A 576,716-nucleotide genomic window follows, 5' to 3' on the forward strand; every position below is an offset into this window, starting at 1 on the left:
ATCTATACCAGCTAGAATCTTATCTAGAAAAGTCCTACTTGACCTCATGGCAGATGGGAGGTAAGCTACCTGCCGCAGAACTCACACACACTTGACTGAAACGATTAGCTAAATATAAGAAGGAAGTGGTTTTACAACATTGTTTGATATTAATAAACTATCAACCAATAAATTGTGTGATTTGTTTTTATTTTATTTTATTTACCTGTTTCACGGATGCTGGAAGTTTCGGAGGTAAAGTCGGTACATCTCAGAGAAGTTGGAAAAATTGATTTTCTTCATCCAGACTTCAGGATTCGTCTCCGGATGTACAGAATTTCCATTTCACTAACATTTACCACTTCACTGTTCACTAGGATTTAGTTCCGTTTATGCAAAGCACTTAATGCATTAGCGAATATCTATAAGTTTTGTGCCATCTTATTCATGTTATTCATTCATGTTATATCCTGAAAAAACATTTAAGTTATACTAAAGGACTTTTTGAATAAATAAATTTAAAATAAAAACGGGGTATTCATCTATACTAATAACGTAATACTAATAATTTTATGTCATGCAGAAGAAAAAGTTCAGCAATAAATAAACAATCGTAAATTAATAAATATTAAAAATGACAGATTTCTTACAATCATGAATCACAATTGCTCAGTTTTGAAAGATTTGAGTAAAATAAAATATGTATATAAAAACACTTAAAAATACACTATCTGCTGATGGCATTGGTAACTTATAATACTTGATTGTATACTTTATAAACAAATCCAAAAAAAAAATAGGTAATATAATGTTCTCGTGCAAAAAGCATCTTATGACTTGGAAATAGGTAATATAATGTTCTCGTGCAAAAGGCATCTTATGACTTGGAAATAGCTAATATAATGTTCTCGTGCAAAAGGCATCTTATGACTTGGAAATAGGTAAAGTAATGTTCTCGTGCAAAAGGCATCTTATGACTTGGAAATAGGTAATATAATGTTATCGTGCAAAAGGCATCTTATGACTTGGAAATAAGTAATATAATGATCTCGTGCAAAAGGCATCTTATGACTTGGAAATAGGTAATGTAATGTTCTCGTGCAAAAGGCATCTTATGACTTGGAAATAGCTAATATAATGTTCTCGTGCAAAAGGCATCTTATGACTTGGAAATAGGTAATGTAATGTTCTCGTGCAAAAGGCATCTTATGACTTGGAAATAGGTAATGTAATGTTCTCGTGCAAAAGGCATCTTATGACTTGGAAATAGCTAATATAATGTTCTCGTGCAAAAGGCATCTTATGACTTGGAAATAGGTAATGTAATGTTCTCGTGCAAAAGGCATCTTATGACTTGGAAATAAGTAATGTAATGATCTCGTGCAAAAGGCATCTTATGACTTGGAAATAGGTAATGTAATGTTTTCGTGCAAAGGCATCTTATGACTTGTAAATAGGTAATATAATGTTCTCGTGCAAAAGGCATCTTATGACTTGGAAATAAGTAATGTAATGATCTCGTGCAAAAGGCATCTTATGACTTGGAAATAGGTAATGTAATGTTCTCGTGCAAAAGGCATCTTATGACTTGGAAATAGGTAATATAATGTTATCGTGCAAAAGGCATCTTATGACTTGGAAATAAGTAATGTAATGATCTCGTGCAAAAGGCATCTTATGACTTGGAAATAGGTAATGTAATGTTCTCGTGCAAAAGGCATCTTATGACTTGGAAATAGCTAATATAATGTTCTCGTGCAAAAGACATCTTATGACTTGGAAATAGCTAATATAATGTTCTCGTGCAAAAGGCATCTTATGAATTTAAAATAGCAGAAGTTAGGTAGAACTTGAATTTTACTTTTGACATTATATGAATTGTTCACATTCTGTAAAACAACCCGTCCTAATTGTAATGCATTCAAGAGAAATCGAAACGTTGATATTTTAAAATTATTTTTTTAATTACGGTTAACATGCCCGTCGAAGACATTGTGCACGAATTATATTGAATGACTGACATTATTATTTGAGAAGCGTGCGAAAATTAAAAAAAAGTTCTTCTTTGAATCTCTGTTCGAGGTTTTTATGAGCTGGAGTCTTTCTCCAGAACGAACTATCTATTCTTTTCGATATTTAAAGTTCCTTATTCTGCTTTCCGTAAAGACTCTTTGGAGCGAGCATAATAATGTTAAATCAATTTTTACCTTGGAATTAATCAATGAAAGAACATTGATGTATTATATACAGATTAGAGGTGAAGGGAAAAAATAGGTTTCACTTTTTTAAATCCAATCGACCTCTAACACCCCCAACGCTATAACTAAAACTACCGAATGTGGTCTGCACGCCGCTCATCGCTTTATAGCTCTACTTGAAAGAAAAGGTGTTTACTGTGGACGCACGAGAAATTTGAAATCTTAATATAAATCTAATTGGCATCGAGTTTACGTTAAGGTTATATGCGAAATAAAAGTGAAAATGAAAGGTTCTACATCTGTTCGTGTCACATAATAATTATTATTACGGCTTGATGGAACAATTTGAACGGTCACGCCATCGAAAATTACAATATTTAGTGGAATTCCACTATTTTATGTGGCTGTTCACGCAAAACACGTGTTTAATTATTAAGGACTAGTATGCAAAAGGCACGTACATCGATATTATACTTTCTCATGATATAGTCGCATTTTTATGAATGAACATAATGTAATAATAATACAGGTATGTAGGTGTGGGTGAGCCCAGTGCACACACAACTTTTTATAGTTTACTTTCATTCATAATGATATTGCGAGCAACATTCATGTAATATTAAAATGGAATTGCGAGCAAAATTAATTTAATATTAAAATAGAATTGCGAGAAAAAATATTGTAACATTAAAACGGAATTGCCAGCAATATTAATGTAATATTAAAATGGAATTGCGAGCAAAATTAATGTTATATTCAAATGGAATTGCGAGCAAAATAAATGTAATATTAAAATGCAATTGCCAGCAACATTAATGTAATATTAAAATGGAATTGCGAGCAAAATTAATTTAATATTGAAATGGAATTGCGAGCAAAATTTATGTAATATTAAAATGGTATTTCGAGCAAAATTTTTGTAATGTTAAAATGGAATTGCAAAAGCAAAATTCGTGTCATATATAAATGGAATTGAAAGAACAATAAAATGGTTTGCGAGCATTTTTTTGTAATGGTAGCACGATCATGTAATATTATTAATATAATATACTTTTAACGTGTGGTAACCATTTTACATACATGTTTGACTTATTTCGTATATATAATAAAGCCTTCAAACCAAAATTTAATTAGAATTACATGTAATATTTATCTCACTTAACCAACTATGCATTTTTCGTAGACAAAGCGGATGGATTTACTTCATTCAAATCAATCCATCGTCTAATATACATTTGTAATTCCGACTCTTGGCAAGCTCTTTCGAATCCTGCATCCCTAGGACATCTCATATTTTGTCTTCCACCCACCTCCGCAACACATGGTCTCCTGAATTGCCTTTATCCGATTTGCTTTATACGTTCATAATAAAAAGAAAAACCTTTTAATAAGTATAAGCAAATACAACGAATTTTAACCTAACTTTAAACTTTACTGAGATACGCTGGGTTTTTAACGCATTTAGACAAAGAAGTAATTTATTATACTCACTGATTTCTTCAGAATATAGTATTGTCGGTAGGCACTTAACATTGAAGATTTTATAATTTATTCTGAGAAGGCGTACCTACCTACCACCTGAAACCACAATATATTTGTACTCTCTTATTTAACGCGTTCCTACTCTCTGTCTATAAATGAATAGGTAGGTAGGAAAAGAAAAAAATATTTCCACCTTCCACGAGTTTTAAGAAAGACCGTGGAAAGGAAAATTGGTTTGATAATATCTTGTATATATAACGCATCATTCAATACATAGATCAGTAAATATTTAAAATATGTTTTAGGGAGAAATCTTTTCATTTCCATTTGATAACCATTTAATTTGACAACATGGGCGTGTTCTCGCAATTGAAGAAAAGAACAATGATGTCTAATTTGTCATTATTGATTATGGCCAATTTTCTATAATTTTCATCTTAAATCAATATAGGTAGATTTATATTATATTTATTGCAAATATGTAAAATAAATATTTGATTTAACCAATTTGATTGTGGTGATTTTTGTAAGACCACATATAATAATGCTTTCAGAACATAGGTACGTAATTTTTATAACATTTTCTGACAGAGCATAAGTAATAATGACTTTAATTGTTTACCTGACAGATCTTTCATGCAAACCTGAGTTTAGCAAAATCCAAAATCGTACCGCTACTAACATAGACAGAATGGATTTTGCTGGCTTCATTTGACTCACAGGGGCGCACGTAATCTAAAATCATTACAGTAATATATGAACACACTTTTCTTTCACGTTTGTCACATCTAAGGGTGATAAAAATCCAACAATTTTATGTAATCCACCTGAGAAAATCACGTAGTCAAACTTCTCGGAGCGTTGGCGGCGGTGAACGACACGAAATTTTTGCTTATCGAGCGTCGCATTTCGAGCTTTCAGAAGAACACTGGATAATATAGCTTTTTTGTTTTATTGGAGTGGACACGAGCTTTTGCACGGCTTATTGTGTGAAAAAAAAACGGGAAATAAGGGAGGTTGAGCGCGTGGTCGCTGTGCTGTTAACTTTGCGGCGGTCACCGAGTTACTGAGGGTAGTTTGGGGGGGCGGGAGGGAGATGGGGCGAAGTGTCGGTGTTCTACAGACTCCCCCGGCAGGGAGGGATTGGGAAAGGATCTCTCTTCACCCGCTCTTTCAATGCCGACACGTTTTTGTATTGAACGAAACAATTATCATGCGTACTACCTGTAGGTGTAGTTCTACACAGCACCGTGTTAAGGCCCTGTTTAGATTTGGATAGCGTGGCTCCAAAACAAAAAGTGAACAATCGTTGAGATATATTTTATGCTCGATATTATTGACATATTCGAGATTTAAATTGAGTTGTTAATGAATTGCTTAAATATAATATATTCCAAACAAATACATTCAAAAAAATTTTTAAAAACAGAATTTATTCCGAAGATAACTTATTCAGCAGAGAAATAAATAAAAACACACAAAAATGTGCATTAATATGTTGATAGCTTTATTACTAAAAATTAAAAGTACCCAATAGTACGTTCAATGAAAAATATGTCTTTTCAATAGTGATCTGTGAACCTTTGAAACGTTAATTTAACTGTTAAAAATTAAACATCAAACATATTTTTTTTGGTTAATTTCTAAGCCTTATATAAGTCCAAAAAAACTTTTCGAATAAAATGGGTTAAGCGCGGCGACATCACCGAGTAACTAAAAGAAAATGTGTAAAGCGCGTGCGAAGTGACCGAGTAATCGTTAGAAAATAATTTGAGCGCGGGCGAAGTCACCGAGTTACTAATAGAAAATGTATTACGCGCAAGCGACATCACCGAGTAACTAACAGAAAATGTATCAAGCGCGGGCGAAGCCACTGAGTTACTAATAGAGAATGTGTTAAGCGCGGGCAAAGTGACCGAGTAACCAATAAAAAATGAGTTAAGCGCGGGCGAAGTGACCGAGTAATCGTTAGAAAATAATTTAATTTTATTAGAAGTCACCGAGTAACTAATAGAAAATGTATTAAGCGCAAGCAACATCACAGAGTAACTAACAGAAAATGTATCAAGCGCGGGCGAAGCCACTGAGTTACTGATAGAGAATGTATTAAGCGCGGGCGAAGTGACCGAGTAACCAATATAAAATAAGTTAAACGCGGGCGAAGTGACCGAGTAACCAATAGAAAATGAGAAAAGCGCGGGCGAAGTCATCGAGTAAGTAAAAGAAAAAAACTCCTACTTTCACTGTTCCATTTTTCACACTCTCTTATTAATTATACATAATATTTGTAATCTTTTCAATTTTTATTTATTTATTTATTATGTGCATCTATATATTCAATGTGAACTGAACACCAATAATATTTATAATAAACAAAAAAGGCTCTATATTTCCCAATGCGGCTCCGATTCTCCAATACCCGAACATTTCCGAAATTTCCCGAACATTCACGAGATAGGGGGGATGTTTTGTTTCCATCATTACAACCCATATCTCTACACTAAGAAAAAATATTTCATAAGATTATAAAATAAACAGTAAAACTTAAGACCGTAATAATTTAACAGCCTAAAATATGATAAATATGCTCGCTCAAAATTAAAATAATCTGACATCTTGTATTTTATCGTGCAATTAAGTGGGCAACACTCAATACAGTTTGAGGCTTCTGCGCAACTCCAGGAAATCGACTGGCTGGAAGCGTAGACCCTCTACGGCTCTACGAACTCGCTCGAGGTACCTACCGCCAACGTTCTACGGGACAAACCTCATTATTCAACCCTTCTAATTCCCACGAAATTATCCTTTGTTAAATAAAACGGTTTTATGCTACTTATTTATATTATTTTAAAATTCCATCACAGGAACTAAATAGGTAGTTGAAATTTTTTTTTTTTAAACCTATTTTTTATAATTCTACTCTAGGAATATAATTTTGTACGTGAACTATGTCTTTTGTTTACTTTTTATAAAAAAGCAAGTAATATAAAATTAATTTTTAAGTACAAAAATATTTTACAAATTTAACAACTATAAAGCAGAAAATCCGTTTGTATGATATTTATTATTTTTATTGATTTTTTTTTTATTTTCTTTTTTTTTCACAGTTATTTCAATGACAATAATAATACAGAAAATATGTACATGAATTTTGTATACCCATCCCCTTAGTAATAAACGTAAGTTGAAAGTAAAATTAACACCTCACTAGGACAACCAGTGTTGAGGTGTTCACGTGTTTTTGTAGGTAGTATTGTTGTGCAGAAATATTACAAGAAAGATTAAAAACAGATTGATGATGAATATATGATTGGTAAGTACGGTAAATGATTGAAAAAATATGACGAATATTCACGAACACCTCACCAAGAGAACCTGTGCTGAGGTCTGAGGTGTTCACGGATGTGTATTATTCTGTATAGTTTCTTTTACTATTGATTTTCGAATATTTTATTGAAGAGAACATAAACATAATATTATAGCTTGTAGGTTATCGAAACTATTTTCAACATTTCCATCTTGTGCTGTGGAGCAAATAAGACCAATTGACATATTTTGATTAATTTTTAGTTTGTTTTGTTTTGTACAATAACTACATTCATCTTTGAGAAAACTGTGGAGGGTCTTTTAAGAAAATGAAGAAAAGGAGGTTCGAGTGGTCATTGTAGATTGTCATTGGTAGATTCCTGATGTGTCCTTGGTCAGTGTGTCCAGGAGTGACAGAAGTATCCAACCTATCTATCCATCGCACTCGGTCGAGAGAGGCCGGCTGAAGAGGTGAATGGATCTCTCTCAACCTACCTCTCCCATTCTGGCCTGCCTGTTGGTGGGCTTCCGCCGCAAAGACCTGAACAAACCTCACCCCATGCACGCGGGCACCCCTGTTAAGTCATTAAACATAGCGAATCATATGGGGTGACCCATGGGAGAGGTGTTGGATCCATAGATATACTTTGTTGGTCGATGGTTGGATCCCATAATGTCATGTCCCCAACGGATTCAATTTGTCTATAACCTGCTCTTGGTATCCTCCTTTCTTCCTTCAGTCTCACCACATTCTTAGGGCAGCTAAAAAACTTGTCCAATATGAAATCATTAAAAAATACATTTTTAGGAGGGAGGAAACATAGAGGTTGGCAAAACGTTCCCTAGCCGAATCGTTGAACTCAAGAACAAGTCGTAGAAGCGACCCGTTCTCATGTGACAAATGTGAGCCATGTACAAATGTTCGGCGCGGGTTTGGCGTGTTTCAAGGATCCATGACGCTAGTAACTTGGAAAATCTTCCATTGAAATACCATTGTACAATAAGGACAACATACCTTCCTGACGTTTGTACACTAAGATTGCAATTCGTTTGGTAAGATAGTTTTCGATTCGTTTTCGGGATGCCCGTCATATAAAGGTTCGATGCACTCATTTGTAGTGTCTAGAACATTCCAGATAGCTCTAGAGACATTTGTGACGTAGGTACTTGTTAGGTCATACTTTATGACCCGCTCGTCACAGGCCCTAAGGATGGGGGATCAATAACCACCCCATAAAGATTCTACGTAGGAGGAATGGAAAATATTTTTATTCTGTAAATAATCATATCATTTAATGCACCTATATGTACATATTATATAATTCTATATTCGTGTCACCTGTTCCTGTACTTCATTTTAATTAACTTAACTTCGTTTTATTTTTGAATATTTAATTTTTTTGTAATACCTGCATCAATTGTAAAGCGCCCCTGAGGTGATATCTCACAAAAGCGGCGCTATACAAATTATCCAATAAATAAATAAAAAATGATAAAGTATTTTAACCTTAATTTATCATCCATTCTAAAATTTATTGTGTAGCGGTTATATTATTATTATATTATGTTTATTTCAGTTTAGCCGTGGTGAGAAAGCAACGTCAGAACCTTCCCCTAGGCTGGCCCTAAACCAAACGGCGCCTATCGCTAACAAACAAACCTCTAGGATGCTTTGTTAGGTGTTAGGTTATTGTCAGCGCCTTTGTTCCTTAGCTCCCTGGCGCCTTGACAAGTCGGCGCCCGGAATTACTCCTGCGTGGAACCGGCCCTGCTCTTCCCGATATCTTTGTGCTCCCTCACTACTTTAAAATATACCCAAAGTGAACGTGTCATAGATGTCCGGGCAGTAGTGGTAGTAACTAACCTAGAAGTTCGTGACGCTGTCATAATGCTGTCAGATCTGAAGTAAAAGTGATAACTTTATGAGCAAAAGTAATATAAGAGTCATTGATAAGTAACATTTATGAATTATCATTTGGTTAAATTATAAAATAATATATTAAAAAATGAAAAAGCTCGCCAAAAAAACATTCGGTATTAGAGAGCGAATGAACGCTTTTCAAATTCCCTCGGCATGAATGGTGTTTCATTTCTTTAATACGAGTGAGGGAGATGTAATATAATATGATAATTATTGCATTTTTTCTTTGGGGGAATCAGATTTACGTATAACGTTTGTACTGTCACTTAGGGTGTAAAAAAGAGTTGCAGCATTATTGTGTTAAAGCTCAAATGTTATATAGTTTTTTTTGCTGTTACCGTAGGAATTGTAAAAGTCCAAACTCTCAGATTAGTACTAATGCATCTCAATATTGGGCAACTTAAGAAGTGGAAAGAGAATTGTTATACAAACGTTTTGAGCTACTTTTAAATACTATCTATTTATCTAGCCTAAACATATTAGCCAGAAACAATATTTTATTTTGAATATTGTTTTTCCCAGTAGTTTTATCTTCCTTTGAGAATAACAGACAAGCGGAAGTGTTAATTGCTATCACTGAATACAATTATGATGACTACAGGGACATTTTTCTATAATTGACCGGTCAGTGGCTGAGTTGGCATCGCGTTTGGGACCCACCCAGGCGTAGTGTGTTCAATTTCTCGGCCGACTAAATCCTGCATCACAACACAACCAACATCATCTGTTTACTGTGGTGGTAGTAGGAGATTTTCAAATATTGACAGGTTATTCTTAACCCGAGAATGTTTATCTTTCTTAAAAAAATAAGTCTATAGTAACCTATTCAACGACTAGCATAAAGAGTGATACACTAACTAAATAGAATGAAACTCACTGCACAGTAATTAAAAAAAAATGATGGGTAATGTCGGACACTGCCGCTGTTATTTCGCGAAAACATCAATTGTGTACAGTCTAGTAATTGGTTGGCAAACTCATTATTCAAAAGAACTGTACAAATTAGCAGTACCTACCACAATTTAGTTTTCTTTTTGGAGAAAAATTTCTCCAGAAGAACCTTGTTTTTAGTCAGTTGGTAAGTAGGTTAAAACTGGTATAATTTTCGAAAGTAATTTTTTATAACTAACTGACATTTTTAATTTCAAATTAAAGTAGGTTTAATTTTTAAATTTCTGGCTTTCTCTGGGGTGCAAGGGTATTCTAGGCCATTATTTTAAATTGTGTAGAGAGGGAAGGTAAATCTATATTTTCATTTTATTCAAATTGGCAAATTTAAAAATTATTGGGAGGGTTGGAGTCGAGATCAGAATTGAATTGAAGAGATGAGATGTTGAACGGATAGAAGGCAATTTTAGGTAACGCTTGAGAGATATGTTATTTGGGACAGTCAAAAATATGTGATCTTAAGTTCCCACTTCTAGACCACAGAAAGAACAAGCAAGTAAATTTTAAAAAAGTGAGAAAGAACGGAACAATGTCCAATTCTCATTCGAATAAGTAAGGAAACTTATTTTTTGGAAAAATGGGGGAGTTGTTGAAACTACGGTTTTGATACGACAGTCCTTTGTATCGAGGCATAGCAGGCTCCTTTGGATTGACTAGCAATTTTCCAATACCTTGCCCAAACATTGCGGGATCTATCTTTGTGATGGAAAAACATCAGATAGGGGAATGTGGTTTATGAGGGTGACAATAGTCTTGTCAAGAAATTTTCAATATCGCTATGCCAACATGTCCAGGAATCCAAACCAGAGTTACGGGTTTTACAGAGATTTGAATCTACTTATGAACACGACAAAAAAACACGACAATTTGTCAAAATACATAGTAAACAACTAGCGCAAGCTGTGCTCTTTCAAATATAAAAAATATCTGCCTTGCAATTATTAGAGAATTAATTATTATTGTTTACAAATAAACGATTTGCAATAAAACAATTTACTGAGGAGGCCAACCATGCACAATGTCTTGAAAAAAACTCTCTGTTGACGCAACTATATGCATCTTCCTTTAACATATGTTCATGCATCCCTCCACCCAATTACCTGTACCTGTCTGACAGTGTGGAGTACATACCTACATCAGTGACATTAGAAAAATTAATTTAAATTACAAGTCTGTTAAGAAAACCTTGCAGTGAACATATTAAGTGATCACTCGCAGTATCCCTCAAAAACAATATTGATTTGCAACAAGGCGTATATCAAAGATCCTGGTCTTCGTGTACATCTTGTACCCCTGGGTCATTCAGAATCATTTTCCAATACTACTTGTTAACCACAGGTACCCCGATAGTTGTGTTTAGTATTGATTTCAGTCCACTTTGTGAATAAAACTACAAAGTGATTCGCATAAAACACTCTGAATGTGAAATAATATTATTGATTTGCGACTCCACTCTCAATGTGAAATGAATTCTTTCAATGAATTGTTTCACTTGTAACTAACATTTATGGTGGTATAAGAAGAAGAATATACAGGGTGTCCGGAGGTAAATGCGCTAACTTCAGGAGGTTTCGAAGATAATGTTACCTATATACGAAGGCGTTGCACGTGAACGGGTTGGTTTTGAATTTGGGCCCGGCATTTTCGGGGTCTCTTCTCTATGAAATTTTGTGTTATGTGCTTCAGTATCTGATTTTTGTAATAATTCTGGCTGTACTTTGCCTTCATGATATACAGCGACATTTTAAGAAGGTAGACAATAATATCTTCTCATTTATGCACCTTTACCCTCATTTCACATACGAAAAGGAAGAAATGTTCCCGGTACTGATAACATTCAAACGAAACGTTACTTGTAAAAAAATGAATGAATTTTAAATTTTTACATTGGTAAAAATCCGGTTGTACCTCTATCTGTAACACTTTTATTTTGATTAAGTTCCGTTAAAAAGCCTCTGCCTTAGTACTACCAATAATTACATTGGTTGAAAGTGAGAATATTCTTAGTTCCTACCGGAATATCATTTATCCAGTTCTTACCTATCCCCAACCATCACCTTGCTGGAAAAGTATTTATAATTTGGAACAATGGAAAGAAGACAAACGCAAATTTGAGTGCATTTGTTTTGAAAAAAAACAGAAGAAGCATTGAACTACTGGAAGCAAGCTGTTGGTGTTTTTCGTGCTCATAATCTAGTTGAAAAGTGAAAAGAAGGATATTGACCAATCTTGGAAGTGCTTAATTCGTTTTGTTGTGGCGATAATTACAATGGTAAGTGAATGGTCTACCTTTTTTCTCTCCTTCTTGTTGATCCCTGCACATTTTATCATCCAATTCATTTTTTTTCTTTTTAAATAATTTACAGTCCACTTTCATGTCCATCTAAAGCTGTAATTCGTAACCAGTTTCGGATGCAACATTGGCGTATAGAACAAAGCAGAAAACCTTTTCAGATATCGATGGCTTCCGTTGTCGAGGGGTAAAGCTCTCGACCAGCAAGCCGAAAGTCGCGAGTTTAAATCACTGCGTGCAAAGTTTTTTTTTTGATTAATTTGTTTTATTTCACAATTATTCAAATAATGATTATTTATTTTATTAAATATACAAACACATTAAAATAATTTACAAATGAAGATAATTCAAGGCTGATTGTGAAAAAATGATATTTTTTTACCGAAACTGCACAACTCAATTGAGAAATTATTTCTCATGTTTAGGTACAGAACTGGTTGTAAATTGTTCGAAAACCGAGCTGCAACAAAAATAAACGCATATTTGGAAGCTCATTAATTAATAACTTTAGAGGATATGTAAAAACAAAGAAATATATATATATATATTTATAGCGTTTATATATTTTTTTAATTAATCATTAATTAATTATTCTTACATTCATAACACGATTCAATCAATAAAATTATAAATGGGCTCATATAATCAATTATGTGACAAATGTATCAAATGAAATTAAAATGTGTGATTACTGTTGGGTTTATCTAAAATTTGTCTGATTTGTGATTTAAAATTAAATTTTTTTTTTCAGTTTTTATTTTATCCGGACAGGCATTAAACAATTTTATACCTTTATAAGAATAATGGTGTTAACAAGCACTAGTTTTACATTTAGGGATTTCTAAGTTACCACGTGATCTTGATAGGTAACTTATTTTTGTAGAAAATTTTGAATTGAAATGGTCTTTATGAAATAATATGTAGTATACTTGCGGCACGTTCCAGAGTGGAAGATACTGAATGGTAGTCTTACCCTAGTGTAAGACTACCATTGAGTAGACTACCCAGAGTAGAAGATACTGAATGGTAGTCTTACCCTAGTGTAAGACTACCATTGAGTAGACTACCCAGAGTGGAAGATACTGAATGGTAGTCTTACCCTAGTGTAAGACTACCATTGAGTAGACTACCCAGAGTGGAAGATACTGAATGGTAGTCTTACCCTAGTGTAAGACTACCATTCAGAATTGAAACGTTGCTTGAAATAGTTTTTGTCACATCACTATGTTAATGCCATCACTATTATTATTGTCGTCTATTGTAAAATAGTGTGTGTATTGTCAGCCAGCAGCCAGCAAGCTCGCATCTCTAAAATGTCTCTTGTATATCTTGTCTAAATAAACTAATTAAACAGTGACAAGTTTAGTATAAATACCCAAAGATCACATAAAACAGTTTTAGCCGTATTTGGTGACCAGATCTGAATAGTCAGATACTTTCCCACCTTCCTCTTTCCCATCTCCTTTCCTTACTTCTGCCCCCAGCCTCACAAGATACCCCAATTGGGGATGCAGTCTCACAAAAAAACCTGCTGTAAAATATCGTATAAATTCCAATTAACTGTAGAAAATTCCATTTCGTTTCGTCGCTGCAGACAAAAGAAAACCTTATAGGTATATAGCACAATACTAGTGAGGAAAATATTGCCTGCCAAATACTATAGTAAAAATGTGATTAGCATTATATGAAAGGTTCTACTTATTAGGACAACCACGATCTAGAAGGTACTATTTTTATGATTTTTCGACAACTCGTGAAGTCGATTCGAGAAAAATATGTTTGAAGTAGCAGAAAATTCTGTCTGTTGAACTTTGACGTCGTTAAATTTGCATATTTTTCATTTTATGTACAAATCTTCTTCGTCAGCGGAACACATTATCCATCCTCAGCTATTGATATTAGAAATGCTGTTTTACCTGTCGTAAATATAAAGTTTTTTTTGCTTTTGACTACCATTCAGATAATTGATGTAGATGTGTTTGGTGAACAGATCTGAATAGCCAGGTACGACCCAACTTTTCTCCCTTTATCAGAACCTCTCTTCAACCTCACAACTTACCCCAATATTCGCAGATGAATATAGTCCAACATACTTATGATAGTTAGGAGCAGTTGTACTAATTACTAGGGTAACAGCAACGGCACGGCAACGGCACGACAACGGAACGGCAACGCACGACATACCAGGAAAGCGAAGTGTATAGGTTTGAATGAAAACGCTTTTTTACCGCTACCGTTTACATCCACGGTATGAAATTACAGTGGACGATAAGTTATCATATAAACTTTTTCAAAATATGTAAGCCCATAACCCATAAACCCACAACACACCGAGCCGTGCCGTGCTGTTGCCGTATAAGAAAAAATATAGTATAAAAAAGAGAAAAGTCCTAATTAAAACTAATATTTAGTAGTTTGTCAATGGACTCTTTTAACGTTAAGAAAACGTATTATTCTTAGTTAGTTTAAGGGAGATATATATATGCATGTATAACTTACATGTAAATGGTGGCATTTTCTTATGAAATAACAAATTAAACTAAAGGCCTACGACTAAATAATAAAATCAGAATGTTCACTTTACCACGCGGAATTAACCGATGGCTGGCCCAGTATAATAGATATTCCATCGTAAATTATAGTAGTTGAAGGATTGTATGAAATACATGGTTCATATATACGAACGATATGGCTGTGATAGATATACATTACGTTATTTCTTTAAGGTTTGCGTGTGGGAAGAGAATTAATCTGATTCCCCAATTCAAAGCTGAAACACGCGAGTAGTCAAGAAGCGGCAGAAGCACTGTGATGGACTGGAATTAATGTGTTTACCGTGTGCTTTGATAAACCTTTACACCTACAAGAAGCCTTTGCTGATAGAACTTGAAGGTACTCTAGTTTAAAGTGGGGGAGGGTGGGGCAAGACGAATTAATACGTGTTACGTAATATTTAATTAATATATCTGCATATATATGTTATATTTATGTGATTATATATATACATATACACCGGGCGGTGGCTGAGTTGACGTCGCATTTGGGTCCCATCCAGGCGTAGCGTGTTCCTAGGCTGGCCAAGTCCTCCATCATATAACACAAGCAACATTTTCTGCTTACTGTAGTGGTAGTAGGTGATTTTTAAAAATTTCAGGATATTTAGAAAGATAAATGAGCACATAATAGTAAGCCATCCTGCTGTGATAACATAGAGTCACATGCTTTTTGTGTTCGTGATGTTATAGAAGTGTATTTATAATTTGGAAAGATAAATCACAGCAAGCCATCCCGCTGTGAGAATATCGAGTCACATGCAGTTTGTGTTAGTGAGGTTATAGAAGTGTATTTATAATTTAGAAAAATAAAAATTCAGATTGACCACAAAACTTTTGTTTTCAATCTATTATTACCGGATGTCATTGTGTAAAATAATACGATAAAGAAAACTTAACCGTCAAACTGACCACCTTTTCAAGATATAATTTATGCTTTAGGTTTTTAATAAATGCGGAAAAATGATACAGATACAGAAAATGGTGGAGAAGTGTTCTAAACTTGATAAATCTTGAAGATGATCTTTTGCAACCGTGTTATGTTTTCTCTTTAATTTTGTTAGATTTGGAAACCTGAGTAGAGATTAAGGTTGTACTTGATCAAAAGTAATTGCGGTTATCCTTAAAATGAATGACTTTTCATTAAATATGGGCAATTCCGGTTCCAATCGACTACCATAATACGGACATGTGTCTAGTGTGGTAGTCGAAAAGCATGTAAAAAACTGTATACAAATATATTTTACGAATAAAGGAAAGAAAAAAAAACTTAAGTGTAAGTAATCGTCCTTAACCTTAAAATAGACTTTTTTTTTCACTGTCATCCGAAAAAACTAGAATCGTTTAGGTATTTGGGAAGTATTTTACGAGATACAGAAAGGGTGATAGAGATATTGCAAGAAGGGAAAATGCAGAAAACTTCATTAATGGAGGACTGAATGCGGTTGACACTAACAAAAAACTGTCCAAAGAAGCGAAGCTAGCAGTCCACAATGGATTGCTACCTAACCTACCCTCTTGTATGGCAGTGAGGTATGAAAGTAGACTGAATGCTGTAGAAATGAGATCCCAGAGGCGTATATGTGGTAAAACTATTACGAGATTTGCAAACAATATAAGGCTGATTTAAGAGTGATGAGTAAGATTGAGAAAGGGACGCTCAGATGTTTTGAACATGTATAGCGGATGAACGAAGAAAGGAGTTTAAGGAATATATATGACGAAAATGTTAATGTTTTGTCCTTTTCTCCTTCCTCCGTCTCTTCCCCCTTCCCACTACCTTCAGTCTCAAAACACATTCTAATTGACTCCATATGGTTGGGAGCCTTTGGGACTCTTACCTATACGGTACTCACATAAAGTTGCACTGCGATATCGGGTTGAATGTGTTGTTAGAGGTCTGGGAATATCCATTGTCTAGTGGTGACGGTGCTTTACGTTTATAAATAAATATATATAAATATATATAAATGAATGTTTCTTTGTTTGTCCCCTATAATAAACACAAAATTACCGAACCGATATCGCTGAAGATTTCAAAGGATAACAACTTATAATAAGCAATTATTAGTCGCTTGAAATATCCATACAAATTGAACATATATTCTGAGTAAAAATAAATGCCGCCGACGGCAATTGAACCCGCGCCTTCTGATGTCCGGTCAGGTGCTCTGGACCACTGAGCTACGTCGGCTTATTTCCAAGACGCCAAATAATTCAATATTTAGTAGTACTTCAATCAACAATTACTGCTTATTATGTATTTTTTTTATTATTTTTCACCTGTAAACGACCAACTTTATTTTGTAGCAAAGGCTTTGTTAGTGCTAAATTTCGATGAAATATTTTGACTTGTCAAATATTATTATTTTTTTTAAATCATTAACTAATGTTTATAAGACAAGGTTTTTTATGCATAGTACAAAGGATAACCAATTATTATATGCAATAATTAATAAAAAATAATAATAATAAGTAGTAATTGTTGATTGAAGTACTAGTACATATTGAATTATTTGGCGTGTTGGAAATAAGCCGACGTAGCTCAGTGGTCTCATAGCACCTGACCGGACATCAGGCGGCATTTATTTTTACGAGTTACGTCGGCTTATTTCCAACACGCAAAATAATTCAATTGGTATTAGCACTTCAATCAACAATTACTGCTTATTATATTTTTCTCGATATTTATTTTCAATTTGTATCAATATTTCAAGCGACTAGTTATTGCCTATAATAATTTGTTATCCTTTGTTCTTTGCATAAAAAAACCCTGTCAAACATTAGTTTATCATAAAAAACAAAAAAAATCAAAGTGTGTTCGTATTAGTGTCAGGAGTGTTTAGAGAGTGGCTTGAATGGTGGACGAAGTCGGTTACGCCCGGGTAAGGCTTAACGCATTATTTCTGCAATAAAATGAGATACGGAGTCGAATGAAAGTCGATATAACGTAGTTTTTTTAATAGTAATAATGTGGTATACAGTAGTGAATGGTGGAAATCGGGCATGCCCGAGGAAGACGTGGCACGATCAAGCGAAACAAGAACTCATAAAAATTCTTTAAAATAATATTATTCCCACCTTCAAAAATAGAACCAATTTTCAGGTCCACTAGAATTCACAACCTCAAAAATTTACTCCAAGCCATTCATAATCCCTAGCAAAGCCGGGTACACGTCACCTAGTGATAAATAAAAACGAACAACATAAATTATGAATAAAATGCCTCGTAAAACATATATGTAAGTTTGATATTAAAATTAATGTAAAAATTCCATTCACGCATGCCACATGACTGACAGGACACCAAGGTGATTGTTCATTTTATCTAATTTGTCTCATCCTTTGTTATAATTCATAAATATAATTCCTATCTCTGAAAAGAGGGTAAATAACATCATCGTGCGTGATCTGAACGCCGTCCTCCTCTTATAAACACAGCACAATATTTAATCCTTTTTAGCTATTGTGGTGATCGTGTAGTTTGAACCAAGGAGTTTCAACATTTTAGTGATAACAAATAATAATCGTGGAATTTGTTCCCCTTGCGAAAGCGTGCATCGTGTATTATTGTGTGCTTGATAAGTATATTTTTGTGCCATTCAACATCCTGTGATTACTGTAGGGCACACTGTGGCGTGGAGTGGAAAGCAAAACAATGACTGCATTATTATCTTTCTTTTCCCAGGTGACAACGTTGGTAAACCGTATAATTATAACGCTCTTAGTAGCCGATGACAGGCATATGTGACTGGACACATATTATCTAAAAGTAAAACACAAGTTAAAAGAAATATACACATTTCACTTCCTTAATTTAGGTACACGTTAAAAACATCTGAATATTATTGTTAACTACCTAAGTAACATTTTATCCTAACATAATAACATTTTGATTTTGCTCAGGTTAAACAGTTTCTTCTTGAGTAATAATACTTTTATTCTATTTTCTGTTTTTGGACTTGTGTATGTGTAGTACTATGTTTCTTTTACCACTTTCAGTCTTTACTGAATTAGTGTATAATTTATTATTTTGTCTTGTGTAGTGTTCACGTACTTATGATGTTTTTATAAATGTTGTGTTTGTGTGTAAAATACGTTTTGGATTCTGTTTATGAATAGGCATTCGTTATATTTGTACCTTTTTTTGATGTCTTGATGTACTTTGATGGGGGTTATCTTGGCAATAATACGTGATTTATTTGTTTCCCCATGTTTCTGTTAGATAATAAGGATGCGACTGGATTAAACTAAAATTATAATTGTCTCTGCTTCTAGAAGATGAGCTCTTTTACTTTGTTTGATAATTTTTTAGTGTGATAATTTTTATTTTAGTTTTTATATGTGCTGCTTCAATGACTAGTGTTTATCGATATTTAGGCCAGGAATTTATAACTATCTGAAATTTGTAGGTTTTTCCTCCTTTTTGTAATGGTTTATGAGACTATCTTCACAAAGCATCCGCATTTCCATAAATTTTAAGTCATTTTAACTGACTGACGGACACCGCACTCAGTCTTTCCCTGGCCACGACTAAGTTACGGCTGAGATAAGTCAAAATGACAACATCGCCTGTTTGACTTTACCTAAAGTTTTTTTACCCCGAATTAGCTTAAAAAATCCTTAAAATGTTTTATTAACATAAACTAAGTATATACTATAGAACAAAACGTATGAAAAAATATTTAAAGAATAGGTTTTTAAACAAGCTCTCTGTAAATAAAGCTATCTTCGACTCAATAATTTTTCACAAAATATGAATTCCAACTTTTAAAAACGACTGAAAAAAATCATCGTCATTCGTTGACCTTTGGTACTTTTAGTTGATATCTTTCTTTATATAAATCACCTCATGAAATCTAGGGAAAAACCTAATCACCTAACGACGTCCCGTATTGAATACCCGCCTCCTAAATTCAGATTCTTATTTTTATTGTTTTCAATGTTCTTATGGTTTTTTGTTCTGTTGTTTTTTTATTTATTTGTTTTCATATACATCGTAGAATATACATCAACCAAATATCGATGCGTAATTATTTGTTAGAACACATGTTTATTTGACATTGTAATTATCTTACAAATAACTGTTTAATTTCTAAACACAATAATAAAATAAAAATAAATACTCAATAAACCGATATTAAAGTAAGTAGTAAGTTGTCGTAAATAGCCCAATCCGCTATTGACAAAAAACCATGCAACTATCCACATTTTATAATTTCTGATTATTTCGAACAAAACCTGCGTAATTTAAATGCATAAAATTATTCCACCAATTTTATTACATCTGATTTTCACAGAATTTCCTCTTTATTTGTCCGTTAATTTTACAAAAGAACTTAATTAATTTATGATAAAAAACATGTTTCATATAACGTACAACACTGGTGGTTTTATCAGAGTTCCCACAATACCAGTCTCCCAGGATAACTCTAACTAAATACTGCCTGTTGTGAAGTGTTGTTTTTGAACTGAGCTGACCAAACTATTGCATTACACAATGCGCTTTGGATATTCTTAGAAATCATTGGAAAAAAATTTTAAGAAATGTTTTATGTTAAAGGACTAACCACGAAGTATGCGGTGCTTTTTTCGTTCATATTATGTTCGTGTATTTTGCATACTGGTTCTGAAGATGGTGTATGTGGGAACAAATTAATATCGTAAGTAGAATATAATTCATACTATATAAAGTTTATTCGGAAAACATGTTGATGGTTATAAAAAACTTTAGTTCTTATTAGATAATTACGCAGCGTATTTTAAATAATGAGCGTTATATAATGCCCATGCAGATGCTTCCCGCTGTAATGTTTTTACCGTCTCCCCTAAGTTCTTATTAACGGATTACTATTTTCGTCATTTGATTTTCAACTTCTCGCGGTTTATCAACCCTTCAATCTTAACGAATTAATATGTCACGTTGTGTCAATTTTTTGTTTCGACAGGGATTAATTCATTGAAGGATCCTTTTAATTGGTTGTGGTAACTTTGGTTCTTTTTAGATGAGGCGTGTTACATTCTGTATGGTTTGAAAATAAGACAATGGCCGACTACCCTGATTTTAACTACCTTTTCCTACCTTGTTTGCTCGCCCAAACGTTTCCGGTTGCTGCAGTTGATAATGTGCTAATATAATGAGACAATTAATTACAAATTAAGTACATGAAATTCACTATAGACAATTCAATTCAAGATGCACAAGATTCTAAGTTAATGATTTGACTATGGATTGTTAGTTTTGTGAGTTATTTCTATGAGCAGGTATTTTCGGGAATAGCTAGAGACAAAACATGTGTTGCTTTCGATTGGTCTCCGTCCAAATCCCACCCATCAACGTGACCAGCTCGAGAGCAGCCAAGTTGATGGTCCAATCCCAACACCTCCAGAAATGAATTGAATATCGCTCAGCGACAGATGAGATAATGACATGTTTTGCCTCCTGCCGGAGGGTGATGAAGGTGGAATGTGGGTCCTTGGTGGTAGCTGTTGATGTTGATGTTGATGATGAATGATGAAGATTCATCTTATACCGTTAGGTACAAGGAGCTGCTCTGGTCCGGTGGCATGATAGCCTGGTGTCAGGAACCATTTGGGCCACGTGGGTAGCGCGAGGTTTAGGTCGCGTCAACCTCCCCCAAATCGATGATGAGTTGAGCTTCGCCAGCATGCCGAAAATTAGGAGTCCACTCTACTAACCTCAAACATAAACATATACTGAAGTGGTTTGCATCAGCAACGTCAGGAGTTCGGGAGTCCCGTGAACACCCCTCTGGTTTACGCTCGTAAGGATAATGATGAATTCAGCTTCAGTTTGTTCGACTTCGCCTCTGCAGTCACGCTACTCCAAATAGCTCCTGGCTCCAGTCTATACAGCTTCCCGTTCCAGTAGAGGTAATGACACATATTTATCATATGTACAATACAGAACATACTTCAAGTCTTTCGTCCACACTCAAAATAGTCATGTCAATATTTAATTTGAACGGGGCGTCCATCCGACATAACGAATGTTTCCTAGACGGGAGATTTTACCCCACTTCAAAGTCATGGTCATTCGCTCTATAGTTTGTTACCCTCCGTTCGCTTCAAATATCAAAGAATGGTAGAAATTGATATCCTCGACTTCCGGCGCTAAGGATCAGGGATACTGGAATCATCAGGTCGTGAATCTGAAATCATCCGATCTCCGTCAGCTCAAACGGTTTCAGTCGGAGTCAATTTCCAACCTAATTCTGGATGACTTCTCCTCCTATAGTGGGGTAAGTACTTATTGGATTTGACAGGAAGGACGTCAGAAATCGCCGAGACAACTTCATATTCGTCACGATCCCTTCGTTCTGTCAGCGAGAAAATCCTCCTCACACGCCAGCCAAGAATAGCATAGCCCTTATCCGCTTTGTTCCTTCGTCTACCAGCTAACTCAAGTAGGAAAGCCCACTAGCAATTTTCGTTCCCTTCGATCTGAACTCAGTGAAAGCGTCCTCTCACCAGCTGAAAATACTCGAAACAGAGGTCTATTCCGGGTGACTATCTAAGGCTGGTCCGCCAACACCTTCGACAGAAACCGGTGCTTTTACGGGAATAACTCAACCACACCAATAGCAGGGGAAAAAGCCGGCGCTGCTATACTAAAATAGACGTTATATCGGTATCCAGGGTTATCGACTTTGCTAACACAAGAGTCCCTATTAGGCAAGCCAAATTACAAATTTCGTTCCCTTCGCTTTTGTCGCTTTGGTAAGATAGGACAGCCTACGGAAAATTCGTATACTTCGTCCCCGTCAAACCCATGAAAAATTAAAATCTCGCTTGATAGAATAGGAATGCCAGACAGATGCACTCTCTCGGCGACTAGCCTCGATCCGCTGCGTTATTCCGATTCAAAAATGAATTAAAAGAGCGATGTTTGAATAAATTATATTTAATTAAATATATTTTATGAATTCCGTATAGAATAAGTTGAATTCCCAAGGAGGATACGACAACTCATTTTCAAATAACAGGCATTGAAGCATTTAATTTACCGTTCTATCCGTTACTATAAAAACACTGCATAAATACAATGGTTTGTGTTCTTTAAATTTTGGCGCTAAATATAACTACTAGAGAATTATTAAATCATTTTAAACTCATAAACAATGTCTATTGTTGGATGATCTAAAGCGGTTTCAGGGTAACCGTTCTTCGTCCCTTTTTTTTAATGGCCAGGTCTCGTAATTTATGACCTCCTTCGCTAACGGGTACCTATAGTGCTCAAGTTGAATACCCTTACTTCAAAATACAATTGGATTATTTGGTTTACATTAAGGAAATAAGTGTTAATAATTAGATTATAATAGACTTACCGATACATCTTAGTGTCAACAATCCAAATAATTATAAAAAAACAAACACAGTCACATGCAGAAAAATCATGCTGTTAGAAAACCGCACCTTCTACACTAAATGATTTTAGCCGTGTTCGCGTCCCGACGATTAATTCTTGTTGACGCGCTTCCTAGTTTCTTACTAACTCGACTATCTTAAAACGCTGACCGATCCTGATTATTCCTGACCGCCTCCCAGACCTTGAAACTCTGACCCCCTTGACTTTATTTCCCGCCTCCCAACGTTTTCAAACTGACTATCTTGAACCGCTTTTTCTAACCACCGACTATCGACTTCCTTCCCCCGTTCTTCAACGCTGACCGTCTCCCCGCCCGGGCTCATTAACCACGACTATCGACTTGCTTCTTCCGACCTTCAACGCTAACTGTCTTGACCGTCTCCCCGCGCTTTCAAATCCAGACTCCCCCTTCTCAAACCAACCCCCCAAATCACCATATGCGATTTCTAATTTATGTTCTTTTGAATTCTGAATGCTTTTTGTTTTCAAAAGACAGAAATGCACTAAAGGAACACATCAATTATGGCCCTAGAACCTGTCACATTAATTTTAAATCGTTTGAAAACCAATAAATTGTTACTTCTCCAGTAAAATGTCTAATTCTTCGTTCAAAGGATGAAACTTGACTACCCCCAGTCCAGTGGCGTGTTGGCCCACCAGCATTTTGGCTCGGCTTACTATTATCAACCACCATCACGGAGGTCTCTGCCGATACAGTGCATGTTCCTATTTTTTTTTCTCTACCCTAATAAATCTAAACACTTGTTTTAAAATCAGTTGTCCAACATCTGGGTCTCCTATGTCGTGAGACCAACTGAAAATTTCTTTCCCACCATAATAAATCAACAATAAAAAAAATTTATCCCAGGGCGAGTCCATCACAGCTCCCTTCTGGAAAAATAATAGTGGGAGTAGATACGGAGATAAGCTATTGTCAGCTATTATTGTTCCATCAACTTAGCAGCAGAACACGTTTGAACTCGCCAATAATACATTTTTTTTTCAAACCTTCCTAGGTTTCACTTGCTCCCCACTGCTCTGTTCTTGTTGTTAAAATTGTTAAAAACTCCTAATCCCTTTTACCTTTTATGTTATTTTTTTTTTATATATATTTTTTTTCTACGAAAGATTTCCCAATCCGCCCCTGTCTCGCTCGACGTTCTTATCTTTCTCTGGTAGGTCCGTTATGGGGCCCTTTTGTTAACTTTTTGTGTGTTCCTGCCGTTGTTAATTGTTTTATGACTGAGCATACAGTAACCAAGATCTTGAGAGTTATTTCGCACTAATTATTTGCATTTTTAAGCGTTGGGTAATTTGTTTTGATGTTTTAATTCATGTGAATAGGACTCCTTCTATATGAACAATCTATTAGTGTACCTATATGTTTTGCGGTAATTCAGTTCCGTCTAATTAGAGTGGATAATCTCTTTACCAATTTAATTGATAAATTATTTCTCGTAAAACCGTGTGCCTTATTTCCTATTCCTCCTTACAGGACGCCTGATAATAATAATTATTATTATTGAATAATTTATATAGCGCCGTTTTCGTGAAAAGCTAACTCAAGGAACCTAATATTGTAGTAGCTACTAATATTTTGATAAGAGTTTTGTTGAACAACTATGTCGTATTATAGGAAAAAGAAGTGTGGAGGGGGAGGGGAAGGAAAAAGGGGTAAACTATACAAATGAAATCTCTTTCAAACTACGCTGTCTTACATTAGCCAAACAATAACGGTGAATGGTGATCAGAACTCAAACATTGACCTCAGCGTGTCTTAGGCTATACCCTAATAGCTGGCGACCCACTTCTCAAAGGTACCGTGACCTACCAGAACCCACCACGCCTGAAGGAAAGCGAATTGAGACTTCCCAACACTTCCAGATACTGTTCCAGCGTATTCACTTCTGTGAACCTACTTTACTGTCTCTAAATGGGGAAAGTAATTGCATCCCATATCACGATGCTGACGCGAAAATGTGTCATGTAAGTTTCGTCTGATGAAGCCCTCCTTCCACGTGCTGTCAGACCTACACTTCACCTCTTAGAATCTGTTGTAATTCAGCCAAGATTGCGTTGGCTTACATCAGGTTCCAGGTCGACGCCATTGGAGTATTTGATAGAACTTTAACGGGTTTATTCCTACGGAATATCGCGCGAACATCTCTTCCACATAACCTTGCAGGAACCTCGCAGGTTACCTTCAGCTAGACGCCTTCAACAGCGAATTACGCTCTTTTCATCCCAGAGTCACTCATGTCTTCTCACCCTGTCTGTCATTCCTTTTTACATTGCATAAAACCGCGAAAGAGTGAAGCTTTCAGTATGCCGCGCTGATCCGCTCAGTTCACGCTGGCGTCTTCGTCCACGCGATAGCGCAGGAAAAAAAACCATTTCTGCTTGCTAATATTTGTGTGATATTATTACAGCGAAACTATCTAATTCTCCAATTATGAAGTTTAATCGTTGGTCGAAAATCGGGACAGGGAAAGGTTTAGTAATGTTGATGACACTACCGAGGTAATTAATGTTGAATTGGTGGGGAGTCTGAAAATTATCAGGGAAACCCTAGGTATAAATATGTTTATATGTATACATTTTTTTTTTCACGAACCCTTTATTCATAGTACGCAACTTTTATTAGAATCTTAACACTCGTGTTTCTATTACGTTTCAGGAATCCTATTATTATTCAACCGTTTTGAATTGAAGTCCCCGATCGATTTTACATTTGAACTGTGCTTAAGATGAGTTAGATTATTATTTTTATTAAATTAAGTTGATCCCTACGTTTATTATTGTAGTACATATTTTTTTTGTTTAATTTGAAAGGAATTTAATTGTTTTATTTACAAAACTTAATCACTGATTCACGCCGTAATGTCCTCATCATAACTTTATTCAATTAGCAAGTTAGGTTATATCAAAATTGAATCAATTTATTGTAGATATTTACTGCACAAGGACACGGCCTTCTTTTCATGGAAGAATACCCGTTAGGTAACGAAACATAAATACTCTACCAGTGCACACTTTTATTGTTCACTGAATTTTTTCTAACATTTCAAGATAATATAAATCTGTTCCGTCGACCCACTTATAAATGGTCAAGTTCATAATAAGTGACGTAATAAGCTATTATTTGGTTTTGTCCCCCCCGGGAAGAGGCTCCGGTCTAGTAGTACAATACATCTTTGTTTAGATTTTACAACCGCCTTAACTTCCTCACCGTACGTATTATTGACTTTAAAATGTTTTGTTTAAATTGCACTCTCCCTTCAAAGTTGAACTTCAAAAAAACTGTTATCATAAGTGATTTTTTTGTTGTTTTTTCTCTCCCCAAAGTAAAACGGGTATGTGCCTAGCATGGTGGTCGAAAAAATCCTAAATGCATTTAATAAATAATTTCAATGAATAAGGAAACATAAAAAAAAAGTTTTATCTGTTAATTCAGTCCTTATCGGAGGTTGGACATCAGCCTCTAGAATGAACTGGGTTTGTGTCTACTACTTGAAGAAACTATTTTCTCCCTCCACAATGTAATACCTTTAATAACTATGTCTTATCGGAGGTTGGATGACAATACAAATTTTTTCTCTTTTACAATTTTATTTAAAATTTAAATAATCTAATTTATTCCCTACTGATAAATTCACGGATATTTTTATTACGGATACAATTTTATTTGAAGTTTAAATAACCTAATTTATTCTCGGCTTATAATTCACGGATATTTTTATTTCGGATATTTAGCATTTAAAGCAAATAAACTAATGCGCTGGTGTTAGGTCTACTACTGAAGGAACTATTTTCTCCCTCCACAATGTAATACCTTTACTCACTATGTCCTATCGGAGGTTGGATAACATCATAAAATTTCGGTCGTATATTTTTATTTGGAATTTAAATAAACTGATTTTTACCCTACTGATAAATTCACGTATAGCTCAACTATTATTGTAGAAATTCACTACTTTTCGCAGTTTTGTATTTAAAATACTGAACTGTTAGCCCTAGCTTTTTATATATTTTTTTCATTGTCTTGAACCAAACAGAATGTAAAACATTTTAAAACCTCACCTCCTGGTCACGGCACCACTGTAATGTTTTTACCGTCTCCCCTAAGTTCTTATTAACGGATTACTATTTTCGTCATTTGATTTTCAACTTCTCGCGGTTTATCAACCCTTCAATCTTAACGAATTAATATGTCACGTTGTGTCAATTTTTTGTTTCGACAGGGATTAATTCATTGAAGGATCCTTTTAATTGGTTGTGGTAACTTTGGTTCTTTTTAGATGAGGCGTGTTACATTCTGTATGGTTTGAAAATAAGACAATGGCCGACTACCCTGATTTTAACTACCTTTTCCTACCTTGTTTGCTCGCCCAAACGTTTCCGGTTGCTGCAGTTGATAATGTGCTAATATAATGAGACAATTAATTACAAATTAAGTACATGAAATTCACTATAGACAATTCAATTCAAGATGCACAAGATTCTAAGTTAATGATTTGACTATGGATTGTTAGTTTTGTGAGTTATTTCTATGAGCAGGTATTTTCGGGAATAGCTAGAGACAAAACATGTGTTGCTTTCGATTGGTCTCCGTCCAAATCCCACCCATCAACGTGACCAGCTCGAGAGCAGCCAAGTTGATGGTCCAATCCCAACACCTCCAGAAATGAATTGAATATCGCTCAGCGACAGATGAGATAATGACATGTTTTGCCTCCTGCCGGAGGGTGATGAAGGTGGAATGTGGGTCCTTGGTGGTAGCTGTTGATGTTGATGTTGATGATGAATGATGAAGATTCATCTTATACCGTTAGGTACAAGGAGCTGCTCTGGTCCGGTGGCATGATAGCCTGGTGTCAGGAACCATTTGGGCCACGTGGGTAGCGCGAGGTTTAGGTCGCGTCAACCTCCCCCAAATCGATGATGAGTTGAGCTTCGCCAGCATGCCGAAAATTAGGAGTCCACTCTACTAACCTCAAACATAAACATATACTGAAGTGGTTTGCATCAGCAACGTCAGGAGTTCGGGAGTCCCGTGAACACCCCTCTGGTTTACGCTCGTAAGGATAATGATGAATTCAGCTTCAGTTTGTTCGACTTCGCCTCTGCAGTCACGCTACTCCAAATAGCTCCTGGCTCCAGTCTATACAGCTTCCCGTTCCAGTAGAGGTAATGACACATATTTATCATATGTACAATACAGAACATACTTCAAGTCTTTCGTCCACACTCAAAATAGTCATGTCAATATTTAATTTGAACGGGGCGTCCATCCGACATAACGAATGTTTCCTAGACGGGAGATTTTACCCCACTTCAAAGTCATGGTCATTCGCTCTATAGTTTGTTACCCTCCGTTCGCTTCAAATATCAAAGAATGGTAGAAATTGATATCCTCGACTTCCGGCGCTAAGGATCAGGGATACTGGAATCATCAGGTCGTGAATCTGAAATCATCCGATCTCCGTCAGCTCAAACGGTTTCAGTCGGAGTCAATTTCCAACCTAATTCTGGATGACTTCTCCTCCTATAGTGGGGTAAGTACTTATTGGATTTGACAGGAAGGACGTCAGAAATCGCCGAGACAACTTCATATTCGTCACGATCCCTTCGTTCTGTCAGCGAGAAAATCCTCCTCACACGCCAGCCAAGAATAGCATAGCCCTTATCCGCTTTGTTCCTTCGTCTACCAGCTAACTCAAGTAGGAAAGCCCACTAGCAATTTTCGTTCCCTTCGATCTGAACTCAGTGAAAGCGTCCTCTCACCAGCTGAAAATACTCGAAACAGAGGTCTATTCCGGGTGACTATCTAAGGCTGGTCCGCCAACACCTTCGACAGAAACCGGTGCTTTTACGGGAATAACTCAACCACACCAATAGCAGGGGAAAAAGCCGGCGCTGCTATACTAAAATAGACGTTATATCGGTATCCAGGGTTATCGACTTTGCTAACACAAGAGTCCCTATTAGGCAAGCCAAATTACAAATTTCGTTCCCTTCGCTTTTGTCGCTTTGGTAAGATAGGACAGCCTACGGAAAATTCGTATACTTCGTCCCCGTCAAACCCATGAAAAATTAAAATCTCGCTTGATAGAATAGGAATGCCAGACAGATGCACTCTCTCGGCGACTAGCCTCGATCCGCTGCGTTATTCCGATTCAAAAATGAATTAAAAGAGCGATGTTTGAATAAATTATATTTAATTAAATATATTTTATGAATTCCGTATAGAATAAGTTGAATTCCCAAGGAGGATACGACAACTCATTTTCAAATAACAGGCATTGAAGCATTTAATTTACCGTTCTATCCGTTACTATAAAAACACTGCATAAATACAATGGTTTGTGTTCTTTAAATTTTGGCGCTAAATATAACTACTAGAGAATTATTAAATCATTTTAAACTCATAAACAATGTCTATTGTTGGATGATCTAAAGCGGTTTCAGGGTAACCGTTCTTCGTCCCTTTTTTTTAATGGCCAGGTCTCGTAATTTATGACCTCCTTCGCTAACGGGTACCTATAGTGCTCAAGTTGAATACCCTTACTTCAAAATACAATTGGATTATTTGGTTTACATTAAGGAAATAAGTGTTAATAATTAGATTATAATAGACTTACCGATACATCTTAGTGTCAACAATCCAAATAATTATAAAAAAACAAACACAGTCACATGCAGAAAAATCATGCTGTTAGAAAACCGCACCTTCTACACTAAATGATTTTAGCCGTGTTCGCGTCCCGACGATTAATTCTTGTTGACGCGCTTCCTAGTTTCTTACTAACTCGACTATCTTAAAACGCTGACCGATCCTGATTATTCCTGACCGCCTCCCAGACCTTGAAACTCTGACCCCCTTGACTTTATTTCCCGCCTCCCAACGTTTTCAAACTGACTATCTTGAACCGCTTTTTCTAACCACCGACTATCGACTTCCTTCCCCCGTTCTTCAACGCTGACCGTCTCCCCGCCCGGGCTCATTAACCACGACTATCGACTTGCTTCTTCCGACCTTCAACGCTAACTGTCTTGACCGTCTCCCCGCGCTTTCAAATCCAGACTCCCCCTTCTCAAACCAACCCCCCAAATCACCATATGCGATTTCTAATTTATGTTCTTTTGAATTCTGAATGCTTTTTGTTTTCAAAAGACAGAAATGCACTAAAGGAACACATCAATTATGGCCCTAGAACCTGTCACATTAATTTTAAATCGTTTGAAAACCAATAAATTGTTACTTCTCCAGTAAAATGTCTAATTCTTCGTTCAAAGGATGAAACTTGACTACCCCCAGTCCAGTGGCGTGTTGGCCCACCAGCATTTTGGCTCGGCTTACTATTATCAACCACCATCACGGAGGTCTCTGCCGATACAGTGCATGTTCCTATTTTTTTTTCTCTACCCTAATAAATCTAAACACTTGTTTTAAAATCAGTTGTCCAACATCTGGGTCTCCTATGTCGTGAGACCAACTGAAAATTTCTTTCCCACCATAATAAATCAACAATAAAAAAAATTTATCCCAGGGCGAGTCCATCACACCGCTTTTACACAATATAAAAAAAAATAGATTTTTTAATTCCTACTATTGATTAAACATGCGTGGGTAGTTATCATGCATGTGCAATTTACGCTTTGTAATATGTCAAGTTAGCCTAAAAGTATGAAGAAGTATACTTTAACACCGATAATGTTCAGAGTTAACTGAATACAAGAAAAACTCGTTAAAAAATATTGCAGCAGATAGGAAACAGTTTTCAACCATTGGAGGCCCATGGCCACTGTCCAATTGACTCCAAAGTGGCTCAAGTTTAAAGATGCAAACGGCGATATAACCTTTCACTTTTGCGTCGATGCGCCTTTGACCTATTAAGAAATGATTTTTCAGTTTTAATTATTTTTTCAGAACCCGTAGCCAGCGCCGACAAATTTACACAGTTAACGTTAATCAAAGTTACACTGTCAATGGCTGCAGAAGAGGTACTCCAAATTGTCTATTGAGATACAGGCTAGTTCCACGAAACAGGTCCAAAATTGTTGTAAGTATTTTATCAGAAGTTTGAATTTTATTTATGTGACACAATCTCACCGCCCTGTAATTATGTTCAACCAGGAAACTTTATATGAATACAAGCACTCTACTCTGTTGGGCGAAGTTTGTGAGGTGAGTGAAGAAAGGGGTTGGACGAAAAGATTTAGTAATGATAGTCTTGTGACGTCCGGATTTTAAGTAACAGGGAAATATGTCGATTCTGATCGGTTATTCATTAAGGGTTTTTTTGCATTTGTTTGTGCCTATCGATAAATTATTGCCATTAAAATAAGTACCTCTCCAAACTCACAATATCCTTTGGTTCTAAATTTTGTGTAATGGTTATTTAATCTAATTATTTATTGACATTATTATTTCAGACTTTCATCGATCGAAAAACCGTGAAGGACTGCTGCAAAGGATACAGATTAGACAATAACAAGTGCATCTCTATTTGTAAAGACAAATGTATTTATGGAACCTGTACCAAGCCTGACTTTTGCTCTTGCATGGCCGGATATATAAAAGATGGCACAAATCATACAAAGTGCATCCCGTTTTGTCCAAATGGGTGCAATAATGGTTTGTGCGCAGCTCCCAATCAATGCGCTTGCAATCCGGGTTACAGTTTGCAGGAAAACAAATGCATCCCTATATCACTATGCAGCTCACCGTGCATCAACGGGAACTGCACCAGCCGAGATGGATGTACGTGCTTACCTGGCTTCACTATTGATCCTAAAAACAAGTTTCTCTGTAGGCCTCATTGTGACTCCACTTGCGAACACGGACAATGTATTGCCCCAAATCAGTGCAAATGTGATATCGGATTTGAATTGAGAATGAATAACTCTTCCGTGTGTCAACCAAAATGCTCTAGTCCCTGTGTTAACTCCTTATGTACTTGGCCTGATCACTGTGAATGCATTAATGGATATGAACACGATAAGTTGGATCCTTTTAAATGTGTCCCCATTTGTACTCCGCCGTGTGTAAATGGACTTTGCGTATCCCCAGATAAGTGTTCTTGCGATGCTGGTTTCGAAGAAGCATCATCATTACTAGTACACGAATGCACGCCAATATGCAAAAAACCATGTATCAATGGGATTTGCACGAAGCCAGATTTCTGTACCTGCGATCCAGATTATGAGAATTCTGATGATGCGAATCATGTGTGCAAACCCATTTGTAAGCTTGGCTGCCGGAATGGAGTCTGCATCGCACCCGACCGCTGCCTGTGCAAGGAAGGCTTCTTTTTCGATCAAATAAGAGGCGTTTGTGAACCGAACTGTACAAATGGTTTTCCCAATTCACCTGACACTTGCGAATGTAATATTGGTTATGAGTTTGAAACTAATTCATGGAACGTCTGTAAACTTATGTGTTCTAAGCCATGCGAGAATGGGACTTGCGTTGCAACAGATACATGTATGTGTTTTATGGGTTATGAAAGAAGTCCAAACGATAACTTCAAATGTGATCCAAAATGCAGTAAGTGTGTAAATGGAAAATGCACTTCACCTGGAGTCTGCACTTGTCTTGAAAACTATTTACCAGATTCTTTTGAAAAATCTGTTTGTAATCCACAGTGCCATCCTCATTGTATTAATGGCTTTTGCTCAGCACCGAACGTCTGCACCTGCAATGTCGGATACTATTCTGGGAAAGACTCAAATAATTGCCTTCCAAAATGTTCTGGTCCCTGTACACATGGATTTTGTACAGCTCCAGAAACGTGTACCTGTGCTGAAGGCTACGTAAGAGATGTGAACGATAAATACATTTGCCGTCCATTCTGTCCAAGAAAGTGTGCGAATGGTTATTGCTCAGCGCCAAACACCTGTGAGTGTTTTAACGGGTACGCACGCAATGTTTCAGATCCATACACATGTGCACCAGTATGTCAGAGCCCTTGCATAAATGGCAGATGCACAGCTCCTAACGTTTGTGAATGCATGGAAGGATTCGTTCAGAGTATACATAACAATTTTACTTGCGACCCTCACTGTACAAAGCCTTGCAAGAACGCTAAATGCTCGGCCCCAGATTACTGCTCTTGTTTAGACGGGTACGTTAAGGAAGAAGAAAATAATGTTTGTCATACATCATGCGACACAGGCTGTATTAATGGAATCTGCACAAACCTTAATAGATGCTTGTGTCTGCCAGGATATGAGCTTGACGAGGTAGATAGATTCAAATGCAATCCTAGTTGTTCCATTGCCTGTGGAAATGGAACGTGCATAGGACCAGATATGTGCACGTGTGATGATGGTTATGAAACAGTTAATCCGTTGGAGCCTTGCAAGCCACAGTGCTATGGATGTGCCAACGGGATTTGTTTAGAGCCAGGAATCTGTCTTTGCAAGGAAGGCTATGAAAAATTTGATGACGTTTGTACACCAGTTTGCAGCCAGCCTTGCAACAATGGATCATGCGTAGCGCCTGAAGTGTGCGAGTGCTTGCAAGGCTCTATGAGCAATGGAACTTGTATTTGCTTTGAAGGATTTATTGGGGTAGACTGTTCAATTGAAGAAAAACCTCCTACCGTCGTTACTGCTGGATTGCAATTTTTAAGGTACAACTTATTATTACATTATTTCATTTTGCTCGTTCATTTGATTGCTGTGCAGATTTATAATGACATGTTTTTTATGTTTTAGGTTTGGCGATAATCCATGGGACTTGGTATCAGTAGTGGCCGGAGTGTTAACCATTGGAATGGTCCTCATCGGCATTGATAAATTCATCCGGACCAGAAGTCGATTCCGAGGCTCTTTTAGTGATTCAAATAGTGAGTACCAACATCTATCTAATATTTTTGTATTTTGTTATTAACAAAGTTATAGATTTTCAAACTTTTAAATAAACACCTCATGCGAATCCTCCGTTTATCAAACAAGTGCGTTAACAAATTCTACCACCTCACCGCTATCCTATTACGAGGATTTTTAAGATCAAATATGCATTTCCATAAATTCAACTGTTATTATACTACAATGTAATTATGTTTTCATTAACTATTTATTAAATTTTGTTAATTTATTACAATATATTTTCCTTTTGGTACTGAGGTAAAATGCCGAATAGTGAATTCATTAGATTAAGCATTATATTATATTATCTCATTTCATAGGTGATTGGAAATACAGTAACACAGTGTACGTGGCATCAAATGACAAGACGCTGAACATCACCAACAATCCAATGTATTCAGCGTACGGTACCAGAAGTATAATGGATGATGACGATTGTAAGAAGGAATTTGAAGACGACTATGCGGAAGCTGATGAAAGTGATAGCAGTCAATCTCAACACCAAAACACTTCAACAGAAACAGCCATTTGCTAAAAAATAATGGTTATAACGATGAAGAATGATAAATCAACAAAAATCTAACAAAGAACTGAATTAACCAATAGCAGCAGACCAAAAAATATCATTAAATTTAGGTTGCGTATTTTAGTCAAGTGTTTTGAACTCATTTGCTTAGAGTATAGTAAGAGTATCCAACAACTATTATAATAATTTTAAACATTTTGTCATTGTTTTTTGGTTTTAGAAAGAATGTCTAAAAAAACAATTGTTTGGTAAGACATAAATGTTTCTAAATCAAAAATAATTTAACAGCTGTAATGTGATGTAAAAATGCTTATTATATAATAAGTGAAAGATAAAACAAGATGAGGAGGTAAGCTCACGTCACTCTCAATTCTTAACTAGTCATAATTTCTACAATATATATTTTAAGAAAATATTATAATGTATGTATTTTCTATTAATTTTGGGTCCTTTGAGTCCTTGTAAATAGTTTAAACAATTAATGTTTATATGTTTCATTTGTTTAGGAAGGAAATTAATAAGAAAATCTCTAAGTTTATCAAAATATAAATTGCAAAGTAAATCTAATACTTGAAATTCTAAAGATGGCGGCAGCAAAAATATATATTACAACTGTAACAATATTTTAGAGGGCTTTTTCCTTTTGTTCATGAACATGTTGTGGAGTAAACGCAATTTTAATGTTTTCTCTAAAATCCAGACTCTAAAAAATTATTCATATCGCTGGAATTGTTTCACAAATTACGACCAGAAAATATTTTAATGCCTCTTTTGGCAGTAACCTCTCTGTTTGTACAGAAGTTTGAAACATTATTAATACCTATAGTTTTGTAATTTTAGAGTTTTGTAAACCTTTTTATTTTGAAGTGGCCATCTGTGATAAAACACGAACGTTTTTAATATTCCATCATGATATGTTTATCATAATATATCTTTACGTAATTTTTCTTTTGCCCAATGGACCACGATATTTTTAATTCCATCATAATGGAAAATGTAGACTTACCTTAGATTTAAAAATATAATATCCTAATAATACATGGCTGTAATATAAATTTAGTGTTATTTTATGATATTAAACTACTCTAGAATGAGTTTTGTTTATTTTCCTCGGTAAGCAAGAATTCCATATTGATTATTAGAGTTCCAAGCCAAAGAATCTTCTAATATTTTTAAGACTGAAATTCAACACAACCATGCTTTAAATGACCTTAGCCGTGTTTAGTGGTTAGATCTGAGATCAAAATCATCCTTTCTACTCACTCCTTTTGTCCTACAGGATAAGTGTATTTAAGTCAACCATAGTTTTTCATTTTTTTATGAATAATTTGATGACTTTTTTGGGACCTCAAAATCCCAATTTCTGAAAATCCAACATCCGCTTATTTTTTTCTGTGTTTAAATAAAAATTGTATCTTTTTCAAAAGAAAGACATAATTGCACTCCTGGGTTAAGAATAATCTGAAAACTTAAAAAAAAATCCTACTACTATCATTATAAGCGGAAGATGTTGTTTTTGCAATGATAGGGGCCAGCAGGGGAATTAAACCTACGGATTTGTCAACTAAGCCACCGACCAGTCATCAGGAATAGAAATAATGCAATTTCTTTGTTTATACCACTAACATAAATTAGCGGTCAAGAAAGTGATTATTTTATATAATTTATATATAATGTGTTAACCACAAAGAATTACTTTTAAGAGCATGCAAAAAAGTGCATTATAAAATTAAAACGTGGGCAAATAATGCAGCGATCTCGATAAAAGTATTATATTTGTTACCACACAAGTGATGATTTTAATTTAACAATGTGGGTGGCTTCAGTTCTTCGCCAATTATAAAGAAGTAGGAAAAAAATTAAAACAAAGGAAATTAATAATAAACGTAATGGGATTTCACATCGAAACACAAACATTAAATTAAAACAATGGAGTATTATCATTATTTTATTAAAATCATATATGATGTTTTCTTTTGTTATAAAAATATGCGACGGTTTTTTACTAACCGTAGGTGTGACTCCTGAAAATCGTTTGTTTTCAGAAAATTACAAAATTGGAATGAAAATTGGTAAAAAAGGTATTTACCACTGAACAACAATCAATAAAAGTGTAATTCATACTGATTTAGAAAGAAACTGGTGTATTTGGTTCTTCGAGAAAGAGTTTCGGTATTTTGTTAAAAAGTTGATCATTTTCACCAGAAGTAAGAGAAAATTGAACTTATTTCGGGTACATTAGATACGCCTATTACAAACTTTTATAGATTTATCTCTTCAGTGGTATTTGCCCCCAACATTTTATTCTTGGAAGAGAAAGTTTGACATAACCTTATCATTCTTATCAAGAAATGAACCTTTTTCATGGTTTACTCAAGCATGAATTTGAGGGGATGGGGAAGGGACCGGCGATGGCGCTTCAAGCAGGCTTGGCTGCCCTTAACGCTCCTATCCTTGACGTACCCGGGAAGGCAGAGGCATAGGTTTGGTCCTGAACAAATGCCATTAGGACATCCGCGGGGACAGTGGCCGATGCACCTGAAAATATTAAAGGAGATTAATTTTTTGTTGTTGTTGTTCTAAGTTTGTCATTTATGTTTGGAAATGAAGGTGTCACGTTGTCGCCTATCATATCATCTTTAAAGTATGGTTAGTGAATATTTTGTAAGAGTTACTAAAGGACGTGATAGAGGAGACAATAAAACAGCACGAAACATGTTATAAAAATGATTACTGTTTAAACATAGTTGATTAAGATGAAAAAATGGATTTCTTGTGTATAGAAAAACTAATTAATTATATCTAGAAAACTATCAGTCATACATACACGTATTGTACCCCAAATATGTTAATTAAGCTTATGCAATTCAATCATAAATACTTCTGAACGAGATTTTATAATCGGTATTGCTCTAGCAAAAAATACAAATGATAATAACAATACCATGTGTATAGTGCTGTTGATTCCGAAAGGAAACATTACTGTAATTTTGTAATGGTTAGAGAGACCGAAATTTCAGAACTATTATGAGAAGCCACCTTAAAGGGTAGGCACTTACATAGTTCTCAAAAATCTATATTTATCTAACTGTTGACAGGTTAATAATGACGCTCTCTTCTAATCTATCCATGTTCGATTTAGGTATTTACCTGAATCCAGTGGGATCGTTCACGTCAAGGGTAAAGCCCTTCTTGCAAGTGCACTGGTCGGGCCCGGAGCACTCTCCATTGATACAAGGTTGGCTGCAGTGAGCCTCGCACCTGGCTCCAAACTCGTTCTCCTGGAGGATGAAGCCTTCTCCGCAGCTGCAGGTATCAGGTGCAATGCACTTTCCTTGGTCGCAACCCCTAGAAAGAGGAACATTGTATCAGTAGATGTGTTGTTGATAATTGACAGAAGGATAAATGCTGGAAATTCAGTTAATGGTGGAATGGATGCAATAATAATTTAAAGAAAAACGTTGTCCGATAAAAGGGACTAGCAGTTAACAAGTAGTTCTGATAGATGCAGTGAAGCGTTGAACTGACAGAAGAAGGATTAAAAACACATACGATGATTCCACTGCAAATGAGATACCAGAGATGTATGCTTTGTAAAACGTGTTTCTATTTTAATTCTGCAAGTATGAATGAAACTTAAAGTTCCATTAGATTGATACAGGTATGTGCTCACTTGGTGCATACTGGTGCGCAGACTCCTAGTTCGTTCTTGATATATCCTGGGAGGCAGAAACACTTGTTGGGTTCCCTGCAGTCTCCGTTTTCACAGCCCCCTTCACAGACGGGAGAGCAAGTTCCCAGAGCGTTGACTTTGTAACCGCTTTCACATGTGCATACCTCGGGAGCAGTGCAGTTTCCTGGAAGTTTAAAATTCGGTCAAAGAGTTCTTAAAGCAATGCTGAAACTGCTGAAATAAAAAATAAAAAAATATCTTCTGGAAAAAAAGACAAAAAGAAAAATTAAGTAACTAAACAAAAATTGGTGCCTGGCAGTCGAGGTATATTCGCAACTATAGCAATAGTCGCTGTGGTTTCAATGTTTTGAAAAGGCGTCAATGAAAGAAATATTTAACTGGGAGGGCTCAACAAAAGCAATGACTTGGATGGAGATGTTTCTGTAAGGGTCGCAGGTCGCAGTGTATTGTAGTGCCGATTACGAATGTGAATACTTCAATTTGTGAATATAATCGTTAGTAAGGATATTTTTTTGCACCCTGTCTCCAACAGACATCGAAGGGTACTTGACGTACGTCGTAACCGATGGCAATTAAGATAGTACAATTAAATCATTGGTCCATTTCCTTTTTCTTTTGTTTAAGTATTTGGAAGCACAATTCTCTATTTGCTCGGTACCTAATCGTCTATGTCCAGAACATTCTCACACACATCCTTCTTTTCATGGAGGAGTCATCATCAACTGGAATTAAAAGCCTTACCATGAGAGCATCCCTTGGAGCATTGTGGAACGCAGAACTTCATGTTCTGTTCCTCGGTGAATCCGGCGTTGCACTTGCATTCATTGTCTGGTCCGCAGTGTCCATTCAGGCAGCCGATTGGGCACGTGGCCACGCAGTATCCGTCGAGGTCTAGCACGTGGTCAGGGTGGCAGGTGCACACGTTGGGCGCCACGCAGCGACCGTTGATGCATTCGTTCTCGCAGACGGGCTCGCAGATGCGGAAGTTGTGAATGTTACGCTCATAACCGGGACAGCACTTGCGGACCTTGCTCATCAACGGGGTTGACTGAAATAGGAAGAGAGTAGAGGTCATGTTTAAGGTAATATCACAGTTAACTGTACAGGTATCTAGTTAAGAATTGTCGCTAGAAATGAGCTTATTAAAACATTGACCAGTACGCTATGAAAACCACGTGGATTTGCTGGTAGCTCACCGCACTGGCCTCGATTTTATAGTATTTTGAAACTTAAAAAATGCTCCCGGCATCCTAAAATAAATTGTATTCACTTGGAAAGGAAATCTATCTCAATATTAGTCTAGCTTGTCGATCTGTCACTAGCAAAAATATATATATTTATTTATTTACCAAGTCCAATTAATATAATTATTATAAATGAAGCAGAAGATAATACTAATAAATCTAAATAACTAAGTCCCAACGGTTGAGTGGTTAAATACGTTGTCCTTGTAAGACAATGGTTTCGATTCCCCGTTGAACCGTCATATTTTTTTTATTATTTCTCTGTCTTGTACTGTTTCATGTTTCGTTTAGATGTATTAGTATTATCTTGTTCATTAATGATATATTAAATTGATGGGTATTACCTAAACAATATATTAATACAAAAGTTGTATCAATAAAATAAAAATTATCTGCGTAAAGGCGGCTCGCAAATGTCATTATTTTTTCATTTTTAAAAGTCATGGTACTATGTTTATTTCTAGGAAAGCCTCAAATTACTTATTACTTTGTGAAGAACGCTTATTTAGCTGATAAAATATAAAAATATTATTTTTAATAACATCATAGAGTCAGCTAGCGCATGGCGGGCGGCACAGCATTTTAGCTGGCATATTAAGTATTGATTTGTTGATCTTAGTCAAAATTAAAGTGAACAAGCCATATAGTTCTCCTCGAATGAAGGGTGGCCGAAGAAAAATATCTTTGTAAAAGGAGCAGTCAGCCAAACATTTGGGGAAACTCTTCAACGAAAAAAAGGTTGCTAGTTGAAACTAGAAGGTTTTTTTCACGGAGACGCTGTAATAATATCTCATACTCCGGAATAATATTTCATACTCGGAACTCAAGTAAAAAAATAGGACATAAAAAAAACATACAAATATATATATTTATTACATTATTCGTAGAATTTATAAATCGTCATTTAAAAACGAATTAAACACCAACACATTAAAACGCACCGTTTGGTTGGTACCACTGAATCTGCTGATTCTAAAACATTCTGACATCACAACGAGTCTACGTGAGTAATATAGCTGTGGTGTATGAGGTCCACAGGCACGCCATTTCTTTCGTAGTAATGCAGGTTTTTAAACATCGGTGAATTGTTTATCAGGTGCGGTATGGATGTATTTTTCACTTTGGTTTAATACAATAACATTAGTAACGAGATGCTAACATTTTACCTAGCATTCTTCAATGTTGAAAGCTGATAATTTAAAGAATAAAAAAACGTCTCGACTCCCATACAAAATACAGCACCAGTTGAAAAAAAGTGGGTTTTATAAGACTGGTGATTGGTGGTTTGTTGCGATTTTGGGAGACCCGAAAAATTAAAGCTTCAATTGAATTATATTATTTAAACTATTAAAACTAATCATAATAATAAAAAATATACTGGTTAAGTTAGAAGGTCAATATCGATACAAACGAGGGACTGGAGTTCCCTATTGGGGGACGTAAGAATTAGAACAAAATCTGATGATTACCCTTAGTAATTTTTTTTTCTTACCCCATTTCCAGTAGGAACATTCGCAGGATCCTTAACCAAGGTGATGGTGCTAGAATAAAAAAGAATATTTATAATTTTCCTCATGAAAAAAATATTTTTGCAAAGAAACAGCAATAGTACGAAGGTTTTTATAAAGATTCACACCATTGTTAAAAATCTTTTAAATTCCAGGAAATTAATTAAAAGTATATAAGAACGTTATCTTGGTAAAAAAATAAAACAATGCTGTATTATTTACAAAGAATCATAACTCGTTAGCACACACAAAGTTTCACTTAGAGGTGATAAAATATCTCGTCGAAACTTGTTCCCCTATTAAGGTGCGCGTAGTACCAGATTCGGTAGTTTTAGTTAGTGTTGTGAGAGTTGGAGGTAAAAAGGCGGAACCATTTTTTTGTGTCATGTCTCATCTAAATATAAAACATCAATGTTGGCATAACATTTGGTTGGACGAAATTACTGCCTATAAGATAATTCTCGATTACAAGAAACTCATTAAAGATTATTTCATACATTTTCTAGGAAAACCGAATCGCGCAAAACAGATTTGTGTACTATAAAATTAGTTTAAATTAATGACAACATCTCTTGGAACCTAAACCCAAAGCAGTGAAATGTTAGTTAATTGCGTTAAGCGTGTTGGCAGTCATATCACATAAGGTCAAATCAACAATCATTTTGCAGCGTGAAGGATTTCTTGAAAGAATACAGTCTGTAAATAATATAAACATTGCACACGATTTGAAAACAATACTGAATAAATGAATTATAATGGAAAGGAGAGCATTTGGACCAATATAACAAACAACAAAGAGTGACAACATTTAATGAATCATCGGAAGTGCCGATTAATATGTAAATATCTATTACGTCTTCTCCTTGACAAAGAATATGTATACTAAATAATTATAATAAGAGTTTTTTCAGAATGTATGCAAAGCTAGTGCAATGCAATACGTTCCATATTTATTCGAAGATGAAGAAGGCAATGCGGAATAGAAGAGAACAATTTGTGCAAGCAGCCGTTTATGGAGGATATTTGAACATATCCCGTCTCGAGAGAGCCATCGAGGGGACTCCATCCAGGCAATCACGGCAGTGATGATAGTGTTATTTGATTGGCGTAGTCTGCGCCATGAGCTTCCCGTGTGGTGGCGGAGAAGCGCTCAAACAATATATTAACAGCCTTTGAGTGGTGAAAATCAGATTTTTTTTAAAAGTCATTCGTCTCACTAGGCCCTAGGGCCTTTTGAATAATATATAAATAAAAATTACCAAAATGTAATTTCATAATTTGTAGAACACATTTTTTTAGATTAATTTGAAATAAAATCATTATTGGCATTAATGTTTTGGTGAAATAATAATTATAATACATTTGCTCGGAGAAAAACAACTATTGCTAATTTGTTAAGAATCTTTAAAATTATTTGTATTTCCGGTTATAAACGAAATTGCAGACTTTACAAATAAATTAACAGGTTTCCTGATAAACTTACGGTGAATCACGAATATATTATCATGATGTCGGAACATGTGTTCATTAAAATCCGAATTTTTTGAATTACAAACGAAAATTCTTTGTGTCGTCATAATATATTATCAAGGCAAATCAATAAACATTCTTAAAATAGATGTTTTATTAACAAGGCCTGTAAATTTATCGTGAGACCAAAAATTGATTTCTTTCCGAATGAGTAAAATAAAAAGCCAGCCAAAGTTCACAATAATAACAACAAACAATTGTTTAAAAAAGCATAACGATGAAAAGTAATCGTTCTGTCAATCACCTCTTTATAAAAACGTTACGAAAAGTAGGTCGCAATTTGTTTTTTACGTGACCGGTAATAGAGAAATTTCTATTGATACGTCTTGTACCAAGATGAAAGTACTCCTAGATGTGATTTTAATGAACCATTCTATACGTGTTTGTTTTGACAAGTTGTTAATAATTCTACATATATACCCTTGAAATGGATACGGCAACACAATCGTAAACATTGTCTGAAGTAGAATGAAACGCAATACTACGTTTAAATAAATGTACAACGGATATCATAGTCATCGATTTAGAGTACAATTTTTTATTTTATTTTGACATTCTTAACATTTGGAATGTACAAAAGAGTTTTAAGGTAATTTCAAGAGTAATTAAATATATCCACTCTCTCAATATCAATATGTCCAGAAATTTGATTCAATAGCATCATTCCTTTTAGCAAAGGCGTGTCTGGAAAAAGTTGTGGCGACGACCACGCCTGAAGTTTTCAGGCAATTATGGGCCATAGCATTCCAATAGAAGTTCTTAAACCACGATATTAGTTTTATTGAATTTAGTTACACATCGCTACAATTTTAAACATCCAAAAGCTAAGTAGACGAATGCGTTAGGTTTCTAGCCAAAATCGTGGTTATTCATATTTTCAAAATTTTACGCTCATATACAATGACTGTATAAAAATACAAGACGCGTTATATTCACGTTAATTGAACAAAAAATAGAGCACCGTTCATGAAAAGGATAGCCAGTCTATGAATATGTGTGAAGATATATGATCGGCACACTAATGTATGTCCACTGGACCTAGTTCAGTAAAACCACGCGCATTGCATCAGTAATGTATCTTCACTCTATTAATTTATCTAAGCTATAACGATGGTGGTAAGATTTTTTCAAATATTGTCAAGTTATTCGTAAACCGGGATTTTTTTATATTGTTTAATAGATTATGCACATGACCTTATCGAATTATTATGAAGTAATTTAAATTCTTTATTTTAAGAAAACATTAAATTGAGACATAGGGTTTTTGAAAACCTCGAAATTAGTAAGTTATCCACTATAATCATTCCGAAATAGTTAAAGGTTTAACTTACGGCACTTCCACGTAACAGACTCCCTTTTCAAAATCTATTGGTTTAGAGTTGTTCTTGACTGGGTGGATCGTGTGAGAGGAGCCGGTTGTGAAATTCCTGAGGCCGGGGATATTGACAGAGTTGAAGTAGTTGGTGATGTTGTTCCCCACTGCAGCAATGTGGCCCTTGACCCCCCCTTTGACCCCCTGGGGGAGGGTGGACGCCTCCCACACCACCGTCGCCAGGAGGAAGAAGTGGTACCACTTCAGCATGGTTAATGAATCAAATCCTAAAAATAATAAATATATTGATATGAAATACAGGATGGCAAGCCTGACTTACTTTAATCAGCGATTCCTGATATTATTCTCATATAAAATGCAGGATGGCAAGCCTGACTTACTTTAATCAGATATTGCTAAAAATAATTCGAGGACCAAATGTCGATTAAATTTTGGTTACATTTTTTAATTAAAAAAAAAAGATTTTAAAATAACCAATATATTCTTTCAAAGAAGAGAAAAATGAGTATTGCTAATTTATTATCAATCTCTTCAAATTATTGGTAGTCCGTTTAAAAACGGGATTGCAGGCCGTTTCCTGATAAACTATTAGTAAATTCCTAAAATATCAAAACACGTGTTTATGCACCTAAATTTTTCTTGTTTATTTATGTACATAGTACAAAGTAAAGTCTTATAGGCAGGTGTATAATAGGTAAAGTATATTTCAAGCTGAACAGTTCTAAATGAGAATAGTGTAAATAATAAACAACTCTTATGGGCGTGTATAACATCAACTTAATACAACATAGAAGTTAAGGTTGTTAAAAGATAATAGGAAAAATTATGATTTTTATGAACACGTGTTCCGACGTCGTGACAATACATTCGAATTTACTAACAGTTTATTAGGAAACCTATAAATGTATTCGTTAAGGGCCTGCAATCCCGTTTTTAACTGAAACTAACTAACTAACTAACCATCACGCCGTTTCCCCGCAGGGAAAGGCAGAGAGGACGGACCGCCAAACAACTCGGTCTTGGCACACACTCCTTGCCTCATTCACATTCATACATTGTCTCATACATACTCTTCTATTATTATAACTCTTGACATGACCCGACTGGAGTATCTGATTCACTTGGTCGTGCCATGTCTTCCTCGGGCGTCCCCGACTTCTGCTACCATTCGCATTTGCATCATATATCCTCCTTACACTCCCATCTTCGCTCATTCGCTCTACATGCCCAAACCATCTAAGCGTCCCTTTCTTAATCTTAATCATTACGCTTACATCAGCCTGATGAGATTATAGATTTGAGAATTAAGAGATTAAGAGATTAAGAGATGAGATTCTTAATAAATTAGCAATATTATATATCAGTGATTTTTCTCCCCCCACCTGGTCTCCAACTGTGCAATAACTACTGAATTTTTATGTTTTTGATGGAAAAATAGAAAAACAGTATCAAATCGTTTTTTTTAATTTTTCCTTAAATAACCTCAGGAACTCGGGTTACAGTACCTATGTAATAACAAAATTTACATTACATAACTACGGATTCATGGGTTTCCACGAAAATATATGTAAATTATATTTTGGAATTTATCTGATTGATTATTCGAAAGTTTATACATATAAAATTATCAATTTAATAACGCACTGGGAAGGCGTTACCAACATAAAGCGAAGTAAAAATGTAATTAAAATTATGAGATTAATTATTATATCAGTATTATATTATTGTATTTATTTTGCTTATATAATGCACTTGCATAATGTTGATTGACTAGATGATCATTTGTGGAAAAGTGTGTGGAAGGGTTTAGTTTTTCCTATGGGGAAGATTTAACCCGGACATAAGTCGGAACATTTAAGTCGGAAATTATAAAAAATAAAATTAATTAATTATTTCATACTAATTTTAATTTATAAAAATTAAATAACTGTGACTATGTATATGTGTGCCATAGAGTTAAGACAAGATTTCAAATTTTCATGGCCAAAGTATTAAAGAAATTTATTTTTGGGGTATTGATGCCGTGCCTCGCTGCTTCCTTCTTTAGCCAACGTTTCGACAGCATTAAAGTTTCCATCATCACGGCTGACAATGGACACTGTGATGGTATCTAAAACGTTGGCTAAAGAATGAGTAGCGCAACACGGCTTAATACCCTACAAATAAATCACTAGGCGTTGGCTTTATTGGTAAAGCGATTAAAAATATTTAAAAACACTGCCAAAAACATGAAATGATTTGAATGCATAGAATGTGAACAATAAACATATTAATTGTGCTAGCAAGACAAACATATGAATGTGATGTTGTTATGATTAATATAAATAAGTATTTATTTAAACTTAATAAAATATTGTGATAATTTTAAGCAAGTAGGATACCGTACCTAAAATCATAAAAAACCTAAAATATTATTTTATAAATTGATGTTATCTGATCATTCAATCAAAATAATTATTTATAAAAGTTCTAGTTGGTGTTATTTGTTTACCTTGGTCAAAGTGAAGTAATTTGAAGATTTAGCACAAGCAGCGATCCGTGCTGGATGAAAGACGGGTAATTACTGACCGGTTGGTCAATGGATGCCGACATTGTTGTAACATTTCCACCACTCTCCTACCTAAACAAGTAGCTAACTACATCATATATCTAGATACGTTACCAAGAACTGCCATTGGCAAAGAGATTAAAAGTGTGAAGTTTGTTTTATAAATATAAAAATGCAGCCGCTGTAAGAGATGACTGCTTCCAACTAATTGGGTTTTATAAAATAATAATCAGAATGGCTCACATGAGTTTTGCATAAATGTATAAGTAGGTAGGTAGGTACCATTGACGTCTAAATTTTAATATTAAAATGGCCTCGAGTAAAATATTTTCCCTCAGGGATTGTCATTTGGGGATGCTGTGTGGAGGGTCTTTTTGAGGAGAGGAAGGAGTAAACATGGGTCTTGAAGAGACTCATGTTGTAGGAGAGAGGAAACAAGGAATAACTGGTCGTAGAAGCGACTCGTTTTCATTTGACAGAAGTCAACCGTGTACATTGTTGGGCGCGCGTTTGGCGTCTTACCCGACTATACACCGGTGCCGAAGGGACCTTTACTTTAGCTCCTCGGAATATCTTCCATTGTAATACCGGTAGAACAAACACAGCATGCCTACCTGACGACTGTGCTCTAATAATTGCAATCTGTTTCTTAGGAGGGAATCTATCAAGTGGCCCGTTTCTACACAGGGTCAGAGAGTTTTCACGTATTTTGGGATGGTTGATCAATACTAGTTTAGTATTTAATATAAAATCAAAGTTAACTTAAAATATAACCTGCAATTTATATTTTGGGTTAATTTTGAATATTTGCTGTATTTTTCAAATGAAACAATAATCTTACTATTTAAAAATTTTTTTTTGCATGTTTCAGAACTAACTAAGGTTCCTTCAACGTGATACCAAATATATTGTTAATAATAATAAATTAGGTGTTTTTTAAAAAAATGTACAAATGGATAAAATAAAACAGTTGTTTACAAAGATAATAATAACATTTGGCAGATTTATATAACCCGTTTTCTTGAAAAATCACCTTAAGGGCGGTGTATTACATATTTTCATATGATTTTTGTTTTTTAAATCTATTTGGTCTTCTTCGTAGTTGCAAAATTACTTTGTGGCGTCATTTTAATATTGTTGGCAATTGGCTTTGAATTACTGTGTGGCGTCATTTTAATATTATTGGCAATTGGCTTTGAATTACTGTGTGGCGTCATTTTAATATTATTGGCAATTGGCTTTGAATTAATGTGTGGCGTCATTTTAATATAATTGGCAATTGGCTTTGAATTACTGTGTGGCGTCATTTTAATATTATTGACAATTGGCTTTGAATTACTTTGTGGCGTCATTTTAATATTATTGACAATTGGCTTTGAAACATGTAGATTAAATGTGATGTATCCGAATTATTTCATTTTCATATACGTAAAATCAATTTGGATACCCCTTTTGTTGGCGGGAATGGATGATTGCAAATCAAATTATTTCACTTTCCGACATCCGATCTAGCTGAAACTCGGCAGAAAGACTCGTTGTAGACGACTGTGAATTCCATTAAATGAAAAACTTGATTTTTTTTAAAAATGAAATATCAACGGAAATTCTGCATTGCACTTCAGGGAAGTATTGACTGTATTTATTAAAAAATATATTAATAATAGTTAAATGTAATTTATAGTTATTACAATAAAGAAGTTACCTTAATATTTGGAGAGGTCGTTTCACCATGTTATACTGAGAATGCAAATAATAACATCGGGGCCACCGAGATGATGTCACCTCATGGAAACCTGTTTTTATTCTGTTTAAATACATAATTTATTTCATACCATGAGCATTGAATGAGTCGTGTTGTTTTCTGTATCTTTGTAATCTGTGTATGTCTATCCACTGCTGGAGTGAAGGCCTCCCTAGGCTGATTACAATCTTGTCATTAGCTCTATATTTTATCTAACCACATCTTAATCAAAAATGAAACCTTAAATCGTTGAAGACAATTGTAGCAACTCTCAAACGAAAAGTTGAAACAGAAATGATTCGGTTGCATTTAGCAATTGAACCCAAGACCTCAGCTTTGCCGGGGCCTTGCACTACCATTTGGCTAATTCGAACCTATCCCGTTCAGTCATATTTAACTGTATCATACCTCGACCAAGAACTACCGACGTTATCTTCATTTTCTTAATGCATGTTTTTATTGGTTGATATCTTTTATGCATGATTTGCAAGATTATTACATTATTCTTTGCTCCGTTCGTGTTCATCAACTTATAAATCAACAATAAAAATTATTTTTTTAGTAGTAGGTGTATCGTGATGGATTGGGGACGTTAGGCAACCACACCCTATCAACCAATGGCGCCAGGAGCAGTTTGAATTTGGCGTCTTTTGAAATTTAGAAAAAGCTAAAAATACTACTATTTTCAGCTTTTTTTCATTAATACATTCTCGTGTTTCTTTTGCGTTTTTAAACGATTTTATTGTTCGCTTCAATTATACTGTCTAATTCGAGCAATATGTATAAACATTTCATCGTCACGATCTCTTTGGCGAAGTAGTTTACGCGTTTTACTTTGAGCTGGGCGATTGTGGGTTCGATTTTTTGACTTTAGGGCGTGTGCGAACGATCACTAAGGCCTACGAGCGCTTTGCTACTAGTAGTCACGGCAAATACGACGCCTTAGAAGATCGGGTAATAAGAATATCACAAAAAGTGCCTTGTGGACGTGTTTCGTGATCCAAATATAAGCTCAATATTTCCATACTAAAACAGTGTTTCCAAACAGGACAGAACAGGAAACCCTAGTGAGGAGGACTGTGAAAAAAATACAAAAAATATACTTATATTATACTTTAAACCTACATAATGTACAAATTTTGCTATTGATATTAATAAAAAAAAAAAAAAAAAAAACAAAACCGCGATTAAAAAATTCAAATGGAATGACGAAATACAATTTCAGGCAAGTGTAAGAGAGACAGACTTCGTGTTAAATCGTCTAGAACCAAACTGTACTAAGGCACTTGCAGTTTTCTTCTTAATTTTAAGTTTATTTGAAATTGGGTAAATAGGACGTATGTACTTACGTACATTCTGCAATAATAAATAGATTTCACGAGAGTCTTTATAATCTGGAATGGTTTTTTAGTTAGTTGGGTAGGTACCGCTAAACGCCTCCGGACATTTTTGGGTTGATTAAACTTCAGATACAAGTTAGTATGCCTAAGTTTTTTTGAGCCAAGCGTCCGTTGGCAGTGGCATTTACTGTAATGAGTTGGCACTTACTACCTACTACCAATAATTCCAGAGAAACGACCTGCAACTAGTTTTTCTCTTTAAAAAAAATAGAAACATTGTCAGGTAACGAATAGCCTGACATTAATTCTTTACAAATAATTAATAAAAACAAATAATACTAATCAATCATTCCATATCCTGTTTTTCTGTAGATGATATAAAATTATTTAAATATATAGATGATTGTAATATAAAATTACAAGAAGACGTAAACATGATAAATGAATACAACAATCAATAATTTCTAAATGTAATGTTATAACATCATTTAGACGAAAATGACACCCATTTAAGTATATTTATTATTTAAAAGATTTACTTTTTGCAAAGAGAATTTCTAAAATTAGTTTTTTTTGCAAAAAACTAATTTGAGAAATAGCCTATAAACAAATAATTATAAGAAATAATTAGTCACCTGAAATATCAATACAAATTGAAAATATCTCCCGAGTAAAAATAAATGCCGCCGACGGGAATTGAACCAGCACCTTCTAATGTCCGGTCAGGTGCTCTGGACCACTGAGCTACTTCGGCTTATTTCCAACACGCCAAATAATTCAATATGTACTAGTACTTCATTCAACAATTACTGCCCATTATATTATTGACTAATTATTGCTTAAAATGATTTGTTATTCTTTGGGCTATGTATAAAACCTTGTCTTGTAAACATTAGCCTTTACCAAATCGCCTTCACTTATTTTGCTATATATCTATACTGCTAAGCATAAAGAGTACAAGTCAAAAACAACAAGTCTTCAGGAAAGCTATTTTAAATTTATTAACTGAGAGTACTTCCATTGCGAGATTCACTCACAAATGCCTCTTTTTAATTGAAACATATCTTTTTTTCATACCACGTGAAGATATTGTCACAGAGATTGAAAAAATTAAAAATCTGAAATTTCTTTTATTGTCTTATACTCTTTGTAACTAGGATGACAGATTAAAGATATGTAAGATCACAACACGAATTTGCCTCATTCATTTAGAATCCCCAATATAATACTTATGTTGATCGTATTGCAAACATAGTATAAATCATACTAACCATTTGTCATGTCGCTTTAGTAATCACCAATTTATTCCAATTGCTTTTATAGATCTTAATAATTCAAGTTCTTATGCAAAATTGTGAACTGTATTATTGATTCATCATACATATTAGAGAGGATTGAATCAGTGGCGGATCCAGGGGGGGGGGTCACGGTGGTCATGACCCCCCCTGGGCCCCAGCCCAGGGGGGGTCATGACTACCTAGGTCCTGGGCCCATCCAGGACCTAGGTGGACCACTAATTAAAATTGTTAAACATAATGTTTTTATATATTTTTTGTCAATATTTAATTAATTTAATATAATACTTTGTTTGACGGCAAACGCATTATTCGGGAACGAACGCATCGAAAATTCGAATGTTACCGCGTCACCGCGTCACCGCGCACCGCCACCGGCGCGCGCTTCGGCCGCCACCTTTCATATTATTATGACACATTTCGTGTAACCACGTGTGACGCTTGCGCGCGCTTTGTTTCGACTAACGTCTAGCGTCTAGCAAAACCTAACCTCAATCGGAACGACTAAACTTTATTAATAAAGTGTTTACTTTTATTTGTTTACTAAGTTAAAAAAATAAGTTCCAATATAAGTAATAGTGTTCTTAAAAATTGTTGCTGCAAATTCAATTCATTACAAGAAATGGTAAGTAATCTAATCAGTTTCTTCATTATGCCAGTGTATGTGTGTTTAAACTCAAATGTTATTTGTTAATGTTCTAAGGCTGGGGTTAGACTCGTAAGTTTTTTTCCTGTAAATCGCTCTTGAAGGCGAGTTTGGCCAAATTCCCAATGTAAACGACACCAAAAGTCACTTAACGTAATTTTAGTAAGTTACAGAACTTATTCTTTCGGAAGTTTTTTGACAGGTCTGGACAGGTCTAACGCGCCCGCGCGAATTACCAGCCTTCCTATACTTCCTAAAGCAATTCTTAAGGCGTGACACAACCTCGTTCATCGAGGTTTTGCCCAAGGCTAACATTTTTATTTATTTCGGCGAAATTATAATTGAATTTAAAAAAAAATAAAATTATGCCGCACGAGGGATGCAAGTTATTTATATTTTAGATTAATAAAACAATACCTTACAATTAATATATTTTACGTTCAACGATTTTAAAACTTTATAACCCGTGTATAACTATAAAGTTAGCGGACTTAGCGGTAAGTACCAGATTTTATTTTTCTAGATGATGAATTAATAACCTCGGAAGTGGACACATTTTTAATATTTGTAACAAATTCTTCAGAATCAATTAAAATGAAGGCTAAAAGTGTGGATAGATTTTTTTACTAAGATTACGAAAACGTTAGTAATTTTTTTTAGAAATGCATAATATTATTTTTAATGATGGATTTTGAATGATTTTTATATGAAAATGTTCCGTCTCCGATTATGTTTTAAATATATGTAGCTGTGAGCTGTTCCTTGAAAATGTCTAATACTGAGATTTGTTTGCCGGGGTTCGAACCCGCGATATCTATTTATTAGTTTTAATTATGCTCTTTTAGGATAAATTCAGAATAGCTAGATGCAAGTTATTTATTTTAACCTTTTTTTTAAGTGTATGTATCCATAAATTGATGCATCTATTGTAGAATATATTCAAACCTAGCTGTGAGTTGTTCCATCATCATTTCTAATATTGAGATTGGTTTGTTGATTTGTTTCCAAAAAATTTATTTATAAATAAATTTTACAAAAATTTTAGATGTGGAAATTTGATAAAGTGTATGTAAATTTGATAAAAGTACATATACCTAGTTTTGTAAAAGAACGTATTCGTTACATTTTGTTAATATATATACATATTATATTTAACTTAATCAAGTTTCTTTTTATTAATATTTATATGTAACTATTAATAATTCACTTTCAGAATATTTTTGTTTGGATTGTAAATAAATGAAATCAATTCAAATTTTATAAATATTTACTTTTATTAGCGTTCCCCATAGTTTGAGAATTGTCGATAATATTGACTACGCTGCCGGCTCGGCCGCTGCTGGCAAAATAGAATGGACGGTATTCATCCACCAGGTAACAAGGTATTAACAAGCGTATGGAAGCATCGGCGAAAGGAGATCTCGCTGGGCGCTTCTTACGTATTGCAAGCACCGCGTCATGGCAACAATATTTATTTCAAATTACTTGCCTCGTGCAAATCAGGCCAAAATATGACGGTGCAAGGCGCTCGGTTTTAAAATTTATAAAGCACAAGAATCGAAATATTTCCAGCGTTTATATTCCTCTTAAATATAGAAGTACAGTACTTACATTTATTAATAACATTTGCTGCACACGATTGGTCCTAAAGGAGTTCAAATTTTTAATTCATTCGGTCTCACTATTGAGAAGAGCACGCTGGAAGGCATTATTCTACTCTTCGATAGACTGGATAGACACTTCATACCTACAGTGAATATTACAGTGGAACGATTCAAATTCTTTACCAGGAAGCAAAGAAATAACGGTCAACAAGCTGTTATTATTTGTCTATTTTGTCGTGACAAGCAAAGTGTTACAATAATAATGTCGAGTCAAATTCTGCAAATGCAGAATGCTACGGATATGGTTGGCGAGTGGAAACGTTTTAAGCAATCATTTCTTTTATATATGATGGCGAATAACTACAACGAGGAAAAGGAAATTCAAAAAGTTGCAAGATTCCTACACACAATACTATGTTGAAGACACACCTGACACCATGTTATATTGTGGTGAAATAAGAACACGATTAATAATTGTAATCTGTACTGTATTGGTTGACAATTGACATTACACGAGCCTACGCCGCCCGGGCTTGCGGAGCAAAAGACAATCTTAATGATATACCTAGTGTTACCGTATCCAACAATACCTACTTTTTACTTGTATATATTATTATCAAAATTAAATTATAACTTCTTGTAACTGTAACTGACCGGACCTAAGTCCTCCATCACAACACAAGCAAGCATTTTCGGCTTTCTGTGGTGGTGGTAGGAGTTATTGTTGGGTTATTCGTAACCCGGGAATGTTTGTCTTTCTTTAAAAAAAAAAAAAAAAAACTTGACCACGACTACGTGACCCCCCCCTGGCGCCAAAGCTGGATCCGCCCTTGGATTGAATTTCGTTGCCCTGAAAGCCACACCCGATCCAAAAATTTATTCAGTATATAGGTATACCACATTATAAGTAAAACTATGTGCAAAATACATTAATGGGACATATCTGCAAACATTCAACACCCTACGAAATGTAGACATTTTTACGGTAAAATTAAAAATATACATAGACATATGAATATTAGTAGACCTGCCCTAAGTGATTAAAAGCGTATTATCCCCACTCCCCATACCGGTTCCATTGGAGCCGGCTGGGCTCGCGTATGGCCTCAAGTGAAATTTGAAAACGTGACGTCATCATTCTTGTGCGAACTATGGTCGAGGCATCATCGGTTCATTTTACGAAATAACACGGCAAAATGTTGACTTGTGATATGAAAACTTGTAAAAATAGATGTGAAAAAGAGAATAAACCCAATTGTCGTATTACATTCCATAAGTAAGCATTATTTTACTTTATTTTAAGCTTATTCACACCGTATTATACGGATCAGTTTTAGAAACATATACTATCACATCACAATGTAGCGATTCTCAAGTGTGCTCATCGTTGTTTACTGGGGTAAGTAAATTATGAAACATTTGTAAAAGTGTCTTAACTAAATACTCTGAAACTAACTACGACTCTGCAAACAGAAGAAATTTACTTTGCCGAATTTGGACTTCGCAAATTAGTTCATAACGTGGCGAGTAATTTGCGCTCCCATGTAAAAATGTCTATTCATTCAAAAGCAGATTTTACTTTTAAGAACTAAATGGTGATATTATAATGCGAGATGCCTATTTACTGTCAGATTGATTTATTGACGAATCACAGTCAGCTTAACCCCCTTCGTTCTTCAACAGTTGATTTTACCCCTCGCCATTATCTTCTCGTCTATTAATTCCTATGTCTGTGAAAATATAGATAGATATATGGAAGGTTCTTTTGTCAATAGCGGAATAGGCGAATCGTCTGTAGAATAATATCGGTTTTTATTTAAGTATTTATTGTATTCTATTATTTTTTGGAATCAAATAGTTATTGAGATGATAATTAAATCGTAAAACTTATACAATGGTAAACCAATTAAGTTCTATTAATTATCTTAATATTCAAACAAACAATTACCATAGGTACTTCTCGATATTTTGTCAATAAACAAACAGTAGAACAAATATACAATAATAACAGCGAAAACATTCAAACAAATAATTATCAGAAGTACTCACTCCTTGATATTTGGTCAAAAAACAAACAGTAGAACAAATATACAACAAGAACAGCGAAAACATTCAAACCAACAATTATCATAGGTGTTCCTCGTTATTTGGTCAAAAAACGAACAGTAGAACAAATATTGCATCTATCTTTCTATATTTTATAATTTAACTAACAAATTTGGTAAATTTTACGAAATATTTAACCAGCGATTTGACAATAGAAACCAATACAATGATTACTCTATGGCCTCAGGTGGCTAACTTCATACCTTCGAAGTAGACTTCAATTTGTATCAATTAAGGGAATTAAGTCCAGCTTCTTTAAGGCGTACCTTAAGGTTATCATTTAGGGTCATTCTTATTATATATTTGAAAACTGCCTACTAATCGGTAATCGTTGCTTGAACAATGATGAAGGACTTATCTAGGAGAAGAATTCAACCCACGAAGCCTGGGTGGGAAACCCACGCATTTGTCAACTCGGTTTCTAACTGGTCAAATTTACTAATTAACTCGTTCCATGTCTTCCTCTGACTTCTTCTACCATTCACCATCGCATCATTTTTTTGATTCTTCCAGTTGTCCATTTTCCACACATCTACTACTGTATCATAAAGTATAAGATCTAATAGTGTAGTTACCCCTTACCATGGAGGCCGTGGTCGAGGGGTAAAGCCCCCAACTAGCCAGTCAAAGGTCGCGGGTTCAAATCCTGGCGTGCGCAAATAAACTTTATTTGATTAAATTGTGTTATTTCACAATTTATACTAGCGGCTCGTTCCGATTTATTGCTCACAATTTATACTAGCGGTATAAGACCGCTATTCAGAATTGAAACTGAATTAATTGAATTGATCTCTTTTCTCCTCCCCATCTCCTTCCCCTCCCTACTACCTTCAGCCAGACAAAATACCCCGATTGGGGATGCCATAGTCCACTGACTCCAGACGGTTGTGAACAGTTGGGACTCTTGTGCGGTGTTCAAATAAAATTAAAAAAAGTTAAATAATATAGTCGTCAAGCACCGAAGAGCAGATTCAGTTGTTATTTAAATCTGTCAATGATTTCATCCTGGAAAGTCCTGCTTCCTGCAACTTGGCACATATTTTAATTGTATAATTCGTTTATCTCATTTTCTGACATTATTATATTATTATGTAGACAGGAAGTGTTCGCTAATGTGTCAACATCCGACATTTTTTTTTTATCTCAAATAATATTTGCGTAGGTTTCATTTGCAAAACGATAGTCATTATTTTATTAACGAGCAGGATTAAATTAATGAAAAAAATTATCAATTTGACGGTCAGATAAATTTAATTAAAATGCACAATAATTAGTTCCTATCTCACTTTTTTCCACACGGGTTTGATAGAATTCGAATGCATAATGAAATAATTCTGAAGGAAAATTTACACTGAAATTTTATGTGTGAACCTTATTATTCAGGGTCGACTGGGAACGAATGAAACGCGTCAAGATTGAAATATCTCAGTTTTCTCGGTAACTATGATACTTACGAATCTAACACTACACACACCATTCCGTCAGACAGTTTGGGAGTTATCCCCATGTCATCAAAAATCTAAGGAAATTTAGATATGTTGAGGAAATAATGGTAAATTTCAAAAATTCTAGGGAATGTCCATACATTCTGTGAAAGTTTTGAAATATTCTAGGGATTGTCCATACATTCTGTGAAAGTTTTGAAATATTCTAGGGAATGTCCATACATTCTGTGAAAGTTTACAAATATTCTAGGGAATGTCCATACATTCTGTGAAAATTTAGAAATATTCAAATTTTTCTCCGGAAAGTCTAGGTCGGAATATACTGTGGGGAATCTGGTACTAAGCAATCAAATACCATAAATCTAGGGAAATTACGACCATTATTGATTTTCGTACTCAAAAATAAGTATTTACGACGTTTTAGTTTCTTTTAAATATCTTTCTCTTGTAGATAGACCATTTTTTAAAACTATATTCTCTAATTTATCTTCTTACGCCTGTTTGTATCGCAATTGTGTGGCGCCAATGTCCATTTAAAATAAATATTTTGAAATTGAGGTAGAATGTCGTGTGGGTTCATTTGAAACAACTTATGTTGGGACGATTGCAACGTTTCAATCATATCCGTGTTTCAGTCGTCTCCAGCACTTAAAACATTAGGCATGTTGAGAGAAATTTTCAAAGTCATAAGTCATAACCAAAATACATTTATAATACAAAAGTTTTTGAAGAGCATTATTGTTCCTTACAGGACTGAAGGAGTGGGTATAACATGTATTGTTCATAGAGATAATATTGACAAATTGCTGTTATTAATCTTCAAAATGTGAACCATTTGCACCTTTGATTGCCTGAATAATTTGGCGGAAATTGAGAATTCTGCACGGTATAATTACTATTTTTTTACATTTATTCCACACAGGAGGTCCTGAGGAAAATAATTTCCCTCAGGGTCATCTCTGGGGATGCTGTGTGGAGGGTCTATTTGAGGAGAGGAAGGAATGAACATGGGTCTTGAAAAGACCTATTTTGTAGGAGGGATGAAACACAATCGTTCCACAGCCGAGATGTTGAACACAAGAACGAGTTGTTGAAGCGACCCGTTCAAATGTCAACCGTGTACATGTGTTGGGCGCGCGTTTGGCATGCACGAGTACGCACCGGTGCCAAAGGGATCAATGACGTTAGATGGATTCAGGGCCGGTCCTGTGCAGGTGCAATTGGAGCGGTCTGCTCTGAGAGCCGACTTGTCAAGGAGGCAAGGAGCCAAGAAGCCAAAGCGTTTATATTACCTAACATCTAATTGCTCAGGGCCGGTACTGGTTCATCGGAGCTTCTTCCATTGTAATACCGGTAAAACAAGGACGGCATACCTAAATTGGAATCCATTAATGAGCAAAAATTAAAGTGCATTGAAAGAATATTGAAATGTTCAAAATTTGGCTAGGTTGGATGTTGACTGATGTTGGTAACTAATGACTCGATAAACCTAATATTATATAAAATGCAATTTAATATTGTGCTTAGCTTTGTGGTGGTCCCATTTTCTTTCTTCTTCTTTAAATGGTTTCTTGATAGCCCCCATCTACCCATTCCTATATAGCTACGTAGCTTGTCTTCATAAATTATACTGTTTTCATCTACTATAAAACTCATTTCTTCAATTCGTGGAAATCCATTATTATTATTTTTTTAATTTAAAGAAAATTTAAATTTATTAATGTTGTTATTAAGTTTTGCAGGATTTTTCAAAATATTATTTTAAGAGCCTGGCACAGTGGATTTTCTAAGTAAAACGGTTTTACATAAATTTTAATTAAAAATAATACCTTTTTGAACATCATACAATAATTTGAAAAATGGGATAGGCGTAAAAAAATCAAATAAATAAAACGTCACAGTGTAAAACGTGACGTAGCCACAGTTTTTAACATGACCTTGAACGCCGAAACAGCTGTCACAATAATAAAACAAAAATATTTCGAGAATATTAATTAATTGGATTTACTTTGGAAAAATACTTGACCATTACATAACATACCAGCCTATCAAATATTTCCCTTGTATATTTTTTTATTAGTTGTATATACGATTAATAAAATTATGAGAAAAAAAAAATAAAACAAGAAATTGTCGAAAAGTAAATATTCACATAAAAAATATGTTGCTTTATTTTTCGGTGTTCGGTACTTATTTTTTAGACTTAAATAACATTTTTCACTTATTTACAAAATGTATACCAAATAAAATAGGTAAAGGTAAACTTAGAAACTATAAGGTTTTATCAATGAGGATTATATTAAAGTTATAGAGAACATATTATTCATAGATACAAAAGTCACAAGTAATGGTTTAAAATTACCCCCACATTTTAAAACTACCTACTAGGTAACTAGCTACTAATCATTAATTATTTTAAATGACGATGTTTTAACCAAAACTAACTAGGTAAAAGACACACAGTAAAGAAGGGTGACTAAAACCTGAAAATTTGTAAAAACATAGAAGAAAGAGACAATATAAGGAAAAATTTCAGAATAATATTTCAATATTTCGCATCAAGCACCAGTAACTCTGTAAATCTGCATTTACTTATCAAAGAATATATATTATTATTTTTTGCACAGTATGATACAATTTCCGTAAAATTGGGTTTCCAACATAAAAATCTTCGTACTAAGGGAGAACATCGTTTTGTGTGTATAATATACATATATATATTATATTATAAATATTTTTGACCTCCTGGAAATTGTGGAGCAAAATGGAAATAACATGTAATATTTTTATTATTGTTTATTATAATTCTGTGACAGCTTCATCTCCGATGGTCATTATAGGGCCAACACTGGTACAAACTGGTGTGGAACTCCAGCAAGGAATCTCATCATAAACTGGATCCTGGTTTTCAATAGCTTGAGCCTGATGCTGGTTCTGATGCTCCATTTTCAATACATTTATAGCTGCGTCGGTAACTGGAAAGTTGAACTCTGTTGTATTTTCAAACCCGTTTGAATGGTTCGGGCTCTCGCTAATCCGGGGAAGTGTGTTCAGGTTTGTAAATCCAGATGGCGGTAATTCGTAAACGCGGTGGCGAGGCACGGATGAAAAACTGGTCGGTCGTGGTGGCTTAGGATGATCGTAGTGGCATTCTAGAATACCTGAAAAAAAATTTATGTAAGTAAATAATTTTACCGATTTTGAATCATTAAAAACGTTTTATTTGTTGTTATCACAGTAACTTACCTCGGAAGTTTTCGATCATGTCAGGGGAAATGGCATGAATCAATACTGGTTGCATGAAGGGCACTGAGAATCTTTTGTCCATGTTTTGCGTACATGGGGGATCTGAAAAGAAAAGAATAAAAATATCTTAAATGTTTTACACAATTCAGATTATTAATTACACAATACTGTCGTTCAAACTGAACATGATTTTCTTAAAATTAATTTGCAATAAACAGATGTTTATTGCAAAATAAAAAAACATATAAAAACTCAAAAGAAGATATAATAAAGTTCTGAGAATAAAAATAAAAATATTATGAGAGAGAATAGATTCCTAGACGAAAAAATACAAAAAGAAAGTGTGGCCCATGAGGGGATCGAACCCGCGACCTTCGCGTTATTAGCACGACGCTCTAACCAACTGAGCTAATGGGCCAGATGAAGAGGGTGTCGTTTGTGCTGTACAAAAACAAAATTGAGACGTGTTGAAACGATTTTGCCAATAAAATAATAATATTATGTTAGTATGAAACGCGATATTTCTTGCCTACAAAAATATTCGTGTGCCCAAGGGCCCCCTCACGGCCACGACTAAGGTTGACATCCGCTGTCCCGACGTCCTTACAAAAATGTCACGACAAAACCTATAACATTCCGTTTAAACTAACTAACTAACTAACCATCACGTCGTTTCTCCGCAGGGGTAGGTAACGAGGACGGACCGCCAAACAACTCGGTCTTGGCCCACATTTTTTGCCTCATTCACATTCATACATCGTCTTGTACATAATCTTCCATAACGTTTTAAAATTATAATATGCAGAAACGCTTTTTACTGACGAAAGTTTTCCGCAGCCGTGCTGACTTCGAGAGTGGATACTCCCGCTTGTGCCGGGGGGAGGGGATGAACTAGCCACGAGTCACGACTAACGGTAAAGGAAACCTACTGGTGAAACCAGGACGGATGACCACATGTCATCAAGATGGTAACTATCACCACATCACCTACATTCCCCACTTTTCAGTGAAATCATGACTAGCTTGAGGGGCACTGCAGTGCGCAACGTGCAGGACTAGGTTTTAGAAGTTTTTAAAGCATTTCATTACTGTTCATGAAATTGCAAACCTAATTATTTTCAACATTAAATTTGTTTGGAGAAATTTAGGAAAATTTACCGGTCTCATAGGGGTTAAATAGTACATTATAACATATTATATTATTTTTGCCAATATTATCAATTTATCCCGCTCTCGCTATTTTCGAAATATTATCAACATATTATTTCCAAACAATACCTACAACCTTCAACACTTTTATGTTTTCGTTTCCTCTTTTCATTGTTATTTTTCACATAATTGGATTACTTAAGTAAATACATATCGAATTAAAGTTTTACTAAATCCGGTCATTCGTTCTTCATCTCGAACGACACCCCATAATAATAATAATAAAATAATAATATGATTTTTTAACCGGGAGAGAAAATAATTGGATTTTGTTAGTTGGCTAAGAACGATGCTACGATTGGTAAGATAGTTCGTGTTGTTGAATACAGGTGTCAGTAATAATGTTTTATCATTATGCCTAGTTCGAAATAAGATTGACGATAAAAACAATTATTCTCGTTAGTTTTATTCAATAAATATACATTTTTACTGTTTATATAATGTTTTTGGTTGTAGCAATATTGCAGGAAAAAAATAATTAAAAAACATTGCTACATTGAAAACGTAAAAGAGCATAATGTATATGTATTGCTAAATTGTCACGATCCACAACGACTCCGTGGCGCAACGGTAGCGCGTCTGACTCCAGATCAGAAGGTTGCGTGTTCAAATCACGTCGGGGTCAAGATTACTCTTTTATCATTTTTTGCTTGTCTCAAAATATTTTATTGCTTAATTTTATTCGGACTAAATAGGAATATTTTTTTGAGAAATGACATCAATATTTTTCAATTAGCTTTTAAATAGTCACTGAGCCGTGCAACATTTACCAGATTTTTGATATTTTTTGACCACAATATAAGTAGGTACAAATTATTGTTAAAAATTGATATGGGTATCTAAGTTATTTATAAGTAATAAAAAAGCAAGATCGCTATGTAAACTAGTAAAGCATAATTCTAACGCTTCATGGTCGAGTAAATATGATAATTATTTCGGTTATTTTCTATATTATTTGTTGTGTGTTATGAACGTTTATTTATCAGGTAAGGATGTTGTGTTTTGTAGGGGATTGTTTATTTTGGTACAGCACAAGTCGAGTGGGCGATAAATTGGTATGGCACAGATAACATAAGTAAAGTTTTTTGACATGGTCAGTAAAATAGTTAACCCAATAGAAAAACTTGTGCAACACACAAGTAATAATTACGCAGCATACCCAAACTAATTAACACTAAGCGCATGGGCATTTGGGCAATCAAATAGATAAGATCGATAATTTATAGGTATGTGTAGTATGATATTTTATTTTATTTTACCTGGGAGTGGGCTGTGGAAAATATTTCTCATGTATCCGGTGGACAGATCATCCTCAGACACACTCATCATTGACTGCACGTGGTCCATCTCCAGGTGCTTCTGCCTCTTCTGCATTCCTCGCCTCGTCCTGCACCTCGCCACCAGCACGATGACAAAACCAGTCAGGATAATGGCCACTGACACTCCTGCAGCTATACTCAACACCGAGAAGAGATCGTCCTGCCTATCGTCGGAATCTGCGCTTCCTGCAACAGAAGTAATCTGCTCTGGTTCTGTTAAAACATGCTTTATTTCTTCAGTTTGATTATCTGTGGCGACCACACTTGATAAAGTTACATTAGTCGTTCTAGATACTGCTCTTGCTTGAGTCTTGTAAATTTTCTTCAACAAAGTGCCGGTTCTTGCTGTTGTTGCTTCGTTTCTGATCCAGGAGTTGTTATACTTTTTGATATAAAAACTTGGTTGAACTTTATCGGTGTCCATTATTATTCTAACGGGAATGGTTATCATTTTGCTTTCATGCATGTATTTACCTTTTGGCTGAGATGCTTTTCGAGTTGTGTTGCTAATTGTCGGCAATGTTACGGTTTTAAATATTTTTGAATTCGTTTCGTTGCTTGTTCCTGCTGAGTGTAGAGTTATATTAAGGATGTCCGATTCTACTTTATATATTTTAGACAGTTTTCTTTTTGCGGTTGAAACTGTGGACGTGGAAACTAATAACGGCACTGAAACCTCCGTCGCACTGAATGTAGATTCTGTACTGTCAGAGTTATGCGTTATCAATTCGAAAGGAGAGTCTGTGGTACCAGTTTCTTTCATATTTGGGCTTTCGATTTGTGATATCGGATTATTGGGATCCATAGGCGCTTCAACACCAGCTAATGTATTATTATTTTTAATTAACGATTCTTCCGCACGGATAACAATAATCGCAGCAGTACTTTTATTTATTGATATCATTTTTATGGTTGTCGGCGGTATGGACGTAGATCTTTCTACAGTCGGCCTTGGAGTACTTGTAACGAATCCTGGCGTCTTGGTTACCTGCTGAGTCATCGGATTATGAGTTATGGGTATGGAAGTTATTGGTTCCTTAGTTGTTGGTTTTATTGTTGTCGGTTCCATAATTGTTGGTTTCATAGTAGTTGATTTCATAGTTATTGGTTTCATGGTTGATGGTTTAATAGTTGTTAGTTTCATAGTTGTGGGTTTTTGAGTTGTTGATTCTCGAGTTGTTGATTTTTGGGTTGTATATTCTTCAGTTATTGGTTTTCGAGGAGTAGATGTTATAGTAGTTGATTTTTGAGTTGTTATGTCTTTAGTAGTATTTTTATACGCCGTCATTACTTTAGATGTAGCAATATTTTTTAAAGTAGTCGTAAAGTTATAGTACATTTCCGTGGAAGGATATGTGTTCACTGTACTCGGATTATAATTATTTTCAATAATTTGTTTAACTTCAAACTCTGTGTTCTCAGTAGTAACTTGCATCGGCGTACTCCAGTCAAAGAGAGTTTTCGTTGCCTTGTTTGCGTTTATTTTTGAGAAAATGGGAATACTTTTTTTAATAGAATCTCTCGGAATATTGCAACTGAAAAATATAAGAAAAATACAGTATAGTCATAATTATATTTTCATAATCATAATAAGCGCCTATTTATGTTATTTTTAATTGTGAGTACGGATGAAATCTTACCTGGAGCCAATCCACCCATCCAAACAGATGCACTTCCCATTTTTAGAATCGCATTCAGAATTTTCGGGACATCTGCATTCTTGGTGACAGCTAGTTCCCCAACGGTCGAGTGGGCAATCTGAAACCAAAATACACACTGATGATTTTGAAATTACGGGAACAAATGTAAAAAAAAATAATAAATGCGACAATCCGAGTAATAATTCTGCCCATTTGCAAAACATTTTTTGCGTTTTTCAAAGATCTTAAATTCGATTAAAAAAAATAATTATTATAATTGGTAAGCAATTATATTAAAATTATTACCTTTGTCGCAGTGCTCTCCCGTAGCTCCTGCAGGACATTTAGGAATACATCTGTCCTCCTCTTCTCGGAATCCTTCGCAGCATACCTCCACCGTCTTAGATTGCTGTACCGTCTGCAATATTATAAATTATGTTAAATAAATACATACACGAACAGATAACAACAGATGAATTGGAATTTTTTTGTCTTGATATCTGACTAACCCACAAAAAAACGGACAAGTGGAGGAAGAATTAAAGGAAAATTTATTATTCAACAACCAAAAAATTAACGCTACTGCCTATCCCGGTAGTCGCAGAAGCTACTTATGCAGCAAAAATATCAATATTGTGAAGGGTAGTTATAAGAAAACATCTTCCATTACCTGAACCTTCCACTTCTCCCTCATCTCTGTGTGTGCACTGGAACAGCGAGGGGGTATGCCCAGGCACCAGATGTAGGTGCGGACTATCACTGGCTGCTGGTACTTCACCCTGGTGGTCAGGGAGTAGCTGCAAGAGACAAACAACTAATTGAACACCGATTATTGACAACAACTTATTAACTTTTCATGCCAGACTTTGGTTTAAGTAATGGGATTGATTAGACATTATGGCAGGTAGAATAATATTGAAAATGTTCATGGCCAACAGAAGAGCTTCAGGTATAATGTCTTTAGATTAACTAAATCTATAATCCCGTTAATGGGTGACATCATCATCAAGTCATACACAATGGTTGTAATTTTTTTTTAATTATTCGTTTTTAGAGTTGTGGCATCTAATTTCCGTAACAACGAGTTTCAATGAAAAAAATTCAAATTAAACACTACATAAAAAAAAACTTTTCTTATAAAGAAACATTTCACGTATGTAGCGATTGGGCTACCTACTTTAAATTACTGCATTTAAGATGTGACAGCTGAAAGTTCATGAAGAAAAAAATACACGTAGTAAATAAAAGTATAATGCGATATGTGATTAGGGAGGTGTTTGATGGAGCATAGTTTTTTTTTCTTTTTTCTTTCCTTTATTCGTAAAAAAATAATTGAATACAGTTTTTTACATGCTTTTCGACTACCACACTAGACACATGTCCGGATTATGGTAGTCGATTGGTTAGAGAGTGATTGATTGTTACAATATGTTTTGGTTGCAAATGATGCTTGCCATATACGTATTTATAAGTAAACATTCAATAAAATAAGACAGTGAAAATTATTTTCTATTTAAACATCATGCTTTAGGATAGGTTCCTAATATTTACGTTTAATGAAGAGTTGAGGAAACACAGAAACGTGCTGAATAGCGGTTGTATGATTTACGTATGATAGTTATTGTATTGGTTTTTATTAAAAAAAATTGAATTACAAATATGAGATCAGTGAAAAAGTTTGAACTTACTTCTGCTGTTCAAAACAAACATTGGAACCGAAGAGTCCATTGGCACAATGGACAATCCCTACGAGAAAAAGGACTGCGATTGTGGAAGGACTCATTTCTCGTTCAGGTGGATCCTTTTTCTGGAGATACACATCTTTATCAGTCCTGTTCACTTATGTCACACTGTCACCAATATCAGCCACTAATCCATGCTTTTGGATTATAATGCCTAACTTGCCTAACGGATGAAGACCTAACTTGTTACATTCATTTTGTAGTTTTCATTTTTGGTCATGGTTTTAGGATTGTCACTGTTACTACTGATATTTCAAATTTATGTTTTTGCTACACTTTCACTTATTTAATTCACTTTGTTTTTGTTAAAAATGCACATTTTAAACGTATGATTAATTATTCACTATGAACATTAGTCAATTCGACCATTCTATGATTTTCATACAGGGCATATACTAATTAATTTATTTTCCTTTTCCACGAATTGTTCAATGACCTGTTATAATTAAACATGATTACAATTACTCGCAGTAATTAGGTACTCATAAGGTACTTACGTGTACATCATTCTGTCAACACTAGTTCCAAATAATATTAATTTTCTGGATAATTTGCCACGCAGCTGAGCTAAAAAGCTATTTTTCACGAACACAACAAGTTGTCACAAGTCCCACGTCGTGTCACATTATCTGAGTTTTTTTTAACTGTTGACATCTGAAATTCCCCAATGCTGTGACATAATTTATAATATGTGCTTTAGTGGAATGTGCTGAAACATTACTCCGTTGTTTAATGCAATCCATTAGATTAAGGGCACCTTGCACTTATACCATTACCATGATATTACGTATTCTTGACACCATCTGCACAATGTATGTCGTAAGCTTTACACAAAACTATAATGCGTTTTTTGTTTTATTTTCACACGTTGCTTAGTTTTTACAATACGATAAAAAATGGTTTCATTGTCAAGCAGCGTATCAGCGACCTTTCAACAATTTACTACCATAACATGAGAGGAGGTAAGGAGAACAACTGTTTATTTTTCAAACTAGAGGTAATTGAAAGAGGCGTATTAGCCTGACGAAGTCATTATTAGAGGACGCCATAAGGCTTTGAAGAAGAATAAACCAATTTAAAGCTTCACATAGGTAATTAAAATATGCAGAAAATTGATTTTATCAATTGAACTATTCTAAAATACGTACAAATCTAAATTACTTCTAACATACCACGTCAAAAAACTTTTTTTTTGCTCAGTACCTATGCGTAATCTATTCGAGGTGTGCTTGTACTTGTTTCTCTGGCTTGACTATATATTTTAGAATTTTCGCATGAAAATCTTTGAATGCATCGTAATTGTAAAACTTGCAACATTATCGCTATTAAAATCTCGACACTACATCGTATTACTCTGCATCGTGTCACAAGCTACTGTTAAATAATAATCTCTTCGTAATTCTCTTCTCGCATCGCGTGTTTATATTACTTAATAGCCCTTCCAGGCCAGTGCCTCCCAAAGTGTCTGCTGATAATCTCAACACGAACTACAAGGTGCTTGTGTGAACAATTTCACTGGATCGGAAACTTCACATCAAAGACCTGCAAACGTTTATTATCAAATCGTTTCCAGATAAATCGGTACACGGACGGAAACCCCAAATTATTAAAGATTAACCACCTGAAAAGTAATCATACTAAAGTAATCACTTCTACTTCGATTGATTAAGTAGGCCGATTAGCGGGATCACTGCGCTTTATAAAATACCCATCTACAAGCGTTTAACATTCAATTTTTGTTTTTAGCAAGGATATTATGAGCTTAGTGTGGAAATAGCTTGGCTATTTTAAACAGTGTGAAGTTTTCTTACTTCACTCTGGAGCTATGGAATCAAACTCATGATTATTACTGCTAATAAAAGGCCACTAGATGTAGACACCCTGATGATTGAATAAATGAAACATTATAACAATAAGTTAGATTAGGATGATGGAAGGATGGACAGAGATGATTTTACAGAGGTATCAAAAGATATTGTTGTGTAACCGGACACTGGACTTGTTTCGTGAGTGGCGAATGACCGGATACTAATAAATTTGGATATTGAAAGCAAGCCCAAGTTTCGAAATGTAGTTGTAAGAGTTGCAATTTATGACGGAGTCACATAAGAGTAGGACGATACTAAGGTAAGGTAAGGTAAGGAAACTCTTGAATGGTATAATATGAAAATACAATGGCGTATCCCGGACATGTGATAACAGGCAATAAATAATGTTAAATGCCAAAATATTTTCTGAAAAGAGAAGGTCCAAAGAGTGAATAAATATTATAAACCAGGAGATTTCATCACGGATAAGAAACAACACTAAGTGGGGAGGTTTTGCAGATGAAGGGACAGGTAGAGATTTGAAGCAAGGGTTTCCAGTGGTACAAACTTTTTCAAAGAAAAATATTAATGAATGTTTGCTTCAAGATGTATTTAATATTAAGCAATGCTATAATTGTTTTGTAGGTAATCGTCACCACATCTCGTTCAACATACTCTAACGAACAGATGCTCTAGCACTGCGTAGCATGAGAAGAGGAATGGCAATGAACGATATTTCTAAAACAGTGTGATGTTCAATTATAACAGTGTGATATTTCTAAAACAGTGTGAACTCAGAAAAGAAATGTACGAAAGCAATTTAGAATATTAATTCGTGTTAAGTAATAAACTTTAAGAGGATATCGTTTGAGAACCGTTCGTATATAAATTGTAAGTATAAAAGAAACATATGCCACTGATGAGAGTGACATTTGCCTCTTTGAATGAGTATAGCATGTGTTCCAAACCTAATTAGAGTCTGTTAATACCATCCAGATCTGAGGCCGCCACATTACTGTCACTGGCGACAGGCGTTTATCTCGACAGATGTACAAGGCGTTCCCATAGAACAGAGTGAGAGTATTGATGATTTATGCCAAACTTGAATCTGGGAAACCTAGCTGGGTTATAGTAATACGATAGCCATGAGAAAGAATGAAATCAACTGAAATTAATGTGAATCACACACTATTGCTAGACTTATTAGTCTCAATTCTTAGGAATTATTGATACTGTTGGTGGCAATTCATACGAGCTTCTTAATTTGCTAGTTAAGAGCTTTTATTAACGAACAAACACAACCGAGATGTTTGTAGACGGGTAGCAAACTAAATAGGCATCTATATATATACTTTTGATTGTGTTATTATTAAAACTCTTGTTGGAAAGGTGGTTTAACACGTTAAAAAGTGCGCTGGGGAGCGTATGTCTCTAGTTCAGAATTCAGCGGCAGTAAAAAAGAACTTTGTAACTTTAAATTCAATTATAAATACCCTCGTTCCGGGGTTAACTAATTAATAAACCATCGCGTCATTTCTTCGTAGGGGTGGGCAGAAAGGATGGACCGCTAAACAACTAGGTCTTGGCATGGACTCCTTGCGTCATTCACATTCACACATCGTACAAACTCATACAAACCCTTCTTGACGCTTGACATATAACATATCGCGAGTATTGACATAGTCTTACTCAAGTACTTGCTTCACTTAATCGTTCCACGTCTCCCTCGGGCGTCCCTGACTTTTTCTGCCATTCATATTCGCGTCACATATTCTTCACACATTAATTTCTTCGTTCATTCGTTCTACATGCCCAAACTATCTAAGCGTCCCCTGCATCGTTCTTCGTGAATCTTTACACGTCATGGTTTTACCACACATACCTAGGTTCTATGTGCAAGGGTCTCATTTCTACTGCATTAACTCTACTTTATTTCTCCCTCTTCCAGTTCTATGCTTCACTGGATTGCTGAAACCTACACCAGGGTAGGTATCAGCAATCCATTGTTGACTGTTAGCTTCGCATCTTTGGACAATTCTTTGTGAGCGCTAACCGCGTTCAGTCCTCCATTAATGGAGTTTCCCGTATTTACCCTTGGTTCCGGGGTTAAATTGGTTAAACTCTCGGAGTGGCAACCAGATTTACATAGTCAACTGTTTCCCAACCCTAGTTAACCCTTTTCTCCCATTCAGGGATGATAAGAAGTCCTATTAAATCCATTGCGGTAATATCGAACTCTTGTACTGAATTTTTTTAATTAGTACTTCGTATTCACATTTTGTTTGTATTTATTACAAACAGATCTAAAGCTGTTTTTCCAAGGTTCATAAAACTTGTGAAACCCATTACACACTCCTGGACTTCCCAACTCCCATGTTCTTGAAATAATATTTAGTTTTAAATCATCTCCCGCTACGGAGGTTATACTAAGTATGTTTATTAAGAATATAAACCAACCGATTCATTTCAGCCTGAACCTTCCTCAGGGTTTCATAAAAGCACACTGCTTGTTTATTATACTCAATAAAATGGTGTCCAAACAGAGTTACTTTGTTCAAATTATAATTATAGATAATTACAAAGTGATTGCTACCTGCGAAAGTACAAATATTACGTTTATGATATTTCAACGTCCAATTACTATTAATAATCTATTTCCTTTACACTTCAAAAACATCTGAATAGTAAAATGTTAAATTCTTATTACCTTTTGAATTAAAATTTCATTACCAATAAATAAACATTATATAGATAGGTTGTAAAATGATGATATTAGCTTATTTACTATCTTCGTCTCGTACGAAAAACAGGCTTAGCATTAATAATAAAGTCGTAAGTTTATAAAATGGACACTATTTAAACTTCACAGTTAATAATAAAACCGACACACTCCACAAACTTTCCTCTGAAACCACTGTGATTTCATTGTATTAGTTTATCACAAAACAATACGAACTTTATTGGCAGTAGTTATTTCACAAAACTTTCGATAACTTTTCGCGGAAAACTCGAAACGTTAAAACGTTTTGTCTCGTTCGGAGGAAAACAGAACAAACAGTATTATTTAGAACGGGAGCTTTTGAAAGTTTGAAGTGAGGATATTTATTTAGAAAGGATTCCGGTAGGATGAAGTTGGTTGGATATTGGCGGTTGTATGACATGCTGTGACGTCAGGAGTGGTCGGGAGACTAATGGGAGACTGGATCATATCGTATCCCTGTGGCAAAATATCGCTCCAGCGGTATCGGGTGATATAACTCAATAACAAAAACTAAATATTTATTTTAGGATAACTTTTTTGGTTAGAGACGTTGTCCCGATAAGACTGGGTTTGATTCCCAGTTGCGACCGTAACATTTTTTTAAATATTTTGTATCTTGTTCAGTTTCATGGTTCATTTAGATTTATTAGTATAATCTTCTTCTTCAAATCAAATAAAATTTTCGCTTAATTTAACATTTTATATTTCTCGGGGCACATTGAAAATACTCATATCATATTAAAAATAAGATAATAATTCTTCATTCACGAGGAAGACCCCTTTTTCATATTTCATAAGTTACTGACAAAATATTAAAGAAACATAATTTAAAAAATGTTAACACTTTCTTTATTCATATCATGAGCTTCGTCAGATGTATTCTTTTTAAATATTCCACTCATTTATGTTTAAGGGTGCTGGCACACCATGCTATACGCATAAAAGCGTTTTTTATAACACCTTGTCACACGCCATACAATCCACCCCCGAATGTCACCTCTGACAGATGATGTGTTATAAGTGTGGGCGTGGCGACGATGATGCGCCGTGATCCGCTGTCCAGGCGATATTTGAAAATACCCCTATCTTGCCGTGGGCATTCAATTTAGATCAATTTAGGGAGCGCCGAGATCATGTGGCTCTCAGCTGTCAATGATATTCTGCAGCAGCTCACGAATTGATCTGACCCCCTCTCCTGCCGTAGGGAGATGAAGATTATAGCGAAGTGTGACACCTCAAATAAGCAGGCTACGCCGAAATAAGCGTTGATGCGTATAGCGTTATGTGTTTTAGGCTTTCTCATCGCTGTGGCGAGTTTTTTTCAGTCAAAGCTCCACTGGGCACATATATAAAAAAATACGATAATCTGTTTTTATTCTAGCGTTGTTGTTCCAGTTCTAGGGGTGTGTAATACACAATCCGCCATATCAAGTATATAGAATAGTAAGTACAAACATGAACTTTATATAAGTCCCTACTTACAGCAGAAATAAGTACAACAATATGTCAAAAAATAATAGAAAATACATGACATGCAAAATATATGAAATTATTCGTCAGATACTAATTTCGTTTAAAGTAGTTTTAGAGTCAAACATCGCAGTTTAAGAGTAAAACATTGTTTTAGCTTTAAAAAAATAAATAAGCCAAGTTGTGTCAGTATTGTGTCGACGTTCCCATTCCCAGGCAAGAGAGGATGCGAGAGACGCTTCCACTTGACAGGTCAAAAGTCCCACAGTCCCAGTGTCGCCACCGTCGCCCTTCCCCCAGGGCCGTGTCAGGGTATTTGGCCGCCCAACGCAATCGAATATTGCCGCCCCCTTCATTTTTAACTTTAAAGTTATCCTTCGATAGTCGTGGCGGACAGAACAGAACCCTCGCACCCAATATTAGACGCATATAAAATATCTAAAAATTGAATGTAAAATAGGTGACAATATTTATTAATAATTGATTTTACACGTCTACTTGTAATACTACCTATCTCAGTTGACGAATGAATTCTTGTGGTTGAGATGGGGAACAGCGCCATTACATATATTATAAACCAAATACATTTGTTTTATACTACAACGCGTTGTTCTACCAGTTTCAGAAGTGCACCTCCTTAAAAAATAATATTTTTATTTTGCGAAATACATTGGAACAGTTATAAAATATAGAATGAAAATACAAAAAAATACATGGAAATAATTTTAAAAATGTAAACCACAATAAAACCTAGAAAGACTGCGCGTGGGTATTATGATAATTTAATACCTATTTCTACGATTTAAAAACCAAAATATACTGCATGAATTTTGTTAAACCGGCATCAGATAGGTTAAAAATACTACGCCATTGGTGAGGTGGGTTTTAAGAAACCCCCCACTTTTTTCTACCTAAAAAAAGATGTTTGATAATTTTTGTAAATATTATTTATAGGATTAAAAAAAAATCACAGCTCACGTACCACCTCAGAGATATTTGCAATGGGGTTTATTACACACTCACATCACTGATCGCGGCGTGTTAAAAATGCTTTAAACTTAATTTATATTTCAACAAAGAATTAAGAAAATACTAATTTGACTTAAGCTTGATTAGTACAAGTGTGTAAAAAAAATTGTATTATGAAAAATTATTTATAATATTGAAATGATATAATAGTAAGAGCTTCAGCGAAATGACGCCCCCTAAAACTTACCGCATTAGGTAGCTGCCTAGGATGCATACGCCTAAATACGGCCCTGGCGTCACCACTCCCCCACCTTGGCAGCCGGCCCTAGTCCCTATTCCCCAATCCCAAGTCTTCACTCCCCACTCCCCACTCCCCAGTCCCCAGTCCCTTGGCAGAGCTTTCAAACAACAAATAATAATGCAATATCTTTCATTCATTCATGCAGTCATTCATATCATAATAAGAAGTGCTTGAAAAGAACTTAATCGTGACAGGAATTTTATTTCAGATTGAAAGGAATGCAACGCTCTCCGCGTTCATAAGTAACTATGTAGCATAACATATCTGATAAGTAATATGTAGCCATTTGAGTATCTTTTATTAAATAAATAATAATAAAATTAATATAATAAGATGTGCAATTAAAACTACAAGCATAAATGTATTTATTGGACAATTTGTATTGCGCCGCTTTTGCGAGATATCACCTCTGGGGCGCTTTACAGTTGATGCAGGTATTACAAAAAATATAAATATTTCAAAAATAAAGTGAAATTAAGTAAAATAAAATGATGTACAGGAAAAGGTGATGAAGTACAAGAACAGGTGACCCGAAGATAGAAGATGGAGACTCTGCAGCAAGAATCCTAGGTGATACTATTTATTGTACTGTTAGCAATTTTGCTGAAAATAATTATTTGGTAAAAAACCGCCATTGTGGTTTTCGTTGAAAAATTCGGTTGAAACACTATTTTAGTGTTCATTTTTATACTTAAAAAAAATCATCCGAACTCAAGGGTACTCTGCAAACCTTCAAACTGTGTTTTAGTCATATTAAAATTGCTTACATATATTTTTTTTATCCTAAAATTAATAGTCTCACTTTGTAATTATTTCATCACAGGTTTCTTTTTCCATCTTTCGCCCATCTTATTTTTATGAACTATGTACATAGGTAGTTAAAACAATCCTACAAGAATTGACCAATCTCTAGACATTTTATAGTTTATTATTTGGTCTGGAAATTGCAGCTTGGAGTGTCTTATAAGTAAAAAATGGCTTCAAAAATATTATGATTTGCAGGGGTGTAAAATTTGACAAGCACTGACCTGTTATATTGTAAGGATCTGAAGTATGATGGTACGGACAGTAATCTTGTTGCTGCAATTGTGCCGGCGGATAACTTAATTAATTTTTATATGACACGAGTGTAATATCCTATAATTTAATTGCTTCCTTTCTCTTTCATGTATGGAGATTAACTGTAAGTAAGTTTCATTACTGGCTTGCCCTGAAATTTTTTTCGTTGTTGTTGTTGATATTCTCAAATATAACTCGCAAGCCACCTAATTGATACACGGTGAAATGTACCTAATTTTAAACAAAATAATTCATATTTATATTCAAACAGAGGACCACGGGCTGAAAGCAATATATAATATGAGATATGGTCTGACAGAAGTATAACTTATACCTATTACATAAACATGACACATTATTATATGTGAGTTCTTCCTTGAGACGATTATTCACAAAGAAACGGCGATATAAAAATTATCCTGTTATTATTATTATGGTTCTGAACTTCCCTGTATTTCTGCACGGTATGGAAACATACTAACCGAACTCTTCCAATCTATAAAGAGAAAATAATTAACGAATTATGGTCAAAATTTCAGTGATGGTGTACCGAAGATTTATATTTCCCTAGATTTCAGACCGTATTTCCCTGGATTGCAAAATGAATAATTTGAATATTTAGACATTTTACCTGAATATTTAAAAATTTCTCTAGAATATTGGAAATTTCTCTAGAATTTTACCTCATTGTGTCAACATTTTAGATTTTCCTTAGATTTTTGTGCCATTTCCCCTTTACTTAAAAAATATTTTTCTCCCCTAAGAAATTTCACAAGACATCACATCACTGTTACACCGTTGCCAGTGGAAATTACCAATATATAGAATCTGGAAGATCTAGGCATTCAAATCAGATGTTTGTTCTATCGACTGACAAAAACTAACACATGGTCACTGGTAAAGTACAAGGCAGGAACTTAAGAAGTCAAGCGATCTGGTTTCATGATACTCCGGGACACCTGTGTCCAAAGCTCTCCGTGCAGCATTTGAACATGACTTATGTACAGTTATTGGCTGTAGCCACCATCCCCAGCAATAAGGAAACGAAATACTAAGTAGGCATAAACAGATCATTGATACTCCAAGCTGTTTACATTTATTGAAACTTTTGTAATCAAACGTTGGATGTGATACACGGAAATATAAAAATGTTAAATTTGAACCGGAAATGTAGGTACCTTACATCACTGTAAATATCGAAGTGTCGAAAAGACTTTCCAGATGCCGAATTTATATAAAACTGCGTTAAGAATTTATGGGAATAAACCTATCACCATTACTGAATTGGTGAATTTACCTGGACCTGGACGGAAAAAGATTTGCCACTTTTTGAGTAGGTGAATGATAAAAAAAGTTGCATAATAAGGGAATAGATTTGTAACAGAGCGGTAAACAAGTGCTGATAATCATAGACCGAGAAAATCAGAAAGTAGCACCGAATAATTGACTTTTCAGCTTCTAAAATGCACATTGCTAATGGCTACGTACGTACAATGAATATTTTGGATTGTTTTTAGATTTAAAGGAAGGTTGTAAAAATAAGTTATTCCTAAATAAAGATAGGGATTTCGAAAGTGCTTTGTATTCAGGTTTTCTAGTCTAAGAATATTTGTAAGTCTTATAAATATATAAAAACACTTCCTAATTCTTTTGAAATGTTCAAAACTATGTGTTTTCCACTTAAAATATTGATCTATATATATACATATTATGCTTGATTCAATTAGTTCTGCTACATTTACTTTGGCGTATTTTTATTTCTGGTTTTAATTAAAATTTATTGATGGAGAATGGGATGCATTTGGTTTTTTCAGTGTTTAAGATGAGGAAATTTTTATTGACCCAGTTTTTCAATATTTTAATATCAGTACTCCAGTCATAATTGCTGCAGCTATCATTAAGTTTTATCAATGTTTTCTACGACTGGAGACACGCAGTATGATGATTTCAAGTATCATTTGTTACACAATCAACGCGTTTGATTAAATCTTTAGCTATCATTGCATATTTTTAACGGACAGTACATAATAATACGCACTTCCTGTTACCGAGCAAGAGATTATAAATAATTATATAACCGGTTGTGGCTACTTACTTGTAACTTGTATGCGAACTATTTTGATGGACGCAGAGGCGTTAAGAGTTTTTAAAAATAATTATACGATACAATACCACCCCTTCACGAGCGCTTTAAAATATTTAAAAGTCTTCCATTATACTATTATGATTATATAATATATTATTCATCCCTTATCTCATACCTGTATGGATTGATACATTAGTTATTATAATCATAAATTCTACCTTTGCAGATCAGATCAGACTGTCTTTATGTCAACGTAGCAGCAACAGTCCTTGTCAACCGTCACTCGGTGATTTTATATAATTTATCGACTTTGAAAGGGTAATAATTTTTAAAACAATAGTTTTTTCAACAAAAAATTATTTTTCATCACGGTAATATTTCAAAATCATACGCTGCTAATCGACGAACTTCAGACGCAATTTAAAAAAAAATGTAGACAATGAAGTCGTAGATTCGCTGAAGGAATTCGGGTTTCAGGGGTTAACAAATCCCAATCTCAAACCTTCGATATTCCTAGAAAACAGGTGCATGCACCCATGCAAACAAAGAGATATCTGATTTTACATCTATTAGGCATGCCTTGTTGATAATGTGAGTGAACAGGCTTACAACGTCTTTTTCTAGCATATGAGGAGGTAGTTTTTTTAACTTTCAATCTAAATACGGCGTTTTTTAAATTTATTTACACTGGGTTTTTACAGGACGCTCTCACTTATTAGAGTAAAATCCATTCATAAAATCTGAGTTCATTTATACATAAGTAATAAAAATTACAAAATCTTTTTTTAATCTCTGTCAATTAACACATTGAAGCCATTAGCCCAACAATTGTTACATATTTTTGAGCAGGTAATTTTTTTATGAAACTGTATAAATTATCGACGAAAATGTCTACTTCAGCACACTCTATATTATTACAAATACGACACATTTGGGCCAGAAGGCTAAAGTAGACCATTTAATTTTTAATGTATTCAGGTGAAACATGCTATGGCGCCAAACGAATTAGAAATATTTTTTTGTAGTATTGAGACGACAGTGAATTATTTTATGTAAACATATTAAATTAATCAATTGCTTTCTAAGTTGAAGTATTCAAGACGCACGTCTAATGATATACAATGGTCAATTAGCTAGACCACATTTGAAAGATAACAGTCCTAGCATTTTTTAACAGATTCTAAAATGTTTTCATATTTACAGTAATGTGGATTCAGTCGTGCCTGTTAGCACTCTTGTAATGTTAGGATATGTATTGTGATGCATACTTTTCTAATACTCGTGTATATGTTTTCACATAAATACAATTTCATAATTAGTTGAAAATAAAAATATATTCTACGTTTTTATGCCCTGGGAGACTGGTTCAAGTTTTTGAGCCTACGGGCGACGACGCCCACTATTGGTTCGATATGATTTGTTTACTGAATTATAACTGCAGGATGCATTATTTGTATAAATTCGGGGTACGCCCTTTGTGCCACTCGCCCGCATGGGGCTGACCTTCAAGGGGACAGATTAAGGAGTTCAGCAATAGATGATTGATGAATGTTGACTGATGACTGACTAGAATAGAAATATTTACTCGTTTAAGTACCCATTATAAATAATTAAAGCTAATTGAATTTACTAAGAGGAAGATACTCTTAGTATCGCCCTGGTGTAAGACAACCATAGAATTGAAAGGTTGCTTGAAATGGCTTTAGCCGTGTTTGGTGGCTAGAACTGAATAGCCAGATGATACCCCACCTTCCTTTTCATCCCCCCCCACTACCTTCAGTCTCACAGCATACCTAGTTGGGGATGCCATAGGCTCATTAGCTCCAGACATTTGGGAGCAGTTGAGACACTTGCATGGTATTCACATTAAAAAAGTAATTGTGTGGATATTGTTTCATACGTAAATAATTATATTTATTGAGACTGGGCCGCAGCTTGACGATATTTTCAAATTTATTGCAAAAAATGATTAAAAATAATCTATAAAAATTATCTACGAGCAACCAATATATACTTACTTATTTACTATAGTATAGTTGTATGATGCAGACGCTCTTGATTAATTTATTATGTCTGCATAAAAACTTTTTAAAATCATTAATTACCTTTTTGACATCCCTGCATTGTAATAAAACTGCGAAAATAAAACAATAAGGTTTCACTCTAACAATAAGGTCAATACCAATTGGTTTATAAACTCCCTTATACCACGTATGCATAGCTTTAACTAATATGCGGAAGTAGCATATATTTTTAATAGCCATGAAAGAGCTTACACTAAAGTATTTCACATGTTTTTTATTAATATATAGTTAACATTTTTTTAGAGAAATACTAACATTCCCGGGTTACGAATAACCTGACAATATTTGAAAATCTCCTACTACCACTACAGTAAGCCGAAAATTTTGCTTGTGTTGTGACTAAGGAGCCGAGGAATTGAACATACTACGCCTGGGTGGGACCCAAACGCGATGCCACTTCAGCCACTGGCAGGTCACTTTATTTCCTATTGCCTGATTGTAAATTTTAGTTATAAAATTTAGTGATCATATATATACATGTATAATTGTTTTGTTTTAATAGTTTTGCTCTGCATTTAAAGGTAGATAATTGTACCGTAAATAAACAAATAAAATGATAAATTGTCGGATTTCATAAATAAATAATAATTAGATCACACACAACACAAGATTTATATATTTTTAAAATGAAGGTGTGTCGATTCCAAAAATTGAAAATAAATAATGGCAACGAACTTTAACTTATCTTGTACCTTCTATATTCAACAAGATTCATACAAAAAGCGAATCAAATTGGACAACTGAACTCAAAAAATACTAAAAAATGGGTAATAGATCAAGATTTTTTAAATATTGATATTGCTTATAAATAATTTAGTATCCATTACACGAATGTAATTGTATGAATATGAGTGTGTTTAAGTATGTTGTGAGCCTTTGAGGATGTGTATGTCTATGAGCATGTTGACTTGTTAACTGTGTTATATTTATCTGTATATGTATTTTATGACATTGTATTGTTGTCACTTGAAATGTTATTCTTCTGTACCTATTTTCTATATTGTGGCTTCTCGTTAGATGTGTATTTTAGTGTTATAATTAATATTGTGGAAGTCTCCTGCTGACAAACTGGTTATTGGCAGTTTTGCGGGTGAAGAAGTATAAAAAATTATAAACATGTAATTTTTTAATAATCTTTTATAAAAAAAATGATTGGCATATACATTATAATAAATATTAGACCTATTTATAGATAGGGTGACGGTGTCTGGAGTAGCATTAGAGTCGCAGCTCTGTTTTACTCGTAGATGAGTTCACTGATAGATGACTTTTGGGTTTTGACGCATGGTCGTTGGTCGTGTCGTGGGCTAATCCCTCTAACCTCCAACTAGCCACTGGATATTTCCATTCTTCATAGTCACTTGCCATTTCCATAAATCATCGTGTATCGTGTTGTAACGCAAGTGGCAAATTTTCACCACTGAATATATATACAGATAGAAGTGTGTTGTGGGCAGTGGGCATATCATATATATCACATAATATATGGCACATAAGTGTTTCCTTCCCTGAACTTCCTCACCTCCCTTTCCTCGAAAAGACCCTCCATATAGCATCACCAAAGATGAAATAAGCCCTTAGAATTTTTTTCCTTAGGGCCTGGGATGTGATACAACTATGAAAAAGCTCAATTTTTTCTTACTTTTGCTAAAATTGATGACACATTCATATTTAGGGATACATGAGGGCATATGAGTCGATAAGTCATAGCGACAGTCAAAGGCCCTGGCATGTCGATTCGATAAAAGTATTTATCGAGAAAGTCGGTTATTAGTCGATAAGTGACTTTTTTCTTAGCCTAAAATATTCTTTGGCGCAGCCCATCAGTCAGAAAACAAAAATATTAAAATTGGAATATGGAATTTTTAACCAAAAGCATTTATATAATTTTTTATTTTTTATATATTCAATAATATTGTTATTGAGTTTATAAAAACAGTTTATTTTTAAACAAGTTCTGCTGTGTAATTATTATCACGCGTGACAGCTGTTTCGCCCTCTCAAGGCATTATCAAACTGTGGGTAACTCACTTACAGACGATTCATTTATATTATTTCTAGGTAGGTATTTTAATTTCAATTACTGATTTCTTAATTGATTTCTGAGTAAAATATTAGAAATTATTAATGGTTATTATCCCAGCAAAGTTTCCCCAATTGTTGTAATGTTTAAATTTGACTGAATGTCTTTATGTTAGTTATTCCCAAACGATGACTCATAGGGTTATTTTAATAGCATAATTAAGTACTTCATAGTGCACTCATATTTGCACTAGGTTTGAAGATATCTAGTAGGGGTGAACGAATTATATTTGTTTGTTCATTAATTAGAATAGCTTTCGGATTATTAGAGTTAAAAAATTCAGTCTAAAAGATTCAGTTTACGGCCTTTATTTTGTACGTGTAACAGAGTTAGTTTATTATTATCATTAGGTGAGTGATTTTCATCTAGGAGATGTTAGGCAAATTGAGATTGCATTTTATTATTATTTTTAAAAGATCTTATATGTTCTTTGAACCTAGTGTTAAAGGACCGACCCGTTTGTCCAACATAAACAGCATTGCATTCGTCACACTGGAGTTTATAAACACTAGCCACTATTTTGTAATTTGAGTACCTTACTTTTTGAATTTTTAAGAGATGATCCTAAGTTGTTATTTGTGCGGAAGGCAATATCTAAGGCTTAGATATTGCTTAGATTCTAAGCCACATTTTTTGAGGACTTTGGCAATTTTATTAGATGTCTGTCCTATGAATTCTAAACACCCGAATTTATTATTCGTCTTATTATTAGTCGCTGGGTAAATTAATTTAAGGTCATTTTTGTGTTTGTTATTATTAATTATTTTTTCGATGTCTCTACCCTTGAAGCCATTATTTTTAGCAATAGTTGAGGATACATGAATGAAGTGGGATGTTAGTAAGCCTATGTACCATTGAGTGGTAGGCAGATAATTTATGTGAAAAATAAAATTATTTGTAAAAAATATATCAATGCCATGGATAAAATCTGTTGATTTGCGCTATTTTTCTCGACATTGATTGAATTACAACTTACTTTGTCTTATTGTTTCTGCTTAGTTGTCGATTTCAGGTGTCACGTGGCTGTGCTAGTCCTCCAGTTTGCGTTCAAATCGGTATTAATGACACTTCTTGTGATAATGCGTTCAGTGTTTTGCCAATGGGTGTACTGGCAGTATCAAGTAGTCACATCGCCATGCATGCGAATGTGTCAGTATCGGGTATTTAGGCGGGCCCGTTCAATGAACAACTTCCTGCCCTAATTCCGCATGTCCGCTGTGTTTTGATCGAGTTAAGCACTTCGCATCTGTACACATATTTAAATTAGAATGTTGACTGGGGGACAGATGATCTGCTGAGAGCAGAACTAAGGTACTGACTGACTGTACTGAGTGCTTACTTAGGTGCAGCGAAACTGCTCTCTGATCCGGATATTACACCAGCCCGGCAGGTAATGAAAGGAACATGGAAGTCTACCAATAATAACTTAATATTATTTGCGTCACTAATTTTATATTCTGTGGTGCTCTGGTTTTCAAGATTACAGTGGTACACAATTACACAATTTCATCAAACTTACCTTCATTAGGTAACTGATGTGAATCAGAAAGTGCAACAATTTATTTCATAAAATATACTAAATAAACAATATCAAAAACTCAACTCAAAAAACAACGATTTTTATTATGATACATCAATTTGAATATTTTGGTTTGAATGAGTATTGAACCTTCCTACTCAGGAACTGGAGTCGACAACTCTACTAACCTCGCCAAATATCGATCGGGTAGGACCGTAATTTATTTCGTATATTAACTTAAGACTTCCTTAATACGGACATGTGTTTAGTGTGGTAGTCGAAAAGCATGTAAAAAAACTCTATACAAATATATTTTACGAATAAAGGAAAAAAAAACTGATGTACTGTCATTTCATAGAAATGCGTATAATGTGTTCGCGTGTGTATATAGAATGCATTGTCATCGAAAACGAGTCTATCTGCCGAATTTTATCTTGATCGGATGTCAGAAATGAAAATTAAAATTGGTGTAATCATTTAAAAAAAAATCATATGTCTTTACCCGAACATGTTTTATCAAAATACATTATAGTTACACATTTCTATAGACATTTTTGAACAATATAAGATAAAGCCTAGGAAGTAATATTTGTACAGCGACCTTAAGGTGATTTTTCGCAAAAAATATGCTATAAAAAATATCCAAGTATTAATATTATTATTTTTATAAGAAAGGCGGTAAATATTCTAAGTCATAAACGGCTGGATTTATACAGTAATCACCGAGCCTAAATATCTGATTAAATGGATTATATATCACTCGATTTTGATGATAATAACGAATAATTTTAAAATGATTTAATTTTTTTTAATTCTCTTTAATAGACCGAGGCGTTTTCACTAATTAAAAACTCCATCCTCTTCTTGCAACCCTAACTGCTATATATCAATTTTAATTTTTATAATATAGTAATGTATAATGTATCTTCTCAAAATAAATTTATTAATCATGTAACATGTACTTATAAATAAATAAAAAATAGATTCTATGTCCGCAAACTGTAAAATTCACCCGCCATAACACAGGGTCATCCCTAGATGGAGGGTAAAATATCACAAAAAAACACATGTACTCTCTAAATCATGTATCAATAAAATAAATTAATTAAATCGCAGTTAAATATTTTGAAGATCGTAATTTAAGTTTTTTTTTCTTTTTTATAGAATTCAAACATTCCCGGGCTACGAATAAACTGACAATATTTGAAAATATCCTACCACCACAGTAAGCGGGAAATGTTGATTGTGTTATTATGGAGGACTTAGCCAGTCGAGGAATTGAACTCCGCCTGGGTTGGACCCAAACGCGATGCCAACTCAGCCACTGACCGTTCGCTTACTAATCTACTTGAATATATTTTTTAAAAGTAAAAATGTTTTTTACTCAAATTCCTTATTTTACGTTAGAATAAGTAATTCCAGTCAGGTTTTAAATTTTTTTATTCATGTCCACATTCTAACTTAAATATCAGTATTTTTTTGCAAACGTCAATTTCATAGTAAAAATCATTTTCAAATTTTGCATTTTTAAAAGCCTGCCAAAACGATTGATACATATCTGGCAGGGTACATATGACATTCAGTGGTAACTTAAATATTTAGCAAAATTTCCAATAAACGTGAATTCTTTAGAAATAATTTGTATACCGAAGTGTGGTGACACCAAAAGATGTCACTAATGTTTGTCCATTTTCATATAATGCATAGTTACACTCCTCGAATCGCTCTGAAAGATATTGTAAATTTACAACTCATTATTTCAGGAAACCAATAGAAGCTCTAAATATTGTTGTGTGAATTGCATACTTTACAAAAATTCCAATTATATCCAATTTTCTAATTATGTTCTTAATCCTGTATCTAAATTTCACTTATAAAAAAATAGTTAATGTTAATTAAGTGTTAATCTCAAGTGACCTACCAGGTAAGTATTGTACTGCATATTATCTCCATATACAGGGTGTCCGGAAACTCGTAGTACAAGCGGGAAACTGGTGAATCTACATCACATTTGGAGTCGATTTTGTAGTATATATTTTTTTTATTTGAGCTTTCGTTATCGAGTAAATCGAGTTTGAAGTTGATTTTTTTTTTTTTTTTTTTTTAATCAAATTCTTATAAATTATTACTGAAGATCAAGGTACCCAACTAATTAAAACTATTTGAAAGTAAAACAAATGAAGAAACTCGGATTTGAAGCATTATTTTGAAATCACCCTTCATTTAACCCGGTGTAATCATAAAATATTTCTGCTCTGCAGGGTTAAAACATCTGTTATTCAACCCTAAACACCAGAAAAAACTTTAACCCTAAAATAGCCGAAAAATATTTTTTTTGGTTTTTTTTTTTTTTTTGAAAATGCTCAAATCAAAAAACTTTATGTTTTTTTGGGTTCCCCATGTGGTGTAGATTCTCCAGTTTCCCGCTTGTACTACGAGTTTCCGGACACCGTGTATAGTTAGTAGATCATTGTAGAAGTGTATTTTATATTTGTACAGCGCTCTTGATTGATTGAAGTGATTTTGCACATAAACGGCGCTATATAAACCATCCCAATATTATTAATTATTAAACTGATGCAATAAAAAATGTTTTCATAAAACTGCCGGTAAAACGGCCATTTTATTCTACTAAATTTAACTTGGATCAGTAATGGGTTTATTATGATTTATCTTGTGGCAAACTAGCAGATACTGGGTAATAGGGCAGGGGTGCTAATGAAAGGACGTTTATTTTATTTTAAATTTTATTGAAATTATATACAAAAAGATTTCATAATTATAATCTTAAGAATACACAACTCAACGGTAGGTATATTTCGAAACATATTTGGTTAATAAATGGTAACATGAATATAATAAAAACAAAAATATGTGTTATTTTCATCAAATTTCAACCGAAAATATATTATTATTTTTTTTTTAATGATAAACTAATGTTTATAAGAAAGCCGACGTGGCTCAGTGGTCCAGAGCGTCTGACCAGATATCAGAAGGTGCGGGTTCAATTCCTGACGGCGGCATTTATTTTTACTAGGGAGATATATTCAATTTGTATTGATATTGCAGGCGACAAATTATTGCTTATAATAATTTATTAAGAAAATATATTATTTTATTTAAAATACATTACCGTATTAAATGAAATTATAAGATAATTACAGAATCTATGTTAAGACCGAAATTCAAAAGGTCATTGAGGTATATACTCATATTATATAACTCAAAGCCGAAGATGGATATTCGTAACATAATGATTAGCAATTTTTTTCCAAAGAATTTGAGTAAGAAATAAATGAAAATGAAAATAAAAATAAAACGTGACACGATAATGTCATTTAATATAATTTTATTTTGAATAAGATAGGGTTATTATATGTACGAGTATGTGTCGGGGCCCTGGACACAGGTGCATTGGAAATGATATTGTTTTTTTTTTATAAAACAAAATGAAAAATAATGTAACGCGATATTGAAAAACATTAATTGTTGAACGCACATATGAAAATTATATAATTGTCTTTTCATTTACAATTTTGTATTATACTAAAGTAACTTATAATAAATTCGGACTTCTCGTGTTATAAACATTATAGAAATCAAATATATTGCCATTACATTTTACGCATATTTAAAAAGCTTTATAAATGGGCTTCTCAATTATTTAACTAACAATTTTGAATATTTTTTCATGAATAAATAAGTACCTACGAATACGCACCTACCTAGATTATAAACCATTTCACCTAAATATTCTATTAAGACTCCCTACATAACTTCCTAAATTAACTTATTATTACATATTATAGATTTTTTTATTATTAATTTTTTAATATATTAGTGGAGATAATTATTTTTATTCGATTAAAATATAAAGTACTTCATAAAAAAACGAATTGACACGTGAGATTCATCTCTGTTAATGTTAAGCTTTGATAATAGAAATAAGAGAGATGGGCCAAAAACCTTTATTAGTACAAAACCGCCCATACTCTTGCAGATCTTTGCGTTATCTTTCTACCTCCGCACCAAACGCATCACTTTAATAATTGGCTTCGCCGCGCCTCTTGTTGATAGTCAGTGCAGTTTGGTCCTAGTTCGGCGAAAGACGGCACGCCTTCATGCAACACCTCCCTTTGATTCTATTATCTATGAAGTTAAGTTAATATCCTCTGTGTTAATGCCTTCTTCCTAACAGGATGGTACAGATGAAGGAAGAGATGAAGATTGACCAAAAGCTGAGGGCGCTGAAGTGTGTGATGGCATCATTGTAAAAACCTCCGTATACTTGGAGGCCGGCTGTTTCGATACTGAAAGAAAAAAAAATAACAATTAGACAGGTAAAAGTAAAAAAATCGCAAGTATTGTCATGATAAATAGTGTTTGGTAATTGCTCATAATTGCTCAGACAACAAAACATCGAAGAAAGTTTCCTTAAAACAACAAGAGGGAGGTTTGGAAGACCAAAGCATAGGTGGCTGGATGGCGTGACAATATTCTTGGAAATAAGGTACAGGAGGCCAGTTAGTGAGGGTGGAGGCATTTATTAAATTCGGTGAAGACTTCTTCAGACAATGCTGATGATTATATTAGGCTTTGTGATGATTTAACCAGAATATTGTCTAGGTCTTCGGGTCGTGTTTTTTTTCTTCTTTTTCTTCAATCCAATGTGCTGATACGTTGCTGATTTCCCCATGGCAACATTATATTAATTTAATTAGCACACTCTCCATTTTTACTCTTCTCTCTATTTGTCGAAGAAAACAATAATATTTATTTGACATAACCAACATATGAAAGCCAGAATGGGAATTGCGAATAATAAGCCCAGTTGTTAGGGGCTTATCTTAATCGGCTGGGCCGGACCTACGACATTTTGCGCCCCATTGTACTATAAATAGACAAAAATAAACATATATTATTTTCAACCACTAAATATTAGTAGCTGTAACAGCGAACCCCCTTGTTGGCACTCTCCGGCGCTTATAGAACCGTAGCTTCGGACGCTTTGCCTGTTTTGGCCGGCATATTGCCAATCGATCTAGAGATCAGGGAGGTTCTAACTAAAAAGAAGATGACCAGGGGACTTCCTGCCACCCATCTTGGTGTAACTCTTACGCCGGGTGGAGCCGGGACTCTAACTGGTCTACTTAAACAAATGCGTGAGTTATCACTCAAGGAGTAGCAAACTCGGTGGGATAGATCGAATATGGGAAGATGGACTTTCTCCTTCTTCCCATCAGTTAAGATCAGAATGGAAGGGGCTCACATCAATTTGGATCACCATATTACACAACTACTCTCAGGACACGGAGAGTTCAGAGGGAGATTACATAGACTCTCCTTGTCACCACATCCAAACTGCGCTTGTGGCAATTCTGACCAAACAGCCGAGCACATTCTGTGCCACTGTGAGATAATGACGGATGCAAGAGATGAATTATTGGCTGGTTTAAATGTACCAACGAGTCCGGTTTGTAATTCGGATCTCGTTTCGAATAAGGTGAATTTCGAGTGTCTGAGGAAGTACACAAAGATCTGGGTTGAGAGATGGTCTGATCTTAGAGTCCAGAATTAGATTAAACTCAATAGCTTTATAATGCCAGGTGTTGCTCCTGGCCTTAACGGACGACGAGATTACCTCATTTTACATGTCGCTGGCTGTTATTTTTTTTTCTTTTTCATGTATATAGTTATTGTTTTAATCTTCCTGTATATATTTGCGTAGTATTTTATTGGATGTTGTAAATTTTCTCATGTATATAGTTATTGTTCCTATGCTTTATTGATCCATCTCTCTTCTAGGTCGACATGTACAAAACCGGATTATTATAAATTTCTTTGCAATTTTCTTTCTTTTCTTTTTCTGTTTCTATGTTTCACAGAGTGACGTGCTTGCTGGTAGCAGTACTGAACTGTTTTCTTTTTGTTCTGTCCCGGTTTACCCCAACTCTGGGGTGGCATAAGACCTCGTCTGTGTATACACATCTTGGATGACCAAATCACGATGAGGGACTAGTGTCGTCATCTGCCCGCTGCGCCTCCCCTGGGGTCAGGAACTGGACTGAGGATGGGCTGAACGTCGATTGGTGACCTTCCGCCCTGCCTCCAGGTACTCCAACGCTTTCTCCTCATGGTCCTCGGGATTTTTTTTTCCCAACCCCAACTCACATTTTTCGTCGAGGCACAACCGGTTTCCTGGCTCAAGGGCGCGGAACCTGGTCCCCGTGAAACTTATCCAATGCCCTGTTTTCTCTCCCTAGGTCTGCCTGTGAGCGGGCGACGACACCCCCCCACCACACAAAGAGGCGCACACTTTACCAATGTTGCAGGTGGCTGTGAATTATTATTTGATTTGTTGATACTTTGTACATATGATTTGTTTAAACTAACAAAATAGAAAAGATCTTATTAACAAGTTACTAATACGCAGCACTTGCATACTGCAAATAACATTGTATGCATGAACATTTTGGAGGTCTTGTTTTGAAATTTTAAATGTAGACTCGTTGTATCAAAAAAAAAATTAGCGTCCTTGCGAGAGCTCTGAAGGGGTACCATTAGTACCTAAAACGGGGCGGGGAAGTGGTGGGCCTCCTCCAGTAGCTGTAACACTTAAAAAGGCTTGTACCGCTGCAACTTTTGTTTATTTGTCCAAATGTTGCCTTTACTAACCTGTGTAACTGAGTATGGTTAAAAAAGATAACATGGTGTGATAGACAAAAGCGCCACGGACCTAAAGCTATGGACAGAGAATTCGTGCGATTTTGTATGAATGGTATTGTCGCCAAATTTAGGGTGAAGGGAAATCATGGAACTAAAATGCCCTAGACAGAGCATTCGTGCGATTTTGTATGAATGGTATTGTCGCCAAATTTGGGGTGAGGGGAAATTGGCTGGCTATTTTTGATATGGTCAGTGGTGCCTAATGAACTATTATATTTTTATGTGGTTAATGCAGTTATAACGGCCTATGATTTTTGGGTATTTGAAGAGACAAGGAATGGGAAACTCATAAAAAATTTACTAAGTTTTAAGATCTTTCTCCTTGTTCCAATTGTCCTAGAATAGTTCCGTCCAGGGCTTTTTAGGTTCAAGAAATGTTTTTCTTACGGCACACACGTATCGGATGTCAGTTGTTTTTTAAAAATGTACTATTTTTAAAAAACAACTGAGTATGCTTTGTGTTGATGGTATTGCCAAAATTAAACGCTAATATTTAGCGCCCTGGTTACACGTTACATCTGCATCTATGTTAGATCCGGTACTGTTAATCGGGCATTTTAATTGATTTACTATGAAATACTGCACCATTGAACAATAATACCACACATTGTGTTTCGTTATATTGGACTTTCTTTAAGAGAGCAAATTTGAATAGTTATATAACTGAAGTAGGCGCCGGTTAAAGTGATCGCTGGTTAATGGAGTCAGCCGGTCAATTTCGGTATAGCGGAACGAATCACAAACCAGTTATACCAATTTAATTCAAACCTGCTTTTCACTCTGTTACCGGCATAATTAATTATAAACGTGTAATCAAATATATATGAAAACAATTTTATTATGTACGTTTGAGGATTTTTATATTTTCCATATGAAAATGTGCATCATAAAGAATGTTACAATATTTGGGTATACATCTTATTATCAGGTAGGTTACTTGTTTACGACTAGCAAGCTGGAGGTCGCGTGTTCAAATTTGTATTATTTCAAAATTTACTCATTTAAAATAATAAAAAAACCTAGTATATTTGCGACAAATTGGAAGATACTCTGAGCATCGCCCCGGTGTAAGACTACCATTCAAGATAGAAACATTGCTTTTAAAGTAGCTTTGGCTGAGTTTGGTGACTAGATCTTAAGAGCCAGGTACATCCACGCCTTCCTCTTACACATCTCATTCCCATCCCCACTGAATTCAGCCTCGCAACATACCCCAATTTGGGATGCCGTAGTCTTACTGGCTCTAGGCGGTTGGGAGCATTAGAGACTATTGTGTGGTTTTATATAAAAAAAAGTATATTTTATAGTGTCACCTTCTGGCGACAAGATATGGTGGTAAGGAGATAAGTATGTAATTTCATCTGACATAAATATCTTGCTTCATGATATTAATTGAGAGGATTGTTTGCCAGATTGTACGTAATAATAGGAAATCATAATTAACGAATCGAAAGGCGATCACGACCAATAAACACATTTATAATAGAATACGTCATATTATGAACTAAACACGGGCATTTCCTCGACTGACGCCTTCAAACGTCTTCAAAACAAACCACACCATTGTAAACACACAGTTAAAAGGTGAACACCATACAAACAGATTAGATTATTTATAGGCCAAATATTCGTGACCGAGTCAAGGGACTGTTAACTTTTTACATCGTGCTATTTACTGTTTGTAATAAAAAAGGTTATGCGACGAATGAGAGTTGTGTTTTGCTCCAGTTTCCATAACCGCATTATAATATGACGGTCCCGCAGTATCAGGTCAATAAAATCGAAAGTAACAGGGCACATTAGTAAAAAGTTCTGATTGATTATACGAATTGGGTAAGAACAATCTAGAAATATCAAAAACTTTTCTTAAAGTGTTTTATTTTCCTACGTTATTTAATTTATTGCCTGCAATAAATAATACTAAATGATAACTCACTTATGCATGGGTTTTGTTCTTTATTGTAAAATTATATTGTATTGGTCTTTATGGTTTAACCCTTTTCTTACGTGCATTAAGAATCAACACTACCTACGACCTACGCCCAGTGGTGTGCAGTCAATAAAAGCTGAAATTGCCTATCCTAAGAAAAAAAAATTAAAAAATGTGAAACCTCTAATATAAAGTTTTTTTCCACAATTTTGTGAAAAAATTATTCTACAATTGTTCTGCATTGATAAAATGTTTCTATTTGACAAATTCATACTTTTATATGTTCTCTGATTAATTGACTTCACCTATCTGTTTTTTGCGTAATGCCACACATTTGCACATACTGTTTGCGCTAAAAGCTGTGAAATAGTAAATATTATTGCTAGTAATTTGTGCACAATTATAAAATGATCATTTTAAATTGAGGACATAATGTTACCTATATTAAAGGATTTACCCTTTTAATAAAGTATAAATTTTTTAGAATAATCATTAATAACAGAACGCTGACTCAAGAAAAATGTTACCTATTATCTCGAATATTATCATATCGTTTTATTGGTATTATAAGATTACAACCATTTTTCTATAGTTTCATAAATTATTTGTTTGTTTTTTTTTTTAAGTATTTATCACCACCACCAATGTTTCAAAGTAGGGTTCAGATCTTATTTAAATATTACTATCCAAATTTTAAAAAGTTATAAAATTGCAGTCTATTTTTGGCCATAGAGCAATGCACGCCACTGTCTACGAAGCTTTAAAAGACGCCTTTTGATATTTTAATATACTAACAGATTTATAGTGAAAGTTTTAAAAACACTACGAAAACAAACTTAAAATAATTTTCTACCATAAAAACAGGCAAAAAGGGCAATTTTTGTGTAATTTCAGATAATTAAAGACCATTTTTGTTATAACAATTTTATTAAATATATTGGATGCCCACCCAAAATAATTGATTGCTGTAATGCAGTGATGGGCAAAGTACGGCCCGCGGGCCAAGTCCGGCCCGCCAGGCTAGTCAATCCGGCCCGCGACATTGTTTTGAATAACCATACCACAATTTACCAATTGAACAAAATGTATTTTCTACGTAGATAGAATAGAATACTTAACGGTTTCCTTCTCATTGTGTTTTAAGTACGGTATTATTGCATCTAATATTAGTTTGCACACAACCTCGCGCTTTGCAGATCGGTAGCATGGCGAATGCATGGCGATGTGAAGTGCAATGCGTGTGTTGCTCGGCTAAGTTCGGGACGAATCGGGCGCTACCATTTTCAGTTCGAATTCCATTTGCAGCTCGAATTGATTGAGTTGCAATGTAACACTGAATTGAAGCAACTGTTTCTCAACGTTTCCAAAATTGAGTTCTACAAGGCCCTCTCAAAATCAAGTTTCCCAAACCTGAAATCTCACGCTCAGAAGATAATTGTGATGTTTGCATCTTCCTACATCTGTGAACAGGTGTTTTCTACTATGAAGCTTCGCAAAAACAGTGTTAGAAACCGATTGACTGACCACCATTTAGCTTCACTACTGCGAATCAGCTCATCCCAGTTTTTATCAGATTATGATAAACTTTTAGAAGCTCAGCCACAGTTTCATCTGTCACATACGCCTTCATACTCTTCTAAAGAATAATCAATTTTTGTTACTTTTTTACCATTTTAGCATATAATGTACTCAATATTATGCATGATGTAAAAATTAAAAAATAAAGTACTTATATCACTTATAAAAAATTATTTTATTACATTTTTTTTCCGGCCCGCCTAGATAAATTTTTATTTTAACTGGCCCTTTCATTAAAAAGTTTGCCCATCTCTGCTGTAATGTATAATATTAATCTTATTTTAATATTTCGTTTGTCGTATAAAATGATTGACTACTGTACTAGCGCCATCTATGGGCTATCGTTGAACTGTATTCATTAGGAACTTTATCACTAGATGTCGTTAGTGTTTGAAATTTCCTCATCGGCGGCAGAACTAATAATTGAACTACCGACTGGCCTGTGAGAGGTCCGTTGTTACATCTTTTCTGTTGTTAAATGCGTCGTTTATGAGAAAGACGGAAGGGTGTGTCTTGAGGTTGAAGAGAGTGGGGAGGGGAAGGAGATGGGAAATATGAAGGAAGGGATGGTAAAATAAAATAATGTTTCAATCTCTTTATCAATTTTATTATATTCCATAATATTTCCCAGTATTCCTAGAAAGCCAAATTATTAGCACTGGCTCAGACCCATAAAAAATCACGGGATATGAAAAAACATGTATTTCCCGAGAATTGAACTTGAGAATGATTGGAGCGTAGCCATGCTGATCATTACACCACCAATTATTGCAAGAACGGCGGCATAAATTCATTGTATTGAAAATATAAGAATTTTGTATTTTTTAATTGTAAAATGTTACGCACACTCAACTGAAATTATATTGCTTAGAGCGATATTTTGTGAGCATAAAGAGTTACAAATTAAATTATGAAAATTGGTAGAAAAAATATTCACATAGCTGCATTTATTTTTTATATTTATGCTTAAGATCTTCAGTTAAAAGTTTAGGGACCTCTGACATGGAATCGAGTTTACGTTCTACCAAGCCCTCGTTTTACCTCTTATTGGTTGTATTCGATTTATCCCGTAGTATCTAGTAGGTAGTGAATAATAATTTTCTTCGTAATCACGAGTTCCCAGCGATTGTGATCTATTTTATATTGATTTTCGCGTGGCATGAAGAATGGACCAACCTCGCAACGTTTGTGTTACCCCGCAAATTTAACCCTTTGGAAGCCCTGATAGAGAATTCAATCATTTTCATACATTGAATACTATTTTAAAGTAAGGAAGGGCGAGAAACAAAAGTGCATATCTATATGTATTTTTTTCAAATTTTCAATTTTATTTTACCACCTTTTTGGAAAGTGTTGTGGTAAATAATCTCCCAGAGCCCGGTTAGGACCTGTAATTTTTTAAATATCACAATAGAATGAAATGAATAAAGACAAAATGAAATGACAAAATAAAGTGATGGTTATTCTCCCACAAGCCTTCAAAGGGTTAACTGCATAGATTGTTGGCAACCGAGCACGAGCGTGCGGCCTCACTGGGGCAATCATTTCACAGGAGTTCGTCAACTTTACCACACTGCAGTCAATATTATAAAAAACACACACATATTGGCTTAACATACTGCCGCAAGAAATTATATTTATTTATTTGTATTTCGCTGTGATTTCTAAATAAGATATGATGTCGTCAAGGATGTTAGGCTTGGTCTCATGCAGGTGTAATTGGAGCAGGACATTGTTTTGATAAAATATTTTTAACTTTCACAATAATTTCACTAATTTCAGCATGTTTCAATTAATTCTGTAACCTTTCACTTTAAAACTCCACTTTGTAACTTTTCACTTTAAAACTCCACTTTGTAACCTTTCACTTTAAAACTCCACTTTGTAATTTTTCACTTTATAACTTGACACAAGTAGTATCCAGTAATATACAAGTTCTCCACTCATAAGCACAAGCATCATTATCATTTGAGAGAATATACGTATAATTAAATATAAATCAATTTATCTGTGTCGTTATAAAATTTATGGAGAAAAACAAAAAGTCTTGTTGAAAGTTGCCTACTCTTATCCTTTCAACTTTCCATCTCTTCTAATTCTGAACTCGTCTCCACTTTTTCATATAATTTTGAAATTTGCTCAATTAAATCATGTTAAAATCCATCCATTGAAGCAATGACCTACATTATTGAAAAAATCAAATATTCCTAAAGACTTAAAATTCTTGCACTGACGGAAAATTTTTGCGGAACTTTGAAAATAATAATCTTTGTTACAGATTACAGATAATCGGCGATTTAGATTATCCTAAATATTCTTATAACCTGCAACTGCGAAGCACATAAATTATAACCATTGTATAACTTAGTCATAATGCTATGTTCTAATACACGAATATGTTAGTCCAAGAACAAGGAACAGCAAACTAAGGCGGGTAAATAGTGTCTATCACTTGTTCTTTCTATGAAACCGTAATAAATTATGTTCGCCGAATGCAACCCACTTTTAGAGTTCGTGGATGGTTTGTGTAGAGCAGGGATACGCCGTCTGATCTGATCAGCGAGTGAATTACTCAAATTAATAGAAACTTTGATCAGATAAACCCTTTCTAAGTAAGAGAAAAAAAAATCAGGAATATTTTTTAGCACACAACAGAAAAGTTTGAATCCAAACGTTAGCTGGAAATGACTCATTTTAAAAGTGTGAAAAAAAATTAATTTGCGGCTTATATTGGTATCGCCACAGCGAAAGACCACCATTCAGAATCTAAACTTTACTTGAAATGGCTTTAGTCATATTTGGTGACCGAATCTGAGTAGCTAGGTGCCTAATTCCCACCCTTCCCCTTTTCTATGTCTTTGTCTTTCCACCCGGATGCCATAATCCTATTAGTATATATATTCACATAAATTTTTTTTGTAAAGTACACGTAGAATAATGAGTATTGATAATTAATTAAAAATCTCTACAAATTATTTGTAATCCGGTTAAATACATTTCATAGTCATTTATCTCCCCCGGGTGTAATTCTTCTCTTTGAAAAAAATATTCTTCTAAAATTTATTTTTTTTGTAACATTTGTTATAATATTTCATACAAATTTGCACAGCGCCAGCGATATAAACATTTTGTAGGTTAATTTGCAAGTTTTTCAGATTTTTTTGTTTATAAAAAGCCCTGGAAACAGTCTCGATTCCATGCGACATTTTAGGAATATTCTGGTGAAGATATTGCGCCCTGCTATAGACGTATATAATATACCGTGTAGATGGCACTCCATCATTTGATAAATTCGTGCAATATTTCCTATTGGATGTCGATCGAACATCTCACCGATCGGAGCTACGCTGGTAATATAATATGCTTCACCTGGCAATAAAACACGTTAAGATAAGCCAATAATTTATCTATCTGCTTTGGTATTTGGTTCACCTTTTCGTGACAGGCAATAAAAATAATTTCCCAACTGTACCAATAATAATAATTAATGTCAGCAAGAATCGCTTTGATCTGTCTCAAATCGTGTAGAGAGGATGACCCATATGTTTAAATTATTACATGCCTCTGTTTGAACGTTGCGTCGGCTTGCTATTAAAAGCGTTGATATTTGACTGTTGGGTAGTTAATGTTTGCAAATTTATAGATATTAAAATATGTATTATTGGCAGTGATTTAATAATTTTATTACCCTCATTACACACACAATTTATTTTAATGTGATATTTAAATGATCCAGCTGAAAAGCATGATGCTGCCTGAAGCTGATGGAACTATGATTGCCGTTTTATTATCGGAGACTAAAATATGTGGAGAGAGGAAGTAGAAGTGGATGGTTGAAAAATAACCGTCTTTTCCGATCTGGTTATTAAATATAGCTAAAGCTATTTTAAACAATATTTCATTTGTTAGTGGTGTCCCTTACCTGAATATATTTTCCACTTTAAAACTTCGTGTGAAACTGCATAATATTTATTTAATTTTTTGTGATGTTTTTAGCGGTAACCGCAAAACTCAACATCCCTTTAAAAAATGGTATAAAGTCCTGAAAAGTGATGAAACAAAAATTAAGTTAAATAGGTTTTTTTACCTGAACTTGCAGTAGTCTCCGTCATAAGTCCACCCCACGTATTCTCCAGTTCTGAGGTTTTCGTTTCGAAGCCACTCCTCGAGGGGGCGGAAGTACTCCCTGAGAGCCTCTCCGTCCAGTCTCAGGTCGCTAGTGGCGTCGAACAGCACCTTGGTCCATGGAACGGAGGATCCTGGCTTCATCAGATTCCTGGAAGGAAGAAACAGGGGTTGAATAAATAATGTTCTTATTCTTAAAATCTAATACATTTTAGAACGTCGATAAAAATTCGGTGTACAAGCACTTTGTTGTACCGAATTCATTGAACTGAGGTAGTGAATGTCCACCAACGTGATGATTTATTGAATTCACTGATTGACTAGCAGCTACCCATTGCGTTGATGGAGGAATTTCCCATAATCGCTGATGAAGGTTTGAGTTCAATAGAGGACGATGGCGTTTAGACTAGATTCTATGACGCAATGTTGGAGTTTGACAGAGGACGATGGATTTCAGACTAGATTCTATGACAAAATATTGGAGTACAACAGAGGGTGATGTGATTTAGGCTAGATTCTATCACACAATATTGGAGTTCAACAGAGAGTGATGGGATATAGGCTTGATTCTAGGACATAATATTGGCGTTCAACAGAGGGCAATGGAGTTCAGACTAGATTCTATGACACAATATTAGAGTTAAACAGAGGGCGATGGGATTTAGGCTATATTCTATGACATAATATTGGAGTTCAACAGAGGGTGATGCGATTTAGGCTAGATTCTATCACACAATATTGGAGTTCAACAGAGAGTGATGGGATATAGGCTAGATTCTAGGACATAATATTGGCGTTCAACAGAGGGCGATGGAGCTCAGACTAGATTCTATGACACAATATTAGAGTTAAACAGAGGGCGATGGGATTTAGGCTATATTCTATGACATAATATTGGAGTTCAACAAAGGGTGATGGAGTTCAGACTAGATTATATAACACAATATTAGAGTTACACAGAGGGCGATGGGATTTAGGCTAGATTCTATGACACAATTAGGAGTTCAACAGAGGGCGATGGGATATAGGCTAGATTCTTTGTCACAATTAGGAGTTCAACAGAGGGCGATGGGATATAGGCTAGATTCTATGACACAATTAGGAGTTCAACAGAGGGCGATGGAGTTCAGACTAGATTCTATAACACAATATTAGAGTTACACAGAGGGCGATGGGATTTAGGCTAGATTCTATGACACAATTAGGAGTTCAACAGAGGGCGATGGGATATAGGCTAGATTCTATGACACAAGATTAGAGTTACACAGAGGGTGATGGGATTTAGGCTAGATTCTATGACACAATTAGGAGTTCAACAGAGAGTGATGGGATATAGGCTAGATTCTATGACACAATTAGGAGTTCAACAGAGGGCGGTGGAGTTCAGACTAGATTCTATGACACAATATTAGAGTTAAACAGAGGGCGATGGGATTTAGGCTATATTCTATGACATAATATTGGAGTTAAACGGAGAAAAACTTCGTCAGCCGTAGTGAAGTGTGTTGAGAGATTTTTACTAAATACTGCGTATTTTTAGTTCATGTAATTAATAGTATCTGTCAGTAAAAGACGTGTAGAGAGGCGGCTACTGGCGTTGGCATATTTCTTCAGCCAAGTGCGGAGCCACGACCACACTCCTATACATTTTCAAAATGTTACTGTAAAACTGGACGTAATTCAATACGTAAGAGCAAAGTAATTTTATTCGATGGCTCTAAGCCAACACATTGTAGCTTCACATTTTGGCGAGAGTTAGCAATGAACTAAACTCTAATAAGAAGAAGAGGTACAATACCTTTACTTGTGTCAACCACAGAGCAGAAATTAGTTTATATAAAGCAGTAGAAAAAACTCTTCAAAGATGAGCTCTGGCGTTATAAAATTCGAATAGTTTTCTGGCTTGAATTTTTAGGTAAATACAACTTCAAGTCTTAACGTGGTTTCTATTGTGAGCTATGGAGCCGTGAATTCTTTAACTGGCCAATAAGACAAGACGCCATGTTATTTATATCCATTGTTCAATAAGAAGGAAAAATAATCATAAAGTTAGAAAGTTAAGAGTGTTGAAATTCAGTTTAGGTAATGTAGTAACTAGCAGTAAATATATAATTTTCCATTGTCTAGCGTAGAGTTCGATGGGGTCACTTCTCCCGACCACCAGATAAAAATTATTGGAACAGAGTAGTGCAATACTAGTAAGACATGGAAAAACTAATAACTATTATTCAACCCTCTATTGAAGGTAAATGAAGTTTAAAAAAACTTCTATTTCATCGTTTAGAATAAAATAATATTGATAAATGCAATCGAAACTTATAACTTAATAGTTACATTAATATAATGTGTTATTTCTTTTTATAAAATTGTGAATTATCAGTTGGATAGTCCTGATGTATTAATGTTGTTTCACTTTCATGTTCCTACCATTAGATCAAGGTTTCCTAGTATGTATTATTGTGACAATTAGAGTACGGTTTCAGGCTACAATTCTGTTGTAAATAAATTAAACATCATTAAAAATCAAACTCAAACAATTTACATATCACAAAAACTAAAAACCATATTAAAAAAACCCTATTCATATTCGTCCGAACTTTTATTCAAACAATTTAAGGTCAGAAAATTAGTTGCATTATACTTCTACCATGCAACATTACAAATTTATAAAAACTATAATCAAAATAAAATTACACTCTTTAAAAATAACAGAAATCTTAGACAAACGTCAATACTTCCTACTCCTAAATGTAAAAAAAACAATAGGACAGTTCAACCATGAATATCTCGGAGTTAATTTTTTTTAACTCATTACCAGAAAAAATTAGAAACATGAATGCAAATATAAACGAATTCAAAAGCCACCTTAAAAAGTATTCCGAACAGGTGAACTGAATCATATCAAATATAAACAAATATAACAACACCCCCATACACACAAGCCCTTCTTATTTATGGGGGTACATCAAATACTAATATTATGTAATTAATAACTGTACTATATTGTGTAATTATATTATGTAATTGTTATATTATGTAATTCGTGTATCTTTTTTTTACTAAAAAAAAATGTATTTAACTCTTATGCTATGTTAGCTGATGTATATAATATGCCTCTATTGAAGTAAAAAGCTGTACATAATAATTAAACATTTGAGGAGCGCATATTTTAACGAGGTCAACATGTTTTTAGTTTTTGTTTTTCTCCATTCCTTTCACTAACGTTAATTATATTATAATTTTCTTTTCTTCTATATTGTACAATGACTGTCAACAACTATCATGTATGTAAATGGCATTTGTCCCGTTAATTCTAAATAAATAAATAAAATAAAATTGTAACGGTTTCAACTAATGATCGATCTCATGATCTTTGTCTTACCGGGACAACGCTCTAACCACAAAGATATTGAGAAATGATTAAACATTACATTGATGTGTGATCATTCAAAAGATATTAAAATACATTTATTAAGAAGTTTTGGCTTAAAATATTGTCCACGTAAACGAATAACTTTCCGATGAACATATTTGACGAAGAAAACACTTTATTTTATTGCGAAAAAACTCTTCACCGTGTAATACTTATTCTTTCAGAGACAGGTTATTTATGTTTTTTTTTTGTGTCCGTTCTTCCTTGTTACTGTTAATGTTACCTGTGAATCACAAAGTATGTCTGATATGTGAGAAAAAACATATTATCAACATCAATATGCTTTCTGCCACCGCATAACACCAGCATTACGTTCACCATTCGAGGAAGTGTGCCGACGTGAAGGGTTTGACTTATTAGTTTATTAGCTACGGACAAGAAAAGCAGGCACTGTTTTTCCAGTAGATCGGATCAAAAGGCGGAATTACTAGTTTGAGATGGAATGACCAACGCTCGTGACACTAACAAATGAAACCAACGATTTTAATTTATGGCTGTTTTCTTCGATCAACGTTGAAAAGCTCAGCCCAACGATTTTCTATACCAAGGGGCAATTTTGCTATTAGGTTAAGGATATGATTTAAGATTTTCACGGCCAAAAGTATTTTTGTTATTTGTTTTTGGGGTATTATGCCGTGTTGCGCTAACTCCTTCTTTAGCCAACGTTTCGGACAGCATTGCAGTGTCCATCATCAGGGCAGATGTCTTATTATTTGGACAATAAGACATCTGCCCTGATGATGGACACTGCAATGCTGTCCGAAACGTTGGCTAAAGAAGGAGTTAGCGCAACACGGCATAATACCCCAAAAACAAATAACAAAAATAGGTTAAGGATACATATTATCATATGCTTACGTGAATTCATTTTTAGATGTTGGAACCGTATTGGCGTATTTCTTCAAATCAAGAGATACAAATGTATCGTATACGGACACGCAAGAAAAAATATATCAGAATTGTATATGCTTGAACACAAGAACTTACAACGATGTGGTCTAACTTAAGATAGATATATAAGTAAAAGTCTGTTAAAGGCCCAGGTTAATGAACATTACCAGAAGATTAAATATATGAAATGAGATAGAACAACACTATAGGTACAAAGGGTGTGACCGATGATTCGTTAAAACATACAAACCAATCGATAGTCAGCAGATGATTTATGAATGTTATGCTTTTTTGTTTTTTGTTGTTGTTCATAAACATAATAATATTAGGCAGTTGATCTAAGGCTAAATCTAAAGAAACATAACGTACGCTCATTTGACTTAACCTCCATTAAAATAAATCCAATTTAATAGCCTCCTTAAGCCCCCGCATTCCGAATTTATACTGATTAACAACAAATATCTCTTTAACACTTTGAGTTTTTATACAGATTTATAACAAACATCTCCTTAACACTTTGAGTTTTTAAGTTCCGAAAAAATATTTATTGTTTTTGAAGATAATATCTATGTTTATAATTGTTGAGTCGAAACGGTAATTGTATGAAATTCCATCGGTAGATTAAAAATGGTAGTACCTATGCTCCGAAAATTATTAAGGACACATTTTATTTTGTTACCTTATATGTTATTTGTATGAAAAAAATTCACAGTATATCTTTAAATGTAACTAAAGCATTTATCAAGAGATTTTCGCTCCATTTTAAACGAGTGGTATTTTATTAAATATTTTCACACTCTAACATTCGTGTTTACATATCTCCGTTTTAAACCATCTTCTTCTTTCTTTTGAACGCTCGTATTCTATCAACGCCAGGATGTCTCATCCTAAAACCGAGATTTAACCGTATTTAGCAAAATCTTCGTTGTAACTTTAAACTCCGTTCTAACATTTAATTAAGCCCAAAGCAACAGTATTAAATTATACATAACTAGCAGATACAGAATACCACATCTGCTGATCCAGTTCGCCTTTCGATCGTTATAATAATATTTTGGAATTATTTCCGGATCTGTATATTTGCTTATCGAGCCGATGCAGTACCTTTATTGCATCCTAGCTCTATTAGTCATCTACTCGTAGGCGAATGCAGCAATGCTATTATATCAATTTAAAGGAGAATTTACGTAACAAAGGCGTTCCATGCGCTTATATTTCTCAACGCGGAACACTTTCCTTTGCCGGAAACAAAACATTTACAAACATTAATCCTTAAATGTTATTAACTCAATAAAACGCACTCAAAGGAAAGTGTACTTTATTATGGATGATGTACGGCATTTAATCGCGTGTTTTACGGTGATGATATGGATCGATTGGTTCTCGGAATGCTTTGGACAGTGGCCAGAAAATACAGGCAGTTAGATACCGTAATATTTTATCTAACCATCATTACGTATTTGTCAACAAAGTCGTGCATTGATTAGCTGTTATGATGTATAGGTAGATATTGCCGGTGGTATCGATTGCAAATCACAAATTGTGGTTCAAGCCCATCACAATGTAAATAACATGGTTATCTTTCATTGAAGAAGAAGATAATACTAATCGAAACATGTAAAAGAACAAGACACAGACAAATAAAAAAAATATCGGTCTGAACTGGGAATCAAACCCAGAATCTCTGTCTAGCCAGGACAACATCTTTAACCACTCGATCACTGTGTGACCTAATTCGTCATCTGTGTCAATATCATATTGCATATTTATTTTACCTTGCAACTATTTTTTCCCATATTTTTGGCAGCTATCTTTTTGAATGATTACAAAGTTCTAAATAATTGGTTTGTAACCTAGTTAGTGTGGTAATGATTTGTTATGATGCTTTAATTATGATTGACTGTTCTGTTGTTATAAATCAAAACAGTTAATAGCATCATAATAATGAGTGTTATTGATTTTATTAGTATCAGTTTATTATTGTTTGCATTTACTACCCATTTTCTTACAGTATTGCCAGCTCTGTCATTGAACAATTTACAAGCAGCTCTGTACCTACCTTCTATTATTACCTACCTAAAAATAAACATGTATTATGTACCTCAATTAACAAAATTTTACACCTAAATAAACCATAAACCCCTTTTAAACCATAATGACGCCACTCCCCAATTCAAACACGAGAAAAAAAAATTTACAAGAGAGTTGGCTGTTTCGTTAAAAAATATCATTTTCCGCAATAAGCAACAAAATATTTAAATTTGTGAATTATTGTAATCTGTTTATATATTAAATAAAAAATATCTTCGATTTGTCGTACAAATTTTAATAATTAATCTAAAAACATAAATTTTACAAAGAATCTTGGTCCAGTATATAAGAGATAAGTATGTATGACATCAGAGATGCACAACCCGGGGCACAGTTTACAAAAAAAAGTGAAACAGATCTTGTTATTATTATTTTGATCGGTATTTAGGTATAAGGTGTAGTCTAACCTTTCAAAGATTTTGTAAAATAATAAAAGGTTGCACATCACTGTTTGTCGTAACTTCAGGTCTCAAATTATGACTTTTTTGTTTTGTTATTACTCTCTTTTGATTTTATTAATTCAAAATTCACTTTAATTCAAATATTTTCTTACAGTTCTAGGAACCAGGTGCTCCTTTTTATTATCGGTCAGATAAAATGTGAGCATAAATCAACTTCTATAGATATATAACTTCGGGCTTTTGTATGAAACAAATTGGACCTAAAAAACCATAGAAATTCCAATATGTAGAAAGTAACATTCTCATTCGGAGCCTACTTATTATACTATACACCAATGAAAAACTTTGACAGTTTATTGCATAGAATTTTCAGAGTTTTTCATTGGTGAATATAGTTAGGCAAACATATGACGTAACAATATTTCGGTTCCAATTTTCGATCGGAGTTATACCTCCCTGGATGTGAGTGGTTTATTCATGAATCAGATCAGTGATATTTTCAAGACAAAAGAATTTTCGTTTAATCACAATGAAAAATATTCTAATTTTGAAAAATGATTATATTTCATTCTAGGTAAGTACCTACTGAAATAATAATAACTTACATAATAGAAACTGCCATTTCTAAGCACTGTTGTAGTGTATAATTTGGTTTTCACGGTTTGAAAATGATGTCAAAATTGATCCAAAAATATACTAGTAGTTCTGTGAACAGTAGACCTGGCATCCAAAAGAGTATGTTACTAATTTGCTTTTATTTTAAAACACAAGATGTATGTAGGTACTTAAATAAACACGACGATTTCACATTTGAAAAAAGAATTTTCACTGAACTATTAAAATGGCCACCGCAATGAAACTGGAGCCGAAGGTAACAAAAAAATTACAGACAGATGAAATGCAAAATTATCGATTTTAAACAGGACTTTGTGCAATAATGAAATTATCATAATGACAAAATGTTTTGTGGAATGAAACGAAAACAGAAAAATGAAAAATATACAAACAATCCTCATGACTCGCGAAATTCAAAACATAGCATTTTTGTATGATATTAATATTAAATCCGAAAGTTTTTTTTATAATTAATTTGTTGAACTGATCGAAAAAAATATACCTCCAATTTAATTCGTATTTTTATTCAAAAGATTAATACGTCTTTCATTAAATCGTCTAAAAGTATTAGGCTGATGTTTCGTAATTTAAAGTAGTTTTTATAACAAACGTTCTATTTCCGTTTGATTTTAATCAAAGTTGTTTTTATTGCAAACTCTAAGAAATGAACGGATCGATAGTTAGCGCAGGCGAAGTGGACTGCCCTTGGAAAATGGGTTCCCGGATTCGTGGTAATATCGTTACAATTACTTGTGTCTGCTTACCTTAAACGCGGAAGTATATACAATCTCTGTTAGTTACCCGTAACTTTAACGTTAACCCTTTCTCGTATAAATTAATTACTAAAGTTTACCGTGTCATTAAATATGTAGAACGGTTAAAAAATAACTAAAAACGTAACAGTTGACAGATGACGGATGACAATTGGCAGTCGACAATTTACAGTTAAAAGATAAGAACTCATTTCTATTGTTTTTTTTTGATTACATATAAAATGCAAAATGCCAAAAACAACCGGAAAAATAATTGAAGAAAGTTAATGGCTGAGATGACAAAATGTGTATAGTTCCGACCCAGGCGTCGCAAATCGATGGTTATTTTTTTAAAAAACATTCACTCCACACAGGAGGCTCGGAGGAAAATAATATACCTCAAGCCTCTCAAGGCATCTTTGGGGATGCTGTGTGGAGGGTCTGTTTGAGAGAGGAAGGATTGAAGAGACCCATGTTGAAGAAGGGAGAAGAAACAGGGGTGAGAGGAGAGCAGTTGAATACAAGAACGAGTCGTAGACACGACCCGTTTTGATGTGACGAATTTCAACCGTGTACACGTGTTGGGTGCGCGTTTGGCAAGTTTCCTGACCATGCACTGGTGCCGAAGGGATCAATGACGGTAGGTCCTCGGAGCATCTTCCACTGTTGTACCAGCAAAACAAGGATATCATTCCTACCTGACACTTGTACTCTAAAGATTGCAATCCGTCTGTTAAGATATGGGAATCTGACATACGGACCGCCCGTCTCTGCACATTATAGTCAGAGGTTTTTTCAAGTGTTTCGGGATCCCAGACCAGAGGGGCTGCCAAATCAACAGTATAGCGCACTTGCGATGTGGACAGGGTCAGCAGTTGTGTACGATTAAGTGTTTGCGGGCCCTGAACAGTGCGCCCAATCTCTCAGCCCCTTCTTCTGCTAATAACGACGGTACCTAATATCAGTTTATCAATTATTTTCTTGGCTATTCGTAATTTACTTAAATAAGTATTGTATCGATTCTGATCCTGGTTGAGAAAGGGTTAAGATAAATTCATTTAAATTACAGAGGAAATAATAATTAGTAATGATTGTAATGTATGAGGTGTACGTTTAGAAGGTAAGCGAATTCATTTAAGAAAACTTGTGAGACCTGTATTTGGAAAAAGGGTTTAATATTAGGTTATTTGAGAGATAAATTAATAAATTAAGTGTATTTTTTCAACTGTTTATACTTGCTGGAACTCTATCCTATTTATATTTATAAAGTGTAAACTTTTATTAAATTACACTTTTACTTAAGAAAACTTTTATTAAAGTTAACATTTTTTAAAGTTTACTTTTGCTAAAGTGAACATTTATTAGAGTAAACTTTATGATACCTAGGAAATATTATTCCACTTTTATTGAAGTAATGTTAATTTAATTGTTTTATTGAAGTTATATTATGTATAAAAAAGAGCAGCTCTGACAAATCACATTTATTTTAACTCATGTTAGAAAAATGAACACCAAAAAACTAAATATTCAGTACATTATTTCACAATGTAACAGTAAAAAAACATCTTAACCGACAAATAAACCACAATTTTCTTTTCACAATTCATAATAGTTTTCCGACAATGATAAAAAAGTATGTTCTTGGTTTTTAGAATCAAAATTTAATACCTCAAGTGTATTTTGTAAGATAAACGCTACCGCCCGGGTAAAGGTTATTTTCAAATAAATGGAGGTTATATCGACATCTAAATGTCTTTGTTGAATTCATAAGCGAAGATTTTTTTTCTAAATGTTTCTGGCTTTCACTCTTCAACGGTGTTCTAATCTACCATTTCATATTATGGAGACAGTTTAAGTCTAATTTATATATTAGTTTTGTATAAATAGATAAATTCATTCGAAATTAGTTTAAGTGTATGGAAGACTGGAGTCGAATTCAGATTTAGAAGAGATGAGACGTTGAAGGTAGAGGAGGCAATTTTAGATGAAACTTGATGGAAGAGAGAATATTTGTTTAGAGAGGGAAAACGAAGAAATACGTGATCTGAAATTCCTACTTCTAGAACACAGAAGGTACAATATGGGGAGTCAAGCACGTGAATTTTGGAAAAAGTGAGAAGGAACTGAACAATGCCCAATACTCATTCGAAAAAGTGAGGAAATATCTTTTTCGGAGAAATGATAGTTGTTGAAACCACGGTTTTGAAGGGATAGTCCTTTGTATCAAGGCATAGCAGGCTTAAACCCTTGGATTGACTAACGATGTGCCAATACTCTGACCAAACATTGCAGGTTCTATCTTTGAGAATGGTAAAAATGTCAGATAGGGGAATGTGGTTTATGAGGGTAACAATATCATTGACCATTATGACAAAATGTCCAGGAATACAAATCAGAGTTACGGCTTTACAAGAGCTTTGAATAAAAAATGAAAAATAGACGATAAAACTAAAATATTTGAGGATGTACAATAATAAAGTAGAAAACCTTTAGTGTTTTTGTAACATCCCAAACTTTGTCCTGGTTAGCAGACATTCGAAATAAATTTTTAGGTGTTTTCTCCGTGGCTTGAAAAATCACAAATGACAATCTTTCCTTTATCATACGTATGATTTGTCTACCAAACATTATTCAAAGTTTTTTTACTCTTTTGCTTTGAATATCTTTTGTTTGTTTATATTGCGGATAAAAAAAACTCTATCATGAGTCCACCTTAAAAAATGGTAATGGTGATCCACTTAGTCCATAAAATTGTACAGATTGTTTGTCTGCTATAACAGGATAAAATTTTCATCTCCCAGCATCACATTCATTAAGGATCTTTGAAACATATATTTAACTGACGTTAGATAAACAGCCCCATTGTTTTTAAAGTATTTGTCAACGATTCAAAAAGAAATGTTTTTGAAACTCCAGTAAAACCAGGCTGTAAAACTAGCAATCATAAAAGTAAATAAAAAAATGTTTCTGCATCCTTAGATCAGCATAATAAACCTTTCAATTATAATCTAACAAACAAACAAAAACTTCTGCAACAGATTGTGCCTAATTTCACGGTCACGAACGACGAAATTTCATTGTCATGGTCCATGTCTTTGGGCCTTATGAAATAATAGTATCATTTTGTCTATTGACATGTTACAAAAGCTTTTAGAATATTTGAAAGTGAATTTGGTGGACATTGACTATTTTTTCTTATTTATATTGCCGTTGTTCATTTTTAATTCAATTAAATCGTCAGTAAAGTGAACCATGGGTTTATTACAAACAGTATTGTTAATTAATAATGAATACGCTTTATTAAAAACAGTTTTCCATTATTTAATAACGGTATTGAAAAAATAGAAGTCAAGTTGGTATTTTTTTGATCCTTTTTGGTACAATGGACACACGTATAGATCCTACCTTTTTACTTTGATTTGGTGTAGCAATACTGAAATATACATTTAAATTACTCAATTTAGAAAAAAATTTGTTCCCTACTGACCAAATAACCTACACTATATCACATAACTATGTTAATGATGTTAATGCCATCACTATTATTATTGTCGTCTATTGTAAAACAGTGTGTGTATTGTCAGCAGCCAGCAGCCAGCAGCCAGCAGCCAGCAGCCAGCAAGCTGGGATCTCTAATTAATTTATTGTTTTTGTGTTTAATTCGTAGAACTCGATTAAATTTTTTTATAAATTTAATTTAGATTAAATTTGATAATATTATTATTAAGTTCTGCAAGTGTTTTAGTTTTTTATTATTGTGACAGCTGTTTCGGCTTACAAGGCCATTTTCAAACTGTGGTTATTCCACATTGAGACGACGTATTTATACTATTTCAAATGTAAATTTTGAAGGTGCAAACATTGATTTATTACTGTTTAAACCGATGACATGATATATTGTTGGTTAAACCAATCTATGTTTTCCCCTCAGTAAATGGTAATGAGTTCTTAATTATTTACTTAATTATTTAATGACTTTATTGCTATGAATTATTTGGGTGCATTATATTGCTTAGGTTTTGTGAAAATACTGAGAAGTGGTGAGTAAATTATTTTCCGTACTTTATTAATTAGTTTTAAACCCAAGTTGACCCAAACTTCCAAATTAAATTGAAAATTCCATGGAGGTAAACATGTTCAAAACAACATCAAGATAAGGCTTAAAAACATTACGATGAGGAAATCCCGAAAATTATTAATTAATTTCAACACTACAACCAGTCGACAAACATGAGATTATGAAAATATATGGAGAAAATTCACTTTTATAAAACTAGCTGATGTGTACCCGGTATTGCTGGGGGTTATCCTTAGGAGATAGACATATGCCAAAATAGTATATTATTAAACAAGTTCTGCTGTGTAGTTATTATTACGCGTGACAGCTCTTTCGCCCTCTGAAGGCATTATCAAACTGTGGTGAAACCACTCTAAGACGGTATATGTATATTATTTTCGTATAGGTATTTTTAATGAATACAAATAGATTTCCTTTTTATTACCTACGCTATTATTAATTTCCGAATTTGTATCGGAAAATATTATTAGTTATTACTATATAGAGTTACTCCCATTTATTGTAATGTTTAAATTTGAATAAAAATAATTTGGGTGACTCGGGGGGTTTCGTGCATTGAATTTCATGAATTGATTCTTTTACATTGAATTATTTTTATTTTTTAATGTTCTATAATACTTAAACTCGGTTTGAATGTATCTAGGAGTGGCGAGCGAATTATTTTTGTTTGTTTTACAGCGTTGCATTTGTCACACTGCAGTTTATAAATGCAGCTATTTTTTAGTTTACTTTTAGAATTTTTAAGAAATGATCCTAAATTATTAAAGCACAATTTTTGAACACTTTTGAAATTTTATTAGATTTAGGTCCGACGAATTCTAAACACCCAAATTTATTATATTAGTTAACTTTATTTTTGTGTTTTTAATGATTAATTATTTTTTCTATGTCTCTACCCTTGAAACCGTTATTTTAAGCAATGGTTAAAATGGTATTTATTTCCTTCTCGTATGCTTTATTGTCGAGCGGGATGTTAGTAAGCCTGTGTATCATTGAATACAGACAATTTATGTGACCATGGGTGTAAAGATTTATAATTAATAGTCGTGTCTGTAAGGTAGACTTGGAAAAATGCATCAACGGTACTTTTGCAACCAATTAGGTAATTTTAAGTAACCAGTTACATTGTAATATTATCTTCAACATAATAAAACTAGAAATCTGCAATCTACATGATTTTTGGTACTACATATTAATTGTATTAACGCTACTTTTGAAACAAATTACTCAATGTTATATAACCTCTATGCAGCATCCCCAAAGATGACATAGACCCTAAGATAAATTATATTTCTTAGGGCCTCATGTGTGGAGTTAATGTAATATTTGTAAAAAAATAATAAAATAAATAAATTCGAAATCTATCAGGAGTTTACTAGGATTTTAGAACTACATATAAAATGTATCAAACATAAAATATACATGAATTTAAATAATGCATATTCGAACATCACTGAAATTTTCCATAATTCCAATAAATCATAGTGGTAAAAAATGACTCCACGTTAATAAAGCTTGAATACTTAATCAGGATTAGGTATTACAATATTAATTTATTTTGATTTTTTTTTAATTGACACCTGTTTTTTACGGTACATTTACCTCTTTAAATGTCAGAAAATAAGGATATTCTACATCACCTACCGTTAAAATAGCGCCGTTCTCTCATTAATATTCATTATTCATTCCCGCAATCCAAAAATACACCAGTATTATATTTGCCTAAAGACGTCGACATCCTGTTTATCGAATACCATTTATTACCATTATCAAAATAATGATGATTGTATTTGAACCTTTAAAAATGTTAGTTACTATTCAAAAGACTTCGGTGATATCCTTAAAGCCACGTAGTAAGCGTTCAAAAATGGTTTGAAAAGGAGATATGGGAATACGAATGTTAGAGGGAGCGTATTAATATTAAAAACAATAATAATTAAGCATAAATGTATATTTCTTAATATTCTCATGTAAAAGCCCCGAAAAAGGGCGTTAATAAATAAATAAATAAAAATGGTGAAAATAATTAATGAAATACGACTCATTTGAAATACAGCGAAAATCCCTTGACAAATTAAAGATGTACTGCGATTTTTTTTCATACCTGTGACGTATTAAATAACAGAACAAAACGTGTTTATAATAATTTTCGGATCTTACTTTGCGATTTTTTTCTTTCTAGGAAAAGATTATAATTACATCAAATAAAAATAATGCTAAGTCAGAATAACTACTAAACCAAACAATCACCTTGCCTTTATAGAAATAATAATTTGTTGTGTCAGATAACTCTATCGGTAGCTTATCTGACAGTTATACACCTCCATATAAATTTCATTCGGTAGCACCTTGTTATCGTGCTGATAATGATATCGGCCTGTTATGATACTGCAGATCATGATATCCAGCAGTGTTTAAGTCACAATATCGTTTGAAACTATTCGCCACAGATTTTTATTCAATTAACTACTAAAAAATTATTTTATTATTCAATTTCAGTAAAGAGTAAATAATCAATAAAGAAAAAATACGATTTTTTCTCATGTTGTAAGGGGGAGAAAACATAGAGGTCGGCAGATCGTTCCATAGCTGAGCTGTCGAACTCAAGAACAAGTCGTAGAAACAACCTGTTCTCATGTGATAAATGTCAACTATCTACAAACGTTGGACGTCCATTTGGCGTGTTTCCCGACTATGCACCGGTGTCGAAGGGATCAATGACGCTAGTTTCTCGGAGCATCTTCCATCCAAACAACCTGACGGCTGTGCTCCAAAGATTGCAATATTTTTTTAAAATTATTATAATATCCCGTGATTTTTCGCGGGTCTCCGGTAGTCATTCAATAAAAGCTCAAAGGCATCCCCATAAAGAAATTGTCTTAAATCTAAACGGCTTACCTATTTGTTTATTGTAAGGGATGGGGTGGCAACAGGTTATAACTGGGTAAGTATTTTTGGGCACCACTTAGCCCTTGAATGGCATTTTTACGGTAAAAAAAGTCAGTTAGCTTACTTGAGAACTCGTCCAGCTTCTGGGCTCCTGTATATGTCACACTTATGAAGCTGCTTGTCAACGTCTCCTTCCACGTACTGACCTGAAGCTTTGCACATGGCTCTATGGATCTGGAACTGCAGGATCGTGCTCACGAAATATCTACAAAAAAGAAAAACTGCAATTAGAAACAAAAAAAAAAGAAAAGCATAATCATGGTAAAATCTTGTGTAAAGTTAAATTTTGGAGGTCAAAGTTTTGGTTTAGTCCAGGGTCTGGCTGAGGTCAATTGCAGCAAAATTTTATAAATACAATAAAGAGAATACTATTTTTACCGGTTACAGGCACGAGATGTTGATGGGTCAGTTGTTTTTTACATGTGTTCGGAAACAAAACAGGTGTTTAGTAAAATTTACTCTGATTTTTTTTGTTTCAGTTCATGACCGAAGAGGATAGGGTTGGATTAGCTCAGTGGTAGAGCAAAGCCCCGGAAAGGCTGAGGTCCTGGTTTCATTTCATAGACGCGACCGAATCTTTATCTGATTTGTCTGTTTCAATTTTTTTTTCTTTTTATTTTTTTTATTGAATAAATAGTTAATACACATCAACAAACAGTGAAGTAAATATTCTAAATATCAGCAAATATTGTCTTCAATATTTAAATATGTTTAGGTTCAGGTAATATGATACTTGCACATGTGTCATAACCATATTTGAACTAATGAGTGACAATTTTAGCACACGTGCGTAAGTTGTATAAAGGCATTCTTGCCCTATTAGCTAGACTTTGAAATATCTCAGAGAGAACGACAAACGCATTTAAAATCAATCAGTTTGAGAAAAGGAGACACACCCCGTGAGTGAGAAAAAGCTTCTGATAATACTAAAGTCTTTGGATAATTTAAATAGCAGATCTATTTTAGATAAATGTAAAACACCAGTTCAAAATATTAATTGAAAATGTTCAGCACAAACATTACAGCCGTCTGCGTCTAGATATCTTGTTTTAGTAGTGCACAATTCAGCTTACATCATACATTATGGACATTGTTTTTCGTCAGCGAATATGTCAACGAAATAAGATATTAAAACCGTGTTATTATTTATCGTTAAAGTGTTACGTATATTGAAAACCTGCTGCACACTTCAGAAGATCAAATGTGGGCAAACTGGTGTTCTACCACTTATTGAAATGTCGGTCTACGTTTCCACTCTTTGGTAGGAAGAGGAAATGAGTGCTTTGAAAGCTTGTCACGTAACTAGTGGAAAGGTTGATATGTATACAATAAGACTGGAATTGGTACGCACACTTTTTCAGGTTGAACATATTATTAGTAACTGTAATATTATTTGATTTGGGGAACTAAGTGTTCCACATCTTCCTCCTTTTTGCTACATCAGCCATGAAGATAGATACACAAAGGATATCTGTAACGTAAGATCAAGAAAACGGAAGAAGCACAACACCGCTTAATTCCTCAAAAGTCAAAATTTCATGGCCCTTTAGAGATACATAATATTTAAGTAGGTCACAAGGCAAACATTGTCATTGGGGGACCTTTAGGGGACACAGTCAGAATGAAACATAATAAATCAATGATTTTATTATTACTGAAACATAAGTAGTTTTTACATGCAACACACTCTCTCTATTACAAAATATCACTTCTAAAATCTTAACAAAGCACAAGTAAAAAAAAGTTATCAAACATATGACAAAAACGATGGAATTCAGTTTAAAAAAAGTATTTTTGTGTTCTGACGGTTTGCTATTCAAAATACGAAAGAAAGATGAAATTTATGATGAAAATGTTCTGTACGAGTATTTCAACATCATTCAGGTGAGTACCTGCATTTTGAAAATGGAACAACACCAAGTTTTAGGAAATCACGATGCTTAATCAATAATTAATCCAATTTCACAAACCGGCCGTCATCTCACATCTCGAAAGTAATTTCATCAGAATGGACCAGTAAAAATGATCGGTGATGCAACACACGCAGCAATGCGGATATATTATAATACATCACATCTAGATAAAGTGTGTTGCGCGATGAAGTTGAAGAAAGTGTTGAAGAAAAATGCATCGCGGCCAATGCCCACCAACTGGACGGGATTAGAGCGACTAACTGCGTATGAAGTGCATATGTGGAAGTGGATATTATGTGTCTTCTCTTATACGGTTACTGTTTTACGGACTGCATCTAACTTTAGTCCGAGTTCAGCAAAGCTCATAATAATGTATTGGAAAATCTTTGGAATTTCAATTATTTCAGTCATTTAAAACGGTCGTCATTCATTGGAAATCTTTCTCATTTGTTGATTTCGTAATACGTAGTTATAGGTAGATAAATTAATAAACTTAAATAGTTGATTTACTGTGTTTAAAATATTGGTTAGCTAAGGTGGTAATCTCGTCGCGTGCACGAGACATCATTATAGTTATAGTTACTACAGTTACTTGGATAATTAGGTGCCCTAGTCGAATGTAGTCTTAAAATCTCCCTGGTGAGAGCCAATATTCAGAGAAAAATAGTTTGATATGAATTGATCCGATCTACTTTTCGGATCCAGGTACTTACCGACGTCCTATTCTATTGCAAATCCCCTTTCACACTTTCTTCATTCTCACCAAATCCCACTGATACAAGGATAAAAATGAGTATCGATCATTTATTAAGAACCTCTTCAATTTATTAATTTGCAGGATTGCAGGCTAAACTAATGAATTAATAGGTTTCCTGATAAACTTTCAGTAAATTACGAATATATTATCACGATGTCAGAACACGTATTCATGAAAACACGAATATTTTCGCATGACATATTAAAAAGGTTACCAGGAAACCTGTTAGTTCATTCGTTAAAGCCTCCCGTTTTCATCCGGATTACCAATATTTGGAGAGATTCTTAATAAATTAGAAATACTATTTTTTCTCCGTGTAATCTGGCTTCGGTTAGTTATCTAAAGAACAAAACAGTGACATTATAAATACATTTATCTAGCCTTATGTCAAAATAAGAAAAATCACAAAATTACAATTTAACATTTATCGTTATATGTTGACCTAAAACGATAATCAAGTTTGTCATATGTTGATTCTTACTGTTTATTGATAATCGTCATAATGAATAACATTTCGTACACCAGTGTTTGAATATCGTAAAAATTAAGTCAGTCGATAAATGAGCACGCGTTTTTATGATTCAATACGTCTATTAACAACAATAATAGCATTTGCTCATTACAAGATATTTATCGATCGGAAAGAAATCAATTTTTCTTGTTCCCGCAATTCCGTGATCACGAAGCAAGCTCTTAAACTTTCAACCTATGCAGTATCGTGGTCGTTTTGTTGAGAATATATTACGTGGTTGATAATATTTTGTAATAAATTATTCCTGCGAATAAAATCGTGATGCGTCTGGTCAAAAATTGCAGCGCCATGATGTAAAATTACTTCCCCGCCTTCGAGCGCTTTGCAGACTACGTCATTCTAATTATTGCTGTTTATGCATAAGCTTGCAAATTGCAAACATTGAATTCCAATAAAAAAACTATACTTTTTGGAACAAACTGCGGTTTAGTCATTTGAAACTCTTTACACTAAAACATTACGTCACACTAAGGTCTTAGTTTCACTGCAAAAAAGTGTGAAATAACTCTATTGATCAAAACTTAGTAGATATCTGAACGCTCGGACGTTCTGTCGTCATCGGAACCCGCGCCACCAACTACAGTGTGCAAACCTATGGGTTTTAAACATGTTTTAATAAGACAGGGTTAAAGACATTCCTCATTACGAAATATGTAGAAGTTTGCAAAAACGTAATTCATGCCCGATAACGAAACATTTTTATAAGAACGTTTTACCATTATTATCTTCTGTTGACATCTGTTTTGCCATCAGGCATGCTTCTACTGTGCTTAAACTAATGATTACGATTATAGTAAACCCGAATAGAATCGTTATTGCCGACTACGTAAATTATTATAATTTGTCTTCGGCATTTTCGAATTCCGGGCAATTATTTAGCGTTTCCAGCGTTTTTGCTACGCGTTACTGGATCACATGCCGCGGCGGCGCTTGCGTAAGATTAAGGTTCGCATGCATTATATTTCGGAACAGATGCAAATTTCTAGTAAACTGTGTGTTCTAGAACGAACAGTAGACTTCTAGACGAGATCCCAGAGCAGATACTGTGAATAGAAAGGCATGCATGAACAGTGCCGAACTAAACCCGTTAGTTAAAAGAAATCTGTCCGGGATGTCTGCAACGAAATAAAAAAGTCTTTTGGAGGACCCCGGGCAGTCAACATTTCGTAAGCCCCAAGAAGACGATATAAAGAAACTGATTGCTTACCTGTTTCGTTGTACGCATCAAGACTCTATTTGTTTTTAATAAAACGAAAGCTACATTTAATTATAATTATGACTCTAGACTCTAGACCCTACAGTTCCTCTGCATAAAGCGTTTGTTAGTAAATTTCTCCTCGTTATTAACGGATTTAAATATAAACAAAAGAAAAAAAGTTTATAAATAAATTTATGTGCTCATTTTGAAAATAATAACAAGATAGCTAGGGCAGTTTAACTCAGGATAAAAGCGTCGCAGGCCAATTTTTTTGTTTATTGAAGAAGAAAACGTTCAATATAAAGTTTTAATGTTTCCTAGTATGCCCAAATAAAGTTTAGTCATTTATCATATCCAATAACGATAAAGATAAAATAAAATGTTTTTTGGAACAGAAATAAAATTCCTAGTAATGTTACCTACTTATAGCAAGATTAAAGATAATTTTCCGACTGCTAGGCTCCAGACAGGCCTAGGAAACTTTTTATTTGTTCAAGAAAGTGGTCAATTTATAGATTTTTTTTTACAATTTCACTAGTAAATTGGGCCTCAACTTTGGGCATGAAAAATAAGTCTTATTGATTGTGACTCGACTTAATTGCTTAAAATTATGGAAAATTTGGAAGTCTCACTGAATTTTTTTTATTAGTTCTAGTGGAACCTAAAAAAAAGTGGGCCCGTTGGCATTTGTCTACCTCGTGCCTAATCCGGCACTGTTTTTAAATTAGAGTGATCAGTAAACTGCCGCTAGTGGGCAGCGCGTTGAACAAGTCGACAATTTGGATGGTTTCGTGTTTCTAGTATTGGGATATGGAGAGAATGTAGCGGCTTCGTGTGACTTGGAGCCTCATTTAGAGCGGTTTGGACCACTTCAAAGACACAGTGGAACTGTTCCTATACAATCACTAGTTAAAATTGCAGTTTGCAAAACGTAGACAGTGCATTAAACTGCATAATGCGGACACGGCTCGTTTGTTCCCTCAATCCTGAAATGTTCTTTGCGAAAAGCCAATAACCAGTCACCATATTTTATTTATATCATTAACGCCTTTTATATTTTAAATAGTATAACTTAAAGTATTAAACATAAAGTCGAAGAAATTAGAATTGCGCAATAAAGAGACGTTATGGGCGTGTAAAAATGCAAAGGATAGTAAACAGAAGTTAAGAACGTAATGTGTAAATAACAAAGCAAAATGAAATTCCTTTTTAGTAATACAATAATGGACTTCCAATAAATATGTATAAAAATTATGTGTCAATGATAAATACGAGGTACACAGTAAAGGTTTATGGGTATGTATATAATAAGTAAAGTATATTTCAAGTTGAAAAGATGTCTATATAAGAAAACAATGAGATCCTGTATTTAATATAATATTGCAATTGTAAAATATATTTATAAAATAATAATACGTAATTTCCTTAACATAAAGATGAGGTACATTGTAAATGCTTAAGGGTAGGTATATAATAGGAAAAATATATTTTATGTCGAGAAGATGTCTATATATTATAAGATAAAAAAAACAAATTTTCAATGAAAAAATTATGAACATGTAAAATATCAAATTATTATTGCATCTACTAGTTGAGCACGATCGAGATTGGTAGAAAAAATATTCAGAAACAACATTTTATTTTTAACTTAGTTTGATGGGTTATACCCATCAATAATATATCATTGAAGAAGAAGATAACACTAATAAATGGTACTGGGACAGGTGTCTTAACCAACTTCACCATTGGGACCCATTAGATTTAATAATATCATCGTGCAATTCATTTTTTACATATTTTTGGCATCTACCTTTTTAAATTAAAACAAATTTTCTAAATAAATTGTTTTTAACCTAGATAGTGTCTCGGATAAACATTAAACATATCAGATTTTAATCAAAAAAATTGTTTAATTTTCATGAAGATCTTTGCTTTTCTTAAATCTGTTGTGTGCATATGAAGATGCCTGTGTAGAATTTTCTCTTTTGACAAGCGATTTTCTAGTGTAACATTGGCCCCTGAAAATCGAAAAATCCTTTCTCGAAATCGAAAAGTTCTTTTAGAATTCAGAAGATTTTGAGGCGAAATCGAAACATATCTATATATAATCAAGCAAGTTCTAGAATTAAATTATATGTTTTATCTAAAATAAAAGAAACTTTCGAAGAACTCTGTTGTTTTGAATTTTGATATGACTTTTCCGGCCGGAATGGAAATTGAGTCGAAACGAAATATTACGCTGCCAACATTTATGATGAGCTATAGAGCTTTGATATATTCATTTATCAAAAAAATATGATTTGATTGTGTTTGCTCCATATTATCTAACGTTCAATGAGAAAAAAAGGTGTGGACATACCCTGATACCGTGAAGACTTTTTTTTCGATCTTACAAAGCATTAATGTTTGTAAAAGTTTTTGAGCTAAATAACAGGAAATATTAAAATTTATATAATATATCCAAATCCAGAGCTAAGTTCAATAATACCACTATTACGTTGTTCATATGACTTTCAAATAGCATATACATTATCATGTAAACATTTTACACTGCACACTGACGATAAATATATTATCATTATCACGGTGCTGTAACTATCAACTACACAATAAACACACGAGAGATAAGTAATACTAGGTAGGTAATACAATGTAGAGTATAGAATTAATTTAATTATACTTTTACTCATTACGTAATATATTAGAACATGGGAAGAAAGTTAGTAGTAGAAGTAATTCTGTTAAAAATCGGTCTGCCAAGAGTGCCAAGGTGATTAAAAACAAATAGACTTGTATTTGTCCTAAATTTATGTCACAATTAAAATCAATTTTCAAAAGAAAGTTCATTTATAAAAATAACATGTCGAAGATGTGAATGATTTAATATATCGATTGGCTAAAGCCAAAATATTACCTCCTTCACCAGTAATCGTTACTTCGATGAAGTAAAACATTTGAAACTCAAAACAGTTGAAATATGTAAATTTCTCTGGTATGTTGTGTGAGAGGTGTTTTTTTATACACTCAAATTTGGAACTCCTTCCCAGAGTTCATAATAGTTCATAATTCACAACATATTTAATTCATACAATGACTTGAATTTAAAATGTGGATATTCGGGTTATTTAGAAGTTTTAAAAAACTGATAATCAGTGTAAATTAAAGAAATGGGAGGTAACCTTAGAGGATTTAAAGAGTAGATAATAATATAGTCTAAGGTCTATCCGCTTCAAGAATCGCATTAACAAATCCGTGCCCATAGACGCTATGTTAATCCGCCCAAAACATCGTCAACCAGGATGGCGGTCTTGGCAATTTTATGATCCTTACAGGATAGCACTTGTGGTGTATCCATCCGTATTTTATGGAATGAAGTAAGTATGTATGTATCTAAACGATATTTAATTGTTGCTGGAGTTTTTTTGAAAAAAAAATTGTCGATAAATTCAAAAGCAATGCATTTTTTGCATTTGATTTTATTGCTTCATTGCAGCATGGATAAAAAGATGTCATAATAGGATGTTCCTACACTTTTAACTACTGACCATATTAGCTGGTAATAGTTTCTCTCTTTTGTACCATTATGTGATATTATCAGGAGCCATTGTTCTCAATTAGAAAATGCATTACATTCAGTGTTTGATAAGTCATCGCTGTGCTGTAATATGTAATTTGGCTTAGACAACAATGCAAAACACTGATCAATTGGAAAAATGCAGATCGAATACTTCGGAACGGAATAATTCATTTCAGTAATCTAAAAGGCTTTGTTTATTTTTGGTTTTCGGGCCATTGTCTTAGACTAGGTATTAAAAATATCTTACCTTACAATAAAATCATTAGCTGCTCATCTAAATAGGGGATTCCTGTGTCGTGATGTGCAGCTTTACAATTATAGTAAATAATAATATATATCTAAACTTAATATAATATTGAGAATACAAAACCAAGAAATTAGTACTACAGTTATTCAAACTAAAATTAGAGCGGGGCAGTATGTTGGCAACAATTACATTCCACTGACTAAATAAGTATTACAGAGGTAAATAACAAAAAATATATAGAGAAAAATAACAATAAATTAATAAAAATTGGTAAATGCTAACAGGTTAATAATAATAAGTAAATACATAGAGAACGTAATAAAAAGAAAATAATAATAAGTACATAAATTAAACAGATAATAAAACAAGTTATCCTCAGGTTAAACAACTAACCATAAAGGATCATCTAAAAATAGGTCTGAGGCTTTCTATAAGCTTCTTCAATAAATGCAAAATCATTTTGTGGCGTCATTTTAATTTAAATAATAAAGATAACTTTCTATGCAACACTATTTAATAAAAAAGGATCGACATGTTTCAAAACCAATGGTTTCTTCGTCAGGATAAACGTAAAGTGAAAACTGAATTTTAAATAATTCTATAAACTTTTATAATTATAATATCGAGTTAGTTTTATGAGAAAGTCCGGTAAATTTTATGCAGGTATTTTAAAACGAATTAATTATTGCCACCACCACCTGTATTGCAGAACACCGGTAGTCGTACTTTTAATTTGCAAGTATGAAGGTAAGTCACTTTAACGAAGTAAACCATTTACTTCATAATATTGCTAAATAATCATACCAGGCCAGATACTCGAAGCCTTAATTTACATAAAAAATGTTTCCGCTGAATTGCAGGAGGTCTCTGTAAGAACAAAATGATAATATCGTTTCTTTTGAGACCGAGAAAGATAAAACACATGAAAATTACTGGTCCAAATCGTAATTCTAATGAATCTAATAGTAGGTGCCTATATGAAGTGAGTTAGAACTTCTGCTTGTGTATTTCCAAAGAGGAAAGGTAAAATTTTACATATATTTTTTAGTTTATGTCGTTACCAGATAGTAATGTAGATTTAAAAGTAATTACACTTGGCTTTCACTCTTTTAGATAAAGGAAAGGGTTGAAAAGGGAAGGGTTTTCATTTTAAGCAAGACGTTTATACCGAAGACACTTGTAATTTTGAAAGCAGGGAGAAAAAATTAGATCACGGTTGAAATAAAAGAGGGTAGATTATTTATTTATTTTGCAAAAACAGTACAAAAACCGATATACCTATTACAAAAGCGATTAAAATTTTTGAAAAAAATGTAGTTAACATAGATAATTTTTTTTTTTTTTTCGTTGTTGTTTGTTTTTGGGGTGTTATGCCGTGTTGCGCTAACTCCTTCTTTAGCCGACGTTTCGGACAGCGTTGCAGTGTCCATCATCAGGGCAGATCCGGTAGATCCGAAGATGTGTCCGGATCTGCCCTGATGATGGACACTGCAACGCTGTCCGAAACGTCGGCTAAAGAAGGAGTTAGCGCAACACGGCATAACGCCCCAAAAACAAACAACTAAAATGCTTTTGGCCGTGAGAATATAAAAACTTACCCAACATAGATAATGTACGAAATAAAGGTAACATGTAGCTTCATTTCGTTAACAGTTGAAGGATTCTTCGTGGTTAAGGTTGTTGAGAGTAGGAAAACCAAAAATATGTGGTACAAGTTTTCCACTTGGCAAAGAAAAAAAAAATGCAGATTGACGCGGCCGAAATAAAGTTGAAATTCATGGGTTCACTTTCCGCGTGCAGTTTTATTTTTATTATATATTATCTATTGTATGTGTAGCTATTAGAGTTAAATGACATCGACAGAAACTGTAATTCATTTGGGCGCGATTGCCTCCCCATACCCGACATCGTGTTTTAAAGACGTTTACACTTCATAAATAATGGAGCGATGTCCAATTTCCAGAAATGTAAAGATGTTGAAAGGACAGAGATAAATAATGTTAAAATAGAGAAAATCAGTTCCAGATCAACTTATAAAGAAAAGATGGTATTTTTTAGAAGAACCAAAAATATGTACTACAAGGTTTCAACCTCATTGCCATTAAAAGCACAATTCAATGAGTAAAGAAGTTGAATTTAAAAGAGGGTTGCAGTACTGTACAATTGTCAGGTGAATCAGGAAGATGGTTTCTTTGACGAAACCGTGCGTAGTTTGGTAAGATACTATTTGAATTTCAATATGGTTTACTCAGTACTAAGCATAATCAGTTTTTTTCAATGTTTTCAAAAACAGCATAGTTAAAAAAATATTCAATCTCCGTATTTTATCTTCTAAGAAATAAGTATCTTGTATAGGCAAATGTAACCCATGTTAACAGCTTTATTTTTCAAAGCACACTGTATTTAATTTCTAATTACAATTTACCTGAACGCGATTACAAGTGTGCCAACAACATGCGCAGAGTACGCGATTAACGCCATTAGGTAACGCGTTTTTTCACGCATTGAGAAGCATTGATTCGCGGCAAACACACCCTGATCGGATACGACATATCTTGCGTAAGTCCGTCACTTCCGGCTCATTTAACAACCGGCAACCAACAACCACTGGATTAGGTTGACGAATGCGCTAACTGCTGTTTACAGCCTTCAGCAATCTCGTGTTCCGCCACTTTGAGCAAACTGAGTCACTTTCTTTACTTACAAAGCTTAATTAAAAACCATGATCCGATATATTCCAACTGAGGTGGGACATTGTCTCAATTGGCAGTATAAATGACGACCAAGTGATGACCCTGTGGAAGCGACCCAGATAGAGATCGAGGAAAAGGCGAATATACTTGAGATTAAGAACTGGAGGAAAATGGTCAGAGACCATGGACGGTGGTGAGTATTTATGGAGGAGCATCACATTTTTGATCCCACATCTTTATATTAATTAAAAATTTGAAATTCAGTTTAGGGAAGTTATTAGTTTATTTCAGTGTTCACCGTAAAACCCCGGTATTATAATGAGTGTGAAATAATCAGCAAATACCCAAAGGTTTACTATATATAATACAAAATCAATTGAAAATACTCTCACAAGCATAACTTTCTCCAAAATATTAAATAATATTTACACCACAAAGATAAATATCATACGGGTTAACACCTGCTTTAAAAAATGAAATGCAACTGTTCCCACAGATGCAAGCGTGAAGAAAGACTGTCTCAACGGTCATAATTAAACTTTAATAACAGTTCTGGACAAGATACAGTAAGATTTGGTAATAAAATAAGTGATCGCTGCAGGATCCCACTTTATTACGTGGTTTATACGAATATCTGATGCAGGTAGACGGAGTCGAGTGACTAAACGATTCATTTATTAGCACCGGACTGTATAATAATATGCTCGCGTTTATCAGATACCGGTGCAGTGTTTCATAACGGCCCAACGTTACACGATACACGTAGTACCTGGTAGTACAGCCTGCGTAGGTACGGCATACAGCACCTTGGTACACCACACTTTGCTTAGTAGTACGGCTAGCGTAGGTACAGCATCCAGCACCTTCACGGAACACCACATTTCAGTGCATTACAGTACTTTATCATTACCATATAACCGTACTTGTCGTACTATCAGTGGCTTAGCGAGTTTCGAAATTGTCCGGTTCACAAACGAGGTTCTAGGAAACAATTAATAATTTTTAAAAGGTCTTTCAGTTTATGTTTTTTTTTAACATCTGAATCAAAATCTGTTCTTTGGCAGAAATCAAACCTATAATATTCTGACTTAAAGCAGTATAGAGTAGACGGTTACAATACAAAAGTCATCATCGTATGCATGTTGGAAACATTAATTTCATGCCCAACATAAATCTCAATTTGGGAGGCGGGTATGGATACCGCCGCCCCGACTACCATTTATTGGATAACAAATAAAGGTCACCCCAAGTGGTTCGCAACGTTTGGTAACTTAGCAGCGGCGCCCCGGTTCATGGGGTGAGGTTTGTCTAGGTATTTTTCTTTCCCAGAACTTCCTCTCCTTCCTTTCCCTAAAAAGACCCTTCACACAGCATTCCCAAACATTACATAGGCCCTGAAGGATTTTTTTTACCTCAGGGCCTCCTGTGAGGAGTTAATGTAAAAAACCAAAGATATTCTTAATTCAGAACAAATAAAGAATAGGGAGAGGTTTATCGCACGTAAAAAAATTAATAAGTATTTCAGCCAGGCTGTCAAGTCGGTTGCTACGCCACTGAGTATTAAATTTAGTACACCTTTCCTTATATTTAGTGTACTGAGTATATAGTTTATTCGTTATATTTTATATTTTGTAGTCTTCGAAAGGACTCCAATGTGGTACAGCGAACATTCACCATTATTGAAAAGGAACACAAGGAGATTGTCCAACGCTTGAAAACATTTATAATGGCTTGGAGATTGGTAGTACCTACCATGTCGGCACGACATCATTTTCGGAATAATTTATCACCAAAATACTGCAATGAAATGAATGCCTCGTGATTCGCTTAACCCTATGAACTCCGAACGCACTCAAGCATTTATTGTGCAACACTCGAAAACGTAAAAAAATTATGTACGTTTGTCAATCAAAAATCTGTTTGCATTGATTGAGTGTGTACTGCGCATTGATTTTCCCCTACCTAACCTAACATAACCTAAAATATCCTAAACCTAACACTAACACTAACCAGACCAATGATAAATACCGCCCGTGCTTCATTGTTTCGGCTAGAAAAAATGTGGTCGGATAATTTTTGAGAAGACTAATATGTATGTCCAGATGAACAACTCCAAAATTAACCAGAGATGTATTTTACAAGATCCCTATAATGTATACGAGAATTTCAAAGAGGAAATCACATTAATTTGGCTATATCTCCCAGACCTTTACATCACTTTGGCTATACCTATCCTCCAGAACTTTACATTAATTTAGCCATATCCCACAGATAATTAATTTTTTTAAAATCTCTTGTTTTAACTTGACTTCAATTAACTAAAAGTACATCGTCTATTGTTTTTTTACTGTTGTTATTAACATACTTACTTATTGTTATGTTATGCTTATTCGTTATTATTTATTTGTAATTAATTTATGTTTACCCTCTGTCTGCTGTTTAAATTAATAAAATAAAATGAATGTAAATCGTTTATGAAAAACAAATTAAATCTCTTCATAATTTTTAAATACACCTATTTGAATTTTACTTTTGCTTTTGATAATTGATGTAAATCTTGGAAGCTGAAATTAACGCACTCCCCAAAATCCGATTGAGCTGAAACTCAATGATCGATGACAAAATACACTGTCAACTTTTGGTGTCAATAACATACATTTTACGCGGAAATTTTATTTCCAATTTTTGGCTGTCACTGAATGTGGATGTTCACCGTTGCTTAATGTTTTGCGAGAAACATCCCACAGTAAACAAGTCGGTATTTCAACAGTTGTTCTCGTTTGTCAGGTGAGCCTGTCAGCTATTTACAGATTATGTAAAAGCTGCGAACGCAATCTAGATATCACACATTTGAATAATTTCGCTTCTAAAGAGAATCAATAAAAAATACTTGCATAATGATACGACATTATGGGCAAATAAAAAAATGGTAGATTTGTGCCTGGTCAACAAGTCCGTTCATCATAACTGCTATCTCAAAATAAATTGTCAGCTAATATTCAGTATTGGTATTATGGTGGAATAAACAGGTTTATCATAAAAAACTTATTGTTTTTGAAACCCAATTACAATTAGCTCACAGCGTCTGTGTATATTTCACATAACAATATTTTCTACTTTCTAACGAATAAAGCATGTTCGTAGTGTAAATTATCAACTATAAACATTGCTAATGGATGTGCATACGAAAGATTTTGGTGAGGATATACTGATTGTAAATGTCGTGCCTAATGGTTTTGGAAGTGTATTTCCTTTCATTAGCTGTATATCACTAAACCATGTAAATCGATTAAATCTGACATTCTCTGGGTACCTTTCAAACAGTGGCGCAGAGAGAAAAGTTTCAATGTTTTTTTTCATATTCTTTCATGCAATATTGCTACTGACATTCGTTCGAATTTGATGACATTGACAGAACTGTAAAAAGAAAACGTACTTAGTGTAAAATTGATTTCTTCGAAGTGACATTATATATTAAAAGAAATTACACACTTTGTAATACACCACTTTTATCTTTGTTAAAAGTGGTGTATTACAAAGTGTGTTGTTTCATTTAATATAAAATTGATTTCCGTACTACTTAGATGAAGACATTATTCTTGTTATGTTAGAATGGTATGGTATGGTATGCGATTGTTTAACTAAGCCTTTATTTTCAGTCTTTATCAAAAAGTCTCCCTCTCTGGTATTGAGTCTCCCCGTTGCTCTTACAGATGATGTTTAATCAAACAGATGATGCTTACAGCGTTTATAAAATTAATTAGAGATTTGAGTTTGCCAAGCAATATTCTGATTTAGTATACATCGTTCAAACTCAGCAAGCAACAGTGGATAGCCTGTTTTATAATCTTACATAATCGTTGTACGGTTGAAATGTGTCAAACCTAAGCTTTCATCGCCAATGTCACATTTTCAGGAAGTCTATCTATATTATTTTTGCTGGCTTTGTTCGCTTCAGTGTCAATGTTGCCACATCATGCAAACAAATTGGGAAGATAAGGGCTCTGGCAGCATGAAACTCCTTTTTGAATGACAGAATTTGCAAACTGCATTCAGACAAACACTCCAAACTTTTTGCAATTATTGAAGAATTGTGAACCAACGTCTTTGTTATTCTGTCTATCTTTTTTGTTTATTGTCAAAACCAATCAATAGTTTTGAGTCACGCCGCATCATTAACGTCGAATTATTGTTTATTTTATTCAATGCTGTAAATTTTCATTCTATCCGAAGTCTGGTATTTCTTTTGATGAAAGATAATGTAATATATTAAGAAAACCTTCATTTATAATTCATTATCTACCAGTCCACGAACCCGGGCTTAGAATGAATGCAATCTTGCATAACAATTTATTGTAGATTTTTGGAGGTCTACAAATTGATATTTCTTTGTAAGGAATCATAATTGCGCGGCAAATTACTCTTACATTCGTGCCTTGTGTTTTCGCAAATGGATTGTTCTGGCTAATTTTCACGTGATTTATTTATTTTTTGTTCATGACCCTTTGGGTATACAAAAATAATGATCTTTGAAATACTTAAGTTTATAACCAATTATATTTTTAGAATATTAAGGTTTTTAAGTCAATCATTTTTTTAAATATCTTACGTCTTATAATAATGGCAAACGATTGAGAAAAATTGAAAGAATGAGGTCAGGAGAGTGACTTCAAGTTATATTTTCGGAAAAGGCCAACATCGTTTGAAGTAATTTTGAGTGTACATAAAATAATGATTCTGCATTTTTAAAACAATTATAATCCGATGACTCAATATGTCGTAATACTTATAATAATTATAATATATCTTTAAATCATTTAAATACCTTCATGTAACAAAATACGAATAGATGGTTTAATGCTTTATTTGACAAAGGCGTACTCATTCATTAATCGATACAAGATTATTGATCACAATAAACAATATTATTAATTTATTAAAATGTTCCAACACGTGTGTTGCTCAATCAATTATTGTTGTATGAGCGACCGCATAACTGATAATAACCACAAGTACATCCATGTACACACACACCTAAACACGTACATTATCTAGGTACAACAGGGTGGGCTAGCAATATATAAATGTTTTTTGTTTTGAGTAAAAAAAATAAATTGGGATCTCAAAAGATACACGTCAATATTTAATCATATTTTTAATTGTCAGTTTCAATAGTTGTTTTGGCTCCTTACCGAGGTCTGAATACTAACTATGTGATTTAATAGTAAATAATAATGTTTACATATCAGCAGTTTGATGAATAGACTGTGACAAAACAGTATTACTGGTTTTCCCTTTTGTTCTACGGTTCTGCTCGAGAGTTATTGCGTTAGGCATTTCTCGAGCGTCCCCGACTTCTTCTACTATTTAATCTCTTAACACTCTTGGTACTAATACCAACAAACTTTGAAATTTTCTGCGATATCGGTCGACTACTTTTCGTGTTTTGCGAGCACAAACATAAGCAAGCTGATATTTTTGTATTAAGACTAGAAACCAGTTAGAATTTAACTCAGCCATTTGGAATGCATTTTATAATATAAGATGTTGTCCTGCCACAGACCGCCTTTTATGTAGGAAAGTTAAAATTGTGGTTGTATGTATTTTTGGATGAGAAATCTAAAAAAAAATCGTTAAAATCAATTTTTTTGGGTTCAAAACTATCCTATATTTCAAGCTGGAACCAACCATAATCAGTCATAAAATTTCATTGAAATCGGTTATGCGGTTTCGGAGATTAGCGTGTACGAAAACAGTGACACGTGGTTTTTATATATTAAGATATATGGTCTCTGCTAGATGACCAAAAAAGTATTCATTTTTGAGTATTCTTGTCAGCATTCAAATATGCATCCTTTGAGATATATATGAAATCCAAATAGGCTTTAACTAGCCACCTTAATGTACCCTGTGTGTAATGTGTACCAGTACAGAATTATATCGAACAGATACATATCTGTACGGAAATTGAATACTTCCGGAATGAGACTGGATGGGTTGGTACAGCACTTGATTTATTACATTATGCAGGTACGTCTAAGTGGATTATTTAATAATAAAGGTGGGATTAATAGCGAAGCAGTGTTACATCACTACAAGTCTCGATACATACTTTATAACATGTATTTATAGGTTACCAATGCCGATCAATTTAAAATGTTAGTTTTACAAATTTATTTAAAATATTCCTCTAAATAGGCTTGTCATAAATTCAGATACTTACTAAAATTTCATACCTAAGTCAGATATTCCAAGAAAATAAAGTATTTTATACAGGAAATATTTAATTTAATTTTTTTTATTCTTGTCTTGGCAAAAAGGTTGTAGTTCATATTTACAGAAAGAAGTTCAATTTTGTGTACAGCGTAACGAGGAATTCTTTGAATTGAAAAAAACTTTAATTATAATTTTTTCAAGGAATTCTTGTTTCTTAAAGTAGTTAAAAGATGTGTATTTTCTTTTATTAAACCTCTTTTAACTAACTGGCCAAGTGGTTTCGATTTCGATTCAAAGTTACAACCGTCCAAATAGTTTTTTTAATCGATTGCAATGATTTTAAATTTCTTAAATATTATGTGATTTTATATAAGTCAACCAGTTGCGTTAGAAAATTAAAATATTTTCGGCAAGATGTATCAAGAAATTCACATGAGTAGGAAGTGAAATTAATGAAGTTCACCTTATTTTTTTACATTCTTTTGCAAGCGCAATAATAATTAATTACATGCAGGAAGAACAACTCTAGAAAAAAAATCTTATACAGTGTTTGCAAAAAGCTTTCCAAATAGTTAAAACATATTAGTGAATATTCAATATTTATTGGAACAACTTTTCTTTAACGTTTCAATGTAAAATATAATCGAATTTAATTTTGTTAGTTAATCCTAAACAATCCCTCGTTTTTTTGTTATTTACTGAGAACGCGTTAATTAATTATTGGCAGGACCATCCTACCAATGATCATGTCTTTGTGGAGAATGACTAATGACTACACTCTTAAACTACCTTTCTTCTGAGGTGGACATTTTCAGAGACGAGTCGACATATAAAATAAAAATGCCAAATCGCCTTTTAGTCACATATCTTTCAATTATAAAAATACACGAACAAAATATAAAATAATATCGACGTATTGCACAACTTTATTACTGAAGAATACAATAAAGTTTATTTTACAATGAAACATCTATTTTGAAATGTTTTTTAAAATTTTAAACAAAAACATTGTTTTGGCAGAGGTTTGACCCGGAATCAACCGCGCTACCGTCCTTTCCAGATGCCGAGCCATTTATTTAGTATATTAACTGCTGTAGTGTCGTACAAATGCATACCTATGCGAGAACTATTGAAATTACGTCTTATTTACTTTGAGTTGTTTCTCTCTAAATATTAAGTAACCGTGAACATCCACATTCACTGACAGCCAAAAACTGCTAATAATATATATTTTGTTAAAGAGAAGCTTCTTAAGCAAATATTGGATATACATATAATTTTCTTATTCAGAAACGTTAAGCGAATGTTACCCTAAAGAGAAGCGCAACAAGTGAATATTGTCTTATAAAGAAGCGTATTAAGAGAATCCGTTCTATATATTTGCTTATGTATGTTTACCTATTGATGAAAAAAATAATTATTCAGTTTATTCTAGTATTAGTAAGTATTTTAGTCTCAAATGCAAATTTATGTTTTGTATGAAAAAGGCCGCACAGTCGTTCCTTTTAAGCGAATTAGATAAAAAACATTTGCCTTCTAGAGAATTTTAATTTTAAAAGCGGGCTGCAAAATGAAACTATATGCAGTAATTAAATTACACTGGAGACATTTATGAAAGTTGTCCGTCACCCAAAATACTGTTTAATGAATTAATACAACAGTTTCGCGTCGCTTCTTCGTGATAAATTTGTTGAAAAATTACCTTGTTTTACGTAGAATAGTGGATGTTTAAGTCATTATTCAATTCAGAGGCCAAGGGTCATAAATTAAATAACAGTGCACAGGTTTTTTTGATGATGGAAAATTTTGCGAAATCAATCGAGTTATAACACAATAATTAAAGCGGTTTTTTTCAAAATTACTTGTTAGAAGAAACGGCCTCGGAATGAGGAGTATTAAAAATATCTCACGCGAACAAAGAAATAAAAAAGAAATATGAACGTTCACTCACTGTCCTATTATGTAATCATTAAGATAAGTATTGGAGGTTTCTTTTACTTTATTTTGTTGATGAGCTGAAATGCGAGTAGGCAATTTACTGGTTCTGATATAACCGAAGTCTTCTTTACAAAACCGATCCAGTTTCCCAACGCAAGGCCGTCTCGCCGTCTTATGAAATGTAACACTTTGGAATCGGGAGAACATTTGAAACGGTTAACTTTAGGTAACGGTTTTTATTTTATTGAAGAAGAAGAACATACTAACAAATCTAAACAAAACATTAAACAGAACAAGACACGAAAAAAAACATAACGGTCTCAACTGGGATCTGATTATCATACGTTATATTTCAAAGTCAGAATTAACAATTCTTGCAAGTAATTTTTCCCACATTTTTGGCAGCTATCTTTTAGAATGATTACAAAGTTCTAAAAAATTTGTTTGTAACCTAAATAGTGTCTCGGATGAACATATTTTTTTTTATTTATATGGTATACCCGTTGACATTTTATAAAATACTAAGTTAATATTCAAGTTTTATTGGAACAACTTATCTTTAACGTTTGAAGTTTACTACCATCAATGTAATATATCATTGAAGAAAAAGATTATAGTAACAAATCTAATTTTGTTAGTTAGTTAATCTAAAACAACCTTTCGTTTTTGTTTGTTTATTTAGAACGCATTTATTTATTATTGGCAGGACCGTCCTACCAATGATTATATCTTTGCGGAGAATGACTAACGACTACTAAACCACTTTTTTCTGAGACATTTTTCAGTTAAACTTCAGTCACTTCAAGATTGCAATAATTTTTTTTCAACACTAAGTTTTCATTTCAACTGATGTGATAAATGTATTTAAAGAAATTTTTTTGAAATGTAATTGGATTAAGTGTTTTTTCCACAATAAATAATATAGACTGACGAAATGTAATGAGTAAATAACAGAATCACGTATAATAATAATTACACAGCGGAACTTATTTATAAATAAAAAATTTAAATATTTCGAATACTTATATTATTGAATACATAAAAGAAAATAATCCTAATTAAAATGGAGTTATGAAAAATAACTTGATAACAAAAAATAAAATTTACTTGCCTACGCAGGAATTTAAACCCACCACCTCCAGATTCATTATCTAGAGTTCTACAGTATTACCTCTCGACCACGGAAGACGTCATTTAACACATCCTTGGTGTTTTTTGAACGCTGTGTGAATACTTAATAAATTTATTCGTGATACTATCTAGGTTACAAACCAATTGTTTAACATTAAGCGTGTGATAGACCACGCTATAAGTCCGCTCTATTTACGCTATATTTTTCAATGGTTTGTAACCTAGATAGTGTGTCGGATAAACATATCCGATTTTATTTATTTATATGTACCAATTGAATTTTTATAAAATAATCAATGAAAAAGATAGCTGTCAAAATATGGATAAAATTAGTTGCAAGATAATATTGTTAATTCTGAATTTGAAGTACGAGATCTACAAAAATAGCATATAATAATTAGGTCCCAATGGCCGAGTAGTTAAAGACGTTGTCCCGGTAAGACAGAGATCTTGGGTTTGATTTACAGTTGAAACAGTTAAATTTCATTTTTCTGTGTCATTTTTTTTTAATGTTTTGTTAAGATTTGTTAGTATTATATTCTACTTCAAAAACTTATTAAATTTATCAAATAAACTTTGTTACCTTTCCCCAAAGAGTCAGGCTACATTTTTGACCAAAGCCCGCGAATGGGTTTACTTTCTCTCACAATGTGTTCCGAAATAGGAGTGAGTTGTAATGGAGAGTGGCAAGATCTACCGGGGTAAGAAGTGGGATGTGAGATGAGGTGGACCTCTAGGCTATAGGTGCCGTTACATAAGTGGTAAACGAGGATAATGAGTGACGGGGCTGCTGCCCATCTCGTCTTGCGCCATACTATCACTGGATAACTGCTAAACATAATTACATCAAATATATGGCCGCTGTACATGATAGAATCATCTTCGATTATTGTGAAATTTTTTGAAACAATTATTTTATAAATTTACATAATAACTACCTAACGCATCTCGGATTATATCGGATGTACACAAGCGTAGATTTTGCGTTCCAATATTACACTGCCAGAATTACACACGGAAAGAAATAAATTTACTTTAATTACACCTTCTGGTAATAAACGGTGATCGAATCAAATCAAAATGACAAATCAATCAACCTTTAAAAATTTATATAAAGTCATGAAAAGTGATGAAACAAAAACTACGTCAAATAGATTATGTGGGTTAAATTTTTCTTCGCTTCTAATGACTTTATAACTCTTTTTAAATGTGTGTTGTCATTATGTCGTGTTATCAAGGAACCGAATTAAACACGTGAAAAAGATCTGTATTTTTTACAATAATCCCACACAGGAGGCCTTGAGGAAAATAATTTCCTTCAAGGCCTATGTCATCTTTGGGGATGCTGTTTGGAGGGTATTTTTAAGTAGAGGAAGTTCTAGGAATGAAACAGTTATGAGGGGTGGGTAGGAATCTTTGGATCAGTGTGTCCAGGCGATGGGTCGAGAGACCAGATGGAGAGGTTAAAGGGTCTCCCCAAACCAGCCTCTCCCGATCTGGCACGCCACATAGCTGGTGGGTAGGTGCATCTCACCAACACACCTCACCCGATAAACCCAGGCACCCCTGCCACCAAGTCACCAAACCATACCAAAGTTGGTTATCCAATAAATGGTTCCCAGGCAGGCGGTACCCACACCAACCTCCCAAATTGGTACACATTGTTTGAAATGTATAAATCGTAAAATATAGCATTACGGAAATGCATTAAAATGATGACAAGTAATCATTTTTTTTATAGTAATTGCTTCTGATTTAAATTTCTAGTGAGTATATTGACGATAAGGTGGGATTTCTCATTCATACAAAAACTTACTTATAGTCCAGTCAAGTTAAACATGAAAAGGGGGTTGTGCTTGCAAAAGGTCCAGTCATTCTGAATTTTTTATATGTTGTTAGGACCTAAACCAGTATTAAAAAAAAAATTTTGCAACTTCGAAAGTGCTGTGCGAGCGGCGGTGGACCTAAAAAACCAGGAAATTTTAGGATTTTTTTCAGTTTTTGCTCAATATCTCAGTAAAGGAAGGGTCTGACCGGTAAAGTTGGTATGCATACTTTTAAAGAAGACTAAATTTTCTATAATTTGAGACCAAAGCAAGCTATATAAAGTCATTAGTTTTCAAGATACAGTTCTTCAAAAATAGGCAATTTTTTCCAAAAAGTGAAATTTTTTCGAAATGGTCACTTATTTTGTAAAATAATTTCTAAAATACGCATCTCACGTCAAATATTGTATGAAATAAAGTTGTTGTAAATTTAATAAGCTTTTATTTAAGACTAAATTGATATCTGTAGACTAAACGGTTCTCTCAAAAATGGCAGATAACCAAAAACAGTCAAAAGTGGATTTTGGGTGAAATGCAAATAAACTGTTCTCACGTCTTTTTATGGTTTTATTTATCAAACAGTTAACAGATATTTGATGAAAAAAAGAAAAGATATTACATCTATCGGGAATTACGTCATCTTCAAACATTGTTTTATATACCTACATACCAAAATGCTTGTACAAACATCATGGTACCTACTATAAGGACAAATTACATGTACACAAAAAAATAAAACTAATATAAATCATGTAGGTATTGTGTCTTGGTTGCCAAATCATGTCTTTCTTTTTATCTTAGCTGGGAGAGGCGCCCAGTCTGTAGTCGGGTCATCTTCATCGTCCGAGCATTTCAGCTCCACATCCGGGACGTTAATGCAAAATTTGCCACCGCATGACTGACAGAGGACTGAGCAGTGGAGCCCAGCCTTTCTACACGAGCAGCTCCCAGAGCATCCTTTATTGCATTTACACGAAATTTTTCGCAAAAGGGCAGGAGGTGCGGGATCCATCGTGGTGGGGATGGGGGTGAGTACTTGAGAAGACAGCTTCCACCCCCATTCAGTGGGATTCAAGTTGACTCCCCGCCACTTCTGCACTTGGAGGTAGCACCTTGCTGCATGGTGGCCTGCAGCATCTTCCGTCGGTGGCAAACGGGCGAGGTTTATGTTTGTTGAAGTGACAAACGTCTTATACCTCAGGAAATCCAAAGTATCCCTCGCGATGTCACCCCCATATAGAGCCATGAAGCACTTGATGCCTGCTTCACTCACGGCTTGTGAGGTAGAGTCTGGCCGAAGGAAGACCTCCACTTGCTCAGCAAGTGGTTCACTCTTGCTCAGAAGTGTGCTGATTTTGGTCTTTCCTTGGCCAAACGGTGCTGAGGTGGTATCGCACCCGGCAAACACGTGGGTAAATAGTACCGTTCCTGGTAATTGTCGGGAGTCCTGGTTGTTGTAGGAGGTCGTAGAGTAGTGACAGCAACCAGCTTCTCCCTTCGTGCTCTTCTAAAGATAGACGTTTGTCTCTTCAGCGCCTAAACCATTGAGAAGAACGAGCAGGTCGACATCTTCTCCCACTATGACGACCCGATCGGCATCTGCTTTTTTTGATAACGCCATCATGACGTACTCTCGATCAGCATCTTCTTCGGCAACAGCCACTTCTACTCCCTCCTTCTGAAAGGCGTCACAGAGAAGAGTTATAAGGCGTCTCTTATTGTTTTCATTGCCCAAAACATGCTCTTGAGCAATTTGAATTACTGTGGATTCATCGAAAGTCAATTCGTAGCTGGAATGAGCTGCGTAGCGCCGGAGTCGTTCCGCTGTTTTGGTGTTTTTTTTTTGGTAGCATCTTCGGGTAGACGTCAAAAACGATGGAGACGTTCTTCCCAAAGTGGTTTCGGACGTAGGTGGTATAACGCGCCAAAAGTGCTCGAACCGTGCTTTTCCGCTGCCACACGACCTTGTGCAAGAGGTAGCCAACATCCAAAATGACGTGAGTGCTGGCATCTATCGGCGTGTGGCTGGAAAGAGGAGTGAAGGGAGAGTACAGAGTAGATTTTGTGCCCTTGCGCATCCCTTGTTCATTGAACAGAGACATCGGGAACGGGGCCAACTCATACTTGAAGTCATCCTGTAAATCTTTTTCAGATTTCTTTACAATACACACTCGCGGAAAAATTGTGAGCGGATCCACAGCCACTCTTCTGTTTTTGTCCGGCAGTTTAACGGTTGAGGTGATCGATGCCAGCGTGGTTACTTTATTTTTCTGTTTTATTACTACCTTGTCGTACATTTTACCACAATTTTCATTACTCCTTCCGTTCCAACTCTCTGGGCTGTGTGGCAATTAATTTCAGGACCTGCCAGTAAACCACTACTGATAAAAATTAAACTGTCAGTTTTGGGAAATGGAGGGTGGAGAGCAAACCAGTTTTTTAGTTTTTCCATATCACTATTATCTCGGATGATTCGAGAAGGTCTCATGTCTACATGCTGCTCTCCAGTATGACATGATAAGCTGCAAAAACTTTCCAGTTCTTCACAAATGTTCAACATAAACACCATTTCTGTTGTCCACCTTGCCAGAACACTTTGGGAGATTCCTCTTCCTTGGGTCAACCCACCGTAGGTTTTCATGGATCGCATCAGCTTCTGCTCAATTGTTAGGTCTGACCACAACCCAGACCAAAACTTGTCAGACCGGCAAATGGTGAAGGATCCTTTTGTGAACATGTCGTATTCACTTTTATCCATCCGATCTTGTAGAGCTATCATATCCTGAAGGTAGAAGTGCGCGCTCTTAGCATACAAAAAATGTCCAGCTGCGTGGAAAAAAGGGAGCATCTTGTGGACAGTGTACAAATGAAGGTTCCAATCACAAGCACGCTCTGCCTGGATGAATAGTTTTATCAAAGTGGTCATACGAAAGTATTGGACCCACAACTGTGATGTTGGACCATTCGCTTTAATTTTCTCCAAGGCACTTTTAAATTTTGCCTTTAGTATTTGGTAGGTATCAATTTCTTCTGCTGATATAGTGAGAGACCTTTCAGTGTCTCGCAGCAATTTTTCAGTCTCGTCTCGCTCCTCAGGAGTTATGTCAACCTCATAAAAAACAATGCTGGCCAGTGTGAGGTTTGCCAAAATGTGGGCTCGAACAGCTCGTGAATATGCGTGCCCATTCATATGGGTACCCATGGGTATAGGTACTAATGGGTACTTGAAATTTGAAATAGTCGTAATTGTATTATAACCCTAGGATAAACCCACAATGATTAATGGATTTACTTCACAGCACAATATAACCATAAAAAGACGCGAGACCAGTTTATTTGCATTTCACCCAAAACCCACATATGACTGTTTTTGGTTATCTGCCATTTTTGAGATAACCGTTTAGTCTACAGATATCAATTTAGTCTCAAATAAAAGCTTATTAAATTTACAACAACTTTATTTCATACAATATTTGACGTGAGATGCGTATTTTAGAAATTATTTTACAAAATAAGTGACCATTTCGAAAAAATTTCACTTTTTGGAAAAAATTGCCTATTTTTGAAGAACTGTATCTTGAAAACCAATGGCTTTATATAGCTTGCTTTGGTCTCAAATTATAGCAAATTTAGTCTACTTTAAAAGTATGCATACCAACTTTACCGGTCAGACCCTTCCTTTACTGAGATATTGAGCAAAAACTGAAAAAAATCCGAAAATTTCCTGGTTTTTTAGGTCCACCGCCGCTCGCACAGCACTTTCGAAGTTGCAAAATTTTTTTTTTAATACTGGTTTAGGTCCTAACAACATATAAAAAATTAAGAATGACTGGACCTTTTGCAAGCACGGATGTACATCTTGACTGGACTATTAATACATTTTCCCGTTAATCTAGCATCTATCTGTCAGTTATTAGTAGCGACTGTATTATGAAATAAAAAAAAATATTATTATAAACTACGTACCTTCGCTTATAATAGTCAATTAATAATTTTATTCGCTTTTCGTTCAATGAAATAATTCCCAGCCATAAGAGATTTAATAAGATGAGACTATATTATATAGACCGAACCAATCTCTCAAATAAACCTGCTTTGTTACTAATCAGTCTACTGTTTACATCTAATATCTATCTATCTACTTTCACTAGAACTGGTATTAATGTATTATAAACAGATTCCAAGTGCATTACGTATTAATCAAGATAGAGCACCATCCATAGCAAGTGTAATAAATATTAATATAATCGATTTCAGAAACAAATTAATCAAGCGCTGAATCCTTCAAGCGCTTGAACCTTTTAAGCGCCACAGCTTCAGGCTTAACGCCTATTATTGATATAACATATTATTTTTAGTGGTTTAATCCAGATTTCCAATTTCGTTCATTGAATTTATTTTCAACTGCTTTGCTTAAAATGGCTCTGGCCGTGTTTATTGAACATAGTGAGGCCTTCCGTGGTCGAAGGGTAAGGCTCTCGACTGATAATCAGGGGGTCACGGGTTCGAATCCCGGCGTGCACAAGTAAATTTAATTTGATTAATATGTGTTATTTCAGGAATAAATCATTGAAAATAGTATAAGGTATATTTGTGGCATATTCCAGAGAAGAAGATACCCTCAGCACTGCCTTGTTGTAAGACCCCCTTACAGTATTGAAACAGTGCTCGAAATGGCTAGCTGTGTTTGGTGACCAGATCTGAATAGCCAGGTACTTTCATTCCTTTCTCTTCCTCATCTCATTCTCCTCCCCACTACCTTCAGAATAACAACCCCCCCTTAATTGGGGATGCCATATTCTCATTAGAACTAGAGAGTTGGTAGCAATTGGAACTCTAAAAAAAGAGACCTGAACAGCCGGGATCTTCTCTACCGTCCTCTTACTCATCTCTTTCCATTCTACCCCCTTTGAATCCAATCTCTGGCTCTGGACAATTGGGTGTATTTGGGGCTCTTGTGCCGGTACGGCATTTACATAAACAAGACATTCTGTATAACAGTTGTGACGTACTAGATATACGCCAGTTATACGTTAAAACACTACTAAACTACATTTTTGACCAAAAAAACAAATTTCAACATACAAAAAATATCACTAACAGACCAGTTAGACAATCGTACAAAGAAAACATATAAACTCCGACGGTAAATACAAGCTTTGGACAAAGAAAATATCAATACCATGCTATGCTTTCAACAGCGTAACACTTGAAAATAAAATTGAGGAAAACAAAAATGAATTCTCAAAATGGATTAAAGAACCAAAAGTCAATATTACCAAAATTTCATAACATAAAATAATAAAACCTCTACGTACCACACAAAACCAATATAAAACACACATCACTCACAAATACACTACATATAATATAAATATACCGATTTTTAAGTTTATTTAATTTAATTTCTTTTTATTTATATTTTAATTTATTTATATTTAATTTTACTTTTAAATCTATATTTTTATTTTAAATTTATCTTAATCTTATGTTTTTTTTCTTCGCCAACATTATATATAATTTCATTAAATATATTATTTATATATTTTGTATTCAAAATGGAGGCCTCAGCACGGGTAAGCCACCCAGTGAGGCCAACATTACTAAATTATATAGAAATTATTGGAAATGTAAAATATTGTACCAAAAAAAAAAAAAAATAAAAAACGACCTCACGCACAGAGAACTGCTGCAATTTATTCGTTATATTCACCGCAGACAATTATATCATAAACATTTAAATATTTCTGCAAATTCAAAGTAGGTAATGATTTATTTCGCTAACCTCAATAATAATTATTTACATAATTCTTTGATGAAAGGAAAACATTAATTACGTGTGCATGCTGAAATGCCATGAAAACAAAACATAGAAATCCGTAATAATTTTTCACATCGTTAATACCTGCGCAATGAAGTTGGGAAAATTTACCTCACACCTATTTACTAAAAAAAATCGTTGATACATTATATATACAGTAAATAACGTAAAACTCAATGACTGACTTCTCAATTTTCAATTAAATAATAGGTGGCCTTCGCTCAGTGAGAATATCCGAGAAATCCCGATCATAAGAGTTACAGTGACTGCACAACTAATAATTATTCAAGCAACTAGTGTGCGATACGAGAGCGAAGAAAGTAACCTTCGGTTTTTTTGGCTTGGGAAAAATTGCAAAATTTCTAAATCTAGATTATTGGTGGTTGATTGATGAATGTATTCAATGTTTCATTCCGATTTCTGACACAGCTCATTTTATCGGCAGGATGTTTTTTTTTTTTTTTAATATTTTTATTCTAGATAAAGAAAATTACATTTTTCACTTATTTAACTAGAAATAACATATATATTACACATACATATATTACGCATGGATATTATTCTTTTTCATTGTTCTGTTGATGGAGCATAAAACTGAATATTTTTTTTTTAAATGTACCTATACTTTTTTCATTTTTAATTTCGTCTGGGAGGCAATTATATATGTTGCTCTCCTCGTAACCAATGGATTGCTTGCCATAATGAGTATGTATGGTGTTTAAATGTATTTTATCGTGTTGCCGTGTAAAGTGTGTGTGTACTTGGGACGTTTTAATGAGTTCTGTATTTGTATGTATGAGTTTATTATTTATTTTGTAAATAAGGAGACATGTATTATATTCATATAATTTTCTTAATTTTAATAGTTTTGTTTCCATATATAATTTTTTTGTTGATGTTCTAGGTTTCAAATGAAATAGCTTTTTGATTACTTTATTTTGTGTTACCTGTAGTTCATTTATATATGTTTCACATGTATTTCCCCAGATTTCTATCAAGTAGTTTAAATGTGAGTGTACGAGGCTATAATATAGACCTTTTTTAATTTTATTTGGTAACAAATATGATATCCGACTGAATACGCTAATTAAGGGGGTGATTTTATCTTTAATATCTTGAATATGCTGTTTAAAAGTTAGGTGTTTATCAATGCACAGTCCAAGATATTTCTCCTGTATCAGGATTTGCAGGTTGTTATTTTCAATTTTTAAGGGTACATGAGGAGGAATTATTTTACGAGTGGAGCTTAAAATCATGTATCCTGTTTTTTTAATATTCATTGTCAGGATATTTGATTGGAGCGAACTGTTAATTTTGTCTAAGTCACTCTGTGCATTTTCTAGTAAGATGTTTAAATCTGTACCCTAGTAGAAAATTGCAGTATCATCTGCATATAAAAAAATATCACCGTTTAAATCTAATTGGGAAAACTACTTACTATGGCCCATAACTACTCGAATATAAACCGACAAACACGGCATAATATGCCGAGTTCGCAGAACATCTCGAGTGATAGCAAGCCATAATATGCCATTTTTCACTTGCAGAATTCTAGCATTTACGATTTTTGAATATTTAAAAACAATAATAATTCTTCCTGTATTTTTAGAATTATAAAATTATGTACCTATGTAGAACGAAATCGATAAAAAACGGCCGAACGTAATTAATAGCTCAATTGGTAAAGGCATTTGTCACGGTAAAACTACCTTTTCATTTTTTGTGCATTTTTTTAAATTCTTCATTGATGTAATATTTTTAGTATCTTTTTCATAGACGACATAGTTACCATTTAAATAACTATTTTTATAAATTATGAAAATGTGAAAAATCTTCCGGCATTGGTAAATAAACCCTGATCTTTGAACTGTTTGCAACAATAAAGAGCTATTTAATTAAGACTCTGTTGAAAACGATGATAAGGACTAATCAATATATTTGGAAACGATTGCAGAACATTTTAGTGGAAAATGGTATCAAATTGTAATTATCCCCATAATATAATATCATATATAATTAAACATGGCGACACCTCAGGGTTTTTAAAAACAGTTTTCTCGAAGCGTTGACATAATTTAGAATAATAACGAGTTGTCGCACATTTGAAGACATCTAACATGGCCATTAGAATAATTCGTCTCTGATGGTAGTTTGATTTCATAATGAAATATTTATAAGATAAACAAATCATAAATTAAATCTTAAATGATAAAGGAATCAACATAATTTGCGAAATTACATCATCGAAGAATGAATAACTTTGATCTCCGAAGTTTTAGACAATTATACTATAGATTTATATCAAACACGCAATTTTTTATTACTTTTTGCATATATTCAAATGAATTTGAAATACTATTAAATAAACGTTTCTGTAAACCTTGTAAAAATGGCATATAATCAAGAATATGCGATAGACATTGTTCTGGACATTTGTAACGAACGTGAGATATTTATTACAAGAAATTTCGAATTTTCTTTTTTTGACTGCTGAAGGTGAACGATAAGAACATTGTACCAAATATTATTTCCTTCATTTTATTCTGTCTTCATCTTAATTTTAGGCAGCTACACAAGGTCTATTTTACAATTTTGATGAACGATTGCAATAGGGTTTTTACACTTTTTTACTCTTAAATAAGTTACTATAATGAAATCATTATTATTTTGTTTTCATGTTGACGAATAAATTTTACAACGATTTTAAATTCCCCATTTTCGATTTGCTGGCAAAACTACATTTTCGTTTTTATTTGTGAATATGGCGGCGTTGACGGCGTGTCACATCAGCCAACGTCGGTGCCAGTCTTCTTACCAGCGAGTGGCGTTTTCTGCGTCATAATGACGTTGTGGTCAGTTGGAACCGTTTTGGAATGTGCGATATTGGACCGGTTTAAAAGCAATAATCATGAAAGAAAACATTAAAATTACACGTTTTCAGTACAATGATCAGAATCAGAAAAATAATATTTAAATCTTCTACACAATTTTATTTTATCTGACATTTTCTCAATATTGTATAATCTAAAACCGAGTTAACGACCACTATGTAAATTGCCATCTCAACACAGGCGTTACACACCTAGTTAGATGGGCAATACGTCACTATTGTAACTAAATGTAATATTAAAATAAATAAATAAAAAATTGAACAGACACTTTCAATTCTAATTAGCGCTGATGGTCAATTTAATTGTCATAAAATAGGATTTGAAACGTCCAAAGATTAACGTTCATCAATCTGGTCGGAACAGAGGACTATAAAGCATTATTCGCCTTTCCATACTGCAAAGTAGGTCAAATGACTTTTTTCATATAAGGAAGCAAACACTTCGGCCTACATCACGAGTTTAACCACTTTTTTCTTCATCAATAATAATATGTTTGGTTACTCAAATAGCTTCATAACATAATACACTGTCCATTATAATAAATAAAGTCTTGGGCAATGAACTACGTGAAGCCTGGTATTTAGCTCTCATAGAATATTCGGTGGCTAAATTCTAATATTGTAATGATTCAATTTGGCGTATCAAAGTTTCAATTATTTTATATTGATATTAATTATCAATAGACGTGGGGAATGCTCAGACACTTTCTCTTGATTATATCTTGTGGTAATAATATCTATATAATCTCCATTTGCCTCTGTAGGACAACGCGTAAAGAAGGTCAAATGATTAATGGTTCGCATTTTCGAATTGCTGATATATATTGACTTCGTCGCGACAATGCCAAAGCTTGGATGTAATCAGTGGTGTCATCCGATTTCTGTAACAACGGGTTTCCCAAAATTTAAAAAATACATTGGTGACAAGCCAAACTCTATTAAAGAAGACATTTTTAACAAGGTTTTTGGAAAGTAAGTTTTATGGTAAAGGGTTTCTGAAAACTTTTGGAAACCTGCTAAACCAGCTTTGTTTAAAATGCACAGGAATAAGTTGGACTATGACATCCCCAATATTGGGGTAAAGAGGAAAATTGGAATACTAAACACAGCTATTGCTATGGTGATTAATTTTCGGGTTGTTATGCCATGTTGCACCCAACGTAGGATTAGTTCTTGAAGTCCTGAGAAGACCCAAAACAAATCGAGTATGCCTAATTTTCGGGGAAATTGAAATTATCCAAAAACCCAAATATTTACAGAAACGACGGGACTAAGCTTTAATAGTTCTTGGAGTAAGGTACTTGACGGTTACACCAAAACTAAACGCCATAAACCACAATAATTTAACTAATTATGATGATATACCCAGCCGTAAGAGGATTGATGTGCGCAATATAGAATCACTTCTACATACATGAACACAACCTCAACCTCAATCTGCCCTATATTATTACTCTAAGATCTGCCCTCATGATGGGCGCTGTAATGCCGTACGAAAAGTTGGTTAAAGAAGCAGCAAGCGCAATGCGACATAATAATCCAAAAACTAATCACCATAATTCATTTTGCCATGAAAATAAAAAATATCTGATGAAGATTTCGAGTGTCTTGTCAGTGTCAATTTACGGGGTGTGAGTCCAACAAACGCTTCTAGCAGGGTCTAGCAACTATAGCCAATGATCTTAGATATTTTTATTTTGTCTATGCCTATGACCTATGGACCTATGCTTCTATTTCAAAATTGTAAATTGTTGAAATTCTTTCTTTAGAGTCTGGTCAATTTGCGAGTACCTACTTGACACACGAGGAATAAGGACCTATTTCGATGCCACCATTCACAAAACATATTATGTAGCAAACTCGCCAATTCCTTGCTTATAAAATTTACATATTATTAGTTATATTTTAAACATGATATTTTATGTTTAAAACGGTTCAATGATAACTCAACACAGTGACAATTCAACACACTTTTAAAAAGTGATATAAAGTCATAAATATTGTTTTTAACCTAACCTAACCTAACCTACTTAACCCAGTTAATAAAGTTTTTGTTTCATCACTTTCCATGACTATGTAACTGTTTAAAGATGTGATGAATTATCATTGTGATGATTTATCCAGTCACCGTTACATACGAGTATTTACACATTGTTTATGTCAATAAATTATTTCTCATACATTCAGTTTATGATAATTTAATTTTTATTATTTATTGATTGTACCAGTAAACCACTGAAATGTAAGAAATTATTTTGTGCCACCTTTGTTAATTACCCTTATGTACGAAATTGTAAAGATTTCAACATCCCCAATGTAAAAGCCCTTTGGGCGCATAGAAATAATAAATGCCTATGAAAAAATTAAAGCTAATGAAAGCTTGTATGATTTTAAATTTTCACAACCAAAAAGAGTGATTTATTTTGGGGATATTATGCCGTGTTGCGCCAAAACCTAGAAGGTTTTAGTTGCGCTACTTCCATCTTTAGTCAACGTTTTGGACAGCATTACAGTATACATCACCAGGGCAGATGTGTGCACACGGCATAATACTCCAAAAATAAATCACTACAAGAATGAATGTTTATTTGTACGAAGGTACTAGTCTTTGTTAACATGGAAAATATAAAATTTACAATAATTATATATCCGATTATTTAATGCCGGTATTTACTCATCCAATAATTACTGCACATGTTACAAAAACGCATTTTTATATCTAACCAGATAAATACCCACCTACACAACTTTACAGCGTTTAGAAATAATTATTAGTCATTGAATGTGTTTTTTAAATTAATGAACAAGATTGAAAAATTACATTGTTTGTATGAACAAAGCTACCGACTTGTCTAATAGATTATTTATCAGGCCGCTGCCCAAATTACATTTAATTACAGTTATTATCCAATCAATCATAGAGGAGAAACATTATATAGTTAGTAATATTTGCGTGTTATTGCGAACTATTCATACATGCCTGCTTTTATTTAGTATCTTACATCAATAATACTAAACAATTACTAATAATTGATTACCTATTTATCGAAAAGACAGCGAAATCTAGTAATAACCTGTTTGATTAGCTTGCTACTGTTTAAATAATATAAACTCATTTATGTGTTGTACAAAAGATGGCGTTTTAGTACAAAAAATAAAGGTTTTTTTTTTAAATTTTATAACACGAAGAACAAATAACAAGTGCATAAACGAATCTTATTTGGACCACCAAAATAGATAATTTGTATGTTTGGTTGATCATTAGCGAATATTTGTAAAGAAACCATTGGCAAATCGAGGAATATAATAAAGTAAATTTGAGTAATGTGTCGATTGATTGTAAACGTAATAAAATGTGACTTTTTTAATGAGCTCTTTAAACCAGATGTAGTCAACTATTAAAAATAAAGCTGACAACCATGCAAAAATGACACAACGCAACAAAATGAAAACCATCTTCCAGAAGGTATAAACAATTAGTAGATTTCTTCTACGTAATATGTACCAGAAGTGCGACAATAAAGTGTAAGTAGTGTACCTACACTCCTGTATTATTATTGTAAAACATTCATAACTTATTATACAACATCATCCACTGATCTCTCCAGAAGAATTCACAAGGTATTATACAAAGAGGAACAGTCCGTTAAAAAGTGACTAAGGACGGGTTGTTTCGGAGAATCTGAACAATTCATCAAATTTCAACGTACATTTTCAAGTTCTGTGAAAGATTTTTTCAAGTTCTGTTTATTATTTCAGTTTTGTCAAGCAACTAGCCTACAATGATATAAAAACAGAACTTGAATAAGTCTTTCACAGAACCCGAAAATGAACGTTGAAATTTGATGAATTGTTCAACCCGTCCTTAGTCACCACAAATTGGTGTAGTCGGCAAGATCATTACAAAATCACTCAGAATAAAATAATGTATATCACAAATGTGCAATATTGCATAGAGATTAGAACCAAAAACGTTCACACCTTACATACATGCTTTTTAAATATGCCATGGATTTAGTTCAAATTATTCAAGTCTGAAGATTATAGTGATTTATTTTTCGGGTAATATGCCGTGGTTCAATTTTCAAAAATTACAGTGCCCATCAGGGCAGATGTGTAATGGAATATTGTAGTGAAGTGAGTGCTTATGCATGTAGATGAGAATTCGATTTTAAATTGCCTCCGTAATTAGGCGTGCTCTATTCGTTTCGGGTCTTCCCACGACTTCAGGAACAAATCCAAAGTAATGGCCGGTTTCTACTAAATGCTCGGCAATTGCCGATTTGGCTGAGTTTACATGCTCGAAAGTGTTCTGACATCATTTTGGAAATCGACTATCTTACTGTCCTATATAAACCTCATCACATCTTGAACAGCTAAGTTTATAAACTCAGAAACGTTGGCTAAATAAGGAGGTAGTGCAACACGGCATAATACACCAAAAATAAATCACTATAGTACTTTTATCCGTGAAAATCTCAAATCATACAAGTCTGAAAATGTCCGTCATAAGGTGAAACTGGCCCGGTTATTAATTAAAAAAGTGTAAGAATGTTATAAAGGAATTTAAATCCATAGGATGGAATTTATTCCACCATGAAATTAAGGTTTCAAAATTAAAAATACTTTTTCTTTATTACTGTCAATGTTATTCCGTGTGCTTTATCTCTCACTGCCTTCAGTTAGTGAATATTTTAAAATGGTCACAATTGTTTGATAGAAGTAATTTTACAATTGCAACGATCCTTAAAAAACACATGATACTTAAAGAAGGCTACATACCATTTATTAATTTAATCCTCTACGTGTTTATATTAGTGAACTCAATTGAATCGGTTGTTACCTAATATCAAATACCTCATCTAGATTAATCTATTTCAGTGTCCATTTCAATTCCATTATACATTATACCAAATGAGTCTATTGCGATAATAACATTGGTTCTTGCAGAACGTTTTCAAAAGTCAAGGTTTCGAGTACATTCTATTACAAGGTTTACAATGATCACCAATCTATTGGTTTATAAACATAAACATTGGTAAGTAATGTATTCGTGTTTCTTTCATAAAACATCATTATTGCCAAGATTCGGGTATATTACAATACATTCGCATTTAATAAATTTATAAAATTGTCAGCTTTTTTTTAGAATACTTTTATTTCATTTTGTAATAAATATCGTCTGATTTACTGAACCCTTAATGAATGACTGAACAATAATTAAAAAAAAACTTTCGTTTTTAAGTGAATACACAGTAAGACTGTGGCAGACCCATTGAGGTATGCTGTGAGATTGAAGGAAATAGGGCAGAGGAAGATGGGGAAGTTCCTGGCCATTCAGATCTAGCCATCAAATACGGCTAAAGCCATTTCAATAACGCTTCAATACTGAATAGTCATCGTCTCACACCATATTGAGAGTATTTTCCACTCTGGAACGCGCAGCGATTACACGTAAATTATTTTAAATGATTAAATCTTGAAATAACACAAAAAATGAAAATGAAATTACTCGCGTATGCCGGGATTTAAACCCGGGACCCCCGGATTGTTAGTCAAAAGCATTAACCCTCGACAACGAAGTTAGTCAAAGATACCTAAGATACAAGAGAGCGTTGGGAAAGGAAAAGACTAATCGTAGCGAAATCTATTTGAAGTAGTTTTTCGATAATAATGATTATTAGGGAGATACTGTAAGATACTAAAGTATCTATTGATCAGGAGTCTTACTGATAAAAAGATATCGGAGAACTTATTTGATGGATTCTGTATAACCGTCTTGTTTACAATATTTTACTATTCACCACGCTTCTCAGACAGCATTTTTTGTCATTAAGCTGAAGCATGTGTTTTTTTTCACTCTGTTCTCATTTCTGACTACTCAAATAATATTTCGTATTCGGAGCGCAATCTTTAAGGGAATTCGTAATGAGACTGTGAAAGTAGTTTTTAATTGAGGCAAAATATAAAACATGGCGTTCACACGACACAAAAACTGACGGACTTTAGAACTGTGATAGGTAGGTCAAGGCTGTGGGACAGCAACAGGTAGTTAGGTAAGTCTCTACCTGGGTTATAAAATCTGGCAACCACTGAACTGACAATTTCTAGAACCGTGATCTATTTATCGGTACCTACCGCCATAAAAGAAAACTGATGCCGCAGATTTATTTTATTAAATCTTTTTTTTTTTGGAATACCAACTTTTTAAAATATGTAGAAAAGCACTATCCGACATTGCTCGAGGACTTACAAACGGTTAGGGGTAAAGTTTGTGAATTCCAGAGTACGAGGCATTTTTTTAATGTGGTAAAAATATTATGGTATTTATAATAATAATAATAATAACATAGCATTTATATAGCGCAGTTTTGTGTTGTTTCACTTCAAGTGCGCTTAACTATAATAAACTAAAAAATAAAATTTCCTATTGTGTTCCTTTAAAAAAAATTAATAACATAATATAAAATAAAGAATAAACGGTTTACACAAAAGCAGAGAATAAAATTTAACAATAACAGTGCTATTTTAGTAGAGGACAACAATAAAAGACAATAACAGTGCACGAAAAATAAGAACTTTAAAATTAAAATATTATATAAAACAGGAAAACATTAAAATATTATATTACAGGTGGACATTAAACATAAAAGTACAATAAGGAGGAAATCGAAACCAAACAATTACCGGAAACTTCAAAACCTGGCTTATTATAGTATATTAAAAAGAAGCTTAGATTCATGAGAATTATAAATGATTTTTATATTATTAAATATGATGTTTTGAATAATTTTGTTTTTTAAACCCGTTTAAATTCAGCCAAATTTTGTATATTGGTAAGGGCTGGGGGAAGTTTATTCCAAATGAGTGGGCCAGCTACACGAAAAGAGCGATCATTGTTTCACTTGAACGTGCAACGTCTTCCTCGGGGTCATCAACTTCTCCTGCCATTCCCTATCACGTCATACATTCTCGTTACATATTTTTTTCATCACTTACCACAAATACTTATTTTCGTATCTTCCTCAGGCATTCCCGACTTTTTTTACCATTCGTTTCATATAGTATCCACAACTTATTTGATCAATTTTAGCAGAAGTAAGGAAAAATTGAGCTAACTTTGGCCAGCGGACCCGCTCAAAACACAATTCTATCAGTTTATATATTCTTACTGGCAACATTATGTCATGTGACATTTTTTATTATCTTTGGCGGAAAATCGACAAGTGGAATTGTTGAATAATTTTTAACAAAAAGGGCAGATTTTCCAAATGAACTAACAGATTTGACTCGTTTTTATCTCGGTACGTCATTAAAGGTCATGAACCATGACATACTGATTTGAAACAAAGGTTTTTTAACTGACGGCCACTAGAAGGCCTTTTTGCAAGCAAATCGTAAAACCATCAAAATCATTTTAGGATCATGGTATTATAGAGCAAAGAATTTGGACGAATGGTATTTACGACACTACATACATAATGATATGAAAAAGTTAATTTGAAAGAATTTAGTTTTTATACGGACAAAACTATTTATCCATATTCATATTCCATGTGTACATGCGCAAAAAAAACTATCAATTAAAAAAAAAATTGAAGCATAACTTGCAAATGGTGTAATTTGATAAAATAGTTAAATTAGCACCATCTATGAACGCATAAATTATAACGTTCTTTATATTTACCCTTAAACGACAGAATTCCCGAAAATTATGGGATCGTTTTAATTACCTACTCAAATTATTTCTAATTCGATCAGTAATCAATATAAATATTTAAGTGGTTGGATACTCTAAGTAAATTTATTATATTAAACGAAGTGTAAACATTAAAAAAATTATTGCATTATTTTAATTGTTGTTATTTGTCATTGCAAAATGAAAAACGCCAAGGTACTAAAATAATTCGGTTGGCAAATTATAACACTTTGTGTTAATTTCTTTATTCATACGCCACATTCATTAAAAATAATGGAGTGAGACATTTCATTACACATTTTTATGAAAATTTACGACAACACCGTCATAAAAATGTCATAATTTACAGCAACGGTAATTTAAAGCCTTCCCGGGTTTAAACAATCACCGTCTAATTTATTAAACTTATGTATTTTTATAAACATGTATTAAACATATATCAGATATTTTCGGTGATGGATCAAATAATATCCTAACCTTTTCACAAGAATTTTAATATATATTATATCTATTCCCTCTTTTTGAGTCACCTGATTGTATTTTACACAATAAAATGTTATATATAAAATAAGTACTTTGGTACCTACAGTATAAAAATAATTTTTTAAGCTCAACTTTTTAATTCTAGTGAGTAGGTAGGTATCCATACTGAAATGATAAAATATACATAATACCTTTTATAAAATCGAAGAATTTTTTGTACAGTATAATAAAAATTGGTTTTACGCAATGTTTATAGGTATTAAATGGATACACTACAGTCAAATTGAATAAGTGTGTTTAACGCAAGTATTCAGATTGCAATAATAAAAATATCTCTTTAGCCCAGTGATGAGCAACAAGCGGCCCGCGGGACGCGTGCAGCTAGCGCAGAGTGCCCACTTCGTACGGTCCGGGATACTTCGCACAGCCCACCGTTTTGGCTAAATAAAATATCCAACAATTTGCGGTAAAACATATTAAACGGTTTCTATTCTGTTTTGTAAAGTCTTTTAGCCTAAAACTTTAGTCTTTCTTCAAAGTTGGAATCAGCCGCTCAACATAATGAACATGAATAATTTTTACCTTCTTTGATGAGATCTACGAGTAGGTGTGATGCATTTTAAAGGTTTACGTTTTATGAAATGCAATTATTAAAAAAAAATCCAAATTGTAATAATCAACACCATTTATTGATTTGATTTTGAACCTAGCATTTTTTTCCATAGCGCTTTCTTTGTCCTTGCCATGATTGATGTTTTTATGGGTTCTGTTTTATAAGGGTACACTTCCAAATTATGTTTCTGAAAACGTAATTTTGAAAAAATATTTATGTAAAATAACAGAAGAGAGTTTTTTTGAAGTGAAACTTCTTTAGGCGCGTAATTCGGGGACGGAGTAAAACCGAGTCAGGATCGACACGAAAATGCGGGTACCCCCACCACCGCTCACCGTTCACTGTCCCTCTCTCACCATATGCGCTTGTTGAGGTGGGGGAGCCGCTCACGAACGTTCTCTCCCGACACGGGACAACAATCGATGCAGTTTTTGCACGATTCATTAAGGATTTAAGTGCTCATGTATATATCTCGCACTTTAGTTACCATAACCCAATTATCACGACATTAGGAAATGATATTCATGAAATTGACAATGAAAATGGCACATGATTGGTAAATTGTCATTGTAATTTCTTTGTAATTTTTAATTGTAATATTGTTATTTATGTAATATTGTATACTTGTGAATAAATTGAAAATTTTTGGAACTATACATTAATCGAACGTCATTCATCTATAAGAAAATATTAGAAAAAGCAAATCCATGCTTCGTCGTTGAATTATTTAACCTCTAATTTTCAAACTAACCTAAGAGAGAAAATAGAGATGATGAAATGAAAATAGAGAGAGAGGAATACTAGAAGTTTCACTTCTGTCTTGCGTAGGCTTGACACACCCACTTTTTTTTATTTTCTTATTGATTAGCAATCGTTCGGGTCTCCAACTACTTTATATTTCGTCTTGTTAAAAATCTGTACAACAATGTACGAAACGGTTTTTGGCAACAAAAATTTTTCGGTCTACTTTGAATTAAACGCCCAAAATTGCAAGTATTTTTTTATTAAATAAAAAAAGAAATGTATTTAAAAACCACGAATTATTGTAAATTTTATTAAGATCGATCGGTTTCGCTCGGTAGAAACATCTTCAGTTGTTGTTTTATAAAAAAATACAGTACTACTTTAATATACATAATCTCTTCTCTGAAGTTGGGTGGAAATTTACATTCAATAAAGTAAACATCCGTATCATATCTTCATTCTATGAATTAATTCAACCAACACGAGTTCAATTTAGTTCAAGCACATATTATTAACAATAAATAAGCAAAAAATAGTATCTTACGACTAAATAATTATTCTATTACCTTCAAAATATAATTGCCCTACATATTTTTATTATTCAATGCTCCATTAAATTTTGTTGCAAAATGTTCGTTTTCATAATATTATTTTTAAAGCACAACCTTGCAACGACTCTGACGCAAGAATTAATAAAAAAACATTAAAATTATTTGAACACGTAAATAATTAAGACGACCATATTCGAGTAGTCTCGTAATAACTTTAATCATTAAATTAACCCTAGGGAAGCTGTCGAATAAGGTGTAATAATGGCATTTTCAACACTTTGGAAAGAATTCGTAGCACTGCTAAACAATGCGTTATAAATTACCTCGAAAGATAAATGAAAACGAAACGTGCTTTGTGCTGAGATGTGCTAATAGTGATCTATATATTGTGGTAAAGGTAAAATACTAAACACACAGTTCCCAGTAGACTCACAAAAGACTCATAAATTCCTTCACGACATTAGAATTGAATCGCTTATTTGAAAAACACCACTAACTCAGTGTCACTAACACTTTAGTCAGTAGAGTTTTGAATCACACATTTTTATTTGTGCGATTCTTGTACGGAATTTACATAAAAATAGTGTTTCAATCAAACGATTTGACAAATTAATTTTTGCCGATAAATGCGTTTTATTACTAACACTGAAAGATTGTCAATACCAAAATGGGTGAAACAAGTCAAACCTCAAACGCATATTACTTTTAGACTTGCATTTTATCCCAAACATAATATTTTTATGTTCGAAACACAAAACTTGTTGTTTGTCAATGGACACAAGACGGTCGCAATATTATTTGTATCTTCCTAAACAGATTTATGTTTAGATAACGGCAGTCCAATTAAATGTAAAAACTTAATTAAATTACAAAATTTAATGGGTAAAATGTAAACCGTTGCCACCATTTTAATGATCAGAATGATTTTGTAGTTTTGGTCAGATTCAAAATGTTTTTTGCCGGCAAATATAGTCAACTCGGCAGCCACTTGTGGTCAGCAAGTAAAACGATATTCATCAGCAAATAATATACACAACCTAACCTAATCCTGAAACCTATTGAGCATGAAACTATTTCGTTGCAGACAAAAATATACAATACGATGTAGAAATATACAGTATGATGTACAAATATATAGTATAGTGTACAAATATACAGTGTGATGTACAAATATACAATTTGATGTACAAATTATACAGTATGATGTACAAATATACACTATGATGTAGAAATATACAATGTGATGCACATAGTATGGTGTACAAATATACAGTGTGATGCACATATTATGGTGTACAAATATACAGTATGATGTACAAATATACAGCATAATATCCAAATGATTTAATAATTGTATTTTCTTGCTACACCAATATTTTAAAAGCAAATAATTTAGATACGTCTCATTAAAAAGGATGAAAACAATCTATTTAAATATTTTATTTATCGTTCTTCAAAGTATTATTCCTTTAAAATCTAATTAAGCAGTTTTTCAATAGGATGTACATGTTAAATTTCATTGTAAATAAACATAATAATATCACTTATTTTAAACATATATTACATTATTATCAAATATAAATGTGCATATTTTTCAATAAATATAAATGTACAAATTATTATTATTGACCCACTTTATCTAAAATAACTCTAAATCTAATTGATTGATGGTTTATATTTTATTTTTTAACATTAAATAATTTCTGATAATAAGTATTTGGTGCCATGGTAAGGTCCGCATAATTAATTTAAAAAATCTAGATTAGGTGAACAAAACGGGTTTTTCAAATAACCGACTCATTTGAAATCAGGGGCAAAACCACAGCGGTGCTTCGTGATATTATTTAATATTATTGCATTATTTTTCCATGCATTATGTCAGATTGATAATAATATAGAATGCTTTCAGGTTCGGCCATTCGTTTCGGTATTGGTTAACACTATTATATCACATTTAGTAAAAGGTTCAGCGCGGGTGAAAGGTTCCTGTTTCTGTTTTTAATGGAGAGTGAGGCTTTAATTGGTCTGGTAGCAGAGTAGGTCAGACTTATATATAATATGATTCTTAAATGTTTTCAATAAATTTTATTCGCAAAAGTAAACAAACATTCTAATATTAAAATATCAGAATTAACCATCATTCAAAAAATTGCAGTTCCGCAGTGTTATTCCGGTGTGCGACCTGCAGGGGAATGATTCCTTGATAAATGCTAACTTCCAATAGAAGATGGCATCAGAAGTCTTAAAAAGTTAACCAAAACCTTCTTATATACATTCCAATAACTTCTACACAGTAGGTACCTACCTCTATAACTTCTATACAGTAGGTACCTACCTCTATGACTTCTATACAGTAGGTACCTACATCTATAACTTCTATACAGTAGGTACCTACCTCTATAACTCCTATACAGTAGGTACCTACCTCTATGACTTCTATACAGTAGGTACCTACATCTATAACTTCTATACAGTAGGTACCTACCTATATGACTTCTATACAGTGGATACCTACCTCTATATTTTTGTTATTTGTTTTTGGGGTGTTATGCCGTGTTGCGCTAACTCCTTCTTTAGCCAACGTTTCGGACAGCATTGCAGTGTCCATCATCAGGGCAGATGTGTTATTTAATAACACATCTGCCCTGATGATGGACACTGCAATGCTGTCCGAAACGTTGGCTAAAGAAGGAGTTAGCGCAACACGGCATAACACCCCAAAAACAAATAACAAAAATACTTTTGGCCGTGAAAATCTTAAATCATACCTACCTCTATAACTTCTATACAGTAGGTACCTACCTCTAAAACTCCTATACGGTAGGTACCTATCTCTAGTGACAGGTCGAATTCATACATTTTGATTTCGTTTCGATGTTTTTTCCTACTTTTCTGATTTTCAAAAAATTAAAAAAATCTTCAGCAATGTTATCTAACAGTATTTTGGCATTCATACACATTTATGAAGGTTGTGACTTTAACTGGAGTCAACCGGACTAATAACCTCGTCAAATGGCGATCGGGTAGGACTGACATTTATTTCGAATATTAACTACTGTAACGTCATCCAATTTCAGAGAAATGTATATATGTCCTAGTGTATACGTAATTGCCACCAAAATAGAATTCTACTACACTCAATAGTGTTTACTACTAAAAGGGTAAATTTATGTGCTATCTTATTTCAAACAATTATACGAGTATAGATCAAGCGAGGTTTGGAACCATTAACATTATGGACAGTCAACCGGTCTGCAATATTGCCATTATTACCATCGAGGGTTCAATCACAACAATGAGGTAAATATTAAATTGAACTTCCACACCTAATAATAAATCACATTTTTTGTAAAAATTACCTCAACGGCTCTGTAGCTACAAATTAATTCGTTAAAAAGTTCCATTAAAAATCTAAAAAAACGATGGATGACTTAATACCAAATTGAAAATAATATATTAAATAATTATCGAACTGTTCACCCTGTAATATAGTGCTTAAGGCTAAATCACACAGACAAATTAGATACAATGTTAATTACTAGCGAACATTTAGCAAATATTTTTTTCATCCGAGCAGCAAGCTGAAGCGTGGGTGTCGTTTCATAACTCAACCGTTTATCCGAATCGTGAGATATGGGTAGTTTTATACTTATTTGCATAGACAGTACATTGAAGGTAATAACTCTCAGTAGCTATCTAGCTGTAATTAGTAACCGGCGCTCATTAGAACCAAGAACACTATTCTTGATCTAAGCGCGTGAAGGATACATTTTTTCCTTTATAAAATAAACTTTGTTTCATGTAGGTTGCTTTTTTATTAAATGAATATTATATAAAACAAGGAAATTGTTTCACGGTAAATCATAGGAGATACTCGCAAAATATAATGTTTGATGACAGTTTTTATCTTATATACTCGTAGAACAAATACAGCTAAAAATATCTTTTCGAAATCAGAACTTAATAATGAAGATATTCGGAAAGTCGAAAGAACCACCGTCACCAAATATCCCGAAAATCAAACATTTTGTTCAAGTTTATATATTGACGGGTCGGTGGCTGAGTTGACATCGCGTTTGGGTCCCACCCAGGCGTTGTGTGTTCAATAAAGGCTGGCTCAAAGTCCTCAATCACAACACAAGCAACATCTTCCACTTACTGTGTTGGTATTGTCAAGTTATTCGGAACCTGGGAATGTTTGTCTTTCTTTCTAAAATATTGGCAACGTGGAAAAATAACAGCGTAATATTACATGTAAGTGAAGCTACGTTATTAATAAGAATATTGTTTCCATTTAATATGTATTGTCATTATGTTTAAACACGAGAAATTTGAAATCTGGTGACAATATCATGTAATTTTGTTTCAGAAATTGCCCCATCTCTGAGAAGCTGCTGGCTATGATCAGTTATACTCTACAGTTATTCTGATAAATGGACAGTTATTATCTCCCACTGAAATGGATCGATTTGTGGATGTGCAACTTCGACCTACATAAATATGTTAAATATTTATTGGAAACTATTATAAAATCAGGATGCTAGCATAAATACCTGTTGCTTAAATCTGCGAAACGTTTTAAATAAAATCATTTTTTTTTATTTATTTTTTTTTATAGTGAATACCTCACAAGAGTCCCAACTGCTCCCGTCTGGAGCCAGTGAGACTATGGCATCCCCAATTGGGGGATGTTGTGAGGCTGAAGGTAAGTGGGGAAGGGAAAGAGGAAGGTGGGGAAGTACCTGGCTATTCAGATCTAGTCACTAAACACGGCTAAAGCCATTTGGAGCAACGTTTCAATTCTGAATGGTGGTCTTACACCAGGGCGATACTGGTAGTATCTTCCACTCTGGAACGTGCCGCAAATATACTATATATTATTTTTAATTAATTGATTGTGAAATAACACAAATTAATCAAATAAAATTTATTTGCGCACGCCGGGTTCGAACCCGCGACCTTCGGAATGGCAGTCCAATGCGTTGCCACTGGACTATGCCGGCCGTCAAATAGAAGATAATAATGTTTGAATGGCATATTAGACGACCAAGTCTTGTCAGTGTTACTTATAAAGATTACCTAATATACCGCTGCAACGTTGGCGTAGCTATTCGGTGAAGGAGGCTGTATTCTGCTCGGGTTAAATTATTTACAAATAAATATTTAAAAAATTTTGACTGGCACCACTTTGTTTCAAACCTCAAAAATACAATCATCGTCGCATTTCGCATATTTTTGCTAAATTCACGTTTCTTCAGATGACATTTGTAATGTCATTGACCGATCTGTTTTGAATTAGGTACGCAGTACGCATACGCGTGATTATGAGCAAAGTTTTCCACTAACCCGTTCTTATCCCCCTGTATTATATATGGAGTACGATTGTATGTGTATTGCAAATTTTATAATATTATTATGAACTGATTCAGATAATGTACTATTAATTTTAAGAGTGTGTAGTTTTCATATACGGAGGGTCCCTATTATTATTATTGCTTTGTTTATAAAACCTCTTATATAAATTGTAGAATTCTGTCGATTCAGTCGTGACAATTATCACGTTTTTGTATCCTGTTAAAGGTCAATGGACGTAAATATATTTTGTCATGATATTTTTTACAGTTCAGTTAAAAAACAGTGGTAAAACAGTAATTTAAACAACTAACCACCTTTGTGTCAGAACGGTAAGTACAGATGGGGTTAAAATTAGATGGGTAAATTTACAAACAAAATTTAAGTCTGTCAAAATATAGGTTATTTTAAACCAATTTTCGAGTGGCAGATAATCCATAATACAAAAAAATAGAAATATCGAGAAAAAAACATAAAAAACTATATAAACGTTTATATCTAATATAACATCATGTAAAAATATGCATAATTTGATAGTCGATTCACACTGGAACGCTGACAGAGGTTTGTATTAAACAACTATTGCCAGGGGTGACACCACGATTTGATAAGCATACTACATTACAGAACAGACGTGTTTGCTCAGCACAACATTGGAATGGTGCTGCTAAATAACATCTCTCTTATATTATGAATAATACATTTAAATAATGTATCGTAATTGATGTCATTCTAGTTAACTTTTACGTTGAAATAAGATTTGACTGTATATGTATTTCTAAATGTTCATATATTTAGTAAATTGATGCAGTCTGTTGTCTATATAAATCAAAATATAAATGTTCGTTTGTTCAAAATCTCAAGTCTCATAAAGGTCTTAACCGATTGCTTTGATATTTTGACCCAACGTTGCATTCCAATACACCTGTGTTTTTATATTACATAGATGTCACATGTGACACGTACATTTTTTTAAACAGCGCCATCTGTTGGACGTAAAAGCAAAACGCGCTATTGTTACTCTATCTGCACAGATTGACTGAGCTACAGCTACTTGTGGCGGGTACAGCTGGTTCACAATAAAAAACTTAGTATTGTCAAGTCCCAGAATGATGGATAAATAAATAGAGACTTACCAACCAATCTTCATTAAGCATCATTAGCATCAAGTTCTACAGGATACATACAAAAACACATTTGATTAACCTCCTGTTAACTGTAAGTACTCTTGGTTAAAAGGCATCAAGTTATACAGGATACATAAAAAAACATATTTAATAAAAATCCTCTTAACTATTTTTTTACCGTAAATACTCCCTGTTAAATAGTATCAAGTTATACAGGATACATACAAAAAACATATTTAATTAAACTCCTGCTAACTGATTGTTCACTGTAAATACTCTTTGTTAAATTGGATCGTAAAATCAGTCTATCGGTCTCTCAAGCATGAAAATTATTTGTCTCCTTCAATCTTAAATCGCTAAACCTTCACCAATGACTTGAAATAATCACAGCCAATATCAGGTAGTTTTAAGTGTCATTAATTACCTTTGCAAAAACGTACCTATACTCTTTTGACCAACGGAAAACCGGAGTTTATTATCAACTTTCCAACCACAAAAGGAATTTTATTGCAATATTGGTGTTTCATACTGCAATTTAATATGCTCTCGATAAAAAAAATACACATATCACCAGTAATGACGAGTATCAACAAGTAGCTCGATAGAACTGAATTGATCACCATCAAAAACCGTCACGACGCGCCCAGGTCTGTACTCTATTCTTCCTTACTTTTCATATAATGTCCTCGTGGTGTAGAAACACGTTTAAAAATGTATTTAGAAAAAAAAAATTATAATAATTTTTTTTTCTAGCATTTTCGTATTTTATGTATAAACTTTTCCAAGCCAATAGAAAATGGTTGCAAGAAGTTCATTATATGTGTTAACACCTGTTATGCGTACATCAGATAAGAACCTAGATAAAGCAATTTAGGTACCCACCACTCGTAAGTTTCACTATTTCAGAATTAGTTCCATTCAGTTACGCACTAGGCCAAGAGAACCTACCTAGAACTTACAATATCGTTGCCCTCAGGTCATTTTACCTTACACATTAATTTTCTTCACATTTAATAATATGCTTTCTATGAAGCCCTGTTTCGAATTTCTAAGTAAATGATTACGTGTTCAAAACACTTATTAATATATCCAATTTCATAATATTTAAAATACCTACTTTACTCTGAATTGACGCAATAAAGTTTGTACTAAATATGAATACAAGAAAGGAGAGATAAAAATGAGAGCAAATAATTAGTCTCTTTTTCCAAGCCAATGTCATATAAACAGAGATGTGCAAAATGGGTACCCAAAACCATTTAAAATGCAAAATGGAAATGGGTCAAAACTTTTCCATTTGAAAATGCAAAATGCAAAATGGTTTTTAGAAAAGCATTTAAAATGCAAAATACCTATTTTCAAAATGCATTGAAAATGCAAAATGGTTTCTCAGGTCAAAAAATTAAAATAATTATAGAATTTTTAAACAGTTTTGTCATTTAATAATGGACATCAATGTAAAACAAACATATTACATGATGGTAAATCCAAAAATGCCATGACTACAGATTATGAACCACAAAAAATTTGCGCGGGACAAATGTTGCCAACGTAAAAACATAGAAACTGCTATCTAACATTTAATATTACAGCGTCATGGCCCTATGTTCAGTATTTGAATCAGTATTTTTTGTAATGGTTTCACTCGATTGCCAGGGCTTCTACCAGGGAGCAAATTGAAAAATGTAAATTATCTCTCATAGCGAGGTTGAGGACCGACTGACATTTGGGGCCTATGAAAAAAAGATGATTGGAGATAGTAGGAAGAATGTTGCAAAAAAGCATTTAAAATGGAAAATGCGTTGAGGAAAGCATTTAAAATGCAAAATGCAAAATTTTTTTTAGAAAAGCATTTAAAATGCAAAATGGAAAATACCCATTTTGCATTTTGCATTTCCATTTGAAATGGATTTATTTGAAATAAAGCACATCTCTGCATATAAACCCATCTCAAGATCCATGTTGAAGCCAAGCCGCGGGGCAAAACATAAACCATGTTCGATGACATTATAAAAAGGAAGATTGTATTTCAGTGGAGTGTGAACTCCACACCACACTAAATAATATATAAATATGCAGGGACAAAATAAGAAAATATTCTCAGGACGCATGAAACATATCGGAGGTTCATGCACCGCATGGACTTACTGCAAATCTTGCAATACTTAGTTCATAGCGCATAAATCTATTGATAGCCCATTCCCCTTGTAATGAAGCTACAAGCCAAAAATGTGTATATTCTTGGTATGCCTTATATCGCCACCAATATAGGTAATGGGCATTGAAATTGCTTGGCAAACGGAGTCCAGAAACGCTCGATTTCAAGCGCTTAAGTGGTCGTTGTTTTTATTTTAGAACGATTTTATAAGAAAGAAAAAACAATAATCAAGCGAAACTATCACAGACAATCTTAGCCATAATATTGTACTTTTTTAAAGTTGTTTCTTTTATGCGTTCATAAATATCTATTGACAAAATACTTTTTTTAGTTGTGAACATTTATATTTTTATTGAGTAATTAATAATTCTATTTTAATTCTACTCAAGGAAACGATGGATTTCATTTTGTCTAAAGCATATTTTTGGTATTCATAATGTAAACCAATTCCAAATAAAGATTACTCGAAAATAGTGATTTAGCATTTACACATATAAAGTGCATGATTTGTCTGAAAAATGTAACCGCATATGTAACGAGAAAATATTCGTGCTGTAATGTTATTTTGTTATGAAATGTTTCAACTCATTCGTTATAGGCCTCCAGTCCCGTTCTTACCCGGAAAACTAATAATTTGATCAGATTTAATAATAAATTAACAATATTTCATATCAGTAAGTTTTTTCCATTTGACTTCCAAAATGTTAAAACTAATTTTAAAATAAGAAATTTTGTGCACACTGTAAATGGATCATTTATGAATCATTCGCATAGTAAAATAAATAAATATATTCGGGTTTTGCATTTCCATTTGTTTACGCAACCACTCAAAGTTCTTTGATATTGATCGCTAGGTTTGATGCCTTACATTTTACATTAGCTGTTGTTAGAAACAATATTTATTAGTACTAAAGAAATTACTCACAAGTATGTATACGAATAATGAAATTTGTGTTGCCTCATAGATTAGCATTCATTAAAGACAATGCTTTGTTACGCTTGATTGCCGTTATTTTTATTAAGCTCCTTGTTGAAATTACGATATTGATTATGAAATAATAATTTTATCAATTTAAAAAGCGTACGAGAGAAATATCGCATTAAATTTATATACCAACAATTAGTGGTATTTCAACCCAAGTGATTTTAAAAATAATTAAAAAAAATGTTCTAAATATTATGTTAGAGACTCTAAAAAAGTTGACAAGTAAGAAACATGATCTTATAGGAAGGAACAAAAAAATGGTCTTGAGACCGAGGAGGTTATAATACTATAAGAAGGAACTATAAAAATGGTCTTGAGGCCGGGGAGGTTATAATACTATAAGAAGGAACTATAAAAATGGTATTGAGGCCGGGGAGGTTATTATACCATAGGAAGGACCTATAAAAATGGTATTGAGGCCGGGGAGGTTATTATACCATAGGAAGGACCTATAAAAATGGTCTTGAGGCCGGGGAGGTTATAATACTATAAGAAGGAACTATAAAAATGGTATTGAGGCCGGGGAGGTTATTATACCATAGGAAGGACCTATAAAAATGGTATTGAGGCCGGGGAGGTTATTATACCATAGGAAGGACCTATAAAAATGGTCTTGAGGCCGGGGAGGTTATTATATCATAGGAAGGACCTATAAAAATAGTCTTGAGGCCGGGGAGGTTATTATACCATAGGAAGGACCTATAAAAATGGTCTTGAGGCCGGGGAGGTTATTATATCATAGGAAGGACCTATAAAAATGGTATTGATGCCGGGGAGGTTATTATATCATAGGAAAGACCTATAAAATGGTCTTGAGGCCGAGGAGGTTATTATACCATAGGAAGGACCTACAAAAATGGTCTTGAGGCCGGGGAGGTTATAATATCATAGGAAGGATTATAATTACATAATATAAGCACCATAAAATACAACGTTACCCGGAGCAAACAAACTCAAATATTACTAATTTACTAAAAATCTCTTCAAATTATCTGTTATACGGTTGAGAACGGGATTGCAGGCTTTTAACAAATGAATTGACAGGTTTCCTGATAAACTTTCAGAAAAACACAAATGAGTTATCGCGACGTCAGAATACGTGTTCGTGAAAATTTTAATATTTTAGGCATTTCGTCATTGTATATTATCAGGACAAACGCTGGTGGATGAAAACGTGTTTCGATGTAGGTATTATGAATGTACTAAAAGTTGATTAGGAAACGGCTTGCAATCCCGTATTAAACAGGATTTTAATAAATCAGAAGTACTCAATTTTCTCCGTGTAATGCTCTAAATTTATTATTGGTTTTACCACCCGACTTCGCCTGAGTCTTTTTTTCTTTTTACAATTTTGAGGTAAACTTTTTTTAACTATAATAAAACAGGCAGTAAAAATTAAAGTTGATAACGCCATAAAATCCTTTTCAATTCAATTGTCATTTTAAAGCATCATATGAAACGAGTCATAAATATACCATTCCTGAGAGAAAGTCCAATTATATCCAATTTTTCAATTACTTCCTAAATCCTATATCTAAATTTTGCTAATAAACAATTAGTTAATGTTAATTAAATGTTAATCTCAAGTGACCTACCAGGTAAGTATGGTACTGAATATTATCTCCATATATAGTTGTAGAAGTGTATTATATATTTGTACAGCGTCCTTAAGGTGATTTTGCACAAAAATGGCGCTATATAAATCATTCAAATATTATTACTATTATTATTATTTAAGTCTTCGAACTTAATGTTGATGATGTGCAAAGATGTACATAATTAATATCACCAAAGCTCACCATTTGAGAGATAATACTACTCCAGATAATTTTGTTTCTCCTTTTACAGTAAATAAAAATCCAACCAGGAATATAACGTTTTTGAAGAAGGCTTCGCAATTATAAATTCTCCTTCTAAATAGCAATAAATAAACAAAATCATTTATTAAGCATCAAAATCAATTAAAAATAACTTCGTAATATTAAGTTTCGCATGTTCTTTCTCTTTAATTATGTCAGATTAAAAATGTGAGTAATTATTTTACCAATGCTTTTTTTCTTTTTTATAAAATGTAATGTAATACTTAGCAATGTTACTCATACAAATCTATGGCCAATTAATCACGGTGTATCATTATGTAGATTTTTTGCTAAAGTCCAGTAGATATTCACTTACGCAAAAATGACCTAGAGATGTCAAAATACGAATATTAGCCTGGAGTCTTTAATCATCTTGATTAACAACTTACTAGCGAATATTATCGTATGATTTATTGAATTAGAATATTATATTTATGTAGTTTACCGTTTAATTTCTCATAAAACGTCACCGAAATTTTTAAAATATATATTTTTTAATTGCTAATGAAGTCTTTCCTAGATAATGAATATCTTATATAATATCTAATATAATATCTTTAATATCTTTGAACCATCTTCATGCTTTGACTTATTATTATCTCCCATTCTTACTTTTATATTATTATTGTCATTGTTATTGTCTTCGCTCCTCATTTATATATGCTCTCCTTTCACTGTCATCTCTGTTTATAAAACTTATTCGTGTAATTAATATGTTGTTAATGGACTATTTCCGTAAATAAATAAATAAATAAATAAATAAATAAATAACCAATATAGGAAAATTAACCGAAGAAAATTGTCTTCAACATTGTAAAATAAAATACTGTAACAATGCACCTATCCTGGAAGAGGATGAAATATATATTTAAATTGCGCACGAGTCCCAATGCGAGAGTTTGGGGCAATGAAGTGGGAAAAAGAAAGAACCAGGGAAGAATAACTTTTGAAAGTACTTGGCTATTCATATCTGGTCACCAAAAACATTATCTCTAAAAGTTAATTATTTAATAAATTTCTGTTGATAGTACTGACTCAAAGGAGATAAGAGTATAAAAGTAATTTATATGATTCACGTTAGCTGTTGATATTGAAAATCCTTACGTTTGCCTTAGGGCGTGTGTTATTGAAATCGGTTATTACATATCAGGTGCATATTAGCCAGCCAACTGCAGGTTATGGGATAGTACTGTAATATAGTTGAATGGCTCTGTGTATGTGGTAGCGATAAAGCTATTCCGTAAAAGGTCAATAAAGCTGGTTGAATCAGATTAAATCAGACAAATACAAAATACGACTGTTTTCAAGGAAAAAGAAACATGATATATTTGTTAATCTAGAAGAGTAGAAAAAAAACAAAAAATGAATTTTGAAGACAACATGGTAACAATGTTCGATTAATTACGAGATGAATCTGAATAGGTAGATACCTACCTTAATTTTTTTAGAAGTTTAGATTTATTTGGTGAAAACCATCTTTGAAAAAATTGTACATTTGCTGTTTACACCACGTAAAAATTTGCAAGTTTTTAATAGTTGAATCTAAAAGTAATATCATAAATTGACGGGTTTTGTAAACTATTTATTTTTTAATATTATGTATAAATGTGTATTATTAGAAAATTAATAATACTAACTTTGTAAGGTATTCGATAGAACAATATAACCATCAAATATTAAAATAATAAATATTCAAAGATCAAAAAATATAGAATTTATTTGTACACACTTATATTTTATACGTGGAGTCCTAAATGTTCCAAACTTCTGTAGCTAGTGGGACTATGGCATTCCCATTTGGGGTATTTCGTGAGGCTGAAGTTAGTGGGGATGGGAAAGAGACGAGTGGAATATGAAGTTGGGTTGTACCTTGTGATTCTGTTCTAATCACCAAACACAGCTGAAGCCATTTCAAGAAACATTTCAATAATTCTAAATGTTGGTCTTTTATCAGGGCAATACTGAGAGTATCTTCCACTCTGGAACGTGCCGAAAATACATATACATAAAATAACTAATAATTTTAAAACTTTGAATCATATTTTAGACAAATTGTATAAATTAATGAGCAGGCTACTTCACAGACCTTGCGAAAACTTAATTTATTATTGATCTATTTGTTAAATATTTGGTAATAATCCTTCGGTGACGTGACCTTTTTTACAATGATTATTGATGATCGCGGTGGCTTTTAAATGCTAAGATTTTTTATTGCTTTTCAGATAAATAATAAATATTCAATAGCATGACGGTGTTTTTTCTTACTTAATGACAATTTATTTATTTTACAGAAACGACATAATTATATTACTAACGACTTATTCTGAATCAAAATTATTACAAAAAAATCGTATTATGGGATTGTATGGCAGAAGAAAAACTATTGTGATATTATCATGATAAATTTTTGGGTTTTACCGTTTTGCGCTTTCTCCTAGTTTAGTCAACGTTGCGGGCAGCGTTATAGTGTCCATCTTCTCGTGTGGAATGTGGTGAAGTGGTGTTTATAAATTTAGAAATGATGTCGTTTTGCGCACGTCAATGCTCATAGGGTCAATATTTCGGCATAATAATAAGTTGAATTAATGTGGTTTTTGGCGTTTAGTTTTGATGTAGCCGTCAGGTACCGGATATCAAGTACTATTAAGCTTAGCCCCACCGTCTCTGCTAATAACGATATGTTATTCTAATACAAATGACCATTAAACATGTAACACGTGATGACAAGATTAGGATGTTCCTAGGTGTTAATAAATCACGAAATACATTAGCAAATCAAAATCATTGCAATACCCCTTTGGAAAAAAACATTAATAAAAATCCTTTTTAATAGAGTGAGAAAATTAGTCAAAGATACATTGTTTCAATATTTTTATTTTAAAATTTTGATATTATAACTTAACAATAACTAAAACTAACTAACTTAATAATCAAAATTTCATATTAAAAAATCTAAAAATAGTTTGAAATGAAGTTACTTCTTTTTGTTGACGATTTTACGGATATGATTTAAGATTTTCAAGGCCAAAAGTATTTTTGTTATTTGTTTTTGGGGTGTTATGCCGAGTTTCGCTAACTCCTTTAGCCAACGTTTCGGACAGCATTGCATTGATGATGGACACTGAAATGCTGTCCGAAACGTTGGTTAAAGAAGGAGTTGGCGAAACACGGCATAACACCCCAAAAACAAATAACAAAAAAAGATTTTACGGATGTTTAGTTTTTAAAAAATAAGTTATCTATTTTCAGGAATATTAAATACATTTTTTTTGCTTCTTTGGGAAGACAATTAAATATTTTATCACTTTTTTAAATGTAATTATTGTTTAGTTAAAAAACGAATTTGGTTTCAAACACTTTTCAGCATTTCCGATTATTAAAGGATTACGATAATTTCATGATTTGCAATTTAATCCACACTGTTCAATCACAATGAATGATGAAATTAATACTTAAAAAAAGAATTTGTTTCACCACTGTAGTAGTAGAAAACACATAAGAATAGTTGGTGGAAATACAGTACAGTGGTACGCCAGCAGCATGGTGTTATTAGCCATTGGGCAACGTGTTCAGAAGGTCGCACCATATCCGGTATTGGCGTTAACTCAACGACTAATCTTTTTGTATAACTTTGTACAAAGGTTGGGATGCTTCTGTAATTGAGATGTTTTTGGGCGATACGTTAACGAATAATGTAAGGATGGTGATGGAACGACTTGGCTCACGTTTGTAATAATCTGATAAAACCGCTAAACAAATTACGCACAGTAGAAAAAAAACCTACTATTTCGCAAGTTTTATCATGGTTTTAGTTTCTTAATTGGGTGTTTAGAATAAATCCACAGAAATCTATTGTGGCATCTCAGTGACGGAAACCTTATGAATATTAAAATTTTTGTCTAATATTGTTCAATGGATCTTGGTACTAATTGCTGATGGTAGAAATTTAAAAAAAAAAACTACAAACAAACAGTATTAAGGTAACTTCAATTTCATAGAAAAAGTAACGTGAGGAATTTGACAACAATTTAAAAAATACTACATGCTCAATAAATTAATCTTAATTGATACAGCCTCTTTGGAGGCATTCATCGGGCGTAATAAAACATATCTCACACCATAATAAATACAAATAAATCGTGTCATCAATAATTACTTAAGCTTTGTAAGATTTTACACATAATACTTATAAACAAAAGCAATGTTTATTTTAAGAAATCCAAACTAAGAAACTAATAACCTATTTAACAAAATAGGTTCGTCATTTCTTAGTTAGGGCTTAGTTGAAAACGATAAAAGAAATATTTAAAAAACATATTATTAATAAAAAATGTAATTATTAATTATCGCTTATATTTTATCAACATGATATATGGTCGCCATATTAAAAAAGTAGAATGTTAATTTTGATTTTAACGAAATAGCTATGCATTATTTCCCATATCGGACAAGTGAAATAGTGGTTTATTATATATTTTAAAATAAGTATAATCAATGCGATCCGTCCACTCTGCCTACCCCTGCATGAAACAGCGTGAGGGTTAGTTAAGTTGAATCAAAGTGTTGTTTCATAAAAATGAGTATTAAGAATGGTAGTCATAGGTAATAGTTCATCCTTCAATACCTTTTTGCCCTTTTTTCATTTTAAGTTCGGTGAAAATTTTTTTTATTTACATTACCTCCACACTGAAGGCCCAAAGAAAAAAACTCTCAAAGCCCCCAGGGTCATCTTTGGGGATGTTGTGTGGAGGGTATTTTTATGGAAAGAAAGGAGAGGAAGTTATGGGAAGGAAAACGTATAAGGGGTGGGTAGGTTTCTGTGTCCAGGAGTGACGGACGTATGGATCCATCCCTCCCACTGCGGTGCAAGACGATGCGCGATGAGTCCTGTTGGAAAGGTCAAAGGGTTTCCCTCAATTACTGTCTCCCGATCCGGCCCGCCACGGAGTGGTGGGCAGACGTGTTCGCCACCAAGAACTAGGCAAACCTTGCCCCATGAACCCGGGAATCCTTGCTAAGTCACCAAACGTGGTGAACCGATTGGGGTGCAGAGATATTGGTTATCCATAAATGGTTCTAGGGGCGGCGGTACTCATGACTTTCAAGTTTTAATAACTATCACGTATACATAAATACCCTTGATAGGAAAAATACTTTGAATTGATTTTCTGTCTAGAAGTAGAACCAAAAGAGAACAAAGAATTTGTCACTAATACCAAATAATGGTCTCCTTTATTATAAGTATTCATATTTTATAATTTTAGTAGTCAATTTGTAACACACCATGATGACGGGTTGAGTTAAGTTTATGCATGTGAAGTAATCCATTTTAATAGCATTAAATTAACGTTTGTCTCGTAGATTTATATAACCATTCAAATTATTTACGTTTTCCTCCATGCAAGTATCCTTTTAAGTATTTCTAGAATAACTAGGTTAATATCATATTAGGTAATTGAACCATTGTACCTCGCACTCTCTCATCAAACCACTGCTTAAACACAATCAAATGATAATAACCAACTATTATTAAACACATTTGATCTGCTGGGAAAATATCATTATATTATTTATTGGTCTATTAGCAATCGTAATGATAACGATGGAATTATTTTAGAAGCACATTGTGTGAAATATATAACATCATTTATTGAAAACTCTTTGGTTTTGTAATGCAAAGTCTCGAAGCTGATTAAAGCCAATAAAAAAATATTAAGTTTCATTGCCTTTGATTTGTATTTCAAGAGCTGCTTATTATAGTCACTTGCTTTTAACTAACGAGGAAACATAATCATATCGAGTGTTTGACATATCCTTTCTTTGTCAATAATAATTGGGCTTTATGCCTCGCATTGTGTAATTAACCTATGTAGTATGTTTATGCAGGTTTGCGCTATAGTGGCGGTGTTGAGAAATAACTCTACCGGTTATAGACATTCTCCATCCTCTGCCACAATGAAAATACTACTTGGTGGCATCCGGTGGCCTTCGTCACACGAGATACGGTTCAGAAATAGTTGCAGTACCGGAGAGCACGTCGACTACTCAGCGTGATGCTGGTCAGAGATTAAACCTAAGTATGAGATGTGAACGTAAACTTATCTTGTGGAAATCGATCGGATTTTACAACACCTTACAAGAGAGAAAATAATACATACCGATCACTGTAGTACACTGCGGTCTATACCCAGAAAAAGAGACAGGAACCCTAACATATTATATACGTTAATAACGCCTGTTACCAACTACGGAAAGGGAAGAAGTCACAATGTGCTTTAGTCATAAAGCATGGAAAGGCAAGCAGTGATAAGTGTTGACAAAATAATACTTGCTTCAATAAAAAAAGAAATACTCATTGACAGTAATGTAAGCGTAGTAAATTTATATTTCCAGATGGTTACAAGGGTTAGATTGTTAATGGTTGTTCAACCTATGTAGTTGGAAATGATGAATACAACTAAAACATAAATCGCGTAATTGGTCTAAGAAAAACTAGTCTTGGTTTGTAGACAATTATTTAGCAGGTATCAGAAACTGCTTATTAAGCAGTAAATTTTCGTCTAATTTTTTCCATTGTTATTAAATTTTTATTAGTATTGAAAAGCTGTCTGGAAATCAACTGAGTCAGAAGTTCGATAAAAATCAGAGCAACAGAGCTTAATTAGTAACTAAAGTGTGTATGTGGACCAATTCCGGTAAGTGAGGCAATTATTACAAGTTAGCTATTTTGCGAAACATGTCACATTCATAATTGAAATAGTTTTGGTGACGAATTCAGCCGTTGCTTCAACAGCAGATTTTTGCAAAAATATGTAAACATAGTTGGCAATTTTTTTGGTATGGAGTATCCACCTCCCATTAGACATTAGGTACCGACAGAATATTATGAGAACTAATCGAATATCGTACGATTCACCAAGGTTTTCTACGTGACCTTGCGTTAAATTCAATTCAAATTAATTTAGTTTCAAGTGGAAACATAAACATACGAGTAGTTTTTTAATGTTATGATTTGACTTTTATGAGGAAATTCTTTAATTTTCCTTGGTTTTTGAAGGACTCCCTGTTGAACTTTGATTCTTTTTTAAAAGTAAGATTTTAATAGGTTTTTAGATGATAATTATTTTTATGAAATACAAAATTACGTGTATTTTCATCCTTCATACATCAAACAATCATTGGATATCATGACGTTAAAACTTAAGTCAAACTCACCTCTTCTAGGTTTATGAAACCAAAAGAGAACAGTAAAGCAAAACCTTGTGCGTTAGAGACAGCAAGTGCTATTATATATCAACACCATAATGAGACTGCTATAAAGAAAACCATCAATCATAAACCACTTTAATTGGATATATCCCAGTAAAAACTATTACTGTGTATGAACGGTAGCTGGGAGCATATCCTGAAGTCAAATTAATCTTACACGCTATTAATATTAATTGAAAACGTAGATTGTTTCTCGACGCTAAAACACAGGTAACGATGCTCTTGTAAATTTTAATACTAAGTATGTTTTGTTTAAAGTTAATTAGATATATTGCTTAGATTACCATGTGTAAATTAATGACCTTCAACATTTATTAATTGTGGTGAAAATCACAGCGAAAACTCAAAACAATGACAATTTAATACACCTTTAAAATTGATAAACAGTCATCAAAACTAACATATAAACCTAATTTATTTAATCAGGTTTTGTTTCATCACTTTTCATGACTTTATTTAGCTTTTTAAATGTTTGTGGAATTGTCCTTTTGATGAGTTATCCGATGACCACTTTATGCAAATATAAATTAAAACTACATGCAAACAATATTAATTGGTTTTTGTTTTAAAGAATTTGCTGATTTGGGATTGTTATCTATTATTAAAACCACCATTTCGTGATGAATTGAAACGTGTACATTACATATACAAACTTTATAGTATTAATTTTGTGATCTAGGGTTCAAAACTTGAAGGCACACAATACCTAAATAAAATAAAAATTTCACACCTAAATTCGGACAATTTATGCAATTCTGTAGTTTCTTCCAGAGTGTAAGAAGCTTCAGCAGTTTATCAAGATCTGAAAAGTCAGATAAGTAATTCCCAACTTTCACCCTGAAGTAAGAATTCTCTGCATTTCCACAAACCTATTCTTTTCAGTAAAAAGAAAAGTAGAAAATCATTTTATGGCCCATTGGCTTTAAAAATGGTGGTGATTATCTTTTTTATTTTGGAAAAATCTGTTGCGCTTAGCATTATAATAAATCACAACGGTAAAGTCTCAAAAGCAGAAAACAATTGTTATGCAGGTGTAGGTACCTAGTTATAAGTGGTATAAGAAAATCATATTGCTAAATAGTTGCCTACTGTGGGAAAGAGTTCACTCTGCTTCTGAGATAATTCGTTTTTACCATTTAGTCTGGAATGTCGGTTTTTCTATTGTGAACAAATTTTAATTTTTCCAGACACAACAAGCGAACTCCATACATAGCTTTTGCTATTAAATTAATCATATTCCTTTGCTAAATTCGATGGTAACCGCCAGCTTTTTACTCTTGCCAAATTATCCATATAATTATTTGGTTCTAAAATTCCACAAGGAGATAAAAATTAAATATCTGGATTTTTTAAAGATTTTCAAGATAGGAAAGCTACAATTTATCCAAAGCGTAATTTTTGATATTCGTGATGTAAAGCAATTCGTTGTACGGATTAATCGATAACAATGATTTCACTAACAGCTTCGACTGTCGAGAATATTTGTATGCTGACTGAACGAATTATTGATCATGGTGAAAATTTAAAATTACTTTTCAAATTAACATTAAATAGATAAAAAATTGTAGAATAATACTTCACCAGTATACCGTAGGCACATCTGTGCCCAATGAAGTGACTCTCGATGCTATTGGCTGACTGAATAACTTCTGTATAGTAATATTACTTCCACCAACGTCCTTCCACGTTTTCACCACACGAAGAAAAATAAACCAAGAAGAATATATAAGTAAGATTGAACCATGAACTTAAAAAAATTATTGAGGACTGCAACGTGCTGACTATGTGGAAACAATGCAAGATGAGAGGAAACCTAGAACCTAGGATAAAGTGGTTGTCCCTGTATCTAACCAGGGCTGGCCCTAAGACAACCCGCGCCTGGCGCGATTGACACTTTAGCGCCCCGTATCAAAACCGGCTGTACCTAACGTAATGAAGTTATTTGAAATCTGTGCGTGAGAAAAATTAAGGCACGCATTTTTATTTTTGCTAAGAATCGAACTCGCAACTTTTACGTTCAGGGAAATCTTTTAATTTGGATTTATTTGTAAACGATACAGTTACATGCAGATTATCTATACCACTGATACCAAACATGGGCAATATCGCCAACCGGTGGGCGATTTAAGCCGCTTGAGGAGCGATCAACGGTTAAAAGTGCTTTAAGGGACGATTTTAGTATGATTTTGTGCGATAGGCATATTTTTTGCACTTACTTGTTTATAAATACTATTGACTCTGTGTAGAAACGGGCGGCCCGTTTGATAGATTCTCGGAGCGCAGGCATCGGGAATGGTATGCTGTCTTTATTCTACCGGTATTACAATAGAAGATGCTCCTAGGAACTAGCGTTATTGATCCCTTAGTCAACGGTGCGTAGTCGGGAAACATGTCAAAATCGTACCCAACATGTACACGGTAGACATTTGTCACATAAAAACTAAAAAAAACTAAAACCAAAAAAATCTGTTGGACCAGATTTTATTAACACAATTGTCCTGAAGGGATATGCAGATCCGTTAATGGTACCGCTTTTACATATCTTTAATATTTCACTTAACTCCGGTAAGTTCCCCGACCGCTGGAAAATCTCAAAAGTCACGCCCTTACACAAAAACGGCGATAAATCATGTGTATCTAATTACAGACCTGTGGCAATTCTTTCGGCACCGGTCAAATTATTTGAACTCGTAATACAAAAACGTATATCCTATAAAGTAGAACCATTTCTCATAAACCAGCAGCATGGGTTTAGAGAGGGCAGGTCTACAACGACCAATTTAATGGTATTTACGGATTACGTCTCAAATATATTGGACAATAACGAACAAGTAGATGTCTCATATAATGATTTTGCGAAAGCTTTTGACAAAGTGGATCACCTCATATTACTGAATAAACTTGAAAGCTTCGGCTTCTCATACATGCTGCTTTTGTTCTTTCATAATTATTTGTCTAACAGAAAACAATACGTTGTTTACGGGCAGTTCACATCGAAACTCTACGCCACAAATTCTGGGGTCCCTCAAGGGTCTAATTTAGGACCACTATTATTTTTATTGTTTATTAATGACATAGGGATGTTTATAAGATTTGTAAAATTTTTATTATTTGCGGATGACATTAAACTATACACCTGTATAGCGACAAATGAAGACTCCATTCGTCTACAAATCGATATCGACGGTATAGTAGAGTGGAGTCATCAAAATAAACTTCATTTTAACAGTAGTAAGTGTACAATTATGTGCATTACAAGGGCAAAGCGTACTTTATATTTTAACTATAAAATTTCTGGTTTCTCTCTAAAACATATTTCGATAACGAAGGATTTAGGAATCACTTTTGACACGCGTCTGACTTTTCGAACTCATATCGATTCGGTGTGTAACTCTGCAATGCGAATGCTGGGTTTTGTTATATGTAATTCGAAATATTTTACGAATACGGCAGTCATAAAAATGCTTTATTTTACTCTGGTTCGCAGCATTCTTGAGAGTGGATCGATAATATGGGGACCCGAAGATGCCCTTTACTCAAATGATGTAGAAAAGGTGCAAAAAAAGTTTATGCGATACCTCTACATGCGAGAGTTCGGATATTACCCCTTATTGTATCCCTCTGATTTTCTTGCCGGAATGCTGGGGATAGAACGTCTAGACGTTAGGAGAAATATTGCAATGGTGTTAGTGGCGCACAAGCTGCTAAATGGGCACATTTGCAATCCAGATATTCTGGAACGAATTTTTTTTTATGTCCCTGATAATTTCATCAGAGCTAGACAGCACAGATTATTTATTTTTCCAAGGGGCAGGACCAACCTATCAATGATCATGCCTTTGGGGAGAATAACTACTTTGTTAAATCACATTTCTTCTGTGATTGACATTTTCAATTTGAACCAAAGAGAATTTAAGACGGCAATAAGCATACTATTTAACAAATCTGGTTAATCAGATAGTATTGATGTACTTACCCATGCAAATAAATGTATTTACTTACTTAATTTATAAACTGTAATTTATAAACTGTTATTTGTGAAATGTAAATGGATTATACTGTTTTTCACAATAAATCAATAAAATAAAATAAAAATAAAAAAAATAAAGTGAAGTGGCAAATGGGTCGCTTCTACGACTCGTTCTTGAGTTCAACAGCTCGGCTGTGAAATGATTTGCCAGCCTCTGTGTTTCCTCTCTCCTACAACATGATTCTCTTCAAGACCCATGTTCACTCCTTCCTTCACTCAAAAACACCCACCACACTGCATGGAAAATAATTTCCTCACGGCCTCCTGTGTGAAGTTAATGGAAAAAAGACAATTCGGCGCGTTTTTTGTTAAGATTTGTTTTTGTTAAGTCGAAGCAATTTATTTCTTTGGAATCCGACTTTTCGAACGATAAAAATCAACAGCATTTATTAGTATTCCTCTCGGGGCTAGAAAAAATTTTGTTCTTGCACATTTTTAAACTTTCTTTGTAAGCGATAAGATTAATTTTTTTAATTGATTAATGTTGTTTAAAAGGGGAAGCAGGGGAGGGGACGTTGAAGAAAAATATACTTGAAATGTAATCGATGCAGTTAAAAAGGTTGGAAACCTCTGCTCTGCATAGTTAAACATTAACTATGGATTATTTGGATAGATAAATATTACGGCATTAGTAACACGATATTATCTTAAAGTCCGACGGTATTACGTATATGAACTGCAAAGCGTGGTCGGTTCGATAATAATGTAAAATCAGTTTAATTTATTCAAATGCGGGCATTTACTGCCATAACGAATCTGTGAACAAGACCGAATAAGCAAACACGAGTTATAAGTGTAGGGAACAAACATTTATTGTTCTATGACGTAATGCATGATGCGTTACCTTTCAGATCAAGTCATAAATAAAGGCTTAAATTGATTTGTACTCGATTCAATTGATAATATCATACCAATAACTATTTTGATTATAACTAAACGGTAGAAAATCAATTCGCTTGAAGCACCAGAAACTTTTGAACGGTGGGCTCTGGCGTCATGAAGTTGCATATATTTTTAATAAATTCTAGGTCAATTTTAAGCTCGGCCAATTCTATCGTGACAATACATACACAGAGCTTTGAAATATCAACTTATATAAAGCAAAATTCCCAACATGCCTTCCATTGATATAGTTGTTGTATCTCTAAATGACCAGCTCAGGCACGAGGGTTTCATCGAAGCCAGAGTTAAGTTGGCCTCTCAGAAGCTGGGCGAAATGCTCAGGGCACACAGATACTGCAGGTAGTACCCAAGTGCTGACTCTCTACAAATCGCAATTGCGCCCCACTGTTGAATTTGGCAGCCACCTCTAGTCTGTAGCCCCAAAATACCTGAAAAATTATTCACTCTATGAAGAAACGGGCGCTCTTTTTGATTCCTCTATCTTTACAAACGGATTGCATATGTACACTGTTGACAATTTGTCGCATGAGAACGGGTCGCTTCTATGACTCGTTTTAGAGTTCAACAGCTTGGTTGTGGAACAATTTGCAGACATCGGTGTTCTTCCATTTTTCAACATGGGTCTTTTAAGAAATTTTTCAAGCCTTTTTAAAACTCATGTTCACTCCTTTCTCTCCTCAAAAGTAGATTCCACACAGCCCTGAAAAAAAATCTTTTCTCCAGGGCCTATTGTGTGGAGATAATGTAAAAAAAAACATCAGTAATTTATTCGAGGCACAATTTTTTTGTTTCACATTATATTCATTAGCATGTTTTTTTATTAAATTAAATAGAATCACCACATCTCTAAAATAAAACCTCAAGATTCGCGACCACTTTTTCAATTGTGAACTTTATAATGAAAATGATATTTAAAACCAGATCCACTTCAAAGTTAATACTAACGCAATCATTTTTTTAGTCATAACTCAGGTCCCGTTCTGAGCATTAAAACTAGATATTTGCTTTTGAAAAAGGATTGAAGAATAATTTATTGCAAAGAGTTGTCTATTATTATAAAATTGGCACGCTATGTACAGTCCTTCACAAATTATTTCACAAAAATAGAGGGTGTTGCCATCATTTAAATGATATTTAACGGCAACACCAATATGGTTAAAAGGAAAAATAATATATTTAAAAAAAATCACTATCGTGCACGAGAATAACCTACCTGTCGACGAACACAAATATCTTTCATGTCGAACATAGGAAAAGCAACTGTAAAAGATAGTTTAATAAACTATATAAATATGAGGAAGTAGCGTGCTTTAATTTAAACTAGCATTTAAAAATAAGTAAAATAAAACTTGAAGAAAAATCAGTAAGTCATTTTTCCCGTCCTGTAAACTTGTCACATTCGTAAATAAAACATATTGGTTTTAAGGAGGGAATCCATAATTGGTTTTATTTTACTATATAATACTTATGTACAAACTGATTAAATGTAAACTGTCGATTTACCGAAAGTGAATAAATAAATAAATATTACCAAAAACATATATTTTTAAAATCAGTCTTTATTTACCAAAAATTAAATAAAAAATAGTATATTAGTTGCAGCAATGAAACAATTTACAGATTTTAATATTTCTTAGTGGGTATACAATATACATACATAAGATATGTTTCCTTGTGTTGTCTTGAATGTGGTGTGTATATTTAGTAATTACCGGGTGACGTGTTTTCGTACATAGTTGTGTGAGTGCGCACATACATATAGATGTATACGCATTGAGCAATTTATATCATTGACATGATGCTCCTTTTAAATATGGGCAGTGAATCCAAAAGAATGTCGATGTAAGAGTTTTGAAATTTTTTTATTGAGGTCGAATCGGAAGCTTTTTACTGTAAAAAAAAATTTAACCGCAAAAGAGTTCCAACTGCTTCCAACCTTCTGGAGCCAGTGAGACTTTGGCATCCCCAATTGGGGTATGTTGTGAAGCTGAAGGTAGTAGAGAGTGGAAGGAGGTGGGAAAGAGAAAGGTAGTGATGTACCTGGTTATTCAGATCCGGTCACCAAACACGGCCAAAGCAATTTCAGGTAACGTTTCAATTCGAAATGGTGGTCTTACACCAGGGCGATACTGAGAGTATCTTCCACTCTGGAACGTCCCGCAAATGTACTATATATTATTTTGAATAAGTAAATTGTCAAATAACACAAATTAATCAAATAAAATTTATTTGCACACGACGGGATTTGAACTCTCGACTTCTGGCTTGCTAGTATAGAGCCTTACCCCTCAACTACGGAGGCCGTCAAAAGCTGCATTTGTTTTGTAATGAAAAGTTTGTAATAGCGCTGTATATCGTGTACATCTCATAGGTCATCTTAAAACTAATTATGGACAACAGTTTCTGCTCGCCTTCGGTGCAAATATTGAAACATACATTCAAAGTTAATGTTAAATTTGGAGATTACTCGGTGTTTACGTAGTAAAGAATATTTTAAGTTAAATTTTATAAAATTTGTTGACAGACTGTAGTCTGGGTACTGAATTGAATAGAATTGAATTAGGCCGAAAAGTCTATGATTTACGGTGACCGACTGAGTAGGAACATTGTCTAGGTACTGAAATGATTGAATAATATTGAATGCCAAAAAGTCTACGATTTGCGGCGACCTAGTAAGTGGGGTCATTAAGAGTACATCGGCAAGTGATTAGGAAGAGGTTGTATTTGTTACTGAATACGGTGGTGGCTGCTGTGGAACGTTGCTATGGTGGATGTGGGTCACAGAGGCAGTCGTGATGACCCCGCGGTCTGCAGAGTACGGAACATAGACTCACAGACAGCAGGCGGTCTGCAATAAGCATAGTTCACTCTCGATCTCGGTTAACTTTTCAATGCGGAAAACAATATGAATTTTACTTATTAAACAAATACGCGTAAAACGATCTCTCGTCTGATTAGGATGACGGATGTCGCGGGTTCAAAATTTTATTATTAATTCCACAATTTATGTATTTAAAAAAAATTGTTTAGTGTATTTGTGGTACATTCGAGAATGAAAGAGACAGTATCACTGTCCAGTATGAAAGACCACCATGCAGAATCGAAACGTTGCTTGAAATGGCTTTAGCCGTGTTTGGTGGCAAGATTTTAATAGGCAGGTGCTCTCCCACTTTCCTCTTTCTTACATCCTTCCCCTCCCCGCTTCATTATTCAGCATCATAAAATACCCCATTTTGTGTTGCCATAGTATCACCGGCTCCAGACTGTTGGAAACAGTTGTGACTATTGTGCGGTATTCACATAAAATAAAAATAAAAACAATACTTTTTTTTCTAGACACTTTGCACAAACGAGCTTTTTCGCCACACGAGAATAAGTACATCCAGAAGAACTATCAAACTTGCCAATTTGGTGATTTATTGATACTAAAAAAAAAGAAAAACGGATAATTTTTATACAATTTCACATCAGATTATTGTTAAATCGCTGGATTTATATTTTTTATGGGACACTTGAAAAAAACTCTTGATTATGCTATTGGATCAATATAGTCAAGGGAACTATTTTGCCTATTTATTAGGTGAGACAGTTATGAAATTGGTTAAAAAAATGTAAGACCTTGTTATGCATCGTATAATTGTGGTTACATTATGACGACACTTCACCGATAGACATTCAAAAAAGTTTTTAAGAAATTTTGAACATTGTCAGTATATTGTAAAATACTATTGTGCCTTTCCTATTGAAGGTTAACTAACAGTAACTACATACATTTATGAATCATTTATAAATAGATTAAATCGCATCTATTAGGTTAACCCCATCCGGGTACACTATTAGAGCTACATTGAAAACGAGATTAAAACAGCGTTCCTATACTCCTATCCAAACTGTAACAGACAACAGCACTCCACTTATTTCTTCTCCGTTTAACAGGTTAGATATTCTACTTTACGTAACGCGTGTTAACTTACTGTCCGTTGGATAACTCTTAACCCGATTCTAACCAGAACATACATCGGTGAATCACGCTGATTTGTCTCTTTCTATGTCAGCAGCGTTCCAACCTAGTCATCATCTCATTTTTTCAATTAGCAAAACCTTTTTCATTAATTTCATAGTTTCAACAGATGCATGGTGTCACTATTTTAAATGTATTTCTATAGTTATTTGATTTGGCATATCGGAATTGTTAATATAATGATACTCTGAACCAGAGATCAGTACAGAGATTGTAGATGCTTGCTATCTAGTTGCGAGCTGAAGCTAATACATGGGCTTTTATACTATCATAATATATTTGTCCCGTTCTACGCCAACGAAGTCAAAGTCTGTGTTTAGATTACTTTAGGTTATTGTTTACCCAGAGATCAGTACAGAGCTTATGGATGCTGGCTATCTAGTTGCGAGCAGGAATGAAAGATAGAGATTAAGTTAATACATGGGTTTTTATACTACTATAATATATTTGTCCCGCTCTACGTCAACGAAGTCAAACACCTGATTTTATTTTCCCACACTGCTCGGCTAAAGAAATATTTATGGTTGTGAGGAATGCACGCAGCTCACATCTTCAAAAAAGAAATGCCTTCCATGTTGATTTGAATAGAAACCGATATCGTCACTGACTTAGCCCGTCGTCCCACTAGCTTGGTTTCAGTACCGAATAGACAAAACCAGAGAGCCGTCGCAGAAAAGTAAAGTTCTCTACGGTTTTCAGCGCAGCAATTGTGGGACATTCCTCAGGATTTTGTCGATTTGGTACCGATACCCAACCAGAGGGACGTCAGGCTTAGTACCTTTTGACGACTATATTGGGGAGCGACAGGAATCAAACTCGCTACCAAAGATTCAAAGAAATCAACGTCATCTATAACGATTCCATACTTCCTCATAGATATTTGTCACTTCATTGTCCTTTATATTGTGTAAAAATAACTTTTTTAGTGTTGAAGGACAACGCTTACAATGCAATTTTCTGCGAATTTTATTTCCAACTTACATGTCGTAAATTAGTCGCTTTATCTTGTGATCTATTTTCTATTTTTAATTAAGGTTAGATGTCGCAATGATTGGACGGATAAACGTGGTTGTTTATTCACCATTAAAGCATTTCCTGCGATATTTTGAAAAGCAGTCCCTATAAAAAAATTTAATGGTTAAATTTTGTCGATTTTCTTAGTGCGTGAGATGTTATTTCAAGGGTATCCAGATTGATAAAGACTAATTTTGACGCTTCAAACTCATTGCTGTGACATTATTTTTATTCAAATTATGAATTAAAGTTCTGAACATCAAACACTTACTAATTTAATAATAAAATACGTGTTGTAACACCAGTCAGAAATAATTTTATCTTAACGACAATCGGATGTGACATATGTTCAAGATTATCAACTTAAATAAAGGACACTTAACTATTCAAATATTAGTTTTATTGAATTACTATGTGATTTTTCTTAAACAATCTGTTAAATTTTTCTAAAACAACAGCAAAAAACAGTAGGCTAGATGCAAACATTTTCAAATTAATTTATCCGTGAACTATGCGACAAGTTTTGCTTTTTGTAGCACCTGTAAAAAGTTGTCGACAAGCAAAAAATTGATAGATTTAATCTTTGCTTAATCTGTGGTAACAGAGATAATATAATGTTGATTTAAGCTTTTTGAATTATCCACATCGACATATACAAAAGATGAAGGTTAAGAAGATGAGTTGACGGGTTCGTGGATAATGGGTTTTGGACAATCGTCCCCTGGGTCCAGAGCCAAGAAATATATTTTTCTGGGTATTCCGTGGTATGCAAAGGTCAGGATTTTATTTTTCGTGTTTTTGCATGTTAGTTACGCATTTTTAATAAAGAGACCTACATTTTCAAATTTTTCAAACATAAGAAAATGTAGAAATATGTAATGTCGATATGAGATCCCCGAGGAGCCGTTTTTAGGGGATTTTAAATATAAATTGAAATAAGAATATATCAATACGGTTCCATGATAACTCAACACAGTGACAATTCAACACACTTTTAAAAAGTGATATAAAGTCATTAGAAACGATGAAATTTTTTTAAAATCTAACCTAACCTAACCTACTTAACCCAGTTAAAAAAGTTTTGGTTCCATGATAACTCAACACAGCGACAATTCGACACACTTTTGAAAAGTGATATAAAGTCATTAGAAACGATGAAAATTTTTTTTTTTAACCTAACCTAACTTAACTAACCTAACCTAACCTACTTAACCCAGTTAGTAAAGTTTTTGTTTCATCACTTTCCATGACTTTATATAACTTTTTAAACATGTGATGAATTATCATTGTGATGGTCACCATATGAATTATCATTTTATCCGGTCACCATATGAAATATGGAGTTTCGCAAAGAATGCAAGGCTGATGTAAGCGTAGTGAGTAAAATTAAGAAAAGCACTCATAGTTGGTTTGGGCATGTAGAGCGAACAATCGAAGAAAACATATTAAGGAGAATGGTAGAAGAGGTCCGAGACGCCCGAGGAAGACATGGAACGATCAAGTGAACCAAATACTTAAGCGGGTCATGTCAAGATTCAGAATAATCGAAAAATATGTATGATACGATGTATAAATGTAAATCACGTAAAGAGTGTGTGCCAAGACCGAGTTGTTGGGCGATCTGTCCTATGCCTACTCCTGCAGGGAAACGGCATGACTGTTACTTAGTTTGTCAAATATCATATTTTAATTGCCAATACCTTCATCTGGTATTTAACCATCATTTTTTGTTCCTTAGGGACAGCTTTCCTTACATAGACAACCATAATTTATAAGTATTTAAGAAGAAACCCTTAAAATGATATTAAGATTGCCATTATTTACAACAGAACTATTAGTGGAAGGTTTCCGAGTTCAATACCTGGACGCAGAAATAAAACCTATCATCATATTTTTTAATTTTTTTAAATCATTTTTACACAATAAAAACAATAACAAAAACTGGTTTAACCATGTATGTGACCATCAACAATAAACCGTTATCTTCACTTTTACTTTCGACTGGTTAAAAAATTAACGTTAAAATCAATTTGCCATTCACACCTTGCATATAAACGTTATGATGAACAATAATAAAGAATTTAAATGGCGAATGTTCGATGTCCACTAATTAATTGAACCTTTCTACTTAACATTCATTTATTACAATCATAAATAATATACTAACCAAAGTTCATTCACATACAATATACAAATGCACCCTTGAGTGTTACAGTTTACATGAATAGATTTTTCATTAAAAATCTTTGTAAAAACGTAAAAAAGTTTTTCTCTGTTATGTACTGAGATTTAAAAAAGTCAATATTTAAAAAAATTTTTATAATTTGTTTAAATTAAATTTTTATTAATATTTTTATTGTTATGGTGTTTTGTTGTTTACCTTAATAGCTCAGTGGTTTAGAGCAATCACCTGATTATCGAAATATCCATAATCGCATCGAAACCCTAGCGGTATCCTGACTATATTATGCTAAAACAATTTATTTAACAATACGAGTATAAATTTTTAACATTTTTTAGGTGGGGTACTTTTGGGAAAGCTTAATATGGAAATTAGATATTTTGTGATCAGTTAAAATTTAATAAACTAACAACATGTTTTTTCTTCCTGTATCCAATCATATTACTCGTAGTTATAATAAGTCATGTGTTATATTTCGATGTAGGGATTAAACAACTAACGATAAGAGATGACGATAAGCAAAAAATTTCGGGTAATTGGTAAAAAAATATTTACCATATTACACCAACTAATTTAAATGTTGGGTGACATAATGAACAGGTACATAATTTGGATCACTTCGACAAAGAAGTTAATGGACACACGAGATACAATAAAAAATGTATCAACTGATAAATTTGACAGCGAAACACGTAAAAGAAATCAGCGCTTGAAGTTGCATGATAAGAATTATCTGGTTTTGTTTTTCTCAAATGCTCAACATCGAATCCAAAAAATACCTTTATTCCTTTTTAACAACTAAATGATTACCGGTTCTTTTTTTTGCAGTAAAATGAATATTTCTAAATTAAATAAATCATGATGAGAAAGTATATGCTGTTTAAAAATGATAATTTGAATTTTGAGTTACATAATGAATTAATTCAGAATTTGGATAACTTTGACAGAGAAGTTATTGAATACACAAGATGCAATAAAATATGTATCCAACGATAAATTTGACAGCAAAATATGTTCTAAATATTCCGAAATGATCATATTTATTTTCCAACATAAGTATTCTTTATACTTGGACTACGTATAACAATAATTGTCGAAGCCGCTCTGACAAAGAGTCCATGCGACGTGCGACGTGCGACGTGCGGAATATACCGTGAGCCATGTATCTTACGAGCTATGGACGCCTCGTGACGTAAGAAGGCGTCGCGCGTCGGCGTCGGCGTCGTCTCTCCACGGCGCGCGGCGCACCTCCCTCCAGGGGTGGCCTCGCCCGGCCGCTCGGAATGTCCGTCCGCCGTATAAAAGCACGGCCCGCAAGCCTCATGGTATCCAGTTCACTCCCTGGACATCGCTTACTAAGCACCTTCTCGCACACGATGAAGGCGACGGTGAGACACCTCATTTATCTAAGTGACCCAAAAAGCCTCAAATTGTATTGAAACGTAAAGTGTTTGCTGGAGACATCAACGCGTGGGGAAGATACAGTTTACAACCACTTTCCATAATATCACAGCGCGGAAACAAACAGTTTTGCGTCATTTGTAACAAATAATATCTACGTATCTAAAAAGTGTTCAATAAGGCTTAATTACTTATACAAAGTGTGTTCAATTTATCCTTTGCGTATCCGAAAAGTGTTTAAAATCATCGATAATTTCTACAGTGTTAAAAAATAAACAAACATTTACCAAAAATGCACCTCATTATTATAGTGCATGAAACACCTCTTTCATCACAGAACCGTGTGTTGTTTATTATTTAAACAAAACACGTTTCTTAAAAAATATATATTTATAAAGACAAAGGACATTTTGAATACAAACCGTAAAAGTAAACTTTTTAAGAATGCGGTATTTTGCGTAGTCTTTAGTTTTGCGGGATATTTCCGATTCGATTCAGTAATTTAAGACTTATTTTTCGTAGTATTTAATCAATTCTATGGTCATTAACTACCGAAACGTAACGAATTATGTCTGAATAAAATCTCTCGATTGTCAAGGGCACAAATCCCCGGCGTAAATATAAGTAATCGACCAAAAATACGGTTTCCGCATAGAATCGTAAATTATTGTGTATTTGTTTAGCGAAACAAAAATATACTATATACTACGTAATAAATTTAGAACATTTCGTACTATCGATAAATCACAACACGCAATAATTATAAAAGTGTTATATAACGCAAAATTATTGCATTTTTTTCGCGTGTGTTTGCGAACACGTTTTGTTTCTTGAATATATTTGACCAATAACTAAGATATATGTCATTTCTTAGTGGTTAGACGACAAATCTAACAGTTGACTTACGTTTGGCAATACGTTACCAATATCAGATTCTTTTTACGTAACGATTGAGAACATGTTAATTTTTTTATTCATCTAGTTTTAGATGCAGTCGAAATACTTATAATTGCACTTTCATAATATAACTTTTGAGAAGAAAATTATATTTCCGCCCAAGATACAATATAATGGTTTCATATTTTAAATGAATTAATATTTTTTTATGAGTACTTATTTCAACTTTGATATCTATACTAATGAAATAATCAATCAAATAAGTTACTTTATTATTTGTTAAGAGATGTTACTTTATCGTTTTTGACAGGTATTGTTGTATGATAGTATGTTCCCCTATCTACTAGCAAGTAAAAACTGTTATTATACTATCTTGTGTTTATTTTAAAGGATAAAATTTACGGTTTTTTGCCTGGTCATTTCTCGAATCAATGGTCCCGTTAAAAATAGCCGTTTCACTAACATGACATGGTTAGTCGCATCTGTAGCCATGTTAATACATGGCTACAGATGCTAATGCAATACCGTGCAATTTGTCATGAATTGCACAATGATTTCGATTTCAAAATATCCAATTGGAGAAATATAATACTAGTTTTTGCTACTAAATAATACAAGGAAGACGAGAGTTAAATGCCTCTTCCGCGTATTACTGAAATGCTTCAATGGACAAGACATTAAAATTTGATTAATTTGTCAAAATTCTGCGCTCTTCGTTATTATTCTTGTTTTTCAATAACATTTATATATTCTGTCTTATATTTATTATAATATGGTATCTTGTCTGAAAATGACACCTTCAATTACACTAGAATACAAGCTCCATAAAATAAATGTTTATCTTACTTTTCACGAGTAATTTTTGTTTTTACATAAATTTATTATTTTTTTTTAATTTTGTAACTTTTTTGTCGTATTAGAGCTGCAATCAAGAAAAAATTAAAACTGATAAAATCGAAACTGTCTCGATTTCCCGTTAGTAAATAGTTTACTTGTTCACGTTTTAAAAATATAACCCAGTGCAAATCAATGAGTTATATTTTTTAAATCATTTCAGTCGATCATTTAAAAAATATTAAAAATCCATTTATCATTTCTAGTTTCGTTATTATGCATACTTTAACTATTCAATTAAACGCAATCGATGTAAACCAAATACATTCCCGGAGGTCAGGTGAATTCGTTGATTTGCGCCGTTTTCCTAAGCAAATAGATTTCAGTTATTCTAAACGGATCTGTGGCAAATATCTCTAAGCATCTATATGAAATGTATGCATGTCACATTGGTGAAACATAATTTAACATCACTGGCACAATTCCAAATCAAGAAATGATAACAATGACCTCTTCACTTTCTTCATTTGAACGTTAGATGTAGTGCGATAAACGTGCAGTCTAACTGCAAAAAATATCAGATAAACCACTTAGAATGGGAAAAAACTTAACTGACCCGTGAAGCAAACACTTATAACGTTCTCATCGACGTTCCGGTTAAATGATAGTTGCGGATTCCGCTTGGAATGGTAAACCCGGTTAACCCGTTACCTGAGATTTAACCCAGTTTGTTTGTAGAGCGGAGCGAGCCGCGAACGAAAGTAAGTGAGCGTTAAATTTCGTTTTCGTTCAGCAAATTATGAGAAGATCACACCGTAATGGTGATTATTGTTTACTTGTTAAATAACTGGCTATCACGCAAAACAGCCATAACAGTTTAACGGATGCTTTAACAATCATTGATAACTAGCGAATAAAAACCCGCTGCTACAGTTTGAAAACTTCAACGTTTCTTTTTTTTTAAATAATAGAGGGCACCACTTCCGTTTACAAAAATTCTAAAATGTATAGGCATTAAGATGATAATCAAATTGTAAAATCACGCAAAAATCACCATTCAGAATAGAAACTTTGCTTGAAATAGCTTTAACTAGGGTTTTTATTGACTAGATCGGAAAAGCTAGGCATTTCCTCACCTTTTTCTCTACCCCTCCCTATTTAATCATACCATGGCTTCTTCGGACGTTACCAACTTCTTCTACAATTAATTTTATCGTCATATTCTCAGACTGCATCTGCCCCACATATGAATTTTGTTGACCGGACTGTCCTGAAGTTGTCTGTGGCAGGGCGAAACCGGTCCGGTCAAAAATAAATAAGTTGAATTTAGTTTTAAATGGTTTTGTAATCATAAATTCATGTTAAAATAGAAATTATCAGATGATAAATATTTAAAATTTTCTAGTTCAGTCGATAAACTTGTTGACTAGGTAATTGACTCGTATATAAATCGAAGTGTTAATAAAAAAAATAATAATTAAATCTACGTCTAAAAACGATAATTTAGAAGCCCGATTAAGAAAATTTCGCAACTGTTATCCACTAGTTAACAACCTGCTCGATACGCGAGAGAGAAAAGGTCAAATAAATATCAGTAGGTAATGTTATTTTACAATGTTCTCGAAGTAACTCATTTTAAATGTTAAATTGATGCAATAAGCAATCTTTGACAACAACAACAATGATACTGTGGAAATTCTGTTTCTTATACATTTTAATTCATTAATGCTAGGAATGGAAAAGATGCAATGCCTTTAGCCGTGTTTACCGATCAAATTTGAGTAGCCAGGTATTTCCCAACTCCTTGTACGGGGATAAATGAGTGTTGTTAATTTATTAAAAATTAGTTAAAAACAGGATTGCAGGCGGTTTCCTGTTAAACTTTTAGTAAACATCTAACATATTGAAACACGTGTTCAAGCACCTTCATTTGCCTTCAAAATATATAATAAGAAAATGCGAAAAGGTTTTTACGAACACGTGTTCCGATTTAGCGATAATAACAGGAAACGTATCAATTCATTCATTAAGGGCCTGCAATCCTGTTTTTAACCGGATCACGAATAATTTGAAGAGACTCTTACTAAATTAACAACATTTTATACCAGTAAGTTTTCATTTGGATCTTATATTCTTGTATAAAAAAAATCTGTACTCAAAGTTCTTCTGTATTCCATACCCTGCAATAGTTGATATTTTGAATGTATTTCTTATATAATTCATACATAAAGCCTTCATGAGCTGTTATGTAATAAAAAAACGTTGCATTATTTATAATTATAGTGTTACTTGATTGGATTGGTCGAAGACATCGTACAAGGAACAACTTAAAATTCAATCACTTGTCAAACTGCATGCGCTTTCTTTCCGCCGCTGGAAAACACTTTTCTTCTGGCACTAAACGAATGTTGTAACAAGTAGAACTTCCCCGCCTACCTTGTTCTGAATAGTAATTGTCTTTGACTGTATTTCTTACATAAGACTTCGGTGGTTGTTACAGAGACAAACAAAGCTCACGACGCTGGATTTTTTCCCTCGATGCAACAGGTCGTGAGACTTGCTCTCCTTACGAGACTATTTCGCAATTGAGTCAATTATTTTATGCACCAAGTACAAAATTAACCTTACCGGCCGTGGAGACAAACTTTTAACCTACTCACGCTGGTTCACACCAATTACTAATAAATTTAATAATTATTATGTACAATCTCTAAGTGCGTAGGCTCAACAGTATTTATTTCTAAATCCAGTTTAAAATCCTTCGTTCTGTGTAATAATTCGTTATTGGTTCTTGCATTTGTGTCAGTTTGCATAAATTGTTATCAACACGGACGCAACACGGCAGTTCGTTCTGGAAAATACTTTTAACTCGACGGATATTGCGTGATTTCACACAATCCAGTTTTATATTTCTGTAGATCAAACTCGATTCGAAAAACAACGTTAAATACTGTAATAACTGAACGTTTACGAGAAATACCGCAGATAATAGTCGTAAAAAAACGTTGCCAACACATTCAACATTATTTGCAACGCAACACATTTGGTTACGCTTGACGTTTCTCGATCTAAGTCGTTTAAATGAAGTTCAATGATTAATGTCAAATTTTATTTCTATTTCGCAGATATTCTTCAGTTTCGTACTGCTGGCCGTGGTAGCGGCCGATGAAAAGAAGTCAGTTGGAAAGAAAGCTGAGCCACTGGATAAGAAACTCGATAAACGTGGTTTGTTGAACCTGGGATACGGATATGGCATCAGCGGTCTGGACATCGGGTACATTGGTAGCCACGGCTCAGCCGGAGGAGCCTACAGCCATGGATTCTCAAACGGGGGCTATGATGATGGAGCTCTTCAAGGGGGAATAGGATATGGTGGATACGGCGGATATGGTGGATATTCAGGAAACGGAGGACATATCCTCGGAGGTCACACCGATACCCTCAAGACAATCACTCTTCTCAAGGGAGTCCCAGTACCTTACCCAGTGGAGAAGCACATCCCATATCCAGTTGAGAAACACGTCCCATACCCAGTCAAAGTAAATGTTCCCCAACCATACGAAGTCATCAAGCACGTGCCTTATCCAGTCAAAGAATACATCAAGGTCCCCGTGCATGTACCCCAACCCTACCCAGTTGAAAAGAGGGTGCCGTACCCAGTACACGTTCCCGTCGACAGGCCTTACCCAGTCAAGGTTCTGGTTCCCCAGCCCTACCCCGTCGAGAAGCACGTCCCAGTCCACATCAGGGTCCCTGTTCCCCAACCTTACCCAGTGGAGAAGCACGTCCCATACCCAGTTGAAGTTAAGGTGCCCGTTCCCCAGCCCTACCCCGTCATCAAGCACGTAGGATACCCAGTCAAGGTACCGGTCGACAGGCCTTACCCAGTACACGTACCCCAACCCTACCCCGTGGAGAAACAGATTCCAGTGCCATACCCAGTTGAGAAGCCAGTGCCATACGCGGTACATGTGCCCGTCGACAGGCCTTACCCAGTCCAGGTAGACAAACCATACCCAGTGCCCGTCAAGGTACCAGTACCCCAGCCCTACGCCGTGTACAAGCACGTGCCATACCCAGTGGAGAAGCCAGTACCGTACCCAGTCAAGGTCCCCGTTGACAGGCCCTACCCCGTGCACGTAGACAGGCCCTACCCAGTGACGGTAGAGAAGCACATCCCGGTTCCCGTGAAGGTCCCTGTCGCAGTTCACGTAGAGAGCCAGGGATACGGACAGGACTCATATGGAGGCCAGGAGGGGTACGGAGGAGGACATGATTCCTACAGTCACTTCAGCGGGCTGGGAGGTAGCTACAGCTACAGCCACTGAGCTTTAATCTTACCAAATTATTAAACTATCATGAACGAACAACCGACAATAGGTAACATCATGACATAACATTGTATTATATTGATATAGGAAGGGCATTTGAGGGCGGGAAAGAACCACGTGTAAATAACGCAATCGTACAAAACGGCCACAATAGAACTCCCGGTCCAGAACATTGTTTAGAGTGCTACAAAGGAAGCGTCGCCAAAATTACTATCGTTCTTTTGTATATTTATATAAATAGATTTTGTACATCTCATTATTTTTAAGATGTAACAAATAAAATATTTTTTAATAGAAAAAACTAATCGAAATCTGTTTTATTTCAAATCAATGTAAACAACCTATAACACGAAAGTCAAAACAATCCAAAGATGATTAACACTCATAGTATTGTATACCCTTAGAATACACTCAATTAATAAAGACAGAAAATACACATGCCTTCATGCGACGACTCACAGCAATTTTATGCGAAACGAATTTAAAATAAATTGATTTATTATGAGAACCATGTCACCTACACTGTTTTTGAAGTAATCATATTACCATTTACCTGCGCAAAGGTACACAGAGAGAACAGAATGATAGAAAACTGTTTTCAAATGCATCTTTTATATCGATTTTATAAATTGTATTTAAACAATTCAAAAAAATTAAACACATTTATTATTGTAGAATATTTTCTAAAAAATGATCTCAATCTTTAAAAAAATATTAGAAACCTAGAATTTTTTTTAATAATTTCTTAACTTAACTTCGAAAATGACATAGGGTCTCTGTTATTTTTATTTTTTTTAAGAGGAATGAGTGAACATGTTGTAGGAGGGAGGAAACCCAGAAGCCGGCAAATCGTTCCACAGCCGAGCGTAGAAATGACCCGTTCTCATGTGACAATCCGTTTGTTTTCCAGATAGGGGAATATATCAAACGGCATTTATGCGTTACGCTAATAATTGTTCATTATCCTAAAACTCACAGAATCCCACAGTAAAGAAACAAACCAAATAATGTCCTTTAAAAACGGCACACAAATAATTTTAAAACAATACACATGTTTAACGTGTGATGCAATTTTCCCATAAATAAAAAAATACAACAATGAAATATAACGATCATTGCAAAGAGGCGACATTGAACCACTTGCTTAGACTCCGTGAGTTTAGTAAGAACAACCGTAACATGTAACAATGACTATATTGTGGAAGTTGTTATTTATTATTAACTGTCATGCCTTGGAAATTCCTTTGTTGGATGGTGCAAAGAGATAAGAAGAGAACCAAAAAGCATTTAATGTGAAATAACACCAAGACGGAATTAAAATATTATTAGACAATAATATTGTTAATGATTCAACGAGTGAGATTATTTGATGACTCTGAACGAATTAGATTCGTAACTTCCTTATTATAACGCATTTAACTGTTGCAAGATTACGTTTTTTCATCATTGTATAACGTATTATGGTCATGAATTAATTATACGTGGTGGTAGTAGGAGATTTTAAGAGGAAGCTACAAGCCAAAAATGTGTACATTATTGGTATACCTTATATTGTAGGTAATGGGCATTCAAATCGCTTGACAAACGGAGTCTAGAAACGTTCGATTTCAAGCACAAAACTGGTTTTTATTTATTTTCTAAATAATTTTATAAGAAAGCAAAAAAGTTAATCGAGTGAAACTGTCACAGATAATCTTAGCTATAATACTGTATTTTTTAAGTTGTTTCCTATACGCGTTCATACATTTCTACTGAAAAAAAATATTTTTTAGTAGTTTACATTTATATTTTTTATTGAGTAATTTTATTTGTATTCTACTCAAGCGAAACGATAACAAAACCTTCAATTTATCTGAAGCATATATTTTTTGGTAATCATAATGTACACCAATTCGTTATAAAGATTAATCAAAATATTGATTTAGCACTAAGCTTCGCCTTAAAATATTGTCAGGTTATTCGTAAACCCGGAATGTTTGTCATTATTTCTAAAAAACTTAATATAAAATATGTTGTCGCTTATAAATCAGCATAGCAACCCTATATTCGATATTATCCATATTTGCTCACTATTATGTACCTTACTTATTTATTATTGTTAACTTAATAATTATTTACTATGTAATTTAATAATTATTGTTATGTATTTAATTTTACTGTAATTATTTTTGTATTAAAGAAAGACAAACATTCCAGGGTTACGAATAACCTGAAAATTTTAAGTTTAAAAATAAACTGTTTTTATAAACCCAATAACAATATCATTGAATATATATAAAAAAAAAACCTGACAATATTTGAAAAACTCCTACAACGACCGTAAGCGGAAAATGTTTCGTGTGTTGTGATGGAAGACTTAGCCAGCCGAGGAATTGAACACACCACGCCTGGGTGGGACCCAAAAGCAATGCCAATTCAGCCACTGACCGGTATAATTAATTTATATCGGTGTACTTAATTTATATGGCAAAAAATCATAATTCAGTGTATATTTACCCCGCAGCATAAAGAAAAATTAGAACATAAATACAGTACTAGATTCACGCGCAATGACGGGTTAATAGTTCCGAAATTTAATAATAAATACGGACAGAGAACGTTTGAATACAACATACCGAAGATATTTAATTTATTACCTGACACTATAAAGCAATGTAAATCTATGAATAAGGTTAAATATATGGTGAAAAATTGGTTATCGGAAAAAAAATATTTATTTTAATGTGTATGAAAAATTGTATGAAAAATTATTAATTCTGTAGATATAAGATGTAAATTATAACTTTAAAAAATGTATTTGAAACTAAATTTAAGCACCTGTTGACAAGCCAATTCAATCGGCTTAGCAGGACTTGTTTGTTGATATTATGTATTAACTATTTATTCAATAAAAAAAAAATAAAAAAAAAATAAAAAAATAACGTATGTGTTTTTATGTACATATAATTATTTGTACTTAATTTGCTAATTTTATTTACTAACCACTATTTTCTTATTTTATTTATAGTTATTTCTTGTTATTAATTCTTCGTACAATCCCCCTTGTCTTGTCAGTGTGGTTACTCTACGATTGTGGCTGATAAGCCAAGATAGGTACTTTGTAATACTTAATAAGTCAGTAGAATGTTTTGTTTGTCAACTTCAAACGTACTGCCCAGCTACAACTTTAGTTTTAATAACTGTATTGATTATTTTTGTAATAATTTTGTAGGTTTAAATTTTTAATATTTAATAAAACATATGTATTTTAATTTTATTATTTACTATAATTGTAAAGCTTCACATTTCGACACACGAATTTCCTAGTGAGATCTGCGTCTTATGATTTTATGATTTTGTTATATTTTTGCCTAATACGCAATTCTAAAAGTTAAAGGTTTGAGACAGATTCTGAGGAGGAACCACCATTCAATGTCGAAATGTTGTTTGAAACGACTTTAGCTATGTTTAGTAACCATCGATTAGCTATACTGCAGAGATATTCCTCAAAGGCCTCCGTTATTACGAATGTAGAGATGGCGGGTTCGAGTCTCAGCGGGTGAAATATTTTTTTATTTAAATTGGGTTTTTTCATATTTAAGTCATGAGAAAAAGTATATTTATAGTATACTTGCGGCACATTCCAGTGTGCAAGATACTCCTTAAATCAATCGACCTGGTGAAAGTCCACCATTCAGAAGTGAAACGTTGCCTGAAATTGCTTTAGCCATGTTTGGTGATATGATCTGAATAGCCAGGTGCTTCCTCACCTTTCCTTTCCTCTTCATACCATTAGTCTCACAACAATTTGGGATGCCATAGTTTCACTGGATCCGGTTAGCGGGGAGCACCTTATGATATTTAAGCATTATTCACAAAAAGTGCTTAATAACAATAATAATTCATAAAACCTCCCTGGTCATGCCAATCTTCTTTACATCCCCAAATCGGGATCCAAAATTAGAGATGGGAGAGATTTGTTGGCTGGCTTCAGGTTGTTACGGAATCCCAATATATCTTTTTATTAATATTTGCAAATTAATTGTATGACTGCACGGTATATCATAATGCATGCTTTCGTTATAATATATCAAAATGTATCTAGGTACTCCAAACAAAGAACTATTCACCATAGAATATTTGAATAAATAATCAACACGATTGTAATAAAAATGCTTTACTTTAAAATATTAAAAAACTAATTAATATTTATCAACATCCATGAAAAGTGTTACACAAGCAATGGTGAAGGTCATTTAAAGCAATGAAATGAGTTTACTTGGATACATCAATTGATAATACTGTTCGACCTAAAATAATATGTTGACTTGTATTTACGTTAGTTTACACCTGTATTTACGTAAGTTTGAACCTGCATTTACTTTTGTTTACAACTGTATTTACTTAAGTTTACACCTGTATTTACGTTTGTTTGCACCTGCACGTGCACAAATAAACCCACCCTTGCCTATGAAATGGTAAGATTAAGAAAAGAAAAGACAAAAGTAATTGAAAAAATATTATTTTTATCCAAAGTAAGAAAGGTAAAGGAAAAATGAAATAAGTAGTGTTTTAGAAGAGCAGCAGCAGTATATGTTTGAGGAAAGTATGGTGTTTGTTTAGCCTTCCCAGATACTGCAGCGCTTCATGGAAGGGCGAGTACCACTCTGTGTGTCCGTCATAAGAGCCCGGGTAGAAGGTTTAAGGGAGAAGACAAATAACCCTATCTATACCGCCATATACAAGCATCGTAGTACTTAAGTAAGTAAGTTATTAGCCCCGTCAATCTAATGCTTTAACGTCTTCTTTTGTTCTATGTATATGTATACGATAATATAAAAATGATTTCCTTTCTTGTACTTTCTTTCTCTTTACGTACTTGTATAGCATCGGAGAGGCTTAATGTGATGATATTATTGTAACATTATTGTATTATATTTATGGGATGTGTAGGATTGCACAAACTTTTCAATATTCCGAAATAAACATTAACTAACTAACCATCACGCCGTTTCCCCCCAAGTATAGGCAGAGAGGACGGACCGCCAAACAACTCTGACTTGGCACAAACTCCTTGCATCAATCACATTTATACATCGTCTCATACATCGACTCAAGTATCTGATTTACTTGGTCTTGCAATGTCTTCCTCGGGTGTCCCTGACTTCTACCATTCACTTTTGCATCGTATATTCTCCTTACCCTCCTTTCTTCGCTCATTTGCTCTACATGTGCAAACCATCTAAGCGTTTCTTTCTTGATCTTTCTCATCACGCTTATAACAGCCTTGTACTCTTTGCGGATCTCCACATTTCTCACACGATTATAAATGCTTTTACATCACATACTCCTCAGGGATCTCATTTCTACAGCATTCAGTCAACTTTCATCCTTTCTCTGCCAGTTCCATGCCTCACTTGCGTACATCGGGGTAGGTACCAACACCCCATTCCCACCACGAAATAAACACTTTAGTATTATTAGGTTTTAGTCCATAAGTTATTTCATAATATGTATACAAATATTACGATAATAAACTTTCAATGTAGCGGAGAAAAAAGTTCAGAAACCTTTATACGCCTTTCCTAAACACCATCTATAAACGGAATCTAGAAACACTTTCGTTTTCAACTATTTATCACGCATTATGGAATTGTGTTTATCGTGAAATGATATTATCGATGCGTTTCAGCATACTAATATGGGGAACTCTTCGGCTTCGGGAAAATTCCGCTAGGGGTTGGTTTGAATTTACTGTAGAAAACTTATTTTCCTTTAATTTTCCAACAATAATATTAAAATAATTAAAAAGTCTAAAATAAAACGAACGGTTTGATGGTCGTTTTTGTGTTTACTTGCACCCGTCAAAATAACCTTTACATTTTAATCACTGAATGTAATGAATGATCAAAGTGAAAATGAAATCATATACTTTTTTGACGTTTATCTACTATTTTTTGATCTGTTTTAGAAAAACGAATTATGTCAGTAAGGTTAAAATATTTGTGTGTAACAATAATTAAATAAGTAGATTTAATTTAAAATATATACCATTTTAATGAAAATGTTTATATGGTAGCTCCAGAATTCTTTTAATTCAGAAAAAATATGAGTACCTAATTATCAAAATGTTTGTATTTATTTTTATAGAATAAGTAGCAAAAACCCATGAAAATTCACGGTATGTCATAATTGTAGGATTTTTAAAGCCTCAAGTATTTATAAAATATATTTGGTTAGAGGAATTGTCTCAGTAAGACAGAGATCCTTGGTTCGATTCCTAGCTGAGATCACTAGCTTTTTATTTTCTGTGTCTTGTTCTGTTTCATTTAGATTTGTAGTCTTTACTTGTTCAAAAAAAATTGCTTCAGGATTATCGCCCATCAAAAATTAGTAGTGTCAATTTTGTTTTTAATATAATTAAATATGTTTGCTGACAAATAATTAGAGAGAAGACCATCATTACCTTTCGAATGAATACCGTTAGTAAACTTTTAATTTCATTACTTTTCAGGATGTTTTTCATTTTGGATGGGTTGTTTTATAGAATTTGAACAATTCATCAAATTCCAAAGTTCATTTGCGAGTTCTCTTGCTATATCAGTACTGTCAAGTAACTTTTACATCTGAACAAAAAATAAAGAATAAAATATTTTGGTACCTAATTCATCGGTTGACTAATGTGATTTACATTTCCAAACCGAAAAGTTCATTGAACTTGAATAACTTTACGCATTACTCAGAAATACAATTACAAATCACGCATCCACTCATGCAACGACAACCGAAATAAATATTTTAGTTTTTTTTTTCTAAAATTAATGCGCAGCGCAATTATAGCATGTTAAAATTCCTCTTCAAGAATTGTACGGAATAGGTTTGTTTTAATTAAATAATTAATTATATTAATAAAAAGTGGCATTGCGTGAATGGTGCTAACTATTGTTCTATATTTTAACACATTGAGAATAATTTTGTTAAGTTTAGAATATCTAGGTATCGTGCGCTTCCTTATGTATATTTTTTAGTTGCATAATTATATTATACTAGGATAATATTGCAAATAGATTCAATGTCGATTTTCGCATTTCAGGTCAATCTTGATAGGGTGTTTAGTAAGTTAAATTTTAAGTTTAAATAAATAAACTTGAAAACCTCAATTGAAAATGTCGAGGTCTTCACATAATTAAAAATTCTTCACTCGGTAAACGCTAAAGATGTTTTCATCATACAAAAGAGATGCATAAGAAAAATTACAAACTCTGATCGTTTAGACTCATGTAGACCTATGTTTAAAAATCTGAAAATACTGACAGTCACAGACATATATATATTGGAGTTATGCATGTTAGTGCGATCATCTACAGACAAGTTCCCACTAAAAAACTCAACACATAAATACGCTACAAGGCTCACAGAAAACTTACTAATACCAAAAGCAAACAAAACAATATTCCAAAAAGGACCATACTACATGGCCATTAAAGTATATAACAACCTTCCACATAACATTAAACAAATACAAGATACACACAAATTCAAAAGTTACTAAACACTTTCCTTGTTAATAAATGTCACTACACGTTGAGTGAATACCTCACGTAAATGAAACACCTATTTTTATTGGTATATATATTTGTATTTTTTTATTTTTTCATTGGTATATTGTTATTTTATGTGTATAAACATTGTAATTAAATAAATGTGGTTAGCTGGAAGAAATGGGGTCTACCCATAAGCTATACCTTTTGTAATTTTAATTTTACAATAAATAATTTTTGATTTGATTTGATTTGATTTGATTTGATTTGATTTGAATTACGCACGTCTGAACAGAACAGAATATTTAATAATTGAAGAAGAAGAAAAAAAAATTGTGTCTTGTTCTGTATCATCTTTCGTTTTAATTTATTCGTGTTATTTTGATGGATATAACCTTCAAAAGATTGAAAAGTCGAGAATAACTTAACTAACTTGATATTACAGTTTTATCTCTCTGAATTAATAATTTTTCGATATCTCCTCACCGACATAATTGTGATCCTATATTATTTATTTTTTTTATTTGGTACAATATTTTTTTTACATTTCAAAGTTTTCCAGTAATGTTGGCCTCACTGGGTGGCTTGCCCGTGCTGAGGCCTTCATTTTATAATATGAAAATATAATCTAAATACAATCTACAATATAAGATAAAATAATACATTTAATATATAATCTTGGGTGTTTGTGAGTGATGTGTGTTTATATTGGTTTTGTGTGTTACGTGTAGGTTTTATTTTTATTTTATGCTATGAAATTTTGGTAATATTGTCTTTTTTGTTCTTTAATCCATTTTGTAATTTTGTGTGTGAATTTATTTTTATTTTCCTCAATTTTAATTTCAAGTTTTACACTGCTGAAAGCTTTTATAGAATGGTATTGGTAGTGTCTTTGTCCAAAGCGTGAATTTACTGTCGGAGTTTTTATGTTTTCTTTATACGCTTGTCTAACTGATCTGTTAGTGTTATTTTGTGTATGTTGAAATTTTTTTTTTGTCAAAAATGTAGTTTAGTAGTGTTTTAACGTATAATTGGCGTATATCTAGTACGTCACAGCTGTTGAATATTTGGTCTGTATCAGTCGGTCTATGTTTTTTTAGTATTACCTTTAAGATCGTTTTCTCTGCGGTTTCTATGTAATTGATAGCCGAGATTGTTGCTCCTCCCCAAGCAATAATTCCATATTCTATTATTGATTGGCAGAGTGCAAAATATATTGTTTTCAATTGTTTTATTTTATATATGTTTCTTATGTTTAGGAAAATGTGTATTGTTTTGAGAAGTTTATTTGTGATTTCTTTGATGTGAGGTATCCATCTAAGGTTATGGTCAATTACGATTCCTAGATACTTTATTTGATCTGTTTTTTCTAGAGGAGGGCAATCGCAGATGTTGGTGTTTAAACATTCGTGTATTTTTATGGTGTTTCTGTTGTGTGTTTTTTTTTTTTATAAAAGTAACTTTAAAAAAACATATTTGTCAAACTGGTCGAAACCACGCTTTTGTAGAGTAAAGTCATTACATGTTGTATAGTAAAGTCATAAAATAAAAAAGCTTATCGCAGTCCAGTCCAGTCCAGTGGCAATTTCAATAATTTTTTAGGAAGATTATTCTAAATCGAAATCACAAAACAAACATCCATATGCTTTCAGTAATAGGTAGGTACTATTCTAAATCGAAATCACAAAACAAACATCCATATGACTTCCTACCTAGCGTTCCAACAAAGACAAATAAATTACTTTGTGTTTGTTTTGAGGGTTTATTTTAGTTGATGAATTAAAAAAAAAATACTCTACACGCTTCACTAGACTCAATCGTGGACTATACGACCATGCGCATGAATCATAAATTACATATTTGTTGTTTGGCATCAATGAGTAAATTATAAAAATAAGTTAAGTACTTTAAAAACACATTAATTGTAGTCTACTTTCTTCTCTCATATGAGAAATGTATTAAAGACTACGTGACATCGACAAAATACAAAATACTTGGAAACTGGTTCAGAACTGTTGTAGTCCTACCGGTTAGCATTTCAGTGTCTGAGAGATTTTTCAATACACAGCCCTTGACCGGTGCCATTTAAAGAAAATAAATACACCCCACAAATTAATGAATTTTGTACGTAAAAAAATCTGCTGTCCGTCTTGCCTCCGTCGCTAAGGTGTTATTGTAACGAATATTTTCTTTAATTACTTGAAATAACCGCATAAAAAATAAGGTATTAGGGAAATATATATTTTTTTATATTGACGCCTATCGGTTTCGGAACAACCCTTTTTTTCTCAGGGAAAAATATATAATAACTCAATATTACAAAATTACGGTTGAACACATAATATTAGGTTTTGAAGTGGGGGTGGAGGCATGACCAAGAATTATTAATAATATTATTTTATTTAAATGTAATGGAAAACAGCAAAGTTTTAGCTACATTAAAAATAATATAGGGTTTTCCAATAAGAGGTGTTATTTTACTATGTATATAAATAAAATTTTATTTATTTTATATACATAAACATACACTTACCACAAACTACACATCACTTCTTATCACTTATTACTTCTTTTATTTTATTATGTATATAAATAAAAAATGACAGCTTCAAAAGTAACATCTACCGAAATAGCGGGCTATTCAAAATAACACCTCTTACTGGAAAACCCTATACTTTATGAGTAGGTACTGCACAAGGTACCAAAAGTCTAGAGCTAGTGAGACTATGGCATCCCCAAATGGCATTATTTTTGAGGGTGAAGGTGTTGGGAAAAGGGAGGAGATTCGAATATATAAATATTGTGATATAACATAAATTATAAAAAATATTATATCTCATTAACGTGGGATACACACAACACAATATCTGTTCCATGAAAATAAAAATATTTACAATAACCCATTTAGTTATAGACACCTGCCAATTATAAATTAAAACCATATTAATAACCACAAATGACGACATTAGAAAGGGCTCGGATATAATGTAGATGTTACCAAAATACGGTACAAAATAAGCAATCAACCTTCATTCATTATTTATTGGTGGAACATTATTATTTATGAACGTTATGCAATTTTCCGGTCTTGATATAATCATATCGTCAACCCATGTACTTAAATATATATGTCGCTGTGTAACTACTAACAACTTTTCAATGTCTCTGAAAAAATAAGACACACTAGCTAAGTAGGTACCCAATATATCATTAACGTAATATTCGTTATTTATTTTAAAAAATAATGTCATGTAACTAAAGTATATATAAACACCTAGAAAATATATTTTTTCATTTCTTTAATAATTATTTTAAAAGTATATTGTGGAACCATTTTAATATATATCGTATTGTATATATCTACATATTATAGTGCCAGGGAACATGTCATCTATCTTCCTGCGTCAACTAGGGTTAGAAGTGCATATATGAGGAGATAATCTTTTCTACCCGGTGAGCGGGTTGCCTTTGCTACCTTAGCCCGCCACGCATTGCTATGGCTCAGTCTGTCTGTGCAGATAGAGAAACAATAGTACGTGTTGCTTTTACGTCCAAGAGATAGTGCTGTTTTTGTAAAAAAAATGTTTTTATCTGTCACATGTGACATCTTTTGACAAGAGCTTTTGGAGATTTAAGATTTTTAACAAACGAATATAAACATTTTTATTTATACAGATAATGAAACACTTAGTCTGAACCACCATTTTTTAAGAATACTAATCAACAAGTTTCGAAACCAATGGTTCCTTCATCTGGTTAAAGGAGTGTTCTATATATTGAATACGTATCATTTTTCATTGTACTAACTCTAAAATTGATGCGTTTTCGGATTCACTGCCCAAATTCAAACGCGGCATCATGTCAATAATTTAAACTGTTCAATGCGCATACATACAGATACACACACACACAAACACTCACACATACATTACACACACACCTATATACTACACACGTCACTTGGTAATTAAGATATAAACATATCACTTAGCAGACATTACAAGGAAACAAATCATAGGTACCCAACATGAAGTATCTTATTCCTGTATATTGTTTCATCTTTGTAAATCACGTACTGTTTGTTTCTATAATTTAAAATAAATTACAAACAGTGGTTAAAAATAAGTGATATATATCTTATGGTTTTTTGGTATTTTTTTCATTGTTAAGTTATTTGTTTTTGCATACTATCAATACGCTATTTTTATTTAGGCCTATAATGCTATGCTAAATTGTCTATTTTGTTCTTCAAGAAATTATTTAACTGTGAGTGAAATATTATAACATCCTTTGTTTTAATATGTAAATAATATTTTTTCATAAAAAGCTATTACTTTGTGCTTAGATATTATATTTTTAAATAAAACCCACCCCCTTACTAAGGTGTTTGAAATTTTACACAACTGACCAACAACTATTTATCATACAACCTTGAAAATGTTGTATACATCTTTAGTGCGAAGTCAAGTGGAATAAACCCTTTGATCTGTTCCCCCATTTTAAAATACATTTAGATTAAATAGAAAAAATTCAACACAAATTCCTAAGACACATTAATTTTAAACTCGGTATTCCCATTGAAAGTATAAACTAAATGAAAACAATAAATTTATTAAAACTCTCAGATCGAAAAATTAAATTCAAATTAATATATTTATTTACAATAAAAAATATAAATTTGTTTTAGACCACTTTAATTTTAATTGTACTCTACCGGTTTCGGAAGCACCCTTCCTTCATCAGGAGAATATTAAAACTTTTAATGAAAATACAGCACCCTTGAGGTGATTTCTCACGAAAACGGCGCTATTTAAATTAGCCAAATATTAAATATTAAATATTATTAAAACTGATATTCTCATTAAAAGTTTTAATATTCTCCTGATGAAGGAAGGGTGCTTCCGAAACCGGTAGAGTACGATTAAAATTAATGTGGTCTAAAACGAATTTATATCTTTTATTGTAAATTATGACGAGCCACAAAGTAAATGCTTATTACAAATATGTAATATATTTATGTTCAAAGTAGTAAATGGTAGTGTAGACAGCCTTGATTTAATTAACCTCATTGAATTTCATGTACCAATAAGAGCTACTCTTTGTAAAACCCTGTTTAAATGTTACAATTTTTTAACCTAGATTACACGAAGTTAGCCATAGGTACGCAGATGTAGCGGATCTTTTTAACTGCACAAAATCTAGGTACAAAAATACTATACTAACATATCTTCTAATAAATATTTTGTATGTACTTGTATCTTCTTCTAGAGCTTGTATAAATTTTATACTATCTGTCGTCATTTTATGATCAAATGCCACAGTTATTTGTTATTTTTGTTTACATTATTACTAGTGTTTGATTATGCTTGTATTCTGTGACATCAATTATTGTGTATGGTTTATTTATACTGTGGATATTAAATAAATAATTAATTTGTGTTTAACAGTTGTATTTTTTTTATAAGTAAGGTCTTTAGTATTTAACCACAATCTTTATTATCTTACCCATCGATCGGTTTAACTTAAACCAAGCTTCATCAGGCCTATAATAATAAAAGTTATTACGTTTATTATTATAGTCCTATTATTTACGTATTTACGTTAATAGTTTACGAAGTTATTGATTTACTAAAAATATATTAGTCCTTAAACATAAAGAAAGCAATCACGAGTAAAAACAACGACAAAAACTTTAAAATAAAGTTTAAATATATTTTAATAAATACATTGCTTAAATGTAAAGGAACAAAATATCTAAGTAGATAAATTATTAAAATTTACCACGTTATAGCATAAAGTTAGAATAATTATTTTAAAAAAATACATAGTGTTAATTGCTTTATTGTTACACGATTTCAATCTGCACAACACCTATTTGATATTCTTATAATAAAAACTCTCATACAGCTGTTAATTATTAAATAATTTTATCACTGCGAGAATTTTTGTACGAAATTGGCAAACACTTTGCACTAAAAAAACAAGGTGCGTTTCGCAAGAATTGTATTATTTTGAATAGTTAAAATTCATACAATGAAATTACAATGCACTTCCGAAAGTACTTGGGAGTGAGAGTATGTACATCATAATAGGTCGTTTTGAAGTTTTTTCTCGTTCATCTCACTTTAATTTCTCGATTATGACATCTCAAAGAGTGATTTATAAAATAAGAATGGATCAGTTGATTGATAGGGTAATTTTCGATACAAGTAGACGTAATTCGACAGGAGGTGTGTTTGAGAATAATATATCGACGGAAGAACAAATATCATGCCGAGGTACAAATAAAGAGCTTAGTTGGGCGTTTGAAAACAGACGTACATAGCTGGCAAATACCTAAGCCTTTATTTAAAATAAAACATATAGCAGAAAACATCTTTAGAGATAAAGTGACAGAGCAGATGTGTTTTGTAAGCGTGTCTGGTGTGCCCAAAGTAATGTTAATTTTCCCTTATTTTTGTAAAATTGTTAAAACATTTTCATACATCAAATTATTTTCCACTTTCGATTCTGTTTTCATGTCTGAGTCCTAGTAAACAAAAGGATTTACAAAAGCTGACGATATTAGTTTTCTTTCGAATTGTTAGTCCTAATTCCTTTGATTATCCGTTCTGCGGCAAGGAGGTAGTTGGAATAATTAAAATTTGGGTTTTTTGGATTTCAAATAGGCGTTTAAAGTTTTTTTTCCTTTAAAGAATTATTAATTTTTTTGTACTATAATCGTTAATTTAAGCTGATTAATTATGTAGGTTAAAATAATATAAACTACCATTATCTACTGATATTGTCAGTAACGTAAAATTGAAAATTATTTAGCACCAAAAACGCTGACGGTGAACCTAGCAATTAGCACAAATGATAGCCGGCAATTATTAACTTTTGAAGAGAAATTTGACAGGTTTTAAATTACTGTTAAGTCGTAAGAAATAATTTCGCACGTTTACATACTTTCTCAAGCATAAGATTTTCATCAGTTTTTTGATAAAATACGATTAAAAATCGCACTACTAAAACTGTGCGATTGTATTCGTTTAAAAAGAAAACACCTAGAGACAATAAATATGTTTGCCCCATTCTGCACCCTTATAATATTATAAGATTTTCAACCCCATTTAAAAAAATTTAAAAAAATTGAATACGGACGGGTCACTTCATAAAATTTGAACAATTCATCAAATTTCAAAGTTACAATTCAAGTTTAATGAAACTTTATAAAAATGATGATAATAGTAATTGTGTTCAATCAAGCACTGAAAACAGTAAAATTGTACGAAAAATCAACAAATTTTTAGGTACACTCCATAAGGTAGTATATTTACCATACATTACGTTTATTCAATGGGATCACACCCTTGACCCCATAATCAAAACGCTGGTATTTAAACCATCAAGGACGCCCACCCGTTCATAAATAACTTAATAAATTATTATAATGTAACCTACTTAAGGCTTATTTAAATAATAAATAAAGGTACGTGTTTAGATTAAACTATTTACCTACGTTGAAATTTTCAATTCTTATTGCAATCCTGAAGTTATTACGGTTATTGAAATCAACCTTGTATAACGTTTCGACATGTCCTGTATTGCGAGCCACTAACTTAATAACTGCTTGGATTTGTAACAAAACACGGCTCATTTCAACAGAAAAGAAAATAATGTCACATGGCATCTTCGGCTGTAATTGGATTGTGCAATAACACCTAACGAGACAATTAAAATAATACCATTGTCAATTATTGTAAGTTTGATTGTTATCACCACGCTTTCCTGCGATTTAACTGCTTGATCTTATTGACCTTTAACGCTATAAATAACGACGTGAGATAAAACCAGCTTTTTAACTAATAAAGTTAAATTAACAGTTTTGTTGAAGTAATTAATAATAGTTCACCAATTAAACTAAAGTTTTAGAAAAGGGGTATCTATACAACAATTAAAATTTGATTGTTTTTTTTTTAAATGTGCAAGGGGAGGTTAAAATAAAATATGTTTTCTGAAGATAAAGAATATCGTCGGTTTTCCATTGAACACATTCATAGTAGTAAAGTGAATTATTGTATTTGGTACATTTTACCTCTCAATACTCTGAAGACGTTGGAACTTTTAAGAAAAATCACAAATCCTTACTTTAGGCTTAACTTTGTTAATTATCTGTATAATATAATACCCGTTTGTATAGATTGGTATCTGTGGTTAGATGGGGAAATTTTATTTATATAAATATGTGAAAAACCAGTTCTGGAATGTAAAGAAAATCGTTCAATGCCTCTCTCCTTACCTTTATTTGTTAATGCACAATGCTCGGTAACAATTCTACTAAACGATAAAATAATCATTATTGTTGCAATAAGTAGTAAGAAGAAATACGTAAGTATAAAAATAGGATTAACTGTCAATAATTAACAACCGGTATAAAATTATGTTATCGGTTTTACCTCTGAGAATGATCATGAAAATGGTTTTAAGACTATCTTAATATGTACCTAATTACCTCCTACATTGTGTGTAAATAAAATCATCAAGGAAACAACACTGACTTATAATATAAGCAATGAAAAGTATAGTACTGCAATTGAGGGGTAGGTTTTAAAAATCTCCCCTTACTTCAATTACTTCCAAATCTCTCTCCCCTCATCACACCTCATTCGTCAAACGCCCGTTCCTAGCAGTTGGGAAGAGGTGTCCTGAACAAAGGACAAGAAGGAAGTGCGACACGGCGTAGTGACCCAAAAATTCATCACGATAAAATCTAAAACCTCGTTTGTCTTTCACAAAGAAGTTGACAAAGTTCTATGGATTGGTTGTTTCATAGAATTTGAACAATTCATCAATTGTCTACGTTCATTTTCGGGTTTTGTGTAAGTCCTATTCAAGTTCTGGTATTATATAATTATAGTCTGGTTATTTGACAGAAGTCAAGGAATAACAAAACTTGAAAAGAACTTTCGCAAAACTTGAAAAAAAACTTTGAAATTTGAAGTATTGTTCTTCAAATTCTCTGAAACAATCCTTCCTAAATAATTATTGATGTCAATTTTTGTGTTGTTGTTTTTGAGAAATGATCCTTAGTACAAAAAGTTTGTGACTGATTGAGAAATCGCATAGTTTATAAAGTAAGAAATAATTAGCAACGTTTTTATAACATTGCAGAATAGCTGCGATTCTAATAAGACATGTTTTCAAAGGCTCTTCCCGATTGGTACTCGTTTTTCTATAAACTCGTTACAAAACAAAATACCTGAACCTGTCACATCGAGGAAAGACCATAATCTTATACAACTGTTTCTGGGATAAGCAAGTTATGCCTCGTTCACCAAACTACCTTCTCTGTTCACACAATTAACAGGAAGCAGATCGGATGTAATTTTCTTTCTTTAAAATATACTTAACCTATGTTGAAAAATTAACAAACTAATTGTAAGTTAAGACAAATGGTTGTTCCTAGAAAAAACAAACGGAAAACTTAAATAACAATTTTGTTATTTCTTATATTTGAACTTTTCCGGGTCAAGGAACATACCTCTTAGTCACGAAGGTCACCATACAAAAGATCTAAAGCGGATATTTATAAGAAAATACATTATACGTTAATCTATTCATAAATATTTGCAAGAATGTGACAGATTTATGGTTCAAATCATTATGTTATTTGCTCAAAAAACTACCTGTATTCTTTCAAAAAATATCACAAATTAAAATAGACAGGTACTTTTACACATTCCTATTCTCAATCTCCTCTCCCTCCCTCTAACCTTCAACCTCACAACATGGGGTATGGTCATATTCCCACTAACTCCAGACGATTGAAAGCAGTTGGGACTCTTGTGCTGTAATCACATTAAAATAATCTTAGATACTCCCCAGTAATCCCAATCTTCTTCTTATTTCCACTCGCAAAATCGCAACATGGGCCTCATCCCAATATCGGGATAAAAAATGGAGATGGCAGAGATATGTGGCTAGTCTGAATATGATTATTGGGACTCTATAAAAAAGACAAATGGGCGCAGCTGGGACTCTTTTGAAGTAATCGCAAAAAGTTATGATTCAAATCATTATGTTGTTTGCTACTAAATGGTATTATTTCTGTGATGTTTCGATTTGTAAACATAAATTTTTGTTTATACTTATTATTGGACCGGTTTCACCCTGTTATGGGGATCTTCAGCCTGGTAGATTTTAAATTTGTTATTGGATATCTGCAACATGTGGGTCAGGGTTGAAACCGGTCTGGTCAAAAATAAATAATTGGACCAATGTCGTAAAGCATCACATAATTCATCACCTGCAGAGGAATTCCACAATATTATTTTGGTTAATAGCATATTATTACGTTATACAAACTAACATATCAAATCGACGATATTTTTAGTTTTCGACAAATGACCCGTCCCAGTCAAACACAGATTATCTATACTTTCATCTGTTACATTTTTGATCGACTGTGAAACATTAAAGTCATGATCTTATGTTTGTCAGCTTGTCATATTTGACCAAAAATTGAAATAATATAATAGACGATCAAATATCTAAAATACGAAATGGCGCTGACGGTCGTCAAATAATGTCAAAGAGTTTAAAACACTTCGACTTTGCTCATCTCAAAATCACTAAATTTGAAGGCGTAAGAAAATTATTATTTTTTAATGATAATCTCATGTCCATAAGACAAGGTTTTTATGCAAAGTACAAAGGATATCAAATTATTATAAACATTAATTACTCGCCTGAAATCTCCATACAAATTGAAAATATCTCCCGAGTAAAAATAAATCTAGTTGGAAATTCAGCCCTAACAAAGCCTTTCATACAAAAATAAATTTGGTTGTTTACACAGTGAAAAAAATATAATAAGCAGTGATTTTCGATTGAAGTACTTGTACATATTGAATTATTTGGCGGGTTGGGAATAAGCCGACGTAGCTCAGTGGTCTATAGCACCTGACCGGACATCAGAAGGTGAGTGTTCAATTCCCGTCGGCGGCATAAATTTTTACTCGTAATATATTTTCAATTTGTTTTGATATTTCAGGCGAGTAATGCTAATAATAATGACTAATGACTAATGCTAATAACTAATGCTAATAATAATTCGTAAGAAAAGTGGTTAGAAAATGTAATGTTTGTGTAGTCAATGACGGTATTTAGTAAAAAAAGTTACGTTTGACCGACGATCTCTTTGTTTCAGATGGATAGTTTATTAGATAAGCACGTTTTTGATTCAATTCATGATCGAAACTCGGTGATCCATCGCAATAGGGTCAAAAACTCCGGGCAGGAAAATAAATACATTAAACGGTGAGAGGCTTTCATAAAGAATTTTATTACATCACTTATTTGAGAAGCACACGAAAATAAAAGTAAAGAAGTTAAGTAACCAATCTCTTAAATTCAATTTTGAACCAATGATGCGTTATATATTACATGGTAATAAAATAATACTCTCATTGCGAAATGACGATTAATTTGTTGACATGCCTCTACGTTTATTACTAACCCAAATAATAATTTATTTATTTTATGTTGTTTCATACAGTTAATTAGTACTTAATTTTGAGTTAAAGTTTAATAATTATTATGTATGCAAAACTTTGTAAACAAACGTCAATGGACATTGAAATTTATAGGTATTGAATTTATTTGACATTCGATTGCCCAATTTACGTTCTAGTAATTTTTTGTCACAGTCGTTGGTTTTGCACGAAATCACCTAATAAAACGTTTTTGTGTACATTTTTTGTGGCTAACTGATATAGATAAATCTTTATTTGAGATTACATTGCTACATGCGAAAAATATAATATTAATTTAATTTTTTTTTTCGATTAAATCATTACGTTTTCATTGTAAACTGGATCGTTGAGACATTGTAATATAATACAATGATGTAGCCGTTAGATGAATCGTGAATCATATGAAATCGTGTTTTTAGGGAATAAGGGTATTTTACTTTTATAAAATACTTAGATTTTTTTAATGTATTGTATCCCTACATGTTATATAATTGTAATGTTATATAAATATTAATTTTAATTAAAACGACTAAACCATGCGAGTAAATTTACGAAAAACTAAATATATATGACAAAGAAGTTGTGACTTTTTTACCCAACAAAGATTTGAAACAAGGGGATTTATTTGAGGAGTTTTTTTGCAAATCTAATAAAACAAAATGCTTTGTCTCATTAAAGAAGGTAGGTAAGCATTTTTCACCAACCCCTATCGAGTTAAAATGCTTTCCAGTCGATTTTTAAAGAATTATTTGATGTGGACTGAGCTTAATACTACAATTACTATAATTAGTCGCTGGAAAGTAGGTACTTTGTAAACAACATGCCAAGTTAGCCAGTTACTCGACCCAATACTTAACCACCCACATACCTCGAGTTGTCTTGCTTTACATAACCCTATAGATCATTATCCTTTCCACGGAAAAGCGAACAAAGTCAGGAATCGCAGCAAATGGCGAAAACACCAACTAACACACTTCATCTGTTGAAATTCTACGTATGAAAATTTTCGGATACGGATGTTTGACTCTGTTTTGTGCGCAGATTCTTGAACGCGGCAACTCGCATTCCAAACGCAACGGGCTCGGGTTTATTGAGTCGCCTTCCGATTACGATGGGAGGTTAAACTAGTCGGGTAATGTCGGTTACGAGACGTATCGAAGAAGGCGAACGTAGCAGCGAAAGTGTAACTGGGGTTTCTTGTTGCCGTTTTAGTATAAAAAGGAGGCGACCCGGTTAGCATTGTATATTCACGTTCGGAAACTCACTGGCTTCAGTGCTATTATAAGCCAAGCACCATGAAGATCACGGTGGGTTCTTGTGTTTTATTCATACTATCAATTTGCTTGGGTATATTTATCTTCAGTTCTACAATTACAGATTGATGGTGTTTCAAAATACAACAACAATAAATTCATTTTAACGACCGGATTAGTTTGTTAAAAATAAAAAGTGATTTAAAACATCGAAAAAATAAACAGTGATTTGGTTACCAGTGATAATGGATTCTCGTGCAATCAGTGATAAACCAATACAAAATATAAATAGTTTCGATTTTTAAAAATTATTTGTTTTTGTTTAAATTCTGCCTTCAGTCATAATGCGTTTAAAACAAACCTCTCGAAATATCACGATTTTTAATATCACTAACCAAATCTTCTGTAGTTTGATTTATTTTTAAATGTGTTAATTTAGAAATTATAATAATTGTTCTTTTTAATTACAGCTCGTGGCCACTCTGGTGGTGTTGGCCATCTTGGGCGTGCAGGGGAAGGAAGAGAAGAAATCAGCTGTTAAGGAAGCCGACACAAAGGCGGTAGGGGGAGAGAAGAAACAGGAGAAGAGAGGACTCTTCGGAAGCTTCGGCAACTTTGGAGATCATGGGTGGGCAGCCAGTGACAGTCTAGGAGACTCTTATGGAGGTTCCTACGGCCATGATGCCGGCTTCTCTCTGGGAGGTGGATGGGGACAAGAATCTCATGACACTCACAAGACTATCACCGTAGTCAAGAACGTCAAAATCCCATATCCAGTAGAAAAGCGCATTCCCTACCCAGTAGAAAAACATGTCCCATATCCAGTAAAAGTACACGTTCCTCAACCCTACCCAGTCTACAAGAACGTCCCATACCCAGTCAAGGAGTACATCAAAGTTCCAGTACATATCCCCCAACCCTACCCAGTTGAGAAGGAGGTCCATTACCCAGTAAAAGTTCACGTTGACAGGCCAGTTCCAGTCAAAGTTTACGTTCCACAACCCTACCCAGTAGAAAAGCGCATTCCTTACGAAGTCAAGGTACCTTACCCACAGCCGTACCCTGTGACTAAGGAAATCCCATACCCCGTGAAGGTTCCCGTGCATGTGGCCCAGCCTTACCCCGTCGTCAAGGAGGTGCCATACCCAGTCAAGGTTCACGTTGATAGGCCTTATCCAGTCCATGTACCCAAACCCTATCCCGTTGAAGTAGAGAAGCATGTCCCTTACCCAGTAGAAAAGCCCGTCCCATACCCAGTCAAGGTCCCCTTTGACAGGCCCTATGCTGTCCATGTTGACAAGCCAGTTCCCTACCCAGTGAAGGTTCATGTACCCGCCCCTTACCCAGTCGAGAAGAGAGTACCATACCCAGTAGAGAAGCTGGTGCCTTACCCCGTGAAGGTGCCATATGACAGGCCCTACCCCGTCCACATCGACAAGCCAGTGCCATACACCGTGGAGAAGCACATCCCCTACCCAGTGAAGGTTCCTTACCCAGTGCACGTGCAAGATCACCAAGAACAACAACACGACATTGGAGAGAGCAGCTACGACTTCAGTGATCATCATGGAAGCTATTAAAAGCAGGAAGAAGAAGATTTTCATGAATGTGATAATTTGGACATAGCACTGCCCCGTACGTTCCCAAAATCGATTGCTCAGAGATGTATAGTTCCTCTCTCGAAATAAAGAGGCTGGAAGATTTTTTGGAGTACTTGCCTTGGGAACTGCAGAGCGTTGCGACAAAACCAATCACCATTAATTAGTTGTTAAGTTATGCACTTGAATATAAACCATCGTTCATTTTATTTTTTAAGTTTATTGTTTGTTAAATGGATGTTCTCGCAGTCATTCAAATGTACCTGAATCCTGATTGAGATTGGGTAACATGAAATAAAATACACGAACGCTAGTCGTTCAAAATCTAAATTAATGTTGTTATTTCCCCTTCATAACCTACACAGATATTACGAAAATGCATTGTTATATAGTTTTAACAAGTAACAGCACCTTGTCAGTATTAACATTGAAATAAAACTTATTCAACCAAGACAAAGATTGGCAATCACTACAAGTTTGGGAAAATTCTGCGGTCAATGTATTGTTCATTATTTATAATGAAGATTGTAAGGCCTAGATTCTTCGTAGTAGATTAAAAAACAACACACTTAACTATCATTAGAATCGTTCATTAAGAACCACAAGAACGAATTCTTTTAATGTTACATTTGTTCGTTACCCTGAAGAAAAAAAGGAATTGAATCAAATATTCGAATCGTCAAATATTACCCAAGGAATACTAATGTTTTTGGCTTGGAATACCATTTATATAAGATAGAGTGCATAGCTTTATGTTGACTTAAATAGTTTTTAACAGCATTTTTCCATTTAAAAATCGTATTTTATCTAAGAGATAAATATTTTCAATCATTTAACACAATCACAAATACAATCCACATGCTAAAGTATGTGATTAAGAAATAAGGTTTTGCAATCGATTTCTAAAAAAATGCACGTCTATCAAACAAATAAATGTTGGATTTATAATCGACTCTTAACTAACTAAAATGAATTAAAAATAAGTGAATAATTTATTACGATATTACGATCATTCGTTAGTAGCGTCAGTTGATCTCGTTTCGTCATCAAAGTTCCCACCTAATTATTATCTATAACCTTCTTTTAAATTTTTTCTTATTACGCTGCGTTTTTACAGCATATGTGAATTTCATCAACTATTTTGTAACTCAGGAAATGCTGAATCGTGGTGCACACGTATTATTTTATTGTACAATCAATTCTACGTACCTAGCACTTGCAAGCCACTTGTTCAAGTGCTTAAAGCTGTAGGTATTAGTCCAACGAACAAATTGTAATGCGTAAAGCGGTAATAGCGTAAATATTGATATTGATACGTGTTTTGTAATACATTTCAAAACACAACATTCTAACGCGGTATCTCAATAATAAAACAGTTGATCTACCAATAGCTAATGCAGTATTACGGATAGTACCCGAAACTAATGCGATCACTATTAAATAGATGTGAAGTAACCGATTTTAGAACAGGTAGCTGTAATTTTTTTTATACTTAACCGACAGTAAGTAAGCAACTGGTTCTAAGCACGTACCTCAAAGATATTATAAGAACGAGATGTGCTATGCGCAGTTCGTACTGAGTGGAATTGTTTTGCCGAGTGTCGCCGGTTTTATTCACCAATACTACTGCACATCTTCGCTTGCGCTAAGGTATCCGCACTAATACATAGAACAGATTTCTGTGCGTACAAGTCCCGATACCGTTCAAAGTACCCTAATTAGGTAGTACTCCGGCTACGGTCCGGCGGCCAACATATCATATCTCGTTCTTCTAATATCTTTGACGTACCTAATCCACTCTAATGCCTTAATAATAACTTTGGGCATTGATACAAAATTTGCTAAATGAAGCTCGTTCACGATGGGATTGTTTTTTTGTTAATATCCTCTGTTCCGATGATCTACATTTCAAAGATTTACATACTTTTATAGATTCCCACATCAGTTTTATTTGCTTTGTGTTCTTATCCGTTAAAATTTTCCAATTTTTTTCCAGATATCGGGCACTTCTGAAAATCACCGCTACGCCTTATATATGTGTGTCATTCGTTCGAAATTTGTTACCCCTTATGACATGTACGCTAGGTGATTTACTTTAAGTTCTAGAGAAAGAGTTGTTAAGTTTTAGAATTAAAAATCAGTTCCCATTTAAGGGCTCTTCGCAGATCTGCTCCCCATTCAAAACACATAATGTTGAAATCACCGTTAACACCATTGTCCCGAGTTTAATACCCTATTATGTTGGCATGTTGTCGTAAAAGTGGCTGTCGTAAAAGTGGTTGTCAAAAGTTCCCAAGTTCTTTTACTTGCCAATAACGCCAGGAGAGGTAAAAACAGGCAAAAATCGCATCTTTATGTGAACACAAAGATATATTATTATGCCCTGTATGTTTTGCATATATTCTATTTCTTTGATTGTAAGATTATCTTGTGTTTTATATAAATCCGATAGAGCGATATTTTGAAGCGATACACACACTTGACGTAAGACAGTTGAAACCTACAACAAATCACAAAATAATTGCTGATTAGAGATATTTTTGGCAAAAAATACCAATCTCTATTTTCTATATCAATCAAGACCAAGTTTGTTTTTATTTTACTTCGCACTCTGACGCAATGTTGGCCAAGAGAAATTATGAAGATTATTGTTTATTAGCCGACATATCGGACAGAGTAGCGTTTATTTGTAGCAGTGAGGAAATGACAAGTTTCAAGCTGGTGTAAGTGGCTGTAGTTATGCCATTTGTTTATTATTCCAAGAAAACTGTCACTGTTACACAATTTGCTTTTGAAACCGTACTCCTGTGATATTTGTAGAGCCACTTTTGCATGTTACACGAGATAAATAAATAATATTCCAAAAACTTGTACAGTATTTTTCTTTATTTATTTGTATTAAGTCATTATGATCATGTTAAGTTTTTTAAACTTATCATTATCATGTTAAGTTTTTTGTTTTAGTAATCAAACATTTTTAAATGATAATAGACAATACAATAGTGGTAAAGCTTTGATAAATTAATTTATTAAGCTTATTTGGAAAAAATATTTTTGAATGGGGTATTTTCACAAACTATGAATACTGTCAAAAATGTGTGGAAGATTTAAAGTTTATTTTTAAAATTTTGATTATTGCACAAAAATGGAAATTTGTAATTTGAAATTTAATTATTTTTGTTATTTCGTTCATAAAAAAATATGTAAGACTACAATGTCATTATGACAAAGAAAACGCCAATGTCTGGTAAGATATAAAATAAAATAAAAATACAAATACCTTCACTATTGTAATTTTTACACACAATACAATATTTTCCCACACATTATATTGGTTTGGAAAAATGAATAATGTTTTATATACATACATTCTACTGTTAAAATAAAATAATTGAATATCCTTCGTTTGTTGGTTTTTTGGGGTGGTCATTGAATAAAATAAATGGGTAAACAAAATAAAACTAATTAGCTAGTTTAAAGGAAAATAGATGATAATGCGTGTTCTTTATCAGATTGTAAGATTCTGTTGATTCCAAAGACTGCGATGGAACGTTTAGTCAGAATTAATTTAATGCAAAAGAATTCAAAATTACAAGACACCGAGAATCATGACCCAGAATTAAACCGAGGAAGAGGTGAACTGACTGCGTGGAAAACGATTGAAGCAAAAAAAAAGCCGAGGACTAGAGGTGAATGGCAAGGAAAATCATTTGTGGACATAAAGATTCAAGTTGTGGAGGCCAAATCCACCATTGAAAAGTATTTAGATCCAAGATTAAGATGATGATGATGTTACACATCAGATTACATGCACAATCAAAATAGTGAAATTTGAATGTAAACATTATGCATTATCAATGTCGAAATATGCACTAAAATTTTCAAAAAGAATCTGTTAAAAATAGTTTATATATCAGAAAAGAATTGAATATCAAATATTTCTTATTTAAACAGATCATATTTTCAAGAATCTTAAATCTAAAATAGGCAAAAGTGATAGAAAAAGGCTCTTATATGCACCACACCAACCAACAAATATGCACTACACCAACCAACAAATATGCACTACACCAAACAACAAATATGCACTACACTAACCAACAAATATTCACTACTCCAACCAACAAAAAACCTCGAATACACACTAATAACCTAAACTCAGACTTACTAGTTATATGTAGAAAACTTGGCTACTTTATGCGATGTGATTTGAGATTTTCACAGTCAGAAGTATAGTGATTTATTTTTGGGGTATTATGCCGTGTTGCGCTACCTCCATCTTTAGCCAATGTTGCGGACAGCATTACAGTGTCCATCTTTAGGGTAGATGTGTGAAACGTTAACACAATACCCGAAAAATAAATTATTATAACATTTTATCGGAAATTTATTGATACTATTCATAGGTTCGAGTAGGTACCGAATAGTAAACTATTTTATAAATATATAAATCAAAAATTTACTTTATTCCATGGATAAGCTATCGAGAGGATTGTGAAAACATCCTCATAATACTGTCAAAATGTTTCTTTATTGTAAGACATTTACTATCCCATATAATATGAACTCCATTGCAAATTATTTGTAACACTATACAATAAATATATTATAATGCCCTGTTTCATGTGCGATTATTCGCAAAATTATAATATTACATCCTCATTTTGCGTATTCGCTTACCCTAGCGTTATTGAATACGCTTTCCGTAATTTCATCTTGCGTAATTTAATGCAGGTTCTCAATGTAATACTTCTGGGTTTAATGGTTCTCTATGTAAAGATTGGGGAAGGAAAATTGACTCGTAAATGTGTTTCAAATGTTTATTGAATTAATAAAAGATTTTGCTGTCTACAATTTCTAGAACAAGAAAACTATTTTAATTTCACAGCTTTTCGTCTATGGAACTTTGAAATTTGTATCCAAATATAAAACAAAACACTATCAGTTGCTTGTTCCATTTTTTTTAAACATAGTATTATCTGGCCGCACAAAAAAGTTTTAAAAATCGGTACAAAAGAAATGAAGCAAAAATATTTTTCAATATAAAACGAAAGTTTTTCCATCATTGATGGGTTCTGCTTGAGCTTTTTCCTGGAATATTCGATGTAAATAAAAGTTTTATGGAAATATAATGTGATTATTCACGCGAGACTTATTTTACTTTCATCCTAAGGAGGTCAATAGCGAGGTCAAAAATCTCACCGCCAATATGAGCACTTAGAGGCGATGAGTGACAGTTATTGAATGTTTATTTTTTCTTTTCGATATAAACTTGATACCAGTTTATTATTTTAGAATTAAGTATTTCAGTTTTGTAGGTCAAATGTAGTATGCTTATAGAAGAATCTATTCTATTTCTATGTGATTTTGCATTAAAATCGCTTTTGTTTGTTACTCGTAGGCTCGTCTGAGGCTTAGCAATTTATCGAAATTTCTTCTAAAAAAAAAACTTTTTTAAAAATCAGTTATATATGTTGCAATAAATCCAGTGGTCGTGGGTTGCAATAAACGTACTAATTCCTAATACATAATACTGATGGGTGTGGTATGCATTATCAATATATTTTAAAAATATACCAATTTCAGTTGTGTCTCTATCTGTAACTCCGGCTCAATGAACTCTGGAACGTTTGTATCGAACTCAATGTAAGTTTTTAATGAGAATTCAGACAAGCGATAAAATCTATAATATTATATTATACAATATTTTGAACGCAAAATTATTTTAATTGCCTTTTTCAAAATTGAAGCTGATTTCTCGAGAATTCAGAATATCCTTATTGTTGTGTAGTATTATTTTTTTTCCAGTTTTTTTAAATCCCTAATTACTCCAATTCGACCTCCAACGCTCTACCGAATCCGGTCCCAGTCCACCTCTACCCGCGTGATTATAGTGGAACGTCGGAACACGTTTCGACGAAATATGCAATAGCGCTTTTTAACTATCTCGTGATTTTTCATGGGTTAACGCTGGTATTGTATGAAAAGTATGCAAATCAAAATACATTCAATAACTTTATTACCAGTTTGTAAGTAAATAGATTTTTGGGATTTTATTCTCTGTGCCGTGCAATACTCAACCTTCCATATTACAAGATATACAATATTCTTTGTCCGGTGCAATACGCAATACCTAATCTGCCATATTACAAGATATTCAATAATCTCTTTGCGATGCAATACCCAATCTGCCATGTTACAAGATATAAAATAATTTTAAAAAACATTAAAAATAAAAGAGGTACTCGTATGTTTGTGTTCTTTATTTATTTAATAACCATAAAGAGTGAGATTCAAAAGTAATGAAAAACAGCATAATAACTCCGAAGACTATAATTTCGATGTCAATAAGAATTAAGCATTAATTTTGGAGTTGTTGTAACTCACGCACGCTATTAGTGACGAAACTGCCCTACAAAGATGCTGCATGATCTCGAACGGAATGCATAATAAAGACGTTCAATTCTGCACGTAATCACATGCATTAACAGCTATACAAAACGGAAGGAAAATAATTACAAAGCTCATTACGTAAAGAAAACGTAATTTTTTAACCAAAGTTTCCCCACGGTCGTAATACCTACACGAAAACAAGTGAGAGGCTGAGTTTATCCCACCTATTCTCTCACTGTCCAAAATATTCAAGCCATATTTCTTAAGTTACAACGAAGATCGAAAAATGGGATATTGTTGTCTGCCTGTCGGAAGTGTCAGAGCCTTCGCTTCCGGAAATGGAATTTGATTTAAACGGCGACTTCCTCTTTAAAGAATTTGTGTTCTGGTGGAAATATTTCAGCAACTAAGAAATCAGCACACCGGACTGCAATCAAGGTCATTCGGAAGTTAGATAATACGCAGCAAGCCGGAAGTAGTAAAATAACGTTTAATGTTATTTAACGTGTTGAATTCAGTTACGTACTTATTCGTATTAATTTAATAAGCTTTTAGTAGAAATCAGTAATTCTTGAAACAATGGAAATGTGGTAACCAAAACAATTAATTTAATTTTGGTCATGCTTGCATAAAAGTGCATTACAATTTAAATTTATCAAGACACAATGTGACACTGACAAAAACATTATATAAACGATTATACTGTGTTTACCATAATTTGGAAAATGATATGATTTTGTGAATCGTAATGAAGATAAAAATCTTTTTGCTACGATTATTTAGGACCGGTTATTTTACTGAATTTGGAAAATAAATCAAATTTCAAAATAACATTCTTTTTCTGTAAAGGTTCTATTTCAAGTACTGTTATTATTTCATCACGTATCGTTGGTTTCACAGTACTTGGACAATGATAGGATATTCGTTTAAAAATTTCATGAATTTTTTTAACTTTTTCATAATTTTTTTTAATAAATAATATGATTTTGTCAGAATAAAGTTATTTGCATACGATTGTATCGTGTTAAATCTACACTCAGATCTTAAAAGGCTGCAAAGTGAATGAGACGCTTCGTTATAATGCAATCAAAAGGGCGATAAATATATGCGTGTTTTGCTGTTCAAATTAATAAATAATGTGGATAAAATTTAGTTCATAAAAGTTGTGATTTATTTCCGCATTTTATTACACGGGCAATCGAAAATGTTTATAATATAATTATTTATTTATTGAAACTTGTAGGGCTTTTACAAACAAAATGCATGTTATACAATTATGGGGTAAAAATAGGAGTAGAATATGTATAGTATATTATAGTTAGTTAAACATGATAAAAATATAATGTGTAAAATTAATAGTAAAGAAATATATTATATATGCACGGTGTCCGGAAACTAGTGTTACAAACGGGAACTCTTAATTCTAGATCACATTCGGGGTCGATTTTGTTGTAAAACTTTTTTGATCTGAGCTTACGTTTTCGAGTAAATTGAGTCTAATGTCGGATTTTTTTTTGGTCGAATTTCGATCAAAATCCGCCACTTTTAATATGTACTACTGTTCAATGCACTTTAAAATGCGTCGAAGCATAGAATCGACACAAAAATTTTTCAAACATTTAGAAAAAAGTGTTTTTTTTTTTTTTTTTAATTCATTGAAATGCAGCTTTTTTGCTTTTTTTAGTTTTTCTATGATTTGATGTAGATTCACAAGTTTTCCGTTTTTCCACGATTTTCACCGTGAACATCAGATAGGTACATTCAGAATAAATTATTTTTGTTTTGATGCAGGTTGGATAGGTTTTGAATATGTGGAAAAGACATTGAAAATTAAATTAAGGACTCACCGGGGTGAGTTATATGAAAATATGGTGGAGTCGAGTAGATCTAAAAGGGATACAATGGTAGATCCTGTGCTATAAGACTGGTCTCCTTTCCCACCCGATTACCAACGATTTTTTTTTTCTCGTAATATTTTGATCGAGTTAATGCTACATTTAAATTTGCAAATTTTCCTAGTTCCCCGAAAAACGTCTAGGATAATAATGACGTTCAACATTTAAATGCACTTCACACAGACTTTAAAACTAAGTTTGAGGACATTTTGATTATGGAAATGCAACGTTGAAGAAGCGGATATCATGTGACAAGAAGAACTGACCAGAATAAGCACTGACAAAGAACCGTTGCCGTTGCTTATCCTGCTTCATTTTCATTTGGTGTAACACCTCACAAGGGTGCCCCTGTCTGCACAATGACAGAGCAACTATACCGCCACCCGGTTGTTGGGCAGGCTAGGTAAGGGAATATTTTTTCTAAAAAAATAAATTATTACCACATGGGACGTTAATAGTTTTAGGAAAACTCAATATTCGGAAGGCAGGGGGTCTACGGAAAAAAAAATTGGCAAGTGATCTACGGGGCAAAAAAGTTTAGGAACCTCTGATTTAAACTAATTAGATTATTAAAAAAACATTTATAGCAAGAATTATGAAAATATCCGCGATTCAAACGTCGTCTGGCTTCTAGGGGAACATGGTTTAAGAGTCTGTTTGGTATTGAAAGTTAATAATATTATTCAGTTGACAGAGGGAGTCGTTACCAACAAAGCAAAAACATACATTTATTACCTCTGATCTCTAGTTCTACAGTAAACCTCCACAATATACATTTCCCTTGGCTTGTGGTTGGTTGTCTTGCGCAGTATGATATTTGAAAGGCTAAACAAGGCGAGAAACGTGACTTAATTAAGATTAATAATAACAAATGGGATTTACTGCACGCCATTACATTTTCTTTGTCGTGGAAAGAAAAATGGAATAATACTTATTAAGCTCGACGGACAAAATGTTTAAATTAAGTATAATAACTTCATTCATCAAGGCCACAGCGTGAAATAGAAATCTATGATATAATCATTTTCGAGGTCACAACAGTTATATACATAGATAAAGCTGAGGGAAAACTATTATTGAATGGTTATTTAAACAACACGATTAGTTGGAATATTTTTTAAATGTAAACATTTATGGAAAACAATTTATTCTGTGCACAGAGAAAACTTACTGATATGAAATATTGCTAATTTTAAAAAAATCTGGTCAAAGTTTTCGTATTCCTGTTAAAAACGGGATTGCGGGCCTTTAACAAATGAATTCCTGAAAAAAAATCAGTGAAATGCGAATGTGTTATGAGGACGGCGGAACTTGTGTTCATAATACTACTAATACTGTCGCATTTCGACGTATCAGGAAAAACACACCTGCATGAACACGTGTTCCAATATATTCGGAATGTACTCATATTTTATCAGGAAATGGATTGCCATCACATTTTAAAAAGGATTTCAACAAATTAGCCATCCTCATTTTTTTCCGTGTGTCTAATTTGATGAACAATGATGTAGTTATGTTCTTTGTATAGGAACGTAATTATAAAAAAAGATTTTTAATGGTATTTACTATTTTCAGGTATAATGGGCGTTTTGCACGTTATTTTACCAGTTTCCACGTGGTCGTCTTTTCTTATGGAATCGCGTTAAAAAAATGACTTATTCTATTTTCGTATAGTTTAAAATAGAAGGACATTATTTTATTATCTTTCGTCTGAACAAATAGCATTTCTCAATACAGTACCAATTTCTACTATATTAAGAAATAATATTGTAATAATTTTATATTGTTCGTTTGAATTTCGTATAATTCATTTATAATCTTATATTAGTGGGTAATTGGTTAAACCATATCACTACAACATGTTTGGAAAATTGTTCAACGTCATCTGTATAAAATCGTCGGTGTGAAAATAATGATCGTATTAAGAAGGATTTTTCATACGGCTCCAGATACAGTTTTCATATTTTTTTCCCATTTCTACACATCGTGTAAAACGTCCATAAGTCAACCGAAAACTAAACAAATGCATTGATAATAAAAAATAATAAAAATTACAGGAAATTATTTTCTTCTGGCCTACGTCATCTTTGGGGATGCTCTGTGGAGAGTCTATTTGGGGAGAGAGAGGAGTGAGTATGAGTCTCGAAGAGACCCATTTTTTGCGGGGAGGAAACACAGATGCCGGCAAAACGTTTCATAGCTGAACTGTTAAACTCAAGAACGAGTCGTAGAAGCGCATCGTTCTCAAGTAACAAATTTCAGGCGCGCGTTTGTGCGTGTTTCTCGAATATGCATCGGTGCCGAAGGGATCAACGACGCAAGTCTCTCGGAGCATCGTCCATTGTAATACCGGTAGAACCAAGACAGCATACCTGCCTGATGCCTCTATAGATTACAATCCATTTATAAAAATAGGGGAACATATCAAACGGATCGTCCGTTTCTGCACAGACTTAAGAATTTATGTCAGGTCTTATACAAACCTAGTATTCATTCAACTATTACTACACTAGTAGATATTTCTTTTAATTATGTATTGTTTAACTGCACTTCTTTTAACAACTGTATCACTTGCAACAATATGTTTGTGTACTCATTACTTGTTCTGTAATCTCTCTATTCTCTATTGTATCACTCTATTGTAAAACCCATTTTATGGAGTTTAAATAAAAAAATTTAAAAAATAAGGTATTTTGGGGTTCCAGTCCAGAAGCGACTGCAAAATTAAACAGTTAGGCGCCCATGCGATTTATACAGAGAAAGCAATTGTGTACTTTATGCATTATCTGCGGCCCTGTATAGTACGCCCAGCTTCTGAGAGACTAACTTGATTCTGGCTTCGATGGAGCCTCCGGGCCTGGGCTGGTAACTAAGGGTATTTACAGCTATGCGAAGGTCAAAATAATACTGTGTTGTCTTTCAATTGAAAATCCATTTCCGTACATATTTCAAGTAAAATTATGAAACTGTAAGTTCTGTTTAGTAAGTAAAGTGTAAAAAACGGAAATATTTCCAATCTATTTATTCTCATATTAAGATGGTGCATAATTTAAAAGTAATGCCACTTAAAAAGCACTCTTGGATAGAGTTTTGCTTATATGATGATTGATTGCGAAATGATCAATGTTATGGGTAGATACATTAACCACTTATTTAAAAACGTCATTATCTATTAATACTCTATCTAAAAAAAAAATATTTATCTTTCTTTAAGAAATTTCAAACGCACCCTGTTAAATATCATTCGAAATACGAAGCAAGTTAAAAGGTATCCCACAAACCTGACTTTTCTAGCGGACAACTTTCACAATTTCTACATTTCACAGTTTGCAGCTTAACGGTAACAGTTTTCTTGCGAACGATACAAAGAATACAAATATAATATTTCCTTTTCAAATCAACCGTCAGATGACTCTGATGTACAAGTTTGTATTCTTTCACTGAAAAATACGGTTCGTTTTCACAAAAAATCTTTAAATATTGCTCATTTTTTAAAGATAAATACGTCCATGAGATTTGTTGAGGTTTTTATCGTATTCCTTCTTCTAATATTTAAAGAAATATTGTCAGGAGTATAAATATTGTACAGCCTCGCATTTATTAAATAATAATTATAATATTAAAGTCAGGGTAATACAGTAGTTTACTTTTAAAAATACCATATTTTATTTTTAAAATAATATTAAAATTCTTTTAGTCGGTAGATCTACGTACAAAAGATTTTAAATCGTAATTTCGTTTGTTGGTGCATGAGTACGTCGGTAAGTAATGCGAAATATTCCTGCGTAATGCGTAACATCATTCAAGTTAAGTGAACTTTTAATTCAAAATTGGAACTAGTTATCATATCAGACAAGCAATAACATTGGTACCAAAATTATTTTACGAATTAGTAATTCTTTATTCAAAATGCATCTTTCTTGTGTTCTAATGTTTGGATTAATTAATAGAGTAGAGAATAGAGAATTAATACGTCACTGCGACAATGCGCGTGGTTTCACTCAACTACGTCCGGTAGATGCACAATGCACATAACCTGTTATTTGAGTGCTTATCCTTTTCATCTTACGTGTCTTTTATTTTTATAATGTCATTGGACGATGACAAGTTTTCAATTTTATTATCATTCGGTACATACATTTCTTTTTTTGAAAGGTAGTGATCCTGAGCCAATTATTTTTTAAAAAATACTTCACAAAATCTTAAAATTGTAATTTCCCGTGATTTTTTCATGCGTCTGCTCTAGTAGTACTTCAATTAAACCTACTAAGAACTCCCGTGAATAATATTACGACCTATTTCAAAATAAAACCCAAGTTTGGATTTTTTTTACCATGTTGAAAAATTTTGTATTTTTAATTAAACGGTAAATATTGGAAAAAACATTGCCTGGAAAATTCTTTGTTCCCGTTTGTAAACAGAAAACGGTCGGTTTCCTCAGACTACACAATTCAAAGAAAATAAAATAATATTTAGAAACGATTTATTCGTAATATAGATATTTAAAGAATTTCAAATTTCAACTGGAATGACTTTTGGCGTTTGTCGTATAAGACTTCGACGAGACTCAAGAATAAGAATGTCGACCGATATATGTACTTTCGACGGCGATTGCGAGCGACCTGGATTGGAGAATCGATACCCTGGGTTGAATTCGACCGACGAAGAATCAATTAATCATTTCGTCGTACGTATTTCTGCAAGACGTACATTTAAATACTAAAACATCTGAGAAAGCCAAGGAACATGGTTTTGGATGATTTACCGTTCAAGTTATGCGACAGTATCTATACACAGCTTGTTTTCTTAACGTAAATTGACATATATAACTTTGTCAAAATGAACATTTTCCCTACATATCCAGACTCCCATGTAGTGCTATAGAGTCCTAGAATAAATAAGAGAACTACATAGAAGTGCCTTCCATACATATTTTAAATGGCAAAAAATGTTCCGTTTAGCGCAAAATCCCAGTGCTCTGTCTCACTTACGCACGCCTAACATCGTAAATCTCCACCCCATTCAAATTTCGAAAATACAATTCTTCAATTTCGATCGGGCAAATATTTTAATCACGAAACACGCCGAAAGGCAATTCTCATTATTTTTTATTCTACGGCTAGAGTGAAAAAATTGAATAACACGGAATTAATAATTTTGTGGTAGACGGTGGAGTGGTAGTGATCTTCGGCTATGAATCCGGAAGTAGCGGATTCAAATCCCAGGGTGCGCAAATATAATTTTACAGATTTTATTCATTTAAAATATTCAGAGTGGTAAATAATTCAGTATCACTCTGATAAACTTTTATAATAGCCAGGAACATTCCTACCTTCAGCCTGACAATATACTCCAATAAATTGGGGATGCCAATCTCACGGTTGAGAGCATTTGGGACTCTTGTGCGGTACCTACTTATAAGTAAGTAAAATAAGCGATAATTTCACACATGACCAGAATAAGCGGTGTGAAGGAAAACGTATTTTTATAAATTAAAATTTAATAAACGAGTGCGAACGAAAAGATTTATGAATCCGAGTGAAATACGCAAGGAATTTATTCGAGCAGTGTTGCTTTCGTGTCGCACTCTCTCTGCTGAGCGACACGATGATTTATTGATGTTTAATTAAAGTTATTTGACATTTTAATTAACTGATTTGCTGCCAATTCAAATACTCAAACAAATGGATATCTGCTGGCAAAATTTTTTAACAAATTCTTCTTTTGTGAGTAAAAATAAAGAAAATTTCCAACTGCTCCCAACCATCTGAAGCCAGTGAGATAGTGGCATCTCCAAGGTAGGAAGGAGGATAAAGATATGGGGAAGAGTAAGGTTGGGAAGTACCTGACTATGAAACAGGACTAAAGCCATTTCAAGAAACGTTTCGATTCTGAGTGGTGGTTTTACACCACTGCTTTCACCAGTATCTGCTACTGAACGTGCCGCAATCACGCTGTAATATTATTTTTTATGAATTATTTGTGAAATAATACAAATTAACCAAATAAAATGTGGATAATTTCACATACCGGGAATTGAACCCGCGACCTCTGAATTGGTAGCCAAGGCTCGTAACCACTCAACCACGAATATTACTTATCTTACAATAATTTTTGTTTGGGTTGGTAATTAAATTTGAAGAGTTTTTGGAACTTTTCTACAAGCTTTGCAAATACCACCGCGCCGTAGTGGTTATTTTTAAATTGATTAGATTTCAAGGTCAAAATTTTTCATGCTCTAATTTATTATTACTTGACACTTTCTTTCTTTTTTATCCATAAAATAAGAATTTATTATATTGCAACGGGATTATTCAATAAATGCACAATTTAAACGGTGAACACAATTAGCCTTTATTTTAGGTACAATCAATTTGCGAGTATGACATGCAATTCAACAAGAATAAGACAGTGTAACAAACTTTAACGACCACTCTATGAGTTCACTAAAGAACAAGTTACGCGTACACAACAGGTCCCAAAGAAACGTAACCTTGTTATGTAACCAAAAGGGTTTCAATGAGTATTTTCTCACTCTGGGTTTGACGGTTCACTGAGCATCGCGCGAGTCAAACCTGCCAGAGGTGGCTGAAATTAGGTAACTTGCCCTCTAGAGCTAAACCATAAAATTTTATCGGTCATCACAGCTGTGACATCTCTTCCAAGGATCACATTTGTTAGCCAGAGTTGCAGCGGGTTGAAAAACTAACAAATAGCATCCCTCGCCTTTATTAGTAGGAGACCGTGCGTTACAGAAATGAGAAAGTAGTCGAGATTGAAGAACTAATCAATATTCTCTCAAAATCTGCATAAATATATAACTAAATGATTTGTAATAGTGTATTATTTTGCCAGTATTTGTTCTAGCAAATGGGCAGCGAATCCCATGGTAAACCACAATGCCAAATAAATTTAATTAAACATAGATTACGATTTTCGTTTAATGTGTTGAATTAATTATACTATAGCATTTTAGATAACATGTTTTTATTAACACATAATAACATTGTTATTTTTTCATTCTGTCGTCAAGATGATTTTCCTTGTGAAAAAACACTATATTTTTCCACATATTTATAAAACAACAAAAAATGTATTTCGCAAAGCAAATTAGATCTTAATAATGAGCACAATTAAGTTCAAATTGGCCTGCGGATTACGATGCGATGATTGTGTTAGAAAAAAACCTCTTCAAAAATATAATCATCGGCTGCATATTTGTTCCGCTCTCATTATTGGCCAGCGGTTCAACCAATCAGAGGCGGCTTGAGTAATAATGCAGTGGCTCTGTAGTCTTCATATGGCACACACTGATTTGCAAGGATTGAGTAACTTTTATAATGATTATGAAGAATCTATAGGAATTATGCAATTTGCAGAGTAAATAAGAGTCATGATCCCAAGGATGACGCATCATATTACAATAATTTCATTCATTAAGAAGCAAATCATATAATTTTATCAGGGATAACTTATCGAAACTCATAAACCTCATTGCAACATTCAAACTGAAGACGTGCCTATTACAAAAGTTACATATGAAAGTGGACAACGAATATTCACTTATCTTGTACCTATTATATTTAGTACGATGACAAAGCATATTCAAAATCAACCCTTAAAAATAAAACATTTTTAGTAAAATACATCTATTTTAAAATGTCTTTTAAAACTTGCAACAAACTTTTTTTTTGGTTTGACTAAGGATTAAGGAATAAGGATGAACCTTCCTACCCAGAAACTGGAATTGACTACTCTACTAACCTCTCCAAATGCCGATCAGGTAGGTCCGACATATATTTTAGAAATGCATATAGGTTAGCTCGTGTGTATGTGATTGATATTAAAAGTTGATAGAATGCATTGTCATCGACAGCGAGTCCATCTGCCGAGTTTAAATTTGATCGGATGTCGAGAAGTAAGTCAATTTCCGCTTCCAAAATTTGCATTCAATCGTTATCGAAAAAATATAAATCGAAACTACAAAAAAAAAACATTTTTTCAATAGAAATGTATGAACGCGTAAAGGAAACAACTTTAAAAAATACGATATTATAGCATCGTATTTTAAACAACTTTAAAATACGATAAAAAGATTATCTGTGACAGTTTCACTTGATTAACTTTTTGCTTTCTTATAAAATTATTTATAAAATAAATAAAAACTAGTTTTGTGCTTGAAATTTAACGTTTCTAGACTCCGTTTTTCATACGATTTCAATACCTATTACCCACAGTACAGCATGAATATACACATTTGCTTGTATACTACTTTTTATAACGTCATACTATGTTGCATTTAAAAATATATATTTTTGGGGCCTAATTTTTGTAACGAAAGGAAAACATTATTTTTTTTTACAATCTTATGTTTCAACCGTCGCTCGTTGAGCTATGTGTTTAACAGTTCGATTGCTAAAAGTAAAAGCCTACTGTGTGGTGAGTATAAATCAATTACAAAACCAATTAAAAAAATCATGTGCGACGGAATGGCAAGAACACTATTGCTGGAGAACGTATACAAATATAATATGGACAGTATATTCTCGACTAGAATAAGCAAGCGACATTGATGTGTCGTATTCAGTCTATGGCAAGCGATCATCAATTTGTTGAAATCGTCTTAATTTTTTTTTTTATTTGGGCCAAGCTGAATATGGTAATGCAAAGTGATGTGTTTTTGGTTTGAAAATTTGACCTCGTAGAAAGATTTTAGATGCTGTAATTGAATACTGCGAGTAGAATAAATATTGGTCTTTTCAATAATCGTGCACTTTTTCAGTCAAAGATCACAGATCAAGTCTTTTTATAAGCCAAAAAAATAACTTATAAAATCTGTTTTTAAGTTCAAAATATCCTACTTACAAATCCCTTTTCGGTAATGGTTTTATTGTGAATGTTGCAAATTATGTTATTTAGAAAATGACCCATAAATATTTAATAATTTATGCCAGAACTTTGCAAAATAAAATACAACACTTTTTGGCGATGTTTTCTTCTTGCGTAAATCAAAACAGGCGGCTGGTGTTAACCTTATCGCTATCCACATAAGGAGTGTTATTGTTAGCAGCTCGATTCCAAATGTTACATGACGTAGTTCATCGGCCTAAGCTGTATTTTTATAATTTATTTAAAAATCTCTCAAGTTGTGAGCCACCAAAATGGTTTGTATGCCTCTTTGACTATACGAATTTTTATTTGAATCTGATATTGTAGTGTGTTTTTATTATACATACTCTTGCGATGGAACGATACAACTGTATTTATTTTTGCACTATTCGTTTTTAAGTAGATATTTAATTCGTAATATAGTCCTATTTTTTGCAGATTTATCACCACTTTTAAAAGGTAGGTTAATTCCATCATAACGATATGAAATAGGCAATGTAAGAAGTTGTTAACTTTTAATAGGTATCTTGGAAATAAGCTTTTCGATTGCAGTATTTTAGAAAACAGTAATTGCTGTTTGATTGTAAAACCGAATAGCGGATTATCGCGTATTGATAGACACTATTTTTGCAATTCATTGGAAACCATTATTGCACACAAGTTGAACATATTAACCCAGTAATTGTAAATTGTATCCTAAATACGATGGGAAAACAAATTGAATATTGGCATTCAAACTATACTCGTATATTACCATCGTTTTAGGTAAGTTGGTATCTACGCAACATGCAACACATCAAAATCCTATAGAGTTAATTGATAATATAGAAATTGTTCGAATGACATGTTGAGTTTTTAAAAAATACTAGAATTTATTTAGGTATTCGCCGTAAGGTAAGGTATTAGCCTCACCACCATTAATTTCCTGGGAATATTTACATTAAAAAACAGATTTATGGGACTTTTCTAACTTGGGTTGATTGATAATTTACCTATTTCTGATAGAAAAAAAGCAGTATTCGAGTGTTTCTATTTTCCATTTCAGTTACACGTCTGCTTAGAATGCAGTTGTATATATTACCTATGATTTTCGGATAAAACATAGCGTTTCCTTTTAAATAGGCACTAACAAATATTAATTTGACTGAGGAATGAATGCACTGGAATTAAAAGGAAATATTTCATACAAAATTTTAATTCTTATTTGAGGCCAAAATACTTGATCTAATTGAAAAACATTTTTGGTAAATCTAAGGGTATATTAGGTTTCTAGTACGGATTGGAGACAATGAGTATTGTGGAATTGGAATACATTTTAACTAAGGCGAGGTTAAGTGATAAGTGTAAGTGGTAGTGTATCAACGATAAATGCTAAGAAAACACATTCGTTTTATAATCCCATATATGTTATGTATAATTTTTGACGGTTTAATTTATGATCCATTTCGAATCTTATACAAAACAATAAAGAAGGGATTTACATAAATACTCAAATAGTATTCAGTTAATGGTTATAATTACGAATAAAACAGTAATAATTTCTCAGCGTTACTCTGTCTCTGAAATAGTACAATCTGCTTCCGCCATTCGTGGAGGAAGTAACTCTACCACACAGCAGAAGGCATGATATTATCATTATAGTCTAAGTTTTACATAAGCGGAGAGATAAGCGTTTTACCACCGGAATAATTCTCATTCCATCTATAATTCAATGCACATTTTTAACTACATTTTACTAAAGTTTTCAATGACAATTTTATCGTAATTATTGTCCTTGTTTTGTATAAACTCAGATATATCTATCTATTACACGCAAAATTATTGTAATTAATCATAAATATCTATACATTATTAATAACATAAAACAAAAGGATGAATGATAATGTTATCATTGCTTGTTTCGTATTCAGAGAAACTTACTTGATTTTTTTATTTTTATTTATTCACATTTAAACCCGCTAAACTACTTGTGTAGTTTGTCAGCAGGGACATAGAGACAACATTTATACACTCATAAGATACAATTTGAACGGTACATAATTACATAAATTGGTTACTTGAAAATACTATTGGAAGCAAAATTTCCGTGCATCATAACATTTAGCCGTTACATGGCTACAAAAGTTAATAACTTATGTTAAAGAGCTTTTAATTAGTAATCTCCATATAGGCTTACACGATAGCAGCCTTAAATTTTATGTTTTCTTATAAAAATATAGTACGAGTAGTTTTAGTTTTTATATTCAGCATTAAATTCCTCACAGGTAGGTACAGTAAATCTATTAAAAAAGACCCCATTATGGCATTGGGTATGTATGCTTTGTATTTCACTTAGAGAATGGATAAAAATATATTTACTTAAATGCCTAATTATTTTGTTTTGCTAGGAAGCTGAATAGTTACATACTTAAAAAGTAAAGGAATATTGTCGAATTGAATCCTGAATCTACATAAAAACAGAATTTCGTGGACGTTTTGTGGGGTAAGAGTTGCCCTAAAGAGCTGCGAGAAACCAATTCTAAACACTTTATTAAAACTATGAAACAAAATTTAAACGTGTTCTATTAAAAATGGTTTTTCAATAATTTACCTGTATATGTGGGATTAACGACTACTAATAGGACGAACTAATGTATTCATTGTAAAGATCGTATCAAGTCAGGAAATAATTCGAATAACTATTTTCGCATGTAAACTACCAACAAATAATTATGGAAAGCTAGGAGAAATGCAACAAAAAAATATTTAAAAGCAGACTAATTATTTTATTTTATGTATAACGACAAAATGGTCGCCCTTCGTAAAAAATCATGAATATGAAAACTTTTTACGTAAAAGAATTATTTTACCTGATGGTATAGATTTTACACAAAGATTTTGTAAAATTACCGCGTCGATACCCAAACAATATTTAATTTAAAATGCTTGGTTATTTATTTATTAATATGAAACCATTTTACATCAACACAACTATTGCCAATTGACATTACGGTTTTAGATAAATTAGCAACAAAATTAATTCCAAGACAATAACAATCACACGTAACATTTTTTTTATCTTACGCGCCGCGAGATACCGGAAAGATTTGCTCAGGAGCTAATGAAAACTTGAAATGTGGGACACTCGCGCACATAATTATTTTATTGTAATCAATATACTTTCTTTTCATTATGCAATCATTCATATAATAATTATAATTATATGAATTTTGATTAATTCTGCATAAAGACCAACTCAAACGGGATAATCATTGCAATGAAGCATTGATAACATATCTCTAACCATAGAAAGCATTTTATTCCAGTATAGAAAAGTACCAATCATGTCGTTATTGTTATTTGATACTAGACGTGTTTGAATGACTCAAGTTGAAATGAAATGGCGGTCATTTATTATTTATTCGTCAAGTTTGGATGTTGTTATCTGAATATTATATACGGAGAAAACATCCTGATAAAAAATCTAATTTACTAAAAGTCTCTTCAAATTTTTCGTATTCCTGTTAAAAACGGGATTGTAGGCCATTAACCCTTAACTCTGTGTCTTATCTTTGAAGATGCACTAACAAAAAAAGTTTATTAACAAAGTCCTTCGTATTTTATTCTACTGTGGTGATGAACTGCTGTTAATTTTATTTAAAAAATAATCTTCTGATTTTCATCCATCAGATAATTACATAGGATTTTAACTACTGTCAAACTTGACACTTTTCATTTCTAGAAGTTTGTGGCAGAGGCATTTTTTAAAATCGCATAATATTCTGTCACATTTTATCGGGAAACAATATTTACCGTTTAATAACTAAGATTTTTAATTTGACTGCAAGCCGCTTCTTGATAAAGTGTTGGAATTGTCACGATATATTAGTCCTGTTATTACCAGGATGACTAATAATTTGAAAAGATTTTCAATACATTAGCATTACTCTGTACAACTATAAGTAGTTCTACAGAGTAATACTTTTAATAATTATACTTATGTTATAGTTTTGTTGTCACAAGGATGACTAATAATTTGAAGAGATTTTCAATACTTTAGTATTACTTTGTACAACTACTTATAAAGCTATTTTCTTATTATGAAGCTTCTTCGTAATTTGACATTAGAATTTAAAACAAAACTGTAATAAATAATTAATAAAAGTGATGTTATTACGCGGAAAATTTTTTGTAATATTTTTATATCTTACCACTGGGCAGTTTTCATAACAACGTGTATTTGTAAAAATTAATACGTATGTTAAGCCATAATTTTAAATCATATTAAAGCAGTATTGTGAAAATATCCACTCGGTCATAAAAATATGTATTGTTTTTAGTTGTAAGTCTAGTAATAAATGAATAAATGAAGTTGTTAAGTGCCCTTGGGGTTATTTTCACACGAAAACGGCGCTATAGAAATGATCCCTCCAATAAACAAAGATATTGTTTTTTATTGTGGTGGTAATACGAGATTTCAAATATTGTCATGTTAAAAGTAACCCGGGAATGTTTAGTTGTTTTTTTAATCTTATTTTCAATTAAATAAATCTCATCGCACGTAATAGAGAGATTTAGCCACATCTAGGCTGGAGCCTCCCAATACTTGAGAAAACCTTCTTGATTCTGTGCAAATAAGGCTGTCCGTCTGATTGAAAATCTATTATTAACTGACCGTTTATCATCTCTAATGCACAGACGAAATGTGGTCATGCTGAGTCTGTTCTACAGAAATTTTAATGGAGCCTGCGCTAAGCAGCTAGCAACATTGATCTCCGGTACACAGGTGCACGTGCGTGGAATTCGACGAATACAAGCGGAACATCCGTTCACAGTTGATGTTTGATTCATAATTTTTAAGGTGGAGATTATATTATTCTAAAGAATTGAAGTTTTTGTTTCACTCGATCGTGCCATGTCGTCCTCGGGCGTCCCCTACTTACACCATTCACTACTGTATACTAATTGTTACTATTGACAAACTACATTATATCTGTTTTGTTCGACGCCGTATCTCATTCCAGTGTATAGATAATGCGTTAAATTTTCCTCGGGCATTTCCGACTTTTCTACCGTTCACTATTGTATACCACATTGTTATTATAAAAACACGACATTATATCGATTTTCATTTGTCTTCCGTATCTATATATCGTATATTCCATATCTTATCCCAGTGCAGAGAAAAAATAAAATAAGTCTTCCTCAGGCCTCCCCAACTTCTACCACTCTCTAAACACTCTTGGCACTAATAAGAACAAACTTTGAAATTTTCAGCAAAATCGGTCCAGTAGTTTTTGAGTCTATAGGGGACAAACAAAGAACCATAATTTATAACAAAAAATCGCTAAAGACATGCAGGAAAAACATTTATTTTATGAAGCTTATTCTGGTTGTAATTGAAGTTGACTTATTAAGACAACATATCATATTATTAAAGTAAGACAGGTTTTTAAAATTGGTTCAGATTATCACTTTACCTTGTCCTTGAGACACGTTTAGAATAGAGTAATATTTGTATTAATTAAACGCCTTTGGCCTATTCAGAGACATAACAAAGAGAGTTGAATTCCGTATACCATTGACATAGAGTTTGACACGAGAGAGATCAGCTAATAAGAAAGTGAAAAGGTGAAGGGTGATGAACCTACGTATGATGTCATCACCTGGCAGACTTTATTTCCGAGATTAATCACCGACACTATTTCAAACGTAAACAAGACGGATCAACGAACGAAAGTAACACAGTCTTGACACCGCTTTTGCGCATTGCAAGTTTGTATGGGAGTTAGAAAAACAAGGAAATGCAGAACGAGTGTAAAAATGTGAATTGAATACAATGGCAATGCATCGCATGAATAAAATAAATCTATGGAGAATTTAATTAAACAGGTGAAAAGTTTGGTTGTATACACAGAATGCATAGCTAACTAGGATAGTAAGTTAAATATTGCAAATTTATTAAGAATCTCTTGAAATTAATCGCAGGTCATCAACGAATGAATTGATAGGTATCCTTATAAATTTTTAGTAAAATAACAATGTTTGTCACGATGTTGGATCGTTGTTTTATATTTTAAGACATGAATACGTGTTCCGATATTATTAGGAATTTACTAACATTTTATCAGGAAGCGGCCTGCAGTCCCATTTTTAACCGGATTAACAATAATTTGAAGAGATATTTTATAAATCAACAATACTCATTTTTTCTGTTATAATATTATTATTTGATAAAAAAGGTTTATTTATAAACAAGTGCTGCTCTGTAATTATTATTACGCACATCGGTTATTTCCGAAGGCATTAAACTTGATAACAATACATAAAAACAAACAAACAAAACAAGTTATCTTTGCGTGGTGGTTTACAAAGAAAAAAATTCACCGGTTTATGATATTGCAAATTTAAGTAAGCTGGTCAAAATATTCGTATCCCTGTTGAAAACGGGATTACAGACCTTTAACTAATGAATTGACAGGTTGCCTAACAAACTGTTGGTAAAACACGAATATGTTTTTTTTTTTTTTTTGTAATTATTTTTTATTTTTAATAATATGTTTACATGGTACATAATTCATTTTACATCTTGGGTCTTTTTACTACTCTTCCATTGAAAGCATTTGCTTGTGTATGGAAGGGGAGTGTACATAAATGTTGTTGTTAGTTAGTACTTAAATAATTCATTGTACATAAATGTATGTTTGCTGTAGTATTTTTTTATAGTAGTGAAGGATAATATATTAATATAATAAATTTTAAAAAAGAAAGGAAGTTATGGAAAACTAAGGATATTTGTGAGATTAATTAAGTGACAGTAGTTTTTTTTTTTTTTTGAATATTTTTAAAGTGTCTCTTGACAGAGAGCAGTATTCGGGTTTTATCATTAATGCTTCTGATTTCTTCTGGTAGACGATTGAAAAAAGTTCTTCCCTGGTAAGTATAATGATGTTGTGCAAAAGACGTATTTAGTTTTGGGCATAGAAAAACATGTCTAAGTCGCGTTCTGTTTTCATTTAAAAATTTATATTTATCTTTTTCTTTTATAATTTGGATTAGTGAGTTTTTAATATATAGGTCTTTAAATGTAGGTACTTGAAATTCTTCAAACAGGCGCTCTGTTGGGTAGTCAAAGGATTTTTTTAAATATAATTTTAATAATTGTTCTTTGTATTATTTCAATTGGAAGAAGGTTACATTTATTAAAAAAACACAGTTACATTTATTAAAAAAAATTGGAATCAATGTACGCAGACAAAGTACACTATGATAAATGTTATAGGGATGATTGGGGTAAACGTAACTGCATGAACAAGTGTTTTTATTCTGAATGTACTGATATTTTAATGGGAAATGGCCTGCCATCACATTATTAAAACTATTTTAATAAATCAGCAATACTCATTTTTATCCGTGTACGAATTTTCTTTTGAGTCGACGGGTTGTCATTGATATATTTATAGATAATAGAAACGAAATGATATAGGCATGGATGCGTGCCGATCGTCATCGAGCTACGACCAAACTGCACGGACTGTCAACGCGGTATTGAAACAAAGGCGTGGCGCCGCTCTTGGTAGATATGATTTGCAGTAGTATGGGTGAATAATGTTGGCGACACTTTTGTACGCGCAGTTCCATGCAATTAATGGTTCATGGCCCATCTTCACTGTTTCTACTATCTTTGAATGTAAGATCTGTAGGTATATTTTTTCTATGTATTGAAATATTGAATAATTAGTTTTATGTAAAATTCAGAAATTTCTGTGATTTATAAATAAATAAATGAATTGGAAAGAGTAATATGAAGTTAGCAGAATTCCCAAACGTAAAGCAAAAAAATGTGGGAAGCAATAGCGTAAACTGCAAAGCAATGAGCTCTTGCGCCATAAAAATAGCTCCATTTTTCAATGTGGAATTTTTGGTAGATTGCAAATTTAGCTTTCAGCGCCATAATCAACCATGACGTTGTTCGTCGAACTCAATTAGAAATAGGTAATTTTTTGCGAAAGCTTACGTGAATAAATATACATTTTTAATTTTAATAATTTATGATGGTGTGAAAAACATTCTTCTTCTTTCGTATGGTGGGGGGTCAGAGGGGGACATCTAGATCTGCGAGCCATATTAGGGCCTCAGGCGTCGCCATGTGACCCTCATCAATCCCGCCGGGGAATGAATGGAGCGGGAATTCGTTGACCACATGTTCGGTAGTCTGCACCGCACCACATTCACACATCGCCGACTCTTTAAGGCACCATCTGTGCATCATGTGGGCACAGCGGCTATGGGAGCACCTTAACCTATTGATGGCGGACCAGGTTTTGCGAGGCAGTGAGAACCCAGGCTGTCTCTCGGTGGGGTCCTGTATGAGATGGGCATTTCCCACGTTGGCCGTTTGCCACTCAAGTTTCCACCTATCTTCTGGGGTGAGAGGTAGTCGGAGAAGCCTCTCTCCTTCCGCCCAGAAGGGCTTTCGGGACTTCAAGCGGCATGCCGGGTGGGAGACGACATCTTCGTGTAGAGGTATTGCGCTTTTTTGCAGCGCCTTCTTGTATTCCCTCAGTGTTGCAATTTCTCGCCTGATGTTTGGCGGGGTTATGTTTGCAAGTACGGGGAGCCAAGGGAGAGGAGTAGATTTTAAAGTCCCGCTGATGGTTCGCATTGTGGCATTAAGCTGAACGTCTACCATGGAAGTGTAGGCGCTTCTATCCCATACTGGAGCACAGTATTCAGCCGTTGAGAAAACCAGGGCAATGGATGCTGTTCTGAGCGTGTTGGCGTCGCATCCCCAGCTAGTTCCAGCTAGCTTATTAACTAAGTTAAGCCTTGTCCTGGTTTTTTTACCCACTGTTTCCATGTGTTGCCGGTAGTTCAAGCTCCTGTCCAAAGTAACTCCGAGATAGCGGGGGTGGGGGTCATGGTAAATATTTTTTCCATCAAACTGAACACAGAGTTTGGCATCCGCTTGTGAATTGCTAAGATGAAAAGCTGTCGCAACTGTTTTCGACCCATTTGGCTTTAGTCGCCAATTGAGGAAATATTCTTCCAAAGCCTTTAGGTCAGAATTGAGGATATCTTCTGCTGCTTTAAGGGTTTTGGCTTGAGCTGTGACGGCGATGTCATCTGCGTAAGCAAATTTTCTGCCTTCAGTGTGAGGGAGGTCTCGAGTGTAGATGTTAAATAGCGTTGGGGCCAGCACTGAGCCCTGGGCAAGGCCATTATTGAGGGGTATTTTTTTGCTTTTTCGCCCTCCTAGAAAAACCCTGAAGGTACGGCCAGTTAGCAGTTGCTCAATGAGTCGTACTGTGTTGCCATCCTCTATGGTGTCGTACAGTTTAACAAGGAGGCCTTTGTGCCACACCGTGTCGTAGGCCGCAGAGAGATCAATGAACGCTGCCGCAGTCTTCAGCCGTTTCTGGAAACCAGATTCAATGTGTGTTGTCAGTGCTAACACCTGATCGCAGCAGTGACGGCCTGGTCTGAAGCCAGCTTGCTCTTGTGGGACCACTTTCTCCAAAATTGGAGTAAGTCTGCGGAGCACAACTCGCTCAAGAAAACATTAAAAAATGCTCTAAAAATAAAGATGCGAAATCGAGTGATATCTTCACTGTATGTTTTGGATGGATTGACTTATGGACGTTCATAGGAGCGACTTTAAAAGTATTTTCAAAGCAGTAGAATGAGTGCTTTATTTATAATCATATCAGTTTTCTCAACTTATCGTCTATTTACTTCAAGTATTCTAGTTTGAATGGGAGCAGCTGAACGCACTCAGCACGCGAACAAAAATGCATTTCCGCGATTGTTAGTTTTTCTTTGTGAAGAAAAATTCAAGCCTGTGCTAAATGTTTACTCATAAATATTTAGCACAGGCTTCAAAGGATCAATTCCTTCTTTGTTGATAGCAGCCTTAATTATTTATATGTGTGTGGATCCTGCAAAACTTCACTTACTGCATTTAATAAGGAATCACGATATCCCGATGATGTAATGAGAAAATAGGAAACAACAGATATTTTGGAGGTGAACGGTAAGGACTGGGTGTTTTTAGAAGCTTTAAGGATACTAGCGTCGTGAGTTCGATTCCTAGGCTGGCCAAGTCCTCCACGATACAACTGACATTTTCCGCTTAGTGAGCTGGTAATAGGAGTTTTCAAATTACTGTCAGGTTATTCGTAACCCGAGGAGGTTTGTCTTTTTTAAAAGAAAAAAAAATACACTGAAACTTTATTCTATTAAATAAAATAAAAAAAGTTGATTAGGTACGTATTTATGTTACTTATCCATAAGCTCCAATAAAAGGATAAACCAGCTAAAATATTATGACAAAAAGTAACGCGTGCTAAATATGTAAATACTGAGTTGGGTAAGATAAATTAATTGGAATGCCGCAGTGGTCAGTAAGTAAAAGAAACTTCACTTTTTGTAGCATGAAAAAATTAATGTTCACGCGTGAACTCATATTGCATGCTGTTTATATTCAATTCTATATTTTTTTGATATTGAAGAACGTTTCTAGGCTGTTAATCAAAATTATTTGAAAGTGGGCTACAGGTTGTATATTATCTTTTTCAGAAATATCTTCAATTGTAAAATATTTTTTATCAAATAAACAATGCCATATCTATGACTAAATTTTGATTAAAATGTGAGTTTCATTTGACACAGAGTATCTTAACTATAAATCAAAGAAACTGGGTATTCCAATTAAATTAAACATTTTTTTCTGTATTGAGTTGTCAGGTTGATAGTAAGTTGGCCTGTTTATTTCAACTAGCAACGTAAATTTCCTTCAAGGTTTCAAAGTTTTCGTTTTTTCTTCCTCGCACTCTATAAATGCTGGCGTCCCACAGGGATCGGTTTTGTCTCCGACTTTGTTCTTGTTGCACATCGATGACCTTTTGACATGTGCACCGATTCATTGTTACGCGGAAGACAGTACAGTTCATGATAGCTTTTTGTTTGACAGGCCCCCAAAGGGCACACAAACTCCAACGGCTCGAATGGCTTTGAAGCAGAGAATGGACGGTTATCTCGAGAGTATTTCCTCCTGGGATAAAAATAATCTCGTCGAATTTAATGTTTCAAAGACCCAATCCTGTCTGATTACGTCTAAAAGTGATCCAAATGATAATCTAGTCTCCTTCAACGGAAGCAATCTTCCGAACAGGCCTTCCATTGATATGCTTGGTGTAACTATAAGTGACCAGCTCAGGTACGGGGGCTCCATCGAAGCCAGAGTAAAGCTGGCCTCTCAGAAGCTGGGCGTACTGTACAGGGCCCGCAGATACTTTAGTAGTACACAACTGCTGACCCTGTACAAATCGCAAGTGCGCCCTACTGTCGAATTTGGCAGCCATCTCTGGTCCGGAGCCCCTAAATACCTGAAAAAAACCCTTGACTCTGTGCAAAAACGGGCGGTCCGTTTGATAGATTCCCCAATCTTAACAAACGGACTGAAATATTAAGAGCACAGGCGTCAGGTAGGTATGCTGTCCTTGTTCTATCGGTATTACAATGGAAGATGCTCTGAGGAACTAGCGTCATTGATCCCTTCGGCACCGGTGCGTAGTTGGAATACACGCCAAACGCGCGCCCAACATTTGTACACGGTTGAAATTTGTCACATGAGAACGGGTCGCTTCTACGATTCGTTCTTAGGTTCAACAGCTCGGCTGTGGAACGAACTGTCGGCCTCTGTGTTTCCTCCCTCCTACAACTTGGGACTCTTCAAGACCCATGTTCACTCCTTCCTCTCCACAAAAAGACCCTCCACACAGCATCCCCAAAGATGTAATAGGCCCTGAGGGAAATTATTTTCTTCAGGGCCTCCTGTGAGGAGTTAATATAAAAAAAGAAGATTTCAATAAAGGTCAAGAATAAGTCGCTACATTACTTCTTTCTTGATTTAAGGTTTTAAATCACGAAAAGCTACTTTAAAAACACAGACCAAGCCGGGATAGTAGTAAAGTAACTACTAGAATTAAAACACAGACTAAACCGGGGTAGTAGTAAAGTAACTAATAGAATTGAAATACAGACCAAGCTGGGGTAGTAGTATAGTAACTACTGGAATAAAAAAAAGAATGCTTTTTCGATAATTTAGTTGACTACAATCTGTTTACAACGGTTCCTTAATGAATTGTTTTACGATATTATGGTATATTTTTTCAGAAAATTGAAACACATTTTGATAATGTTCTGTGTACCTAGTAGAACACAAAAAAATGTCGTTTGTAGTTCCATTTAATGACCAACTATTTCTTTCCAACTTTGCTTCCAACTCGTTCATACAGAGATTTCATAACCGCGGTAGTAAATATCGTTCTGTGGATTTTTTTCTAATGAGGAATTTAAATTAAATATATATTTTTTATTGTTTTACTGAAATACAAAGTAGAAATAAATAATGAACTCCTGTAAGCAAACCGTATGGGCATGCATGTATTTTATTTTTACTTTATAATTAATACATCTACCAAGTATTTATTATATTTGTATTATTATTTCGTATCAATACAGATATTCTCGTATTTATACTGTTTTCTTACGATTTTATGTATCATTTTAACGAAAAGGCCTTTTTAGACGTACTAAATTATTAGAAGACATCAGTGCAACAAAAAAAACTTACGAACATTTCCGTAAATGTCTATAAATTTACATAATATATATGTTCGCTATATTATTTCACTAATCCCCTCAAAGTAAATGAAATAGAGGGGAATGAAAAGTGCGTTCAATTTCCGCAATATTTGGGTTATTTCTGTCTCTTTCCGGTGAACGGGGTTCGCTCACCGTGGGAGAAAGATGGGTGAGAGTTTGTTCGCTTTTCACGGCTTTACAGCGAACGAGCCCGATTGGCTGATCGAATGGATGTGCGATCAGTAGAAAGGAGCTATGGGGAAGGTGTCAGATATATAAACTAGACCGTGCTTGCAATTGGCATCAGTAGCTCGTTGCTTACCGCTCCCTTCATAAGAGAAACAATGAGATTGCTGGTAAGGAAAACAAACAACAATTCTAAATAATTAAGCGTTCTATCCACAATCAAAACTGTGAAAATCGTGAAGAAAAGTGAATTCATTTGTTATTTACCTTATTTTAATTTCTTGGTTGTGTTTATTTATAAATGTTTTTAAACCAATTATAAATTTTCCAGTAAGGTGTTTATACTTTTAACAATGGTCGGCCTTCATGGATAACGTAGTTTCAAATTTTCATGTTAAAAAGCTTTACTTCCGCAATTCCTTCAATGCTCATTAATGATTACAAAGAAATACAATTTATCTGTTTTTTTTTAACTTTCGGTTAGTTTAGTTCATTTTTTAAAGCTTAACGAATGTGGCTACAAAAACATTAAATTCTGATGCACGTGTTTAATTAGTAAGTCTTAATATAATAGTCTTAAATAATTTTTAAAAAACACAAGGGTGCCACAACCCTTTATTTTTAATTTACTTTTTCTCTTTATTTAATTTAATGGATTTTTAAGTAAATCGTATGACAAAATATACAGAATAGTCTTAAAAGACCATTAAAAATACATCATTCTTATATAATAATATTTCATATTGTAATTATTTTTTAAATAATTAATCGTGAAAGATTTGTTTTGTTTTTTGTACACATTATGCTTCATTTTATGATATAACAATTTCTCTTTTATTATTGACTAATATCCACTTTGGCCAACAACTTTACACGTATTAGTGATTTTCTAAAAAAAAACTACATGATCTATCTCCAAAGATTTAACAAATTTTTCGATTTCCCTCCCAAGTCAAACCACAATTTCTCGCAATAGAAATACATTCCAATAAACCACGTTAATTCACCGAAGCGATATGTAGATTATTGAAAGCGATCAGCACGCGATTTATACGATCAATAAATAATCAATTGCATGTTAACTTGTGCCTACTTTCTGTCAGACTGTTTACTCAACAATCGAAAGTGGACGGTGCATTTTCCAAAGCCATTAAGTTGCACGCAAAATAATTATATATCATGCGCATTGGAAAACACTAAGCTTGAAAATTCACATAATTAAACATAACTCAAAAAAATTGACTGCACCTTTTTTGGCCAAAATGGAACTCGCACACCCATGGTTCATGTATGATCCTACTTATCGTATTTTACGGAAGTGAATACAACCACGAACTAAACTGACTTCATCTTATTGAGCCTCCTCTTGAAACTGGACCTCACACAAATGTCTTCAGTTTCGCTGATTCTTTACGGTTCTCGCCCATCAGATAGCCGGTAGGTTATTTAGTTGCCCATCTTAAAATGGGTGACCCCAAGTTTTCCCCCCGAACATCAAACAAGGTTGAAATCCGATAATATTTGAAATCTAACGGCAATCTATTGATACATCTATTAATTAAAACATTCGTTTTTTATCTTTTCCACGTCTTTGTGAGAGAGCCTATGTTTTCGTTCAAAACATTAGTACTGATCGTGTACGTTTGTCATATTGTTAAATGCGTAATTGGAGGTGTTGAGGAATCTTCATTCATTGAAGAAGATAATTTCAATAAACGAAAAAGATAAAAACACATAAAATAAAAAAAAGTTAATGATCGCAACTGGGACTCGAACCCAGATCCTCTAGAAGTCTTTCCGGGAAAGGCGACTCTACCACTAGCCACCTATTGCCACCTAATAACAAACGTTCCGTCATCTTTATTTATTTATACATTATCTTCAATTATTTTTTCATATATACTTTAGGAGTAGTCACCTTTTCAGTTTGGCTGGTATGGATTTCTTTACCTTAACTTGATCTGCCTATCCAAATATAACCACTTTAAAGAAAATATTTATATTTACTAACGGTTATAATTTGTTTGCAGAGCTTTCTAGTTTTGGCGTGCGTGGCCGCACTAGCGGTGACCGCCGAGGAGACAAAGGAGTCCTCGGATGGTCAGGCCGCAGCCCCCGCCGCCGCCAAGGAGGTCGAGCCCGCCACTGACAAGAAGCAGGACAAGCGAGGAGCATCCGGCTTCGGCTATGGTGGATTCGGCCATGGCGGTGGCTACTCTGATTTCGGAGGCGATTCGGGATATCACCACGGACATCATGTAGAGTTAGAGAAAACCCTCACTACCATCAAGAAGGTGCACATTCCAGTGCCGGTTGAGAAATACATCCACGTCCCAGTGACCAAGCACATCCATGTTCCCGTCAAGGTGCCCGTGCCCCACCCCTATCCAGTGGTCAAGAACATCCCTTACCCTGTCAAGGAGTACGTCAAGGTTCCCGTGCACATTCCCAAGCCATACCCAGTCACCAAGCATGTCCCTTACCCCGTCAAGGTCCATGTTGACAGGCCCGTTCCAGTGAAGGTCTACGTTCCCCAACCCTACCCAGTGACCAAGCACGTTCCCTACCCAGTGAAGGTTAACGTACCAGCGCCTTACCCAGTGACCAAGCACGTTCCGTACCCCGTCAAGGTACCCGTCCATGTCCCAGCCCCTTACCCAGTTGAGAAGATCGTTCACTACCCAGTGGAGGTTAAGGTTGACAGGCCAGTCGCCGTGCACGTAGACAAGCCAGTACCAGTCCACGTTGACAAGCCAGTCCCATACCCCGTCGAAAAGAAGGTCCCTTACCCCGTGAAGGTCCACGTTGACAGGCCAGTGCCAGTACATGTAGACAAGCCAGTGCCTTATGAAGTCAAGGTACCAGTAGATGCCCCTTACCCAGTTGAGAAGATCGTCCACTACCCAGTCGAGAAGAAGGTCCCCGTTGAAGTTAAGGTGCCTTATGATAACCCCGTCCCATACACCGTCGTCAAGCATGTTCCCTATACCGTAGAGAAGCGCGTGCCTTATGAAGTCAAGGTCCCCTACCCAGTGCACGAGAAGGAAGAGGAGTCGCACTACGGAGGAGAAGAGGAATCCCATGGAGGTGGAGGAGGCGAAGGATCCTACGGCGGTGAGGAAGGAGGGTATGGCGGTGAGGAGAGCCACCATGGCTATTGATTTCTCCTTTGATCTTGTTATTTAACTTGTTTTAAGAATATCCAAATATTTCCTTCGTATTTTTACTAGACTGAGAACGAACGTATACGAGGCAAACAACTGTACTTTGTGAATAAATGTATTAAGTTACGAAAACGTATATCAGCAATTTTATTTTCTCTGTCCTAGTCCAATTGTTTTATTATTATTATTAAAAACACTGATTGATGAATAATATGCAATCCACTTACCGAATGTAGGGAATATTGGCAGGAACATGATACTTTGAACCGGGATCGAAGTCCATTTCGGATCTCAGCACTGGAGGTTTGATTCCACTGTATTGTTCCCTAAAAAAATAAAACCATCCAATTAGTTGCTTATATTGTAAGTTCACTAATAGACACAATCCAAGTAATGGTAGTTTCATTACCTGAGCCTCCACCAATGGCAATTGTACTGCTCTTTCCTGATGTCCTTTGAGAAAACGTCCCATCTCCACTTGTCCATTGTGAGGGCAAAAGGCAAGAAAGCTACCTTGTCCATAGCCATTGCAAACAGGTAATTGGTATCGTGAGCCAGGTCATTGATGGACTTCTGGACAAGCCCAAGGGTCTGCAAATGTCGAGGACTGGACACCGAGAGTGCCACTGCTTCACCGATAGCTTCATGGAAACCTGGAACAAACACGTCACGTTTTAGTAGCTTAAACTCGGTCGGTGGTTGAGTAGAATTCAAATGCAAAATTATTTGTTAAATCTGTTCCGCCAAGGTTTTATTTTTAAATGCAAACGTCAAATGCTTTGCTCGGAAGCATGTGTGTTCAGTTTGTTTTAAAACATTATTTAAAGTGAATTCTGAGTTCGATGACCAAGTTTCACATAATTCATGATATTATATAATTTACCCAGTGGACGAAAGTGGTTTAAAAAAACTGTAACTCTTGTATTCAAAATCTCATCTACAAAGTAGAAAGTGTGTTTTCAAAAGCTCTCAAACGGTGAACTCAGTCGTCATGAAATGTTCACAGCTATTCTGCATGGATATTTTGTGTAAAGGCAAATATTTTAGCAAAGTTATTTCCTCTGACACAATTTTAAATATTTTTCAGTAAGAAAAAACATGTTTAGACTCAAGTAAACAGGGTAGAGACTGCATGTGTTGTATAATTATTAAGTGGTTCTATAAAACGTATTTTGTTTGGCATGCTTGTTACATAAACAACGTAGATCGTTATTTAAAAGTGGAATTTTCTATCCACAGCTTAGATTTTCAGTTAGTGATTTATGCCAGCAATTTATAAGTTAAGCCTTGTTTCGCAGTGTATGTTTACATCCTTAAATGGATAGGTTACTTTAATCCGTAAGAGGCAACGCCAAGTGTCCCATAAGTGATGGATTTAATTGCTATATATTTGCATTTCTTTCACGTGGTATTCTAAATCGTATAATGCATGGGTACTGTAGTAATTCCATTGGTTTATTAAAAATATATATCAAAGAGGTTCGTGGATTGTTATTAAATTATTTTCTTGTTTTCACTATCATTAAATATAAATAACATACAAACAATGAAATAGTAAAATACAATATTTTGCGAGTTTGCTTAGTACTTTTAATATCGTAGTTGAATACTAATCATTTAGTACCTTTAATATCGTAGTAAAACACTAAGCATTTCTAATATTTAGTTTAAAATATTCTACCAAAAGATCACTTTCAAAATGGTGTAAGTGTAATTTCAATGGCGTAAATTCAAAACTGTTGACTTCTAAATTTTTGCTACCTGTGTTTATTTTTGAAACATAAATGATATTATATTATCATTTACTTGTTCTGTTACCACAATAATAATTTTAAAAATCTTTTAATTACAGTCAGAAATTAGTTACGTGAATCAGGCAACAACGACGATGATTGGATCTTCTATTTATAAACATCGTGAATAAAAACTCATGTCATAAAAATTCAAATGAAATCTCCTAAAAATAATTTATTACCTTTCTTTAAATTGTTAGAAAACAGTACAAATCGTTCGCTTTAGCATAATATTTTCTCCTAGGTGTTGGCACGCTTGCTAAGCACCCACAACTTGCTTATTTTCCTAATAAAGGAATAAGTGTGTTAAATTAACGAACGCCATTTCACACTACAAGAGGCACCGAAGAGATTGAGGCATAATAATTGTGAAATTTAATGCATTCAGAGTGGTTGCCTATTATTCATATGCCTCTATTATCAAAAGTGAACTGGAATACACGAATATATTATTAATTTGCTTTCCAAATGTGTACTGTAATGTACTAGAGGCAAAACCATCATTTGGAAAATGGTATGTAATTTTTTTATACTTAAATGTGTTTATTCATCAATTTAAAAAGTTTAGTTTTATTAGTTTCTCAGGAAGGTTCAAAGCAATTACACCCAGAGATATGAGTTCATTTTTCAGTTCAATGTATGGGATGATTTTAAAAAGCGTTATACGTTATGCGAATTGAACTGTGTCACTGCTTGATTGCTTAGTACAGCATTTAATTTAAACGAAAACCTCAATCAATACATGAAGATAAATGAGTAGGTACTGCTAATTTATTAAGAATCTCTTCAAATTATTTGAAATCCGGTTAAAAACGGATTTATAGGACTTCAAAGAATGAATTAACAGGTTTCCTGATAAAATTTTAGCAAATTTCGAATACACGTCCTCCGTGGTCGAGGGGTGAGGCTCTCGACTAGCAAGCTGGAGGTCGCAGATTAAAATCTCGGCATGCGCAAGTTAATTTTACTTAATCAATTGGTGTTATTTAACAAATTTCTCATTTAAAATAATATGTATTGTATTTACAGCACGTTCCAGAGTGGAAGATTCTCTCAGTATCGCCCTGCTGTAAGAACACCATTCGTATTGAAACTTTGCTTGAAATTTCTTTGGCCATGTTTAGTGACGGGGTCTGAATAGTCTGGTACTTCCCCACCTTCCTCTGCCCCAACTCTCCTTTCTAATACCTTCAGCCTCACAACATACATGGGGATGCCGTAGTCTCGCTGCCTCTAGACGGTTGGGAGCATGGGACTCTTGTGCGGTTTCACATTTTAAAAAAATACACCGTTCTAACACGTATTCCAACATCGCGATAATGTATTTGGAATTTTACTAAAAGTTTATCAGGAAACCTGTTGATTCATTCATTCATACCTATAAATTAAAGAGATTCTTAATAAAAAAATCAATAAATATTTCTCTTCGTGTAGGTACCCTAATGACAGACCTTTAAATAACTTACCTTTGAATACACAATAAAACGTTTTTTTTCAAAAAAGGATTACAAAACAATTATACAGTATAAACGTATCAATGTGTATTAAATTAACTACATTTTACAGTTAATCTATTGGGAATATTAAAATGTAAACTAAAATCTGTTTTTTTTTTTAAATAACTGAAATGTTTTTTTTGTAATTTCTTTCAGTGCTATTATAAATATTCGCTACTTCAGCATTTGTTTACATAAGCTGTGTATGTATGCGTTGATAAGGGAGTTTATAAATAAATTTGTATTTACATTACAAATCGTTTGAAATAATGGATGGCTGTCGAAAAGGGAATTAATTTTCAATAATTTATAAGGAAAATGAAATGAATATGATCTATTATAAAACCCGTTTTGCATTTCCAAGTTCCTGGAACCTTCCCTGAAAAACTGTATAATTTTCTTATGGCGGGTTGTTTCGCAGAATTTAAATATTCAGAGTTAATATTCTAGTTCTGTGCGAACGTACAATACTAATAAATAGTTTTGTCTTAACTAAATCTCAATTCTTTCAAGAAATGTAATACAATATTGTATTTGTATGCCTTTCTCGAAATCATTGAGTGCTTAAACTAACACAATTATTTATCCATATTCATATTGCATGTGTACGGGCGCAAACAAATAATTTATCTTAATATTGTAAAGCAATACCTTACAAAAAGCGTATTGTAATAAAATAAATGAATTAACGCCATCTATGAACACTTACAATATAATGGGTGTCGCGTTTATCCTTAAGCCCCGCATGCCCAATTTCTACTGATTTATAACAAGTTTATCGTTTAACTCTAAAGTTTTTAAGTTCCAAAAAATATACGTTATTTTTTAAGATAATATCTTTACATTTGTTATGCCGAAACGTTAATTATATGAAATTCCCGTGATATAAAATATAACCTCCGAAAGTTATTAAAAACACGTTTTGTTTTGTTATTTAATATTTTATAGGCATGCAACGTTTTAGAATGTATAGATTAATTTACAGATCACAAAATTTTGGGTCGAGTCTATATTTTTTAACGCGCGTTACCATAACCATCAGCTGCACATTCTACAAACAGTTCTCATAAAAATATTTTTACTGTCCAAATATGCAGCAAGTTAAAAGTTTAGTTGACACACGTTAAAAAAAACAGCGACTTTAACTTAACTAAATCTTGATCTATGCAATTATATTCAACACGGTCGCACGCTAAAGTAATCAATTACCTTATTCCATCTGCTAAAAAAATACCCTTATTAATGCATATATCATTATTGAATTAATTTCCTATTAGCAGAATTATTGTAGAAATTAAATATAGCCAACATATTCGTAACCTGCGGGTTGTATTTATTTAAAATAAAATAAAAGAAACACACAACCAACCTGTTAAAATCTATCTACAGGATTCTGTCTAATTAATTGATTTTTTTTTTGTTATCAATGTTTGATTCAATTGAAACGTTTAACAGAAACTGATATAAAATAGGTAAGTTTTTAGATTTTCACGGCCAAAAGCATTTTTGTTGTTTGTTTATGGGGTGTTATGCCGTGTTGCGCTAACTCCTTCTTTAGCCGACGTTTCGGACAGCGTTGCAGTGTCCATCATCAGGGCAGATCCGGTAGATCCGAAGATGTGTGACGTTTCGGACAGCGTTGCAGTGTCCATCATCAGGGCAGATCCGGTAGATCCGAAGATGATCACACATCTTCGGATCTACCGGATCTGCCCTGATGATGGACACTGCAACGCTGTCCGAAACGTCGGCTAAAGAAGGAGTTAGCGCAACACGGCATAACACCCCAAAAACAAACAACAAAAATGACATAAAATAGTTCATGGAAAGATACATAAGATATATACGTTGCTTTTCCAGTCAAAGGAAGTTGTTTATGTCTTATACAAACTTGAAATAATAATAATTTCTCATCCAATTTCGGCATTTTACCGAGGTATTCAGGTTCAATGTCACAGTAGCGGCTCGTGACTTTTGAGTTATGTTTTTGTATGAAGGTGTTCTGGAAATATCCGGCTGACCATTTCCTGAAAATCTTCATACAAAAAACAGAATTATCGAAATAAAAATTTCGGCTACAAAAACGTCAATAATTGTTTTTTTTTGTAATATTAGCACTCTAGTACACCCAAAAGTCACGAGCCGCCAAAATAAATGAACTCTAGAACTTTTGCTTTGAATCATTGTAATTTTTTTTTAAATTGTCAGAGTTTTTTGGAACAAAAGCGATAAAGTACTTACGTAAAATACAATTTTTTTATCAGAAAATATTTTTTATTGCCCTTTTCTAAATTGGAACTGAACAATCGAGAATTCATACCATCCCCATTAATGCATTAGGTATATATTTTGATGAGACACGAACCAAAACAAAATGTGTTTTTATCTCCAATCGGACCAATTCGACCTCTTACGCCGAACTACCGGAAACTTTTGAAACCGGTCCCCGCTCACTGCTATTCACGTGATAATAGCGGAATATGTTTCGACGAGATATTAGTATACAATTGTGACTCCATTATGATTTTTCCACCAATTTAAGTAGCATTCAACATTTATTTACATTGTTGCAACTAATATTAGTGGTTCAATTTTTTTGCCAATATTGAACATACAATTATTAAATTTACTGTACAAATTTATACATTGAAAATTTATTGCCGACGTCCTAAAAGTAATAAATGTTACTTTAATGAATTAGAGTGACTTGAAAACATAATTTTATGATTGGCTAAAAAAGCAGTTTTCTTGATATATAAGATCGTTACCGCAGTGAAGATATTAAGTTTCATGTACATACTTTCACTTGATTCAAAGTAGGGATTAAACAGTGCACCTGTGTGAGTGAGTTTCATATTCGTACAGTCTTATGCGTGTGTGAGTAAGTGGTTTGTTGAAACACAGAGCACGTTCTACTAGATTTTCTGACATAACAGAGTAATAGAACCAGAAAACACCGTTAAGTAACGGAAAAAATATTTAATATTGATTGAGTTATGGAAAATGTAGAGCGTTATTTTTCAAAACCTCTTTTTTCCTTTGTGCGAATAATACCTAATAATAACATATTTATGATTTGAATAGCGCCGATTTTATTTAAATCACCTTGAGGGTGCTGCACTAATATATAATATATTTCTAATTGAGAATTAGTACTTTATAGATCTATGAATATGGTCAATTAATATTTGGACTAGTTCGGTTTTGGGAACAAATAGATATTATCCGTTAAGTCAATTTGTTGGCTTTTGCGAACAGCTCATACTATGATGGGATGGTCTAATAGAAATAATTGTGTCTCCCTTACTGGCATTGAGAGAGGAATGATTTCAACGGTGTTAGAAAGAGAAAACACCAAGCTTTATATTTAAATCTAGAAGTTAACACCGAAATAATTGAAAAATACACCTACATGAAACCAAAGGTTACGACAGCAATTCTAGAAAAAATATGAAAATAATCACACTCTGAAAAAGAGACTTGACACACACTCCTTGGCTCATTCACATTCATACATCGTCTCATCGTGGTCTCAAATTCAGAAATACCCACATGGGGATGCCATAGTCTCACTGGCTCATTGGCTGACGGTTGGTAGCAGTTGGGATTCTTGTGTGGTATTCATATCAAAGAAAGATAAAAACAATAAAAATTTCATCCCCTAATGATTAAAATATTATTTTTGTTTAACGACGTTGCCCTAATACACGATTATTATTTTATATTTTTCATACTTGTAGTGTAAAACAGGCTTAAGAGGAATTATAACATGCAGCAGTGGTAATCCGATTTCTATTGCGTACAGTAGACCAAGTGGCCACTCGCTGCCGGTTGCGGCCGAGCTGGCCGTAACGCAATGCATGTTATGTTATGCAACCGATCGTTACGGTTCTCGGGCGCTTCTAATTGGCGGAGGGTACATTATGAGAAATGAGCATAGAAGGATGGTCAAAAGCAAAAAAAAAAATATAAAAAATTGTTGAATACTCAAAAGTAAATACATTAACTACTTATTTTGTCTATTTTCGACTTCATATTTCAAATTCAGAATTAACAACATCATCTTGCTACTAATTTTTCTCATAATTTTGGTAGCTATCTTTTTGATTGATTAGATAGTGTCTCAGATAAACATATCCGCTTTTTACTTAAATGGTGTAGCTATTGACTTTTTCTAAAAGTCAAAATGAATATTATGTTTTCTTATTGGAACAACTTTTCTTTTTAATAAATTTTGATTCTGTTTTTGATTCCCAGTTGAGACCGTTATCGTTTATTAATTTCTCTATATCTTGTTCTGTTTCGTGTTTCATTTAGGTCTATCAGAATTATCTTCTTCTTCAATGATATATTATATTGTTGGGTATAACTTTCAAAAGTTATAGAAAAGAAATGCAGTCCAATAAAAAAAATGTTTTCTATTGGGTCGTATCTTATATTTATTAATTTATTAACGGACTTCGTCCAATATATAACAAAGCGACAAGAGATTTGGGACAATGTACAATGCAAGAGTAAAGTATAAAAGCAGATACAAACAGGGAAAACATAAGAAAATAGAAGTGTCAAGTCAATTCAAGACCTTGCTAAAACTAAAGTGATACAAAATATCGTCAATTGCATAGTGAGCGACAAAAACATTCTGACTTATACCAAAAAAATCAAGGTCTTGACGTTAGTTGAACATTCTACATATTCTTGTCATTGTGAAGCATTGTAACTTAATAATTAAGATTTTTTTGGGGAAAAGGGATATTTTCTCTTTAAAAAATGATGTACCGATGGTATTACTGTCAGGCCATCTAAAAACAAGCCAATCAATTCAGATATATATTTTTTAATTTTTTTATTTTTTTTTTATATTTAATATTTGAAAAAATATATTTTTACAAAGATAAGTATACAGGATAAAATAAGATATAAAACAATAGAAATTAAAGTAGCCTTTCCTCACCATAAAGAGACAATGCTCTTGTGTTTGGTGAGGGAATTCTAGTTCAATTATGTACATGTTAGTATTAAGGTAAATAATTTATAAAGAAAACAACACAAGATTTAAACAATATTACTTCTAGATGTAAGTAGCAAACGTATTTTGGACTTATAATAGTTTAAGGTAATTTTTTAATTTAAGGTGAAATTCCTGAATATTTTCGATATTTTTTAAATTTAATGGAAGGTTATTAAAATAAATTATGCATAGATAAAGATAGGTATTTTGAATGAGAACATATTTTAACATATGAACATATTGTAACATATGTTATTTTTCACCCTTTTTATGCATTCTTTTAGAAATACACAAATAACATAAAAAATTTGATATAACTAACTTCTTACGTTAAATGAAGAAAATTAACAATATTTACTTTAATAAGTTCTTGTGTTGAAAATTATCTACTGATCCGTGCAAGCTTCCTAATGTATAAATAATTAGTGTGAGTGCTTGCAACACGTTACGTCAATGGACAGCTTTACCCGCTGCTGAGACGAACTCATTTACACAACAACTACTGCTACTCTGTGAAGCTAATGGGGAGATAAAGTGAAATGAACATGTAAGTTTGGTTGCTAGAATGTTGCGAGCATGATTTTCAGTATTTTATAATGAAAATCAAAATAAATATTATGTTATTTATTAATATATTAGTGGACCCGGTGATGTCTTTCTAGGGCGTCTCCGATTTGTTTAATCATTCACTACTGTATACCACAATGTTACTGTTAAAAAAAACTACATTATATCGACTTTAATTGGACGTTAAGTAATCAAACCACTCTCTAAACACTCATGGCGCTAATAAGAACAAACTTTAAAATATTATCGGGTAGATTTTTAATCTATAGTGCACAAACATATGAACATTGCCTTTGATATATTAGATTATTACACAGGGTGTTAAGGCGATGCCATACGTAGTAATGCAAAATCATGTGTTTTTGGTTTGAAAATTTGGTCGCCTAGAAATGTTTCAGATGCTTTAATTAAATACCGCGAGTAGAATACATCTTGGTTTTTGAAATAAACGAGTATTTTTTAGATAAGTCTTTTTATAAGCCCAGAAAAAAATAATGTATAAGGCATATTAAAACTGTTTTAAAGTTCAAAATCTCCTACTTACGAACCCATTTTCGGTTATGATTTTACTGTATAAAGTGGCAAATTAAGTTATCTATAAAATGATCGAAAGAAAATTAAATATTTATGCCTGAACATCCACAAAATAAAATAAAAGGCACTTCTTGGCCATGTTTTTTTCCTGCATAAATCAAAACAGGCGGATGGTGTTAAGCGGGAATTTAAACCTTATCGCCATCTACGTAAGGGTTGTTATTGATAGCGGCTCAATTTAAAATATTATACGACGTAGTGCATCGCCTTAAGAGATGTATCATTGTTATTATATATTTAAAATAATATCTTGAAATTAAAATAAATTTGATTACAATAAATTAAGAGAAGTAATTCTTACATTTACTTTTAGCCTAGTGATTCCTGACATTATTTGGAGTAAAATATGCCAATAAAATTTTGGTCACCAAATACCTTTTAATACCTACATACAAATATCTTTTTCACTTGTGCCATAGCCGAGTTTTCACCGAACCCCCCACCGCGACCCCAAATATCAAATATTTATTGAATTTATCAATGTTACCGGAAGCCAAAATGTCACCTACATTACTTACATCGCCGTTTAAAGTATGTCAGGTATTTCTTGTAACAACCTGTATTAAGACTTGTTCAATACTTTGTAAGGTTCATATAATTAAACCTCATCAGTGGAGTGAAGTGAATTTTCATAAAGGGGTCCACAACCTTGAGATTTAAAAAAACATTGTTTTTACTTTTAAAAATATATTAAACGTTTAACCATTTCAATAATAAAAATAAATATTTTTCAGACGATGATTGAAGAAGAAAACAAGTACACCATCAGCAAGGTTTTCAATAGAGGGTTCTACTTGATAGCTAATATATCCGTTATTTGTAATTATTATTTCTTACTTATTAAAGAGAACCAGTATAAATCGTCTTTCCCAACCAACCTTAAACTGACCGTATATTGTTACAATTGAAACGAAAAGTTGCTGCAAGTCGCTAAAATACCGTAGGTTATACACAGGGTGGGACAAAAGTAATCACCCTACTGGAAAATGCTATAACTTTTGCAAATGGCGCCAAATGTTAATTCGGTTTTGACATTTGTGAAGTAAACAAATGCAGAATACAAATTGATAAGACATAAATTGGTTTACGCAAGAGCGCGAAATAACAAGCAGTACCAAAGTTTATCATTAAAAAAAAATTACAGCAAAAGAACATCGGGTGATTACTTTTGCCTCATCCTGTATAGTAACCAAACTACTACCCAAACATATTTATAAACTTCAGCATTCAGCACCTACAAGGTATCTACTGTATAAAACGTTGGAAATTACGAACATTGTACGCAGGTATTACATATTATTATGGCGTTTATAAAAGATATGATCATCTTTGAGCAACGTGTTTTTGTTTTCGAGTAGATTTTGTAACAGCAAAACGGTCGAAAGATTCGTTTTAAGATACATATTTGATTTAGTAAATAATCAAGTTAATCTATATACCAACATCTTTATCAAAGTTATAAATAAACTTCGGGATTGTTACCGCACATCCTTATGGAGAACTTAATTGGATTTTTATAATATATAGATATTGTAAATATGTACTGTCAAGATATTATAATGAAGATGTTTTTGAACTAGTCTCATATTAATAATTTAAACTAGCAGATAAAAACCCACTGCTCCGGATTGAAAACTTCAACGATTATTTTTTGAAAATAACAGAGGGCGCCACATCCGTATACATCAATGCTAAACTGTACAGTTATTAAGATAATAATACTATCAGAATAGAACAAAGAAAAATGTGGTCTTCGGTTAAAATTTAGTATATTTAAGATCCGAGTTGAAAGTAAAGCAACTTGTTCTAGGATTCACCAGAAGAGATCGAAACAGACACGAACATTTCCGATAGAAATAATGGCTGCGTAAAACAACGAATCGAGAAGAGTAAAAATCAGCTATTCAGCAATTGAAAAACGTTCCCAATTGTCAGCCAAATTATCATACAAAAACATTAATTTCGGTCTTGGGTCTCTCTGTGGTTGCAAACTCTGGTTCAATAAACTCGGATGCATTTTGAATTTAAATGTATTTAATACCTACCTATGATATAATATTTTATGAGAAAAGCATTTTACGTCATTATCAAAATTAGAGCTGATTGGCCAAGAATTCAGACAAGCGATAAAGTACATATGATATAACATTTTTTGACAGAAAATTATTTTGATTCTCTTTTGAAATGTGTATTTTTTTGTTGTAATTTATCTAGGTTAATGTTGACAAGTAAAGTCAAATTTTATGATTTTTTTCGAAAGTCCGCGCTTTTTAGCTAACATTCAATTACTATCATTCCTACATATTTTTGTAATACCATAACCCTAATTAATAATCAAACAAAAATGATCAATTCTCCCCTGCTTAATATTTTCAAAAAACCCAAACAATATAATTCCTTAACATAATCACCCACGTACCAACAATTAAGAAAACCCTTAGGTCATTAATTTTAACAGGTGTGCAAACACTGCTGGATTCCCAAATATTTTGGTTATTCCAATTCTTAATGAATCATTTTTAACATTATAGAAATTTAAATGGGTGGGGATAAATAAAATCATATAAATAAGTCGTCGCCGTGTGGACATATCCACAGTTTGATAATGGCCTCAAAAGCCGAAACAGCTGTCACATTAAAAACTGTAAAAATAACAGAAATACTTGCAGAACTTAATAATTATTATAACATTACTAAATTTGATTTATTTTAAATTTATTAAAAAAAAAATTTAAATCCATAGATTTTTTTAATTCCATGCTTCTGACTGTAAATATGAGTATATCGAACTTTACGCTGCTTTCTGTGCATAATTAAATCTCCGTTCTCGAATTTATTACCAATTTAACGATGCATTTTTCATTGTTTGTTTTAATCAGACTACAAACTTTATTGGTTAATAGTGAAGTCTGAATAACTCTAGGGAAACTCTTGGCAAAATGTGCGTTTCTATTAGGCGCTCGCCTTTCAAGGAAATTATGAATATGTAGACCGATTTGATCTGATTTTCATAACAGAATAAGTTGGAAACAAGTTTCATCAAAAATTTAAATAAAATAACGTCTCAATTGGCACCACGGTCCCTGACAATGATCGTCTCAATTGACATCACGGTCCCTGACAATGATCGTCTCAATTGACATCACGGTCCCTGACAATGATCGTCTCAATTGACATCACGGTCCCTGACAATGATCGTCTCAATTGACATCACGGTCCCTGACAATGATCGTCTCAATTGACATCACGGTCCCTGACAATGATCGTCTCAATTGACATCACGGTCCCTGACAATGATCGTCTCAATTGTACTGTTTTTGCAAATAAATAAAATAAATAAATAAATAAAAAAATAAAAAAATAAATCACGGTCCCTGACAATGATCGTCTCAATTGACATCACGGTCCCTGACATTGATCGTCTCAATTGACATCACGGTCCCTGACAATGATCGTCTCAATTGACATCACGGTCCCTGACAATGATCGTCTCAATTGACATCACGGTCCCTGACAATGATCGTCTCAATTGACATCACGGTCCCTGACAATGATCGTCTCAATTGACATCACGGTCCCTGACAATGATCGTCTCAATTGACATCACGGTTCCTGAAAAAAAAGTAAAGGAACCCAATCCTGCAAAGAGTCCATCATCTATCTATGCGTTTATTTTTTTAGAGAATCTACAGAGTGCTCATTATATATCTGATAATGTATCACCTCAAGTAGTTTGCTAAGTATGGTGACTTAGCAGGGGTGCCCAAGTTCATTGGGTTAGGTTTTTCCGGGCCATGGCGGCGGACGCGTCTGCCCACCAACTGCGTACCGGGCCAGATCGGGAGAGACTGGTTGAGAGAGATCTTTTGACCTCTCCAACAGGTCTTTCTCGGAACATCGCCTTGCACCGCAGTGGGAGTGATGAATTCAATTTCAATTCAACGTACTCGTATGTCACTCCTGTACACACTGATTCCTACCCAACCCTCACTAATTAATAAATAAATATCTGGTGATTCTTAAACGAAAATTTGAAACAGAAGTTTCTAAGAATATAAAGATACGAACGCATCTAGGACTTGCCAGGGCGCCGCTCCATAATTAAATATTATAAACTGAGGTTTTTGTCATAAATTTAATCCAAAAACAAATTTATATGTACATGTATAAATATCCCTTGATTCGTTGTTTTTTATCTGTCTGTAAATTTGTTCGTACGTTCCGTTTTCCGTTTCTTAAATCTGCTGCATCCACTTAATTATTGAAGCAAGTCTTACTTTGAATATATGGCTAACGTAAGCACGCTAATGGTTTATAAGCGTGCTTAGGTTAGCCATATATTCAAAGTAAGACTTAATTATTGAAGCAAGTCTTACTTTGAATATATGGCTAACGTAAGCACGCTAATGGTTTATAAGCGTGCTTACGTTAGCCATATATTCAAAGTAAAATTTAATTATTGAAGCAAGTCTTACTTTGAATATATGGCTAACGTGTAAGCACGCTAATGGTTTATAAGTAAATTGGTAAGTCTTTAAGTTCCTACTTAAAAATTTAACAAACTTAAAATTTATTAGAGAATTAGTAACGTACTTTTGTGGATGCGGGTACCTACTACTACTGTTAACAGAACCATTAGTGTAAAAATAAGTAAGTAGATGTACTAGAAAAAGTAACTCAAATAGTTAGCTAACCATACGCTTTTAAAACAGAGGCAACATCCAATTATATAAGTTCCGTTCTTAAAATCTGTTCGAATGAATCTTAAATTCATTGACCTTGACACACTTCTCACTAGACACAGGTAACTGCGCAGAATACCTGATGCTTTATTAATGACAGCTAAGCGCGCAGTGCTTTCTTAAACAAAAAATATTTTATATGTCTAAGGTACATTCTCATTAGCGTTAGAAATGTCATCAGTTTCTTCCAGACCTCGCGAAAGCATGGCCTGTAACAGTGCCAGTAATACCCGAAGTTATTATTAAGATTAGAATTGATTTCGTTTGTCCTTTTGACAATTATTTTTGTTGTTGATTGGAAACTGCCTCCACACACCGACGCAAGGATCGCTGTGTTTGGACAGAGCTATTAGTTTTTTTTAATGGAAGTAAATTTTTTTGGAACTGTGAACGTTATCGAGTTACGAATAAGGTATCGATGTTTGAATATTTTCTACAGCCATCTTATAAGCGGAAAATGTTGTTAGTGCAATGATGGAGGACTTAGCTAGGGTTGAACCCAAGACACCTGGGTGGAAACCTCTTGCCTTGGACTACTCAGATACCAATCGGTCGATAGTGCAAAAGTGCCCCGACTGTTCGGAATGACGCTTTTTGGTGAATGTTAGGAAGCCGAATAAAGTAGAGAAGAGAAAGGGGGAGAGGAAGGTTGGGAACCGGGCGATACAACTCTAGTCACTAAACACAGTAAAAATCGATCAAAAGCATCATTTCGATTACGAATGGCGGTTTCCCAATCTCAATGTTAGAATTTTTAGCTTTATGAATTGTTCTAGAACGAGTACCTATCTTTCAGCGCGACCACAGGGGTTTTCGGTGCGATATATTTACATAACATGCCGACAATAATATGCATTCTTGTTGGCGCTAAAATATATCTAAACGTTTAATATATTTATTGCATTTAATTAAGTTTCATTAATTCAAAACACGGCTTCCGAGCGCCTAATGGCCTGCTTGGCACGTTCACTCCGATTCGACTGAAGATATTGTCTAATATGATTCAGTTTTAAATGCGGTAATTATATTTATAAATTTGATGCTTGGGCAATGATTAAATTGAGCAAATGAAATGTTGGAAAGGAAAATGGCCGTCGGTAATAAAGGCGCTTAAGCAATATTTGTGTAAATGTGTTGGTTTTGGTTGATCTTAATAATTTATATCCATTATAAAATAAATTTCTTCATACGCTTTTAATGATATCTTTGGATCTATTTCTTTTATGCCATGTATAGAATTACAATATCCATTATTATCGATTTTTCACAAGAGATGGAAATAAAAACACAATCTAAGTATATTTAAAAAATATATTTTATGAAGAAAAGTGTGTGTGGGCTTTGGTAAATCTACATTTTATTGCGAGATCGATGAAATTTTGCACATTTGATCTTCAAAAAAAGTGGAACGTTACTGAGAGATTTCTAAAAACCACTCCCATCCCATTTTCCCACTCAAAGCAGAATTTGTATGCTTCTTGATGAAATTTTGCACACTTTGACGTTAAAAGCATGGGGAAAATTACTGTCAACATCTGATTTCCAAGACTTTGCGTAAAACCCGGGCAACGCCGGGGACTTAAGCAAGTATTATAATGCAATAAAGAAGGGTTATCTGGGTATATAAGTGGAATGGTTTTTTATTCACATCCACAGTTTTGATACGAGATTGATGAAATTTCGCACGCTCATCCTTCAAAAAAGGGGTAAACAATGTTTACATGAGATTTCGAAAAAACACCCCCACCATCTTTTCCAACCCCTTAAAGCGGAATAAAGCCCGGGGAATGCCAGATACTTCAGCAATTTAAAAATAGTTTTTGGATATTAGGGGATCGCTTAAGAACACTGAAAACCTCGTGTAAAATAATATATTTTACAATTCAAGAAACCATTAAAACAGTCAGATGTGTTTAGTCGTATTAAACAAAAATATTAAAAGCTACGAAAAGCCATATATATATATTGTTCGAAACCACAAACAAAGTTATGGAAGATTGTGAATGACTAATCAATAATCTATTTCAAACTCTATTTATTGATGTGGCATTTACGTAAGTAAATTACTCACAAATTTAGTTGCAGCAATAAAGAAGATTCGTTTTTTGCCCTGAAATTAAAACTCTCACATATTGCACTTTCCGGCACACTTTCATCAGATCTGCAATTATTGGCCTCCTTCAAAATGAGTATCACATGACGTAAATCTAACATTACATAACTTTTTGTAAACAACACGTGCAAACATACATACATTACTCGTTACTCTGCCAAATCTAGCCACATAAATATAATGATTTGCGATAATTTCTCTATGAGTAAATCATCACTTGTAAGTAGGCAGATGGTTGGATGTTGGCATAATATAATACAGCAAATATAATATATTAATTTTATTGAGATGAACTTATTGAAGCTTGTAAGTCTCATCGTAATATTTAATCATTGTTTATATAGTGAGTATTTTCACTGTTTCTTATTCATTTGTTCTCGAAAAAATTACGATGGTGAAAGAATTTTTATCTAACTTTTATCCTGGCGAAGGAATTTTCTATAACGATTTAAAATTCGTGAATTCTACGGCGTTTAGGTCACGACAGCCGTCTTACCAGACATTAACGTTATCATGTCATAATAACGTTGTAGCCAGTTGTAACCGTTTGGAAAGTGCGGTTTTAGATCGTTTTTTAACAATGAAAATAGTATATTTTACTACGATAATCATAATCATAAAAATTTATCACAGATTAAGGAAATGAGATAAAATTATTTTGGTATTCTCAGACTATAAAAATATTACCATTTGTTATTTCGGCTACTGGGATTATACCTAGCTCTCTCATTCAAAATTTAGGCGTATTGGACCTGTCAAAGAATTTATACATAAAAAAGCAAAATTAAAATTAAATACATGTAGAATTACGAAAGATTTTTTGAATATTTATATTATTGGGATCAGTAGGATTTATAGGTCCAATTAGAAGTTCTACCGAGCCGAACCCTCTGATATGAAAATATCTGGAGTCGGTAAATTATTTTCCCATTTGATCTCTGGTGATTTGTATTTATTATGCTTATATAATGCACTTGCACAGTGTGGATTGACTAGATGATATTTGTGGAAAAGTGTATGGAAGGGTTTAGTTTTTCCTGTGGGGAAGATTTAATCCGGGCATAAAGTCGGAAAAAATTAAAAAAAACTTTAAATCTTCTACACAATTTTAACGGTATTAATAGTTTGTGAATATACTAAATTGGCCTATTGCCACCTAATAAAATAATGAGATTGATAAGGACAACGGTATGTGATTACCGACGTTTTGATCGTAATCCGATGATCGTAAGTAAAAGACGTGTGTAAAAGATCGTAATCATCATTTGATCGTAAGCAAATTTTATCGTAAGTGATTATAAATTACAATTGAACGTAAATTGTACATTTTCTAATAAAAATAAATGATTACACGTACATTATATCAAATAATATGTTAATTTATTATTGTAATTTGCTCACAATCATTTTCTTACTATTTACTTACGATAATTTTAGAGTTACGATCATTTGATTAAAATCATTTTGCTTACGATCATTTAAGAGTTACTATAATTTGGGAGTTACGATCATTTGAGAGTTACGATCATTTGATTACGATCATTCTGCTTACGATAATTTGAGAGTCACAACATTTTTCCTATAACCACGGAATGTAATTAGATGGCAATAGCTCAATTAGTGGAGACTCCAGTTCCGGCAAGACTTAAGGAACTGTCTCGAGTTACTTTTTTATTGTATGTATCTTCTCTTTCATATTTTCATCGAGAGTTGTTGATTTTATCTTCTTCAATGGTTAAACGTATTGTAAGTGGTGGAAAAGAAGAGATTTTTGTTATATTTTTGTAAATTCGATGCCTGTTGTTATATGTAGTTAAAATCATACATCATTATACTATGTATAAACCTCAAGGTTACCGTACAACTTTAAAATATTCAGTTTACTACATTTTTATAAAAAGTGACTTTTCGAGTTAAACATGATTTCAATAAATCACCTACAGACCCAGACGACCACTTTCTTCGCATGTATCAGGAAGTATACCAATAAATAAATTAACCGTTGTATATACCATACTAGAAAATAATATTATACAATAACTCGTTATGCTCAATACTTTGAAACTAAGCTTCATTAACTGTGGCCCGCTAGTCTTGGTATAGTAATGCAGGCAGTTGGTTTGAAAACTTGTTACTTGACAGCGTTTCAAATCACTATTTCCGATTAATCTTTACAACGAAATGGTTTACTATTACTATCGCCAAGATTATCTGCGACAGTTTACCTTGATTATATTTTTTGCTTTCTTATAATATAATAAAAATTGTTAACAAAATAAATAAAAACCACTTTTGTGCTTGAAATCGAGCATTTCTAGACTCCTTTTGTAAAGCGATTTGAATTCCTATTTCCTATATTCGTGACGATAGAAGGCATACAAAGAATATACACATTTTTGTCGTTCTGGAATATTTGATATGTAAAACGTGTGACCACCGTTGTAGGGTTACTTTAATTTAATTCATACTTTAAATTTGGTTTCAAAAAATTATGTTATGTTTTAATACAAATAGGTTATACTTTTTGTAAATGTTAATTCATGGTAGAATTCAAATCAGAATCGGGAATCATGTAGTTAGATACCTTTTCTGTTTGTCTTTGTCCAACGCCCAACCCTTTAACGGTAAGCTGTCATACAATTAACATAGCTCTACAGTCTGAAATGTGTGGGTTCACGAAACTATGTTCAGCTACTTCAAACTTCATTCTTATCATGAGCAATGGAGTTATGAAATATTCACATGATTATCAAAAAAAAAATGAAAATACGTATAAAAAGTGCAATGAAATCTTGACTGGAATCGGGAGATACCAAAACTGGTGGATTTTTTATTTATTAACTTGCTTATTCTTTCAATTGTCCATGGCTTGGTACATTTTTAACTTAATCCAACCAGAAATAGAGTGGTGTTTTTTCGGAGGAAACAAGTACTTTCGGGTGGAGATTATATATTAAATGAAAAAACACAAGCTCAAATAATGGAATTGGAATTAGGTTAAATAATTTAGAAGGCTTAGAAATTAAGGCGATGCACTACGTCGTATAATATTTTAAATTGAGCCGCTATCAATAACAACCCTTACTTAGATGGCGATAAGGTTTAAATTCCCGCTTAACACCATCCGCCTGTTTTGATTTATGCAAGAAAAAAACATGGCCAAAAAGTGCCTTTTTTTATTTTGTGGATGTTCAGGCATAATTTTTTTTTTAATTAATTAATAAATAACTTAATTTGCCACATTATACAATAAAATCATAACCGAAAATGGGTTCGTAAGTAGGAGATTTTGAACTTTAAAGCAGTTTTCATAGGCCTTAGGTATACATAATTTTTTTCTTGGCTTATAAAAATACTCGATTATTTGAAAGGCCAAGAAATATTCTACTCGCAGTATTTAATTAAAGCATCTGAAACATTTCTAGGCGACCAAATTTTCAAACCAAAAACACATGATTTTGAATTAATACGTATGGCATCGCCTTAAGAGAGTAGTCAATAATAACCGATGGTTCCATATTTAATTTATTCCGTTAACCTCTGCTGAAACTGTTTACAAACATCATATAATATATTGTCTCCCTCTATTCTAATTGTATTTCTTTCTATCACCAATAAGATATCTTCTTCTCTATTTGTCTCCTTCTCATGTTGTATTTTCTTATGTATATTTATATATATGTGTCTGTATGTAATTATAATTAGTTAATATAATAGCCCTGATGAAGCTTGATATAAGCAAAACCTAATTGGCTGTTTGTTACTAATTCAATAAAAAAGTGGTGTATTACAAAGTGTGTTTTTTTCATTTATAAAATAGAGTTGTGTTCGAAACAGTTTGAGAAGCACGGGGTAACAGATACGGTTATATTAGATTATCTGGAGTCTCCATTGGATTACATTTCAGTCTAGTCTTGCAGCTTTTTAAGGAAATGCGTAGTGTTATATCACAACTATTTAGCATTTCACCCAGACAGTAGATAAACAGCCACTCGTATCCACATTGCGCGAAATAATTATTTTAATAATGTATAATATATATTAACCCCTATGAAATCCGATGTATTGGTTTGATCAATAAACTACTTTTAATGCGATATTTTAAATATATTTATGTCTGCTTGTCCCCAAATTAGAGGGGATGCGTTAATTTATCACAACCAAATAATAATATTATTTGGACAAGTTGGCATTTTCGAGACGATTGAGTGATTTTTTTTAATATTACGTCAATAATAAATTTTCCGAAATAACAATCCAGGGGAGAAATATTGGAAACATGATCGCAGGAAGCAGCTACAATTAGAAGGAGAGACCAATACATTATAGATAGACATTGCAGTGAAATTAAATTTAACTAAATTTATCGACCAAATGATTATATTTTTTATTTATTTTAATATATTTATGATATGTTTTTCATTTGACTGTGTTAATTCTGTCAAATCCGTTTTAAAATCTAATAACACTGTTCATTGAACTCCCTTTTAAATACGTTTTCGTATGTAAAAATAAGTTTCTATAATGTTAATTAATGTTATCTTTCAGAAATGAGTGTTTTTAAAGTCACTGGGAATAATATATTACAAATAGTGTTGTTATTATTTTGTATAATATTATCACAAAAAAAATAAATTGAAGGTGTTTTAAAAGTTTGTTAAGTGATGCTTTAGTTAGGTACCAACTTCCCAATTTCAAAGCTATTTATTCGAAAAATTTTTTGAAAAAACTATTGAAAAATATGAATCAAACAATATGGCATTGTGTCTTACATTTTTCTTATGAAAACAGTGCGTTAACCTATAGGTATATTCCACTGTGTAAATTATATATGCACCGTTTATCATTGTATTTATTTAGCTATGTTCTGTAACACCCAATCTGGCGTAATAAAGTTTTGCATAATACAAAAATACTTTACAACGAACTTGCCAAGTTTATTTTTATTAATATCAACACAAGTTACTGCACATTGCCCTGTAACTACTTTCAGAGTACCTTATGCACTTATTTTGTACTATTGTTATTTTATACAATTATTGAACTCCTTTGTGCGAGAGAACTTTTTAAAATAGTTTATATTGTACCTGCTTATGTCGTTCGTACTCAATTTATTGTGATAAACTCATTATTGCACGCATGAAGAACTTACCCAAATAAATGTATACAGGAAAAGCCACTAAGGGGTGAATAAATAAATAAATAACGTCAGAGTTGTATGGAGTTTTTTAGGCAGATATTCTGCAATATCGTAAAGATTTTTGTTCTTTGTAATATAAATAAGTTCGTAGACACGCATTATTTATAATTACACAAGTACATTGATCCGGCCTAAATAGCAGTTAACTCATTACAGGCACTATTTGTTGGTTTCAGACACGATTAAATAATTGCCTCGGCCTCGAAACTGTATGTTAATAACATAACATTGTATAACATTATACTCGTATTAACCTTTTCGACCGGTATTTTCTATAATAAAAGGGCTCACGATAGACGAATACTCAATTCAATATTACTTATAACGGCTGGCTACACTATTCAAAGAAGAGCGACAGTTAAAATCATGTCATCAAATATTCCAGCTTGATATTAAATTTCAAATAGATTCGCAGTTTTTAAACGTATTATCTCAAATTGAAATACTTTTTTGAAAGCAGATACAAAACAATGTCAGATTTGGACTTTACAAACGCACATAAGGAAATTTTAAATGTTGAAAATTTGACACAAGCATAGCTAAAGTTTTTAAAATCTCTTAGCAAATTATAGGGAAGCGTCTAGAGAAAACTTTTAATTGCAAAGAGAAAGCTTCGTGGTCACCATAGACATTCAGATTGATAGACTTGCTCTAACACGAAATCTGGGTATCATTTCGATTAACTGAAGGCAAATTGCGTGACCATGTTTTTGACAACAGGAAGGTTCGAAAATGCTGTGAATAAACTACATCGTCAGTCGTACACTGACAGCTGAAAAGCGCACATTGAAATAAACAAACCCTTCGCAGAAAAGCAAAGTTCGCTTAAGTAAAGTATAGGTTCGTAGCGCAGTATGGGACTTTTCTACGCAAGTTCTGAATGTTCGTTTTTAAACGAACCACCTGGCATATCGACGCTAAAACGAGTGAGGCAGGTAAATTAGAGCACATTTGTTTTTTGGAAACAAGCCTGAACTTTTGTTTACTCGATTTGGGATTTTTAGTTAAGTTTTTTACGCAGCCAGTTATTTTTGCGCCATTGTAAAAAGGATTAGTATCGTCAGCAGATATATTTTTTGAGTATTGAATAATGATATTATAATTCGAGTATACTGTATACTGTCAGATTCATTTATTGGCATCACAGAAAAACTTTGTTTGTCTCCCTTCCCTGATTGGCTGTCTATCAATTTGAATGTTCATTGTGGTCTCTCTTTCTAAATCTGTTAATATTATATATAATGTGTGACCGTATTAGAAAATAAGATATAACGTGTTTTGTGGGGACTTGTCAGTTGTCAAGTGACAGTGGTTGTAAAATTTAAATTAATATACTAACGGACAAAGTGACAGTCAAAGTCGATTTTACCAATATGTTTTAACAAAACGTTAGATAATTAATATAGTATACAAATAACATCTGCACGGACGTGGTAGGTATTTCTGAATTAGGGGTTGAACGGAGCTTTCCGTGGCAGGATCACATAATGCACAAAAATAGGGGATGAATTTTACCTGGATTGGCACCATCCCTGAAGATCTTGGGGAGATGGCTGTATTGCAGGAAATACTGAATATGGGACACCTCATGGTGGGCTGTTACCAGATCCTTCATCGTTATTTGGGTGCACATCTTTATCCTAAAAATAAAAAATACATCCATTGAAGGTAAAATAATATATAATTTAATATTGGAAGATTTTTGTATACACGTAAAGCAAAATAAAGCGTTCCTCCTGGAAACCTGTTGTCCTCTTCCGCAAACATTTTACAAAGTAATGAAATGGTTCGAATCTTCGCTAAGCAAGATATCGAAATCAAAAACAACTCCAATAAAATGTATATATATATTATATTTTTTTGATTATTTTAGAGATTTTAAAAACAACGTTATTTCAACAATAATTATTCGTCTTTAATTCATGAACTTATTTTTAACATTCTAACAAAATTAAGCAAATAAAATCTTCTATTCATAATATTATTACGATGACGTTTCTGACAATATAAACATGTTATCATTATACTAGAACATAATATGGTAATATAATTTATGATTATATTGTTTTGATATATGTTTGCGATATTAAATACAAAAAATAAGCAAACAAAGTAATTTATGGAATTTCGATCATAATGCAATGAAAACTTTACAGTGGCGCCTCAGTGAGAATGGCTTCGGTGGAATTATTGGGAACTACAAGAACTTTTCCTATGACAAAATCCAACATTTTAGTACCAAATCTATAAATAATTGTGTTGCTAACTTAGCCGCTCGAGAATATAAAATTGTATTGTACCGCTTGATTATAACTATTTACAAGGTTAGTTTATTATAATTTTTATAAATGATTTATTTACCTATAGTCCTGTCCGTTGCAGAAGTCCCAGGCCGAGGGTTGGCAGTTCACATCCCTTCCCGGAGGCCTCTCTAGAATAGAGCCTTCCCAAAAGGCAGGCGGAAGCGCTGTCATGTTCATGGATACGAAAAATTCATCGGCCAGTTGGAAAATGGTCTGCGGAGTGTATCCCTGAAAAAATAATACAATTCAAATTTAGACACTTTTTCATTTAACTAATTATTTATGTGGTTTATATTTGGAATTTGTTATTTATTTTGTGTTGTTATTGAAAATCCGAGATTTATGTTAGTTTTAGATATATGCAATTGTTGAGTCTACATCACATTTAGAATGAATGAGTGGTTTAGCTCCTTTTGATTTGAATTCGTTTTAGAGTCAAAAGTATCACTAGTTTTAGGACAACGCTATTTAATAAAATCTTCGAAAGAAGTCATCAGCTCTGGTCAGTGGTTACCGAAATATGTAATTTATATTCTATTTTTTAAATTTATTTATTATATATATTTACAAAATAAAGGTTATTAAGATTTCCTGTTCATTTCTCCTTCCATTCCCCCTTCCCTCCCACCCTTACAACATCCCTCCCCCTTCCGAAAATCTGAACAAAATAATGTATTTGTAGAAAATCCTGCAATATTTTGGTGTATTGATGTTAGTTCTACTTCTAGTATTAGAAGCTAATCTCATGGCCACTATTACAAAACTAAATGTTAATATAATAATTGCCTGGCGCAAATATGAAACACCGAACTTGATTTTCATTGAAGGAAGTGAAAAGTAAAAGTAAACAAGCCTTTTAAATTTTCGAAACAATTATTGTATTATTATTAAAATAAACACAAATAAATAATACAAATTAAAACTTCATTAAAATTATATGACTTATAATTATATACATATAGTAGAAAGAGCCGACGAGTCACGACGACGTCACTAGGCTGGCCGAATGAAGCGTCGCCCCGTCTTGCTACGCATGCTGCGGTTTTCCCCCTTAGGTACACCAAAAGATGTTTCACATCAAAAAGGGTTATTGTTTTCTTTTAGTTACCAATACCGACTATTTTTAAACTGAATAGCGAAATGACCTATTTAATAATGATACAAGTAAAATGTCGTGGTGAACAAACGTATCTTGTAATGTAAGCACTATAAGATTTACGAGTCGTTAAAAAAAGAAATCACCATTATTATTGTACGTAAGATGTAGCCCAATATTATTATATTTATTATTTTACACACTCACTATCAAACGTTTGTTGCAATAATGTGATAGCTCTGAAAGTAAATGTTACTCAATTGTGAGTAATTTAAGTATTATTTAGTAATTTAAAGGTAAATGGAAGAGAGATTAGCTACCTACCGGTTTTGAAGGCAGATGAAAAACTCTTTCTAATTTTATTATTACAAACGGTCATAATATGAATTTAAAAAAAAAATGATTTAAAAATTAAAAATCGATAAAAGATGTTTTTTTCTGGTAAATGTTTTTCATCGTGGACCATAGGTACTAGCTTCCGAAAATAGTCTAACAAATAGAAAAGACCCACCTCAAAGATGACATAAACTATTGTAAAAAAAAAAAATTGTTAATTTTGTTTGGGAAGTGTTTCTTTGTTTCGTTCATTTTTAGTGTCGAATGGATTGCTAAATACTTTCATTGCCTGGTACTTGTGGTGTATTTGTCCAGTAGGTGTGTTATAGGTTTTAATATTTCCTTTATTTTCTGAAATGCAATCTGTGTTATTTAATTTATTCCACGTGCAACGTTGTTTTTCAACGTGTTCATTATTTTGTCAACGTCTTCTTCTGTACTTGTTTTTATTGTCTTTGTTGTTTTGTTTATGAATTGATTTTTGGTCGATTGTTGTGTTTTTCATATCCTATTTCCGAAGAAGTTATTAAAATATTTTGCAATTATTTCTGTATTTGTATAAGCATCTATTTTTTGAAGTTGGTTAGTTATTCGGTATTATTTTTTCTGTTGGTATAATACAGCAATGTTCTTATTAAGACAGCAATGGTAATGGTGTTTATATTACATACATGTCCGACCATAAGAGAAAATGAGATAGAACGAGTTTTATGAGGACATATCATTTAGTGACAGACGTACCTCTACGTGCTCCAAGCGGATAAAACGGCTATTTGTATGAGCTTAAAAAAGTAAAGTCATTTAACACGTAGGTTACCTAACGTTTTTTTTTGTAATCTTATTTTTCTATTATTTACGTAAAATAAAAAAAATATGAAAGAAAACCAACCCGCTTAAAATTAGTGCCGCTAGATGGCAGTAAGAATAATTATGTTGCCATCTAAATTCTCAAAGTATGGAAAATATCAGAAGTTAGCATAACGACGAAATGGAAAGAGTGCGGGATGGTAACAAAAACGTAAATTTTGTCGCAACTGTCAGTGGTCTCGATAGCCGTGATCGTCTAGTGGTTAGGACCCCACGTTGTGGCCGTGGTAACCCAGGTTCGACTCCTGGTCACGGCAGTGGTAAAACACTGTCATGGCGAGACCTATTTTTGGTGATTTTTTTAAATTTATGTAATTTTTAAATCCTGGTTTAAATTTTGTTTTCAATAATTATTACGGTATTATTGTTTTCACCCACTCAAGTTCGTTGTTTTTTTATTTCATCTGTCATTCAATAAAAAAAATGTATTTTCACAGTCAGCGATAGGTTTTGAAATGATTATTTTTTATATTAAAAATACACGTGTTTAATAGAACAATATTTTTAATAAATTAATATTTTAAATATTATTTTCTGATACTACTGCCACCTGACGACACTTTTTCTCACTGAATTACTAAAGGAGACGAAACCAAACTGTTCTACATACCATGAACAAAAAGCACTATGCAGTCGGTGGCGTCGCTAGTGAAGATTTTGTTAATTTAAAAAAAACATTTCGACTACCATAATACGGGCTTGTCAAACTTTTGTAAAAGTGAATAGCTCTTTGGCCGCCTGCAAAGAGGTTAAGATCTCGAATAAATAGAATTTGCCGCAATATTATTCGTTTTTACCTGCTGAACCATCTCTGGTGTTACATCCAAGAAGCTCTTGCCGGGGTAGGGTATGGTCACATCCAATATATTGGTCCAGGACTGTCCCCACATGTTTCCAAGGATATGGGCGGGCAGCGGGGCGGACCTGCTAATGCGCTCGGGGCCGTGGAGATCACGCAGCTTCCTGCGGACGTAGGCGTGCAGCTGCTCGTACAGAGGCTGAACTTGCTGCCAGGCTTCATCGACTTCTAGACGGAAGCGGGGAGACTCGAAAGGAAAGGTCCAGTAATCAGAAGCATCCGTGAAATCTGGAAAATGTATAAAAAAATAATATTATTGTTAGCAATAATTTGTATAGCGCCATCTATGTACTTCAAATTGAACAATATAGTTTTACAATATTACCCATAGATGTCGTAAGGCTTACGTCGCGTCAATCTTACATAATATTCTCGTACCTCTAAATTCATCACGTGATATTATAACTCCTATTTGGAGACACGATTAAAATAGTTTTCTGTTATCGGTAAGTACTTTATTGCTTGTCTGAATTTGTTCAAACTTGTATCGAAAAATTACATATCTATAGAAAATCTGAGTTCATTGTTTTCAGTATTTTTATTAAAATTATTGACAAAGTCTTTTGTTTAGGTGATCTCAGGAGCGAGATCTACACATTTTGCTGTTCCGATCCGAAGAATCCGGTTCGAGTTGCTCCAACCAAAAAATGTGACTTGAAGTTTGAAGGAAATCAAACATTCCAAAAATGGCTAAAATAAATACAGCAGCAATTTTTTTTAATAAACTGACGCATATTTTTTATGTGACGCCTCACAATAGTGCCCCCTGTCGGTAGAGTGTAAAGAAAAGTAACAATATCGCCACACTATTGGGCAGCTTTGTGAGGTATGCTAAATGTGGTATCTAAATGAAGGAGGAAACACAGATGCTTGTAGTTCGTTTCACGTACTAGCCGACCTACACAAAACGAGTTAAATAAAATACCCAGCTGTCATAAAGAATAGCGATAAGCGTTAACAATATAACGGCGACAGGGAAATTCATATCGTAGTTTTCGGTATTTTCACTCTCCAATTTTCCATATATTTATATTATATATTATAGCTAACTAAGTTAAGTCTTAAGACAGCACCGAGGACACTAGGAAACAGGTTGATGAGACTTACACAGATTTTCCTAAGGCTTTCGACAAAGTAAATCACAACATGCTATGAAATAGCTTTGGAAGATTGGTGCATATTCTTTTAAGTATTCTATTAAATAAATGTGACAGATTGTAAGCGTTCTCTCAGGGGTTAGTAGGTACACAAAGGCTCACATCTCGGGCCTCTGTTATTTATTTTGTGGATAAACGACATGAAACATGTTATTAGTCATTCTTATTTCCTCTTTTATAAAGTTAAAATGATGCTTTTTACATTATATATTTAATAGCTCTATAAAAATAATAATAATTCTTTCTCATTTGTGGAAAAACGAAGTTTTACTGTCAAATTCGGGAGACTGGCATAACTTGACATTTGGTTATACCTATCTACTGTAATAATTGTTCTAACATCGGTGTATGTAGGACTCGGTGTCGCCATTATAATGAAAAATAAACTGTCTGTGTATTGATGATATTTAAAAGTGCTTACTGTTAAGTACTGCCGCCTGATTAGTAAGGTCAGACAGCTGCTCGTACAGGTCCCTGAACTTAAGCCCCGTGTTCCTCCTCCACTCGGTCCAAGTGTGCTGCAGTTCCTCCCAGTCTCGACTTCTAGCCATTATCTGCACCAGGTCTGGCTGCAGCCTCAGCCCGCAGCGGAACGGCTCATTGTAGGCGCAGATCTGTGCGCCGTTGTAGACGGCGAGCATGTCGTTGATGAGACGATTGTACTGGAAGGTGAGGAATTGTTGAGTGTTTTTTTCAAAAGTTAATTGATCAAATTATGTCCGCATAAACAATTAGGAACCTACCTATATTTGTGGACTATCAATTTAGAAAGTAATTTGGTCCATTTGGTCTTTCATTTTGTTCATTGTTACATTCATGATCTATCCAATTGAAAATTCATTCTCTTGAACAATCGTTTTTTCCTTTCGGATAAATATTTTGGTTGTTTGATCGTTAATTTATCCATTTGGACACAAAGTTTATCCATTTGAAGATTATTTTTTTTAAATTTTGTCCAGTTTTGCCTGTTTTAACAATTCTCCGAGAGAATTAACTCTCCTGAATAATTAATTATTTATATTTATTTTGTCCAATAACCATAATTAACCACTATTTCGAAATATATTGCCTTATATGTATTCAGTTTTTATTTTAAATAATATAAAATAAATTGGGCTTAGTCAAGACTTAGAAGCAGCCCCTAGGGTTTAGCAGAAAAAAAAATGGCGGTGACGGGTTTATAATCCGCTAGTTAAATTAATTACCCTGTCGAGTTGATCTGGTGGAAGTGCTGCAGGTCCGATGGCGGACTGGAACCTCAACTGCCTCCAGAGGTTGATGTCGGTCAGTCTGTCTGTCTTCACTCCCTTTACCAGCTGCCAAAGGCCTCTCTGGAACACGCTATACCTTTGCTGGGCGTCCAACTGGAATAAAATAGGGAAAATAAGTTTTAGGTAGGTACCTACGTTTTTAATAAGGGTGCTCAATATTTATGAGGACCATTCAAACACGATATTCTGATATGGGACTTTTTTCACTTTAAAAAACGCTAGGTCTCGTCTTGTTTTCAACAAGAGGAAAAGCTTCGAATAAATGACGTATCTCGGGAAATACAATACCGGGCCCATACAATATATAATCAATATCGCAGACCAAAATTCAAGATTATCTTTTCTTTTTTTTCCATCGTATCTATAGTACTATTTCTTTATTGGTGTAGATTATATTTGACATTCAGGCAATTTAACACCAAGTCCACAACCAACTAGAGTGATATAATACGTTTTTGTTTTCTCACCCAAAGTACCTACTTAATTACACATGACGTTTACATTTCGGGTTTGTTTTGGTTCATTGTACAACCTGCATACTAATTTTTAGTGACGCAATTTTCATAATAACTGCAATGGTGCGTGTCGTTAGAACCCGAGTTAGAAACCATTGACATACAATTAACGTGATGGGCCACCTCCGTGCATTGAAGGAACCAATTCAAACAATACGTTTAAAACTCACAAAAATATTATATAATTTAAATCTCAAATAGAAAGCTGGATACAAAGCACAGGGAGATCAGAAATAGATAATATTCTGATAACAAATACAGACTGAAACCGGAATCAATCAAATACACTTAAAACTACCATGTAATATATTTATGTTTATTTAAAAAAAAACTACATACTATATTTATAATTACTTCATATTATCCATTCTACTAAATTTTAATAATATATAAATGAAATCCTCACCAAGGGAGATCCCAAAGAGGATATCATTATCTCCTTTTGTTAGAAAAAGAAAGATAATAATACATTTATTATTATTAAATAGTCAGTCTATTTAATTAATATGCCTGAGGTAAAAAAAAAAACACACAAATCAGCGGTAGCAATGATAATCAACATCAATCGTCACTATTTGCAAACTGTCGTTGATCGATGGCACTGACTTTATCACGTGACACTTCAGGACCAGGCCCTGAAGGTACTTTAGTCGGCCTTGCCAATCTATATAACTATATTTCAGTGGTTGGAGCTGTTTTCAACATAAAAAACGTTTAGCACAGTTTAGTTGACTCATTGGCGTGCTCTAATGAGGAATAACACTTTGGGCCCCTAGAGAAAGTAATCTATGTAAGTACGCACGAAACGAAAACAACCGGTAGGTTCAATTTTCCCTTTGTTTTGTCAAAGAAATATATAAACCATTCCTAACGCGTAGGTTTAAACTAAAGCAAGTTAAAATTTTAAGGAATTTTACCTTTTGCTAGTATATCTAAATACAAAACGTTGATGGGAAATAAGCGTCCTTTGCTATGTCTACTAGTATAGGACCTATAATAATATTTGGCTAATTTATATAGCGCCGTTTTCGTGAGAAATCACCTCAATACTATAGGTAATCAATACTTTGAATTTGAATAGGTACTTTCGCGATTTCAAAACTTACATTTTCGAATACCGAAAACGTGAAAATAAATCTGAAAAAAATCTTCCAAGCTACTTTTGGCACGGTTCCATGACAACTAAACACGGTGGCAATTCAACACACTTTCGAAAAGTGATATAGTCATTAAAAGCGATGAAAAAAAACTAACTTAAAAACCTTACCCAACGTAACCTGTTTAACCTAGTTTTTATTTATCACTTTTCAAAAGTGTGTTGATTTGTCATTGTATTGAAGTGTCGGGTTACCTTTAGGTATTACTTATCACTTATCACTTATACAAGAAGCCGACAATTTCAGAAACAGACAGTCCAAAGTTCAATAATTATCGACTGAGCAAATGAGCACAACGATACGTTTGGCATTTGATCTGTCAGTAAATTTATTTTTATGTTCCTTTTCCGACTCAAGATGGATATTGTTTTTATCCCACTAGAGTTCATATGCGAGAGGATCCTGCTACTAGCTGTCAAATTGGAATAGTCAATAATTATGGTACATATCTGAAGAAAGTTTGAAAAAATAATTATCATTGAGATAGTCACGTTTTTTTGACAAATTGTATAATTGTAGGTTAGCACTTCTCACTTACTTTTAACGTAACAATATACCCCAACTGAGGATGTCGTAATTCCACTGATTCAGGCTAGTTAATATATGTATATGTGAAACATTGTACACAAGTACAATATATTTATGTATCTAGGAACAATGTTTTGGTATTTGAAATATAGGTGTTTTAAAAACTTACAATTTAAATGTAATATCATTTCAACCTTGTCACGTAAGATTATGTTAAACTCATCTATTCGCTTTATGGTTTATTTATTATGCAAATTAACAACCCGGCACACCTTTACCTTGATTAACTACTAGGAATGCTATAGTACATGCTGCATCCATCTCGATCTGTCTTGAAACGATCTGCATCCATCGAGATGATTTATTATCAAGACCGTGGGAAAATCTAAACATGTTATGTATACGAGATAAAAGCTTATTCATTGATTATTAGTTCACAATACAATTATTATAATATACAAGGTGCCCTGTACTTGATGCGACATTATTGAAATTATTTGAGAAAATAAGGTAGACGAAAAATTCGTTGATGATAATAGTTTGTATTAATTTATTAGCTTTGAGTATGTACGGAGTAAATGTATTGATTTAAATAATTAACTAACTAATCATCATGCCGTTTCACGTAGGGGTAGGCAGAGAGAATATACCGCCACAGAATAATGTCTCGGCACGTACTCTTTGTTTCATTCACATTCATAAATCGACTCATACATACTCTCCTGTTATCCTGATACATGACCCGACTCAAGTATATGATTTTTCTACCATTTGCTTCACTGTCATATATTCTCCTTACAACCCTTTTCTTCGTTCATCCGCTATGCATGCCCAAACCACCTCACAATCATCCCTTTCTTAATGTTAACCGTTACACTAACTATTGTTATTATTTATTACTTACATCATAATTGCATTATTTACTACAAAGTTTTTCCAAAGATACGCCTGAAAGATCGTATTATTTAATTAGAGATACGCTACCAATTCGCTAGTATCTAGGGACGTAGGTGCCTATTACCACCTTACTTCGTTACTTCTACAGCGATAGAGGTAAATTGTTTATTTTACCTTTAGCCAACGCCTATAGTTAAATGGTTGATGTTCACACGACTTTTTTTGATGAATGTGTCTACTATATTAGATACCTAAGTACCTACTGTAAACCCAGTCCTATCATCGCTTCTTCAGCAGCGATACGGGGAAACTATTCCATCACATAGGTACTGTACTCAAATGATAAACTTTTTGGATTTTGGCGTTTACTCTATCACATTCTTAAATAATTCGCATCACATACCGTTTACCCTGTAAACTGGTTGTGATGACTATTAACATTACGCGCAGTTTCATTATTAAGATAATGCATTCAGATGAAAAAAAAATACGAAATGCACGTTGTAGTGTCATTAGATGCAATCTTGATGCTGACGTAAGTTGTTTTTTTTTGTCGCAGGCAGTAGGTACTAATTAACTGAAGCTGATATATGAAAAGGTTAAAAGGGCGTATATTTTAATGTTATGCATTCCTCAACAACAAAAACCTACAATGACCGACGTATCTTAAAACGTTAGTATAATAAACAAGAACACAATCAATTATTATAAGCATTAATTACTCACCTGAAATATGCATACAAATTGAAAATATCTCCGAGTAAAAATAAATGCCGCCGACGGGAATTGAACCCTCACTTTCTGATGTCCGGTCAGGTGCAATGGACCACTGAGCTACGTCAGCTTATTTCCAACCAGCCAAATAATTCAATATGTACAAGTACTTCAATCCATAATTACTGATTTTTATATTTTTTCACCTGTAAACAACCAAATTTATTTTTTATATTTACTCGGGAAATATTTTCAATTTGTGTAGATATTTCAGTTATAGTGAAAAACAGATACCTAGTTAACCAACTGTATTACTTAAATTTATATTTACTTTGTATAAAAGCCCACTGGGGTACGAATAAATAAATAAATGACTTATAAGGACCAGCTTTATTGAAAGCGGTGTTGATTAAGGGGTCCAGTCAAAACCTATTGTTATTATGTGGTCTAGCACGGTAAAATTGAAAACTTTACAATATCGGATCGATAAATGTAACTACCGATGATTTTATACCGCTTTCCCAAGCACGGTGGCGCTGTCGATATCCAGACCGATGTTGATAGTGTAAAATGACATACGCTGGCAACTGACATTCCTAAACGTCAGACGGCTACTTAAAAGTTAACAATACGAATAAATTGTCCAATTGAAATAATAATTTATACATTTGCAGTCCGCATGTACTTTTTGAAACTAAAAGGGGAGTTATCATATACATATAATAAACGACATTACCATTATAAATATGGATTCGATCCATGGAGGATGTGTTGGGTTTCTACTCAGGCGTCGCGAATTCAATCCTCAGGTAGGTAAGTCCTCCATCATTACACAAGCAATATTTTTCGATTTTAATTACTGTAATAGGAAGCTTTCAAATGTTGCCAGGTTATTCGTAACTGCGCGCAATAGTGAGATTATCCCAGTTACCAAAGAGGTAATTTTTTTTTGTTGGAGGTCAGGAAGGAAGAGATATGAGGAAGAATCAAGAAAGATTGGGAGAAAATAACTATTCAGATCTGCTTACTATACATGGCAAAAGCCATTACAATCTCAAAACTTGTTCTCCCATCACTTTAACTTTTGTCATAGATTAGCACCTTTCGGAGTTTTCAGGGACGCGGTTAGTTTTGTGGCTAGAACATTTCCCCTTGATATTAATGGCACATTATCATCATAATAAGACGATATTGTCTGAATGTGACAATGTCACAACATTAAACGGTTTGCTAACAAAGGGTAATGATACCCATGTAGAGAATAAATTGGCTGTACCCATAGTTGCGTACAGGAATACTTCGGGGTATTGTTTAAAACAGCATAAAATTTCGCAAGGCTGGCCTTGTTATTTGGAATCCTGCAAAAGCGTAATGGATACTTTAGAGAAACAATAAAGGTATCCGGAAAACATGAAATTAGTATAGATAATTATCATACCCTTAATCTTGAATACATATGGAAGAATTAATTAACCGATTTAATTCCGGAGATATTGTTTTCCTATGTAACAAAACCGATGTGAACTAGCGTCATAAAATTTCCGAAATTTTTTGCTGTCTTGAACGTCTTGAAAGGGCATATTAATGCATCAGTTCTTGGCTCGCAGTGTGATTTCACGTATGTGCCACGCAGTTTTGAAATAACCATTTGAAAGTTTAATAAAATTATAAAGAGAAGGAAATTGCTTAAAAAAGAAAAAAAACTGAAGTGTCGCATTATTTTGATGAAACTGTTTTCTAGCGAAAAACAATCTTTAATTTGATGTTGCAAGCAATGCATAATGAAATGTTGTGGTATTACTAATTCAATAAAACCTTCTGCATTTAGGAATAGCGTGTTCAAATAGGCAGATCTGAGTCGGGTATTCAGGTTACGTATATTAAAATATTAAATGATGCCCAAAGAGCCATTGTGTGCAATTGTTGCCGTAAATCTAAGTCATCACATAGCTAATAAATGTTTGAGATGTGGCTGAAATAGCATCAAAGTAAATGTGGACAAGGGCTGTTCGCAAGAAGGTACGACAACTAATGAAAATGCCAATAACTCATAAACTGAGAATCGTGGGACCTGCAGTAACTGAATATTGAAATACCTCAAACAATAGGAACTGACCAAATTACAGTAACAATAGTTGGATTCGGATGGTAAGACGCGGAGAAAGAACAGATTTGAGGTGTGGTTAAAATCATTGCAAATTTTAAAGGGAAACACACTGGTCGCTAGAAGGAACCACAATTTCTGACATTGCCAATAACTCACCATCTGTGGACCGTGGGACTAAAACGGAACATCAACAAAATGGTCCGACCACAATGTTACAGTGACAATTGTATAAATGGATTCAGATGGCAAACAAAAAGATACGATATGAAAATTCTAGGATACTTAAGGAGGATTATGTCCAACACTGAAAAGGTGGATTGTAAAACACACATTAATCTTATGAAAAAAATTACATAACTTAAATGAATAACGAGTAGCTAGACCTGGTGTTCCTAATGGCCAGTGTCCATCGGTTGTTGATTTCATTTTCGTTGAACTGTACCAAGAAAGAGGTCTCTCACACTCCCACGGTAATAATAGGAATTAATTCCGACATTCACCGCATTTTTTCCCTTTCAATATTTTTACCATTGTCAGATGGTACGAGTTAGCGACAATCGAAAGAGATACGCATAGTATTTACGAATGCGAGACTACCTACCTGAACTAGGCCAAAGACCATATTCTTCCTACCACTTCTACATTTTCTTCTTCTCATCCACCGTGTCCTTAAGTTTCTCACATTTTAGTTTGAGTTTTTTTATGTCAGGAAAGATGCCAGAGGACTACTCCATGTTGCAGATTGGAAGACGACGGCCGAGGACAGAGGGCGGTGGAGGCTCATGTTAAAGGAGGCCAACGCTCGAAATGGGCTGTAGCGCCATTGAAGAAGAAGTTTGAGTTTAACGTTTATATGAAATGGTTTTTTAAATTTTACATAAATATGTGTAGTTAGACCATTCAAAATTTTATCAATTTCACCATTAGATAAATGGCTGTAATATTTAACCAAACAACTTCCGACGAATATCACTGAATTTATAAAAATAGTGTCCAGATTTGAACATATTTGATATGTGATTTTTTTAATTAATGCGATATAAGTTAATTGCAATTTGTGCAATCATCGGTAAAGTTGAAACCTGGATCATAATAAATGATATATAAAGACGTCAATAAAAATTCTCATTTTTTGACACGCAGAGAAAACTTACTGACGTAAAATATTTTAATTTATTGTAAATCTGGTCACAATATTCGTTTTCCTGTTAAAAACGGGACTGCAGGCCTTTAACGAATGAATTGACGGGTTTCATATCAAACTATTATGAAACCCGTCAATTCATTATTAGTTAAGCACGAATACATTATGTGGAAGTTGGAACACGTATTCTTAAAAATTATAATGTTTTTCGCATTTCATCCATTATATTTACTAGAACAAGGCCATCCATTATATTTACTAGAATACGTGTTCAGATATATTCTGAATGACTAAAATTTTATCAGCATGCATGCACAGGTCACATTTTTAACAGTATTTTACTAAATCATCCGTACTCATTTTTCTCCGTGCAGTTTTCATACATTCGAATTGTTCAATAATTATAATAGTTACGTAAACGCTTACAAGTTATGCTGCATAAACATTTGCGAACCGAAACGCGAGCCGATCCTCGAATTATGGGAAAGGAACGAAGCAACAGGAAATGGAGCGAAACGCCGCTTGCGGTTGCTCCTTTCCCACAATTCGAGGCTCGGCTCGCGTTTCGGTTTGCAAATGTATACGCAGCATTACAGTAATAGAGACTAAGGCGCCTGAACGCTGTTTCAACATCAAAGTCAAGTGCATTTCGTAGTTGTTTCACGTACGGTGTTCTAATTATGTGTTGATTGAACCGTATGTACTTACAGTCTATTCACCTTTCCAACTTAAAATTTCACTTTTCATTGAACTTACTAAACACCGCATTATCAGCATGCATGAGACTTCCCTTCGAAAGGCATAATATTCACTTACTTCTATTTTCAAACAAACACATTAACTACGGTGTTTGAACGTGGGAATAAACGGTACAATCATTACTTTACCTCTCCAAGGTGCCTTCATAACAATGGAAAGGCATATTGATAAAACGGACCTCAGCAGAACGAGTATTCGAAGTTAAACCTTTATAACTATTGTCTCAACGTTTAAATTTCCAATGCAGAAATATCAATCATACTGCATTTCATTAATTTCGCATTGAGCTATTTATTTTCAATGACACTTTATAAAAATGATATAAATATACAAATGATAGGAAAAATTATGATTGATTTTGATGTTTTCATTTTAACTAATGTTATAAGATTACGTTGTGGCTGTTCTAGGACAATCGGTAATGTTAACTACAATGGTGATACAAATTAGCGGTTCAAAGTTCTAACAAGCAGAGATATTTTTATTCATAATTTTATGGATTTTATGGTTCACCATGCCAACATATAGCTAATCTAAACTATGAAGCAGAAATATAGTGAAAACTCTTACTGTACTCTTTAATCTGTTTAAAAAGTTTGGTCGAACAAAATATGAAGCTATTTTCAGCTGCTGACAACATCGTTTTCGTCTTGAGAAAAGGAACTTTGAAACATAGGCAATTCTGAAATTCACTTAGGTAGATAAATCTGGAAGGTTGTTAAAAACTTATTATTGTTTTAAGCCATATTGTGTACTAAAACATTGAAAATGTAAATGGATTTTGTAGATAGGTAAAAACCCTGACGTAATAAACGTTTGGTTTGACGCTTCGTGAAAACTTCCGAGTGAAACTGGCAAAATACATTCAACAATTGTTGAAAGATTACCATGATTGTTATTTTTTTGTTCGCTGATGAAATCAGGGGTGTTGTAGCTCTAGGTAACATTTTTATAGGTAACAGAGGACCTATATAATATGGTAACTAAATACTTACATAATATGATACAATATGTAAAATTGAAATTCCGCAAAACTTTCATCTTTTTTAAAAGAATTTAATGTGGGTAAATCGAATTTTATTCAAATAACGCGTAGATACGCTACATACCTATTAATTTACTATAAATATACTAACTTTGTTAACATATACATAACGATGTATCAAAAGGATACGATGTACATACCTGTTATCCTAAGATAGTGTTAGGTATACGTAAAGGCACAATATAAGTTCTCACGTTCTTGGGTTTTCACAGTCATTTACAATTCGTATTCACGTTTCTGTCAACGAAATATTATTTACAGTTGGAAATTGTTGCAAATTATGACGGCAATCAAACAATTTTCTTGAATATATTTAATTGGTTATTGATACAAGAATGTAGTTATATTTATCTGCAAAAGGATGGTTAATTTATTCGTTATTTAAAATAGTTATTTAACCCCTATTCATAAAAAAGGAGATAAAAGCGATATATCAAACTATAGACCAATTTGTATAATGTCTGCTTTACCGAAAGTTTTTGAGAAATTAGTCCTAGATATCATTGTAAAACCTATCAACAACATTATTGTTCCTAACCAACATGGCTTCATCACAGGTCGCTCTACCTTAAGTAATTTAATGATTTATGAAAATTACATATCTGAATCTCTGGGTCTCAAACAACAAGTGGACAGTATATACACTGACTTTAGTAAAGCTTTTGATAAGGTTCGACATCACATACTTATTTATAAACTTCGATCGTTGGCCATCAAAGGTAAATTATTGAGTTGGATTGTTAGTTATCTTAGCCATAGGGTGCTCAGTGTTAAGATTAATTCTGTACAATCTTATATATTCGAGGCCACAAGTGGGGTTCCTCAAGGGTCCCACCTCGGCCCAATATTTTTCTTATTATTCATCAATGACATTGTTGACCAATTTAATGATGTAGAAGTTCTGCTATTTGCTGACGACTTAAAAATATATAAAAGAATACAAAATGTATCCGATTGTCAAATTTTACAGTGTAATTTAGAACAACTTCATCAATGGTGTGAACAAAATGATTTATTTTTGAACATTCAGAAATGTCAAGTAATACGATTTTCCAAAACTCGTTATAATATATTACATGAATATACATTAAATAATATTAAATTAATACCAGTATCACATATTCGTGACTTGGGTGTAATATTCGTTGAAAACTTGTCATTCATTAAACACATCAACTATATAACTAATAAGGCTTTAAAGATGCTTGGCTTCCTTTGCAGAACTTTAACCGATTTTAAGTCCATAGATTGTATGAGAACCCTCTATACTTCATTAGTCAGAAGTCAATTGGAGTATAATTCACCTATTTGGTCCCCTTTATATAAAGTTCACTCCAATAATATAGAAAGAGTTCAGCACAAATTTCTTAAGTATGTAAATTTTAAGCTCGGAATTCCTATTGATTACATTAATTATGTCAGTTTGATGAATCAATTGCATCTAATAACACTGTCTGACAGGAGAATTATTTCAGACCTGGTTGTGTTACACAGAGTCATTAACAACTTAATTGATAGTCCTGCCATCCTTGCCACTATTAAACTACATGTGCCGACTAGGAATACAAGGCAAAATATAACATTCTTCTGTAATACATACTCGACCAACTATCAGACACACTCACTGACCAATAGGATGCATGATCTGGGCAACAAGTATGGGGGTGTTATTGATTTATTTATTGACTCCATACATAGAATTAAGCATAATCTACATCAACACTTTGTTGAATCCTACAAATTAGAGTAGCTTTGGTAAATTAGTTTTAATGATTTGTTTTATATGTAATGTTGTTGTAATTTCTTTTTTACTTTATGTTATTTTTTTCCTTCCTTAAAATGGATTACATCTATTTACTGTCAATATCTCCTGTATAATACATATTCTCTTATTGTACTGCATCATGTATCACTTCTATGTAAAAGCCTTTTTAGGCGTATATATATATAAATAAATAAATAAATTCGTTGATAATCGAAATTATGTTTCGGATACCTAGTTATACTACTTATTTATATTATATTTATTTATACTATCTATGCAAAAATGAAGAAAAAAAACATAATATCGTAGCGTGTTGAATCGTGTTGAATGATCACCATTCTGAAGAAAAACGTAGATAGAAATGCCTTAAACTATGACCAAATCTTAACATGCAGGTAGGTGCTTCTTAATCTTCCTTTTCCCCATCTTCTTCCCTTCCCCAATCCCTTCAGCATCACATCATAGCCCCATGGATGATGCCATAGTCTCATCGTTTCCGGACGATTAAGAGCAGTCAGGAATCTTATGTGGTTTTTTCATAAAAGAGTTTGCACTTGCAGGAGATTCTTGCTCAGATGCGAATTCCAACCCTTAGCACTACTTAAAAGGGGATGACGAGAAAGGAGTATTAATATCGTGGAGCCTGCAATCGATATTATATTAACATTGGGTACAATAAAACCGAATGCGCCATGTTTTAACTTCGTAAAATCAATACATAATCGTTACAACATAATTGATTAAACACAAATTGAACTGGTATAACGTAATTACAGCACGGTCGAATAATTAATATATTTGCTAGAGCAAGTAATAATTCCAACAGTCATACTTATAATAAGAACGGATTTCTTGGAAAAGGGCATCTTTATTGCTACTACAATAACATAATGCATTCCTTTTGTAGTTAATATATAACCACATACACAAATAGTGAAGGTTTATTATGTGGGTGTGGTGAGCGTTATAGTTAAATTACACATTGGATTGTATTGTTACAAGTTGGAGTAGTCTTCTGTCATGAGCTCGTCATTTTAAATTACGGCTTCTAGAATACTCCACGGCGCTGAGCGGCATTAATGGATGAATGGATCCCTGGAAAAGTCGGAAATTCTGAGGCGACACCATTGAAAACGCCTCGCATTTCGTAATCTATGAGAAGAACATTAGACAAACGGTGCATTGTTTATGGCGTCTCCTCGCTGAGGTAACGCCTTGATAGTTCTTTGACAATAATATGAAAAGCTTACAGTTGCATGATAGCACGACAGTCATCGAAACAAAAACAACTACAATGATTCCATTTAATCAAACTGGTTTTGTGAAATTTATCAAAAATAACATTAAAATAAATATTATATAGTATTTGTGGATTTGTGAGATTCATACCTACGAGAATTATTCGTGTCCATGGCCAGAATAGAAAAACAGTACAAAAATAAGCTTTTTATCACACAGTTGAACGTTAGCTATTTTACATACAAGTATTTGAATTTCACTTTAGTTTTCGGTAATCAATGGACGTAAATCTTGGAAGAGGAAATTAACACACTTTCCGATATCCGATCGAGTTCAAACTCTGCAAATGGACTCGTTTCTGATCACAATGCATTTTATAAGCTCTTGGTGTCCAATCACGTACACACGCGCGAACAATTGCGCAATTCTCTGAAATCGGACGAAATTACAACCCATATACGAAATAAATGACAGTCCTACACGATCGGTATCTGGCAAAGTCTGTAACGCGGTAACTCCTGTTCCTGGGAATGAAGGTTCAATCCTCAGCCAAACCCGGTTCTTTTTTGCTCTCAAATTATAAGAGGGTCTCCCCAAACCAGCCTCTCCCGATCTGACACACCAACCAGCTGAACACACCCCCTCCCGACGAACTCGGTCACACCTGCTAAATCACCAAACGTAGCGAACCACTTGAGCTGACCTATGGCAGAGGCGTTGGTTTTTCAATAAATGGTTCACGGGGCTATTTGATAGATGTATCGTAGATACAAAAAAAACTTTATTATTTTATGGGTTGATTTTTTTAAATTTAATTTCTTGAACGCACTTCAAGGTTCCGATCCGCTACATTTATCTCAACCATAAATAATTTTTTCACAGTTTAATTATATGCTAATATTTTTGAATCATAAGACATCTGAAATCATCAACCAGAAGGTCAAACCACACCGAAATACGTGTTCAGGACTGTCAACAAGTAATAAACACATTTTCGTTTTATTTAGACCTTTTTGGAGATCAAACGTGACAATGTTTAATCATGGTCCTTTGTACCCAATTTCAGATGTGTTTCATAAACCTATATTTAACAATGTTTTGACCTTCGTAACAAAGTCATTTGTTACAGATCGTCATGAAATACAAATGATGTTTTAAATATAAAGTAAAGCAAGAAATTGGCCTTAGTAGGTCCATTTATGACAACAAAAAATGCATCGATGTTATTAATATTATAGTATGGCGGAAATATTATAATTTAGAGTCAGAGTATACCTGATTTACTTAATAACCTAATTGTGTCGAAACAGGAAGATAATGTGAGGACCAGAAATGATTTCAATGTTAAAATAATTGTAAATTAATTTTTCACCTCGATTTGTAAAAAAACTTAAATTCTATACGACTTTTTTATATAGCCACTACTATTAATCATCACATCACTGAAGTAAGTTGAACGCTACCAAACTTTGCTTAACCCTTCAATCTAATTTGTTCGATTTTGGGAACAACTCTTATGGTCTCATAGAAATCGATGTATCTCCCTTACTGTCATGGTGAGAAATATGATCTAAACGCTGTTAGAAAGGGAAAACACCACGCTTTATATTAAAATAGATAAAGAAACTATACGAATATAATTACAGATTAAATAAAATTTGCACTTATGTAACCAAAGTCTTAGTAAGTTTCTTGAACAAAAATTATGAAACTTTGTGAATTTATTATAAAATATTTTAGATGAATGACAAAAAAATAAATTGATAGAAACGTTTGTGATACATTTTTCTAATAAATTTTGGGTAAATGGTTATAGTTTTTCGTCATCAGTAAGTAAGTTAAACAATTTTTTTGTTAGCTTTCAGAATTTTAATAGGGTAAGTCCGGAGGAGTTATAGCCATAGCTTTTTAGGACATTTTTTCTTTAGCTGTATCAAATAAAATTTCACTGATTGTTGTATTCAAAACTTTATTTGTTTTAAAACATAATTCTTCAGTAGTTCTTCAATTATAAAAGAGATAAAGGGTGAAAAAATTACAGCAAAAAAACTTAACTGGCCATCGCCGCTGGAGTGTCAGGTTCAGATTATGTAAGACGAAGAAATCATATATGTAATACAATCAACACAACAACACACAGATAATAAACATAAATATGAGGAAATCAACAAACATGAAGATGAGGAAATCAATCATGAAGACGTGGTCTACAAACATAAATATGTGGAAATCGACAAACATAAGGGTGAGGAAGTCGATCATGAAATATTGATTTAGACAAGCCATAAAGTATGTTTAATTAATCAATAAAAAAATGAATTATAATTTGATATTCAATTTTTCTCTTGATGCCAAAATTATTGATAATCATTTTACATAGATACAATTATTGTAAAAAATAACAATAGTGCTTTCTCCAGATTGAACTCTAAACATAAATAGTATAAAATACAATAGTAAAACGTACAGTTCACACCACAAGGGAAGTGGGAACTGAGACGTGTGGTGGAAAACGGAGGAAAAGACGTTTCCGTGTAAATACTGAATAGAAAACATGTAGGTACATTTTGTTTTTTCATTTTGCATGACCGATAAATAGTAATGTTTTTCAGTCATGAAAAATCGTAACGTTTAAACCAGCCTTTATACCCCCTTCATAATTATCTCCTTCGATTCTAAATAATATGATCGCCCCTTTCATCTTGTTTATTATCCTTACATCGAGTACGAATTCTTTTCAGTTCTCCAGATTCTCATCATTTGTAACATATTTTTTTTGCTCTTCTATTCTTTCGCATTTCCTTCGTTTCATGTCTCCTGCCATGCACCAGTGTTGGCATCCTAACTTCTTGTGAACTGCTAGCCTAGCTTACTTCGACAACTTTATGTGTTAGCGTCTAATAATAAATATGTTTTCTTGTTATAAATATGCAATCTCAAGGTAGCGACAAGAACATAGATTCCGTGCTTTTATCACCTACTGCTTGTAATTATATGGTTTTATGTCCCTGTCTTATAAGGACTGCATTAATAATAATTGTTGTTGAACTTTGAATCCTTTGCCAATAAACATTATTAGCCAGTTAAAACCCAAATAGAAGTTGTTAGTAGAAGTAGAATAAGCAGCGTTTCTGGACGAACCGATTTTTGCAGAACGTCCCGTTTTTTTAAGTAAAAGTTGATTTGTCACCCGCTGGTGATTTTATATTTAATAACAAAATGCTTTAATATTTAAGAAATGCAGTTCTTTTATCTCGAGAAAATCATATTTTATATGTCAATCGTGATATAACTCAGATTCATAGATATGTGGCGAAATAAGACCTCCTTTTAGTATGAATTCTGCACAAGGATCCCAACTGCTTCTAACCTAGTAGCTGAAGGTAGTGAGGCGGGGAAGAAAAAAGTATCTGTTAATTCCGATCTGGTTCAAGCAACGTTTCTGTTCTAAATTGCGGTTTTTCGCCTGGGCGGTATTGACAGTATCTACCACTCCGGAACTTTAATGATTCAACTCGTGAAATAACACAAATTAATCAAATACAATATTTATTTCTATATTGATTTTTTTTAATGTATTTACTTAAATGTAAACTTTTATGGGTAGGCAGAGCATTGCACACACCGCTCTGTCCAGCTGAAATAAAAATTATTTTTATTATTATTTATTATATTGGAATAACTTATTTTTTAATATATTTTAATGATTATACCCATCAATGTAATATATCATAAAATAAGAAGATAATACTAATAAATCAATATGAAATATGAAACAGAACAATACACAGAAAAATAAAAGGTAACGGTCTCAGCTGGGAATCGAACCCAGGATATACTATGTCTTATCTCTAACCACTCGACCTAATTATTCCATGTCATTTTTGTCGATCTCATATTTTAAATTCAGAAATGACAATATTATCTACTAATTAATTTTCCATATTTTTGGTGGCCAACTTTTTGAATGATTACAAAGTTCTAAATAATTTATTTGTAACCTAGATAGTGTCTCGGATAAACACCTGTAATATCCAAACGATTAATGCGACTTTTCGTCGTTAATTTTTTTAAATAGTTAGATTGCGCTCATCATTAGTCACAACCCAACAGATTATATGTTATTTAACATATCCAGATTATAATACTAACTTACTTCTAATCCAAAAGTTACACATTCTTGGCAAACCTTATGAGGATCTTTGAAGTTTTTCTAACTCGTACCAATAGTGGCTTATGAATAGAACCTTGCAATATTCTGGTATGCGGTAAACCAACACGAATGCTCCATTTGCTCGGGCTTGAATTGAGATTTTTGTTTTCTTCCGATCTAGTTCAACGGTGAAGTTCGGCATATTATGTGAAATTCACGAACGTGAAAAGAAATTTGGTCCCTGAGCTAAGCGCGTAGATACTAAAGGTGTCGCAATATATCGTTTCACTTGAACTACTTATTTTTTGTTACAAACACGCTAAACTGAATATGAAACCTGATGATTTTTATTACCACTGTTGTTTCCCATAGAGTTATTATAAAGGGGAATGAAAACTAATGTTGGTAATGGTATACTAACTTAGTTGACTTCTTCACAGCACTCACACAGATGCATAACTTATATAGAGTGTTTCTTTTAGACTTAATTACCTAAACTAAAATTTAAAAAACGATTCCTTTTGAGAGTAAATAAATTTGAGGTTATCCATTAACATGTTGTTTGTATGTACATCACCATATATCTATTTTTGTATAAACACATACTGGTTTTGGAACAACCGTTCCTTCCGCAGGGCAATATATATTTTGCCCTGAGGAAGGAGCGGTTGTGAGGAAGGACCGAAACCGGTCAGCGTTTATCAGAAATAAATAAATGGTGGTTAATAAAAAGATGCACTGTTAAATCTTTGAAAACAATTAATGCCTATTTTACATTATAGTGATTTGTTTTTGGGGTATTATGCCGTGTTGAGCTACCTCCTTCTTTAGTCAACGTTGGCTAAAGAAGGAGGTAGTGCAACACGGCATAATACCCCAAAAACACATTACTATAATACTTTTGGCCGTGAAAATCTCAAAGCTCATTTTAAAATTTAGAGTTCGTAGCCAAAGCGTGTTGAAGTTAAATATAATGTATTTTGATATGCCGATTATTGTTTTTGTTCATTGATAGTAAAATACTGAATATAATACTGTTTATCGGAATGTGATCCATAATGGAATCTTCAGGACTGAATTCAAATTTGCTGTCCCTTTTCCGCTATTCACAATAAGTAGACTTAAACAAGACAAAGGACATCGCGCATAACGAAATAATATAGGGAATTGAATACATATTTTTTATGCTAGTACTATCGGCATCTAACATTATCTCTCTATCTATATATATCCGTTATAAGTAGTATAAGTAGTTCAAAGAAAATAAGATTAGAAGTAAAATATAAAAATTGTAGCAGAAAAACTGACACAAATAAATATATTAAACAATCGAACTTAAAATAATAAAAACTTATTATTTCACTTGTGAAATAGTGCACCCGATCGAACTGAATTCGATAATTATTTATTTATTTGTAAACAACTAACATCTTTTACATATGATAAATATGATATGAATAGGACACGCTGTAAGCTTCCTAACAATATTATTTTATTGTACATCGTAAACACTTACTGTCCCTATTCCGCTACTGACGATAAGTAGGCGTTATCAAGAGGCTGTACCTCGCTAGTGGAATCGTATACCGATGCACAAATACTGCCTTATTGCATAATGCCTTTTTATTGCAGCCAATTCTTGCTGCTTTACCTATACATAGGTACTATGGACTTGACGGTGGTTTTGTCGTTTTGAAAAACTGTAACAAAATTTATTAATATGTCTAGTTGAGTTCATCCATTCATGAGACTTGTATCAATATTTCGCCATGATTTTACCTAAAGTAGATAGCAAATATTTCATTCACTTGGTCGTGTCATGTCTTCCACGGGCGACACCGACTTCTGTTACCATTCACATTTGCATCATATATTATTTCTTATTTGTTTATAAAAATTAAAAAAAAACGCAACTACATAACAAACAGAACTTATCGATGAAAAGACAAAAAAGTATCCAACATCAAATTTGGTTTCCGAAAATAACGGAAATGGTAAACCAATTTTGTTTTGTTGTAATATCAAGAGTTGGATTCCCCATGAAATAAAACAATCTGATCAGAAAGGGGTCCAATTGTTCTTGCAAAAAAAATAGAAACGTTCTGATAATTTCTTTTAAAAAATATAGAAATTACTTCTCGTGTAAACATTATTTAACAAACAAGAGTTGATCCTATTTAATTTAACGAACGGGTATTTTGTGAACAGTAAAAGTTTTATTTCCCAAGCGTTGAAATATTTCAACGCAGTAAGAACCAGTTCTAAGTGAGTAAACTTTTTGAAAAATTAAAATGCATTATCACTTAAAAATTAGGGAGGACAAAGATTTACCGGTTTCAAGCAGCAGGTAGTAACTTAGACTATCAAATAATATATTTAATTTTGATATAAAAGCTAGCAAAATCTTATCGATAAATTTTTAACAGTGTCAATCATATTTCCAAGACGGGTTGTATCTCTAGCTCCCATGATACATGCAGGCTGATGTTTTCATGGCAGATACCGCATAGCACATGTAACGTGTAAATTAAATGGTTTCCATTGTCTCGAGTGATTTGCAAACTGTGAGTCCCAAGGATGTCCAATTTTCCTCACAGGCATAAAGCACCTTGACACATCAGCACAACTGTAGGCTCTATTCTCGATAATACGTCCTGTCACGTGGAAAACCATTCAGGCTCCGCATTGGAAGATTAATAATTCAGACGGTGAAATATCAGTTTCACACGTTTAACGAACAATTGAAGCGTTTTTGACATTCATTTTACCACAATTGAGTTGACATTATGTTCAATCTGTTTTCAAGTTTAAATTTAATCAAAATACTTGGTGACAAAATAAATTTTGAAAGTGCAGTTAGTTAGTGAGTTTTTGGTCATATGCCAATAAAAGCTGAAACTCTCGTAGATAGATCTTAGTTTGGTTCATTTAGTAACATAGCACAACTATGATGACTGTTGTATACTGTACCTACCCACCCCATCTCCTTCCCCTTCACACTACCTTCAGCCTCACAACATACCCCTATTGGAGGTGCCATAGTCTCACTGGCTCTAGACAGTTGGAAGCATTTGGAATTCGCATTACAGAAATAAAGATTACAACGGAACTGATTTGGGTTACTCATCTGATTTAGATATTGTCCAAATATTACGTCAATCATTCAGAAAGAACCAACGTATGTGCGAGGTATTCTAAGATAATTACTATGCAGAAAAAACAAGGAATGTTAAGTGTGAGAAAGCGAATAATTCACAATACCCTTAAATTTATATTTAAGTTAAATAATAAGATGCTCCCAAATAAATGTTTAAGAATGTTAATTTTAATTTCGGAATACATGGCTACCCCACGAGAAACTGTGGAAATTTTAGACTTACAAAAACAAATTTGTTGGGAACCCAAAATAATCTCTATTTTAAAGGATTTAAGATATTTAATGAATTACCGACAGATGTTAAAGAAGCTAAAATCCTTGCTGCTTTTCGTGGGTTATGCCTTAATACGATAAAGAATAAGTTTTAGATGTATTGTAAAGTGTCCTCAATGTAATAGAAATAAGCAAAAAAGGTTTATACTAGATATAAAATATAATTTTATAATTAAATAGAAAAAAAACATACAATATGCATACGTACAGGATTTTCTGTAAAATTGAAGTCATTATTCCCTCTGTGTCGCCAACGTGGATATTTTAGTAGAACGCCAAAATAGTTCCTACGCGAAAGTTTGTAAAGATATATTTTAAACATTTAAGACATTAGACCCATTAGCGTGATAGTTGGTCTCTGAGTTATCGCTACAAAACATTACCTTTTCCCCTGGTATGGTGAAGAGTGTCTCAATTATCGCTTGTGGGCATGTAAAAAGCTGCATTTACTTTGACCGCTGTTTATGCATTTGTAAAATATCCATTTATCATCCAGAAATGTCACATTTTCAAGCAGGTGAGTGACATTGACTTTTTGTCAGAGAATTTACAATTCTATTGCTGGTAGAACAATGAAACACGTTATTCGATAGTCAATATTGACTTTTTTTAAACAAAGGACTGCATTTTGTATTGGAACTGTCGAACATTGTTTTCAACAATATAATACTGTCAGATATGGATCTAAGGTTGGCAATATCTTTTAGATTTTGCAACTCATTTAAAACAAACTGTATAAATGTATTATGGAGTATTGTTGAAATTCTTTTTTTGGGCTGTGTTGGTACCATAGAAGTTATGATAGATCCGTCTAGAGATTCGATTTTCGGAGCTTGATTCGTTTAATAATAAATTATGCCCACGATTGAACGTCATCCGATCATGTATGAATCGAGCTCATATATTCGATATTACAATTATACTCTACGATAATTAATTTCTTAGGGCATTTTATTCGACATTATTTTTCGTTTTAATGAGAAGGATGATAATAATGGAAGAATTTGGAATGATAAACTATATAGTCTACCATTGCTATTAAATTAAGTATTTAGGTACCTAAGAGTGGTTTGCAATAAAAATTTGACAGCTAGTCAAGTTTTTACCATAGTCGTGTAAATTCCCCGCAGGGGTAGATAGGAAATATGGGAAACTAAAACTCTACCTCGGCATACTCCCCTTGCTTCGTTCTCTTCTGTTATACTGTCTGCCATGACCTGACTCAAGTTTTCGAGTTATTTGTTAGTTCAATGTTTTCCTGGGGGGTCAAGAAGGTAGTACCTACAACATTCGTCGGTTAACACATATTGTTTGTCGTGCAATTTTCATGTCTTTGACCCTTTATTACATAAGTAATCCTCAAATCAAATAACCACAGTGTAAGAAAAAACTTCAGAGGTGTGCTGGTAAAATAATAAGAAGTTCGCAGTCCAAATTGACCACTGATTGTGGGTAGGTACAAAATAACAATTGAGGAAACGACTTGACAAAATTACCCTTCAACGTATACACACTAACGCAGAGAACAACGAACATATTGTGCTCGTTATTCACACGTACATAATAATACTACATGTCATGAATTAGTTACTAGTCACTGCAAAAATGAATAAAAAAGGCATCCATCATTGAAGCATGGTGGAAAATAAAACAACAAAGCCATAAACACAGAGGTATTCTAATTGGTGGATAACGTGTCAGCAGAATAGCAATGTCCTTGACAGATGTCAAAATAGCGAACCATTATTATAAGACCATATAGACTATCGTATATTAAAATAAGTAATTATTATTTGGACTCTATTGCTAATCTGGGTGCGAATTCGATACCATTTAGTCGTATGCCCTATTGTTGAGTTTAGAAGTCTCCTTTGGAGTCTGAATAGAATCTCCTAATAAATATCAAGGTTATCCTTCCTCTTCTTTAAAACACTCTTCACATGGCATATTTTCTATCGCATCTCCCTTCACATGGCATCGCCAATAATGACGCAGGCCCTGAGACTTCCTTGGAACGACTCAGGACGTAAGGTGTGGATATATTAGTCTTTACCTAATAATTATTAAAATATTTGGCATAGGTAACGCCGCCCCGGCAACTATTAATTGGATAACCAACACCTCTGCTATAGGTCACTCCAGGTGGTTCGTTATGTTCTGCATCATCCTTTCCAGAACTTCCCTCTTCTTCCCACAATATCCACAAATATAACACCGGCCCGAGGAAAATTATTTTCCTGTGTGAAGTTAGTGTAAAAATAGGTTCTTCAACCATAAATGAATGGAATGACGAAGACGGTAATTATTCCCATAATTAAATCATCAAAACTTGATCCATCCGTGATCAACGACTAACAACCAATTTCACTCTCGACCGCCGCCGTGGAAAAATTATTTGAAAAAAAAATATCTACGTTCGTAACAGACCATCCAAAGACAGAACATAAGCAGTTTGGATTTAAATCTGTAAAAATATACTATCAACGCATTCTGCACTCACTTTACGCGTCAGAACTGTGGGTGGATTACACTGCATCCCAATGGCATACGCTAAAAGTCGCTTACAATAATGCTTATAGCCAACTATTCCCCTACTGAGATACTGCAGCGCTACGAAAATGTTCCTGGAGGGACGAGTACACTCTTTCGAGGAGCTTATGGAGCAGTCTACACGTCGATTGTGTTACTACATCAAGTAACACAATCATCACTGCCATGGTTGCCTGGATGCAGTCCCCCCGATGGCCCTCTGGAGACGGGAGTTGTCCAAATATTCTACATACATTCTGGAATAAATTTTTCTTATCATTATTTATCGGTCACCTGATGCAAAAAAAAGTTTAAATATCAAGGCTCAATGATTAGCCAGCGAAATACCCTCCAGCCTCTCGTTGATTATTGGTTTAAAACCTTCCTTCACGATTGCAAATTTGTAAAAGCCCTCATCACACATATTTGTCTTTCGCCTGGATTTAAGATCAAACTGATCCGTCGATATAATACTGACTAGTTTATTTTTTAAATGATGCTAGTTTTGGTTGATTTGGTGAGACCTTGACGACTAACCTTAAGTTAAGTTTAATTAACGCGAAGAAAATAGAGAACACAATTACTGGTAACGCTTCCTTTCATGTTCATTGTTCTGCTTATTTGACTTTCCGGAATATTCTTTGAAGGTTTTGGCAGGAAGAAATAGTCACCTTGCTTGTTTAGACAACTACTTAAAACTAATAACTCTCACATAGATCATTTAAAAGTGTTGATAAAAATGAGTGGATTCGATACCTTACTAACTATATGGACATCAGGTAGAAATACCAATGCAAATGTTGTAGTGTTTAGTCTATAGAGTATTAAAAATCACAACTAGCAGGTTTATTTTTTATAGGACCGGTTAGCATCCGTGTGGACAAATGCGTCGGGTTCCTACGCAGTCGTCATGGGTTCAACCCTGTACTACAAGTCATCCATCACTGCAAAAGCAATATTTTTCGCTTATGGAAGTAAGTTGAATTTAAAAATTATCAGATTATTTGCAACTGATATTTTTAACTAACTTACCATCATGCCGTTTCTCCCCTGGAGTAGGCAGTGAGGACGGACTGCCAAACAACTCGGTCTTGTCGTTCTTATACATACTCTTCGTTTATTCCGACTATAGGATCTGGTTCACTTGATCGTGCGATGTCTTCTTCGGGCGCCCCCGACTTCTTTCTATGAATTTACAAAATTATAAAAACTCTCATCGATGTGGCGATATAAATACACGAAAAATACCAATAATTTGAAGAGATTTTTAATAAATTAGCAACACTTATTTTTTCCGTGTGAAATTTCTAACAACATTGAGTTATTCCAAAAAATAAAACCATAGTGAGTAAAACATTGAATTGTAATATTCAAATATTGAAGACAATATTAGCGATTCATAAACGAAAATTTGAAACTACAAAATCGGAAAAAGATACCGTATTTTTTCTGATTTTTCTATAATTAAATATTACATTATGGTTTATTTACAAATGTGTTATGCAGATAATCAATGGCTAATACGGTATTGCTAGAATTATTGGTTGCACTAAATTTTCATAAGGGTTTTATTTCATTTAATTAATATTAAAAAAAACTCATTTCGGTTGTGGGTTTGTGACTATAGTTCAAAGAATTTAGATTTGCTTTAAATTTAGGTGTCAACATTTTCAAAATTGGTAGTGTTTGTTTGGAGAATTCAGACAACCGTCTAAGGAGCCAGGTACCTACGTAAGTATCTATAAATGAGAAGATTTTTCTTGATCAGACTGTAGCAATTGTCCTTTTTCAGATGTGTTCTTTCGAAAAATTTACTTTAAACTTTCAGCTTCAAAAATCTGGTATCATTAGGAAATTTATTATTACTCTACTTAATTCCAAAACAAACGAAACCGGACCAGCGTCTGATATATTTTAGTGGTCTCTGAATAAACTCACTCTTTTTTTATTTTCTACAATTATTACCTCTGTTCCTTCCATAACTGCCGTGCCCACATGATGCACAGATGGGGCCTTAAGTTACCACTGAAAACGTGGTCAAAGAATGCCCGCTGCATTCATTCCCCGGCGGGATTGATAAGTTCCACAGGGCGACGCCTGAGGCTCTCTGACCTATATATTCCCCTCTGACCCCCATCATTAGAATAGAAGAAAGAGTTCTGTTCTTCCATAATAATAAGCTTAAAAAATCATAGTGGCTTCAAAACAGTCTTTCAGAAAAAATTACCAATTTTGTAATTATCACACTTATGACGGTCATTAGAAGTCTTAACTGTGATTCATTTCAAACGCTTAAATTTGAATAGTGACTCGTCTGCAATTTTTCCATTAATTTATGAATAATACACAAAGGTAATAATTATTTTTATGGGCGTGTTTACAACATGAACATTAACTGACGCCATTGGAGAACAATTCATTGACTGTGAGTAGTCAATGAAAAATAATATTGTAATGAAAACTGAGTTAACGATGTAAAGGAAAAACATATTTTTTATAGTTAGTTTAGCGTGACTTTGGTTTTACGTGAATTGTGAATCATTGAAAGGTAATTTTTATCAAATGATTTAAAAATATTATATTCTATTGTTACAACATGCAATTGATTATGAATTACTTAATTATAATGACAACGCATCATCTGAGAGGTTGGTTGAAACGTTTCGAAAGCTCTCATCCTGTTGAAGAATGAGTAATCAATTATTTAATTAACCTAGGGAGAATAATGAGACGCTGTACTATTCGAGAAGCCGAACACCTGTTCTTTTTTATAGGAAAATCCTAGACAATGTGGGGTAGGCTCGATGTACCTACCAGGATGAAAAAATGACACCTGTGCAAGGAGCTAAGCAAATTACACGACCCTAGAGCTCATCGTTATAGTTTACGAGTTACGAGTTTTTGATGTTTTCTATTACCGAACGCTTGCTGTAAAGCTTTGATTTTCAAGTGTTTTATGCTTAAAATGTTTAGTTGAACCAAATAATATTTTTTAAATTTAAAATGGAAATTTAAGGCGGGTATGGCTGGGAACCATTTATTGGATAACCAATACCTCTGCCGTAGGTCACCTCAAGTGGTTTACTTAGCAGGGGTACGCGGGTTCATCTTTATTTCCTTAAAAATACCCTCCACACAGCATCCCTAAAGATGACATTAATTATTTTCCTCAGGGCCTCCTGTGTGGTGTTATTTAAAGAAAATAACGTATTAGTCCGTTGTTTTCATGGCCGTGGTTATAACACAATTTTTTTTCTCGCTTGTTGGAAAAACTGGTGCAGGAAAAGAGCCCATAGATGTAATTTTTGCAGATTAAGGCACTCTGAGAAAGTCACATTAATTTAAAACAAGTACAAAATAACATGCAACGGGTAGCAAGTTATGTAACTGAGCGAAGATAAGAAAGGCAGTTTATGGCTTCGAAATCTACGTGACTGGTATATGGTGACGTGGATAGCCAACCTCCGATACGAGAGGGCAACAAAAAATAGGAGAAGAAGTAGTCAGTCGTCTATTCTGTATATGTAATAATAAGATTGCCACCTCAATTCATTGCTTTACCTAGCCGTGCGAAACAGGCAACAAAGTTCTAGACGTGAACGCGAGAGCTGCACTACAAAGGCGTGTCCCTCAAACAGAACCAAATGTACGTGAATTGTCACTTCGTTCATGCTAAGGTCTTTTAAATCTGTTTTTTGTACAAAATTGTGCAATATATCGTGTGACATATTGATGTTATGCCCTCGAAACGAAAATACCCAGTCATTCATAAAATTGATTATCGTAGCAAAAATTAAAAAGGACAAAAACTTCACACACGTCTGTTTTAAATATTCAAAACCTCACATAAAAAATAGCTTAAAAGAAATTTTGATTAAAATTATGGTCATGCACTTCAGATTGATAAAGTAGAGTAAGTTATAGCAACCAACCGCAAAACTTATTTTAATTCAGAGGCTTAGCGTTCAGATTGACTCATTTTAAGTATTTAATCTCAATTTATTTGGCAACCTCTTCTCACAAATCCGCACTTCCCCAATGGCGGTGCATTCTTCTGTTCTGTTGAGTAAGAAAATAAAAAAGAATCCTTTTTTTATTACTTGGTTCTCAGAAGCTTCGTTAAAGTATGTGGTATTGCTGAATAACTGAGATCAGCCGATGAAAAAATATTCAACTTCAATTTTCTACATTTCTTCTCTAATTAGATTACCATAATAACACACTTCTTGATAAATGGAAGTCTTTTGTCATAACGACTCTTGACATGACCATATTGCAAAATGTGATCTATTTGATCGCATTACATCTTCCAGCACCATCCCGGTATGTGCTTTCATTAGTTGAGCGTTTTCTCCTCATAATTCATTCTCCGGTCGTCCAATTGGCCCTGTTTATGTCATAACTAATAACCTAGTATTTTTTCGGATTTCCAATCTTGAGTAATGATTTCATAAATATATTTATTCTAATTTCTTCAATGGGGGAAAGCCATTGTATTAACTGTACATTTAATGAAAAAAAGTGCTTTCGATGGATCTAAGTCAAATATTCTCCGAGCATATGGTCCTGCTGATAAGATCACCGTTGTAACTCCTCTTTATATTACAATAGCTGACGTGTCCCTGGCGTTGCTCGGGGTTATGAATAGTTTTTGTTTAAAGTTTTGAAGTTGTGCCATCCTTCCATCATTCACTACTGTATACCACATTATTACTGTTAAATAAACTATATTCTATCGAATTTTATTCGACGCCGTATCTCTTTCCAGTGCAGAGAAAATGCATTAAGTCTTCATCAGGCGTCCCCGAATTTTTCTACCGTTCACCACTGTATACCACATTGTTACTATTCAAAGAACTACATTAAATATACTTTTATTCGACTCCGTATCTGATTCCAGTGCATAGATTATACGTTAAGTCTTCGCACGTTCGTTCCTGGGGCGCCTCCGACTGTTTCTATCATTCAAACCACCATCTAAACACTCCTGACACTAATAAGAACAATTTTTTAAATTTCCAGCGAAATCGATGTAGTAGTTTTTGAGTCTATAGAGGACGATCAAAGAAACATTTATTTATATTTATTTCGATAGTAAATCGTTAGCGAAAAAGAGAGAGAGAGAGAGAGAGAGAGGCTAAAACGGTCCTTTTGCTTTTACTAATCGAAAACATTATGTTGGAGAATACGTATATCTATGCATAGTGTAACAATGAAAATTTCTTATCATTGATCATAGAGAAGCGTCATTCAACGTGAATCGCAGTCGAATTGTTGGCCATTGAAAAAATTGAATAATAATTTGCAGAACGTAACCGCAATTTCGTTACAATGGTTCAGAACAAATTATCAATTGCATTAATCGGGCACAAACGAGTGAAGTTTTTGTTTTCATGGCACATGGTAAACTTGACCCGTATGCGGCGTTCCAGCTGACGGATTTCCCTGTTAACATTGTTATTATTCTATAATTAATTGAATTGAATAATTCTACGATATCAAATCGTATCTACGTTACCTAAAGGTTTTAAAACACTGTAAATTGTATTAATAATTTAGGGAAATGGGGAAAATACGAATAATTCGTGGAGAGTTTTGTGTTGAAAGGAAGACAAATAAGAATACTTATATGATAATAAATTAACTGATGGAATTCTCGGTTAAAGAGAATTATAAATATCAATTTCCTTTTCATCTCATTAAACAACTTATTGGTAATTTTGCATTATAATGTCATGACACCAAAAGTTACCCTTTTTTCACACAGATTTTCTGGTCAAGAGTTAAGATTTTCAATAATAGTTTACGTAAGGTCACGTAATTAGGTAGCGGTGTCGGGAACAAGATAGGTCGCCTATTGTATGATAATCGACTAATTTTGAAGGATCACTCAATGTAAACTACCACCGTGTCTTTTGGTTAATATACAGTAGAAAATTATCATGTCGTGTATTTTTTTACTTACAAAATACCTAGATTTTGAATGGGAGCCTGAAGATAAACTGACCAATGCAATGCACCAACATTATTCACACACATAATTATTACGCATATATATCTAATAATATTAAAAAATAACTCACCGCAGACAATTGTGAGACTTCATTTACATCCGATTCAAAGTTCCACTGCGCTGCTACATTGTTGGTACATTCTTCGGAAGATTGTGTGTCGATCTCAGCCAGGAATCTTCTAACCCCGGCAGATTCCCTGGCGTAGAACTCATCTCCTCTTCCGTTGTTCCTGAATTCTCTGTTCCTTTCCAAGTCATCGGTGTCTGGATTCCTTCCGCTATAGTCATCGCTTCGAACAGTTGAGCTTCCATCATTTCTTGAATTGTAATTCCTGTCTCCGTAGTTTCTGTTCCTGTCATTTCTGTTGTTTAGATCAGAGTTTCTGTCATAACCACGATCTTGAGTATACCCTCTGTTCGTAATATCGGGGTTGATCCCAGGCTGATTGTAATACCTGTCTCTTGGATCTGCCTCGTATCCTGGTCTTGGAATTGTTGGTTGGTACCTCGCGGTGGAAGAAGAATAACCGTCTGGTCTTCCAGTTGTTGAATACAATTGGCCATTGAATTGGCTAACTGGATTGAGGTACGGGCGAGCCGTGGAGGGACCGTATTGATTGTAGTAAGGATCTCCGGGTCTTGGAGAGCTTGACCCATGCGGTAAGGGCGGTAAATCCAATTGAGCAGAAACGATTGTAAAGAGTAGCAAACTGTTTATCAGGAAGACAGAAGATAATTTACTAGCTGTCCAGGTAACTGGATGCTTTCTTTCGTTAATACACGCCATTTTAATGTTCAAGTATTTATAACTGATTGTTTTTAAACGTTTTACTTATTGGTCCTTTTCACAGTGGTCTGTATCATATCATGATTTTTATCCGATTTCACACTTTGCCTAAAAATCGCAGTAAACAAACATTTTAATTAAATATATTTATATTATGCTAAAATTTAAAACAACGCGTGTATTTAGGTTAATCATTCATTAACAAAATTAATCCATGGAAAACAAATACAATGTTTTGGCAATGAAAAATATTTTCTTTTCGAGACTTCCTGTGCCGCTGTTTTTGTGCATTACCATGAACACTGAATTAATATATTTTATTAATTACGCTTTTATCAGATGCATCTTTGAAGACTGTTGGAATTTTACCGTTTTAAAGATTATGTGCAGTTTTTGCTAAATAAAATTTCTGTAAAATAATGGTTTTTTTAACTGTCATGATAAACACACGTCGATCGGTTATCGTATTTAAATTGTGCTACCATGGTGTATTCAAACGATCTTAATTAACCTTATTATTGATGTTAATAAGAAGTTAAACGAAAACTTAAAACTAGCTTGGTAAATTAATACAAAATGGAGCAATAAAAAAACCTATTGAAAATAATAACAAAGTGAGTTTTTACACTGAAATAGTTAAATTAAAGGGAATTAAATCACCTAAAAATTAAACAATAATTTGAAAAAACTTTTTAAAAATTTTACTCGCTTTCTCAAATTTTTATAAATACAATTATTACTTAAAAAATGCTCAGCACTTATCTCTAATATTACAATGTACAGTCAATCATCTAATAATAATAATTTTTTTCAAAATTTTAACGAAATCCAAAATTTATCACTTTAAAAAATGCTAAGCACTAATCGCTAATATTTGAATGTAGTTACAGATAGACGTTCGAAGATGTTATTGAGGTTTAAAAAAAAAACAAAATGTTCAAAAAATCACAAAAAATGGTATTCACAAAATGTTTGTTATCTTTTAACGATTTAACCTACTTTTAAGTTCCTTCGTGTCTTATCACACCTAGTGCTAGCGATGAGTGCTAAAATACCCTTATCGTAGTGGCTCAGTGGCGCGCTAATTGCTCGCTAAGCAGCGGTTACCGGTTCTATTCCCGGCGAGTTATCACTCTGCTACAGTCGCGACAAGACTGAAGAACGCGCGGCCTGCTGTCGGAAGGTAGACAAGCGGATGTCAAGTGCTTCGCGTTGTACTAGCAGATACTATCTAACTCCTATCCACCTGTCATGTAGGTTAGGGTGGACTGTTTTTGAAGCGTAGGCCGTAAATATCCTTTTAAAGATAACGTTCTCTCAGGAGTCACAAAAGTTGCGTATTTTTACAATTTAGATACAAACGTTATTTTAAAAATATTTCAGAGTCATTTGTCGGTAGATATCTTTTACTAGTAGTTCTATGAACACACTGAAAAACTTACTGAAATAAAATTTTGCTAACTCATTAAAAAACTGGTAAAATTAACCGCATACCTGTTAAAAAAGAGACTGCAGGTCTTCAACGAAAGAATCGATAGGTTTCCTAACAACTGTCGGAAAAATACGAATATGTTATTAGGGTGTTGGAAAAGGTATAACATTTCGTCATTATATTTATCAGGACTTCATGAACACGTGTTCCGATATATTCTGAAAAGACTAATAATTTATTAGGAAATGGATTACAATCACATTTTTAACAGGATTTATATAAATAAGCCATACTCATCGCTTCCAAAAAGTATGTTCTAATAATTTTCTATAACTTATTTTTTATATCAAAACTAAAATCCTCTGAAATCATGACATTTATAAGTAGGTACTTACAAATCTTATACGGACTTACTTATAAATAGATCACATTAATTTCTTTTTGACTTTCAAATAAGAAATTTAAAACAAAATCAGGCCGGTAGGTACCATAGTATTAATTACTGAGTTCTAAATTAAATACAAAATGAATGAAGTTTTGTTAAAAAGCCAAATAAATCATTCAGTTTAGGTGTGTGTTGGTTATAAAAGATGTTATTCAAGTCAACTTATATCATTTATTCTGAAGAGTGAGTAATCTGAACATTTGAATGAATGTCCGACTTGAAGAGTGAGTAATCTGAACATTTGAATGAATGTCCGACTTGAAGAGTGAGTAATCGTATCATTCGAATAAATGTCCGACTTGAAGAGTGAGTAATCGAAACATTCGAATGAATGTCCAACTTGAAGACTGAGTAATCTTATCATTCGAATGAATGTCTTATTTGAAAGTTTTGACTGCCCAGCCTAGTGTATATGATAGGTAGGTACTTAGGTGTTTTAAGTTTAACAAATAAATTGTTGAGGTTTGTGGTCTTGCTGCTGAGAGCTCTGTTGAAACGTCTCCTTCTAACACGTGAATCGTTTACGAGAAAGAGAGAAAGGACACAACATAGGTTTATCGTAACGTGGGTAACATAATAGTTCCAGGTGGTTTCAGTTGAAATGGTTCGGAAAGAAGAGGATAAGGATTATCAGGAAGGCATTTTATGTGTAGAAAGATTTATCCAGATGTAATATAAACTGCTTATATTCAATTTAAATAGCCTATTTGTTTCGGAGAGAAATAGTACCAACCTAAATTTATTTATTTTGATGTCAGATTTTTTAGTAACGCTGATGTAGAATATACGAAAAAATAGTGGTCTCAGGAGAACCTGAGGCAAATAAATGACGTCAACTGTGTGTTGTGTGTAGGTAATTTAAAGAAAATAAAGGAATTGACGCTCTGGCAAGGAAAAGATGCGGGGGTGGGAAGGAATCTGGCGGTCAATGAGTCCAGGTACAAGGTAATTTGTCGAGAGAGTCCAGCTGGACAGGTGAAAAGATCTCCCTCAACTGGCCTCTCCCAATCTGATCTGCCACGCAGCTGGTGGGTAGCCGCATCCGCCACCAAAACTTGGAAAAACCTTACTCCATGAATCCGGGCACTCCTGCTAAGTCACCAAACGTAGTGAACTGCTTGGGATGACCTATGGCAGATGGGTTGGTTATCTTTTAAGCCGTGAGGTTGTGGGTTCTATTACGACCTTGAAACAAAATATATTGATGTGTACGATGTTTTAATTTCATAAAAATTAGCAAAGAGTACCATGAGTACCAAAGCGTTCATAACAGAATCTTGTAACTTCCCGACTCGGATTAAACGCATGGACAATATAAGGCGTAACTCTTACGCTTACTTAATTAAGTAGGTACCTGGATAGATTAAACACAAGTTGATAAAAACATAATCAAGGGCAGAAAAGCTCTGAAAATTATAATAAAAACCCACAAAGATTATCCTAATACATTTCAATCTCCACGTGAAATAAAGATTATGATGTAAAACATTTAAAACCTTCTTAGATATAATATGATAATCTAATAAATCTTAGCTCTATTTGCGTTAACTCGTCCCCAAATCTTCGTCCACATGTTAACCTTACTAGAAAAATAACGCGATATTAATGTTATGTTTTATAAAATTATTATAAGCATTAATTAGCCGCCTGAAATATCCGAAATATCTTCCGAGTAAAAATATAAATATATTTCAGGCGACTAATTATTGCTTATAATAATTTGTTATCTTTTGTGCTATGCATAAAAAACCCTGTCTTATAAACATTAGTTTATCATAAAAAAAATAATAATGTTTTATATTTATAGGAAGAAAGATTTACCAGTAGGTATAATACCTACGTAAATGCGCACATAATATTTTGTTAATAGAGTTAGAAAATTAACAATGATGTAAACACTATGCGAGTGTCTGCTGCCTTGCTGTAGGTTAAATAATTATGAAAATTACTCAACTACAGTGTGTTTAGGCAAAACGCTTTTGTTAACCATCCAGTTCATTTGTAAGAATTGAAAATGATATACTTGCCGTACGTTCCATAGTTGAAGATACTCGAAGTTGAATAATTCATAAAATTTTAAAGATAATTTTCTAGTTTTGTGAAAGTTCTATTCAAGTTCTGTTATTACTTCAGTTATATTAAGCAATTGGCCCATATTTGAATTTGATGAATTGTTCATATTCTGTGAAACAACCAGTTCTAAGTACAGCTCTGGTGAAGGATTGTTGATCAAATTTGAAAAGTTGTTGCTGTAGCCGTATTTGGTGACCAGATCTTAATAGTCAGGTACTTCTATACTACCGTCTCCCTATCTCCTTCCCCTCTCCACTATCTTAAGCCTCGCAACCAATTGGGGATGTTTTAGCTACACTGTCTCCAGACTAGCGATGGGTCATGATGACTTATTTTGTGAAGAGGAGTCACGGTACCAATTCTGTGTTTTTGTATGGTTTAAAATATCGACTCAATTAAACGAAGGCTCAATTGAACGGTATTCGTGAGCTCAGAGCGTATAAGCAATGCGCAATGAGAATACTGTGCTCAGGCACGATACGACTCGACTGATACTGCTTCCCCGATACGGCTCCCAGCTCCCAGCTAACAGCTCCCAGCTCACAGCTCTCAGCTCACAGCTCACAGCTTCCAGCTAACAGCTCCCAGCTCTTAGCTAACAATTCCCAGCTCTTAGCTAACAGCTCACAGCTTTACGACGTACGCCGCCTCGTAACACGAGGTAAATAAGATGCTAGATAGTTAGTAGTTGTTGGTACATAGTCCAATTGTAGATGTCGGACTGTCAGATGCCGTTCACGTCTAACAAGCTTGTAGCAAGAGTATGTAATAACAATTAGGGGAGAGTATGGTATATCGAACCGGTCGGTAAATTGTACCACCTCGATATTTTTGCTACGGGTCACTATTTTTTAATCCTGATAATATTCTGCCAACCGTTAGAAGCGTCATAGTCGTCCCTTCATTTTTATTTAGTGTTGGATCGTGCGTGCGCTGGCAGTCGAGTATTTTTGTTTTTTCACAATTTTCATCTAATTTTTTTCGGCTCCTGCGTAAGGTGATTTCGTGTTCAAAGGTAGGTATGTTAGTTTTTTCTCAAATTAAGTTCACTTAGCTTGTTTGTATTCTGCAAATTACGATTGCAAAATCATATTGTCACTTGTCGTTTACATGTTTTGTTGTCATTTTTTCATAAAAACTCAGAGTTTGTTAAATCGTACCACAAGTGGTACGTCGTAATTTGTTAGTTGTTTTATAAGTTAATTATTTTCTAGTTTTAAATTAAAGAGTTCAGTACAACAAACACCAGAGATCCCGTCAGAGCCTTTGTTGCGACCACCACCACCAGTGACCTCGTCAGAGTCTTCCTTTTCACCACCAGATGAAAAGTTCAATTAAAAAAGTTGAAAAGTTCAAATTCAGAAAGTTGAATTGGGGTAAACGAATTCAAACGCGTGGACTTACAATTTTCATTTTTCATTTAATCTTTTCAACTATCAATTCTTGAGATTTCTCCAATACCAAAGAACCAAAAAAGAAGAACACGCGCATGGCACAAAAGGCTGCTGAAATAACAGCAAGTCCGTATAAAAAATGTTGCTGCTGGTAGACGTTCAGCTGTCAAAATGCCCAAATTAAAAATTGCAAAAAAGAAAAATAAGATTATTGAAACTGATAAAAAGCCCATTAAGGGTAAGAAGTGTGCTCGACAAAAGAAGGCCAATTGCAGAAGTAGTGAAAGTGAAGATGCTGACAGTATTGTCGTTTTGAACGATTCGGACACGGATATTGATGATGACGATAAAGAAAACGTATGCCACCTATACTTTGGCGATTATTTTGAAAAGGCAGGACCCAAAGAAGACTGGATCCAGGGCGTTCGTTGCCATCAATGGGTGCATGAAGCTTGCACCAGTAACCCAGTCATTTGCGACACATGCATGCCTTAAAAATGTCCATGTTTTCTTCGATATAAATTGGAATAATGGTCTAGGTACGATTTACCATACCGGTGGTACGATTAACCGTACCGGTTCGTTAAATCGTACCGAAAACTATTTTTTATAAAACGTTTAATTTGAAAACATTCCAGATGTCTATAAAATATGATTTAAATATATATCGTACCCAATAAAATAAGTATTAATTTGAACCCAATTCTCTAACCCATTTCGATCATACAGGATTGAGAGTTAAGTGCGAAGTGGTACGATATACCATACTCTCCCCTAATACTTTGATAATTTAAATGGCCCTATTTACTAAAATATCTCCTGATAAAAACGGGTAACAGTTCAATTGAGCCGAGGTGCGGTTTTGCGGGAGTCGTACGAACAATGCTCATCAAAAAGAACTAGCTCAAATAACAAATCATTAAATGACTACAACTAGTCATTAAATGACTCATCGCTACTCCAGATGGTCGAGAGTAGTTATGATGCTTGTGCGGTATTCATATATTGTTTAATTATTATCATTTCATAACGTAATACTTAATAAAGTTTGCCATCGCCGTGTTGAATTGTATTTGTTTTGCGCGATAAGCCGTGAGAAAAAACGGGCGTGATTCGTACGTACCGCCAGTTAAAAGTGAATATTTATTTATTTGGATAAAAAAATCTCATTGTTCATTTTCTATTTTCACGTCCATACTCGTAGGTGTATTATAATTCCTGGCTCTACGTAAGTCACGTCAGAGCTTCTATGTGGAACGGGGTTATGGAGGTTGTACGGTACAAATTACTTCAAACTATGGAGGCTACAATACCTTAATACGGATTTTAAAACTGCGTACACGCACAGTGGTGTTTTTTATACAGAAGAGACTGCAATATAAATACATTAATATTTTTTGTAAAGCCTTCAATAACCGTGTGCTCAAATACTTGATGAATAAAATCATAGGTTGGTCCATCATTATAAAACTATACATAAATCAAGTTTACCAAGGACGGATTCAACGAAGGATTACAAAAGTAAGATCTGGGAAAGAAAACCCTATGAGGGGTCGGTAGGAATCGGGAAAGGGGAGGGTCAGTGTGTCCAGGAATGACGGACGTTTGATTTCATCACTCCCACTACAGTGCATAGCAATGGGCCGAGAGAATCCTGCTGGAGAGGTAAAATATCTCTCTCAACCAGTCTCTCCAAATCCGGCCCGCCACAGGTGTGCAGAAGTATTGGTTATCTAAAAAAATCCCGGGGCGGCGGTACCCATACCCGCATCCCAAATTCGGATAGGTTTTATAAAGAAATTTGTTCAAAAAAGCAATAAATTAAGAAACGTTTCAATCTAAATACCTCCAAACAATAATTATAATTTTTTAAGGTTTTTTACTAAATATGATTTTGTTATCCATTTTTAAAACTAAATCTGTTTAAAATGCCAGCCGAAGACATCTATTATAATACAATTTTTGATTTGATATAATCTCTTCGGATAAAAACAATCATAGCACACCACTGGTAGTTTATTTAGCGGAATGGACCAGGTTTTTATACAGATAATTTTACCACGGTACCTCTAGTACTTAACTACATTTAAATGATAAACTTTTAACAAAATTATAACCTCACCTCCTCGTGCGTGACATATCTAAAGTCAAAGTGTATTAGAAGCTAATGACACGTTTTGTTCAACGTCCTCGAAAATATATTTGAAATCATCACGCACTAGTTTCTTTTTACTCTACTTTGATTTATTACATCAATCCACGTCATAATTTAGAGTCGAGTGTAAAGGACACATCGTTTTCTCAATCTAATGGTAATGTTCTGGTTTTGGCTTGGTTGCTAAAGGAATGTGCACCAGTCTGTTATATTGCAAGTCACGGTTGAATATCTCAGGAATAAGGAATCATATCGGCCTTGTAACTGCGAAGAACTTAAAAAAGTTAAATAGTGGTGAGAGGCGTGGCAAGAGTTAAAAACTGGGATCGAATAGAAACTCGACAATCGGAGATGGGCATCTCTACCTTGTTCGTAGAAAATACACAAATCAGATGGTTTGGATATATCAACGGATGTATTTTCATAAAAAACTTAAATTTGGAATTTGCGGTTAAAATACTTAACAAAAAGAAAAAAAAATAATCGAAAAGTATAGCAAATGTCTAGAACGGGTATGTGCTACTTTATTTATTTGTGTTTTGTATTATAAAATATATCCCATTAGAGAATCCAATTTTTCATAATTTCAGATGCAATTGTATGTGAGTTAGTGAGGATAATTATTTTTAAAAACTGATTCTATTTTCAGTGTAACGGCCTTGTGATCTAGGTGATTTTGATTGTAGTCGTCTTGAGAAAGACGATGTGACATACAGGAAATCTCTGGAGCAGTGAAGCAGATATGAATGTGGGCACGGAGGATGGAACGTTACATACATAGTTCTACCGTTATACCGTCGTTATACCGGCTCTAGAGCTGGACATGATCAGTCTCAAGTGTTCTCAAATGAACTCGATCTTGCTATATTCAACTAAACCAATTTCAATTAATCATTTAATCGCTATACCGGCTCTAGAGCTGGACATGATCAGTCTCAAGTGTTCTCAAATGAACTCGATCTTGCTATATTCAACTAAACCAATTTCAATTAATCATTTAATCGTTATACCGGCTCTAGAGCTGGACATGATCAGTCTCAAGTGTTCTCAAATGAACTCGATCTTGCTATATTCAAATAAACCAATTTTAATTAATCATTTAATCGTTATACCGGCTCTAGAGCTGGACATGATCAGTCTCAATTGTTCTCAAATGAACTCGATCTTGCTATATTCAACTAAACCAATTTCAATTAATCATTCAATCGCTATACCGGCTCTAGAGCTGGACATGATCAGTCTCAAGTGTTCTCAAATGAACTCGATCTTGCTATATTCAACTAAACCAATTTAAATTAATCATTTAATCGTTATACCGGCTCTAGAGCTGGACATGATCAGTCTCAAGTGTTCTCAAATGAACTCGATCTTGTTATATTCAACTAAACCAATTTCAATTAATCATTTAATCGTTATACCGGCTCTAGAGCTGGACATGATCAGTCTCAAGTGTTCTCAAATGAACTCGATCTTGCTATATTCAAATAAACCATTTTCAATTAATCATTTAATCGCTATACCGGGTCTAGAGCTGGACATGATCAGTCTCGAGTGTTCTCAAATGAACTCAATCTTGCTATATTCAACTAAACCATTTTCAATTAATCATTTAATCGCTATACCGGGTCTAGAGCTGGACATGATCAGTCTCGAGTGTTCTCAAATGAACTCAATCTTGCTATATTCAACTAAACCAATTTCAATTAATCATTTAATCGTTATACTGGCTTTAGAGCTGGACATGATCAGTCTCAAGTGTTCTCAAATGAACTCGATCTTGCTATATTCAACTAAACCATTTTCAATTAATCATTTAATCGCTATACCGGCTCTAGAGCTGGACATGATCAGTCTCAAGTGTTCTAAAATGAACTCGATCTTGCTATATTCACCTAAACCAATTTCAATTAATCATTTAATCGTTATACCGGCTCTAGAGCTGGACATGATCAGTCTCAAGTGTTCTCAAATAAACTCGATCTTGGTATATTCAACAAAACCAATTTCAATTAATCATTTAATCGCTATACATGGACATGATCAGTCTCAAGTGTTCTCAAATGAACTCGATCTTTGTATATTCTACTAAACCAATTTCAATTAATCATTTAATAGCTTTACCGGCTCTAGAGCTGGACATGATCAGTCTCAAGTGTTCTCAAATGAACTCGATCTTGCTATATTCAACTAAACCAATTTCAATTAATCATTTAATCGTTATACCGGCTGTAGAGCTGGACATGATCAGTCTCGAGTGTTCTCAAATGAACTCGATCTTTGTATATTCAACTAAACCAATTTCAATTAATCATTTTGTAAAATGATAATAACTAGTAAGTCTAAAAAGGTGACGGTCGCAACTGGAAATCGGATCCAGGACCACTGTCTTACAGGGACAACGCCTTAATCCACTCGGCCGTTGTGGCCTGTAACTTTGGCTAATTAGTTGATCTCATATTTCAAAATACTAGATATTATCTCTTAACTTATTTCATCCGTTTTTTTTTTGGCTGCTGTCTTTATGAATGAGTAAAAACTTATTTATTATATATTTTCTCTGAATTATTTGTTTCATGTTTTTTAACTTCTATCTGTTTTTATATATTCCTATTCAATGATTAATTTTACATTGAAGAAGAAGTCATTCCAATAAAATAGAATTTCAATTAAGTGTAAATTCGGAATGGTGGTATCTTACCAATGCGAAACTGAGCGGTTTTCTCGCTCTGGGTAAAAACGAACCAATCGGTCATCAGGTCACCGTCATCACTTATCACTGTCATCAGATATCATCGTGATATTTGTCTCATGTTTGTCGGGAACCCATTGATTTGTCATGGTAATTTTCTATCTCTAGGCGCTATTTTGAGTGACTCCCCTCGAACAGCCTCTGCGTTTGCTATCTCAAGCTTTGTGAGAGGAGACCAACTTGACGAATTTTTTTATGGAAAAGTTTTTGAAATAAAATTGTCGTACTGCAGTCATAAATTACTTAAGATATATGAAACATATTATCTATCTTTCCATAATAAACTTTATTTATTTAAAGTTTAACACGAAAAAGTCATAGATCACATACTTCCCAAGATGCCTTCCATTGATATGCTTGGTATAACTCTAAGGAAAGGTTGTTTAAGCTCTGATAAAGTTAATATTCATGCTGTTAAAGTCCTTTTCAAGTTCTGTTACTATCCAAGGACTATGAAACAACCGGCCTATTTTGAAATAAGAACAGAACTTGAATTTTAAATTTTAAATTTAATGAATTGTTAATATTATGTGTAACAACCGAAGTGACCAGCTAAGACACGGTGGTTCCTTCAAAGCCAGAGTCAAGTTAGCCTCTCAGAAGCTGAGCGTACTGTAGACTGTAGATGGTCGGCAGAAACTTTAATAGTACACGGAGAAAAATGATTTATTCAAAATCTATTCAAATTATTCGTAATCCGGTTAAAAATGGGATTGCAGGCCGCATTTTGATAAACTTTTGATACATTCCTAACATATCGGAACATGTGTTCACGCACCTGCACCATGGGTGATAATATATGACGAGAATATTAAGATTTTTGTCAAACCTATCAATTCATTCGTTATAGACCTACAGTTCCGTTTTTATACGAATTACTGATAATTTGAAGATATTTTTAAGAAATTAGCCATTCTTAACATCGGTAAGTTTTCTCCGTGTACACAACCACTGACCCTGTAAAATCGCAATTTGGCGGCCAGCCACCTTGATCCTTAATACTTGAAAATCCCTTGACTCTGTGCAGAAATGGGAGGTCCGTTTGATAGATTCCCCCCTCTTAACAAACGGTTTGCAATCTTTAGAGTACAGGCGTCAGATAGTTATGCTGTCCTTGTTCTACCGGTACTAAAATAGAAGATGTTCCTGAGCACTAGCGTCGTTGATCCCTTCGGCCCCAATGCATAGTCGGGAAAACCGCCAAACGCGCGCCCAACACATGCACACGGTTGCCATTTGTCACATGAAAAGGGTTCGCTTCTACGACTCGTTCTTGAGTTCAACAGTTCCGTGTTTCCACCCTTCTTTAACATAGGTCTCTTCCTGAATCATGTTCACTCCTTTCTCTCCTCAAATAGATCCTTCACACAGCATCCCCTATGACGGTTCCATGCTAACTCAACACAGTGACTATTCAACACACCTTTAAAGAGTGATATAAAGTTATTAAAAATGATGAAAAAAATGTTTTTTAACCTAACCTAACATAAACTACTTAACCCAGTTAATAAAGTTTTTGTTTCATCACTTTCCATGACTTTATATAAGTTTTTAAAGATGTGATGAATTATCTTTATGATGATTTATCCGGTCACCCCCTATGACATAGGTCCTGAGAGACATTTTCTTCAGTGCCTCCTGTGTGGAGTTAATGTAAAAAAAAGATACCTGATAATACTTTTTTATTGCGCCAGAGTTTGAATCTATGATCTCTATAGCCATTGTCAAAAGTTCAAGCGTTCTGCAAAGGAGGTCGTTATGTTACAAAGGTATAGGTAAACATTGAACAAAACAATTATATTTGACTTTGTCAAGATCAAAATTTTGTCATATTATTTCACTGTGCAATTATCTTCCCACTAAACTTGTGGGTTTTTTGGCATTTTTCGTCAAGTTTCTTCTAACTTCCCCCACTCAATCACAAATTACACACTCGAAGTAAATTCTCGTGTATGATAATTGCTATGGGGTGCCGGCCGCGTATTTTCATTCCTATAATTTTGTCATCTCGAGTATTTATAATGGCTGTGACTTTTTCCAAGGCCACAGATGATTATTTGTGAATTTATCATATTTCTTTGTTAGTTATTAAACGACATATTATGTTGCGTGTGAACAGGATGCAATGATTTACATGTGTTGCATCTCCCTCCGATTTCGTTAATAAATACTCCTTTAGAGTATTTCCAAGGAAATGTTAACTAATTAAAAATATTCATGAGAAAAATCTGTATTTGTGCTTACTGATTCAATGATATTAAAGCATTGTTTGGGTATTTATTATGCTTTACTGTTTTGTTATTGTACATGCCATGTTTTAATAAGGTAACTACGTACCCTTTTTATTATTATCAGTCACATCATTTGGCTGCTGGGTGAAGGTCTCTCGACCGATGTTCTCACTAAGAGTCTCGTGCTTAACGCTTTACTACACTTGTAGTAAGTTATTCCCATTCCAATTCCAATACAAGCCAGTTATTGTACTGTTATGGAAGTTTAACCCCTCAGGATAATTTGTTCGGTTTTGGTTACCAACAGCTTTTACCCGTAGAGTCAATTTGTTCGCTTTTGGGGACAGCTCATATAGGTCTCATGGAAATAATTGTTTCTCCCTTACTCTCATCGTGATAAATATGATTTAAACGGTATTAGAAAGAGAAAACACTACCCTTTATATTCAAATCTATAAGTAAACTACAGAAGAATTAACCAAATTTTCCGACCGCAATTAGAAATTTTTATATAATATTTTCATATGAAACTACAATAAGAAGGTGACTGTAATGTTTATAACACATTTTTCTAATAAATAGTGTATTTTATTAGACAAATATGTTATAAAATTGTAAAGTTTATAACAAATTTGTCTTATAAATTGTGTATTTTATTAGAAAAATGTGTTATATAACTGTAATATTTATGGAACATTTTTCTAATAAATTGTGTATTTCTTCTTTTTCCGTAATTTTTGTTCAGTGGTTAGACGAAAAAACTTGAGGTAAGCCTAAAACTAAAATATTATTATGTATTTTGAAAATTATATTATACCTATAGACAGTTTGAAAATGGCCTTGAAAACCGAAACAGCCATAACAATAACAAAAAAACAGAATGATATGTTGTTCTAAAAAGAAGCTCATTTTATAACATTCGAAAAATTTTTTTTTTTGGATACGTTGAAAAAATATTGCATTTATTTGGATTTTATTGCAAAGCTGAAATACACTCGAATTCTCCGACCTTCTGGTATATATTAGTCAATATGCCAGAGGTTTGATGGTTAAACAATACTTGTGAAAAAAAAGTATATAGAATATGAGCATGGCAAACTAAAGCGTATCTCTTGTTCCCCAGATCCTAACTATTTTGATGACTTTAGTAAAAAATAAGCTTGGAAACAATACATATTTATAATCTATATCGAATGGAAACATGCATTTATAATATTTGCAGTAAGTACATTTTTTTGTAATTATTTCGATCCATCCAAGCAATTAATGGGTAATCCACACCTTCACATTGAAATGCCTTCCATGTAGATTTGAATGGAAACTAATGTCGCCACTGACTTAGACCTTTTAACTGTTAAATCGAGAGGGCCAATCGACAAAGCGTACTCTGTCTCTCTCAGATTCCATTTGATTTTGAATTTTCACACAGAGACAGAATGTTTGCTTTTGAAATTAAAGCAAAGAATTATCAGACTTTTGAATCACAAAAATGCCAAAGTAGCATTTATTGTGTTCTTCTTTATTAAATGCATCCTAGTAAGGGTGCCCGTTAACACTATTTCTTAAGACAGATTGCTTTAATTTAGTGTATACCAGACATAATTTAGTGTATACCAGACATAATTTAGTGTATACCAGACATAATTTAGTGTTTACCAGACATAATTTAGTGTATACCAGACATAATTTAGTGTATACCAGACATAATTTAGTGTATACCAGACATAATTTAGTGTATACCAGACATAATTTAGTGTATACCAGGCATAACCTATCATGGCTTACTATCAGAATATCAGAGGCTGCCGCACAAAACTTAGTGAGTTGAGATCATCGATTCCAATCCATCCCTTCCATATATATTTCCTGACTGAAACTTGGTTGGATCCGTCCTTTAACACAGAAGAACTAGGCTTCACTTCACACAACACCTACCGCTTAGATAGAAGTACCGCCACCAGCACCAAATCAAGAGGAGGAGGTGTATTAATATCAGTCACCAAATCTATAACTTCATCCAGGCTAAAATGCAAACACAAAAATATAGAACAAATTTTCCTACTACTCAAGACGAACCTAGGAAAAATCATTCTTGGATGTGTTTATATTCCTCCCGGATCAATTACACAAAATTACGTAAACCACATTGAAGATGTAGAGACCCTCAAGCTCAAATATCCGGAAGCTAGAATGCTGCTAATCGGCGACTACAATACTCCCAATATAGACTGGATTACCCATAGCGATAACTCAACAACTCATTTTAATACATCTGCTAATGCTCGTGAAATTATAAATATGTCAAATTTCCTAGGTCTTAAACAAATTAATAACGTATACAACTCTAATCACCACTTACTAGATCTTGCATTTAGTAGCGATCCTTCAGTAAAATTATGTAAATCCATAGACCATAGACCCCCTTCTTCCCGAAGATTCCCACCATCCTCCCTTAAACATCACCATTACTAACAACTTCCTAAACATTTACTCTAATAGTGTTCCTAAATATTCATACAATTTTGCAAGGGCAGATTATCCACTGATAACAAAATATTTAGAAAGTACAGACTGGTCCTTTTTAGACAAAAACACAAATGTTAACCAAAATCTTGAATCTTTTTACTCCATCATCAACACGGCTATTGAAAAATATGTTCCCTTAATTCAATTCAAACCATCAAAGTTCCCCAAATGGTTTAATAATGACTTAAAACACTTAATAATTAACAAAAAAATCTGGCACAAAAATTTCAAAGAGAGCAACTCTATCTCAGACTACAAAATATTTATAATAAAAACACATAAATTTGTTTTTGACCACGATAGTTTTATTTTCACTCTACCGGTTTCGGAAGATCCCTTCCTTCGTCAGGAGAATATTTAAAACTAATCTACTACACAAAATATTGACACATAAATACAAAAATGTCTTATAGTCCTATTCTTGACATATTTCCAGTTAACCGCTCTGTTCTTCCTGGAATTCCCGTAATTACCCCTTCCACTTTGTCGACATCTCTCTCAAACACTTAACATTTTTGTATTTATGTGTCAATATTTTGTGTAGTAGATTAGTTTTAAATATTCTCCTGACGAAGGAAGGGATCTTCCGAAACCGGTAGAGTGAAAATAAAACTATCGTGGTCAAAAACAAATTTATGTGTTTTTATTATAAATTATGATGAGCCACAAAGTGAATGCTTTTTACAATTACGTACAAAATATTTCATAAATATAGAACTGACTGTAAAAAGCTCTCCAAAAAATTATATCAAACATACATACTCAACACAGAAAAGTCTATTCCTTCAAATACCAAAAACTTTTTTACACATGTAAACTCACTAAGAAAAAACAAACCTAGCCTACCAACATACATGTATTTCGAAGGGAAAAGTAGTAGTGATACTAATGACATCGTTAATTTGTTTGCCGACTTCTTCAAAAATGTTTACGATAATGATATCCCAAATGTTCAACTTCCACCCTTTCATCCAAAGGAATCGGTCCACATTCCCGCTTTACATATAAATGTTCTTGATGTTATACGCAAAATAAAAACACTCGACTTAAAGAAAAAAGCGGGTCCTGACAAAATTAGTCCTGCCTTTCTAATTAACTGTGCATCAATAATAGCCAATCCACTATGTCATATATTTAACCAATCATTAAATTCTGGCTGCTTCCCCGACCTATGGAAAAATTGCTATCTAACACCTGTATTTAAAAAAGGCGATATTCATGATGTCACTAATTACCGACCCATTTGCATGCTCTCAACTATCCCCAAACTGTTTGAAAAACTTATCCTCGATAAAATCTCCATACATATTAACAACATCATTGTAACTAATCAACATGGATTTATGCCAGGCAGATCCACACTAACAAATCTCTCCTTATATGAAAATTTTATAGCATGTTCACTCGAAAACAAAACCCAAGTCGACTCAATATATACAGACTTTGTAAAAGCGTTTGACAAAGTAAATAATAAAATTCTTCTCAATAAACTTAGTCAAATCGGAATTAAGGATAAACTATTGGAATGGATAAAAAGCTACTTAACAAATAGAAATCTACAAGTAAATAATAATTCTAACCTTTCACACAAATTCATAGCTACTAGCGGTGTACCCCAAGGGTCACATTTAGGCCCAATACTGTTTCTCCTTTTCATAAACGATATTGTTACTGTATTTGATAAAAATGTTGAAGTGCTACTTTTTGCAGATGACCTTAAACTATTTAAAATTATAAAAACAATAAATGACTGTATTCAAATTCAATTAAATTTAAATAAACTTCAAGATTGGTGCAAAACTAACAAACTTTATCTCAATATTAGTAAATGCCATATTATAAGATTTTTCAGAACAACACAACCCCTTAACTATCAATACAAAATTAATAATGTTTCTCTCGCCTCTGTAAGTGAAATTAACGATCTCGGCATTATTTTCGATTCAAAATTTAACTTTCTTTCACATGTAGAAACAGTCACCAACAAAGGATTAAAAATGCTCGGCTTCATTCTCCGAAATGGCAGAGACTTTAAAAATATTTCAACACTAAAAATCTTATATTCCTCACTTGTTCGAAGTCAAATCGAATATAATTCTCCTATTTGGTGTCCTTACTTTAAAATCCACTCCGACTCTATTGAAAAAATTCAGCATAAATTCCTAAGATACATTAACTATAAACTCGGTCTACCTATAGAATCAATAAATTACAATCACTTGATGAAAGAATTAAACTTACTTAAACTCTCAGATAGAAGACTTATTTCCGATTTGACTTTTATTTTTAAAATTGTCAATGGTATTATAGACAGCCCTGATATATTAAGCCTAATTACCTTCCATATACCCACTAGAACCACTCGATCCAAAATTATTTTTAATTTCAATAACAATATCAGGACTGAGTCATTTAGAAACTCGCTTATACCTAGATTGCATGCAGTTGGCAATGCTTTCTCAGAAGTAGTAGATGTGTTCAACTGCACGGAATATAGTTATAAGAAGGCTATAATAACATACCTCTGTCGTAATTATCAATGTTATTAGGCATAATACCAATCTATTCATAAGTTATCACAGAACCTAAACTATGCACTTACATCAGATATCAGACAGAAGAGTGTTATCTAATAATTTTATATACTTAAACAAAACTATAATTTTTCCCAAAACTGTTATGAGATGTCTTAATGACAGCCCTGATTCAATAGAGCTTACTCTTAGTTCTCAGCAAATTCAACCAAATTCAATATTGAAGGTAACAATAACCTCAATACTAAACTACTGTACGGATTGAAAACAAAAATGCTATTGTACCTATGTATACCAGATGTTATTCTTGTTTAATTTTCAACATAATTTCTCAGTAATTATTCTGTTTAACATAATACTGTTTCGCTCCTGTAAACCACTGTAAACATAAATCATGTATATTGTAAAAGCCTTTTACGGCGTCTAAATAAATAAATAAATAATTTAGTGTATACCAGACATAATTTAGTGTATACCAGACATAATTTAGTGTATACCAGACATAATTTAGTGTATACCAGACATCATTTAGTGTATACCAGACATAGGTAATTTAGTGTATACCAGACATAATTTAGTGTATACCAGACATAATTTAGTGTATACCAGACATAATTTAGTGTATACCAGACATAATTTAGTGTATACCAGACATAATTTAGTGTATACCAGACATACACAAAGCATCCCTAATGATGAAATAGGCCTTGAGGGAAATTATTTTCCTCAGGGGCTTCTTTGTAAAAAAAGTCCCGTTAAAAATCACGGGATATTATAATTGCAGGATTTGTGAAGATGAAAGTATTTATAAAACAAATATTTGCCTCAGGATCATCGCATATCAAAAGACGATCAGAAATGTACCTTTATAATATAATAAACTTAAAAAATTATAACATCTGTCAAAAGTTTTAATAAAATAGAAACACATTTGAAATAAAAAATTATTATTTAATAAAATAGTTTTAATAACTACTTTATCATTTTTCTAAATCGTTCCCACAATCAGTTTTAATTTTGAAAATCAAAGGAAATCTCATTCTGATCCCGAACCGCAGTTAACTGAAAAATACCACCTAAATATTTTTTTACAATTTTAAGATTTCAGAATCTAAATGTAATTGGGAATCTCTCGTCCATTTTGGGGCACCCAGGGTTAACCGAGTGACAATGTATTTGCTTTAAACAATATACGTTCCTAAATGTACTCATGCGTCTCGATGAAAACAGCTAAAGGAAACTACACCACATTTCTAGTCGATTTTGTAATTTAACTTTTTGGTTTGAACTTTCGTTTTCGAGTAAATCGAGCCCAAAGTTTCAATTTTTGTAGTCAAATTTGAAAAGACCCTTCAGTAAAAGCGCACAGAACCCTGCACAGAAAGCGGAAAAAATAAAATGCTCAGTTCTCTACGTGATCTAGAGAATATTAATACAGTTTCCCGTTTGAACTACAAGTTTCCTGAAACCATGTGTAGCTATTAATCGAAGAATTCCTTCCTTCCTTGTCGCACGTATGACGTTCTTACGACTCTACGCGTATCTGATTCTGAATGGACAAGAAACACATCAAACATTACGTTAGTTTGTCACAAACCTATATGTGCCAACGCAAGTTACTAAAAGGAAAGCGAAAACAACAATCATATTTGGTTCACGACGTAATAAACTCAAATTTAATGTACATACGAGTACAGAATATAACTGACTATACCTACCTCAATATGAGTGGTAACATTTTTTCCTACAATGAAGCTATTATTCGAGCACTCAAATGTACATAAATAGTCATATTTGTTACAATTTTTCCTTCGCAGGTTCGTAGTATTCCTACAATGAGAAACAATAAAAGCAAACATCTTTGAAACTTTTTAAACATGTTATAAAATTGTTTTATTTCAGTGACATTGTATGTGTTTGCCATACATTCTCAAAACTACTCGACCAATCTCGCTGAAAATTTAGAAGTTTGTGCTTATTAGTGCCAGAAGAGTTTAGAGAGTAGTTTGATTTTAAATGATAAAAGAAGAAGGGGTCGCCCAAAGAAAACTTAACTCATTATTTCAGTACTGGAATGTGACATAAATTCTTAAAAAAGTCGATAAAATTTAGTTTTTTTGTGTACTTGGTAGTGAATGGTTGAATCAGTGGGGGACGCCAGAGAAATACTTAATGCCCCTCTTGGCAGCCGGACGCGTCCTCGAGTCCTCCAACCGCTTTGTGTTTTTTTTTAGCATTTTCAAGGGAAATGAGGCAACATCCCTTTGAAATTATTTTTGAAATCAGTCAATCAACATTTTAAATAAACTTAACAACTAGTAATCAGAACTTTATAGTAATATGATTAGAGTGCAGTGTGTTAAAAGTGAATAATCGAAAATTCTGCTAAAAAAATATTCTAAATTCGCTGAATTTGAACTTGGGACGAGGATCGGTAACTGTAGGTACGCCAGATGTTTTCAACGGAATTCTCGGAAACTCTGAAGGCCCTAACAAGTGTTTCGCTAAGCCCAAGGTAATTTACTATCCCAACTGTCGCTTTTATTGCGGGCACAATGCACCACTAACCAACACAATCACCAGGAACAATGATGAACTCGACGAACGTCACAGCGGTGCTGCCAAGGTCTGGTATCTATGAGATGATATTGTGTCAGCGCTTAATTAGCAGCAGGCACATACCTGGACGGATGACAAACCTCGTGCTGGCGTTGTTGGTGGACGTGGTTCACTCTTTGTCTGCAGCAGCTGGTCCAGTGTCTTCACCACCTAGGATTCTTGCTGCAGAGTCTCCATCGTCTATCTTCGTTGAATATCACAGCGGTGCTGCCAAGGTCTATAATCTATCTATCTATGAGAGGATATTGTGTCAGCCTTTTATTAGCAGCAGATACAAACCTGGACGTGCTGGCACTGTTGGTGGACGCGGTGCACTCTTTCGCTGCAGCAGCTGGTCCAGTTTCTTCACCACCTAGGATTCTTGATGCAGAGTCTCCATCTTCTATCTTCGTGTTACTTGTTCCTGTACTTAATTTTATTTAACTTAATTTCATTTCTGTTATTTGTTTTTGGGGTGTTATGCCGTTGGCTAAAGAAGGAGTTAGCGCAACACGGCATAATACCCCAAAAACAAATAGCAAAAATACTTTTGGTCGTGAAAATCTTTAATCATATTTAACTTAATTTCACTTTATTTTTTAGTATTTATATTTTTTGTAATACCTGCATCAACTGTAAAGCGCCCCTGAGGTGATATCTCACAAAATCGGCGCTACACAAATTGTCCAATAAATAAATAAATAAAATTATCTAGCATTGGAATGAAATAATCATGTGTTTTAAAATGTGGCATAAGTGATGTAGATGAATCAAGAAGGGTGTGCAAGTAAAATCTATCGCGTTGATTGTGAATGGTAAAAGAATTCGAGGACTCCCGAGGAAGACATGGTACGATCAAGTGAAACAAATACTTAAAATAAATAAACTTTTTCGATTCTCTAATAAAATTATTTCCACCTTAAAAATACACGCAGTTTTCAGGGACACTAGAATTCAGAATTTAAATAATTTACTCCAAACCATTCATAACCTCGAGCAACGTCAAGTATACGTCAGATAGTTAATAATGGATAATAGAATTATGAATGACACAAGAACTGTCTTGTTAGCATGTTTCGTGATCCAAATCTTTGCCTAGTCAAGGCCTAAATTTCCAATACAAAACTGCGTTTACCAGATTCAAATTATCCACGATGTTAGGTGAGTGAGTGAGACGGATTGCTGAACTATTGGGCTAAATGGATTATTTTTCCGTATTTGTAAAAAGCATTAACTCTGTGGCTCGTCATAATTTAAAATAAAAAATTCATAAATTTGTTTTTAACACTTTAATTTTATTGAAACTCTACCGGTTTCGAAAGAACCCTTTCTTCATCGGGAGAATATTAAAAACTAATTTATTTGTTTTTACGGGTTACGAATAACCTGACAATATTTGATTATCTTTATTATTTTATTACAACCCCAATGGAAAATGTTGCTTGTGTTGTGTTGGAGGACTTATTGAACACACTATGCCTTGGCGGTCACAGGAACGCGATGTCATCTCAGCCACCGACCGGTCAATTACCATTCAATTTGGTTGAAAAGTACTTCAAGTGTTATTCCTTATTCAGGTGGGGTTCAACATCACATGCAGAACCAAAAAATAAAATTGATATGAGATATTTTTTCAATTTGAAAAAACGGAAGCAAAAGTTATACCACAAATCGACTTCAAATTAAAGTTATGTAGATTAACCAGTTACCCGCTTGTATTACAAATTGATGGACACCATGTATAATGCACAGAACTCTTTTATTAAAAAATGTAACCATTTCATGTACCCAACGTAAAAGCCCCACAAACGTACAAAAAAATCGCCCGGGTGTATATATTCGCGATTTAATATTATTGCTATTGTACGTGCCCGTTTTTATTGGGCACCAGTGACTTTTTTCAAGTTTTCGATAAATGCTCCAAAGAGAAACTCAATGTCACCAGTCATTTTTTCAAGCGCCGTATTAATGTTTGTACAAGGAGTAAGTACGCGTACCTATGTCCTATTTGGGTTAAACGTAACGACTTTACGGAGCACTTGGAGCAGCACTTAGTAGAATGACTGCTAGTATGGAACGTGAAGGGTCGAAGGTTCTATACCGAGTTGGTAATCACAATCAGCTTGTTATTGCGAAATTATATTCGCATCATCTCAAGCGATTCGTAATTCATATCATGCAACTTGTAGTATTTATCACATGAACGAGATCGCTCATGTCCTCAGTAAACTATTTGTAACTAGCTGATGCTTAGTACCAGGCGTTGCTGGGTACTTATAGATTGTTTGAGGTAAAGTTTTGAGGTTGTGAATTCCAGAGTGGCTGACAACTGGGTGCCTTTTTAAGGTGTAAATAATATTATTGTTGGTCTCATTTGATCGTGCTATGTCTTCCAGGGGCGTCCTCGACATCTTCAACTACTCATTCTAAGTCAAACATTATCCTTACATCTCTTTCTTCGTTCATTACATACGTCTCATTACCAAGAATAATTATTTGATTCATGTTTTCCTCGGGCAACCCCGACTTTTACTACTATTCACTTCATTTAGTATCACGAAATCCACATTGTTACTTTTAAAAAACTACATTACTTCGACTCTAATTCGATTCCTTATCTCAATCCAGTGTCGGATTGAGATAAGGAATCGAATAATCGGTTAAGTCTTTATAAAGCGTCGTTAACTTCTTCTGCCATTCAAATATGGAAAAACTTCTGGCACTAATAACAAAAAACTTTCAGAGGAATCGGATGATTGATATAGGAACGCGTGCAGTACAAACAGAGAAAAAATCATTTTTACATATACATACGTTATTATGCAAAACGTACTCCATCAAGTCCTAAGTTCTTGAGGAATTTATCTTGATTTACAAAAGATTTTTTTTTTAAGATTAAGTCCTGTGTTCAAAACTGGATCACGGAGGGAAAAGAAAAATAATTGATACATGGTGTCCGCAAACTAGTGGGACAAGTGGAAAACAGAGGAATCTACATAATATTTGGAGTCGATTTTAAAGTATGACGTTTTTAATTTGATAATTGATCAACCGAGTACATAGTTAAAAAAAAGTCGAATTTGAAAAAAATCGCACGCTACGGAGTTACATCAGCTTTTCATTGATTTTAAGATTTGATAAGGCGTAGACCCAGCTCCAATAGTTTATTAACCCTGTAGTCTCCGAAAAAATATAAAAAAAGTAATTGAAAAACAAAATATCATTGGAGAAGAAGATATTAATAATAAAATCCTGGATTCGATTCAGTTGAGACCGTTACCTTTTCTTCTTTGTCTGCTTTTGTTTCGTCTTTTGTTTAGATTTACTATTATTATCTCCTCCTTCAGGGATATATTACATTGGTGGATATAACCTTCAAAGTTATTAAAGGGGTTGAAAAGAATGTTCAAAAACATTTGTTTTGTCTTGACGTGTATATTAGAATAAAAAAACATTAAAACTATACGTTATATCAAAATGGATACATTACGTGTTATTTAATTTGGTATTGCGATAAACTTCCGATCTCTATCACACTCTTTTCGTAACTCAATCATTAGATAATCATAATTTAACAATTGACAGAGTAATACTTTACCTTGTTTTTATACTGATTTTTCCTTTTAAAATTCAAGCTGTGCTAAAATACCTGATAAAATTATGACTGTAAGCTATCACCTGATGATGATGTGACAGCTTACAAGCGTGATATCTTACAAGCCAAGTGATGACTTGATAGCTTACAGTCATAACTTTACAAGGTATTTTAGCAAACCTCACTGCTCGAACGTTACTTGGTGATGTGTCACCTCCGAACGAAAATTGGAAAGATTGGATCATTACGCATAACTTATCTTCACTCTGCCTGCACAGTAAAAAATATTTAAAAACTATCTTAGTCAAAGAAAGAAATCCAGCCTAGACGAATTTGTAGTATTTAATTGAAAACTATAGCTAATAATTATGAGGAAGTGAAGAACCAATTACAAAGAAGCCTTGATCAAGGAGGAACCATGATTTTTTTACTTGAATAAACAAGGGTTCATCTAATCATATTTTTGCATTGGCTTCGTGGTAAATTGGCGTAGTGGTCCACTGCATTTTGTCGTATTTTGCGTATGGATTAATCTATTTACATAATTAGACAACGGCCTTGTGTATTTTCTGTTGAATGATCTCTTCATGTTTTTCACGATCACTGCACACTAGTTTTAGGTTAAGTATCTAATTATAAATTGTTTTAAGTAAGATATTTTTTCTCCAGTGTGATTTAAACCAATTTTGTGATTGTTTTGACAAATTCGTAATAAATTATGATTTTATTTTAATAACAAAACTTTTGTCTTTTTGATTATACAAGAAAGTGTACCAAGATCTGATAAAATTAAAGGAAATTATGCAGGTATGAAAAAATATTATTGTGGTTGTTTTGTGAATAACAATTTTTTTAAATTTATTTTTTTATGATATTGTTAAGTTTATGTTGTGAAGAAACGAATGCAGCATTTTGTGAATCAGTACAGTAACCTGGAAAAAAAATCGAGACGTTAATCTTAATCAGTTTAATAAAAATCAAATTTATTATAAAGTGATTTTTTCCTGTAATACCGTGACAAAATATTTTCAAAAGTTTTAATTGAAATTATTTTAATATTAAGATAAATAATTGAGGCCGTGTGAAATAAATGTATACACATATTTCACGGGCTGTGAAAAGCAATGTGGGCATCCACGGAAAATAATGTTTACTTTAGGAATCTATGATCAGAAATATTACTAATTTAGGTTAGCTATGAAATAAGTATTCCAACGAAAGATAATAATTTATTATCTTTGATAAGATGACGTGTACCCGGCTTGGCTGGGAGTTATCCTTAGGAGATAAACATACGAGTATAATGTACGAAATTTTTCTCTAGGCCTTTTTAAGATGTATAGTTCCGTAGTACATTATTTTGATGTATCTCATAAGGTTTAGAAAGCGTTGGCAATGTATATATTTTATATATATAAACCTTTTGAAAGAAATTTTCTAAATTAAAGTGAAAACCTCGTCAAAATCAAAAGTGTTGGGTAGTTTAGAAGAACTAAGCCCACTAACAGATAGACGCGGAAAGCGACTTTATTTTATACTATTTAGAGAAGAAGAAATCTTAACGAAACATGAAACAGGACAAGACACAGAAAAATAAAAGATAACGGTCACTACTATTAGTCGAATCTAGGATCTATTGTCTTACCGGGACAGGGGTCTTAAACCACTCGACCATTGAGACCTATTTATTAATAGTCATTTTTGTCGATCTCATATTTCAAATTCAGAATTAACAATATCATCTTGTAACTATTTGTTTCTATATTTATGACATCTACCCTTTTAAATCTAAACAAAGTTTCTAATGAAATTGGTTTGTAATCTAGATAGTGTCTCTGATAAACATACTTGATTTTTTATTTAAACGGGATATCTTCAGTTCCATTTTTCACTTCTTATTTAAAAGTCTATAAGGACGGGTTTTTTCGGAGAATTTGAACAATTCATCAAATTTCAACGTTCATTTCCGGGTTCTGTGAAAGTCCTATTCAAGTTCTGTTACTATATTGTTAAAGGCTAGTTGCTTGACCAAACGGAAATTAAAACAGAACTTGAAAAAATCTTTCACAGAACTTGAAAATGAATGTTGAAATTTGATGAATTGTGCAAATTCTCCGAAACAACCAGTCCTAAATGAATATTCAGGAACAACTTTAAAAAATCTTATTTTGAAGGTCTGAAACAATAGATCCTGGGTTCGTTTCCTAGTTGTGACCGTTATATTTTTTTTCTTAATTCTTTAACTTGTTCTGTTTCATGTTTCATTTATATTTATTTATATTATCTTCTTCTTCAATGATATATTACATTGATGGGTAAAACCTTCAAAATAAGTTAAGAAAAAAGTTTTTCCTGAATTTATTTTCAATTTAAGAATTTGGCTTTTTAGAGAGGTAGGTAAGTTTTGGTCTGAATTCTGTCGTTAGTCATATCTTGTGAGGTAGTCTATTTCGATTTGGTTCTTTCTAACTTACTAGCTTTGTCCACATCAACAATATTATTGACAGAGCAGCAGTACTTACGGACTTTGCTGGATTCCCAACCAATTAATTCTCCAGTTCTCTGGTTCTCCTCTTCCAACCAATCCTGCAGGGGCTTGAAGAATTCCAGAAGTGCTCCAGCATCCATCTTCCTCTGCCCAGTTAAAATCTCCATAGCGTCTTGCCAAGGACGCGATGACCCCATCCGGAGCATCTTACTTTAAATAATCACAAAAACATTATTAATTATTTTGGAGGGTGAAAAAATAATATTTTCATGATGTCGGAATACGTGTTCCGCAATCATGATAATATATTTGTAATATCCTAAAAGTTTATCAGGAAACCTGTTAATTCATTCGTAAGGCCTGCAATTCCATTTTTAACTGGAATTACCAATAGTTTGAGCGATCTCACCGTCAAGACATCAACACGAAAGGCAAAACACGACAATATTGCGCAATATTGACATGTCATGAAATATCCATATTTTTACAAGAGCCTTAAGAAGCGGCGTTTCCTTTAGCACGTCTTCCACATCTTCCCAAGGAACATTTTCAGTTAGCGTATATCATTTTTGTTGCTCTGATGAAATGACATTCATATTTATCAAAAATATTTATAAAATCTTACGCGAGGGCGTTTCCTGCTTCAGCGCTTTGGTAAATGTCACAGGATGACATTTTCTTAGTCTCATCTCCAGGAACATATTGTCTGGCTTTCTCACAGAGGGCACGGTGGAATTGGAACTGGATTATAGAACTGACGTAAAATCTGGAAAAAATGTTTATTGGAATTTATGTATGCTTATAATGCGGCAACAACCAATGCAACATTTGAGAAAGACGGGGAACAGGCGTGCGCTTGCGCAAACTGATGGCCAAGTTTAGTAATGAGTAATGACAAATTAGAGAGATCTAATAAATTTAATAATATTAATAGTAATGAAGGATAAAATAGCAACTGTCAATCATGTAATACGCGGTGTTTTTATTATAGTATCCTCTGTGTGCAATTTTTATTACATTACTCTCCAAGCTTAAACTTTCTAATAAAAGTGTATTGATCTGCATTGACCTGCAGGTAAATCTGTCAACAATTTTAACAAATTAAATATAGGTATATTTCACATTATGTTAAAAAAACAAAAAATAAAATAATTACATATGTTGTTATTTGGTGCAGTTATAAATATGTAGTGGTTCCGACTGCACCCAAAGTAGCCGATCATATGTCGGGAGCTCACTCGTATTTCTACTCTCTGGCTACTCCAGCAGAGTAACTCATAGACCCAAAGGGACGGGCGCATGTTCTCGACTAGACTAGTAAGACTTTTATTGAAATTATCTACGATAATAAACTTCTTTTAATCTTGAACCAATCAAACAATTATTGAAGACTCCCGTACTCAGTATACTGAGTGATAAAACTTACATTAGTATTCCCAGATATTACAAGTAGGTAGGAGGAGGTAGGGGTTAAAGTAGGTGAAGGGGAGTGGAATATGTTTGAAATGGGGTTATTTGACAAGTTCAATTGTTTATTTAGTAGAATGTTTTTTTTTGGTTTGGATTTGTTCAATGGTAAACCTATCAAATTTCTGTGCAGCACGTCTTTACCCGAGGTTTTATTAAAAAAAGTGATGTTTGTATGTTAGGTGTGTTTCGAATTTTGAAAAACATAAACTATTTATGCACTTCAAGTGTTCAACCACCCTTTTTTAGTAAAATGTTTTATATATTAAATTCATGTACAATAAAGTGGTACTAAAAGCAAAGTTATTTTATTATAATTATATATATCCACAAAATGTTTGTGCATGTGAAAATTTAAATTTGTGATCATTACGCAAGAATATTTCACACCGAGCACAAAACGCATAACATCTGAAACAATCTAAATTATTATGTTTGATTACCTGGCATACTCTACATCAGCTGACACGTGAAATTTGGCTCCAGCGTCAAAGTCCTTTTCCGTCCTCCTAACTGGAGGCTCAATTCCTTGGATGGCCTCACGAAGTTTCCAGTAGTGGCAATTATAGTTTTCTGTCTTGGTTTCTCCCCTAAAGATGGCGTAACGGTATGTGTCCAGCAAGTATGCGAAGGGCAAGGACACTATCTTTTTAACACCCTAGAATGAGGACAGAAATCTAATTACTAATTAGATAACCAAATAGTGACTACCAAGTACCAATATCTTTCTACAAATTTACTATGCATAATCATTTATTTGTGAACTCTACCTTCCTAAAGAGATTATTTATTTCACTTTGAGTATCATCAGGTTCCTCGGGCAAAAGTCCAATTTTCCTCAAGTGCTTGGGAGTATTTACTGATAAGACTATAACATCTCCAACAGCGTCTTGAAAACCTTCAATCAGTTTGAAAATCACACTTTAATAACTGATAAACTAGTCGTTCCGTGGACAGTAATCCTCACGTCCAAAAAATTATGTTTCTCATTTCTGTTATTTAATAAATCAAAACCTCTGTAATCATAAGATATATTTGGAGGTACTTTAAGTCCTGATAAAATATTTCAAATACGGAAATATATAATTTGTTCAAAGAAACGTCACTAACTCAAAGACTCTTCTTTTATCAAACTTTCTTCAGGAAGGTAGGTACCATAATACTGAAAAGGTCATTCAAAGTTAGCCACCTAGTCATTTAAAATTTTTTTTTTTTTTTTTTAAATATTTTTATTTATTTTATAAAATACAGTATAATGTTTAAATTTACATAGTAAGAGCATATTTCAATAAAAATTAACATGTTTACCTTTACAAGAGTCTAAAACTCGTGTGTAAAGGGAAAATAATAAAAACTTAACATACATATGTAAATAGAAGAAAAAAAGAATCATAAAAACATATAAAGTGAAGAGATTTTAGTTTTTTTATACAATAATTTATAAAATAATATAGTGAGATATCATCGTCATTCTAATTCGTTAAATTATTTATTGTAGTGAAGTTAATTTTATTTTTAAATTTATTAAAATCCGGTTCTAATCTCATCTCAGTCGTTAATTTATTAAACCATACCACTCCAGTGTACGTGTAATAGTGTTGTGCTAAACTGGTATGCATTAATGGAGTCCATAAGCGACCCATTGTATTTTGCCTATTGCTCTCGACACGAACCATGGCATGGTGTGATTTCTTATACAGATCTTTATGGATTTGAAGTAGCGTATTTTTCGTATATGTATTTTTTAGTGATGGGACTTGAAAATCTTGGAAAAGTTGTAAAGTTGGGTAGTCTGATGGTTTTTTTATTAAAATTTTTATTAACAGCCTTTGAGTGATTTCCAGCGGTAAAAGTGATGATTTGTAAGCTCCCCCCCACGCAACGATACCATACTGTATTATTGAATGGGCTAGAGCGTAGTAAATATTTTTAAGAATTTTTAAGTTAAGTATATTTCTTAGACTAATAAATATGTAAATGAGTTTTCTTAATCTATTTATGATATTGTTTATGTGAGTTTTCCACTTAAGTTGACTATCTATTATTACACCTAAATATTTAATTTCATTTTTATTTCCTATGGATAAACAGTCATTATTTTGGCAAGTAGATTTTTTTGATATGCATTTTTTTGAATGTATATTAATATTTAATGTAATAAAAGGGTTTATTTTGTTTATACTAAAAATTATATAATATGTTTTTTCAATATTTAATGTTAATAAGTTTTTATCAAACCATTCTTTTAACGTATTGATATCATTGTTAGCAATTATTTCAAGTTCATTCAATGAATTCGCTTGAAATATAATTGCAGTATCATCTGCATATGAAATGAGTTTTCCTGTTAATGGTAATTTAAAGATATTATTAACATATAATATGAATAGAAGAGGGCCCAATATGGTGCCTTGTGGTATTCCAAAGTCACTTGTGTTCGGTTCACTGAGAGTATTATTTATTTTTACATATTGACTTCTAGAGTTCAGGAAACTTTCTATCCACATTTTGGCATTATCTATAATTCCTATTTTGTTAAGCTTGTAGAGTAATTTTTTGTGACTTATGCTGTCGAAGGCTTTCTTTAGGTCTATGAATATTGCAAGAGATTTTTTGCTTTTGTCTAGTGCTTGGTGTATTTTTGTTGTTAAATCTATGATTGCGTCCTGTGTGCTTATTTTTTCGCGAAATCCAAATTGTTGGTCACTCAATATATTATTAGTTTCAATAAATTTTAGCAGTTGTTTTTTTGCTACCTTTTCAAAAATTTTTGAGATATTTGATAATACTGATATAGGTCGGTAGTTATTAATTTCTTTAGTATCACCTGATTTAAAAATCGGTGAAATAATAGTTTTTTTGTAAATAGATGGAAAGATTCCTTTTTTAAGACTATTATTTATGATATGTGTAATAGGTTTTTTCAAAAAGTTAAGATTTTTTTTCAGAATTTCAACGGTTATCCCATCAAAACCTGGTGCGGACTCAGTTTTTAGGTTTTGTATTATAACAACAGTTTCTTGTTCGGTTATCGTTTCGAATGTTTTTACCGTTTTATTTAATGAAGCTACTGGAATTCCTGATGTGGTGGTATTATCTATGTTGTTAGTTATTTCGTTTGCGAGATTTTTTCCGACATTTGAAAAAAAATTATTGAAAGCATTCGCACATAGTTTTGGGTTATCAGAAACTTGCATCATATTATTGTTAATGTGCAGCTTTAAAATGTCACTTGTCTTTCTTTTTTTATCAATTATTTCATTTATTGTTTTCCAAATTTTTTTACCACTGTTACCTGAATTTAACATCTTTTGTTTGTAGAATTCTTCTTTGGTCATTTTAATTAGTGCCGTTAGTTTATTTCTGTATTTTTTGAAGTGTAAAATAATCGAATTATTTAGTGGGAATTTTTTTGTAAGTTTAAATAATTTTTCTTTTTCTCTAATGGAAACCACTAGACCATTGGTAATCCATGGTTTTATTTTTTTGAATTTTTTTTTATATATTTTTTTGTGTATTTCACAGCTTGAATCTTTTATATGCTTTTGTAAGGTGTCATGAAATTTTAAAGCACTATTATTTACATCTTCTGTGCAGAGTATAGATTCCCATGTTTCGTGAGACAGTTTTTCATGAAGTATTTGTTGGTTTATCGATATTTTAGGCATGTTAGATTTATTACTATTATTAATGTTTTGTTTTTCTATGTTAAGGTTAAGAATACATGTATGATGGTCCGTTATGTTGTTTCTCCATATTATTGTTTGAAGATTATCAATGTAGTTGGAATTACACCATATGTGATCAATACATGATGGTATTTGATTATTAAATTCTCTAGTATATTTATTAATACAGGGTTAAAAATTTAAAGCGGTCATCATGTTAATATAATTGTCCTTTTCAATAGTGTGATTATTTTCAGCAATGTTAATATTAATATCGCCAATTAGAAAATTATTTGTACATTTATTATTTAAAATAATATTATTCAATTCTCCAATAAAAGTGGATATAACAGCAGAGTGTGTCCTGTATATTGATATTATTTGTATAGGTAGTTTATTATTAATGCTCAGTCTTATAATAATACAGTTTGCATTAGTCATATTCGTTTCAGTAAAGAGTACGTCTTTAAATATCGTCTTCGTGTATATAACAATACCACTATTTTTGTCATATCTAGTAAAAATAAGGCTTGCTTGAACAATGGAGATTTTCGAAATAAAATGCCAAATGGGTGAGTTAAAACAATATTTTACATTGTTTCACGATTCGTTCCCAATTGGGTAGTGTAGAATAATCTGATAGGAGAATTGACATTGATTTCCTTACCCGGATTTGCTGCTCTTCTAAAAATACTGGGCAGGTGTTTGTATTGCAAATAGTATTGCACATGTCCCATTTCCTGATGAACTACTTCAAAATCCAGCATGTTGACTTTTGTGCATTGCTTTATCCTACAGAATCAACCATTTTTCAATCACACCAACAAGAAATGCTTTTAACTGATACAAAATAGTCGATCTTCGTAGATTACCTAAAGTCTTCTCCATTAAAGAAGTCCCAGGCGGAAGCATAGCAGGCTAGTAGCCGTCCATCATTTGGATTTTCAATAATTGAATTCTCCCAAAATTTTTGAGGCATCTTACTCAGATTAAGAGATTGGTAGAATTCGTCGGCCATTTGGAACATCTTGAGGACTGTGTAGTTCTGGAAAAAAAATTGAGAATTTTCACAATTACAGCGAGAAAGTTGTTCTAAATGAGTAAGATTCCGCCAGCTTATGTGCAATGTTATTGCCTGTGTTGAGTACAATCGTGGGGGGACTACCCAACGGTAGTCCATTAAAATGCGTGGAGTAAGTATATCAGACCTGCGTAAGTATTAGGGCTCTATAGAAGCTCGAATAAATCTGGCTTCCACTCACTGGAATAAAACTGGACTTCTTGTATAGGGCTAGCGGATTCTTCAGTAGTATCCGGTTGCTAACCCTATACGAATATCATTTACGCCCAATAATTAAATTTAGGAGCCACCTCTGTGCTTAAGCCCCACATTAATTTATAAACCTACTTGATTCTGTTCAACGGAGGGCGGTCCGATTGCCATCTCTAATACACAGACGCAATGTAGGCATGCCAAGTCTGTTCAACAAGTATTATAATGGAGCCTGCTGTAAGTAGCTAGCAGCATTGATCCCCAGAGCACCGGTGTACGTACGTTAAACTTGACGTACACGAGAGGAATACCCGTTCACAGTTGATCTTGGCTTCGTGAGAACAGGCTGCTTCGTCGACTCGTTTATTTGTAAGACGGCTCGTATGTGGAACGAGCTACCGGCATCTGTTTTTCCTCCTTTATACAATCCTGACCCGCCTCACAACTCTGCCCAACTGGGTGGCGACATAGCTACCCTATCTATTTTGTACAGACGGAGCGGTTTTACGAGGTGGCACATAAAAAAGGAGGCCGAGAAAATGAAGTTATTGCGCTTGCTCCATCTGCTGTTTTTCAGCATCGCTTTGCCTGCGATCCGTTCCGTGTCGGTTTTTTTTGCTACATTTCATAAATCTCCGACTAAACAATGACGTAAAAAAACGCGTTAACAGTAGAATATATGTTTAGCAATGGTTTTATCTTCAGCTACTTTATAGTCAATACCTGTGCCATCATATTACTGGTAACGTTTATGTATGGCTTATCTGGATATGGCCTGCTAATTGGTTCCACGTTGCTCCAGTCCTGAGCCCAGATGTTTCCTGAAAGGAAACTAAAATTATTCATCTGAGCAAAAAAATGGCGAGGTAATTAAACCCGATGTTATGTTCGTTTTGTATGCGAATTGCCATGGTAAAATTTAACGTAATATTTGGAAAGGTTGTTGAAGCTGAAGTTTGTGTTGGCCAGAGCAATAGGAACATAAAATGAATCAACTGGTGACATTAACAAAATTAAATATTATTGTTTACTATGAACAAAGAAAATCAAAATAAAATAGTACCCACTTCAGTAGAATTAAAAAAAGATTTATTTTTAGATATAAAATTCTATCCTAAAAAAAAATGTTAAAAATAGGTAAAAACACGAGATAATCGTAAGACAATGTGGGTCACAAATTACTACTGCGATGGGCTGTTCATGTTAAAAGAATGCCAGTTGATAGGATACCAACACCTTTGGTCAAGTATGAGCACCATTGAAAGAAACCCAGAGGAAAATGTGGATAGACTTCGTGGAAGAGAATGGATCAGGACGGGTACTGAGGACTGGAAGTAAGTGGTGAGGGACCGCAGCCAGATGAGAACATTTGTGGAGGAGGTCAAATCTCACACTGGGATATAGCCCCTAATAATTATTATCAACAATATTTTTTTTCCTTTGTTCTCCATCGCAAACAAAAAACAAATCACTGCTGTAAACACCGGTCGATCTACATTTAGCATTGATAGTTAAAACTAAAACACTTCAGTAGAATTAAAAAAAGATTTGAGGTTTTAGAGATAAAATTCTATCATAAAAAATAATTTTAAAAATAGGTTCGGTACGTTAATAAAACAAATGGACCTCACCGAGCATGTGGGCAGGAATTGGCCCTTTGCGCGAAATAACAGAATTTCCGTACTTGTTCCACAGCTGTTTTCTGACATAAGCATGGATCTGAAGATAAAGAGGTTTCAGCTGGTCCCATATCTTTTTCATCTCGTCCTCAAAATCATCCTGCTCGTACTCACTCAGCCAAAATTCCGCAGTGTTCACGAAGTCTGAAAATAAATTACAAAAATATTTGTCCTTTTTGACAATTCATAAAATTAATGGATGTTTCGGCTGTTAAATTGGTGTTAAACTTACTATTCATTGCCATAGCTTCATTGCTAAGCTCGACGTACTCAATGAAGGTTTCCTTGACCTTAGTTCCAGCTTGCTTGTGCCACTGCACCCAGGCGCTCTTCAGTTCATCTGGGTTTCTGCTGCTTGCAAATATCTCTGTGATATCTGAAACATCAAATGAACAAAAATACCACCTTGATCGAGATTACCATAATACCAGTGTTTTAACTAGCTAAGCATCAGGTCCGTCGTCTAATTTAATTAATTCGATCGATTTCTTTATTTTTTCGTCTTTTCGGGAGGTTGATCACGACTACTACAGACTTGTACTTCTTTTCTGGCATTATTTTCGGATTTTAACGTTTTTAGTACGGTTGTACGTGGTTGTCCGTGCATAGGGCACAGGGATCTCAATTAACTGCATTCACTCAAATTACTACCTCTGCCAGCTGCGTGCCTCACCAGTGATCGAATATATATATATCTATCCTTTGGCTTTTGCAACATATATTTCCGGATCATAATTTGTACCTGGGTTAACTGAAAGATTGCATTTCGTGGAATTGTTGAAATCGCAGATCTTCGCGTGAAAATAGTTGCTCCGCATCGATGATATAATCTTTTCAAGTCTTTCAAACTTGTCATCAGGAAGCGCTGACGTTCCAATTATTGCGTTTTTTTTAAACATCCTCTTTAGGTTATAGTCTTGGAAGCTAATCCAGTCGTAGGAGATAGTAGTCTCTCCCCGAGCTAGTTTCGCTTGTCTTGCGTTCTGCAGCAACACTTGAATCTGGAAATACACAAAATAATCATTAAAGAAACGTTAAAAAAAATAACACTATACAAAATATATAATTCTTCTGCAATACATACACAACCAAATATCAGAGACACTCACTAAACAATGGGATAAATGATCTCTGAAATAACCATTTTAAGCGTAATCCACACCAGCATGTTGTTGAATCCAACAAATTATGGTAGCGTTAGTAATGTAGTTTAAGTGATTTATCTTCATATTTAGTTTTTACTTTAAAGCTATTTCATGCTTTACTTTGTGTATATTTTTAGATAGCTCACTAGATATTTTTTGTTCTTATAATTCATGTAAAAGCCCATTAAACCAAATAAAATAAAAACCAAAAAAATCATAGTTCCTTCATTTTTAATATCGATGTGTTTAACACGAGCCTCGCAGGATTCATAGCATTCCTAAGAGAGTAGCGTTCGATCGTTGCGGGAAACTTAGTAGTGTTAGTGTGTGTATTGTTTTTGTATGGGTTGAATCTGTAGTCTTTTTATTTTTTTGGAGATTTTCCTTTTCTACTAGTTAGTATTTATATTGTATTGTATTATTTATATTCATATGTTTTTCTACCAATGAATCTTCTGTGGAAACTTTACTGGTTTATGCAACTTGGTAAAAATGATTTGTATTAAAATATATTTGTATAACTGTTTGTTTCCCAAATAAAATAAAATAAAAAAATAAAATAAAATAAACTTTTAACTGGGTATTGGAGACAACTACCCTACTTATTTTTTATAACTCTTTTAAAAGTGTGGTTATCTCACCCGATATTCATAATTCGCTTGAGTTCTATTGGTTGCGTACTGCCATTCAGCTTTGTAGGCTAAATTATTTCTGATGGACCTGGCTGTATTTAGCTTCTCCATATATGCATATGCTGCCAACTGGGCGTCTTCCAGAGCGGAGTCTTTCCCGTGACTCGAGGGAAGGTCAGTCATACCCAGGATTAATGCTATTGTGAACAGGCATCCTATCAACGCCATCAGTGTCTGAAATGATCGTTTTAAACATAATTTAAAGGACTTTTTTTAAATATTGTAATAAATCAATATCTAACATTGTAGATTGCGCACAACGCATACGTGATAAGCCCAAGCTAAAACAAAACACCTTATTTTCCTTTTTTATAAAGTCATCGGCTGTAATTTTTGTAAAAGAAAAAACATATATACGTACGCCTAATGTGACAATTTAATATTATAAAACGTTTGTTCTGGAAGTCATGCAGGTATAGTGCTAGGAAATACCTTCCTCGGAACGAGAAGTTTTTAATCAAACTTAGTAATATAGGATTATTAAGACATGGAGAAAACATACTAACAAAAAATCTGATAAAAGAATCTCCTCAAAGTATTCGTTATCCCTGTTAGAAACGGGATTGCAGACCCTTAACGAATGAATTGATAGGTTTCCTGATAAACTTTTAGTAAAATACCTTCTTGATAAACGAATTGTCACGATGTCGGAACACGTGTTCTTCTGGAAACTTCTAACATTTTTGCATTTCGTCATTACATGCTATCAAGACAAACGCAGGTGCATTAACACATGTTCCGGCATTAAAACGAATTTGCTAAAAGATTAAGACTAAAGAAGGATTACCAATCATTCAGAGAGATTCTTAATAAATCAGCAATAGTAGGTAAAATCTTTTTTTTACGAACTTGGAATTAAAACTGAATTTAACACGAGATAATTGTAAGACAATGTGGGTCACAAATTAATACTGTGATGGGCGGTTCATGTTAAAAGAATGCCAGTTGATAGGATACCAACACCTTTGGTCAAGTGGGAGCCCCAGTGAAAGCAACCCAGAGGAAAATGTGGATAGACTTCGTGGAAGAGGGTGGAGCAGAACGTGAAGGGTTGAGGACTGGAGGTGAGTGGTGAGGGACCGCAGCCAGATGAGGAAATGTGTGGAGGAGGTAAAATCTCACACTGGGATATAGCCCCCTAATAATTATGATGAACAATATTTTGTTTTTTTTTCATTGTGCTCCATCGCAAACAAAAAATAAGTCACTTCTGTAAACACCGGTCGAACTACTTTTACCATTGATAGTTACACAAAACAAAATAGGTCACTTCGTCAAGCACCTAAAAATTCAACATAAACACGTTGTTTATCTGAACAAAACTATATATGTCATTAGAATATCATGGTTAAAATTTGTCTACCTATATTGATTTGTGCACTGAAAATAACAATGTATTATAGAAATTAGAGACTTAATACAAAATAAAATAAATGTACTTAAGAAACAATTTCAAGACTCGAACTGATTACGTATTCATATACATCTCGTATAATATATATACGCATACAAAACTTAAATCGAACAACCTGTAACCTCTAATAATTCAGCGTCGGAACTTTCAATATTCGATTAAAAAAATATTACACCTTTTAACTGAATTAAAAGCAGACGCATTATCGCTGGTTAGTCTTTATGGTTTCTGCAACTGCCATCTAATTTTATCGGTATTTCAATGGAAGATGCTCCGAGGAGCTGCTGTCATTGATCCCTTCGGCACCGGTGCATAATCGTGAAACACGCCAACATTTGTACACAGTTGACTTCATATGTCTATGCAGTTGACACATAAGAACGGGTTGTTTCTACGACTACTCGGCTGTGGAACTTTTTCCCGGCCTCTGTGTTTCCTCCCTCGTGTTCACTCTTTTCTGTCCTCAAAAAGACACAGCATCTCCAAAGATGGCATAGGTCCCGAGGAAAATTCTTCTCCTGAGGTATAGTTAATTTAGAAATAAAAAAATATTAAAAAAAACTCTGGGCTTTGGTGTAATATTTTTTCATTGATCGGAAAAAATTTGCATTGCATTTGAAAAAATCAAAATCTTAGAAAATACGAAATTTAATTCTTTGAGATTTTTTCAATAAAACTATGTTAAGCTCGTAACCTCATATCCACCATGGAGCTTGGAAACATCGATTTAGTTGCGGAAAATTTTGAATAATTTTACAATAAGAAATGAGATTTCGTCGAAGTTTCATAAAAATTTTACGCCACTGGTTTCATTGAAGATTGTCTTATACATTGATGATTATTTATCTACAGTAATAATATTAAAACAAATCATCATATACTATTCTCGGTTCAGAAGTCAATTGATATTATGATTTCTGTGCACTCTTTATCTACATTTTACAAGACATGTATCTACATAATTAGTGTGTAAGTAATTACAATAAACGATATTAACAAAATTAATAAGTAAATTTAATTTCCTTATCAGCCGTTTTGATTTTCGATATGCTAATTGGTCTGTGGTTTTGATGGTTATATTAAAAACAAGCACACCAAAAGTACATCGTTTTTTTTATATGACCACTCGAGTGATTTTCGGCACATTATGCCGATTTGCAAAACGTCTTGAGTGAGCTCACGCCATAATATGCCACTTTCGACTCGCATTTACGTTTTTTTTTTTTTATGAATCCTAAAAATATAGGATAAACGTTCAAATATAGGTAAATTCATTGGCTTTATAGCAATATAATCAGTTTATATGTCTCCTTAATTAAATTCAAAGGTACGATTTTTTTTTAAATGAGGGCGATTTAGTTACTTACGCGAGCACACATGTGGATATGCTTTAAAAAATATTATCGTTAATAATATAATTCTGAAGAAATGTGGTGAAGTTGTCGAATTCCACTTCATGCAAAAGCTCTTAAAAGGAAAACAACCCAATACAAATCTCAAGTAGGTACGCCCAACAATTGAATTTGGAATTGATCTCCACAAAACTTAATAAATCTACTTGATTCTGTGCAAAGGAAGTCGGTACCTCTGACTGACAATCTTTTGTTAACAGACCGATTACCATCTCTAATGCACAGACGCGATGTGGTCATGCTGAGTCTGTTCTACGGGCATTTTAATCCCTAGTTCACCGGTGCACAGGCGTGATACTCGACGCACACGAGCGGAACACCCGTTCACAGTTGATGTTGGCTTCATGAGAACGAGCCGCGTCTTCGACATGTTTCTGTGTAAGATGGCTCGAATGTGGAACGAGCTACAGGCATCTGTTTTTCCTCCTTCATATAATCCGGTCCTCTTCAAGACCCTCATTAATATATCCTTTTCTACAGCCCCTAGTTTAACCCACCTCACAGCTTTGCCCAACCGGGTAGAGACATAGATTCCCTGCCTTTACATTGTACAGACAGAAGCGCCAAGTGCTATTTATATTTTTTGCGTCGTGGAGCGGAATTCGACAAGTTTATCCAATATTGTGTCATCAAATAAGTGCAACAATTAAAAAGATACCCGTGTGTTATTTGATGTTCATTATTCATAAAAATTTATTTACCAATAGATTTTGAAGAAATTTGACGTCCATTACTTAGTCTGATTATAGATTTTTAATTCAAAAGGAAGTTTTTATTTTATTTTTTTCAAAAATTTGTTAACTATCCCAATATCAAGATTACAAAAAAATCAATATACACTAATATCAAAATTTAATTTACTGTACTGATAAACGTCAACTAAATAGCTGTCAAAAAGAATAATTTGAATGACTTAGTCACAAAATATTTATTAATTTATTTAGCTACCAGTACCTACTTACATATTCTGATTTCTATGATATCCTAGACGCAGTAAATAAAAGAAACTAATTCCTGTATTACTTTCAGCCTTAGCTATATTTTTTTCCGACTTTATGTCCGTGTTAAATCTTCCCCATAGGAAAAACTAAACCCTTCCACACACTGTTCTACAAATGATCATCTAGTCAATCCACATTATGCAAGTGCATTATATAAGCATATAAATACAAAACAATATAAGAACAACATGTCAACTCACCAGAGAATATATCTTAGAAAATCCAATTACTATTTAATTATTATTTAGTGATAGAGCCTGGGCGAACTATAAACGATACTACCTTGGCGAAATAGGAATTAATTATTATTTTTTAAATAAAAACCTTTTTTTTTCAATTTTTAATTTATTTAGTTTATCAAAATATTAATACAAGTCTTGTTGTGTATAAAATATTTTTTTTACACCTGGATTTATGGGTTTAGAAAAATTATTCTTATTAACCCAGAATTATTACACTGTTTGTTATTTTTTTACATTAAGAATACTGATTTATCACCATCTTTTAATCATATTCATTTGTTCAGTGAGTCAACGACAGCCTTCTTCTGTGACGAGACAATGGCGGCCTTCTGAGAGTCGGTGCAGTAGCCTGGAAAGAATTTTTTTAAAATTGTAAAATTAAAATTATAATAAATTAAACATTTTCACATTGGGTAGGCCTCTCTGAGTTTTAAAATAAGTTTTTTCTCCTTTGAAATGGTCGAAATTTTTTCGCTCAAAACAAAAAAAATCTTCATTTTCACTAGTAAATGGCACACTTTGCACTTGCAGTGAGAAAAATTGAGATATCTTCGAGAGAGATGTAAGTATTTCTAGATGACCAATTTTTCTAGAAACCTAACATTCTCTTTCATTTCAAGAATCATAAAAAATCTAATGCTTCGATTCATTATATTTTCATATGATTTTTTTTTCATTTTTCATGGTCGAAATGATTTGTCAAAAAGATTATGTAGTTTATTTATATCGTTATAGTAGATGTATTCTTCCATTTTGATGAGTAATTGATTACTAACTAGGCAAAAGGTTTATTTTTAAAAACAAAGGAGACTACAGAAAGGAACGAAAAAATAATTATAGTCATCCAAGCTTTGAACAAAAAAATCCAAATAAGTGTTTTCAATCCAGAGAAATGAGAATTTTTTTGTAAATATATAAGAATTTTCTACTTCTTCACCCCCAGACAGGCCAATGGATGAAAGTTCGACAATTGAAAAATTTGATCAATTAATTTCACATGGGCACACCAGACTCGCACACAACACACTACAATCGGTTTATTTTTTTAGTACAGTAAAGGTAGTTGAGATCATATTTTATTATTCATTGGTTGAGATCTTGCATTCGTTAACTATAAATGTCTTCGCTGGATCTCAAAAGGTTCCTCAAGTGAAACTATCAACAATCTTGGAAAGGTACTTACGAACTTTAGTGGGTTCCCAGCCAATGTATTCTCCAGTCCTCTGGTTCTCCACCTCTAGCCAGTCCTGAAGGGGCTTGAAGTACTCCAGAAGTCCTCCAGCATCCATGTTCCTCTGTCCAGTGATGTTCTCCATGGCATCTTGCCAAGGGCGAGATGATCCCATTTGCAGCATTTTACTAAGAATTCAAAAGAGAAGAGTTCATCAAACAAACGCGAAAGCCAAATACCAACCAAATATCTGTCCAATAAATGATTCATGTTGTTTAACAATCGAGTGATTAAGGGTTTTATCAATTTTCCCTTTGATGATGGTGAAGATTTATTACAAGACATTAAATAAATTCTGTGAGGTGTCCAAGTATCCAAGCAAAAGTTTTTGTTTGATAAAAGTCTGTTTTCATAGATGTTTGGATTTTCGATGGTGTTGCTATGAAAACATCTGCACATATACAGCAGTTTTTGAAAAATAAGTGAGTAATAACTTAAGTATATCTTCATCCACTAGTGTTTTCAATTGTTTCCAATCGAAAACAGAGGCGATAAGTTGATAAACAACTTACTATCAAAATAATTAGTGAAAATGACAACTTTTTCAAGAAGTGGTTTGGATCTTGGCTTAAAATGAAGAGTTGCAATAATAGACTCACGCGAGGGCATTTCCTGCCTCAGTGCTTTGGTAGATGTCGCAATTTGTTAGCTTCTTGGTCTCATCTCCAGCAACGTACTCTCCAGCCTTCTCACAGAGGGCGCGGTGGAACTGGAACTGAATCACGAAGCTGACGTAATACCTGGAATTTCCGAAAAGTTTTGTTAATCGTTTAAACAATTACGATACAATAATAATACATAACTGCAACAACCAACAGTAATTCACATTACCCCATGAACTGGATATATACATTTGGGATACCGTAAAGAATATTTTTGCGGGAATAAGTTTTGTGTCAGTGTAGGACTCTTGTTTGGTTGTTCCCCAGGCAGTGACCAATGATGCTAGTTCTTTGGAATACCTTCTATTGAAATATTGCTATAACAAACACAGTATTCCCATCTGAAATCAACTTTCTAAAGATTGCAAGTCGTTCGTTGTGGTTATGATAAATTAACGGTAAAGTTATCCGGCTGTTTTATTTAAGCGATGTTTTTTTAGTTCACATTACCTGGCATATTCTACATCAGCAGACACGTGGTACTTGGCAGCGGCATCAAAATCATCCTCAGTCCTGGTGGTCGGTGGCTCCAGACCCTGGAGATCCTCACGGAGTTTCCAGAAGTGACAGTTGTAATCTTCGGGGACAGTTTCTCCCCTGAAGATGGCATAACGGTAGACGTCCAGCAAGTATGCGAAGGGAAGGAACACAATCTTTTCAATACCCTGAAAAAATGGAATATGATGATGTACCTAATAGTTGTTGTTTTTTGCTACTCAACGAGATGTCCTTAGTGTGCTAAAGTGTTGATCTGGATTCGGAGTTCGGACCAAAAGCTTTTTTTATTTTTCAGTACCTTTTCTATTTCACGTTTCATTGAGACTTTTAATATGATATTCTTCTTTGGTTAAGTATATAGTTCATTTTTTATCAATTAACGGCACGTAAAAATATATCAGGTCCTTCGTACCTTTCCGTAGAGGTGATTGATTTCGCTCTGTGCATCATCGGGTTCCTCGGGGAGGAGACCAATCTTCCTCAGATGCTTGGGAGTAGATACAGACAGAGAGATAGTGTCTCCAACAGCCTCATGGAAACCTGTAATCGTTTGATAGTATTTAACACTAAAGTTGTATAAAGTAAAAAAATATATATTATATTTCAAAATTTTACTGACATCTCAAAGCAAACAAAACAAAGGCCAAAAACATCAATTTAAAAAATTCAGCAACCTCAGAAAATACTTTTTAGCAATGTCAAATTAATAATAATTCTTTTAAGAATCTGAAAAATTTAGTTTATGTCTTTTGAAGCATAAAAACTAGGAACTATATACAATCAAGGAGTCTTGAAATTTATGAAACGACAATCAAAAGTGTTTTCATGTTTACAAATACCTAAAAAGTTAGTTTTGATTGCTTGTTTTTAGTTCCGTATCCCTCATAATAGGTTATACTCATATTATATGTTATACTCATGTTATTATATGTTTATTTTTCCAGCACGGCATTTATATCTAAGTCATCATACCAAGTACGTAATATGTGTTATCAAATACCATTCTTTTATAAAAGCCATTCTCCACTAAAAAAAATTATTATCATTTAAGAAAACAACAATTTCAAAAATCTATAATAAATGAGCCTAGAAGCGGCACAAAAATAATCCCCGACACCACCATGACTCCTCCCCTACCAACCTGGATTGGCCCCATCCTTAAAAATGGTTGGCTGGTCTTTGTACTGCAAGAAATATTGGATATGTCCCATCTCGTGGTGTACCGTTTCGAAATCGATAGCGTTAATAGCGGTGCATTGTTTAATCCTTGAAAATTAAAAATAGTGTTAGTGTTTAGTTATGTAAGCAGTATTTACCTGGATTGGCTCCCTCTTTGAAAATAGCTGGCTGGTTTTTGTATTGCAAATAATATTGTATGTGGCCCATTTCATGGTGGACTGTTTCAAAATCGATACTATTGATCGCTGTACATTGCTTTATCCTTAAATAAACATTCAAAATATCAATTAAAATATGTGATTACCACGAATAATACTATCAAATGATCAAATCTTTGTGTTCAGTGCAGTGACTCAAACGGGAAGCTTCTCGTCATGAACTCCGAAAGGACTTTTCTGTCTGAAATTTCTTTGTCAACGCAAATATAACCATCTCGCAGCATTATTTTGACACTGACGAATTTATTTAACCATCACAAAGAAGACCAACCGCCATGAAGGCTGTTCCAGTTTTCATTTGCTCTAGTTGTTTTAGCGTTTTGAAGGTTTGGTGAAGCCGGGTAGTGATTTTAGTGAAATGCTAAGCCCACCTGAAATCTTCTCCATCGTAGAAGTCCCAAGCCGAGGCGTGGCAGACCAGCTCCCTTCCGTCAGTTGGCTTCTCAATGATTGAGTTATCCCAGAACTTCTGTGGCATCTTGGTAAGGTTAAGAGATTGGAAGAACTGATCGGAGAGTTGGAACATCTTGAGGGCAGTGTAATTCTGAAAGTTGTGAATTTTCATATGATTATCTCTCTAAAAAAGGAGTAAGATACGAGTTTAATGACTGAGTCATAGCATCAAAGCTTTGCACATAGAAGGAGATAATAATACAACAAAGGGTAAATCAAAGAAATTCATTTATTTATTTGTCGTTTCAGTACGATATAACAGTTGTACACCGATATACTATTGAGATTACACATGCAGAAACACAGGTACTTTAAATGAGAAACCATAAAAATATTTATAAACAAGCAGTAGCAATAACTAAACAACATGTGTATGTTAATTAAAATTTAATTTATTTATTGATTTAAAAAAATACCTAATGTGATAATTCGTAAAAAAATTAATATGCAAGAAATGACATTATTATGACGATGGTGCAACGAGAAAAGATTGATAGGAAAATACATTTTAATAATATTTTATTTTTTTATGTTATTTATTGATAGAATTATATATTTTATAGAAATATAAATTTTTCGTATAAAAAAATAGACGTGTACAAAGGTCACGGGGACAGTTTAGTACGTATGGTACAGTATAGTGTATATTATCTCCATAGATCATTGTAGAAATGTATCATTTATTTGTAGCCTTTATCGCGATTTTGCACAAAAAACGACGCTGTAAATATCATCCAAATATAATTATTGTTAAAAATGTCAGCAGTTTAGCACTTGAGTCGCTGTGTTGATTGGAAGAAATTCGCAGAAGTTCTCGCTTACGGAGCATAAAAAGTGCATTGGGATCTCCCACGAGTATATTGGTTAGGAACGTTAAAGTTAACTCTTTCAACATAGATGGATCATATATTATATTCCAAAGATCATCTTTAAAAAATGTTTATCTACAAATATTTTTCAGGAGTCTTCTAAGCTATTCCTGCATATATCAAGTATTCCTGTTCTGGAATGGATATAGAAATGGATAATAATATGTATATTCCCTCATAAAAAGGTGACGCATAAACCTCTTTTGCACTCTTGAAATGCTATGATAATAGATCTTGAAGGCAAAACATAATAAAATGGGTCTGAATTTCAAGGGACAACAAACTATTTACCATTTCAAAGGGGGTATCAAAATGGACAACGTTGACATTAACGTTTTAAAATTAACCAAAAGATTTAGATAAAGCAATTCAAGGTGTAAAATTCCTTGCTTAATTTTTCATACCTGTTCAAGCATAGCGCCAGTGACGTCAACATCTGGTTTGTCTGGATAGGGCCTGCTAATTGGTTCTACGTTACTCCATTGTTGAGCCCAGACATTTCCTATGGAGATAATTAAGAATTTGATCAAATTGAATGGACAACAATAACCATAACACCCCAAAAACAAATAACAAAAAAAAAACCTGAAATTTTTTTTAGCAAATTGTTCAATCTCCATTTTAAAACTAAAAATAAAGTATCATAAACGATAACTAGTCACCTTCTCCCGTAAAATTCGATAATTTGTCATTTGGACTAATAAGCACTAGGGTGACGGAGGGTACTATAAATAAAAGACGCAGGATGTTTTCGTAATTTTAAACAAAGTCTTTTTGCTTTGTTTTTGAGTCAGAACTCAACAAAAACATAAATAGAAAGAACTTTAAAAGTTACTTCACAACTGAAATGTTTATTGAATTGAGTTGAATTGTGAGTGGTTTATTTATGATTGAAACCAAAGGCTACGAAAAATTTTACGATAAAGGTTGAACATAAAAACACTTTGTCAAACTCACCAAGCATGTGAGCGGGGATGGGTCCTCTGCGCGAGATGACACTATCTCCGTACTTGTCCCATAAGCGTTTCCTCACATAAGCGTGAATTTGAAGATATAGAGGCCGCAGCTGATTCCAGATCTTGCCCATCTCATCCTCAAAATCATCCTGCTCATACTCCTTCAGCCAGAATTCAGCGTTGTTGGTGTAGTCTGAAATTTTTAATAATATTTTTTTCTAAGCGAACTAATATCATTTATTTATTTCAAAATCCAATACTTATTTTGTCTTATATTCTGCTACGCAATTAAAATCACTATCGGGAATTCAAAATTCTAGATGGTAAGTTTTGTAAATGTTGAAAAAATACCAAGTATTTTATGAAATAAACTCAGTTAAAAGAAAATTAATTTATACTTACTATTCATGACTGCAGCTTCGTTGCTGAGCTTGACATATTCTATAAAAGCTCCCTTAACCTTGGCTCCGGCTTGTTCGTGCCACTGCACCCAGGCGCTTTTCAGCTCCTCTGGGTTATTGCTGGTTGCAAAGATCTCGGTTACCTCTGGAATATTAATAATACATTGCTTTAAAAATTTAACTGTTGGGTAGATTTTCAAATTATTGATTACATTTCGTGGGTTCGTAAGTTGTGCTGCAAGACAGTCACAAGTTGATTGGCTCATCTGAGGTCACCATAGCCTATCCCTAATTATGAAAGAGTCAGTCTTCTTCTTTGGTGGGAAAGTTGGGTGATATAGGTATGCATTTCTAACATAATTTATAGTAAGAACTATAAATCATATATCATACCACCAACATACATGTTGAGAGACTATGAGAGACAAAAAAATTGTAAGATATCGAATAAGGAGTAGAACGAAACATTGCTCCACGACTTCTAAACTATTCAGTTCCTTACCAAATTTATCATCAAATCTCTGACCCATAATACATGGTTGTTTAAAATGATTAGAAGATAAAATTTGGTGTTCGTAGATGGTAGATGGTAGGTATGAAAGAATCTGCAGTGAAATGAAAGTACTGATGAAAATAAACAGTTAAAGGAAGATTTTGAATATGTTTGTAATTTACCTGGTTCCAAAGACAGATCGCATTTGGTGGGCTCGAAGAAATCACAGATCTTTGCCCTGGCGTAGTTGTTCTCCATCTCGGAGATGGCCTTCTTAAGCAGCTCGAACTTGTCATCGGGCAGAGCTGAGCTGCCAAGCAGGGAGTACTTCTCAAACTTCCTCTTCAGCTCGTAGTCTTGGAAGTCGGCCGTGTTGTAGGTAACTGTCTCCTGCCACGCGATTTTCTCTTCCCTGGCTAGCTCCAGAGAAACTTGAATCTGAAAGACAAAAAACACATTTAAATATAATTTAACACAGAATTGACAGGAGTCATAAAGGATAACCATCAACCATTTATCTGGGCGTTCTCCTTGGACGAGGGTTACGACTCTTTGTTTCAACTACTAGTGATCTCTGGCTTGTACTGTGTACTTAAAGTGTCTTGTTCACTCTCTTCTCCTACATTAGCTCTAAAATTTGACCTAATTATGGACATTGATAGGCTTTTCAAAACTTTATTCAATAAGGAGGAGGATTTGTTAAACTGTTTGGCATCCCAAAAGTAAACAACGTAAATTTTTATTGATGTAGTAATTTTTGACGGATTTGGGTGAATAATTTAAAAAGTAAGGTTCTATTTTTATTATTGTTTATTGTCATGATATATTGATTTTGTTTTTACTCTTCTTCGACTGAGCGTAGCGATGTTCTGTTTTAACTCGACTGTGACTTGGTGGCTAACTTTGACTGAGCTTTACAATATTATGGTACCAATTAGATTGAAGAAAGTAACCTTTGACAAATTGTATAATTCCTTAGTTGAAACACAATATCATGAATGGTTCATAATTAAGTACCTACTTACAAATTTTATAATTTCCGATGAAATTTAGTTATTAATTTATTATTTGAGGGAAAATTTGAAATACACGTTTTTTGACGGGAGATTTACTGTTCACATAACTGCTAGTTTAAAAGCTAGATATATATAGAATATTTGATTTTCTCCCAAGTACTTTTATAATCTAGCTAGCAGAGAATTGAACCAGCGACATCTAGGTCGTAACCATCGCTTTAGAATTTTATTAAAATACTGAAAAAAAGGATTGTATTTTCTCTTACCCTATTTTCGTCATTTTCATCAGTGACGTTGGAGCCATACTGCCATTCCGCCAGGGTACCGACCGTCCTCCTTAAAGCGGTGGCCTGGTCCAGCTTGTCAATGTAGGCTGCTGCGTCTAGTTCCGCATCTTCAAGCGCGGAATCCTTCGCCAGGGTCAGTGAAAGGGTTATCGCCAGGACAATGGCTAACACCACTGTGCCGCCTGCTACTGCCATGATTGTCTGTGAAAAAAATAATCATCAGTTTTCTTACTGTTAAGAATCTTAAAATACAAAAATTCAGCCTGCTTATCGGATGCTTGTGCTCGCAAATCTCGAAAAGTTGTGAATCGATATCGCTGAAAATTTCCAAGTTTATTCTTATTAGTGCCAGGAGTATTTAGAGAGTGGTTTGAATGGTAGAAGGAGTCGATGACGCCCGAAGAATCCTTAACGCAATATCTCTATCCCGGAATGAGATACGGAGTAATTCATGTAATGTAGTTTTTAAACAATTACATTGTGGTATATAATAGTGAAAGAAGTCGGAGACCAAAGCTTGAGGCTAAATTACTATTTTCGATTAATCTTAATAACAAATTGGTTTACATTGTGAATATCAAAAATACGTTTCAGATAAATTCTCTTTTTTTTTCTTTTCCTATCGTCTCTCTTATGTGGAATAATTTTTTGAATACTCAATACAACATATAAATGTAAACTACTAAAATGTTTTATTTTTTCAATAGAAATGTATGAACAAATAAAGAAAAAAATTTTAAAACAAAATTATTATTAAGATAATCTGTGACAGTTTCCCTTGATTTACATTTATGTTTTCTTATAAAATTGTTCTAAAAATAAATGAAAACCACTTTCGTGCTTGAAATCGCGCGTTTAATGGCTATTAACTTTATTCGTGACGATATAAGGCATACCAAACATTTACACAATTTTGGCTTGTAACTTCCTCTTATAACTCTAAATAGTAAAAAATAAAGTAGTCATCTGTATCTGTCTATTTGTGCGCTTAGTTCTTCTAAACATTGCAACGGATTTTGATATGATTTTCATTATCATTTAGAGAATTTCTTCCGGAAGGTTTAGGTATACAATAAATGCATATTATATTTGTAAAAAGTAGATTTTTTTAAACATGTCGTAAATTTTTTTTTCTGGCGCTTACATTGTTAACGCTGGCTAATCCTTATTAGATACATCTAAACAATGTATATCTTAAAAAGGTCTACAGAAAATTTTGTGATGCCATTTCGTCTATCTTCTTAGGTTAACCCTAGCAACACCGGGTACACGTCAGCTAGTAATTGTATAACATAATGTCGCTATCCGCATCTATGCGCTTAATTTTTTTGAACTTCACAATGTATTTTTCATTATCATTTAGATAATTTCTGCCGGAAGGTTTATTTCTATAACACGTGCATATTATATTTGTAGAAAGTAGAAAAAATGGATGTTTATCCCAGAATAACCTCAAAACTTTACTCCAAATCATTCACAACCCCGAACAACGCCGGGTACACGTCAGCTATTATTAAATAAGCCGTTGAGAAAAAAATTACTTACTTACATGAGATACGTTAGATTTAATACAACGCTTCCATTAATGTCATGCTTGTGTGTATAATAATTGCTAAACCCTTGCGCACCTTCCGAATCTATCCTATCACGGTGTTGTCAACCAGTGGGCTTGCGAAGGTTTTCGAAAACCCTTTCTTCGAAATATTTATGAATAATTTTTCTTTCGGTTGACAGAATTATGATTCTGAATTATTGTACAATGGATTGATTTACAATTAAGCTTTTTGAATGTAATGGTAACGTGTTTATAGATCTCAATGGAAATTCTGAATTGTGGATAATACTTGCTTTCGAATATTAACTGTATTATGCGCAGGGGTAAGTAATCAAGACGGAGGAAAAATAAACTTCACGATACTTGTACGAATATTGCATAATTTACCAATATAAATCCCAATAGATATCTACGAAGGTTCGTATTTTAGTAAATCCTAAGGATTTGGTTGATGTCATTATTGGATAACAAGGTTTCGCACTTTCGGAAACCACACGAAGTCCTTACTGAATCCTTTTACTTATGTAATGAGAAACTCTCGGAAATAAATCCCTTAGGCATAATTATTTAATTATTTCGTCGTAATAAGGTATTAGGTACTATTACGTTTATAAATCTGTTTTTTTATAGGAGAAAATTACTTCAATCCATAATACTAATTTGGGTCTTGGATCTGTCTGAGTAACTCTGGTTCAATGAACTAATATTTACTTTGAATATAAGTATCGTTTTCAAGATTGAACTAATTGTGTGGAAAATTCAAACAGAGATAAAAGGTATAATATTTTAAAAGAAAATTATTTTCATTATTTGCATTTAAATATCACTGTCAAAATTGGAACTGGTGTGTCAAGTATAATACTAATATAAAAGTATAGTACTAAAACTTTTCGTTTTTGACAATAGTAAACTTATACGTAATTAGTATTCTTTTCTACTAAACATAATCGATACTAAATGCACAATTCAGTAAACGATGCAAGCTACGCCTCGGTTTTTTTCTTTTCGAAAATGCCACAGTTTATTTTCCAAGTATTGAAATTTTTTGGAAAAGCCATGATATATTATTATGGATTCACTTTCATGTTACTACCATTAGATCAAGGTTCTCCTATTATGTATTACTGTTACAATTACACCACGGTTTCAGGATACAATTTTGCTATAAATACATTACACAACACTGGTAATTCGTATGCTGTGTTAGCGGATGTTTTTAATATGTCTCTATCGAAATGTAAATCTGTACTATTAAACATTTTAGCAGTGCATATTTTAACGAGATTACTTCATAAATGTTTTTTGTTTTTGTTTTTGTTTTGTTTCTTCTTTATTTCTTATTATAACTTTGTGTTTTATTTTTTTTGTTAACTTATTTAATCTTATAATTTTTCTTCTCTTTCATGGCACTTGTGCCGTTAAATCTAAATAAATAAAATAATATAAAGCAAATCTAGAAAAATACTGCAATAAAATTGTGCCTTGGAAATGTTAGTGAATTAATTAGTATCATAGCTTTGAACTTGAATAAGACGTTACGTCCCTATTGCATTAATTATTGTCATATAAAAGAAACCGGATTTACCAGTAATTTAGTTGGGTTTAAGCAAAGGCGACAGCATTCCCTGCATAAAAAATCTAACAGTAAATAATATAATTGATACAGCTGAAATAAAAGGTCAATGATTGTGATTTTAAATACCTTAGCATTACTTCTAATAAATAGATGGTTAGTTTAATGTTAAAATGCGTTGGAATGGGGTATGTTCACAAACTATGAATACCGTTTAAAATGTGTGGGAGATTTATAGTTTATTTTTCTGATTATGATTACCGTACTAAAAATTTAAATTTTGATATTTTGATATATTTCGTTCATAATTATTGATTTAAAAAACGATAAAAAAACGGACATACTGAAACGGTTTCAACTGGCTACAACGTCAGAAAACGCCAATGTCTGGTAAGACATCTGTCACCAAGATCGCCAAGCGTGACTTCAAGGCCGCTGTATTAACGAATAAAAACGAACATTTGGTTTTGGCGGCAAAAATGGCACATTTTAAATGGTTATAGAAGAAAACTTATCACTCAACGTGAGAGTAAAATAAAAATACCATTTTTTTCTAGAATATAAAAATATGAATAAAAAAACCCTGTTGATGAACAGATAACACCTAGTATGAACTATATCGCAAATTTACAAAATTCTTTTCAGCTCCTAGCTCGATAGGTCAAAAATGATTTTCTGTGTCTGAAAGGAAGAGTTTGGAAAATCGAATAATGTTTTATCATTTTCAAGCAAGGAAAAGTTAATTGATTACAGAGAAAGAAAAAAAACTTTTAAATTAATTTTCACAGCAAACTAAAAATATGTAACTATTGTCTGGTATCCTTTGTTGTTGAATTGAGTCATCGAAAAATATAAATTTTAAACACGTTACACAAAAATGTGGAACCAAGGTAATGTTAAAAGGTATTACAAAACTCAGACATCACGTAATGCTTAAACAAATGTTAGCATAGATTTCTTCAAAAATAAAGTAAACTCTACAACTTTGGCGTTCTTTAAAACAACATGATATTATGCTTAGCGCTCTGACCCATGCAAATTCCTGAATGAAATTATAAATAAATGTATAATCTACACAGATACGAAAGAAAACGGTTGTCGCCAAATTTCATAATACCAACTCCCTGTGCTCAAACACTTAAATGAAATTGATTTTCTGTCCAAGAAAGAGTTTCGATATTTGAAAATGTTTGATCCATTTCACCAGAAGTAAGAGAAAAATAGAGCTTAATCTTAGTAAATTTCTGTGGGTTCATCTGTTAAAAAAACCATCTGTTGTAAAACCTTATTTGTTTAAAATGTATTTATATTGAATAATGTAGAAATGAGACTTTCTGAATAAACTATGTAATTAAGAGATTTTACGATTATTGAAATGCTCTTTAAGTTCAATAAAGCAAAATAAAACATTGAGGAAAATCTCTGTAAAAACAGCAAAATTAAATTAGGGATTTGCATAAAACTATTTTGCCATAAAACCAAGTCAAGTGGAACTGACACAATATAAATTTAATGTTAAACCTTTATAATATTCATACAAATGACATATTTTATGATCCGTGTATTTATTTATTTATTTTCAACGGTATGAGAAATGAACAGTAATTGTATAATAATAATAATACTTGGATGATTTGTATAGCGCCGTTTTTGTGCAAAAACACCTCAAGGGCGCTGTACAAACTACTACTATGTTAAAAATAGTAATCATTAAGTTTTAAAAAAGGCTGTTAACTCAAAATCACAATAAAAATTCACTTTGACAAAGGTCAAAATTCTATAAACATTAATTATAATATGTAACAAACAATAAATCTTTTAATCAAAGTAACGTGAGCACCACAAGTATTTATTTTACCAGCGAATAAATAAACGCATGCAGTTCGTCCTTGGAAAAGCAGACTGAGGAATTAATTATACGTTTTATTTCTGAAAAACCTATTTGCAAACACTTCATTTTATTATAAAATATTTAAAAGATTCACATACTTATGTCGTAATATCAACAGGATGAAATATGATTGCCAACTTTCGAATAGTGGTTAAAATAACAAATTTTACTACATTATAAAATACGTTTAACGAACTTATTACGCACGACATTATATCTTTCTATGGAATACCAATAAGCCAGCAAAAATCAATTAAATCAAAACAAACAAATAAACAACTATCGCTGGTCAGAAATAAATAAGTATTTTTCTGTGTGCATCAAAGTGAACCGGTTATCAAAAAGTAAAGTAAAAAAAGTATACTTCGTTCGAGCAGTGATTTCACAGGTGAATTCTGAAATCATGACGTTGAAAGGTGACTGAACGCTAAATGTAATCCTGGATCAAGATTCACACTAGATATTGAATTCACAGATAGTTAAGCTGGGTTTATACGTACCGATTAGACGAGATCACGACTAAGACTGAGCTCTGACGACCAAATTGAGGCGTTTAATATATTCAATGCGATCGCACCGCTGCTGGGACTTCATTACCGCGTGGCGATTTTACTCAATGCATCGCCATCAGCGCGACTCAGGTACATGATTTTTTTTACAATATAACTTGAAAAACAAAAAGCCTTTGTTTCATTTATTTATTTTTTTGAAAAATTAACGGCAACTAATCTAAAAATTAACATACATATTATAATGTCCTTGATTTTGGTGTAAGATCTCACCCATAAATGGCGCTAGATATAAGTTTATCAAATTACTCATGGATGGCGTTTAGGTTTCGAGTACTTTAGAGACTAAGGGTATAATAAATAATGTGGGACTCAGGGGCATCGCCAGCTTCAAAGGTAGGGGGGCAGCCAAAATAGAGCTTACATGGAAGGAACAAATATGTAGTTAGAATAAACTAGAAATATTACATACAAGCTGACGTGTATCCAAAATTGCTCGGGGTTATGAATAGGACCATTTTAACCAATATTAAAAATTCAGTGTTACTTTGTTTTTTTTTTTAAATGTGTGAATTACCAAGCGAAATAGTCCCTATTCCTCAAAAACTCGGAGCCTGTGGAGTACGATACCCGCCAACTGGAGTAAGTGACAAGAGGGAAAGTAGTGGAAAATTAACTCTAACCCCTAAAAGATACGGAAAAGCGCTCCAGGCGAAATTATTTCTATGTGGCGCAAGCCAATAAATTGATATATATTTTTCGAAGAGTCAGTATCTCAACAACGAAAATTCTTTTGTATTTTCTTAAACGGAAATATTTGAGTATTGTTTAAAACGAAAACTTTAAAACATATCAGCTTAACCGACTAGTAGTCAAATGAACAAATGCATCGGATTCCTACCCAGGCTTTGCGATTTCAAACCACTGTTAGATAAGTTCTCTATCATTGCACAAGAAACATTTTCCACTTAAACAAAACTGTAAAATATGTTTTTTTCAAATTCCGTGTCCTCAATGTGTATTATTTTGGAACTCATCATCGATGTTGGGGCCCTACGTACATTTGATCAATTTTATTATACTCCTGTGTCCTTAATGTGTACCATTTTCACTGCATCCCCAAATATGACATATTATGCCTTAAGAAACTTATTTCCCAACGGGGCCTTCTGTGTGTGGAGTAAATACAAAATAAATCAACATAAGACCGGTTCCTGGCCTGGGCCTTCAACCCTGGTTGGGGCTCTAGGCCGGGACATCGAAACGATGTGTTACTTCTGTATCTGACACCAAACTTGTTGTATTATTAAAAAAATGTTGTTTAGCTCCATTTACACACGTTTTTTTCCTGATTTGTGCAGGGGGGCAGCTACCCCCCTTGCCACCCTGCATGATGGGACCGTCAAGGTTACACATTACTCCACATTACTCCAACCGCCTGATATATAAGATATCAGAACCCATTGTCAATACCTACCACATTTTGTTGAGCTAGAGTTTTATTTAAGGTTAAACGCAACGTTTTTTATAATCTACACGTCCGTAGATGGCGGAAAGTTGTAATGTAAGGGGCTTTATAATATTAGGACGAATTTTTCGTTTGTGCCCGTACATATGCAACATAAATAAATAGTTTTGTCCGTTTAAAAACTCAATTCTTTCGAGAAACGCATACAAATGAAATATTGAACCGAAAATTCTATCCAATGTTTTATTTGTATGCCTTTCTTGAAAGAAGTGAGTGTTTTCACGGACAAAACTATTTACTCGTATTTACATTACTTATGTACAGGCGCAAATAAATAATTTGTCTTAATATTGTAAAGCAATAACTTGCAAAAATTGTACGTTGATTAATTAAATTAACTAACGCTATCTATGAAAACGTAGATTTCAACGAGCGTCGCGTTTGACATTAATAGAAGAGTTTGTGAGAAAACCCGGAGATACAACACATTTTATAGTAATGAAAAAAGTACCTAAATTATGCCAATTATAAACTTCCACTGCTGATGACAAATGTATTTAATTTTTTTATCAGTTACAAATTATAGAGGTGGGGAGAGGGAACATAGTATTAGAATAAAGGGTAAAAGAATGACAGTAGATGGGAAGGTGGATTAAATATTTTAGTTTAAGTGTGGGTGGTGTAATGGATTTCCGTTTATATCCCGAATAGTGAAGTTAAAAATACCAATGTGTTAAGTGAATTTGTGGATCTGCAGATAAAAGTTCTGTTAAGAGTTCTTCCTGCAAATAGGGAGTCGACCCTGGCGCTACTTGTACGAACAATTTATAGCATTCCAAGATATGTGTTATTTAAAACTCTGTTACTGTAAGGGCCTCTTTCCTTCTAGATTGGAGACTTTGACTTTGATAGTGATACCATAGAATTTTTTAAATTTTTTTTAGTAATTTTATGTATTTTTGCTGGTATGGGGTCCAAACAGCAGAAGTATATTCTAGTTTTGATCGTATAAGTCAGGTGAAAATTGATGTCGTTGCTTCGTGCTTGGAAAATTCTTCTTCATTGCTAACATCAGTTCGAAATGAGCGGGAATTCGATGTCATTGCTTCGTGCTTGGAAAATTGTTCTTCATTGCTAACGTGATGTCGAAAATAGCGGGAGTTTGATGAGGTTGCATTTTTGGGAAATTATAACATTCCGTGATTTTCACGGATCTGCGATATATCCTAACAATACAATTAAGTTATGTTAATTAATCTAAGTCTAATATATCCTAAACAAACCTCTTATTTTATTATGTTCTATGTCTTCACTTTTATCCAGTTACCATTGCCGCGCAAATAAAGTAAAGGCTTTTGTTGAACATAGCGAAAAATTGTAGCAGAATCGTCACCCGATATCGCCGTTTCACTTCACGGTTGAACATTGTGATTGATTAACGAAGCTTTGTGTACATCTGATTACTGATTGATTAGATTTGGTCGGATTAATTATAACAGGTTGAGTGATTAAAATCGGTTATGTAAATAAATGTTTTTAAATATATTAAATTATACAGATTATGAACCGAAAATTTTATCAGCAATTTATTAAAATCTCTTTAAATCAATCGCTATCCGGTTAATAGATTGCAAACCATTAATGAGTTCATTGATAGGTATCCTGATACACCTTAATAAAATATCACTATTTTGTCACGATGTCGGAAAAAGCTAACATGCTAACATTTTCGCATTTCGTCATTATATATTATTCATAATAATGCAAGTACATGAACACGTGTTCCGATATTATTTCGAATTTCCAAAAAAGTTTATCAAGAAGCCGCCTGCAGCCCCATTTTTAACAGTATTACCAATAAATTTTAATAAATCAGCAGTTACTAATTTTTCTTCGTGCAGCATTGTTAAAGCAATCGTCATTTCTATCTTTAAAAAATATAGGTATATTAATAATTTATTTTAAAAATAGCCGTCTCGAATATTTTTTTTTTGTCAGTTAAAATGATATTTCATAGTAAATACTTCAGTAATTTTATCCTAATAATATATAATGACGAAATGCGACAAAGTGTATATATTTCAAGCCGAATTTAAGCCCCCGCATTCCGAATTCCTACCAATTTATAACATATTTCTTTTAAAACTTAAAGTTTTTAAGTTCCTAAAAAATATATGTTGTATTGAAGATAACTTTTAACATTTATAAAGCAGAAACACAATTACATGAAATTCTTTCGACAGAAAAAAAATCGCAAAGTTCGGAAAATTATTAAAAACACATTTTGTTCTGTTATTTAATATGTTATAGGTATGAAAAAAATCACAGTGCATCTTTAAATTTAAAAAAAGTTAGTCTAGATATTTTTTATGTATTTCAAACGAGTCGTGTGTGATAAAATATTTTCACCATTTTCGCTAAATATTATCGTTTCCTTAATAGTATTAGCGCGCTCACCCTAACATTTGTATTTACATATCTCGCCTTTAAACCATTTTGAACGCTTACTACATAGCCTTAAAATACAACTGAAATTTAGGTACTTGGTTCATGCTATGATGGAAACAACGTCGCGGTATGAAAATAGTTGTGTTGACCAAAAAATCACCAAGAATAGTATAAGTATAAACAATGCGAATTTCCTTCACATACGATACAAAGTGTTTTAACGTATGTTTTATAATTGACGCATTTTGTTTTAATCCAACCTGACAACAAAAGCATTCTTGAATAAAAATAATATTAAAATTTAGACAGAAAAAAGGACACGTGTTTTTTGCCAATTTATTATAACCTATGTTTTCCCATTGTTTCTGCAAAAGCATTATAAAGACACTCTACAAAACACGATGAATGATTAATTAAAAATATATGTATATATCATTCACAGACATATGAATATATAGACTAGAAATTAAAGATGAGGGGTAAAATCAACTGTTGAAGAACGAAGGGGGTAAAGCTGACTGTGATTCGTCAATAAATCAATCTGACAGTATATAGGCATCTCGCATTATAATATCACCATTTAGTTCTTAAAAGTAAAATCTGCTTTTGAATGAATAGACATTTTTACATGGGAGCGCAAATTACTCGCCACGTTATGAACAAATTTGCGAAGTCTAAATTCGGCAAAATAAATTTCTTCTATTTTCAGAGTCGAGTATTTCGTTTACGTCTTTAGTTAAGACACTTTTATAAATGTTTATAATTTACTTCCCAGCAACCAACCAGCTTTGTGTTTCGCGTCCAGACGTAGTGATAGTATATGTTTCTACAACTGATCCATATTATACGATGTGAATATGCTTAAAATAAAGTAAAATAATGCTTATATATGGAATGTAATACGACAATTGGGTTTATTCTCTTTTTCACATCTATTTTTACAAGTTTTCATAGTACAAGTCAACATTTTGCCGTGTTATTTCGTAAAATGAACCGATGATGCCTCGACCATAGTTCGCACAAGAATGATGACGTCACGTTTTCAAATTTCACTTGAGGCCATACGCGAGCACAGCCGGCTACAATGGAACCGGTATGGGGAGTGGGGATAATACGCTTTTAATCACTTAGGGCAGGTCTACTAATATTCATATGTCTATGATATCATTTAAAAATTTGTCAGTTTAAAGAATTATTAAAAAAAATTATTATTATTTTAGCTCTCTGGTTTACATTCTGGTATTTAGGTATTAAAACACATCACTTTAAATTTTTATATATTAGAACTTCCCTTTTTTCGGTAATAAATTAATGCCAATCTTGAAGCGGAAATTATCCCATGTCTCGACATCCGATTATGCTGAAACTATAGATAAACTCGTTGACAATGACAATGCATTCCATCAACTTCGAAAAAAGTTATTTTACTTTTTACTCACACTATCATGAAGAATCACCCCCGAAGTTAATGCACTTTACCCCTATATATGGCCATGAAAGAAAATTGTAATAAAATAAAATACTTTTTTGTTTTAAAACCACGATATTTATTAATTTAAGAACCGACCGGTTTCGCTTTACTTAAGCATCATCAGGGTACAAATTAATACTAAACAAGAAGTACATAATGTGTGTATATATATAACAAAATATAGAGGGAGACAACATGATACAAATATAAGCAACACAAAGACGGTCATAAAATACATTAACATAAGTGCACAAGTAATGGAAAAACCGCTAGATAATTATGTAGACTAATGGGTTATATCAATAAATCGGGAGAAACAAAGCATCAACTGGCATGGTGGTAAGGAGGTTAGGAGAACTGGGAATTTTTTTATGGGTTTATTGGAAACAGACCTAATATTGGACTACTTGATATGTCTAATTGATTATTAAGTATCTGACTTTTGGTTTTTACAGCTTTTTTAATTTCTAGTGCCTCTAAGTTGTTAAGTCTGTTACCATGCCCGTTTTTATGTAAGATCTTAGCACCGGTGCTATGACAGAATGTATGATCTTTATCGATCAAATGATTTGCGAATTCGGAAAAACCGTTATTATTGAGGCAACGAAGATGCTCCTTTATCCTAATATTAACATTACGTGATGTCTTACCGATATAGAAAGCCGAACAATTATTGCAATTTAATTTATAAATCCCCGAATGACTTAATTTATCGTCCTTATCTTTAGAATTAATTAGAAATTTACCTGTATTGTTATTAGTATAAAAGGCCGGTTTGACTTCAGAAGGAAGGTTTTTTACACTTAAGGTAGAAAAGTGATTAATGAATAAAATTCGCCGCCATTGATAATTAATATTATTATCATTGATTTGAGGACAAGGACTAGCGAAGAGGAAGCGATTAATGGCTATTTGTTTTAGCTTTTTATTTAAGATTAAATCTATAAAATTTGATTCATAGCCATTATTTACTGCTATGTTTTTAATTAGTTTTAGTTCACTATCAAAATTACTATCGGACATTGGAATTGTGACTAAACGATGGACCATTGAATGGAATGCGGAGTGCTTATGTGAAATAGGGTGATTGGAGGTGCTGAAAATTGTAATGTTTATATTTTTATCAAAAGATTCTTCTAATTTTGATACAATACAATTAATAACAATATAGTGATACCTACTGATTTCATAAAAAATATTACAATACGTATGAAGTTGAGTTATATGTATCGATACAACTCACTTGATTAATTATATTGTTCTTAATTTTTTGTACAACAAAACGCTTCAAAGGCTTTTATAAATAGGCGGCGAAGGCTTGCGGAGTTTTTCACCCAAAAGAAACTTAAGATCTAGAACCTTGAGTGTTCTGTTTGTGATCTGAATATCAATTGAGGTGTGAATCTTTTGTCTTCGAGTTAGAGAACCTCGGTCACAAAATGGGAAAGCTGTTGATTTTGTTGTTCTCCTTCCAAACACGCATTTCAGCAACATGATACTATGAAAGTAATAATAATCAATAATAATAACTACAGACTCCTTGACTCTGGTTTCGGAGGTCGCAGTGTAATAAATTATTTTTTCTTCAATACTTGCTAAATTACTTTGTCAATTTAATTATATGAAAATAAAACACTTTGCATACACCACTTTTGATTAATAACAATACATGTTTCAAAGCCAACGGCTTCTTCGTAAGGATAGTGAAAATTAACTGATTAATTAGTTAATCGAGTAAATTGCGCAAAATAAGTAAAATAAATAAAAAAAATTAAGAACATGTGAAACCGCACAAGAGTCCCAACTGCTCCCAACCGTTTGGAGTCAGTAAAACTATAACTATAACATAAAGTGCATGTTGATAGTGGGAAGGAGAAGAAGAAGGGGAAGAGTGAGGTGGGGAAATACCTGGCTAGTCAGATATTTTCATCAAATATGGTCTTACACCAGGGTGATACTGATAGTATTATTCATTCTGGAACGTGCCGCAAATATACCATATATTAATTTAAATGAGTAATTTGTGAAAAAACACAAATTAATCAATTTAAACTTTCTTGCGAACGCAGGAAATTGAACCCGCAACCTCCAGCTTTCTAGTCGAGAGCTGCAACCCTCTACCACGGAGGCCGTCATATATTTAAATTAAACAAATAACGTAACATGACCAAATTAAATAAACTAAATAAAAATACTACATTTTTATTGTCTTATTGAGTAAAATCTCAAAATTGTAATGTTTAATGATTGAAGGAAAAATATTAAACAAAAAAATCAGAAAAAGTGTCGGTCGCTTCTAAGAATTGAACCCAGGACCTTAGCCTTGCCGGGACTAAACGTTTGAGAGTTGTTATTATTATCTTCTATGATTAAATACATATCATTCTTACACATTGTTGAACCCTCAGTAAATTTCTAGTGGAAGACATCGATCTTATAATGGTTTTAGCCATTTAACGCCCTCTTTGGGGGCTTTTACATATGAATAGTAAACATTATATATTAATACAGTACATATTTAATATACATAACTAAACTGTATCAGTAATAATCTTTTGTATTGTTAAGTGATAAATTAAAGATGTCCACTGACTCGATATAATTATTTCCCTCCACAAGTTTTCTAGGCAAATAAGGAATACATATTTCTCGTAACACATAAAAAAGTGATTGAGATCTTAATTAACTAGAAAAAAATTGTATGCTGTCGTGTGATTGAATTTTCCACATTTGTCTTAAGAAAACGATCGTTTTTAAACACGTTGGTACATCTAACGTTTAAAGATTGTTTTAACGTCGTCGATCAATCTGTATTCCAGACACAAATGATATCAGGTACTTTTTTCAATAGTAAAATACAATAATTCACGGGTTACTTACCTCGCGTGTAAAATATTTTTTCAATACAACATAACACAAACACAATCACTTGACTATGGCCGCAATGACGATAAAAATCTACTATTATTATTTTTAATAACAAGATTAGATAAAACTAAGTGTTTAAATCAGATGGATTTACAATATGCATAGTTTAAAATGGTTGAAGGAACTGTAAATAAGTCACGTAAAGTGGTTTTATTATTAAAAAAACAAGAACGTGTACGATATCTGTTTAGTACGACCACGTAACTCACGAAGTAACTACAAATAATAATGATTTTATGAATGTCATTTTGTTGAATGGTAAAGCAAAACATCAATGCATTGTTCTGTGAGAATGGGACAAACGTAAATGACGTGAGTGACAATCATTATGATGTAAATGTAATGGAGTAATGAGTCACAAGACAAGTTCGTACCTGCGTGTACAGTACATGTTCATAAAGGATACAACATAACGACTTGTTGACAGATTTTATTCATTTTCGATTGATACAATTTCAAAACATCTGCAAAATTCGATGACTTCTAAATATATTCGTTGCTTACTGAGGTTGGTATGATCCACACTCCGTCTTCGTGCTAATCAGTCAAATTACGCTTCTTCCTCCTTTAGTCAAAGTTTCAAACATCCTTCGAATGTTATTCATCAGGGCAGATGCATCGGAAAATCAGAGATACTATTAGACTGAAACTTTAGCCAAATGAGTAGGAAACACGAACATTTGATTTACGATCAAATCGACTATCAGCGTTATTTTGATTTTATGACATTTGGACGGATCTTGTTAAACGTCGATTATCGACCCCTTCCATATTTTGATCAATAGTGACTCTTATGCCTGACGGCAGTTCACAACCCGGTTTACAGCAAAAACGGGCTAGGAATCTAGACTAGGCTAGTATAATAATAATATAATAATAAAGTGTTTATTTCGGTATGTGGGGAGGTTAATGCAGTCTCACACATTCCATATAGAGATACAACAAAATATATAATCAAAAACAAAAAGATAGAACAGAAAAACAAAGAAAAGAAAACAGAATAAATTGAAAATAAAATAGAATATAGTGATAAAATAATAGAATAATAGAAAGTTGAAGCCTTTAGGGAGCCGTGACTATATTAGGCGCTAGTATTTTTCTCCAGTGTGCGTCAATGCTGGAGGATGGAGTGAGGCGGGCTTCCATAGTGAGGATATTTCCAGAGCTTCTTATCCTTTCCCTCATTCCTGCCACCCTGGATCTAATAAGGGCTGCATATCCGGGAATTCGCCCCTCCGTGAACATACGGGAAGCGCTGCAGTATCTGGGAAGTCAAAACATTGTGCGGAAGGCGTTGTTGTATTGGACCCGTAGTCTTTCTATACTACTCTTTTTGTGGTTTGCCCATAGTTCGCACGTGTACAACGTTGCGCAGAAGGAAAGGAAGAGCGTCCTTTTTACTGCGGTACTGCAGAGGCGAAATCTTCTGCTGAGCATGTTTGCTATAACGCTGAGAGCTCGCCTTTGTCTATCGATATCATCATCGTCCATCAGACTACTGGTGATTATGTGTCCAAGGTATTTAGTTCCTTCGGACACCTTCAAGTTTACACCGTTCAAGGTAGCTGGAGGAATATTTTTCAGGCCTTGCCCATGTCTTATGACCAATAGAGCCGTCTTAGCGGGGTTATAAAACATATTTGTTTCTTCAGCATACTCTTCACAGATTTTTAGGACCATATCGTCCGCATAACTGACGTTATTCAGACACTGTCCTCCGATGTGGCAGCCTACTCCTGCATTGTTTAGCCTTTCGGTGAGTTCGTCCATGTACAGATTGAACAGTATCGGTGACATGCATCCTCTCTGTCTGACGCCACTCTTTAGGAGGAAAGGTTCGGAAAAATCATCCTTCCATCTTACTAGGTTTTCCTGCTGTCTGTGCCACGAGTCGAGGATATGTATGACCTCCGATGATATGCCTCTTTCTCTGAGTTTAGCTCATAGCAGAGGGTGAGAAACCCTGTCGAAGGCCTTGCTCAGGTCTAAGAAACATGCATATCAGGTGGTCTTTTTATTCCTGTAGTATTTCAGGGTTCTTTTTGCCGTAAAAATAGCAGTATTGGTAGCAGTTTGCTTTTTGAATCCCATTTGGCTGTCGTAGGTTTCCAAGCTGGGTCCGATACTGTTTAATAATAGACGTTCGAATATTCGTGCGATGGTGGTGGCAGTTGAGATCGGTCTATAGCTGTCTTGGGAGGTAGAGTCCAACGATTTAGATTTGAGAACAGGTGTTATTATAATTCTTGTCATATTTGTTGGCAAGTATCCGTTCTTCAAGATGTCGGTAAACAAACTCGCCAGCAGTAGAAAAATCGGTCCTCCAGCGTGTTTGATGTGTTTGGTACTCAGTCCGTCATGACCCGCTGATTTCCCAGTTTTCATTTGTCTCAGGGTGGTAATAACCATGTCTGCTGTGACCAATAAGCCGCTGTCTTCGTTTGTTAAACGACTCAGTGGTGGTTCGCTTGCGGGGATTGGAGAGGTCGGAGAAGAGGTGGCGAAGTGTTCTGCAAAAATGTTAGCAATAGCTTTAGTGTTCGTTTCTCCATTTATATTGCACGGAATTTTACATCGTATGTTGCAGTGTTTATTTGTTTTATTCCAAAACTGTTTAAAGTCACGGCTATGTAAAGCTCCAGCTATTTTATCCATTTGAATTTGTTCGGAGTCGTTTTGACATTTTTTCAATGCTAGTTTGAACGTTGCACGCTTTAACTTTCTTTCCACCGCGATGTAGCCCTCATGGGGCCTACCATTTTCAATCCAGATCATCATAGCGCGTCTCGATTCTGCGTATTTTTGCGCGACGAAGTCATTCCAACCACATATTTGTTTATGCCGTTGTGATTTTTGTTTACGATTGTCAAATGCTTCAATCGCAGCGTGTCGTAGTGCGTCCACTATGTGGGTATATAGTGCCTCGATGTTCGCATTTGCAGGGTTGCCAATTCTCTCGTTCGATATAAAATCTTGTTGAATATTTTGTAGAAAAACTTGTGAGGTTATATTATAACTCTGAATGTCGCGTTCATTCTTTGGAGTCCAAGTTGCTCGGTCAGTTTTCATACATGTATATATTTCGGTAGTTGGTATTCCTTCCGTTCGTAGGGTAAGTTCGAGAGGCCTATGGTCTGTCCAGTCCACGTCGTAATATATTTTCATGTCTAGAATCTGCTTGAAGATATTTTTTGTCACTAAGCAGTGGTCCAGCCACCTAGTGGTGTGGTGTGCGTCACTAATATATGTATATGAATTTTCTGGTAACATTTCGGTATCAGCACATATAAGATCATATTATCGACAGAAGGATTTAAGTGCTATTCCGAAAAGTGAATCTGAATTTGCATTAAAATCTCCGATAATTTTGGATTTGGTGTAATCCTTTTCGTTAATAGTTGCTTGCAAGGTGGCGAGACAGTCAAAGTACTCTTCGAAGTGATCTGCTGTGCAAGTCGGCATGTACAAGGTGAAGATGCATAAATAGGACCGTGTAGGACCGTGCTAATAATGGATTTGATCGTACGAAATATTCGCCCCAAAATATGATTTTTACAATATAAGCCTTCAGGCTAATTTGTTCGCTTATGGGAACAACTCATGTGATCTCACAGAAATCACTGTATCCCCTTTACTGTTGTGATGAAAGGTACGATCCGTATTAGAAAGGGAAAAAAATACCACGCTTTATATTCAAATCCAGAAGTTAACCTCATTATAGTTAAAATATGCACCTTTATGAAACCAAAGGTTCTCACAGCAGTTTGAAAGAAATTGTGATTGATTATTTTTTTAAAGTTTGTGACGTTAACGTGTATAATACTAATAATATAAAATAAGTATGTGTTTAAATATGTTTTCAATTTTAGTTACAAAAACGTAAGGTGAATCAATTTTATTTAATAATTAAAAAAAATTATATTTAAAAAAATATATGTATATCTCGAATAATATAAACAAATTTCATCACTTTTCTAAAACAGTTTTTAGTTTTCGGATACGTTCAGAAATGTTTTTCGGATTTTATTGCATAGCGGAAATACTCCTACCCTCAGACAATATAACAGAAGAGTTAACACCCATGGAGGTTCCTCCTTGATAACACCTAAATTACCGCAAAACACGCTTCAATCAGTAAATTCCGTTGGTTCCTGTACTTATAAGATAATTTAAAATAAGTATAAGATAATTTTTAATACACATCAAAATTGATGTTTTCACAGGTTTATTTGACTGTTCAAAATTTTTGTAAATTAATTTTAGTTATCTTCGTTATAACTTGTCAAAAAGAGTTAGCCAACTTATACTTAAAGGAAACGATGTGCTCTAATTTTTTTTTTGATGGCGCAGATTAATTTGTTACGAAGAAATAACGTAAGAGTTGTGTACACAAAAATAAATTTAATCAACGATTACGAAAGCACAGATAAAAAAACATTTTCTTGTCTTATGGAAACTCCCACACCTATATATTTTTGGCCGTGATCTTGACTGATAAACAATTTAATATCATAAGTTTCTTATCTTAATACCTTAAAATATTGTAAAATGTATGTATTAACATTAGAATAGAATGAGATTTATCAGGCAGATAACTTGAAGATTAATATTTTTTTGTTATTTTTTCATTTATAATTGATTCATTACGGATTACTTTAACGCGCAATCATTCATTTTATTTCAGTTAGCAGAGCTTCGATTTTTTAATACAATCTTATCAACCATATCGTATTTGTCGGACAATATCCAATAAGTGTTGGACACAGTGATAATAGACAGCAATCAATCGACGTTATTTCCAAAATATAAATAGAAATCGCATAAGATCAAAATAAAACTCAAGTCATCGTGCTAACTGTGATATATCTGTCTAGCCAGTTTAACAATTTATGAACTTGAACACTCTTCATTGAACTCCCTTTTAAGTTCGTATTCTTATGTAAAAATAATTTCTTTCTAATTGTAGCTAGATATAATTTTGTCATTTCAGAAATTAGTTTTATTACACTCATTGCGAATAATCTAAATAAATAAAAATGTAAATGTTAGTTTTGTTCAAAATCTTAAATCTCCTCAAGTTTTTCACCGATTGCTTTGAAATGTTGACACAACGTTGAAATGTTGACACAACGTTGAAATGTTGACACAACGTTGAAATGTTGACACAACGTTGCATTCGAATACGCGTGGTTTTTTTATGTATGTATAGATGTGACCTGTGAGAGGCAAAAACTACTTTTGAAAAACAACGTAATCTGTTGGACAAACATGCTATTTTAAAAAGCAACATCTTCTGTTGGATGTAAAAGCAACACGCGCTATTGTTTTTTATCTGCACAGACAGACTGATCCAAAGCGACGCGTGGCAGGGTATAGACTGATCCAAAGCGACGCGTGGCGGGGTACAGACTGATCCAAAGCGACGCGTGGCAGGGTATAGACTGATCCAAAGCGACGCGTGGCAGGGTATAGACTGATCCAAAGCGACGCGTGGCGGGGTACAGACTGATCCAAAGCGACGCGTGGCGGGGTACAGACTGATCCAAAGCGACGCGTGGCGGGGTACTACTACGCTAGTGTATTATAATTTTTTGTTAATTTTTATTATTTTGTAATATACCATCAATTAAATAAAAAATTAAAAATGTAGTCTTGGTTTGACTCAGGATTGAATCAACATCCCCAGGGACTGGAGTAAACCGCGCTAGCAACTGAACCAAATCCTGATCGGGTAATTTAATTTCGGAGAGATACATATATGTCCGTGTGTGTGTACGTGATTGCCACCAAAAGTTGAAAGAATGAACTGTCATTGACAATGAGTCTATCTGCCGAGTCATCTGGAAGTTTAATTCATTCTTTACCGTAAATAAAAGTGATATTCAAATAGTTCTATTTAAAAAATCAATTGTCTTTCAAATACAGTTTATTATTGTTTCTGACCTCTAATACCCACGAAGAAGCGACAATCCATCAGTATCCGCCATTAAATTCATATTTATGGTTGAAAATTAATATGTTTAAGTATTTCATACGCTAGAAATCATTTTTATAAGATATTGTATGTGCGAGAAATCGGTCGATATTCCTACATTATTTTATCTTTGTGACGATGTTTCTTAATCCTCAATATAAATTATATAACTACTTTAATTGATTAGCGGGGAATCTAATTTTAAACGCGGTTCTGTAATATCATCACTATGATAACCATATTATAGGTTCGTATACATTAATATTACTGAGTAGGAAAATAGGTAAACTTACACTTTCCTTGACATTGAATGTGTGTCAATTTTTTGTAATATGACGCCGAAAAACGTCGAAAAACTTGGTCGTGAAAATTACTGAAAAATGGAAAGTGTACCAACCTAACCTTAAATACATATTTCCAAAAAATTCTCACTAATATTAAGAAATTAGTCTTTGGGAGGTAGGTTTTAATTAGTTAAATAACTAACTTTGTTTTTTTTACATGGTAAGATAACATATGTTTCTTAATTTAAAGTAAAAAAATGATTTTTCAATTTCAAATTTTGGCTGTGTAATATTTTAATAGCGAGAGAAATTTTTAACTTCTGACCCAAAAGAACGTTAATCATATCAAGCCATAGAGTTACAATTAGAGGTACTACTGTATACTAATATCTCGTCGAAACTTGTTCCACTATTAGAACGCGAAATTCGGTAGTTTTAGTGTTGGAAGAGTTTGAGGTCAGTTGGAGGTAAAAAATCGGAACATATTACAATAATATAATACATCAATGTATCAAGACGATATTGTGATAAAGCCTTATTTGTAGAGGTTAAAATAATAAATTGTTTATGAACATATTTGTACTCTACCTTTTACCCATACTTGGTTGTAATATACTTTTGCATATTTAGCCATTGATGTATTATACTTTAGTCTATGTATTTAGCTAATTATTTTTGTTAATTTTTTAATTTTTTTATTACTATGTATTAAAATATGTAAGTTTTTGGGCGTCATACCTGTCAAAAGTCGACTATACATAACATGCAAACCGAATGGTAAAAATTGTTAATAAAACATATAAAGGCATTTACATAATTTATTGACTCTTTAGTTCAAATTGAAATTCTCTCCGGTTATCATTTTATTATTATTATATATATATATATATATATATATATATATATATATATATATATATATATATATATATATATGCAATAATTGATTTTGTATATAATAAATATGATTTGTGGTAAGGCATTACTGAAAAACCAATGAAAATAAATGGACTAGAAAATGCAATCTTTGAATCCATTTATTTATGATCTTACACGGAGAAAAATGACTAATGCTTATTTATTAAGATTTTTTTAAATTATTGCTTTAGAATAAGTTCTTATGAATGAATTAACAACGCTATTGATAAACTTTTAGTAAATTACGATATATTATCATAATGTTGGAACCCGTAATCATGAAAATTCAAATAATTTTTTCATTTCGTCGTGAAATATTATAGATTACTTTTGCTAATAAATTAGCAAAAATCATTTTTCTTCGTGTACACATTTTAAACACATTTTTATTTCCGATTTTTATAAAGTATCGATTTTTAGCGTTCAGTTTAATTTGTTATTGTTGTTATAATTTATTTATATTTTACCTTAGTTCGATACAGGAGGCCCTATGTCATCTTTGGGGATGCTTTGTGGGAAGGGTCTATTTGGGAAAGGAAAAATCGGTAATTATACGGAATCGCTGGAAAAGGACTATATTAAATATTTTTTAAAAATAAAACCTTCTGATTTACCTTAATTACTATAAAAGGAATCTGACTGCATTTGGGATATTTTTAATTTTAGCATTTTAATTTTTAATTACGTAAATCGAAAATTCATTTCGTTGTATGGGATGACAGCTGGAATGTTTTCTGTAGATAAAATTTTCTTTTGTTGGTATTCCTGATACGAGTGGCTAGATTTTTTACCATTTACTCTATGCAAATACTAGATAGGTACTATTTTGGCCAAACTCGAAAAATAAAATAAAGATATTTAGGTATGTTTTATAAATAAATATTTTTTCTTAAAAAAGGTAAGGTTATTATAGGTTATGTTAAGATAAAGGTTGGGTTATTATAGGTTAGGTTGGATTATTGTAGGTTAGGTTAGGTGAGGTTGGGTTGTTATAGGTAAGGTTAGGTTAGGTTGGATTATTTTAGATTAGGTTAGGTTAGAATATAGGTTAGGTTAGAATATAGGTTAGGTTAGAATATAGGTTAGGTTAGAATATAGGTTGGGTTAGAATATAGGTTAGGTTGGGTTGGATTATTATAGGTTAGGTTGGGTTATTATAGGTTAGGTTAGGTTGGATTATTATATGTTGGGTTAGGATATATGTTAGGTTGGATTATTATAGGTTAGGTTAGGTTGGGTTATTATCGGTTAGGTTGGGATAAAGGTTAGGTTGGATTATTATAGGTTAGGTTAGGTTAGGTTGGGTTATTAAAGGTAAGGTTAGGCTATAGGTTAGGTTAGGTTAGGTTGGATTATTATAGGTTAGGTTAGGATTTAGGTTAGTTTAGTTTAGGTTGGATTATTATAGGTTAGGTTAGGTTGGGTTGGGTTATTATAGGTTAGGTTAAATATAACAATAATTATAATAATACCTTATTTTAAATAATTTATGTTTTTTTAGTAACATAAAAATATTTTATTTTTCGACTTTGGCTAAAATAGTACCTACCTAGTATTTGCATACAGAAATGGTTAGATTTCTAGCCACTCATATCGGGAATACCAACAAGAGAAAATCTCACAAACAGAATTCATTCCAGCTGTCAACCCATAGATAGATACAACGAAAGTGAATTTCCGATTTACGTAATTAACAATTAAAATATCCCAAATGCAGTCAGATTCCTTTTGTAGTAATTAAGGTAAATCTAAAATATTTCGTATAATCCGTGTCCAGCGATTCCGAATATTTACCGAAAAATCTATGAGGGGTGGTAGGAATCTGGGGGTAAGTGTGTCCAGGAGTGACAGACGTATGAATCCATGAGGGGTGGTAGGAATCTGGGGGTAAGTGTGTCCAGGAGTGACAGACGTATGAATCCATGAGGGGTGGTAGGAATCTGGGGGTAAGTGTGTCCAGGAGTGACAGACGTATGAATCCATGAGGGGTGGTAGGAATCTGGGGGGTAAGTGTGTCCAGGAGTGACAGACGTATGAATCCATGAGGGGTGGTAGGAATCTGGGGGTAAGTGTGTCCAGGAGTGACAGACGTATGAATCCATGAGGGGTGGTAGGAATCTGGGGGTAAGTGTGACCAGGAGTGACAGACGTATGAATCCATGAGGGGTGGTAGGAATCTGGGGGTAAGTGTGTCCAGGAGTGACAGACGTATGAATCCATGAGGAGTGGTAGGAATCTGAGGGTAAGTGTGTCCAGGAGTGACAGACGTATGAATCCATGAGGGGTGGTAGGAATCTGGGGGTAAGTGTGTCCAGGAGTGACAGACGTATGAATCCATGAGGGGTGGTAGGAATCTGGGGGTAAGTGTGTCCAGGAGTGACAGACGTATGAATCCATGAGGGGTGGTAGGAATCTGGGGGGTAAGTGTGTCCAGGAGTGACAGACGTATGAATCCATGAGGGGTGGTAGGAATCTGGGGGTAAGTGTGTCCAGGAGTGACAGACGTATGAATCCATGAGGGGTGGTAGGAATCTGGGGGTAAGTGTGACCAGGAGTGACAGACGTATGAATCCATAAGGGGTGGTAGGAATCTGGGGGTAAGTGTGTCCAGGAGTGACAGACGTATGAATCCATGAGGAGTGGTAGGAATCTGAGGGTAAGTGTGTCCAGGAGTGACAGACGTATGAATCCATGAGGGGTGGTAGGAATCTGGGGGTAAGTGTGTCCAGGAGTGACAGACGTATGAATCCATGAGGGGTGGTAGGAATCTGGGGGTAAGTGTGTCCAGGAGTGACAGACGTATGAATCCATGAGGGGTGGTAGGAATCTGGGGGTAAGTGTGTCCAGGAGTGACAGACGTATGAATCCATGAGGGGTGGTAGGAATCTGGGGGTAAGTGTGTCCAGGAGTGACAGACGTATGAATCCATGAGGGGTGGTAGGAATCTGGGGGTAAATGTTTCCAGGAGTGACAGACGTATGAATCCATCCCTCCCACTGCTGTCCAAGAAGATGGGTAGAAATTTATACACCGAAATATGTTTAAAAAAAATATATATTTTCTTAATATATTATCAAAGTTATTACGTTATATATAATCGGTGTACGACATCCATGATACGGGCATGAGCCTAGTACGTTAGTCGAGAGAACTCAACTAAATTATAATTTTAATAGCTAGGTAGTAAAAAGTTTTAAAGATTTAGAATCAGTTATTTAAAAAACTATTTATTTTCTTCATCATTCACTGTTATATGTTAGGCAAGTGTGTCGGTAGGCAAGCGACATAAACCGAACGCTGTAAAATTTCACACTCAATTGCGCTGCAGTCCGTTACCTTACTATAGCGAACTATTTTTTTTTTTTGCGCCGCCGGGTCTTCTAACATTTGGTTTATGTCAACCCGCGGGACAACGGGCTTAATATCAATATATTTTTTTTAAATATTTTAAAGTAATTTCAAAGGAACGCCAATATGGCGACATACTATAATATTACTTCTATTTAAACGCACGTGTTTCTTCCCTTTTTCAGTCCCCCTGTTTAACCAGTCTCCATATACTCGTAAGTCGTCTTTTCTCATAGAAGAAAAAAGGGTGTATTCTTTTTGGCGGACATCTGATCCGATCTGTCACATGTCGTCTGTCATTATTTGACACCTGATCTGTCACATATCGTCTGTCATTATTTGACATTCGATCTGTCACATATCATCTGTCATTATTTGACATTCGATCTGTCACATGTCGTCTGTTATTCTTTTACATCAGATCTGTAACATAGCGTCTGCCATTGTTTGACATCTGATCTGTCACATGTCTTCTGTCATTATTTGTCTGTTACATGTCGTCTGTCGTTGATTGAAGTAGCTATGTTACGTGGAAAAGTTCCAAAAGTTGTTTTTTGCGATTTAAAATATTGATAAAAATCTTTAACATGTCGTGTGATTTTCACTGATTGTGAACATGTATTATTCTTCGATGTTGCGAATTATTGTGTATTATAAGCCGGCATTTTTGATTATTTGTTGACTGCAAACTGCAACGGCAAAAGCAAGATGGTTGCTTTAATTTAATATATGGTTATGTTTAAGCTATTGTCTCTTTGACGATTTAGTACAGCCTCTATCATTTATATCATTTCTTCTACAATGGCAACTATCTGGCTGAAATCGTAAGTATGGAAGTTATGATCGAGTAATGCAATTTTTCTTATGGGTACCGGTACAATTTCTATATAGGGATCAGTATGAAAAAAAACATCGTGTAAAATGGCCATAACCACGATCAGTTAAGCCTTTTCCAGTCCCCCATCAATGCAAACAAAACATTTTTCTTTAATCCTAGATTGAAATATGAAAAATCTAATATTATTGGGTTAACTTCTTTTCAATATTTTATAATAAGCCATATTCCAAAAACTTCTGGTAATTGTTTGGTTTCGGTTGTCTCCTCACTGTACCTTTTTAGAGTGTCTGCTCAGAAAATTCTCATTTCTGAGCACAAACTGCCCCCAGTTTTATATTATGTTTTAGTTTTAATATTCTTGTTTTGTCATGTTCTGCTGTTATTGTTATTTTAAGTTTTGTCATCAATTTGTATAAACATTGTATTTAGTGTTATAATATTAGATCTGTATTGGGTAAGGCACACTGTAGGAATAATTTTAACAACCACTAATACTGAATTACCATTTTTTAAGTTTGTTATACGAGTAGTTAAGCGCACTTGAAGTGAAATGACACTAAACTGCGCTATATAAATGCCATGTTATTATTATTACTATTCGTACCCTGGAATATTGTCAGGTTATTCGTACCCTGGAATGTTATCAGGTTATTCGTACCCTGGAATATTGTCAGGTAATTCGTACCCTGGTTTATTGTCAGGTTATTCGTTCCTTGGAATTTTGTCTTAAAAAACATCGGTGTTGGGAGGGAGAGTAAGATTACAAAAGATACATCTAAGTTAAAAAGAATGAGATGGAAAAATTTCTAGTGTGTTGAAATAGGAAAAAAATCTTTACAGTTTGGGAGGATATAAGGTGGTAAAGCTGCAGAAGATTATCCAGAGGTCAAGGGACCCGAGGACGCGATGGACCGCCAAACCGGTTTCCAATCCACAAGCCGGACTCACGGGACACTTAGTCACACCAAAATCAGCCAACTCTAACCAGTTTTGTATATTATCTACTTTGTTGCAAAAATTAACACGGTGATTAGACTTAGATATTGTACTGCTCTATTTTTAAGATAGTTTTTTTTATTAACATCGAAAATGAAAAAGGGATAGAGTTTAAGAAGGAATTTTTAGTGGTTTTTGAGTTTACTGTGCCATTTTGATAGAAATTATCAAAATTCGTAGGTACCTGCATCATTCAACCTAAGATTGGTGGAAAACGTAGCAGATGAAGACTGCGGACTACACGTCTCCGAAAAATCTACGCGACTGGTACGAGTGCAAATCCGGAGTTGTTCCGGAATGCAGCCAGATTGATCTGGTGATAGCCAACCTGCGCTAAAAGAAAAATATCAAAGAAAAATAACCCGCAGAAGGAAAATTACAAAAATCTGCTCTCGTATATTATCGCCACTTTATTTTATCACCATTTCCTGTGTAACGTTATTTTAGTTTTGCATGGAAACTGAACCAACCAGTTCCCAAGACTCACTTGAAAAAGTCGGTGATAAAGTTTTTACGATGTTTACATATTTTTATATTAACTTATGATGATTGTTGACGTCAACGAATATATCGAAAGATTGGACTGTGTGACATTTTTTACCAAGTTTACAAATTTTAAATCTTGTATGAACATAATAATACTTTATACGTAGATTTCTTGACCAATCAATTCCAATTTTGAAAACGTCAATTATAATTATTTTCTGTTGTAAAAATAACATTACAGGTATTTTACTGTACGTTTATCAGAATTCTTCACACAAACAGTTCCAATTTTTATAATGACACTTAAATTCTGATCATTTTTTAGTTGGTTGAATCGGAGTTACGCAGGACGCACAGACAACCGAAATCAGTATATTTGATGATGTCTGTCCAGAATATATGCAGGGGTAGTACAATGCAATACATTAAATATTTTAAAATAATAAAAATCAATTAGAAAAAGAAAAATAATTTAAGTAAAAAAAGATAAACACAAAAATAGTGTAAGCAGCCGTTTATGGAGGATATTTGGACATCTCCCATCTCCAGAGGGCCATCAGGGGGGATTCCATCCACGCAACCATGGCGTTGATGTTTTCGTTACTTGATTGGCGTAGTCTGCGCCATAAGCTTCCCATGTGATGATGAAGAAGCGCTCTGAAAGAGTATACTCGTCCCTCCAGGAACATTTCCGTGGCGCTGTAGTATCTCGGTAGGCGAAATAGTTGACGATATGCATTATTGTATGCGACTTTATTGGGTTTATAGAAAAACACTGAGCGAAAAGGGCACGTTGTTACGATTGGTTATATCAAAAACCCTATAATATTATTAATACCGCCAACTTCTGGCAATTCCCATACATTCTGATGACATGTACTCCCATACACTAGCGCCTCATAGCGGCGTGAGTTGTACTCCTTGGTTTTCTTTCAAATGTTTTAATGGATTTGATGTGAAATATATACTTAATTTAAATGAATAACTTATAGAAATTGAAAGCCATTCCAAAAATTAAGTAACCTACACACGATCTTACTGCTTTTTTGTTCTTACATAAAACACAAAAAAGCCGCTATAAACTCTGTCTTTGAAGGTTTAGAAAGGTAATAAATTCTAACACAATTGTGAGAAATTTTATAGAAAACTATTGCACATCAATATATAATATATTCAATAATTTAAAACATTGAAGATGATTTATAACTTCAACATGAACAAAATGTCACAGAACGAACAAAGGTTTTCTGTATTAATTTGAATAATATAATTATATATTTCGTGGTGTAATCCACTTCTTACACAATCAATAACATTTTATTTGATAGGATTTACCGAACTCATATTTTTTATTTCACCAAATAACCTGTCAACGGTTTTTGACATTCTGAAAAACGTTTTTGTTGTTTGTAATTATTACATCGGTAAACTAGACACATAAATCTAGATTTTGGGACTTTTTTTGCATAATTATTGATCAAAATACAAATTAGAAAGCGCAAAACACTGCCAATAAGTACTAAATAAATCCATTTTGCCGTCATTGAAAGGAATGTCAATGACAACATGCTACAATAGCGCCTCTAGCGGCCAGAGTTGTTGATTTTGCCAACGTAATTGAGTAATTGGTTATAGGGGTTAACTATGAAACGGTTCCATGAAAACTCCTCAAAATGACAATTCAACACACCTATAAAAAGTGCTATAAAGTTATGAAAAGTAATGAAACAAAAACTATGTTAATTAGTTACACATGTAACCTATTTAACCAAGTGTTTTTGTTTCATCACTTTTCATTACTTTATAACACTTTTTATAGGTGTTTTGAATTGTAATTTTGAGTTATCCGGTCACCATATGAAACATTATTAAACACCTGTTGAAAATTATCCAAAGTTCTTGTTGCGTTGCTAGATGAAAAACTGATTTTATTACACATTTCATTGTTTTCCATAATTCGTGAAATATGATTAAAAATCATTACGGCAACTTCCGACAGATGGCGGTGGTGAAAATGTATGTATTACGTTGTTTTTTTACTATGTATTTTATCAGCTGCTGTTAAAATATGTACTTATCTTAACGATAAGATAAATATGTTTGTGCCTTTATGACACATGGCTATTATTTGAAGTTATTTATTTTAAGAATACATAAATATGCGTAATATAGAAGGTCATGCGATATTCTTACATATACTGGAGCACACTGGAGGGAAGCACAAAATATGTGACGATACTAAGCGTCTAAAATTATTTAGGTACACATATTGCGCGATTAGAATACCTAGTAATACAGGTTACAGGTAAAATGATCGTATACAATAGATCTTAATCAAATGATCATCAGCAAAAAATGAAAGTAAGCAAAATTATCGTAAGCAAAAAAATATCGTAAGCAAAAAGTGGTCGTAAGCAAAATGATCGTATGCAAAATATGATCGTAGGCAAATAATAAGCAAATCAAACGCGTTTAAAATCAAATGATAATTTCGATCTTTTTACATGGGATCTTTTTGCTTACGATCAAAACAGCAGTTACCGTAATACTAAATGGAATTGAATAAAGATTATTTTTATCGTGTTTGCGAAAGGTTACTGTTTTTTGAAAGCTATACTTTATGAGTGGTAAACATGGATAAAAAAAGTTTTAATTTTTAAAATTTAATTATGTACAACAACACTAACAAAAATATTTCCAAATGCCCCGAAATTATATATATTTCGGGGTTGCCTGCACCCAGGTACACCACAAATCAAATCGAACTCATAAAATTGAATAAGCGAATTGAATATCAATATTGAAGGCATCTATTATGTATCCAAAATATGGCAACATTGGCCCTCATTATGGTAATGCAATGAGAGCTCCGTTGTGACCTCTCTTTCTGATACGTGTTTCGTTTAGCAGAAAGAGAGGGAGAGAGAGGTATCAGCTGGAATGAGAGCAGTATCTATGCCTTTATGTAATGAGCCAACCATAAAATACAAGATAAATTTCTAAAACCCACCGTTTTTTGTGTAAAAATCGCACAAACAAGCTACCAAAAGTAGGATTTATTGTAAAGCAAAAACCAACAGCACTCTCAAACAATAATGCGTAGACCTTGTATCATACCCTGTACGTTGAAAGTATCCTTAGGCGTAGGTAGAGTAAAGAAAACGACACACATATCAAAGTAGTGCGAGGTTTGTATTTTCCATTTTCCTGGAAAATCCCACAGTGCATTAAGTATATGTTGTAAGAGATAAAATGTCAGATATACATAATTTCATAGAGAGATGTTCAATACAAAGAACATCTAAATGAGCATAACATCGCAAAAAAAAATTACTCCACCATGCAAGATGGAAAAATAGTAGATAATGAATTAATAATACAATAAATAAATGAATGAAATAGGTCGAAGCAGAGAACTAGGGCAGTTTGTTTAATTGATTTGTTGTTCTGCTTTCCAATGTAAATTATACTAAGATCTATATATATATATATACGAGTATATATACATAGTTATTGATGCATTAATATGTCAATAACATCCTTTTCTTATTGCCCAAATTCTGTATATGGCCAACGATAGTATACAATTGTGATTACCTGTGGGAGTTGTTACAATAAAACGGTAGATTATTATAGGTGTATTGTTATAATGATATTGTACGCTCAGATATTTCTATAAATAAATTTTTCTGTTTTGAAACCGTTACTTTGTGGTGCAATTTCACAATACGTTGTATCAATCCATGATGTGATGGAAAAATGATGTGATTAGGTACACAAGAGTGCCAACTACCTAGATACCTACCTCTGTTGGCAGACTGAAGGAGCGGGGGAGGGAATATGAGTAAGAGGAAGATTGTGAAGTACACTCTGTTATTCAAATCTGATGGGTTTCATCAATACCATGGTTTTGTTTTGCCTGTCTCACTGGCAATAGATCCCGTGTGAACTGTTTAGACAGCATTTCAAGAAACGTTTCAATGATGAATGATCATAGCTCACCCGATACTGAGAGTATCTACAACTCGGCACATAATATTTTGAATCGAGCCGCTATCAATAACACACCTTACGTAGATGGCGATAAGGCTTAAATTCCCGCTTAACAATATCCACTTTTTTTGATTTATGCAAGAAAATAACATGGCCAAAAAGTGCCTTTTATTTTATTTTGTGGATATTCAGGCACAAATATTTAAATGTTTTTCGATCATTATTTTAATAGCAATGTTTTTTGTTATCTTATAATGATAATTTCATTCACAAAGCACTAAAGAAACATCGAGAAATACAGTCTACTGATATCGCTTGTTCCTACTCCTATGTTAGCGATGAAAGTGAAATCAAACTACGTTGCAAAGAATTGGAATGATAACACACCAGTCGCTAGCACAGAAAGAAGTCAAAATATGAAAACTAAGATTGCAGGTTATTGATTTTTTTTACATTAACCTCACACAGAGGCCCCGAGGAAAATAATTTCCCTCAAGGCATATGTCATCTTTGGGGATGATGTGTGGACGGTATTTTTGAGGAGAGAAAGAAGTGAATAGACCCATTTTCAAATCGAGATTAATTTGTGTTATTTCAAAAATTATTCATCCATCTATTTATATAATTGAGAGTTTCTGTGGCAGAAGTTCCAGAGTAAGAGATTTTCCCAGTATGGCCCTGATGTAAGACCACCTTTAAACATTGAAACGTTACTTAAAATAGCTTTAGCCGTGTTTTGTGACAAGATATGGAATAGACAGGTGCTTCCCCGCCTTCCTCTCCCCCATCTCCTTCTCCTTCCCTTAGCCTCACAATATGCCCCATTTGGGGATGCCATACCCTTGCTGCAGACGGTTAGGAGTAGTTGTAACTTTGGTACGGTATTCACATTTTAAAAAAGCAAGGTTTAGATTGTGTGGTGACTTTCATTTTAACCTAAAGCATCAGCCACCTTTAAATGTGAAATAACATTGAATAATATCCACTCTCATTCCAACATCCTTGAATTGAACACAACATAATGAAAATACGTGACAGTAATCACAATCACACAAAGGTGTTAGGAAATTCATTTAATCATTGCGAATAAAATTACGTTTTCATCCAAAATGAAAACGTATCTCAGAAACATAGAAATTTTGAAATAGTTATTTTCTGTATTATTTTAATCTATTCTTGCTACTGATGAATACTTTTTGTAAATAACAATATTACGTCAGTTGAGTTTATTAAATCATAACAAAAAATGCGATCAGTTGTGGTTATAGTTATAGGCAGTGACACAGTAATTTGTTTTGATTCATCAATGAATCGTAAATACCTCACTTTATGGTGGAAAAATATAAATTTTCTTTGTCCTGAATACATTCCGGGTCTATCAATAAACTGATAATATTTCAATTTCTTCTACTTCCAAGTTACATTGTTTGTGTAATATCCTTGATATTAGTATACTAGCTGTACCCCTCAGTCTGTCTGTGCAGATAAAGAAACCATAGCGCGTGTGATGGCGTTGCTTTAAAAAATCATCGTTAACATATATTATTATACATAAACACACGCGTATTCGAATGCAAAATTGTGTAAAAATTTCAAATCAATCGGTGCAGAACTTTCGCACAGCAACAGATTTATCAAGAGAATTAATGTAATGTAATATAAATCAATATTATTATGTTGTAAAACAATTTGTCGTTTCGTAATGAAATTAATCAAGAAATAAATAAATGAGCTCACCCATATATGACACTAGATTAGTCTATTAGGTTACCAATATATGGCGTTAGCTATCGACAATAATAGTAGAATAAATAAGGTAAGAACGTCAAGGCCGGGGTACAGATTATTCAAACCGTCTGCGTATTAAGATATCAGTGCCATTGTCATCTATCACAATAAAAGTCCAAATGTTTTGTTGAAGCCCGAAGTTTCATTGATTAAGAGAGTTTATGAGGGACAACAGTTTGATATTTAAATTGAAAAGTATGCCACATTTTCATTACTTACGTTGAAATCTATCAATCATTGAATAAGGATAGTTTAGAATGTTGTCTCGGGTAGACAGAGGTCCTGGGTTCGATCACCAGTTGCACCATTACGTTTTTTTTTCTTCGTATTTTTCTGTTCCATGTTTCATTTAGACATACTTCATCTTCAATGTGTATGACTTCCAAAAGTTATTCCAATAAAAATTGAATAATTAGAAAGATATGGATTGGCAGATTATTTTATTTGTTTTTGTTTTAATTAATAATTTCAATTAGTTGGCAATAACTGCAAAGTTCGTGCTGATGGAACATTGGCACGGCAGGTGAAAACTTCCGGCAACTTACAACGTAATTATTTAACTGTTGAGTGCAAATAGATTATGTACCTACAATAAACTACTATCAACGATGATAACGCAACAAATTATGTATGTGGGTAATTTTAAAATTTGTTTACTCGCCGAACAACAGTGCCAATATCTGTAATAGAAACTCTATAGAAGCCCGATTATATCCGGCATTCAAGAAACTGGGCGTCTTGTATAGGGCAAGCAGTTACTTCAATAGCGATCACCTGCTAACCTATACAAATCTCAAGTACGCCCAACAATCTTCTGATTAACAATCCGTTGTTAACAGACCTATTGCCATCTCTGGGCATGGACAGGCGCAATGTGGGCATGCTGAGTCTGTTCTACAGGTATTTTAATGAAGCCTGCTCTAAGGAGCTAACAATCTAAGGATCCTGGCTTCATAAGAACGGGCCGCTTCTTCGACTCGTTTTATGTAAGACGGCTCGTATGTGCGATCTGTTTTTATCAGTCTTTCCTCCTACATGTAATCTGGGCCTCTACAAGACCCGCATTAAAAAATCCCTCACTACAGCCCTTAAACCAACCTTAAACCGACTAACAACTCTGCCTAACCAGATGGCGATATAGCTCCACTGTCTTTAAACTGTACGGACATGGCGCTCTTGTGAGTAAAGTTGTCAAAAAAAATCAAGTTAGGTTTTGTCTTTCCGGTGACTTAATTAAAGGATTAAAGCCAAATTACTTTGTATAATCTACATGTATTCCTCATCAGGGCGTGTCCTATAATTACCAAAGAATAGGAGTGGGGGAGTTAATCTGTTAAAATTTGACTTAATGAGAACGGGTCGTTTTTGTGTAAGTCGTCCCGTATCGGCATCTGTTTTTCATACTTCATGTAACCCGGGCCTCCTCAAATAAATAAACCCCTTTCCTACAGCCCCTACCTTTCCTTGTCTCATAACGCTGCCCAACGGGGTGGCAATATACTTCTCCTGTCTTACACTGCACGGATGGGGGCGCTTTGTGAGGTCTCACATTTTATGTTTTAAATGTAATATATGGGTGATTGCGTAAGTTACAACATTAACCTCTTTTCGGTTTGGTCTTGCCAATTCTGCCTTTATAGGCTGAGTATCCTTGCAATCCTTCCACGTGATAGAAACTTTAATCGATTGCATATACATTTTACAATGGCGTCACATTTTCCGTCATACCTTGCATATTAAACCGTTGATAATGGAACACGGCAGGGTAGGACGCGGCTCGTCGAATAGGCATAATGCCTTTGTCAAAGTTTTCCATTATTATATCATAGTTGTTGGAACTCCCGTCACATTTGATCGACATAATTGCATGTTTATGATTTTTGACATTTTAATGTTTCAAATTTTATCGGCGTTTCATAATATTATGTTATGTATGACGGCTGATTAAAATTTGATCACTCGCTGAAAAGGGCTGAGAAGCTGCTATTAAGGGGGACCGTTCAAATTTCAACACTTCAACCGATGTTATATTATTATACATTATTTACTTTTTTTATTATGTGAAACCGCACAAGAGTCCCAACTGCTCCCAACCGTCTGGAGACTAAGGCATCCCCGATTGGAGCATATTGTGTGGCTGAAGTTGGTGGGGGAGGTTTTTAACCGGATTACCAATAATTTGAAGAGAATTAGCAATACTCATTTTTTACGTATATTAAATATTGTACATACAAAATATTATTGTGAATTTGAGTATTGTAATGATATTTCTTGGTCCTCCTCACTAGGGTGTCTTGTACAGAGGCTTACTAAAATTATTCTATTTTATTTGCCTTCTATATCGTATTTTTGTTTGTTTTTTCAATGACAGCTTTTAGCCAGATTTTTATTCTTGATTTATACTCCATTAAATTTTCTATTCGTTTTATATCTGGGGGAAAGGATGTTGTGGATTTGCTGTAAATTGAATGTAGTTTCTTTGTCCGAGTGTGGTTTTATAACTTGGAATGTTTTTTATGTAATTTTGTTTCAATCTAGTGTGATGGATATGCTGTCAAATAGAGAATTCCGTTTTAATGAATATTTTCAAAATTATATTTTTGGCAGATTTGTACATTTGATACGTCAAAACTATTAAAATTTTTCTGAAGGGTACTTTCAGGTTGGTGTTTGATTCATTTTTGAATTGTATTCAGGTTACGTATCAAGTAATAAATATTTCATGATTATTGTAGTAGTAGTAACACACATACAGATAACATAGGTACACTCTGAGATAGACGGGGAGAAAGTTAGAGAGTGTGTTTGTAAGAAGATAAAAGATTCACAAAAGTAACATATAAAATATAATATAACATTTCTTTCCTAAAAACTCATCAAACTTTTCAAAAATCATAGAAACTCATCAACAAATCACTTTTTGGTTTTACATTATTATCAAATGAAACCAAAACTTTGTACGAAATCACTAGTTTGTTTAATTTTACCAAACGGTTTCACTTGGCTTAAGATTCAAACAAGTTAGTTTAAATTATTATAAACAGGTTTTAGGTTTGAAAATTTGATGGCTTAGAAATATTTTAAATGCTTTCATTAAATACTGCTAGTAGAAAACATCTTGGCCTTTGAAAAAGTGCATCATTTATGAATAAATCTATTTATAAGCACATAAAAACATTATGTATCAGCCCCATATAAACTGCTTTAAAGTTCAAAATCTCCTACTTACGAACCATTTTTCTGTTATGGTTTTATTGTATATCGTGGCAAATGATGTTCTTAAGAAAATGATTTTAAAACATTTAAATATATGTGCCTGAAGTTCATAAAATAAAATACAAAACCTCTTTGGGCGATGTTTTTTTCTTACGTAAATCAAAACAGGCGGCTGTTCTTAAGCGGTAATTTAAACCGTATCGCCATTTACATAAGGAGTGTTATTGTTAGCGTCCTAATTCCAAAAGTTATACGGCTTGGTGCATCGTCTTAAACCAAACGAAACCGGTTGATAAATTTGATTAAATTAGTGGTTTAAAACAAAGGTTTTGTTTATTTTAATAAACTCATGGCCTTCTACTGTTCAAAATAAGTAGGAAATAAATTAATTAGTTTATAAAGAAAAATATTTACGTAGGTAAAAATGCAAAAAACACAAATTTTATTTTCTTTCGAGTATATGCAGATCAGTTTGGAAGTTTGCTACGAATCCTACATTAGTTGTGTTATTATTTCAAAACTAACTCACCTTTTTGGACCACATTTTCAGTTATCAATTTGTATTCTTCACCACCCGCGGTACAGCACAGCACAGTCTCTTGGCACCACTGATAAGTCAGAGCTGACAATAACATCAAAGATTGCGCCGAATCTTGGACTAAATCCTTTATTGACATCGATATCATTCACAAATAAAGTCGGACGTTACTAAACAATGAATATTGACTAGTACCCGCCATATAAAAGCACAATAACATTACCAAACACTAGATTATAAATTATTTTCTTACACTTCTGTTCAAACAAACACCAACAGTTTGGTTGATGGATACATAATGACCGTCTCGAGAGGAGCTTATATAATTATGTCAATGTTTGTAGGAAGGCAGATTGCCAGTGTCTGTGTTATTTTTATTGCATCTATTATTTATTCATCGGAGTACACTTAAGCAGTAAAGTGAAACAATTCAATATCATTATACTGTCAATAAAATGATCACATTGTAATAGAATTAAGATAATTGTTTTGTCTTATTAAATACTAGCGCAGACCTGTGAAAAATTACAGAAAATTATTATTCCAATGTATAAATTTCTAAATTCTATAATTCAAATAATTTGATTTTTTTAAATTCTGTCTAATATTTCTAATTTACTAAGAATTTTTCAAATTATTGGTAATTGGCAATTATTAGGTTTCCTGATATACTTTATTATTGCCAGTGAATTTGCCTTTCGTATTTGGAACACGTGTTCATGAAAATCCTTATATTATTGCATTACAAAGAAAATTCATTGTATTTTCATGATATATTATCAAGGCAAATCGATAAAACATTATTATATAGATGTTTTATTATTAAGGCCTGTTAATTTATTGAGAGGTTGAAAATCCATGGATATCTATTTAATCGCTTGTCCGAATTTCGCAAATAAATGTTCACAATTTTTAAAATGATACTTAAATTCAAAGCAAATCTGAGTTTCAGAATTCATTGAACTAGAGTTACAGATAGATACACAACCGAAGTGACTATTTTTGATAGGTGACACTTAAATTCACGTACATACGAAATTAGCACGAAAATTGATACATTTTTTTCAATTTGCAAATTTAAAATCAAGTTTTTAAACAAATCTTTAGAAAATAATTTTAAAATACTGTTTAAAAAACTATCTCCTAAAATAACTTATTATACACTAACAAACAACAATAACAGCCCAATAACAAAACAAATAACTGCCCCCTGCCTAATAATCAGTTGTGTAAAATTGAAAACACGTTTATTAGTAAGGCCAACAAAGTACAGATTCTTAAAAATACTTCCATGACAACATAATATTTGCTCTCACGTTAGTGATAATTTATGAGCTACAACAAATAATTTTATCAGTACCAATGCACACACAGAACAAATTATTGTAGCCATATTACAAAATTTTATCTGAAAAACCACAAAATATCACAATAATTTTCTGTGAAACTTTTTCCCTAAGACTTATTATTGGCAAACTGTTCAACAATATGTTTTTCATTGTTTCGACGCAAGACTGCTTATTTTGTGTTATTAGTTTTTAAAAAAACACCTGTGTAACTGTTCGTGTTCACTGTCAGTTATGGATTAGTTCTCTCTCTCGGAGTTCGTGTTCACAATGTCTACTGCTGTTCAGTATTCACTGTTAACTCGCGCAACTTGAACATTGGACGGTGAAATGGAGCGCTGAAAGTGTAACCAGTGGCATTAAGTTACCGCTGAAACACAAAACATTAGATGGGCTATCCAATAGACACCAGTCGGAACTTGTACAAATGTATAATTAGTTTTATTTCGGTACACATCTCACTAAAATGTATACGGTTACTGGCAAATCAGTTCCATTTTTTTAAAATTTAAACAAAAATATGTTTTTGTCTAAATGATTATCTTATGTCACCTATCTGAATTCTCCAAACAAAAACTTCTAATTTTGAAAATAACACTTATGTAGTGAAAATTCTAAGGAAATCCGAGTTCATTGAGCCAGAGACGGACATACAGCAGAAAATTGTTTTCTTTATTTATTCAAGTTCTCCATAAAACAGCTATGCACCAATACACTACGGAGAAGATTACAGCTTTAAGGTACATCTAAGTATAAAAGATCAATTTTATTATTTTGTGATATATACACTCGGCGTCACAAAAATCGCACCTATTGCAAAATCTTATGAGACAATAAAGCGATCCATGCCCGCATATGAAGCCACTAGTCTCTTGAAACCGTTAGAAAACCCATCGAACAGCAAAACAGCTTAAGTTTTATTGCCGAGCAAAATCACACTGTCATATCACTGATTGCAGTAGTGCCACCACTTGAGCGGCTTCTTCAGCAGTGGTGTCCATTTTAAGGATTTGTTTTCTAGCGCTAATTATTCACGTGTGTCCTTTTCAACGTTTGGATATTGAATGATCCATATTTGACATAAACTATAATATAATATTAAAAATAAGTGTTTTGTTAACTTTTTTTTTTGTTGTTGTAACGTAAAGATATAATGATATCCTCATTGGGATCACCCGTACAAGGAGCCCTACATGGATGGCCCAGAAAGATGACAAAAGTAGTGGCACCTGTAAAGAGTATCGTTTATAAAATGAACCTATTTTCTGATAAGAGGTCGTTCGATGTACTTTTAATTGATATCAATTTTGTTTGGGTTAGATGTATTGGCTTTTTATAAATATTTATATATTTAGTTCTTCTAAGATGTTGAAATCGAGCAATCCTGTTAAGAACAAGGACGGATACGGGAATGGATAGTACGACTATCCTCTCATACGTACGCATAAACCTCTTTTAATGTATTTTCATTTTGAATTTATCAAAACTCTTCCTTCAGCAGATAATCAATTTCTTTGGTTTGTTTGGGGCTGAGGTCTTATGGACATGAACCCCGCAGAAATCCTACGATACAAGCACACCAGTAAACTCTTTAGAATGATTCAAGTAATAAATTAGTGCTATATTTTCTATTCCCATGATCTATCTCGTGTATTATATTTCAATGAGGTTTTCATTGAGTTTGAAGAATAAAGACTAGTCCCATTGTTGAACTACACTCTACAGACTAAAGGTAGCGAGTAGCAACTCTCACACGTTCAAGCAGGTTCTGAGTTACTTACTGGAATAGATAATATTATTTATACAACTACGTGAATGCCACTTTCACACAGTACCGAGCAAACCTTTCCATTAAATTTTGTACTGAATATGATGAATTTATTATTTATAAGAAGAAGCTGTACCACCTTTATAGATTATGCACAGATTTAAAAAACTCACTTAATTCCTAGCATACTAAAAAAAAATACATTTAATCGAATTTACGATTATATAATATAAAATTTAATATGATTGATTTATTCATTACATATCTTTTTTATTTCTTCATATGAAGCGGTTACTTTGTGATGTGCCATTATAATTTAAAATTAAACAATAACTTTGTAAACATCACTTATAGGTAAATACTTAATGTCGACCGGGTTTCACTACAACCGTAGCTTCATCAGGACTGTATAATACTGACTATAATACAAAAATTGCCGTAGCGGACGGTATTTCACGTCCACATGGCGGGGTATTGGTAAAAGTTTTCAACTAGCAATAATCGCACCTCGGATAAACCTCATTGGTTATTATACAGTCCTGATGAAGCTACGGTTGTAATGAAACCCGGTCGACATTAAGTATTTACCTATAAGTGATGTTTACAAAGTTATTGTTTAATTTTAAAATATCTTTTTTACATATTTGACATACTCGTATGTACAAAATGAATAGTTACCGAAATAAAATTAGTATGTAGTGTGTAGCAAAAAATCCACAATGGCAAAGCCTCTATTTTTACAATCAAAAACAAAAATGCTGTAAGTAAATACTACTACACATGACTGTTGACAAGAAAAGTATTTCTATTTCGGTGTGTTTTAGCCAAGTTTTGATATTGTTAAATTTAATATTAGTGTTCTGACGCGAACAGCAGCAGTATTTTTTCTTCTAAATTGAATAACTTCACTTCTTCTTATTGTTACTGTTGATAGCATTGTTATATTTAATGGCTGAGACCCATTAAAATTTAAAAAAGTATACTTGGGGAACATTTCTTAAACACTTTTTGTAGCTTTAAATAGATTTCTTTATCTGAATTATATATTTTTATAAAATATATATTTTGTTCTTAAATTATGAATGTGGTTTTTTTATTTGCCGATGATGTTTAAAAATTAATAACATTCTTGAATTTGTGTGAATAAATACTGCTTGCAATGTAAATAAATAATAAATAAATGACCTTGGGTTGTAGAAAGATTGAAACACACTATCATACGCCCCTAGTACCCGCTAGTAGCCGTTGCATGTATTGGCCGCCAACGTTGGCCGGCCAACCCGATTAAAGTCGGTTTCCGTGCCCACTATGGCGGGTTGGCGCCAACGTTGACACAAAGCGTTAAATAGTAATATATTGCATCAGTTGACGGGATCCACCGTTTTTAGCAAATTGTTACTCCTTCAGGGCGCGCTATGAGGACTCTATTCCTTTATTAATTAAACAAAACTTTACGTTAAAACGACTCCAGACCCTCGAGTATCCTTGCACAGCAGTAACTGGTGACATGTATATGAATATGGATGATGAATTAGTATTTATACACCTGTGAAACACTAATGAAATTTCAGCAGAAAACAAACCATAACTTTGAACAAAATCACATATTTGGAATATTGTGGTACAAAAACTAAAGCATCAATATTATATAAATTTAAAGGAAACAATTATGATCAAAAGTAGCCTGTGTTGGAGCAGGGATGACGATCTAACCACCCGTAAGGGGTAGATATATCTTGTAACGGATGATCATGGCTGACTCTGAGCCATACGGCGCCTAACCACCCGTAAGGGGTAGATACATCTTTTAACGTATGATCATGGCCGGCTCTGAGCCATACGGCGCCTAACCACCCGTAAGTGGTAGATACATCTTTTAACGTATGATCATGGCCGGCTCTGAGCCATACGGCGCCTAACCACCCGTAAGTGGTAGATACATCTTTTAACGTATGATCATGGCCGGCTCTGAGCCATACGGCGCCTAACCACCCGTAAGTGGTAGATAGATCTTTTAACGTATGATCATGGCCGGCTCTGAGCCATGCGGCGCCTAACCACCCGTAAGGGGTAGGTACATCTTTTAACGTATGATCATGGCCGGCTCTGAGCCATACGGCGCCTAACCACCCGTAAGGGGTAGGTATATCTTGTAACGTATGATCATGGCCGGCTCTGAGCCATACGGCGCCTAACCACCCGTAAGGGGTAGGTATATCTTGTAACGTATGATCATGGCCGGCTCTGAGCCATACGGCGCCTAACCACCCGTAAGGGGTAGATACATCTTTTAACGTATGATCATGGCCGGCTCTGAGCCATACGGCGCCTAATCACCCGTAAGGGGTAGGTATATCTTGTAACGGATGATCATGGCTGGCTCTGAGCCATACGGCGCCTAACCACCCGTAAGGGGTAGGTATATCTTGTGACGGATGATCATGGCCGGCTTGAGCCATACGGCGCCTAACCACCCGTAAGGGGTAGATATATCTTGTAACGGATGATCATGGCTGACTCTGAGCCATACGGCGCCTAACCTGCCATAAGTGGTAGATACATCTTTTAACGTATGATCATGGCCGGCTCTGAGCCATACGGCGCCTAACCACCCGTAAGTGGTAGATACATCTTTTAACGTATGATCATGGCCGGCTCTGAGCCATACGGCGCCTAACCACCCGTAAGTGGTAGATACATCTTTTAACGTATGATCATGGCCGGCTCTGAGCCATACGGCGCCTAACCACCCGTAAGTGGTAGATACATCTTTTAACGTATGATCATGGCCGGCTCTGAGCCATACGGCGCCTAACCACCCGTAAGGGGTAGGTACATCTTTTAACGTATGATCATGGCCGGCTCTGAGCCATACGGCGCCTAACCACCCGTAATGGGTAGGTATATCTTTTAACGTATGATCATGGCCGGCTCTGAGCCATACGGCGCCTAACCACCCGTAAGGGGTAGGTATATCTTGTAACGTATGATCATGGCCGGCTCTGAGCCATACGGCGCCTAACCACCCGTAAGGGGTAGATACATCTTTTAACGTATGATCATGGCCGGCTCTGAGCCATACGGCGACTAATCACCCGTAAGGGGTAGGTATATCTTGTAACGGATGATCATGGCTGGCTCTGAGCCATACGGCGCCTAACCACCCGTAAGGGGTAGGTATATCTTGTAACGGATGATCATGGCCGGCTTGAGCCATACGGCGCCTAACCACCCGTAAGGGGTAGATATATCTTGTAACGGATGATCATGGCTGGCTCTGAGCCATACGGCGCCTAACCACCCGTAAGGGGTAGGTATATCTTGTGACGGATGATCATGGCCGGCTCTGAGCCATACGGCGCCTAACCACCCGTAAGGGGTAGGTATATCTTGTGACGGATGATCATGGCCGGCTCTGAGCCATACGGCGCCTAACCACCCGTAAGGGGTAGGTATATCTTGTGACGGATGATCATGGCCGGCTCTGAGCCATACGACGCCTAACCACCCGTAAGGGGTAGATATATCTTGTAACGGATGATCATGGCCAGCTCTGAGCCATACGGCGCCTAACCACCCGTAAGGGATAGGTATATCTTGTGACGGATGATTATGGCCGGCTCTGAGCCATACGGCGCCTGACACGAGTAGAATTTTGACGTCCCTTGTCAAAACCAGTAGACGTTCAAGTAGGTGATAACTGTAATCAATAATATTTCGATGATTTGTATTTATGTGTATCGCCGTTTGTGTGAAAATAATCTCAAGGGCGATGTGTTAAGACTGTTAGGTGTTAGGTGGTATTATGGCGCCTTGATTATTCGGCGCCCGGAGTGGACTGCTCCAATTGCGGCCGCATATGACCAGCCCTGCATATGAAATTATGAAATAAAGTGATAAACAGTGCAATATTTTGATATCCTTTTTTTTGTCGGTCCGAGTCGGTCAAGTTGATGCGCCGGAAGTTTCTATTTTTCAAATCGTTGTGTGGTTTTGTTCGTACCCACCATATTGCAAAACAATAAATAGTCCAAAAATATTTAATTTTTAAATTCACCTGTTTGAATTTTACTTTTGTTTTCGGTGATGAGTGAACGGAAATCTGGGAAGCGGAAATTAACTCCCTTCCCGACATCCGATCGAGCTGAAACTCGGCGTGTGTGTGCGATTGGTGGCAATTTCTGTAACTAGATGACAAGTATCAGTCTTATCCAGTTGTGATTTAGCTTGGTTGGTATAATTGTTTACTCCAGTTCCTTAGTCAATCTTTTTTTTTCTTTTAAGTTTTGTGACTTTTGAAAACAGATTCATTGTGGTAAAAACTTTTTTTTGTTAAGGGTTGATTTTTAACCCATCAAATCCTCCCATCGATATATTCAATAATTTTATTATTACACTTACAAAAAACAGCATACTTCCGCTGTATAATTATTATTTCGTGTGACAGCTGAAGGCATTATCAAACTGTGTGATAATGCCTTCAGAAGGCGAAACAGCTGTCACGCGTAGTAATAATTAAAATGGAGTTTTACAAATTAAATACAAAAAATCCTTCTATTATATTACAACACAATATTTACAGTGATTTTCCACTTGTTTACAGTAATTGTTTATTTTTTATAGTGATTCCCATAATAATGACAGCAATTAACCACTAGTAATTTGATGAAAATCTTCAGAAAAACTGCTCGAAGATGGTCTGGTTTTATAATCAATAATAATATCTAATATACATTAAAATAATATAAGGAATACCGTAAAAATTAAATAAAATCTCGAAGCGCTTCTGAAAATCTGATTTCACTTTTGAACAATATCGTTGTTTCTGCCGCACCGACCAACAAACTCTGGGCGTGTTAAAAATGTTAAAAGGATGTTAAAAGTGGCACCGAAACTAAAATTATTGCTTCCAAAGATTGGCAACGAAAACATTTATGAAAAAGAAAGTAAATTATTTAGCAGTCTTTTGTTGGTCTGCAAGGAGAAAAATTGTCTGCCAAGACTACTACATTGAATTTTTATTTCCCATCAAAAGGAATAAATAATCTAGCTTCCAAGAAACGGGGTCTTGCATAGGGCTTGCATATTTTTTAACAGTGACCAGCTGCTAAAACTGTACAAATCACAAGTACGTCTTGCACAGGGCTTGCATATTCTTCAATAGTGACCAGCTGCTAAAATTGTACAAATCTCAAGTACGTTCAACAATTTAATTTGGAAGCCAGCTCCCTATTTGGAGCCCTAAACTACTTAATTCTGCACAAAAGGGGCGGTTCATCTGATTGGCAATCAAATGTTAACAGACCGATTGCCATCTCTAATGCGCAGACTTAATGCAGGCATGATGAGATTCTTCTACAGGTATTTCAAGGGAGCCTGCTCAAAGGAGCTAAAATTATAAAAATTATAACTGAGCCATAGCTTAAATAAATAAAAATTAATAAGTGTTCTAGAATCGAATGAGATCCACTTCATCATTTTTCGGAGGTGCGCCTTCAGTTCTACGGGGATTTTCAAGGGTGACGTTATCCTCGGGATGGGTGTCCTGGTAACTGCCGGAGAACCCAGGGACTGATTCCGGACTTGCGACTGCTTCCTTGTAGCTCTCAATAATGATGTTTTTGAAAAGACTTTTCAATTCCTTCTGTTTTTGTTCGTATTCTTCATCTTCGGCCAACTGATTGCCGTCCAACCAGTGAAGGATCTCGTTGCACTTTTCCATTAAAATTGTTTTTGAGTTATCTGATACCTTGCGCATGATCTTTTCGTTCTCTATTTTGGACAGGACATTGAAGCAGCATGTCTCCAATCTGTTGGTTGCAGGGGTGGCATCATCCTGATTATCCGTATTATTGGAATATGACCGCGCTTCTTTGGTCATACGCTCGATGTCATAATTCGAAAAACCAACATTAATATTTGTCAAATTGATTATATTTTTAGTTCCTTTTTCTAAAGCGTAAACTTTGAGAATACCAAAGACATCAATACTAAAAGTCAATTCAATACTATTTTTATAAGGAATATTAGTAAAAGAAAGCTGCCCCAAAAGGTTATTATCGCTTGAATCGGCACTTTCTCCCTGGAAAACCTTGATGATTCGGAAGATGATTTTTTCACGCGGTGGATGCAATGTTTTGGTTTTTTTTTTCCAGGTGTAGTCAATAATGGGATTCAAGTTTAACACAATTGTTTTTTCTGTAGGAAATTTGGTATTACGCGGAATCACTTTGTGCATATTGCCCCCAGGGATCTCGATACCCAAAGAAAATTGAGTCACATCTAGTAACATGGGTTTCTGCAGCACCTCGGAATTGTTTCTTTGAAGAACTGCCGCATGAATAGCAGCTCCATAAGCTACAGCCTCATCGGGGTTGATGGACTTGTTCAGTTCTTTATTAAAGAAAAAGGTTCGAAGAATGTTTTGAATCTTAGGGATACGGGTAGAGCCTCCAACAAGGATAATTTCGTGTATCTGGGTTTCGTGTATATTGGAATCCTGGAATAAATTCTTCAAAGGAGTAATAATAGATCTAAATAGATCCTTGTTTAACTCTTCAAAGCAGTCTCTTGTGATTGAAGTGTAGAAATCAATACCTTCGAAAATAGAATCTATCTCGATATTCGCCTTATTGGAAGATGAAAGTGCTATCTTTGCTAATTCACAGGAAGTTCTCAAACGCATCAGCGCCCTCTTATCGGAAATGAGATTTCTGTTGTATTTTCGCTGAAACTCCTGAACGAAGTGGTTCACTAGTATGTTATCGAAATCTTGACCACCCAAGTGAACATCCCCAGCTGTAGACTTGACATTGCAGATGCCATCGTTTATGACGATTATAGATGCACTCAAAGATCCGCCACCTAAACTGAAAATAAGGACATTGCGCACTTCTGCTATCTTTTTGTCCACAGCGTACGCAATTGCGGCGGCGCTGGAATCATTAACAAGGTTCAACTTTTTGAATCCTGCAATAGCCCCTGCATCCATAGTAGCTTGTCTCTGGGCGGCGTTAAAGATTGTTGGAACACTGATTACTGCGTTGTCGACAGTCATTCCAAGGTAAGCTTCTGCAACATCTTTCATTTTTCTGAGGACCATGGAACTAATTTGTTCAGGGAAAAATGTTTTGTTCTCACCTTTGTGTTGAACTTTTATCTTAAATTTTGAGTCATCATTCACGACTTCAAAGGGCCAGTGATTCACATCGGTTTGGACGGTCAAATCTCCAAATTTGCGTCCGATAAGTCGTTTAATAGCTAAAATGCAGAAATTAAATAGGGATATAACATTATACAACGAATAGTTCTACAATTCTGTACGGTACAATTTTAAAAAAAAGCATGAAGTAAATAATGTTTATTTTCTCTGTTCAGTAAGAAGAGATTTTGAGAGATTTTTGATTGACCGAAATACTTTCTCCGATTGTAGAAATATAATAATGAGTTTTCGCGGCTTAGTTCAGTTGTCATACTTATTAAAGAAGAACTGTGTTATTCTGGGCTATTTGCTTAGTTGTTAATTCTCTTCGATTTCAAAACGTGGTTAATATTAATGACATTACAAGATTAAGAAATTTTCGTGAACTTTGAATAGTTTTATAACTTACCATAAATGGAATTATTGGGATTTTTTGAGAGTTGGGTCTTAGCAGCATCTCCAATCAGAACTCCTGCCTCTGTGAAGGCCACGTACGAGGGAGTGATACGGTCTCCTCGCTCGTTGCTAATTATCTCCATCTTTCCATGTCTGACGACGGCTACACAAGATCTGCTTGTCCCTAAATCAATACCGATGGCTGGTGCTTGTGGTATTGCCGTCCGTAGTCTTGTTTGTGATATTGGTGCCTGTTGCGGTGGTCGTTTCATTGGCCGCGGTGTCTTTTGACGCTGCATGTATTTTCCCCCCATTTCTGAATTAGATAATCAAAAAATCTTTCTAAAAAATGTAAATTAATGGACAGCATTAAAAACAGAAATTTTTGGTGTATCTGGTTGACAAGCATGCTTGATTTTATTTGAAAGAAAAAAGATCACGGTTAAAGAACACGGATAAAGAGCACTAGTTTATTTAAAATACTACTGCAACAGACCTCGTATAAGCCATTGAAAATAAAAGTTAATGTAATGAATCTTTTACCCAGTCGTACTTTATTGTTTATTTATTTAGGCTTTTTTTAGGGGCTTTAACAATGAACATTATACTGTCTTTACTATACATAACTAAATTGTCTCAGTAACAATCTTATGTATTTTTAAGTAATAAATTGAAGTTGTTCCTCGACTCGGTATAATTATTTCCCTTCATCAGTATTCTTGGCAGAGCGGAATACTTTATGATAGTTACGGCCGTTGTTCCCAATCCCACTGATCAACTGTTGGAAGGAAATTTTGGCTCAACATTCCTCAAATGCATAATCACGCTCTTCCCAATGAAACTCTCCTGTCTAGCTAGAGGAGCCAAACAGTTGGATTAACCTCTGGCTCAGTAAAAGGGTTAGTTATAAAAAGTGTCAACAGAGTGAAAAATAACAGCGAAATGTCGAACGTCATTTGGATTTGCCAATTTTATTACTATTTTTATTAAGTAATTAATATGGAAAGTGAAGATGAAGGTGTCAACGATAATATTTTTAATATATATAACGTTATGGATGATAATATCCAGTTACACAGGCGGCGAAGGCCAAAAATTGAATGACAACGATTTCTTTAACCCTTTTCGATTCTCAAAAATGCCGTTTCGAATGCCTGATGATGTTGTAAACTCCATAATATTCATTTTCCCATTCTGTGTGAAATTAAAAAAAAACATTTAAATTAAGTAGCACATTTCCGTACTAGATATTTGCAATACATTTTGATAAAAAATAGTTGTTTCGTATCAAATTTTTGTCCTCAAATCTAAATTTAAGTTTAGTATTCAAAATGACCGCGAAGCCGATCCCCTTATGAGAACAAATGGAAGATGTTATTTAAAAGTGCTACTTAAGTCTATTTGTGTATTTCTCAAGAGCATTTTAATTAATGTTGTAATTAAAGATCACTGGATTTTTATTCGAGATAATCTGACTTTTTGACATTTTGAGATAATTATTTAATTAAAGTCTGTTTTCATTGCACCAAATTAATAATCTCTTGATATTATCTTGAAGAATATTAACAATGATAAATATTTTGAATTCTAAAAATTTTGAGGTCATTTGCAATAATTAAGATAAGTACATCATGAAATATTTTTATAATACCATTTACGAGTAATTATGATAATAATAACATGATGTATCTAATACATCAAAAGAATACCATATCATTATGTAAAGAATGCATTAGATAAGCCTTTAATCATTCAGATGTTCAAGACGGTAATATGGATTGTTCGAATTTTTTACAGGCGTTTTATATTTAGCACTGAAACAGTAATAACATATCCTAATATATGATATAAAAATTGTTAAAACCGACATAAAAAACAATGGTGGGTTCTAAAGTAATATATTTCTGTCGGTACGAGTATTACGCCATGTTGGGTTACCTCCTCTCTCAAATCGCAATCTCAAATCACATCCAAGGTAGATACTAGTAAATTCTTTTTATTGTTTATAACACCGGATATTTTAAATAATGTTGATTTGGACTGACGCATTCTGTGGTCACGGTTTTGACCTACACCTTCTTACGTTGCATGCAACGTTTATTAGAGAGAGGGGGAAATTACAACGCGGCTATCGGCGGTTTGTTTTTGGGTTTAAAAGCTATACAAGATGATATTTTGCATACCTTCGTTCAAGTGATATTTTCTTTTTACAAAAAAGTTTTTTCCATATCGACAAAACGAGTTGGAGAATAATGAACTCTAGAACATCACAACGATGAGTTGATCAGCTAACATTTATATTAGCTTCACGAACAATTCAAAAAAAAAATTGCAGATTATTTATATAAAATATGAGATTTTGCATACCTTCGTTCAAGTGATATTTTATTTTCAAAAAAGATTTTTTTCCATATCGACAAAACGAGTTGGAGAATCTTGAACTCTAGAACATCACAACGATTTATTTTGTTAATAACATTTATTTTATTTTCACGAACAACACAACAAACATTGCAGATTATTTATATTAAATGAGTGAATATTTTCACGAGTAAGAAAAAATTATCAGTGAACGACGATTAATTTAATTTATCTTATCTAATACTCACTCAAGCAACTTGACAAACCTTAACATGTTAGCCCGTCGTCCGACGGGTCGTTAAGCAATCGACATAAACCGAATGGTGAGACCCTGTGCAAAAAATTAAGTTGGTTAAAAAAAGGTAACGGTTTGTAGCGCAGTTCTGTGTGGAACTTTTCTGCGCAGGGTGGATTATAAATTATGGTGGTTATAAACGGCATTTTTATTGCGTAATTTAAAATGTTTGCCATTCCTTAGTCACAGTGAATGTAACATTATTTGTAGTACATGATTAGTATTTCTTTAGAAAATGTATAGATTATAATTAGTCCAGATATGGTTATGCATTGCTTACGTAGCGTACCAGTGTGTTTTTACCTTTACGATCGTATTAAGATGGAGATCGCGGACTTAGTTAACAATCTGGCTGATTTGACAAATATCGATCGGTCGCGCAACGGAAATGTAAAAAAGCGGTAATACCCATTTGCAGTTCTATGATAGGGTATTTTAAATTGAAATATCGATTTACCAAAGCAAATACGGAACGAATCGAATTGGCCAAATTTAATTTCAATTCAAAACAGACCCTGGTCTGTTTTGTATTAGTTTACCTGTCAATGACATCGTAAATAATGTAATCTGAAGAAACGTGAAGTTAGCGACTAAAAGCGAAACGCGAAAATGACCGTATTTTTGAGGATTGTAACAAAGTGGTCTAAAAATTTTTTTCACGAAAAATATTATCCATAAAGGATTTAATCCGAGCAGCTATATAACCATACCAACGCTGCACTGGCGTATTAGGGAATCTTTATTAGTAAGACTAAGTAAAACTCTCTTCGAGATATTTATAAAAAATTCCAAAGTAATGTTTTGAAATATTTTCTTATCATGTTTTGTTTGGTCTTGTTTGTTTTTTCTCATTTTCCTTTTCCTTTTATTGTAATCATAAATAATTTATTTTTACTTATGTATGACTGAATAAAACTGCTTTTCAAGGCATTCTGCACTGCACTGTACACATCTGAGCTGTGGACACAATACCCAGCAGGCAGCAGCGCAATGGGGCAAGCTGAGGGTGTGCTACAATAATGCATACAGGTAGCTCATGCAACTACCGAGGTTCTGCAGTGCCTCCACAATGTTTACTGAAGGGAGGGTGCACTCATTCCCCGCCTTACTTCGCCACCGACTAGCCAGCTTCTGGGGTAGGACTCGGAAGTCAACCAACATCATCGTTGTGGCTGCATCCGAGTGGCTCAGTTCCCCACTCAATGAGCGATGGATGCAGATGATGCGGCGACCTCCCTGATGGACGGTTTAATTAAACTTAATCTAATTGTTTTTTATTGTATTTATATGACTATTTTATTTTTGATTTATATTTTAATTTTATATTTAGGTACCTGCCTAATATTTTTATTTTTTTTATTCTGTTTGTTTTATCTTATTTCCATTTTTATAATTTTTTTTTATTGTATTTTATTGTTTCCCTGTTTTATTTCATGTAATATGGCAGACTGGGATTGCGCTATCCTCCCAGTCGTGCTGGATTAAAACTTAAATAAATAAATAAATAAAATAAAATAATGCTGTGCCACATAAATGAAATGATTGGGCATGCAGATAGCAATGTAACGAATCATTATTATAAATAAAAATTAAATGCATCCAGATAACAATATATCAAAAAATTCCATATGAATGTAAATGTAAGATTTTTAGAGGGCGTGTCTTTTTTACTTTACGTAAGTATATTATTAGTGTAATTTCACTTTATCATTATTTTACTCTTACATACACTAAATCACCATATCATTGTCTTACTCATACACACACTAAATAACTATTTCATTTTCTTACTCATACATACACTAATTCACTACATCATTGTCTTACTCATACATATACCAAATCACTATATCATTGTCTTACTCATATATATACCAATTCACTATCTCATTGTCGTACTCATACACACACTATATCACTATCTCATTGTCTTACTCATACACACACTAAATCACTATATCATTGTCTTACTCATACATATACTAAATCACTATCTCATTGTCTTACTCATACACATACTAAATCACAATATCATTGTCTTACTCATACATATGCCAAATCACTATCTCATTGTATTACTCATACACACACTAAATCACTATATCATTGTCTTACTCATATATATACCAAATCACTATCTCATTGTCGTACTCATACACACACTATATCACTATCTCATTGTCTTACTCATACACACACTAAATCACTATATCATTGTCTTACTCATACATATACTAAATCACTATCTCATTGTCTTACTCATACACACACTAAATCACAATATCATTGTCTTACTCATACATATGCCAAATCACTATCTCATTGTATTACTCATACACACACTAAATCACTATATCATTGTCTTACTCATACGTATACTAAATCACTATCTCATTGTCTTACTCATACACACACTAAATCACAATATCATTGTCTTACTCATACATATACTAAATCACTATCTCATTGTCTTACTCGTACACACACTAAATCACTATATCATTGTCTTACTCATACATATACTAAATCACTATCTCATTGTCTTACTCATACACACACTAAATCACAATATCATTGTCTTACTTATACATATACCAAATCACTATCTCATTGTCTTACTCATACACACACTAAATCACTATATCATTGTCTTACTCATACATATACTAAATCACTATCTCATTGTCTTACTCATACACACACTAAATCGCTATATCATTGTCTTACTCATACATATTCTAAATCACTATCTCATTGTCTTACTCATACACACACTAAATCACTATATCATTGTCTTACTCATACATATACTAAATCACTATCTCATTGTCTTACTCATACACACACTAAATCACTATATCATTGTCTTACTCATACATATACTAAATCACTATCTCATTGTCTTACTCATACACACACTAAATCACAATATCATTGTCTTACTCATACGTATTCCAAATCACTATCTCATTGTCTTACTCATACACACACTAAATCACTCTATCATTGTCTTACTCATGCATACACTAAAACTAAATCATTATCTAAGCCCAAAGACTGTATCTATAATTTAAATTGTTCTTACTTTATCTGTTATTTCAAACAAGAGCGCGTGTTGCTTTTACGTCCAACAGATGGAAATGTTATTTTTTGCAATAAAATCGTGTTTTTACAATTCACATGAGGCATCTAAATAATATAGGTATATAAAAACACAGGCGTCTTTGGATACAATGTTGTCTCAAAATGTCAAAGCAATCCTTGAAGAACTTTCCGAGATTTTAGATTTGAACAAATGAACATTAACATTAACATTAATATAAAAAAAAAAAATTTATTGTACTATTTTAAATCATTATTATAACCCGGAGAGCAGATGATGCGAAAGTGAATGGTGGAAGAAGTCGTAGATGCGCGATAAAGACATGACACGATCAAGTAAGTTAATAAATGTAGTAAATTATTGTTTATTTTCTCTCCACCAAAGCGCATTAAATAATTATTACAATAAAGAAATCATTATTAAATTCTATTAAAGTGGTGATTCTTTTTAGAGGTGAGCACATAATTTACCATAATATTTTTTGAACAGCGTTAAATTGAAAGAACATGAAAAGTTTTTTTAAATATATATTTCATGTAAATGTATAAAAATAAATTCTACCTACGTAGATGTACATGAAAATATTATCATTAAGTTAAATTGAGTAAGCAGAACATTAATTTACCTAAGTATACATAAAACGTATCTAAGTATAAATGAATTAATAAATGAATTCTGAAAGTATTGAGTGAATTTGAAAAAGTGTATTAGTCCGTGTGTCTATAAAAGTTATTGTATTGGTTTATAGAAACATATATTTATTTTGATAAGTATCGAACCAAAGGGTTTCATGGTTTCACGTAATTTTCAGCCGCATATTAAAATTTTAGTCTCATGTTATGAATTCTATGATTTTAAACAGAGAAATTTTACTACTATATTGAATTTTCAAAGTTAAAGTTATCCTCGGGATGGGTGTCCTGATGACTGCCGGAGAAACCAGGGACCGATTCTGCACTAACCACCACTTCCTTATAGCTCTCAATGATGATGTTGTTGAAAAGACTTTTCAATTCCTTCTGTTTTTGTTCGTATTCTTCATCTTCGGCCAACTGATTGCCGTCCAACCAGTGAAGGATCTCCTCGCACTTGTTCTTTAAAAAAACTTTTGAATTATCTGTTACTTTGCGCATGATCTTGTCATTCTCTAATTTGGACAAAACATTGAAGCAGCATGTCTTCAATCTGATACTGGCAGTGTTAGATTCAACCTGTTTTTCTATTTCATTGGAGCACGACCGCGCTTCTTTGATCATACGCTCGAAGTCGTCCTGCGAAAAACCAGGATTGTTTTTTGTCATATTGAAGATCTTATTGGTTCCCTTTTCTAAAGCGGAAACGTTTAGGATACCAAGCACATCAATTGTAAAACACAACTCGATATCATTTCCAGGAGGAATATTACTTAAACAAAGTGTCCCTAAAAGATTATTATCGTTCGTCAGGGCATTCTCACCCTCGAATACTTTGATGAGGTAGGTGGGTCTTCCATGTAGTGTCGGTTTTTCTTTCTTTCTGTGGTAGTAATCCCTTAAAAATGGGTTGAGGATGCTTTTCGTATTACAGCCTACAATGGGATTAAAGGTTAACACTAACGTTTGATTTGTAGGAAATTTGGTATTACGCGGAATCACTTTGTGCATATTGCTCCCAGGGATCTCGATACCCAAAGACAATTGAGTCACATCTAGTAACATGAGTTTCTGCAGCTCCTCGGAATTGTTTCTTTGAAGGACTGCCGCATAAATAGCAGCTCCATAAGCTACAGCCTCATCGGGGTTAATGGACTTGTTCAGTTCTTTATTAAAGAAAAAGGTTCGAATAATGTTTTGAATCTTAGGGATACGGGTAGAGCCTCCAACAAGAATGATTTCGTGTATCTGGGTTTTCTGTATATTGGAATCCTGGAATAATTTCTTCAAAGGCTCAATAATAGATCTAAACAGATCCTTGTTTAACTCTTCAAAGCAGTCTCTGGTGATTGAAGTGTAGAAATCAATACCTTCGAAAATAGAATCTATCTCGATATTCGCCTGATTAGAAGATGAAAGTGTTATCTTTGCCAATTCACAGGAAGCTCTCAAACGCATCAGCGCCCTCTTATCGGAAATGAGATTTCTGTTGTATTTTCTCTTAAACTCTTGAACGAAGTGATTCACTAGTATGTTGTCGAAATCTTGACCACCCAAGTGAACATATCCAGCTGTAGACATAACATCGCAGATGCCATCGTTTATGGCGATTATAGATGCACTCAAAGATCCGCCACCTAAACTGAAAATGAGGACATTCCGCATATCTGTTATCCTTTTGTCCACCGCGTACGCAATGGCAGCCACACTGGATTCATTAACAAGCCTCAACTTAGTAAATCCTGCAATAGCCCCTGCGTCCAAGGTGGCTTGTCTCTGTGCAGTGTTAAAGCTAGCTGGAACACCAACTACTGCATTGTCGACAGTCTTTCCAAGATAGGCTTCAGCAACCTTTTTCATTTTTCTGAGGACTATGGAACTAATTTGTTCAGGAAAAAATGTCTTATTCTTGCCTTTGTGTTGAACTTTTATCTGAAGTTTTGTCTTATCTTTCAAGACTTCAAAGGGCCAGTGATTTACATCGGCTTGGCTGATTGAATCTTCAGAAATGAGTCCGACGAGTCGTTTAGCACCTGTAATGCAGGAATTGTATAGATTTAAAACATTAAAATATTACATAGAATACTTTAACAGTTGTGTACTTTATAATGAAATAATCCATAACTTAAAACTGAATCAATTTCTGTATAGAATAACTGTTTTTTTAATAGACATTGTGAAATGTAAGCATGTGAAATTGAAAAAAATATATGACGAAGAATAAATTAACAACAAAGTAAATAACAACTATGAAGGGCGTGGTCTTAAGTGAGTCTTTATGCCTATGGTATTTCTCCAGTGGAGTGGAATGGGAGTACTCTGACACATACTGATGCCTTTTCACTCAGTCCTATTGGAAAAGTGTACGAGGAAAAAAGATAGTAATGAGTATTCAGCCTACGGTATTACGTGTAATTTACTATGAAGTTTATGTTCGATAGCATTATCTGTTGAATACGTTTAGCTCGCTACAGGCTGTTTCAAAAATGTACTTAATTTTTTTTTAAATAATATATTTTATTTATTAAAATACCTGCGAGAAAAACTAGTCCAGTGTTCACAAATTATATAATACCGTACATTTACAATTCATTATTTTTGAATAGATGTATTTACTTTAAATTACTCCAAAAGTGGTTCCTATTACCTACTTCATTATATTAGATTATGTAAGCTACCTTACTCCAAGAATATATTTTAGTAACCTCTAGCACCTCTAGTAATCTTAGCTCTTCTGGTTACTGCCCTCAATATCCCACAACATCCCTGCTCAGTGCTCAGCACGCCTCAGGTCCCCGTCCCCACTGCCCCCAGTCCGCAGATACTCAAAGTAGGTATAAAATACTTTAAGTATTTTGTACCCGGTATTTTGACTAGGTATTTTTATATACTACGAAAAGTAATCACAGAACCCACCTCTAGTAGCCAGGAAAACACTTTCTTCGATTTTTCTTCACATCAATTTATTTTAATAAAATATAAACACAAAGGGTATTAACTATCAGCCGCAGCTGAAGTGTACTTGTGATCTCGAAACGTAGTCTGTGTGTACTTCTACACCTATTAGCTCTACTATACTGCTCTGTAATCTTCCAAGACCACATACTCAGATTAAGGATCCAAGTTCCCTATTTCACTACCTCCCACTTCTCTCCTACTACTCTCACAGACTGCTTTCGCAGACTACTGTCTCAGACTACTCTCACATTACTACTCTAATACTGGGGGTATCTGCTCTTTTAAAGTAAAACTTACGAAGAATGATATAAACATTAAGAAATTTGACCTTCGTAGGACCATTTTCTCCAACGCTTTGCCTGGCGCGTAAAACTATATAAAATTAACATTCTAAAACGTCTATTTTTTTACCATGTTTGAGGATATTTGGTCACGATTGCATGAATGAGAAAGCTTTGTTTAATGATTTGTGAAATTTAAGCATGGTTAGTGGATTTAATTTAGATTAAATTTGATAATATTATTATTAAGTTCTGCAAGTGTTTTAGTTTTTTATTATTGTGACAGCTGTTTCGGCTTACAAGGCCATTTTCAAACTGTGGTTAGTCCACATTGAGACGACGTTTTTATACTATTTCAAATGTAAATTTTGAAGGTGCATACATTGATTTATTACTGGTTACACCGATGACATGATCTATTGTTGGTTAAACCAATCTATGTTTTCCCCTCAGTAAATGGTAATGGGTTCTTAATTATTTACTAATGACTTTATTGCTATGAATTATTTGGGTGCATTATACTGCTTGGGTTTTGTGAAAATACTGAGAAGTGGTGAGTAAATTATTTTCCGTACTTTATTAATTAGTGTTAAATTTGGGTCATTCGTTCGTTTATTGATTTCTAATTGTTCAAGTAAATTTAATCTAATGCCCTTTTTTTCTATATGCAATGGTTTAGGACCCTTGTTGTTAAGTGGGGTATGATTATTCACCAAGAGATGTTCTGCGAATTTTGAGGATGTGTTTTTATTATTATAACATCGTATATGTTCGTTGAATCTAGTTGAGAATGCCTTCCCCGTTTGTCCGTAGACGACATCCTTTGATACGTAGACGACATCCTTATATGTTGGAATGGTACCAACCGACAGTTAGATATCTTTACTAATTGGGCCAACACCGTTGGACAAACGGGGAGGGCATTCTCAACTAGATTCAACGAACATATACGATGTTATAATAATAAAAACACATCCTCAAAATTCGCAGAACATCTCTTGGTGAATAATCATACCCCACTTAACAACAAGGGTCCTAAACCATTGCATATAGAAAAAAAGGGCATTAGATTAAATTTACTTGAACAATTAGAAATCAATAAACGAACGAATGACCCAAATTTAACACTAATTAATAAAGTACGGAAAATAATTTACTCACCACTTCTCAGTATTTTCACAAAACCCAAGCAGTATAATGCACCCAAATAATTCATAGCAATAAAGTCATTAGTAAATAATTAAGAACCCATTACCATTTACTGAGGGGAAAACATAGATTGGTTTAACCAACAATAGATCATGTCATCGGTGTAACCAGTAATAAATCAATGTATGCACCTTCAAAATTTACATTTGAAATAGTATAAAAACGTCGTCTCAATGTGGACTAACCACAGTTTGAAAATGGCCTTGTAAGCCGAAACAGCTGTCACAATAATAAAAAAACTAAAACACTTGCAGAACTTAATAATAATATTATCAAATTTAATCTAAATTAAATTTATAAAAAAATTAAATGGAGTTCTACGAATTAAACACAAAAACAATAAATAAATGGTTAGTGGAGTCTAATGTGAGTGTATTGTATGTTTCACGAGTAGGTTGAATGATTATGTCGGCAAGAGCATTTTCATCGTTTTATGTCTTATATAAAATTTTTAATGCTAGATTTTTGCCGATTTTACAAAAATATTCATTCATGTGCTTGGTCACAGATTCTGGATGGTCTTTTAGGAAGGTGTGTTGGCCACTTATGTTTAATTTATTGATTGGTGGCAGTGGGTGATCAATGTATTGTGGAGCTCTTCTAGTTTTTTATACAAAAAAAATTCTATGATCTATGGTTTCAGTTTTATTTTTTTAGTGATTCAGCGGTGGAAGTATCAATATGTTGCAAGAGGGTTTCAGAGAAGGTATTAAAAGCAACGTCTACATCTATTGAATTTATAGTCCAATTCAATTTTAGAAGTTAACGAAATGAACCATTTTATTTGTTATATTATTATATGATGTTCTGGTGATCATCTGTCTTTTATGCATAATACCAAATATATTGAGAAGTGGTCTGTAATGGTTGATTGATATACAGTTCCTTTGGTATAATTTTTGTTATTAGAAATATGTGGTCAATATATATGAATTAGTCGTATCTATTACTCTGTCAGGAGAATTAATGTGGGAAACTTGCCCATGTTGAGTCATGAGATTTTTATAATCGAGTGTTTGTGAAGACATAGGCTTAAGTACGAGTAGTCGTAAATCAATGTTAATGTCACCAATTACCAATTTATCTTCGTTAATAATTACAATTAGTTCTTCTATAGGTTTAAAGTTTAATAATGCCATGTCTGATGAATCAAAGAAGGAGGAAAAGTTTTGTTGTTTAGGTGACCGGTATAGAAAAATAATGGCGGTTAGGTAGGTTTTATTTTAAGGCAGTGGCATTATCAATGTATAGTTCAGAGATAATCAGGTCTAGCTCGGATTTTCCATAGAAAATTACTCCATTTGACTGTGTCTTGTTATATAGTTTATTGAAAACTGTAAATCCTGCAATGTTTTTGTGAGTGTAATTTGATTTGATCCAACGTTCATTATTTTACTGAATGTTGGATCGAATAGGTTAGACCGGCAAGTGTTACAAGTAGGTTGTCATAGTTTTTATCAATTCTGCGAATATTTGTTGAAAATATTTTCAATCTTGTGTAGGGCTTTAGTATATCTAATAGTTTGTTTCTGTTAGAGAAAATATTCAAGGTATGAATAGCACGGTTGATTGGCGAATTTGCTGCTGTATTTGTGTTGTAATTAGGTGTGTAGAATAGCGCTATATGTCGTGTACGTCTCAAAGGTGTGTTACAACTAATTAATAATAATAAATATCTTTATTGTGACAAATTTTCAAACCCTAACTATAGAAATACATGTAAGACTGTTTTGTGTACATTGGTTTATAAATTAGAAGAGTATATAATTTTATCAATGGAAATTAAGATATAAACAGTAGGTAAAATAAATGTAAATAATAGAAATGTTAATGAAGTTATATGTTAAGGTTTATCATAGCCCGCCTCACTAGGCTTAGCCTGTGTTGAGGCAGCTATCTACCAAGTTTATTTATAGTACTATAACGTACCTACAATTATATAAAAATATGAACACTCAATAGTTAGGTAGCATCAATATCAATACATCATATACCAAGTTCGTTTCTAGTCCTAATAATATACCTACAATTATATGAAAATACATACAATAATTAGGTTGCATCAATGACTGCGAATTTGGATGAGTGCACCGGTAAAGGCCCTATCATTACTTTTAATCCAAATTTTTACGCTATCTTTGAAATTTTTTTCATGAATGACATGTTTTAATTTTATCAGGAAGAATGTTATAAAGTCTAGTCGCAAGATATCTGATCGTGATATCTGATCGTAGAATCATTTCCGATTTAACCTGTTTGTATAAAATCATTAATGCAATGTTTGATACCCCTAATTTATTATATGTAATCTCTTTTCATACTCCAAGCAGGTCAGTTACAAGACAGTACCTACCATATTATTGTAGCAATTCTATATTAACGTCCCAATATCACACTCCTATGCGACGGATTCAACAGCTAGGAAACAAATACTCCGATGTTGTTGATATATTTAGTACATCAATTTCATTATATGTATAAGCATACCTTATTGAAGTTTTTTTCATCAAGTAGGGGAATATTTTGATAAAGCTATTTAAATTGACAGTATTACAGTATTTTGAACGTTAAAGGCATATAATAGGCATATAATAGGCAAGGCAAACTACCAAAATATGTTTATTATTAAATCGCTAGGTGGCAGTAAGGGTGCCTTCACCAATGTACAATATTCAACATTATACGTGAGTTATGAAGAGACATATAGATATTCAAGTAAAAAAACAAACCAATAACAAAATGTGGCTTGTTTATGGAACTTACTATTTTGGTAGAGTATTTAGTATGATCTTTTTTACAAATGTTTCATCATTTGCTTGTTATTGTAAATCATATTAGGTTTGAAAAGCTGACAATAGGTTTTTAAGTTCGCGATATTATGTGAAAGGAGGAAAGCAACCGTAAGCGGCGTTTTGCACCGTTAGCGGTTGCTTGGTTCCTTTCGTGGTCCCGTTTCGTTAGGGACTGAAGTGTAGGTAGGTAGGAGTGAGCGCTATTCCATTATAAACGGTGTTTGGAATCTCATGGTTCAAGTAATCCATTAAATTATTATCAATAAATTTTACATGTTATTTAATGTTATCATGTTATACATTTTATTGTTACTGTATTTGTAATGTTTAAGTGTTGCTTTGCTTGATTCTCCGTAATGGCAATCTTGTATTATTCTTCTTATATATTGACCTCGAGAAATAAAATAATTTTTTTTTTTATATTTTTTATTTTTTAATTTTTCTGTGTTATTTAGTACAACTAAACAACAATATTTATAAAAAAATAATCAAATTGTTCTACTCTCCGCCCTTCTATGCAAATATCATCGCTTTCTTCTATCGCCTTTTCAATAACAAGCTCTTGCTCTGATTCTTCACAGCTCCATCCTTGGTCATTGGTCACAGGTTTTTTCCCCAAAAAATTGCTGTCTTTTTGGTCCTGAACATAAAATAAAATTTTAGTAAAATACAAACCTATTATTACGATGTTGGGAACACGCGTCATAGAAATCATAAAAATTCTCGCCTTTCGACAATATACTTCATGAGGGCTAAAGCAGGTGCATGTAACAAGTGTTTCGATATATCAGGAATATAGGTAGAGATGGCAAAATTTCGTTTTAACTAAAAACGCGAAAAAATATTTATGGTTCGAAAATATGGCATTTATAAGTTTTCTTTGCGTTTCAAGGCATTTGAAAGTGTTTCCAGTGATTTCTATTTCACGAATTAACGCGAAAAACGTGATTTTGGCCGTATTTCAGCTAAATTATTCTATTTAGCGAAATAGGCGCGAATTTCCCGAAAATACCGGGTATTGACTGACAGGCGTACGAGAATGAAGGAGCCCACTATTGAAACGTGCGCAAAGCTATCATTCAATCAGTAAAGTGCCTTTTCCATTGTTTTTTGTATTTACCTGTATTTCAAATATGCCTACTTTATTTCATTTTTGGAAGCCTGTCCTACCTCTTTTTACAATTTTGTTACTATTTTATGTGTAAATATTTAATATTTTTAATTTATACTGTACGCTGAATTTAAACGCTTTCCGAGAATATAGCGTATTTCGTAAGTCAAAGAACCATACAAATTGGAGAAGCTGATACAGTAATATTTAGTCCTGTACAACTAAAGAATAATTGAGAAAAATGCATAAGGAAGGTAGTTTCATGTGAATGTGCAGGGAAAAGTATTATGCCTACTTTATTTAATTTTTGGAAGCCTTTCCTACGATTTTTTATAATTTTGTTACTATTTTATGAGTAAATATTTAATATTTTTATACTGTAGGCTAAAATAGCTTTTTGACATTATACAATTTGTGCGAAATAAATTACGCCTATTGATGTTAATCGCAATCTGCATTTGTTGTGTTTGTGTTCGACCCGTACTTAGAGTTTCCTTCCTTATTAATTTAATATTAAAAATAATTATTTATAATCTTTCACATGGAAATATGTACTTGCAAATGAAGGTTAAACATATATTTTACCAAAAATACTTAGAATATGCGCTAAAAACATTCACGAAATACATTTTTTTCTATTTTGCTACGAAACGCTAAATTATGCCTCAAAATGCTATAAAACCCTAAATTTCCAATTGTTAGTGCTAAAAAATCTGAAAATTAATGCTAAATTTTGCCATCTCTAAATATAGGTAAATAGACTATGAGAAATCGTCTTTTCAAACTTTGACATCTCATATCTCAGAACAAGTTAAATGAAGTTAGAACCCTATCCAAATGAGGTGACGAATAGTAAATGCGAGATATTTGAAGTATATAAGTACCTTTTCGACAGTAGTGGCTGATGAACCAATAAGAATATCCTCGTGGTCTAAATCTTCCAAGTTTGGTCCTTTGTGTGCAATATTTACAGTAGACTCATTTGGTTCTATCGTATGTTGGTGTTTTTGCTGTATTTTTTCCTAAATAAAAAAGCAAAAAAAAAAAATATTATGATGTAAAAGTCCAGAAACCCGTGACTTCAACGCACTCAAATTCATTTGTTGCTCGAAGCATACCTTGTTTGGAGTATTTTTTCCGGCTGCTATGGATAAATCATGTGTTGATCTACAAAGAGAAAAATAATATAATTATTTGAAACTGTACAACACAACACATAGATAGAATATCTTTGATTTGACAATGTGTGAATGGTTACGTATTTATACGCGGAAAGGTGATATGAACTAAAAATGATCCGGCGTGAGATGGTAATTTTTGGTTCAATTACCAAACGTGTCATGAAAAAACGTTCACTCTCACAATTTAGACATAGCGTAAAGACAACGAATTCTCACACACACCTGCATAAAGAGCGCGCCAGAACATCATGAACTTCGTGCTAACCGTTAGGAATATAAACGCATATTGAATGTTGGATTTTACACGTTTCAAAGAATTTGACACTTGAAAATATACAATGCGACAAATTTATATGAAAAAAGAGAATTTGTGAGTACTTACTGTTTTCGTAGCTTTTTCGAAATATATACGCCGTAAAACAAGGAGCGTATAGTCTCACTACCGTTCTCGGGGGCTTCTCACCCGTAATAAGTAAAACAGTGTAAATGTGTTGAAAATTTGGTGCAAGATGAAGTATTTATTTAATTGTTAATATCCACAGATATCATAACGATAATAAGAGGCCGTACTTCTACAGATGTGTATATTATATACATATTTCAAATTAAAAATATTGTGTAAAACCGTTTTTAATGCGATAATCATGGATCGAAGTTTTAAAAGTGGGTTGTATGGTGTATCAATGTTTTTATTTTTTATAGTCGAATGCCTACAACAACTACGAAAAAAAATAGGTAGACTGAAAAATAATAGTCCATTAATTGGTATAAAAAAATATGAAGTCTGAGAATGACATACGGAAGGTAGTATTAAGCCGTTTTAGGGAGCCGTTTTCCAGCAAATCACCATTATGCCCTATAACCCACTCTTAACAGTATTTTGTAAGCTGAAAGAAATAAATTATTTTGGATTTTTTTTATTTTTATATGTTGTACCTACACAATGTGTGGATCAAATTCAACAATATTTTTATTTATATATGTGTTTTAAACAGTCATTTCCTGCACTATTTACGAGTATAATTTCTTAAATATTGTTATATATGTATGTAAAAGCCTTAATAGGCGTAAAATAAATAAATAGATATAACTCATTTGTTTTGGGTAAGAAACTTTTATAAGTTATGTTCGAACTAAATATAACATAAGCAATTATAAAGAGATTAGGTGAATGTATTAAGGACCAGCGCACCGTCTTTCGAACTGGAAATGGACAACGCCCACATCTTTTAGTTTTCATAGGGTTACCATAGTTGTTTAAATATAAGCGCATCTAAATTACCATCTTACATTTGCTACATCTGTTGAAAATTATAGACAACATTGACAAAATATTATTGACAAGAACCAATAAGTCAATAAGAATACAGAACGGTAGAACGTCCCATTATATTTTTTTACCCGCGCTAATGAAGGCCATTCCATTTCGTTTTAAGAACATGACCAATAATACTATATTACCGTTTTTAAGTTTGTTATAGTAAATGGCACTTAAAGTGAAATGGTACTAAACTGCGCTATATAAATGCTATGTTATTATTATTATTCCAAATCATGGTACTGAGAATCGGAAACCGAATGTTTGCAAGTAAAACTTTCGTTTTACAATATAAAATGAAAGTATTTATTAGGAGTAAAAAAACATAATATAAAAAAAAAATATATATTATAATTCTTAAACGAAAATCTGAAACAGAGAAGATACGGTCACATCTAGGACTTAAACCCACTAAGGCGAGGGTCCTGGATTCAATTCCTAATTATTTAGTGAACATCGTGGAGGCACTGCAGAACCTTGATCTGTATGAATTATTGTGGCACACCCTGACTTTTTCCACATGTCCACAGCTCAAATGTCTACAGAGCAGTGCAGTTCCACATCTTTTAAAGACTCTTTGATTTTCAAATATGGTTAATATTGACTAAGATTTACTATATTTTTATACTGTATAAATATATTAACTCACAGTAAATGGAATTGTTAGCGTTAGATGAGAGTTTGCTCTTAGCGGCATCTCCAACCAGAACTCCTTCCTCCGTGAAGGACACGCACGAGGGAGTAGAGCGATCTCCTTGCTCATTGGTGATTATCTCCACCTTTCCGTGTCTGAAGACGGCTACACAAGATGAGGTGGTTCCTAAATCAATACCGATGGCAGGTGCTAGTATTTCCTTCAATACTTCTGATGTCATTGTTTTCTCCTTTGGCCTAAGATTTTTTGTAATACTCTCCTTCTAAAAATAATGTGAATATTATTAGACAACAAGTCAGAAGACATGATTTAGTCAACGTTTCGGACATCATAACAGTGGCCATCATCATGGAAAATGTGTAAACATCTATCTGCCTGGTTGATGGACATTGTACCACTGTTCGAAACGTTGGCCAAAGAATTAGATAGAGCAACATCCCAGAATAAATCATAATAATTGTGGTCAGAAATTCTTATTTTTGAATTTTATTAACTTGTCACCCATGTTTTGGACAGCGGTTCCTTCCAACTAAAATCCATGTTTTTTAATGCGGTATTAACCCTAATGTACAAAGTAATGTTTAGAATCGCTTCAGGAAAATATAAGTTTATAAACGGTTTTTAATGAATTATCCATCATGATATTGCCAATAATAAATAATAAAACACCCTGATTTAAAAAAAATCAGATTTGTGGTAAGGCGTGATATATTCTACCAAATTTAACAAGCAGGAGATTTGGCGTAGTAACATGTTGATTTGGACCTTAAAGTGTCTTGAAATGCACAAACAAATACCATTCAATTACGCACAAGTAAAGTAAGTACTAAAAAAAGAACCAAGAAAAAAGAGCTGAATACTAAGTTACAAAAAAAAGTTTTTTGTGTTGCATCTTTCAGGGAAGAGATATTTTATTCTCATAAAAGTTTTTTTTTCGTTTAAATCCGAGAATATTAAAGAATGGAACCTCACAACGACGAGATTCTAGGCGTCGGCGTAGGTTCAGTGTTCTCGTGTTGTCAGGTTGAATCCTTCAAAAGTATCCATCCTTCAAGGCCACGAGAAGACACATATCACAGAATCGTCAAACTTTGGCAAAATGACATTGCAGTCGTCTCGGAACGCGGGACCGGACCGGTTGCGTATTTGTAAATACCCGACGCGTTATCCGCCCGAAGCTGAGAGGATTACGTGAAGGTTTTTTTAATATACCTACTTAAATCAAAACTTGTAGTATTTAGTATTATTTGTTTTTGTTTATTCGTGCCAAAAATTTAATTATTTTTGGAAATAATTTGGTACTTCCCCCATAAACTGCACGCAGTTCAATGTATGCATTTTATTGGTTGGTTTAAAATCGTGAATTCCTTCTTTTGATTATCTGATTAAGTAATATGACTGTATAGTTTAGAATTATTGTAACCGGAAGTGGCGCCCTCTGTTATTTTCAAAAATAACCGTAGGAGTTTTCAAATCGCAGGAGCGGGTTTTTATCTGTTAGTAACAATGTAATATTGGTTGGAGCGTGTAAGATTAGTGCTAACATTACCTTTTCTTCCTTATGTTTTGTTGTAATTGTTTTATTTTAATTTAAAGTTTTCACTGTGACAGCATTACGCGCACACGTACATTTTTATTTTGAAAAAAAAGAAGATTTTTTATCGTAATCACAAGAACCACAAAAACAACGACATTAATTTAGCGATGTGTCGCAAATATTGAATATTTCAATCTTGATATTCGTAAACATAAATTTGATTAGATTAAAACCAACGTACATCTACATACAGCTTTAAAAATAACGTGATACGATATATCTAAGTAACCTACATAATAATTTTATTATAAATGTATCATTAGATGATAACAAGCGCATTAATATATACTTGGAATCTTGAACATCATACTGATATACGAGTACATACGTGACATTTGTTGAAGGTCTTAAATATTCTGGGAAGGAAATTTAATATTACACTTATTTATAACAAGTATAGTTTTAATGCAAATTATTAAATAATCATTATAATGCAACAAATACTCAATTCGTTATCGACCATCAAAATTTTAGACCTTTGACCCATATTTGTCCACTATAATATTGGAGTTTACCTACAATTAAAACTCTTATTATATTGCTTTCCTTTTCCTAAATATTTCTTGGTGAGAGAGATCTCTCTTTCTATCCGATTTCGGCTTCTCTTCTCCTCTTAACATTTTTCAGTGTTCAAAATTCAACCACTGCCGCCAACAGCTAGGTGTACTGGACGGGAGTCCGCACAAGACTGTAGATTTAGGCGCCGGGTCCAAACCGTGTCTTCAACCGATGAGAATGCTCCTTTACGGCCGATGATGATGATAGTAGAAATATTTGATGAAATCTGCCTCCCGCACCCAGGCTTGGTGAATGTTGGGCACTGGGTGTGCTGTCGTCTCTGCTCGCTTCTGGCGTTGGCGGTTTTCCAGAGGAGGGCTGGCTTGTCTTGAGGAGGTAACACCAGAAGATCTTGGAGCAGAAGACTTGGCGAGGTGAGGCAGATGTTGGGCAGGAGTCACTTGGTTTCGGTGGTAAAGATGAACTGATTTATTTTTAATTATGTGGCTGCTTATATTCAATTAGCATGACTCGCGCCCGACATTGGGCTGGGAGCCCAAAAGTGGTGGGGGATTGTACCCGCGCCAATAATGAGTTTATATGCCCCGGACAAATGTCGCATATTCATTTTGCCGGCAGCACAGTCGAAGGTAGTCGCTTAAATTTGCGAGTTAGAAAAGATTTTGAAGGCTTACATGAATAACAATTACATAGTTTAAATGCATAGTAGTTATAAGAATGTGTATCTTGACAACTAGATTTTTTGTTTGCCAAGATACGACAAAAAATAAGAAAAGTTTGTAAATAAATGTGTAAAAATGATCTCAAAGCGATCAAATTTGTAAAACATTGTTAAGTTGGTATTTTTCCCAGATCCCCCGTAACATAGCGCTCAGAAAGAGATAAGATTCACTATGCTACGAGGTTCCTGGATTTTTGTACACGCAAAAAAGGTAAAAAATATTGTTCAAAAAATGGTTATACATATGTGTGAAAAACAGCTTTTTTAATATCTCCTCAGCGGTAGTATATAGAAAATAGTGTTTATTTGACTACCGCCGAGGGGATGAACAAGTAAAATATAAACATTTGCAATATTTAAAAATTGATTTTTCCTAGTAAATTTTACATAGAAAAAATGTTGGACATCGATCCACGCGGCAGGTGAGCGGGCGGTGCGGTATCGATGCCGTTCGGGGTCAAAGTTTTCAAGCCGCCTGGGCCGAAAATTGGACAAAATGACCAGTGGCGGGGAGTGATGATTTCGCCAGTGGCGTGGGGTAGGCACATTTTATAAATGTAAAACAGATTTTATGAAATTAAATAATGTGGTCAACTACGTCCGTTACACTAGGGTTTCGCAAACGATAACGCGAAGCCGTCTTCTTAAATTGTGGTCTCAGCAGACAGGGTGTACTGGACACCTACGCCAGTGACATTGACTGTAAAATGCCGGTTTCCTCTCGGGGGTACCTTGGGTAAAGATTTTCAATTGAAACACAACTTCACGAATGTCGTCGGACAACTAACTGTTGTTTTAATATTTATTGAGTTAAAATTCAACACTTTCTACACGTGTTAATGTACAGAAATTATTCTTATATCTAAACAGGATGCATTAAGGAACCGAGAAAAATAACCGAAATTTAATTACTACAGTTAAATCCCATTTGACACATGATACGTGTCCGGTGAAAAGCCTCAAAAGGATTCGATAAATATTTATTTCCTTAATTATTTAGGTACAGCAGCTGTGCGTTACACAGGGAATGAGGAATATTCTGGATACGGAAGGCAACATAATAAGAATTTTAATGGTAGGTAAAACCCCAGTATTTTGTAGTGCCGTTCCTTATCCAGATTATTCCTTGGTGAGAATTGTCTGTTGGCAGTGTTGATATCAATTTTGATCACCTGAATAAAGAAGCGTCGGTAGAAGGTCTGCACTCACCCCAATCGTTTCTCCTTCTGACTCCAGAAGTAGGTCTTTGGGGGTCTGCCCCCCTTGGGCGAATGATTAGTCTGAAAAGGTTTGTCAAGTATGAGGTCCCCGGCTCCTGAATATTGGACTGTCTTATTTCTTTTTTATAATTTGTTTTGAAGGTATATTCACTTTTCTAATTTCCACTTTCAAAAATTTTCTCTTTTGACAGTTTTCAATCCAACAAAGTGAAGCCACTACCGATCTAGTGCTCTCCAAGGAGGGCTCAACACCAGCATCCCTAAGTATTATCTTGACCCATCCACCGATAATTATTCTAGAAGCTGCATTGTTGGACCAAATGTGGATAATAGCAATTAGTGGAGAATTATTACCAGCTATCATGAAATTGTGTAGCACACAGATCGTAGAAACTATTAGTTCTACCTTTTTAGGTGGTAGTTCAATACGGTTTCATAAAATTCTGTACCTGCTAGCCATTACACCAAATACACTCTCAAGCATAGCCCTGGCCCTTGACAGACGATAATTGTAGACTCTTTTAGCAATGGGTTGGCTTTTGTACGGGTATGGTTTCATTAAATAATTTGATAACGCAAAGACATCATCGGCCACCAATACATAAGGCATCGGTTTCTGCCTCCCTGCTAGAGGTATGGGAGGAAGAAGTCTCAGTTCTCCTTGTTCTAAACCATTAAATAATGATGTATTACGAAATACAGCCCCATCAGAAACACGGCCAATGCAGCCACAATTCATGAAAATAATTTTATATTCCGCATCAACGACGATCATTAGAACGATACTGTACGTTCCTTTATAATTAAAGTATATGCTCCTACTGTTTTCTGGACATTTAATGACTACATGTTTTCCGTCCAGGGCTCCGATACAACGAGAGAAGTGCGACTTTTGTGCGAATCTGTCTGCGACATTATTCCAATGTTCTTCTGTTGACGGCAACTGTAAAAGTAATACAAAAAAAAATATTTTTGACTACAAAATACTGGCGCTGCGGGAAACGTTACGGAGAAGGAAAATATTGAGATGCCTAGCGACAGTCAACATCGGAGCGGCCAAACCGTGCTGCAAAAAGGAAAAAGGAGGCTGATTTGCTGTACAAATGCAGCAAAATATTAGATTCCACTGTGAATGATGACCCAAGTTTTTGGTGACTTTGTGGCTTCATCTCTCCACAAAAAGACCCTCCACACAGCATCCCCAAAGATGAAATAGGCCCTGAGGGAAATTATTTTCTTCAGGGCCTCCTGTGTGGAGTTAATACAAAAAAAAAAAAATCGCCTCGTAGCTCATGAATATAAAAAAAATTCAAGATTCAAAAACTCATTATTAAACTGTGGAGGATGACTTAGAGACTCCCCTTTCTCCTATATGAGTATTTCTCAAAAAAAGTGTACATTTTGGAAAAATAAAGTGTGCCTAGAAACATTTCAAAAATTACACATGTTTTTAATTAATCATACAAAAAAAATATGCACCATTTTGTAGAATAAGGCTTTAAAATATCAAAGAATAAACATTACAATCGTATTAATTCGCAAATATTTTTTTTTTTTTTTAAATATCGATTTTTACCTTCCATACAAAATAAAATTGCCACCCTACCCACCTTTTTTGTTTATACTTCATAAAATGCGATATTAACATTATAATATGTGATTTTTTGTAAGTTTTAGGGTCTTAATTAAATGTACTTTCTGTACAAAGTAATTTTATATGGGGTTTCATAGTAAATTAATAATTTATGCACAAAAAACAAAGTGAGACATATTCATTTACTTTTTAGTAACTACTCCTTAGTTACGTTTTATTAGTACTTCCACCGTCATTTTTGAACCCATTCGTAAAATTTAACATGGGTAACATTAGCCTCTTTCTGATTGGTTGTTGGTCTGACTTCTCCACCATAAAATTAATTGTTAAAATCAGTAACAACGTGTTTCTTTAGTGGGACCACTATTTCGTAACAGGAAATATTATAGCCTTTTTTACAAAACGGTAGGTCTTTTTCTACTCATCTTTTTGTAATATGTGCGGTACGAACATTGCTAAGCTTACTTATTAACACTTTTAAATGTTATCAAACCATTGACTTTTTATAACTCCATTTTATCAAATTCTTATTACAATTTCGTAACGTTTGTTATGAATTTCGTAACGTAACGAAAAAGTTCAATGTAAAGCTGAGTGTACACAGTTACAACGTGATTAAGAAAAGTAAGTATATTGTAAGTGTGTCTAGCATTTTTATGAAAGTATTATGTAAGTTTGGTAATAATGTAATATATTATGCACAATGCACAAATATACATATGTATTTAGATATAATAGGAAAAAAATAAAATTTATTATACCATAGAGCAGATCTGTTGATGGCGATGGAAAGTAGGTAGGTTGTAATACATAGGATGCGCTGGAAATTCCTGATGGTCAATGGCAGAGCAGGTGTCGTCGGACTTGTATGTTTTATCATCGCGATTATATGGCATTATACATAATTAATATAATAAACAAGTACTTGAAGATCATGCTGAGCCGTCCAATACGTCCAAAGTTTTTTATAAAAGCTTATTTAAATATTAATTTATTTTTATTTACTCTGATAAAACCATAACTACAGCATAACTTTTTTTAGGAATGCCCCCAAAAACCAATGCCGAAAGGCAAAAAGCTTACAGAGAAAGACTGAAAAAGGAAAAGCCAAATAAATATGAGGAAATCCGAATTAAGCATTTAACAAAAGTTAAAGACAATATCAAAAAGAAAAAAGAAATTCTTACAGAAGAAAAAAAAGAAGAGCTACGAGCAAAGTGGAGACAAGCCAATGATAAAAGAGCTGAAAGAAAGAAAAAGGCTAATCCTACGACACAAGACAATAATACATTTGAACGTAGAAAAAATAATAAAAAAATCCTACAGGAAAGACTACAAAAGCTGACTGAAGAAAATACTCGATTAAAAAGTCGAAATAAGAATTTAAGACAGTGCTGTAATCGGGTGAAAAGGCAAGTGAACATTCTGAAAATATTATTTCGTAAACAAACTAAGACTAATAATGATGCTATTCCCATTGAAACTACTGAAACTCCACGGTGTGACGATACACCATTAACGAAATCAAATAGTTCTTTAGAAGAAACTTTACCAAATGTGTCCACGCTAGAAAAAGATGAGGTGAACAGAAAGCTAATTTTGCTAAATACAATTACAGATTCTTTAAAGACAGAGTTCAATAAAGCAGATCCCAGAGAAAAGAGTACTAAAAAAAGTAGCTACAAACCAAATTGTAAATAAACACAAATTAAAAACAGAAACAAAAAAAAAAGTTCTTGGGCTGAAATGTTATAATAGGAAATAATAATGCCATAGAAAATAACACTGATATTGAAAATATGAATAATGAAAATAAAATAGAAGATTCTCACAAAATCAAAAATAAACCATGTGGAGTGACTATTCTTAAAAACGAAAAACTGTAAAATATCCATACAAAAAAGAAAGTGGTTTGTAAGGGCCTTATCTCTAAATGACTATATTCATGCGCCAAAGCGGAGTGATAAACCAAAGACTGAAAAACTGACTGTGAAACCAAATGTGTCTCGGAAAGATTTCAATTATTACAAAGATGAGGAAGAAATTTATAAAACGCTAATGGATAGTGATTCAAACTAAATAATTGTGTGTTATTAAATTTTTAATAGTTTAAACAGTGCCTGTTCTTTAATTTCTTAAGATTTGTTGAATACTGTGTTAGGTACTTAAATTTGGGAGCTGATAATTTGATTAAAAAACATTTATTTATACTCCCTTGTTTTTTTAAACCCCTTACGACGGGTATAACAAAATACAAGTATTTTGGGTCGTGAGTTTATGTATGTTTGTAGTATGTACAATAAATAAAAAAGTAAAGGATAATTACTTACATTTTAAAAAGACGACAACTAATTAAATTTAATAAATGATAAAAAAAAAGTAAAATAAAATTTGCCATTGTGTAAACAAGCCTTATGTTTACTATTTAGTTACGTCTTATGAGTATTTCGTAACACTATTTCGTAACTACATTTTCGTTACGTACATTTATTTTGAGACTTATTACTCATATATTTGCCGCAGTCATCACAACTGCCATCGACTTCAAATCAGAATCAGTTTTATCTAAGTGAACCGGACAATTCGGGAGAGCAGCACTACAAATATAACTTGGTGGACCTTGTGGAAGGAGATATTTCAGAAGACGATGGATGATGTAATCACCTATTTTAATTTAATCTGATTTTTTTTATTTCACGTTTTATTCCACTTAGTTTTTACTTTTTTTTATCAATAGTTTTTTTTTCAGTTACGTTTTCTTATAACTCCGATTAATATAATTTTGTGTAATTGAAAAAACACACTTTGAAAGACACCAGTTTTTATTTGAATTAACAATGAGCCAACCGGGTTCGCTTATCTCAAGCTTCATCAGGGTTTATTATATTAACTTTTACTTTTATACTTACTATTATACAGACATAGTTTTTACTTTTATACTGACTATTATAGAGACATAGTTTTAAATATACATATTTTTGGCTTGTAGCTTCCTCTTAAATTCAAAGCAAATTTGGGTTCATGGATCATGAATAATTTCACGATGGAACGAATTCACATTTCACTTTTTTTTACATTTACAACTGATTTTTTTACCATTGTACTTTTGTACATTTGTACTTTTGTGTTCTATACAGGGTGTCCGGGGTCAAAGTACAGTAACTTCGGGAGGTGATTCTACATGATGGTAGAAGTAAAAAAGATAAATAACTTTTTGAAATTTCTTTTAGATGTACTTTTCAGCTACAAACGAAAAATTGCGCCAGCGTGTGCGACATAGTACTGCATTGCTTTTGTCCCGTTTACGCTCGAGTTTCGAGATCTTGTGAAAATTCGAGTCGAATACGATTAGGTCGTGCAATCCCTATTTGTCGGCCATAATAAAATTGTATATTGTTCAATATTGTTGTTGATAGTCACCGAAATTCGGCGTATCGTATCTAATTTTACGGTTTTTATTTCACTTTATAGTTATTTTGTGCATTGGACTTCGTTTTTTTTAAATAATTTGGGTTGATATGGACTCTATAAATGGAAATATGTTAAAGTTTCTTCGTGACCGTGCATTCGTGATTGACAAAATCTAATTAGAGTCGACGATCGTTGGGTTTTACGTGGGATGTATGAATTGTGTTATGAAATTACTATATTTGTAAAGAATAATAGAAAGAATAATATAGATGCCTTATGCAGGTGTGTGTGAACATATGTATAAGAAATTAATATTTGTTTTGATACATAAATTAGTTCAAAATCTAGTAATATTTTTAGACATTTCCTTTGTCGGAATACATGTTATCCATTTTTTAAATTATTTTTTTGTACGAAATGCATAAAAAGTGAAGTGATAGTTTTCTTCTTAATTTTGTAAACAAAGGGAAAATATTTTCTAAATGTGGAATTATCTACATATTATTGACGTTTCGAGTAAAAATGTTTCGGTAAGTTAAAAAATATATTTTTCGTGTTTGATATAAAAAAATTTATGATTTAGAAATATTATTGTTTCTTTCAAATACAAACATGAAAAATAATTTTATCCAGTTTCTAAAATGGTATTGGTCTTTATACGACAGCTTCTCAAACAAGAAACATATATTTTAGTAAATTTAAAATAGATCGGAAACATTCGGAAATTTCGTTAGAAATTCAATCGTAGTGAAGACTTCTTTGAATACATAGAAAAATTGTGGGGGCCGGCATTTGAAAAATGTGAGAATTATGCTCGGCTACAATTGAGCACACACTCTCAATTTCCTGACCTTTGTGCTTGCAAAACGAAATCTTGAAGCCTGCTCACTTGTTCAGTTAGCTTTTTAATAAAATTCCTTTCTTCATGAGTTCATGGAAGAATAACTGTCCGAGTTTGGTGCATTGGTGGATGCCTTCGTCTTTTTTGGGATGCCTTCGTCTTTTTTGTTACACTTACGGATTCACACGAGGAACTGTCAGAACTCAAATGTTTTCGTTATTTTTTTCGTATTTTGTCACGAATTACACTCGCGGACGAGGGAATGTCAACCGCTTCGAGAGACACAATGTGAGTGGTTTATTTATGGACACAACATTTTCCGATTTGCAGAAGAAACAGAATTTTAGTCGTGATATTGCAACTAAATACCGTACGTAAAAGAAACTTGATGTCAATTGAACAAGACGGCGCGGCGCGGCGTCGCGTAGTAGTGTGCATTAGTGTGGTAGTGTGCGAACAGCTGTGGTTGAATTCACGGTAGGATCGCGCCGCTAATAGCGCGAAATTTGAACACTGAAAAATGTTAATAGGATATTTTATTTATTGTTATTGAAGTGAAACTTCTTTACGCGCGTTATGCAATTTCGAGGACAGGAGTAAAACCAACTCATTACCGTCATGAAAAACCGTGGTCATTTCGCTATAGGAGCCTAGCCAATATTATATACCTTTTTTAGGTCGCTCTCCAAACTCAGCTTCGCGGTCTAGAGGCAGAGCGCGCGACTCTCGTCGTGAAGAACCGAGGTTCGATCCCCGCTTAATCTATTTTTTTTTCGAAGTGAAACTTCTTTACGCGCGTTATGCAATTTCGAGGACAGGAGTAAAACCAACTCATGACCGTCATGAAAAACCGTGATCATTTCGCTATAGGAGCCTAGCCAATATTATATACCTTTTTTAGGTCACTCTCTAAACTCAGCTTCGCAGTTGTTACCTAATCAAGAACGCTCCCGACCCGAAGATAACACCGAGCACACCCAGCATCCGGCTATACATCTTATCTAGCGGTGTCTACACTTGGTGATCCACCAAATAACATTATCATCATCGACGATGGACCCGGACGTGGGAGCGCGTGACCGCCCGCACAATGCCCTATCAACGAGAGCACCGATAAATAGGACTGCAACACCTCACAGGGTGTCAATCTTCAACCTTCAGTTAACAAGACTACTTGTCAATATTGTTGTTAGATTCTCCATTTGAAATTACGTTTAACTCGCTTGTAATTGTGTGTTTTATAAATAAATATTGTTACTTCACCGTCTCATCATTTTATTTAATTAAAATAAAATAAAGGAAAACCAAGAAAGTTAACTGGCGCCCAACGTGGGGCTTCGAGAACAATCCCAAGCGTTCCAGATACCTGGATCTGGCTAAGAAGTTCTGGCTGATATCGTTTCAACCCGTCGCAGAAGTCTCGAACCCACAAATCGTTAACCTCATTGAAGACACTATGAAGAAAACGCTGATAATTTACATGTGAGTACATTTTTTCAAATTTTTCGTCTATCCCATAATCCGATAGATCCTTACCCTTCTTTATCCACAAAGACAGAGTGTATTTTTTCTTTCTCATCCAAGAGCAAGTTATATTTATAGTACTAAGTAGTTCCATATATTTTTTTATATTTTTTTTAATCTAAAATTAAAAATGGCACTATCAAACGAGAGATCCGCGTCATGCACAGATTCCATCTTCGAGTACCACGGGTCTCCAGATGAGCTTTATTTCTTCATCAAAGCAGCTAGAGGCTTTTTATCTAGAAATGGCAATACACCTAATAATGTGGAAAAAATTATTTCTAAATTAAAAGGTAAAGCCCTAGAAGTAATTCTAATGCACGACCACGATTTTACAATAGAAAAGATATTTGAAATTTTACAAAAAGAATGTGGCAATAATAAAACAATTTCGCTATGGCAGACGGAACTAATTAATTTACAAAGAGGAAACCGAGATTTCTCAACTGTTATACATGAGGTCAACAAGATACTGTTCGCGATAAAAATAAAGTTAACCGAGTCAGTCGGTGCAACAAACGCACCAGTAATATTTGCCGCTTATCAAGATACAGCTCGTAATACTATAGTGAATATGTTGCCAACGCACATTAAGTGTGCAAATTTAAATAAAGATTATGAAACGTTGTGTCACGAAATTCGAACCTTAGACGCATACGGTGAACTTACTAAGAAAACATCGACGCAACGTCACTTCGACACGGAATCGTTTAAAGACCATCATTTCGCGTCCGGAAGGCAACGTTCGGCCGTGAATAATAGAGAGCCATGGGGAAACCGCGTTTGGCAAAATAATAGTAAATTTAATAAAGACGTTGGACAAACTGCACTCGAACAAAATAATTCCTACACACAGCGTCAGTCCTACTTTGGTAATAAAAGTGATAATCTTGCGCCGCGCCGATATAGTAATAGCCAACCGACATTTTTACCGCGCAATAATAATTACAATAGAAATGAGGATGTTAGCATGCGTACTGCACCTCAGCGTCGCCCTGATAGAGGGCCCATCATCAATTTAGGAAACGATCGCATGGCTCAGGAGTTGTTCCATAATGAACACCCTGAGGATTTTCAAGAGGGAGAAATAGAACCTCCAACTCCATAATCCATTTGCACAATTTAACTTGTGGTCTACCTTTTATTAAAGCACCCCTGGGAATTAAAATATTAATAGATACGGGCAGTACGAAATCATTCATGACTAAGGAATTATATAATAAACTATTCTTTGACTGTAAATACATAAATGAATCTTTTGCGGTACAAACAGCGCATCAAAAGACTTGCCACAAAGGAACCGTCATTACCCCGTTTTGGAAGAAAGTTTTTGGTGAAAACGACAATGAAATGCGCTTTCACGTTTTTAATTTTTCAAATAATTATAATGTTTTACTAGGCATAGATATGTTAAGTTTAATGGGGGCCACGTTAGTATTAAGAGATAAAGTGCTGCGTACGCCAAATAAAATTGTAAAGCTCTTTCATACGGAAGAAGCGAACGATTTAGATAATATTCTAAACAATAATCAGGATTTATTTTCGACAGAATTGTCAGGGAACTGTGCCCCTGTGGCGGAACATAAGATAACGCTATTAACGGAAGCGCCGGTATACCAAAGGGCTTATCGCCTACCGCACTATCAGCGTAATGAAATAGACTCGCAACTCCAAAAAATGTTCAAAGATGGGATCATCAGGCCTAGTAACTCCCCTTGGGCGAGTCCCGTTCATCTCGTACCTAAAAAAAATGACCAATCCGACATTAAAAAATGGCGTATGGTTGTAGATTTTCGACGCCTTAACGAACAGACTCGTAGCGATAAATTTCCGCTCCCGAACATAGAAGATATTTTTGCACAACTGAATGGTAATAAATATTTTTCCACGCTAGATTTAACGAGTGGATATCATCAAATAAGAATGGCAGAATGCGATATTGAAAAAACTGCCTTCAGCGTCCCTAATCAACATTGGGAGTTTCTTCGAATGCCCTTCGGATTGAAAAACGCAGGAGCCTCCTTCCAACGAATGATGAATGACGTCCTACGCAAATACATCGGGAAGATATGCCTTGTTTACTTAGATGACGTCATCGTGTATTCTAAAAACGAGTGCGATCACCTTAAGAATTTGGAAATAATTTTTAACGCTCTGAGAGCCGCAAATTTAAAAATTAACATGAACAAATGTCATTTTATGCAAAAGGAAGTGAAATTTTTAGGGCATATACTAAATGAGACTGGTCTACAACCAGACCCGGCAAAACTAGATGCCATACGTAAATTCCCCAAGCCTAGGAATATTAAAGAAATAAAATCGTTTTTAGGTCTAATAGGATATTATCGCAAGTTTGCCCCTAACTTAAGCGTGGTTACTAAACCACTAACCGAATGCACACGAAAGGGTGTTAAAATTGATACTAATTGTGAACGATTCGTTAAAGCGTTTCATCAATGTAAAGAACTGCTAATGAACGCTCCTGTATTAAGATACCCCGATTTTGACAAGGAATTTACCATTACGACGGACGCTAGCAATATAGCCCTCGGCGCCGTACTGAGTCAAGACTCGCACCCAATTGCGTATATCTCGCGTACGCTTTCCGTAACGGAAACTAAGTATAACACGACGGAAAAGGAATTGCTAGGCATACTATGGTCCCTGCAGCAGTTTCGACCATACGTTTATGGCCGCCATTTTCAAATCGAAACAGACCACCAGCCTCTAGTCTGGTTAACAAAACTAAGAGAACCGAACGCAAAACTAACGCGATGGAGATTGAAACTCCAAGAATACGATTTTTCTATAAAACATAAAAAGGGTAATACTAATCATGTAGCGGATGCGCTTTCGCGAGTCGAGATTAATATGAACGAAACAACCACCAGCTCGATGATGGGAGAAGTTGCCTCATGCTCCCGAAGTGTAGTTAGCACTTTGCACAGCAATACGGACGATAACGAATCCGGCATTCCAATTAGACACGAACATCCTCCTCCTAGAATGAATAGGATATTTGTCAAGACCGCAGCAACAGCCTCACGAAAACTACAAGTTAAAGAAAACGGAACTGACCATGTATGGTACATTCCCGCAGATGATGCAACTAATGTATTCATCCATTTTATAGAGCAATGTTGTGATAAAAATAAATATGCTATAATTATAGAAGACGATTTAATGTACGAACGGTTAAGCGAAAGTTATAGAAAAAATGTTGATAAGAACTCTTTAAAATTAATTCGTTACACTGATATAAAAATTGAACCTACCAATAAAGAAGAAGAAGATGAAATAATATATTCGACACATGTAGAAAACCAACGACACGTTGGATTAGAAGCCCTAATGACGAAAATAAAAAGGAAATATTACTTTTCACAAATGCGCCACAAAATTGTGAAATACCTCAAGACATGCATAGTATGTCAACAAACTAAATATAATAGGCACCCGGTATTGGCGCCATTAGAATCCACCATCACTCCACATACTCCAATGGAGATTTGGCAGATAGACACATTTCATTTTAATAGGAGACGTTATTTAACCATCATAGATCGTTTCTCTAAGTGGTCACACTGCGCACCACTTGATAACAATAGCAGCATAGCTGTAAGCGATATATTAATAAACATATTCTCTATTGTAGGAGTACCTAAGGAAATCCACCTAGACCATGAGACCATATTAAATTCGGTAACAATTCGCGAACTACTAGCCCTTTATAAAATAAATGTACACCTAACCACGGTGGACCACGCTCAATCGAAAGGAGATATAGAACGGTTCCACTCAACTTTCATCGAAATATTACGCATAAACAGACAAGTGTTAGATAAATCTACCCCTACGGTTCAAATTGCTCTAGGTATAATAGCGTATAATAATACTATTCACAGTGTGACTCAACATACGCCGAATGAAATCCATTTTTGTCAGGGAAACAGAACCCTCGCCGAAGACGGGGTTATCACCCAAGATTACGTCGCGCAACACGCTAGAGAATGTAAAACCTTACATCAAATAATTTACAAAAGTCAAAATGTCATAAAGAATAAAACTTTAGCTCGTGTAAATAAGAATCGTAAGCAACAACAGATAAATATTGGAGATAAAATTTTGATTCAAACCCATGACCGCGGTAAACATATCAATAAATTTCGTGGGCCGTATCTGGTCACCGCATTGCTACCCCATAATGTTTTGAAGTATGCCTCAGATAAAGGAATCGGAACAATTCATAAAGATAGTGTGAAACTGTTTCAGGCTAATCACGCTGACGCGATCCCTACGGATTCGACAAATAACAGACGATGAACACTTCATTATCTCACCGCTCGGGACCGCAAGAGTGGCAGAGGGTCAATGGAACGTCATCCACACATTAGATGTAAACCCATTAATAGTTCAAATGGAACAATTGGAATTTAATTTTAAGAAACTTTTGAAACAACATGATTTTAGCTTACCTAGCATAGGTATAGAAAGAATAGAATTTCTAATAGAAAATAATAACGGTTTATTACGTAATCTGATAAGTAAGCGAACTAAGCGAGGACTCATTAACGGTCTGGGGTCTATCATTAAGTACCTTACTGGTAATCTAGACGATAACGATTTAAATGAATTGAAAGATAAAATTAACATTAATAACCACAGGGTATCTCTGACCTCTCGTACAATGGAGGACTATTACACGAAACTTAAAAATCTTTCCGATAACCAAATTGTTTTATGGTCACAAATAAGCCGCGACCATTACGAAGATATGAATGAATTATTGCTGATACACTTCATATATCAGGCAGAAACGATAACGGAACTGTTGGACCGCTTAACAGAAGCCGTGTTATTTGCTTCACATAATATGTACCATTATAGCATGTTAAAACCTGAGCTTTTTTTAGACGCTATTAAAAACGTAAATAAGCGACAGGTGCCATCAGAAGATTTTAATTTGCTTCAGCACTTGCTACAAGTAAGATTAGTACGATCAGAAAGAAAATTGCACTTCGTTATAACGTTAACTCTGGTAGAAGAGTTATTCTATAGTTATTATGATATTTTACCCATTATTTCCAAATCTTCCGATAATAATTGCCTTATACCCGCATCCCTCCCAAGACGAATTTTGAAGAATGGAAAAGATGTATTTTTAGCCGACAGATGTCAGGAGATGACCGACACTACGAGTATATGCAACAAACAGATTATAACATTAGACGACTGCACCAAAGGATTAGCGGATTCGCAAGACGAAAAAAACTGCACACTAAGAAAAATTTACTGTCCCAATGAGCACACCCGCCTCATTGCACAAAACATGACGTACGCCTTCAGGAACATCCCATCAACTATTTATATAAACTGCCATGAACACCAACGAGAGACTACTATCTTCAAATCTGTATTAATCAGCAGCCCAGATTGTAACATACAAGGAAAAACCCTAGCTATAGGACAAACGGTAAACCAGGAAGATATTGCGGTTACCTACTCCAAGGAAAAACTATAAGTGTCGAAACTTCCACAGATCCAAATTCAAGATCTTTCAAACACGAAAGGACACGAACTAACTATCCCTATCACAAACCCAATTGAAAGGAGTCTACATATATCATTAACCAGTGGCTGCATTATCGCCGTAGTTACATTACTCATATGGAAAATCTTCAAACTCTACTTCCAGAAGAAGAGGAGTTTGAATTTAAGGGGGGGTGTGTTACCTAATCAAGAACGCTCCCGACCCGAAGATAACACCGAGCACACCCAGCATCCGGCTATACATCTTATCTAGCGGTGTCTACACTTGGTGATCCACCAAATAACATTATCATCATCGACGATGGACCCGGACGTGGGAGCGCGTGACCGCCCGCACAATGCCCTATCAACGAGAGCACCGATAAATAGGACTGCAACACCTCACAGGGCGTCAATCTTCAACCTTCAGTTAACAAGACTACTTGTCAATATTGTTGTTAGATTCTCCATTTGAAATTACGTTTAACTCGCTTGTAATTGTGTGTTTTATAAATAAATATTGTTACTTCACCGTCTCATCATTTTATTTAATTAAAATAAAATAAAGGAAAACCAAGAAAGTTAACTCGGTCTAGAGGCAGAGCCCGCGACCCTCGTCGTGAAGAACCGAGGTTCGATCCCCGCCTAAACTATTTTCTTTTCTTTTTGTGATTTTTTTAATAATAATTTTTTTTAAGTGATAAAATGCTTTTTTTAAAAGTGATAAAAGACTAAACTTTTACATATTTTGACTATATGATATTTTGGTCGAATACGTAATAACCGCGGTCTAGAGGCAGAGCGTTCGATACTCGTTATGCAGGACCCGGGTTCGAATCCCATATTTTTATAACTTTTATTTTTTTTATCACATGCTACTTATAAATATGTGAAAAATAAATATAAATAGAATGAAATGAAAAGAGAGAGAGAAGAATACTAAAAGTTTCACTTCCGTCGTGCGTAGGCTTGCCACACACTGTATTTTTTAAAGTTTAATTTGTAGAACTCCATTTCATTTTTTATATATTCAATAATATTGTTATTGGGTTTATAAAAACAGTTTATTTTTAAACAAGTTCTGCTGTGTAATTATTATTACGCGTGACAGCTGTTTCGCCCTCTGAAGGCATTATCAAACTGTGATAATGACAGTTTGATAATGCCTTCAGAGGGCGAAACAGCTGTCACGCGTAACAATAATTACACAGCAGAACTTGTTTAAAAATAAACTGTTTTTATAAACCCAATAACAATATTATTGAATATATAAAAAATAAAAAAATAAAGTTAATAGGATAATTGAAACCAAAATCGGATAGAAACAGAGATGCTATCTCTCCCACCAAGGAATATTTTGGATAATGAGCTACGTAATAATAAGACAGAGTGTGCTGAAGTAGACATTTTTGTCTACACTGTTTATAAAAACAGGTTTTTTTTTAATTTTTGGGCTAGTTAAATTATGCTAATTAACACTTTGGTCCTTTTTATGTCTCTTGCAATTTGTGATTTAACTTGACTTAATTTAAATAATGTTCTGTATTATTATCATCTAAGCATACCTGCATAAAAGTATAAAATATGTAAAAATAGTCCACTTGGCGGGCTGTGGATTCTAATTCGAATCCCTGCTGCACCCAAATCTATTTTTCTTTTCCACATGTTTAAAATAACATAACTTTTTTTCTTCTTATAGTTGAAACGTTATAATAAAAATTAAAATCTACGTTATTTTTAAGGCACTGAAGTACCTACCAACTTAATTATCAACCATGAATATTATAAGTTAATTTTTTTATTTCAAATAAGTAATATACAATTTTTTAAAAGAAATGTCACCATCTATTTGACAATTATTTTTCCAAACTTTCTTCAGACTGGTGGGTACCATAATATTTATTATTGTAATCATGCGAAATCTGGCGGGATAAAAAGGTAGTATCCAACAAGGCCACCATCTTGAACCGAAACCGGAATAAACTCATCTACAGATAGATGAAATTACAAATGAGATAATATTATTTTTAAATAATTTGAAATAAATAAATGTCACATAAATATTTTGTGACAAGTGAAGTTCTTGCTTAATTGGGGTTATTTTGTCTATGGTGTTTTTTTTCGAACTTTGGCAATATTTTGAAGGAAGGAAGTACAGTTTTGTTTATGGTCACTTCCTCCCCGGCCTTCTTGGCCAGTGGGTCGGTGGATCCAGTCACTCGCCTTTTAAGGGGTTTTAATCTGAGTTAATCATGTGAATAGAAGTTATTATTTTCTTTTAAAAAGGGCGCGGGGTGTTTTTCCTTTCACGTACAGTTCGTGTTGGTTATTATTTTCAGTGGTGATTATGGAATCCCGCTTTTATTGAAAGTTGGCCGGTGGTCATGTCGTAGTACTCGTGTTTCGGACTTGAAACCGCGAATGGTTTGGTCCTAGCTGTGGCTAGTAGTTCTTGGCGGAGTATCCCCGTGTCGCGAGAGAACGGATTGCTGTCCTGGCTCCGTAGAAGAGTCTGGTTGACTACCACGTGCTGCAGACCTGATGTCCCTGCAGGCGTCCATTGAAGGAGTTGCGTCCTCCCGCTTCCACTAAGAGAACGGATTGCTGTCCTGGCTCCGTAAGAAGAGTCTGGCTGACTACCACGTGCTGCAGACCTGATGTCCCTGCAGACGTCCATTGAAGGAGTTGCGTCCTCCCGCTTCCACTAAGAGAAGGATGTCCTGGCCTTCGTCCCGGGTCCGTTCCCCGCTACCGAAAACAAGTTTTCGTTCGCCATCCGTTGTTAGTCCTTCGTTTCTCGACCACGTAAAGTTAGTTTAGTTTGATTCAGGAGTCCATCTGGTATGTGCCTATTTTTATTCCTATGGTTATATAGTTATTATCTGTACTCCTTTGTTGTAACTTTTGATGGTTTCAATATATTTTCCATTAAGAATTCGCTCTTATTATTTATGATCACCCAACTTACTTGACAGGAAATTAATCCCACAATCTTGAGATGAGATCTCCGCTCTACCGTTTTCGTAAACATTGGAATGTACCTACATTACTTTTCACCGTTACATTTGGCGCACAACGTTTAAAATATTTCATTTTCGGTGCCGTATCCTTTTTTCTGTCATGTCAGGTTGGATTTTCATTAATACTAGTTGATAATATTAAAATTAAATCGATGTGTGTGTACTTTACATTTATATACTTACATTTACATATTCTATTGTCTACTATTGTTTTTCTTGCTCGAAAATATCTAATTTCTAACATTATAACCTTTAATATTAATGTTATTCAATGTTATGTTCATGTATTCTCATACATAACCTATAATAATTATGTTGTTTGCATTTTCAAATGTCATTGTATTGCAAAGAATTTTTCATTGTTTGAGCATAGACAATTTATTACTGTTGAAGTTTTCGAAAGTTTGAGTAAATAAGTAATTATTTTCTTTAAATTATAATATCGATTGTCTATGATTTTTTTTTTGTTGATCTATGAACAAGATTAGTTGTCAAAATTGTCAAGGTTAAACGTCAATCCTTGTTTCTTACATGTCATACTGATTAATAACAACTTGATTAAACATCTTTGTTTATACGCAATACAAATAATATATTTATATTTTACAAAAAGGAATTGAATAATAATTAGTAGAAACTTTTCATTATTATTTGCTACAAAATATAGTTCGGTATACAGTGGTGCCTCACAACTTAATTCGTTCCAGGAGCAAGTTCGTTATGCGAAAAGTTCGTTATGTGAAACGCGTTTTCCCATAACAATACATCTTAAAAAAAAAAAATCGTTCTGTAGCATAAAATATGGTAAGATGACATAAAAAAAAGATAAATTTTTTGTTATTATTTTTATTTAGATACATCTAAAAACATAATGAAAAAAACACACATTTTTTAATTTTAAGAAATAATCGAATCTTGCACATCTTCATCCATTTTCCGCCGATGGTGTAGTGAAAAACCTGTCCAAAGTCGTTTGTTTCTCTCTTTTCTTCAACATCTGCCGGAAATAACGGACAAGAGTATCGGAGTACAGGTCGTTGATCCTGTTTGCTTCAGCGGAATCCGGATAGTGGGCATTGGTAAACTCCTGAACTGCTTTCCATTTGACCAGGATGTTCTTGATGTCAGCAGTTGGAATTGGTTGATTGTTTGATTGTTGCTCCTCGTTATCAGATGACGCTTCCCTTTGAGCATTGTCCTGTTGTTGGGCCAGAAGTGTTTGGAGCTCTTCAGTTGTCAGCTCTTCTTTGTGTTCCTCAATAAGCTCCTCTACATCCTCTTCCTCTACCTCTAATTCCAACCTTTGGGCCACTGTGATGATGTCCTTCACCACTTCTGTGTCATCAACTACTGCTTCTTCCTGAATCCACGAAGGCACAAGCATCTCACATTCACTCCTTCTAATTATTTCCTGTTTCATTTCAAGAGAAATCACCTTCCTGCTTTTTTTAGAACCCATCATATAAAAAAAATGTTGAGTTTATCTTAAAAGGACGACTGCCGTGATACGTGTGCGATTTAATTCGTAATGAAGAACGATTGCTGCGATACGTGCGTAAGTTAAGCGTACTACGCAGTGACTAACGAGTCTAACGACTGCCTGCGCGGGAGGATGCAATTAATCGGCAGTGATCGTAGAAGATCGGGCGACTTCGTTGTGTGAAGCGAAGTTCGTTGTATGAATCGTGAAATGAACGAAAAGGAAGTTCGTTGTGTGCAGCATTCGCTGTGCGAGGCGTTCGTTGTGTGAGGCACCACTGTATTCTGTATTATCATAATATCTAGTTTTGTTTACGTTCCTAGGAAAAAACAAATTCCAACGTAAACACAATTTAAATCTCCTTTTGATACTTTCGAAATACTTTGTTACAAGTCATTCGTAAATAAATCATAATTATTGAAAATAATATCAATGTAGTGTCAAACATAATATTATGTACTACGTACATCTGTCATTATTAATTAAGTTGTTGTTGTTAATGTCATCTGACATTAGGTGCTAGTAATTACTACATTGTTTACAAACATTGCGATCAAAGGCGATTGTATTTGTATGAATGGTAAATAATAATACCTAAATCATATTAAAAAAAAAATTACCATGCATTTGTTAAAAACATTGTGTTTTTATATTCAATACGGAGGTATATTTTTCATATCAATACAAACAACTGTGATATTAAAATTCAATTTATTTGTAATTACAATGCATACAAGGTACAAACATACGTACGATATAAACTTTTTAAATATATTTGCACAGTAATATTCAAGTTTTTTTATGAATCCAGTACACATTTAAATTACGACTTTGTCAAAAATAAATTACCTACCTTATTATTATCACAAATACTATCAAAACAAATACCTTGTTTACATTTTAAAAATACTATCTGTCAAAATGTGTACATTGACATTTGTCATCTATCATGATGAAACATAAACATGCAAATAATGTTCAATATTGTTATTTTATAATGAAATACCTTTATTAAAAAATCTTTTAAATGATATTACCATTTCATATACAAAAATAGTAACGAGACTCGAATTTTATTTTGTTAACAGCTGACATTAGCTACAAATATTTATTTGTTGATTTTTTTCAAATGTCAACAGTACGTTTTATATATTGTTAAGTATATTTCAAAAAAAACTAGCCAACGATCTTTTGCATTCTGTGTACAGGGGTGATAAAGGGTCGTCAGCAGTTACTAGTAATAAATATAAGTTAACAACACACAACATGGACGCATGTGTGTCGCTATCTCATTGTGGACAAGTTATTAGACCACTTGTTAATATTAAAATTAAGAATTTGTTTTTTCTTCAGGTAGATTAGTTTTGTTTTTTTTTAAGGAGGCTAATGTTTTAGTGTGTAGGCCTACCAAAGCCTTCACATTATTGCAATATATATTATAATTCTTTTGTGACTGTTCTGTTCTCATGATTTGGAGTTTGGTACCTTCATTTCTTGTGCTCAGTACGGACACTAAAATCTATTTTATTGACGATAAACCGTTTATTTACCCTCGGTAAACTGGAACGTGATCCTTGTGGTCACTGGCGCCCAAATTTTGTTAGTTAAGTCTTTCTTTCCTTCGTTACTATGCTTTTCTTGTTAATAATAACATACACTAGTTTCGGGATTTTGGTATTTTCAAATATTTTATTATATTGGTTATAATACACTTAGTTACTTACGTGCACACACATTGATTTACTACTTGGTTCCGTCTGTATAACGGATTATGTTGTAATGCTTTTATTTTTAAGTTTATGCCCTTCTTTCTTTAGTCCACTGGAGGCCCTTTTATTGGCCCATTGAACCTCCAGGGAACTTGAGAATGTATATCTTGGAATTTTGTGTTTCAGAAACTTGAGCTACTTTCTGATGCACAAAAGTTCTGTTAAGTCTATTATTGATAGTTTGTATTTCATAAACTTTAAGTATGGTATAGCTTTCCTAAAAGTTCTTTAAATAAGTCTTAGTTCATAAGAAAGTTGTTTTGTCTCTAACAAAGTAAGTACTGCTTTGGCGTGCTTAACTAGTAATTAATTCTTTTGGAATTATCACTTTGCCTCTAATACAGGAAAATGTGTATCTGTATAGTTTTTTTTAATTCTAAATGTGATAAACATTAGTGTCTTACTGTTTATACCAGTATTAGACTATAAATTAAGTATTACTAGTGTCATTCATTAAATTTTGGTTTGATCACCCCTCGAATAGTGTCAACTCACTGAAAGCCATAGTTGATCACACAATTTTGTTTTGTTTGTACAAGAAATGCTGACGGTTTGTCTACACTTGGAGTGTTTTTTAAGGAATGCCAGCTTGGGTATTGCCTTGGTCTCTTTTCTTTTACAATCAATGTCACTCTGTTGAGTGTTTGCTGCAGGTTGTTATATGGATTTTTGTATATCCTAAGATATGAGCTTAACTTACTAGTTTCTGTTTTGCTTTTTAGCACCAATTGACTTTTGTCATGAACTGATTGATAAATAGATAGGTATTGTGTTATGTAAATCCTATTCTGTCCACCTTGATTGGCAGGTATTTATTGTTTTATAAATCCTGACCTGATTTGATTTTCGCAAAATGGATAATTTTGAATATTATTCTTCTTTGACGACTCTGTTACATATAGGTTTTTTCTTCGAAATTGTAAATCCTGGTTCAATAACGAACGATAAATAATGACGGATAAATAATCCAATACAAACCCCTACTCTGGTCACGTCTAATAGACAGTTTGTAAACTGATTCTATATTACTTTTATCACAGAAAAGTATTTTCTTGTGTACTAATTGTGCCAACGTTGAACTTCATTGTTCTGAGTTGTAAAAATGTATATCTAAAAAGATATTTTCATTATCTATGATTGTTTAATTTTAAGTTTTGTCATAAGAATGTTGTCATAAGATTTTTGTCATAAGACTGTTAAACCGGATGGACTTAGTTAGATAGGTTTCTCATTTTGCTATTTAATTATAGCGTAAATTCAGTGCAAGTGAGGGCTGTTTAACCACCCTAAAGTGAAGCCAAATTGGCCTTGATTTCCTGTGCAAGGAAAAGTGATCATGTTTTCTTTCTTTATTATTAAGAAATTTATTTTTTAAGAAATTTAGTTTTTAAGAAACTTAATTCTAAGTTGTTATTTTAACTACTAATTATTGTTTATGTTTTCATTTTTCTAGATACCTGATGGACTCATAGTTAAGTTTGTTAGTGGTCTTAGTTGTTCATGTTTGAGGGCAAACATTTCGTGGGAAGGGGGGAATTGTCACATAAACATTTTGTGACAAGTGAAGTTCTTGCTTAATTGGGGTTATTTTGTCTATGGTGTTTTTTTTCGAACTTTGGCAATATTTTGAAGGAAGGAAGTACAGTTTTGTTTATGGTCACTTCCTCCCCGGCCTTCTTGGCCAGTGGGTCGGTGGATCCAGTCACTCGCCTTTTAAGGGGTTTTAATCTGAGTTAATCATGTGAATAGAAGTTATTATTTTCTTTTAAAAAGGGCGCGGGGTGTTTTTCCTTTCACGTACAGTTCGTGTTAGTTATTATTTTCAGTGGTGATTATGGAATCCCGCTTTTATTGAAAGTTGGCCGGTGGTCATGTCGTAGTACTCGTGTTTCGGACTTGAAACCGCGAATGGTTTGGTCCTAGCTGTGGCTAGTAGTTCTTGGCGGAGTATCCCCGTGTCGCGAGAGAACGGATTGCTGTCCTGGCTCCGTAGAAGAGTCTGGTTGACTACCACGTGCTGCAGACCTGATGTCCCTGCAGGCGTCCATTGAAGGAGTTGCGTCCTCCCGCTTCCACTAAGAGAACGGATTGCTGTCCTGGCTCCGTAAGAAGAGTCTGGCTGACTACCACGTGCTGCAGACCTGATGTCCCTGCAGACGTCCATTGAAGGAGTTGCGTCCTCCCGCTTCCACTAAGAGAAGGATGTCCTGGCCTTCGTCCCGGGTCCGTTCCCCGCTACCGAAAACAAGTTTTCGTTCGCCATCCGTTGTTAGTCCTTCGTTTCTCGACCACGTAAAGTTAGTTTAGTTTGATTCAGGAGTCCATCTGGTATGTGCCTATTTTTATTCCTATGGTTATATAGTTATTATCTGTACTCCTTTGTTGTAACTTTTGATGGTTTCAATATATTTTCCATTAAGAATTCGCTCTTATTATTTATGATCACCCAACTTACTTGACAGGAAATTAATCCCACAATCTTGAGATGAGATCTCCGCTCTACCGTTTTTGTAAACATTGGAATGTACCTACATTACTTTTCACCGTTACATTTGGCGCCCCAACATTTTCCTTACATTACATAAAATAGTAAAAATCATAACGTTAATGTAAAGTTAGATACTAATCGCTAACTATTCCGCCTACCGAGATACTGCAGCATCCCGAAAATTTTCCTGGAGGGACAGTTGCACACTTACAGGACACTTTTTCAGGAAGCTTATGTCGCCTACGTCAATCAAAGAATACCATCATCCCTGCCATGGTTGCTTGGTTGGAGTCCCCCCCTGGTGGCCCGACAGCAGACTGGAGACGGTCAAATATCCTCCATGAACGACCAAATGCGAAATTAACATTTCATATTTTTTACTCCTTATCTGTTTTTAAGTAAATCTATTTGAATTAAACTTTATTTACGGTAATGAATGAATGCAAATCTTGAAACGGCAATTAACCCACTTTCCGACGTCCAATCGAACTGAAACTCGGCAGATAGACTCTTTGTCGATGACAATGCAAATCAACTTTTGGTGGCATTCACGTACACACACGCGAATATATACGCTTTTTTCTTTAATAAGTTAATATACGAAATAATTGTCGGTTCTACCCAATTGGCATTTGGCGAGGTTGGTAGCAGTTTTCCTCAGTCAAACTAAAAAAAAAATTGTTTTGTTTCAACAGACATTTTAAAATCAGTGATTTATAAAAAAAATATTTTGTTACGTCTTGTTTTTTTTCAATATGATATATCGGTTTTTTGCTTAATATTTGTTTATTTTATTACTCTGAAGTAGGAAATGTATTGTATTTATCTTAAGCACCCCTGCATACCTTCTGGAATAAATTATTATTTTTATTATCAAAGTATTTTTTGTTTTGTATTACTTATTGTTGTTCACACTATAGTGTATTAATATATAACTAATCTACACTAGAATGAGTTGTGAACGTGGCTTTATGCACGAAGCATACATTTTTTTTATTAGTTCTGTTAAAATTGATCAAACCACTGAACATACTAGAATCAACATCTATGTAAATTTGAATGCAAACTATTGTCGCAACTGACTTAATACTTTTGGTTCTGGCCCATTTAGCAGGCGCTCGGTCTCTCTTAATTTTGTGAAAAATCACCTCATGGGCGCTGTACAAATATATAATAAATTTCTACAATCATCCATCTTATCACGAACTATTATTAACGACTAGACAAACTATTATCAATACAAAACCAAATATATACATTGCATTTGACCAATGAACGCGATGCTGCGTTAGAATGTACATATATTATTATTTGTTTATATTCTGTACAGGCAGATCATATATTACACATAAAGGATTAATTCCTGGGAGATCACTTCAGATTCACTGTTTATTGTTTATTAGAGAAATTTAGATACAGTTCTCATGCCGAGGACATAATTGGAATACATTTAATTAGAAATGCCGTTTTTTATGCTGGTATTTAATTTAATAATATATATTTATGTTCTTTAATTAGCGTTTTCATGCAAACCCTCCTAGATCACAAGTCCGGGACACTCATTCAAAGCAGCCTCCTAACTTGTATGGGATTTTACAAAAAATTTCGTTTTAAATTATTTTTACATTTTTTCTTATTTATTAAAATGTTTTGGTTTATTTAAAAAAGATAAATAAAAATACATTTTTGGAGGTTCCCATCCAAGTTGGGATCCGGCCTTGTGATCTAGGAGGTTTTGGTTAAGGTGAGAAACATCAAATTTTATGTTGGTCGGTACAACAGTACAAGGATTTGATTAGAATTTATCTTCCTTAATGTGATTCTTCCCCCGGTATGAGACAGATTGAGGAGTAAGGCTTCGAATCATTTAAATACAATAAGAAAAGTGTGATTTGGATAAACATATTATAGGCAACTTAAAAAAATAGTACTACAAGAGTGCTACTCTCAAGCAGGTATATTTAATTCAAAGGTATATGAGAGCCCAAAAAGATAAGTTTTTCGTTTAGACCTGAATTCTGTTGGGCTTGTTTTGCTTCTTATACGAAGCAAAATATCATCGCATTTGAATTTTATTATTATTATGAAACACAGTTTTGTATTGGAAATTTAAGGCCTGATTGGCCAGACTTTTAAATAACGAAACACGCCCACATCGCATTTCTACCGTTCTTCTTTGTTCTGTGTATAATACGCAATAATATAAATATACGTGTTACCTATGATATACCTTGAAAGGTTGTTCTCATGGATTGCTTAACTATTTCCTTAGTAGAGGTTGGTTTTTCTCGTAGGAAGGATGTAAATGATATCCTTTAACATTGAATTAAAAAAATTGTTTCTTAGTGACTCGTGACAAGTCAAAATGACTAACATATTTGCTGTATTTTTATCGGCATTGGTACGTATTTTTTACTACATACAAATTTTCGATTATTATTACCTATTCATTATTGTAAAATTAACTTTGCAAACATTTAACAACAAAAAATACTATTTTTGATAGTCAGTGCATGGGTAAAACAAAAATTATTAAAAATTGATGAATCTTTAATTTAAAAATTGGAACATCATATCAGACAAGCGATAAAGTAGGTACCAAACTTATTTTATTCATTAATAATTCTTTATTTGAAATGTTTTACAGATTTCATCATTTTTCATATTCACTAACATTCAAAAAGGTTAATTTCTTATAAATAGTACCTACCTACTAATTTTTGCGGCACCAAAAGGATCAACCTCAGTTTACATTCGGTTAACAATAAAATCTCAAATAAGAACGATCCTCAGATTCTCGGCCCTTTTCAGTGTTTAACCAAACTGTTACCGCCACTGTGAAAGTATGGCCGTTGTGCATGACGAGTTCGGAATCTTTAAAAATTCGTTAAAAAAATTTCTCAAGAACTCAAGAAATTTCCGCTTGTAAGTACTACGTGTTTCCAGACACTGTATATAGATATCGAACGAGTATAGGTGGATATGTATCTGATTATTGGTAATTGTAATTAGGCATGCACCTCAGCCCCAGGAAATTATATGTTCTGTGTTTTGTCAGAGTTATCTGGCAATCATGACGATATTTCCAGGTACTAAACTAAACAAAGGTTGACGAAGGTGATCGATTAGTAAATATACCCGTTCAAGAATACAAGGCCAAACATCCATCTTAGATTCCTACCGTAATGCTTTAATTAGGTTGCACACACAGACATAAGAATATATAGACTTGAAATTAAAGGTGAGGGGTAAAATCAACTATTGAAGAACGAAGGGGGTAAAGCTGACTGTGATTCGTCAATAAATCAATCTGACAGGATATAGGCATCTTGCCTTATAATATCACCATTTAGTTCTTAAAAGTAAAATCTGCTTTTGAATGAATAGACATTTTTACATGGGAGCGCAAATTACTCGCCACGTTATGAACTAATTTGCGAAGTCCAAATTCGGCAAAGTAAATTTCTTCCATTTTCAGAGTCGTAGTTAGTTTCAGAGTATTTAGTTAAGACACTTTTACAAATGTTTCATAATTTACTTACCCCAGTAAACAACGATGAGCACACTTGAGAATCGCTACATTGTGATGTGATAGTATATGTTTCTAAAACTGATCCATATAATACGGTGTGAATAAGCTTAAAATAAAGTAAAATAATGCTTACTTATGGAATGTAATACGACAATTGGGTTTATTCTCTTTTTCACATCTATTTTTACAAGTTTTCATATCACAAGCCACCATTTTGCCGTGTTTTTTCATAAAATGCCTCGACCATAGCTCGACGCTAGTTCGCACAAGAATGATGACGTCACATTCTCAAGATTCACGGGAAGCCATACGCGAGCCCAGCCGGCTCCAATGGAACCGGTATGGGGATAATACGCTTTTAATCACTTAGGGCAGGTCTACTAATATTCATATGTCTATGGTTGCACACCTATTTGTGGTAATCATATTCTTATTTACTTGTTAATAAGCGACCAGCTGACATCTATCGGAGTAAAGTTTTGATGTTGTGAATTCTAGTGTACCTTCAAACTGGGTCTATTTTTAAGCCGGAAATAATATTATTCAAAACAATTGAAACGGATGGATTACATTAAAAAAAAATTGTTATACAATATCACATTAAAAACAAATTATTTGTAGCTAAATCTTACACTCTTCTTTGCTTTTGCTGGATTATATGGTAGAGTCATAAGTTATTTATATACGATATTTTTTTAAGATGAGATACATATTACCTATGCCCTAATACAATCCGTATGGGTGACCGGATAAATCATCAAAATGATAATTCATCACATCTTTAAAAAGTTATATAAAGTCATGGAAAGTGATGAAACATAAACTTTTTAACTGGGTTTAGTAGGTTAGGTTAGTTTAGATAAGGTTAGGTTAGGTTAGGTTAGGTTTAAATATTTTTTTCATCGTTTCTAATGACTTTTTAAAAGTGTGTTGAATTGTCGATGTGTTGATTTATCATGGAACCGTTCTATTGAAGTTCTGTTTTTAAATATCACTATAGGCTAGACAAAACTGAAATAAAAACAGAACTTGAAAAAATGTTTCACAGAACTTGAAAATGAACGTTGAAATTTGATGAATTGCTTAAATTCTCCGAAACAACACGTCCTAACAGTCTTCCTCACAAAAAAACACTTCACAACCGTTAAACGGTGTTAAGGTCACACATTGTATAAAGACAGCACAATTTCTATTTCCAAATATTACTCATAAAAAATGCTAGTTCTTTAACTAGCAACATTGCATTTTGGCAGACTCATGCGCCATTCGGCGTTCCATTCCCCGGCAAAAACACGACGCTTTTGATTTGCGATTAGTGACGTGAGATTCAAACTAAGTCTTTGTTAATAATGTCTATTCTAATGACCAAACAGCCGCCCGCCCGCCGGCTGCTACATAATAAAATCCTCTTTATTTCAAAAATTTTAGTGCAAATATTATTCGCTTTCATGCAGGATTCATTCATTTTGGCGAAGATAAAAAATCGACTATTGTTTTTCTTTCACCTGGATTCGGAAGTGCGGATCGTCCCCGTTGTTCCCCGTGAAGACCCGCCAATGTGAAGATTGTTTAGCCACCTCAGTGATAGTGTATCTTTGAAAGAACATCCACAAAAAATACCAAATCTAAAATTAACCACTAACTATTATCGAATTACTAAAATAAACTCTTTTCCGCACTTATTTGCTTTAGCTTTCACACATTAATTATTTTTTTAAATAATTATTTTATTTATTGGGCAAGCAGAATTCTGCTGATGCGCTAATATCTGATTTAAGAGAAAGCTACAAGCCAAAAATGTGCACATTTTTGGTATACCTTATATTGTAGGCAATAGGCATTGAAATCGCTTGACAAACTGAGTCTAGAAACGTTCGATTTCAAGCAAAAAACTGGTTTTTATTTATTTTGTAAATAATTTTATAAAAAAGCAAAAAAGTTAATCAAGTGAAACTGTCACAGATAATATGAGCTATAATACTATATTTTTTTAAGTTGTTTCCTTTATGCTTTTATACATTTCTATTGAAAAAATATTATTTTTAATAGTTTACATTTATATTTTTTATTGAGTAATAATCTATTTTTTTATTTGTACTCTACTCAAGCGAAGCCATAGGAAAATCTTCAATTTATCTAAAGCATATTTGTTGGTATTCATAAAGTACACCAATTCGTTATAAAGATGAATCAAAATAGTGATTTGGCTTTAAGCTTCGCCTTCAGTTTAAATTCAGTTATTAATAAGAATCTAATCGACATTTAAATTGGTTTATTTTAGTAAAATCGATGACATGTTGAAGTTTGTTTCATGTATCCAATACTCAATTTGCAAAGGAAGTGTTCCCTAGGATTGGATGCAAATAGTGTCCTATTATTTAGTGTTAGATTTTAGTTGGTGCTCTAATTTGGAGCTCTGAACATTTTAAAGCATTAAAAATCACACTTTAAAACTGTAAAAAAATAATACTCGCAGTGAAGATGCATAATTATAAAGTCAATTGTCTCAGTTTGACATAGATATTTTGATGTTACGTTTTCCTTCAACAATATTATTATTCAATTTATAAGTTCTACAAATTAAACTTGAGAAATAGATATTTTGACTTACTTAATATATTCTAGTTACGAATGGGCGATATGTTTAATGTTGTACGTGATTTCCAATCTTATAGTTCTGGAAATTAATCTTAGTCGAAAAAAACCGGTAACCTCAAATTTAAATTCTTAAATTTTAGGTTATTTTCATGATTACAGGCCTTTTCCATGGTGGTCAGCTCTCATCCCGAACCATTGGCAAACATAAATAAGAGAGGTAAATATAAGAGAGGCAAATGAACAAGTTTGGGGGTACTATTGATATATTTACTGACTCCATTCATAGAATTGATAGTAATCTATACCAGCACTTTGTTGAATCCTAAAAATTATAGTAGCGTTGGTAACGTAGTTTTAGTGATTTGTCTTATATCTAGTATTTTTCTAGTTTCTATTTTATTTTATAATACTGTTAAATGTTTTACGAATATTGTTTCATATTTAGTTTATCAGTTTAACGCTATTTCATGGTTTAAAAACTTTGTGAATAATTTTCGATAACTCAGTAGATATTTTCTGTTCTTATAATTAATGTAAAAGCCCAGTTAAACAAACATAACATCAAATATTGTAGTGGAAATCAAAAAAATTGACCCAATTTTAACATTTGACAAAACTTCGACGGTTTCTAACGTTTTCTTCGAAAACAATTCTTGAAACCTGCTGATTCTTCGATTATGCAATTCTTCGAACATCTCAATTCTTCGATTTTTTTACTTAGATATTTAAATTGTATGCAGCGGAATTCGACGAAAATTCGAAAAATTGCTCTTCTAAGAATTGCGATTTCAAAAAATGTGTATTTCGAAGAACTTCTATTCGAAAAATATGATTAAAATTAAAATTTCTTCGAACAATTGATTTCGAAGAAATTATTTTCGAATAATTTATCTAAAATCAACGCCGACTGGTCGGGAGACGGAAATGTAAAAAAAAATCCATGCCCTTACCAGGGATTAGCATACATTTAACTTTTGATCCGTTTTCTTTAGCTGCAGAACCTGGAAATATTCCCGCTGCCCTTACGAAGTCGCCCTGTGGAGATGAAAAAACGTTATGTGAAACTACTGACCTGTATCCAGCCGAATACATTGATAAAATTCTCAAAAATTCTGTGAGTTTATTTTTTTACTATACGTACCTATTCCCTTTAATTATAAACCGGGAGATATTGTATTACAAAAACTGATTCATTTTTTTTAAAACTATATTTTATTATTATTCGTTTAAATTTATTATTGTTATCTTTTTTTTTCTTTAACTTTTCTTTATCTTGAAAAGTTAAAGAAAAGTTGTGCCGGAATATTTAATTTAACATTTTATATCTAGTGTATCTATATCTATTCTAAAACTACGTATGTATTATAATGATAATCTGTTACCTACTATTTGGACTTCACAACATTAAGACATAACCCACGAAAGACTTTAAGCTTCCTTAACATTTAAATGAGTTCATTGAACAATTTAAAACCTTTATAATACAAATATTTAAACGGCCTCCGTGGTCGAGGGGTAAGGTTCTCGACTAGCAAGCTGGAGGTCGCGGGTTCGAATCCCGGCATGCGCAAGTAAATTTTATTGCATTAATTTGTGTTATTTCAAAAATTACTAATTAAAAATAATAAATCGTATATTTGTGGCACGTTCCAGAATAGAAGATACTCTCAGTATCGCCCTGGTGTAAGACCACCAAACGTTGCTTGAATGGCTTTGGTTGTGTTTGGTGACCAGATTTGAATAGACGGGTACTTCCCCACCTTTCTCTTCCCCATCTCCTTACCCTCCCACTACCTTCAGTCTCACAGCATACCCCAATTGGGGATGCCATAGTCTCACTGGCTCGAGATTGTTGAGTGCAATTGGTATTCTTGCGGTATCACATAAAAAAAATGTTTTGTGTGGAAAATAAATTTGTCTTAGGAATAAGACAATTAATTAATAAATTAATAATAAAGGTAAGGAGATGGGGAAGAGTAAAATCGTAAAATAGTAAAATCGTAAAAGAGTAAAATCGTTGTAGCCCTGCGTAGGTAAAGTCAATTGTCTCAGTTTGACATAGATATTTTGATGTTACGTTTTTCTTCAACAATATTATTATTCAATTTTTAAGTTCTACAAATTAAACTTGAGAAATAGATATTTTGACTTACTTGATATATTCTAGTTACGAATGGGCGATGTGTTTAATGTTGTACGTGATTTCCAAACTTACAGTTCTGGAAATTAATCTTAGTCGAAAAAAACCGGTAACCTCAAATTTAAATTCTTAAATTTATTAGACTTTACTATTAATACAAACACTGTTTAACAAATAATCTGGTAACATTTTATTTTTTAACTTATATGTAATCACTAATAAGTAGGGGTACGTAAATTTCGCAAATAAAAAATCGTGATTTCGCATTTAAAAAAACCCAAAATAGAAAATTTCGCATTTATTTCGCAAAAAAGAAATACGGTGTTAAAAACTCAATTAAAGGCTAGCATTGCTGTAATTTCTACATTGTTTGCCTGCGATCAGTTACGACAATGTTGTAGATACTAAAGTACCTGTCGGCATCAACACTATTGACAGGGCAATTATCAACACTAAAACTTGCATTACATCCACAGGAGCTTCTTGGCCGACCAATCGAAGTAATTGTCTGTGAAAATGTGAGTACCCGTCAATTAGTTCGTCTTGTGGTACACTTTTGAAAAACGGAATTTTTGCCAAGCTTTCCACTATGGAATTTGAATTGACAGAAGAAGAGGGCAAATTTTCTGCTTCCGATGGACAAAATAATCTGTCAATGTGCTTGTAGCACTCATTTGTTGGATTCGGCCCCATGTGTACCAACAATTTATCCAAGCTCTTTTGAGCATGTCTTCAACATCATGCTGTGATCGATAGAATTTTCGGTTCATAAAATAGCCGTCTCTGTCTGTTTTGAACAGATGTAATAATTGTTAGCGCGTCTGATCAACATTTGAAAGCACGTAACGTAAAAAGGTGCGAAAGTATTTAATTTTCAAATTTCGCTTTTATCGCAAATAAAATGCAGATTTCGCTTTTATCGCATCTATTTCGTAAAAACGAAATTTACGTACCCCTACTAATAAGGTATTATAAACTAAACGTTGCCACACACTTAGAATATTGAGTTGGCATTGTATTATAGAGTATAAATATAAATCTTGGTTTCTTGGCTCCTTGGCTCCTTGGCTGCTTGGCTCCTTGGCTCCTTGGCTGCTTGGCTCCTTGGCTCCTAGGCTCTTTGGCAAGTTAGCGCCCGGAGCGGACTGGCCCTGGTTCTTGCTCCTAATTTACAATAAAACGTTTTATTTCCATATAACTTTCTAGGCTGACCAATTCAAAGATCTTTTGGGAGTAGACGAATTAAACGTTGAAATTGGAATGAGAACGAATTTGGAGACTGAATTCGAAGTGTGCAGATCCACAGAAAAGGTTAAAAATACATTCTTATAATTGACATGCATAATAAATATTTCAATTCATTTCAGGGGAGAAAATTAAAACTGGTAATTACGACTGAAATCACATACTCGTATAATGTCTGCTCTACACTCTGGACGAGACGCACTGAACGGAAAATCTCTCTTAGTGCGGTCTACTCCGATTTGAAAGAAAACTGATTTCTCGGCTTTTTCAATCCTAAATAGGCCATTCAATCCTAGGCCTATTGACCTTACTTCGGATAATTTCTTGGATTCTTAGTTCTTGTATCTATAATAGCTATATTTTTAGTGGTTTTTGTTTCGCAGAATTTTAACAATTCCTCAATTTTCAAAGTTGATTTTCAAGTTCTACTCAAGTTTAATTATTTTTTTAGTTAATAATAATAATGTTTTAACCATTTCCATGGCGCCGTTTTCGTGTAGAAAACCACCTTAAGGGCGATTCTGTTTTAATGGAACTTTAATGGAAAAAGTACTTTCACAGAGCTTCAAAATCAGCTTTGTAATTTGATTAATTGTTCAAATTTTGTGAAATAACTGGCCCTAAGGTTGTGATTAAAGCACTTTTATTTTTCGTTTCAGGTGGTTTATCCAAAATCTGCAATGAATAAGGACGACGATTGGCGTTTTGTTATAAATGAACGAGTTAATTTTCAGGGGATACGAGTAGAACTTTGTCAGTATGTTAACATTTAGAGAACTCAATCAAAATTCTTTGTAGCCTTAGATTGGGTCGACAAAAATACTCTTCCAAAATATTGCAATAGATTTAATTTTAGTTTATTGGGTATAAAAACTTTTTTCTATAAAGCTAGGTACTTCGTGTTGCGCTTCCGAGTCTTTCTTGAACCACGGATAGCCTTGCAGTGTTTATCAACAGGACATAAGTGAGTGGATGACACAGAGCCGGTACTGAGCCAAACTTTATTAGTTAGGTTTTATTAGCGCCTTGGCAAGTCGGCGCCCAGAGCGGAATGGTCCAATTATGCCTATACAGGGCCGGCTTATTAGTAAACGAAACTTTGTAGGAGGATGAAGTGCAGCACGGCTTTGTACCTCAAACTTCAAACACAATTGCACTACTATTGTCATTACTGTCTTTCCACGTTTATAAATAAAACATTTATTTTAAAATCAAGTTAGCAATAGATTGTGAATGTTTGTTTGTTTTTTTTTTTATTTACTCTATTTGTTTTCTGTTTTATTTTTGTTTCTTTTGATTTTAGATCATATATTTATCTGTATGTAATCGTGTGATTATAAAATGTAACTTTTAGTGTCAGCAAATATATTTGTGGTTGCACTTCTTGTTTGTCTAGTTTAGAATGGGATTAATAGGGTTATTAGGTCGCACAATTCAATGACTCAAGCAATAAACACCTGGGAATGTGTGTATTGCTGTCGGTAGGTATATTATGTAAAAGCCTCTGAAAATGATTTCCTTACAAAAGTAGATAGGTAGTTACCTACTTGAATTTCCTGATCGGCATTTTTTTAAACATTTTTTAAGGGGTCGGCCTATCATTGTAATATGCCAATAAGTGGGAATTGTTATTTATGTGTTTTTTGACTGCACAATATATTGCATTTTTTTAAATATATTTCAACAGTTACAATTGCAATACAAATTACAAAAAAAAATCCGAAACAAAAAATTTTAATAAGTAATTTAGTTAAAAAATTGATCAAAGTTACCCCATTTTAAGGTAGATACTGTGTTCTACGGCTCAAACCTGTTTTCGCTACCTACAAGCATCTTAGTAAAATTTCTTTTGATTTCTTTATCACGACATAAAAAAATATAATATGAAAATAATAATCTTGTGGCATTATACTGTAGTTTTATTTTTTTAAATATGTCATTTAATATGTTGGGAAAATAAATGTGTAATTGCATTTTTTCAGGGAAGAGAAGCAGGCAGTCCTGTGCAATAAGTGAAAATTTTCCCACTGGCTTCAATAGTTCGTGTCTACAGAAGTATACTTACCGCAAGCTGCTAACACTACTTCCAGATGGGACCCTGGGAGTGGACCTATTCAAGATACCAAGCTCCTGCAGTTGTTTTGTGACCAGTCCCCTGAGGAAGAAGATGTTTGACACTGCCATTCCTGGGAAAGAGACGCATCAACCAACCCCTAACACAACGTCAAGTAAAACTACACCTGTCTTACGTATTAGATTCTTAAGCCGCGTATTCATCTGCGAGCCGTACTTTTTTCCGTTGTGGGCACAGTAAGCAGACTCCAGTGCAGCTATCGGCAAGTGGCGGCCCGCGGGTACTGTAGTCCCTGTACGGACTACAGTACGCGCAGCCCGGCCACAATATACACTGCGATTTTTTTCATGCCTATAGTATATTAAACAACAGAACAAAAGCTGTTAATAATTTTTTTGTCTATCGAGGGAATTTCATATAATTGATTTTTCGGCATAACAAATGTACACATATTATCTTCAAAAACAGATTATTTTTGGGACTTAAAAATTTAAAAAGTTAATGAGAAAATCGGTAGAAATTGATAATTCGGTGGCTTAAGGTGGAGACATACTGGGTTGACGTACGCTACGTAAGCAACGACTGGACTAATTACAATCTATACAATTTCTATGGAAATAGATGCTTTAGAAACACACTTGATCTTAGCTGGCCAGATCGGCGTGTGACGAAGAAAATGGGGGTGGTGTCACGCTTCCGACGAGTATTATCTATGCATCTACTGTTGTGTTTGGTATATCTATGGTTGTTTGTTTTGCCGTAATACAGATAAAAAAGTTACTCGTCCTCAAATTCACTTTCTGAATTGCAAGACATGAGAAAGCTACGAATTGCATTGCTGACAAGTGAAACACATAAATATAACCTAAAAAATAAATGACAAATGACGCGCCTGCGCGCAGCGTATTTAAGAATTGGAGACCACTTTTCACATGGTCATACAGCGTTGTTTGTGTAGAACCAGTATGCAAGTTGTCCTATGAATGTAGTAATGCGTGTATCGCGTACGTCGACCCAGTGTGTTTCTACCTTATGCGGCTAAATTATGAGAAAGCAAACTCGTTAAATAGTTCTAGTAATTTTTATTAAGAAAATGTAATGTATAAACTCGCAAACATAACTTATGAATAAAATGACATTTCTTCCTTTCTGCCAAAATGGCAGAAGTGAATCCTGCAGGTGTTGCTGGTTCATCTTATTTCGCATATTTGTAATTGTCAAGAACCCTACCTCGCTGGCATAATGTCGACCCAAACATAGTCAATACGTACAACGCTATACCTCCAATGATAAAAAGGCTGAATCAACCCAAAAATGTTCCAAACTGTGATCTTTTTTTTATATTATTGCTTTTATTTCTGATGATGATTGAAATACAGTGAGTTGTATTTTGAATTGCGTTTCACTAATGTCCGGGTGCATGGCCAACATGCCCAACATGGTCAATACGGCCAACATGACCAACATGGTCAATACGGCCAACATGACCAACATGGTCAATACGGCCAACATGACCAACATGGTCAATACGGCCAACATGACCAATATGGATAACACGTAACAAGACTATTTTGCTCCTTACTCTTGAAAAGGATTTGTGACAAAGCTTAAAAAAGTTTTTCGAATGTAGAAGTCTTCATTTCTTCATTCCAAGAAATCGGTGGCGTGGTCCCCCAAAAAATTGACATATTCATACGACCCACTACCAAAAGTAATTGCCGACCGCTGCTCTGGTGTACTCATTTTTAAAATCTTCTTTTTTTTAAATATTATTACGGAATTTTTATGTTTGATTTAAAAAGTTTCAATAATAGGTAATTTTATTTGTATAACTGTTTATTATTTACAATACATGTAGGTACATGTATCAAAACTTTCAATTCTAATGTGTTTTTTTTAAATATCAATGTGATAACTTTATAAATACTATCGTTCAGAATGCATTGCTTGGAATGACTTTCGCTATATTTAGTGACGAAGATCTCGAAATGTTCCTCTTTTATTCTCTTCCCTCATCGCCTCCCGCCTCACAACAATTCCCGTTATTGGGAGTGCCATTATTGGGAGTGCCATAGCATAACTGGCTCCAGGCAGTTGACTCTTGTGGACTTAACATGTATAAATAATAAGCATCATATCAACCCTTTCTTTCAACAGAACAAGAGACCGAAACGCCCACTTCTAATTCAAACATCAATAATGTAACGGCTACTCCAACTCGGAACTGTGAAGATAACGTCACTTGTCAGCTAAGTAAAGAGCTTTCTAGTGTCTCACAAGGAATTCTAAAAGATGGCGTAAGTTTCTTCTTAATTCTATTAAAATATGCAGCATTCCATACATCGAACCGAATTCGTCTGTGGGATATTACGAATGTTCAAATGAAATATTGAACATTGTCATCAAATTTGAATGACCAAACAGTACCACTTTTGAATACATGAACAAGGCCACATTCTAGATCACTTTCAACTTTTGAGGTGTGGTTAGCTTGTCAGCTGATCACAATTTGGTATAATAATAAAACATTTATTTGCAAGTAGATAAATTTTACATATTTTTTAACATAAATTCTATTGACAAAAAGGTCACTGCTCAGCTATGTATTACGAATCTCTGCGGGAATGCACCTGGTTTTCAGCAGTGCCTCCAACATAATAATACACACATATTTAGGTATAATAATGAACAATGAAATAATATTAACAATAAAAACTCAAATCCACACAAACAAATAAAATTAAAAATAGAAATAGTAGGTACAAATCAAAGAAAATTAATAATATAGTCAACAAATATTCAAAATAAACAATATACATAATCGCAACCACATGTATTCCTTAAAAGTATTCCTTTTATTGTAACGATTTTGAGTATATAGACCATTCGCAGCAGAGCTTTTTGAAGCAATCCAATGATGTCGAATAATGAGTAAATAAATAATAACAAATCATACCACTGAGCGCTGATATTCAGTCAAAATACCAACGATGACGTCATTTATTCAAGAAATGTTTGAACCCCGCTGATGGCAAATAGGTTGTCACGTGTATTGTCTCCAGGCGATCGAATTGGTACTCATATTTTGGTTTTAGGACAGGTCTATTTATTCTTACGTCAGTGGCTATAAATGTACTTAGAATCGGCGTTTAACGCATTGACGCTGATTAGCAATTTTCATAATATCAATCAATGAACTTCTTTGAAACAAACTAATCTAAGATTTAATCATTCTACCGCATAAATCTCAAAAACCCATAATTGCAACACTGCCACAACAATGCATTTGCCTAGCGGTTTCACGGTTTTAATTAAAATTTTACTATTTGACGTGTACCCGGCGTAGTTCGGGGACTTATAAATGGTTTGGATAAAGTTTTGAGGTTGTGAATTCCAGATTACCTGACAACTGGGTGCATTCTTAAGGTTGAAATAATATGATTGTATAGTACATAATAAGTATTTGTTTCACATGATCGTGTCATGTCTCCCTAGGGGCGTCCTCACCCTCTCCTACCTTCCAAGTCTTACATTATCGTTACACTTCTTTCTACGCTCATCACTTACGTCTCATTTTATCACAAATACTTATTTGATTCATCGAAAGATATCATGAAATCGGATGAATGGTATAGGAATAGGAACCCACACGGGACAAACAAAGACACATTCATTTTTATATATAGATATTCGCTGTTTGGAACCTTTAACTTGAAGAAATGCAAAATAAATAAGTACCTAAGAGACTTTTGTAGTAGGTACCTACTTACACACATTTTCAAATTAGCTTGTAGGTAGGTACTTTAGCGAATCTATTGAACGTAATTTTTGTATCTGCTTTATTTCAGACAACCAAGATTGAAACGAATGAAGAAAAAACATCGGATGATGTAAATGATGTAACCGATTTAGAATTATGCAGTTCGAGACATTTGGTAATATATTAGAATAATTATTTAATCTGGTTCTTGTACTTGGTTGCGATGTTTCACGCTTTCTAAATTTATTTTGATGGATATTTATTTTTTTTAAATGTAAATATGTTCCAAAAAGTAGGTTCAGTGTTGCAGTTATGGATGTAATAATTACAAGCATCAACAAAAAGTGCAAGTCGTTTTTCAGAATGCCATTAAACGTTGACAGGTTGGTTGGTGAAATATGATAGTAGTTCATCAAATCCTTGCAAATAATAAATTACTGATTACGCAACAAGTGAATTATATTATGTAAAATAAAATTATAATTTTTCTAAGGTGAATTCAGCAAAGCTGTGTTAGTTGAGTTCCGTGTAACATTCTGTGTTGTGTTGGAAGTTATAAATCATCGTCAATGTTGATGTTCTGAACGTATTAAATATAATGATATATTAAATTGATTTATTTTTACACATTCATTTTTTTTAATTATAATTTTTTCATAATATGCAAAATCTTCTCGTTTATTTGGACTTTCTCATTAGCATTTTTTTCGTATTACGGTACACACCTGCCTAAGGAATTATTGAGATAGTGACGCAAAATTGTTTACATAACTACTAGTACCTAAATTGTTTACAGAACTACTAGTACCTAATATTGTTTTACAGAACTAATAGTACCTAAATTGTTTACAGAACTACTGGTACCTAATATTGTTTACAGAACTACTAGTGCCTAAATTGTTTACAGAACAACTAGTACCTAAATTGTTTACATAACTACTTGTAACTAATATTGTTTACAGAACTACTAGTACCTATTTTTTACAGAAATACTAGTACCTAGATTGTTTACATAACTACAATATTGTTTACAGAACTACTAGTACCTAAATTGTTTACAGAGCTATTGGTACATACTATTGATGGTTTATGACCTATATACTATTATTGTTCTTTTTACAGATGTATTTTCCCAAGACGTTCCTTAATTAAAATCCTTAAAATATTATTATTTCATTTATCATTATCATTTATCATTATGTTAATTTGAATGCACTATGCAATGTAATTAATTTGTACTTGATTTATGTAAAAGCCCGACGGGCGTAAATAAGCAAATAAATTAATAAAAGAAGTGTTTGTATGCAAAGATGAATGAAGCCAGGAGTGTATGCCATCACAGAGTTATGCGAAAGTCTATCTCTTTGCCTAACCCACTGGAAATGGTGTGATAGTTCGTTAGATTGTTAAATTATCATTCGACATATATTTTTTTTGAGATGTATTTGATTATATTTTATTATTATAAAATTTATTATTCACAAAAACAGCCGCTGACAGATCCATTGTAAACTCTTCATCTTTCCCACAAATCATGCGTTTCACAGTTCTATCAGAAGGTTACCGCACACATTTCATCTCGGCATCGGATCGGCATCGCCTCTAGTTGTCCCGAGGCGAAACGATGCTTATTAGTGTGCGTTGCAGAAGGAAGTTTCATTTAAAGAATTCTGAACGGCTCGAGCTGATACCTTGTGCCGGGGTGATATCTGTACGACAACTTTATCCCTTCAGTGATGTAGGCATTATAATAAATTAAAACATTCTAATTCTCTTAAAATATTGTTTGTACATAAATTGTTATTTTTTTCAGTGGAGAAAATCTACCCTGTGCGCTCAGTGAATACTTCCCGAAAGGATTTAAGAGTTTGTGTAAGCAAAATTACACCTATCGCAAATTCCTAACTATTTCAAAGAATGGCACACACGTTTTTCAATCCATTAAAATGCCCAGCACTTGTAGCTGCGTTGTGAACAATCCTTTAGGAATGGGATGAGATGAGTCTAAAAGTCATGCGCATTTCCACCAAATAAATTTTGAGCTAATGCTAAGTTGTGCAAGAAAATATAAGTGGAGGATAATATTACAGAACAATATCATATTATAATAAAATGATTAAAAAAAGTGTTTTATTATTTTCTATAAAAATAGACCTACATATTGTTTTTTTTTTACGAAAAAACCAAATAAGAGTTCCAACTACCCAAAGCCAGTGAAATTACGGCATCCCCAATAGGGGTAGCCTGTGAGTTGTGATGTCTGGATTTTGGGAAGTACCCGGTTATTCAGATCTGATCACCAAAGACCGCTAATGTCATTTCATGCAACGTTTCAATTCTCACTTGTGGTCTTTCACCATGGCGATCAGTGGAGGTTCTTCCCTAAGGTTAATTGGTTTTTGACCCCTCAAAATTATAAGACAACAATAATAATAAATTACATACATCAAAATTATTGGTCTTATTCTTAATTTATTTGAAATGTACCGCAAAACGAAACGAAAGGCGGTGAGTGACGAGCAGTGACATCTGTAGTCTCTAATAGAAGCTTTCGTTCACAAGTCCACACGATTGGCTGTGTCAATTTAAAGAATGTCTCCTTTGGCATCTTCTGTCCCATGCGCGCCATGGTATAAATGAGATAGCTCTATGTCTTTCGTCGAAGTCAAAATTAGGTACCGAAGAAAGCTTAGGGATGCTTAGGTCATGACCGTGAGTGAGACAGTACGATGAATATTATATGTTTTAAAGAGATGGTGACATAAAGTTATGTCAGTTATTTTATTTTACACGCTTGTTATGTGTGGAACATTGGTTATTTTACAATTGCTTCGCACCCAGTTACTTTGGATACTGCGGACGGGAGTTTCAAACTCTTATTTTATTTACTTTAATGTTGTGCTCGACTACATTAAAACGTAATCTCTTAAAAATAATTGTGTAGTTATTTCCAATTTACCATATTAACTTAATATGTATTTAGAGTCACGGACTTACCAATTGATATGGACAATAATGTGTTGGCATTTTTCACGATATCAAATAAAGATTAGTCACACATTTTTTTTAAATGACCTACCACGCCTGATGGCGATACTACTACCGCTCTGGGAGGTGCTTCAAATAGACCTACTACGTTATTTAATTTGTATTAATCATAAGAATTTATCGTTTATTATTTATAAAAATACTTGCTGTACCCCGCTACGCGTTGCTATGGCTCTGTCTGTCTGTGCACATAGAGAAAAAATTGTGAGTGTTGCTTTTATGTCCAACAGATGGAACTGTTTAAAAAAAACAACATGTTTTTACCTATCAATGCCATCATTGAAGATCTCTCAGAGATATAAAATTTTGAACAATGAACATTTACATTTTTATTCATATAGAAGATAGGTAGATTGTCCAACAGAATGAGCTGTTTTTCAAAAAAGCAGGTTTAAAGAAAAATAGGTTAAATATAATATTTTAATGATAAACTAATGTTTATAAGACACGGTTTTTATGCATCCTTTGTGCTATGCATAAAAACCATATTAAAATTAAAATTCTTGACAAAATGTTTCACCAATAAAAGAAAATACAATACGTCTCGACGCCATCTAGTGGGAGATTCAGCACTAAGAAAACCTTTCCTAGAAAAATGAAATAAGGTTATTGGCAGGTGAAAAAAATGTAACAAACAATGATTGTTGAACGAAAAATACTAGTACATTTTGAATTATTTGGTAATTAGGTTTGAAATAAGCCGACAAAGCTTGATTGGTAAAGTAGCTGACCGGCCATTAGAAGGCTGCGGGTTCAATTCTCGTCGGCGGCATTTATTTTTTCTCAGGAGATTTTTTTCAATTTGTATGGATGTTTCAGGTTAATAATTTATTTATGTATTTTGTAAGAAACAAACAGCTTTTATATAATACAGGGTGTATCGGCACTAACCCGACAAACTTTAACCAGCTATTCCTTAGCACATTTGGAGTAAAAAATGTTATGTGCACTTTTCTGTCCGGTAGCATTTTTTTTTCAATTAAAAACAAAAAAAATTAAAATTTTCCACACTACATCACTGTCATTGGCATCGCTTTTCGTGTTCAACAGCTGTTATAAGCAAATATGTCGAAAAGCGTCTTCGCTCTTTCGCACACACTAAATAATAATAGTTAAAAATGAGACGAATGGTGCCGTGCCATTTCGTTGTGATTGTAAAAGCGCGCCAATATAGGTACACACGTGCATTATTCAACGGAATTCGAATAAAATATGGCCAGATGGGTTTTCAAACTTTGACAAAGGATAAAACAGTGGTGAAAATATGAATAATAATTTTTTTATTAAAAAAAAACGTTACCGGACAGCAAAGTGCATATAACATTGTTTACTCCAAATATGCTAAGGAATAGCTGGTTAAAGTTTGTCGGGTACGTGCCGATACACCCTGTATACAATTATAGATATAAATATACAAGTTAACTGAAGTCAAGCCACAGAAGTTTCTTATGTTAAAGTGCATTAAAAATGAAGTTTTAGTATCTTAAAATTAATTTGGTGTTAGGAAAGGGAGAGGAAGGGGAAAATAGGAAGAGGATAGGAGATGCTCCCGATACATTCCATACTCTTATATTAATAATCGATCGTACGCATTACTTCATATCGATATTTCTTTAGGTTATTAATAATAATTGCTTATAATAATTCATAATATTCCCATTTATTTCAATCAAAACAGTTGTAAACAATAATATTTATTATTGTACAGAGATTCAGTAGTTCACGGAAAGTAATAAGTAAATGCATATTATATTATGTTATTATTGACAAACTATAAGTTTAACTTGTACAAAATACAAAACTACAGAGAAAAATAATTTCAAAAATAACATGTAATTATCATGATAATTAATACAGAAAACAGCCAGTGGAACGACAAACATGATTTATTGAAATCATTTCATCAGAGAATGTTGATTTTTGTGGTCATTTTAAGCGCCATCTTTGGATAATTTTTAACAACTTATGAAAATCACAAGAGACACCATGGGTGCTGCAGATTTCTATAATTCAAAGATGCTGGCTAACAAATAGTACTCACCTTTAAATTTAGTTAGTTTATTGTATTTGTCTAAGTAGGTTAATGCAGCAGTATTGAAATATAATCTCTAGATAGATTAATGTGCTTATTTTGATAAGGCAGCCAAACTTTGCGTTGTCTTGGAACAATCTGTCAGATTGCACAATTTTTTTTAAGAAGATTTTGTTTGGTGATAAAATGAATACCATTTTTAATGTGAAGTTGCTAAGATGACAAGTATCTGAAAAGTTTGTCTAACATACAAGCTTTTTTACTTTTGTCAGGCCTACTTGAGCTGAAGTTACAACTTGGCACATAACCACCGAGGGGATTGAAAACTAATATTTGGAAATCAGAGAAGGACCTAATAATGCAAATGTTAGCCAAAAGTCAAATAAAAGAGAGAAATGTTCAATACCATATCAAATTAAGTAGTAAAAATGTTAACAGTAGTTTATGGAACTACTAATAATTAATAGCGGTTATTAATTGACTTGACTTGAGTAATTTTAACAAAATTTACTGAACTATTTTTGACAAATAATAGAGAAGATGGCCAGTTATGTGCAGTGATTTTTATAAACTCTATTATTGCTCATAATGAAAGTAATATTAATATATTTGAAATGAAAATGAAATCAGTTATTGATCTATAAATTAATCTTAAATGGAGAATTCTGTGCGAAATTCTTAATTTTGGAGATGACCGTTCCCGAGAATTTTCGCTGCTTTATTTCATTAATATTTGACTATATAACTTGTGAGGTAGTGTATAGTTCACTAGTTCAGAGCAGTTTAGAGAAACACCTTGACGCTGCTTACCAAACTTCATGTTTAGCGCTGCCAAATTATTGCCAAGTTGGCCACTTTAAAATACATTTTAAAATGAGTTCTTGCTAATAATAACACATTCACTGTTCCACCGACAGCTTCCTAATACTAATTATTGTTTCGACCATCAAGAGCATAATCCATAATTTCATATTATATAAAATACATTGTCATTAAACACATCCTACACAAGATAGAATACATAGTAACAAATTATAAAACTTTGGCACTCACAAACTATTCTTCACTTAACCTAAAAATAAATATTAAGTTGACATCTTGTCAACTTCACTACCCTAAATATCACGTACTGTATTGCAACAGACTAATAGTACAGATTCCCTTCCCACAGCTGAAAACATTTTAATCGAATAGGTATCTTAAAAGACTGACTCCTGATATTAACTAAGGATTATATATGATACTTTAAATTCAAAAGAAAAATACTGACACATTTTTAAACAAAACAAAGTATTTTATCACCATCAAATCGTCTCCCAAGAAATGCTTATATGTACTTCATAATTTTAATCATAACTCGATATAGCAGACAATAAAATAGAAATTCATTAAATAAAAGCTAGGTGGAGATTCGGCAAACAAATGTATGCAATAGCACTTTACTATTAAAGAATTCTATTTGATTGAATGTTAGAATGTAACTAGCTACTTCTAATTGCATTGAGTGTACACTTTGACGCATTTTTAAACTCAACAACTTATATTGTTCCCTCAAAGACTAATGTCTTTCAAATTTTACCTAAATAATTCCAACTTTGGACTTGATTTACTCAAAAACAAAAGAAGTTATACTACAAATGATCTCCAAATATAATGGAGATTTACCAGTTCTCCGCATTCATATAAATTTCCTGATACTTTTATTATTTTATATAATTCTGGTTAGATAAAATACATGTTTCATCTAATATTATTTAGTTTGTTGAATTTTCAGATACATTCAATAATATTCAGTCTTATTATTGAAGAGAAAAATTTAACTTTCAATTATTATCAAAAAGAAATGATGCATAGTTCATGATTCCGGTTTGGCTGGTTTCTTTGCGCGAGTTTGTGGGTTTTCTGCGCCAAAGGAGGCACTTCTGGAACCTATGCCCAACGGATTAGACACAACACAGCTGCAGCAACTGGGCAGTTTGAATACATCTGTGACGGTGCTGCCGTTTTTCCCCAGCGCCAACATCTTGCGGTAGATATACTTCTGCTGACACGAACTGTTGTAGCCGTTTGGGAAGTTTTCACTGAGTTCGCAAGGAAGGTTCTCTCCCCTAAAACACAAATACTTTTATTAATCAAAGTAGTTAGGAAATTATGATTTCTTTCTGTTAATGATGGGCAAAGTGTCATATTGCCATGACATGATAGCCTCCTAGGCTTGTGCTTATTCTTTAATATAAGTTTTTTTCTGGGAGGATACCAGGGGCCCCAAGCACAAATCATCGATAAAGATTTTTTTAAGATTATGTCAGTACCCATGTTGTGAACGATTGAGCAAGACCAGATCGCCAACGAATAAATAACAGTTTCCATCGACTGAATAAATGAAAATTTGTTTAATTTAGTTAATTGAGGATGTGAACTGTTGTTTGTTCATTAGCAATCTACAATCTGCGATCAAGATCTGCCGTCCTTACTAGGTAATGGAAACAAGCAACCAACATAATTGATAAAATCTTTATCGAAGTAGACAGGACTTCTCAAGAGTATGTTGTAAAGTGTAGATAAAAATAAGTTTGTTATTTATCATAATATTTTACATAGTAAGTTAGTGATAATACTCACTGGCATAGCTCAACTCTGACTCCCTGCATATAATTTGGTTGATTTACTACAAAAAGCCAATTGTCATCCTTGTTCTTAGCTGTTGTTGGGAAAACCACCTGAAATAATAAAAAAAAATTCTTTTAAACATCTAAGTTTAATATAAATATAATATGTAGCATTATTTCTTCCAGTAAGTTCTGTCGCAAATTTATTGAGGGTAATCTTCAGAAATATGTAACCGAGAGCTAACTACTAAAAAATACAGAATGAGCTTTCGGTCACTAAAATACATTTAGCTAAGTAGTTTACGTTTTGTTGAAGAGATAAAACAAAAAAATTGAATTGGACATTTCATTATTCTTAGACAATTTAATATATTATTGTGAGACTGGCTTGCAGACGCACTGGTGTGACAATGTGACAAACTTGCACGAGTGACGTAAGCTAGCGCCATCTATGTATAAAACTTTGTACCTTGTGTAAAACATTCATTTTGTCAGGTTTTGAAACCACCATCTCTGGGTCAAAAGCCAAAGCTTGTCCCATTTTAAGAAGTTTGTCAAGATGTGTTTATAATATACTGGGTAAACATGACGTACGTTATAATCTGGCGTTCATAGATGGCATTAATTTATATTTTATGAAATAACACTTTTAGCAAGTTTTGTTTTAATATTTTATGACAAATTATTTGTTTGCGCCAGTACATAAGCAACACGAATTTGAAAAAAAAGTTTTGTCGGTTTAAAAACTCAACTCTTTCAAGAAAGGCATCCAATATTGTATTTATTTTCTTGAAGTTTTATACTGACAAAACTATTTATTCATATTCATATTGCGTATCTATGGTCGAAAACAAATGAATTGTCATAGAATTTTAAAGCATATCTTGCAAAAAGTGTGTTTTCATAAAATAATTATATTAACTCCATCTATTCGCATAGAATATAACGTAATTTAAGTTTACTCTTAAAATTTTATGCGTCGTCTTCAGAAGCTTAATTAGTAGAGATAATAATTATAAAATAAATAATAAAAACTTATATTTTGGAAGGAATATTTTGTCAAAAGCACTTGTGTAGATATTTTGTTTAAGATTGGTGATGGTGTTTAGTATTTACCCGTTCTGTTGATCTGCACAACTCAAACTCGGAAACAAAATCTATTCTTTGTCCAATTTCCACATCTTGTAATTCGTCAATACCCAAAAGGTCAGTGTATTCGCCTCCCTGAAAAATAAATAAAGGATGAGAATTATGTGCTGAGTTATGTTAGTTACTTTCTCAAATATAAAATACATGATAAGTCAATATTATTTTAGTATTTTGCCCTTTTAACTGTAAAATTATTGTTGGAGATGTCACAGAATCATATAGAGGACTACTGGGGTCAAAATGCTTAGCAACATAACCAAAGTGATCATTTACTTGTGTAAAACAGACCCGTTGTTGTTGTTGCCTACAGTTGTGAGTCACGATGCCTAACGTAAAATGAGCTTTGGACCTATGCAAGAAAATGGATCTTCTCTAGTCTCTAGATAGTATAAAACAAAGTCACTATCCGCGTCTGTCTTTTTGCATGCTTAGTTATTCTAAACTACCCAACGGGTTTGCACTAGGATTTAGAGAATTTCTTCCGGAAGGTTTATGTTTACAATAGATGCACATTATATTTATAGAAAGTAGAGAAAAGTCGAGCAAAGCCGGGGGACACGTCAGATAGTAAATGATAAAGATGAATCATAAAGTTGAAAACGTAACGGATCATGAGACCATTGTGGGGTTCTGTCGGTCCCGAAGACGGTGATAGGCTGGTAACTTAGAAAGAGGCCCAGAGGCAGACCGAGGAAGAGTTACTGAGGCTAGACTACGTGGAGAAGGATTGGGCAGGACGGGAGGAAAGTAGGACTGGAGGCGAATGGCGAGGGACCGCAGCCAGTGGAGAATATTTCTACAAATTCTATACACTTGTGAAAAAACTTACTGAGTTTTGAAGGATTCCTTCTATGTAGTGGATGGGATACTGGTCGGTATTTTCGCAGAAAGTTTTGCTGTCTCCGCATGGTGGCTTGGTGGGAGCGGTGATGATATCTCCAGCTTTGGGTCCGGGGAAATATATGTCGGACGTTTCGCTTCCTGGAAATAATGTGATAAATATAAATAAAAATGTAAATATCCGTTTGTTCTAAATCTCAACTCTCCTAAAGTTCTTCACCGGTTGCTTTAAATTTGACACAACGTTGCATTCGAATATGTGTATGTCTTTATATTATATAGATGTCACCTGTAAAAGGTAAAAATAAACGCCATCTGTTGGACGTAAAAGCAACACGCGCTATTGTTTTTCTATATGCACAGACAGACTGAGATACAGTTAGTTAATAATAAATTGAAAATTCTGTTTTCGTTTACTTTATTCTCTAGGTTACTAAAATACTAGGCAAGTGTATATCATAGTTGCAAAAGAATATTGTTAGGAAGCTTACAGCGTGTCCTATGTGTACATATCAGTACCAGTTCGATCAGGTGCACGATATCGCAAGTAAAATAATCTCAGTTTATATTCGTTCGCATCGTTATTAATAGTTTTATTTTGTGTCACTTTTTAGCTAAAATTTCTTTATTTTACTTTTCATCTCAATTATTCTTTGCCTAGATAAACTACTAATATATATAGGTTAGAGACAGTGGCTGATGCTGATAATATATGCATTGATCTATTAATATGCATGTGTTCTCCATTAAACTAATGATATAAATATACATGAACTTCCTTGTGTTATAGTTATGTAAGTTATTCGCAATATCCTTTGTCTCGTTTACGCCTACTTATTGTGACTAGCGGAAAAGGGACAGCAAGTCTATATGTTCACTGCGTTATGCTGAGTATACATACGCGAGCCGAAATGCCGAGCAGAACTTCAACTTATGGGAAAGGAACAAAGCAACCGAAAATGGCGCGAAACACCGCATGCAGTTGTTTCTGTAAAATGTAAAGTCATTAGAAACTGTATTTTTGTCGGAATTTTATTGACAATGAAATAAAACAATATTCGGCGCCAAAATACATTCTATACAAATACAACCGACATCAACATGCTTTGGCTTCGAACTCTGAATCGTCAATAATCATTAATTGTTTTTATTTTGATTAAAGTCTAAACGAAACACGCTGTACGCGAGTTATGCATCTGTGTAAGTAAAGCGATGAAATCAACTAATAGTACTACGTGGTACACCCGAACTAAACTTGCTCCTTATAGCCATTACTTGTTATTTCCAAAATATGTTTTCCAAAGTCGCAGTACCTACCTACCTACCGGTCTCTACTATCAATATATTCGCAAATGTACGGTATATTTTGAAAATACGAGTAGGAATTACTTATTAAAAAAATGCACTTTTATTACTCAAATTTATTATCAATGATTGTTTTAAAGATTTCACTTTCATACTTCTCAATTTCCTCCTCAAAACAATTAACGCATTATTGCTATTATCACCTGGTTCAAGGCTTCCAATAAAAATATCACAAAATTGTCTTATTATCACCAGCTTATACGTATCGTACCGCTTGTAAAATCTCACTTGTCATAAATAACTAGCTTGCGGTTTGCGGGATTGTTTTGGTTTTCGGCTGTAAAGTTTTACTTTTCACAAACCAGTGATGCACAACTTGCGACCTGCGTGTCAATTTCATACGGCCCGCTTGGCTATAGAAAAAATTAAAAATGTGTAATTAAACACAATTTATACTAAACTAAATAGAATCACAGCATGGCTAGACTAACAAAAACTAACACTTGTTAATAAGACCAAATTAATCACTTTCAAAATAAAAAAAAACTCAGAACTTAAAAATACATTGCTCCCATCAATTAATTGGGCATTGTAATAATTTTCCCCAATTGGAAAACGTTGACCATGTAACATATCTAGGTGAAAAAATTGATAAAAATTTAAAATGGACTGAGCACATTAACTATTTAAATAATAAAATTACAAAAAAAAAGTTATTCCTTCAAAAACCATCAGGAATGTTCTTAGTAAAAAGACTTAGGACGGGTTGTTTCGGAGAATTTGAACAATTCATCAAATTTCAACGTTCATTTTCTAGTGGTGTGAAAGATTTTTCAAGTTCTGTTTTTATTTAAGTTTTGTCAAGCAACTAGCCTATAATGATATAATAACAGAACTTGAATAGAACTTTCACAGAACCCGAAAATGAACGTTGAAATTTGATGAATTGTTCAAATTCTCCGAAACAACCCGTCCTTAATAAATATCTTCATGGCTATATAATACGGTATTATAGGATGGGGAAGTGCAAATGACAATGTCCAAAAATCCCTCATTAAAACCCAAAAAGCCATAATGAAAATTATTCTGAAAGTCCCTGTAAGAACTAGCACTGACGAAATCTTCAGCAAACGTAATATCATGTCACTTAAACAACTCTATTTTAAAACAATACTCCTTTACATTCATAAATACAAAACACAAGAAATAATAACAAACACGTATATTAGAAACACTAGATCTCAGGGTCAAACACATATCCAACAAGCAACTACAAACACAACATTTGGGCCATAAAAGCTTCCTACACAATGGTACTAAACTCTACAAGAAAATCCCACTCTCATTCATATATATATATATATATAAATATAAACTTTATGGAAGAAATTCTCTAAATGACAGTAAAAACCCTATCAAAATCCGTTTCGTAGTTTAGAAGTTGTTGTTTTACACAAATATGTATCTATTTAGAGATACGTAATACTCGTAACTATGTATTTTAGTAAGAGGATGCAACATTTCAGCTGCGGATATTTGCGGTAAATTAGTATTTATTAACTTTACTATATTTGGAGAATTTATTTTTATTTTTGAATAATTCAGACAGCTGTATCGTGAATGAAGATTATTATTATTTATGTCTACTAACTTTTATTATTCACATATTTTCCAATACTCAATATTTCTTTCTGAAAATATTAGTAGGTACTATAAAATGAAATAAAATTTCTCAAGATTTGTTTCTAGTACCCAGGTACCTACATAACCAAAAATTATTTTGTAGTTACAATTCTTCTTCCTTTAAATTCTACAAATATAATAATATAATTTTCCCGAGAGTGCATAAAAAATAACATTTATAATTATTATTAATAAGCTTGTACAGCAAGTTTACATCAAGATAGGGAGTTTTATTATCTGAAATTACTATTAAGTTGTGTTATTTTTAGATTGAAATTAGTTATGAGAGGGCTAATCCATTGTTATTACATATCGATGCTCAGCATACCACTTTGGACTCCACCAACTCTCCCCAATAAGGAAAATAAAACATAGTGGTGAGATGTTGTGTAAACTTCAGAGTGGAACATTACTTTGACCTCCACCAACTCTCCTCCACCATACGAAGAAAATGAGATGGTGAGAAAACTTCAGAGTGAAAGATTAACTTTATGCTGACAATACCTCCACCAATACTCATCCACAATAATAAGAACAAAAAGAGAGAAAGATAACTCAGCATACCACTTTGACCTCCACCAACTCTCCTCCACCATACGAAGAAAATAAATGCAATAAATATAGTGGTGAGATGTTGCGTAAACTTCAGAGTGGATAATTTACCTCGCTTACCTCGGGCTGACAATCGGCCAGTCAGGATCTTGAAGTTGCCATTCTCGCTCCTCCTTCTGGGGGTGGTTTCGTTACCGTTACCGGGCCTCAACCTCTCCTGACGGGCTGTCTGACTGCCCGAGTCGTCCAGCAATCGGGGTGAGCTAGGGCGGTAGTTCTCGGGCAGAGAGCGGCGGTACTGAACTGCGCGGCGCGCCACTTCCCACGGCCGGTAGATTGGGAAGATGGACACCTGCGGACGGGAGCTGATCATCGTTGTGAAGGCCTGAAATAAAACAGATTTTATTGTAATTAATAATAATAAAATTTAAATGTTTTTAGTTACTAGAGAAAGACGCTCTCGGAGGAATTTATCGTAACATTGTTTTGAAGCTGTTTAAAATAACACTTTTTGGCGATAGGTAGAAAACCGGGAGAAAATACGAGTACCTACTTGTTTCCATTTCGAACGCTTATCTTGATATATACACGATGAACAATTAAAAAAACACAGACATAGTTGACAACAACTGATATCGTCCCTCTGATTTTTAGCAGGGGTGGAAGGCTTATTTCTTAGGCCTAGAGCTGTGCCAAAATTATCTGAAATAGTTGACAACAACTGATATCTTCAATCTTTCAACTTCCAACTCAAGCGTTGGCATAGCGTCTAGGTCCCACTAAGGAGTCGTGAGGTCAATGTGTGCTACACATTTCTTTAGACTGATACGTGGATGGTTTGAAAACTCGGTCATCATGGAGAGCATTCATTTCTATATTCTCGATGGTTATCTACGTCACCGACAACATAGACTATTTTATCTCCCGGCCTGCAGAACTAAATTGCCAATGGTCATGCCTGTGGGGAGAGCTATCTTGCTGTTGAACAGAATCAATTCGGATATCGACATTTTTGGCATCAATGAAGCTTTCTTTAAAAGGCAAGCTCTATTATTACTGGTATAGTTGATATACACACTGTGTATATCAACTATACCAGTTCGGATATCGACATTTTTGGCATCAATGAAGCTTTCTTTAAAAGGCAAGCTCTATTATTACTGGTATAGTTGATATACACACTGTGTATATCAACTATACCAGTTATTAATCGAAGAATTCTTATTACAAAAATATTTTAAAAACGCATTGAAATTAACAATTTTGTAATGTTTTTTAAATGAATAAACAGAATTGAATTGAAAAAAAAAATTAAAAATTCTTCAGCAGGCTAAATCCTCCATCACGACACAAGCAACATTTTCCGTTTTCGATTTACAAACATTTTCGGGTTATTCGCAACCCAGGAACGCTAGTCTTTCTTTAAAAATAATAGAGTATAGGTAACACAGAACAGCGGAAAAAACAGAATAGTTAGGTTATGTTAGATTAGTTTAGGTAAAATTAGGATTTGTCTTGAATGATCCGTTTTGTCAGTGTTCTTTTTTGTCATGAAACTGAAAATTAGATCTCCCTATTTATTATAAATAGAATAATGCTGGAAGGCTATCTGTGAACCTTGAATGTAAAATGACTTGCTCCCGTGAAAATCATTACCAAATTGAAATTGAAAATTACCAACTTTAAATTAAGTTGACACGTCATTTACCCTTAGAAACCTAACCGATTTCAAAAATATAACGAAATAGGAACTTTTCACGATCTTATGTCGAGATTTAGCCAAGTGATTTAAAAACATGTATTTCGCCAAACCCGTGCTAAATTTAGTCTTGGTGCTAATACAAAAAATGTACTTAAATCAAGTAAAGTCTGGGAGATAATTGCATTATCAATGGTTTTATCTATTCTTTACCGTGCTTCAATGACTTCGCAGTTATGAAAACCTGGTTAAACCCACCAGAGCAGATAGATGACTGTTAAAAACCCTCGACACCTGCCCGATACAGATAATCACAACAATAGGAAACGGGAGAAACCGAAGAAAAATCCGATACGATAAAAAAATATCAAAAGAGGGTTAAAAAATTGACCAAATAAGTCGATGGAATTCAAAGACCTTGAAATTTTGGCAAAAAGCAAGTAACTCGTGGAAATTTCCATCCAAAGTACGTGGTATCTATGTAGGTACTAGCTTTTTCCACCAATGTACTTAATATCGCCCCTGAGTGGAAAATTCAGTATTGCCCTGGCTAGAGTTGATTTAAAATATAATTGCCTCAGCAATTATCGTGATTTATTATGCCCTAATGAGCGATTATATTAGTTTATATAGCGTAAACCAACGTTTCGGATAGCGTAACAGTATCAATTTAGTATGTTTAAAGAGGTGGGGACCGAGTTGCACGTGTCAATCCTCGCAGGGTCGGTATTTTAGTTTAATGATGAGTTAAATTCATGTGGTTTTTGGCGTTTAATTTTGGTGTAGCCGTTAAATATCTTTGAGTAAATTTTTTTAATAAATTACCACAAAGCAAAACACAATGAAAATATAAACCAAATGACACATTACATTAAACACGAGTCTAGCTTTATTACGGTGGTAGTACATCTTATGTAAGAAATGATGTGAAATAATTACTATATTTTCTGTAAATTATGTAACATTATTTTTTTGTGAATAAATATATATTTTTGTGATATATTCATGCGTGAATGAGATTCGAAGAGTTCAATCAAATTAAAATAACTAAATATACAAATTCACTCGTAATGTCGGCAGGTAAATCTTTAAATATTCATTATTTTATGGGACGCAATGTGATTTTTAAACAAAATGACAAAAATAAAAAGGTAAAACAAGAGGTAAACAAAGTGAAGATTTATAAACTAATTGTAAAGTAAAAAAAGCAACGTGTAAAACGTCCATAACAAGCTATTTATAGATTTCATTGGCTTCTCGAAAGGCATGCAACCATTACAACCACCGTCTGGAGTTTGGACGTGACCAAAATTAAATGAATGACCATACAACTTTCAATAAACGACCATCAAACGTACATTCTTCAATATCTGTAATTTCTCCAGGTACTTTACGATGAACATGCTGGGATTGAAGGATTAATATCGCATAATTTGTTATAGTCATTTTATAGAAATATTTGCCAAGATCATAATATAATAGATTATAATGAATGTTATGATGTTTAGTTACACTCGTGTCATCGAATTTCCTTTAAAATAGATTCCAATAAAAATACTGAAGTAAATTCGTATAGGTAGAAGTAGTGCAAAATCGTACGCTTTTGCTTTGAAAAAATTGATCTCTTAGAAATATGGTTATTAGGGTGACCGGATAAATCATCGCAATGATAATTCATCACATCTTTAAAAAGTTATATAAAGTCATGAAAAGTGATGAAACAAAAACTTTATTTTTATTTTATTTTTCAAAAGAAAGTCAAACATTCCCGGGTTACGAATAACCTGACAATATTTGAAAATCTCCTACTACCACCACAGTAAGCTGAAAATGTTGCTTGTGTTGTGATGGAGGACTTAGCCAGCCGAGGAATTGAACACACTACGCCTGGGTGGGACCCAAACGCGATTTCAACTCGGCCACCGACCGGTCTTAACCTAGTATTAACTGGGTTAAGTAGGTTAGGTTAAGTTAGGTTAAAAAAAATTATCGTTTCTAATGACTTTATATCACTTTTTAAAAGTGTGTTGAATTGTCACTGTGTTGAGTTATCATGGAACCGGTTATTAGATGATTTAATTAAATACCGCGAGTAAAACACATCTTAACCTTCGAAATAATCAAGTCTTTTTGTAAGTTATCAGGTCTACAAAAACTGCTTCACAGTTCACAATCTCCTACTTACGAAACCCTTTTCGGATAAAGTTTTATTTTATAATATGGCAAATTTAGTTAATAATTGTAAAAAATAAATTTAAATATTTGTGCCTGGACTTAAATACAATAAAACTCATTCTGGCGATGTTTTTTTCATGGACAAATTAAAACATTGGGCCTCATTGTTAGCTGTTTGATACCAAATATTGCACGACGTGATTGCAAGACCTTAAAACTGAAATTATTGTGGGTATGTAATAATATTCCTTGCACCCCGACAGAAATGTCTACAACGTTAATTTATTTTTTATTACTACATATTTGTGGGTAGGTATTATTTTTTACATAGCTATTTAATAGGTAATTTCAGATTCAGATAATATTTAAAAAAATAATTTTAAAATAACATTTGCTTTTGCGCATTAGAGGAGCGTGTCTAGATCACTGTGAGAATTTATCAACAGTTACAAAAATTGTGTGATTTGTGTAAAAAATAATGTACTAATTCTTTAATATATAACCATAGCTTTAGGGCAAATATCGTTAAGTTGTTAGTTAGTGTTCCGTGTTCTGCCGGTATTTCAATGGAAGATGCTCCGAGGTACTAGCGTCATTGATTCATTTGGCACCGGAGCATAGTCGGGAAAAATGCCGGACAGTTGAGTTCAACAGCTCGGCTGTGGAACGATTTATCAGCCTCTATGTTTCCTCCCTCCTATAACACGGGTCTTGAGGAGTCACATCTTCCTCTCCCCAAAAATACCCTCCACATAGCACCCCAAAGATGTCGAGTATTGTAGTAGAGTGAATTTAATTTTTTTTATGTTCAATATTAGGATTTTATCAATATATAGTGCTTCCAATTTCATTTATATTGAGAACAAGAAATATCTTCCTTGATAAGTATAATACTGGTGCCAAAATTAAGTATTTAGTTTTGGGAATTGAAAAATTTAAGAATTCAGGTTTTTATCGATGGCTTACCTCTTTGCGGTCAAAATATATAAATATGTATCAAAATAAATTGTGACGCGGATTCTTTAATTTATTGATAAGAAATCTTTATTAGCAGCTTTGCCTATGGTCACTTATATTGTCCACATCCGTTACGATTAGCTTATGATGCGGTTAATAAAACTTTTAAAAAATTGATTACCGGCGCATTCCATATTTTTTTTACACACATTTTTAACGGTCTTTTCAGTGCTTAGACATTATATTTCACGTTTATATAAAGAATTTTTCAATATTATTACGTTAACATACCTACAAGTAGGTATATAATTTTAAAAAATTAACTCAGAACCGTGAACATTCACGGGATAGTCTGAATTCTTGACAAATCTGTTCCAATTTTGAAAATGACACGAATAAATAAATTTTCTGTCCAAATATTAAATTATAGGTAGGTACTTTAAGATTGTTTGAATTCTTTACACAATGAGTTCCAATTTTGTACAACACTTAAATTAATAGCAAATGTAAGGTCATTGAACCAACAACATTTAAAAAATGCTCTTGACAATCACTTGTTAAAAATCTCCAATACAAAAAGCCCGTAAGACAAACTCTCGGCAAAAGTATTATTATGACATCAATATTTATATTTATTACTATCTGTGTGTGTTGCTCGGGAACTTGTAAATGGTTTGGGATAAAGTTCTGAGGTTGTTTGCATCTTCAATATATTCCATTTATAAGTAAATTATTTTGATGTATCTCGTAAAATTTAGCTCGTGTTCTCAATGTAAGCGCCCAAAAATATTTTTTTTACAATTTGAACAAAACATGGACTTTTCTCTACACTTTTTAATAGTTTGATTTATTACATATATAAACCTTCCGGAATAAATTCTTTTAATGGTAGTGATAACTCTATCAAAATCAGTTGCGTAGTTTAGAAGAACTGAGTTCACAAACAGACAAAACCCGGATAGCGACTTTATTCTATACTATTTAGAAATTACTCTAAAAAAAACTTTTTTTAAAATGAATGTAGGTAACTACTTATACTTTTTTCTATTAATTTATTTTTTAATTTCCTTCCGTTCCTATTTTTATTATAATACAGGGTTTTCCAATAAGAGGTGTTATTTTGATAGTCAAAGAAAAATGCCATTTTTTAATATAAATGATCGAATGTTTATTTCATTAAAAAGAGGAAGGTATGCCTTTAATAGTGAAAAATAACATCAGTCAAATGACCACCACGACCACGCCTACAGGACCATATCCTTTTCATGAAATTTTCAAATTTCCAAATCGCAAAGTGGCTGCCTTATGTCCTCGATAGCCTCACGAATTCCATCTTTGAGGTCTTGAATCGACGCTGGGCTGTTGGCGTAGACCTTCTCTTTCACATGGCCCCAAAGGAAGAAGACGCAAGGTGTTAAATCACAAAATCTCGGTGGCCAATTGTGATCACCTCTTTGAGAGATAACACGGTCCGAAAACTTTTCCCGTAAAAGATCTATGGTTTCGTTGCTTGTGTGGCACGTAGCGCCGTATTGTTGAAAGTAAACGTTGTCCAGATCAATACCATCCAATTCAGGCCATAAAAAATCATTAATCATCTCTCGATAGCTCTTTGAATATCAAAATAACACCTCTTATTGGAAAACCCTGTATTTTATTGTATACAATAATGTATAGTTACCGCACCGAGAGAAATCGATTTTGCACTCACGATTATTAACAGGCTTTAGTAATAAAACTTTAATTCAAGAATTTTTTATCGATTTGTGTAGATAATAAAGCGTGACATAACAAACAATTTTTGTTGTAATGCAAAAATATTCGGATTTTCATCATCACGTGTTTCGACATCACGATAAATATATTCTTAATTTACTAAAAGTTTATCAGGAAATTCGGATAATTCGCAACCTACCGTTTTTAGTCAGAAATTGTACTGTTGATTCTTAATAAATTAGCAATAGTCATTTTTGTCCGTCTATGAAAATATGGAATACATTGCATTGCACATCCCCTGCATGTGGCCCGGAATAAAATATTAATTATATTTTTATTTAAAAAAAATAGTTCTACGATTTAAAATAAAAACAGATACTAGTCATATAGGTACTAACCCATCATCCAGGATTGATTATGCATATTGAATCATATGGGCACATAGCTGAAACAATTATTTTTTCCCAGAATCGCACACAAACAACATGAATACTATTGTGTTTATTCACAATAAGGCAAACCATGAAACTAATAATACTGTAATATTATGGATTTATGCGCTGGTTTAATCGTTATTGTGTAATCGGATGCAGGGGAATTATTGATGTCCACAGAGGAATTACCGAAGAATTAATTGAGAAAATTGATTACATCACTTTAAAAACATTATTGGTATCTAGGTACATAATATATAAATAATAAACAGCTGGCTATTTACGTTTTGTTGTGAGAAAATATCATGGTGTGAAGTTCGAGCAATTTAATGTAAGCCGGCGATGATCTGTTTGGATTAGTCAGTGGAAATAAGTGTAATTTTGAGGTGAATTATGAACAAAAAAATGTATAAATGTATGAATGAAATAAATTATTTGGCGGTTAAAAAAAGCCGAAGTAGCACAGTGGCTTAGTGCATTTGACCGGTAATCAGAAAGGTGCGGGTTCAACTCTTATCGGTGGCATTTATTTTTTCTCAGATTTTTTTTTCAATTTATTTCTGTGTTTCTGGCTAATAATTTTTGTTATGTAAATTTAAAAAAAAAATTGTAAATTACAAAGAAAATAGAATTATGTTTTTATTTCTTAAAAATATTTTCTTTTTTGTTTTCCGAACGTAAGAATAATGATAATAATATATATTAATATACATTATAACTAGCTCTCTCATTAAAAATTTAGGCGTATTAGATCTATCAAAAAATGTATATATAAAAATGCTAAAATCTGTCATTTTAAATACATCTAAGATTACGAAAGATTGTTTTAAATATTTATGTTCAGTGATCAGTAGGATTTACAGGCCCTGTTAGAAGTTCTACCGAGCCGAACCCTCTGATATATAAATATCTGGAGTCGGTGAATTATTTTCCCATTTGATCTCTGGTGAGTTGACGTGCTGTTCTTGTATTATTTTGTATTTATTATGATCATTTGTGGAAAAGTGTGTGGAAGGGTTTAGTTTTTCCTATGGGAAATATTTAACCCGCACATAAAATCGGAAAAGATAATAATAAAAACACTATCCTAATTTCGTAATTATCGTTAACCACGCATTTAGGAGGTATTATATTTTTTTTAACTGTTTTAATTAATTTTTATTAATAAATTTTAAAAATTAAATTTCAAAACTTTCTGTGTGACATATATTTTTTAGTGCATCTGTTTACATTATAAAATGAACAATAGAAAAAAAGTTAACATTAATTAATTATTTGTTTAAAAGCTAAACACTTTTCTAAAAAATGGTATACAATAACTAGTAAAAGTATTCTTATTACGGATATCTATGATATAACGGGTACGATTAATTTCTATTTATTTATTTTTCAAATCAATTAAGTACTTTTTTTCTTTATTGTTGACAAAGTTTTAACATAATGACTCATTCCGACCTTCTAGGAAACACGCTACCGGCAGCTGATGAAGGAGGGGAGTGTGGTATGAAACAGAACGTTTTCTTCGTAAATATAATTAGGTGAAAAGCTAATTATATTTAGAAAACACAACACACGCGAATCATTCCCTACCAGCAATAGGGGAGGTGCGTAATATTGTATTGGGGCCTTCCCTTCAATAAATTGTATAAAAACCTGGTGAAATTAGTTTACAAGTTATGAAGAGATCGAATTAAAAAACTGTTAACTGTTATAGGATTGTCAGATGTCGTAATATTTCTAATTCTACTTAATAGCCACTTACACTGAGTTTGGTGTGGGCGTATCCGTATTCCTGAATAACATTTTTTTCCTGGGTAGGTACTGTGAAATTAATCGAAGATTTCCACACATTGATATTCTTTCTTGAACAAATAATAATCACCTTTTTTAATATAGTAATTAGACGAACCTCAAATTTAAATATTTAATTTTAAAACGAAAATTTTAAACGGAAAAATCCGAAAAAAATGCTATGTCCTAGATGCGACCGTACCTTTTTCTGATTTTTCTGTTTCAAATTGTGGTGTAAGCATCGCTAATATTGTTTTCAATCATATCAATCTAACAATAATCACTTTCATTGTGTCGACAGTTCTCGTGCAAATTAGTTAAATTTAAAAATGTATAAAGATATAGGATTTTTTTTGTTCAGTGCTAGTAACTTTTACAAATTGAGGTTATGAGTTATGATATGAAGTTTACATATATATTCATTGATTACGAGGTAGGGTAAACTATACTATAGTGGTCGCCCACTCTCACTTTGATTATCCTTCTCTCAATAACGCATTTAAATATTTCACCGAAATCTCATTATTTCAATGTTAATCGACCGACTACCGTATAGGCCGAAAAAGCCACGTTGTCGAAACGTGAAATTAGATGTTTTGAAGCAACTCAATTAATTTTGCAGGTGATTTTATAATATTAACTGATTTACCTAGTTTTCTGGATTTAAAATAAACCCCAAATAAATAAGTGTGTGCCATCTTCAGTTTTTTTTAAGTGTGCAATCACTGTCATTATTGTGGGAATCAGTAATAACAAGTGGGCAAGCACTGAAAATTTAGCTATATTATTTTTGTTAGTTAAAAAAGTCATTTAGCTATACTAAAATATAAGTATTTGATAGGTAATATATGAAGATTGGCCTCACGATATCCAACCTCCGACAGAAGATGAAAAATAAGAAGAAGAATTGCTACTTGGTACCTGTGCCCGCTGACAAAATAATGTAGTAAATAGGTAGGGCAATTGGTTACATTAAGCAGATCATTTGGCATTGTTTACATGTCGTCAAATATTATGTAAATAGTAAAGAAGTTTTGATGAAGATATTTTTTGTTTTAATTTGCAAGATCAATGAAAGCAGAACTAGCCTTGAAGAGTGTACCTCGTGACTTGTGACACCTGATCCCGCCTTCCTCATTCTCGAAAAGACCGGTTATCCGTCAGATGCGGTGTTCATTTATAATATATACAAGCCATTACCTGACGGATATAAATATTTACCGAAGGCTTGCAGTTTTTACCGCAAATTCAGGTTGCATCTATATAAAAGCATTCCGTATCTCTTTCAAATTGTTATAAAAGCTTAAAAATATTAAAATTAACCAATTAAAGATAAGTTCCAATTAACATATTTCGATATATTTTTAAAGAAAGCCAAAACGTCTCGGGGTTACAAATAAATTGAACATATTAAAAAAAACTCCAACTAATATTACAAGAGGAAATTTCGCTTGTGTAATGATGGAGGACTTGTCTGGTAGAGGAATAGAACCCACAGTGCTTGGGCTTTTGTTCACTGAGCCGACCTATTAATTAACCATAACAATTCAGCATTCTTTCTAAAAACTCGAAGAAAATGGAACAAATAGATGTGATGTTTCTCGTGTTATCATAGTCATGGATGATTCAAAGCTCCATAGCATTGTGTTGTCATTCAATACAGAAAACCTCTGAAAATTTTACCAAGTCAGAGCTCACGTTACAAGAGGTTTTGTTGCTTCAGAAATAAACAAACAAATTGTCCGCTTCATAGTTAGAAGATGTGCGAGTCTGAGAGATAAATGAAACCGTATGGATTCGTTAGTCAGATCGAATCTTCCTACAATTATAATGTTCTTATCTGTGTGAATATCACCTACCCACGTCACTCAGTTTAATTTTCTTCTACAATAATTAGAGTAAGTAATAAATAAATTTTGTCACCATTTTTATAGATAATAAAACAAGGGTAGTTCCTGATTGTGTACTGCACCATGGTCCAGAAACTTGTTAATTATAACAATATAAACAGTGGTTAAAACGAAATGTTTTTCATTTAAGAAGATAATATCAATAAATCTAACCAAAACATGAAACGGAAAAAGCCAAAGAAAATAAACAAGGTAACACTCCTAACTGGGGATCAAACGCAAGACCTCTGTCTTACAGGGACAACACTCCACTCACAGAGTTCCTGAGAGTCATTTTTATCGATCTCATATTTTAATCTAAGAATTATCCACTTTAAATTCCCACATTTTTTGGCTGCTATCTTGTTTTATTACTATTTGTTTATATACTTACGACCTATGTGTGTATATTTAAGTACCTATCTACATTTTTAAAGGTTCATGTCATGGCTCTGAAAAGTTCTTCTTTATCCTACTGATATTACTCTAGCATTATTATAATGAAAAGGGCCTGAGGTCGTGCTTTCAACTAGTCTAGGTCTGGGAATGTGGAATAATCGCCTAGTTTTCCTTGGGTCATAAAGGTCAACGATTGTGCTATTCAACCATATCTATGGTCACTCTGAGCTCTGTGCATCTTTAAAAAAAATCTTATTTGTACGTGTTTCTGACATTTCATCCATTATATTTTAAAACTTTCAATTTAAAAACTTAATCAAAGCAAAATTATCAACAGTATACATATTATTACACTGTATAATGATAATTGATCACCTTCAATAAACCTGTCTATCATGAGTATTTAATATTTCATAATGTGCAGGTACGGTATAATAATGATGTGAATATATTCAGGTAGATATGTTTAGCTACACACAAACCTGTATTATTAACTGCTGTACCCCGCCACGCATTGCTGGGACTTATTCTGTTTGAGCAGATAGAGAAACTATAGCGCGTGTTGATTTTATGTCTAACAGATGGCGCTGTTTTAAAAAGCATTTTTTTACCTGAATGAGACGATGTGTCAAAATTTCAAATCAATCGGTGAAAAACTTTCACGAGTTTTAAAATTTTGAACAAACGAACATTCAAGTTTTTATTTTTATGGAAGTTTTTTTTTCTATCTTGAATAATTTTAAGTAGTTCAAAATTGATTTTAAACCTTCATATTTCTATCATTATAAACGGATAGAAATAAATAAAATTAAAAATAACACAATCACTTCACATGAGAGTATTGATCGGAAACATTTTTGTAATAAAAATCTAAAAAAGTCACAGCAACCATCTGAAATATGGACAGTATTGACATACTACCTACATATAAATATTATATTGATATAAAATCCGCTAATCACGTGTCTTCAAGTCATTGATCAAGAGAAGAAAAAGCATTAACTTTAGTGGCTTTAAAGAAAACCGCTTTTACGACACGGCAAATGCTTTCACCATCAAATAATAAATATTTATTTTAATTAGATGCTTATAATCCCACGATGTTTTTATATCGTACTCTTCATTAAATATTATTACCGGAAATCCAACCCACAATACCTTGTCACTTATTAATAGATACTCTCGTAACAAGAAAAATAACACACCTTTTTTAAAACAGTAAAGTATGTTACTTGTTATACTGATTTTATGGAAATCATTTAATTCTTGCCTTATTGGTTCAACAAACGATATTGCCATATACCTAGTCGTTCACATTGAGAATCGAATCGAGTTGCTTGTGGTGGATTTAGTCGTGTTTAGTGAGACGACTTGAATAGCCAAACCTTCCTCTCCTATATCTCATTTGATCTTTACTGCTTTTAGATTCTCAACATTGTCCGGAATCGAGGATGGCATTGTCTCATACTCTTCGTATAGTAAGGACTTGCCAAAAAAACTACCGGGTACATACAAGAAATGGTTGTCAAAAATTTAACAGGCTAAACAAATTGAGTTAGTGAAGTTAAGTACAGACCAGTTCCAGATTTTCAAATCGATAATAAAATCAGCCCTAGTTCTGATAGCATAATTATACAAATTAGTTTTGTTTAAAGTCGAGAACTTATGATGTCACATAAAGGTTAATAAAAAAATAATAAAAAAATATTAAAAAAATAACAATGACAATATTAGTCATAAACGTATTATATGGTGAGTCAGAATAAATGGAGACAATTGTGTTCAAAAAAATATCATTACTTTAAACGAAATTACTGGGTTACGTGCAATTTCAGTTTCAGGCTTTTTGACGCATAATTTGACGTGTCATTTAAAGTCAGGATTAGTCAGTAAAACCGGCCTGCCTCGTACATATCAATAATAAACAAGTGCAATTAATCGTTGATGAGTAACGGAGGGTTCAACCCATTGATTAATGGAATATTCCATTTTTATGTGAATGCTGCACCACACCAACGTTAGACGGGCGTGTAAGATGTTACCGATATAAAATACTTAGGAGTTATAATAGATTCCAAACTCAACTTTAACAAACATGCTGAATATACCCAAAAGAAAATTGGAAAAAAGATATCTTTTTTGGGAAGAATTCGCCAAAAACTGTCCGAAAAAACTGCAATCACCATTTATAACTCCATTATTGCTCCACATTTTAATTACTGCTCGACTATCCTTTTCCTGTGTAACGACCGAGAGCAAAATAAATTTCAAATTCTCCAAAATAGGACAATGAGAACAATACTCAGACGAAATAGATATTCAAAAGTAAATAAAATGTTAAACGAACTAAATTGGATAACGGTGAAACAGATGTTGACCTTGAACACAATGATATTTTTACACAGAATAGTAAACAACCTGCTACCCAAATATTTTTCGAATAAAATTGTATACAATAAGGACATTCACAAACATAAAACTAGGAAGTGCCATGAAATCAGGCTACCAAAGAGGGACAAAGCGAATACCCAGAATAGTATATTATATAAAAAATATTCCAAGTTATAAAACCACATTCGGACAAAGAAACTATACATACTTTGCAACAAAACTCCATAACATCCTTCCCCAAGACATAAAACTAATAAAAAATCCTAATGAATACAAATCATTAATAAAAATATGGCTGAAAGAGGTCAATGAAAAAACCCTAATGAAAACACTAAAAACGATATAGAAGACACTAAAAACGACATAGAAGACACTAAAAACGACATAGAAGACAAATAAACCATATTTAAATAACTTTAGTCCGCCTCGGCACAGGACCCCCTAGTGAGGAGGACTAAGAAATATAATATTTTATACTTAATTTCACCATTATATTTTGTATGTAACAATTATTTTATATAGTCGCTAAAATAATAAAAAAAATAAAAAAAAAATATATAAAGCGATGAAATACTATAACGCGCTGCCGGAAAATCTTAAGTCTGCCCCAATTGAAAAGTTCAAGATGTTGTGTAGGAGCCACATCAAGCAAGAAAAAAAAAACATAGTATATTTATATGTAACAATTAATTAGTCATTTGTAAACTTAAATGTACAAATTACTAAAATAAAATCAATAAATAAAAAAAATAAAAAAGAAGTAAGAATCAAATTAATTCAATAATTTTACATATATATACCTATGTTACATTAGATAGGTACTTATTTAATATTTACGATCAAATAAATTTGAATTTAATAAATGAGTAATCAGCAAACATTAGTATGCTATTTTATTATTTTGTCACTATAACCACTAGTAGAGAAAAAATAAAATGCTGTTGCATAAAATATTATCTTTTAAAAAGTTTATTTGATAGGACTCTCAACCTATTTGGTATATTTTGTCACCATATCTGAACAGATTATGTGAATAATTCAGAAAAGCGATAAAGTAAGTATTTATGTATAATAAATCATCATTATTATTCTGTGTCCTAATTGTCTTTTCCTAAATTTAAATTATAATAACCCGTGATTTTTCACAGGTCTGCGCTAGTTGATGATAATTGAAGACTCGTCTCGCAAAGGGATCCTTTTGTCTAAAATAAGACAATAATGGGAAACGTTTCAGATGCTCGGTTTATCTAAACTACTGCAATCTTTGGACAGTTTTAGTTAGCAGTATATTTTGTTATGTAGGTTTTAAAAACGTGTATCGTGGAATACGGATCTAACACTCATTTAAGATGGTGCCACTTTTGAGTGTGTGATTCACGAAATTTGCAAATATAAAGCGAAAAACGCAAACGAATCGTTGAACGGAAAGACAAAAAATCTAATACCCTAAAAGATGCCGGTATTTAACCCGAAATTGGAAACAAATGCCTTCAAATTTGTCTCCAAATCGTCAAGTACGTTTTAGCATACGTAAGCACCATTCATTTTCTTAATTTTTCTCAATAATGTGTTTTCATGGCTAGATCCTTTTTGAGGCGAGGCTTCGATTGTAAATAGTTCAACCTATACCTACCAACAATCACCATTAATCAATTCATCAAATACCTTTTGTTAATTTTAATATTTTCATGGTTCTACTCCACTAGAAGTTACTTGTTCTGTGCTCTGCTTTCAATTCCCTTGCACTATATATCGATTAATTTTGTTGTATCTGATAATAATTCCGTCCAGGTTAGTCTTTACTACTCATTATTCATTACAATGCAGAGGTAAGGCATTCCTGTGATCATGCTCCCGTGACAAAATGCTATTATTTAAAGAGCGTATTAAACAAAGCATGACAAGGCAACACATCTCACCCAGTTGCCACCTTTATTTAATTAAATACGGAAGAGTCTGACGATACAAGGTCTTGGAAAAACTGAACTAAGTACACAGGTTTTTAAGTAATAATTCGTATTTATAGTAAATTTAAATTGACATCATGTTTTAAAGTGAATATCGCAAAAGAGTTTCAACTGCCCAAAGCCAGTTTCATAATTGCAACCGCAATTGGGTTATGTTATGAGGCTTAAGGGAGTGGGGGGTTAATATCTGGCTATTCAGATATAGTCACCAAATACGACTTGACTATGAATGATTGTGTTTCACCATGGCAATTCTGAAAGAATTTACGGTTCACTTGTATTATATTATCTTTGGTTCAAGTGCATCTTCTGATATGAGACCATTAAAACAAAGCCGACAATGCACATGTATCGCCTTCACCTACAAATATCCTTGTAAGACAAATGTTTTTATTTCTATTGTAAAAAAAAGGTCTAATGGGTCATGTTTAGGCTAATTTTAGCTGTAATTTGCCGACATCATCTTTACAAACATGACATTTTCATAATAAGGTTCGTACAGAACACGTATGATATATTCGATGTTCTAATATGAAAACCGTTTTATGTTGTTGATGTTGAGATCAGTAATAAATTTTACGCCTGATGTGTAATATATTTTATAATTAAGATATAAAACATTGCCTAAGTCATTTATTGCGCATATTAAATTGCGCATATAGTATATTCTACCATTTCTATGTTTGATATTGACAGTTTGTGGTGACATTCCATTACAACGATACACAAGAAATAATTTTAAATTATCTTCTTTTCATTTTAAATTTTATTCTGTATATAAAACCATAATTTCTGTAGTAATTGCACCAGTCTGAAGATGGCCATAGTAGGCTGAAACCGGTAACGGTCAAAAATATAAAGAGGAAAAAAAATTAAAACTGTTTTAATAGGTATCTCTCATTTGGTGAAATGTTAGTATTATATTATTCTACTCTGTGGTGGTAGAAACGAATATATCAGTATTATTTAAAGTGTGGGTAGATTCCGAGAAACTACGTTGGTACGACAGCAAAGGGACTACATATCATAAAAATACGAAAAACAAAAACTAAAAATAACAATTTATGGAACTTTATGAAAACAAAAAAAACAACACACAAACAATACGAGAACAACACCAAAAATAATTATTTGTTATTCACTCTATGTAAGTGTTATACTAGATAAAATAAATCTGGTAAACAATACTTTTGCTACAAAAATAAACTGCCTACAAATTATTTACAGATAATTTAGTTATGTATGGTCATCTCTCATCTCGTTCAGAGCTCCGTTTCAACATCTATTTCTGTCAAAGAGGAAGGGAGAAGTTACAACGCAATCGATTTTAGAATGCCTCCATCTACGTCATCAATTAAAATCTGCAATCAAATGACGTCATATGGTTGAAACTTCCATGTAAAGTTTAAGCGTCCTCTCGTTTGGTAAATAAATCACATTAAATGGTCTAGATTGGTTTCCGGTCAGTGCAGACAGCATGCTGCAGGCTTCCGGTATATGTATACAAGATTTGCAATGGAAATTCAGAATCCCATAAAAACCGCAGGTAATTCCCATTTTCTAACAGAAACCAGATAAACAGTCACGTGGATTCGATCTGTTTGTTGGTATTGGAAGCAAATCACGATTTAAAACAATCGTTAGACATAAAACGACCAGCGGAAATAATTGGTTAGGTAGGTATCTACCTACAATTGGCTAGCCGTGTATTTTCTAGCGATTTACGCGATTTTCCAAGACAATAAACTTTAAAATCTAGTCTGAGTTGGGTGGTAATTAAATGTTTTCGGGTTATTCGTAACCATTCTCATCTTAAAAAAACATTTTTTCATCATAAATATTTTTTGTATAAATATAGTAAAAAAAAATACTACAATAAGTTTTTATCTTCTGACTTCCTTTTCTAGTAGAAGAAGTTTCTACTGACTTAAGCGATTTTCGGAATGAATTTTAGCTACCAAAAAAAATTAGGATTAGTATTTCTTATTTTTCTCTCTCTTATTAGTCTTCAGGGTAATCTTGATAAGATCATGATGCAACATACAAAAAAGAAGAATACAAAAAAGAAGAATGCAAAAAAACGATATGGACGTGTTTCGTGATCCAAAAGTCTGGCAAATCAGACCTTAAATCTTCTTAGGACGGGTTGTTTCGGAGAATCTGAACAATTCATCAAATTTCAACGTCCATTTTCAAGTTCTGTGAAAGATTTTTTCAAGTTCTGTTTTTATTTCAGTTTTGTCAAGCAACTAGCCTACAATGATATAAAAACAGAACTTGAACAAGTCTTTCACAGAACCCGAAAATGAACGTTGAAATTTGATGAATTGTTCAGATTCTCCGAAACAACCCGTCCTTAATATATAAAAACTAAGCCGGCGTATGTTTGCAAAAAACCTCAAAAAGTGGTCAACTTTCAAATTTTGTTCTTATTAGTGCCAGGAGTGTTTATAGAGTACTTAATGCAATATCACTGCACCAGAATGAGACACGGAGTCGAATTAACGATGATGTAATGTAGTGTTTTTAACAGTAACATTGTGGTATACAGTAGTGAATGGTGGAAGCAGTCGGAGACGCCCGAGAAAGACATTCGCAATGGCGAAGCATTGCGGGGTCTACTAGTTTTAAATACAAAACTGTATAATCAATCATCATTACAAAATTGAAATGGGACGGCGATACGGGGACAGATGTCGTGGAAAATGGGCTAAAACCACAAGGTATTAAGGCAGAGGCGACATTAGTTTCCATTCATATCTACGAAGAAGGCATTTCTATAGTTGGTGTTATCTAGTCAGTGAGTAACGCCAGCTTATTAACGAAATTATTTTTACTTTGAAGAATCCACCCGCAAACTTAAAGAAATTCTTTTTGCTTTGGAGAATCGACCAGCAAACTTACAGAAATTCTTTTTGCTTTGAAGAATCGACCCGCAAACTTACAGAAATTCTTTTTGCTTTGGAGAATCGACCAGCAAACTTAAAGAAATTCTTTTTGATTTGAAGAATCGACCCGCAAACTTAAAGACATTCTTTTTGCTTTGAAGAATCGACCCGCAAACTTAAAGAAATTCTTTTTGCTTTGAAGAATCGACCCGCAAACTTAAAGAAATTCTTTTTGTTTTGAAGAATCGACTTGCAAACTTAAATAAATTCTTTTTGCTTTGAATAATCGACCCACAAACTTAAATAAATTCTTTTTGCTTTGAATAATCGACACACAAACTTAAAGAAATTATTTTTGCTTTGAAGAATCGACCCGCAAACTTAAAGAGATTCTTTTTGCTTTGAAGAATCGACCCGCAAACCTAAAGATTAGCATTTAAAATATTATCAAATTGACTAATTCTTGGACAGGGTTTTTCGCTTGGGTCTACAATTATCTACATTAGAAAATGGATTTCAAACACAAAGCAAATTTAAAATTAGTTAAAAATCATAACCGATAAGACACACTGGTCGTTATTAGTGATACGTATTATAAATTATACTACGTTGGTGTTTACTCTCAATTTACTTATAATTATTATTTCATAATAGAAAATCAATATCTTTTTCATTCAGAAACCGGTTTTCATGGCGCCAAATGAACGTGTGTTGATTGTCTTGGCTGTGAGTTACAGAGTTCAATTTTTATAAACAAATATTATTATAAATCTGTCAACAATTTTTTAAAATAATACTGGCTGTACACTTCGGCGTAGCATGGCTTTAAACGCTAATAAAAAATATGGCGAATTGAATGATTTTAGACAGATTTGGATCAATTTTTAAAGAAGTGAGGGATACCCGATAATACGACGCTATCAAATGAATCAAATATTTGAGTCGTGTCTTGTCAAGAGTCAGAATAACTAGTAGGTATGTATGAATATGAATGGAGCGGGGAGTGTACGCCGAGATAGATTGGTGTGGTAGTCTATCCTCAGAGAGCATTCATTTCTATGTTCCCGATGACTATCTCCGTCACCGACAGCGTAGACTGTTCTATCTCCCGGCCTGCAGGACTAACTTGCCTACGGTCACGGAAAGAATCACTTCGGATATCGATATGTTTAACACAATGGAGCAGAATTTATACGGCAGGCTTTGTTGCTACAATGGGTATTACCCCTTGCTGATGGGTATGATTTTGATTTTGTACGGCTGATTTGCAACAATTTACAACGCAAAAGGCTGTTTTTCAATTGTGTAGGGTTTAGACTTTTAGAGCACGTTTATCAATAAGGTAATTATTGTTTCCTTATGTATCTTTTAAAGACGAATTGAAATTTTATTTTGTAATGTTCTTAAAAATTAATAAAGTGATTAAACCGAATTGAATTTTTTAATTTTTCTCGCAATTTTATATGAAAACATATTATTTAGGTAGTTCCCAGTGTTATAGAAAAAAATAGTAAAAGTTGAAATTGCTTAGCAACTATTAGAATGGACAATCGTATAGCAGCGGAATGAGCGATGATTGAGCACGTAGGCACACTGATGTGCCACATTGTATGATTGTTGTACCTTGTTACTATATTACTATTGTGAGATCAGAGAGGCCCTCAGGAAGTACCTACTGGTCTTGTTTGATTGACAAAACACAGAAGATTCGCAAGAAGGAAAATATTATTTGTACCAAACCAGCGCAAACTATTTTTTTTATATAGTAACATTTTTTTTATTGCACAGCTATGAAATATGTTGTATTTTCCTATTATACTCTAATTATCTTGTTGGATACATTCATAGGTATTTCAGCAATTGGATTAAATTGGATTAGATTATCATCCGTAAGCAATTAATATTTCCATTTTAACCATATTTCTCCTTCTAACGACCATGCAATTCCTAGCTTAACTGCCCCCACTCCTACCCATCCACTTCTTCAACAATTCTTTTGCCGAAGGGGGAAACGCGTAGACTTTTTTTGTATCTAACAAAGTGATGTAAACTAGTAATACTGTGTTAATGAAAAATTAAATGCCAAATAGTCTAGTTAAAACATGACTTTTCTACTATCAGTCAATAAAGTAATTTGACTTTAATTCAAAACATGGGTTTGCTGAATTAGAATTTTGTGGTCATTGTTTCTTAGTGACCAAATTTGTAATTATTTGTAATCAGGTTCTTGTTAGCTATTGAAATATTTCTTGTAATAACACCAATGGATTAGCAATGTATTGAAATTCTTATGCCAATCTCTCATCTTACAAAAGTGATAGACATTAAAAAACGGAAATTTACAATTCTCCCACCATTCTCATGACTCATCCAGCAAAAATAATGATGTTAATCAAAAAATTTTATAAAAATTAAAAAAGCTTTAATGAGACCGCCGGATCTAAATCCTGAATCCCGTGTTATTTTAGTGGGAAGAGCTGAACGGGGTTGCTCTGACCCTGACCCATATCGCGGCAATACATTTGTGGCAATCTTAGTACAATAACACAGTTACCAAGATGCCACATAGATATACATTTACCACATAGATGTAACAGATAGATATACATTTGCAGACGATAGCTTGGCTAGTGAAGATTTTGTGGATATGAACAAAATCAATAAATTTAAAACGAGCTGCTTCATTCGTCAGTTCTTCCTTTTGCCGCCTGCAAAAATAAGTGTGCCATGCAGCACACGTAATTTTAGAGAATATAGAGTTATATACGGTGGGTAAACTAGCAAAAACACTGTTTTCAGAAAAAAAGCATTTAATTTTTGTACCTTCAAACGTTATATCGCATTAAATTGCCGTTTGTGTCGATATAAAAAATCAACCCGTAAAAAACAAAGTTTTTTTTAATATAAGACATATCTTTTTATTAATAGATGTATTAATACGTAAAGATTTTTTGATTTGACTGAGGATTTAACCTTCCTCCTCGGGCTCTTAACTGCAGTGAAATATTAACATACTTACTTAAAAATAAAATGTTTAACTGAGGATTGAACGTTCCTCCCCTAGACTAGAGTCAACCGCGCCAACAAATGAGCCGAATCCTAATTGGGTAGACGTTGATGGAATGCGTTATCATCAACTTTCAGCTCAATCGGATGTCGGGAAGTTGGTTAATTTCCACTTTATTCATTCACGAAAACCAATATATATTTTTTGACTCTTATAGAAGTATAGACAACCAAAAACAATTTTAAAGATAAAGTTTTCTGCCAGAAATGAGGCAGATACAAGTGCAAATCCAAAGACATAATATAAGGCGAATCAGTACAAAGGTATTTGATTCCTACGTAACGATAATTTATTTTTAAAATTTTAGAAAATTTTAATTTAACATTATTTAGTATGTTCTGCTAGTTTATAGAGCGTAAATAACTTAATAATATCTACCGTCAATTTTTTTTTCGTCAATGTTATTTGCTAGTGTGATCACGCTTTTTTATCTAAGTATTAATTTTCGCAATAATTTACTAGTTTTTTGCAAAAATATATTTTTGTAAATTGTAACTTCTCACCAGATAGTGTGTTAAAATATTTGTAAAAATGGAATACAAACTACGATTAGTAGCCCAGAATAGCTAGGTATACACAAATAATCATTTTTTGAATAATCCTTTAGGATAAGTTGGCACACAAGAGGTGAAGCTTGAGTGTTTCAATTAAAATAAGTTTTTTTATTATTTTGTTTCGTTCCCTTGCATTCGAAAAAACCCTCGGTAGCGTAGCAAATCTAGACTGCTTGGGCAGCATCTCGGAGGACCGTACTTCGAAGGGGTATACGCAGGGCTTTAAAAAACCACCTGCTGCGCTAACACTCTCTGATGTTGGAATCTTTACTTAATCAAATGATAAATCCATGTATTTTTCAAGGCGACTAAAAGTAAATATTTCGCACGCGGTGTGAATTACCATTATAAATAATTTTTGAAGAATAAAATACGACGTACCTACCTACCTAACGATAGCAAAGGAAATGAAAAAAAAGTATTCACGAGTGTGGCAAATGCAGAAATAAGCCGCGAGTTGGAAGTTGGTATTTACGTAGACGACGGTATTTTTTGTTGCTGACCAATTACATAATGAATTGTGGCACTTTGAGACAACAATGGTGACCTTTTAAGTATGTCTGTGTCATAAGGTAAAAACAGACGCCGGGTTATATATTTTTTTGTGTACAGATCTGAATGGCTGGAAACAGATGACGCGACGAATTACATTTGCACGCTGGTCTGAACGAAGCTATAAGAATTATGCACGAATTTTGTTTTAACGTACTCATTCCTTTTATTTACAGTCCGTGCTTTAGAAAACGAATTGATAGTTAAAGGGACAAGTTTTCTTAATTTTGCACAGGGTTAGTTATATAGTAGTATCGGTTGGTAGAAGGGATTAGTACCAAAGCAGGAAACTTAATTATTGATTTATTTACGGCACTTGAATGACGTGAAACCACACAAGAGTCTTATCTGCTCCCAACCATCTGGAGCCAGTGAGGCTATGGCATCCCTAATTGGGGTATGTTGCGAGGCTGAAGGTAGTGAGAAATTAAATTAAATGTGGAAGAGGACGGTGGGGAAGTACCCGGGTATTAACATCTGGTCATCAAACACGACCAAAGCCATTTCAAGCAAGGTTGATCAAGGTTGAATCAATTCCGACTGATAATTGCACAGGGCGATACTAAGAGTATCTTCCACTCGAACGTGCCGCAATTATATTATATATTATTTTAAATTAACATAAATTGAAATAAATATTATTTTAGTAAATTGTGAAATAACACAAGCTTATCAAATAAACTTTTCTTGCACATGCCGAGATTTTAACTCGCGACCTCCGGCTTGCTAGTCCACTCCGGAGGTCGTCAATGATCTAATTTACCGTTTTACTGTTAGCATTTATTTATTAAGATAAAATCTGAATAATTGAGGCGCAAATTCAGATCGTGGAACGAGCAAATCTGCAGTAATTTTCTCCCAAATTATTTTTACAATGAACGCAAATCGTGATCCACTTAACATACTTTGCAATCATGTTTTAAATATATCAGGGACGTACTCGGAAGTTATGCGGATGCTCTCAAAGTATTTTTTGGTGGTTTTTTAATTGTTTTTGGAGGCCTATTGCGGCCCCTGGTGAAACACTGTCACTGGGGTCACTGTCCTACCGTCCCGGTTAATCCCTGGTTCATCCCGGTTTATTACAGTTTATTCCGGTTTATACCAGTTTATCCTACCTGTTCTGGATCTGCACTAATTAGCTATGTGGGATATTATAAATCCTCTTAATTTCTTCGTCAGAATAAAAATATTGGTATAAAATATTGGCATTAAAAAATGTTGGCATTAAAAAAATGTTGACCTCAAAAATGTTGGAATTAAAACTACTTTAAATACACAAGTTAGTGTTACGATTAATATTACGGTATCTAAATGTGAAAAATACAAAAAGTAATATAAATAAACATAGAAAAATCGAAGTGAACCTTTTAGCTAAAATTCAATTATCTTCCTACAATGGCAGCGTTTATGATGAATCTTAAAAATAAATAAAAGGTTTTCTATCTGGATGACAATAATTACATAGAGTGCCTATAAATAATGTAAACATATATTTTTTTGCTTTCCGCTTGTGTCCTTGAACCTGGAAAATACCGAAAAAAAATATAAGAAAATTCAAATAAATATGTAAAAGTGCGAGATTTCTTATAATCAAACTGAACACTTAGAGGAGTACTTAGTAAAAGTTTGAGATAAAATATAATTATAAAAAAAAATCTGAATAAAAACACCTTTTTACCACACCTTCCTTCCAATATCACCTTTCTCGAATAAATTATCTAGCCAACTCGCCGATTCCTCGATTAAGTTCTTAGGAAAACGAATATTTAAAATATTTTTTTAACACATCATTGTTTAACATCTAACAAGAGGTGTGTACCTAGATTACATGAAGTTAGTAATAGGTACGCAGATGTAGCGGATCTATATAACTGCATGGAATGTAGGTACAAGAAGACAGTATAGTATATTATAACATATTTTCAATCAATATTAATTTTACCTAATTGTACTGATAATTTTTGCATGTACTTGTATCTCTTACTTTTATATCCGACCAGAGTTTTTGTTCATTTTGTTATTTCTGATGTCACTTTTTAAAATAATTTATTTTGGTGATTTATCTTTGGGGTATTATGCCGTGTTACGTTACCTCTTCCTTTAGTCAAAGTTTCGGACAGCATTACAGCATCCATCATCAACTTAACATAATGCTGTCCGAGGCGTTGTCTAAAAGAGGAGGTAGCGCAATAATACCCCAAAAATAAATCAATTTAATCATTTTGGCCGTGAAAATCTCAAAACATACCAAAATAGCTATGATTTTGTTTATAATCTGAATTGAAAACCATTATAAATTGTAAGTAAGAATTATTGTATAAACAAAACTGGGTACCTTATAAAATGTAACAACCCCAAAGGCGTAGGTATTTGAAATGAAAAAATGTTAAAAAACATGGGAAACCCAAGTAATCAGAGAAGCTGGATTGTTTCATCCCACTAACAGTGGCGTACATTGCTTAATGACAAAGGTGACTGTGCATGTAGAAAAAAATACTGATATTGAAAGATGCTTATTTATTGAAAATCTTTTCAAATTATTCGTAGTCCGCTTAAAAACGGGAATACAGGCCCTTAACGAATGACTTGATAGGTTTTCTGATAAACTTTAAGTAAAATACGAACGTAAAAAAAATATAATAATATAAAATAATCACGATGTCGGAACACGTTTCATGAAAATAAAATAAAATCACTGTCATTGTATATTATCAAGGCAAATGCAGATGTATGAACAAGTGTTGCAATCGGGCTGCAATCTCGTTTTTATGATTGATTTGATGATTTTTTTAATAAATTAGCAAATATCATTTTTCTCGGTGTGGGCAGTTTTTTCAAGCTCGGGTATGAATGCGCATTAAATGTTTTAAAATAAAAAAAAATAATTTCATCTTTCGCTGATTGTTGTGGCCAAAGAATAATTGATCGAAAAAATTCCTTACTAAATTTACATTCATGTTTTTATTGGTTAAGTTTTCTTAGGGTAGGCACTGCTTTTCAACCTTTATGTACAGCACGCCACTGGTACGTACGTATACCGCTTTATTTGAGTTGCGATAGATTTTAATGCCGCAGTTATAACAGCAATTTTGCCTCTCTAATGCCAAATGAAGCAAATTAAAAAAAAATTTATTAAATATTTAATAATTTTTCGAGGTTATGAAACATGATTATTTTTATTTACAGATGAATATAGAAATATAAGAATTTAGAATAGAATATTATAGGTACCTATTTGAATGGAAAAAGATGTCGCCAATTTATTTATAATAAGATTTTTGGACTCAGATCTATGATTTACTCGAGTAAGAATTTATTAAGGTAGAAAATGTTTGAACAATAATAATTTCACCGAAGAAGAAGATGGTACTAAACGAATAAATACTAATAAACCTAAACGATACTTGAAAAATAACAAGACACAAGAAATAAAAAGGTAACGGTCTCAACTGGGGATCGACTCCAGGATCTCTGTCTTATCGGGAATCGACCCGAGGATCTCTGTCTCAACTGGGAATCGACCCTAGGATCTCTGTCTCAACTGGGAATCGACACTAGGATCTCTGTCTCAACTGGGAATCGACCCTAGGATCTCTGTCTCAACTGGGAATCGACCCTACGATCTCTGTCTTACTGGTACAACGCCTCTAATTGATGGGTATAACCTTCAAAGTTATTCCAATAAAAATCGAATATTCTTTTGGGCTTTTAGAAAAAGCTAATAGGATTCCCATATAAATAAATAAAAAATCATATGTTTAACCGGGTTCCATGATAAATCAACACAATGACAATTCAACACACTTTTAAAAAGTGATATAAAATCATTAGAAACAATGAAAAAAAAAATTAACCTAACCTAACCCTCTTAACCCGGTTAATAAAGTTCTTGTTTCATCACTTTCCATGACTTTATATGACTTTTTAAAGATGTAATGAATTATCATTTTGATGAGTTATCCGGTCACCGTTTAACTGAGACACTAACTAGGTTACAAACCAATTCTTTAGAAAATTGTAATAAATCAAAAAGATAGCTGCCAAAAACTTGGGAAAAATTAGTTGCAAAATAATAATGTTAATTCTGAATTTGAAATATGAGATCGACAAAAAAAATATTTTTAATAATGAGTTCCCAATGGCCGAGTGGTTAGAGGTGTTATCCCGGTAAGACAGAGATCCTGGGTTCGATTTACAGTTGAGACCGTTACCTTTTTATTTTTCTACGTCTTGTTCTGTTCCATGTTTCATTTAAATTTATTTGTATGATCTTCTTCAATGACATATTACATTGATGGATATAAAATGCAGCCAAGTGGTGGAGTGGGTAGTACCCAGAATTACTATCCTCCTTATATTAGATTAAATACTTGACATATCATTTTAGTATTTTACCATAAGTTACCATTAATAATCGACTGAATTATTGGGATTTCTATAGTTTAAAAACCCATAAGACAGAAAAATGCATGGGGTTGTCGGAAGACCCACATGGTTACTGACGTTTTCTTTGGCATCTTGGCCTGTCAAAAAAGAAAAATTGGTCCAATAAAAATTGAAGAATAATTTTGAAGAAAGATTAAATCGATCTTATTTCGGGACACACAGACACGTTTATCTCTATGAAGTAAATATGCTTCGTGCGCTGATTACCGATGAGATCAGAATGTCTCCAAAATCTGACGTAAGTGGTTTTTTTAAATGCCGTTAATGTAGTTTTAATTGTCTTGATAATATCGTTGTATCATCACTCATTCGGAATATTTATAAAGATAATATTCACGGCCTATCTCACTAATTATACCTGTCTCTAAATGTTCCGAAGAATGTGATTGGTGATTACTTCTAACGTCACGACTCTCGACACGGTGTCCTAATGCTAAATATCTACACAATCTACAATGCTTTGATTATTATTTAAAAATGCAAATGCAAAGTGTTTTGTAGGCGTGTTTCGTGATCCAAATATATGCCTAATAAAGGCTTAAATTTCCAATACAAAAAAAGTGTTTACGAAATTCAAAACTTGTAACTGAGACGGAGCGCTAAGCTGATATACTATGGTCTAAATTGAACAATCGAACTACTAGGGTTATTATTTATTCAATGGTATTAATTTTGTTGTTTTTCCTAATTCTCAGAACAAAACGTTGATGCCCACTTAATATATGAAATCACTAGCGTGGAGTGTGGACCCTTGAGAAATCATGGGATATTATGATTGATTGATTGAAATACCACGAAATCTGACCTTATTTATCATGATTAACCCTTTAAATTTGAACAAAAGAAATGCACATTTCAAATAGAGATATAAAATAATTTTCTGGAAAGGAAATATTAAATTATAAATAAGTACTTTTTCGCTTGTCTGAATTCTTCATACATCAGTTAAAATTTAAAAAAAAAACTACAATTAAAATAATTTTCGGTTTAAATATTATAATAAAGTTTTGAAAATGACACTTAAATTCAAAACAAATACGAGTTCATTGAACCAGAGTTACATCACGTACAGACTTTACAGACCCACTTAGAAATTAGTATTACTTATTGAAATTGATATTTATTTAAACCCCTATTCTATGACCAATTTTCATTCATTAGTCCTGTACTGTTAACGTGCCTCCATTTAATTGAAAGAAGAATTCAGCCTAGGCTTAAGGCAAGGGTTTGTAAATAAATATTATTTGGAAGTAGGTACCTGATTATTAAGATCTGGAGACCAAACAAAGCAAAATTAATTTCTGATCAATGTAGCCTGCTGAAGGAGTCAGAAATGAACTATATTTTTATCAATTTCACATATAAAAAAAACTTAACTAAAACATAGTCGAAGTTAGCCATCTATTTAGTAAACGCAAGGCTTGCTTAAACAATACAGTGGATGCAGATGAAATGCCGAACGGTCGAGTTAAAACAGGACTTTACAATGCTTAGTCAATTAATAAAATGACTTTTTTATTTGCCCATGTGATTTGACCCTGACTTTTGACCAAGGAGCTTACGGCTTTGCCACGGAAGTCGTCGATGTATTTTTTTTCACTTATATTTGAAAATATAAGTGAATATATATATTTGAACAAACTTACAACCAATTTCTACCATCATCGTAGGTGGAAAAATTCTTGTATAGTGACGGTGGACTTATCCGGGAGAGGATTGAACCGGCGACCCCTGGATCTAATTCTAGTGTAGTGACGGTGGACTTATCCGGGAGAGGATTGAACCGGCGCGCGACCCCTAGATCTAATTCTAGTGTAGTGACGGTGGACTTATCCGGGAGAGGATTGAACCGGCGACCCCTGGATCTAATTCTAGTGTAGTGACGGTGGACTTATCCGGGAGAGGATTGAACCGGCGCGCGACCCCTAGATCTAATTCTAGTGTAGTGACGGTGGACTTATCCGGGAGAGGATTGAACCGGCGACCCCTGGATCTAATTCTAGTGTAGTGACGGTGGACTTATCCGGGAGAGGATTGAACCGGCGCGCGACCCCTAGATCTAATTCTAGTGTAGTGACGGTGGACTTATCCGGGAGAGGATTGAACCGGCGACCCCTGGATCTAATTCTAGTGTAGTGACGGTGGACTTATCCGGGAGAGGATTGAACCGGCGACCCCTGGATCTAATTCTAGTGTAATGACGGTGGACTTATCCGGGAGAGGATTGAACCGGCGCGCGACCCCTAGATCTAATTCTAGTGTAGTGACGGTGGACTTATCCGGGAGAGGATTGAACCGGCGCGCGACCCCTAGATCTAATTCTAGTGTAGTGACGGTGGACTTATCCGGAAGAGGATTGAACCGACGCGCGACCCCTAGATCTAATTCTAGTGTAGTGACGGTGGACTTATCCGGGAGAGGATTGAACCGGCGCGCGACCCCTAGATCTAATTCTAGTGTAGTGACGGTGGACTTATCCGGGAGAGGATTGAACCGACGCGCGACCCCTAGATCTAATTCTAGTGTAGGGACGGTGGACTTATCCGGGAGAGGATTGAACCGGCGCGCGACCCCTAGATCTAATTCTAGTGTAGTGACGGTGGACTTATCCGGGAGAGGATTGAACCGGAGCGCGACCCCTAGATCTAATTCTAGTGTAGTGACGGTGGACTTATCCGGGAGAGGATTGATCCGGCGCGCGACCCCTAGATCTAATTCTAGTGTAGTGACGGTGGACTTATCCGGGAGAGGATTGAACCGGCGCGCGACCCCTAGATCTAATTCTAGTGTAGTGACGGTGGACTTATCCGGGAGAGGATTGAACCGGCGACTCCTGGTTCTAATTCTAGTGTAGTGACGGTGGACTTATCCGGGAGAGGATTGAAACGGCGAACCCTGGATTGTAATCAAACGCTATGAACTGCTCGACCATTAACTAGTCTACCAGTAACAAAATGTTCATGAAGCTAGAATCAGACAAGTATTTCACACCTGTCTTTAGCAGAATTGAAGCAGAAAACACTTTACAATCGGAATACTTGTAGACTTGTCGTAAATACCCAGATCTGTCAGTCTAAGGTTGCTATTTGTCATTCCTCTTGCAACCGTCGCGGTGTGGTATATGTGATTTAACTGTAAGTCAAGATTGTACAGATTGATTATACAGGGTGTATCGGCACGTACCCGACAAACTTTAACCAGCTATTCCTTAGCATATTTGGAGTAAAAAATCTTATGTGCACTTTGCTGTCCGGTAACGTTTTTTTTTTAATAAAAAATTTATCATTCATATTTTCACCACATGTCACCACTGTTTTATCCTTTGACAAAGTTTGAAAACCCATCTGGCAAATATTTTATTCGAATTCCGTTGAATAATGCACGAGTGTACCTATATTGGCGCACGTTTACAGTCGCAACGAAATAGCACGGCACCATTCGTCTCATTTTTAACTATTATTATTTAGTGTGTGCGAAAGAGCGAAGACGCTTTTTGACATACTTGCTTATAACAGCTGTTGAACACGAAACGCAATGCCAATGACAGTGATGTAGTGTGGAAATTTTATTTTTTGTTTGTTTTTAATTGAAAAAAAAATGCTACCGGACAGCAAAGTGACCATAACATTTTTTACTCCAAATGTGCTAAGGAATAGCTGGTTAAAGTTTGTCGGGTTAGTGCCGATACACCCTGTATATTAATCTGTTTGTATTTCCCGGCATTATTGAAATAAATCCAAGAATAGAGCAAAGCCCCGGCAAGGCTGAGGTCCTTGGTTCAATTCCTCGATGCGATCTAATCTTTATCTAATTTTTCTGTTTTAAATTTTCGTTTGTTAGTCGCTAATATTGTCTTCAATGATTAAATATTACACTTTAAGGTTTAACTGATTAAGTTGTTAAAAATTACCATTAAGGATGAAATTGATTGTTAATTAACGTTAAATTAATTGCGATAATAATATTTGATTAAATGTGACAAATTCTTTGGCAATGTTTTTTTTTTGTTAAGAGTCATAAAATATAATCGATTTTTTTCACTATTAAAATAAATAACGTGTTCTGAATATCCGTTAAAAGAAACGCTGGTACAATCCTAGCTGTGAAATCCGTATCTAAAATCTTTTTGTACATTTTTACAGACGTTGTACAGATTTACAAATAAATCTATGCAGGCGGCTAAAATGATAACAAATGAGCGAACTATGGTGTTTTATTTTATCTATCAAGTTCTAAAAAGTTCCAAAATGTTTCGAAATGAAGATATTCACGTGGTTTCGAAAATCATCTAACTACTTAAAATGGTCTAAAGTTGTCCCATTCATTCGACACACATACATCTATTTTATAAATACATATTTACATAAGAAATATATATCCGGCTTCTTCACTATAATTGATATTCATTTTAATAAAATGTATTACTTAACCTTGCTAATTCAATTATGTAAATGGGTCTGTGAGATAACAGATCCGATAAAATAATTATTGTGAAGTAAAGACGTTTTTTGTAAGAAATGTATGCAAAAATTAGTCCAGTCGTGGAAGGATGACCTGTGTCGGGGAGAGAGATCAGGGGGCGATTACAGATCTGCTTAAGGATAAATAATTGTCCTTAACCTTAAAATTAACTACTTTTTGGTGTCATCCGTGATAACTGGAATCGCAGGTGACGAAAAAGTCGTTGATTTAAGGTTAAAGGACAATAAATTCCTTATCCTTAAGTACAACTGGAATCGCCCCTCAAGAGGCGGATTCCCGTTATTTAACCGCAGTTAATGAATATACCCTCCTATCCTCCTCACTTTAACTTTGGCATAAATTAATAATTAACTGTGAGCATTTAAAATTTTTAAACACACTATCCTCGGTCTCCTAGAGAGCGAACCAAAGCAAATATTGAACAAATTTTATACCATATAAATATTAATAACTAGCTGTAGCTGTCGCTGTGGCTCAGTCTATCTGTGCAGATAGAGAAATTAAAGCGCGTGTTACTTTTACGTCCAACAGATGGCGCTGTTAAAAATATATAAATTTGTCCAACAGATAGCACTTTTTCAAAAAGTCATGTTTTTACCTATCACAAGTGACATCTATATAATATAGGTATATAAAAACATACGCGTATTCGAATGCAACGTTGTTTCAAAATTTCAAAGCGATCTAAAAAAACTTTGAGAAAAACATTACCGTGTAATCTGTTGACAGCTTAACGGAAAAAAATATATTTCAAATATCTTTCTTTCACGACAGAAATGATATTGTTATTACGAGTTGTAAACACTTTATTTATTTTCATGCATATGACAGAAAATATGTCAGTAACCAGTTGAATTAACATAGAAATTCAGTAACAAAAACAAAGAACTGAGAAATTAAATTTTCATGAAGTCGTTCAAGAATTTTCACAACTTACAGGTTTCATTTTAATACGAATTTAGTTCTTTAATAAAGTATATATTATATTTAAATGTTCTATGAAATAACGCACAAAATTACATTATGACACATGTGTTTTTATGTAAATATATTCGATTAAGTAATGTTATACCTCCGAGCTATTGAACGAGTTTGGCAGCCGAATCTACCAGCGCTAAACAGATAGTACTTACCTACCTATACCTAATTATTTTAATGGCGGTATATTACGAAATTCGTCGGAGGTGATATTTTACTGCGTTACAACTAAACCGACTTGTTGTTTCACACTTAAATTAGGCTAAATAATTATAATAACTATTATTTTCCCCCAAGGTATAAAAAATAACATCTATAACATTCTTGGGGAGGCAGTGTAGATGGTCTTTAAGGAAAAGAAGGAGTTAAGTTATAGTTTTCACAAACTAGGGATACCGTTAAAAATATGTGGAAGTTTAAAGTTTATTGTTATGATAGTAATTAAATTTATTGTAGAAAAAATGAGTAATTTTAATTTATAGTTATTGATTTCAAAAACAGCTTTTCGTAAACGGACTATGATTTATTGATCGAATCATGACGTCACGCCCGTCGACTTTAAAAGGTTTATAGCCGTGTTATTTACTGTCGAAAGTCTAAACATTCTAGTCTTTGGGGTAGAGAGTAAAAAAATAAATGTTTCTCCTAAATTTTAACGTCGTCCGTGGTCGAGGGGTAAGACTCTCGACTAGTAAACTAAAGGTCGTGGGTTCACATCTCGGCGCGCACAAGTAATTTTATTTGATTAATTTGTGTTATTTCACAATTTAATCATTTAAAATTATGATACTCTCAGTATCACCCTAGTGTGAGACCATCATTCAGAATTGAAAGTTGCTTGAAATGGATTTAGTCGTAGTTGATTTGAAAACCCATGTACTCCCCTACCTTTCTCTTACACATCTACTTCCCCTCGTCACTACCTTCAGCCTCACAATATACACACATTGGGGATGCCATAAGCTCCATGGCTCCAGATGGTAGGGAGCAGTTGAGACTCTTGCCATAATTCATAATTTGACATAGGCAGCAAATAACAATAGAAGACCCCAAGGCAAGAAGTTGTTAACTTACATTTTCGTAAAAAATGAGTTAGAATGCTCTCTAAACTAATTCGCATACGCTCTTTCCAATGAACACCATGCCAGAGCTTAAAAACGGCAAGAACATGCTTAAATCAATGTGATGAACATGTTAACTACGTGTTTCTGTGACATTAAGTTGATAAAATAAGGGCAAGAACTTGTTAACTACTAAGTTAGCAAGTTCTTGCCGTAATTCTGTAATTAACAACATCTTCCCATCTACATTGGCTTAGATTTTTATGGTTAACATGTTATTCACTCACTTTGAAGTTTACCTTGGTGGTTTTAAAAAGTTTTGCAGTGCACGTTTTTTATTTAAAAATCATCGAAAATGAGTTCCAGAGGTGAAAAAATGGTGAAGATGTGTCAAAAATTGATCAGGGAATCAGGTAAGCTGTATAAAACATTATCGTTCATCTTAATTTATCCTTAAAGTAGTTTGAAAATGGGTGGATCATTTTTGTTTTGGTGTTTTTCTGTCTAAAAGTCAACAATTTTTTATTGTAATGCTTATTAATTTGTTTCAGGAAGTGTTCAAGAGTCCACTAATTTAGTACAACCTGAGAAGCATTTAGAAATACCTCAAAATAATGTAATTTTAATGGATGGTAAATGCAAAAAAAAAGTTTTACTCTGTGACTCTGAATATTCTTTTATGTTTTCTTATGTTTTGAATTCCTTCATTAATGCTTTACAATATTTCGTTTCAAAAAGTGTTCAAGACTCTTTGACTGGTGTTGAGTTTGGGATATTATTAGGAATACCTCAACATGATGTCATGTTAATGGAAGGTAAACTTAAAAATACTTTATTGTGACACTAAATTCTTTTGAACATTGAACTAAAAATGATTATTTTATTGCACTTTGTATTTTCAGAAGATAATCAGAGGAGTCTAGAGTATATCGCTACTACCACTGGTACAGGAGATATAATTTTGGAATACGTACAACAAGATGAGATACTCAATACTTTAAATCAAACTAGTGAGGATAAGGCTTTATAACTTGAATTGAATTTTATTTTACTGATTTGCATGTAATGAAGATTAAATTATTATTTTCAGATGCAGCTCTTGCTGTGGAAAGCAGTGTAGGACAATATACTGAGGACGCTGAAAGCGAAATTGAAAACAATTTAAACGTTTCTGATATAGAAAACAGTCATTTAGAAGGTAATTTGTATTGCTGTACCTAGGTATATAATTTCAGATTAACTTAAAAAAAAATCATTTTTGACTGTTCGCTAACTGATATGAATGTGTGTATTATTTTCAGGCACTAAAAAGAGTAGGAAGAGGCCCAAGCTAGGGCGAGCAAGAGAAATAGCGCCTGACGCTAGGATGAGAGGTGATTCTTATGTTAATTATAAAAAAAGCCTTAAACCTGCTAAAACACCAAAATAGGAAGAAAATCTTTGTGTTAGCAACTGCAGATTGAAATGTAATTCAAGATTTAATGCCGAAGTTAGGCAAAAACTCTTTCTAGAGTTTTATTCACTACATTCAGAAGCCCAATCAACTTTGTTATTGAGATCGATGAATATTAAAAATATAACCAGGATCACTTCGGCCAAACGATCCTGCAATATTACGTACTCTGTTTCAATACAAGGAATTAATGAACATGTTTGCAAACCAGCCTTACAATCCATTTACCAAATAGGTAGAGGCAGATTAGATATTTCGAGGAGAAAAGTAGCTGCAGGAGTTTTATCACCAGCAGTAAGTCACAGAGGTCGCCACTGCACGAGGCCTAACAAAACACCAGATAACCAGCTTAAAGAAGTAAGAGAACACATCAATATGTTCCCTGCAGAAGCTTCACATTATTCCAGGAACAAAAATCCCCATAAATTGTACCTCGCATCCGATTTGTCAATCCCAAAACGGTATGAGCTCTATAATATGTTTTGTGGAGAAAAAGAGTATGCCCCTGTTTCGTTGAATCGTTACACTAGGAACTTTACAGAGGATTTCAACTTGTCGTTTGGTGTGCCTAAGACAGACACTTGTGGGACTTGCGATAGCAAAAAATCTGACCAAGTTCATGTAAATATGTATAAAGCTGCATTTCAAATGCAAAAACATGATAAGAAAAAGGCATCTGAACTTTATACACAATACAAAAAACACTATCGGAAAAAAGGTTAACTTTCAAATAGGAATTCGCTGGATCAGAGTGGAGGAATTCGGGATTTATAAATATCGAAAATCACTCTCCGAAGAAGAGCCTTGGAAAAAAGTGGATCTTAAAAAAAAAAGTTTGAAAAATTATCTTCCCCGCCAATGCTGTCATCAAAAGTGAGAGATAACAAAGAAATCGATGCGGCCAAATGGAATGTTATCCAAAAATTGTAACCATACCTGGATGAGTTTTATCGTGGATTTTTTAAAAGTCTCACATGCAAAAATTTTAACAAATTGACACATGCTCTGCTACCTTTTCTTTTCAATAATAATTATTATTTAGTTACTATATATAAAAAAAAGTTTAATTTGTTTGATTAAATAAAACAACAAGAATTTAACATGTTCTTGCCTTTCAATTCTGTATCTTCCTCACCTATCCCTGAAGATGGCATGAACATGTTAACTACATATTTTTGTAGAAAACATGTTTATTTTAACTTTTAGACTGCAAAACTACTTAATATTACTAAATGTAATGTAAATTTGGTTTGTTTACTACACCATGAAGGATCAGCACATTGTATATGACATTCAAATAAAAAATTATAAGTCAAAACGCAAAAGTCTAAATATCTCAGAATGCCTTCAATGTAAGTTAACAACTTCTTGCCTTGGGGTCTTCAATAGATCTATTATTGTTATTACATGCAGTTTGTAGTAATCGAACAACGAATCGAAGCAACCTGCAGACACATTATGCGCATCACACCCTGAAGGCTGTGTCAATCAACGAGGAAAACACGATTAATCCATTCACATGAAAAATAAAATCACATATTTTTCCTTTACAATTTGCGAGAATGAGTGATTTAATCAGTATGCGACTGGCGTTGAAATATCTGGAAAAAATGTTGCGGTATAATTATATTATATCTGAGATTCGTTCCTTGTCCTAAGGAATATATTTCAAGCAAAGAACGAAGGGAAAACCCAGAGTATGAAATATCATTTACGCAAGTATTGGGTTCTTCTTCGGGGGTGTGCCGCTTGGAATTTCGAATGCTGGGTTTTTTCTCCAACCTGAGACCTGGGTCTGTAACCACTGTAACTGGAACCAGAAACCGCACGTTTTGACAGTTCTGTCTCACTCATAATAGATAATACAGAGGGATAAGATCGGGTTAGTAGAAAACGTTAATCACAATCACACGCATATACCGGCACAATACAGAATTAGTACTTGACAGATTTTTAAACCGCCCGATCCCCAAGTAAAGGAACGTATTACGATCGTAGTAAGACGGAGAACGCGGAAGGCATTTGTGGAGAGCATTTTGCTCTATTTTAAACGAGTCATGTTTTAATATGTCACAACTTTCGTCTAATTGCCTATTATAGTTTTATTAGAGCGCTCCCTCTAACATTCGTATTTACATATTTCCCTTTCAAACTATCTTCATCTTCTTTTTGAACGCTTTCTATGGTGCCTTCATTTATAATCTATGTCTTCTATTAATAAAAAATATTTTGTTACACCTTTCATTCAAATCTCTTACTAAATAGTAACTATTTGGGTCAAATTGTATTTGTACATTGTAAAGCGTACACAGCAAGTGTCGATTGAAATCAATTCTGAGAATCCTATTAGGAGGAAAGAGTAAAGTATACGCATATAAAAAGTTCCTTTCATTTCGAAACCACAACGAAACAGAGGACATTATTTTGCTTATTACAGAAAACTTTAATAATATGGTTTGATTTTAATGCGGGGTAAAATATATATTGCACGAAACTAATAAGATTAAACTATTTAACCAGGATTGTCTAAACGTGAAACGATTCAGGAATGAGCTGTTAACGGTGACCAATTAAATGTCAAAAGTTCAAAACAGCATTTCGGTAATGAGATATAATGACTGAAATATAAATATTGAATGACGCAAAAAGCGGCCTAATATAGCAATGACTCATCTGTGTATATTACGTAGTAAACATACTCGAAATTAAGCTGCAATATATATTTAGAACCAGGTATTTTTTGTAATAATCTATTACCCGACGTACGAACATGTATGTATTCGGAAATAAGACGAATACGTCATTTTTTCGTGACCGAATTTTTAAGGCATAGTATGGAGTAATCGACATGTAAACAATCTTAACCCTTCAGGCTTTTAAGTATGTTTACAAGTCCCAAAAACGGTGAAAATTCTCACGGAATTTCTTATTTTTGAAGTTATCGTACAAACAATACAATTCAATTAGTTAGAAATCTGTCACTCCAATTTTTACGCCGTTTATTTAATGTAAATTATTTATTAACTTTCAACTGACAACGAAAAAAACCCGCAATTTTTTAATCAAACAATATGATCGTTTTTAGGATTTTATTGACAGAATCAAGTATAAATATTTGAGAAGAATAATAATTTCAATTTCCAACGACGCATTATAGAACACAATACTTTATAATATATGAACTCCCTGGTTAGACCTTCATAATGTCATTCCGAGACTTGAAGGGTGAAATTACACGGGGGGATTAGGAAATGTACCTTAGGTACCTTACGAGTTAATTATTACTTTTTTATTTATTTTTTTACTATTTTTATTACTTGCTAGAGCAGTCCCGATGAGTTATAAAACTCATTGTATGACAAGAGGAACTTATAATACACAGGAGTTAATAGTTACTATCTTACATTGGTATTTTGATATCAAAATTATAAAAAATAGTAATTAATAAATATTATATAATAAAATTAATAAAAATAGAAAAATAATAAAAATTAAAGGTTTCACATACAAAACAGTACGAAATAGAAAAAGGAAGGTTAAGTAGAACAAACAAGAAGAAACAAAGAAGGAAACAGACAGAAACAAACACATAAGCACAAATCCACAGACATATGAATATATAGACTAGAAATTAAAGGTGAGGGGTAAAATCAACTGTTGAAGAACGAAGGGGGTAAAGCTGACTGTGATTCGTCAATAAATCAATCTGACAGTATATAGGCATCTCGCATTATAATATCACCATTTAGTTCTTAAAAGTAAAATCTGCTTTTGAATGAATAGTCATTTTTACATGGGAGCGCAAATTACTCGCCACGTTATGAACAAATTTGCGAAGCCCAAATTCGGCAAAAAAAATTTCTTCTATTTTCAGAGTCGAATATTTTGTTTACGTATTTAGTTAAGACACTTTTATAAGTGTTCATAATTTACTTCCCAGTAACAACGATGCGCACACTTGAGAATCGCTACATTCGACCAATGTTGGCTCGATGTGATAGTATATGTTTCTACAACTGATTCATATTATACGACGTGAATAAGCTTAAAATGATGCTTAAATATGGAATGTAATACGACAATTGGGTTTATTCTCTTTTTCACATCTATTTTTACAAGTTTTCATATCACAAGCCACTATTTTGCCGTGTTATTTCATAAAATGCCTCGACCATAGCTCGACGCTAGTTCGAACAAGAATGATGACGTCACATTCTCAAGATTCACGGGAACCCATACGCGAGCCCAGCCGGTTCCAATGGAACCGGTATGGGGAGTGGGGAATAACACGCTTTTAATCACTTAGGGCAGGTCTACTAATATTCATATGTCTATGCACAAATCCAATATAGGAATTTACAAGTAGGTACTTACCCACTAATACATTGGTAAAAATAGATTATGCTCGATTACAAATACAGGTGATAGGAGAGGAGAAAGAAAGAAACATGAGAAAATACAACACGACATAATTACGACATGAAATAATTAAAAACACTTTGTTTTTACCATGATAATCTTTATTTTAAAAAATCAACATTTATCGAGAACGATGTTCAATCAAACATCGTTCAAACATCAAACATCGTTCTCGAAACATGTTAATTTTTTTTAAATAAAAATAAAGATTATCGTGGTAAAAACAAAGTGTTTTTAATTATTTCATTAATAAAATGGCGCCACAAAGTGAATTTGCTAAATTTTAAGAAGTATTATCGTTTTATTGTTTTTAAAAAATATTCTTTTAAAACCTTACTTTGAATTGTTTGTATATGCTGGCTGTTTTATAAATGTGAAATAGAGTTATAGAGTGTGTAGGCAATATAGTTAAGAGATTTTATCCCATATTTTGTAGTGTGTGTTAGAGGAATACGGATTTTATACTTAGTATTGTTCTCACATTAGACAATGGAACTCATAATAATACTCATTTCGGTTGTCTTTGCGTTAGTCATGAGTAAATCTGGTTTAATAAACTCAAATGCTTTGAATTTAATAGTCCTTTTCAAAATTGGAACTGATTGTTGGAAAAATTAAGAAACGTTAAATTAGGTACCTACTTGTAATACAGCATTTAAAAAAATATATATTTTTAATGTAATTTTCATAATTGGAACTGATTTGTGAAGAACTCTATCCTGTGATTTTAGTTAGTAAATCTTCAGTGGCTAATAACACGGACATTACGGAATCCCACAGCATTATTTTCAAGTACCTACCTAGGCGATACGCCAGTCTTCTGTAATTATTTGTACATGCCACGCTATGTATTGTTTGCATATTATAATGTTGTGTTTGACCCATAATGTTTAAGCAGGTTTGATATACTGGTACCGTACCTAGGTTGGCTGGAAGAAATAAAATAATTATTACCTGACCTTTAAAATATCACGTAAGTTCATTTACGTGTTTTCCGTGTTGGGGTTATGTTGTTCAGCTGTCAAGGTTTTGTTCAGAGTATCGAGATCTGGCCTGAGATTTAGTTTTTGTTGCATTGCTAGTAATTGAGTAATATTACTGGAAATATAATGTTTGCTTGTGTCCTTGCCTTAAGACGGCACTGCACTGACTGCTGACCGCCCGCGCTGAACTCTCAACGCAGGTATAATATTTATATAGTTAATTAATCTTGAGGAGAAACGCGACTCGCCGATTCACTTTCACCTTCCTCATAATATCTCGTAGGTAGATAACTCTCAGATGGAATACATCGAAAATTCTCTCACTGGTGCAATAAAGGCCTTCATTAAAATGGAGATTAATTATTTTCATAAACTTTCAGTAGTAGTAACCAGTAAGCAGACATAAATCTCCTTGTAAAGAAAGGGCACTTCTGAAACCTTATAGAAATGAGGAAACTACAAGCAAAAAATGTGTATATTTTTGGTAAACCTTATATTGTAGGTAATAGGCATTAAAATCGCTTAACAAACGGAGTCTAGAAACGTTCGATTTCAAGCACAAAACTGACTTTTAATTACTTTGTTAATAATTTTATAAGAAAGCAGCAAAAAAGTTAATCAAGTGAAACTGTCACAGATAATTTTAGCTATAATACTGTATTTTTTGTTGTTCCCTTTATGCGTACATAAATTTCTATTGGAAAAATATTTCTTTTAGTAGTTTTCATTTATATTTTTTATTGAGTAATTTATTGGTATTAGAATACCAAGCGAAACGATAGGAAAACCTTCAATTTATCTACAGCATATTTTTTGGTATTCATAATGTACACCAATTCGTTATAAAGATTAATCAAAATTATTTTTCTTTCATACATTTCATGGATTTATATTATATATATTATTGTTATTAATTTATTTATTTTTCATGTTTGCACTAAATGGTTATACACCAATTTACAGGGAGAAGATTACAAATTTGAGGTACATGTAAGTGAAAAACGGTCAAAGGGGCAGTTTTTCTATTCTGCGACATGCGCCTAAAGTGTCTGTAATTGACGTTGTAAATGTCGATGGACAATGCAGAACCGTTAAGGGGAACGTTTGCGCGGTCTTTTTCACACAAAACTTAAATTTTTATTTTATGCCAAAGTCCCAACCTGAATAAGGGTTTAGCAAATATCTAGTACTGATGTGTATTAATTTAGTTATTTAAATTACAAATTTAAAAAAAAAATGAAAACTAAAAAATTCAATTTTTCACGTTTTTAGAGACAAGTTTAGCAATTATTTGTGACTCAATGGTAGTTGAAAGAATAATCTTCCACTTTTTATATACAGTAAGATAAATTATTTATAAAAAACAATTTTGATGGGTTTAAAATTAACTTTCAAAAGACCGATTTACGTAGGAACACAAATATGTCGCATATACATTTAAATTCCAACACAAATATACAAAGAAAATGCTATTTTTTACTAATACATTAAAACACTATTTTGGCTGTCGTAAATATATGAAATTAAAACTATTACCGGATTTGAATAAAAAAATAAAATGAACAATTTTTTTCCCAGCTTAATAAATGTATCAGATTTACGTATTGTGATAGAAATGTTTAGCGAACTGAAAATAATATGTACAAATTCCATGACGCCACTGTGTGAGAGAGCTTTGCTATTTCAGTCAAACATTATATTATTCTTAACCGTTTGGGTGCCAATCGTCGATTTTCGTCGATTCGTGTTTTAACGAAGATTGCCGATCGTCGATTTCCGTCGATTGCGTCAGTCGTGTTCTGATTCGCTCGTACGTCTGTACGTAAAATTCTCATTTTTTCGAAACGCCTGGACTTCGGGATCCTCCTCCGCGTGATTCTAAACCAATATTCTTTAATAAAACACCGAAAAAATCATCGAAATCCTTGAAAATTCAAAGAATTTATGGGGTTTTAAAAAAATATATAGTTTCATAAAAAATAATGTTTTTTTGGTGGCATTTTACAAGCAACTGTATGAATTTTTTTGGCACTCAAACGGTTAAAAGTAAGAAAGTAACTAAAAGTAAGTAGGTACATAAGTTTAAGTTGTTTTTAGGAAAAAAATGCCATCGCTTCTGGGTAAATCAAAGACCCACTTTGCTTATTATAATACTAGGAAAGGACGTATTTCCAATGACATAACAGGTAAACTATTACACTAAGTACAGGTATAATCAATACATATATACGTAGCTACACCAGACGAACCTTTGCTTGAAGTTATTTCGTATTCATTCTGTCTTTTAAAATCGAATTCTGTAAGTCAACCGTGTAAAATAAAATTACCATCCCTAATGAATGGTTCCATGATAACTCAACACAGTTCAACAATAAAGTCATTAGAAACGATGAAAAAATTTTTTTTTAACCTAACCTAACCTCACCTACTTAACCCAGTTAATAAAGTTTTTGTTTCATCACTTTCCATGACTTTATATAACTTTTTAAAGATGTGATGAATTATCATTGTGATGATTTATCCGGTCACCCTAAACCCTAATGCATAGATGCAATATGAGCGTAATGAGTCTGTTCTCTTCATGACCCTCTTCAAGACCCGCATTAATAAATTTCATCCCTTCACAACCCGCCTCAAAACGTTGCCTAAAAATAATCAAGTAATGTAGGTGCAGCTCCCTAACACGATTTTTTTTTTTTTGTTTTTCATGTTTTTATTCATAATTTATAACACAAAATACCTACGAGGGTTTTAACATTTTCGGCTACCTCGAAAAACCGATAATACGATTTTCAATCTATTAGAACACTTAACTTAGTTACAAGAAGGCTAGAATATTACGCCTCATGAACAAATATTAATATTAGCTTCTATTATTCTTTTTCATTGGTTCTATTCTATAATTTCTCTAAAAAAATTTACTTCTTTATAAGTGTTCCATTAAATTATTAAATAATATATCAAATGTTTATAAAAGCCCGTTTGTGCGTATAATAATAAAATAGATTAGATTATAAAACATGAAATTCTACAAAATACTGAATTTATGTTATCAAAGGAAAACTGTATTTTTAATTTTCTTTCGATTGTATCTCAGATTTCGTTAAAAATTTGATCGCAGGTTGACATCGGCAGTGTCGGCACTAGTTTTTCTTATAATTTTATAAATGTGAAAAATTTATTTTGGCTGATTTTAGAATCCGAATATAATATAATATAATTTGTTGTGATGTAAATGTTGTCCAATTAGTGAGAATATTAAATAATTATATAGCAATAACATTAATGGTAATCACAAGCATCTGCCTACACAACTGGAATATTATTATTATTATTGTATAACTTTTATATTTCCCAATCGGTTTAGAATAATTTATCGTAAACCACTTGCATGCGACGGCCATTTATTATTTGTCATTGTGTCCACCTAATAATTTTGAATGAATTCAACACTCGGCAGGTACCTGTAGAAAACGTCAAATAAATAAAATTTGAATAAATCAAGCAATATCAAGCGACAACTTATTTTAGATTTTGTTCGAATATAAATTTGGTTCAATATAAATATTATAATATCCACCACTAATATTGTTACTATGCCCGGTTACACAACTTTAATATCTACCACTAATATTGTTACTATGCCCGGCTTCACGACTCTTTTACAGTAAATTTTTCGTATTGAACAATTAAGAAATAATTAATGGTCATACAAAATAGTATTTAGATTATTTGTATAGCGTCGATTTTTGTGAACATTACCGTAAAGGTAATATAAATGTAAATTTTGAAGGTTTGTACACATTTTGGAATTAGGTTGCTAACTTAAACAGTTGATGTGAAGTTTCGTAGTCATTTTGGAATTAGGTTGATAACTTAAACAGTTGATGTGAAGTTTCCTAGTCATTTTGGAATTAGGTTTCTAACATAAATAGTTGATGTGAAGTTTAGTAGTCATTTTGGAATTAGGTTGCTAACTTAAACAGTTGATTTGAAGTTTCGTAGTAATTTTGGAATTAGGTTGATAACTTAAACAGTTGATGTGAAGTTTCCTAGTCATTTTGGAATTAGGTTTCTAACATAAACAGTTGATGTGAAGTTTCGTAGTCATTTTGGAATTAGGTTGCTAACTTAAACAGTTGATGTGAAGTTTCGTACTCATTTTGGAATTAGGATGTGTAAATTTGCCAACGTCAGATATCTCATTCCATTGTTTATGCTAAAATACGCTGTAAAATTATTTGTAATAAAATAAAGATTTGATGTAATTAGTTGTATACATATTTTTACTGTAAATCGTGATTAGATTGGGTAGATTTCTACCTAAGTAATGCTTTGTTTTGTTTGTAATGTCGAAACAGACATTATCTTAGTTATTAATTTCTAGAATATTACGCGAAGTATATTATAGTATTATATTGCATTTGCACATGTGTATAACATGTACATTATTTATATATTGTGTACAATACAGAAATAAAACACATACAAGCATCATATTCACATGAAAGAAAATAATAGGCGAAGAGATTATTTGAGTGGAGTCGTCACATTGCAATTTATACGAGCACAGCCTCTACAGTTTCTTGGAAAGAGCGCGGTTTTAGCCAGCCAGTTTATTTATCATAAATATTTATGATTTTGATTAAACACGACGTAGATTACTAAAACGTAAATTATTAAACATTTCTCCTTATAAACCGCATCTACGATAAGTCGCAAATTGTAGACTCATGACATATTAAAATTTAAAAAATTAGGTTTGCCAAAATTACCTCGCGCTAAAAAAACTCCCTTTGCGGAATTAGACTTTAGATCATCATGAATTGTCCGTCTCGGGTAAACTGTGACTTTACTCATAATAAAACATTAATTAAATATTATTACACATTAATGAAACTTTAAATAACTTTGTAATGCAATCGTAGAAGCAAGTTATATCCACTAGTTAGTAACTATGTTTTGTATTCCCATAAATGCAATGCATAACATAAACGTCAAACGTCAACGTAATTAAGCCATTCCAAGGGCATATAAAACATAAAGGACTGCCTGATGATTGACCAATCATGGCTTGTCAGCCCGATGCATAATGCATAGCCATAAAAATATTAAAAAGAAACTTCTCATTACCATGGGCTGAATGACATTTTCAAAATAATAAACAATAATATGAAGGTAAACATACCAAAACGGCGAAAACCACCACAAATCCGTTACACATATTGATCATGCTGAATAAAAATATTGTTTAAATGTCACAATTATTATTAAAATGATGTTTTTAATAATACTGCTTGTCAATCTATCTCACACACTAAAATCACTTAGTTGAATTGAAATATTCGTACTAAAATGTCAGATGATCACGTAAAGGATATGCCGACGTCCTCACTCCGCGATATACAATTTGCTACTGAAAGAAATTGTTAATACTTATTCATTTTTAACAACTGGACATCGCGACGTTGCGGTGGGCGTCCAGTAAATGGCACCTTGCTAAAATGGATTAACAATCCAACGCAGTACTCGGAGTTTCCTTTTTAATTGAGCCTTTATATTAAATAATTTATTGTAGTTTACTAGTTAGAATCTGTTAAATAATATCATTATAATAATACATCATTATTTTTGAAAATAAAATCAAGAGTTATTGAATAAATAATTATTAACGTTTTCAATAGACATAATATAATATCTCAAATATTGTTTGATTATTACGCCTACAAATTTAATTTATTTGCGAAAAGTGTCAATATCCACATTAATGCCATCAATAGCCATGAAAACCTAAACAATATTTTATTATTGTGAATCATTAACATTCCTTGTGCTATCATAACGCAGGTTATGATAGCAACCTTCAAGTTCAGCAAACATGAGAATTAACACCTTTGGTTTCGTATTTGATCTTCGGCATAGAAAAAAATGCCAATTTAATATTTTTATAAAGTATTATTATAGAATTATAGAAACGCGGCCCGAACCTCGAATTATGGAAAGGAACGAAGCACCAGCAAATAGCGCCAAAAGCCGCTTGCGGATGATTCGTTCCTTTCCCATAATTCGAGACTCTGCTCGCGTTTCGCTTCGCAAATGTATTCGCAGCATAAGAATGCAACCTTCGACTAGTGCCAATGGTGGACTGAAACCTTCCAATGTTAATTCCTCGACAGGTAGATGACGTTTTTATCAGACAACATACACAGGGATTTGAAATTTTAACTACGGAATGGGTAATATGCCTTTGTAATAATAATAGTAGTTAATAATAATAATTTATTCCAGGATGTGGGAACAGGATCCTTTGTTTTATTTATTTACTTTTCGGTTCAGGAAGAATTTCTAAGGCACTCCGTAATTAAAAAATACATATTCATATTTAACACTTGTAATACCTCCTAAAAAAGTCGTTAAAATATATAAATAACTATTTTTTGCCGTTTGAACAATATAACATGGGTTTTGTTTTGTTTCTTCGAAAAAGAATCCACAAACCAATATTTTTCCCGTATTCTGACCAAAAAATGTATACCGTGTTGTGCCTTGAGGCTTCTTCTCTCCCTGCTCTTCCAGGAATCACTGTTCGTCGCTGATTTCCAGATATTTATACAATTTTATTTCTTCTGTCACTTACTATAATCTTGTTGTTGACCTGGCCAGAGGTATCCCGACCGATCTGTCCATTTCAGAAATCATATCTTCTGAAGGTTTCTAAACTATTCCCGCCTGTCAAAAAATCTTTTTCTGTGGATTTATCCAACAACTCTTCATTCGACCCTCTCCCCTCCTCAACAACAACTTCTTCGCGTTCAACTAAAACTAAGTCATACAAATATACTATCTCTCAACCGGCTCCTGAAAACGATCAGCAACAACACAACTCACCACTCTTAAACCCCAATGGTTCTTCCCTGATTAGTGCCATATTTCGACTATGATTAAAATTAAACAAACCACACGAATTGAACTCTCATATGGACAAGTTCCTACTACATTTACCCGCCACCAATATATTATCTGTCAAAGACATAGACATATGAATATTAGTAGACCTGCCCTAAGTGATTAAAAGCGTATTATTCCCCACTCCCCATACCGGTTCCATTGGAGCCGGCTGGGCTCGCGCATGGCTTCCCGTGAATCTTGAGAATGTGACGTCATCATTCTTGTTAGAACTAGCGTCGAGCTATGGTCGAGGCATTTTACGAAATAACACGGCAAAATGGTGGCTTAGCTATGAAAACTTGTAAAAATAGATGTGAAAAAGAGAATAAACCCAATTGTCGTATTACATTCCATATGTAAGCATTATTTTAAGCGTAATTACATCGTATAATATGGATCAGTTTGTAGAAACATATACTATCACATCGAGATATATCTGTACGCATCGTTGGTTACTGGGAACTAAATTATGAACACTTATAAAAGTGTCTTAACTAAATACGTAAACAAAATATTCGACTCTGAAAATAGAAGAAATTTTTTTTTGCATAATTTGGACTTCGCAAATTTGTTCATAACGTGGCGAGTAATTTGCGCTCCCATGTAAAAATGTCTATTCATTCAAAAGCAGATTTTACTTTTAAGAACTAAATGGTGATATTATAATGCGAGATGCCTATATACTGTCAGATTGATTTATTGACGAATCACAGTCAGCTTTACCCCCTTCTTTCTTCAACAGTTGATTTTACCCCTCACCTTTAATTTCTAGTCTATATATTCATATGTCTGCGGTCAAAGAGGACTATAATGACTTCAAATAAATGCTGATAACTGCAATAAATAAATCAAATCTTCCCTCTTGAAGAACCGTTGTATTACAATTACAGTACGATTAATTTGTATAATTGTAAAGTAATTCAAGTGAGATTAAAAAATAATGAAAATAGAAATACTCGTGTAATCCATAAAAATAAAAATGTTCGTTTGTTCAAAATCATAAATCTCCAAAAGTTCTTCACCGATTGCTTTGAAATTTTGACACAACTTTGCATTAGCATGCGCGTGTGTTTTTATATACCTATAGTATATAGATGTCACATGTGACAGGTAAAAACATGTTTTTTGTGTAAAACAGCGCCATCTCTTGGACAAACATGCTTTTCTTGATAAACAGTGCCTTGTGTTGGACGTAAAATCAACACGCGCTATTGTTTCTCTATCTGCACTAGACTGAGCTACAGCTACGTGGCGGGATACAGCTAGCATACTTAAATAATAGACTAGGTTTTACAGTAAGAGTTAGTAATTTCCATTTTGTATTTCGGTAATCCTGATTTATTTATTTATATGTATATGTTATACGTCCATGTGGGCTTTTACAAATATGTACATAATAATTCAGCGGAACAAAAGTAAATTTTATTTTTATTTATTTAGAATCTAACTAATGTAGCTGATCTTCATTGTAATCATTTCTGAGGTATGTTATAATAGCCTTCTTGTAACTATATTCCGTGCAATTGCTCTAGGTACAGGCGAGTACTGTTAGGCCAGCGCCACACTTGACGGAAATTCCGTCGCGTAACTTCCGCGGGAGTCAATCCGAGAGTCGGCGGCCCGCCACGGAGCGACCCGATCGTCCGCGACGGAACGACCGATCTTCCGCGTAGTGTGCCCGCTATTTGTAATTTGTATGCAATTACATGTATTGGCGTTCCGTCGCGAAAGATCTGCGACGGAATTTCCGTCAAGTGTGGCGCTAGCCTTAGAGGGAAAGTGGTATGAAATAATTTTTGATGAAATGTGAATTCCTACTCGGTAGTCCGAAGACCATAATTTCTAACAGAATATCAATATCAAATATCAAATTGCGCATCTATTATTTTATAATAAAAATAATATTTAGATGATATGTATAACGCCATTTTGCGAACAGATTAATTCGCAAACAATAAATAATTATTTTTTGTTTCAGAAAAATTAAAAGATTAGTTATCGTATTGAATCTGTTAAGAGGGTAGCAAAATAAATATTTTTTTATTCAGTGACGCACGAGCTAAAAAAACTTACCTGTTGCTTTTCGATACTATATATATGTAATATATTTATTACTAACCTTTGTGTAAAAAAATGTAAACATATGTACCCGAAGTAAAGGCCCCAAGGGCGTATATAAGAGTAATAAAAAAATATATTATTTGTATTTCTGTTTTCGTAAAGAAATCTTTTTATACGTCTTTTTCTAAGCTAATTGAAAATGCATGGAAGAAGCTCGTTCAATGAAACTCTCCAGCTATGTATGCTCTGTTATTCTGTGATGTTGATCAACGAAAATACACGCCTTCATTCAAAGATCCAAACGTTCCATCGTCCTTGTATAAAGATTAAAAAGTAGTTATAGATATATCTAGCAGTCCATAATAGAGTACTGGTACCTACCCTGTTGTATAGCAGCGACGCATAAAACTGGCAGAAGTGGGACGAAAGAAGACTGAATGCTGTAGTAATGAGATGTTTATAAATGTTTCTCAGGCGTTTATATGATAAAACCACATATGATCTTTTGGGAAATATGGAGATTAGCAAATAATGCAAGGCTGATATAAGCGTAATGAGTACGTTTAAGAAAAGGACGCTTAGTGTGCCAAGACCGAGTTGTTTGTTGATTCGACCTCTCTGCTCACCCCTGCGGAGAAAAAATCACGTGATACTATAATTGTAGAATTTGTGAAGAAGATTAGTGAATATGTCTTTCTAAAGAAGAAATTAATCTTTCGAATGTAAGTAAACATGAAAAATTACAACATCAGTCAAACATTTAAACCAGAGAAATACACATTTAAAATAATGAATTATCAATTAATAAATAATGTACCTACTTCATCGTTTATCTTATATGATTCATACATATCAGTTCCAATTATGCATAATATATATATTAGGGTGTCCCAGGACATAAGGAAGATTTTTTTTTCATAAATTTAAATATGCATACCCTCTTATTTTATTCCATTTGATCCCAATAACTCATACAATAAATATTATTTTGATTAAACACTGACAACCCGTGCCTACTTGATGTCAAACATATGGTACAAAAATTTGTACAGAGTTAATATGGAAGGATTTTAAACATTCATTTTTGTCGGATAAATAAAATTGAAAAATGCACAAATGTAGTATTTTATTATTATTTTTCGGAATAACTTATTGAGTAAAACCTCAAATTATAATATTTAAATACTGAAGACAATATTAGTGATTTTTTCAAACGAAAATCTGAAACAGAAAAATCAGAAAAGGAAACGGTCACATCTGGGACTCGAACCCAGGAAAAAAAAAAAAAAAAATAAGATAGGTTTATCTAAAAAGACGCTGTCTAGGATTGCATTTAGTTCGGGTTGAATCTTGCGATCATACATAAAGATAGTTGCCAATAAAAAAAAAAAAAAAAAAAAAAAATGTGCGGTGAAAAAATGAAGACAACGTTGGTAGTTCTTATTCGAAGTATGATACAGTTAAAAGTGACCGAATAGGATAGGGTCCCATTAGCGCAGTTGGTAGAGCATTGTCCCGGAAAGACAAGGGTCCTGGGTTCGAGTCCCAGATGTGACCGTTTCCTTTTCTGATTTTTCTGTTTCAGATTTTCGTTTGAAAAAATCACTAATATTGTTTTCAGTATTTAAGTAGTATTTTATATTTAAAAATGGTTTATTGATTAAATTTTCTTTTCAAAGTTGGTATTTTACAGTCAGGATAAATCTTTCGGTGTTCCTGAACGCATCGTAACAAAAATTGTTTTTGTTCCTCTTCGACCGTGATTAAGCCATGAAAATCTTCCATTATCTTAACAGCTCTTTCAGCTGTATCATTCAATACCCTCAGCGACAACATCTTCTTTCAGGCTTCTTGATACGAAACATTATTTGACCACATCGTAGGGCATTCGTTAAGAAAACGGGCATCTATTTTCAGACGATCAAACAAAGACTTGCTTTTCACTGATATGAAGCCGTAAATATTTTTCTCTGAAACAAAATTCACTAAATTATGATATGAAAAAAACTTCAATACAAAACATAATTGTAACAACTTATTAAACTTACCATACAATTTACCATCAATATCTTCCTCCGATGGGATGAAACGTTTGTCATGGGTTGATAAATATATTTTTTTGATATTTTCGAGCATTTTTATTTTAGTTGTTTGATTCACAGCGTCGTCAAACAGCGATAAAATAGATACATCATCGGTCAAATACCATAAATACTTACTGAACTTCTGTAAAGCTGCCATTGAGATGTTTTCATCAATTTTTTTGTAAGCCTTCACCGATTTCAAAAAGTACGAGTCCTGGCAACTTGACATAGGATGTTACTATGAACAGGCAAACGTCTAAAAGTGCCGCCTTATCCTTGCCGGTAATTTTAAATTGCGTACAAAGTGATGATATTTTCAACAAATAAAGCGCCCTTGCCATTCATCGAGCACATGGAGGCCGAATCTTAAATTTTCTCGCTGTATCTCCGCTTAAAAATATCACACAGAGCTGTAACAACTCTCGATAGTCATCTCCAAGTATTTTTTTTGTCAGTGCAGTACGGTAAAAGTCAAGCAAATCATCGATTTCGGAAGTGGTTAGGTGCAATGTGAGATTTTCTCTGTAGCACTGAATTTTATCGGGATCAACATTTTTCCAGTTATCTAGAAACTTTTTGAAGAGTGGGATGTCAGTTCTTGTAGTCACTTGACTGATTTTTACTTCAAACACAGCTTTTAATACCAACTCATACAAATGATGGCGGCAAGCAAAAATAAACATTTCTCTATTAAGTTTTTGTTCAAGAAGCACACAAACACCATTGAAGCGATCTGTATTTGAAGCTGTAGTATCACAATCGAATTCTTTGAATTGAAGACTTACTTATTGGAAACTGATCAATATTATATCCAAGCGTCTCAAAAGTAGCTTCAAGAATGAAAACAGAATCTCTCATACTTAACTGTCACCTCCTGTCTAGAGCTACGACCAACTTTGGCTACGACTAACTTTGGGGTAATTAAAGGTGGAAACACATTATTAAAACCCGACGCGACCCGATGAAACGCGATGCGTGTTGAGTCGAATCAAATGTATTGTTTTCTTATGACCAGAAACACACTATGAACATCCGACATGGCGTCGCGTCGGATGTTCATAGTGTGTTTCTGGTCATAAGAAAACAATACATTTGATTCGACTCAACACGCATCGCGTTTCATCGGGTCGCGTCGGGTTTTAATAATGTGTTTCGACCTTAAGTCTTTTCGCATCGACGTTTTACTGGTTTCAGTTTGATTTTCTGTAGCGGTTTTGGAAAATCTTCTAAATTTGTGTCTTCGTTAGAATCAGAAGATGAGTCGTTTTGTAACGGTTCGTAAGACGATGTTGAAGGAGTTGGAGCAGATAAACTAATTTAGTACGCCGCTTTTCTTCCTCGACTGTTCTAAGGCGCGCTCTCTCCTCTTTATCTATAAGTTTTTTTTCAACCCCCTTTAAGTAGCCAGGATGACCTTACTCTCTTTGCCGCTGCAAGAAGATTCTATCTTAATTTAATTATATTAATTCAAGAGCATCGGCGTGTGCAATCTCAAATAAATTATCTAAATTTTAACAAACTCTTGACGACGTTGTTCAAATATGTCTTGCGTTCTCTGCGCATGTCCCTCCAACTTGATATAAGTTTACAAGTTTTTTCACACAGTAGGTAAAGGTTTGATTGGTATACGCGCCTTTTCCCAATAGATAACACACTCGCGAATAGTGAGATTAGCACTTTGATTGACAGTTAAATTCGCTTCCCTGTTATTGTAGAACAAAACATCAAGAACTTGTCCATTAGATGGCAGTTTAGAACCCGATAATTGGTGTTTTACGACTCCTATTAAGAATATACTTTTTTTAGAATTGCGTAAATCTAACGAAATCTTGCTTGAATGAGTGATATTCGTTTACTAACAAAAAACCAACTTACTACAAGCTCATCAACACGTTTGCTCGCGGGCGTCTTAATGTACAAGTGTTAAAAAGTTTCTATGCAAGTCGGCACGGGTTATAGTGGTCCCAAGTAAACGAAATTTTAGTGTTTTGTCATTATTGAAACAAAATTAGAGGGTATGCGTTGAAAAATAACAACTTTAATTTTTTTGGGACACCCTAATATAAATATATAATTTAAAAGCTTATTGAACTTGAATATTAAGTATAATTCTGTTTATAAAAGTGGCACCGTAGAAATATTCCTTTCGATGTGTAGGCAGGTACGTTGTTAGCCTGCACTCGAAATGCCCGAAGAGCTTTGCATTGCAATCCATTCCGAGAATTTCATCTGTATTATGACATGCTGATTTTAAATTTTCCATTGAGGAAAGATTTCAGGTTTGTATTAGGCCGTCGGCGTCGTCCCATAAATCGGTAGGGAATCGCCACTAGACGAGTGCTGTAAGACCCTGCGTAAAAAAATCTTAATAGACACGCTGTTGAACGTTTCCTTACTTTTTCTCAGGGTCTTACCGCCCCATGGGACAAAGGCCTTAGACAGAAACTGAACTCAGTTCTGCGATATACCGTCGCTTCAAGGAGCAAAAGTTTAACGATACATTATTAAAAAAAAGATTAATTACATCATTTTTGTAAAGCGTATGCAATACATCCACCATCAGTGATCTTCGTTTTCAGAATCTGTTTAGGAACGAAATTCTGCTACAATTTAAAAAATAGTCAAATAAAATATAATATAAGAACATATACGCCGTCAAAGTAAGAATATAATAGGTAGCCATTGCGCCCGCCGGGTGACATATTCTTATTTCGTATGGTGGAGGGGTCAGTCATCTAGGTCAATAAGCCAGTCTAGGGCCTTAGGCGTCGCCCTGCGACAGTGAATTCTGCCGACATTCTTTGATCACATGCTCAGTAGTCTGTACCGCACCGCATTCACACATCGCCGACTCTTTAAGGCCCCACCTGTGCATCATGTGGACACTGTGGCTGTGAGATGACCTTATACTATTGATAGCGGACCATAGTTTACGCGACAGTGAGAATCCAGGGGTTGTGCACGAGATGGGCATTTCTCACGTCGGCCGATTGTCACTCAAGTTTCCACCTATCATCTGGAGTGAGAGGTGTCGTAGGAGCCTCTCTCCTTCCATCCAGAAGGGTTTTCAGGACTTCGGGCGGCATGCAGGGTGAAAGATGACATCATTGGTGTATACTGAAATCGCAATAAACTCTCTGAAAATTGAATTCTTCCATGATTTACCCAAACCGTCCTTTCCAATAACACGAAAGTTTGTATTCTTTGATACTATTCTGTTACACCAATAATTATTTTTGTCACTACCCGATCAAGGCATTTGATTTAGTTAGATGTTTGACTTAGTTAGTTCTAGGTGCATCCCCGATTTTTCACTTGGTCGTTATGTTTTATCTGGAAACTACTTCAAAATGATAATTATTATTTTGGTATTCTAACTTCATAAGCTGGCAAATGAAATTCTGTGGATATGATGAAATTGTCAGGCATTTTTAGTTGAATATTTAATTATGCTTTAATAGGTACATACGCTTCTAAGAAATTGTTTTTAATATGTTCTCATTAGTAGCTACATATTTAAACTGTAAATGCTTAATGAAGTATGTGCACAACTGCTATTTAAGAATTCTTAAATAAAGTACATATCGCATGGTAATTAAATCTTTCTTCGAAATTTTATCGACATCCCGTCATTTGTCGTTTAAAAAATTAATAACTGGATTATAAAAATATTTACTTACGATAATTTACAAAAATGACAATTCTTGCTGGCTAATTTAAATAATTATTCCCGTTCGTGGCGGATATTGGTACGTTATTATTATTAATTACATTTGTGTTTTGGATATTACCTGCGCATTACTCACAGGTGTTATATTGCTCTTCAATAGATTGTGATTATAAATTATATTCAATACGTCATACAAATATCGGAAGATATATTGTTGCACCTGTCAACGGTTTCTCAGCCATGAACATTTCTTATGTTCCAAACCCCCTTCATTATAATTTACTTTACTGATTTAATATGTAGCTGAAAATTTCTTCTTTGTTGCACGTTCCTGGAAAATCATAATCTGTCACTTTGTTTAAAAAATTACCATACGCCACTGATAAGAGTTCTAGGGCCAAGTAGTAAGAAGGTACATTCTAATGCATTTCCCGGAATCGTCTTTGTTTATTGATCGTATGAGAGGTGAAGTGATGATCCTTTTAATGACGGTTTTGAAGTGCATTATAATGGTCAAATAAAAACCTTTTAAATGCTGTTAAAATGATTTATTGACAGTTAACAGTTCTGCGAATAGGCCATTGTAAAGTACCACAGATTTTACGTTGTTGGCATAATCTCTATACAGTGTAAACAAGGCGGTATTATTGTGTATGTAGGACGTTATTTTAAGGATGATTTTAAATATTTAATAATTAAAAGACAATTAGAGTTTTATTTTTGAAATTTACTACACATGTTTATTATAACTCTAAAAACGTATTCAAATTATATATGGTTGCGTATATTTGAAAACAACGGAGCGCAGAAAACACCCCTTCTCTCAAAAAAATAAACCTAATGAATTTTGTGATCGTTGGTAGCAGTTTCGACCATATACTTTTTTAGAATTTTTTATCTTCATCGGAGTTATAAAACAAGTTTAAATAGTGCATCGATCCTATTCTGCTAGGAGCTTTAAAGATGGTTGACTGAAGAAATACCTGTACCAAATTTGTGTTTAATAGGTTATTGAGATATCGTGGTTGCCGATTTGTAAATTTATTATGCGTAATTAGCGATTTATCAGCCAACACAGAATTATTAACAGGTTATTCCGTAGAATTAATTATGTTCAGATTAGGTTTTCTCCTCAGTCTTTCTCTCCTTTCGTTCTTGTTACTTGTTTCTCATGACTTCTATTAGCTGCGTTTGCACCACGCCCCCCGGCCATACTCCTTACAAGTTCTATAACTTTTAAGGTCATTTTATGAACATCTTTCTACGATGTGGACCTGCGTATTAAAGAAAATCTACTTCAATTTTTTCAAATTGCTAGACTACAATAAATATCTCCGTAACAACATAATTTCAATTACGGGAAGGTACCTTTACCTTCCATTTTGCCATACATTTTTAAAATTATACTGCGTACAAATAATAAGAAAAGTTAGTGTTATTTAATTTTTATATAATAATGTGATAGATTCTGTGTAGATATAAAAGGTATTATGTTGGATTTAGACACCAAATTAAAGCACACAAGAAGTTATATTTTATGGATTTTCCCCATGTAAAATACTCAGTAGTGACGATACGAGTCAAATCAAGATCTACCAAAGGATGGTATTGATTTATTATAATCTGAGACATTTATAATAATGCTTTTTTTCACTTTGGACGGTCAATTTAAAACAGTTCAATTCAGAATTAAATTGCACCAACCCAATTTATGGAATCATTTCGATCCTGCAAGTTAAACTACCTATTTGTTTACATTTTTTTATTTATTTTTCGGAATAACTTTATTGAGTAAAACCTCAAATTGTAATATTTAAATATTGAAGACAATATTAGTGATTTCTAAACGAAAATCTGAAACAGAAAAATCAGAAAAGGAAACGGTTACATCTGGGACACGAACCCAGGACCCTTATCTTTCCGGGACAGTGCTCTACCAACTGAGCTAATGGGACCCTATTCCCCTCGGTCACTTTTAACTATATCATACTTCGAATAAGAATCGTCCCAGATGTGACCGTCTCCTTTTCTGATATTTCTGTTTCAGATTTTCGTTTAGAAATCACTAATATTGTCTTCAATATTTTTTTATTTTTTTACATCCTGTTAATTAAAATAACTCGTTATTTTAATGATTTACGTTTTTGAGGTATTTGAAAGGAATAACAAAACTTTTGTACCTACTTCTGAAATAATATTTGATATATGAAATTGTGTAATTAAAAGTGTAAACTTGTAAATAGGGAAATGGTGTAGTTTTGTAGCGTTTAGAGTTTTCCTTTAATCAGATAGTACCAATATTACAACAGCGTCATATTATGACTAATAGATTGTATGATATTTTTTATGACAAAAAACATTAATTTCAACAGATTGTAAAGGAGATGAACATTTCTGAAAGAACTTGAGTAACTCCAGAATCACCTTCTCAACAGATTCTACCACGATCCCTCCAAACATCATCAATTCAAGACTTTCCCGAGAAACACCGAACATCACGTATATAAAACGCCCGTCGGAACAGTACTACGCAAACAGCTAAAGGAGAAATTATTTTCTTGAATAGTGGGAAATCTTACAGGAAGTCATAGGAACAAGAAAAACGTATCTGCTGAACAAGGTAATCACAACGAATAGCTGTATATTGTAATAACCGAACTGTTTGAAGAGTCGTCGATAATGATTTCACAGAACTGGGTGTCTAGCACAGAGAAATTGATAACTTTACAATATCGGATTGATGGGCGTAACTACCGACGATTTTTTACCGATTTCCCGAGCACGGTCGCGCTGTTGATATTCCGACCGATACTGATAACTCAATAAATAAGAAAGCTTATCTGATACAATGGCGGCGGCGATGAAATTTGTGTATCGGCCTTCGAATACCTTATTGGAATAAGGATTTATCGATCGTCCGTGCATAGTTCCGTTGTGTAGGCATGTAACAATAATGCTGGAATACAGGATAACTGACCACAACAGAGATTTCCGTAAGAAGGGGTGACTCTTGAATCGAGATATCAGCACAATCCTCGCTGCCACTCAGAAATTCCACGCTTCTTTTTAACGTTTTTTCTTAAGTGAATTTTTAAAACGTGAATACCGCTTAAGTTTAGTCTATAGTTAGTGAGACTATGGCATCCCCAATTGGGCTAGGTATGTTATGAGGTTGAATATACGTGGGAGGATTATGACATTGGAAAGAGGATGTATTAAATTACCTGGCTATTCAGATCTGGTCACCAAACATTGCATTTAAAAACACGTTTCAATTCTGATTGGTAATCTTTCACCTGGGCTATACTAAGAGTATTTTCCACTCTGAAACGTGCAGAAAATATACAATTTACTATTTAAATTAGATAATTGTTAAACAAAACTAATTAATTCAATAAAATTTACTAATAAATAAAGGACTTCCGTTTTATGAATTTTTGTACTGTTCTATAAGGATAGGTATCAATTTTACTACTCATCGTAACATACTTTGGTCTGTTGTCCAACGGGTCGTCCAGTTTAGATATATAATTTTACTACTCTTCGTAACATACTTTGGTCTGTTGTCCAACGGGTCGTCCAGTTTAGATATATAATTTATGAATCTATAAGGATAAGTATCAATTTTACTACTCATCTTAACATACTTTGGTCTGTTGTCCAACGGGTCGTCCAGTTTAGATATATAATTTTACTACTCTTCGTAACATACTTTGGTCTGTTGTCCAACGGGTCGTCCAGTTTAGATATATAATTTTACTACTCTTCGTAACATACTTTGGTCTGTTGTCCAACGGGTCGTCCAGTTTAGATATATAATTTTACTACTCATCGTAACATACTTTGGTCTGTTGTCCAACGGGTCGTCCAGTTTAGATATATAATTTTACTACTCTTCGTAACATACTTTGGTCTGTTGTCCAACGGGTCGTCCAGTTTAGATATATAATTTATGAATCCATAAGGATAGGTATCAATTTTACTACTCTTCGTAACATTTTTTATTTTTATTTTATTTATTATTTAACATTATAAATGATAACAATATGCAGACTTATATATAATGTTTTCGTTATTATTCTATTTCTCCATAATTTGAGCTCCAGGAGCTCGTGTTTATGGGAGGAGTCTTTACATTTAGTTGTAATGATTTTTTAAACAATAATCAAAAACTTTTGAAATAAATACAAGCATAATATTAACATAGTTACACTAATTAGAATTTTTTTTTTAAGATAATTAAAATAATACATCTTTTTTACAGATTAAGTAAGCGTGAGGAAATTAAGGGTACAATATATCAAGAAAAATTTAGAAAAATAGTTTTTTTTAAAGACAATCAAATTAATATATATTTTTTACAGATTGAGTAAGTGTAAGAAAATTAGGGGTACAATATATCATAATCCAATTTGAGGGACTTAATTAACTTTTTGAATTGTTCATAATTCACAGTTTCGGTTACACTAATTTTATTTTTGGACAATAATATATTGTACCATCTCACACCTAAATACGAATAGTGGTGCTGAGCCGTGGTCGTTCTAAGCATAGGAATGGCTATTAAGCCATTAGTTTTGAATCTATTGCTTTTGCTATCTGAGGGGTGAATTTTATAAATAAAATATTCTTTATAAATTTGATATAAGGCGATTCTCTTATACAATTCTGTTATAGATGGTACATTAAATTCCTGAAATATCTCTAAAGTAGGGGAGTCATATGGTTTTCTAAGGATGATTTTTATAATTATTCTTTGAATTCTAATTATGGGCTGTAAAGAAGCCTTAAAAGCCCCTCCCCACCCAATAATCCCGTACTGCAATAAGGACTGAATTAATGCATAATAGACAATTTTGATAGTTTTCTTATTTAAAATATTTCGTATATTATAGAAAATATAGATAAGTTTTCTTATTCTTTCAACAGTGAGATTAATATGGTCTTTCCATTTAACATTTTTATCTATTAAGATACCAAGATATTTTATATTGGATTTATGATTTAGTTTCGCGCAGTCCGTATTAGATGTACCGTCATTTACACAATTTTTAGAATGAATTGTTATGTTAATTAGGTTATTTGGCACATCTTCTTGTAGAGTGAAAGGAATACAATATATAATAATAAAATAAAATATTTTTTTGTTTTAAAACCACGATATTTATTAATTTAAGAACCGACCGGTTTCGCTTTACTTAAGCATCATCAGGGTACAAATTAATACTGTTAATTAAATTATTGTTAAATTAAATTACTGTTAAATTAATACAGTATTAATTTGTACCCTGATGATGCTTAAGTAAAGCGAAACCGGTCGGTTCTTAAATTAATAAATATCGTGGTTTTAAAACAAAAAAGTATTTTATTTTATTAAATATGTCAAACCACAAAGTGATTGCTTTCTACAATAATATGGAATACAATATGTTTTTTCTGTGTTAAGTGATAATAAATTGCCATCGAACCAATTTTTTATAACCTTCATATCCGGATTCGCTGCATTGGTAATTTCGTTCCATGTCTTTTTTTCGATAATTATTGCAGTGTCGTCAGCAAAGGATATAAGTTTACCATTAAGTGATAATTTAAACATATGGTTAACGTAAATTATAAATAAAATTGGGTCCAATAACAGTCCCTTGGGGAATTCCAAATTCTAAAGTTTCATCTACGCTAAGTGAGTTATTTAATTTTACTTTTTGGTTTCTTTGGGTTAGATAGCTTTGCAGCCAATACCTTACCTTACCAATAATACCGATATCATTTAATTTATTAATTAGTTTTGTATGGGAGATACTATCAAAAGCCTTACGTAAATCAATGAAAATGCCAAGGCATTTTTTTTTATCTAATGCACGGTATATAGTTGAAGTTAGTTCTGAAATGGCATCATGAGTGCCTAGTTTCTCTCTAAATCCAAATTGGCTAGGACTAATTATTTTATTATTATCAATATAGTATAAAAGTTGCTTTTTTACGATCTTTTCGAAAATTTTTGCAATGTTTGAGACAACAGATATGGGTCGATAATTTGATATTTCTTCAGAGCTGCCAGATTTAAAAACGGGTGTTACGATAGATTTTTTATAAACGGAGGGGAATATTCCACTATTTAAACTAATAATGTGTGTAATTGGAATGCTTAATAATTAGTTATAATTTTTCAATATTTCTACTGTGACTCCATCAAACCCTGGTGCAGATGCACCTTTTAATTCACTAATAATATTTTTTATGTCATCTGTTGTTACCGGTTTGAAAACTGACAGATTATTTTGTTTGTGACAGTCCTTTTCGAAATTATCTATTTTATAATTTTCATCGATCCGTGTAGCTAAATTTTGTCCGACGTTAGCGAAATATTTATTGAAGGCATTAGCACATTTTGTCTGCACTGGTTCCATTAGGGCATTAATAGAATTTTTTCCGATATTAATTTTTTTAATTTGAGTTTTTTTGTTTTTTCTACTATTTATTTCATTTATTGTTTTCCATACATGTTTTAAATTTTGTTTAGCCACATCAATTTCATTTTTGTAAAAGTTTTCTTTAGTTGTTTTTAGTAAACAGGTTAATTTGTTCCTAAATTTTTTATAATCTATGTATATTTTTTATCTAAGGGAAATTTCTTTGTCAAGCGATATAACTCTTCTTTTTTTCTAATAGACACGATTAAGCCATGTGAAATACATACTTTGGTCTGTTGTCCAACGGGTCGTCCAGTTTAGATATATAATTTTACTACTCTTCGTAACATACTTTGGTCTGTTGTCCAACGGGTCGTCCAGTTTAGATACATAATTTTACTACTCTTCGTAACATACTTTGGTCTGTTGTCCAACGGGTCGTCCAGTTTAGATATATAATTTTACTACTCTTCGTAACATACTTTGGTCTGTTGTCCAACGGGTCGTCCAGTTTAGATATATAATCTATGAATGTATAAGGATAGGTATCAATTTTACTACTCTTCGTAACATACTATGGTCTGTTGTCCAACGGGTCGTCCAGTTTAGATATATAATTTATGAATCTACATTTAAAACTTTTAGGCGCATTTTGAATTTTTAACACGATCTCAGAATGTTGTCAAATTTAAAATGATTTTTTTCTCCATCTGCAAACAATGTTGATGATAAAGTGTTTGACGGAACCTATTAGCCTATTGTTTTTTTAAGTAATTCTGTTCCTAAGTATTAGACATGTATTTTTAACGTTTTGGCCATTACAAAAGTTTTCAACAATCAATGGACAGATTTCTTATTATCTTTTGTCTTTTAATATACAGATAATAAATTTTAGAATGGCCAAAACCGTTAAAATACGTGTCTAATACTTAGGAACGTATTTTAACGGTTTTGGCCATTATAACAGTTTTTAAAAATAAAGTGACAGATTTCTTATTATCTTTTGTCTTTTAATATACAGATAATAAATTTTATAATGGCCAAAACCGTTAAAATACGTGTCTAATACTTAGGAACGTATTTTAACGGTTTTGGCCATTATAACAGTTTTCAACAATCAAGGGACAGATTTCTCATTATCTTTTGTCAAATTTTACCCGATACTGACTCTTGCAATGCGATGTTTTGCATTTTGTCTGTCTATAAATTTGTTTGTTCGTTCTGTTTTCTGCTCAAAGTAGTAGCCGTTTAAATGGTTAGTATTTTATTTATCTGAAATCATCGTGTTTATTTGGATTTTCATTTTCAATATTATTCTACCTACCTCCTAAGAAGTTTGAAAAAACAATAATTGTTATCGAGATAGAATTTTTTTACGTTTCTTTGAACGAATTTTATAATTCCTTACCTGAAATGTATAAAAAAAGTTGTATAAAATATCGGTATGGTTTACATATAATAATTATTATTATTATTTCAGAGGAAATTTTGTTTTGATTTATTAAATAAGGACAATAGTCTACATAACATAGGTAACAGTAAACCATTTTATTATACCCTTCCTTGTGTAGAGGTGTAAAGGATATAAAATAATTATAACGAGTTTTTTAGGAAGCTGCAAAATGAAAAAAAAATAAAAGAGCATTGTCAAATTGAACGACAGTCTAAACACGAAATTGAAAAACGTCGCAACGCACCCCGCGTCCTTGGATATTTAAAAGGGGACTGTGGGTAGATTTTCCAAACCAGTTTTTTATTTTAAAACTTTTGACTCTCGGTCTTGTTACTAAATACATTCAAACGGAATTATTTGGCTGTATTGCGAGACTGAAAACCTCAAACCTTTGAATTTATGCTATTTTCTGTTCAGTTAATTTTCAGTAGCTATTTTACGATTGTAAACGAACCGTTAATAGCTCCGCTGTAACCTTTCCTTCTTCATCACAAATCGGATATAAATTATGTGATAGAAAAGGTGCTAACGACGGAGCTCTCGATGGCAAGACAATATAACTATTTTCGATTTTTATTAATTGTAGGTAGATACCTCAAGACTGAGTATGTTTACGGTATTCAAAAATCACCTAGAAAGGTATTTAATTCGAAATTAAAGCATCACTTGGTAAATGTATTTTTGATGTGGGATGAAATATTGTTAAAATATTGGCTCTACTTTGATACCTGGTACAGAATGAACATGCACGCGGTGTGTGTGGTTAAAACAAACCCCTAGGTTGGGAATCATGCAGGTCTTGGTCAATTTAAGAACATTTTAATTTCTGGTACAAATTTTCTTAAAATCTTTCATCAATGAATTCAATAATGATAATTACCCTATTTGATACCTAATTGAATTTTACAGATATAATTGATTATTATATTACTCTATATAATTGCAGGTGATCCTAGCCATGAATAATGATCCCCATCATAGTAATTTACATATCTTGAAAAAACTTTCAACGACTTTTATATTTTGGATTAGTTTTTCAATGAGTAATGAAAACTGAAATGCACAATATTTAATTTTTAAAACCACAACTTCTTGTCACGAGAATGGTAAATGGTTTAAATAAGATTTACTAATATGAGCATGCACAGATAGACACAAATACAATTTTTTATATAAACCACGTGACTTATTAGTAGTTAATGAAGTTATTATTTTCTCTGAAGAAGATAGAACAATTAAAGTATTAAAAATGATTTTTCATCAGGTTTCATGTCACTTACATACTTGCGTTTACATTGCAAGGTGTTGGAAATTGTAAGGTAATAGTGTATAAATTAATAATATATGAAATAGAATACTTAATTAGTTAGCAGAGGAATATTTTGAGGAGCTAGTCTAATTACATGCAATATTTAAAGAAATAAATATTATTTTCTTTTACAATACAGTTGTTTAAAAATAGTCAGCGTTTCGAGTAATTAAAATTTTACACTAATTATCTAATATATTATAAATATTGGATAGTAATATTTCTGAAAATAAATAGAAAAAAAAAACAGAATAGAAAAAGAATACTTACGAAAATCATCGGTAAAATATAAATCAGTCTGTTGGTTTTGAATAAAATGTAACGTTAGTTTTTTTTTAATTTGGGATAGCATTTCTCACTTTTTATGAAGACAGTTAAATCGTTCTACAGCCTTGGGGTATCTTTTGTTTTAATTTTGAAATATTTTAGATATGTCCTTTCGGATGTTTTTTATTTTCATTTAAAATTAAAAAATAATGTCGAATTTGAAAATAATTGCTACGGTTTATATTTACGGCTTAAATGTCTGCCAGTTACCATTGGGTGAGTAGAATCCAGGAGACCCATGAGAATCATCACTAAAATAGAAAATGACAACGATATCAATTTTAATAAATTATTTTCATATCACGTTTTATTCAAAACACCACATATCCAAGAAAACCTCGACGATACCTACATAGATTAAAGTAAGTCACAATATTTAAGCCTGTGACAGACCACGCTATAAGCGCGCTATATTTTCATGACTTAGCCTATTTCAGCATATTGGTCACCATACATTACAATTAGTAGTGTATGGCGAGCGATATGAAGTTTAAAGCTTAAAGATATTCTCTTCTCTAAATCAACACTTTTGGCACAGGTCAGATTGACCAAAAGAGAACCTGTTTACTAAAGTGGTACGATTGAGGTTCATTGCAAAACTGTGCCCTGGCGGAGTTCTCAATTGGGTTAAACCCAATAAAAAATCGTGAAGAGATCAATTATTATTATTAAACAATATCTGGATCAACGAACTCGTTTTGGGCAAAGAAAAACAGATTTGAAAGCTTTTTTGGAGTCGTAAATAAAATAAGAACTTGACCGATGGTCCAAGTAGTTGACTGATGAGTCGCAAGTACATAGGTTAAGAGGCAGCCATAACTATTTGGGTTTTACCAAAGACGAGTAGGTTATACACTATAATTATAATAGCCAGTTTACTTCTAAAAATTAATGATCATAATGATTTAAACCTACTTTGCAATTATTACACAGTACTTTGATGATAGCGTATAAGCGAGGGTACTCCTAGCCAATATAAGACTGTTAGCTATTGTAACATCTTCAAGTTTGTCTCGCTTTTCTTTGGGTGACTTCAAAATGATAATTTACAAAGGTATATCTTTCCAGGGGCTCGACCTAAGCGGAAAGAAAATGTAAGAACTATGTTGCAGAAATCTTTTTTATATATATCAGACAACTAGTGGACCCCGCTATTGTTATTGTCTTTCTCGGGCATCTCCGACTGCTTTCACCATTTAATATATACTACATATAATGTTACCGTTAAAAAACTACATTACTTCGACCTTAATTCGACTCCGTAACTCATTCCAGTGCAGATATATTGCCCAAGTATTCCTCGGGCGTCACCGACTTCTCCTACCATTCAAACCACTATCTAAACACTCCTGGCACTAAAAAGGACAATACTTTAAATTTTCGGCGATATCAGTCAACTTGTTTTAGAATTTTGCGAGGACAAACAAGATTGAATTTTTATATACAAAAAGAAGATACGCCAAGAAGCAGGGTGGGAAAGTTTCAACATAAATGAATATATTTTATAATGTTGCCAGCAATAATTAGTTTTGTAATTGAAAAGTTATGCTTTTCATAAAATAAAATGTTCATGCTTTAAGATTTATTACTTAATCCTGTATTTTGATAATTGTTAATCAAACCGATTCCCGCTAGTACTGTGAATACTAGGAACAATTCACAGTGGCAAATTTTATAGCATTTTAATCACTTTCACTGCTGTTCAAACCATTTACAATTACCAATGTTAAATATTGTGACTTATTTTAAATCCGTGAATCAATCAACTCTTCCTGAAGATATTATTGTTTCGGAGAAAACATTCAAATTAGTGATCGTGATTGATTCCGAAAGTACCCACGGCATGTGAAATTATTATTATATTATTGTAATTATTTTGCCATTTCTATTTGAGCGACTCTTAATTTTTAACCCTCTATGAAAAGTTGTCAATATCAAAAAAAGATTTTTAAGATACATTAAATTATTTATAATTTTGACTGAAATTGATTAATTCTGATGAAATATTACTTGTTTTTAAATTTATTTTTGTTTGCGTGGAAAGTTTTCGAGTGAGGTTTTATTATGGTTTTCCAGATAAAAACTTCCTTGACTACTTTTTAAGAAAATACATTGAAATTTATTTACGTACCTAATACCTGTGTACCTTCTTTTGGCAGTAGGTACCAATATGGAAACAAATGGATGTAAAACTAAGCATGAATCTCGTTCAAAGGGTAATAATTATTTTATAAGCAATAATTATTAGCCTGAAACACACATCCACATTGAAAAATCTCCTGATAAAAGATACATGTCCCGTATTTTTCAATGTGGATGAGTGTTTCAGTCTAATAATTATTGCTTATAAAATAATTGTTACCCTTTGTGCTATGCATAAAAAAATCTTGTCTTAAACATTAGTTTACCAAAGAATAATAATTAATATGAATCTCGTTAGTTAAATCCTTTCTTTTATTTCTATTGATTATATCTTATTAATTATATATAATCCTCTTTCGTTAAAGGAAAAAGTGAAGTATTTTATATTATGTGCATTTAAATGATTACAATTAAATATATTATGGGAGTTATTTGGTCGCAATCAGGTTATACTTATCAGATTTGTCTTTTTGAGGGCTTGGTTTAAAATCGTCGATAATTATTATGCTGCGTATAAATTTGCGAACCGAATTCGAGCTGAGTTACGAATTACGTGAAAGGAACGATGCAACTGCAATCGGCGTTTTTTTGTCATTTCCGCTCGCGTGCATATACGCAGCATTATATACCCATATCCGAAGTAATGAGTGCACTGCGTTGGGAATAAGTGTAATTTATTAGGTAATTTTTTCAATGGAATTTGTTAATTGTTTTACCTTAATAAACCAGCTCGGCCTTGGAACTTAAATGAGGATAATCGATCTAGAAATATTTTTTAAAAATTCCGCAAAAATTCTTGAATAAACCTCACTGTTGTGACATCACAGAATATTTCTGTAATGAGAACATAAAATATTTGTTTAAAAGTCATCTGGAATAAAAAAAATTATAAAACAGGAAAACGGTGACAAAACTTGGTTTTAATTACGTGATTAAATGATTCATTGGATTGATTGTAAATTTCTTTATTTCCGGACTTTCTAAATATTAAATGGTCGCCACCATTATTATGACGTCAAGTTTATATATCAGACGTCATCATGTAGAAAATTATTCACAATTTAAAAAAATATATATCGTAATGTGCGTTTGTTTCAACGGATGCGATAACTGGATTAGGTACTAGAAATAGAAAAACGTAATGATAGCACGGGTAAACAACCCAGTGAGGCCAACATTACTAAATTGAAATATAAAATATTGTAAAAAAAATGTATCAATAATAAAAAAAAAATTATTATTATGCGATAAAGTAATATACATAATTCAATGTAATAATAATATTAAAGGATATTGTTCTTTTACCGCTAACCAAAGGTCGGTATTATTACAACAATGCGGTGATTGAAACGAAAAACAAACTATTATATTATATTCCATCCGCAATGAAAATAAGTAATTTGGTACTTATTACTAATAGTCTAACGATAGGTTGTAATATTGAATATTTACCTATGTTTGGTTTAAATTAATATAAGAGTTATATTACTGAATTTATTTATTTCAATAAGATAATGACTGAATTAGCTGCATATTAATTACTTGACATCATCTTTTCCCTGTGTCTTTTAAACATTTTTTTAGCGGATTCCAGAAAAATTAAATATTATAACTGCAAACCTTGATTAGTTGTTTCACAGAACTTGAACAATTCATCAAAATTCTAAAAGCCCAGTTGGGAGTAAAAGCATATAAAAAATGCGTTACAGAAAAAAATCAAACTTAATCATACAAGTTCTGTATAAGTTATGTGAAAAACTAGCCCATAGTGGAATAATAACTGAACTAATAAAAAACTTTCGCAGAACTTTGAAATTTGACAAAACGGTTAAACTCTGTGAAAAATATTTGAGCAGACGACACTGTCTTCTATTTCTATAGTAGTATTTTTTAAACACGTCTTTTTGTAATAAAATATATGCAAGCTAAAAAATCAACCTATTTTTTAACTACAATATAAATACATATTTTTTTCAATTTTAAACCTAGTTGCGCCATACCTTGGGCCGGCTGGTGGCCAATTTCAAGGTGTTTTGGTTTCACTGAGCCTTCCTTGAACCTTCCTCCCCAGGGCTCTACTCATAAACTACTGTGAACTTATAAAATGTCTTGAAACTTTTTTTGGTTTGACTGAGAGATTAACCTTCAAATCCCAATGGTGTAGGACCGGCCTTTATTTCGTACATCAACTGCTGAAATGTCATCCAAATTCAGAGAAATGCTCATACATACGTTCGCGAGTGTCTGCGTGATATAGTCACAAAATTAGAATGTATTGTCAATGACAACGAGTAGGAGGGGACGGCCAAACAACTCGGTCTTGGCACACACTCCTTGCCTCATCCACATTCATACATCGTCTCACACATATTGAATAATAAAATAATACTGGCAGTAACACATAAATACGGCAATATGTAAGTAATCATAAAGAAAGGTTATGTACAATACGAGTACTATGCACGTATGTTGTGTACATGAAGGTATAAACTACGTATTACAAGTTTTTTTGTTATTTTTGTTATTTGTTTTTGGGATGTTATGCCGTGTTGCGCTAACTCCTTCTTTAGCCAATGTTTCGGACACATCTGCCCTGATGATGGACACTGCAATGCTGTCCGAAACGTTGGCTAAAGAAGGAGTTAGCGCAACACGGCATAACATCCCAAAAACAAATAACAAAAATACTTTTGGCCGTGAAAATCTTAAATCATATTTTACGTATTACAAGTATTTTTCTAGGAAAAATGTTTTATATTGTTTCCGAATGAAAGATAAATATTTACTATAAGCCTATGACTGTTAGCCTTAGTGTTAAAGGAAACAGCGATGTCCGTCAGAGGTATGAACTGTATACCGATTTGAAAATATATCTGCATATAAACAACATGTTTCTTAAATAAATAAGAACAAGCATCTTGTAACGTAAAAGAATTGTGCAAGTTTGGATTGCCAGGGTAGTGCCCGATTATTGTTTTGTTGAGAGTTTTTCGGGTGGCTGCACTGCGATCGGTTTGACGGGCGGGCAGAATAACGCGGGTAGATTTAGATTGGAACAATACGGGAACAAAAACGGGAGAGTACGATTCCGCGTTGTGCGTGGCGTTTTGCGGGAAAAAATTAAGATTGTACAAAAAATGGAAAAGAGCACGCAAATACCATGAACCGATCGTTCGGAGACTTTCCGTGTAAATTAACCAAACATAAACCAGACGTTTTGACTCCTGCGCGAGATCAGCCGGTTCTTTGTTCGAGTGGTATTGTTCGAAGAGATTAAAATATAAAATCAGTTATTTGAAAGTAAAAATGGTTTTATTTGTGAGGCGTAATTCCTTGGGGACTACACTGGATTACCAAGCATGCTGTCGAAGCGACACAAAGATGAATCATCATTGTTCCGTTAGACGTTAAATGGAAGCTGATTAATTAAGGATGGCCTCGCGCACTCGTTCGCACTCCATCTGTCGAATCTCCACCCGGCGCAACCTGCTCATCAGACGTGACAACATGAACAAGGTTCTTCAATGTTTTTTACACATTATGCCTGCTTGCTTTAGCCCCATAATAGCCCTGGTGATTGACAAGGGTCCATGCTCATAAGACGGGACATCAAACGGGACTTCAGACGTGACATTTTTTATTTTTATTTTTTTTATTTTTTTTTTAACACAATATGGAATTTATTGAAGGTTAAAAGAGGCAAAAAAAATAAAAGAAACTTGTGTTGAATTAACAAATTCATAATTAAATAGTTTTCATTGTTTATTGGAATGAATAAAACAAATGAAATGTTTAAACTCTGATCAGATCAAATAAATAAATACATTGTGTTGGCAGCACTTATCCAAAACGGGAAGCGGCAGCTATAAACCATAATATTACATTGAGGGAGCAGAATAAATGTAGAAAGACTCCCGTTGACAAAACAATCAAGCTGCTTTCAAATTGGCGGTGGTTCAATTACACATCTTTAATAACAATGTATCTATGACAATGACAGTCACACATCTAAATAACAGTTTATAATGACACATTTTTTAACAACAAATTTGTCTATGACATATTGGATACTATCTATTATGCATTTAGTATGCATCAGCTGTTAAGAAATTGTATAAAACAACTTTATGGTTAGATGCAAAAATATTATTCGAAAAAAGCATTCAATATAGTGCTGTAAATGACTGACCATCTGTTCTGAGCAATATTTAGAACGATACAATAAGACTTCTTTGTACATCCAGAAATAATAATATTATTTGCACTTGGAGTAAGCCCGTCAAATTTTAACGGGCGGCACTTACAGTCCAGAGCCAAACACAACCACAATGCGAAGGGAACAATCATTATTGAAAACCAAAACATAACTATTATACAGAAGCGAAATACAATACAAAATAAAAACTCCCATGTTTTGGTCTGACTGTATCAACATACCCAAGATTGCATTTTACATATCCCTCTTAACCTAAACCAACATGCGTGCTATGGAAATAGGTCAAACGGGCAAAAAAAAAGAAGAAGAGGAACACCGTTAGGTTAGGTGAAGTTAATAGGGGAATACACAATGCGATTGTGAGCATTTCGATAGTTATGCAAAAACTAACAGTTTTATTATTGATTGCATTTTCCGTCCGTATAACCGAGATAAAACACAATCCGATACTTAAAATAATAATTTACAACTGATATAAATTTACAAGTCTTTTTCTCAAACTCGAGTCGACGGCATCCACATAATCGCAGCGGTGGTCAACAGAAACGATTGTCACAAATATCAGAAAACGATCCCAGTGGGGTCAGCGACCGTGTAATAATCATTCTTTCTGTGTGTGCATCCGCCGAATCTCGTTTCAAGTCAAATAATCGAGATGATTAACCACCAACTGAGTGTAAGTCTGGACCGGTACTACATTCGGCTGAATGTGGTGGACGGCCGGTCGGTGAAGAAGTTCTTGAGAATGAGGACTTGGCCAACGGTGATGACGATGATGGCGACACTCTCACCTATGGACCACCAGTGCACCCGCTCGTTGATGTCTTCGGCGCGCTTGCGAGCAAGTCTACCTGTTGGATTAGATAGTGATACTAACCATTGTAAACTAGAATGGTCCGTTACCACAGTGAAATGGGCGCCTTCTATGTAGGGCCTGAAGTGGTTGACCGAATCCAACACTGCTAGGAGTTCGCGCTCCGTCACGCCGTAGTTTCGTTCATGCACATTAAGACACCTAGAAAAAAATGAAACAGGGTGCTCTTCTCCATCAAATACCTGAGTAAGTACTCCTCCAATTCCCACGTTACTCGCGTCGCAGTGTATCGTGAAAGGAAGCAAAAAATCCGGACAATTAATAACTGGGGCAGAAGTCAACGCTTTCTTTAATTTCTTAAAAGAGACCTCCGCTTCAGGAGACCAAGCAAAATTACTAATCCCCTTCCTTGAACCAGTGAGCTTTGTTAAGGGAGCCGCAATGGTTGAAAAATCCTTGATGAATCTCCTATAATACCCGCACAGGCCAATGAAAGCTTTTACCTGTTTAGAATTTTTTGGAATGGGGTAAGTACGAATGCATTCCAACTTGACTGGATCTGTGCGAAGACCTTTCGCATCCACTATATAACCGAGGTATTTTAATTCATCCTTACAAAACTCACATTTTTTAAAATTGACAGTCAAGCCTGCTTCTTTCAGACGTAAGAAAACCCTATTCAATTGTTCTAAATGAGAATCGATATCTTCGGAAATTATAATTAGATCATCTAAATAACAAAAAACGTTTTCGTCGAACTCTGGACCAAAAAGTGCATCTACAAGACGCTGAAGTTCACTAGGAGCGTTTTTTAACCCAAACGGCATCCTAACGAATTCAAACAGGCCATGTCCAGGTACTACGAAAGCCGTTTTGCAGCAAGAATCCTTATGTAAAGGGATCTGCCAGAAACTTTTCGATAAGTCAATGGAGGATATAAAACGTGCACCACGTAGGTTGTCTAAGATACGCGTAATATATGGCAGTGGGTACGAATCCCTTTTAGTGACGCTGTTAAGCTTTCTGGAGTCCAAGCAGAACCTTGCAGAACCATCCTTCTTAGGGACGATCAAAACAGGATTCGACCAAGCCGAACGTGAACGGCGAACAACACCTAATTCAAGCATTTCCTTAAGTTGAGAGTCAAGTTGTTGTTGACGCGTTTGAGACAAGGGGTAATACCGTTGCTTAATGGGATCTCCTGTCGTATTAATTTTGTGCTGAACTAAATGAGTTCGACCCAATCCACATTTTTCAAAAGAAATTGTCTTAAATTTATCTATGACAATATTTAGCCTACGATTGTCTTGAGGGGACAGTAGGGAAGCTGACGTGATTTTGCGAATTTCACCTATAGTATTCTCAACATCACGACCACTGTAGGCTTTTGAAAACAACTGAGGAGCGATGTCAAACTGTTTCCAAAAGTCGACTCCCAAAACAATCACAGGTGAAAGAGACGGAATAACAAAAAAGGTAATATATTTCTTAATATTATTATAAGTAACATGTACCCGCATAGTACCAATTACATTTTGACGTACCCCATCTGCGGTGGTAACGTACGATTCTAACTTATCTAGACTAAACCCTAAACTAATAAAGAAGTTGTAAAGAGAACCGCCAAAACAACTGACAGTCGCACCACTGTCCAAAAGACCCGAAAAGACAAGATTTTGAATAGAAATATTCGCATGAGGTCTGATGTCCTGTCCAGAACTAGCCATCGGCATGCATGCGTCCATGTCACGCCCGAAGAACCGGTTACTGGAGCTATCAACTAAGGGTGATGATCTCCTGGCATCCTTGCTAGCAGGACGCAGAGGATCACACGCTAGTTTTTTGGGTTTGTGCGAGCGGAGTCATCTTTACGTTTACCAGAATTTCTCTGAGATTCAGACTTCCATAGCCTACAAAATTGTTTTGTATGACCTTGCCCCTTACAATAAAAACAATATAAAGTTTTTCTATTATTAGAAGAAGAAGATGAAGTATGAGTTGATGAAGAGGAAGTTGCTTGAGAAGAAGTGAAATGCGGTAAGGGTTTATCTACTGAGAGCTTTTCAAATCTCCTACACACATTTACCAAAGAAGTTAAGTCCTTTTCTGCAAAATATGCGATAGCCAAGGCATATTTAGGTAACAGACTATCAGAAACTAGGTCTACCAACTGTTCCTCCGTAAGTGGAACGTTTAATCTGAGATTAGTTAATTTAATGTCCTCGACGTAATCCACAACACTTTGATTAAATTTTTGTTTCATTGCAAATAAGGCTTTTAGGGCCTCTGTTTGGTTAATATAACGGTCAAAACGAGCTATGAGGTGATTTCTCAACTCAGGCCAAGATAAAGAATCTTTATAAATTGTCCGATACCAAGACAGAGCTCTCCCCTCCAGAAGATCAGCAAAGGAAATCACAACCGATGACAGTTCTAAATGACGGCATCTAGATAACTCTTCCACACGTTGTATAAAATCCCTAACATCAGAAGATCCCGAAAATTTAATACCCCAAGAATGTACGGACGTATTTGTATTTGCAGATTGATAATAATTATTATTAACTATGTTTGTAGTCTGATTCGCATTATCACTATTGCCTTCATTTTGTTGTGAAGAATCACTACCGGATTGTTTTAAGTTCTTATTATACATACGAGCCTGTTCCCGCATAGCTGACAATGTACTTTCTGGAGTGATATTCACTTCAGAAAGCATTTGTATCATCTCCTCCTTTGTAGCTCCGTTTATATTAGAAATCGCCATTTTGATTGTAATGAAAAAACAAAATTTTGAGAAATTTTTCAAAAAAAAAATTATTTAAAAAAACAATACCTCTGAAATTTTAAAAAACAGTCTGGTACACTAACACGTTACCGCAAGTCGTAACAAATGTGTTCAAATTCTTTATAAGTGTATAGCTCGCATTTACAAATGTAACGACATATCAAATGATCGACAATAATAAACATTATCGCTGTCACTATGTTCAAAACAATATCAACTGACAGGTCCGTGTTACCAGTGGAATAAAACAACGGTACACGAATATCAATTCAGTAGTTAATTTAAAAAAATAAATATTTCGAGCAAATGAGCGAACGAAGCTAGTTCACGTCAAAATTGTACACCGGCTACCGAGCAAAACATCAATGTAAAGCGAACGAAGCCACAACGCAACCACAATGCACACACATAGGTACTTCGTAATGCACATCATATCTATACATTAAGCATATGATTAGAGAATTTATACATTAAAAATTATTAAATTACAATTTTTAATCTTAAATTTGATACGATAGAGAGTATCCCCTTGCCATAGGCTTAAATACGAGCACCTAAAGTTGTTTTAAAACTTTATTTACGTTGGAGCGCCAATGTCACGTCTGAAGTCCCGTTTGATGTCCCGTCTTATGAGCATGGACCCTTGTCAATCACCAGGGCTATTATGGGGCTAAAGCAAGCAGGCATAATGTGTAAAAAACATTGAAGAACCTTGTTCATGTTGTCACGTCTGATGAGCAGGTTGCGCCGGGTGGAGATTCGACAGATGGAGTGCGAACGAGTGCGCGAGGCCATCCTCAATTAATCAGCTTCCATTTAACGTCTAACGGAACAATGATGATTCATCTTTGTGTCGCTTCGACAGCATGCTTGGTAATCCAGTGTAGTCCCCAAGGAATTACACCTCACAAATAAAACCATTTTTACTTTCAAATAACTGATTTTATATTTTAATCTCTTCGAACAATACCACTCGAACAAAGAACCGGCTGATCTCGCGCAGGAGTCAAAACGTCTGGTTTATGTTTGGTTAATTTACACGGAAAGTCTCCGAACGATCGGTTCATGGTATTTGCGTGCTCTTTTCCATTTTTTGTACAATCTTAATTTTTTCCCGCAAAACGCCACGCACAACGCGGAATCGTACTCTCCCGTTTTTGTTCCCGTATTGTTCCAATCTAAATCTACCCGCGTTATTCTGCCCGCCCGTCAAACCGATCGCAGTGCAGCCACCCGAAAAACTCTCAACAAAACAATAATCGGGCACTACCCTGGCAATCCAAACTTGCACAATTCTTTTACGTTACAATCTACTGCATTTACAGGTGTACCAAGTTTCTTTTAAGTTCACCGTTCCACTATACAAAATGTTTTCAATCATTTTTACTAGACTACAGACAGGAAATATAATATTATTTATGATACAACTTCTTCGATACTTAAACAAGAAGAAAAACGCAAAGATCGTAGAAAGAAGAAAGGTCGAATAGATGTACTATAAGATCATCTACTCGACCTTTCTTCTTTCTTCGATCTTTGCATTCTTCTTCGATACTAAACACGAAGAAAAACGCAAAGGTCGCTTGAAATAACTTCAGCCATATTTCTTTCATGGGCGGGAAAAGGGTCGCAAGGAAGTGGTCAAAACGAATTGAGACGAGACAATATCCTAAAATAAAGCCAGTTTATTGTATGGTTGGATTTTCCTTATTAAATCTCTAAAGTTAAGCGGGAAGTTTATCGACATAAGTGATTGAAGTCACGTAAAAAACTATTCGGCGCGCGGCTCGGCGTAGAAGATCCTGTTTTTATAAATCTTAAATATAAATAACTTAAATGCATAGGAATTCCTCTAGAAATATTTGAGATTTTAGTAACATGTTCATCAAAAATAATTAAAATGTGAGCGTCGAGCGAACCCCGGATATAAGAGTCTCACGTCGCCTTAATATCCGGATGAAATTTTTTGGTACATAAGGACTTTTTATTATTTTTTAATTCATTAGTTCAAGCAATATAGGACGAACTAGCGTTAATCATAGATTCAAATTATGTCTGATAAAAATGTTTCTACTATAGACTGATCCAAACATCAGAACAAAAACATTTTAAAAAAGAAAAATCTTATTCACGTGATGACTTACACATGTATTACATACACATATTATAGACATTTTGTATTAGAATTAATTGTCCGACCGTCGTCATATTCCTATATATCAAGAATATTTTATTATCCAAAAACTTAGGTGAGCCACAAATTAATTATGTTAAATTGCAGAATAATAAAATAACCAAAAATCTTAAAACTAAAGATAAAATTATTATTTTTATTTTTTTATTCCATTTATTAAATAGATTTTTTAAATACTACAATTTTCAATTACCATACTAGGCTAATGCCCGTTTTATGGTAGTCATACAAATTATACAATTTGAGAAAAAATAAAATAATAATAATAAAATATTAAAACGTTTTAAAATAATATAAACGTAGTAAAGGTAATAGTTTTATAAATTCTGTAAAGATTTCTCGCCCTCTTTTAAATATCCAGCGTTGAACACCTTTAGTAAGAAGGGATATCTTATTAGTTGATTTTTGAGCGAATGTGGTTCTAGTTTTTGGGAACTCGCATCCCAGGTTTGCTGAAAAGCGGGTGTGTACTTGATGTTATGAAGCCACCAGCTAGTTATTTTTACATATTCAGGATATACTTGTCTTAGTGAATAGTTGGCGAATATCTAAGACCCCGATTTTAGCAAATAGAACATTGGAGGGGTGGGTAGGTTGGCATTTAAATATAATTTTCAGTATTAGTTTTTGTACTGTAATTATTGGAGACGGATTCAGCACAACCACCCCATCCCATAATACCATATGTTGCAATGGATTGAAAAAGGGTAAAATATACACTTCTTAGAGTTTGTAGGTCTAAGATGGATCTAAGAGAGCAAAATATATGGCAAAGCCTACGAAGTCTTTTTACTGTATAACTGATATGTGCTTCCCATCGTAGTTGGTCATCTATGATTATTCCCAAATTTTTAACTTCCTTTGATGATTTAAGGGTAGGACATGTGCAATTAATATTAGGTGAGGTTTTGGACGAGTGTATATTGAGTGAACACGAGTGAATTATTGGTTTAGGGCAGCTGTTGGGAAAATTATTTTTGCGTATGAAAAATGTCATATATTGTGTTTTGTCGATATTGAGTGTGAGGAGGTTTGTCTCTAGCTAATGTTTAATTGGAATTAGGCCAATATTTTTTTTTGTAACTGATTGCCATATTTCACCTTCAAATATTAAGACTGATAATATAATATCTTACCTCAAATATTCATCGTACATAGTGAGTTGATGTATATAAGAAATAAAATTGATCCTAGTACACTGCCTTGAGGCACACCGTAGGACATTGATATTTTTTTCCTTATATGTATTTTGTCAGAGTGGATAAGAGTTTGTTGAGTTCGGTTTGTTAGATAGTTATCAAACTAAGTGTAGGGTACCCCTGTTATTCCGATCTGTTAAAGTTTTTTAAGCAGTAAGGGGTGGTATACCGTATCAAACGCTTTTGCGAGATTGAGGAAAACAGCTGCGACCACTGACGAGATTATGGGAAACGATTTTTGTGAGGGCGGCTATTGCATCTGAAGTACTTCTGCCTTTGCGGAAGCCATATTGGTTATCTCATAGTATTTTGTTATCTTCAAGAAACATGTAGAGTCTGTGTTTCACTGCCTTTTCTATGATTTTAGATATTGAGCTAAATAAAGATATCGGTCGGTAGTTATTTACAGATAGTTTGTCACCTTTAATTAAAACCCGAACTTAAAAAAAAAACAATTTTATGTACCTGTACCTTTATATTGAAAAACTTTTCATGTATCTGTACCATTGCCTAATGTATAATACATCAATGAACTGTACCTTTATATTGAAAAACTTTTCATGTATCTGTACCATTGTCTAATGTATAATACATCAATGACCTGCACCTTTATATTGAAAAACTTTTCATGTATCTGTACCATTGCCTAATGTATAATACATCAAAGACCTGTACCTTTATATTGAAAACTTTTTTTCTTGGCTTGTAAAAAGACATAAAATGCTCGGTTATTTCCAAAGTCAAGATATGTTCCACTCGCAGTATTTAACTAAAAAATCTAAAATATTTTTAAACGGTTAAATTTTCAAACCAAAACAAGCTATTTTGCGTTTAACGATTGGTAAAGAAAGATATACAATCGTATCTGAAGTAGCAGGTACCTAGTTCCCAACAACTTTCTATTTGCTTGCTTAAAACATTCGCAAATGGGGATGCTCGACTGCCTAACTCAAGGCACTCGGAACTCCAGTTCGGTTTCATTTGAAATTAAAGGACACAAGACGCAATACAAATTTACCATTGAAGTAAGTACCTTCATTACAAAAGGGCACACCGACACTCTCGTCAAAGATAAAAACAGTATAAAGGGTAAATCCCTGATTAAAAATATCTTCAAATCGGTATGTGACGGTTAGATCAGCAGTGAATAATTATTCCACTATCCATATTAAGTACGTTTCCTTCGCAGGGATCGGGACTTTCTGTAATGTTTTAGGTACATATTATGGGTGCAGTCTCATTCATACCCGCAACGCATTTAAAGTCGGTTAACTTGACGTCATCATAGGCATGTTGAAACCGCAAGTATTAATTAAATATCGCTATCGATATGAACTTAAGTTTGACCAGGGACTTCCTTGGCGTGATTAAAATATTTCTGTGGTTAATTAATGTTAAACTTTCGGAAGTGCATTACGCTAAGATAAAATATTATTAAATACTAAAAATATCTACATATTTCTTCTTGCTTATCGGCATACATTTGGCTATGCTCTATGTTGCTAGGTTCACACTATCCTTGGCTATATAAAGTCGATTGTAATTTATTTATTTTTAATTTAAAAATTAAGAAGTCTTTTCATAAGCTCAGAAAAAATAAAGTATCATGCATATGAAAACTGTTTTAAATTTTTTAATCTTCTACTTTCGAATTCGTCTTCTCTTATCGTTTTATTGTTTAATGTGGTAAATTAAGCTCTTTAGAAAATCATCGTAAAAATTTGTGCCTGAACTTCGCCCAATAAAACACACTTTTTGGCGATGTTTTTTTTACTTAATAAATTAAAATTAACAGCTAAAATAAGTTGTGTTTACTTCATTTCAAAATCGTGAATGGACGAGGAAATGATGAAAATATAAACATCCAATACATCAATGTCGACGGTCTCTTTGTTCCTTGGCTAGTAATCAAGAAGTAGCGGATTAAAATCTCGGCGTGCTCTAGTTAATTTAATTTTTTTTTTACTTTTTATCTCTATTAATTCTATTAAAATAATATATAGTATATTTGCGGCACTTTCCAGACTTGTAGATATTTAGTATCGCCCCGGTGAAATACTACCGTCCACAATCGTCTGCGGGACAGATCCAGCCACAGAACTTGAAACGTTGCATGTTTGATAAATATTTGCTTAATAAATTTCCTCCCGTTGTAAATAGGTTCGTATGTTCGGATACAACAATTATAGTATAATGTTGGGTATTAGCCTTGTTATTTTCAAATGTTCGAAAGTTAAAAAGTAGAAATTGAACAGGAAATCTTGAATTTGAAATCAAAGGCAGCTTTATTACAGGATATAACACCTCTTTTTTCGATCGGAGCTCTTTTCACTGTCAGCTTGAGGGGGTGGCTATTTTATTTTATTTTATTTGGAAAACCAACAGTTATAATCATTACAAGGTATGGTGTAGTAAGTGTTAAATTATTTAACCAATAATAGGTTTTCACTAAGGTATTTTAATTATTTAGTGAACATATATAATATTTATGTTAGAAAAAAAGTTACAATTAGCCTATAGGGATGGGATGGCGGAAGGGAGGGGGATGGGATGGATCTAGTCTGTGTAATGTGTAACATGTACGTATGTGTATTAATAAAAAAATAATAATGATAATATAATTATTTATTGATTTTAGGTTTGAAATTGTGGGGTGCTGAGTTAAATAAGTCTAATTTACTGTATGAAGTATTAAAATTGTATGAAGCACGGTGAATAAAAGCATTTTGTTTTGAGTTAGTGTTACATTGAGGGATGTTTAATGTGTGATTTTGTCTGGTTTGTCTGATGGGTACTCTTAAGTGAATTCTTTCTAGTAATTCCGGGCAATCTATCACAGAGGTGGCAATTTTTTGTAAAAATAGTACGTCTGCGGAGTTTCTACGACTTTCCAGTGACGAAATCCTGAAAAACGCTGCTGTCTCCTCGTGACTCAGATGAGGACGATAGGCCCGAAAATCAAGGTATCGTAGAAAACGATATTGCACTTTCTCAATCCTTTCTATGTGTGACTTATACCTGGGATTCCAGACTTGAGAGGCGTACTCCAGAGAACTGCGTACATACGCAAAGTACAGCATTTTCATGGTATTTACTTTTTTAAAATTTTTGCATGTTCTGAGTACAAATCCAAGTACCTGGGAAGCTTTTGCAACCATGGATTCGATATGGCGCTCAAAAAGTAATTTTGAATCTAACACTACTCCCAGATCCTTAGCCTCTGTCATTTTGCTCAGTATTGTGCCGTTAAGGGAGTAATTAAAAGAAATGGGATTTTTATTTCGGGTGAAGCTGATGGTGCCACATTTTTTTACATTTATTTGCAGGTTGTGTTCTGCACAATAAATATTTAGGCGATTTAGATCTTCTTGCACGCGGGTACACTCATTGATACACGTAACAGGGGAGAATATTTTCATGTCATCTGCGTATAATAAAGTTCTGGAGTGGTGAAAACATTTCCCAATGTCATTTATATATATATTAAAGAGTAATGGTCCCAATAATGACCCCTGGGGTACTCCCGACGGCACGGTTTTCCAGTTCGATTTATAGCCACCGACAACTACTGCTTGGCTACGGTTTTCAATATAGGACGAGAGCCATCTGAGGAGGTCTCCGTGTACACCGATTTGTAAAAGTTTTCTCAGCAAGATATCATGAATAACTAAATCAAAAGCTTTGCTATAATCTGTATATGTATATTGCATCTACCTGTATACGCTGATCCATGTTATCTTGTAAGAATTCTGTGAATGCCGTTAAGTTAGTGGTTGTAGATTTCCCCCTCGTAAATCCATGTTGGTTATTATTGAGTGACGATCTCAAGGCCGAAAACATCTGGTCATACACAATTTTTTCGAAAACCTTACTAAAGATGCAGAGCTTTGAAATTGGCCTATAATTTTCGACGTTAGATTTTTGGCCATTCTTGAAGATGGGAGTTACAAATGCCGTTTTCCAAGTGTTTGGGACTATTCCCTCTTTAAGGGAGCGACTAAAAATTATGGATAGCGGTTTAGATAGGCTGCGGGCACATTTGTTTATGAAGAAAGGGGGAATTTTATCTGGGCCTGCGCCTTTTTTGAGATCTAAATCTTCAAGGCGTTTCTGTATATGATGCTGGTCGACTTCAATATTATTAATGCTAGCAACACAGAGCTCTTTGGGGTTGTCCGGTAGGATCTGGATGTTTCGAGCATTATTGTTGTAGACAGACATGAAATATTTAGAAAATAAGTTACAGATGTCAGACCCATTTTCAGCTTTTTCGTCTTTAAATGTCATAGTGTTCGGAACACCGTGAGATTTGGAGTTGGATTTTATGTAATTCCAAACTTTTTTTGGGTCGGAGGATATATCACGTTCGATTTTTAATAAGTAAATATTGTGGCATTCCCAATTAAGTTTTTTGTGGCGTGATCTTAGTAAAGAGAAAGTGGCGTAGTCAGATGGGTTTTTGTATATCTTAAACTTTTTAAAGTATTTGTATTTTTCTGATGTCAATTTAATGAGGGCCGAATTATACCATGGCGGGTATTTAGAATTCCTATATAGTTTTTTGGGAATGTGGGCGTCTATAAGATTATTTAATTGTGAATAAAAAAATTTTAATGCCGTGTTTACATCACCAATCGAAAGGAGCTCATGCCAGTTTACCTGGTCGAGACATGTATTAATTTGTTCGTAATCACCGCGCCTAAAGACGTAACCGCTTCTTAGTTCCTCCACTAGTGGATCGGGTTCAGAAAATGAAACTTCTATGATTAGTGAGGTGTGATGAGGGTCTTCTGAAATTAATGGTTCATCACATGCAGAGACCGTGACGAAGTCATTACATAGGACGAGATCAAGAAAGTGACCGTTGGTATTTGGAATTCCATTATATTGGCGCAATCCAGAAAAATGCATGCAGTCTATAAATGATGTGCTAACAGGCGATAAGCGATCACTGGGTATAAAGGACGTGTTATTGGGAGACTTATTCCATGAAATGTCAGAGAGGTTGAAGTCACCTAGGATAATGTATTTGTCTGAGGGAAATTGCAACGTAAGTGCAGAAATTTGGGTGAGGAAGCTTTCCATATTTTCACGATATGTTGGTCCTTTAGGGAGGTATACACAGCATATGTGAAGATTTATGTGTTTGGATCCCTTGGATTCTAATGATATCCAGATGTCCTCAGCTCGCGAATGCCACCCTGGGCGCTCGTGAGCTACCAGTTCACGACGAACAGCGACTAAGATACCCCCGCCCAAGCGCTGCCCTGTGCAAGCGTAGTCCCGATCTCGGCGGTGTACATCGTAGCGATCATCAAATAACTCTTCGTTGCGGATGCCATCAACAAGCCACGATTCGGTCAGAGCGATAACGTCATACTCGTTGGATCGAACTGCCATCAGCAATGTGTCAGTCTTTGTGCGTAGCCCTCTTACGTTTTGGTGATATATATTTAATTTATTTAGAGTCATTGGACCGAGAAAAATCGATAATTAAGTTTGTAATTATTTTTATATAATTCCCAAATATTTTTGCAAAATGTTTAAAGAACGAAAAGTGTGTTAGTATGAATAGATCCTTAGGGTAGGTGATGGGGATGAGGGAGTGAAAGGTACATTTAGAGTAATATAAAACATTAAGAATAGTTAGTTGAAATACGATAAATTTGAATGGTCTTATCTTGAGGCTTGGCTCGGCTGAGGGCCTGCTGCATCTTCTCGGTTGGGTCCTGTGGCCGGAGGCTCGCGGTCCATCTTCTTCAGGTCTGCCTCCTTTGATATTATGATGGGCGCTGATGACGTATTTCGTCGAGCGTGAATTATGCAGTTTTGCAGTTTTTTGTCCATACATACTATTTTTGTTTTGTTGTCGCCTAATTCGGTATCCGTGCTGTTTTTATATTTTCCGTACCAATTTTAAAATTGTAAACAATACGAGTATATACCAAATTTTTTTGTTATTAAAAAATGGAAGTAGTTTTTAGTTTTAGTTTTAGTTAGTTTTTTCAACGAAGGAAAACATAAACCACACGATAATTTTTATCATCAATCACCAAAAAGATTATAAATTGACTACCCCGTTATTTTTCACGTTTCTGCGCTAGTAATAGGCAAGTCATGAAGATGAAATGTTATTTTTTCCAGGGTATTTTTGGATATCTACATATTCAACGGACGGAGAAGGGGAAGGCGAACTTTTATTAAGTATTTGGGAAAATTTAAAAATAATATGGAAATTTCGGATTAAGATCATATATACGCTATACATACGCTATATATACATACGCTAGCCGAACTGCCCAGCTGAACCACAACTTATGGAAAAAGAACGAACACGTGTTCGGACATCTTGACAAAAAAATTGTATTTAACTTAAAGTTTTTAGGATACCTATCAATTAATTTGTTAATGGCCCACAATCCCGTTTTTAACAGGAATACGAATAATTTGATGAGATTTTTAATAAATTAGTAATGTTTTTTTATCAGGAAGTTTTCTCCGTGTGCAATCGAAGTCAAGAACCTACATTTATTTATAAAGGTAAGAGAGAACAGAGCAATGTACAATTCGATTTGGTTTATTTTAAAATAAATTTTCCAAGAAACAGTGAAAAGAAAACCAATCTATTTTAGTGCCCACGTACTGCTTCCTAGTAATCAGTATTTTTGTGGGCACCACCAGCGAAGACATTTTTTTACAACTGGGACCAAAACTGCGGTTTTAATTGGGAAAGTTTGTAACGAACCAAAAATAGCTGTATTTGCTATTTAAGATTCTAGAAAAGCGTGGTAATGGTTGTCAGAAATAAAAAAAAGGGTTTTACCAAATTAAATGTGGAAGCAAATATTGTAGACAAACAAATACCCATGGCTATTTACGTAAGCGGAGCATTACCCATTACCTAAAAAACGAATTAGTCACATTAAATTTGATATGGTAAAGATTTGGTCTCCTCCACAAATTATTTTTTTATTTTTTTTTTTATTTGGTACAATATTTTTTACATTATAAGTTTTCCAGTAATGTAGGCCTCACTGGGTGGCTTGCCCGGGCTGAGGCCTACATTTTATAATATGAAAATATAATCTACATAATACATTTAAAGAGAAAATAATACATTTAAAATTAATAATACATAATAATATATTTAAAATTAAAAAATACTAACATTGAAAATAATCTTGTGTGTTTGTGAGTGATGTGTGTTTATATTGGTTTTGTATGTTACGTGTAGGTTTTATTTTTATTTTATGCTATGACATTTTGGTAATATTGTCTTTTTTGTTCTTTAATCCATTTTGTAATTTTGGGTGTGAATTTATTTTTATTTTCCTCAATTTTAATTTCAAGTTTTACACTGTTGAAAGCTTTTATAGCATGGTGTTGGTAGTTTCTTTGTCCAAAGCTTGAATTTACTGTCGGAGTTTTTAAGTTTTCTTTGTACGCTTGTCTAACTGGTCTGTTAGTGTTATTTTGTGTATGTTGAAAATTATTTTTTTGTCAAAAATGTAGTTTAGTAGTGTTTTAACGTATAATTGGCGTATATCTAGTACGTCACAGCTGTTGAATATTTGGTCTGTATCAGTTTATGTATTATCTATGTCAGTCTATGTTTTTTTAGTATTACCTTTAAAATCGTTTTCTGAGCGGTTTCTATGTAATTGATAGCCGAGTTTGTTGCTCCTCCCCAAGCAATAATTCCATATTCTATTATTGATAGGCAGAGTGCAAAATATATTGTTTTCAATTGTTTTATTTTATAAATGTTTCTTATGTTTAGGAAAATGTGTATTGTTTTGAGAAATTTATTTGTGATTTATTTGATGTGAGGTATCCATCTAGGGTTATGGTCAATTACGATTCCTAGATTTTTTTTTTTTTTTTTTTAGTTTTTTTTATTAGTAAAAAAAAGATACACGAATTACATAATATAACAATTACATAATATAATTACACAATATAGTAGGTTATTAATTACATAATATAAGTATTCGATGTACCCCCATAAATAAGCAGGGCTTGTGTGTATGGGGGTGTTGTTATATTTGTTTATATTTGGTACGATTCAGTTCAACTGTTCGGAATACTTTTTAAGGTGGCTTTTGAATTCGTTTATATTTGCATTCATGTTTCTAATTTTTTCTGGTAATGAGTTAAAAAAATTAACTCCGAGATATTCATGGTTGAACTGTCCTATTGTTTTTTTACATTTAGGAGTACTTTATTTGTTCTGTTTTTTCTAGAGGAGGGCAATCGAAGATGTTAGTGTTTAAACATTCGTGTATTTTTTTGGTGTTTGTGTTGTTTTTTGGCTGTCCGGTGCTATTTATACTGTATGTTGTGAATTTTGTCTTTGATATGTTAAGTGTAAGTATGTTTGAGTCTAGCCATGTTTTCAATAGGCTCCTTTGTCATTCTTTTCGAGTCTTCCCAGTTCTTCCCATCGTTCCTCAAGTTTTCTTCTATGCAGCCGGTCCACTTCCTCCCCCAGGTCACTACCACCGGATTCTGCGATCTGTTTCATTGATCGAACCGATCGAAAATGGATTTGAGAATTGTCGCGCGTTCACATTTCTATTATATATTAATAGGGTTGGATTTTGCCTTTTTATCCACCAAGTATCTTCTATGAGTTTTCAAAATGCAATAATCAAATTCGAAAACAACCAAAATTTGTTATTGATAGTATTACAGTATTTGAGTTTGTTTCTGTCTTTGTACCACTTAGATTTTAGTTTCCGAACAATTTCTATAATCCTTATAACTATTTTGAATTCCTAGCATATGTATCCCTTTTTGATTCATAGCAACTGCCATTGGTTCAATTCTGCTGTCGTTGTATAGAATAGAACGAAAATTGAAGATGATTCAATATGATTCATATTTATTATACATTTCTAAACTGACATGTAACAATCTTTGTTAGTGGTTAATTTGAGATGTCCACTGATAGTCCAGTCGCCTGAAAGGGAGGGCACCTTGCGGCAGATCTTTTAGTTCTGATTTTTGCTGAGTTGTTTATGATATTGGCCCAATAAATATTCCAAATTTTCTACCTCGAGTGCCAAACGCAATATTGTCAAAAATGAAAAAAAGACCATCATAATGTTCTATCCTTCTTCAGTTTTTGGCAATTTTAATCCTGAAGGACTAAGTTGAGCCTAAAACCGTCTCTGTAGACTCAATAGTTTCTAAATACAGCTCTTAAAAATTTATCAATTTTTATAATTCTTTTGCAATATTTTGTTCTCTGCAAGAGATGTGTTCTGCGGGAATTTGGCAATCTTGCATTGATCAATCAATCTGCAATCTTTAATATTTTAGACAGCTGCAGGTTAAGTAACCGACCGCTATCTCTCCCTACCATCTCCTCCCCCTATCTCTCCACACCACTCCCCCCTCAAGACGAGGCCCTTCGTAGAACATTAAGTACGCGTCGCAGCACCCTCCGTTTCCCACAACGGATTTCACTATATCCATCAGCAGTGGACATGTTGGTGAGGCTAATGTCAACAGCCACATGTCTCATCATGACTACAGCTGTCACTCTTGCCTCTTCTTACGATGTGGTGTCAGTGGCTGGTGAGGACATCGACTTGTTGATAATGCTCGCTGGGATCTCACACCAACGTGAGATTTTTTTGAAGAAATATGGAAGAAGCAAAGCCACGTACGTGATCTAACCCAGAATCAAAGTACACTAAAAAACTTGAGACTTTCCTTTTCGTCCGTACCTTCATTAGGTGTGACTCGACCTCCGGCTTCTTCAGCCAAGGGAAGATGAAGAAAGTAAGGGAAGTTGTCCATGGTAAAAGACCCTGGATCTCGAAAAGGAAGCAGCGATTTTTCTCAACACCACCTCTACACTTGACAGCAGCAGGGGAGCCAATAATAGTTACTCTGTACGGTGAAAATCCTGACACCCAGAACGTTGATGAGCTGCTTGCGAGGGTTGCAGTGAAAACGAACTTCAATCTTGCTAGATTACCTCAGTTGTTTCACTCCTTGCGCACCTACCATCAGGTAAATCGTCCTAATATTCATTTTATTAATAAACATATAAAATAATCTTTTATATTTCTCTCTTCAACTATAAATGTACAATCCTTTTACAGGTGCAGAAGTGGTTGGAAGCCGAATTGAACCCTCTCACATAGGTTTGGATATCCACATCAAGAGGCCTCAAACCCAAGACGATGGCCAGAGACGTAGTTCCACAAGACTTCTTCCGGATGATTTCGTGAGGCTGAAAAGTGGTTGTAGCAGCTCTGTGGGAAGACTCTGTAGGAAGTGCTCATTAGTCCGCAGCGGGATTCCCACTCCCTAGGAGCGACGATCTGCATAAAACTGGGCTCTTTCATTGAATAATATGGAGTCTATTTCGGTTTTTAATCATCTTAATTAAATGTGTCAGTTGATTTTTAATAAATATTTTGTAATTGAAACCATTAATTATTCTCCTTTTCTTTCTTAAGTACCCCCCCCACATAATAAGTAAAAGGAGCAAAACAATATTACTTGAAATGTCGTCCATTTCGGAATTTTTGACACGAATGGAGAGGTGCTTATGGTCATGAAACGTTCAGACAAGGCTTCGATAATGTAACAAAAGAAACGATAATGGGCTAGAAATGATAAATATGAAAAACGTATGTATGGATGAGTGGTTCAACTGTAGGTCCCCTCAAATCTCTTCAGCTTCTATTGGAATATGCGAAGGGAAAAAAACTTCGATTATTCATTGGACCAACATCACAAACAACTCCGCAAAAAAACGAGTAGTAGTGGATTTGACGCAAGGTCTGATGTACATAGTTACTGGACTATGACTGCGTATTATTATTTTCCTCTCATATGTATTCCGACAATAAATGTAAATCTCCTACTACCACCACAGTAAGCGGAAAATGTTGATTGTGTCGTGATGGGGGACTTAGCCAGCCGATGAAATGAACGCACGACGAATGGGTGGGACACAAACGCAATGAGTCAGTCACTGATCACTGACCGCTCATTTTACACAAAAACTCAGGGAAGTTAGGTTTGTCAGGGATTAAAGATGAAAAAATCTTTTTTTTTTTACTACCCACCATTAAATAAAAAAATCCATGGAAATGATTTAATTTATTTATGTAATCTGTAATATTTTATCTAAAGACGTATTTTATCATGAACACAATTATGTATTTCATTAATTATTATATTACAAAATTATAAAAAAGAGAAACATTCCCGGGTTACGGACCTGACAATGTTTGAAAATCTCCTACTACCACTACTGTAGTAAGAGGAAAATGTTGCTTGTGTTGTAATGGAGGACTTAGCCAGCCGAGGAATTGAACACACTACGCCTGGGTGGGACCCAAACGCGATGCTAACTCACCCACTGACCAGTCAATAATAATAATATTATTATTATTTTTAACAAAGAAAGTTTAGAATAAAAAAATATACCGCCATCTGTTACCAATTCAAAATCTTATATCTAATCGATTATTTGCACTTTCCGGTTTATGTGGTGTATACTTCTGATAAAATTCGCTAGATGGCAATACAGTACATACTTTCATACTTTTAAATAAATTGAATTTCAAGTATTAAAATTAACAATTATTTTTATGGTTGGAGAGTTCAAGAAAAAGTGATTTTCAATAATAATTATTAGAAATAAATCAATGTAAAAAGTGATAGATATAAAAAAAATATTTATAACATTAAATTTTACATCTTTAGGAATTATTATAAAAAAAATTGAAAGAAAAAAAATAATCATTGAAGACAATATTAGCGATTCTCAAACGAAAATTTGAAAAGGAAAAAGATACAGTCGCATCTAGGAATTAAACCATGGACCTTATCCTTGCCGGGTCGCAGCTCTGCCACTTCTCTCATTTCAATTTCGTTTTTCATTCAAGGATGAATATTTAAAAAAAAAGAATATTTATTTTTAGTTTTTTTTGGAATAAAATTACTTTTTTAGATTTTACTTAAAAAAAACAAATTTGTTGATAAAAATGATACAATGATTCGAACGTTGGCGATTATTAAACAAGTAAATTCCCGACATAAAATAAAAATTATTTTTTACCTAGACGTTTTGTACTTCGAATAGGTAGGTTCATTCATGAATGATAATTTTCTGCTTTATTATATATACGATAATTGTGAGGTGTTAATTCTGTTTGCGGTAAGGTAACAAACTAGGTTTCCTAAATGTTCCTGAGGGGATTCCGTGAATTTATAATGACAGATTTTCATAAAATAGAAAAATAAAACTTGCACTTTGCCATATATATATTGAATGTGTACGATAACCTCTAATAATTTAATAACCCACGGCTACGGTGCGCCGGAATCTTACAAACATAATAATATATAATGGTTGCATTACAAATCGTGAAAGCATTTTTTTATGCTAAATGATTCACCCCGTCAGCCACACCGGGAACTATTTATTGGATAACCAACACTTTTGATAGGTACCAAGTTGATAGCTACGTTTGGTGACTCAGCATGGGTGCCCGAGTTCATCGGGTGACGTGTGTTCAATACTTGGCGGCTGATGCGCCTTCTCACCAGCTGGAGGGCGGGTCGGATCGGGAGAGACCGGTTAAGTGAGACACCTTGACCTGTCCAGCCGGTCTCTCTCGACTCATCGTCTACAACTGCAGAGGAAGGGATAGATTCATATGTCCGTCACTTCTGTACACATTGACCCCTAGATTCATACCCACCCCTCATACCCCTTTCTTTCTCAGAGCATCCCGTGTAGGATTAATAAAAAAACAATAACACGAATAAAAGGAATTTGCATTTTTCGGGCAAATACCGTAAATTTTCGTATTTTTTGCGCTTTTTTCAGGTATGTTGTTAAAATTATATCGATCCGGTGTTAGGTACATTATTTGGCTCAATTTTGTGTTCATATTATAATATATTAATCAATAAAAACAAAATATAAATGGAATGCCTTACGTGTTCGTCATCATAAGAGTGCAAGTGAAATGATTAACCAGTAAGTAGCTAGTTTCATAATTAATTGTGATAATTGCTTATTTGTATTGCCTCTGTATTTCTAAGAATCGATACGTGTGCAATGCATAGGTATTAAAGTAGCCTATTATCCGCTAAATGGTCATATCCGTTTGGTTTATGTTACATTGAAAGTGATAAGTTGAAGAACCTTTGATGACATTGATCTCCCTTTTCACTCCACTGCCACTTTCTATCTTGGAGGGACAGGAATGAGTTCAAGCATCGATTTTTTCAGAAAATGAATACATTTGTTTGGCAATAAGATAACTACTAATTTGGTTGAAGAAACAATCATTATAACTCTGAATAGATAATTTCGTATTAAACTATTCGTATGAAAGTTTTCTAAACACATTCGTAGAATTGATACCTGCGTAGAAATAAGATGAAGAAAATATCAGGATTTAAAACGCAAAACCATATCCGATGAATACAAAGAGTACAAAAGAAGTTTATGCGTTACATACACACACTATTAATTTATGTATCCATCATTGTTCTTAACACGAATTTTGAATTAAATACGAAAAGCCAACCGAAAAATATTTTTCCCTAATTTTTTTATTTATTGATCTCTCGAACTATGCCTTATTCACCTATTTTGAAAAAATTCAGCTTATATGTATCTAACAAGTACAATATAGGGAGATCCCATGCATTTTTTAATGCTCCGAAAGAGGAGACTTCTGCCTATCAAAACGTGCCAATCAACAGAGCGAGGCAACTGCTTAACAATTCTGCTTTGACCATCGTCTTAACGTCGTTTTCATCGTTTTCAACGTCACTTATAGGCAGTTCTGCAATTGTATTTTGTCAAATATAAAAATATAGTACAATGGCCCCCATGACCTTTTTATACTTACCTTATCTACCTAAAACGGGAAATTTTCTCAGTAATGCGGGGGTTTAAGATCACAGGGGCCTATCTACAAAAACATGGTTTTGTGGTAAACGCAAATAAAGAATGGAATGCTCGTATGCTCACCTGTATGCCCGACTGAAAAGGTGAAACTGCTGTATGCACGATATAGAACCTTTTGACACTAATATAATTACCGAAACCAAGCTTAACTCAAAATACCAGTTTTTGTAGTTAGGTCCTTGTGATCCCAGGCCCCGCATATTAGGGTTTAACCGTTTTTGTTTTATTTTTTATTTATTGTTTGATGGTTTATAACGTTAATAAATTAAATTTCAGTTTTAAGGGTAACGTGGAAAATTCATATTTTCTTTCTATCTATGTTTATTTTTTATTACTAATTATTATTATGAAATACAAATTAAAGTATTCACAGTCGTCCTTACTAGGTATTCCTATTCCGAGGCATCCCTAATGAGGAGTTATTATTATTTGTGTCATATAATAAAATCAATTCTTTTAAATATTAAAATAAATAATATGATATGTTAACATAAAATAAACATACACTAGACAGCAGTTTGTTGACTGTTATATGAGTATTAATGATTACCTCCACACTGGAATGAGATACAGAGGGCAGTTAAAGTCAATATAATGTAGTTTATTTAAATGTGCGTATAAACAGGACAAAATTTCAATCATTACCACCACTTGCAACCGCTAGTGGCGGTATCGATAAGTTGTTATACAACAGGGCGATTTTGAAAGTATCTTCCACGCTGGGAAGTGCCGCAATTATACTATACATATTATTTTAAAGGTATTAATTATGAAACACCACGAATTTATAAAATAAAATTTACTTGTGAACGCCGGGATTTGAACCCGCGACCCCCGGATTCGTAGTCGATGCATGAATACGCACACCGACTGCGTGACTGCATCGGGCGCGATTTCTTATTACGAGCCATGGAGCTTAGAACTGTGTAATTAATTTGTCATAAAAATTAGAGGTCATAGATTTTTTTCTCCGTATTTGCAAAATGTTAAATGATAAAAAGATTCGTGAAAATGCTGATACTTGGGCGAAACCGGGTAGTAACCACTTGTAAAAAAACAAATAAATTAAATATATACGATTAAGGAAATAAAGACATCGTGCGATTGAACTTTTACTGGCAATGATGCAAGTGACAATTTGTTCTGTACTAATCGTAAGGCACCAATTGTTACCGCATAATAAAATTTTATTAGTCAACTCAATAACATAATTACATTGTTTAATCATATTACAACGAACCGCAGTATTATTTATGGAAATTAATAATGTATGCGAAAAGGTAAAAGTTTTTTTTGAATTGGTCTTCTTTTCTGATGGTCTTTTTACGAATTTTCACCAAAAGTTGATCCCGTTTATTTCGTAATGAGAAATTCAACAAGAGAGAATGCTTTCTCGTTTAAATACCAATACTGTTACATGGGCGAATACTAATTTTAAGCAAGCAATCATTTTTTTTATATACGAGTATTTAGTATCTTCTACAAAGGCTGCTTTCAAAATAATTGTAAATAAGTACTAATATTATAAACATAGTATGAACGAATGATGTTTTATTTTTATTTCTTGTATTTGCGCAAATCGGTCAAAAAATCATTAGATATTTTAATTGTAGATAGGAACTGAAAAGCGCAGAACTCTCAAAAATCTCAAAATCTCACTTTACTTGTCAAGATAAAAACTTTAAGCCGAAGCCATACACATTTCACATATTTAATTAAAATATTTTTTAGGTAAATAAAAATATATTTTACAGATACTTTATCGCTTACCTGAATTCTTCACACATCAGTTCGAATTGTGAAAATAACGGTTAACATTCCGAAATGAAGCTTTGCTTGGAATGGCTTTAGCTATTTATAGTAACCAGATCTGAAAATATTTCTTAACCTTTGTCTATCCTCTCCCGGATTATTTTCTTTATATTGAGATGTCATAGATCCACTGGACTGAACAGTTGATAATTTTGTGAAGTGTTAATTGATTATAAAAGTTTTTCACAGATTTTCTACAGTGAAAACAAACTGATTCCTGAGATCAAACTGAGTTTAGAATATTCGATAGATAGATATCATTGATCAAAGATTAAGACATCCGCTTGGAAAATAAAAGTTTTACAGGTCGAGTAACCAATAGATTAAAACATGCAAAATAATTATAGTCCAGTCAGTGGGGGATAAAAAAGGGCTCCACCTTGCAAAAGGTTAGGTAGTAGCGATTTTCACATATATTGTTAAGATTGGGACTCTAAAGAAAAATAAAAGTTTTCGACCTTGGGGGGGGTCGAGCTCGACCCGCCATCTTGGATTGAAGGTGCCAAAATTTGGTTTTTTCAAAATAATTATGAAGTGGTCGTTTTTACAACCAAATTGTTGAATGAAAATTTAAAGACAACTAAATTACCTACATTTTTTGTTCAAAGTTTTTTTTTGTAAGTCTAATAGGTAACGAGTTACAGCGGTTGAAAGAAGAAAATTTTGACAAAAAATTGCAAAACTCCAGTTTTCTTGGTAAATTTTGTTGATAAAAAGCTGTTGGATTGGTTTTCTTAGCATTGTCCCTTCCCCGAAATCAATTCACTTCTTTCTATCATTACTAGAATTGTCGGGGATGAAAAGATTAATTGTCATTTATCCAGAGAAATAGGTACCGAGAGGATGTCGAACATGGTTACAACGTCTGAAAATTTTGAATCTATAAAATTAAAACGTAATGACAAAGTTATTCCATTAGTAGCAGCCAACAGCAGCAAAGGTCGGCGAAACAACTATTTCCATCAACCCGCTAATGTTGTTCCAGAGAATGTGTATTGTGAAGAAATCCGACGAAGAATTGAAGGATTTCCTTAAATTCGAACTCGCCCACAGACATATGAATCATATGTTTATGAAATCGCCCCATTTCCTTTGTCGCTTTTCACTGAAGAAGGAATGCACAAAGGTACGAAATCATCATTTTATGATGTTTTCGAACAACTTCCAGAAGTCGTGCAACTTGAAGGTAGCAAAATTAATGTTGTGGATGGAGGATATCTTTTACATAAAGTTGTATGGAATCGGAATGATTATTTTGGGTCAATTTGCGAGAAGTACGTTCACTATGTAAGAAATCTCTATGGATCACATGCAGTCATTGTTTTTGATGGATATCTGCTTGATGATGGTGAAAAAAATACGAAAACCGCAGAAAGACTTCGCCGATCGAAGAAGCACGTGTCTGCAGATGTTCTTTTCGATTAAACAATGCCAGTTCAAGTTTTACAAGAACGATTTTTAGCCAATGAAAATAACAAAGTCCGTCTGATTTCGATGCTTACAAAGCAATTTATACAGGATGATTTTACAGCTAAGCAGGCTGAAGAAGATGCTGATGAGTTGATTGTCAATACTGCGATTTCCTTGTGTTCATCATATGACGCTGTTTTCATTATTGGCGAAGACGTTGATCTCCTAGTTCTGCTGACAGCATTAGCACCACCCAAAAGTAGTATATATCTTCGCAAACCCGGGAGAGGCAAAACTTTTGAAAGACTGTATTCCGCGAATAGTGTGAAATACAAAGAGGCGGCTGAGAATATTCTGTTTCTTCATGCCTTTAGCGGCTGCGATACAACATCGTCCTTCTTCAACCAAGGAAAAACAAAATTTTGTTCGCTTGTTGCAAAACGACACAAGACTCAATACCATGATAGGAATCTTTAAACAACATGATGCAACACCAGAAGACACACGCTTTCTTGTTGCTTTGTACGAGGGTGTCATGGATAAGGAAACCTTGGAAGAAGTCCGCTACAAACGTTTCGCAAAGTCGACAACAAAAAGCGATTCAATCTTGCCTCTTTGCCACCAACGAACGACGCTGCATGGTACCATGCATTTAGAACGTACCATCAAGTCCAAAAATGGTATGGAATCCAAAAAATCCAGAAAACTGGGGCTGGAAACGTGACATCAACGGGCTTGTTTCAGTAAGAATGACAAAAAACCAGCACCCGAGACTTATTTTTTTCATGCAATTGTAAAAAAGGATGCGGCGTTGCATGTAGCTGCAGGAAAGCTGGATTGAAGTGTTCTATTGTATGTGGGTGCTGTAATGGTCAAACATGCCGAAATTCGCCAGAGGTTCACATCGATGTCGAGGACGAAGAAGAAGAGATTTTGTCAATGGAAGCCCAGAATCTCAGTATCACAGGCAATGAGTTAGATGATGACATTGATGACGAAGACTGTTATTAAGTAACATAATTTATAGTAACATAATTTCGAAATCTACCATCGCTGGTATATCTGTGGAGTAGACCTACTGGGGATACCACAATAAAAAAATGCGCCATGTTCTCTACCTCATGGTGGTGTGGAAATGAGTGAGCAAAATTATTATAATTATGTAATGAATAACCCGAAAAAATTACAAAGTTGGGAATTTCATAATTTTTTAGAAAAATATTCACATTTCCGCCACTGTAACTCGTTACCTATTAGACTTACAAAAAAAAACCTTCTACAAAAAATGTAGGTAATTTAGTTTTCTTTAAGTTTGCGTTCAGCAATTTGGTTGTAAAAACGACCACTTCACAATTATTTTGAAAAAAACAAATTTTGGCACCTTCAATCCAAGATGGCGGGTCGAGCTCGACCCTCCCAAGGTCGAAAACTTTTTTTTTCCTTAGAGTCCCAATCTTAACAACATATATCAAAATCGCTACTACCTAACCTTTTGCAAGGTAAAACTCCCCACTGACTGGACTATTAGTGCACAATGTTTTTTTTAATTTCAAAAATTATTTTCACAATTTTGTTTTTTAAAATACGTAACAAGTAATACATTTTAATTTATAGTATTGTTACAGGAATTGTGCATAGCGGTTAAAGGGTAGGTAAAATTATTAAGATTATCTTATTGAAGATTATAAATCTCATTGTAATATTTGATCATTGGAAAAGATGATAAATCTCAAAGACAGTGTGAAAGAGATAGAGACACTGAAAGAAAAAAAAAGAGGCAACGGTCGCAACTGGGACTCGAACTCAGATCTTCTACACGGTGAAAATGAGTATTGATAATTTATTAAGAATCTCTTCAAATTATTCTCTTCAATTAAAAACGGGATTGCAGGCCCAGTAAAAAACAATGTATTTTTTTTTAAGAAAGTCAAACATTCCCAGGTTACGAATAACCTAACAATATTTGAAAATCTCCTACTACCACCACGGTAAGTTGAAAATGTCGTTTGTGTTGTGATGGAGGTGATTTTGATTTTGGCGCCCTTGAGGTGATTTTTCACAAAAACGGCGCTCTACAAATTATCCAATTATTATTATGGAGGACTTAGCCAGCCGAGGAATTGAACACACTACGCCTGGGTGGGACCCAAACGCGATGACAACTCGGCCACCGACCGGTCAAATTTAGAGTAACCATTTATAGTAACCATTTATTATTACGACGTCGGAAGTCGGAACACGTATTCATAAAAATCATATGGGTCAATAAGGTGAACCAACAACTTGATTGGCACTTACCTACTTTCAACCAATACTTGAAAATAAATGCATACATTTTAGCTATTCTAATATATTATATGATGTATCTATACTATCATATATTTCTATTAATACTGATCTAACCTAGTCTACCTATAAGTTTTGCATGTACTTGTATATCTAACTTGTTATATATATCTAGAGTTTCTGTTAATTGTATATTTTCTGATCTCACTCTTTATAATTTACTGTATATGGTATATTTTATACCGTTGATATTAAAATAAATAAATAATATTTTCGGATTTCGTCATTATATATTATCAGAAATTATTATAAATTTACTAAAAGTTTACCAGGAAACGGCCTGAAATCCCGTTTTTAACCAGATTACTAAATTAGCAATACTCATTTTTCTCCGTGTAAACTTACCGGGACTATTGTTTTATTGTGAAGATTAAGTTCAATGAAAACGGATTAAAAACAATTCAGAAACTTTGGTTGATATTTATGAGAAATGATTTTATATTCATAATCAGATGATAGCGATATTTATCGGAAGAAGAGAATGTTAAACATCCGTGTAAACTTGCTCTCCCATCGTTTCTACCGATGCAGTGCGGAAGTGAAAAGTACCTTCCATAGAGCCTATGCCTACACCTGCGACCTATGCTCTACATACGAACTGTATAAAGTTGCGTAAATACAAATCTAGCAACTATAACTAACGAGAAACATGCATAAGTAAGTAAGGATAAATAAATAATAACATTTTTTATAAAATTTTACTAATCAATCTTAACGATTGCAATACCACATCACGGGCATGTGCCTAGTTTGGTGATCTTAACGGTTCCATGATAACTCAACACAGTGACAATTCAACACAATTTTAAAAAGTGATATAAAGTCATTAGAAACGATGAAAATTTTTTTTTAACCTTTGGGGATTTATGGTGAGGCACGAAATAAAAGGCGTGTCGTGAAGGTCACAGTGTTTATTGAGTCAGTTGCCGTGACGAGGAGATGATGTAGGACAGATGTTGAATACTCCGGTTGCTGCGGTGATGTGGTCTAGGCGGTAGTTGGCGACAGCGCGCTGAGACCGGACTTGATGAATGTCAGGCACTGGCGATCTGGGAAATCAATACTCCAGTGCTGACGGAAGGCCGAAGGTGCGGCGGACCTCGTAGGCAGTTGAGCTGGAGCGGCGTAGACCAGTGAGGATGCTGCGTGTCCTCGTGGTGATCATGGTGGCGTGGAAGAAGCGCTGGTCAGAGACACTGTAACCAGGGCGCTTATAATCCGAGTAGCGCTGGCCAGGGACGGCGATCTGGGCCGAGGCGCTAAGATGATGTCCCGATAGAGTCCATGATGGTACGGGCGAAGCCGGGTATCATGTCCTTCGCGGGGGGGCGCGGGGGGCGCACCGATCGTCACTCGTGAGATTAGTAAATCGTTGGCGGCAGATTGATGACTGACTGCCTGACTCGCTGCGTCGGGCTTATTTATACTGTTCGGCCGGTGGCAACAACAAGTAGTTAAATGGCAACTAAATCGAGGTCACTCGCTCGGTCTGGACCTTTGGCGAAGTTTCGGCGGCGCGGCAATTATGTCTAGGCGGTAGACTCAAACCTTCTGGCGAGTTTTCGTAATGTGAAAGACGGCCTGTGACGTATTGTCGCCGGTAGACAAGTAGGTGCTTGTTTTGTTTACGATTCCGGCTGAATAGCTCAGGAGTAGATACTAAGTAGGTCGAGCGGTTTATTATTAACTATTCAATGGATTCTTCTCGACGCCACAAACCTAACCTAACCTAACCTACATAACCCGGTTAATAAAGTTTTTGTTTCATAACTTTCCACGACTTTTTAAAGATGTGATGAATTATCATTGTGATGATTTATCCGGTTACCGATCTTAACACACCCAAACATTGTGAAAAAACCAAAAAAACACTGACTAAATAAAAATTTAAAAAAAAAACTTTTAAATATTTTTGTACAGTTTATGAAAATTTAACGTAGAGCTGCGCGGCCTCTTTAAATTTAAATTACAAACAACTGATTTATGTTCGAACACAAATTACATCGTATAGGTATAATATTAAATAACTACAATTTTCACCCTAAAACGTCTTTTATTACGATCTTTTAACTAAATTTGTGTAGCCATGTCCATTTTTCAGAATCTTTACTTATCAATAATAAGGATCATAAAACTACTCTTTAACAGGTAATGCATTCAATCCAGCATTTAATTGCGAGCATACCTACTTTCCAATCCATTTACTTGTATAAAATATCAACTTTATCATTGAACCTATCTGGTTTGCTGAGAGAAATCGAAGAATTTCTCGCTACCTAGAAATATCCATCGATTGAGGGTGTTGGCATCTGTATAGATCTATAGAGATCTGGTATGTTAGGAATGGTTTAGTTATTAAAGTAAGTAACTGTGGAACACCTACACTTTAAGATGAATCACATCAGTCAACTGTCAATACTTAATAAAATACAACACATGTGATATTTCGATGATTGGCGTTATATTAAAAAATTGAGGACAATAATTACTGACGTGTAAAATATATTATGAGACCACATTGGCAGTCCGCATGTACTTTTGGACCCTACTAAAGGGAGTTAATTAGTTCATGAGGTTTTTTGTTTTACTGAGCTGGAACGTAATCAATTGATCGCGACTTAATTAAATCTATGGATCATATATAATATTTCTTTCAATTCTAAGGGCTTCGTTGTTTCACCTCCTTTATTTAATAATCCAGTTATTTTACATAACGGATGACATTATTAGCTGTGCATATTGACAGCTTATCTGCTAAAAGCAGAGGCTTTTATCTACCTACGAGACTGTCGGAATCATATTTTGACCATGCTCGCAAATATCGCTAACTGATCATAGAGACCAGATTTAGTCAATATCGAAATGATATAGGGTTTAATCCATCTACCGTACTAGATACCCCAGTAGTACTCTGATAAGTGAATTTCTGAATTTGCATTGAGTCCTTGCTAATTTATTTGGTTTCATAGGATGTAGATGTTAAGCTTACCCGTTCCGAACTATTTGTAATAAATTATCTTTTTTTTCAGGGAGTGACAAATTAAATAAGTCCAGCTTGTATGCAAACAATACTGAAACCAAAATACAGACTGAAACAGAAACAACTCAACCGCACTAAAAACACAAATCTATCGGTGACTTTTATAAATTTTAATATGCAATATCAGCACGGGAGAACCCAGTGAGGATATCATTATCTCTATTTTTGAAAAGGAAGATAATAAAACATTTACTTATTCATTATAAAATATAATTTTGCCACCAGCCTCTTTTTTACTTTAAAGATCTATTTTAATTTTTTTTTTTTTTTTTTTATTTATTTATTAAGTTAAAAGAAATTTACATTTCACTTTCTTAACTTAAATATATAACATTAAATAAATAATATTCTAATATTGTTCTAATAACTTAAGATTAAAAAGTTTTTTCTTAAATACATTTATACTCTCCGTTTTAAGTTTATCTGGAAGGAGATTGTATATTTGTACACCCTCGTGGCCAATGCCTCTTTTGCCACTTTCAGTCCTTACAGCATGTGTGTACAATTTGTTATGTTGCCTAGTATAATGTTCGTGTACTTGTGACGTTTGTTTAAATGTTGTGTTTGTGTGTATAAGTCCATTTTGGATTTTGTAGATTAGGAGGCATATGTTGTATTCGTACAATTTTCTTATTTTAAAAAGTTTCATTTCCTGATACAGTTTTTTTGTGGGAGTGTCCGGGTTATAATTGAAGAGTTTTTTAATAACTTTGTTCTGTATTGTTTGTAAATCATTTAGGTATGTAATGTATGTGTTTCCCCATATTTCTATTAAATAATTTAGATGGGACTGGATTAAACTAAAATATAAGCCCCTCTTTACCTCCGTTGGTAGGAGATGGGCAATTCTACCAAATACACCAATTAGTGGGATGATTTTTGCTTTTAATTTTTCTACGTGTTGTTTAAATGTCAGATGTTTATCAATATGTAAGCCAAGGTATTTTTCGCTGTCTAGAATAAGCAAGTCCCTTTCTTCTATTTGTAGAGGTTTATGCGACGGTATTATTATTTTAGGTGAGCTTAGGATCATGTAGCCGGTTTTATTAATATTTATTGTTAATATATTTTTTATTAGCCAACTGTTTAGAATATTAAGATCCTCTTGAGATTGTTCTAATAGAGTTTTTAAGTTTTTTCCGAAGTAAAATATTGCAGTGTCATCGGCGTATAGAAATATTTCACCATGTAGTTTCAACTGGCAGATGTCATTTATATATATTTGGAATAGGAGGGGCCCCAGTATAGATCCTTGCGGAACTCCATAGTTTATATTCTCTAACTGACTGTTATTATCTTCTATGCTAACATATTGTTTTCTGTTTGATAGATATGATTTAATTAATTTGATAGCTGGACCGGTTACTCCTGTTTTTTCTATTTTTTTAATCAGTATTTCATGACTTACGGTGTCAAAGGCTTTTTGAAGGTCTACAAGAATTGCTATGACATAGTTTCTATTATCTATGCTATTTCTAAGTTTATTTATAAGATCATTAGTTGCAGAAAGAGTGTTAGACTTTTTTCTGAAACCGTATTGTTTGGCATATAGAAATGATTTTTTTTTCAGAAAGTTGTTTAGCCTATCGTATATTACTCTTTCGTATATTTTTGATAGAATTGGTAGGACAGAAATAGGCCTGTAGTTTGATGTTTGAGTTTTCGAGCTCCCTTTATATATTGGGATAACCCTTGCGATTTTACAACTGTTCGGAAATTGACCTTCTTTTAGGCTCAGGTTAATCAGTTTAGTTAGTATAGGTGTTAATAGCGGGGCAAGTTTTTGTACTGTTACACATTTTAATTGGTCATGACCAGCACTCGCATTTGATTTTAGGGATTTTATAATAGCTAGTATTTCGGGTTCAGTTGCGGGTTGTAGGTATATTGACTCCGTACTTTCATACTTTAATGTAATTTTTTCATCCAGTTCATGGGTGTATTTGTTAATTATATTACCAGCTAAAGAGGCACCAACATTACAAAAGTAGTTATTAAAGCATTCGCATATCTTGATCTTTTCTGTGATAATTTCATTATCTCTCTTTAGTTTTTTACATGGTTTGCTTTGCGTGTTTGTTTGATTCTTGATGATGTTGTTAATTAGGTTCCAAGTTTTTTTGGTATTATTTTCACATTTTTTAAATAGTCTGCTATAGTGTTGTTTTTTAGAGTTTTGTTTTTGTATAGTTATTTGGTTACGTATTTTAGTAAATTCTGTTTTCAGTAATAGGTTACAGGGTTCTTTTTTTATTTTTAAGTGTAGTTTATTTCTTTTATTAATCATTTTTAATAAGTCTTTTGTTATCCAACCAGGAAGACAGGTTTTATTTGTTTTTATTATTGTTGAACTGTAAAAAGTAATTTTGTTTATTAGATAGTTTACAAAGTTATTGTAGTTCAGTTCCGAGTCCTCGTTATTATTTATAGAAAAGGGGTTTTGTCGAATATCCTCCTCTAGTTTATCATAGTCAATTTTCGTATATTTATAGGAGGGTTTTTGTAAATTCTTTTTAGTGTAGGTGTGCAGTATGTCAAGAATCAGTAGATTGTGATCAGATATTGAAGTGTCACAGTTTGTTATAGAATATGAAAGATTTATGTCTGAGATGATGTGATCGATAATGGTGTTGGTGCTTTCTGTGATACGTGTCGCATGTTTTTTGTTTATTTTGTTTATTATATTGAAATTGTTTGACTTGATGATTTCTGTATATTTACAAGTGTGTGTGTTTGTGGAGTCAAGTAAGTTGATATTAAAGTCCCCTAGTATTATGGACCTTTTGTGAGTTTTCAGCTGTGTGTTTAACTTATCTATAAAATCTTGGAAATTGGTGTTTGGTTTTTTATATATCACTCCAATGTTTAAGTTTAGTTTGTTTAATTGTATCCAGAGGAAATTGTTGTCTGGATCTACTATATTGTCGATTAAATTATATTCTAAGTTTTCTTCAATAAATATGGATACTCCACCACCGATGCCCTCAGGTCGGCAGGATGCCTCGTGTTTGTAGCCTTCAATATTGATGTATGGTACGTCCGTTTCTTTGAGCCAAGTTTCTGTTAAAAGTATGATGTTGATTTTGTAGTTGATGGTTTTTAATAAGCACAGGATCTCGTCGACTTTTCCTTTCAGGCTTCTAATATTTAGATATAGGAATGAGATTGAAGTTTGGTTTTTGTTTGTTCCCAACTGTTTGTAGAGAGTTACGTCATCTACCCGTGCATGTAGTTTTTTTGTTTCTAAATAGTAAGTTTCGATATGATTGGTGGTCGTCGATTGACTATTTCGTTTTTTTTTATTATTATAAGATTTCATTTCGTCCATTAAATTGGTGATTTTTCCGGCATTATCGGGATCCAGTTTTTTGGAGTTTGCGTGTAGGTAGATTTGGGTTCATGTTTGTTTATTTCCTTGTCGATATTATATAACATTTTCCGGTGGTTATTCTTAATTATTTCAATTATGTTTATTCTTGCCAAATTCATCAATTTCGAGATATCATATTCATTCATTCGGTCGTGGAAAATTGGTCCGATGAATTGACAATGATTTTTGAATAGAGCAGCGTGAGACCTTATTTCGTGGTTGAGTTTGGAAACATTTAAATGATTATTTTTAGGTACCGAGTGCACTATAACATTGGTGTGGTGAAGATTATTTACAATGTAGTACAAGTGACTAATTATATTTTTCGGTGATTTTTCATTTGTCCCAGTAAAAATGATGACAAAATCTTTTTTTGTAAGGATTTCACATGACTGTAATATTGTTGAACTAAATTTGTCTACAGTGGCACCGGGATAAATATAACTTCGGCATTCTATTGTTTTTGAATTTTTTTCAATATTTCGTCTCATTTTTCTTCCATCCTCATCTCCAAAAATGAGTACTTTAGGTTTGTTTTCCGGCGGCATTACGAGATCTGCTAGTTGATGTAAAGAAATGTTATTTTCCACTATGGGAAGTTGCTTTGTTTCGGCTTTATAAGTCAAGAGCGATTGTTTACTGCTTGAAGGTGTTAAATTTGTTAAAGAATTCTCCACTTTTTTTGTTACATGCTTTAGTTCATTAATGTTTTTATCTATGTTTGTAATTTGACTTTTAATTTCTTGTTGAAAATTTTCTAGTAGTGAATATATTTTTAGAGACATCTCTTGGAAGCTTTTGAAGTTTTTGTTTAGTTGGTTAATTATTGAATTAATTTTATCGTTATCTCCCGGTGTTTCATTATGTTGTAGGGTTTCGTTCACAGATGTCTCCGTCAGCTCATCTTCATTCTGTTGTGGGGCTTCATTCACAGATGTCTCTGTCAGCTCATTTGTTTGTTGAGAAATTTTATTAGTTTCTTTGCAAGATGGGCACTTGAAACTTTGTTTATAGTTTTTATTCATCTTTCGAAAATTTATTTCAGTTATATGACAACAAAAGAAATGAAAATTATGCTTACATGTCTTGCAGTACAAATTTTCGTTGTCATGTATTTGGGTCTTGCATGATTTGCATTCCATCATTGCGGATGATTTCCACAGTGTTTTTGTATAATTATTTACGCTAAGATATTAACAAGTAATGGCAAAGGATTATATTGTTTGATTCCTTTTCACAGCATAAAATTTCTAGTGTTTATTTATTTAGAGCAAATGACAATAACACCGTTTGACGTTTGACATTCCCGGTGATATCACACTTTTTATATTAAGTTCACTAAGATTGTCTTTCTATTTTGTGAGCAATCAAGAAGTAATTACTTGGGTAAATATGTGGAATTAGTTTGATTTCACAGATATCACACTTAAATCACGCTTTTCACATAGTTTTCTAGGTTTTTTATAGGAGCAAAGATTTGGACTTGTTC

The 576,716-nt window shown here is 33.6% G+C and overlaps 11 protein-coding genes and 4 non-coding genes across 41 annotated transcripts; 6 read left to right on the top strand and 9 right to left on the bottom strand.

The window, feature by feature from the left end:
* Positions 1 to 20,123: 20,123 nt before the first annotated feature.
* On the top strand, positions 20,124 to 35,211 carry LOC149423364 (uncharacterized). Its single transcript, XM_089632967.1, has 5 exons — positions 20,124 to 20,342; positions 30,999 to 31,131; positions 31,505 to 33,705; positions 33,791 to 33,921; positions 34,264 to 35,211. The coding sequence occupies exons 1-5, from the start codon at positions 20,227 to 20,229 to the stop codon at positions 34,476 to 34,478; spliced, it is 2,796 nt and encodes a 931-aa protein (XP_089489093.1). The 5' UTR covers positions 20,124 to 20,226; the 3' UTR covers positions 34,479 to 35,211.
* A 1,193-nt stretch (positions 35,212 to 36,404) lies between these two features.
* LOC149423365 (uncharacterized) lies at positions 36,405 to 46,399 on the bottom strand. The gene is made up of 7 exons (XM_089632968.1): positions 46,270 to 46,399; positions 43,777 to 44,044; positions 40,900 to 40,948; positions 38,905 to 39,211; positions 38,143 to 38,326; positions 37,620 to 37,817; positions 36,405 to 37,007 (listed from the first exon to the last, which is right to left on the bottom strand). Exons 2-7 carry the CDS (start codon positions 44,025 to 44,027, stop codon positions 36,839 to 36,841), a joined length of 1,158 nt encoding a protein of 385 aa, XP_089489094.1. The 5' UTR covers positions 44,028 to 44,044; positions 46,270 to 46,399; the 3' UTR covers positions 36,405 to 36,838.
* Positions 46,400 to 58,683: 12,284 nt separating this feature from the next.
* On the bottom strand, positions 58,684 to 70,638 carry LOC149423366 (uncharacterized). Of its 12 annotated transcripts, none has more exons than XM_089632980.1 (8): positions 70,424 to 70,638; positions 65,606 to 65,953; positions 64,588 to 64,714; positions 64,224 to 64,335; positions 63,918 to 64,035; positions 62,218 to 63,812; positions 59,750 to 59,851; positions 58,684 to 59,664 (listed from the first exon to the last, which is right to left on the bottom strand). In XM_089632980.1, exons 2-8 carry the CDS (start codon positions 65,698 to 65,700, stop codon positions 59,303 to 59,305), a joined length of 2,511 nt encoding a protein of 836 aa, XP_089489106.1. In that variant the 5' UTR covers positions 65,701 to 65,953; positions 70,424 to 70,638; the 3' UTR covers positions 58,684 to 59,302. The 12 variants fall into 12 exon arrangements, with proteins under 12 accessions (XP_089489106.1, XP_089489105.1, XP_089489095.1 ...); XM_089632979.1 differs by having other exon boundaries at positions 65,606 to 66,029; XM_089632969.1 differs by having other exon boundaries at positions 65,606 to 66,095.
* On the bottom strand, positions 60,094 to 60,167 carry TRNAI-AAU (transfer RNA isoleucine (anticodon AAU)). The gene has a single exon. It is a non-coding gene; the product is annotated as a tRNA-Ile (tRNA).
* On the top strand, positions 61,512 to 61,583 carry TRNAW-CCA (transfer RNA tryptophan (anticodon CCA)). Its single transcript has one exon. It is a non-coding gene; the product is annotated as a tRNA-Trp (tRNA).
* A 13,968-nt stretch (positions 70,639 to 84,606) lies between the features above and the next one.
* Positions 84,607 to 304,931, bottom strand: Ance-3 (angiotensin-converting enzyme Ance-3). Its single transcript, XM_089632689.1, has 12 exons — positions 304,844 to 304,931; positions 303,072 to 303,896; positions 274,941 to 275,099; positions 274,157 to 274,397; positions 272,517 to 272,806; positions 269,479 to 269,648; positions 268,633 to 268,757; positions 246,011 to 246,254; positions 245,829 to 245,927; positions 111,433 to 111,573; positions 96,121 to 96,309; positions 84,607 to 86,109 (listed from the first exon to the last, which is right to left on the bottom strand). The coding sequence occupies exons 2-12, from the start codon at positions 303,786 to 303,788 to the stop codon at positions 85,977 to 85,979; spliced, it is 2,508 nt and encodes an 835-aa protein (XP_089488815.1). The 5' UTR covers positions 303,789 to 303,896; positions 304,844 to 304,931; the 3' UTR covers positions 84,607 to 85,976.
* Positions 184,431 to 212,727, top strand: LOC149423370 (uncharacterized). Its single transcript, XM_089632684.1, has 3 exons — positions 184,431 to 184,485; positions 189,355 to 190,447; positions 211,825 to 212,727. The coding sequence occupies exons 1-3, from the start codon at positions 184,474 to 184,476 to the stop codon at positions 212,427 to 212,429; spliced, it is 1,710 nt and encodes a 569-aa protein (XP_089488810.1). The 5' UTR covers positions 184,431 to 184,473; the 3' UTR covers positions 212,430 to 212,727.
* Vajk1 (chitin-binding protein vajk1) lies at positions 242,417 to 245,598 on the top strand. The gene is made up of 2 exons (XM_089633002.1): positions 242,417 to 242,493; positions 244,428 to 245,598. The coding sequence occupies exons 1-2, from the start codon at positions 242,417 to 242,419 to the stop codon at positions 245,596 to 245,598; spliced, it is 1,248 nt and encodes a 415-aa protein (XP_089489128.1).
* TRNAH-GUG (transfer RNA histidin (anticodon GUG)) lies at positions 271,905 to 271,976 on the top strand. The gene has a single exon. It is a non-coding gene; the product is annotated as a tRNA-His (tRNA).
* Positions 304,932 to 327,511: 22,580 nt separating the features above from the next.
* Positions 327,512 to 341,401, bottom strand: LOC149423373 (angiotensin-converting enzyme-like). Of its 2 annotated transcripts, none has more exons than XM_089632982.1 (13): positions 341,296 to 341,401; positions 339,882 to 340,106; positions 338,838 to 339,096; positions 338,328 to 338,471; positions 338,048 to 338,239; positions 337,140 to 337,237; positions 336,016 to 336,188; positions 335,811 to 335,935; positions 332,246 to 332,373; positions 331,919 to 332,133; positions 330,634 to 330,774; positions 330,043 to 330,218; positions 327,512 to 328,452 (listed from the first exon to the last, which is right to left on the bottom strand). In XM_089632982.1, exons 2-13 carry the CDS (start codon positions 340,098 to 340,100, stop codon positions 328,379 to 328,381), a joined length of 1,944 nt encoding a protein of 647 aa, XP_089489108.1. In that variant the 5' UTR covers positions 340,101 to 340,106; positions 341,296 to 341,401; the 3' UTR covers positions 327,512 to 328,378. The 2 variants fall into 2 exon arrangements, with proteins under 2 accessions (XP_089489108.1, XP_089489109.1); XM_089632983.1 differs by lacking the exon at positions 341,296 to 341,401 and adding an exon at positions 340,720 to 341,192.
* Positions 341,402 to 344,084: 2,683 nt separating this feature from the next.
* On the bottom strand, positions 344,085 to 390,145 carry LOC149423374 (angiotensin-converting enzyme-like). Of its 4 annotated transcripts, XM_089632685.1 has the most exons (15): positions 390,037 to 390,145; positions 388,478 to 388,893; positions 382,069 to 382,158; positions 352,244 to 352,465; positions 351,144 to 351,399; positions 350,470 to 350,613; positions 350,069 to 350,260; positions 349,516 to 349,613; positions 348,161 to 348,333; positions 347,709 to 347,833; positions 346,805 to 346,932; positions 346,345 to 346,559; positions 345,832 to 345,972; positions 345,185 to 345,360; positions 344,085 to 344,350 (listed from the first exon to the last, which is right to left on the bottom strand). In XM_089632685.1, the coding sequence occupies exons 2-15, from the start codon at positions 388,490 to 388,492 to the stop codon at positions 344,274 to 344,276; spliced, it is 2,052 nt and encodes a 683-aa protein (XP_089488811.1). In that variant the 5' UTR covers positions 388,493 to 388,893; positions 390,037 to 390,145; the 3' UTR covers positions 344,085 to 344,273. The 4 variants fall into 4 exon arrangements, with proteins under 4 accessions (XP_089488811.1, XP_089488812.1, XP_089488813.1 ...); XM_089632686.1 differs by lacking the exons at positions 347,709 to 347,833; positions 390,037 to 390,145 and adding an exon at positions 347,534 to 347,658 and having other exon boundaries at positions 388,478 to 388,970; XM_089632687.1 differs by lacking the exons at positions 382,069 to 382,158; positions 390,037 to 390,145 and having other exon boundaries at positions 388,478 to 388,971.
* Positions 390,146 to 392,009: 1,864 nt separating this feature from the next.
* On the bottom strand, positions 392,010 to 392,150 carry LOC149423375 (U4 spliceosomal RNA). Its single transcript, XR_016302338.1, has one exon. It is a non-coding gene; the product is annotated as a U4 spliceosomal RNA (small nuclear RNA).
* Positions 392,151 to 395,998: 3,848 nt separating this feature from the next.
* LOC149423376 (heat shock 70 kDa protein cognate 4-like) lies at positions 395,999 to 427,380 on the bottom strand. 11 transcript variants are annotated; one of them, XM_089632695.1, is made up of 4 exons: positions 427,045 to 427,380; positions 421,103 to 421,210; positions 417,088 to 417,355; positions 405,613 to 407,621 (listed from the first exon to the last, which is right to left on the bottom strand). In XM_089632695.1, exons 3-4 carry the CDS (start codon positions 417,311 to 417,313, stop codon positions 405,832 to 405,834), a joined length of 2,016 nt encoding a protein of 671 aa, XP_089488821.1. In that variant the 5' UTR covers positions 417,314 to 417,355; positions 421,103 to 421,210; positions 427,045 to 427,380; the 3' UTR covers positions 405,613 to 405,831. The 11 variants fall into 11 exon arrangements, with proteins under 11 accessions (XP_089488816.1, XP_089488817.1, XP_089488821.1 ...); XM_089632694.1 differs by having other exon boundaries at positions 427,007 to 427,380; XM_089632690.1 differs by lacking the exons at positions 405,613 to 407,621; positions 421,103 to 421,210; positions 427,045 to 427,380 and adding exons at positions 395,999 to 398,860; positions 399,211 to 399,513 and having other exon boundaries at positions 417,088 to 417,228.
* LOC149423377 (uncharacterized) lies at positions 424,669 to 460,239 on the top strand. The gene is made up of 9 exons (XM_089632734.1): positions 424,669 to 426,685; positions 449,096 to 449,153; positions 449,929 to 450,050; positions 452,283 to 452,387; positions 452,981 to 453,074; positions 454,304 to 454,549; positions 456,553 to 456,692; positions 458,244 to 458,330; positions 459,969 to 460,239. Exons 1-9 carry the CDS (start codon positions 426,638 to 426,640, stop codon positions 459,996 to 459,998), a joined length of 930 nt encoding a protein of 309 aa, XP_089488860.1. The 5' UTR covers positions 424,669 to 426,637; the 3' UTR covers positions 459,999 to 460,239.
* A 2,652-nt stretch (positions 460,240 to 462,891) lies between these two features.
* Positions 462,892 to 517,083, bottom strand: LOC149423378 (neurotrophin 1-like). Of its 2 annotated transcripts, none has more exons than XM_089632985.1 (6): positions 516,866 to 517,083; positions 471,494 to 471,758; positions 467,823 to 467,974; positions 466,961 to 467,068; positions 465,858 to 465,955; positions 462,892 to 465,343 (listed from the first exon to the last, which is right to left on the bottom strand). In XM_089632985.1, exons 1-6 carry the CDS (start codon positions 516,908 to 516,910, stop codon positions 465,091 to 465,093), a joined length of 921 nt encoding a protein of 306 aa, XP_089489111.1. In that variant the 5' UTR covers positions 516,911 to 517,083; the 3' UTR covers positions 462,892 to 465,090. The 2 variants fall into 2 exon arrangements, with proteins under 2 accessions (XP_089489111.1, XP_089489110.1); XM_089632984.1 differs by having other exon boundaries at positions 471,485 to 471,758.
* Positions 517,084 to 576,716: the final 59,633 nt, after the last annotated feature.

This window comes from Hesperophylax consimilis, chromosome 6 (genome assembly GCF_061612785.1).
Source record: "Hesperophylax consimilis isolate HC1 chromosome 6, BYU_Hcon_1.0, whole genome shotgun sequence".
NCBI lineage: Eukaryota > Metazoa > Arthropoda > Insecta > Trichoptera > Limnephilidae > Hesperophylax > Hesperophylax consimilis.

Excerpts from the sequence above, each read along its gene's own strand:
- LOC149423365 (XM_089632968.1), bottom strand. The coding sequence starts at position 44,027 with ATGCTGAAGTGGTACCACTTCTTCCTCCTGGCGACGGTGGTGTGGGAG. Across the intron at positions 38,327-38,904 it reads CTCCAAGGGATGCTCTCATG|GAAACTGCACTGCTCCCGAG; the intron begins GTAAGGCTTTTA and ends TTAAACTTCCAG. Across the intron at positions 37,818-38,142 it reads TGCGCACCAGTATGCACCAA|GGGTTGCGACCAAGGAAAGT; the intron begins GTGAGCACATAC and ends TCCTCTTTCTAG.
- LOC149423376 (XM_089632690.1), bottom strand. The coding sequence starts at position 399,511 with ATGGGGGGAAAATACATGCAGCGTCAAAAGACACCGCGGCCAATGAAA. Across the intron at positions 398,861-399,210 it reads TCCCAATAATTCCATTTATG|CTATTAAACGACTTATCGGA; the intron begins GTAAGTTATAAA and ends TCTGCATTTTAG.
- LOC149423377 (XM_089632734.1), top strand. The coding sequence starts at position 426,638 with ATGTGGAATTATCTACATATTATTGACGTTTCGAGTAAAAATGTTTCG. Across the intron at positions 426,686-449,095 it reads TTTCGAGTAAAAATGTTTCG|GCCTTTTCCATGGTGGTCAG; the intron begins GTAAGTTAAAAA and ends TCATGATTACAG. Across the intron at positions 456,693-458,243 it reads AAGGAATTCTAAAAGATGGC|ACAACCAAGATTGAAACGAA; the intron begins GTAAGTTTCTTC and ends GCTTTATTTCAG.
- LOC149423370 (XM_089632684.1), top strand. Across the intron at positions 190,448-211,824 it reads TGTCGCAGTTCACGTAGAGA|TTCCAGTCAAAGTTTACGTT; the intron begins GCCAGGGATACG and ends TTGACAGGCCAG.
- LOC149423364 (XM_089632967.1), top strand. The coding sequence starts at position 20,227 with ATGTTTTATGTTAAAGGACTAACCACGAAGTATGCGGTGCTTTTTTCG. Across the intron at positions 33,706-33,790 it reads GCTGGATTGCAATTTTTAAG|GTTTGGCGATAATCCATGGG; the intron begins GTACAACTTATT and ends TTTATGTTTTAG. Across the intron at positions 33,922-34,263 it reads CTCTTTTAGTGATTCAAATA|GTGATTGGAAATACAGTAAC; the intron begins GTGAGTACCAAC and ends CTCATTTCATAG.
- Ance-3 (XM_089632689.1), bottom strand. The coding sequence starts at position 303,788 with ATGGCGTGTATTAACGAAAGAAAGCATCCAGTTACCTGGACAGCTAGT. Across the intron at positions 275,100-303,071 it reads AAGTCTCACAATTGTCTGCG|TTGGACGCCCAGCAAAGGTA; the intron begins GTGAGTTATTTT and ends ATTTTATTCCAG. Across the intron at positions 96,310-111,432 it reads GAAGCTGGACGAGTTCTCAA|GAATCTGATGAAGCCAGGAT; the intron begins GTAAGCTAACTG and ends TCTTCCTTCCAG.
- Vajk1 (XM_089633002.1), top strand. The coding sequence starts at position 242,417 with ATGGGTGAGAGTTTGTTCGCTTTTCACGGCTTTACAGCGAACGAGCCC. Across the intron at positions 242,494-244,427 it reads ATCGAATGGATGTGCGATCA|AAAATATTTATATTTACTAA; the intron begins GTAGAAAGGAGC and ends ACCACTTTAAAG.
- LOC149423378 (XM_089632984.1), bottom strand. The coding sequence starts at position 516,910 with ATGATCAATATGTGTAACGGATTTGTGGTGGTTTTCGCCGTTTTG. Across the intron at positions 465,956-466,960 it reads TGTGCAGATCAACAGAACGG|GTGGTTTTCCCAACAACAGC; the intron begins GTAAATACTAAA and ends TTATTATTTCAG. Across the intron at positions 465,344-465,857 it reads GTCAGAGTTGAGCTATGCCA|GGGAGAGAACCTTCCTTGCG; the intron begins GTGAGTATTATC and ends TTTGTGTTTTAG.
- LOC149423373 (XM_089632982.1), bottom strand. The coding sequence starts at position 340,100 with ATGGCGTTGATAGGATGCCTGTTCACAATAGCATTAATCCTGGGTATG. Across the intron at positions 339,097-339,881 it reads AAGCGAATTATGAATATCGG|ATTCAAGTGTTGCTGCAGAA; the intron begins GTGAGATAACCA and ends GTGTATTTCCAG. Across the intron at positions 330,219-330,633 it reads GAAGCAGGAAACGCCCTCGC|TAAGATGCTCCGGATGGGGT; the intron begins GTAAGATTTTAT and ends GATTATTTAAAG.
- LOC149423374 (XM_089632685.1), bottom strand. Across the intron at positions 351,400-352,243 it reads ATGAAAATGACGAAAATAGG|ATTCAAGTTTCTCTGGAGCT; the intron begins GTAAGAGAAAAT and ends TTTGTCTTTCAG. Across the intron at positions 348,334-349,515 it reads CTGGCGCTATGCTTGAACAG|AATTACACTGCCCTCAAGAT; the intron begins GTATGAAAAATT and ends CACAACTTTCAG.
- LOC149423366 (XM_089632980.1), bottom strand. The coding sequence starts at position 65,700 with ATGAGTCCTTCCACAATCGCAGTCCTTTTTCTCGTAGGGATTGTCCAT. Across the intron at positions 64,036-64,223 it reads GGGAGAGCACTGCGACAAAG|ATTGCCCACTCGACCGTTGG; the intron begins GTAATAATTTTA and ends TTTTGGTTTCAG. Across the intron at positions 63,813-63,917 it reads GATGGGTGGATTGGCTCCAG|TTGCAATATTCCGAGAGATT; the intron begins GTAAGATTTCAT and ends TATATTTTTCAG.